The sequence below is a fragment of the Mirounga angustirostris genome, unplaced genomic scaffold (assembly GCF_029215605.1).
Source record: "Mirounga angustirostris isolate CCGP_5_RB_7025 unplaced genomic scaffold, mMirAng1.0.hap1 SCAF_17, whole genome shotgun sequence".
In the NCBI taxonomy this organism is placed as follows: domain Eukaryota; kingdom Metazoa; phylum Chordata; class Mammalia; order Carnivora; family Phocidae; genus Mirounga; species Mirounga angustirostris.
The window spans coordinates 9,389,525-9,959,843 of NW_026991725.1; the positions used below are offsets into that span (position 1 = coordinate 9,389,525).

A 570,319-nucleotide genomic window follows, 5' to 3' on the forward strand; every position below is an offset into this window, starting at 1 on the left:
TGTTTGGGAATAAAATTAGGACGAATGAGCTGAAAACTGACGGTGTTGCACAAGACCTGGGTCTTGTCCGCAGAGACAGACGAATCGAAAGGACACTTTCTTATTTCTTTCACCAGAATACCATCGTCGGAGGCTGCTGGGGCTCCCCCAAGCGCGAACACCCGCGGCCGTTCTCGGGGTCCGGTCATCACCCCTTTACAAATTAAAGCACCCGCAAAAGGAGGCAGAATCAAACTTCTCGAATTGGGGTGGGGGAGGGGGACGCGAGAAAGCGGAGGCTTAATTTTCTGCCTCCCGCTGGACCCAACGCCCCCAACTCCTCACGTCCCGGAAGCAGAGCCCCGGCGGCGAATGCCCCAAGTCGAGCGGGAGTTCAGGGGCTGGAGGCGTCGGGAGGAGACGCCTGCGGAGCGCGCCTCGGGAGCCTGGGCCGCCGGGGAAGGGCTGGAGTCCGGCTGGGGAGGACTGAAGGACGTGGGGTTGCGCCCGGATCTCCCTCCCTGAGTGTGTGTGTGTGTGGGGGGGGGGTGAGAACTGTAAGCTTCAAAAAATTAATCAGAAAACAGAGAAGCGATAAATACGACCCCCTTTGGGGCGCTGGGGTGCTGAGTCCGTTAAGCGGCTGCCTTCGGCCGGTTATCATCCCAGGGTCCTGGTATCGAGCCCCGCGTTGGGCTCCCTGCTCGGGGGTGGGGGTGGGGAGCCTGCTTCTCCCTCTCCTTCCAGTTCATGCTCTCTCTCTCGCTATCTCTGTCTCTCTCTCTCAAATAAATAAATAAAATCTTAAAAAAAAAAGATCCCCCCTCCCCCCAAAAAACCCCCACCTGTGTCCGCCAAAAGTAACCAAGGCTGTTGTCCTTGCAGAACTGGGTTTCCGGGTCTACAGAAACCATACTGGTGGGTTGTCCCACTGTTTCCCGCCGGCGCGCGGTACCCCGCCCTGTGAGGTATCGCTCAGTTCAGCGGATATAAGACCCGGGGCACCGCGCAGTCAAGGTCTCGGCTGTGGGCTTGGGAGGCTGCGTCGCCCACTTCCGGAGTGAGGAGCTCTGCACAGTAGAAACCTCGGCGGGTAAGGAGTCCCCCCGCGCTCGTTTGCACAGATCCTCCAAAAGCTCGGCTTCTTTCCCTCCTTAGGTCTGCGCCGGTTCCCTGAGCTCCCCTGAGCTCCCGGAGCTCCTCCCCGCTCGGGTCGTTTGGTCTGCTCTCGGTAGCAACTTCCAACGACAGGCGAGCAGTGGGGGATCCGCAAGCTGGGAGGCTGCTAAGGCCGGGTGCGCAGGGGAGGAGGGTGGGGCGCGCGACCTCAGCCTAGATCTTTCCAAACAGAGCTCGGTAATATTTCCCCACTGTTCAAGAGGGCGAAGAACTTTCGAGGAAAGAACCAATCAGTTTCCGAGGCTCCTGAAGGTGAAGCCAGTGAGGTTGTGGTCTGCGGATGAATAGGGTCAGTGTCCATTTTATTACGAGCGACTGTGTTCCGAGGATGCCTGTAAGCCCCTGGCTTGCAACGTCAGTCTTCAAACAACAGCATCGGGCAGGGTGGGAAGGCGCGGAACGGTCCGGGAAGCCCTGTATCCCCCATTAAGTGGCCAATAGAACCCCCGTGGGTTCTGTCCACTGAGGCTAGGCTGCTGTGAGTGACTCCATTTCCCCTTTTGCACACGACTGTGGTAGGACCCAGAAGGGAATCCTTGAGGACGAGTGCTGGAGGGAGGGGATGCCGGACACGGTGGCGCTTCACTGATGGCGGATCTCAGAGCGAAGCTTCTACAAGGAGGTGGGGGCTCTGGCTAATGTTGGCGAGGCTATGCCTGCCTTACAAGGAAAGAGAAACCGATTCCTCTTCAGTCTGCGCAGGGCAGAAGCGAAAGTTCCTGTGGCCACATGAGCAGCTAAGCCTGAGCGTCCCGCGTCCGAAGTGTTCCTTAAAATGTCACAAAACTTTTCAACTCTTTTGTTTAAATAAGAAAATTAACAATCACAAGTTTTAGTACCTACTTGCAAATCAAAGAAGAGTGAAATATGATGGTCGGTTCCTGGCCTGATGATGAGAATGCACAGGTGTTTATGCCTATCAGAAAACAGAAATCAATTTCAGTATTATTATCATAGCGACAAGACATTAAGTATACAACCATTCATAGTTATAGTATCTCTTCAGGCTAATGGACATGACCATGGGCCAGAGCAACAGTCTCTGACGACCAGGTACGTTAGAGGATTCCCCTGCTAGGAAAAAAAAAATCTACAAGGGCAACTTTATGAAATGCAATACTTCCTGCTTTTATGCACCTGTATTGGAAGGGAGAGCGTTTTCTCTCGTTTTGCTGAGGTCATTTTCACTGGCACTTAGGAGGGCCTGCTGATTGCCACTGAGAGGGGACTTGGCAGGCCTGGTAAGTACAAATCCACAATTTGCAAGGGAAAAGACAGGGTGGGATGGTTGTTACTAGCAACTGAGCATGGAACATACCAAGGTGTCCATCTGGAGTATAGCACAGTTTGGGACACCGATACATAATTCTATCAAAGATATAGTATCTATGGAAAAATTTCAGTAATAGAAGGCACATCGATCTCCCACTGGTTTTGAGCTAATTATATATATTATAAAAATACGTTGTACTTATCTTTTCACCATCATTCATGTAATTTTTAATAGCTCTATTGGGTTATTAATGACACAAAATAAACTGCACATATATTTCTTTAAGTAAGCTCTATGCCCAACATCAGGCTTGAACTCAGACCCCAAGGACAAGAGTCACATGCTCTACCAACTGAGCCAGCCAGGCGACCCTAAACTGCACATATTTAAAGTGTACAAGCTGAAGCCCGCGCTGCAGTCGAGGTAGTGAACGTAGCTTATCAGCCCCCAAGTGCCCTTTTATAACCGCTACCTCCCACTCTCCTGTCCTTCCCACCACCCTGAGCCACGGTTGATTGGTTTTCTGTCACTATAGATTAATTGGCATTTTCTAGAAATTTATACAAATGGATGCGCTCCCCTTATACAAGTAGCTATGATATGTACTGTCTTTTTGTCTGGCTTTTTCCACTCAGAATAATTATTTTGAGATTCATTCATGTTGTGGGTACCCATAGTTCTCTCCTTTTCCTTGCTGAGTAGGCTCCCATCATATGGACAACCCAAATTTGTTTCTGTTAGTGGGCATTTGGGTTCTTTCTAATCACATTCAGGTACAGGTCTTTGTAGGGACTTAGGTTTTCATTTTTCATGGGGAAATACTTAGGTGTGAAATGGCTGAGTCATATGGTAAGTGTTTGAAACTACCAAACTCTTTTCTAAAATGGTTGTATTTCTGTTTCTGCCAGGAACCTGAGAGTTCCCTTTTCTCCGTATCCTCACCAGTAGCTGGTATAGTTAGCCACATTAGCCATTAAAATAAGTGTGTAGTGCTATCTCATTGTCGTTTTAATTGGCATTTCCCTAATGACTTAGGATGTTGAATAATATTTCATGTACTTACTTGCTCTCCATATATCTTCTTTGGTGAAATATCTGTTCAAATCTTTTATCCATTTTTAAATTGGGTTTTCTGTTTTCTTATTCTCCCCTTCCAAGAGTCCTATATCTAATCTAGATACAAATTATTTATCAGATCTATCATTTGCAAATATTTTCTTCTGGTCAAGGACTTGTATTTGAAAATACAAAAGAATGAATTCTTTTAACAGGTGTCTTTCAAAAAGATGTTCTTAAAATCCAATGTATATTATTTTTTTTCTTTTATGTAGTGTACATTTAGTAACATCTCTAAAAAAATGTTTGCCAAACCCAAGATAAAAATATTTTCTATGTTTGCCTCTAGAAGTTTTGAGGTTGAGAGGCTGAATATATAAATGGACACTGGCCAGACCATATGTAAGCACAGAACTCTTTTTTTTTTTTTTAAGGAGAGAGGGGGCATGTGAAGGGGTGGGGAGGGAGAAGGAGAGAGAGAATCTTAAGCAGGCTCCGCCCCCAGCACAGAGCCCCACAAGGGGCTGGATCTCACGACCCTGAGATAGTGACCTGAGCTGAAATCAAGAGTTGGTCACTTAACTGAACCACCCAGGAGCCCCTAAACACAGAACTCTTGACCCACAACGTGGCAGCAACCACCCCTGGAAGCCAAACCACAACCCTTGCAGCAAAAGTGGTCAGGACTTGATTTTTTTCTTTTTAATTTTAAGATTTATTTATTTATTTGAGAGAGAGAGCACGCACAAGGTTGGAGGTGGGGCCGCGGGAGAGAGAAACTCAAGCAGACCCCACACTGAGCACAGAGCTGACGAGGGGCTCCATCTCAGGACCCTATCATGACCTGAGCTGAAACCAAGAGTGGGTAGCTTAACTGACTGCACCACCCAGGCGCCCTAGGACTTAGTTAATAACTTCCAGCTTTTCTGATATTTGTCTCCGCTTCCAACTCAGAACGAAACAGAGAAAGCTAAACAGGCTCCCAAACCGTCACAGAAGATGTACCACTTGTAGTAAGCTCACTTCCAGTTTCCCTAGAAGACCAATCTCAAATCAGAGCATCCCTGAGCCTCCTCTCTCTCTGTCTCTCTCTCTCTCTCTCTCTCACTATAAAGCTTTCCCATTCCTCTGCCTGCTTTTGAGTCTCTGCCATCACAAGTGATGGTGGCTGACTCCCTTGTTACAGTGAGCTCTCCATAAATAGCCTCTCATTATTGTCATTTGGGCAGTATTCACTTAGTTCCACATAGTCTTAGGTTTTACATTTAGGTCTATGACACATTTTAAATACATTTTTGTAAATGGTGTCAAATATGAATTCATTTCTTTCATATGTGGATATCCAATTGTGTCAATCCTATTTGTTGAAAAAAATTAACACTTCCTGGGCGCCTGGGTGGCTCAGTTGGTTAAGCGACTGCCTTCGGCTCAGGTCATGATCCTGGAGTCCCTGGATCGAGTCCCGCATTGGGCTCCCTGCTTGGCAGGGAGTCTGCTTCTCCCTCTGACCCTCCCGACCCTCCCCGATCTCATGCTCTCTCTCTCTCAGTCTCTCTCTCAAATAAATAAATAAAATCTTTTAAAAAAAACAAAACAAAAAACCACTTCCTATCCGTATGTATGTGGGTCTATTTCCAGACTCTTTATTCCATGAATCTATTTATTTGTCTTTATACTGGTTCTATACTATCTTGGTTACTGTAACTGTATAATAAGTTAATTGAAATCAGTTGATGTTAGTATTCCGGTTTTATTCTTCTTTGAGAGGGTTAAATCTTTAAAATATCTTATATATTTACCCTTGTAGTTACCATTTCCAGTGGTCTTCCTTGCTTTGTGTATATTCATTTTCCAACTAGTATCATTTTCCTCTTGACTGAAGACTTTCTTCACCACTTCTTACATTGCATTCTTTTTTTTTTTTTTTTAAGATTTTATTTATTTTTTTGACAGAGAGAGAGACAGCGAGAGAGGGAATACAAGCAGGGGGAGTGGGAGAGGGAGACGCAGGCTTCCCGTGATGCAGGGAGCCCAGGACCCTGGGATCATGACCCAAGCCGAAGGCAGACGCTTAATGACTGAGTCACCCAGGCACCCCTTACACTGCATTCTTAATAAATTCTTTCAGCTTTTATATGTCTGAGAAAGTTTTTATTTTACCTTTTTTGATTAATTTTTAAAATTGAGATGAAACTCACATAACAAAAATTAATCATTTTAAAGTGAACAAATTAGCAGCATTTAGTACATTCACAATATTGTACAACCACCACCTCCGTCAAGCTTCAAAACATTTTCATCACACCCGGATAAAACCCAACTGAGCAGCTACTTACCATTCCCCTGTTCTCCTAGCCTTTGGCAATCAACCATCTTCTTTGTTTCAATGATTTTATCCATTCTGGATTTTTCTCATAAATGAAATTTTATGATATGTAGCTGTCTTAGTTCAGGCTGCTATGACAAAAATACCATAGACTGGGAGGTTTACACAACAAACGTTTATTTATCACAGTTCTGGAGGCTAGGAAGTCCAAGATCAAGGTGCTGGCAGATGTGGTATCTGGTGAGGAAACTTCCTGGTTTGCAGACAGCTGCCATGGTGGAAAGAGCAGAGAGAGAGGAAGCAAGCTCTCTTCTCTCTATTCTTACAATGACACTAATCTCATCATGAGGGCGCCACTCTAATTACCTCTAGTTACCCACCTGCTAATCCATCCCAATAGGGGTTAGGGTTTTTTTCTTCTTTTTTTTTTAAAGATTTTATTTATTTATTTGACAGAGAGAGACAGCGAGAGAGGGAACAGAAGCAGGGGGAGTGGGGGAGGGAGAAGCAGGCTTCCCCCAGAGCAGGGAGCCCGTTATGGGGCTTGATCCCAGGACCCTGGGATCATGACCTGAGCCGAAGGCAGACGCTTAACAACTGAGCCACCCAGGCGCCCCAGGGTTAGGGTTTCAACATATGAATTCTAGGGGGACATAAATATATGGTAAATAACAGTGATCTTTTGTGTCTGGCTTTTTTTCACTTAGCATAATGTTTTCAAGGTTCATCCGTGTTGAAGCATGTATCAGTACCTCATTCCTTTTTTTTTATGTTGTTAATCACCATACATTACATTATTAGTTTTTAATGTAGTGTTCCATGATTCATTGTTTCCGTATAACACCCAGTGCTCCATGCAGAACGTGCCCTCTTTAATACCCATCACCAGGCTAACCCATCTCCCCACCCCCCTCCCCTCTAGAATCCTCAGTTTGTTATTCAGAGTCCATAGTCTCTCATGGTTTGTCTCCCCCTCCGATTTCCCCCCTTCATTCTTCCCCTCCTGCTATATTCTTCTTTTTTTTTTTAACGTGTATTATTTGTTTCAGAGGTACAGGTCTGTCTGTGATTCAGCAGTCTTGCACAATTCACAGCGCTCACCATAGCACATACCCTCCCCAATGTCCATCACCCAGCCACCCCATCCCTCCCAACCCCCACCACTCCAGCAACCCTCAGTTTGTTTCCTGAGATTAAGAATTCCTCATATCACTGAGATCATATGATACATGTCTTTCTCTGATTGACTTATTTCACTCAGCCTCATTCCTTTTTAGGGCAGAAAAATATTCTATTGAATGGATTGTAGAATATTTTGTTTATCTGTTCATCTGCTGATAGACATTTGAGTTCTTTCCACCTGTTGGCTATTGTGAATAGTTCTCCTATGAACATTCATGACCTATTTGAATCTGACAGATTTGAGTATCTGTTTTCAATTCTGTTTGGTATGTATTTTAGAGTAGAATTGCTGGGTCATATGGTAATTCTATGTTTAACTTTTTGAAGAATCTCCAAACTACTTTCCACAATGGTTGCGTCATTTTGCATTCTCACCAGCAGTGTATGCTGATCCCAATTTCTCTAAATCCTCACTGACACTTATTTTCCTTTTATCACCACCACCATCATCATCATCACCATCACCATTCTAATAGGTGTGAGGTGGTATCTCATTGTGGTTGTGGTTTGCATTTCCCTAATGACTAATAATATTGAGCACCTTTTCATATGCTTAATGGTCTTTGTTCCTCTTCTTTGGAAAAACATCTGTTCAAGTCCTTTGTCCATTTAAACAATTGATGGTCTTTTTGTTATTAACTGAATTTTTGAAAGGTATTCTCCCTGGGTATAGAGCTCTAGGTTCATAATTCTCTTTTTTTCTTTCATTGGTTTAAAGATGTTGATCTTTTTGCTTTGTTTCTGACAACAAATTGTAACGTCATCCTCTGTTCTTCTTTGTGTGATGTATCTTTTTCCTCTGGTTGCTTTGAAGATTTTCTCTTTATCTTTGGCTTTAATCAACTAAATTTTGATGCACTTTGGTGTAGTTTTCATGTTTCTAGTACTTGGAGCTTGTTGAATATCTTGGATCTTGATCTTAATTTTTTACAAGTTACATCAAATTTGGAAATTTTGCAGCCATTATTTCTTTAAAAATATTTTTGTTGTTTTAGACAGGAAAGTAATCTGGTCCCTGGTATTCTGTTCTGTCTGGGAGGAAGTCTCATATATGTAGTTTTGAAAGTTTCATAAGACATAGTGAGAAAATCAGTGGCCCTTTACTCTGCCTCCTTCTTCTGCTCTCTAGGCAACCTCTTGCCTCTTTGGCTTTTTCTTTCAGCAATTTTAAATATATTTCTAAACAACATGCTCATGCTCACACATCTCCCCTGCCCCCTTTTAGATACTGTCTTTTTCCAGAGCTGATGATCTCGCTCCCTCACACTTCACTACCCTTTCACACTTCATTACCCTTTCTCTCCCCACATCCTGCCAGTATGATGATATCATCATTTCCGATCAGAACAATATTCAGAGTTGATAACATTATGACTCATTTTGTTTACAGCTATGCCATATCATGGCTTATGGCTATGTTTTCTCTTTTATACTATTTTTCATTTTAAACTTAGAGTTATTGTCTTATCTTTGTGTTTACATATTTGCCTAAGTCCCTATTACTCATCCACCCCAAACTCTCTACCTCTTCAGCTGACTAACTCATTAAGCAGTCCGTCAGTTGTATAGTCTCACGTGCCACCCACTGAAGCCTGCTGCCATCTTGCTCCCATTCTGGCTGGTAATCCTCTAGGCCTGCCCCACAGCTGCCACTCTGGGGTCTCCCTTCACACTTGTCCAGGGGATTGTGTTTGCTTCTATCTTGGGTTGCATCTTTTGTTCCCTGCATCGAGCTTTTGAGGAAGGAAGCTGAGGGGAGTGTCAGATAGCATGACAGCTTGGTTCACAGCAAAGTACCCTTGACAGAGGACTGTGTAATGATGCGTGCGTTGGTCTAGTGGCTCCTTCTCTTTCCTCGGTTGCCACAGATGAATCGAAGATTGACAGCTGTGGGGATGTGCGTCACTCACACTTGCCCTTCTGTCCTGAGGTGTGGTTGCAAAGATGGTGTGTCTGCACCCTGTCACTCAGTTTAGGAAATGTCAAAAGCCCACCTTTACCCGCCAGCTTGGTTGATCCAAACAGTCAATAATTTGTCCGTTAGTTTCAAACAAATTATATATATACTTATATTTAATTTACATATATTTTTTCATGAGATGAGAACTGCTTGGACCAGGGAAAGCTAAAGAGTCTGTTCCATAGCAACAATGACAAATTAGCAACTCAATCAGATTTGCTCCTTCTTCAAATTGGGCTACAAAATAAACTAAGAATTGCCCAGATCTCAATGGGAGGAGAAGGAGCACCAAGAAAAGCAAGAGACATCAGCACACTCCAGAGACACCTCTGACAGTGAAAGCCTTCCATTTACATTCCAGCTTTAGTCTTCATGTGTCTACAATTTCTTGTTTTCTGCAGGTGAACCGGGAGACACTGCCCTCAGAGATCTTGGTACAAACAGTTACTAAAACCACAGCATAAAAATAGCCTCTTGATCATTTCTCTGGTGGTAGTGGGCTTCCAGCAGACTTAGCTCCTCCACCTGTCCTCCACACTTATTTCATGCAGGAGCCTGGCTTCGAACTCTGTGGGCAGAAAGGAAGTGACCAACTTCAGAAAAGTGGCCTCGAACTATCGGTTTTCTCATTTCCCCTATTCTTGTCCTATTCTAATGGTTCTATCTTCCTGTTTTTTTAGGAGAACCTTTCACAGTAGGAATAGGACAAGTGCTGAGAAGATGAGTGTCAAGGTGGAAACACACTTTGCCGAATGTGTCTTAAATGTAGGAAAAGTCATCCTTGGGAATAAGCAAAGGAACGAAATGAAGCCTCAATTGCAGAAGAAACAGAATAAAATCATCATGAATGCAATATGTGCTCTACTGAATTCTGGTGGCGGAGTGGTCAAGGCTGAGATTGAGAACAAAGACTACAATTACGAAATCCATGGAGTAGGACTGAAAATGCCTTCAATTTTTAAAGGCTATTTAGATGAGATGCAGCAGGGAGACCTCTTTTTTATTTTTGTGAAGTCATGGAACGCCGAGGCCTCTGGTGTACGGCTGGCAACCTTGTCCTCCAATTTGTACCACAGATACAGAGCATCGACTGATGTCATGAATTCTCAGGAAGCACTGACGTTCCTCAAAGGGAGATCTCAGACTCCTGTGAATACTAATGATTCCAATTCATTAAGTCCCCAGAAAGTTCGGGTTGGTGTACAAAATGATGGTAACATAAGGGCCTCAGCTGCTGCTTTATTTGCTAGAACTCACCTTCAGTTCTTAGAAAAGCTCAACTTTACTAAGTCCCTCCACGTTGAATTTAAAATGTTCTCAGCAGAGGTGTCCCAGTGCTTTAATGAGAGTCTCCCCAGTTGTGTGTCTGCATTTGCAAACACCGAAGGAGGGTATATATTTTTTGGTGTGCATGATGAGACCAATCAAGTCGTTGGATGTGAAAAGGAGAAAATAGATCTTGTCACCTTGTGTCGCTCTATTGATTACTGTATTAGGAAACTACCTGTCCATCATTTCTGTACACAGAGGCATGAGATAAAATATGCTGTCAAATTCCTTGAAGTGCACAATAAGGGGGCCCTCCATGGATATGTCTGTGCAGTCAAGGTGGAACGATTTTGCTGTGCAGTGTTTGCCAAAGTGCCAAGTTCCTGGCAGGTGAAGGACAATCGTGTGAAACAGCTGGTTACAAAGGAATGGATAGCTTGGATGATGGAGGCTGATCCAGGTCAGGGAGAAGAATCCACAACGATTGCAATGTTTGCTGGGGGCAAGGGGGAGAGGTGGGGGAGGGAGGAAGGGGATATTATTTTAGAATCTAGGGAAAGAGAGGTACTCTCTAAATTGCAGATGCTTGATTTATTATTTCCAATTGCTACAGAATTGCCCTTCATTCCCTCTGCCCATTCTGAATACCCAGCATTCAACAAAAAGATGTTGCCTTGGGCTAGGAGACCTACTAGAGGTTGGTGCAGGGGGCTGTCTGACCTAGTAATTTTTATTTTCATACCCTTTCTTGTGTTCTTATTCAGGTCTCTTCTTTTCCTTTCTGAATATGAATTCATTTAATTATTTAGGAAATTCCTTTCCACGTGTACATGTGTGTCCTCTTTAACTTACTGCCACTTTCCCCTGCCTTTCCATTCTTGTTCCCTGGATTAAACATTCTCTCTTTCTCATTGCCCCACTTCCATTCTGAACTCAAATACAACCTATCCATGGCTGGGCCCCTCCTTTCTGACTTTTCCTTTTCAGAGCCAACCCTAACCGTGACTGATAAACCAGAGCAAGTGTTGATGATGTGCATCCCCCTTGGAAAAGGAAAGCTCAAGATGAAATTAGACAAAATAAATTAGTGGTAACTTCTTCAGAAGTCCAGAAAAACAAAGTCCATTTCAGAGTCTTCTCAGAAATCTGTATCTATTGACCTTTATACTTCTAATCCTACATTTAAAAACATAAACATTCTAAAAATATAAAGTTTGTTTCAATAGAATACAATTAAAATGAAAAATGAAAACTATTGCACCATACTGGTATGTCCTCCTACTCCCCCAAGATATAAGTAGGCTTTCCTAAGCTGACTTAGGATGTAGACACAAGGATCTGTGGGCCAAAGCTTTGAATTCCAAGATGAAGTGAAAGGCTTTGCAACACAGCTCAGCTATAAGTTGGCGTCTGCCTTTTTGCATATTGAACTCTTGCTTCTTGTTTCCTAAGATCTTTCCAGATTTTCTGAGATGGTCCTTGCACTGAGTTTGTCATCTACCACACCACGTAGCAGGACTGTGTGCACTCATAAGAATTTGGAATGTCTGAAAGAACAGCAAAAACGTTACTTTCCAGGTAATTCATCTCTGGTTGCTTTGGAATGTGTTGGTTGTTCATTCATATGCAAAAAAGAATAAAACTAGACTTCTATTTATATTACATATATATGCTATTTATATAAATCATTTCCAGAAGGTTTAAGGACTTAAATGTCAGGAACAAGCCTTTTGAACTTTTAGAAAGAGAGAAAGAGATGTCCATGAATAATTTTGTGTCATTGAGATAGGAAAGGATTTCCTAAATTAGACGTAAAAGTATTAACCTTAAATGAAAAGACTGATAAGTTTCACTACATTAAAGTTAAGAACTTCTGTTCCTCAAAAGATACCTTAAAGAGAGTGAAAAGATTCAACTAGAAGAAGATTGCAAATCCATGTAGCTGACAAAAGATTGGTATCAAGAATATATAATGAACTTACACAATTTTTTAAAAGGACAAACCACCCAGTAGACAAATGAACAATAGTGATAAAGATATATTTCTCAGAAAAGGAAATGCATATGTCCAATGAACTTATGAAGAGATGTTCAACCCATCAGCAATGAGCAAAATGCACATCAAAACCACAAGTAGATACCATCTTACACCATTTAATTGAAATACCAGATGTTGGAGAGGTTGTAGTATCAGAATCTGGTGTACATTGCTGCTATGAATTCAGTGGGCTAAATCCCTTTGGAAAACAAATTTGGCATTACCTTGTATAGTTGGTCATTTGCATACTCTACCAGGTAGTAATTCTTTCTAGTTTCTAGCGCAAAATGTGTACGTGTGCATCAGATGTATGTAACTGGAGAGATCCCTGTGACTTGTCATAGATTACTATTTGTAATAGCCCCAAACAGGAAACAACCAAATTATCTATTGTCACAACAATGGATAAATATATTGTAGTTTATTCACATAGTGGAATATTATTCAGTGGTGAAAATGAATGTACTACAAATATATGCAAGCACAAGGCTGAATCTGAGTGATACGTAAGTACCTTACTCATAGATTTACCCAATTCTTTTATTGATTGTATAGTGTTTCATAGTATTCCTAAACATGGATGTTATTAATTTTAGCTACTTTTATTGTGAAATATATATACAGAAAGTACATAGAACAAAGATATAACTTAATAAATAACTAGGCAGTGAGGAGCGCCTGGTTGGCTCAGTTGGGGGAGCGTGTGACTCTTGATCTCAGGGTTGTGAGTTTGAGCCTCACAGTGGATGTAGAGATTACTTAAATAAATAACACTTTTAAAAAATAGTTATTATGCAGTGAATCCTGTGTAACCACCACCTGGGTAAAAAAAAAAAAAAAGAACTTTGCAAACACCCCTGCTACAACTTCTTTAACCAGTCCTTTCTTTTATGGAATTTTATATATCTAATTTTTTCTATTTTAAACAATGCTACAATATACATTTTTCTAAAAATGCCTTGAGGTATTCCTTAAAGATAAATTCCAAGCAGTAACAATCGCTTGTAAATTAGGTGAGCATTGCCAAATTGTAATTCAAAACATATACAAGAATATACTTTCCCCAAATGGTATTACCATGGCATTTCTCTTCTAGAAGAAGCTTAGAATCATTTTGTTCCACCAAAAAGAGAAGGAGAAGTTGAAATTATTTTGATGATAACTACATGAAATTGATAAATGATTTGGGGGAAGAACTGTCACTTTACAACAGTGAATTTTCTTATAGTTGAACATGGGATGTTTGGCTATTTATTAAAGTCTTCTTTTACTATATTTCATCAAACTTAAGAAAACAATATTGCACTATTATTTTATTTACCACTAAAAGAGAAAATATTACCAATTAAATTAGAAGATGTATCTTGATTTCAGAGATGTTAAAGTACATTTATAATCAGCAAAATATGATACATCTCTCAATTGTTTCAAAGTTTTATCTGTATTGTTACTATATATGTTAAATTTTATTCCTAGAAAGATAAGTCAGTCAGAAAAAGACAAATACCTATGTCACTCCTATGTGGAACTTAAGAAATAAAACGATGGAAAAAAGAGACAAACCAAAAAACAGACTCTCAACTATAGAGAACAAACTGGTGGTTACCAGAGGGGAGGTAGGGAGGAAATGGGTGAAATAGGTGATGGGGATTAAGAGTACATTTATCATGGGGCGCCTGGGTGGCTCAGTTGGTTGGGCGGCTGCCTTCAGCTCGGGTTGTGGTCCCGGGGTCCTGGGATCGAGCCCCGCATCGGGCTCCCTGCTCAGCGGGAAGCCTGCTTCTCCCTCTCCCACTCCCCCTGCTTGTGTTCCCTCTCTCGCTGTGTCTCTGTCTATCAAATAAATAAATATAATCTTAAAAAAAAAAGAGTACATTTATCATAATGAGCACCTAATAGAGAATTGTTGAATCACTATATTGTACACCTGAAACAAATATAACACTGTGTTAACTACACTAGGATTAAAAATTTTTTATTTGATTACTAGACTGAGATCTTTGTATGATAATAATTTCTGATTGTGAATTGCTGGCATGTGGGAAAGCTCTTAGTTTAAAAATATACATTATACCATTTCCAGACATTTTACTTAATAATCTTGTTAATGCAAAAACAAAGATAATTTTGAACTAACTTTTCCTATAGTTATACGTTATTTCTTTACTTGGCTTAATTCACTGGCCAACAATTCCAAAATGACATTAAATCAAAATAGTAAGAGGAGAAGCCCTTAGTTTAGTTCACTTTTTTTTTTTTAAAGTAGGCTCCACACCCAGCATGGAGCCCAATGTGGGACTTGAACTCATGACCCTGAGATCAAGACCTGAGCTGAGATCAAGAGTCAGATGCTCAACCAACTGAGCCACCCAGACACTCCCAGTTTATTCCACTTTAATAAAAAATAACTTTAGTATTTGTCTGATCCCAGACAAACTGTACTGGTATGCCCAATTACTTGCTGAATACTCAATGTACCACAGGTATCCCAAACTGAACATTTCCAAAATCAATCTTCCACTCTGACAATCTTCTATTTCTTCTGTATATTCTGCATATTATTCTGTATTAAGTATTCTTTTTCTGCCATTTCTTCCACATTATCTCTATGAATTGGAGAGTCCATCCTGCATCCAGCCAAGCACAGAAATCTGTGTTCATCCTTGTCTCTTCCCCCTACACTGGATTCAAAACTCAAATTTTGTGTTTATTTGACTTTTTTTTTCTGGGGTGAAGGTTCATAGATCTGCTTAGATTCCAAATTTGGGATTGTGATGCCAGAAGGTTTAAGAAACTTTTTTATACATATAAAAAAGCCAAAACTTTTTTTAAAGAACACTTTTAAAAATTAATTTTAAAATTTACATGTATAAAAGGGACTTTTTTCTTATACAGTTCTAAGGGTAGAAATATATAGATTGAAATATATAGATTCATGTAACCACCACCAGAGTTAAGATACAGAATAATTCCATCACCCAAAAAAGACCCCTTCACACTGCCCCTCTGTGGTCAAACTCTCCAATCCCTAGCCCTTAGCAGCCATTGATCTATTTTCCATCCTTATCATTTTGCCTTTCACAGAATGTCATGTAGGACACATCATATAGTTTATAACCTTTGCTAGGCTTTTCTCCCAGATTTATGGAGATATAATTGACATTTAACATTATGTATAAGGTGTACAGCACGATTTTTTATTATTTTTTTAAAAGATTTTATTTTTTTAAGTAATCTCTACAACCAGTGTGGGTTTCAAACTCATAACCCCAAAATCAAGATGTTGCGTGTTCCACCAATTGAGCCAGCCAGGCACCCCCAGCATGATTTTTTTCATACATGTATATATTGCAAAATGACGACCACAATTAGGTTAATTAACATATCCATCGCTTCACATAATTACCGAGTATGTGTGTGTGTGTGTGGTGAGAACATTTACGTTCTCTCTTAGCAACATACAGATATATAACACAGTATTTTATTTTTTTTATTAACCTATACTGTATTATTTGTTTCAGGGTACAGGTCTGTGATTCATCAGTCTTACACAAATCACAGCGCTCCCCAATGTCCATCACACAGCCACCCCATCCCTCCCACCCCCCTCCACTCCAACAACCCTCAGTTTGTTTCCTGAGATTAAGAGTCTCTTATGGTTTGTCTCCCTCTCTGGTTTCGTCTTGTATCATTTTTCCCCCCCTTCCCCTATGATCCTCTGTCTTATTTCTCAAATTCTTCCTATCAGTGAGATCATATGATACTTATCTTTCTCTGATTGACTTATTTCACTTAGCATAATACCCTCTAGTTCCGTCCACGTCTTGCAAATGGCAAGCTTTCATTTTTTTGATGGCTGCATAACATTCCATTGTATATATATACCACATCTTCTTTATCCATTCATCTGTTAATGGACATCTTGGCTCTTTCCATAGTTTGGCTATTGTGGACATTGCTGCTATAAACATTGGGGTGCACGTACTCCTTCAGATCCCTACTTTTGTATCTTTGTGGTAAATACGCAATAGTGTAATTGCTGGGTCATAGGGTAGCTCTATTTTCAACTTTTTAAGGAACCTCCATACTGTTTTCCAGAGTGGCTGCACCAGCTTGCATTCCCACCAACAGTGTAGGAGGGTTCATCTTTCTTTGCATCCTCGCCAACATCTGTCGTTTCCCGACTTGTTAGGTTTAGCCATTCTGACTGGTGTGGGGTGGTATCTCATTGAGGTTTTGATTTGGATTTCCCTGATGCTGAGTGATGTGGAACATTTTTTCATGTGTCTGTTGGCCATTTGGATGTCTTCTTTGCAGAAATGTCTGTTTGTGTCTTCTGCCCATTTCTTGATTGGATTATTTGCTCTTTGGCTGTTGAGTTTCATAAGTTCTTTATAGATTTTGGATACTAGCCCTTTATCTGATATGTCATTTGCAAATATATTCTCCCATTTTGTTGGTTGTCTTTTGGTTTTGTTGACTGTTTCCTTTGCTGTGCAAAAGCATTTTATCTTGATGAAGTCCCAATAGTTCATTTTTGCCCTTGCTTCCCTTGCCTTTGGCGATGTTTCTAGGAAGAAGTTGCTGCGGCTGATGTCAAAGAGGTTGCTGCCTGTGATCTCCTTTAGGATTTTGATGGACTCCTGTCTCACATTGAGGTCTTTCAACCATTTGGAGTCTATTTTTGTGTGTGGTGTAAGGAAATGGTCCAGTTTCATTCTTCTGCATGTGGCTGTCCAATTTTCCCAACACCATTTGTTGAAGAGACTGTCTTTTTTCCATTGGACATTCTTTCCTGCTTTGTCAAAGATGAGTTGACCATAGAGTTGAGGGTCCATTTCTGGGCTCTCTATTCTGTTCCATTGATCTGTGTGTCTGTTTTTGTGCCAGGACCATACTGTCTTGATGATGACAGCTTTGTAATAGAGCTTGAAGTCCGGAATTGTGATGCTGCCAGCTTTGCTTTTCTTTTTCAACATTCCTCTGGCTATGCGGGGTCTTTTCTGGTTCCATACAAATTTTAGGATTATTTGTTCCATTTGTTTGAAAAAAGTGGATGGTATTTTGATGGGGATTGCATTGAATGTGTAGATTGTTCTGGGTAGCATAGACATGTTCACAATATTTGTTCTTCCGATCCATGAGCATGGAATGTTTTTCCATTTCTTTGTGTCTTCCTCAATTTCTTTCATGAGTATTCTATAATTTTCTGAGTACAGATCCTTTGCCTCTTTGGTTAGATTTATTCCTAGGTATCTTATGGTTTTGGGTGCAGTTGTAAATGGGATCGACTCCATAATTTCTCTTTCTTCTGTCTTTTTTTTGGTGTATAGAAATGCAACTGATTTCTGTGCATTGACTTTATATCATACCACTTTACTGAATTCCTGTATGAGTTCTAGCAGTTTGCGGGTGGAGTCTTTTGGGTTTTCCACATAAAGTATCATATCATCTGCAAAGAGCGAGAGTTTGACTTCTTTGCCGATTTGGATGCCTTTTATTTCTTTTTGTTGTCTGATTGATGAGGCTAGGACTTCTAGTACTATGTTGAATAGCAGTGGTGATAGTGGACATCCCTGCCATGTTCCTGATCTTAGGGGAAAAAAATCTCTGTTTTCCCCCACTGAGTATGATACTCGCTGTGGGTTTTTCATAGATGGCTTTTATGATATTGAGGTATGTATGCTCTATCCCTATACTGTGAAAAGTTTTAACCAAGAAAGGATGCTGTACTTTGTCAAGTGCTTTTTCTGCATCTATTGAGAGGATCATATGGTTCTTGTTCTTTCTTTTATTAATGTATTGTATCACATTGATTGATTTGCAGATGTTGAACCAACCTTGCAACCCAGGAATAAATCCCACTTGGTCATGGTGAATAATCCTTTTAATGTACTGTTGGATCCTATTGGCTAGTATTTTGGTGAGAATTTTTGCATCCATGTTCATCAGGGATATTGGTCGTAATTCTCCTTTTTGATGGGGTCTTTGCCTGATTTTGGGATCAAGGTAATGCTGGCCTCATAAAATGAGTTTGGAAGTTTTCCTTCCATTTCTATTTTTTGGAACAGTTTCAGAAGAATAGGTATTAATTCTTCTTTAAATATTTGGTGGGATTCCCCTGGGAAGCCGTCTGACCCTGGGCTCTTGTTTTTTGGGAGATTTTTTATTATCGCTTCAATTTCCTAACTGCTTATGGGTCTGTTCAGGTTTTCTATTTCTTCCTGGTTCAGTTTTGGTAGTTTATACATCTCTAGGAATTCATCCATTTCTTCCAGATTTTCTAATTTGCTGGCATAGAGTTGCTCATAATATGTTCTTATAGTTGTTTGCATTTCTTTGGTGTTGGTTTTGAGCTCTCCTCTTTCATTCATGATTTTATTTATTTGGGTCCTTTCTCTTTTCTTTTCAATAAGTCTGGCCAGGGATTTATCAATCTTATTAATTCTTTCAAAGAACCAGCACCTAGTTTCGTTGATCTGTTTTACTGTTCTTTTGGATTCTATTTCATTGATTTCTTCTCTGATCTTTATTACTTTTCTTCTGCTGGGTTTAGGCTTTATTTGCTGTTCTTTCTCCAGGTCCTTTAGGTGTAGAGTTAGGTTGTGTATTTGAGAACTTTCTTGTTTCTTGAGAAAGGCTTGTATTGCTATATACTTTCCTCTTAGGACTGCCTTTATTGCATCCCAAAGATTTTGAACAGTTGTATTTTCATTTTAATTTGTTTCCATGAATTTTTTAAATTCTTCTTTAATTTCCTGGTTGACCCATTCATTCTTTAGTAGGATGCTTTTTAGCCTCCATGTATTTGAGTTCTTTCCAAATTTCCTCTTGTGATTGAGTTCTAGTTTCAAAGCATTGTGGTCTGAAAATATGCAGGGAATGATCCCAATCTTTTGGTACCAGTTGAGACCTGATTTGTGACCTAGGATGTGATCTATTCTGGAGAATGTTCCATGGGAACTAGAAAAGAATGTGTATTCTGTTGCTTTGGGATGGAATGTTCTGAATATATCTGTGAAGTCCATCTGGTCCAGTGTGTCATTCAAATCTCTTATTTCTTTGTTGATCTTTTGCTTAGATGATCTGTCCATTTCAGTGAGGGGGTGTTAAAGTCCCCTATTATTATTGTATTATTATTGATGTGTTTCTTTGATTTTGTTATTAATTGGCTTATATAACTGGCTGCTCCCATGTTAGGGGAATAGATATTTAAAATTGTTAGATCTTCTTGTTGGATAGACCCTTTAAGTAGGATATAGTTTCCTTCCTCATCTCTTATTACAGTCTTTGGTTTAAAATCTAATTTGTCTGATATAAGGATTGCCACCCCAGCTTTCTTTTGGTGTCCATTAGCATGGTAAATGGTTTTCCACCCTCTCACTTTCAGTCTGGGGGTGTCTTTGGGTCTAAAATGAGTCTCTTGCAGATAGCATATCGATGGGTCTTGTTTTTTAATCCAATCTGATAGCCTGTGTCTTTTGATTGGGGCATTGAGCCCATTTACATTCAGGGTAACTATTGAAAGATAGGAATTTAGTGCCATTGTATTGCCTGTAAGGTGACTGTTACTGTATATTTTCTGTGTTCCTTTCTGGTCTATGTTACTTTTAGGCTTTCTCTTTGCTTAGAGGACCCCTTTCAATATTTCTTGTAAGGCTGGTTTGGTGTTTGCAAATTCTTTAAGTTTTTGTTTGTCCTAGAAGCTTTTTATCTCTCCTTCTATTTTCCGTGACAGTCTAGCTGGATATAGTATTCTTGGCTGCATATTTTTCTCGTTTAGTGCTCTGCATATATCATGCCAGTTCTTTCTGGCCTGCCAGGTCTCTGTGGATAGGTCTGCTGCCAATCTAATGTTTCTACCATTGTAGGTTACATATGTCTTCTCCTGAGCCATTTTCAGGATTTTCTCTTTGGCTCTGACTCGTGAATTCTACTATTAGATGTCACGGTATTGACCTATTTTTACTGATTTTAAGCGGGGGGTTCTCTGTGCCTCCTGGATTTTGATGCCTGTTTCCTTCCCCAAATTAGGGAAGTTCTCTGCTATAATTTGTTCCAATATACCTTCTGCCCCTCTTTTTCTTCTTCTTCTGGGATCCCAATATTCTAATATTGTTTTGCTTTATGATATCACTTATCTCTCGAATTCTCCCTTCGTGATATAGCAGTTGTTTATCTCTCTTTTTCTCAGCTTCTTTATTCTCCATCATTTGGTCTTCTATATCACTGATTCTCTATTTTGCCTCATTTATCCTAGCAGTTAGAGCCTCCATTTTTTATTGCACCTCATTAATAGCCTTTTTTATTTCTACTTGGTTAGATTTTAGTTCTTGTATTTCTACAGAAAGGGATTCTCTAGTATCTCCTATGCTTTTTTTAAACCCAGCTAGTATCTTTATAATCGTCATTCTGAACTCTAGTTCCAACATCTTACTAATGTCTGTATTGATTAGGACCCTGGCAGTCCGTACCACCTCTTGTTCTTTTTGTTGAGGTGATTTTTTCCATCTTGTCATTTTGTCCAGAGGAGAATAGATGAATGAGAGATCAAAATGTTAAAAGGTTAACATCGACCCCAGAAAAATATACATGAAACAAATCAGAAGAGACCTGAAACTGGGGGGGGGGGGAAGAAAGGGGAAAAAAAAAAAAAAAAGAATATGATCAAGCTGGTGAATAGAACAAAGCCACAGACTAGATTTTGGATGTATTTTGGTCTGTTGGAAGAAATTACCTCCCAAAATTTTAAAGAAAGAAAAACATATATTTACAAAAATAAGGTTAAATACTTTGAAGAGATAGAATATGACTAAAAATGAAAATTAAAAAAGATTTTTAAAAAGGAATTGATAAGATGTTGGTTGAAAAAGGAAAGAAGAAAAATTCAACTAAAAAAATAGAAAAAGAAAAAAATAAAGAGATATAAAAAAATGAACTTTGAAAGACTAAAGAGGGGCGCCTGGGTGGCTCAGTTGGTTGGGAGGCTGCCATCGGCTCAGGTTATGATCCCAGGGTCCTGGGATCGAGCACCACATCGGGCTCCCTGCTCAGCGGGAAACCTGCTTCTCCCTCTCCCACTCCCCCTGCTTGTGTTCCCTCTCTCGCTGTGTCTCTCTCTGTCAAATAAATAAATAAATCTTAAAAAAAAAAAAAAAAGAAAGACTAAAGAATCATGGGAAAAAAGCCATGGATTCTATGTGCATTATTCCCCTAGCACTGGAGTTCTGCCATTCTCATTGATTGGTAAACTTGGTCTTGGCTGGCTGTTCTTGCTGATCTTCTGGGGGAGAGGCCTGTTGCCATGGTTCCCAAATGTCTTTGTCGGAGGCGGAATTGCCCCGCCCTTGCCCGGTTCAGACTAAGTAGTCTGCTTGGGATTGCTCTCCAGAGCTTTTGTTCCCTGCAAGCTTTCCGTACAGCTTTGGAGACCGAGAGTGAAAATGGCGGCCTCCCAATCTCCACCCCGAAGGAGCCAAGAACTCAGGGCCCCGCTCCTCAGTGTGCCCCCAGAGAAAAGCAGTCAGTCACTCCCATCTCCCTGGTCTCCGGCCACACTCCATGCTCACCTGGCCTGTGACCGAGCATTTCTCTGACACCCAACTCGGTGTGGAGTCTCCAAACCCAGCAGATCCCTGCGGTGCTTTCCCATGCCGCTCCTCCCGGGGGAGGAAGGTGAGTCTCCCCGGATTTGCCGCTTGTTGGGTCCCTGCAGGAGGAGCAGTGGCCCGACTGTGCCGCAGATCACGGTTTATGGCAACCCCGAGCTGAGAGCCCACGCCTCGGCTCCGTCTCTGCAGTCGGCTTCCCCGCTCCGATATCTGGGAGCTCTGCCGCCTTCAGGCACCCCCAGTCTTTCTGTGACCCCAAGGGTCCTGAGACCACACTGTCCCGCGAGGGTTCCACCCCCCGCTTAGCCACCGGAGTGACGTCCCTCAGTGGAGCCAACTTCTAAAAGTTCCAATTTTGTGCTCCGCGGCTCTATCGCTTGCCAGAAGCGGCCCACGGAGGTCCCTCCCCCGCTGTCTATCTTCCCAAATATCGCCTTGGATTCACTTCTCCACACGTCCTACCTTCCAGAAAGTGGTCGCTTTTCTGTTCATAGAGTTGTTGGTATTCTTTTCTTCGATCTATTGAGTTTGTAGATGTTCAGAATGGTTTAATCCCTATCCAGCTGAATTCCTGGAACCAGCTCCTCTGCCATCTCACTCCTCCCGCCTATACCACAGTATTGTTAACACTAGTCAGTGTTGCCAGGTGTTAAGATAGCACTATAAGCCTTGTTCCCCATTCTCATTTCCTCCTTTGTGTTTTTCACAACATAAACTTCTTGGAAGTGCTTGCATGGACCTTGCTGTTTCTTGTCTCTCTGCTTTACTCATGAGTCCCCTTTTACCTGTCTCTCTATTCTCCCAACCTTCAGAAAGCTAACTGACAGCCATCCCTTAAGAAGCAGCTCAGGTGTCTCCTTTTTCATAAAGGCTTTCATATTTTCTTTTTTCTCAAGGTGTACCTCTCATTGATGATTGCATAATGCTCTGTGCACTTCTTTCCCATTGCATTTACCACTTTGTATAATTATTGTTTCTCTCTGTTATGCCAGTCAGTTATCAGCTCCAGCAGACTGGGAGTTGCTTGATCTTTTCATTACTAATGCATGCTAGTACTGATACATGGTTGGGCTCAAATATGGAGTGAATCTATTACATATAATGATGATTACTAGCTTGTCTTGGGATTCTCTAATTTATTCCAATTCTTTTGCTGTTTAGTATTATCAGACAGAGTGGTGTATACTCCAGAAAACCTCTACAAGGAACTGTTCTCAAAACATAAAGGACTCAGAGACTTAATAAATAAGGAAATACGCCCTTTCTCTCAAGGAATACTGATTTTTTCTCGAAGCTGGGCTGTGGACTTGGGTCTATCAGAGAAGCAGGGAGTAATCTGTGATGCTCTTCTGCTTTCCCAGAACAACATCCCACTCCTCTACACCATCCTCAGTGAGTGTGATGCAAGCTGGAAGAGCTATTCTATGACAGTCGCCCGTACCTTAAAGCAGAAGCTGGTGAACACAGGTGGCTACACTGGGAAATTGTGCATCACTCCCTTGGTCTTCCTGCTGAACCCTGATAGAACAGCAGAGACTCTTCATTGTTCAGATTTACAAATTTACCCCGAGTCCTATAACCTTACAACCACCCAGCACATAGAAGCTCTGTTACAGTCCCTTGTGATAGTCTTGCTTGGGTTCCGATCTTTCTTAAGTGAAGAGCTGGGCTCTGAGGTTTTGAACATACTCACAGATAAACAGTATGAGTTGCTGTCAAAGAACATTCGCATGACCAGAGAACTGTTTGTTCATGGCTTACCTGGATCAGGGAAGACCATCCTGGCTCTTAGGATAATGGAGAAGATCAGGAATGTGTTTCACTGTCAACCAAGTGACATTCTTTACATCTGTGAAAATCAGCCCCTGAGGAAGTTTGTGAGGTATGCAGCCTAACTATATCCATTTTCATTTTTTGGAGTAACTTTGACTAGTTTGGCTTTAAGTTCACATGCTAAAATTCATATTGTATTTACTATGTCCAGAAGAGTTTAGGAGTAGAATTGATGGGTACCTGGGTGGCTCAGTTGGTTAAGCCTCCGACTCTTGATTTAGTCTCAGGTCATGATCTCAGGGTTGTGAGATCGAGCCCTACATCAGCTTCTGCACTGGATGTGGAGCCTGCTTAAGATTATCACTCTCTCTCTGCCCGTTACCCCTCTTTAAAAAAAAAGGGGGGGGTAGAATTGGCTTCCTTTGTTTGAGTGGGGAAACCTGACTATGTTTCTTACATTTTCAGCAAGAAAAACATCTGCCAGGCAGTGACCCGGAAAACCTTCATGAAAAATGACTTTCAAAAGATTCAGCACATCATCATTGATGAAGCTCAGAATTTCCGCACTGAAGATGGAGACTGGTATGAGAAGGCAAAAAACATCACTCAGAGAGAAAACGATTGCCCAGGAATTCTCTGGATCTTCCTGGACTACTTTCAGACCAGCCACTTGAGCCACAATGGCCTCCCTGCTCTTGAAGCCCAGTATCCAAGAGAAGAGCTCACCAGAGTGGTCCGCAATGCAGATCCAATAGCCAACTACCTACAAGAAGTAATGCAGGAGGTCAAAGAAAATCCTCCACCTAACATCCCCTTGGGGTCCCTGGAGATGGTTCATAAAGCTAAATGGGCTCAGGGTATTCCAGGCAACTTTGAGATTATGGAGTACTTGGACCTGGAAGAGATGGTTGTCCAAGTAGCAGAGAAATGTCAGTTTCTCTTTAGGAATGGTTATTCTCCCAAGGACATTGCTGTGCTTTTCAGCAAAGCAAGTGAAGTGGAAAAATATAAAGATAAGCTCCTAAGAGCAATGAGGAAAAGAAAAATATCTCAGCTCAATGAGGAATCTGACCTGTTAGTACAGATCAAGGATGCATCAGATATCATGGCCAATCACATTGTGTTGGACAGTGTCCGACGATTTTCAGGCCTGGAAAGAAACATCGTGTTTGGGTTCAACCCAACAGTGGCCGAGCCAGCTGTTTTCCACAATCTTCTGCTCTGTCTGGCTTCCAGGGCGAAGAAACATCTCTATATTCTGAAGGTTTCCATTTGACAGGAAGATCCCAGTCTAAGAAACAATTAGGAAGCTCTCATCTCTAGTTAACCATGAAACCATGTGACCTAAACATTTAATCATCAAATATTTAATGAGCACTCACTCTGAGGTGTATATTCTTGGTGCTGGGGGCGGGGGATGAGTTAGTGATAGGGTAGCGAATAAGATAGACAAGATTCCTTCTTTGGGGCAGAGGTAAATCATAGACAAGTACACAAATACAAGTACAAGAATTTCAGATAGTTACATCAGAGTAGTAATTGGAGGTGCCTGAGATGCAGAGAGTGTGTGTGTGTGTGTGTTTACACATACGTAGGTAAGTAGATAGAGGGGGAAACTGGTTATTCAGCATGGTTGGGGAAGTGCTTAGTGAGGGAAGACATCATGAGAAGATCTTTGAGCCATGTGTGCCAGGTGGACTCAGATATTTTCATTATTTTTTTTTTAATTTTCACTATTTTTAATACAGCAATGCACAGAAATGCTTGAGTAAGATGTGCTGGGAGGGTATGAAGGGCAGAGAGGGGTCATGTGTCTGCCCTTTTATGGGCCAGAAATGGTTGTACAATATTTCAAAATGTAAGATCAGAAGGTACAAACTGTTAATTTCTTATAAACCATATTACATGATTCTTTTCCATTTTATTCTTTTAATGGTGTTAGTAATTTTGATCACTGTCTTTTAAAATATGTTATGCATGTCTTTTGGTTATTTAGAATCTCAGCTCTTTAGGTCTGCTTTAGTATTAGTCCTATGGAGAATCTTAGGTCACTGCATGAAGGTAAGATTCCCACAATTCCCCAGGGAGACACATTGTGTTTTATTTATTAATTTTTTTTTAAAGGGTCCCTAAGAAGATGAATGTACTGGACTCAAAAGTTACATTTTGCTTTTCATTTAATTTAATAACCAATGAAATAAAGTAAATCCAACATCTTTGTTCCGCCGAGCCTTTAGGATTTTAGCTAGTTTCTCAAAGGCTATTGCTATAGAAGAATTTGGGAAGTCCATAAATTTAATAAAACAAGAGTTGAAAGACAAAATGATAAAGCAGCCAAAAGAGATGAAGAGGGATCTTGCTAAGGAAACATTGTGGGGGCGCCTGGGTGGCTCAGTCAGTTAGGCATTGGCCTTCAGCTCAGGTCATGATCAAGTCCCGCATTGGGCTCCCTGCTCAGCGGGGAGTCTGCTTCTCCCTCTGCCCCTCCCCCTGCTCCTTCTCTCTCTCACTCACACTCTCTTTCAAATAAATAAAATCTTTAAGATTTTATTTATTTATTTGACAGAGAGCAGGAGAGGGAACACAAGCAGGGGGAGTGGGAGAGGGAGAAGCAGGCTTCCCGCTGAGCAGGGAGCCCAATGTGGGGCTCGATCCCAGGACCCTGGGATCATGACCTGAGCCGAAGGCAGATGCTTAACGACTGAGCCACCCAGGCACCCCTCAAATAAATAAAATCTTAAAAAAGAAAAGAAACAGATTGTGAAACATTACAGAAGAAAAATAAATTAGAAGCAACAAGAAATTGAAGACCCAGTTCCTGACATAAAGGAAAGCTTGAGATAGTCACGTAAATGGAGAGAGATAAGACAAATATTAACGTAGTTATAAAGAAGACATATCTGGAGTATAATGATCCACTAAGAATGGATATGGAGTAGAGAATCAGTAAATGAAACAGTAAAAATGTTCTAAGATATAATATGGGAAATTTTTCCTAAAATAAGTCCTCAGTTTGAAAGAATTCTTAACAATCGAAGCAGAAAAATCCAATTGTGTGAATGATCATTCTGGCTTCTGATTTCTCTGGAGCAACAAGATAAAGAATATACTGTATTTTTGTTTTCATTCAGTTGCTTTTTAATCAAATCTGACCACATCTACCTTTTAATTGAGTGTTTAAATTAACTTTTTAAACTTTTAAAAACTTTTAAAAACGTTTTATTTTCAAATACTTAGAGATTTATAAAAAGTTGCAAAGGAAGTACAGAGTAGTACAGAAGAACCCCCTGTATCCTTCACCTACTTTCTATACTATTTTAAATGTGATTATTGTTATGTTTGGGTTTTAATCTACCCTACTGCTATTTTTTTTCCATTTTATCATCTATTCTTTGTTCCCTTTTCTCTATTTTTCTGCATCCTTTTGACTTAATTTTGCATTTTTATTTTTTTAAATTTAATTTTAATTCCAGTGTAGTTAACACGCAGTGTTTCATTAGTTGCAGGTGTACAATATAGTGATTCAACACTTCCATACATCACCTGGTGCTCATCACAACAGGTGCACTCCTTAATCCCCATCACCTATTTCACCCATCCCCCTACCCACCGCCTCTCTGATAACCATCAGTTCTCTATAGTTAAGTCTGTTTCTTGCTTTGGCTCTTTCTTTCTCTTTTTTCCTTTGCTCATTTGTTTTATTTCTTAAATTCCACATATATGAGTGAAATCATTTGTTTTTCTCTGACTTATTTTGCTTAGTATTATGCTATCTAGCTCCGTCCACGTTTTTGCAAATGGCAAGATTTCATGCTCTCCCTCCTCTTCCTCCCCCTCCCTCTTCCCTTCTTCCTCCTCCTCCTTCTTCTTTATGGCTGAATGGTATTCCATTATATATATGTATATATACACACACACCCCACATCTTCTTTACCCATTCATCTGTTGATGGACACTTGGGCTGCTTCCATCATTTAGCTATTGTAAATAATGCTGCTATAAACATAAGGACATATATTCTTTTGACTTAGTGTTTTTGTATTCTTTAGGTAAATACCCATTAGTATGATTACTGGATTGTAGAGTGGTTCTATTTTTAGCTTTTTGAGGTACCCCATACTGTTTTCCCCAGTGGTTGTACCAGTTTACATTCCCAACAGTGCATGAGTGTTCCTTTTTCTCCACATCCTTTTCAGCACTTGTTATCGTCTTTTAGATTTTAGCCATTCTGACAGGTGTGAGGTGATATCTCATTGTGGTTTTGATTTGCATTTCCCTGATCATGAGTAATGTTGGGCATCTTTTCATGTGTCTATTGGCCAGTTGGATGTCTTATTTAGAGGAATGTCTGTTCATGTCTTCTGCCCATTTTAAAATTGGATTATTTAGGGGTGCCTGGGTGGCTTAGTTGGTTAAATGTCTGCCTTCGGCTCAGGTCATGATCCTAGGTTTCTGGGATCAAGCCCCCATCCCTCAGTGGAGAGTTTGTTTCTCCCTCTCTGTCTGCTGCTCCCCCTGCTTGTGTGCTCACTCTCTCTCTCTCTCTCTCTGTCAAATAAATACATAAAATATTTTTAAAAATTAAATTGGATTATTTGTTTTTTAGGTGTTGAATTGTATAAGTTCTTTATATATTTTGGATACTAACCCTTTATTAGGTATGTCATTTGCAAATATCTTGTCCTGTTTAGTAGGAAGGCTTTTAGTCTTGTTGATTGTTTCCTTTGCCATGCAGAAGCTTTTTATTTTGATGTAGTGCCAATAGTGTATTTTTGCTTTTATTTCTCTTGCCTCGGGCGACCTATTTAGAAAAATATTGGTATAGCTGATATCAGAGACATTACTACGTTTGCTCTTTTCTAGGATTTTTATGGTTTCAGGTCTGACATTAAGGTCTTTAATCCCATTTTGAGTTTATTTTTGTGTATGGTGGAAAAAAGTGGTCCAGTTTCATTCTTTTCCATGTAGCTGACAGTTTTCTCAACACCATGTGTCAAAGAGACTCTTTTTCCCACTGGATATTCTTTCCTGCTTAATTGTGTATTTTTAAACAATTACATCTTGTCTCCTTTATTGGCTTATTAATTATAACTCTTTGTTTTGTTATTTTAGTGGCACGTTTAGGGTTTACAGTATATATCTTTAACTCATCACAGTCTTCCTTCAAATGATATTATACCATTTCATGAACTTTATAACACTATACTTCCATTTCTCCTTCCCAGGCTTTGTGCTTTATTGCCATACACTGTACTTCTATATATGTCATAAATACCACAACATGTTGATATTATTTTTGCTTTAAACAGCCACTTGTATTTTAAAGAGTTTTAAATAATAGGAAAAAAAATTCTTTATACTTACCATTTCTGATGGTTATCATTCTTTTGTGTGAATCTAGATTTCTATCTTGCATCATTTTCCTACTCAAAGAAATTTCTTCATTTTTTATAGTGTAGATCTGTTGATGAATTCGTTCAGATTTTGTATGTACAGAAAAAAGCATTTCACCTCTGTTTTTGAAAGATAGCTTTGTTGGGTAGAGGCCTAGATTGATAGTTTTGTTTTTCAGTTATTTAAATATATTCCTTCATTGTCTTTTATCTTGCATAATTTCCAAAAATAAATCTGCTGTCATCCTCATCTTTATTGCTCTGTACACAATGTATCATTTTCTGACTGCTTTTAAGATTTTATTATTGGTTTAGGTAATTTAATTATAATGACCTTTGGTAATTAAAAAAATTTCTTGTGCTTGAGGTTTGTTGAGAACTCCTTGGGTCTGTGGGTTGACAGTTTTCACTAACTTTGAAAATTTTTCAGTTATTCTCTCAATTCTTTCTCTCTTTTTTACATGATTTATCTTTTATTGGGGTAAGCTTATTTTATTTAAAAAGATCCATCATCAGTTATTTCTTGCAATATATTTTCTATACCCCTTCTTCTCCTCACCTACTTCAATTATATGTATATCAGGCCACTTGACTATGTTCCACAACTCACTGATGCTCTGTGCTTTAAATTTTTTCTCTGTGTTTTATATCAGCTGGTTTCTGTTGCTGTCTTCAAGTTCACTATTTTTTTCTTCTGTATACAATGTTTAATATGCCACGAATACCATTCAGTGTATTTTTCATCTTAGACATTGTTTCATCTTCTAATCCTTTTCTAGAAGCTTAATTCGGATCCTTTTTAAATATTTTTCTTGTTTCTACTTAATATGTTCAATCTTTCTTCCATTTCTTGAACATATGGAATACAGTTATAATATCTATTTCAACCTTATAATCTATTAATTATATTGTCTGTGTTAATTCTGAGTCAGTTCCAAATGGATTTTTTTCCTCTCTATGGTTGGTATTTTCTAGCTTCTTTGCATACATGGTAATTTTTTATTCAATGCTAGACATTGTGAGTTTTACCTTGTTGGATACTGAATGTTTTTGTATTCTTACAAGTACTCTTGAGCTTTGTTCTGAGATATGGTTGTTACTTGGAATTAGTTTGATCTTTTTGGATCCTGTTTTTAAGTTTTGTTTTACAGGACCAGAGCAACATTTAATCTAGGGTTAACTTTTTACCCCTACTGAGGCAAAACTCTTCTGAGTACTCTCTTACCTAATGCCTTGTGAATTTTGATGTTTTTCACTCTGGTTGGTGGGAATAGGCACTGTTTTTGACCTATGTGAGCTCCAAGGATTGTTCCAATACTTTTGGGTGGGTCTTTCTTCATCCTCAAACATTTCCTCAGACACAAGCTGATAAGTACTCAGCTGAATACTCAAAGGGGATGCTTTGCAGGTTTTAGAATTTTCTCTCTGTGAAGCTGTCTTCGCTGGTATTCTGCCCTACAGACTCTAGTTTCCTTGGCCTCCCTAAAGTCCCAACTCTGTCTATTCACTTCACAGAGATTGCCAAACTACCTAAATTTCCCCCTTTCTGAACTGCAGCCTAGAAACTTTCTACAGGCAGTAAACAGGGGCAGTGATAGAGATCACCTCATTAATTTCCCATATCTCAGGGATCAGTCCTTCACTGAACCCTGTCATTTCATGTTTTGTCTGATTTTGCAGTTGTTTCCAAAGTGAGGGTAAATATGATCCCTGTTACTCAGCTAAGACAATGAAGCAATATGTATAAAGTTCTTGGGGGGAATTTTTTTGACCTAAAAATATTAAATCTAGCCAAAATACCATTCTAATTCAAAGGAAGTTCATGGATATTTTTGTACAGGAAAGAATTATATAAATACATAGCTCATTAATCATTCTTTTTTTAATGTTATGTTAGTCACCATACAGTACATCATTAGTTTTTGATGTAGTGTTCCATGATTCATTGTTTGTCATTAAGTATTCTTGAAGAAAAATTACTCAGTGAGGAAATCTAGCTAAATCAGGCAATATGTGAAAATAAAGGATAATGGTAATTGGACTTTAAGTCCATTCACCTGTATATGACTAAGATAAATAGGAATTATGATTACAGAAAATACTGTTATAAACCTTGACAAAGTAAAAACATTTTTATATCAGATAGATTTTTTTGTTTGTTTCAATGAACAAAAACAGGCTCTGGACAATTTAAACAAATAAACAAACAAAAAGAATTTATTGAGGGAGGACCACTCACAGAATCAAAGACAAGCTGACCAAATAGGCCTTAGAGAAGATTAGTACCTGGGAAGCTCCAAGGATCTAGATGGCTGGTAGGAATTTGCTCCAGTCATTTTCTTTACTTTGGCTTATGAAGATCAAATTACAGTGAAAGACTTTTATTTGCCTAGTGTGGATACTGCACTCAGCTCTTAGCTACCATAGCAAAGACCCCTTGGTTGAAAATCTCCAAAAGTCTTGATGTAGTATGGAAAGAATATTGGTTACTAGTATAGGGTGAGAGGATGTTCTATAGGTTGAAACAACAGATGCCCATTATGGTAATCAACAAAAGTTAGGAAGTCAGGAAGCAGAGTGAAGAATTCTAAGTGCTAATGTCATCTTTCATGGCAAGGAATTGATCAATACTAATACAGATTTTAATGTAACTTTAAAAATGATTCCAAGCATTTTAATTGCTTTTTTCAATTTAATTATTTTAATATTGGATCTTTTAGTAGCTAAAAGTTCTTAGGTTAAAGAAATATATTCTGTAGTTCAGCTCTTCAATTTTATTAGTTGCCTTTTCTTCCATTCAGTTCAAATAAAATAAATGTGAAAATAATTTTAAAATAGTATGTATAAGGGGCGCCTGGGTGGCTCAGTTGGTTAAACGACTGCCTTCGGCTCAGGTCATGATCCTGGAGTCCCGGGATCGAGTCCCGCATCGGGCTCCCTGCTCGGCGGGGAGTCTGCTTCTCCCTCTGGCCCTCCTCCCTCTCATGCTCTCTGTCTCTCATTCTCTCTCTCTCAAATAAATAAATAAAATCTTAAAAAAAAATAGTATGTATAATATCTTTCCACTTTATAATTACTTTTGTCTAGCTGTTCTTATATATCATGTGATATATTAAAAAAACCTGCTTTCTGATATATTGTTAACCTTGAATGTTTCTGATTGCTGGGATTATGGGTGATTCGTTGCTTCTTTTTTTCTTTCAATATTGCTATAATTAATTTTATTGACTTTGTACCTTTGTATAAAGACCTCAAAGGTCACATGTTGAAATCTCTCTCAGAACAGAATTCATAGAAATAACCGAAAAGATATCTTAAAGCATTATTATATAGTCATGCTCTAAAATAAGAAAAGCACCTCTCTGTGGACCAAAAACTATGAGGCATTTGCAGAAGGAGGGAAGAGTGGGTAAACTATAGTAATAAACAGAGGTGGGCCCCACCACAAGCCCAGGACAACAACTCTACTGCAAAGTCAGGATTGACAGCCAGAAACTTAATGTGAGACTGCGGTCAGTTCCATTTGACCCCCATGTGGCCACATCTAGGCCTCAAACTAAAATACCCATACCCCAGGCTTTCTTACTGTTGGCACTATTGGCAGATTGAGCTGGATAATTCTTTGTTGGGGGTGGGGGGCTTTCTTGGGTATTATAAGATGTTTAGCAGCAACCCCCTACTCCCAGTTACAACAAACAAAAATGCCTCTAGACATTGCCAAGTGTCCCCCGGGGGGCAAAAGCACCACCACCATACCTCCTTAGACTAAGATAGCTTCCAGAATAATGGGCAGAATAGGTGAGTCCAACATGTACCATACTACCGTCAAGATTCAGAACATTAAAGATTTTTTTAATCCTAAAGAGAAAAAAGTTTAGATAATTTACAAAAAAGAATGGATTTGACAGTAACTATTTTATTAGCAAGACTGGATGCAAGAATATGGGCAGTAGGTTCAAACTGCTGTGGAAAAACAACTTTGAACCTAGACTTCTCTCCCCAAACTATCATTCAAGATTGACAGCAAAATAAATACATCTTCAGGCTTGCAATACCTTGGGATTTTTTTTATGAGTCATGGCCTATATCTGAAAGACTCACTGAATAATGTACCCAGCATGAGAAAAATGAACTGAGAAGGAAGTTGTGGTTTTAAGAAAGAAGGGTGAACAAATAATCAGTAAAACATAAAGTTAATCGGGCGCCTGGGTGGCTCAGTTGGTTAAGCAACTGCCTTCGGCTCAGGTCATGATCCCGGAGTCCCTGGATCGAGTCCCGCATCGGGCTCCCTGCTCGGCAGGGAGTCTGCTTCTCCCTCTGACCCTCCCCCCTCTCATGTGCTCTCTCTCATTCTCTCTCTCTCAAATAAATAAATAAAATCTTAAAAAAAACCCATAAAGTTAATCTATGTATATTATTTTCTATTCAATAGCCTTCATATATGCAAACTACATCCACTTAGAATTTATAATGAAAGAAAAAAGTTCTGCAGTAATTTAAAAAAAAAGATAAATTAAGAATAACTGTAAGAGGAGGGGGCGGAGCAAGATGGCAGAGGAGTAGGAGACCTGGATTTCGTCTCCTCTCAGGAATTCAGCTGGATAGGGATCAAACCATTCTGAACACCTACAAACTCAACAGGAGATCAAAGAAAAGAATAGCAACAACTCTCTGAACAGAAAAGCGACCACTTTCTGGAAGGTAGGACGTGCGGAGAAGTGAATCCGAGGCGATATTCGGGCAGATAGACGCCGGGGGAGGGGCCTCCCTTGGCCGCTTCTGGCAAGTGATAGAGCCGTGGAGCACAAAATCGGAACTTTTAAAAAGTCTGCTCTGCTGAGGGACGTCGCTCCGGTGGCTAAGCAGGGGGTGGAACCCTTGGGGTCACAGAAAGACCGGGGGTGCCTGAGTGCGGCAGAGCTCCCAGGTATCGGAGCGGGGAAGCCGGCTGCAGAGGTGGAGCCCAGGCGTGGGCTCTCAGCTGGGGGTTGCCATAAACCGTGATCTGCGGCACAGTCAGGCCACTGCTCCTCCAGCAGGGACCCAATAAGTGGCAGATCCGGGGAGACTCACCTTCTTCCCCCGGGGAGGAGAGGTGTGGGAGCGCACTGCAGGGATCTGTGGGGTTTGGAGACTCCACACGGGGTCGGGTGCCAGAGATAGAAATGCTTGGTCACAGGCCGGGTGAACACGGAGTGCGGCCAGAGACCGGGGAGACAGGAGTGACTGATGGCTTTTCTCTGGGGGCGCACTGAGGAGCGGGGCCCCAAGTTCTCGTCTCCTCCGGGGCAGAGATTGGGAGGTCGCCATTTTCACTCTCTGCCTCCAAAGCTGTATGGAAAGCTTGCAGGGAACAAAAGCTCCCGAGAGCAAACCCAAGCAGATTACTTAGCCCAGACCTGGCAAGGGTGGGGCAATTCCACCTCCAACAAAGACTTTTGGGAACGACGGCAATAGGCCCCTCCCCCAGAAGATCAGCAAGAACAGCCAGCCAAGACCAAGTTTACCGATCGATGAGAACGGCAGAACTCCAGCACTAGGGGAATAATGCACATAGAATCCATGGCTTTTTTCCCCCTGATTCTTTAGTCTTTCAAAGTTAATTTTTTTTAACTTTTTTTTTTTTGAATTTTTCTTTTTCCCTTTTTCAACCAACATCTTATCAATCCCTTTTTAAAAAAAACATTTTTATTTTTCATTTTTAGAGTCATATTCTATCCCTTCATAGTAGTTACCCGTATTTTTGGCATATATATATAAGTTGTTCTCTCTTTAAAATCTTGAGATAGTTTCTTCTAACAGATCAAAATATACCCTAAATCTCTAGTGTATGTTTTTTTTCTACTCTCCTGCCTGATCACATTCTCTCCCTTTTTTTTCTTTATTTTAAATCCTCTTCTTTCTTTTTTCAAACAACTTCTTATCAATTCCTTTATAAAATTTTTAATAATTTTCATCTTTACAATCATATTCCATCCCTTCATTGTATTAACCCTTATTTTTATACATATGTAAGTTTTTCTTTCTTTAAAGTTTTGGGAGGCACTTTCTTCTAACAGACCAAAATACACCCAAAATCTAGTGTGTGGCACTGATCTATGCACCAGCCTGATCATATTTGATCCTATTCTGTTTTTTTTGTTGTTGTTGTTCTGTTTTTGTTTGTTTTTATCTTTATCTTTTTCTCTTTTTTCGTTTCTTTTTTCTCTCTTTCCCTTTCTTTCCCCCTGCTTCAGGTCTTTTCTGATTTGTTTAGAGTATATTTTCTGGGGACGTTGTTACCCTGCTAGCATTTTGTTCTCTCATTAATCTATTCTCCTCTGCACAAAATGACAAGATGGAAAAAAATCACCCCAACAAAAAGAACAAGAGGTAGTACCGACTGCCAGGGACCTACTCAATACGGACATTACTACGATGTCGGATCTAGAGTTCAGAATCATCACTTTAAAGATACTAGCTGGGCTTGAAAAAAGCATGGAAGTTATTAGAGAAACCCTTTCTAGAGAAATAAAAGAACTAAAATCTAACCAAGTTGAAATAAAAAAGGCTATTAATGAGGTGCAATCAAATATGGGGGCACTAACTGCTAGGATAAATGAGGCAGAAGAGAGAATCAGTGATATAGAAGACTAAATGATGGAAAATAAAGAAGCTGGGAAAAAGAGAGATAAACAACTACTGGATCATGAGGGCAGAATTCGAGAGATAAGCGATACGATAAGACAAAACAACATTAGAATAATTGGGATCCCAGAAGAAGAAGAAAGAGAGAGAGGGGCAGAAGGTATATTGGAGCAAATTATAGCAGAAAAATTCCCTAATTTGGGGAAGGAAAGAGGCATCAAAATCGAGGAGGCATCCAAATAAGCAGAGAAGAAGTCAAACTCACTCTGCAGATGATATGATACTTTATATGGAAAACCCAAAAGACTCCACCCTCAAACTGCTAGAACTCATACAGGAATTCAATATGGTGACAGGATATAAAATCAATGCACAGAAATCAGTGGCATTCCTATTCACCAACAACAAGACAGAAGAAAGAGAAATTAAGGAGTCGATCCCATTTACAATTGCACCCAAAACCATAAGATACCTAGGAATAAATCTAACCAAAGAGGCAAAGGATCTGTACTCAGAAAACTGTAAAATACTCATGAAAGAAATTGAGGAAGACACAAAGAAATGGAAAAACGTGCCATGCTCATGGATTGGAAGAACAAATATTGTGAAGATGTCAATGCTACCTAGAGCAATCTACACATTCAATGCAATCCCCATCAAAATACCATCCACTTTTTTCAAAGAAATGGAACAAATAATCCTAAAATTTGTATGGAACCAGAAAAGACCCCAAATAGCCAGAGGAATGTTGAAAAAGAAAAGCAAAGCTGGCGGCATCAGAATTCTGGACTTCCAGCTCTATTACAAAGCTGTCATCATCAAGACAGTATGGTACTGGTACAAAAACAGACACATTGATCAGTGGAACAGAATAAAGAGCCCAGAAATGGACCCTCAACTCTGTGGTCAACTCATCTTCAACAAAGCAGGAAAGAATGTCCAATGGAAAAAAGGCAGTCTCTTCAACAAATGGTGTTGGGAAAATTGGACAGCCACATGCAGAAGAATGAAACTGGACCATTTCCTTACACCACACACAAAAATAGACTCCCAATGGTTGAAAGACCTCAATGTGAGACAGGAGTCCATCAAAATCCTAAAGGAGAACACAGGCAGCAACCTCTTTGACATCAACCGCAGCAATTTCTTCCTAGAAACATCACCAAAGGCAAGGGAAGCAAGGGCAAAAATGAACTATTGGGACTTCATCAAGATAAAAAGCTTTGGCACAGCAAAAGAAACAGTCAACAAAACCAAAAGACAACCGACAGAATGGCAGAAGATATTTGCAAATGACATATCAGATAAAGGGCTCTTATCCAAAATCTATAATGAACTCATCAAACTCAACAGCCAAAGAACAAAGAATCCAATCAAGAAATGGGCAGAAGACATGAACAGACATTTTTCCAAGAAGACATCCAAATGGCCAACAGACACATGAAAAAGTGCTCAGCATCAGGGAAATCCAAATCAAAACATCAATGAGATACCACCTTACACCAGTCAGAATGGCTAAAAATAACAAGTCAGGAAATGACAGATGTTGGTGGGGTTGCAGAGAAAGGGGAACCCTCCTACAGTGTTGGTGGGAATGCAAGCTGGTGCAGCCACTCTGGAAAACAGTATGAAGGTTCCTCAAAAAGTTGAAAATAGAGCTACCCTACGATCCAGCAATTGCACTACTGGGTATTTACCCCAAAGATACAAATGTAGGGATGTGAAGGGGTATGTGCACCCCGATGTTTATAGCAGCAATGTCCACAATAGCCAAACTGTGGAAAGAGCCAAGATGTCCATTAACAGATGAATGGATAAAGAAGATGTGGTATATATATACAGTGGAATATTATGCAGCCATCAAAAGGAATTAGATCTTGCCATTTGCAACAACGTGGATGGAACTGGAAAGTATTATGCTGAGCGAAATAAGTCAAAAAAGAGAAAGACATGTATCATATGATCTCACTGATATGAGGAATTCTTAATCTCAGGAAACAAACTGAGGGTTGCTGGAGTGGGGGTTGGGGTGGGAGGGATGGGGTGACTGGGTGATAGACACTGGGGAGGGTATGTGCTCTGGTAAGCGCTGTGAATTGTGCAAGACTGTTGAATCTTAGATCTGTACCTCTGAAACAAATAATGCAATATATGTTAAGAAAAAAAAAAAGAAGATAGCAGGAGGGGAAGAATGAAGGGGGGGAAATCAGAGGGGGAGACGAAGACGATGGACTCTGGAAAACAAACTGAGGGTTCTAGAGGGGAGGGGGGTGGGAGGATGGGTTAGCCTGGTGATGGGTATTAAAGAGGGTACGTTCTGCATGGAGCACTGGGTGTTATGCACAAACAATGAATCATGGAACACTACATCTAAAACTAATGATGTAATGTATGGTGATTAACATAACAATTAAAAAATTTAAAGAAAAGAGGGGCACCTGGGTGGCTCAGTCATTAAGCGTCTGCCTTTGGCTCAGGTCATGATCCCGGGGTCCTGGGATTGAGCCCCGCATCGGGCTCCCTGCTCAGCTGGAAGCCTGCTTCTCTCTCTCCCACTCCCTCAGCTTGTGTTCCCTCTCTCGCTGTGTCTCTCTCTGTCAAATAAATAAATAAAATCTTTTTAAAAAAAATTTAAAGAAAAGAAAAAAATAGTTTGTATTTAAAATAAAATAAGATGTTGGGGCACCTGGGTAGCTCAGTCATTAAGCGTCTGCCTTCAGCTCAGGTCATGATCCCAGGATTCTGCGATTGAGCCCTGCATGGGCTCCCCGCTCAGTGGGAAGCCTGCTACCCCCTCTCCCACTCACCCTGCTTGTGTTCCTGCTCTTGCTATCTCTGTCTCTGTCAAATAAATAAATAAAATCTTTAAAAAAAAGATTATTAAAAAAATAATAAAATAAAATAAGATGTTTAATTTAGAAAAAAAAATTAACTGTAAGAAGAAATGTACACACTCTGTGTGAATAAAGCTATAAAATGAAACTGAAGAACCCAAAAGAGAATTGGAGCTGATAAAAAGCAGACTTCTTTTTTTTAAAAGCTTTTATTTATTTATTTGACAGAGAGAGACACAGCGAGAGAGGGAACATAAGCAGGGGGAGTGGGAGAGGGAGAAGCAGGCCTCCTGCAGAATAAGGAGCCCAATGTGGGGCTCAATCCCAGGACTCTGGGATCATGACCTGAACTGAAGGCAGACGCTTAATGACTGAGCCACCCAGGTGCCACAAGCAGATTGTTTTTAGATAAGAAGACCCCAAATCATAAATATACCCATTTTCACTAAGTAATCTATAAGTTTAACGTTATTCCAATAAAAATACCAACAGATCTTTCCTTGAACCATCGAAATGAGTTTAGTCATTGGAAGATAAAAAGCAAGAATATCCAGGAAAAATCTAAAAAGGAAGAAATCTGAGGGTAATTAGCATTACCAAATATTAAACTGTATTATAAAGCTATGGTGATTAAAACAATGTGGTTCTGCTGTGTGGCAGGTCAATGGAACAGACTAGAATGTCCAAAAATCAAATATGTGTGTGAATGTAGCATATTTTAAAGCTGGTGTTCAGATTAGTTGGGAAAAATGGATTATTCAGTAAATGATGTTAAATGACTCGGGGACCTATCTGAAAATATTTAAGCTTGTGTCATGCATCACACTTGACACCAAATAAATTCCAGGTGGACCTAAGACTTATGTGTAAAAATAAGGAAATCACAGAAGTACATGGAGAAAAAGTGGGACATTTATTTTTATAATCTTAGTATAGGGAAGGACTAAATAGAGCTCTCAATCAGAAAGCATGAAAGAAAACCATTTTTTAAAATATTGACTATTTTATTATTTTTAAAAAATATTTTATTTATTTATTTGAGAGAGTGAGTGGAAGAGAGCAGAGAGAGAATCTGAAGCAGACTCTGCACTGAGCGCAGAACCCGATGTGGGGCTCAATCCCACAACTGTGAGATCATGACCTGAGCCGAATCCAAGAGTCAGACGCTTAACTGACTGAGCCACTGAGGCACCCTGAAAATATTGACTATTTTAAAGAAAATTATCTTTGTAGCAAAAACACCACAACAAGGTCAAGAAACAACACACTGGGGAAATATTTGCAACAAAATTCAAAGACAAATAGTTAACTCCTTATTTTTAAAAATAAAGTTTCTACAAATCAAAGAGAAAAATTCTAAGCTCCTAAAAAGAAAATGGGCAAAAGATCCAAATACAGAAGAACATAGAAAAGGAATTTAAAATAGTTCCTGAACATACAGAAACTTCAGTCATGATATAGAAGTATCAGTTAAAAAATATAAGACATTACTCTTTTTCACTTATTAGATTGAAAAAAATCATTAAGGTCAAACCTAATGGTTTTACTGTTTGGCAGGGGGAAAGCACTATCATACATTGCCATAAAGTTCTGTCAAGAACAATCTGGCAGAAGCTGTGAACAAAAATTTTTTTAAAGATTTTATTTACTTATTTGACAGAGAGAGCACAAGTGGAGGGAGCAGCAGAGGGAGAGGGAGAAGCAGGCTCCCCGCTGAGCAAGCAGCCTGATGTGGGACTTGATCCCAGGACCCTGGGATCATGACCTGAGCTGAAGGCAGACACTTAACTGACTGAGCCACCCAGGCAGCCCAACTGTGAAAATTTTAAATGCACATATCCCTGAGGCACCTGGGTGGCTCAGTCAGTTCCGTGTTGGACTCTTGATTTCGGCTCAGTTTGTGGCGTCAGGGTCACAGATCAAGACCCTGCATTGGGGCTCCACACTCGGTGGGGAGTCTGCTTCTCTCCCTCTCCCTCGTTCTCCATCTCCCTCTGCCCCTCCCCCAGCTCTTGCTCTCCCACTCTCCCTCTCAAATAAATAAATAGATATTTTTTAAAAAATAAATAAATGCACATATCCCTTTATCGAGCAATTCCTCTTTTAGAAATTTATTCTACGTAAATGCTCAAACATGTATGAAATGACTTCTGTACAGTTAATTGAAGTTCACTTTATTTCTAATAGCAGAAGACTGCAAAATAGTAGATATCCACTGTAAAGGGTCAACTTGATTAACTTAGGGCACATCAACACATTGCAACACTATGAAGCTATACAGAACAAGAGATCTCTATATGTATTGATGGGAGACCATTTCTACATTGTATATAGAACAAAGCAACATGTGCAAAAATGCCTATCTTTTGCTTATAGAATTGATATAGGTATGTGCTTGTAAATGCATTAAATATTTTTGAAGCATACTAAAAAATTGGTAATAGTGTTTGGCTCTAGGGAAGGACAAATGAGCATCAGGGGAACACAGATGAGTAAAAGACAGCTTTTGCTTTTTGTGACTTTTCAATTTTATATAATGTAATGATTTCAAGTATTTACTGATGTGATTTTTGCCCTGTGTGTGTGTATTTTTGATGTAACAGTTTTATGACTTACTTTCTTAGTTTTGTATGGGGAGTGGGGAGGGATAAATTTTGAAAAATACAAAAAGTTAAAAAATAATATTATAATAAACCTTTGCCAACTAGGATTTGTAAGTACTAACACTTTTTTCATAGTTGCTTCTAGCTTCCTTTTAAAATAAAAGAAATAAAATGCCTTAGCAAAATTTGAATTCCTTTTTCTTCTCTTTCCCATCCAATTTCTCTCCCCTTGCCCCAGCAGCAAAAACCATCATGATTTGGGTGGGTGCCCTTTTAAGCTATCAGTTAATATTTTTACATATGCACATGGCAGCATCATTACCCTTAGGAGTGGCAAAGCATGAAGTGAAGGTGGAGAGCAAGGCTTGGGAAATCATGTGACCGTGGCATTTAATTTCTTTGGTAACAATAATAATTATAGGGATGCCTGGGTGGCTCAGTTGGTTAAGCGTCTGCCTTCAGCTCAGGTCTTGATCCCAGGGTCCTGGGATCGAGTCCCACATCGGGCTCCTTGCTCAGTGGGGAGCCTGCTTCTCCCTCTGCCAGCTCTGCATGCCGCTCCCCCTGCTTGTGCTCTCTCTCTCTGACAAATAAATAAATAAAAATCTTCAAAAATTATAATTATAAAAATTGAAGAGTAAACTGGCTTTTTCTAATAGCGCCAGGAAGTATAGACAGTGAAAAAATTGACATTTGAGAGAAAAACTATCCAGCTGAGAAGATCCACAGAAAACCCCAAAGCCTTCACAGTTTGGGAAGAGTTCCTCATCCCCTGGAGTTGCTGGGCAGCTATGGCTCAGCACCAAGCCAAGGGCCTGAGTGTTCAGTGCCAATTAAATCTGCAACCACACCATATCCCTTACACTATGGGAAGGGCACTGTGTGGAAGAAGTGAGACCTTGAGATATGGAATAAGGACATTTGGGCAGATGCTGAGTGAGAACATTGGATGCCCAAATATCTTTGACAGGTTGGACACACTATGACTAGGGGAACCAGACTTCCCAAACAAAAAAGCCTTTGTAGAACTGAACAACTGCAGTTAGGCTAGCTGCCTCACACTCTGATGCTGATTTTCCTCAGAACCAACCCATCTTGTGGTAAGCTAGATCCCAATGTAGTCCAGATGCAGAAGTGAAGGCCTATTCTAGGAGGAGACAGCCACGCAAAGTTCCAGCACCTCATCAGTGTATGTTGGCAGAGCCTGGGGAGCAAGTTTGGGAGTGTATACTAAGGATGTTCAATGAAGGAGAATGCAACAGAAAGCTCAATCTGGCTGAAATCATTGACAGCTGGAATTGAAGGCATTGGCTTGGGAGTGGGGGTATCTGAAAGGGAAGAAGTGGAAAAGTGGAAAAATTAGAAAATCCTCAAACAAGGTGACAACCATCATTATATATAATAATTCAATCAATATTAGAGAGCTTATCCTATACCAGTTCCTGGGCTTGGTGCTGGTAACATAAATATAACACAGTTCCTGGTTTTATTTCTTTTTTATTTTTTAAGATTTTATTTATTTATTTGACAGAGAGAGACATAGCAAGAGAGGGAACACAAGCAGGGGGAGTGGGAGAGGGAGAAGCATGCTCCCCACAGAGCAGGGAGCCTGATGTGGGACTCCATCCCAGGACCCTGGGATCATAACCTGAGTCAAAGGCAGTCTCTTAACCGACTGAACCACCCAGGCTCCCACACAGTTCCTGGTTTTAAATAGATCATAATCTACTGGCATAATAAGAGACAAAAAGATAATTATGATTCTATGAAGTGAAATGAGAAAACAATTGCATGGGCCATATGGAAACACCAAGAAGAGGTACTTTTGAAGTCAGTGAGGACTGGATTTATTCCTAAATAAGGTGGCACTTGAATTGAGCCTTATTACTAATTCTTACTTTGAAATAATCTCCAATTTACAGAAAAGTTGCAAGTATAGTAAGTTGCCAATATTATGCCCATCATCCTATAATACTTGAGTATGTTTTACCTACCAACAAGGACATTGTCCTAAATAATCAAAATACAACCATCAAAATCAGGACATTAATATTTATACATGATCACCATCTAATCATTAGATGCCATTAAAATTATGTTGATTGTCCCAGTAATGCCCTTTATAACAAAAAATCCAGTTTAGAATCATTATTTGAACTTAATTTCTTACATCTCTAGTCTCCTTAAACATGGAAGAGAGGAAGGAAAACAGTTCAGTTGGGTACTTTTTGGGTACCTATGGTACATTAAGATGGCTAGCAAGCAACTGTACACAATAAAAATATTTTGAGCTCTGATAAAAATTATACTCTTTTCTACTAAAATGTAATCAAATGAGTGTGTTGGTTATCACTACTAAAATTAATTTTTTTGAAAAATTTTAGTAAAGAGGTAAGAGAAAAAGAGGTAAACAGCTTCACTTGTGACAAGCTAACATTTTCACTGTGAACAGCTAGACAAAGCAATTATAATATACAAGGCATTAGAAAGCTGAGGCAACCAGCTTTGCTTTGCTTTAAACAAATCAGAGATTGGCAAAGACAAATTGGATAGCTCAACATGTCAAACCTATCCTTGGGTCAGCTAAGTCTCTAATTGGATTAAGATAATCGGCTGCTATTATATCCACCTTGCAAAAAAAGTGTGAATTATTTTGAGAAGACAGTATCATCTAGATCCATTAGTTTTTTCATACACAGTGTCTGGCATTTAATTGAAAATTACCTGTCATGCCAAAATACAGGGCACATGACCAAAGACCTAGAGGAAAGAAAATACAATATAAATAGACCAAAGGTAATCCAAATATTGGAATTATCACCAAGGGCTGGGAAAAAAGCTATTACTTATATGATTAAGAAAATAGAGAAAAAGAGGGGCGCCTGGGTGGCTCAGTTGTTAAGCGTCTGCCTTCGGCTCAGGTCATGATCCCAGGGTCCTGGGATCGGGCCCTGCGTTGGGCTCCCTGCTCTGTGGGGAGCCTGCTTTTCCCTCTCCCACTCCCCCTTCTTGTGTTCCCTCTCTCGCTGTGTCTCTCTCTGTCAAGTAAGTAAATAAAATCTTTTTAAAAAAAAAGAAAAGAAAAGAAAATAGAGAAAAAGAGGAAGAAAATAAATGAAAAGATGAAGAAAACCATCAAAGAATTAAATCTATAGAAAGATGGTAATAGGAATTATAGAAGTAATATGATAACAGAAATTAAACACATGATAGATAAATTTAATAGAAAATTAGATACAACAAAAGAGAAAATTAGTGAACTACAAGACTGATGAAAATATTTAGATCGAAGCATACAGAGGGAAAAAGAAGAGCAAAAATTCAGATAAAAGAGTAACCTTCACATGAGACACAGTGAAAATGTCAAATGTAGATTCATTTGGGAACCTACAGTGATGTGAGAGAGTTTAAGGGAGATATTTTCTTTAAGAGATAATGCTTGAAAAATTCCAAAAACAATAACGCAAAGAAAAAGTCCCAGATTTATGACATTCTGTGAATCCCAAGCAGGATAAATGTAACAAATATACACAGGCACATCATATTAAACTGCTAAACACCAAAGACAAAGAAAAAAATCTTAAAATAAGCCAAAGGAAAAAAAGACATATTACCTAAAAAAAATTAGGTATAATTGACATATAACATTATATTAGTGTCAGCTATACAACATAATAGTTTGATATTTGTATATATTATAAAATGATCCCCATAATAAGTCCAATTAACGTCAATCACCATATATTGTTTTTTTTTTTTTTTTTAAAGATTTTATTTATTTGACAGAGAGAGAGAGAGCACAAGTAGGCAGAACAGCAGGGAGAGGGAGAGGAAGAAGCAAGCCCTCCATTGAGCAGGGAGCCTGACGTGGGGCTCGATCCCAGGACCCTGGGATCATGACCTGAGCCGAAGGCAGCCGCTTAACCGACTGAGCCACCCAGGTGCCCCAATCACCATATATTGTAACAAGAGTTTTTTTTCATAATGAAAACTTCTAAGATTTACTCTCTCAGCAACTTTCAAATATACAATACAGGGGCGCCTGGCTGGCTCAGTCAGTTAAGCGTCTGCCTTCGGCTTAGGTAATAATCCTAGAGTCCTGGATCAATCCCGGTGTAGGGCTCTCTGCTCAGTGGGGAGTCTGCTTCTCCCTCTCCCTCTGCCCCTCCCCCCCCGCTTGCACATGCTCTCTCTCTCAAATAAATAAAATCTTTTTTTTTAAGATTTTATTATTTATTTGAGAGAGAGAATGAGATAGAGAGAGCATGAGAGGGGGGAGGGTCAGAGGGAGAAGCAGGCTCCTTGCTGAGCAGGGAGCCCGATGCGGGACTCAATCCCAGGACTCCAGGATCATGACCTGAGCCGAAGGCAGTCGCTTAACCAACTGAGCCACCCAGGCGCCCACAAATAAATAAAATCTTAAAAATATATACAAAACACTATTATTAACTGGAGTCATCATGCTGTGCATTATATCCTGTGACTTATGTATTTTATAGCTAGAGGTTTGTACTTTTTAACTCCCTTCACACATTTCACTGACCACCCCCAGCCCCCACCTCTGGCAAGCACCAATCTATTCCCTATATACATGAGCTTGTTTTTTGTTTGTTTTAGTTTCCACTCTAAGTGAGATCATACAGTATTTGTCTTTCTCTGCTTGACTTATTTAGAACTCCATGAGCTTCCTGGATATGGCTCCCTGTTTCTCTAGATTAGGATGTTTTCAGCCATTATTTCTTTGAATAAGGTTTCTGCCCCTTTCTCTCTTCTCTGGCACTCCTATATGAATATTGGTCTGCTTGATGTTGTCCCATAAATCCCTTAAGCTATCTTCATTCTTTTCCATTCTTTTTTCTTCTTGCTACTCAGCCCTGTCTTTGAGTTTGTTGATCCTTTTTTCTGCCTGATCAAGTGTGTTGTAAACCCTTCTATTGAAATTTTCAGTTCAGTTATATTTTTCAGTTCTGTGATTTTTGTTTGATACTTTCATATATTTTCTATATCTTTATTGAAATGTTCCCTTTGTTCATGCATTGTTCTCCCGATCTTGGTGAGTATCTTTATAACATTATTTTTAATTCTCTATCAGCAAATCACATCTATTTCATTAAGCTCTGTTTCTGGGGTTTTGTTCTGTTTGGTACATATTCCTCTGTTTCTCCATTTTCCTTGACTGTATTGGTTTCTGTGCATTAGATAAAACAACTACCTCTTGGGTGCCTGGGTGGCTCAGTTGGTTAAGCATCTGCCTTTGGCTCAGGTCATGATTTCAGGGTCCTGGGATAGAGTCCCACATTGGGCTCTCTGCTCAGCAGAGAGTCTGTTTCTCCCTTTCCCTCTCCCTCTATGCTCTCATTCTCTCTCTCAAATAAGTAAATAAAATATTTTTTAAAAAATTAAAAAACCCAACTACCTCTTCCAGTCTTGGTCTCATGTAAGGAATGAAACTTATTGTTCAGGCCTGGCCCAAGCTCTTGATTGTCTCTCAAACCTTGTGGTTGTCTACACTACTTTCTTTGTTCTCTGTGGCTCATAGTAGTTGAGGGTGTTCCAAGACCTGTCAGTGTCCCAGAAGAGAGGATCTCAGTCAGCTCCTAGATGCAGGCTGATTGAAACCCACACCCTCAGGCAGCAGCTTTTAAAAATCTTTTAAAGATCTCTTTCTGGGGTCCCTGGGTGGCTCAGTCATTGAGCGTCTGCCTTCCGCTCAGGTCATGATCCCAGGGTCCTGGGATTGAGCCCCGCATTGGGCTCCCTGCTCAGCAGGAAGCTGCGTCTCCCTCTCCCACTCCCCCTGCTTGTGTTCCTTCTTTCACTGTCTCTCTCTCTCTGTCAAATAAATAATTAAAATCTTTAAAAAAAAAAGATCTCTTTCCGGAAAAGACAGGGAGATGGCTGTTTCTGTCTGCTCCCTCTGTACTGAGCCCTGGGTGGATAGCTGGCTAAGAATGGTTTCTTTATTTGCTACAGTCCTGTGGGATCTGCAAATTCCAGCCCTGCTGGCCACCAGAGCCATGCAATGAAGACATGCATCCTCTGGACATAAGCCACAAAAACCAGGGCACCAGACATGTGCACAAGCTCCTTCAAGGGAGCAACCTTGAATGAGCCAGAGGGAGAATGTGGAGATGGTGCTCACTGGTCTCACCCGTCTCTAGGGAAGATTGGCCAACTCCTAGATTTATGCTAAATTAGAAGCCTGACTCTCAGGCAGCAGCTTTTAAAGTGTGCGAATAGGACTTTTTCAGGGATAGAGTAGGAGATGGGCATTTCTGTCCACTCTCCCTGTGTTGAGCCCTGGAGGAAACAGCCACAGTAAGTCGTTGTGAGCCTATTAAGAATTGTTTATTTATTTGCCATAGTCTTTGGGGTCTTTTGGAGGCAAGCCCTATTGGCATTCAGAGCTAGGTGTTTTGGGGGCCCATCTTTCTGACGGACATCTGAAAAGTTTGCACATTAGATGTTGGGCACAAACCCTTTACTCCTCAGGGACATGCTGGGAGCTGCAAGTTCCCTTCCAATTGTATGCTGTGGTGCTGGATGTGGGGATTACGGTGAGAGTCTGTCTCAGCTTTTTCTACTCCTATGGACGCATTTTCTTATTTGCCAGATACATAGAAGTTACTTGGCTAGTTTCTAGATTTCTTTCAAAGGAAATTGTTCTTTGTGTAGCTGTAGATTTAGTGTGTCCATGGGAGAAGGTGAGCTCAGGTGCTTCCTATGTTGCCATCTTAGACTAGAAGTCTATTTTTTTTATTTTTTATCTTTTCCCCCAAATATTTTACTTATTTATTTGTCAGAGAGAGAAAGAGAGAAAGAGCAAGCACAAGCAGGGGGCAGAGGGAGAAGCAGGCTCCCTACTGAGCAAGGAGCCCAATGTGGGACTCAATCTCAAGACCCTGGGATCATGACCTGAGCCGAAAGCAGAGGCTTAACCAACTGAGCCACCCAGGCATCCCTCTATTTTTTTCTTAAATGGGTTTTGTTTATTCCCATTCTTTCATTTTTACTAATAAAAGTATCTAATGCTATGAATTGTCCTTTGATCATTACTTTAAATGTATCCATAGCTTCCATTATCTATTAAGTCCTTAAGCTATAATATGTGCTCTGATCTACCATGATACTTTTTAAAAGTATTTTCAGACTTAGAGTTCACTAAGTCTTTTTGGTGATGGTTTTATTTATTTATTTATTTTTAAAGATTTTATTTATTTATTTGACAGAGAGAGACACACAGCAAGAGAGGGAACACAAGCAGGGGGAGTGGGAAAGGGAGAAGCAGGCTTCCCACTGAGCAGAGAGCCCAATGAGGGGTTCGATTCCAGGACCATGACCTGAGCCGAAGGCAGATGCTTAACCAACTGAGCCACCCAGGCGTCCCTTGGTGATGGTTTTAGATCAACATTTTTTCTGTCATTAGCTTCCTTCTCTCTTCTCTGCAGTTGTTCTCAGTCTGCCTTTGCTTCAGAAAGACTTGAATTGGGGCAAGAATGGGGTAGGAGTATAAGGAATCACACTCTGGTTTTTGGTGTTTTTATTTTTTACTTATGGTATTTTGAATGTGTCTATTGAGGCCATAGAGGCAAAGGCTTAAACTGCAGCCAATCTGAATCTTGACAGAATGCTTTGTGATCCTTCCAGAGCATAGGAGGATGGGCGGTATTGCTAGAAGGCCATGTCCCACTTGCCTCTGTCTCCCCTGGGAGGCTGTCACAGGGACAGTGTCTCTTTAGCTCACAAGTTTTTTGTTTTGTTTTTTTAGTGCATGTGCATGTGAGAGAGAGAGAGAGAGCAAGGTGGGGGGAGGTGGGGAGGAAGGAGAGAGGAAGAGGGAGAGAGAGAATCTTAGGCAGGCTCCACTCAGCACAGAGCCCAACACAGGACTCTGTTCCACAACCCTGAGATCACCACCTGAGCTGAAATCAAGAGTTGGATACTTAACCAACTGAGCCACCCAGGTGTCCCTAGCTCATAAGTTTTGATGATGTATATGGCTTGCTGACCTAACCTCTCAGCTACAGACTATAAAACCATTAACTATCCTCTAGAATAGGCTCCTGAGCAACAACATAACCTACAATTCACATCTGAAGTCACCAGACTTTTTTTGCTTCATTGTTTTTGCTGGTGTTTGGGACAAGGACCATAAATCCCTTACCTCACAGGCACTCAAAATATAAATCAAAATCATCTGTGGCTCTACATATACTAAAGCCACAATATGAGATCTTCCCAGAACACTCTTAGTCTCTTCAGAGTTATAGACTTTATTGGTAATAAGCAATGCACACATTTCACTTGGCAAAATAAACAATGCTGGGCTCTTGAAGGAGGCATTCAATAGAACTTTCATTTTCCTAGTAGGTCCAAATAGCCTGTTTAACTGAGAAACAATGGCCTCCTCAAATAATTCCTTTTAAATTTCCAGTCCAATAAGTAGTCCTCTAAATGTGTCTATCTTACCCTGGGCCTTAACCTATTTTTATAAATTTTCAATCTTGCCCCATCCCATAAAGGCTGAAAGCCAAATCCAGGATGCACATTCTCCTGGGACCAATTAACATTGATTGTCCCATGGATAGGCAGCTGCTTACCTGATATGGCACTCATGTGAGCCTAAAATTCCACTACAAAATAGGGGCGCCTGGGTGGTTCAGTCAGTAAAGCATCCAATTCTTGGTTTCGGCTCAGGTCACGATCTTGCATTTGGGGACTCGAGCCCCACGGCCGGCTCTGTGCTCAGCGCAGAATGTGCTTCATTCTCTCTCCCTCTCCCTCCTGCTCATTCTCTCTCTCAAATAAATAAATAAAATCTTTATAAAAAATTCCACCACAACACAAACAGGCAAATAAAACAAAAAACCCTATCAAGTGCAGCTGCCTACCTACACGCCTGATGTCTGTTGATCTTATTATCACAGATTGGGTGCTTTCATTGCTTTACAATCCAGAGGCCCAAACCCTCCAAGCAAGCCATTGTTTCAAGCAAATATAGTTAATGCTGAGACCTACAGCAACCCAAGTAGGTACCCACTTAAAAAAAAATGCCTAATTCCCATTTCCGAGATGACACTGTCCTGGCCAAGAACTCATGGTTGTAGATGACTTTGCCTCAGACAACAACACCCCTGCCCAAGACCTTGCTGTGATAGATAACTTTGCCTCCTGTGCTAGAGAACTTTGGCCCCAAACACTAAAACCTCTGCTTCAGTAACATCCATGGACTGTATCTCCTAAGGAGCAAATTGAACACAGGAAACTTTTGCTTTTTCTTCTTTTGATATTAGAGATTCTGTTTCTGAGCTCACTGTCTGCCTAGCCCATGATCCTGGTATACTGCTTGCTTTCTGCCAAATTGTATACCCCTATACTCCCATGCCTAAAGGAAAATCTGATAGAAGTTACTACTATCTATGCTATTCTAAAAATCAGTGGAGATTATTGCTTTCCCCCAAAGGCATCTATCTCATATTAGTCAACCTCATGATTCCCTGGGGAAAGGACAACTCACTTGCAATGCCTTCTACTAATCCTTCTAGTTGTCCACCATGACCTCCTGCCCTGCATCTCTGACATAATCACTCATTCCCCTTGGTCACATACAAATACTACTAGTGTGTGCATGTGTGTGTGTGCATTCAAGCCTTCTTTCCATGACAATTCACTTCTTTTCCATTTCAACTTTTTATTAAGTGTAACATACATATTTAAAAGTATACATATCACAAGTGTATGGCTCAACACATTTTCATAAACATACTTGTGTTACTACCAATAAAAATAAGACATTAAATATTCCAACAGATTAACAGCCCTCCCCTTTTGCCTTCTAGACAACATTTCCCCATTACCTCCATAAATTAAAATAAATTAAATCCTGGGTGTATTTTAATGTTTCTCCAGGTATCTGGAGGCTTCATCAGTGTTTACAGTTTCCTTGCAGATGTTTCAAATCATCCTATAATATCATGTACCATGAACTGGTCTCATTGTTCATCAGCACATTCTTCCCATGGTCACATTTTTTTGGCCAGCAGAACCACTGAAACTGGCTTGCCACTGGTTAACTTTTTTTTCCTCATTGGTTAACTTTGAATCCAAATTGTTTTTTTCCAATTTGCCTCTGTTTCAGATATGGATGCCTACTGATACTGAAGACAATAAACAATTCATAGATTCCAGGTAATAGATCCTTGTCATTTTTCCAAATCATTCTTGACCTGCAATGTGCCGGGTGTACCAAGGTCTGCAGGTTCCAGTGGAGAACCTTGAGCGCCAAGTCCATGCCAATGGTGGCTTGGTAGTGCGAGGAATTCTAGTGCATGTAGTGCTTGATGATGCTAGTCTTGTCTATGCCCACATCAGTGAACACTAGCAGCTTGTGTAAGGGCTCCTGTGCAAGGTCTGCACCCTGGCAGCTGGCCTGTTGTGCTGGGCAAGGCTGGGGAAACACAGCTGGGGTTTGGCACTGGAGAAACTCAGGGATTAAGTGTGTTCATACATTTTTTTTTTTTTTGTATTCTTTATTTTGGTTCATACATTCATCAGCTGGACTTCACTACAAAGTAGTTTTTCAAGAAGATATTAGAGAACTATGTCCCCTAGGTTATTTGATAAGAGTGTTTGCTTATTGGGGCACCTGGATGGCTCAGTTGGTTAAGTGTCTGCCTTCAGCTGAGGTCATGATCTCAGGGTCCTGGGATCCAGCCCCTCATCGCCTCCCTGCTCAGTGGGGAGGCTGCTTCCCCCTCTCCCTCTACTTTTCTTCTTTTTTCCCCTCCCTTTCCCCCCCACCTCCTGCTCATGCTTGCACTCTCTCTCAAATAAATAAATAAAATCTTTTTTAAAAAGTGTTTGCTTATTTACTTTATAGTCAAATGACATCTTGGTTTGGTAAAATATACCGATGTAAAACTTAATATTCCCCAGAATTCTGTATGCATTGCTTTACTTCTTCTGGCATTGAACATAGTGATAGTGAAGGCTGAAGCCTTGCTGGTGAACCTGGGTTCTCTTCTCTGTTCCAAGATCCCACTAAATTCATCCTAACTGAATGTCTTAGACATGGATTCACATGTAGTCAAAGGTGCATCCAGCTCTGTTGAGCTTCATCTTAGTCTCCCAGCTCATCTTAGATGACTGGAAAATGTCTAACTCTGGTGTTCCTTTCCCTTCTTGATGAAAATAGTCATTGTCTGAAAGGGTTTCTACTAATGCTCTGGCTGTTTTCCTCCAAAACTATATTAAAGAGAATTTTCTGGATTTTTTTCAATTCACCTTCTTATTCATAACTGCTTATAGAAAAATAAAGTGACCATTCTGGTGAGTTCTTAGGATGCTAGCTGAGCAGTTAGAAAAGCTATAATTCCTCCAACTGAAGAGTGTAAAAGTAGTCCATGAAGATCATGAGATTTTGAGGAAACGGATAATAAAATTTGCCTTCTTCATTTTCATTATGGAAATTGTGTCATCAGTGATGATGTTTTCTTTTCTTTTTTAAATTTTTAAAGTAAGCTCTAGGCCCAACATGGGCTTAAACTCATGACCCTGAGATCAAGAGTTGTGTGCTCTACCAACTGAGCCAGCCAGTGCCCCAATCTTTTCTAAGTAATAAAGGTTTTCTGGCTACATCCTGAGAAATTTCCATTGTTGTTATTGTTCTTATTGTTAAAAATAAAAGTATTGCAATTTTTCCCAATTTAAAACTGGAAGAAAATCTATCCATGAACTATGCACAGAGTAAATAACAAACTGTGCACAGAGTGATTAACAAATTAATGTTCCTAAATAACCCTTAAGTAACATCTATGAAGATCATTTAGGAAGAAGCAAAGACTAACTTGATTTTCTAACATCCCAACAAGTTTCTTACCTTGCAAAGTTTTTCAAAGGCATATTTTTATAGAATTAAAGATATCATTGATTATACAATGAAAAACATCTTTGTAGTATGGTCCAGTTGCCATGATTCAGGTGAGACTTGGAAAAGATTTAAACATCCTTGTGTCATTCCTCTGAAAAGATTTCATACTGGTCATCTAAGAGGTGTTGACAAAGCTCAGAAGTAAACTGGCCACTCAAAAAATGTCATCAGGACTGTATAAAGGGCCTTATTCAAGTCTCTTACTGTTTGGGTGGTTTCAAGATTGTGGGATTCAGGGGGCGCCTGGGTGGCTCAGTCGTTAAGCGTCTGCCTTCGGCTCAGGTCATGGTCCCAGGGTCCTGGGATCGAGCCCCGCATCGGGCTCCCTGCTCCGCGGGAAGCCTGCTTCTCCCTCTCCCACTCCCCCTGCTTGTGTTCCTGCTCTCACTCTCTCTCTCTCTCTCTCTCTGTCAAATAAATAAATAAATAAAATCTTTAAAAAAAAAAGATTGTGGGATTCAGGATAAAATATCTGGGCGCTTATATCAATGAAAAGAACTTGCATTGTCTTCAGTCAATATGGAAAGCTCTTTACTCAAGTAGAAGATCTCTAGCATGACACACACTTTCCCAGTGTAACCACCCATTTTTACCAGTTCATGCTTTAAAGTGAAGGCAGCTTGCAAAGAGTAGCCTGTTAACTCTTTATTTAGTACCCTGAAGAAGGTATGTAGGACTAGTGGATAGCCCTGGGCAATTAGAAGAGCATCACAGATTACATTCTGGTTCTCTTGCAAGTCCAGATGCAAAGACCAGGTCCTAGAAAATATCAATGTCCCTGGACCAACAGAGCCCATTTCTTTACAAATTAACTGTGCAAGTCCTTTGTGTTGTGAGAACAGTTTCTTGCAGAGGGCTTCCAGAATATCTCTTTCCTGTGGCACTAGATATGAAAATAATTAGAATAAATTTTAAAGCACTGGGAAACTTCCGATTCCAACCATGACAAAGTAGCTTGTCCCAGACCAATCCTCCCACCAAAAACAACTATGAAAGCTGTACAAAATAAATAAGACTGATTTGAAGACCAGAGGAACAACCAATACAAGCACGACTTAAAAGGTTACAATCTGGGGCTCCTGGGTGGCTCAGTCGTTAAGCGTCTGCCTTCGGCTCAGGTCATGATCCCAGGGTCCTGGGATCGAGCCCCGCATCGGGCTTCCCGCTTGGCGGGAGGCCTGCTTCTCCCTCTCCCCCTGCTTGTGTTCCCTCTCTCACTGTGTCTCTCTCTGTCAAATAAATAAATAAAATCTTTAAAAAAATAAATAAATAAATAAAAGGTTACAATCTTTGATAGACAGGAAGCCCAGGAAGTTGCTTCACATTCACCCCAGCTTTTGGCCTAAGGATACTTTCTATATCATGTTATGGGTGAATAGAGCCCAAGCAGAAATTAGCAGTCTCACTAGCTGAGGAAAAAGAGGTTGGAATTCACGGCTGTCAGATACTTACTCAAAAGACTTAAATCTTACAGAGTATATTCTTTGATCACAATAGAATTAAATTAGAAATCAGTAACAGTAAGATGTCTAAAAAATCCCCAAGTATTTGAAAATTGAACAGGAAAATTTTAAATAACCTATCCATCAGAGAAGAATTCACAAGGAAAATTAGAAAAACTTTCAAACTGAATAAGTAAAATTCAACATATAAAAATTTGTGGAATGCAAATAAAGTAGTGCTTAGAGAGAAATATAAAGCTTGTGTTAAAAAGGGAAAAGTCTTAAAATTAAATGATCTTAGTTTCCACTTTAACAAATCCAAAGTAAGTAGAAGAAAGGAAGTTATAATCACAGAACAGAAATCAACGAAAACAAACAACAGATAAAATTACCAAATCCATAAGTTGGTTCTTTGAAAATTAAATTAAATTGATAAGCCCTTTGCAAGAGTCATCTCAAAAAAGAGAAAAAGTACAGATGAACAACAGAAATAAAAATACTGTATCAGTACAGATTTACACATGTTTAAAAGACTAAAAGAGAATGCTATAGGGGTGCTTGGGTGGCTCAGTCGGTTAAGCATGCTAATCTTGATTTTGGCTCAGGTCATGATCTCAGGATTGTGAGATTAAGCCCCGTGTCAGGCTCTGTGCTAAGCATGGAGCCTGCTTAAGATTCTCTCTCCTCTCTTTGCCCCTCACCACTCCTGGTCTCTCTCACTCTAAAAAAGAAAAGAGAGAGAATGCTATAAACAATTTATAAACATTTTTTGCCAATATATTTGACAAATGAGATGAAATGGACAAAATCTATGAAAATAAAACACCAAAACTGACATGAGGAAAAAAACAGAAAATTTGAACAGGTCTATATCTATTCAACAAATTTTGTTCATTACCAAAATCTTTCCAATAGCAAAACTTCAGGGAGTTTCAACAGTGATTTTTATAAAATATATAAGGAAGAAATATCACCACTCTTACTCAAACTCTTTCAGAAAATAGGAACAATGAACATATCTCAGCACATCCTATGAGGCTAGAATAATTCTGATTCCAAATCCTGACAATGCAAGAAAAGAAAGCCACAGACCAATATCCCTCATGAACACAGACAAAAAGAATTTCTCAGCAAAATATTAGTAAACAGAATCTAGAAATATATAAATAGAATAATACAACATGACTAAATGGGTTGTTTTTTTTTTTTTTTTTTTTTGGAATGCAAGGTATGTTTACCATTAAAAAAATACCATCCAATATAATTAACCATATTAACAGAAAAAGGTGGAGGGGGATATGGTCATCTCAATAGATCCAGAAAAAGCATTTGATAAAATTATTTCCCTAGTACTCTCAGAAAATGAGAAATAAAGGGGAACTTAATCAATATGATAAAGGGCACCTAAGAAAAGAAATACAGAACACTTTTTCCTTAAGATTGAGAAGGAAAATTTTCTACTTTCAGTTCTTGTATTCAACATTTTTCTGAGGTCTTAATCCTAGCCAGTGTAATACAGTGAAGAAATAAGAGTTATTAAAATTAGAAAGTAAATACTAAAACTTTTTCTATTCACAGAAAACAGGGTTGTTCACATAGAAAATCCATTTTATATTGATAAAAGAGTCAAGTCAAAGGAAAATACAACACATTTGTATGTACCTGATAAATGGTTTCAAAATAATAGAAGGCAAATTTGACAGAAGTAGAAGGAGATATAGATAATTTTAGTTGACTATTTTAACACACTTCTCTCACTAACTGATAGACAAAATCTTCAGAGACAGACAACAAAAATCAGTAAGGACACAGTAGATTTGAACAACACAATTAATAAACAGCCTAAGTGTTTGTCCCCTTCCACATTTACCAGAATTCGCCAAAAGTATATAGCAGAAGTGATAGTGAGACTAGGTTATAAAACTAGGTTATAAAAGACTAGAGAGCATATTTCTTCACGCCCTACCCCAATTGCTCACTCTGGGGGAAGCTGCTATTCCATGAGGATACTCAAGTAACTCATGAATAGATTCATGTAGGGAGGAACTAAAATATTTGACCAACAGCCAAAGAGGAACTGAGGACTGCCAACAACCTTAGTTGCTGGCTTGGGAATAGATTTTCCCCCAGCTGACCCTTTAAATGAGATGGGGCCCATAGCTTGATTGCAATGTAGTGAGTCAGAATCACCCAGCTAAGCCACTCCCAGATTCCAGACCCACTGAAACAGTGAAATAATAAATGCTTCTTGATAATTTAAGCTGCTACATTTTGGGGTAGTTTATTACATGGCAATAGGTAATACATCAAAAAAAGCAGAAAGACTGGCGCGCCTGAGTGGCTCAGTCATTAAGCGTCTGCCTTTGGCTCAGGTCATGATCCCAGGGTCCTGGGATCAAGCCCATCGGGCTCCCTGCTTCTCTCTCTCCCACTCCCTCTGCTTGTGTTCCCTCTCTTGCTGTGTCTCTCTCTGTCAAATAAATAAATAAAATCTTTTTTTAAAAAAAGGCGGAAAGATCAATACAAATCTCCAGTGTTTGAAAATTAAGCAACATATCTTCAAACAACCTATAAGTTAAAATAGCACAGTGGAAATAAAAAAATATTTTGAACTAGATGAAAATGAAAACACAACATATTAAACCTTTGGAGGAATCAATGGCTCTAAAATAAATTTCTTGAAAAAGAAAAGATGTAAGATCAGTTTCCTAGGTTTTCAGACTTATTGTCAGATAAGAACAGCAAACTACACACACACACACACACACACACACAAGTAAAAAGGAAAAAAAATAGGGTAAGAGGAGATATCATTGCAATTGAAAGAAAAAATACAATAGAGGGGCACCTGGCTGGCTCAGTTGGTGGAGCATGTGACTCTTGATCTCAGGGTTGTGAGTTCAAGACCCATGTTGGGTGTAGAGATTACTTAAAAATAAAATCTTAGGGGTGCCTGGGTGGCTCAGTCAGTTAAGCGTCTGCCTTGAGCTCAGGTCATGATCCAGGAGTCCCAGGATAGAACGAATTCAACTATTTAATTATTTAACTCCCAGCCCCTCATCGGGCTCCCTCCTGGGCAGGGAGTCTGATTCTTCCTCTGACCTTCCCCCATCTTGTGCTCTCTCTCTCACTCTCTCAAATAAATAAATAAAATCTTAAAAAAAAAATCTTTAAAAAATAACAATAGAGAAAAGCAGCAATGTCAAAGTTGGCTCTTTTTTTTTAAAAAAAGATTTATTTATTTGAGAGACAGAGAGTGCACAAGGGGGGGAGGGGCAGAGAAAAAGAGAGAGAGAAAAACCTGAAGCAGACTCCCTGCTAAGCACAGAGCCCAGCATGGAGCTGGATGCAGGGCTTGATCCCAGGACTCTGAGATCATGACCTGAGCTGAAATCAAGAGTCAGCCACTTAACTGACTGAGTCACCCAGGCACCCCAAAGTTGGTTCTTTGAAAAGATCAATAAAATAAACACTTACCAAGACTTATCAAGAAAAAAAGAGGGAAAAATAAGTTATCAATATCCAGAATAAAAAAGACGTCCTTGTAGTTTCTATGGACATTAAAAAGTTAAGAGGTATTTATCAACAACTGTTCAAAAACAGGCAAAACAAACTTATGGATACGAAGTCAGAAAAATGATTGCATTTTTGTAGAATAATGATTGAAAGGTCATTACATGAGGGAGGCTTCTCAAGTTCTTGTAATGTTTTATTTTCTTCATATGGATATTGATTACAGAGGCATGTTCACTTTGTGAAAATTTATCAAGTGTGTATGGCTTCTGCACTTTCTTGTACATATGCTATATTTTAATTTTAAAATTTTACTTAATAATAGGACATAGAGGTGAATATTTTAAGTGCTTATTTTAGGGAAAAAAAGGATTAATACTGACTTAAGCATCTCAAGAAACAGGAAAAAGGACAGCAAAATAAACCCAAATAAAGAAAAAGAGGGGTGCCTGGCTGACTCATTTGGTAGAGCATATAACTTGATCTCAGGGTTGTGAGTTTGAGCCCATGTTGGGCATAGAGTTAAATTTAAAAAAAAAACAGGGGGGGCGGAGCAAGATGGCAGAGGAGTAGGAGACCTGGATTTCGTCTCCTCTCAGGAATTCAGCTGGATAGGGATCAAACCATTCTGAACACCTACAAACTCAACAGGAGATCGAAGAAAAGAAGAGCAACAACTCTCTGAACAGAAAAGCGACCACTTTCTGGAAGGTAGGACGTGCGGAGAAGTGAATCCGAGGCGATATTCGGGAGGCTAGACGGCGGGGGAGGGGCCTCCGTCGGCCGCTTCTGGCAAGTGATAGAGCCGCGGAGCACAAAATCGGAACTTTTAAAAGTCTGCTCCGCCGAGGGACGTCACTCCAGTGGCTAAGCAGGGGGTGGAACCTTCCGGGACAGTGTGGTCTCAGGACCCTCGGGGTCACAGAAAGACCGGGGGTGCCTGAGTGCGGCAGAGCTCCCAGGTATCGGAGCAGGGAAGCCGGCTGCAGAGACGGAGCCGAGGGGCGGGCTCTCAGCTCGGGGTCGCCATAAACCGTGATCCGCGGCACAGTCGGGCCACTGCTCCTCCAGCAGGGACCCAACAAGCGGCAGATCCGGGGAGACTCACCTTCCTTCCCCGGGAGGAGCTGCACGGGAGTGCACCGCAGGGATCTGCTGGGTTTGGAGACTCCACACAGGGTTGGTGCCAGAGATAGAAACGCGCGGTCACAGGCACAGTTCACCCACCCAAATGCGTGGGTGAACACGGAGTGCAGCCAGAGACCAGGGAGACGGGAGTGACTGACGGCTTTTCTCTGGGGGCTCACTGAGGAGCGGGGCCCCGAGTTCTCGGCTCCTCTGGGGCAGAGATTGGAGGCCGCCATTTTCACTCTCGGCCTCCAAAGCTGTACGGAAAGCTCGCAGGGAACAAAAGCCCCGGAGAGCAAACCCGAGCAGATTACTTAGCCCGGACCTGGCAAGGGCGGGGCAATTCTGCCTCCGGCAAAGACATTTGGGAACCACGGCAACAGGCCCCTCCCCCAGAAGATCAGCGAGAACAGCCAGGCAAGACCAAGTTTACCGATCAATGAGAACGGCAGAACTCCAGTGCTAGGGGAATACTGCACATAGGATTCATGGCTTTTTTACCATGATTCTTTAGTCTTTCAAGGTTAATTTTTTTTAACTGTCTTTTTTTCTTTTTTTTTTTTTAATTTTTCTTTTTCCCTTTTTCAACCAACTTCATCTCAATCCCTTTTTAAAAAAACATTTTTTTTAAAGATTTTATTTATTTATTTGACAGAAAGAGACACAGCGAGAGAGGGAACACAAGCAGGGGGAGTGGGAGAGAGAGAGAAGCAGGCTTCCCGCGGAGCAGGGAGCCCGATGAGGGGCTCGATCCCAGGACCCTGGGATCATGACCTGAGCCAAAGGCAGACACTTAACGACTGAGCCACCCAGGTGCCCCTAAAAAAACATTTTTATTTTTCATTTTTAGAGTCATATTCTATCCCTTCATAGTAGTTACCTGTATTTTTGGCATATATATATATAAGTTGTTCTCTCTTTAAAATTTTGAGATAGTTTCTTCTAACAGATCAAAATATACCCTAAATCTCTAGTGTATGGTTTTTTTCTACTTCCCTGCCTGATCACATTCTCTCCCTTTTTTTCTTTTTCTTTTTTTTTTTTTTTTAATTTTTTTATTTATTTGCGAGAGAGAGAATGAGAGACAGAGAGCATGAGAGGGGAATGGGTCAGAGGGAGAAGCAGACTCCCTGCTGAGCAGGGAGCCCAATGTGGGACTCAATCACGGGACTCCAGGATCATGACCTGAGCCGAAGGCAGTCACTTAACCAACTGAGCCACCCAGGCGCCCTTTTTTTTCTTTTTTTTTTAAATCCTCTTCTTTCTTTTTTCAAACAACTTCTTATCAATTCCTTGTATAAAATTTTTTATAATTTCCATCTTTACAGTCATATTCCATCCCTTCATCATATCAACCCTTATTTTTGTACATATATAAGTTTTTCTTTCTTTAAAATTTTGGGAGGCACTTTCTTCTACCAGACCAAAATACACCCAAAATCTAGTGTGTGGCACTGGTCTATATACCAGCCTGATCATATTTGATCACATTCTGGTTTTTTGTTGTTGTTGTTTTGTTTTGTTCTGTTTTTGTTTGTTTTTATCTTTATCTTTTTCTCTTTTTTTTCTTCTTTTTCTTTTTTCTCTTTTTCCCTTTCTTTTCCCACTGCTTCAGGGCTTTTCTGATTTGTTTAGAGTATATTTTCTGGGGACGTTGTTACCCTGCTAGCATTTTGTTCTCTCATTAATCTATTCTCCTCTGCACAAAATGACAAGAAGGAAAAAATCACCTCAACAAAAAGAACAAGAGGTAGTACCGACTGCCAGGGACCTACTCAATACGGACAGTAGTACGATGTCAGATCCAGAGTTCAGAATCATCACTTTAAAGATAGTAGCTGGGCTTGAAAAAAGCATGGAAGTTATTAGAGAAACCCTTTCTGGAGAAATAAAAGAACTAAAATCTAACCAAGTCGAAATCAAAAAGGCTATTAATGAGGTGCAATCAAATATGGGGATGCTAACTGCTAGGATAAATGAGGCAGAAGAGAGAATCAGTAAGATAGAAGACTAAATGATGGAAAATAAAGAAGCTGAGAAAAAGAGAGATAAACAGCTACTGGATCACGAGGGCAGCATTCGAGAGATAAGTGATACCATAAGACGAAACAACATTAGAATAATTGGGATCCCAGAAGAAGAAGAAAGAGAGAGAGGGGCAGAAGGTATATTGGAGCAAATTATAGCAGAGAACTTCCCTAATTTGGGGAAGGAAACAGGCATCAAAATCCAGGAAGCACAGAGAACCCCTTTCAAAATCAATAAAAATAGGTCAACACCCCGACATCTAATAGTAAAACTTATGAGTCTCAGAGACAAAGAGAAAATCCTGAAAGCAGCTCGGGAGAAGAGATATGTAACCTACAGTGGTAGAAACATTAGATTGGCAACAGACCTATCCACAGAGACCTGGCAGGCCAGAAAGGACTGGCAGGATATATTCAGAGCACTAAATGAGAAAAATATGCAGCCAAGAATACTCTATCCAGCTAGGCTGTCACTGAAAATTGAAGGAGAGATCAAAAGCTTCCAGGACAAACAAAAACTAAAGGAATTTGCAAACACAAAACCAGCCCTACAAGAAATCTTGAAAGGGGTCCTCTAAGCAAAGAGAGAGCCTAAAAGCAACATAGACCAGAAAGGAACACAGACAATATACAGTAACAGTCACCTTACAGGCAATACAATGGCACTAAATTCCTATCTTTCAATAGTTACCCTGAATGTAAATGGGCTCAATGCCCCAATCAAAAGACACAGGCTATCAGATTGGATTAAAAAACAAGACCCATCGATATGCTATCTGCAAGAGACTCATTTTAGACCCAAAGACACCCCCAGACTGAAAGTGAGAGGGTGGAAAACCATTTACCATGCTAATGGACACCAAAAGAAAGCTGGGGTGGCAATCCTTATATCAGACAAATTAGATTTTAAACCAAAGACTGTAATAAGAGATGAGTAAGGACACTATATTCTACTTAAAGGATCTATCCAACACGAAGATCTAACAATTGTAAATATCTATGCCCCTAACATGGGAGCAGCCAATTATATAAGGCAATTAATAACAAAAGCAAAGAAACATATCGACAATACAATAATAGTGGGGGACTTTAACACCCCCTCACTGAAATGGACAGATCATCTAAGCAAAAGATCAACAAGGAAATAAAGACTTTAAATGACACACTGGACCAGATGGACTTCACAGATATATTCAGAACATTCCATCCCAAAGCAACAGAATACACATTCTTCTCTAGTGCCCATGGAACATTCTCCAGAATAGATCACATCCTAGGTCATAAATCAGGTCTCAACCGGTACCAAAAGATTGGGATCATTCTCTGCCTATTTTCAGACCACAATGCTTTGAAACTAGAACTCAATCACAAGAGGAAAGTCGGAAAGAACGCAAATACATGGAGGCTAAAGAGCATCCTACTGAAGAATGAATGGGTCAATTGGAAATTAAAGAAGAATTTAAAAAATTCATGGAAACCAATGAAAATGAAAACACAACTGTTCAAAATCTTTGGGATACAGCAAAGGCAGTCCTAAGAGGAAAGTATATAGCAATACAAGCCTTTCTCAAGAAACAAGAAAGGTCTGAAGTACACAACCTAACCCTACACCTAAAGGAGCTGGAGAAAGAACAGCAAATAAAGCCTAAACCCAGCAGGAGAAGAGAAATCATAAAGATCAGAGCAGAAATCAATGAAATAGAAACTAAAAGAACAGTAGAACAGATCAACGAAACTAGGAGCTGGTTCTTTGAAAGAATTAACAAGATTGATAAACCCCTGGCCAGACTGATCAAAAAGAGAAGAGAAATGCCTCAAATCAACAAAATCATGAATGAAAGAGGAGAGATCACAACCAACACCAAAGAAATACAAACAATTATAAGAACATATTATGAGCAACTCTATGCCAGCAAATTAGATAACCTGGAAGAAATGGATGCATTCCTAGAGATGTATCAACTACCAAAACTGAACCAGGAGGAAATAGAAAACCTGAACAGACGTATAACCACTAAGGAAATTGAAGCAGTCATCAAAAATCTCCCAAAAAACAAAAGCCCAGGGCCAGATGGCTTCCCAGGGGAATTCTACCAAACATTTCAAGAAGAATTAATACCTATTCTTCTGAAACTGTTACAACAAATAGAAATGGAAGGAAAACTTCCAAACTCATTTTATGAGGCCAGCATGACCTTGATCCCAAAACCAGACAAAGACCCCATTAAAAAGGAGAACTACAGACCAATATCCCTGATGGACATGGATGCAAAAATTCTCACCAAAATACTAGCCAATAGGATCCAACAGTACATTAAAAGGATTATTCACCACGACCAAGTGGGATTTATCCCTGGGCTGCAAGTTTGGTTCAACATCTGCAAATCAATCAACGTGATACAATACATCCAACAAAAGAAGGAACAAGAATCATAGGACCCTCTCAATAGATGCAGAAAAAGCACTTGACAAAGTACAGCATCCTTTCTTGATCAAAACTTTTCAGAGTATAGAGATAGAGGGTACATACCTCAGTATCATAAAAGCCATCTATGAAAAACCTACAGCGAATATCATTCTCAATGGGGAAAAACTGAGAGCTTTCCCCCTAAGGTCAGGAATGCGGCAGGGATGTCCACTATCACCACTGCTATTCAACATAGTACTAGAAGTCCTAGCCACAGCAATCAGACAACAAAAAGAAATCAAAGGCATTCAAATTGGCAAAGAAGAAGTCAAAGTATCACTCTTTGCAGATGATATGATACTTTATGTGGAAAACCCCAAAGACTCCACCCCAAAACTGCTAGAACTCATACAGGAATTCAGTAAAGTGGCAGGATATAAAATCAATGCACAGAAGTCAGTGGCATTCCTATACACCAACAACAAGACAGAAGAAAGAGAAATTAAGGAGTCGATCCCATTTACAATTGCACCCAAAACCATAAGATACCTAGGAATAAATCTAACCAAAGAGGCAAAGGATCTGTACTCAGAAAACTATAAAATACTCATAAAAGAAATTGAGGAAGACACAAAGAAATGGAAAAACGTGCCATGCTCATGGATTGGAAGAACAAATATTGTGAAGATGTCAATGCTACCTAGAGCAATCTACACATTCAATGCAATCCCCATCAAAATACCGTCCACTTTTTTCAAAGAAATGGAACAAATAATCCTAAAATTTGTATGGAACCAGAAAAGACCCCGCATAGCCAGAGAAATGTTGAAAAAGAAAAGCAAAGCCGGCGGCATCACAATTCCGGACTTCCAGCTCTATTACAAAGCTGTCATCATCAAGACAGTATGGTACTGGCAGAAAAACAGACACATAGATCAATGGAACAGAATAGAGAGCCCAGAAATGGACCCTCAACTCTGTGGTCAACTAATCTTTGACAAAGCAGGAAAGAATGTCCAGTGGAAAAAAGACAGTCTCTTCAACAAATGGTGTTGGGAAAATTGGATAGCCACATGCAGAAGAATGAAACTGGACCATTTCCTTACACCACACACAAAAATAGACTCCCAATGGTTGAAAGACCTCAATGTGAGACAGGAGTCCATCAAAATCCTAAAGGAGAACACAGACAGCAACCTCTTCGACCTCAGCCGCAGCAACTTCTTCCTAGAAACATCACCAAAGGCAAGGGAAGCAAGGGCAAAAATGAACTATTGGGACTTCATCAAGATTAAAAGCTTTTGCAAAGCAAAGGAAACAGTCAACAAAACCAAAAGACAACCGACAGAATGGGAGAAGATATTTGCAAATGACATATCAGATAAAGGGCTAGTATCCAAAATCTATAAAGAACTCATCAAACTCAACACCCAAAGAACAAAGAATCCAATCAAGAAATGGGCAGAAGACATGAACAGACATTTTTCCAAAGAAGACATCCAAATGGCCAACAGACACACGAAAAAGTGCTCAATATTGCTAGGCATCAGGGAAATCCAAATCAAAACGTCAGTGAGATACCACCTCACACCAGTCAGAATGGCTAAAATGAACAAGTCAGGAAATGACAGATGTTGGCGGGGATGCGGAGAAAGGGGAACCCTCCTACACTGTTGGTGGGAATGCAAGCTGGTGTAGCCACTCTGGAAAACAGTATGGAGGTGCCTCAAAAAGTTGAAAATAGAGCTACCATATGATCCAGCAATTGCACTACTGGGTATTTACCCCAAAGATACAAAAGTAGGGATCCTAAGGGGTACGTGCACCCGATGTTTATGGCAGCAATGTCCACAATAGCCAAACTGTGGAAAGAGCCAAGATGTCCATCGACAGGTGAATAGATAAAGAAGAGGTGGTATATATATACACAATGGAATATTATGCAGCCATCAAAAGGAATGAGATCTTGCCATTTGCAACAACATGAATGGAACTGGAGGCTATTATGCTGAGGGAAATAAGTCAAACAGAGAAAGACATGTATCATATGACCTCACTGATATGAGGAATTCTTAATCTTAGGAAAGAAACTGAGGGTTGCTGGAGTGGGGGGTGGGGTGGGAGGGATGGGGTGACTGGGTGATAGACACTGGGGAGGGTATGTGCTCTGGTAAGCGCTGTGAATTGTGCAAGACTGTTGAATCTCAGATCTGTACCTCTGAAACAAATAATGCAATATATGTTAAGAAAAAAAAAAAAAGAAGAAGAAGGTAGCAGGAGGGGAACAATGAAGGGGGGGGAAATCGGAGGGGTAGATGAACCATGAGAGACGATGGACTCTGAAAAACAAACTAAGGGTTCTAGAGGGGAGGGAGGTGGGAGGTTGGGTTAGCCTGGTGATGGGTATTGAGGAGGGCACGTTCTGCATGGAGCACTGGGTGTTATGCACAAACAATGAATCATGGAACACTACATCTAAAACTAATGATATAATGTATGGTGATTAACATAACAATAAGAAAATTTTAAAAAAATAAAAAATAAAAATAGAAACAGATTTAAAAAAAAGAAGAAAGGTTATTATACAAAGGAGCAAAACCTAATTTTAAAAGGAAACATACATACAATAGACACAATAAATAAAGTCAAAAGTTGGTTCTTGGAAAAAAATAATGAAAACAATACCAATGTGAGTCTTCCAGCATGCCTGGACAAGTACTTAAAAATAGAAAAAGTACAAAAAATCAATATCAGGAATTCAAAACAAGACATCACGAGATCCTGCAGACAATGAAAAATTGTAAGAGATTATTATCTTTTTTTAAAGATTTTATTTATTCACTCGAGACACAGGGATACAGAGAAAGAGAGAGAGCACGAGCAGGGGGAGAGGCAGAGAAAGAAGCAGGCTCCCCGCTGATCCAGGAGCCGGATGTGGGGGCTCAATCCCAGGACCCTGGGATCATGACCTGAGCCGAAGGCAGATGCTTAACCATCTGAGCCACCCAGGCGCGCCATAAGAGATTATTATGAACAATTTTTTTTAAAGATTTTTATTTATTTATTTGAGACCGAGAGAATGAGAGAGAGAGAGAGAGAGCACACGAGAGGGGGTAGGGTCAGAGGGAGAAGCAGGCTCCCTGCTGAGCAGAGAGCCCGATGCGGGACTTGATCCAGGGACTCAAGGATCATGACCTGAGCCGAAGGCAGTCGCTTAACCAACTGAGCCACCCAGGCGCCCTATTATGAACAATTTTATGTCACTGAATTTGAACACTTAGAAGATACAAATTTCTAGGAAAATATAACTTGCCAAAATTGACTAAAGAATAGAAAAATTGAATACTGTAATCTTTAAAGAAAGTCCATTTAGCAGTCAAAAATATCTCCACAAAGAAAACTGTAGGAAAAAAATGATAAATATGACTTCATTAAAATTAAGAACATCTTGGGGCGCCTGGGTGGCTCAGTTGGTTAAGTGACTGCCTTCAGCTCAGGTCATGATCCTGGAGTCCCTGGATCAAGTCCCGCATCGGGCTCCCTGCTCGGCGAGGAGCCTGCTTCTCCCTCTAACCCTCCCCCCTCTCATGTACTCTCTCTCTCTCTCATTCTCGCTCTCTCAAATAAATAAATAAATCTTTAAAAAAAAATTAAGAACATCTTTTCATCAAAACACAGGGAGTGGGAAAAGTCATGCAATGGGAGAAGAGATTTGCAACTTAAACAACACACAGAAGACATGTATTTAGATTTTTCTTTTAATTCCTACAAATCAATAAGAAAAAAAAGACAAACCAAAAAAAGATGCTTTAAGCAACATTTCTTAGAGAAGGAATTTCAAGTAATCAATAAGCATATGACAAAGTTCCCAACTTCATTAGTAACCAAAGAACAAATAAATGCAAATTAAATTTATAATAAAATACGTATAGGTGCCTAGAAGACAGGCAACATTTAAATGTGGCCTATTTACAGTTTTTTAAATGTTGCCTATCTTGTATGGCTGAGGATGTGGAAGGTTGGGTAAGCATGTAAATTGGGAAACATTTTGGCATTATCAACTAAAATTAAAAATATAAATACCTTGGGGTGCCTGGGTGGCTCAGTCAGTTAAGCATTTGCTTTTGGCTCAGGTCATGATCCCAGGGTCCTGGGATAGAGCCCCACATCGGGCTCCCTGCTCAGTGGGGAGCCTGCTTCTCCCTGTGCCTCTGCCTACCGCTCTGCCTACTTGTGCTCTCTCTCTCTGTCAAGTAAATAAATAAAATCTTTTAAAAAAAATACAAATAGGGGCGCCTGGGTGGCTCAGTCGTTAAGCGTCTGCCTTCGGCTCAGGTCATGATCCCAGGGTCCTGGGATCGAGCCCCGCATCGGGCTCCCTGCTCCACGGGAAGCCTGCTTCTCCCTCTCCCACTCCCCCTGCTTGTGTTCCCTCTCTCGCTGTGTCTCTCTCTGTCAAATAAATAAATAAAATCTTAAAAAAAAAAAAAAAAACAAATACCCTATGACCCAACAATTCCACTTGTGCTCAGGAAATAGATGCAAATGCCCACAGGGTGTCTGAAGCAGCATTCTTATAACAGATCAAACTGGCTAGGACTCAAATCAACACAGCAGTAGAATTTATAAATAAATAGTTGTATGTTCACATAGGAATATTTTATTGCAAGGAAGATTAATGAACTATACACAACATCTAACAAATATAATCTTGAATGAAGAAGCACCACAAAAATAATATATACAGTGTGGTTCCATTTTAATAAGTTCAAAAATAAGCAAAACAAAGCTATATTTTTAGGGATGAGCACATAGAAGATAAAATTATAAAGAATGGTGAAAATGTGACTAGCATAAAATTAGTATGGAGGTAACCCAGGGTGGGGATGTGACCAGGAAAGAACACAGGAGATTTTTAGGGTGCTACTAATGATTTATTTTCTGATTTGGGTGATAGATATACAGCTATTTATACACAACTGTTTCATTATATTGTTCATTTAGTTTCATGTGCATTTCTGTAGCCATATTTCACAATCTTAGAAAAGCACTGGTTGAAAGAAAAGAAATAACAAATACTGGAAAAGAATGAACCAAACTGGGGCGCCTGGGTGGCTCAGTTGTTAAGAGTCTGCCTTCGGTTCAGGTCATGATCCCAGTGTCCTGTCAAATAAATAAATAAAATCTTAAAAAAAAAAAAATGAACCAAATTAACTTTATTATGGTGTATCTAAAAAACCAGGAGAAATAACTGAAAAGCTATTCCAATTACTAAGATAGTGGGTTGATATAGTAAATATAGTAACTGTAGTATTTTCCTATATAACAGCAATTCATAGAATACATAATGATAGAACAACTTCATTCCAAAAGCAACAAGACTGGAATTGCTAGAAATAAATCTCAACAATAAATATTCAGCAACTCAAGTGAACACTCAGGTTTTAGAAACTTCTCATAATTTGGCTTGGGTCAAGGGAAAGTCTCCATGTAGACTTATAGTCTAAGTTATGTGTTCCAGGCCAGGTCACTATGGGTGTCATTGTCTATTGTGTTTATAGGTCACTCAGGAATTTCTAAGGAAGGGGAGCTCCCTCCCTAAGTTTGGGCTAGGTTGGGACACTCTGAATCCCTTTGATGTAATATTATTTTAATAGGTCCTAAATACCACATTTTCTCATAAAGAAGTTAGTGAAAATATTTTAGAGTGAAATACAAGACAGAAGATTAACATATAAGATACCTAAGAAAAGCAAACTGTTTTAAAAGTGCTTATTTCACAAAATAAGTAAATTTTATATTCTCTTAGGGAAAAAGCCTGAAATAAGGATATAAAAGATGAGATGTCAGACTGATCAGACCGATATGGAAATACCAGCTACTGAAATTATAATTCCTTAAAAATATAATTTACCAAAATCAATTCGAGGAAACAAAAAGCCTGAGTAGTCCTTTAATTATTAAAGAATTAGAAATAGTAGTTACAAATCTTCTCACAAAGGGCTCAGATACTTTTACAGGTAAGTTCTACCAAAATCTCAAACAACATATTCCAATTTTATATAAATTTTTCTGAAGGATAGAAAAAGAGGAAATATACCCAACTCATTCTGCTTTCACTGTTATTTTGATTCAAACACTAAATAAAGAAAGAGAGAGGACTATTATTAGAGCCTACAATGCATGAATTTAGATGCAAAAATTCTGAATAAAAAATTAGCAAACTGAATAAAAGTGTATTAAGGAGATTAATACTCCAATATCCAACTGGATCTGTTCCAGGAATGCAAAAATTGTTTAATATAAAATATTAACATGTCATTTGTTAATTAACAAATGAAAAGGATAAACATTTGTGACAACAGAAACAGAAGATGTGTTTGATAAAATTCAATATTTATTCATGATAAAAAGAAAAATCATTTACTAAACTAGGAATATCATGGAACTTCCTTAACCTAATAAATGGTATATTAAAAAATACCTAATGCAAACCTGAATTTAAATGAGAAAATCACAGAAACATTCTCTTTAAGATCTGAAGTAAGGGATGCCTGGGTGGCTCAGTTGGTTAAGTGTCTGCCTTTGGCTCAGGTCATGATCCCAGGGTCCTGGGAACAAGTCCTGCATCAGGCTCCTTGCTTGGCAGGGAGCTTGCTTCTCCTTCTGCCCTTGCCCCTGCTCATGCTCTCCCTCTCTCTTGCTCTCTATCTCTCTCTCTGACAAATAAATAAATAAAAATCTTTAAAAAGAAAAAAAAAAAGATCTGAAGTAAGACCATTTCCATTTAGAATTATACCCAAAGTCCTCATGGGTTCATTAAGACAAGAAAAAAATTAAAAGCAAAATATTAGGAAAAACTAAAATCATAAGGAAACAACATTTTAAAATCAGTATACTGTTTATAAAGAACATAAAAAGAATCTAGGGACAAATCATTGAAAATAAAGAGAAAGTTTAGCAAGGTGGCCAAATATAAAATCAACTTGTAAAATCAGTTGCATTTCTACACACCAGCAACAATGATAAATTGAAACTTTTAAAGAAAAACATCATTCACAACAACAAAAAAAGTAGAAGAAGCTAGTAATAAAGGTAACAAATGACTGACAAAACTTGTACAGAGAAATTTATAAGACTTTAAAGACATTAAAGAAGGGCACCTGGGTGGCTCAGTCAGTTAAGTGTCTGCCTTCAGCTCAGGTCATGATCTCAGGGTCCTGGAATCGAGCCTTGCATCAGGCTCCCTGCTCAGTGGGGGATCTGCTTCTCCGTCTCCCTCTGCCCTTCCTCCCTGCTTGTGTTCTCTCTCTCAAATAAATAAATAAATCTTTTTTAAAAATAAAGACATTAAAGAAGTTCTAAATAAATGGAGAGACTTCCTATGTTAAAGAGGACAAAGATGGACTGATATAAATATGTCATTTCTTTCCCAAACTATCTATAGATCTATGTAACTGCAATCAAAATCCTGCAAGGGTTTTTTTTGTGCAGTTAATTAGATTCTAAAATCTCTAGGAGAGAGTAAATGACCAAAATTACCAAGACACTCTCAAAGAAAAAGAATGAAAGAAAGTTTATCCTGTCGGATACTGATTATTTAGTATGAAATTACAATATTAAGACAGTACAGTGTATTTAAGGACCAGTAAATTGACTGAGGGTACGTTAAGAGATTCTAGAAATTAGAGTTATATATAGATATATTTAATAATATGTTGGTGGTGGCCTGGCAGATCAATGGGTGAAAGTGGAACTATTCAGGGACCAAAAGAGGATTTGGATTCTAGAATCTGTAAGTTGCATTGACAAATCATAAGAAAAAGACAAATAGAAAAATGGGCAAAAGACAGAATGGGCATTTCTTAGAAGACTTACTTATGGGTAATAAGTATAAGAAGAGATGCTTTACCAAGTTAATAACCAGGGAAATACCTACCACAGAGAGATACCATTCTGTACCTACTTGAGTGGGAAGATGAAGGATGGTGAAAAGAAGAAAGGTGAGATTTGACAATTGGAGAAGATAGAGGCATTTCTAATATACCGTTGATAGGACTGAAGTGACTCATTTACACTGAAAAATAATCTGACATTATCTTAGTACTTGCAACTCACATACCTCCTGACTCAGCAATTCTACTCCTAGTTGTGCACCCAAGAGACTCTCTTGCAAATATGCACCAGAAGACTGAAAATGAATATTCAAGGTTATACTGTTCAAATAGCAGAAAACAACATGTTGCCCCCAAACAATAACAAAAACAGATAAATTAGAGATGCTGAGTATTGGTGGCATTTCTCCAGTAACTGAATTCAGCTGTGCATGAGGCTGGGTCTCAATCTAGACATCCCAGTGACGTGATCCACTTCTCTTTTTGTTTAAACTAAACTGTTACTCTTACTTTCAATTAAAGCAGTTCATATTACACCAAGAAAAGTCTAATCAAAATCTAAAGAATTAGAATCTGATATATTCAATGACTAAGAATACCAAAGTATGCCTGTTAACACCCACATGAGCTCTGATGACAAATTTCAAGATGGCGCTGATATGAAGAAAAGGAGGTTGGAACATACTCACACCAACAAGTCCAAAGAAGCCAGAATTAGGATACAATCAAGATGGCAGAGGATTAGGAGACCTTAGTTTCGTCTGGTCCCAGGAATTCAGCTACATAGGTATCAAATCATTCTGAACACCTGCGAACTTGACCAGAGATATAAGAAAAGAATAGCTGCAACTCTACAAATATAAAAGTGACCACTTTCTGCAAGGTAGGAGGTGTGGAGAAGTGAATTCAAGGTGATATATGGGAAGATGAACTGTGGGGGAGGGAGCATTCATCAGCCAGCTACCAGAAAGTGATATAGCAGCAGAGCACAAAATCAGAACTTTCAGAAGTCTGCTCCAGTGAGGAATGTCCTGGCCTGAAAGGCACCCAGGTGGCAAAGTGGGTGGACTCCTAGGTGGGACAGTGTGGTCTCAGGATCCTTGGGGTGACAGGAAGACCAGGGGGGACTGAGTGCAGCAGAGTTCCCAAGCATCGGAGCAGGGAAGCCAGCTGCAAACAGTGGGCCAAGGAGTGGGCTTTCAGCTCAGGGTTGCCATAAACAGTTTACCACCTCTGAGCAGGGGCCCAGCAAGACCCCCGCCTTCCTCCCCCAGGAGGAGAGGCTCAGAAGTGCACCACAGGAGTCTTCAGGGTTTGGAGACTCAAAGCAGGGTCTTGTGCCTGAGATAGAAATGCTCGGTCACAGGCCACATGAGCATGGAGTACAGACTGAGACCAAGGAGACAGGAGTGATTGACTGTTTTTCCCTGAGGGTGCACTGAGGAGTGGGGTCCCAAGCTCTTGGCTCTGGGGCTGGAGATTGGGAGACCACCATTTTCATTCTCATCCTCTAAAGACAGGTGGAAAGCTTCAGGGAATAAAAACCAAATAGAGCAAACTGGAGCCGCTTACTTAGCTTGGCCCCCCTGGAAAGTGCAATACAATTCCAACTGGGGAAAAAACACTTGAGAATCAAAGCAACAAGCCCCTCCCCCAGAAGATCAGCAAGAACATCCAGCCAAGACCAATTTACCAATCAATGAGAACTGCAAAACTCCAGCACTGGGGGAATATAGCATATAGAATTCATGTTTTTTCCTCCATGATTCTTTAGTCTTTCAATTTTAATTTTCTTTTCTTTTTCCTTTTTCAATCAATTTCTTATTTTATCAACTCGTTTTAAAAATATTTTTTAATTTTCATTTTTACAGTTGCATTCTACCCCTTCAGTATTTAATTTTTTTTTGTATATATATAAGTTTTTCTTTCTTTGCAATTTTGAGATGTAGTTTCTTCTAACAAACTGACCAAGATACACTCAAGATATAGTGTATTGCAGTTCTGTTCCCCTGTCTGTTTATATCCCTTCTTTTTCTGTTGTTGTTGTTTTTTCTCTTTTGTTTTTTCTTGTCTTTTAATTTTCATTTTTACAGTTACAGTCTATCCTTTCATTGTATTTAATTTTATCTTTGTACATATATAGGTTTTTCTTTCTTTACAATTTTGGGATCTAAGTTTTCTAACAAATGGACCAAAATATAGGATCCAGCGTATTGCTCTATTCTGTCCACCTGTCTGATTATATTGCCTTTTTTTCTTTTCTTAAAAAAAAAAAAAAAAAAATATATATATATATATATATATATATATATATATATATATATATATATATATATATTTTGGTTTTGGGTCTCTTCTGGTTTGCTTAGTGTATATTTCTCTGGAGTCGTGGTTGCCATTTTTGCATTTTGTTCTCTTGGTCATTATTCTTCTCTGGACAGAATGACAAGACAGAAAAACTCACCTCAAAAAAGAGAACAAGAGGCAGTACTGACTACCAGGAACCTAGTCAGTATGGACATAAGTAAAATGTTGGAACTAGAGTTCAGAATAACAATTATAAAGATGCTAGCTGGGCTTGAAAAAAAGCATAGAAGACACAAGAGAATCCCTTTCTGGAGAAATAAAATAACTAAAATTGAATCAAGTTGAAATAAAAAAACTCTATTAATGAGATGCAATAAAAAATGGAGGCTCTAAGTGCTAGGATAACTGAGGCAGAAGAGAGAATTAGTGATATAGAAGACTGATGATGGAGAGTAAAGAACATGAGAAAAGGAGAGATAAACAATTACTGGATCATGAGGGGTGAATTCGAGAGATAAGTGATACCATAAAGTGAAACATTATTAGAATAATTGGGGTTGCAGAAGAAGAGGAAAGGGGGGGCAGAAGGTATATTGGAACAAATTATAGTGGAGAACTTCCCTAATTTGGGGAAGGAAACAGGCATCCAAGTCCAGGAGGCACAGAGAGCCCCCTTCAAAATCAATAAAAATAGGTCAACACCTGACATACAATAGTGAAACTTGCAAATCTCAGAGACCAAGAGAAAATCCTGAAAGCAGCTGGGGACAAGAGGTCTGTAACCTACAATGGTAGAAACATTAGATTGGCAGCAGACCTATCCACAGAGGCCTGGCAGGCCAGAAAGGACTGGCATGATATATTCAGGGTGTTAAATGAGAAAAACATGCAGTCAAGAATACTTTATCCAGCTAGGATGTCATTCAAAATAGAAATAGTGATAAAAAGCTTCCAGGACAAACAGAAACTAAAAGAATTTGTGATCACCAAACCAGCCCTACAAGAAATATTAAAAGGGATTCTCTAAGTAAAGAGAGAGCCCAAAAGTAACATGGACCAGAAAGGAACAGAGACAATATACAGAAACAGGGACTTTACAGGTAATACAATGACACTAAATTCATATCTTTCAATAGTTACTCTGAATGTAAATGGGCTAAATGCCTCAATCAAAACACACAGGGCATCAGATTGGATAAAAAAGCACGACCCATCAATATGCTGTCTGCCAGAGATTCATTTTAAACCCAAAGACACCTCCAGATTTAAAGTGAGGGGGTGGAAAACCATTTGCCATGCTAATGGACATAAAAAAAGCTGGGGTGGCAATCCTTATATCGGACAAATCAGATTTTAAACCAAAGACTGTAATAAGAGATGAGGAAGGAAACTATATCATAATTAAAGGGTCTATCCAAGAAAATCTAACAGTTGTAAATATTTATGCCCCTAACATGTGAGCAGCCAATTATATAAGCCGATTAATAACAAAATTAAAGAAACACATCAATAATAATACAATAATAGTAGGGGTATTTAACAACCCCCCCTCACTGCAATGGACAGATCATCTAAGCAAAAGATCAACAAAGAATTAAGAGATTTGAAAGACACACTGGACCAGATGGACTTCACAGATATATTCAGAACATTCCATCCCAAAGCAACAGAATACACATTCTTCTCTAGTGCACATAGAACATTCCCTAGAATAGCTCACATCCTGAATCATACATCAGGTCTCAACAGGTACCAAAGATTGCGATCATTCCCTGCATATTTTCGGACCACAATGCTTTGAAACTAGAACTCAATCACAAGAGGAAATTTGGAAGGAACTCAAATACATGGAGGCTAAAAAGCATCCTACTAAAGAATGAATGGGTCAACCAGGAAATTAAAGAAGAATTAAAAAATTCATGGAAACAAATGAAAATGAAAATACAACTGTTCAAAACCTTTGGGATACAGCAAAGGCAGTCCTAAGAGGGAAGTATATAATGATACAGGCCTTTCTCAAGAAACAAGAAAGGTCTCAAATATAAAACCTAACCTTATACCTAAAGGAGCTGGAGAAAGAACAGCAAATAAAGTCTAAACACAGCAGGAGAAGAGAAATTATAAAGATTAGAGCAGAAATCAATGAAATAGAAACAAAAGGACAGTAAAGCAGATCAACAAAACTAGGAGCTGTTTCTTTGAAAGAATTAATAAGATTGATAAACCCCTGGCCAGACTTATTTTAAAAAAAAAAAAGAAGAAGAAGAGAGAGAGAGAGGGAGAGAGAGAAAGGACCCAGATAAATAAAATCATGAATGAAAGAGGAGAGCTCAAAACCAACACCAAAGAAATGCAAACAACTATAAGAACATATTATGAGCAACTATATGCCAAAAATTAGGCAATCGGAAAGAAATGGATGCATTCCTAGAGATGTCTAAACTACCAAAACTGAAACAGGAAGAAATACAAAACCTGAACAGACCCATAACCAACAAGGAAATTGAAGCAGTCATCAAAAATCTCCCAAAAGATAAAGGGCTAGTATCCAAAATCTATAAAGAACTTATCAAACTCAAGACCCAAAGAACAAAGAATCCAATCAAGAAATGGGCAGAAGACATGAACAGACATTTCTGCAAAGAAGACATCCAAATGGTCAACAGACACATGAAAAAGTGTTCCACATCACTGAGCATTAGGGAAATCCAAATCAAAACCTCAATGAGATACCACCTCACACCAATCAGAATGGGTAAAGTTAACAAGTCAGGAAACGACAGATGTTGGTGAAGATGCGGAGAAAGGGGAACCCTCCTACACTGTTGGTGGGAATGCAAGCTGGTGCAACTACTCTGGAAAACAGTATGGAGGTGCCTCAAAAAGTTGAAAATAGAGCTACCATATGATCCAGCAATTGCACTACTGGGTATTTACCACAAAGATACAAATGTAGGGGGCGCCTGGGTGGCTCAGATGGTTAAGTGTCTGTCTTCAGCTCAGGTCATGATCCCAGAGTCCTGGGATCGAGTCCCACATCGGGCTCCCGGCTCAGCAGGGAGCCTGCTTCTCCCTCTGACCCTCTCCCCTCTCATGCTGTTTCTCTCTCACTCGCTCTCTAAAAAATAAATAATAAAAATCTTTAAAAAAAAAAGATACAAATGTAGGGATCCGAAGGGGTATGTGTACCCCGATGTTTATAGCAGCAATGTCCACAATAGCCAAACTATGGAAAGAGCCAAGATGTCCATCAACAGATGAATGGATAAAGATGTGAGATATATATATACAATGGAATATTATGCAGCCATTAAAAGGAATGAAATCTTGCCATTTGCAACGATGTGGATGGAACTAGAAGGTATTATGCTGAGCGAAATAAGTCAATCAGAGGGTTGCTGGAGTGGTGGGGGGTGGGAGGGATGGGGTGACTGGGTGATAGACATTGGGGAGGGTATGTGCTATGGTGAGCACTGTGAATTGTGTAAGACTGTTGAATCACAGACCTGTACCTCTGAAACAAATAATACATTATATGTTAAAAAAAAAAAAAAAAGAAGATAGTAGGAAGGGAAAAATGAAGGGGGGTAATCAGAGGGGGAGACGAACCATGAGAGACTATGGACTCTGAGAAACAAACTGAGGGTTCTAGAGGGGAGGGGGGTGGGAGGATGGGTTAGCCTGGTGATGGGTATTAAAGAGGGCACATATTGAATGGAGCACTGGGTGTTATATGCAAACAATGAATCATGGAACACTACATCAAAAACTAATGATGTAATGTATGGTGATTAACATAACATAATAAAATTTAAAAAAAGAAATGAAATCTTGCCATTTGCAATGATTTGGATGGAACTAGAGGGTATTATGCTAAGCGAAATAAATCAATCAGAGAAAGACAATTATCATATGATCTCACTGATATGTGGAATTTAAGAAACAAAACAGAGGATCATAGGGGAAAAGAGGACAAAATAAAACAAGACGAAATCAGAGAGGGAGACAAACCATAAGAGACTCTTAACCAGAGGAAACAAACTGAGGGCTTTTGGAGGGGAGGGAGGTGGGGGGATGGGGTAACAGGGTGATAGATATTATAGAGGGCACGTGATGTAATGAGCACTGGGTATTATATAAGACTGATGAGGGGTGCCTGGGTGGCTCAGTCATTAAGCATCTGCCTTTGGCTCAGGTCATGATCCCAGGGTCCTGGGATCGAGCCCCACATCGGGCTCCCTGCTTGGCGGGAAGCTTGCTTCTCCCTCTCCCACTCCCCCTGCTTGTGTTCCCTCTCTCACTGTGTCTCTCTCTGTCAAATAAATAAAATGTTAAAAAAAAAAAAAAAAAGGACTGATGAATCACTGACCTCTACCTCAGAAACCAATAATACATTATATGTTAGTTAATTGAATTTAAGTTAAAAAAATGAAAAACAAACAAAGAAGTCAGAATTAAACTACCTGGAAAGTGATATCTCAGCTGCTCATTTTCCAAATTCTAAACAGATTTACTACAGTATAATGGCGATGATATTTGTTGTTGGAAGATGATCTTTTCTGTCCCAGGAAAATCTTAAAACAAACAAACAAACAAAAAACCACATTCTTAATTTGCCATGAGAGACCCTCCCCCCATCTAACTAATGCATAGCATATCAAAAGTCTGCTTAGATTTAACCCCTTTTTCCCAATAGAAATATTGTTAGATATTGTGGTTAGATTCCTAGGTCAGACACAAATTGCAATTTTATATTTTATTTAAGTTTTTTTTTTTTTTTGAGAGAGAGAGAGCTGAGGAGGGGCAGGGGGAGAGAGAGAGAGTGAGAATCCCAAACAGTCTCCACGCCCAGCACAGGGCCTGATGTGGGACTGGATCACAGGACCCTGAGATCATGACCTGAGCTGAAGTCAAGAGGTGGTAGCCTAACCGACTGAGCCACCCAGGCACCCCTAGGATTTTATTTTCAAGTAATGTGTACATCCAACATGGGGCTCAAACTCACAACCCCATGATCAAGAGTCACAAGCTCTCGGGTGCCTGGGTGGTTCAGTTGGTTAAGCATCCGACCCTTGATTTTGGCTCAGGTCATGATCTCAGGGTTGTGGGATCCAGTCCCACATCAGGCTCCATGCTGGGTGTGGAGCCTGTTTGAGATTCTCTTTCTCTCTCCCTCTGCCCCTCCCCTGCTCTCTAAATAAATAAATAATAAAATCTTAAAAAAAAAAAAAGTCAAATGCTCTACCAACTGAGCCAGGCAGGTGCCCCACAAATTGCAATTTTAATGCCTTTTTTCAACATCTTTTTTTTTTTTTTTTGAGAGAGGGAGAGAGAGCACAGGGGAAGGGCAGTGGGAGAGGGAAAGAGAGAGAGCAAGAATCTTAGCAGGCTCCACACCCAGCAAGCTGGAGGCGGGGGTCCATCTCATGACTCCAAGATTATGACCTAAGCTGAAATCAAGAGTTGGATGCTTAACTGACTGAGCCACCCAGGCACCCCACAAATTGCAATTTTAATACATTTTAATCCTTGATGCTGCTGGAACACACTGTAGCTGGAATGAAAATTAATAAAAAAACGCATTAAGAGTCATCGAATACATTGCCATGTTCTTGGGTTCACTTTAAAGGCAATTAAAATTTGAAGATGAGATAGCTTGTGAAGGACTGCTGAGTTTTGCAGATTCTAAGAAAGAACCTTGCATTTTCAGAGATTTTAAAGTTGCCAGTGCAGTCTAATTTTATTTGAGGCTTCCCTTTTCCAAAATCAGATAAAATACCAGCATTATTCTTTTTCTTAATCACTCCAACTTAGGGTTACATTTTGGCCCCCAGATGGAAAGACAGAAGAGGAAGAGGTTAGGGGGTGCCTGGGTGGCTCTGTCAGTTAAGTGTCTGCCTTCAGTTTACAGCCCGCGTCGGGCTCCCTGCTCAGCAGGGAGTCTGCTTCTCCCTCTGCCCCTCACACCACTCGTGTTCTCTCTCTCACTCCCTCTGTCTCTCTCTCAAATAAATAAATAAAATCTTAAAAAAAAAAAAGAGGAAGAGGGAAGAGGTTTTAAGGGAAATAAATAGAAAGGTGTAAAGACAGATGAAGGAAAGGTAAATAAAAGAGGCAAGTGGTCCTGACAGAAAGAAATGGTCAGTTACTGAAACTGAGCTCAGAAAGAAAAAGGATTCAACAGGCTTTTTCACTGGAAGTGAGTAAAGAGATGGTAGGGAAGAAAAATAGGGTTAATTGGATCTTTGTACCAGCTTGTGCTATTGACAGAAGGTAACGCGGCTTCTGTATGGAAGAGCTATCTTCTAAGTGGGTAGAGGAAAATAAGAGAGTGAATGATTGATCGTATCCACCAGACATTAGTAAATTAGGTGTTGAAATGTGAAGCCTATGATGTCACCCCAAATCCCAAATGAAAACCTACCTGCCATCTTAGCCCTATGGAGCCTCCTTCCTAATCTCCCTTCCTCACTTGGGTTTGCAGGCAACATGTTGGAAATCCATTCCTTCATAGTAAATTGTCGCACATTGTTGTCTTTCACATGCCAAGATTCTGGCTCTTTAGCAAACACTGCACAGCAGAATGGCTCTATTTTGAGGGCACAGACATATCCACAAAGATGCCCTTCATCATATACTTCAAGGAATTTGCATACATAGTTTATCTCTTTCTTCTCCTTACAGAAGTGATAGACAGGCAACTTTCTAATGGATTTTTCTATTTCTGAAACTAACTTGTTAAGATCACTCACTTCTCTTTTAAAGCCAATTACTTCATCCCCATTTAAACCAATAAACAAATATCCCCCATCAGTATTTGAAAATGCAGAAATATATTGAGGGAGAATCTCTTTAATGCGTTGTAACAACTTGTCTGTTGAGAAGGCTTTCATTTCAACATGTGTGGATTCAGTAAAGGGGAGTTTTTCTCTGTACCTAAGTTGTGTCCTGTTAAAAAAGTCATCAGCCAAGGCCTTCACGTTACTCTCTACTTGTGCATTCTGCTTTGGAGACAATTTAGATCTATACAATCTCCCCTTAGTTTTGTTCTTGTCTGTGAGGAACTCCATTGTAGCAGTGGCATCCATGATATTTGTACATGTTACATCCCTTTTGTACAAATTCGACTTCAAGGTGGCAATCCGTAAACCAGAGGTTTTTGAGCTCCATGATTTGACAAAAATTAGAAAATATTCACCTTGCTGCATAAAGTCTAGGTATTTATGAACAGATGGAAGAATATTTCCAACAGAACTTTCCAAATCTAATCCTATTCCATCTTTTGGGTAGCTATAGTTTTCATTCTCAATTTCAGCCTTGATCACTCCCCCTCCAGAATTCAGCAAAGCAATCATAGCTTGTAAGATGTTTTCATTCTGCTTTTTTCGAAGCTGACAATCTTTCATTTTTTTCCTATTCTTCTCCCCAAGAGTGACTCTTCCCACACCTAAAATCAGCTCAGCAGAGTTAGTTTTCAAATCAATACTAATGTTCATTTTCCCAGTAGCCATTCAATTTCCAAGCAGAAATCTTTTCCTGTAAAAAAAATAAAAAAGAGCCATGAGTATAGAACCTGAGCAGAAGACATCAAATTCTGTACTGTGAGGCAAACCCAACAAAATCCTTTGCTGTGTATATTCCACTGGATGTTATGGAAAGGGTACAGGGTAAAGTCTTTTTTTTTTTGGACAGATTTTGAGCTAAGACTATAATAATTTTTACTCCTGTGAAGTTTTCAATTTTTTCCCTAAGATTCCGCTTTTTTCAAAGTAATCTCTATACCCAGTGTGGGGCTCAAACTTACAACCCGGAAATCAAGAGTTGCACACTCCCCCAACTGAGCCAGACAGGTGCCCCTCAATTTATTTATTTTATTTATTTTTAATTTTTAAGTAATCTCTACACTCAATGTGGGGCTTGAACTTACAACCCCGAGATCAAAAGTCGCATGCTCTATAGACTGAGCCAGTCAGGCGCCCTGAAATTTTCAATTTTTTTTGAAATTTTCTATTTTTTTGCCATAGTTTTATATGATCCTCTTCTAATTGTTTGTTTTTTTTTTTAAGATTTTATTTATTTATTTGACAGAGAGAGACACAGCGAGAGAGGGAACACAAGCAGGGGGAGGGGGAGAGGGAGAAGCAGGCTCCCCACAGAGCAGGGAGCCCGATGTGGGACTCGATCCCGGGACTCCAGGATCATGACCTGAGCCGAAAGCAGTCGCTTAACCGACTGAGCCACCCAGGCGCCCCCTCTTCTAATTGTTTTAATCTCATCTTTAACGGTGTTTATATCCCCTTTCTAATTCCTAATATTATATAATTTTCTTTCTCCTTTCCTTAAATAAGCCCCTCTGGGAAGCTTATCTATGTTTTTGATCTTCTCAGTGAACCAAATTTTATATATTACTTATACTTTTATTTCATTTTATTTTTAAAGCGATTTTATTTATTTGAGAGAGAGAAAAAAACAACAACGAGGGAGGAGTGGAAGGAGAAGCAGGCTCCCCACTGAGCAGGGAGCTGGACAAGGGGCTAGATCCCAGGACCCCGAGATCATGACCTGAGCCAAAGGCAGACACTTAACCAACTGAGCCACCCAGGCACGCCTTATACTTTATTTTTAATAATTCCAACTTTTACCTTAATTTCCTCCTTTTATTGGGGAGTCCTTCAGGAAAATTCTCAGTTGGGGGTCTAAAGACATCCAGCAATATGCCATGTTAGTAGTTTTTCTGTCTTGCAAGCATGAATTAGATTCACAAATTTTGGCCAATTGATCTTAAGCAAGGTGGGCCAAATTACTGTACCCTCTTCCTACCAGTTATCATTATTTTCAATGAGGTAAAATTCTTATATACAAGATGTCTGTTTTAGTATAAGTATCCCTAATCCATTAGTTCTCTCCCTTTTCTGTGTATTGGGATCACAGCTTTGCTACAGATGACCTAAAGACAGTTGAGAGGAGAGTCCATCACAGGTAAGTAATCACTATACTAGACTAGGAAAGGTTATAAAGGGGTCAAAATATTCATGTCTACTGCTGCTGGACCAGTATCCTACAGAGGTTCAGCTATAAGCTGTGAATGTCACCTCTGTCTCTATAAATTCCTGATCATTCCTGAACAACTGTTATGAATTGAATGTTTGTGTTCCTCCAAAATTCATCTCATCCTAATTAAGACTCCACCTGTTATTGTAGAGCTATCTATTTCTCCTAGAATTATATCAAATCTTTGGTTTATATAATTAGGAGCTCTGATGTTTGATGCCCACATGTTTATAGTTACTACAACTTCTTGGTGAACTCATCCTTTTATCATTATATAATGTCTTTGTCCTTTATAACCACTTTTGATTTAAAGTCTGATTTGTCTGATATTAGTGTAGCCACCTCTGTTCTTTTGGTTACTATTTGCATAGAATAACTTTTCCATCTTCCATTTTCAACTTATGCATGTCCTTAGATCTAAAGTGAGTCTTTTGATACAGATGTCCAATGGTCACATGAAAAACTGCTCAACATCACTCATCGTTGGGAAAATGCAAATCAAAACCACAATGAGTTATTACCTCACATCTGTCAGAATGGCTAAAATAAAAAAGACAAGAAATAACAAGTGTTGACAAGGATGTGGAGAAAAAGGAATCCTTATGCACTGTTGGTGGGAATGTAAATTGTTGCAGCCACTGTGGAAAATAGTATAGAAGTTCCTCAAAAAGTTAAAAATAAAAATACCATATGACACAGTAATTCCACTACTGGGTATTTACCCAAAGAAAACAAAAACACTAATTTGAAAATATATATGCACCCCAATGTTTATTGCAGCATTATTTAAAATAGCCAAGATACAGACATGACCTAAGTGTCCATCAATAGACAAAAGGATAAGGAAGATGTGGTACATACACACACTGTAATATTACACAACCATAAAAAAGGATGAGATCAAGTCATTTGCATGGATGGACCTAGAGGGTTTTATACTAAGTAAAATAAGTCAGACTGAGAAAGAAAAATACTATATTATTTCATTCATATGTGGAATCTAAAAGAAAGAAAGAAATAAACAAAAAGCAGAATCCGACTTGTAAATACAGAAAACTGATGGTTGCCAGAGGGAAGGTGATGGGGGGAATTGGTAAAATGGGTGAAGGGGAGTGGGAGATACAGGCTTCCAGTTATGGAATGAGTAAGTCATGGGAATAAAAGGTACAGCATAAGGAATACAGTCAATTATATATATATTTTAAGATTTAATTTATTTATTTGAGAGAGAGAAAGAGATAGAGAGCATGAGAGGGGAGAGGGTCAGAGGGAGAAGCAGACTCCCCGCCGAGCAGGTAGCCCGATGTGGGACTCAATCCTGGAACTCCAGGATCATGACCTGAGCCGAAGGCAGTCGCTTAACCAACTGAGCCACCCAGGCGCCCCAGTCAATGATATTTTAACAGAAGGTATGCTGACAGATGGTAGCTGCACTTGTGGTGAGCATAGCATAATGTAGAAACTTGTCAAATCACTATTTGGAAACCTGAAACTAATGTAACATGTATGTCAACTACCCTCAAATAAAAAATTTTTAAATAAAAATAATATAAAATAGGGGCACCTGGATGGCTCAGTTGGCTGTGTCCAACTCATGATTTCAGCTCAGGTTATGATCTCAGGGTTTTGGGATCCAGCCCTGTGTTGGGCTCCAAGCTCAGCAGGAAGTTTGCCTGAGGATTCTCTCCCTCTCCCTCTGCCCCTGACCCTGTTCACACTCTCTCTCTCAAATAAATAAATCTTTTAAAAATATATAATATAAATAAAGTGCATCTTTTGTAAACAGCATAAAGATGGATCCTGGTTTTTAAAATCATTCTACTAATCTATGTCTTTTGCCTGTATAGGGTTACCCATTTATGTTGAAAGTCATTACTGATAGGGCAGGACTTACTATTACCATTTTGTTGTATGTTTTCTGTAGGTGTTACAGGTTTTTTTTGTTGTTCCTCATTTCCTCCCTTACTGCCTTCCTTTGTGTTTAACTAATTTTTCCTCATAGTTTGCCTTAGGGTTCACTCTTAGTGTTGTACTTTCTGTGGGTTTGGACAAATGTATAATAACACATATCCATCATTATACTATCACACAGAGTATTATCACTGCCCTAAATATTGTCTGTGCTCTACCTATTCATCGTGTCCCAACTCCCAATCCCTGACAACTATTGATTTTTTTTTTACTGTCTTCATAGTTTTGCCGTTTCCAGAGTGTCATATAGTTGGAATCACACAGTATGTAGCCTTTTCAAACTGGCTTCTTTCACTTAGTAATATGCATTTAAGGTTCCTCCATGTCTTTTCATAGCTTGATGTCTCGTTCCTTTATAGTGCTGAATAATATTCCATTGTCTTGATGTACTACAGTTTATTTATCCATTCACCTATGAAAGGACATCTTGATTACTCCCAAATTTTGGCAATTATGAATAGAGCTGCTAAAACATCCATGTGTAGATTTTGTGTGGATATAAGATTTTAACTCCTTTGGGTAAATACCAAGGATCAAGATTGAGGGATTGCATAATAAGTATGTTTAGTTTTAAAAGAAACTGACAAACTGTCTTGCAAAGTGGCTATACCATTTTACATTCCCACCTGCAATGAATAAGAGTTCTTGCTGCTCTATATCCTTGTCAACTTTTGGTATTGTCAGCGTTCTGGATTTTAGCCATTCTAATACGTATGTAGTGGTATCCCATTGTTTTAATTTACATTTCATTGATGACATATGATGTGGGACATCTTTTCATATGCTTATTTGCCATCTGTATATCTTCTTTAGTGAGACATTAAGGTCTTCAGCTCATTTTTTAATGGGGTTGGTTATTTTCTTATTGTTGAATTTTAAGAGTTCTTTGTGTATTTTAGACAACAGTACTTTATCAGATATGCCTTTTGCAAACATTTTCTCCCAGTCTTTGCCTTGTTTTATCACTCTATTAACATTGTCTTTTCCAGAGCAGAAATTTTTAATTTTAATGGATTAAAAATTCTTTATTTAATAGAGTATGCCCTTGGTGTTGTATCTAAAAAGTCATCACCATACCCAAGCTCATCTAAGTTTTCTCTTACATTATTTTCTACGAGTTTCATAGCTTTGACAGGCGGGGATATTCACCACTATACTAACGAGGAAGACCTGAGTTTCATAGCTTTGAATTTTACATTTAGATCTGTGATCCATTTTGAGTTAATTTTTATGAAGTGTATAAGGTCTATGTCTAGATTCATTTTTTTTTTTACATGTGGATGTCTAGTAGTTCTAGCACCATCTTGCTGAAAAGACTATCTTTGCTCCATTGTATTATCAAAGATCAGTTGATCATATTTATATGTATCTGTTTCCAGGTTCTCCATTCATTCCACTGATCTATTTCTATTCTTTTACCACTACCATGCTGCCTTGACAACTGTAACTTTACTAAAGCTACAATACTTTCTTGAAGTCAGGTAGTGTCAGTCCTCCACCTTTGTTCTTCCCTTTCAATATTGTGTTGGCTATTCTGGGTCATTTGCCTCTCCATATGAACTTTAGAATCAGTCTGTTGATAGCCACAAAATACTTTTCTGGGATTTTGATTGGGGTTGCATTGAATCTACAAATCAAGTTGGGAAGAACTGAGATTTTGACAATATTGGATCTTTCTATCCATGAACATGGAATATCGTTCTTTTTTTTTAAGCTCTTCTTTGATTTCTTTCATCAGAGTTTTGTGTCTTCTTCATATAGATCTTTTACATATTTTGTTAGATTTATACCTAAATATTTCATTTTGGGGAGGTGCTAGGTCAATGGTATTATATTTTGAATTTCAAATTCCACTTGTTCATTGCTGGTATATAGGAAAGTGATTGACTTTTGCATATTAACCATGTATCCTACAACCTTGCTATAATTATTACTAAATTATTAGTTCCAGGAGTTTTGTTTTTGTTTTATTGTGAATTCTTTTGGATTTTCTATATAGATGATTGTGTTGCCTGTAAACAAAGACAATTTTATTTCTTCCTTTCCAATGTGTATATCTTTTGTCCTCTTTTCTTGTTTTGTTTCATTAACAAGGACTTCCCATACAACGTTGAAAAAGACTAGTGAGAGGGAACATCTTTGCCTCATACTTGATCTTAGTGGAAAAGTTTCAAGCTTCAAGCTTTCCTTGTTTTGTTTCATTAACAAGGACTTCCCATACAACGTTGAAAAAGACTAGTGAGAGGGAACATCTTTGCCTCATACTTGATCTTAGTGGAAAAGTTTCAAGCTTCTCACCATTAAGCATGATGTTAGTTGTAGGCTTTTTGTAGCTATTCCCTATCAAATTAAGGAAGTCCTGGTCAACACCCCGACATCTATTTACAATTACCATTTACAATTGCACCCAAAGCCATAAGATACCTAGGAATAAATCTAACCAAAGAGGCAAAGGATCTGTACTCAGAAAACTATAAAATACTCATGAAAGAAATTGAGGAAGACACAAAGAAATGGAAAAACGTGCCATGCTCATGGATTGGAAGAACAAATATTGTGAAGTTGTCAATGCTACCTAGAGCAATCTACACATTCAATGCAATCCCCATCAAAATACCATCCACTTTTTTCAAACAAATGGAACAAATAATCCTAAAATTTGTATGGAACCAGAAAAGACCCCGCATAGCCAGAGAAATGTTGAAAAAGAAAAGCAAAGCCGGCAGCATCACAATTCCGGACTTCCAGCTCTATTACAAAGCTGTCATCATCAAGACAGTATGGTACTGGCAGAAAAACAGACACATAGATCAATGGAACAGAATAGAGAGCCCAGAAATGGACCCTCAACTCTATGGTCAACTAATCTTTGACAAAGCAGGAAAGAATGTCCAATGGAAAAAAGACAGTCTCTTCAACAAATGGTGTTGGGAAAATTGGACAGCCACATGCAGAAGAATGAAACTGGACCATTTCCTTACACCACACACAAAAATAGACTCCCAATGGTTGAAAGACCTCAATGTGAGACAGGAGTCCATCAAAATCCTAAAGGAGAACACAGGCAGCAACCTCTTTGACATCAGCCGCAGCAACTTCTTCCTAGAAACATCACCAAAGGCAAGGGAAGCAAGGGCAAAAATGAACTATTGGGACTTCATCAAGATTAAAAGCTTTTGCAAAGCAAAGGAAACAGTCAACAAAACCAAAAGACAACCAACAGAATGGGAGAAGATATTTGCAAATGACATATCAGATAAAGGGCTAGTATCCAAAATCTATAAAGAACTCATCAAACTCAACACCCAAAGAACAAAGAATCCAATCAAGAAATGGGCAGAAGACATGAACAGACATTTTTCCAAAGAAGACATCCAAATGGCCAACAGACACATGAAAAAATGTTCCACATCACTCAGCATCAGGGAAATCCAAATCAAAACCTCAATGAGATACCACCTCACACCAGTCAGAATGGCTAAAATGAACAAGTCAGGAAACGACAGATGTTGGTGGGGATGCGGAGAAAGGGGAACCCTCCTACACTGTTGGTGGGAATGCAAGCTGGTGCAGCCACTCTGGAAAACAGTATGGAGGTGCCTCAAAAAGTTGAAAATAGAGCTACCATATGATCCAGCAATTGCACTACTGGGTATTTACCCCAAAGATACAAAAGTAGGGATCCGAAAGGGTACGTGCACCCTGATGTTTATAGCAGCAATGTCCACAATAGCCAAACTGTGGAAAGAGCCAAGATGTCCATCGACAGATGAATGGATAAAGAAGAAGTGGTATATATATACAATGGAATATTATGCAGCCATCAAAAGGAATGAGATCTTGCCATTTGCAACGACATGGATGGAACTGGAGGGTATTATGTTGAGTGAAATAAGTCAAACAGAGAAACACATGTATCATATGATCTCACTGATATGAGGAATTCTTAATTGCAGGAAACAAACTGAGGGTTGCTGGAGTGGGGGGTGGGGTGGGAGGGATGGGGTGACTGGGTGATAGACACTGGGGAGGGTATGTGCTCTGGTAAGCGCTGTGAATTGTGCAAGACTGTTGAATCTTAGATCTGTACCTCTGAAACAAATAATGCAATATATGTTAAGGAAAAAAAAAAAGAAGAAGAAGGTAGCGGGAGGGGAAGAATGAAGTGGGGGAAATCGGAGGGGTAGACGAACCATGAGAGACGATGGACTCTGAAAAACAAACTGAGGGTTCTAGAGGGGAGGGGGGTGGGAGGATGGGTTAGCCTGGTGGTGGGTATTGAGGAGGGCACATTCTGCATGGAGCACTGGGTGTTATGCACAAACAATGAATCATGGAACACTTCATCTAAAAAAAAAAAAAATTAAGGAAGTCCCTCTCTGTTCCTAGTTTACTGAGAGTTTTTATCATGAATAGGTGTTGGATTTTGTCAAATGTTTTTTCAGCATCTACTGATATGCTTATGTGATTTTTCTTCTTTAGCCTTTTATGTAATGGATTACATGATCAATTAAATTATCGGATATTGGTCTGTAGATTTCTCTTCTTGTAATGTCATTTTCTGCTTTTGACATTAGGGTAATGCTGCTTTCACAGAACAAATCAGAAAGTATTCCCTCTGCTTCCATTGGTACAATTTCTTCCTTAAATGTTTGGTAGAATTCATCAATGAACCCATCTGGGTCTGTCTGTTGATTAAATTTCTTTAATGTATATATACACCTATTAGATTGTCTATTTCTGTTGTGCGAGTTTTGACAGATTGAGTCTTTCAAAGAGTTGGTCTGTTTCACCTAGGTTACCAAATTTATGGGCATAGAGTTGTTCATAGTATTTCTTGATTCCATGGAATCTATAGTAATGTCCCCTCTTTCATTTCTGATAGTCATAACTTGTGTCCTCTTTTTTTCTCAGCCTGGCTAGAGGCTTATCCATTATATTGAGCTTTTCAAAGAACCAGCTTTTGTCTATTGATTTCCTGTTTTCAATTTCATTGATTTCAGGTCTAATTCTTATTATTTCTTTTCTTCTGCTTACTTTGGATATAATTTGACCTTTTTCTAATTTCCTACAATGAAAACTAAGATGATTGATTTTAGATCTTTATTCTTTTCTTACATTAAGTGTTTTAAATTTACCTCTAAGCATTGCTTTCATTGCATCTCACAAATTTTGGTAAGTTGTATTTTCATTTTCATTTACTTCAAAATAATTTTTAATTTATCTTGAGATATCTTCTTTGACCCATGTGTAACTTTGAAGTATTCTATTTCATTTCCACATATTTGGGGATTTTCCAATTATCCTTCTTTTATTTCTAGTTTAATTCCACTATAGCCTGAGAGCAGACATTGCATGATTTCTCTTCTTTTAGATTTGTTAAGATGTGCCTTATGGCCCAGAATATGGTCTTCCTTGGTGAAATGATTTTTCTAGTTACATGTTTCAGTTCTCTTCTCATTTCATTTTCTGTATCTTCTAGAGGGGTGTGTGTGTGTGTGTGTGTGTGTGGTCACCGTAGGAATTACATATAACGTCCTAAAGTTATAACAATCTGTCTTAAATTGATACCAATTTCAATTGCATAGAAAAACTACTCCTTTACAACTCATCCCTCACTTTATGTTATTAATGTCACAAACTGTATCTTTATATACCATGTACCACTAACACAGATTTATAATTTTTATGCATTTGTCTTTTAAATCTTGTAGAAAATTTAAAAGTGGAGCTACAAACCATAATTACAATGATACTTTAAAAAATATTTGTCCATGTATTTCCTTTACCAAAGCCTTATATTTTCATGGCTTAAAATTATTGCCAAACATCCTTTCATTTCAAACTGAAGACTTCCCCTTAGCATTTCTTGTAGTGCAGTTCTAGTGATAATGAACTCCCTCAGCTTTTGCTTGGGAATATCTTAATTTCTTTATTTTTGAAAGACAGTTTTGCCAAATATAGAATTCTCAGTTGACAATTTTTTCTTTTAGCACTTTAAATATATCATCCCACTGCCTTCTGGCCTCCAGTGTTTCTGCTGAAAAACTGGCTGTTAATCTTATTGAAGATCCCTTGCACATGACGAGTTGCTTCTCTCTTGCTGCTTTCAAGATTCACTTTGGCTTTGGCTTTTGACAGTTTGATTATAATGTGTCTTGATGTGGGTCTCTTTGGGTTTATTACTTGGAATTTATTGAGCTCTCTGATCTGTAGATTCACATATTTCATCAAATTTGGAAAGCTTTCAGCCATTATTTCTTCAAATAATCTCTCTGTTCCTTTCTCTCTTCTGGACTCCCATAAAGGGTATATTGGTCCATTTGGTAGTACCCCACAAGTCTCCAAGTCTTTGCTTTATTCTTTTCTTTCTCCTCTTCAACTTTGATAATTTCAGTTGTCCTGTCCTAAAGTTCATTGACTTTTTTCTTATACCTTCTCAAATCTGCTGTTGAACACCTCTAATGATTTTTTTCAATTCAGTTATTGAATGTTTCAGCTCCAAAATTTCTTTCTTTTTATAATTTCTATTATTTTTGTTGATATTCTCATTTTGTTCATATACTGTTTTCCTGATTTCTTTAGTTCTTTGTCTATTTTTCCCCCTGTAGATCTTTGAATATACTTAAGAGTTTTCCTAAAGCCTTCATCTAGTATGTCTAATGTCCAGGCTTCTCAGGGACAGGTTTTGCCATTTTACTTTCTTCTTTTGCATTGGCCATGTTTCCCGTTTCTTTCTATACCTTGTGAGTTTTTGTTGAAAATCAGTCATCTGAAAAAACAGCCACCTGTTCCAGTCTTTGTAGACTGGTTCTATGGCAGGGAAATCCTTCACTGATTAGCTGGGCATGCTCTGAGCATAGGGAATCAGCCTCACATGGAAGCTTAAGGTCTTCTCAGGTCTTTTCTGAACATGAGTTCTGTCTGTGCCTTACTCAATTCCTCCATATACAATAGCTGCTTTTGAATGTCTTCATTTCCCAAAGAATCTCAACCCAGCTCTCCCTCCAGGCTTTACATCGTTACTGTAGGTCTCCAGCTATGATCTTTTGTTCTAGGCATCTGTAAATCTGGTGTCTCTCTGAAGCCTTCATGAGCAGCGAAGACTTTTCCCCACCTGAGATCTGAGTTAGGCAATACAGAGATCAATCCCTCAGCACCCAGACAGATTAGAACACTACAAATAAGGTCTGTTTTGCCACCTCCAGTTCAAGGGAGGGAACAGGGAACTGAGCTGCTACCTCTTCTAGACCAAATCCTTGCCACACTGGGGAGGGACTGAAGTAAAGGCAAGTAAAAAAGTCATATATAATTATTTTTGTTACATAATGATTAGCTGTTCTTCAAAAACCTTAACTGCTGCATAACTTCATATACAGTATTAATATATCATTATTTAACTATTCCCCTACAGCTGGGACTTAGAGTTGCTTTCAATCATTCATATTAAATATACTAGTATCTTGGATCACTTATACTGAGGCTTGGATATGTTAATCACATCTTCTAATTTGCATTGAGTGTAAGAGTCCCCCAGCAAAGTACTTCAGATATGGTTCAAACATATGGAAAGGACTTTCGAGATGGGGAATGGAAGGCCAGAACAAGCCAAGTTGCAACTTGACTTCTCTTCGGTAGGAATGGAACCCTATAAGGCAAAAATCATATTGTAGAGAGTCTGGTTCTGTGGTAATAAAGGCTGAAGCTAAAACATGAAGTAATACTTGATCTTAGATACATAAATAAGCTAAAGTTATATAGGCAGATAAAGCATATATAAGTACATAAAACACAGAGGTTTCTAAAAGTTGGATTACTGGATCAAGGGATGAAATATTTAAAGATCTTGATACATGTTGTCAAATGGTTTCCTGAAGAATTGCATCTCTAGTAACTTTATCTTGGGAAGGATTACAAGGCTCTGCCCTGTATCTTTTGGGTGTAGGAGGCTATGGTTCCAAGTATATTAGAAGGGCACCATTTCCTCGGAGTTGCCTGAAAACTCAGCTGAGCCAGAGGAAGCTGCCTTCTTAAGAGATCTGGGGGTTGGGGTGCCTGGGTGGCTCAGTTGTTAAGCGTCTGCCTTCGGCTCGGGTCTTGATCCCAGGGTCCTGGGATTGAGCCCCGTATCGGGCTCCCTGCTCAGTGGCAGGCCAGCTTCTCCCTCTCCCACTCCCCCTGCTTGTGTTCCCTCTCTCGCTGTATCTCTGTCAAATAAATAATAAAATTAAATTAAAAAAAAAAGATCTGGGGACTTAGTCATTCATTTAAACAGTCCCCCTGGGCCTGGGTCCCTAGAAGAAAGCTTTTGAACATGATCCTGAGGGGTCCTGTGTGTTCCCCTCAAAGGAGAAACTAACAGAAGCCTCTATTCCTAGTTGATGAAGAACAATGAAGCCAGGTAAGCACAGTCATTTAAATTTGAAACTTAATAATAGTGTTAATGTGGCATAGTTATGCAAAAAAACAGGAGATATATATTCCTGCCATGCTATGCTTTGTCCACAGTATTATAGCACAGTTAATGTTCTTTAGATCCAATTTCTTAATATTTCTTACATATGTTTGAGGGCTGCCCCAAACATCAGTCCATTTTCCTGCTGACCTGACAGAAGGGATCCCCATCTCTATCCCAAAAGGCTGCAGGGAGGGGCGCCTGGGTGGCTCAGTTGGTTAAGCGACTGCCTTCGGCTCAGGTCATGATCCTGGAGTCCCGGGATCGAGTCCCACATCGGGCTCCCTGCTCGGCCGGGGGTCTGCTTCTCTTTCTGACCCTCTTCCCTTTCGTGTTCTCTGTCTCTCATTCTCTCTCTCTCAAATAAATAAATAAAATCTTAAAAAAAAAAAAAAAAGGCTGCAGGGAAATCAGTTCCATTTATGGCCAGCAACACAGCCCCACGTCTACCATCTTCTGGTAATATAAGCCCTGCCAAGCAGCCCCTGCTCCCCATTTCTTCTTGCAGCCTCTGTAACTACAGTCTTCCCTCTTCTCCTCTCAGCCTACTTTCCAGCACCCTCTGTATCAGGCCCCACCATAGATGAACCTTTCTGGTTCACCCAACACATGCACATCTCACCCCCAAAGTGCTTAAGAAGGATGCCTTTCCATACCACTGGGAAACTTGGAACCCAAAGGAGCTGTAGTTGAGCCACCTATTATAGAGGACCCAGAGCTTGTGGGTTAACATGGGATCCTAGCCACTCCAGTCCAATACCTAGCTAGGTAAAACTTCCTGAACCACTACCTTCAGGCATACATCTGAAACACAATCCTTAAAAAATATTCTGGGAACCGGAGTCTACCAAATCCTTAGGACATAAAAATCATTGACCTTACCTTGAACCTTGGATCTAGGTTTACAGATTAGTTGTTTCTTCTGAAATCTTTTATACTCTTGACTGTGGGGAAAATTTTATCAGACCTGGATTCAGGATTTAGGCAGTGTTGTTAGCTTTTTTTTTTTTTTTTTAAGACTTTATTTATTTATTTGACAAAGAGAGTGAGAGAGAGAACAAGCAAGGGGAGCAGTAGAAGGAGAGGAAGAAGCAGGCTCCCTGCCGAGCAGGGAGCCTGATGCAGACTTGATCCCAGGACCCTTGGATCATTACCTGAGCCCAAGGCAGACTCTTAACCACCTGAGCCACCAAGGTGCCCAGTGTTGTTAGCTATTTTTAATGAGCAAAGGGATGGCATTCACATCTTCTTAAGAGTTACACACGAAAGCAGCTTGGTGGTAACTGCCTAGAAAGTGGGGCAAGAATGACAAGGACTACCTTCTAGGGAACAAAAATCAGGGTGCATTCTTTCCATTTCCCCCTAGGCACTTCCTTTTTAGTTTAGGAGGCCACAGTCTCCCCCCCGCCCCCGCGATGGGTGGGCCCTGCCCCCCCCTTCTGGCTTATAAACATCTTTAAGGCAGTACAGGGCATGGTGTCTCCTCTTTCTCCATCTAGAAGACAGTTCATCAGTGACTAGTCAGCTACATTTTACCTACAGGATCTATTCCCAAACTCCCCTCATTTCAGGACCCCAGGAGTGCAGGGCACCCTCAAGGAACTCTGGAGACCTCCACTTGCCGGACCTGTTGTCCCTACAGCTCGCTGCTCCTCCTACCTCACCAGTCCCTCCTGCGACAGAAAACCGCAGAACCCTGGCTAGGACTGACTTCTGGCCCGGAACACAAGCTGAGAAAAGCACCATGGACCGGGGCTCCCCTGTCCCGCCGCCCCGCCCAAGGCTTTTTATCCCGCCCTTTCCGGGACTGACGTCCTGCGCCGACCACAGGCTGAGAAAAGCCCTGCTCCCCAATCCTTAAGGGGCTGCAGTTTTTAGTAGAAGTTGCTACCAAGACAGGAGCCAAGATTCCCAGACGGGAGAAAAACCAGCCGGGGGACCCCTCAGATGGTTGAGCGTCTGCCTTCGGCTCAGGTCATGATCTCAGGGTCCTGGGATCCAGTCCCGCATCGGGCTCCCTGCTCAGCGGGGAGCCTGCTTCTCCCTCTCCTTCTGCTGCCCCTCCTACTTGTGCTCTCTCTCGCTCTATCAAATAAATAAATAAAATCTTAAAAAAAAAAAAAAGAAAGAAAGAAAAGAAAAGAAAAAGAAGAAAGAAAAACCAGCCGGGAAGCCCCCGGGGAGGTGGCGGGGTGTGGGACGGGTTTGTGCTGGTTGCGCCCACCTTTTCCCGGAGCCAGCAGACTAGACCCCAGGGAGATAAGAAGTTGAGGTTTGAATATTTGACAGTGGAGAGGAGCGAACTTACCTGATCGCGCCGCTCAGGGGCTGCCCGCCTCCTCACGAATTGGAGAGCCCGCAGGTTCGCGAGCGAGACTGGGCAGCGCGCTTTAAGGCGGTGCACGCAGCGAATGGCAACGCCCCTCAGTCTCTCCAAACTGCTAAAGATCCTAGTGACTTTAGGTGCTCTACTCAGCTGGCTCAGTCGGAGGATCACGTGACTCTTGATCTGGGGCTTGTAAATTCAAGCCCTAATTTGGGTGTGTAAAGATTACTTAAAAAAAAAAAAAAAAAAAGATGCCCGTGACTATCTCGGAGAGGAGACAGATTTCTCCTTTCCTATTTGCTTATCTGTATTTTCTCTCTCTTTTTTAAAAGATTTTATTTATTTATTTGAGAGAGAGAGAAAGTGAAAGAGAGAGCCTGAGCTGGAGGTGTGGGGGTGGGGGAGAAGCGGACTCCTCACTGAGTAGGGAGCCTAACACTGGGCTCGATCCCAGGACCACATGAGATCATGACCTGAGCCGAAGGCACTGCCTAACCAACTGAGCCACCCAGGCGCACCTTATCTGTATTTTCTACATTCTGTATGGTAAGAAAAAAAGACCAGTTAAAAACAAAGAAAGACATCGGCGAGGCCCGCGCTGTCGTCCCTATCTTTGGTCACTTGCTGAGTGGGCCCGATCATGGCGCAAATTTGCGTGGAGCGCGGGTTCCCTTCCAGCCCTTGGCGCGGCTGTCGCGGAAATTTGCAGAGTCTGCTGTGTGTTCGCCAATCAACGTTACAGGTTTGCCCACCAGCGCGTGCGAAGTGAGCGAGCCTCTGGCTTTAGCACGAGTGTTATTTGCTTCATCACAACTGACGAAGTGTCCGCCTCCTAACGGGATGATTGTACTCGGACCTTTCCAGCTCTACTCGCAATCCCGGAGCAGCAAATACTGTCCCCTCGCCTAAAAGCGCAGTTGCCGCTGGGGACCGGACTAGAGCTGCGGTTAATGCACAGAGAGGACGAAGGGGCAAAGAGCTGGCTGCTCCGCGGGAGGCGTATTCCGGCACACACATCTCTAGAGGTGTAAGGAGCACTTTGGGGCCATCGGAGATGATTAGTCCAAACCCGGCTCCAACGCCGTCTCTGAGGAGATACAGCCCTCCCGCCACTTTGCTTTTCTCACGTCCCCTTTTTATGGTAATTATGGTAATACCTGTTTCTCCAGCTCAACCCGTCCAAGACCTGTCGCCAGAATCCAGCTTCGGAAATGCACGGAAGCCTGGTTTTTTTTATTTATTTATTTATTTATTTATTTATTTATTTATTTATTTATTTATTTATTTATTTTTTAAGATTTTATTTATTTATTTGAGAGAGAGAGACTGAGAGAGAGAGAGTATGAGGGGGGGGGGCGGTCAGAGGGAGAAGCAGACTCCCCGCCAAGCAGGGAGCCCGATGTGGGACTCGATCCCGGGACTCCAGGATCATGACCTGAGCCGAAGGCAGTTGCTTAACCAACTGAGCCACCCAGGCGCCCGGAAGCCTGGTTTTAAAACAGGATCGGCGAGACAGAGAGAGAGGGGTGGGGGGCGGGGGAAGGATAGACAGCGAGAGATGCCGGAGGAACCCTCAACTGCTGAAATCTCCCTACCCTCAACTGCAGACATGTGTTCCAGACGATGCCAATCCCAACCTTCAAGCCACCCCAAGCTGAAAGTGAATGAAGAAGCATAAATAAGCCTCCCCCACTGTGCCCTGTCCTCCTTCCGGACCCTCAGGATACACGAGTATAATGAACGGTTGTTTATGCAACTTGAATTTCGGGATAATTTGTCTTCTCGGACCTCTTTTTGGGGCTGTCTTTTCCCATCAACATTATGTTCCTGAGATTCAGACTCCTCAGTAGAAAGGGCTAGCTAAGGTTTTGAAATCAAGTGTCATCTCCCAGATCCAATTATGTCACAGAGCGTATACGTGCTCTCCTTCTCTAAGTACTTCTCAAATTTAATATTTTTAGACTTTTAAAAAAAGATTTTATTTATTTATTTGACACACACAGAGAGAGAGAGCGAGAGCAGGAACACAAACAGGGGGAGTGGGAGAGGGAGAAGCAGGCTTCCCGCTGAGCAGGGAGCCCGATGCGGGGCTCGATTCCAGGACGCTGGGATCATGACCTGAGCCGAAGGCAGCCCTGATATTTTTAGACTTTTAATTTTTATTGATCATATGGTTTTTAGAATTTTTTGGTTACATGTGCTGCAAATATCTATGGATCAGTTTGGAGACAATGGCTTCTCTATGAGATTACGATTTCTAGTCCATGAACATAATATATCTCCATATTGGGGCTCCTGGGTGGCTCAGCTGTTAAGCGTCTGCGTTTGGCTTAGGTCATGGTTCCAGGGTCCTGGGATCGAGCCCCGCATCGAGCCCCGCATCGAGCCCCGCATCGGGCTCCCTGCTCGGCGAGAAGTCTGCCTCTCCCTCCTCCACTCCCCCTGCTTGTGTTCCTTCTCTCGCTGTGTCTCTCCCCCTGTCAAATAAATAAATAAAATCTTTAAAATATGTATCTACATCTCCATATTTATTTACATTTTCTTCAATGTCTTACAATGAAGTTATATACAATTATCTGTAAGGATCTTGCAGTCATTTGCTAGATATTCTTATATCCTTAATTTTTGAGGCAGTTTTAAATGGTGTCTTTAAAAAATTTCTTGCTACCTGTTCGATAATATAAATACAATTGTTTTCCACTCAGATCTCGGGATCCAACAAATTGACACATTTTCTCATTGTTCTAATAATTTTTCTGCACTTTTTATTTTACCGTAGCCAATCAAATCGCCTTCCTTTCAAAATCTTATGCCCTTTAAAAAAATTTTTTTTGCACAAATGGATTAGCTAAGACCTCTAGGGCAACACTAAATAGAAGTGATGATAGTAGTCACTTTAATTATGTTCTTTACCTTAAGAGGACATCTCTGGTTTTCTGATTTTTTTAACTACGAAAAATGTTTGCTGTATGTTTTTTGTTTGTTTTTTTTTAAAAAGATTTTATTTATTTATTTGACAGAGACAGAGATAGTGAGAGCAGGAACACAAGCAGCGGGAGTGGGAGAGGGAGAGGCAGGCTTCCCCCTCCCTCCTTCCCCCCGCCCCCCTCCCGAGGAGGGTGCCGGATGTGGGACTCCATCCCAGGACTCTGGGATCATGACCTGAGCCACCCAGGCGCCCTTGCTGTATGTTTTTGTTGTAAATCCTCTTTGTCAATTTCCAAAAGCTTGTTAATATTTCTAATTTGTTGAGTTTTTTTTTTTTAATGATTTATTTATTTATTTATTTGACAGAGAGAGAGCACAAGGAGGGGAGTGGCAGGCAGAGGCAGAGGGAGAAGCAGGCTCCCAGCAGAGCAGGGGGAGCCCAATGTGGGACTCTGATCCCAGGACTCCAGGATCATGACCTGAGCAGTTGTTTAATCAACTGAGTCACCCAGGTGCCCTTGCTAAGAGTTTTTATCATGAATGGGTATCAACCTATTTTTTTTTTCAGTGAAATCACTTTTATTTTTATTTTTTCCACATGGATAACTTCATGTCAGCTACAAAAATCATGAAATAAAGAACCAATTTTGAAACTGCAAACTCAAAACCACTGAAGTGATAAGCAGGTTTCCCCCAGAGGATTGTTAGAACAAATAACCAGAATACCATGGATTCATACTTAAGTAGTAAATATGACACATATTTAAAAATAATAAATATAGAACAGCAGAAGAGATACTGTAGCATAGACAGTACAAAGTATATATACATTTTTAAGACAGATGAAATTTCTAGGCAGTTTTAGGCATTAAAGAGGACCCAGAGACATAGGTTAGCATGCACTGCTGTACCAAAATATAATCTAAATAAATTACATTGCTAGCCATACAATTAGACATCACTTACCAGTCAGTTCATTGTGTGTTTAATAATACACATATACATGCTAATCCATATATCATTTATATTTCAAACACATAGGTCTCTCCCTATTTGCCTTTAAATGTTACATGTTGAACTTAAAAAAAAAAGCTAAATAGTTGTGCAAGAAATCCAAGTAACTAGCCCTGCTGAGTACTTTATGCTCTATTTGTGTATGTGTATATCTCTCTCTCTCAGATAAACAATGGGTTTATAGTTAACAATTTTGCTTGTAAGAAAACATCAAACCTAAAGCTGCAAAAACATAATGTTAATGTAGATGAAAATTCACTTGTGTTTACTGAAGGAGTACAGAACTTTATCAAAAGCTTTTTCACCATCTATCTGGATGATTATATGATTTTTCTCTTTTGATCCTTCAATCTGTCATGAATTACACTGATCTTCTAATGCTAGAATCAACATAAATTCCTAATTTAAGCCATCCTAGTCATGATGTATTATCATTTTACATACTGGTGGATTTGGTTTGCTAAAATTTTGTTTAGAATTTTTTCATCTACATATGAGTGATGATAATCTACAGCTAACTCCAATTCCAGTTGGCTGGAACAGTAATGGGATAACCTCAATCCCCCCACCTCCAATTTGGACAGGGGAAGAATGGGAGGGACAGAATAGTCACTGGTCCACAGAAATTCTCAAATCCTTCTGAGCAGAAATTGTGAAGACTTCCTACCTGGGGTAGGGAGTGTTCCCTGATCAATTTTACTCTCAGTAAGTGGTTCCTCCTTCCATTATTCCCTATGGCTCTTGATTTTACCCTCATGGAGTTCCTCCTTTCCCAACATCTTCTTCACATTTAAAGAGGGAATTGAGAACTATGCCCTCCTTGGATGCTGAGCAACTTTCTCAACACACCACTTACCCGCAGAATGGGTCTAATGTCACAAAGAGTCAGAGTTTTTGTTTTTTCAGTCCAGATTATGGCTCTTTGGCAATTTACCTTTATCAAAAACATATTTGTTGTTGTTGTTTGAATCTATTTGGCTCCAATTTACTCCATGTACCAATACCTATAATTCTTTTTGAGTTACACTTCTCTCTGTAGATTTAATTACATGTACCTTGAGCTTAACAGCCTTCCATAGGAGAACCATGCATTCAGGCTCTTTTCTCGAGCTGTTTTGTCCCCTGAAAGAATTTATTTGCTGCCAACTTAATTGATTCAGAGGTTTCGATGAGAGGCTTAATGGCCGCTTCATTAACTGCATCTTTGCCAAGAGGCTGAGTTTGAATTTGTCTTTGTCACCCCAAGACCTTCCTAGATTTCTTTTATTAGTTGGAGATGAAACACATTTGCAACTTTCTACCCTAAAAAGTTCAGAAGTGTTTATACTCTATTATCTTTCCTTCTTGCTTGCAAACAAGTAAATGCTTTTCTAAGCACATCAGGGTTTTTTTTCCTTCTGTATTAGCTTATTAAATAGCAACTAAGGTGAATTACTAACACCTGTTTCCTGATCTCTTACTCAAAATCCACAGGCTCACTTAACACATTATCTTCATTCCAAGGTATTAAAGGTGATTGTTTTGTCAAATATTTAACTACTGCATAACATAGGTTGCCATCTACCCAGCGTCCAGTAATACTTTTTCATTGCACACTGGTTGGCCCTGGAAACAAAGCCACGCATTACTAAAATACATTTTATTATTGTTTTGCAGTGTTCCCCCTAAGCACCGATTTCTGTATCAGAGCAGGCCAGGTTTTGCTGTAGTAACAAGTTATCCCAAAAGTCTCAGTGATTTAAAGCAACAAATGTTCATTTGTCTCCATATTTCCTTCTTTCTTTCTTTCTTTCTTTCTTTCTTTCTTTCTTTCTTTCTTTCTTTCTTTCTTTCTTTCTTTCTTTCTTCTTTCTTTCTTCTTTCTTTCTCTTTCTTTTTTCATTTCAGAACCCAGGCTGAATCTGGAATATTGCCCATTTTATGTCAGAAGAAAAAGAACATGACAGAACCACTCAATGACTCTTAAGAATTCTGCTTAGAGCTAATACACATTATGTCTGCTCATATTTCATTGCTCAGAACCAATCACATTGCCAGCCCTGACCCCAGTGGGGCAGAGAATATGATCTACTTCTGGATAGGGACACGAACCTTGTTGAAAATATAAGTTTACCATGCTGTGCCCCAAGATGCCTGCCCAGCTTCTGGTATCTTGTCCATAGTTCAGCTAGCAGGAAAGAGAGAAGGTAGAGTCACACTTTCTTTTTAAGGACACAATACAAAAATTACACACATAATTTCCAATCATATCCCACTGGCCAGATCTTGGGAACCAGCCATATCTAATGAATGGCTCAACAGCACAGCAATGTAGTTTTTACCTGAGTGTCCATGTAGGTGTTTTTTATTTGGTCCAATAATGTTTGTCTTTTACTGGGAGAATTTACTCTGAATACTATTCAAGAGATAACACCAATTTTACACAAACTCTTTTGGAGAATAGAATAGAGAACACTTTCTAGCTCTTTCTACAAGACCAGTTAACCTTGATTTCAAAACTTGATACGGATGTTAAAAGAAAGGAAAATTACAGACCAACCTCTCTCATAAACTTTTTAAAAAATGTTAATCAAATGTAAGGAAAATGAATACAGCTATATATAAAAAGTATATTACATCAAGACAAATAAAGGTTTACTCTAGGTATCCAAGAGTGATTTATATTTGCAAATCAATCAGCCTATTCACTACATTAATAGAACAAAAGAACACTATATGGTAATCTCAATAGATACAGAAAAATCATCTTAAACTTCTGTTTAGAAATAATACACATTACATCTCTTATTTCATTGGTCAAAACAAGTCACATTGCCGATCCTAACGCCAATGGGTCAGAGAACTATAATCTACTTCTGGAGAGGGGTACCAATCTTGCTGAACAATATTACAGTTTACCCCAGTATCTCATCCTCCAAGGTGGGACAAAGATTCAACAAGAACTGTTAGTCAATTAGGAAGAAAAGGAAATTTCCTTAATCCGATAAAGATGACTTACAAAACAAAAACTATTAAAAATCACGCCCAGGGAGGAAATATTGAAAACCTCCTCTAGAGTTTTGGAATAAGACAAGGGTGATCTTTATTTTTACTTCTTTTTTTTTTATTATTAAATTTTTTTATTCTTATGTTAATCCCCATACATTACATCATTAGTTTTAGATGTAGTGTTCCATGATTCATTGTTTGTGCATAACACCCAGTGCTCCATGCAGAATGTGCCCTCCTCAATACCCATCACCAGGCTAACCCATCCTCCCACCCCCCTCCCCTCTAGAACCCTCAGTTTGTTTTTCAGAGCCCATCGTCTCTCATGGTTCATTTACCCCTCCGACTTCCCCCCCTTCATTCTGCCCCTCCTGCTACCTTCTTCTTTTTTATTTATTTATTTATTTATTTATTTATTTATTTATTTATTTATTTTTTATTCTTATGTTAATCCCCATACATTACATCATTAGTTTTAGATGAAGTGTTCCATGATCCATTGTTTGTGCACAACACCCAGTGCTCCATGCAGAATGTGCCCTCCTCAATACCCACCACCAGGCCAACCCATCCTCCACCCCTTCTTTTTTTTTTTCTTAACATATATTGCATTATTTGTTTCAGAGGTACAGATCTGAGAGTCAACAGTCTTGCACAATTCACAGCGCTTACCAGAGCACATACCCTCCCCAGTGTCTATCACCCAGTCACCCCATCCCTCCCACCCCACCCCCCACTCCAGCAACCCTCAGTTTGTTTCCTAAGATTAAGAATTCCTCATATCAGTGAGGTCATATGATACATGTCTTTCTCTGTTTGACTTATTTCACTCAACATAATACCCTCCAGTTCCATCCATGTTGTTGCAAATGGCAAGATCTCATTCCTTTTGACGGCTGCATAATATTCCATTGTATATATATACCGCCCTTCTTTATCCATTCATCTGTCGATGGACATCTTGGCTCTTTCCACAGTTTGGCTATTGTGGACATTGTTGCTATAAACATCGGGGTGCATGTACACTTTCGGATCCCTACTTTTGTATCTTTGGGGTAAATACCCAGTAGTGCAATTGCTGGATCATATGGTAGCTCTATTTTCAACTTTTTGAGGCACCTCCATACTGTTTTCCAGAGTGGCTGCACCAGCTTGCATTCCCACCAACAGTGTTGGAGGGTTCCCCTTTCTCCGCATCCCCACCAACATCTGTCGTTTCCTGACTTGTTAATTTTAGCCAGTCTGGCTGGTGTGAGGTGGTATCTCATTGAGGTTTTGATTTGGATTTCCCTGATGCCATGTGATATTGAGCACTTTTTCATGTGTCTGTTGGCCATTTGGATGTCTTCTTTGGAAAAATGTCTGTTCATGTCTTCTGCCCATTTCTTGATTGGATCATTTGTTCTTTGGATGTTGAGTTTGATGAGTTTTTTATAGATTTTGGATACTAGCCCTTTATCTGATATGTCATTTGCAAATATCTTCTCCCATTCTGTCGGTTGTCTTTTGGTTTTGTTGACTGTTTCCTTTGCTTTGCAAAAGCTTTTTATCTTGATGAAGGCCCAATAGTTCATTTTTGCCCTTGCTTCCCTTGCCTTTGGCGATGTTTCTAGGAAGAAGTTGCTTTGGCTGAGGTCGAAGAGGTTGCTGCCTGTGTTCTCCTTTAGGATTTTGATGGACTCCTGTCTCACATTGAGGTCTTTCAACCATTGGGAGTCTATTTTTGTGTGTGGTGTAAGGAAATGGTCCAGTTTCATTCTTCTGCATGTGGCTGTCCAATTTTCCCAACACCATTTGTTGAAGAGACTGTCTTTTTTCCATTGGACATTCTTTCCTGCTTTGTCAAAGATTAGTTGACCACAGAATTGAGGGTCCATTTCTGGGCTCTCTATTCTGTTCCATTGATCTATGTGTCTGTTTTTCTGCCAGTACCATACTGTCTTGATGATGACAGCTTTGTAATAGAGCTGGAAGTCTGGAATTGTGATGCCGCCAGTTTTGCTTTTCTTTTTTAACATTTCTCTGGCTATGCAGGGTCTTTTCTGGTTCCATACGACTTTTAGGATTATTTGTTCCATTTGTTTGAAAAAAGTGGATGGTATTTTGATGGGGATTGCATTGAATGTGTAGATTGCTCTAGGTAGCATTGACATCTTCACAATATTTGTTCTTCCAATCCATGAGCATGGCACGTTTTTCCATTTCTTTGTGTCTTCCTCAATTTCTTTCATGAGTATTTTATAGTTTTCTGAGTACAGATCCTTTGCCTCTTTGGTTAGATTTATTCCTATGTATCTTATGGCTTTGGGTGCAATTGTAAATGGGATCGACTCCTTAATTTCTCTTTCTTCTGTCCTATTGTTGGTGTATAGGAATGCCACTGACTTCTTTGCATTGATTTTATATCCTGCCACTTTACTGAATTCCTGTATGAGTTCTAGCAGTTTTGGGGTGGAGTCTTTGGGGTTTTCCACATAAAGTATCATATCATCTGCAAAGAGTGACACTTTGACTTCTTCTTTGCCGATTTGGATGCCTTTGATTTCTTTTTGTTGTCTGATTGCTGTGGCTAGGACTTCCAATACTATGTTGAATAGCAGTGGTGATAGTGGACATCCCTGCCGCATTCCTGACCTTAGGGGGAAAGCTCTGTTTTTCCCCATTGAGAATGATATTCGCTGTAGGTTTTTCATAGATGGTTTTTATGATATTGAGGTATGTACCCTCTATGCCTATACTCTGAAGAGTTTGATCAAGAAAGGATGCTGTAGGGGCGCCTGTGTGGCTCAGTTGATTAAGCGACTACCTTCGGTTCAGGTCATGATCCTGGAGTCCTGGGATCGAGTCCCACACCGGGCTCCCTGCTCAGCAGGGAGTCTGCTTCTCCCTCTGACCCTCCCCCCTCTCATGCTCTCTCTATCTCATTCTCTCTCTCAAATAAATAAAACTAAAAAAAAAAAAAGAAAGGATGCTGTACTTTGTCAAATGCCTTTTCTGCATCTATTGAGAGGATCCTATGATTCTTATTCCTTCTTTTGTTGATGTATTGTATCATGTTGATTGGTATGTTCTTATAATTGTTTGTATTTCTTTGGTGTTGGTTGTGATCTCTCCTCTTTCATTCATGATTTTGTTGATTTGGCTCATTTCTCTTCTCTTTTGGATAAGTCTGGCCAGGGGTTTATCAATCTTGTTAATTCTTTCAAAGAACCAGCTCCTAGTTTCATTGATCTGTTCTACTGTTCTTTTGGTTTCTATTTCATTGATTTCTGCTCTGATCTTTATTATTTCTCTTCTCCTGCTGGGTTTAGGCTTTATTTGCTGTTCTTTCTCCAGCTCCTTTAGGTGTAGGTTAGGTTGTGTATTTGAGAACTTTCTTGTTTCCTGAGAAAGGCTTGTATTGCTATATACTTTCCCCCTAGGACTGCCTTTACTGCATCCCAAGGATTTTGAACAGTTGTTTTTTGATTTTCATTGGTTTTCATGAATTTTTTAAATACTTCTTTAATTTGCAGTTGACCCATTCATTCTTCAGTAGGATGCTCTTTAGCCTCCATGTATTTGAGTTCTTTCTGACTTTCCTCTTGTGATTGAGTTCTAGTTTCAAAGCATTGTGGTCTGAAAATAGGCAGGGAATGATCCCTATCTTTTGGTACCAGTTGAGACCTGATTTATGACCTAAGATGTGATCTATTCTGGAGAATGTTCCATGGGCACTAGAGAAGAATGTGTCTTCTGTTGCTTTGGGGTGGAATGTTCTGAATATCTCTGTGAAGTCCATTTGGTCCAGTGTGTCATTTAAAGTCTTTATTTCCTTGTTAATCTTTTGCTTAGACGATCTGTCCATTTCAGTGAGGGGGGTGTTAAAGTCCCCCACTATTATTGTATTGTTGTCGATGTGTTTCTTTGCTTTTGTTATTAATTGCCTTATATAACTGGCTGCTCCCATGTTAGGGGCATAGATATCTATAATTGTTAGATCTTCTTATTGGATAGACCCTTTAAGTAGGATATAGTGTCCTTCCTCATCTCTTATTACAGTCTTTGGTTTAAAATCTAATTTGTCTGCTATAAGGATTGCCACCTCAGCTTTCTTTTGGTGTCCATTAGCATGGTAAATGGTTTTCCACCCTCTCACTTTCAGTCTGGGGGTGTCTTTGGGTCTAAAATGAGTCTCTGGCAGACAGCATATCGATGGGTCTTGTTTTTTAATCCAATCTGATAGCCTGTGTCTTTTGATTGGGGCATTGAGCCCATTTACATTCAGGGTAACTATTGAAAGATAGGAATTTAGTGCCATTGTATTGCCTGTAAGGTGACTGTTACTGTATATTGTCTGTGTTCCTTTCTGGTCTATGTTGCTTTTAGGCTCTCTCTTTGCTTAGAGGACCCCTTTCAAGATTTCTTGTAGGGCTGGTTTTGTGTTTGCAAATTCCTTTAGTATTTGTTTGTCCTGGAAGCTTTTGATCTCTCCTTCAATTTTCAGTGACAGCCTAGCTGGATAGAGTATTCTTGGCTGCATATTTTTCTCATTTAGTGCTCTGAATATATCCTGCCAGTCCTTTCTGGCCTGCCAGGTCTCTGTGGATAGGTCTGTTGCCAATCTAATGTTTCTACCACTGTAGGTTACATATCTCTTCTCCCGAGCTGCTTTCAGGATTTTCTCTTTGTCTCTGAGACTCATAAGTTTTACTATTAGATGTCGGCCTGTTGACCTATTTTTATTGATTTTGAGAGGGGTTCTCTGTGCTTCCTGGATTTTGATGCCTGTTTCCTTCCCCAAATTAGGGAAGTTCTCTGCTATAATTTGCTCCATTATACCTTCTGCCCCTCTCTCTCTTTCTTCTTCTTCTGGGATCCCAATTATTCTAATGTTGTTTCGTCTTATGGTATCGCTTATCTCTCGAATTCTGCCCTCGTGATCCAGTAGCTGTTTATCTCTCTTTTTCTCAGCTTCTTTATTTTCCATCATTTGGTCTTCTATATCACTGATTCTCTCTTCTGCCTCATTTATCCTAGCAGTTAGTGCCCCCATATTTGATTGCACCTCATTAATAGCCTTTTTGATTTCAACTTGGTTAGATTTTAGTTCTTTTACTTCTCCAGAAAGGGTTTCTCTAATAACTTCCATGCTTTTCTCAAGCCCAGTAGTATCTTTAAAGTGATGATTCTGAACTCTAGATCTGATATCGTACTACTGTCCGTATTGAGTAGGTCCCTGGCAGTCGGTACTACCTCTTGTTCTTTTTGTTGAGGTGATTTTTTCCTTCTTGTCATTTTGTGCAGAGGAGAATAGATGAATGAAAGAACAAAATGCTAGCAGAGTAACAACATCCCCAGAAAATATACTCTAAACAAATCAGAAAAGACCTGAAACAGTGGGAAAAGAAAGGGAAAGAGAGAAAAAAGAAAAAGAAAAAAAAAACCAAAAAGATAAAGATAAAAACAAACAAAAACAGAACAAAACCAACAACAACAAAAAAACCAGAATGTGATCAAATATGATCAGGCTGGTATATAGATCAGTGCCACACACTAGATTTTGGGTGTATTTGGTCTGTTAGAAGAAAGTGCCTCCCAAAATTTTAAAGAAAGAAAAACTTATATATGTACAAAAATAAGGGTTGATATGATGAAGGGATGGAATATGACTGTAAAGATGGAAATTATAAAAAATTTTATACAAGGAATTGATAAGAAATTGTTTGAAAAAATAAAGAAGAGGATTTAAAAAAAGAAGAAAAAAAAAGGGAGAGAATGTGATCAGGCAGGAGAGTAGAAAAAAACCATATACTAGAGATTTAGGGTATATTTTGATCTGTTAGAAGAAACTATCTCAAAATTTTAGAGAGAACAACTTATATATATATGCCAAAAATATGGGTAACTACTATGAAGGGATAGAATATGACTCTAAAAATGAAAAATAAAAATGTTTTTTTAAAAAAGGGATTGATAAGATGGTGGTTGAAAAAGGGAAAAAGAAAAATTAAAAAAAAAAGACAGTTAAAAAAAAATTAACTTTGAAAGACTAAAGAATCATGGTAAAAAAGCCATGAATTCTATGTGTACTATTCCCCTAGCGCTGGAGTTCTGCCGTTCTCATTGATCGGTAAACTTGGTCTTGGGTGGCTGTTCTTGCTGATCTTCTGGGGGAGGGGCCTGTTGCCGTGGTTTCCAAATGTCTCTGCCGGAGGCAGAATTGCCCCGCCCTTGCCCCATCAGGGCTAAGTAATCTGCTCAGATTTGCTCTCGGGAGCTTTTGTTCCCTGCAAGCTTTCCGTACAGCTTTGGAGGAGGAGAGTGAAAATGGCGGCCTCCCAATCTCCACCCCAGAGGAGCCGAGAACTCAGGGCCCCGCTCCTCAGTGAGCCCCCAGAGAAAAGCCGTCAGTCACTCCTGTCTCCCCGGTCTCCGGCCGCACTCCGTGCTCACCCGGCCTGCGACCGCGCGCCTCTATCTCTGGCACCCGACCCCGGGTGGAGTCTCCAAACCCAGCAGATCCCTGCGGTGCCCTCCCGCGCGGCTCCTCCCGGGGGAGGAAGGTGAGTCTCCCCGGATCTGCCGCTTGTTGGGTCCCTGCTGGGGGAGCAGTGGCCCGACTGTGGCGGGGATCACGGTTTATGGCAACCCCGAGCTGAGAGCCCGCCCCTGGGCTCTGTCTCAACAGCCGGCTTCCCTGCTCTGTTACCTGGGAGCTCTGCCACGCTCAGGCACCTCTGGTCTTCCTGTGACCCTGAGGGTCCTGTGACCACACTGTCCCGTGAGGGTTCCATCCCCCGCTTAGCCACCGGAGTGACATCCCTCAGCAGAGCCGACTTCTAGAAGTTCCGATTTTGTGCTCCGCGGCTCTATCACTTACCAGAAGTGGCCGACGGAGGCCCCTCCCCCGCCGTCTATCCTCCTGAATATCGCCTCGGATTCACTTCTCCGCACGTCCTACCTTCCAGAAAGTGGTCGCTTTTCTGATGAGAGAGTTGTTGCTATTCTTTTCTTCGATCTCCTGTTGAGTTTGTAGGTGTTCAGAATGGTTTGATCCCCATCCAGCTGAATTCCTGAGAGGAGACAAAATCCAGGTCTCCTACTCCTCTGCCATCTTGCTCCTCCCCTTTATTTTTACTTCTATTCGACATTGTACTCGATACTTCAGTACAGACCAGGACTAGGGTGGAGTGAGTGAGGCAGCCTTGTGCAATTGCAGGGTTGGATCCTGTATTTAAAGTTTTGATATTATGGGGCGCCTGGATGGCTCAGTCTGCGACCCCCTTCAGGCTCCCTGCTCAGTGGAGAGACTTTCTCCCTCTCCCTCTGCCCGCCGCCCCCCCTCCACCGCTTGTGCTGGCTCCTTCTCTGTCAAATAAATAAATAAAAATGTTTTAAAAAATAAAGTTTGATATTTTGTTCATTGTGGATTTTTGCATGAATTTTGGTTTTTAAAATAGTGTTTCTTTTTTTTTTAAGATTTTATTTATTCATTTGAGAGAGAGAGGACAGAGAGCACAAGCAGGGGGAGTGGCAGGCAGAGGGAGAAGGAGAAGCAGGCTCCCCGCTGAGCTGGTAGCCCGATGTGGGGCTCCATCCCAGGACCTGAGATCATGACTTGAGCGGAAGACACACGCTTTAGCCATCTGAGCCATCCAGGCACCCCATAATAGTGTTTATCTTGATTACTGAGAGGTTTTGGGGGGGAGCGGAGAGGTCGTGGAGAGGAATTGTGCGTCCTAAAATTTTATACCAGAGAGGAGTGCTTCAATCTCCTTCCGCCAGCCAGCTCCGCTTTGTTCCTTGTTTTAAATGTGGTTACGATGATGGTTTCAAGGGCTGAGACATATGTCAAAATTCATCAAATTGTATGCTTTAAACATGTGCAGTTTAATGTATGTTAATTATACATCAAGACAGCTTTTTTTTTCTTTTTCAAGACACCTGTTTTTTAAAAAGCAAACATACTGGGGCACCTGGGTGGCTCAGTCGTTAGGCGTCTGTCTTCCGCTCGGGTCATGATCCCAGGGTCCTGGGATCGAGCCCCGCATCCGGCTCCCTGCTCAGTGGGAAGCCTGCTTCTCCCTCTCCCACTCCCCCTGCTTGTGTTCCCTCTCTCGCTATGTCTCTGTCAAATAAATAAATAAATAAATAAATAAATAAATAAGTAAATAAAATAAAAAGCAAACATATTAAGAAATAGACTAAGTTCATTGTGGGCGAACTTTCCCTGAAAGTGCGGTCTTCCCGCTGAGATTGGTGCACCCAGAACCCCGAAAGGCAAGTCAACCCCCAACCCCCACCCAACGCATCGCCCTTGGTGCCAGGGACCAGAAAGTCCCCATGCAGGCAAGACTCCGCAGGGGGCTGGGCTGGGGCTCGCTCTGCTACAGATTGGTGCCCGCCCACCATTTCCGGGAGGGCGGGAATGGTCCGGAAATGCAGACCCTAGTGCATTTCTTTTTTAAGATTTTATTTATTTATTTGACAGAGAGACACAGCGAGAGAGGGAACACAAGCAGGGGAAGTGGGAGAGGGAGAAGCAGGCGACATAGGGCTTGATCCCAGGACCCTGGGATCATGACCGCAGCGGAAGGCGGACGCTTAACGACTGAGCCACCCAGGCCCCCATCCCATGCATTTCGATTCCCCGCAGAGAAACGGAGGCCTGCCTGGGGCCCTGCCCTTTACTGGAAGCACAGACCTCGCCCCCCGCAGGAGGCGTCGGCCGCCCCACCTCCCAGTAGTGGTCACCACGGGAAAGGGGGACAGCGGGGTGAACTGTAGATGCGTCCAGTTCCCCGAAATAGACCGAGCGATACCACGTGTGGTCACCCCTGGGGGGTGGGGGAATGAAGTTAAGAATGATTCGTTACGTTTTTATTATGAAATATTTCAGACGTACAAAAAGGCATACCACCACCCGCGTATCTACTTCCCACCGTAGTAAACGGAAACATTCCTACAACTGAAGAGTCCGGTATATTCCCTCCCTCCCCCCACCTTCTCGTTTCCATCTCCCCTCCTCTCCCTCCTTTGTCCATTCACAAACTACCCTTTTTATTTAGTAGAGTTAATACAATCATCTGAGCTAGTAAACAGGTGGAGTTATTTTGGAAATTCCAAAGCAATCCAAAAGTCTTGAGAATGACTTCTTCGCTTCTTCAGTTCACACCATGGAAAATCAAGGAGAGGATATATGATCCTTTTGTGTACCTTGAATTCAGAAACAGTTTTAACAAAGGGGATACCTTAATTAAAAGCACTAAATTTAATTCTCTTGTATTCATTTTACCAAATAATATTAAAGTCCTCAAAATCTCCATGAAAAGTATTAGTAAGACAGAGTTGGAGGGTATTTAGCTTTGATATTCGGGACTGAGAAGGACAAATCGGGGCCTGCCGGCGCCGGGGTCGGTGCTCCGGGCTTCACAACAAATGGACTTCCACCTGCACGGGAATCCAAGAGCACCGCCCAGACCGCGCACGGACCGCATTGTCACATGAGCGACGGGGAGGTGCAGGAACACTGCGATGACTCGCGGAGCTGCAGATAAAGTACGGAGAGATTGAAGAGATGAATGTGTGAGACAACCTCGTGGGCAATGTCCCTGTTAAGTTTCAGTGCAGCGAGTGTGCAGAGCAAGCCGTGCTCGAACTCAGCTGGCGGACTGTGAGTCTTGCTGAGCGGTCTCCTGTCGTGACTTCCCGGAGCCAGGCTGTCGGCAGTGGACGAATGTACCCGCGGTGGCCTCTGCAACTTCATACATCTGTGGCCCCTCTTCTGGAACCTCCGACCTCAGCTGTGTGTGTGAGCCCCCAGGCGCTGACAAGACCTGAGCACTATCCCCAGACCAGCGCTTAAGTCTTAAGTCCAAAATCAACCGGAACTCCAAACCCCCAAACCCAAGACCAGTCAGAGTCTCCAATCCGGAGATCAGTCCCTGTGCCCCTGTCCTGATGCCACCCGGGAACTCTAGTCACCCCCCGCGGTCCCATACTGGCCACTGTCCCCATACTGGCCACTGGTGAAACCAAGGACTTTCGCCAGACCACCGGTATGGCCGCTTCTGAGACCCTGGTTCCCTTGACCTCCACCCTGACAGGTCCAACTGTTCCTGGCCAGGACCGCTCCTAAAAGCTCCCTGAACTCCCCAGCGCCACCCTCTACGCTCCAGCGCTCCACGATGTAATCTGTTCAACACAGGGAACTTCTCTTACCACTAGCCCTCCCCTAATAAAGTTCTGTGTAGAGGGTTAAAAGAAAAAGTATTAGTAAAGAAGGGATTCTTAAATTTTTAAAGTACTACTAATTTCTGGCCTAAAGTTAATTTAAATATACTGTTTCTTTATCAGCAATAAGACCATACTTCTGAAGTCAGCTTTTCCTATTTCTCAATTCAAAAGTTTTTAGAGAGAGTGATGGCTTATATTAGAAAGATGGAATATTGTTTAAGTTTTATTTCTTGTTTCTGCATTAATTTTCATGTTTATTCTCGAATGTAGTATTTACCTTTAAGTATTTTGTTTCTCAATTTTAACTTTTTTCAAGTAGAAAACATAAAATTCACGCTTCTGAAAATTAAATTTTTTAATGCATTTAATGTTTGTGTAAGTTTCGAAGAGTCCTGTTTATAGGGTGACCACTGAGCTTATATTCTTTTTTTCTCCATGTGTGGAGATTGTTTCTTAAAGGGCTGATATCTTTAAAGGATTAGAGATTTTGGCTTAATTTCTTCTTCTTTTTTAAGAGTTTATTTATTTATTTGACAGAGAGAAGCACAACGAGAGAGGGAACACAAGCAGGGGGAGTGGGAGAGGGAGAAGCAGGCTTCCCGCCAAGCAGGGGAGCCCGATGCAGGGCTCGATCCCAGGACCCTGGGACCAAGACCTGAGTTGAAGACAGACGCTTAACTACTGAGCCACCCAGGTGCCCCTTAATTTCTTTTTTTTCCTCCTGGAAATCTTAGAGAGTCCCCTCTATTAGAATTATATGAGTTCTTAGTTTTATGTTGAAACTGATCAATATAACCATAGGATTTGAGAGACATTCATGTCTTTCTTCTCTTTTTTTAAAGATTTTATTTATTTATTTGAGAAAGAGAGATTGCGAGAGAAAGAGCATGAGCAGAGAGGAGAGGGAGAAGCAGACTCCCTGCTGTACAGGACCCTGGGATCATGACGCGAGCCGAAGGTGGATGCTCAACTGACTGAGCCAGCCAGGTGCCCTCCTGTCTTTATTTTCTAATATCTTCTGAAGATGGGCTATTTTTCAAAGGTAACTACTTCCCTTAGTTATCCTTAGCATATCCTTACCACCTCACAAGGAGCAAACAGCTTTTTGAACTATATTACTTCAGCATCAGAAATATTGGGGTCCCAACTGGGGCATCGACTTCAGTTCACTAAGCAGTATAGGAAACCTCAGTCCATGATGTCGCAATTATCTTAAAGCAAGATGCTCCCACTTTGATCTGATTAAACATGGAAATACTTAAAGGGATAGAAATACATACTGTGTGATTCCAACTATATGACATTCTGGAAAAGGCAAAATGATGGAGACAGCAAAAAGATCAGTGGTTATCCTCAGTTCGGAAGGAGGGAGTACCGTAAGGAAGACTAGGTTGAGCACAGGGATTTTGAGGACAGTGCAAATGTTCTGCATGATACTATAATGGTGGATACATATCATTATACATTTGTCAAAAACCCACAGAATGTATCACACAAAGAGTGGACCCTAATGTAAACTATGGACTTTAATAAATAAGAATGAATCAATACTGGCTCATCAATTATACCAAATTCCACACTAAGGCAAGATATTAATAACAGGGGAGATTGGAAGGGGAATAAGGAAGGATACGGGAACTCTGTACTTTCTGCTCAATTTTTCTGTAAACCTAGAACTACTTTGAAAAATAAAGTGTTAATTTTTGAAAATCTAATTAGAAAATAAACAAGAGACATGAAGAGACATTTCATCAAAGAAGATATACATGGCAAAAAAGCACATGAAAAGACATTCAACATCACTAGCCACTGGGAAATGCATATTAAGACCATGGTTAGATGTCACTAGACACCTATAAGAACGGCTAAAAGAAACAGCAACAACACCAAATGCTAGTGAAGATGCAGAGAAACTGGATCTCTCATAGATTGCTCATGAGAATGTGAAATGGTACAGCCACTCTGGAAAAGTTTCTTTTCTTTTTTTTTAAGATGTTATTTTTACTTATTTGACACACACAGAGAGGCACAAGCAGGGGGAGTGGCAGAGGGAGAGGGAGAAACAGACTCCCTGCTGAGCAGGGAGCCCAACGTGGGGCTCATTCCCAGGACCTGGAGATCATGACCTGAGCCAAAGGCAGATGCTTAACCATCTGAGCCACCCAGGCATCCTTGGAAAAGTTTCTTAAAAAAGGAAATATGCACTTACCATATGACCCAGCAATTGCGCTCCCAGGCATTTATCCCAGAGAAATCAAAATCTATGCAAACCCAAAACCTGTACATAATTATCTATACCAGCTTTATTTGTAAGAGCTGCAAACTGGAAGCATCCAAAGTGTCCCTCAATAGATGAATAGTTCAGCAAACCCTGGCACATCCTTACCATGAAACACTACTCAGAAATAAGAAGGAATAAACTATTGATAGGCACAACTGGATAAATCCTAAAGGCATTATACTGAGTGAGAAGAGCCAATTTCAAAAAGTCACATACTTCATGATTTCATTTATATAACATGCTTGAAATTAGAAAATTATAGAGCTAGAATAAAGATTAGTGGTTGCCAGGGGTCAGGGATGGTGGTGGAGGGAGATGCATGTATATAACTCTAAAGGAGTAGCATAAGGGAGATCTTTGTGATGGAATTGTTCTTGATTAGGGTGGTAGGTACACATATTTACAATAAAACTGTACTCTTGTACCAATGTCAATTTTCTGGTTTTGATATTGTACTATAATTACATAAGATGTAACTATTGGATGAAACTAAAAGGTACACAGGACCTCTCTCCAATATCTTTGAAACTTCCTGTGAATATATAATTATTTCAAAATAAAAAGGGGTTTTTAAAATTTCTGTTTTTTTTGTGTGTGTGTGTGTGTTTTAGAGAGAGCTCATGCTTGCATGTGAGCAGGGGGGCTGTAGTTTAGAGGGAGAGGGAGACAGAATCTCAAGGAGGCACCACACTTGGCATGAGCCCGATGTGAGGCTCATTCCCAGGACCCTGAGATCATGACCTGAGCCAAAATCCAGAATCAGACACTTAACCAACTGAGCCACCCAGGCGCCCCCAAAATAAAAAGTTTTTTTAAGAGAAACAAGTATAGGTTGAAAGGATATATATGCAACACATAAATGACAGTATTAGCATCGGAATATACAAAGAATGTCTACAAATAAAAAAATTAAACAATCTAATAGGAACATGGGAAAATAATTGAAAAGAATTGAAGCAGAAACATAACTGGCCAATAAATACAAGAGAAGATGCTCAGCTTCAGAGAAAATGGAGAAATGTAAAGGAAGACTGAGGAGTTATTTCATTCCCTTCAGACTGGAGACCTTTGTAAACCTGACAATATGAAGTATTGACCAAGATGTAGGAAAACTGGAACTCTGATTCATTATTGGTAGCAGTATAAAATGGTGCAACATTGTGGAGAAAATTTGGTAGTTTATACTAAAACTGGAAATCTACATAACCTTGACCCATCAATTCCACATTTCGGTTTGTACTTCAGTAAAAAAAAAAAAAGTCAAAAATGTGTACAAGGAGAAAAGAACAGTCATTTTAGCACTTTTTGGAACACCAAATTTTGGAAATAGCTTAACTGTCCATCAATAATGGAATGGAGAAATAAAATGCCCTAATATTTATTTATTTATTTTTAAATTCTTATTTTTTTAAAAGATTTTATTTATTTATTTGAGAGACACAGTGAGAGAGGGAACACAAGCAGGGGGAGTGGGAGAGGGAGAAGCAGGCTTCCCATGGAGCAGGGAGCCTAATGTGGGGCTCAATCCCAGGACCCTGGAACCATGACCTGAGCCAAAGGCAGACACTTAACGACTGAGACACCCCAAAATACCCTAATATTTATTGGAGGGAATATTAGGAGTAATTTTTAAGAGAATAAACACACATTGACATAGATGTGAGAAACATAAAAAAATAGAATTAAGGGCGCCTGGGTGGCTCAGTCGGTTGAGCGACTGCCTTCGGCTCAGGTCATGATCCCAGGGTCCTGGGATCAAGTCCCACATCGGGCTCCCTGCTCTGCGGGGAGCCTGCTTCTCCCTCTCCCACTCCCCCTGCTTGTGTTCCCTCTCTCGCTGTGTCTCTCTCTGTCAAATAAATAAATAAAATCTTAAAAAAAAAATAGAGTTAAAAGATCAAGTTACAGGGCGCCTGGGTGGCTCAGTTGGTTAAGCGACTGCCTTCGGCTCAGGTCGTGATCCTGGAGTCCTGGGATCGAGTCCCGCATCGGGCTCCCTGCTGGGCAGGGAGTCTGCTTCTCCCTCTGACCCTCCTCCCTCTCATGCTCTCTGTCTCTCATTCTCTCTGTCTCAAATAAATAAATAAAAAATCTTAAAAAAAAAAATCAAGTTACAAAAGTATACATCTAGAATTATACCATCTTAATCAGCTAAACATGCGCACACAACAATGTTACATATTGTTCCTGGATAGGTGTGTGTAAAACAGTGTGTGTGAAAAAGACCATAAAATATGCAGTAAACTCAGAATATTGGTTACCTCTGAGAAAAGGAGAGAAAAATAAACTGGAGATGGGAGGCAAAAAGAGCCTCAAATTTATCTACAATATTTTATTTATTGAATCTTAAGAAGGCTTGAAGTAACTGTGGCAAAATGCCAGCAACTGTCAATTTGGGGCAAGGGGGTAACAAAAATCTGGGGTAACAAAAGAAGTGTTTGTCATACAGCTTTGTACTTATATAAGTTTATTTTCATCACTATTATTAAACATATACCACACAAACCCAAATTGGGTTTATCCCAGGATACAAGATTGTACAAGAAAACCGTTAATTAATATAAAATATCACATGAACAATTAATAGAAAGTCAAAATTGTCTCAAATACAAAAATCTGTTTGATAATATTCACAAAGCGTTCTAGAGAAGCATTATTTTAGGATAGTAACAGGAAGGTTTTGTTTTGTTTTTTTAATTTGAAAAAGACTTGAGGCAACATCAGTCTACACACAAACACACACACACACACACACACAAACACACACCCCTGGGCTCTGGTGTCAGGGCCACGCAAGTGGGTTGAGTTGTGGGAGCCAGAGAGAGTGTTTGTGTGTCTGAATGAGTGTGTGTGGTTTGGAAATGGTAATGTAAGGAGTGGTCTGTGGTGAGGGGAAGTAGGGTTATGAGGGCCTCTCAGAAAATTGCAGTCCACAAAGACACTGGATAGAAGAAACCCACATCTTTAGACCTGGCTCTGCTCCCCAGCATCATGCTATATGATCTTGTATTTCACAGATGAAGACTCAGGTCACAAAAGTTATGCCTGGTCAGAATTACAAGCAGTATTAGACGACCTCCTCTGATTTCTTTCTTTCTCCCACCTCAATGTTCTAATTATGGTCTCCAGCAGTTTGTTGTTCACACACATATTGAAACAGTTCATTTAACTTGGGTCTAAAAATCATCTTACACTTATGGCTGAAGTAAGAAAAGCATATTTGTGTTGTAAAAATGAGTATGTTGATTGATGTCTAGAGAAAACACCCAGAATATATGTAGGTGTTGCCTGCCTCTAGTAAAATAAATATCTGTTGTTACAGATGATTATGTTCCTATTACAGAGGAAATATTTCTTTACTCTCCACCTGCTGAATTATTCGTAATTATATATTCATTTGTGCCCCATCTCCAATAGGATTTAAAGAAAGAACTTGTTAAAGTTGGGCAAATTCACTTTCCAGTGTGTTTAATTAATGTTGGGGAAGAAAAGAGCCAAATGTATTTTTTTTAAGATTTTATTTATTTGAGATAGAGGGATTGAGAGCAAGAGAGAGAGAGCGCGCTTGTGCACAAGTGGGGGAGGGGCAGAGGGAGAAGCAGGCTTCCCGCTGAGCAGGGAGCCCCATGCAGGGCTGGATCCCAGAACCGTGTTTCATGACCTGAGCCAAAGGCAGACACTTAACCGACTGAGCCACCCAGGCACCCCTAGCCAAATGTATTTTGACACACTTGCAAAAACAACCTGGAAAAATCCACCTAGGTCAGAGTCTCCCAGGTCAGTATGGCTTAAGTGCCTCCTGAAAGTGAAACAGTGTATACATTAGGAAAAACAAGGAAACCTTTCCCATAGAGATCAAACAGTCCAGTAACTGACAAGAATCTTAACACCCTTTGCTTCCGCCAGTGCACTAACTGGGTCCCATCCCATGGGAAAGTTTGTTCCCCAGATCTTTGATCAGCCTGCTCTCTTACCTTCTACACCACTGTCAGTCTCAGACCTCTGCCAGATTGTCTGGAATGGAGTCCTGCATCTTGGACCCCTGGCCTCAGCTAAAGGTGAGTCCCAGTTCTCCTCACTGACTGTTTTAGTCATTCAGGAAAAGTGTGGCTGTGACATGCCCACCGAAGCCTCTCATGCCTAAAGTGGATGTATCTAGAAGGGTCTGTAGCCACAGAGTGGATTTTTCTTTCTTTTCTTTTTCCGTCTTCTTTTCTTTTCCTTTCTTTTTTTTTAAGAGGGAGTGCAAGGAGTGTCGGGGCGGTGGGGGGTGGGAAGCAGAGGGAGAGGGAGAGAGAGAATCTTAAGCAGGCTCCACGATCAGTATGGACCCGAAGTGGGGCTCCATCTCACAACCCTGAGATCATGACCTGAACCAAAATCAAGAGTCTGTTGCTTAACTGACTGAGCCACCCAGGTGCCCCTGGATTTTCATCTTAGAGTTTTGTGGTCCTTTTTAGTGACCATTCTTTCTGTGGAAAAGGCATGGCTCAGGTCTCTCCAGGCAGTCTGTACTTACCTCGGTAATAAGAAGATTCTTCAGAGTTGGGGTGTTGAAGAGAAAGCTCCTGGACATCTGATCTGTTTGGGTGTCTGCAGCCTGACAAGAGAGAAGAGAAGAAATGGATAGTAAACCTGAGCCCCAGGACAAGAGTAAGTCCAGGAGGAGTGCCCAGTTTTGATTTCTCTGAAAAACCAAACTAGAATATTCCCTTCTTCTTTTTTTTTTTGAAGATTTTATTTATTTATTTATTTATTTATTTATTTATTTATTTATTTATTTATTTATTTATTTGAGAGACAGAGAGAAATAGCATGAGGGGAGAAGGTCAGAGGGAGAAGCAGGCTCCCTGTTGAGCCGGGAGCCCAATGCGGGACTTGACCCCAGGACTCCGGGATCATGACCTGAGCCAAAGGCAGTCACTTAACCAACTGAGCCACCCAGGCGCCCAGAAAATTCCCTTCTTTTTAAAGTTTTGATTTCTTGGAACACGAGGCTAGACGTGTTCCTGTCTTTCAGGTTTCAATTTCCCAGAAATTAAATTAGAATGGTCTTACCTCTTAATGCCTGCCTTCCCCATCTCAAGAAAAAAAGAAAATAAAGCTGTTTCCTGTTAATAGAAATTCACCATTTTTAATAAGTATAGTTAGTTCTGGTTTGACTCTAAAGGAACTGTTTATCATAAGGAGAACGATGCCACAGAAAAGCCTGTTTGGATTACACACCAAACTGTTATTAAGGAGGAATCCCTGGGGAGTGGAATTGGAGAGGAAGAAGATAGAGAGGAATTATTATTTTGTAAAATAAGCCCAAGTTACTCAAGAAATGTTTCATGCAATCAAGAAAAGCAACGCTAGAGCCAGATAGGGAATTAAACAGTGCATTTCATTGACTTTCTCACTTACTTTTTCTAGTAGCTTCTATAATTCCAAGAGCTGTAGTTAAACCCTGTTGAAATTTCTGCTGGATTTCCTTTTATTGATATGGCTGCTGATGCTGTTAACAATTGTTTTGATTAAATTTCTTCTGCTTACCACTTCGATCTGCACTTCCTTCCACAGTCCGTACAAGTCACAATTCCCTTGAGCTTTTGTTTGGTTTGCTTGGTTTCTTTTGGGTGTCCATTCTTAGAGATTGCAAGAATATTACAATATGGATTTTTAAAAATTTTTTATTGTTATGTTAATCATATTACATCATTAGTTTTTGATGTAGTGTTCCATGATTCATTGTTTGTGCATAACACCCAGTGCTCCATGCAGAACGTGCCCTCTTTAATACCCATCACCAGGCTAACCATTCCTCCCACCCCCTCCCCTCTAGAACCCTCAGTTTGTTTTTCAGAGCCCATTGTCTCTCATGGTTCGTCTCCCCCTCCAATTCCCCCCCTTCATTCTTCCCCTCCTGCTATCTTCTTTTTTTTTTTTAACATATATTATTTTTTTCAGAGGTACAGATCTGTGATTCAACAGTCTTGCACAATCCACAGCACTCACCATAGCACATAACCTCCCCAATGTCTGTCACCCAGCCACCCCATCCCTCCCACCACTCCCCACTCCAGCAACCCTCAGTTTGTTTCCTGCAATTAAGAATTCCTCATATCAGTGAGGTCATATGATACATGTCTTTCTCTGATTGACTTATTTCGCTCAGCATAACACCCTCCAGTTCCATCCACGTCGTTGCAAACGGCAAGATCTCATTCCTTTTGATGGCGGCATAATATTCCATTGTGTATATATATACCACATCTTTATCCATTCGTTTGTTGATGGACATCTTGGCTCTTTCCACAGTTTGGCTATTGTGGACATTGCTGCTATAAACATCGGGGTGCACGTACCCCTTCGGATCCCTACTTTTGTATCTTTGGGGTAAATACCCAGTAGTGCAATTGCTGGATCATATGGTAGCTCTATTTTCAACTTTTTGAGGAACCTCCATACTGTTTTCCAGAGTGGCTGCACCAGCTTGTATTCCCACCAACAGTGTTGGAGGGTTCCCCTTTCTCCGCATCCCCGCCAACATCTGTCATTTCCTGGCTTGTTCATTTTAGCCATTCTGACTGGTGTGAGGTGGTATCTCATTGAGGTTTTGATTTGGATTTCCCTGATGCCGAGCAATATTGAGCACTTTTTCATGTGTCTGTTGGCCATTTGGATGTCTTCTTTGGAAAAATGTCTGTTCATGTCTTCCGCCCATTTCTTGATTGGATCATTTGTTCTTTGGGTGTTGAGTTTGATGAGTTCTTTATAGATTTTGGATACTAGCCCTTTATCTGATATGTCATTTGCAAATATCTTCTCCCATTCTGTCGGTTGTCTTTTGGTTTTGTTGACTGTTTCCTTTGCTTTGCAAAAGCTTTTAATCTTGATGAAGTCCCAATAGTTCATTTTTGCCCTTGCTTCCCTTGCCTTTGGCGAAGTTTCTAGGAATAAGTTGCTGCGGCTGAGGTCGAAGAGGATGCTGCCTTTGTTCTCCTTTAGGATTTTGATGGACTCCTGTCTCACATTGAGGTCTTTCAACCATTGGGAGTCTATTTTTGTGTGTGGTGTAAGGAAATGGTCCAGTTTCATTCTTCTGCATGTGGCTGTCTAATTTTCCAACACCATTTGTTGAAGAGACTGTCTTTTTTCCATTGGACGTTCTTTCCTGCTTTGTCAAAGATTAGTTGACCATAGAGTTGAGGGTCCATTTCTGGGCTCTCTATTCTGTTCCATTGATTGATGTGTCTGTTTTTGTGCCAGCACCATACTGTCTTGATGATGACAGCTCTGTAATAGAGCTGGAAGTCCAGAATTCTGATGCCGCCAGCTTTGCTTTTCTTTTTTAACATTCCTCTGGCTATGCGGGGTCTTTTCTGGTTCCATACGACTTTTAGGATTATTTGTTCCATTTGTTTGAAAAAAGTAGTCGGTATTTTGATGGGGATTGCATTGAATGTGTAGATTGCTCTAGGTAGCATTGACATCTTCACAATATTTGTTCTTCCAATCCATGAGCATGGCACGTTTTTCCATTTCTTTGTGTCTTCCTCAATTTCTTTCATGAGTATTTTATAGTTTTCTGAGTACAGATCCTTTGCCTCTTTGGTTAGATTTATTCCTAGGTATCTTATGGCTTTGGGTGCAATTGTAAATGGGATCGACTCCTTAATTTCTCTTTCTTCTGTCCTATTGTTGGTGTATAGGAATGCCACTGATTTCTTTGCATTGATTTTATATTTTTGATGTAGTCACTTTACTGAATTCCTGTATGAGTTCTAGCAGTTTTGGGGTGGAGTCTTTGGCGTTTTCCACATAAAGTATCATATCATCTGCAAAGAGTGACACTTTGACTTCTTCTTTGCCGATTTGGATGCCTTTGATTTATTTTTGTTGTCTGATTGCTGTGGCTAGGACTTCCAATACTATGTTGAATAGCAGTGGTGATAGTGGACATCCCTGCCGCGTTCCTGACCTTGTCCCTGGCTAGGGAAATGTCAAATGCTTTTTCTGCATCTATTGAGAGGATCATATGATTCTTGTTCTTTCTTTTGTTAATGTATCACATTGATTGATTTGCGGATGTTGAACCAAACTTGCAGCCCAGGGATAAATCCCACTTGGTCTTGGTGAATAATCCTTTTAATGTACTGTTGGATCCTATTGGCTAGTATTTTGGTGAGAATTTTTGCATCCATCTTCATCAGGGATATTGGTCTGTAATTCTCCTTTTTGATGGGGTCTTTGTCTGGTTTGGGGATCAAGGTAATGGTGGCCTCATAAAACAGTTTGGAAGTTTTCCTTCCATTTCTATTTTTTGGAACAGTTTCAGAAGAATAGGTATTAATTCTTCTTGAAATGTTTGGTAGAATTCCCCTGGGAAGCCATGTGGCCCTGGGCTTTTGTTGGTTGGGAGATTTTTGATGACTGCTTCGATTTCCTTAGTGGTTGTAGGTCTGTTCAGGTTTTCTATTTCTTCCTGGTTCAGTTTTGGTAGTTGATACATCTCTAGGAATGCATCCATTTCTTCCAGGTTATCTAATTTGCTGGCGTAGAGTTGCTCATAATATGTTCTTATAATTGTTTGTATTTCTTTGGTGTTGGTTGTGATCTCTCTTTTGTTCATGATTTTGTTGATTTGGGTCATTTCTCTTTTCTTTTTGATAAGTCTGGCCAGGGGTTTATCAATCTTGTTAATTCTTTCAAAGAACCAGCTCCTAGTTTCGTTGATCTGTTCTACTGTTCTTTTGGTTTCTATTTCATTGATTTCTGCTCTGATCTTTATTATTTCTCTTCTCCTGCTGGGTTTAGGCTTTATTTGCTGTACTTTCTCCAGCTCCTTTAGGTGTAGGGTTAGGTTGTGATTTGAGAACTTTCTTGTTTCCTGAGAAAGGCTTGTATTGCTATATACTTTCCTCTTAGGACTGCCTTTGCTGCATCCCAAGGATTTTGAACAGTTGTGTTTTCATGTTCATTGGTTTCCATGAATTTTTTTTAATTCTTCTTTAATTTCCTGGCTGACCCATTCATTCTTTAGTAGGATGCTCTTTGGCCTCCATGTATTTGAGTCCTTTCCAAATTTCTTCTTGTGACTGAGTTCTAGTTTCAAAGCATTGTGGTCTGAAAATAGGCAGGGAATGATCCCAATCTTTTGGTACTGGTTGAGACCTGATTTGTGACCTAGGATGTGATCTATTCTGGAGAATGTTCCATGGGCACTAGAGAAGAATGTATATTGGAATATACTATTGCTTTGGGATGGAATGTTCTGAATATGTCTGTGAAGTCCATCTGGTCCAGTGTGTCATTTAAAGTCTTTATTTCCTTGTTGATCTTTTGCTTAGATGATCTGTCCATTTCAGTGAGAGGGGTGTTAAGGTCCCCCACTATTATTGTATTGTTGTCAATATGTTTCTTTGCTTTTGTTATTAATTGCCTTATATAATTGGCCACTCCCATGTTAGCAGCATAGATATTTACAATTGTTAGATCTTCTTGTTGGATAGACCCTTTAAGTAGGATATAGTGTCCTTCCTCATCTCTTATTACAGTCTTTGGTTTAAAATCTAATTTGTCTGATATCAGGATTGCCACCCCAGCTTTCTTTTGGTGTCCATTAGCATGGTAAATGGTTTTCCACCCCCTCACTTTCAATCTGGGGGTGTCTTTGGGTCTAAAATGAATCTCTTGCAGACAGCATATCGATGGGTCTTGTTTTTTAATCTAATCTGATAGCCTGTGTCTCTTGATTGGGGCATTGAGCCCATTTACATTCAGGGTAACTATTGAAAGATAGGAATTTAGTGCCATTGTATTGCCTGTAAGGTGACTGTTACTGTATATTGTCTGTGTTCCTTTCTGGTCTATGTTGCTTTTAGGCTCTCTCTTTGCTTAGAGGACCCCTTTCAAGATTTCTTGTAGGGCTGGTTTCGTGTTTGCAAATTCCTTTAGTATTTGTTTGTCCTGGAAGCTTTTTATCTCTCCTTCAATTTTCAATGACAGCCTAGCTGGATAGAGTATTCTTGGCTGCATATTTTTCTCATTTAGTGCTCTGAATATATCCTGCCAGTCCTTTGTGGCCTGCCAGGTCTCTGTGGATAGGTCTGTTGGCAATCTAATGTTTCTACCATTGTAGGTTACAGACCTTTTGTCCTGAGCTGCTTTCAGGTTTTTCTCTTTCTCTCTGAGAGTCGTAAGTTTTACTATTAGACGTCGGCCTGTTGACCTATTTTTATTGATTTTGAGAGGGATTCTCTGTGCTTCCTGGATTCTGATGCCTGTTTCCTTCCCCAAATTAGGGAAGTTCTCTGCTATAATTTGCTCCAATATACCTTCTGCCCCTCTCTCTCTTTCTTCTTCTTCTGGGATCCCAATTATTCTAATGTTGTTTTGTCTTATGGTATCACTTATCTCTCGAATTCTGCCCTCGTAATCCAGTAGTTGTTTATCTCTCTTTTTCCCAGCTTCTTTATTATCCATCATTTGGTCTTCTATATCACTAATTCTCTCTTCTGCCTCATTTATCCTAGCAGTTAGCACCCCCATTTTTTATTGCACCTCATTAATAGCCTTTTTTATTTTGCCTTGGTTAGATTTTAGTTCTTTTATTTCTCCAGAAAGAGTTTCTCTAGTAACTTCCATGCTTTTTTCAAGCCCAGCTAGTATCTTTAAAATCATCATTCTGAACTCTAGTTCCGACATCATACTAATGTCCGTTTTGAGTAGGTCCCTTGCAGTCAGTACTGCCTCTTTTTCTTTTTGTTGAGGTGATTTTTTCCATCTTGTCATTTTGTGCAGAGGAGAATAGATGAATGAGAGAACAAAATGCTAGCAGAGTAACAACGTCCCCAGAAAATATACTCTAAACCAATCAGAAAAGACCTAAAACTGGGGGAAAAGAGAGGGAAAGAAAGAAAAAAGAAAAAGAAAAAAATAAAAACAAGCAAAACAGAACAAAACAAAACAAAAAACAGAATATGATCAAATATGATCAGGCTGGTACATAGATCAGTGCCACATACTAGATTTTGGGTGTATTTTGGTCTGTTAGAAGAAAGTGCCTCCCAAAATTTTAAAGAAAGAAAAACTTCTATATGTACAAAAATAAGGGTTAATACGATGAAATGATGGAATATGAATGTAAAGATGAAAATTATAAAAAATTTTATAAAAGGAATTAATAATAAGTTGTTTGCAAAAAGAAAGAAGAGGATTTAAAAAAAAAGAAAAGGAACAAAAGGGAGAGAATGTGATCAGGCAGGAAACTAGAACAAAGCCATACACTAGAGATTTAGGGTATATTTTGATCTGTTAGAAGAAACTGTATCTCAAAATTTTAAAGAGGGAACAACTTATATATATATGTCAAAAATAAGGGTAACTACTATGAAGGGATAGAATATGACTCTAAAAATGAAAAATAAAAATGTTTTTTTAAAAAAGGGGTTGGGGCGTCTGGGTGGCTCAGTTGTTAAGCATCTGCCTTCGGCTCAGGTCATGATCCCAGGGTCCTGGGATCAAGCCCCGCATCAGGCTCCCTGCTCCATGGGAAGCCTGCTTCTCTCCCTCTCCCCCTGCTTGTGTTCCCTCTCTCGCTGTGTCTCTCTCTGTCAAATAAATAAATAAAATCTTTAAAAAAATAAAATTAAATTAAAATTAAAATAAAATAAAAAAGGGATTGATAAGATGTTGGTTGAAAAAGGGAAAAAGAAAAATTCAAAAAAAAAAAAGACATTTAAAAAAAATTAACTTTGAAAGACTAAAGAATCATGGTAAAAAAGCCATGAATTCTATGTGCAGTATTCCCCTAGCACTGGAGTTCTGCCGTTCTCATTGATTGGTAAACTTGGTCTTGGCTGGCTGTTCTTGCTGATCTTCTGGGGGAGGGGCCTGTTGCCGTCGTTCCCAAATGTCTTTGCTGGAGGCGGAATTGCCCCGCCCTTGCCCAGTCCGGGCTTAGTAATCTGCTTGGGTTTGCTCTCTGGAGCTTTTGTTCCCTGCAAGCTTTCCGTACAGCTTTGGAGGCGGAGAGTGAAAATGGCGGCCTCCAATCTCCACCCCAGAGGAGTTGAGAACTCGGGTCCCACTCCTCAGTGCGCCCCCAGACAAAAGCAGTCAGTTGCTCCCGTCTCCCTGGTCTCCGGCCACACTCTGTGCTCACCCGGCCTGTGACCGAGCGTTTCTATCTCTGGCACCCGACCCCGGGTGGAGTCTCCAAACCCAGTAGATCCCTGGGGTGCGCTTCCGCACGGCTCCTCCCGGGGGAGGAAGGTGAGTCTCCCCGGATCTGCCCCTTGTTGGGTCCCTGCTGGAGGAGCAGTGGCCCAACTGTGCCGCAGATCATGGTTTATGGTGACCCCGAGCTGAAAGCCTTCGCCTGGGCTCCGTCTCTGCAGCCGGCTTCCCTGCTCCGATACCTGGGAGCTCAGCTGCACTCAGGCACCCCCGGTCTTTCTGTGACCCCGAGGGTCCTGAGACCACACTGTCCCATGAGGGTTCCACCCCCCGCTTAGCCACCGAGTGACGTCCCTCAGCGGAGCCGACTTCTAAAACTTCCGATTTTGTGCTCCGCAGCTCTATCACTTGCCAGAAGCTGCAACAGAGGCCCCTCCCCCACCGTCTATCCTCCCGAATATCGCCTCGGATTCACTTCTCCGCACGTCCTACCTTCCAGAAAGTGGTCGCTTTTCTGATGAGAGAGTTGTTGCTATTCTTTTCTTCGATCTCCTGTTGAGTTTGTAGGTGTTCAGAATGGTTTGATCCCCATCCAGCTGAATTCCTGAGAGGAGATGAAATCCAGGTCTCCTACTCCTCCGCCATCTTCCTCTGCCCCCAAGAGGAGCTTTTTTAACCACAATATGGATTTTTAACTATGAGAAAAGGTGTCATGCATAGAGGAAATTGAGTTTGAGATGTCATGAGCTAGATCATTAATTCCCAATCTTGACTGCCCGTCAGAACCTTTCACAACACTTTTTTAAAAATGCAGGTTCAAGGGGGTGCCTGGGTGGCTCAGTCAGTTGAGCGTCTGCCTTTGGCTCAGGTCATGATCCTTGGGTCCTGGGACTCAGTCCCACGTTGGGCTCCTTGCTCAGCAGGGGTCTGCTTCTCCCTCTGGCTCTCTCTCTGTCTCTCATGAATAAATTTAAAAAATCTTTAAAAAAATGCAGATTCTAGGGCCCCTCTCCTCGACATGTAGAATCAAGTAATGAATCAATAATTTTTTTTTAAGATTTTATTTATTTATTCGAGAGAGAGAATGAGAGACAGAGAGCATGAGAGGGAGGAGGGTCAGGCGCCCCTGAATCAATAGTATTTTTTCTTTATAAAGCAGTTTATTTGTTTGTTTGTTTGTTTAATTTATTTATTTTGAAAGATTTTACTTATTTGACAGAGAGAGAGACAGTGAGAGAGGGAACACAAGCAGGGGGAGTGGGAGAGGGAGAAGCAGGCTTCCCGCGGAGCACGGAGCCCGATGCAGGGCTCGATCCCAGGACTCTGGGATCATGACCCGAGCCAAAGGCAGACGCTTAATGACTGAGCCACCCAGGCGCCCCTGAATCAATAGTATTTTTAAGATGCCCAGGTGATTGTATGGTCAGCCATGTTCAGGAACTGCTAGACTCCTATTTCCTATCTCTTATTATCACCGTCTTTTGGCTTACTATTTATGGTAGGCTGTCATATCAATTACTAGTATTATAGATTGCCACCCAAATCCAATTTGTACCAAATCTGGCCAGCGTTATCACTTCATGACATTGCCTACATGTGGCATACAGAGTGGGTAATTATCTGATCGCACAAAAGTATTCCAACCCACAAATTAGCTGAGAGACACAGCCTTTTAAAAAATCATATTTGAAGAGCGTCCACTGAGAAAAACTCAGCAGAGTCCAGGGGATGTCTTAATAGCCACTGTTCACAGAGGATTAGTGTTGGGCCAAACCCTGTGCTAATAAGCATTTCATATTTCCTCCTTATCCCTGGGAAGGAACTAAGCTTCAGGAGGGTGAAGTAACATAGTTGATAAAATAACTTCTCCTAATCACGGTTTGACCATATGCAAGGCTCTGGAAATTTAGTAGTGGTTTAATAGCTACTGGTTTTGACACTTGGGTTTGTGCCAAGCACACACACACACAAAAGCACGTAATCTTTATAACAACCATCTGAAGTATATAATGTTATTTTTTCCATTTTATATAAAAAAAATCAGTTATCCTGCCCAGATTACATTTGGGTGCTTGAGTCCATATTTGAGCCTTGTCACATCCGACTCTGAAGCCCACACAAGTACATGAATGCCTTAAAGCTCAGCCCCATGCAAACTGTGGTCATTCCTGTGGAGCAATCTTAGTGGGTGGGTGTTCTTCCTGTCATCCAGGCACTGGCCACATGCGTTTAAACATTCAATACAATGCTTCCCAAATGGTCTCCAAAGTACAGATGCTTAGGCACCTGCCCTAAGTGCCTGGGGGGGCAGGGGGGACAGGGAATCTGGAATTTTAACAATCACACCAGGTGATTCTTGTCAGGCAAATTTGGAAAGCACTGTTTAAGTACCTTTGGCCAAGCAGAGTTTGGTTTTATAGACCTCCTGAGCAGTGTACCTGGCAACTGCCACTCTTTGGGGAGGGCACAACCCCCTAAGCCAGCTTCCCACAGTGACCTGTGGGCAAAGGAAGGAAGAAGAATGCTTCTGTCCTAATTGTGTTACTCTGTTGCGGAGTTCCCTCAAATGTCTGCACTTCACCCCCACCCCAGTATCTTATGGAGTTTGCTCAAGAGCTTTGCATCTTTTACTGGCCTGTCATCATATTCCTCTCTGTGGGAGGAGGTTCAGGTAGACGGGGCCAAGAAACCCACGGGGACACCTGAGGGTCTCTGCTGGGCTGAGAGTCGCCCTCCCTCAGCTGCAACGTGGAAACTGTTGCACTTATTGCAGGGAGACTGCAGAATGAGGAGGGCGTACAAGCAATCAAGCCAAACAGGATACAAAATGGAATGTGCACTGTGATTACAACTCTGTTAAAACATATCTGCCGCCGACTGACACTGGAAATGAATAAGCAGAAACGAGACCAGCCGTGTGACACGGTGGCAGGAATGGGGATGAGTTTTCTTTTGTCCCTCTCTACTTTGAATCTTTCTGTAATGTCACTATACAGACCTAGTAAGGAAGGGTATAGTTCTGAAGTTTATTAGTGTGGAAGATGCTTTTCTCTGAACATGTCCGTTATGTAAGTCATTTTAGGTATCATATTGATTTTGTAGAAAAAATCTAGAAGATAAGAATCACCCTGTTGCTTAATATCACAAATATTCTAAATATACCCAATCCTCGTCTCAGTTTCAAATCAAATAAATTCCTGTCAATATGGAGACTCACGCCTTTGGCTTTGCTGTATGGGAAGGCAGAAGAGCATAGAGGCTAAAATGGAATTTGGAATCAGGCGGACATGGGTTCAGATCTTGGGTTCAGAATCTACTAGGTCTGTGATCTTGGGCAAGGTATTTACCTTTAAGTCACAGCTTCCTCAGCTAAATTAGATCTAATCAGGGCCAAAATTTATCAAGAGCTTTCCACCCATTGGTCACATTTATTTAAATGTGTTATTTATTTCAATCCTCATCTTTATCTAAGGCACAGGTATGAATGTCATTCTTGTTTTACAGACAGGAAAGTGGAGTCTTAAAGGGGGAAATTAACTTGCCTGAGGTCACCTAGCCAATTTAAAGTTGGAATACAAAGCCAGGGTCAGGCTGACCCTTAGGACTCTTGCCCTGAACACCACCTTATCCTACCTTACCTGGAGCTGCTATATATAATTCAACAGTGGCTGGGAGGATAAAAGATATAATGTTTAAAACATTTTGCACAGCATCTGACACATAGTACTTATTATAGGTTAGCTATAATCTTGTAGAGTAGAGGATACAGGAATGGAGCTGTAGAAGTATTTTGATGGATAAGCCATTGACTGATGGTGTGTATTTGTCATATCAAGCTGTTTTGGAACCAAGCCCCTGGATCCCTCACTACCCCTACCCTAGCCCTACCCAACACATGCCTCTTCCAAGCTGTATAATTGGGCCAAGAAGATAGCCTTCCCTGATTAAAGCAGGCGTGAAGGTGGATTTTAAATATTTTATTTATTTATTTTTAGAGAGAGAAGAGAGAGCACGAGCGAGCTGGGCATGGGCGCAGAGGGAGAGAGAATCTTAGGCAGGCTCCACGCCCACCTCGGAGCCCAATCCTGGAACCCTGAGATCATGACATGAGTGGAAATCAAGAGTCAGACGCTTAATTGACTGAGCCCCCCAGGCGCCCCTGAAGGTGGATTTTATTTTATTCTATTTTTTTAAATGTATTATTTTGAGAAAGAGAGAGAGAGCACAAGCAGGAGGGCAAGGCAGAGGGAGAGGGAAGGGCAGACTCCCCACTGAGCAGGGAGCCCAATGTGGGGCTCAATCCCAGGACCCTGGGATCATGACCTGAGCCGAAGGCAGACGTTTAACCAACTGAGCCACCCAGGTGCCCTGTTTTATTCTTTTTTTAAGATTTTATTTATTTATTTGAGAGAGAGAGTATGAGTGGTGGGAGGGGCAGAGGGAGAGGGAGAAGCAGACTCTCTGTTGAGCAGGGAGCCTGATGCAAGGCTAGGTACCAGGACCCTGAGATCAGAACTTGACTGAAATCAAGCTGGATGCTTAACTGACTGAGCCACCCAGGCACCCCTGAAGGTGGATTTTAAATGCAAATAGTCTGAGATAATTCTGAAGCTGTAAACAATAAGAAGAGAAAGCAGATAGTAGCTATGTCCTAATTTCTCGTTCTTCACTTCCATCTTAGGTGGAGATGAAAGAAGGAACAAAATTGAAAACTTATTTCTTTGAAGCTTATTTATTGAAAATTTATTCTAAAATCATGTTGCCTCTGTCAACTGAAGATATTGAATAGGCAGCTCAAGGCTCCTCTTCCCTTTATGGGGGAGGTAGCTTCAGAGGGAAAACACTGTCCCTGAAACTTTTGAAATGCCCATTTCATTTGATAACCAGCAAGATCTACTCTTATAGATGATAGATAGATAGATAGATAGATAGATAGATAGATAGATAGATAGATGATAGATAGATAGATAGATAGATAGATAGATAGATAGATAGATGATAGATGATAGATAGATAGATGATAGATGATAGATAGATAGATAGATAGATAGATAGATAGATAGATAAATAGATAGATGATAGATAGACAGAAATGGATATAAATATATTCTAAGGGATTTTAAAGGAAGAAGGAAGGTGGGACTTTACATTCTAAATCACCTCCAGTGTCGCAGTAGGAGAAGACAAGATACAACAGCAGTCCCCGTTAGGAGTGCCTGACCTTAGATGCGTCAGGAATATGACCTGAATCTAATCCTTAGCTTTACAGAAGAAGAAATTCAGATTTTTCCAGAATGATCCAGAGCCTCTGGGAGAAGTGACAGATGTTAAATATAGGAAACAGTATAGACTAGTCAGCTGTTTCCCTTACAATGGAGACCAATGCTTTCTAGAGATGAGAGCTTGACAGAGGATCCTGATAGCAAATACGAGTATTTTTTGCCTCCAGAGAGTATTTTCAGAGTATTTATATGTCCTCAAGTTAAGATTACCATACCAAAGAGTCTACTTATTTACCCAGCTTGAGCACTTACCAAACATGTACCTTTGAGAAAGTTAAATTCTCTGTGCCTCAGTTTTGTCATCTCTAAAATGGAGATAATGTGTAGCTACCTCTCAGAGACTGTGAGAATGTAGGCAAAGCATTAGCAATCAGCATTAGTTGCTGGTTGTAGTAAGACCTTGATTAATAATAACATACAGTTATTTTAAATTTTGTACTTACTTCCAATTGAAGTTTCTCAAAAACAATTTAATGTTCAGTCTCCCCAAAACCTTGGGGGAACTGAGGCAGCTCAGCTTCTTAGGAAATCTAGTTTACCTCTCCACTTCCTCCTCTTTCCCTAAATAGGGTTCTCCATGCTACAGTTTCTCTTCAGAAAAAAGTCCTATTTATGGTCAGAGACATCCTATCTTGTCTTTTCTCTGAGATAGTACCCTACATAGGTTTTAAGTGACGAGAGTATTTTTTCCATATCATGTTAAGGTTGTACAATGTTCCCATCTGTAATTCTCCAAGTTAAGATCTTCCTCTTAGGTCCTGGGCTAGGGTGATGAGCCTTGGTTTTATTCTCCATGCACCTGTTTCTGAGACACCAGTGCCCTTTTGTCATCAAATCTGATGTCAGCATCTTGTTCTCTTATTTAAGGCAACACATCTGCATGGTCAGGTACAGTCCTTGGGCCTTTCCTATCCACTTCCCATCAGAACACTACATAAATGAGGTGAATCTTTTATCTAGGCCACCTTTTTGATCCAAGAATCTCATCTCTGGGGGTTTATAAACATACCAAAGAAAGAAAAGTCTGTATGCCTATGTGCCTGGCTTAATTTTGATAGTGTAAAATTATAATCTGCTGGAATATTATGCTGTAAAAACCTTGAAATCTCAGGCAGACAATACTAAGCAGGCACTTCTCACATTTGCATTTGTAGGTCAGCTGGGTTTTGGCTAACCTAGTCAGGATCAGTCGAACTTGGCTTCAGGCCGAGAGCTGAGTGCAAGCCTGTTTCACATCTGTCACTCATCAGTGACTGGTGGGCTGCCTGAGACCTATCTTTGCATGGCAGGAACAGAAACCCAAGAGACCAGGCATACTGCTGAAATGGTAAAGCATCTGTGCACATCACAACTGACATTTCATCAGCCAAATAAGTCACATGGCCACGCCCACATCACGGGGTGGCGTGGGGATATCCTCCTGCTCTAATATTAGGAACTACAAAGAGTATAGCATGGAGAGTGAAGTATTGGGAACAATAATGCAACCTACAACAATGCTTCACAAAAAGGTTCAATGGAGAAAATGCACACAGGATATAAAATTGTGCAACTTGATAATTTTTTGTATATCAATGAAGAATGGAAATAAATAAGCAAAAATTTAAAAAAGGTATGCCTGGATAACAGAAGAACTTTTAATTTTGTCTTTGTCCATTTCTTAAACTTACACAATAGAATTATATATCACCTTCTTTTTTAAAGTAAGTTTTAGATGCTTATAACAGTAAGTTATTTCATCAAATGAATTGTTTTATGCAGTATATTAAGAGTCTGTAGAAAAGTAGATTTCTAAGTCAATTATTCTCAGTCCCCACCAGTTCCAAATCTCAAACTCAAATCTAATGAACTTCCAGCAACATGGACCTTTAATTTTACCTCTTGCCTAAAAACAGTTTAAATTCCTTCATTCTCTTATTCTTCATTGTTTCAGTGCTGATTATTCTCCACACTGACCTCTTTGAAGGCTCCAAAATTAGATATCCAGGTCAGTGAATAGAGGCATTGTCGCTAGCAGATTCCAATTTTCTGAAAGCAGCAAGTCCATTCAAGCAATAGTTACTGAGCACTTGCTACGTTTGAGGTATTGCAGTAGCAGCATTTGGGGAAATAAAGATGTATAAGTGACCATCCTTACTCTCCAGGTCTGATGGGAAGAGAAATATGTGTATACATCTATTTGAGGACAAAAAGAACAGACTTGGGCTCAATAGTTCTCAACCTGGTGGTATATTAGAATCATCTGTATGACTTTTAAAAAATATAGATGCTCAAGCCAATACCCAGAGATGCTTATTTAATTGGTTGACTGGCCTGATCACTGGGTTTTTTGTTCGTTTGTTTGTTTGTTTGTTTGTTTTAAGTAGGCTCCACACCCAGTGTGGAGCCCAACACAGGGCTTGAAATGATGACCCTGAGATCCAGACCTGAGCTGAAATCAAGAGTCAGGCGCTCAGTCAACTGCACCATCTGCACCACCCCCACACCCCAGACCACAGGTATTTTTTAAAGCCTCTGTGCCGCAGGGCAGATGATTTTAATGAGTAGCCAGGGTTGAGAACCACTGAGTTAGGCTTTCTACTTTAAGCCAAACTGAGCTGTTGGAGGAGACTAAGAATTGATAGACTCTCCAATTCGATACATAAAACAATTCTTTTAAAAATGATTATTTCATCAAATTATATAATATATACATATCATTTTAAAAAGTTGAACAGTACTGAGGCTTATGACTAAAATATAGCAATTCCCTGTTTTCTTTTTTTTTTTTTTTAAAGATTTTATTTATTTATTTGACAGAGGGAGACACAGCGAGAGAGGGAACACAAGCAGGGAGAGTGGGAGAGGGAGAAGCAGGCTTCCCGCTGAGCAGGGAGCCTGATGCGGGGCTCGATCCCAGGACCCTGGGATCATGACCTGAGCTGAAGGCAGACCATTAACGACTGAGCCACCCAGGTGCCCTGTTTTCTATTCCCCTAATCCCTCTCCACTTTTGACTCTTTATTTTTAGAGAATTCACACATCTCCCATTATCCAAATGTTCATGCACTGGTATCTTTCCTTCATCAGAAGCTAATTAATTGTTGAACTTTATTTCTCCCACCCAGAGTACCCCCAAAACCCCAAGGAAATGTACAAAGGAGGAAATGTCAAGTAACTGAAGCAGCAAGAGGCAGGGGAGAAGTTCTTCTGTTCAATCCATTTGCTGAGACAGCTGGCCAATAGGTTCAGACTAGCCCATCTGGTGGCCTGGGCAATTAAAAAGGCCGCTAGGAATGCTTTTCCAAGCCCTGCCTGCTCTCTCACCCCTTGGAAAGCTGATAGGTTTTATCTGAAATTATAGCCAGAGGACTACTTCCACACTGTCTTTTGCATTCATGCCTCCCCAGTATCAATAAGGTTGTCCTAAACCTTTCCAGAATTAAAAACAATCTGGAAATCGGAGTATTTCCAAAGCAACGTAACAATTCTTACAGACAGGACAGCGGGACTGCGTTGAAGAGCACAGCATTGGCTTCGCTACTTGGGGAGCTGACTAGAGAAAGGGAACTTTGATTTTTATTTCTATTTCCCATACATTGGAAAGAAGACGTGATAGGAGGGTATTGCGAAGATCTGACGATGCCAACGGCTACTTCTCTGGCACGGCTTAGAATGAGTTTGGCACTATCATCAGAAGTCTTTTAAGCCACAGAATGGCTGCAAAAGGGGAGACCAAATTGAAGGTAGGGGGTGGTGAAAGTTTACTTGAGGAGTTGGGCATTTGAACAAGGACTTGACCGGCAAGCAAGGATTTCAGCAGGTAGAGGGGCAGACAAGAGTTTGAAGGCTGAGAAGAGAGCACAGCCAGGAGCCAAGAGTGTGTACAGGGGTGGGGGTGGGGGTAGGTGGTAGAGTTGCCTTCTGGGCTCCCTGGAAACTCAGAATTAGAGTAACATTAACACCAAATCATAACAGAGGAGCTCAGGGATGTGCAAAGGCCTCTTAGAGACAGACCACTTCCCAGGCCAGCAGCAGAGGATAAGTGGTTTGGAGCCTATGTGAATGTATCAACAGGTGGAGAATGAATGGGAGCAGAATGTGTGTCTGTGTGTGTGTGTGTTGGGAGGAGTGAGGAAGAAGGCTGGTGGTCAACCTGGAAACTTTAGAAACTAGGAGAGAAGAGAAATTTCAGCTGAGGCAGAGGATGTGGAATACCTAGTCACCCTTAGCCTTCTAAATTTGCTTTATTTTGTAAACCTGACCTGTCTAGTTCTCGTGGTCAAAATATCCCTATTTTAGAGATGATCACAATAGTCTAACAATGCTTTGAGTCTTCATACATTTGAATGAGATTACCATCGCCGCAAAGCTATGCTTATATAATTTGGCCTCCTATGTTACTATTGAATATACTGATTAGCAAAAGCTTCTGGCCCACCTATTCCTACAATCCTCACTGTAAATTCGCAGAGTGAGATTTTCATCTGCGCATCGGTCTTTTGTGAGCTTGATTAGCATAAAGCCATCCCCAAGAGACTAAGCCATACTTAGCACAAAGAAGAAATCAAATTCTAGGCCCATAAAGCTTGAGACCCATAGCCAGTAGGAGGTGCTAACCAAGGTGTTGCCCTTGAGATACCCAAAGTTAGTAGCCTGGAGGGCATCCTACCTACCACTCCCAACATAGGCCAGCAAGGCTGGGGTGCCTTAGACATATTGGGAAAGGAGATAGAACAAAGGATGTGTTGGGGGAGTAAGTCAGGGTGTAGAATGGAAAGCCTTGGAAATTGGTTTGGCTTGAAGACTTTGGGGACTCACTGCAGATACATTGGCAGGGGATGTCACATACTCCGTTCTCTATTGAAGGAGAACCTCTGGTCCCTGAAAGATGGACCGGACTAGGAAAACCAGAGGCAGGGGACCAATCATCAGTCTGCTAGGACTGTACAGGGAAGAGGACAGTGACAGCACATAGAAGGGAAGGGTCACTCCCGAGAGACATTTCTGTGGTTCCGTGCCATACTTACTGTGCCTTGATCTCCTCACTGATAATACGTGAGAAAGTGCCTGGGAGAAGGGACTCTGCTCTTTCTGGCTGCCTGTATTGTTAAAATAATTTTCAGAAAGCTGCCCTCTTTTCATAGAGCAGGTAAAGATGTTTAATGGCTCGTGAGGCAAAGCAGAGCTTATGAGCTTCTTCTGACAGGGCGCATTCTGGACTAAGCCCAAATACAATATTCCTCTCCAGACCTGAAAACTGCTGAATACTGTCGAAAATGATGTGACTGCCCCAAACACCAGGGGCCTGGCTGAACGCAACCTTTGTTGCTCCATGGGCTTCAAATAATTCCATTGCTTTTAGCAGGGCAAGCTCGTAGCGTCCTCTGTCCTCCCCTCTCCTGCACAGAATTGCAATGTCTTTGGGCCGATAGCCACATTGGAACAGGTCGTGACACCTTTCTGCCACCCGTTTTACAATCTGTTCCATAGTCAGGTTAGTCTCTGTCTCACACACCCCAGGCAGGGCCAGGGCACACATTGCTTCCTCATAGGCATCTTCCCTGAACAATGACAGTGTGTCTGGGGACATGCTGGAGGGTGGATTGGCTTTGATCCTCTTCATTTCTTCTTTCATGACCATTGCTATTTCTAGAGCACAGTGGATCCCATTGGTGATTGTCTTTCGAGGAAACTGAGCAGATGGAGGGGGGAGGCCATTAATATCTGCATGACGGACTTGGAAAGGGTCCAGAAAAATCCAGAGAATCCCACGATGAAGGTTTTCACTCCCAGCTCCCTTCACCTTTGGATGGGTGATGCTCCTGGCCTTCAAGTACCAGTCTCCATATTTGCTGCAGAAATTCTCAGTCTCATCCATCACTATATGCTTAATCTTTAGGAACTCCTCTTGTAAGAAGGTCTTCCGGGTCACAGCTTGACAGGTGGTTTGTTGGCTGTAAGGATGCCAGAGAGAATAAGGTTTCAGGCATATAAACAAAGGGAACACCGTGTATTCATTACTATGTGGGTTGGAATCAGAGTCTAGTTCTCATCTAGAGGCTGGTTCACTGATTCAGTGGTATCATGAACACGACAAAACCACTCTACTTACAAGTGACCTGACAGAGAGAATAATACGTAATTGCAAATCTTACTCTTTGGGGTTATCTAACTAAATCTGCATGTGAAACTTTTTGAAATGAACCCAGGTAGGAGATTTTATTTCTATTACTAGTCTATTTCTGCTGCTTGGCAAACCCTGAAGACAAGCTTATTACATGTAAAGGAAATCTCAAAAATAATTTATGCCTCTTACTACCATTACTTAACTTTCTGTCCTTTTTAGAGCTGGAGAGCAGGTCCCTAGAGACATAATTTTATGTGCAAAAGAGGTATGAGCTAGTACAAATTCCTCTAAAGCAAGTCCTATTTCCCCCACTTACTTGTAGTAAAAACCAAAGCCTCTCTAGATTTTCCTAAGGAAAGCATCAGGAGGTTGCTGAGCTCTGTGACACGTCAAGAGGGTAACAGCTACTGGGCTATGGCTCTCTGGAACTGCTACTATGTCTCCTTAGCTCAGTGTTCCTTTAGAATATGTTTCAGCATATTAGAGGATATAAGAAATAACCATGTTTAATATATATATAATAAATAGATATAAATTTATAAGTATATATAACCAAGTTTGTTAAAAAACTTATATATTTATACACCTTGGCTACATAACTTGGCTGTTTCTTGCCTCCTCTAATTTGGATCCAACTAATATCACTCATTCCTACAGATTTCCTGATTTTACATATACAGTCCTTGGGGTTTTACTCCCTATGCCTTGAATCACACCTACTCATGTTCTCTCCCAATTTAGACTGTGTAGACTTCTTGAAGAAAAGCACTATTCTTAGCCCCCTTATCCTGGGCTTCAACAGATACTTGTTGAATCTGCCTTTTGACTGGGATATTTTTAAACTTACCTGTAATGCATAGTCAGCACAGTTTATGACATCCTCCACAATTTGGCATCTACCTCCTTTCCAACTTCATCACCTGCCACATTCCCCCCACCCCGACCCCACTGGCCCAGTCAGACCCACCATTCTGATTCTCTCGTGTGCCTTTGCATTTGCTGTGTGCCCTTTGCTTAAAAAGCCCTCATTTTATCCACTTCTACTGACTTCTTAAGAGTATGCCCAAGGATCTTCTTCCCTAGTGACTATTTATTGACCAACCTCCAGCCTAAGTTAAGCATATCTTTATTATCATACTAATTGCATAACACTCACATTGCTTATTTTTTTCTTTGTCTCCTTTATTAGGCTTTATGGCCGGGTCTTCAATATGTTTTTTACCCGCTAACACTAAATGTACACATTCTTAGCATATAAGTGGTACCCAGAGAAGATTTATTGAATAAATAAGTAAACCAAACCAAAAATTAAAATGAGTTTGCCCTCATTTGTTGGATTGTATAACAGCCATTTCTTTTACTAAATTGAAAGGTGAAGATTTAAATCAGAGGCAGATTTCCATGTTTTCTGAAATTGTTGGTTCAGAAGAAGTCAAACGAATGAAAATATTTTATAAACAAAATCATATGGTATTTAAATTCAAGTTCCTGTTAGGTATCATGTCTAATGAACTAAAATACTCTATGACTTTAAAGCATTAAATATCAAGCAAAAAGTATATATAAAGCAAAATAAGTTTATTTCTTCTTTTCTTAAAGTGAAGGCCAGAGATTGTAGGGGAAAAAAATGTTTCTAGTTAGAGAAACATAAGGTGATGTATAGTTGGCTAATTTGTAATGAGATGTTTAAGCCTGGGCATTGCAAAGTACCCATTTATAGCTCAACTACCTGATCATTTGGAAATGTGTATACAGTTTGGGCTCTCACATTTATGCAGCTAATACATTGCAAAGTCTTAAAACTAAAAACACAAATTAAACTTTTTTGATACTGCGGAAAAGACTAAAAATATTTATTGTGTTGAGCTAGTGGAATTCTTACGTCACATAATCCTTTAAGGAGTCACTTTCACAAACATAAAGGATCTCTTTTGGTTTGCACTGGAACAAATCCTTAATTTTCTCCATGATTTTTATGGCCAGGGCTGTCTTCCTGGTTCCCGGAAAGCAATGGATGAACATTTCTCGTGTCTCCTGAAGGCTCTCTGAAAGCAACTCACACTGCTCCTCTATGAGCAAGTTGAAAAATTCACAGCCCAGCCGGTCACTCAGAAGAGATTGAGAACACAGTGAGACTACGATAAAGGCCTGCAACAAATCTTCCACTTCGTCCTTGGTGGCAAGCCTGTAGGATTGGGGGTAGTGCACGAGGATTTCACCAGGGCTATGCTGTGTGCTGGGCAGGTACATCAGCCTCGGGATAACACACACTTTCCCTGTGTAACCACCAACAGTTCCCAGTTTCTGTTTTAACTGATGAGCAGTATTTCGGGCATACTCAAGCCCTCCATTCCAACCAGGGTTTATTAAGATTGTATAGAGTACCAGGGGACTGTTCACCGCTATGAGGAGAGCATCACACAGGACATCCTGTTCTTTCCTTAAGCCAACATCACTAGCCCAGCTTCTAGAAAATATCACAATCCCCTGAGAACAAGGATATATCTGTGTCTTCATTAATTCCTTGAGTCCTTTATGATCTGAGAAGAGCTTCTTACAGAGGGATTCTGGTTTAAACTGTATCTCTTCCCATGTCACTGAAAATGCAAGAGATAGAAGTAACTAAAATTTACAAAAGCATATTGTAAGTATTCCTGCAACATCAGAGGAAGAAATGAATCTAGCCATGGAACTGCGGGTTTCCTTGGGTACAAAGAAAGCACCCCTCTTTATTTTGATGTAGTCCCAATAATTTGTTTTTGCTTTTGTCTCCCTTGCCTCAGGAGACATATCTAGAGAGATACAGTCATCATAAAACTGGGTATTTACCCGAAGAACACGAAAACACTAATAGGAAGAGATATAGGCACCCCTATGTTTATTGTAGCTTTACTTACAATAGCCAAACTATGGAAGCAGCCCAGGTGTCCACCGATAGATGAAGGGATAGAGAAGATGCGGTACATATATACAATGGAATATTGTTCGGCCATAAAAAAGAATGAAACCTTGCCATTTGCAATGACATGGATGGATCTCGAGAGCATAATGCTAAGAGAGAAAAGTCAGTCCAAGAAAGACAAATACATATGATTTCACTCATATGTGGAATTTAAGAAACAAAACAAATGAACAAAGGAGGAAAAAAGACACAAACCGAAAAATGGACTCTTAACTATAAATAATCAGATGGTTATCAGAGAGGAGGTGGGCGGGGGGGGATGGATAAATTAGGTGAAGGGGATTAAGAGTACACTTATCTTGATGAGCACTGAGTAATATATGGAACTGCTGAATTACTGTATTGTATCCCCGAAACTAATACAACATTTTATGTTAACTATAATGGAATTAAAATTAAAAATTAATTAATATTTTCTTAAAAAGAAAGTATCGCCTCTTCACAGGCCAGGACTCTGAAGTTCCCATTTCTGGCAGCTCTCATACAGGGGAAGGCAACAGGGAGGAGTCTCCACAGAAAAGCCTGCTAGCACCCCCTCCTCAACCGGAAGTGGTCCACTCCTGCGAGGAAGGTATTCCTTTCTGCTAAGGGTTTTTCTGTGTGTGTGTGTGAACCTGATGCTTTAGGGAAGTAAGAACTTGCCTTCAGAACATTGATTCTTAACCTGTGGCAATTTTGCCCCCTGGGGGGGCCTATGGCAATGTCTGGAATATTTTTTGTTATAGCTGGAGAGGTGCTATGGGCATCTATAGTGAGTAGAGGGCAGGAATGCTGCTAAACATCCAACAGTTCACAGGGCAGCCCCTCTCAACAAAGAATTGTCCAGCTTGAATGTCAATAGTGCCCAGTTTGGGAAGCTCTGCTTTAGGAAAAGTCCAGGTGACCCCATGGCTCACCTCCTTCTCATTGGAAAGCCCAGGGGCAGTTCTCTTATGGTATAGACTTAAGGAATTTAGACTAAATTCTCTCAAATTTGGAGAACAAAAGCCATATGTGACTGGAAACCCCAAAGTACACAAAAATGTAGTGTGGATACAACAACTGAGAAGCAAGGGTCATTATATTTATTATTTCAGGACCATTATGTCTGCTAAATCCTACATTTGACCTCCTCTAAGGAGAAAGCCTTGGACTAATTGCTACCAATTCCTCCCAACTTATTATCAATCAACTCTATGCCCAACGTGGGGCTCAAACTCACAACCCCGAGATCAAGTCACAAGCTGTGCCGACTGAGCCAGTCAGGTGCCTGGCAACTGAATTTTAGAAAACAGTCCCTTCAGCTGAAATCAAGAGGGAATACCTGGAAACAGACGTTGTTGTAGAGGCCCCTTCAATTCCAGGACTTTCATGGGAGATGATGGGCTTCCCAGTGCTGATGGAGCTGGTACACTCATGGGAAAGCTGGAGTCGGTGGCCAAACTGGAAGTTGCTAAGCAAATACATGGCAAGTTGTTTCAGACAAAAAAAGAAAACTCTTCTTTTTTTTTTTAAAGAGGGGGAGGAGAGAGAGAATCTTAAGCAGGCTCCACGCCCAGCACCGAGGCCCACACGGGGCTCAATCTCATAACACTGAGATCATGACCTGAGCCGAAATCAAGAGTCAAGACACTTAACCAACTCCACCCAGGCACCCCAGAAAACTCGTTCTATTGCTTTTACTACTGTTGACATGAGATGTGCATCGTGCCTGAGACACTCTCACACTTTCTATGCCTCAAACAGTTCACATAGGTTAGGAAAGGAAGTCTGGGGACTCCAGCAGGGTCACCCATCTTCTAAGTCACTGTGTGTCTCATCTTGGGCAAGTCACTTATCTTCTCTCCCGTGCCAAAGTGAGCTGGTAACCCTTACATTTCCTTCTAACTCTGATATTCTGATTCCTGGTCATCCCTAAGAGGAAAGGCTTAGCGTGGGCAAGGGGGCTAGAATCAGAAAAAGTTAAGCACAGTATTTTTTTATATTGTTATAGTGTGTTTAAGCCCCCATTCAAGGCTTAGATGGAATAGAAAGTGGCAGGATCTCTAGTTTGGGGTGTGTGTATATGAGAAAAGTAAACTCCAATTGAGGACAGGAGAATGATCCAGCAAAATCACTCAAGTCTTGATCCCAGCTTCATTTATCAAATTTGAAACATATTGACCATGAAGGCAAACTGATAAGCTTTGTTCAGCCTGTAAGTCCTTTAGGGATTGATTAGAAATCACCAGGGCTGATTCCAGCCAGACTGCAAGGGAAGTGAAACCGCTAGGAGTCAACCTCCCCCACCCCCACCCCTGCCCAGCATCTCCTTTTTGCATTGTTTTTTTCCCCCACTTGGTGGTGCCCCAAGCCCACTGGTTAAGGGTGTTAGCTCCTAATGTTACAGGAACCATTCAAGTTTGTCAACAAGCTTCCCTCAAAAGAATTAGTGGAGTCATCCTTAAACAGTGTTTCTCTCAAACACCATTTTTAGAGTGACACTGTTGGTGCATGTTTTTGACGAGGGATATCAGCCTGCAAAATTCTTTCAACAGGCAGTTACCCTGAATAAAAGGGAACTTTCACTAACTCATGGCTGATGGGAAAACTTTCCCAAAGTGGACTAACACCCAAGCATTTCTTGACCTCAGAGAGTTCATATTCTGAGTCTTTGGAACTGAAAAGACATATTTTTTAAAGATTTGATTTTAAAGAATCCCTGCACCCAAAGTGGGGCTCGAACTCACGACCCCAAGATCAAGAGTTGCACACTCCACCGACTGAGCCAGCCAGGCACCCTGGAACTGAAAATATTTTTTTTAAAAAAACCCTGTAATGGGAGAATATTTATAAGCAAAATAGCTTTATCTGCTTCAACTAAAATACCTGAGAGAACAGCCACAGAGGACACAGAAGGGGCTCCTCCCTGTGGAGGGGATCACGACTTCCTTCGGTTTTACCTGACTGAACACCCAGCATCATGGCCACCCAGTGCTCCGCCGTCAGCCTTGTGACAGAATTGTCCCTCATGATCCAGGAATCCGGGGTCCCTGAGAATACAACACAGCAGAAGGGCTCTACTTGAACCACACAGACGTAGCCGTACAGGACGTCTTTCTGGTACACATTCAAGATTTTGGTAGTGAAATGCACCTGTGGCTTCTCACAGCAGAAGTGGAACGTTGGCAACTTTTCTATACAGTTTTCTATTTCTTTTTTCAGCAAGTCAGGGTTCACTTTTTCTTTCTTACATCCAAACACTTCTTTGCTCTTATCATCGACCCCAAAAATGAGGTATCCCCCGAGGGTGTTGGCAAATGCAGAAACATAATGAGGCAGCATTTCTTTAATCCGGGGGACAATCTTTTTGGTGGTGAACCTTTTAAACTCCACATGGGTTGACTCGGTAAAATTGAGTTTCTCCTTATATGTGAGCTTGTCCTTTTGAAACAACTCTGAGGCAGAAATCCTCATGTCTTCCTCTTCCTGAATGTCTCTGTCGGGAACTTTCTGAGAACTCAGCTCCTTCACTCCCAATCTCCCTCTTTGGGCTCTAGACTGCTTCTCTCTGAGGAGCTCCAGAGCACTGCCAGCATTCAGGTTGACCGTGGAGGTCACAGCTCTCTGGTAGAGATTGGAGCGCAAGCTGCAAATCCGGAGGGGGAGGCTGAAAACATCTGGGCTCCAGGACTTCACAAAAATTAGGAGATCATGCCCCTGCTGCATGTAGTCAAGGTATTTCTGTGAACCGGAAGGAAGGAGCTGTTGGAAAGAAGTTTCCAGATCCTGTCCCAGCCCATGGCATCGGTAACTGTAGGTTTTATCATCAATCTCTGCTTTGATCACACCCCCTCCAGAGTTTAACAGGGCACACGTGGCCTGGATGATTTTCTTATTCTCGGTTCTTTTCAGATAGCTATTGGTCATCTTCTTCCTGTTCTCTTCTCCAAAATTCACCCTGCCCACGTGTACAACTGTCTCGGGGTAGAGCATTTCCATGTTGGTCTGGAGGCCGGCCATCCTAGCAGCCACTCTGTGGTCCAAACGGTAAGAGAAAGAGGTTCCAGTAAATAACCTGGACAGAAACGTGGTTTCTACGTTAACAAGAATCCCAGAGATTACAATATTTTCTTCGAAGTCATAAATTATTGGAGATACATTTCAGCATTGGAGATAATCTTTGATATTACCGTTCTCTAACAACTTTGCCAAGACCCCAAGCCTTTCCAGCATGAACAGGCGTAGATGAAGATGAATGCTTAATATTTTGCCATCATGGAAAAGTTACATTGCTGAAGTTTTGAGTTGTTTTTTATTTAAAATCAGGAAGTGGCAACAGTGAGCCCAGATCTAAAGGGCATAGGTTGGCATGGGAGCCAAAGCAAGTTATTAGAAAATATGCAGAAACAGAGGTTGAAACCAGAAGATGCTCCTATTTATAATTCAAAGAGGAAAGGAAGGAAGGCAATAGAGAACTAAGGGAGGATAGTCCTGAGGTATATGTGAGGTAGAAGATCTTGCTATAAAAAAAACCCATAAAATTTGGTTTTCCTTATGCCCTATTTTATACAATTAAAAAATTTTACTCCTGAAAGAATGTCTATTGATACCAAATGCAGAAATCAGTGTGACTCCTCAACGCTTCTTTATATATATATATATATATATATATTTTTTTTTTTTTTTTAAGATTTTATTTATTTGTTTGACAGAGAGAGACATATCGAGAGAGGGAACACAAGCAGGGGTAGTGGGAGAGGGAGAAGCAGGCTTCCCGCTAAGTAAGGAGCCTGATGCAGGGCTCGATCCCAGGACCCTGGGATCATGACCTGAGCTGAAGGCAGACATTTAACCGACTGAGCCACCCAGGCACCCTCCTCAACGCTTCTTCTAAAAATACATTTCTTCATACACAGTGCGAGGTAGGGGCAGGAGTTTTCTTTCCCTCCTCAATAGTTCTGCCCTGTGCCGTGGGAACCTCTAAGGCGTAGAAGAGAACTGAGACTTTGGGACATAGTCATTAAACTGTGGTCAATCTCCTTTTTGCTTCACAGACCAGAGAACAGCCACCCAAATTGAAATCAGGGCTCTGCAGCAAATGTTTCAGAAACAACCCCCTGAGCTTTTGTTAATTGCAAAACAAAATATTTACTAACCCAAATCAAAATCAAAATTCTTCCTTTAGGAAAAGAGAGCCATTTCTTCTGTTGATTTTTGCCAAGCAGAGGCCATGTGGGTGTTGTTTGTACCCACCAAGGGGAAAAAAGCAGGCATCCCACAGGACGGCTACCCTCCTCTGCCATTAGTTTGCTCTTGGTTGCCTTCTCACTCTTCCAGGCAAACCAGAATTAACATGATGAATTGTTTTTTCATACAGGAGCATCTTCTCTAGGTAAATGTAAAAGTATGGCTCTTAGAGAAATTTCTGATAACATTCAATTGATATAATAAGATCACAGAAGTGTTGGAAGGAGCTGTAAAGATCTTCTGGCCTAACCATTCATCTGATTCTCTTTTTAAAAATTATTTAAAGTAATTTCTATACTCAACATAGGGCTTGAACTCATGACCCCGAGATTAAGAATCACACACTCCTCCGACTGAGCCAGCCAGGTGCCCCCATTTGTCTGATTCTTAAGTCCTCTCTATAATATTCCCAACTCCCAACAAATTGCTTTCCAGCAACTGCTTGAACACCTCCAGCAACCACTAACTCAGTACTTCTCAAATTAGACCCTTCTATTTTCTGACAGTTGTTTGAAATGGCTTCCTGATTTTTCAACTGTAATTTGTCTCCCTATAATTTCCACTGGCTGGGGCCCACAGAACAAATCAAATTGCCTTTGAACTAGCAGACCTATACTCTCCGGACTGCCAAGTCTCATTGATGCTACTTGGATGCTGACAACGAATATGATAGATACAAAGTTTTCTGAGATTCTAGCTCCATACGAACATCCTTTCTAAACTTCCCCAAATTTCTCACTCGCTGTCCTTTACAAGTTTACAAGTGAGCTACTCTTTTACTAAGCCCTTTGTGTTCTCAGACATAAATTACCCCTAAGTTGAGATGGATGAGATTAAAAAAAAACACTTTTTTTACCTGATACTCTTGCTTTTCCTCTTGCTGTTTCAGTTCCACATCTGGCTCTGGTCTGAATATTTGCCTTCTGTCACAGCTCCTGCTGCCCTTTGATATATACCCTGGGAGGAGCAGGGACTCTGCCAGACTCCCCTAGTCTTCATAACATTGACGCACTGAGGAAGGCTGATAAGGACTCGAGAAAAGCCTATGACAGGACAGATTAGCAAGCCAGGCTCTGACCTCTGGGAGTGAATGAAGTGGTAATGGACACATTCAGGGGTTTTAGAGTGAGGGGCCAAAGCTAAACTTCCCACCTCTGAAAACAGAGTGTCATGTCCGCATATCCGCACTTAGGCCTCTCCTGCCCCAGGTAATGTCATTTAATCATTTCGTAGTTCTACATTTATTTTAAATTAGGCTCCCCTGTACATATCCGTTATGAGAATTACCAGCCTATCTATTAGCCTCCAAATCACTTGTTCTATCCTATTTACCTTTATCTTCTTTTTCCTGTTCTTCCTTTTTTGTTGGGTATAAGACCCAGCCTAGAAAAATGCTCATTGGTGAGGGGCTGGCTTTTCCTGGGTGAGAGGAGTACACATGATTTTTTATCTAATTTCTTTTCCTTTCCTTTTTGTTTTTCTTTAACTTTTTTTTTGTATTTCTCAAATGTCTACACTGAACATCAATTGTTTTTATAATTAAAACAACCGAATTAAATGAAAACAAACAAACAAACAGATGAGAGAGTTATCCCATTTAGGGATGATGGTTAAATTGGAGCAAGCTTCTGGGGCACCTGGGTGACTCAGTGGTTAAGCATCTGCCTTCGGCTCAGGTCATGATCCCGGGGCTCCTGGGATCAAGCCCAGAGTCGGGCTCCCTGCTTGGCAGGGAGTCTGCTTCTCCTTCTCCTCCCAGCTTGTGCTCTCTTGTTGTCTCTGTCTCATTCTCTCAAATAAATAAATAAATAAATAAATAAAATCTTTAAAAATAAAGTAAAATGTAAAAAAAAATTGGAGCAAGCTTCTTGTAGTAGGCTGAATACAGCAACTGAAGATTATGATTATGAACCTGTAAGTCTCAACTTACAAAGAAAAGAGGTCTTTGTAGATGTGATTAAGTAAGGATCTTGAGATGAGGGAATTGTTCTTGATCATTTGGGTGGACCCTACGTTCAGCCCAGTGTTCTCCTAAGACAGAGGCAGAAGGGATGTGATACACACAAAGGAGGAGGCGGCAACGTGACCAAAGAGACAGAGTCCAGCGAGTGCTGTGGCCACAAGAGAAGGAAAGCCAGCAGCCACTGAAAGCTGGGAAAGGCGCGAAGTGGATTCTCCCCTAGAGCCTCTGGAGGGAGCACAGCCCTGCCAGCACCTTGATTTCTGCCATGTGAAACTGATGTCAAACTTCTGGCTGTGAAAGAATACATTTCTGTTTTACGCAACCAAGTTTGTGATAATTTGTTACAACAGCCAAGGGAAACGAATATACTTCCCTCCCTCTAAATCATACCATCAAACAACTTTGTGTGTCTGTTTCAGTTTATCATGACGTGGCATTCTCAAGTAGGTTTCTGGACGTTCCTAGTTTTTTAAATTAACTGAGGTTACTGTTCCTACCTGCTTCTGCTTTGCTGGCATTACCCTTTGTACCTGTTTGGCTGAATAGAGGTTCCAGGATAGGTGACAGAACAGATGCTATGATGTACCATCAGCACGGCAACATAATAAACTCCAAAGGCCTGCTTTTGGCTTTTTCACTCACTTCACCTCCAAATTCAGTCTCACTTTTAGTTCTGTCACCTGCCTTAACTCTCAGCCTCACTCTCACACTGAAATCCTTCTGATATTACTTATGTTTAGAAAGATAATAATGACCGTCATTTACTGGACATGTGCTTTGGGGTGCAAGGGGTCAAGAAGGGAGTGTGGCATACCACACGGAGACTAAGCTTACACGGCCAGTAAGTGGAAGAGTAGGGGTTTAAAGCCAGGTCTGCCTACTACAAAAGCTCATACTCCTTCCGCTGCCTTTCAAGTTTGGGATTTGGGATTGTTTACAAGTCTTCAAAATCAGATATCTACCTAAACATCTCCCTTTTCCTTCCCAGTGAACAAGAAGAACATTATTTGGGCAGGAAAACTAGGAACTGGATTGTCTCCTCCTCCTCCCTGCCCCTCTTCTTCTCCTCCTACTCTTCCTCTTCCTTCTTTTTCAGTGCACTTTGGGGAACCAAACTGGGAGGAGGGATAATGTAAATAATGAGCACAGTGAGTTTCTCTTCCTTCTTCTTTGAATTTCCTTAGTTAAGCCCCCCTGGATGTGGTTAGGTTATCATGCCAGAGAGGATCTCACATCCTGACTCTAATAACCTCAATGCAAATGTCCATGATACAAAACAACCTGAAATCAGTAGCTTGGATGGTACTTTTTCTTAGTTTTTGGGAAAGAGATCTGGTAGTGCTGTTGCCAGTTGGCTAAACACTAGAGCCTCCAATTTATTTAAGATGTGTTTATTCACTAAGCACTTCAGTTTATCAACAGGGGTAGTTAGGACATAGCCTTTGCACATACTAGACACAAATTGCCAAATACTGGCCTCCATCTACTCTCAGTTCATTCACAGAGATGGTTCCAAGACTACGGAGAGCACACTGACCAAGAGCAATGGTGCTGGCTCTCCCTCACCACTAACTGACTCTGGGTAAGTCTCTTAACTTTCATTCTCTCATTCAATCGGCTATTTTTTTTTTTTGATCACCAAAGATGTTGAAATCCTTGCTCTGACACTTACCAGCTTTGAGACCTTGGTTATGCAAATCTAAGCCTCAGATGCTTTCTGTGTAAATTGGAAATGGTAATAGTGCCTTCTCAGTACAATTCTTTTTTTTTTTTTTTTTTTTTTTTTGCGAGAGAGAGAATGAGAGAGGGCACGAGAGGGAGGAGGGTCAGAGGGAGAAGCAGACTCTCCGCTGAGCAGGGAGCCCGATGCGGGACTCGATCCCAGGACTCCAGGATCATGACCTGAGCTGAAGGCAGTCGCTTAACCAACTGAGCCACCCAGGCGCCCTTTCTCAGTACAATTCTTGTGAGAATGAAATGAGATGATGTACATAAAGAGCTTAGTGTGGTGCCTGGCATTTAATGGCAATTTTTCATTTGATAAGCAATTATGAAGCACTTACTGTGTTCTGTACCTGATGCTATGCTCTGGGGCTACACATCACAATAAAACCTGCCATTTAGTGACTGCATTCTTTGGGCCAGATATGCAACTGTGATTGTCTCAAATTGTCCTCATAACAACTTGTAAGACATGCATTATTTTCACCATCTTATAAATGAAGAAACTGAATTCAGGGAAGTAAAGCTCAAGGCTACACACCTAGTAAGTAACAGAGCTGGGATTTGAACTCCTGTCGATCTAATTCCAAATCTCATTTACCATCACTCTGCTATGCAGCCTTACTGTTAGCCAGAATGAGACACATGTCCTGCTCACAATCTAGAGAGGGAAAACATGTATTAACTCATTGCAGTGTGACATATATAATAACATCAGGTGAGCATTCTATGTACTATGCATTCTCTATGTGCTCATTCAGCTCTTAGAACAGCTTGCAAATGTAGTCCACATGCATGGCCACTATACCCTAGTGCCACTCGGGAGCGCTAACAACGGATGAACAGTCTGCTCCAGGTGTTCTGAGGAGTGACAATAACTATGCGTGTGAGAATAAGATTTCATAAATGTGATGGTATGTGGGTTGGAACCTGCAAGTGAGAATGTACCTGGTTGAGAGGGAGAGATTGGGAAGGAAGGGAAAACCAGGGAGAAAAAATAGCACATGCAAAGACCCATTATCTTCACTGTCTAACCTCCCATGTCTCTAAAGTACATTGGAAATCCTTAATAGGTCTGGTACAGAAGACACTCCATTTTTCTCCATTCTTCCCTTTTATTTCTTCATGTCCTTTGTGAAAGAATTGCATCTAAAATGGAACCAGAAGATATAAAATGAAGAATCTCACACATGTGCCTGCAGGGAAATAAAACTTAAGGACTGAGAAACTCATTTCCCATAGATGCGTGGTTTACAGAAAACTGGTATTGGAATTGTCTTCAACGATAGGGAGTTGGTCAGGGGTTGCCTCATATCAACCTTAGGAAGTTTTGCTTGTGGTTTCCAGAGGTATGAACAAGAAATGACCCAGGTGGGGTTGATCTTGTAAAACGAGCTGGATTGAGTTTTGTTTGTATGACCGGACTGGTTTTGTCTGCTTGGTGAATTTTCAAAGCTGGTCTCCCTTTGTTTTTTATTTTAACAGACTCTAACTGAGCTCTCTCCTCCTTGCATTCCCTGCCCATAAATACAGCCTACCCCAAACCCTCAAGGGACTCACTGTAGTTTGCTACAGTTTGCATGTCTTGAACTGCAACTCCTCTGCTATTCCTGAATAAACTCATCTTTTTGACAATTTTGACCTTGCCTCAGTTTCCCTATTTAGGTTAACACCTTCTACCCATCCCTAGCTGACACTCATCACATTCCTCACCTGCCTTTCATAGGCCACCTAGCTCATTGCAATCACTTGCAATAGCTCCCTTTCTTTCACTTTGCTTCCTCTGATCTATTTAAAAACAGTTGCATATAATTTTCTAAAGTAGAGCTCTGACCACCGATCTCCTCTGACTCTGAAATCTTCAAATCTCCCACTTCCACCAGAGTAGTGTAATCCACACAGCCAGCAAGCCACCATCCTTGACAAAGTCTTGATTTGTCTTTCAAATCTCCTACCACCCCCTTTCTTTAACACTAACAGTGCTCCTCAAACTTCGGTGTAAATCATAATCATCCCTGCGACACCTCTTAAAAATACATCTGCCTGGGCTCCAATCCCAGAATGTCTGATTCAGTGTCTGGGATGTGCCCCAGACATTTTTGGGTTTCTGTTGTCTTTGATGCTCTAGGACACATATTGTTAAATTTCCTCCTGGTGTTTCTAACTCACCGAATTTTGAAACACACTTTTTCGACTTTCCCTAAATTTGTAAGTTCCCCCACGCTTTCTCATTTAATTCGGGCGTTAAATTATTCCTTCTTCCAGAATCTCCTAATTTTTAAAACCTATCCATCTTTCAAGACTCAGATCAAATGCCACATCTCCCAGGAAGTCTTTCCTGCGCATTTCTTTGGTATTTAGCTGCACTTTTCGTGTGGCACCTCCTGCTTATTTAGGAAGCGTCCAGCCAAAGAGTTCCCTGGTCCGAGAAAGACCTATTCCTCCACCGTCCACCCTGATCCCTAGCCCTCCCGCGGGAATCGGACATGCGCAGTAAATCCCGTTGGATCACTATCTGAATCGATTCTTCCCGGAAATCCAAGGCACAACTCTCTCGGATGCCCTTTGCAGTTGTGAAGCAAAGCACCGGCAACGGAGGCAGGCAGGAACCGCTCAGAGCCTGGAAACGAACTAGTCTGGGGACGAAGACCCCACGCGAGGAAGCCACGCGAAGGGCGCTTCCGCCTCTCGGCCCGCTCTACCCCCTGAGGTTAGCCTCGCCCTTCGATTGGCTGCTCCTCTCACCCATCCCGACAAAGGCTGTTGCCCACGTGACCCGCTGGAGGCCGTAGGATTGGTTGCTCCATGAGGGCTTTACTGGGCTAGGGGACGCCGGCGGGGCAGCAAGGCCGAGGCCGGCGAGAAGCGGGAAGCGGGAAGCAGGACCGGGACCGGGTGTAGCCGGGGACCAAAAGGCCGAGGGTCGGCCGCCATCAGTGTTTGCAGGCCACCTGAGATAGGGCGGAGGAGCTTGAGGAGTTCAGAAAGCGGGCTGTGGACTCCTGTCTGGGACTTTGGTTTATGCCCTGGCTTCGGCCTTACTTGTATTTCCCCGCAAGAACGGCTCCTCTCAGTCTTTGCTGAAGTTGGGGGTTGGACTTTATTATCATCATTTTGTGGAGGGTCCACTGTATGTAAGCACTGGTCCTGCGCCGAGCGCTATGGAGACAGCCATGAGGTAGAAGCTTGGGGAGGGAGGGCTTAGAGATGCTTGAGGTATGTTCCTTACCCACCTGCAATGTTGGAGGTAAGTTGGCTTTATTTTTGTGCTGATGTATATTATAATCGAGGAAGGTAAGGTTTAGGAGGGAGGGTCGCCCATTGACTGAATTAAACGTTCATTTATTGACCTTCGTCCTATGTACCAGGCACCGTCTGAGTGTAATGGATGCAAAGGCCAGTAAGACACTGCCCTGGTTCTGTAGGAACTCAGTGTCGTGGGGCTGGTGGGATAGGCGGATGTGGGGGATGTGCGTGGGTGAATAAGTGACATGTGATGCGTGGGGAGAAGTGCTGTGAGAGTCAGAAGAGAGGATGACTGGGGGTTAGAGACCACTTTACTGAGAAGGTGACGTTTGAGTAGGGTTATATAATTAGGCGTTCGCCAGATTGCAAGGGTTGGGGGAGGCACTCCAGATGGAGCAAAGTGTGCTGAGGAAGAGAACTAGGGATGTGTGCTTGCTGTGTATGGTGGGAGCTCACTTGGAGCTCTGCTTTTAGACAGTTTCATGCTTTTAGACAAAGTTAAGTTTCTCTGAGCCTCTGTTTTCCTCATTTTTTTTTTTTAAAGATTTTATTTATTTATTTGACAGAGAGCACAAGCAGGGGGAAGGCAGGGAAAGGGAGAAGCAGGCTCCCACTGAGCAGAGAGCCCTACGTGGGGCTCCATCCGAGGACTCTGGGATCATGACCTGAGCCGAAGGCAGACGCTTAACGGTCTGAGCCACCCAGGTGCCGCTGTTTTCTCATTTATAACATGTACTTCACCTGTAGAGGGTGATGAGCTAACGGATCAATCATAACCCCTGTAAAACAGGTACTTTGTTAGTTTCTCTCTTTTTATGGAGTTTAGTTGCTGAATGGCCAACACAGAACAACAGCTGCCAGTTTTTAACTAAGGACTATCAATCTATTGACATTTATAGATGGCTGAAGGAAGCATATGCTGTCTCCAGAATTGTTACTTAGATACAGACAATACCGTGCTGATAGTCTGGGGAGGATGACATTGTGACCCAAGTACTTTTCCATGTCGGTGATAGCATACCACCAGAGTGTGTCATTTAGAATAAATGAAATGCAGTCAACTTTCTTATTCAGAAATCGATTATCCAGGTTGTGAATTATCTAGACTTTTGCATTACCTTTTTTTTTTTTTTTTTAAGATTTTACATAATCTCCACACCCAAGGTGGGGATCGAAATCACAGCCCTAAGATCAAGAGTCCCATGCTCCACTGACTGAGCCAGCCAGGCGCCCCTGCATTGCTTCTGTTATCTTGCCAATGGTCTGGAGAAAAATGAAAGTAAATCTCATATTTAGCTGGTAGTGGAAAAATATAAATCTGGTATTCAGACCTCTGTTCTCTTTCCAGCTCTACTGTTAATTTGCTGTGGACCTTTAGCAACACATAGCCTCCCTGGGTCTAGCACTCTTAAGATAGAAGATTCCAGTAAAAAAACTTTATGACTATACTTTTTATCTTTATTGGCAGAATTGTAAATCAAATTGTATATTAAATGAACAGGAGTTTACTTTATAATGGAATTTAGTAGAAAATCTTTTCTAAAGCTTTTGCTTTAGAATTAGACTATAAATCCCTTCACAGACATCTTTGGAATTTTATCATGCATGATGTTGGGATCATTAAAAAAAGTTTTTGAACCATAAATGCTTCTCCACTCCTCTATTTCAAAAACAAAAAAGCTCCTCCAAACCAAAACTTGTTCAAGTTTGCTTTTTTGTACAGCTGAGTCTTTAAAGCAAGCATAGTGGAAAATGAAATACTTATTAAAAGTCCATGGTTGAAACTTAACTATATAGAAGCCTTTATTTTTTTCGTAAGTTAACCTAAGTCGTCTTGGATGTGAAAATAATGTTGGACCGCGCTTAGGTATATAAGGATGTGAAATGCAATGATGCGATGATGAGTGAAGTATAGTCTGACCTGGTATTGCCATTGCCTCAGTTCTGGCTCTGACCAGGGTATGATTCCTTAATCTTCTCTCTGAGCTGATTGTGGTTGTGGTTTTTCCACATTGGAATGTTCTCATCTATTTGGATACTGATTTTATTATGTATAAGAGTGTTTCTTTTATAGTCTTTTGAGTTGCTGATACTTTCTCATGTTTTCCTTCTTAGGTTGAGGTGAAAAATCTGGCTTTGATATCTTCGTGGAGGTCTACCTTCTTTCAATCCTGAATCTGGTTCAGTTTTCTTATTGACTTATTACTGTATTAAAAATGTTTGTTTAATTAACTATGGTGTTTGTTTTGGTACAGTCTTGCAATTTAACAAGAACTTTAACAAATATCCATTATATTCTTTTTATGGTACAGAAGAATGTTAATATTTTCAAATCCATAGGTTATTCCATTTCAAAGTTTAATTTTATCAACTTTGCACTATCAGAAAATATGCTTTGAATTGCTAAATGAGTTAAAGTATTAGAAAACACCTGTCTCAGCAGAGGCACTTAAGTTATTTTCATCCTTCCTCTACCCATATATTTTCACCAACCTGACAATCCACTGGCATGAATTTTACTACATAAGCAACTTAAGTGTTTCTGTAGTATTTCTAATACAGGGTCTTTCACATAAAGCTGAATTCTTGCTGTTGCAGTAGAGGTTTTTTCCTGCAAGTATTGGATTAGCAAAAAAAAAAAAAAAAAAAAGCAAAATGTCAATACAAAAATACCTCAAAGTCAAAGGTGGTCTGAATGAAAAATGTACTTTAAACACCTCAAGTAATTTTTTTTTTAAGATTTATTTATTTGAGAGAGAGAGAGAGAGAGGGCAAACCAGGGGAGGGGCAGAGGGAGAGAGAGAATCCCAGGCAGACTCCATGCTGAGCGGTCGAGCCCACCGTGTGGCTTGATCTCGAGACCCTGAGATCATGACCTGAGCCGACACCAAGAGTTGGACACTGCTTAACCAACTGAGCCACCCAGGCACCTCCACCTCAAGTAATGTTTGTTTCCACATAATCATGACAACTTGGAATGACTCTTTGCCAAAAACGTTTATTCTTAAAATTTACTTAAGCATTTCACAGAAACTTAGTAATAGCCAGAATAATTCGTGCCCATTTAGCAAACTCTTAACAGCAAGAAGAAAGAGCCTATTAAAAGATTCTTTTGCACAAAGTTAAATCAGTATATTGTCATCTCTTGATTGCTTATTCGTTTTGCTTTCACACTGAAATCTTCAGACTGCTCTCTATATACGTTCAACCCCTATTTTTCTTTAACAAGTTGCCCAAGAAAAGATATGTATGGCTCATAAAGGAATCTTAAAAGTTGATACACTATAGCAGATGCTACTTAACAAGTGGCTCACAGTATATGGAAGGTGCTTTGTTTTTCTAAGCTGTTTCTAAGTATTTCTGTAAAGAGCAGGTCCATATTTCACATTGTTTGCAAACTGATAAAGTCTCTTCCTCATAGGCAGATAAATGCTTTCTTTTCTCAAGGGCTGCTTCCCCATCACCCACTTTTATAAGGTCTAACTTGGGTTTTTCCTGAGAGCTTCTATACCTCTTGTTCTTCGAGGAAAAGCTTCTGTACTATCCTCTTTCATCCACTTCCTCTACACTGACCTTCATGTCCCCTGTCAATCCTGATTCTCTTATTCTAACCAGCTTGCTAAACTCTTAAGTAGGAGTCTAGAGAGCAGGTTAAAAGGTTTAGATCAATAGATATATCCTTTTAAAGAATCCATATACAGCTGATACTTGAACACAGATTTGAATTGTGTGGGTCCACTTATATATGGATTTTTTTTATAGTACAGTACTATAAATGCATTTTCTGTTATGACTTTCCTAGTATTTTCTTTAGCTTTACTGCAAGAATACAGTATATAATACATCTAACATACAGAATATGTGTTAACTGATTGTTGATGTTAGCAGTAAGGCTTCCGGTCAATAGTAGGCTGTTAGTAGTTAAGTTTTGGGGGAGTCAAAAGTTATATGTGAATTTTCTACTGGGGGGAGTGGTGTTGGCACCGTTAACACACATGTCATTCAGGGTCAATTCTAGTTGTGTAAAGTTCATATAATTACGAATTGGGGATGAGAAGACTCAATGCTATGTACTGTGCTGAAAATCAGTTTCTCAGCCTTATAGTGCAATAATTTTGTTGTGAGATAAAATCCTAATCCCTTTCAGTTCTCAGGGGAGTACAGTTTAATTAGATGTTGTACTTCTGTTGGATAACCTGTTATGGGACAAGCTTGGTGACTCCTTACATAATTAAATACACAGCGGTAACAAAACACATAGCCAGAGGTGGCAAGAACAGTATCATTCACCCGGGTTTTGCGACACAGTGGGCACACAGTCTTCATTTTGGGTAACAGAGGAGAATCGGAATTGTAATCTAGGTGTACAGGTGGTGGTGGAGTAGGCAGGGCAGTCAGTGATTTGATGGTTTCTTGATTTTCAGATGAGTACCACCACTCAAGGAACTGCAGAAAGAATACTCCCACAGAAAGGCCAGTAGAGAGGGATAAGGCAGCACCTCCCAAAGTTTTTTTCAGAGCTGATTTTATCTTCTCACCAACACTGGTGGGGGAATAGAACAAGCAGGCAAAAGGAGAAACTTTATTTAGGTATGATCACAGAATGACTAATATAAATGTACCTCTTAAACTTTTCATCAGAATCACTGATTCAGTTTGGAGACTGAGTAGTTGCTAGATTGGCACTGTCTCCTTTAGTATCTATTCTAAACGATTTCCTTTTTCTGATCTACAGTATTTTGGGAGTATAGGAGCTAAACTTTGTATTTAATGACGAGGGTTTTGTTTTTGCGTTTTGAGAAAGAAATTAGTGTGACGTTGATAAATGTGTGTGTGTGTGTGTAAGATAGTCCAGAAAAAGAAACAACTCACTTAACAAAAAATAGCAATATTGAGGAATATATTTTTGAACTTGTAGGAGAACACAAACACTAACTAGAAGGTCTTGAGAACTGTTGATCTGGCTCGAATCTCCATTCTGCCACCTTCTAGCTATGTGGTCTTGGCAAGGTACTTAGCTATTAGGTCTTAGTTTCCTCAGGTGTTAAACGAGGTAATGAATTTATTTCACTGAGTTGTGAGGAGGATTGAGATAATGTATGTAAAGCAGACAGCTAGCACAGGGCCTGGCACACAGCAAGCATGCATAAAAATGTAGCTAGTATGATGAGGAAGGTTACCAGGATGGCAACTCTTGTTTTATGAACACAAGAATTTTTCTGTGGTTTATGAAATACCTCAAAGTACACTGAGGAAGGTGAGTTTCATAAAATTAGGTTAAGATTTTAGAATTTCTTTGTGAAAGATTTTGGGAAATGTTAAAGCCTTACCTCCTGGCTGGTTGTTGCATCATGCTGGCTTCAGCTGCTTTGTGCTCCAGAGCTTGTATATCCTGAATTGTAAGTCGACCTAGCCGAACTCCAGCCAGCCTCAGCAATGGTGAGTGATGCTGAGCCTTTCCTAGGATGTATCGAAGTTGTTGTACAAAAAACCAGCCTTCCCATGCCATGTTAACAAATGGGTAGGCTGCCAGGAAGGCTCTATAAAACTGTTTCCAGCGGGAAGAAGGGGGGTGGATAGAATACTCATCCTCTTCTATGAGGCTAGAAACCAGCTTCTCCAGCTTCACTTTCAGGTAGGGAAGAAGAACCAGGAACATAACTGACTTCCAAAGCTGCTTCTTTGGGAGACCAGCACTGGCCAATCTCTCAGGCTTGTGTGTGTCCCCCATCACAATGCGCTTTAAGCCATAAAAATTTTCAGAAAATGAAGCACTGGTTTTAGACAGATAATGCTGCTGGAGCAGAAGATCTAGCAGGGTGAAGATTTCATCAAACCACCTCCAAAAGAAGCCATAGCGGGCAGGATTTGATTCTGCGAGAACCTAAAGCAGAGTAAATTAATAAATGAATTTCATTCCATTTCATAATTACTCTGCATTGTATTCACATTTCCTTTTTTTTTCCCTCTGAATTCTGATAGGTTCGGCTTAAACTAGTCACCTCTTTTGGGGGTCTGCCCTGTCCTCCCTGAAGTGCTGGGTATGCAGTACAGGGCTCTACACATAACAGGGACTCAATAACCGTTAAATCATAGGATATGAATTATATGTTAATTGGCAATTTCAAAACCTAGGCAACCAAATAAACTCAAATTATTGGTTTGGTTTTTACCCAGTCGTCCCTAAAACCTTTCCGAGAATTAATACCTTACCTTGACCACATGCTGAAGAGCAGGTCTCACGGCTGTCATTAAACTGTCCTGTGCTACCACCTCAAAGATGGATGGCTGGTCATCCGCCACAGAAGCAGTTGTGATGTGAGCCCCATGTTCAGCCATAGTTTCCTGTGTGTACTGGGTTTCGCTTTGCCCACAAACTCTTTAGTAAGCATGAACTTGTTTTAGTTATCAAACGGGTGCTCAGTCTTAAAGGTAATCTTTCTGCAAGAGACCCCAAACTCCTCTTTTACAGAACTGGGTGGGGGGGGGTCTCAAATTAAGGCGGTTAAGAACGAAATTAAGGCAGACATGGCAGAAATTAAGGTGGAAGTGGTAATGTGGGGTAGGGGTTACTTGTCAAATGCACCTGTGAGGGCAGAGCATGCCTATGGGGCACAGGTATGGGCAAAGGAGTGCTCCCTTCTGGAGCTGTAGTCCGGGAGGGTACGAATCTGGGGCTCTCAATCGTGAGGGCTTAAAAACCAGCCAGCTCTGAGGTGTTAGAGGTGCCAGTGCGGACCCGGTACGCGAGGACTGGCTCCAGCTGTTGGCTGCCAAGTGTCCGCGCCTATCCTTGCGCGCGGACCCCAGGCGAGGCGTGAAGGACCCACGACGCCACGTTTGAAGAGAGGCCTCCGCTTTATGACAGAAGCCGCACCCGGAAATAGAAGCCCGGGATTGGGACGGCCGACGGAGGGGAGGCGCTCTAGCCCCGAACGTGGCCGGGGAACCGGAACTAGCGAACTCTATGATCCCAGTGGGACTTCCGCTTCCGCTCCTGCTGAAATTAAAGAAGTCACTGGGGGCCTGGCTTAAAGTGTAAACCTGTGCTTGTTTATTTTACTTATCTTAGCTGGTTTTGCTTCGCGTCCTCTCTGGGAAGCCACAGCTCTGACTCTCCCTCTGCAGAGGTTTTTTTGGCAAGGTGTTTGGGGCGCCGCGCCGACGTCTGACACCCGGAGCCAAGAGTTTGGGCCTGCTGCTGAGACCTGTGTTCCCTTGGGCGATTTAGTTAGGGGTGGGGGGACAAAAGGGAATATGGAAGTACGGAAGTTCTCTCTGTGCGTGCGGCGGGGGTGGTGGTTAATTTATATTCCGCCGCCTTCCAGGAAGGATTTGGAGCGACGCAGCCGGGGATAGAAGCCTTTAGCTTTGTTGCCAATTATTAAAAAGATAATTAGAGTGAGAAAGGTTCCTGCAGTTCATTAGAACTGGGAACGATTACTTTCCATTCTAGCTGGTAGATTAACTGTCTTCTACGTGTAGTTATGTTCAAGCATAACTAGGCACTTGCCACACTCGATGAAATGGTTCCTGTTCTCGTACACGTTTGGATGTGTCATAGCGAAATGAATACATTGCCAAGAAGGAGGGATCCTGATGAATTCTAACTAGAATGAACTGGGGACGCTTGGCAGATGGTACTTTTCACTGTTTGTATACGAAAATTAACGTAATTTACGGTTTGCAGAGTGCTTTTACATTGTGTGCGACTTTGCCTCGTTTGAGTTGCTTATACAGGTTTATTGAATTTCGATGAGTTAAAGTTCAACCATTCCTCTTTCTCTCCAACCCCTCCTCACTGCTGTGCTAAATGGATAGGAATAAAAGGTATTCACTGCCTTACAGGACCTTATGGTATAAAGACAATTGGTTTGCATAATGAGAACCCTCAAAAACAAGGTTTGGGTTTAATTGTTTCAATAAAATCTTGCAAGTTAATCTTACAGTTCTAAACGTGTTTTTTACTCTACGAGATAACCTGCCAGCGAAAATCACGTTGATAGAAGACTTTTACCTTACAGGGGGCGCCTGGGTGGCTCAGTCGTTGAGCGTCTGCCTTCAGCTCAGGTCATGGTCCCAGGGTCCTGGGATCGAGCCCCACATCGGGCTCCCTGCTCGGCGGGAAGCCTGCTTCTCCCTCTCCCATTCTACCTGCTTGTGTTCCCTCTCTCGCTGTCTCTGTCTCTGTTAAAAAATAAATAAATTTAAAAAATCGTTTAAAAAAAAGACCTTTACCTTACAGAATTTCAAGGTCTAGAGATTATGTATATAAAGCAGCTGCTGTATGGATAATGGGAGGAAAGTTGAGGTTTCTGGTAGTGCAGGCAATAGGTGGTGGTGGTTTAGATTAATGAGGTGGAACAGAGGGGATGGGATGAATTAAAGATTTATTTTGAAGGTAGATTGACAACTTGAAAATGGTTTGGATGTGACCATTAAGGGAGAGAGAAATCAAGAATGACTGTCCAGGTTTCTGGCTTGAGCAATTTAGTGTAATTTATTGAGATAATCACATTTGTAGCAAATGCTATGTAGTCATACTATGTGCAGCCATAGTTCTAAGTGCTTTGTGTATTATTATTATTGTTTAAAGATTTTATTTATTTTTTTGAGAGAGAGAGAATGAGAGAGAGCACATGAGAGTGGGGAGGGTCAGAGGGAGAAGCAGACTCCCCGCCAAGCAGGGAGCCCAATGCGGGACTCGATCCCGGGACTCCAGGATCATGACCTGAGCCGAAGGCAGTCGCTCAACCAACTGAGCCACCCAGGCGCCCCAGTGCTTTACGTATTATTAATTCCCTTTATCCTTATAACAATATTATGATTGGATATAAATATTTCCCCATTTTACAGATGAGAAAACTAAAGAGCATAGAGATGGGAGAAACTGAGGGAAGGATAGGTTTGGACTTATTAGGCATTGAGGAGCTGTTAAAAGGTTTTGAATAGGAGAGGGATATGAATCAAAGTCCTTCAATAAAGATTTTTCTGGTGGCATCTCTTTTACAAAATGCACCTCTGATTTCTGGGAGTTGTAACTGGAACCAGGTTTTTCAACACCCCTCCTCCCTCATCTCATGATTTGTTTACTTTGGGTGGGCCATAAATACAGAATTTTCCATCAGTGTGGTTAGCAATTTGGTGGTGAAGTTGGGAATAGGTCAAGGCTAGAGATAGAGATTTAGGAGTCCTATGGGTAGGAACGATCATTGAACTCATGGTATTGCTAAAACGATAGTCTAAAGAAAATGTATGAGTATAGAACTTAAAAAAAATCCTCGCTATTTTCTCTCTCAAATATCCTATATACTCTTTTCAGCCATATTTTCTTATGGAGTTATCCATAACTCCTGTTTTCATTTCCTCACCTCCCATTCATCCTCAAACTTCTGCAGCATGGCTTTTGCCTTCATATCTCTACTGATGGTCCCAGCAATGACATCAAAGACTATTTACTTATATATTCGGAAGGAGGGGGTCGGGGGTCGGGGGAGAGAGAGAATCTTAAGCAGGCTCCATGCCCTGTGCAGAGCCATGTGGGGCTCCATCTCACAACCGTGAGATCATGACCTGAGCTGTAATCAAGAGTTGGTCCCTTAACTGACTAAGCCGCCCAGGCACCCTGACATCAAAGACCTTTATGTTGCTAAATCCTTGGGCACTTTTCAGCCCTCCCTCCTCCTCTAGCAACTGTAATTGTTGATCACTCATACATTTATGCATTCAACAAATTTTGGGGAGGTGGGCTAGGTCTCAGAGATAGAGGAGTGGACAGATGGTATAGTTCCTACTTTCATAGAACTCTAAAAACATACTAAAACATTATAACCACTTGCTTTTCCTTCCCCCTTTCTACTTTGTAGTCCCCTTTGCATTTTGGTTTCCTCAACTTCTGCCTCAGGCTCTCTCGCTCTCCACATTTTTTTTTTTAAAAGACTTACTATTTGTAGAGCAGTTTTAGGTTCACAGCAAAATTGAGGGAGAGATATTTCTAGGTCTTGGTTTCCAAAAGTAACTTTTGTGTAAGCACTCCTGTTATAAGTCGGGTGCTTTACCTACATTATCCCATTTAAACTTCACAAGCCAGAGAGCGTTAGATCATTGGCTTCATTTCACAGATAAGACTAAGGTTAAGGAGATGTTAAGTGATTTCCCAGTCATATTCAAGGCAGGGATTTGGACTCAGATCTGATGCCCTCTCAACATGTTTTCCGTGCACCACTTTCCCCTGGTCCCACTGCCCATGGATAGTCCTGGGCTGGATCACCATTGTCCACAGTCCTGAACTGGCCTGCAAAATTAGCTGAGCTTTTACATTTTTTTTTTTTAATAAAAGGAACAGGATATTTCATCCTCTCTATGTGAGAGTTCTTAGGGAACTCCTGTGCGAGGAAACAAATCCAGAGAACGTCAGTTTGTTTAATATATCCCTCTGCATAGCCAGTGAACTTCCTCTTGGGTCCAGTTGCCAGCTTCCAAGCAAAAAAAAAAAAAAAAAACAAAACCAACCTGTCCGTCTCCAAGGCGGCAAAAATAGCCGCCTTTCTAGTTCTCCCGCGCCCGGGGATGACGCGACGCGGCGAGGTTCTCTGACGTCAGAGTTTCCTGTCCACCATCTTTGTCCCTGGCAAAGTGGGTTTTGCGCAGTGGCTTAGACCTGGAGAAGGAGTCGTGACGTGCAGGAAACCATTACAACACCACTCGGGCCGTGCTCTCTGGCTGCTGCCGCCACCCCCACCCTTGCCTCCGGTGAGTTCAAGGCGGCTAACTTCGGGGTGTGTCCCTCATTGATGGGAAGGGGACCCCAGGTTGAGTTGGAGGTTGGTGGGGGGGAAGAAGAAATCCTAGGAGCGTGACCGTTGAGGATGATGTGAGCCGTCGGGTGTGACCGTTGTGAGGAAGAGGGCTGGAGAAAGGGACTCCACCGCTGTGGCGTGGCGAGGGAATTCTCGGGTGTGGCAGCTGGGAATTGGGGGGGCACCAGAGGTAAGATGTTTGAGGTCGGGGGTTGGGGCCAGAGGCCAGGGGTGTGGCCAGTAGAGGCTGGAGGCCAAACGGGAGAACCTTCCTTCTTCCCCGCTTGGCGTCGTTCACTCAGAGGCTGGGACATGTCCAGCTAAGCAGAAGGGCAAAGGGATTCCCCCTCAGGTTTGTCCATTGATGGGCAAAACTCGCCCGTCTCCCGTAATTTGAGGTTAAGCGACACCTCTCTCCCACCTCGTAATGGAAGAATATATCCCTAGAATCTCGACCACCCGGGGCGGAGGAGGCATTCCTGACACTTGGGGGAAGGGAAAAGAAACCTTCAGACCCGATGAGGGGGTGGGGTGGGGGGGAGCAAGTAGGGGTACATCTTAGCCCCGAATTTTTTCTTTCTGGGCTTAGCAGGAATGATCTGGTTTGAGAAAGGCTGTAGACTAAACCAGAGGTAAAGAAACTGAAATGTCCTGTTATTTCCATATTCTTTGAATCCAAAGAATTAATTCATGCTGTTTTCAGAGCCGTCTTCTACCTGGGGGGAGGCTTTTATTGAACTCACCTGGCTGTTTCATTATGAAGCAGTGTGGATAAAGTGTTGATGCTTCATTAAACTTTGATTTTTAAAAGAAGTGTGTTTTAAATGCCAGATGCTGTTATGATAATCATTGTGGTTTTAAAAAAGTAAAATGCAGTAAGTTTAGAAAAGGCGGGATGATCAAGAAAGTGGTCTGAATGAGGAACAATTTAAATGCTTAATTACCTTTCTGGTATGCCTGTATTGCTTAGCCTCAGGGTATACTTACAGAGTAATAATAGAAAGCAGCAGATGAAGGAGATGCAGCTGTACAAGAAAACGTGTAACATTCCAATGATGACTAAGCGTGGTGGTAAGGTGAGAGAACTGTTTGCAGGTATTTTAACAGTTTGAACTCCCAAGGAAGCAGAAAGGATTGTGTTCTGCAAACAGCCTCACTGAAAGTTGAGTGGTAAAATTAACACAAAGCTAACATTCTGTGAGTTAAGAGACTCAAGAAAGCCTGGTTCTTCATCTTCCCCCACCTTAAACATCCATATTTAAAAATATTACATTTTAGGGGTGTCTGGGTGGCTCAGTGGGTTGGGCGTCTGACTTTGGCTCAGGTCATGGTCTCGGGGTCCTAGGATAGAGCCCCGTGTCTGGCTCCATGGTCAGTGGGAGTTTCCTTGTCCCTGTGCTCCTTCCCCCGCTCATTTTTTCTCTCTCTCTCTTAAAATCTTTTTAAAAAATTGGATGTCGGGCGCCTGGGTGGCTCAGTTGGTTAAGCGACTGCCTTCCGCTCAGGTCATGATCCTGGAGTCCCGGGATTGAGTCCCACATCGGGCTCCCTGCTCAGCGGGGGGTCTGCTTCCCCCTCTGCCCTCTTCCGTCTCGTGCTCTCTGTCTCTCATTCTCTCAAATAAATAAAATCTTTAAAAAAAAATTGGATGTAAAACTTTGAACTTCTTTCTTACTATATAATATTAACAAATTACTTTGTAGTCTGACATAGTTAAATAGAAATCACAGGTGTGGGGGCACCTGGGTGGCTCAGTCATTTGAGCCTCCAACTCTTGATTTCTGCTCAGATCATGATCTCAGGGTAATGGGATGGAGCCCCATGTAGGGTTCTGAGCTCAGCACAGTGTCTGCTTGTCCCTCCCTCTGCTGCTGCTCGCCACACCCTCTAAAATAAAATCTTAAAAGAAATCACAGGTGTGTCTGTTGCAATTAGGTGTCTTGTGATTTCTTATGAGCTAAATGATAATGGAAGACACTATTATCTTTGCATTGAAATATCTAATTATTGAAATATTTGAAGGGCGTCTGGGTGGCTCATCGGTTAAGTGTCTGCCTTCGGCTCAGGTCATGATCTAAGGGTCCTGGGATCGAGCCCCGTGTGGGCTCCCTGCTCAGCCGAGAGCCTGCTTCTCCCTTTCCTCCCCCTGCTTGTGCGCGTGCTCTCTCTCTGTCAAATAAATAAAATCTTTAAAAAAAAAAGTTGAAATCTCAGTGCCTCTCACCCTTTTAATAAAAGATGTCTGAATGGCCTTTCTGCTCAATAATTGGGTTAACTCTAGCCACTTTTTCGCTACGAGCACCAAACTGTGTAAAGCCAACTTTGTGTGAAAAGAAGGGATTTAATGGCCTCACCAAGTCTGATTTATCTGCCATTTCCCGGAGAGCCATTTGAAATTGAGACCCTATTAATTTTTTTTTGGCCTTATTTTCTTTAGGGGCACTGTAAGGAGGTAGGAATAGAAGAGAAGGTTCTTTCACAACCTATATTTGGTAGAAACTAGGTTATGTTAAATCCAGATATATCATCCTGTGCAGGGAGGCTTTCTCTGAAAAATGCAGTGACATCGCACACCGGGCTAGGACAAGTAAGAGTGCGTGCGTGCTTCATCGTTTAGCGGTATTCTGAGGCCACACTGTAGGTCCTAGAATAGTCAGTGACTTTTCTAGTTTGATCTGGTGGAAAGGTGGTGTGAGTTCAAACTCCATGATGGCTTTACTTTTTCCTGGGGTTCTCCTGTAGGAACAAAAAAATTTTTTCCAGGAGGAGCTTGGTTTTTGAGGCTCTTCAGCGAATATTTGACTTTTTATTTTTTTCAGCTCTATCTTGGCTGCTTTTCCTTTGGCTTCTAATGCAGGCCACAGTTTTCACCATCCTGTATTTTGGAGAACCTGGTTATGTTCATCTTTGGCATGTGATTATCTCATTAAAAAAATACAAATGTAATTTTTTAAAAGATTTATTTATTAGAGAGCACGAGTAGGGGGAAGGGGCAGAGGGAGAAGGAGGAAACAGACTCCCCGCTGAGCAAGGAGCCCTATGCAAGGCTCCATCCAGGACCCTGGGATCATGACCTGAAGCTAAGGCAGACGCTTAACTGAGCCACCCAGGCGCCCCCTATGTAATTTTTTGAAGTGTAATTCACATAACATAAAATTAACCATTTTAAAGTTAACAGTTCAGTTACATTTAGCACATTTACAGTGTTGTGCAACTACCACCTCTTCCCACTTGTTTTTGTTTAGACCATTTTCATTTTTCTTAGAATTTTCTTTGGGTTTAAGGCAGGAACTGACTTAATACAATGTTTCCCTGTCAGTCGGGTAAGGGATACTTTATTACTATTGTTTACAACAGTGGAAGCTAAGAGTGATAGGTTTTTCCCTTTCTTTAAGAGCAGGGATTCTTGGGGCGCCTGGGTGGCTCAGTCATTGGGCATCTGCCTTTGGCTCGGGTCATGGTCCCAGGGTCCTGGGATCGAGCCCCACATTGGGCTCCCTGCTTGGCGGGAAGCCTGCTTCTCCCTCTCCCACTCCCCCTGCTTGTGTTCCTGCTTTCGCTCTCTCGCTCTGTCAAATAAATTAAATCTTAAAAAAAAAGAGCAGGGATTCTTAATTTAGGAGCTAAGATTACTTGTTTCTCTTCCCTGAAATTTTGTGGGTGGGTACATTATTCTTTAGTTAAGAACACAGTGCTCACAATGAATAGGACAGAAATACATTCCTCGACAATGAAGTTTAAGGGAGATAGTGAAATGTGTGGGTCACTAATAAAGGTAGAATTTAAGACTGGGTTAATTTTATGTTTAACAGACTGTGGTTTAGACTCCTGTTAAGAAAAATATGTGTATATGTGTATGAGATCTTTAGCAAACAGAACAATTTTTGTGCCCTTTTTCAAAGAAACTGGGTGAAAAATTCCAAGCAGATTTTGTTTTTAAATCCTAAGTAAGTTTTAAGTTGTGAGGATTCTGTTGGACTTAAAATGGCATAATAACATCCTAGACAGACCATAATGGCCTTGAGCTATGGCTCTCCTGTCAGGTTCTAGTAATCATTTCTGTATACCGGTTTCTCTCTGTATGTGTAAGTTCTTACATGATAGCTTCGGATTTATTCCAGATCTTATACATGAAGGACTCCTTTCTTCAATTTGCCTATTTCACATTTAGCGTACATTGTGAATGGATTAAATGATTATAACATTCTTTGAATTTTTGCTAGAAAGGCATTATGAAAATATTGCATAAGGCAAGCCCCTGTCACAGGTTAATTTTTAATTATAACAACTATCAAAACAGGAATTTCTGTATAATATTTGTGAATTCTAGCTCACATCTTTTAAGAAAATTCAGTGAAATTCTGGTACAACCTAAAGCACTCTTACATTGGGATCAGGACTGTAAATATAGCTACTTGGGAAGATCTCAGCTGAGTCTAATTTCCCTTAGGCTATCCAAGTAGCACATTGTAGAGATCAGATTTGAGCCAGGCTTTTTTCATTATTTCATGTTTATTTGGCTCTTTTTCTTTCTCCTAATTGCATTGATGTGTTTATTGCTTAGGTCTTTTCTCTGTGATCCATATTTACTGTTTGCCAAATGTATTATCACTCATGTTGTTTTGGCCTGACAGTAATGAGCAGGTGCCAGGCATCAGTCCTAAATTTGGTAATAAGCATTGTTAATGAGGATGGTGAGGAAGAAGATACATTTTTGAGTGCAGAAGGAATATTATTAAATGAAAATTTTAATACAATTAAAGATGTCAAGTACCTTGGACAAAGTCTTAAGAGTTTCTTAAATCAGAAAACATTGTCTCATTATTTGGGGGAGAAATGTGACCAGTCCATGCCATTTTTGTTTCACTAGTGGAACCATGTGTCGGATTAATTTTCCAATTAACTTGAAGCATTAACTTGAGGCTGGGATCCATGATCTTTTAAGTTTTAATGCCAGTTCTGATTTTCTTTTGTATGCAGTGTGACTGAATAAATATCTCTTTTTTTGCCTTGTTTTTAACTGTAAAGTGATATTATTTATTCTTTGTGAATACTTTTGGGCTAAGTATAAATTGTTGGAAATATGGAAACTATAATTAAAAAATCCATGTGCGAGGCATGTTTGCCTCAAGATATTTGTTGTGAAAGAATATTGTCCTATTAATGTAGGCTTTTTATTCTGAGAGAGATTCCTTTTTTCAAGAGTTTCATGTAATGGTGAATAGGTTGGCTCAGTTGTTTTCTCTTTCAACCTTATCATTGCTTCAGGATACATGCTTTAGAATGACTTCATCTTGAGGTAGGGAGTAAATCAGATTTTCCTGAACAGAAAGTAATGGGGAAATCTTTCAAAACAAACTTCTTCTTATCCTAAATATTTGAGCACCTCATTGAAGATGTATTTGCAGAAATGTCTAGCTTTAGGTCTTGGAGGCTTTGAGGAGACAATTATGGATAAAATCACAAGGCCATAATAGATTATCCGTTCATTCCATTTAGCCTATGGATTTTGCCCTAGTTAGTTCCTTGAGGCAAGAGTTAACATTCTTAATTATTATCTTTGCATCTCTTGAATCACTAGTAATTGTGGTAAGGAAGAAAATATTCATTTTTGAGTACAGAAATTTTTTTTTTTTTTTAAGATTTTATTTATTTATTTGACAGAGACACAGTGAGAGAGGGAACACAAGCAGGGGGAATGGGAGAGGGAGAAGCAGGCTTCCCACTGAGCAGGGAGCCCGATGTGGGGCTCGATCCCAGGACCCTGGGATCATGACCTGAGCCGAAGGCAGACGCTTAACAACTGAGCCACCCAGGCTCCCCAAATACAGAAATTCTTATAAATGTTCTTAAAATTAATCAAATGCCTTGCTGGACATCAATAATTTGGATAAAGGAATTTTTTTTTCTTTTGTTGTAGGTGCACATTAAAGATCCAAAACCATGACTGACTCCAAGTACTTCACAACCAATAAAAAAGGTAAGTACGAAAGTGCCGGAGTCCAGCTCCAGCCGGGGTGGGTCTCTCATAGGAAAGGACGGCGTCGGCGAATGAGGAGACACAGACACAGGATCAGGTTGCAAGCATCTCCTGCTGACAGGCTCGGAGGAACTTTATTTATATGTTAGGATATTTTTGTTTTTCCAAATATTAGATCATTTTCTGGATTACAGCCATAGCCGCCTTTCATTTTTCCTTTGTAATGATTAACATGACCTTTATTGATTTCTGCTTATTGGCTTTCGCTAAAACTAAAAAACAGTATGCAAAGAGAAAGGTGCTAGACAGAGCGTGACCATTTTGTTATTTTGTTCTATAGAAACTAATTCTTCATGGAATTAGTTTCATTATGATTGCTTAGATAGGCGTAACTAAGATGAGTAGTCACTTTATCATAAAACCCCAGAAATAGTCCCACAATTATAAAGATTGCCATAAATAAAATGAAAAAGAATAGCAGGAGCCAGCCCAGAAATATTCCCACAATTATAAAGATTGCCATAAACAAAATGAAAGAGAATAGCAGGAGCCAGCTGTGGAGTCTCCTGTTTTCAGGATCGTCCCCCATACTTGGACTTTGTCAAACAGCATGAGTAGCTTGGCTTGCGCCACGAAAGCTTGATCAAAGAACTTTTGAGTTCTTTTGAGTTTCTTCAAAAGTTGTAGTGTAAGATTGTCCCACCTGGAATGTTCCTGACCTGTTCAGACATGCATATTGTGGACTGTCTTCATTGGGGATCTATTATTTGTATAGAAAAGGGTATTTGAATAAATTATTAAAGGATAGGTTTGTAAAGATAGGGCTGTGATGCACATCATTTTTAGTTGAAGGTTCTGTTACGGTAAGAGGATGAAATCCAACTTTGATCATTGAAGATTGGTAGATGTGAGGAAGACAGAAGAGGAAGAAGCAGCACATTCATTCTCTTTTTTTAATTTGGAAATATTTTATAACAAAGAGTACTATTAAAGCAATACAGATCATGTAAAAAGTAAAAATGCAAGTTCTCTTTCTCCTTATTCTGGTTCCTGAGGTGAATTCGGGGTATATCCTTAGTCTTTTTCTGTGCATATAAATGCAAGTATTAATCCATACAATTAAACAGTTTTTTATCTTTAACAAAAAGAGGTCATGCAGCAGTGCATAGAAACTTGATTTTTTTTAAAAGATTTTATTCATTTGAGACACAGAGATAGAGCGAGCATGGGCAGGGGGAGAGGCAGAGGAAGAGGGAGAAGCAGGCTCCCCGCTGAGCCAGGAGCCCGATGTGGGGCTCGATCCCAGGACCCTGGGATCATGACCTGAGCTGAAGGCAGACACTTAACCATCTGAGCCACCCAGGCGCCCTGAAACTTGATATTTTCATATCCCTCCATATAGATCTACCTCATTCTTTTGTTTGGGCATTGTCTAAATACATTCTTTGTACTTAAAACAGGGAACCTCTAGAGTCAATTCCATGATTTTTAGGTCACAGACTGTGGATTACTTGAAAATAGCTTTGAATTTATTAGCCCCATTGTCTTTGTAATTAGAAATATAATACTGTTTTATGGGTGGCTCGGTTGGTTGAGTCTCTGACTCTTGATTTTGGCTCAGGTCGTGATCTTGGGGTCATGAGATCAAGCCTAGCGTTGGGCTCTGCACTCAGCATGGAGTCTGCTTGAGGATTCTCTCCTTTCCCCCTTCCCTGTGTGCATGTGCACGCTCTCTCTCAAAATAAATCTTTAAAAAAAAAAAAAAGATAATACTGGTTTTTACATATGGCTGTGGGGCTAGGAACTAAGGATTCTTCTTGGGAAAGTCCAACCTCCTCATCTTTTATAAAATTGTTCCTAAATAACAGCTCATTTTTAGTGCTGTAGATGGCTCTCCTTTCAAAAAAGACCGGTTTTCTTCTCAGCCTGTTGTGTCCTCAGCTGAGATTTACTTATTTCCAGGGTTAGAATTCTGTGCTTTGTATTTAGCAGTCTTATATTTACTGATAAATTACTTATATGAGTTACATTTACTTATATTTAGTGATGACACCAACTGTCCTTCCTCTTATTCTCCAACAACTTTCCTTCTCAGATGGACCTTTTCTCCTCTCTTCCAGTGGCTGAAATAGGACACCTTCTCTGCCCCAGGATTTACCTTTCTTGTTTCTCTTGAAATGTAGTTTCCTGGCCTCAGCCTCCTGTCTCCAGACTTAACAAAGTTTGGTCTTGAAGAACACAGAGTCCTTCTCCCTTGACTTACTCATTTCATTTATTTATTCAGAAAGTGTTTATTGAGCATCTACTACGTGTGAGTCACGCTTTCTCAACACTAACGGAGTTTCTGATTAAATACCCTAATTTCCTTCAAGTCAGAGTAGATGCAAAGGACACTTAGTACCCTTTGGTTACTTAATATCATTAGACTAAAAGGAAGCAGAACTCTTTGGAGAAATAACTGATTCCAGGGTGGGTCAAGGAAAAGTACAAGATGAACATGAACATCTTATGCCAGCAAGCAAGGGAGTGCTAAAAAAATGGTGGGATATGTCAAGGACCCGCATAGTTTGAAAGGGCTTCCAGTCACCAAATTTGAGATAATTTGAGCAGTAAAAAAGGTGGTTATAGTAGTAGATTATAACTCATCAAATAATACATATATACACATAAATCATAGTTATCATTGATTCAGGCAAGAGTCATCAGTGAATGCTAAAATGACTAGCAGGTGAAAGTTTGATAAGGAACAGGACATTTAAATAGTCTCAGAGTTTCCTTTCACAAATTACTAATTACAGTGGAAAAAATAGTAACTTTACAGTGTCAGGACCTGGTGTTTATCACCTTAACCAAGTATTTGATGTTAACATCACCAGTAATAGGACACATTAACATTATTTGTCTCTTGGCGTCATGCACTGAGAAGAACATAATACCCCCTAAGAATTATGCCTGTCAAAATGCGTAGCCTCAATGTAATCATGAAGGAACATCTGTGATAAACCCGAGCTGAGGGCATTCTATCAAGTAACTGGCCTATACCTTTAAAAAATGTCAGTATCCTAAAAGACAAAGGCTGAAGAACTGTTTCAGATTAAAGAAGACTGAAGAGGCATGACAGTAAACCTAACATATGATCCTGGGGGATCCTGGATTGGATCCTGGCCTGAGGGGGACGGTGGTAAAATTGCTCTGAAGGATATTATCAAAACCTTTGAATAAAGTCCGTAGATTAGATGATGATGGTGTGTCAATGTTAAATTTCCTGATTTGGATCATTGCATTATGGTTAGTAAGATAATCATTCTTAGAAGTTATACACTGACATATTTAGAGCTGAAGAGACATGATGGCTGCAGTTTACTGCAGGAAAAAACGTGTAAGTATATAGAAAATATAATCAAGAAAACATGGAACAGTGTTAACAGTTGGGGAACCTTGCAACTTTTTTTTTTATTGAGAGAAAGAGTGGGGAGAGGGGCAAAGGAAAAGGTAGAGGGAGAGAATCCTCAAGCAGAGTCCTCACTGAGCACGGAGCCCAACTCGGGCTCAATCCCAGGACCCTGAGATCATGACCTGAGCTGAAATCAAGTCAGTTAACCAACTGAGCCACACAGGTGCCCGAATCTTGGAACTTTTTTTTTTTTTTTTTAAGATTTCATTTATTTATTTGACAGAGAGAGACACGAGAGAGGGAACACAAGCAGGGGGAGTGGGAGGGGGAGAAGCAGGCTTTCTGCTGAGCAGGGAGCCCGATGCGGGGCTCGATCCCAGGACCCTGGGATCATGACCTGAGCCGAAGGCAGCCACTTAACGACTGAGCCACCTAGGCGCCCCTGAATCTTGCAACTTTTAAGATTGAAATGATTTTTTTATTTTTATTTTTTAAAGATTTTATTTATTTATTTGACAGAGAGACTCAGTGAGAGAGGGAACACAAGCAGGGGGAGTGGGAGAGGGAGAAGCAGTCTTCCCGCAGAGTAGAGAGCCCAATGTGGGGCTCAATCCCAGGACCCTGGGATCATGACCCTAGCTGAAGGCAGACACCCAACGACTGAGCCACCCAGGCACCCCTGAAATGATTAAAAAAAAAAAATTTTTTTTTTAATCTGGCTGACTCAGTGGAGTGTGCGACTCTTGATCTTGGGGTTGTGAGTTTGAGGCCCGCGTTGAGCGTAGAGATTACTCAAACTCTTTAAAAAAAAAAAAAAAAAAAAAAAAAGAGAGCACCCTGTGGTGGCTTGCAGGGAACAAAGAGCACCAAAACATTTCTAGAAAGTAAGCATATCTGTCCTGTTCTGGTCATTTGGAGTTATATAAGGGTAAATAAGCTCTTCTATAACAATATGAAAAACCCCATAGTGGGTTTCTTAATTTTATCAACTACTAGTCAGTGGCTTTCAACCTTGCTTACACATTGGAATCACCCAAGGAAATGTAAAACAATACTAATGTTCAGGTCCCTCTACCTGAGATACCCTGATTTCACTGGTCTGGGATATGGCCTAGGTGTGCAGAGTTTTTAAAGTTCCCCACATTTCTATGATGTGTAGCCAAGATTGAGAACCATTGCTAGCTACTAGCAGTGCTTAGTAGATTTGATTAGGGGGAGAATGAAAAAAATGTATAATAATAATAAAGTTGTATGTATGAGATACCATGTCTCACTTCGTGCCCTCCTTGGCTCCCACCCAGCTGCTTCTCTATTGTTTACACTTTACAAAAACATTAACCCTACTTGTCATTCATTTGCAGCTTTTTTTTCCTGACTCTCTGAAATGGTATTTATTTCTTCTGTTAACATTTTGTGTGCTTTGATGACCAAGATACTGTCTATATTGACATAAAAAGATGTCATTTAAAAACTCCCCTAACTTGGGGCACCTGGATGGCTCAGTTGGTTAAGTAAGTGTCTGACTCCTGGTTTCGGCTCAGGTCACGATCTCAGGGTCGTGAGATTGAGCCCCGAGTCAGGCTTCACCCTCGGCGGGGAGTCTGAGATTTTCTCCCTCTTCCTCCTTCTCTCCTCCCTCTAAAATAAATAAATAAATCTTTAATTAAAAAAAAAAAAAGAAACCTCACCTAACACTTCAAACCTTCTCTTGTAATGAATCCTGGTAACCTTTTTTAATTCAGGGATTTGTAAAAGTTTAAGACCTACAGATTGACTCATGGCTGGGTAAATACCACTTTTTAAAAAATGGATAGACTGTGTTCCTTTTCCTTCCTGCAACACCCACCAGAACTGCCACTGGAACATATTCTTTAAGTTTATGCTAGAATTGGAAGAGTTTCAGTTACATCCTGTTTTGATTCTTCAGCTCCTGCTGCTATTCACAGTTCAGACTTTTGAAACCCTGCTGCTTGTCCTTTACTGTTCCTAGAAGTAAATGATGGGAACCCTAAGAGCTGGATTTGGCAGCTGAGGACTTGATGGAGAGGAGAATGACTCTAAAGGGGCCAGCTTTCCTGGCTGTGCTATTTTTGCAGTTGTTGATTAAATAAAACCAATTTTTGTAACTTTAATTGGTTTGCCTTGCTGGCACTGGATATTGACGTAACAAGCTTTTTTAGTGCTCATCTTCTGTGTTTCTTACCAGTTTCATCCTTCCCATCTGAAGGCTTTAGCAGATCACATAGTTTGCTATCCCCAGTTTCTATACTGGTGAATGAGGTCTGGTTAAAATGAACATCAAGCACAGTCATAAGCATGGTGGAAAATGAGGCAGTATTGTGGAAGAGTTTAAGGGTAGAGATGGAAGGTTGAACTGGGAGTAACCAACTTTTTCATGGGCTTAGTGGTGTATTTTCTTTTTTCTTTTAAAACCAGTTGAGAGGGGCGCCTGGGTGGCTCAGTTGGTTAAGCGACTGCCTTCGGCTCGGGTCATGATCCTGGAGTCCCGGGATCGAGTCCCGCATCGGGCTTCCTGCTCAGCAGGGAGTCTGCTCTCCCTCTGACCCTCCTCCCTCTCATATGCTCTCTCTCTCTCTCTCATTCTCACTCTCTCAAATAAATAAATAAAATCTTTAAAAAAAATAAAAAATAAGACCAGTTGAGGATTATTACCTTCTTTTTTTATCATCTCCAGCTTTCTGAAGATAGGTGAGCCTGGTCCTTAAAATAGTGGTGGCAGCCCTGGCATTTCACAGTGCAGGGCCTGAGCACTCATTGACGATTGTGCCTTTAGAAATGACTCTGGTTTGTATCATTCTTGAAGCTTCAAGATTACCATTTACATTAGATCGATTGACTAGGATGGGGCCTTGAAGCCCGTCAGCTTCTTAAAGTGCTAATTAGAGCAGGGATTCTCAGCCCTGGTTGTGCATTAGAATCGCTTGGAGGAACTTTAAAAAATATGAATGTAAGAGTTCTCCTTGACATGCTGATTTATTTGGTCCAGAGTAGAGCCTGAGTGTTATTATTTCTAAATACCTCCCAGGTAATATTAGTGTGTGGCCAAGGTTGGAAACCTCTGGATTCAACAGTCAGGAGACACAGTTCTTTTTTTTATTATTATTATTATTTATTTTAAAGATTTTATTTATTTATTTGAGAGAGAGAGAATGAGAGAGAGCACATGAGAGGGGGGAGGGCCAGAGGGAGAAGCAGACTCCCCGCCGAGCAGGGAGCCCGATGCGGGACTCGATCCCGGGACTCCAGGACTATGACCTGAGCCGAAGGCAGTCGCTCAACCAACTGAACCACCCAGGCGCCCAGGAGACACAGTTCTAAGAGCAGCTCTGTCACTAATTGACTCTCTGATCTGTGAGCCTCAGTTCTTTATCAGTAAAGTTGAGAGTGGGTGAATGAGCTGATATATGGCATCTCTTTGGTTTGAAAACAGATTTGTGAACCTGTTTTGTGCCTATATTTATTTTTTCCTTGGAACCTTGAAATTCTGATGGAAGATCATCATCACTCAGATGCCATTCTCCCCTATTATAGTAGGATGTTGTGAGATTTGTTTTTTTCCCCACTCCTACACTTCCTAAGATCTGGATTTCATCATCTTCTCTGGCCATAACCTCAAAGATGGTATCGTTATCAGTGGGTCAATTAATATTCTACAGATTTGAATTGTACCTATCCTATAATTTTTAAATTCTCTTCTTCAGTTGCTGTCCTGCCTCTGGTCAGCGGTCATGTTATTTATTACAGAGTGTAGTATTCTGCTCTAGTTTTCTGGTTCTGGAATCTCACCAATTTGTTCTCTTCTTTTGTAGGAGAAATCTTTGAATTAAAGGCTGAACTCAACAATGAAAAGAAAGAAAAGAGGAAGGAGGCTGTGAAGAAAGTGATTGCTGCCATGACTGTGGGGAAGGACGTTAGGTAAGGGTAACACTCCTGCAATTGGTCACTTAATTTTTTTATTTTTTATTTTTTTTTTTAAATATTTTATTTATTTATTTGACAGAGATAGAGAGCACAAGTAGGCAGAGTGGCAGGCAGAGGGAGGGGGAGAAGCAGACTCAGCAGGAGCCTGATGCGGGGCTCGATCCCAGGACCCCGGGATCATGACCTGAGCTGAAGGCAGATGCTTAACTGACTGAGCCACCCAGGAGCCCCAAGAATTGGTCACTTTAGACCCATACCCTATTTTATGGCTTTTACTGCTTTTCGTTTAACTGTTGTAATCGTAGAATCTGTAAGAATAAGTTTGTCCCACTGAAAGATCATGAGGAAGTGTAGTTGCTTTTACTTTAACTCTGTGACTTAAGTTTTTTTGAAAAATGAAACCAATTTGATTTTATTGCATAGAGATCTAGCCTAAAACCTCCTGAGAGCTGGCACAGTTACAGACCTGCTGTTGAAGTAGTTTTAGAAGATGCTTGAAGTGTACTGAGTAGAAACTTATACATTCTTTTAATCGGTTCAAGCTAGTGTCCTTAACTCTACAACTGTAGATTCAATTGCTGAATTCAAGATGAAAATCAATGTTAACAAAGTCCATTTTGTCTTTTTTTCCCCCTGTAATTCCCCCAGACCATTTGGAAATAGGTACGGATTATCCACAGTCCCCTGAGGATTCGCAAGATCCTTTCTGGGGGATTTGTGAGGTCAGAGCTATCCTTATAATAATACTTGGGTATTATTTGCCTTTTTTACTGTGTTGACATTGGCACTGGAGTGCCAAACTGTAACAGTAGTCATTGTATTCGTCACCACTACATGCTTGCAGGAAAAAAGGGCGGTTTCACGTGGGACTGTTCTTCTTGAAGCATTAAAAATTTAATTTATTAAGCCTTGAACCTTGAGTATAGGTCATTTTAATATTCCATGTGATAAAGTAGGAGTTATGCATAAAGCACTTCTGCTGCATAGCAAAGTGTGATGGTTGACTTGGAGAAAGGCCCTTGCACAATTATTTGAATTGGGAACCCCATTTTTAAGTGAAAGAATGATTGACAGACAAATTATAGTTAATCAGACTTCAGTATTTGGGAGACATTTTATCAAAAATGAACAAAGTGAACCTCTCACTACACTTGACAGGTACAAAATGTGACAGTAGATGTATTTGGAGCTTTAAAGTAAAAATTATATTGTTGGAAAACTTGTATCTTGCAACATGAGCTTGACAGCTTCCCTTATAGACTTTCTGATGAGCTTGGTAGTGAAATTAATGAAAGTATTATTTACTGTTATATGATGAAATTTGTCATCATTGGGAAGATCTGCATAACTCAACCAATATTTTCCAAATGACCAGTGCATATATCACAAAATTATGCATGGGTAAAAGATCCAATCAAAATAAGTGATAAATGAATGGATTTTAATGTAGTCAAGTATTAAAAGCTTGATATGGTTTCAGATTCCACATTGCAACTAACTTTTTTTTTAAGATTTATTTTAGAGAGAGGGAGAGAGCATGCATGCGCAAGTGGGGAAGGGGTAGAGGGAGAGAATCTCAAGCAGACTCCCCACTGAGCACAGAGCCTGAGAAGGGTCTCGATTCCATGACCCTGAGATCATGACCTAAGCTGAAACCAAGAGTCGGATGCTTAACCCATTGAGCCAACTAACTGAGCTAACTAACTTTTAGGGAACTATCATTTGTGGACTGAAAAAAGAAAAAGAAAAACAAAGCATTTGTCTAGCTTTAATGAATCAAAGAATATCCAGTTAATCTGAAAAAGCTGTTAAAATACTCCCTTTTCCCATTAATATATGTGTATGATTTTCTTCTTATACTTCAATCAGAACAATATCCTACAACAGATTGAATGCAGGAGCAAATATGAAGATCCAGCTGTCTTTGCTTAAACTAGACATTAAAGAGATTTGCAAAAATGCAAAACAATGGCATCTTAATTTTTAAAAAATATAAATTTTTGTTTTAAAATATTTGTTAATATGAAATACATTTACTATTTTAAATGGATCAGTGTTTTAAAATATTTCTGTTTTAATTCCTGATACCACAAAATATCAGTAGGTATAACTCACATGAACAAAAACTCTCTGGGGAATCTCAATAATTTTTAGAGTGTGAAGGATTTCCTTAGACCAGGAGGGTGAGAGCAGTTCCCCTAGCCCGATCAGGGGCCCAGGTAGAAACGGTGGCAATTAATAACTCCGGTATCTTCTTGTGCTTCAGGTGCTGCTGCGCTGAGGTGCCTTTTGTTGGAGTTTTGTTTGTTAAAATATAAACATTTGGCTCTTAACTTGCTGTTCTATTACCATCTGTCTCAGAGGTTGGCAGACTTTTTCTGGGAGGGCAAGAGAGTAAATACTTTAGGCTTAGCAGGCCAAGAGGCAAAAAAAATTGAAAGTATTATAACAAGAGAGGGACCAATTTACCACGATTTGTTGATGAAACTTAAGTATATTTTTGTACTACGGATCTAATGAGAAGATTAGAATTCTTTTGGGGGGGATAACATTTTGTTTAATTGGGGTCCAAAGTTAATATTCTCTATCATCAAATGAGTTTTAAATATTCACCTAAAAACCACTGTTAGCTTACAGCTCATACAAAAGTAGTGGTGGGCTGTATTTGATGGACAGGCTATGGTTTTCCTACCCAGGATTGATCTAGTCACTGATGGGCTATTTTTGCCAAGGAATAAATCTGGATTGAGAGCGTCGGTACTGATGAACTGGTAAAAGTCAACATACTTCATTAGTGGGGCTTTTGTGTTCTCACCAAGGTTATTTCTATATCCTAGAAAAGTTAAACCTCGCTGAGTTTCCTTTTGTATGTAAATACTATTTGTTAATTGGTAAATACTACTTGTTAATCTGTTAATTGCTGATGATTTATCTTGTGCTTATGCTGTTCCACATATTGTAATTTTATTTTTAATTTTTTTTTTAAAGATTTTATTTATTTATTTGAGAGAGAGAGACAGAGAGAGAGAGCACATGAGAGGGGGGAGGGTCGGGAGGGTCAGAGGGAGAAGCAGACTCTCCGCCGAGCAGGGAGCCCGATGCGGGACTCAATTCAGGGACTCCAGGATCATGACCTGAGCCGGAGGCAGTCGCTCAACCAACTGAGCCACCCAGGCTCCCCCACATATTGTAATTTTAAAAGGATAGTAGATGTCTCTTAGCCTTCATTACACTTACTATCTAGTTGAAGAGACCCAAAGTTTGACAAATTAGGGAATAATAAATATAGCTTTATAATTAGGTACTAGAATGTGTATGTTAAAGGCAATAAGAGTTCTATAAAAGGAGAGATCCATGTAAATAGGAACAATTGAAGAACCTTCTTGGAGGAGATGGGATATGTACCGTGCCTGGATAGCTCAAAGAAGCAGAATAAATAGAGATTAGGTATTCTTATTTAACCCCAATTAAACAAAATGTTATCCCCCCAAAAAGAATTCTAATCTTCTCATTAGGTCTGTAGTACAAAAATATTATACTTAAGTTTCATCAACAAATTGTGGTAAATTGGTTTCTCTCTTGTTATATAATTACTTATATGATATTTTCAATTTTTTTGCCTCTTGACCTGCTAAGCCTAAAGTATTTACTCTCTTCCCTCCCAGAAAAGGTCCGCCAGCCTCTTAGATGGTAACAGAACAGCAAATCATAAGCTCTCCTTCCAAACTAATGGTTTGGAAGCCATTCCAAACTAAAGCCACTCTCCTTTGGCTTTATAAGAGAGTAGTAAATCATGAAATGACTTGAACTTGGGAAGAGTGTAAACGCCTTTTGTATTTGAGGACACTCAAATTTTCATTTGTCTGAGTTTGTAACATTAAGAATAAAGAAATTCTAGAAGGGAATCAGGACTCCTTAGAAAAATGATTGGTTTCAGTTGTGAGATGAGAAATGTACCTATTAATCCTGGATAGAGCATAGTGTCTTACCAGAAAGTGAGGAAACTGGTGAAAATGCAGGATTGCATCACAGGGACTCAGAAGCTAGCTAAGTTCCCACTGGCCAAGGATAGAAGAATATGAACATTAAAAGTATAACAACCATAGTGCTTTGAACCTGCAATGAATTGATATGTAGAATTACTGTTAATTTTTGTGTGTGATAAAGATTGTGTTTTTTAAAACAAGATTCCTAAAAATATGCCTTAAAATATGTATGAAATTATATGATGTCTAGGATTTCACTAAAAATCCAGAGCAGGGGCTTCTGGGTGGCTCAGTCAGTTAAGTGTCCAGTTCTTGATCTCAGTTCAGGTCTTGATCTCAGGGTCGTGAGTTCAAGCCCCATGTTGGGCTCCATGTGGGGGTGGAGCCTACTTAAAAAAAAAAAAAATCCATAGCAATTAGATGGGATAGGGATGGGGGAAGGAAGAATGGATTGAGGATATGTATGAAACAAGATTGGATGTGTATTAATGCTTCTTTGCAGCTGGGTGATGGATACATTGGGTTCATTATACTGCTCTGTCTACTTTTGTTAGAAAATTTTCGTAATGAAAGTTTCTTAAATCTATTTTTAGAGACTTTCTTGGGACCGGGACTATAGTTTCTTTAGAAATTCATTTCAGTGTTAATTGTTACCACTGTGGGGACATCTTTCCTTGCATCGGATCACTTTGTAAAATAAGGCCATTTCTTCGTGTTCGATCCAGTAGCTTGGCACCAACATCTATTCATTTTCCTTTTCTCTTTTCTCCTCTCTTCTCAGTTCTCTCTTTCCAGATGTAGTGAACTGTATGCAAACTGACAACCTGGAATTAAAGAAGCTTGTTTATCTCTATTTGATGAACTACGCCAAGAGTCAGCCAGACATGGCCATCATGGCTGTCAACAGCTTTGTGAAGGTAACATTTCTCCCCCCCAAGGAACTCAAGACCAGTCTCATCTACCTCAAGTAACCTTTTCAGAAGTGTCTTGATATAGTTAACGTCTGCATTGCAAATAAGCCACCTCTGTTCCAAAAGAGGACCTCTAGAGAAGTACTGGCAGTGACTAGGAGTGTTCATGTTTTTAAGCATTCTTTATGCCAGCATTCATCCTCCAGTTCAAACCATATTGGAGAGCCTTCTGTTAGCTGGTCTTGGTGCATCCTTGCCAGATGAGAGAAGAAAGCCAGGTGAAGAAACCTCAGTGTTTTACCTTCCCAGGCTGACAAAGGTTAGGCGTATCATTGCAGTTTCAGTAACCTGGGCTTTATCTGTTTTATCTTTGGAGAAACTATGCTTATGGGTCAGAAGTAGTGGAAACTGCAGAAGTGATAACTTCTGGGGTTTTTTTTGTTTTTTTTTGTTTTTAAAGATTTTATTTATTTTTTAGAGAGCGAGCGAGAGAGAAACAGCATGAGAGGGGAGATGGTCAGAGGGAGAAGCAGGCTCCCCGCTGAGCCGGGAGCCCGATGTGGGACTCGATCCCAGGACCCCGGGATCATGACCTGAGCCGAAGGCAGACACTTAACCATCTGAGCCACCCAGGCGCCCCTGGTTTTTTTTTTACTTAATAGGTCTTAACACTTGATTAATTTTTTTTTTTATTATGGAAACATATTCAAGTAGAGGAAGTAGTATTATAAATTCCTAAATCCCCCTCTTGTAGTTTCAGTAGTTACCAACCCATGACCAGTCTTATTTAATTTATTCTCCCCATACATGCTTTCCTAACTCCCACTCCTTCTCTTACTGGATAATTTTAAAGCAAATCCCAAACATCATAAAGATGAAAAATCATTTCATTCTTACATTTGTCAGAATAATATCTCTTTTTTAAGATTTATTTATTTGAGAGAGAGTGTGAGTGTGTGTGCGGGGAGGGTGGGGTTGGAGGGGAGTCGGGGGCAGAATTAGAGTCTTTTTACTGTTTTTATTTTATTTTATATTTTTATTGTTATGTTAATCCCCATACATTACATCATTAGTTTTAGATGAAGTGTTCCATGATTCATTGTTTGTGCATAACACCCAGTGCTCCATGCAGAATGTGCCCTCCTCAATACCCACCACCAGGCTAACCCATCCTCCCACCCCCCTCCCCTCTAGAACCCTCAGTTTGTTTTTCAGAGTCCCATCGTCTCTCATGCTTCGTCCATCCCTCCGATTTCCCCCGCTTCATTCTTCCCCTCCTGCTACCTTCTTCTTCTTTTTTTTTTTCTTAACATATATTGCATTATTTGTTTCAGAGGTACAGATCTGAGATTCAACAGTCTTGCACAATTCACAGCGCTTACCAGAGCACATACCCTCCCCAGTGTCTATCACCCAGTCACCCCATCCCTCCCACCCCACCCCCCACTCCAGCAACCCTCAGTTTTGTTTCCTGCAATTTAGAATTCCTCATATCAGTGAGATCATATGATACATGTCTTTCTCTGTTTGACTTATTTCGCTCAACATAATACCCTCCAGTTCCATCCACGTCATTGCAAATGGCAAGATCTCATTCCTTTTGATGGCTGCATAATATTCCATTGTATATATATATACCACCTCTTCTTTATCCATTCATCTGTCGATGTACATCTTGGCTCTTTCCACAGTTTGGCTATTGTGGACATTGCTGCTATAAACATCGGGGTGCACATACCCTTTCGGATCCCTACTTTTATATCTTTGGGGTAAATACCCAGTAGTGCAATTGCTGGATCATATGGTAGCTCTATTTTCAACTTTTTAAGGAACCTCCATACTGTTTTCCAGAGTGGCTGCACCAGCTTGCATTCCCACCAACAGTGTAGGAGGGTTCCTCTTAGAATTAGAGAGAGTCTTAAGCAGACTCCACACTGAGCTTGGAGCCAGACTCAGGGCTCGATTTCACAACCCTGAGATCATGACCTGACCTGAAACCAAGAGTCTGATGCTCAACCGACTGCACCACCCAGGCGCCCCAAGATCTCTTTTTTAAATATAACTACAATACCATTGTCACATCCTAAAAAAATTGACCATTAAAAAATTTCTTATTATTGAATATGCAGTCAGATTTTTTCTGTCATTAGATTTGATAGACATAAAATAATGAGATTGTTCCTATTAATATGTATTTTTTTTACTAGTGTTTTTTCTGTCAGAAATTTAGTCTCCATTAAAAAAACAAAAACAGCATTTCTAAAATTAGCTTCTATTAGACTGTTTTGAAAAATAAACAATATGCTTTCTTCTCATGGAATTTTTGTTCTCTTCCTATGTTTAGCTGCATAGTACAGAATCAGAGAGAACACATTTCATTTTTTTTTTTTTTTTTTTAAGATTTTACTTATTTATTTGACAGACAGAGACAGCGAGAGAGGGTACACAAGCAGGGGGAGTGGGAGAGGGAGAAGCAGGCTTCCCGCCGAGCAGGCAGCCTGATGTGGGGCTTGATCCCAGGACCCTGGGATCATGACCTGAGCTGGAGGCAGACGCTTAATGACTAGACCGCCCAGGTGCCCCTTTTTTTTTTCTTTTTTAAGATTTTATTTATTTGACAGAGACACAGCGAGAGAGGGAACACAAGCAGGGGGAGTGGGAGAGGGAGAAGCAGGCCTCCCGTGGAGCAGGGACCCCAATGCGGGGCTCGATCCCAGGACCCCAGGATCATGACCTGAACCGAAGGCAGACACTTAATGACTGAGCCACCCAGGCGCCCCACATTTCTTTCTTTCTGTGTGGTGGTTCATAGATGGACTACGTCATTGGAAAGGTAATTTAGTTTATGTTTTTTGGAAGTTAGCATGTACATAGGTTTATAATGTTTAAAGAAATTTTTTAATGTAGGGCAATTTAAGGAGTGTTCTCTTAGTACTGTATTTGGAAGCATTTGCTAATAAAGGAGAGTGTTCGGGTGCCTGGCTGGCTTAGTTGGTAGAGTATGTGACTCTTGATCTTGGGGTGATGAGTTTGAGCCCCATGTTGGGTGTAGAGATTATTTTAAAATAAATAAACCCCTCATTTAAAAAAAAAAGAAAGAAAGAATGTATCTCAGAGGGCGCTCTCTGCTGCTTAACTCTAGGAACTTAGGCCTAAACCAGTTTCTGTTTTCCTTTGCTTTCTTGGCTGTAGGCCCCAGAAAGTCCAGCCCTCTTTTCTCTCTGCTTGGTATTTGCAGGCTGACTCTGGAGTAGGACACATCTTTCCAATTCCTCATTTTTTCCCTGTTGTTAAGGCTTGTTCACTAATGGCCACGGGGATGGTAATACCAGCTTACCAAGCTTCTGCCTAGTCCTGGAATGAATCCTGCTGGGCATTTCTTCATTGTGTTTGTAAAACAGTTCAATGAATTCCTAACCTAAGCTCTTAAATAGGCAACTAAGATTTGTACTTAGGAAACAGTAGCATGGGAGATGAGTGTTCTGATGTAGAATATAACTGGAAGCTTACATTAAGGAAATATTCTTTTGTGGCTTATAGAAACTAGACTGTTTACTTTTAGTCACCATGTGCACCTGTAGTTGTCAATGATTCATTCTTTCTTTCTTTTCTTTTTTTTTTTTTTTAGGACTGTGAAGATCCCAATCCTCTAATTCGGGCCTTAGCAGTCAGGACCATGGGGTGCATCCGGGTGGACAAGATTACAGAATATCTCTGTGAGCCTCTCCGCAAGTGCTTGAAGGATGAAGATCCCTATGTTCGGAAAACAGCAGCAGTCTGTGTGGCAAAACTCCATGATATCAATGCCCAAATGGTAGAAGATCAGGGATTTCTGGATTCTCTGCGGGATCTCATAGCAGATTCAAATCCAATGGTAATAAGCTTCTGCTTTTATAAAGAGAGCAGTACTTACAATGGGTTCCTTTAAAAAGCATGTTTAAAACAAATGTTTGGGGCATTGAAACATAGGTTAGCTATGAGAAACATGAATTCTGTGTGTTCTCACACAGTAGATGTTTTCTGAAATGAAAACCAAGTACTAAAATACAAGGGTCTTAAAGCAAACCTTTGTATCATACCTACCCCTGTATTTGCTCAGAAACTGGTTCTTTCATCATTTTTTAAGAGGGTTTTACCTTAAATTTATATCAGTTTTTAAAAGATTATTTCTTTAGATGTTTGTGGTCTTTTCTGGTAGTGTGGGAATAGAAACCAAGTTATATATATTGCCTGATTATTGTAATGCATTCTTCTTCAGGAAAATTCTAGGACAAAATTCTTTTTGCCAACTTACGTTCTAAATGTTTGGCAGCTAGAACATAATACCATAAAGTTTGGGGGCCTTTTATTTCTCTTATTAATATTTTTACTTTTGTCCATATAATGAAGGGGAGAAAGTGGTATGTTGACTCTGCCAGTAACTGGAGCTCATTTGAATGGAGTGATTGATCACTAGGTACCATTATTGAGAAGATGGAGGAATGTGGCCACTTTTTCTCCCCTTTTTGCCTAATGCATTGTTTACTTGGAGGTAAATAACTTTGAGTTAATCAGTGGATCACCTCTGAATACTTTCTTTGTTGAACTTTTTGAAATAGAGTTGGAGTTTGCCTTGAAATAGACATTGTCTCACTTGCGAATCATGTGCTCAGATCTCTGCTTTGATATTTCATTTGGTTCATCTTATTCTTTGAGTAGCCTTGGTTTCTGTTTATTATCCTTCAAGTTTAGTATCAAGGTCAAAGGATGAAGCAAGTCACATATTTTTTTAAGGTGCTATCATACTACCATCAGGAATCTTATAGCTTACTTTTTAGGCACAGAAACTGGTGTGGGTGTGTATGTGCTGAAACCATGATTTCTTATAGGTATCACCACCAGTATTAGAAGATTCAACCTTTCCTTTTTTTTCCTTCCAGTAGGACCGTGTGGCACCTTTTTTTTTTTAATTCCATAAAGAAAGAAAGTTATAAGGCATTAGTATCTATTTTATAGAATGTTTAACTGGTCCCAAGTTGTGTTTTGGTGTTGCTTTTGAGTCACTGTTACCCTGAGCACCTGTCTTTGAAATTTTCTACTTAAGGACAAATGAGAAGATTAGAATTTGGGCTCCATGCTCCAGGTTTCAGGCTTCCAGGTGAATGGGATATCATGCACTCAGATACTCAGTGGGACTAAGAATGTGGAGTTAGAGGTGAAAATGAGTTCTAACTCATAGGTAATTCCAGTTTGGGGAGAAAAAGGCATTTTTATACCAATGTAAATTCTTCAAAATAGAACCTATAAAATTAGATGGTCAGGGATAGGGGCTATCTGATGGTTTTGTAAAGAGTTTTTTTGTTTTGTTGTTTGTTGTACCCAAGCACTTAGATTTTTTTCCAGATCAGTTGAGAGGATGACACGATCTGGAACAAGCCTAATTTGACTTATTTTAAGTTTTCATTGTGGAGGAGGGGCTGGTTTTTGTCCAGCCCACCATACTCTCAAGTAATATATGTAGTTATACATATATTTATTTATTTATACTTTTTATTGGAATTTTCAAACATATTCAAAATTAGAGTTACTGAATGAAAACAGTAGATAAATAAAATGAACCCATTTACCGTCACCAGATTCTATCATTATCAACACGTGCCAGTCTTGTTTTTAGCTGTTTTCTCCCACGCCATACCTACATATACGGAATTTAAACAGGCAATATGTCAGTGGGTCTCTTTGAATGTCATATAACATTATAATAAACTATAATGCTCTTAAAAATTTTTTTTTAAAGATATTTTTATTTATTTGACAGATAGAGACACAGCAAGAGAGGGAATACAAGCAGGGGGAGTGGGAGAGAGAGAAGCAGGCTTCCCACAGAGCAGGGAGCCCGAAGTGGGGCTCGATCCCAGGACCCTGGGATCACGACCTGAGCTGAAGGCAGATGCTTAACAACTGAGCCACCCAGGCGCCCTGGTCTTAAAATTTCTTAGCCTGTTTTTACACAACAAATCAGGAGGTGATTTGGAGGGACTTTCACAGTTATCTTTGAGAAAACTTTTAGAGAAAATTTAAGGCTAATTGGTAGATTTTGAGAAACTGTTTCAGGAATGACTGTTGTTTTACTGTCTTTATTGCCGATTTTCCTAGAGCAGGTACCAGCATTAATTATCTTTGGACCTATTGCCCTCTAAATAGAAAATCTTTCTGATTCTTGTCAGATTTCTCAGTAGCAGAACTTTTCCCTGATACTGTTCAACTGAGTACTAACAAGGCACACAGGGTGCAAAATTTAAGGGGGTACTCACATTCAGGTGTCAACTCTGTACCTGCACAAGATTGAGAGTGGGGTGCCTCCTTAGATTTGTGCCTTGCTTGCCCTACTCTTATCCTGGACTTACATTCAAATCAGTTTTTTGAACTCTTCATGCTTGTTCTAGCGAAGAACTGAAAAGCTTGGATTAAGATAGCCAGCAGACATACACACCTACTTTTGATCTTGAACCCATACTTTTCGTCTCAAACAATATGTCCTGCTTTTTACCAAAAAGTGTTAGAACTAACATTTAGACCACTGATTTTCCTTTTTTGTCAGCTGGGTCAGATACTGTTGATAGGGAACAGAGGAGTGCATGAATTAAAGTGTAGTAGCTCAAACACCTAAGAAGTTCCTAAGGCTTATGATGACCATGTGTCATTAGGAAAAAGGGAATTTAAATTTAATTGCATTCTTTGCCATATAGATGCTTTTAGTTACAATATATTACTTAGTTCTCATATCTTCCCAGTGAAGCAGAGGTTATTCCATATTAGAGATCAAGGTTTCCCCAAAGTCAGACAGCTAGTGGTAATGTAGTCAGGGTTCTAACCTAGTTCTGAGTCCCAATACCCATTACTGGTCACTGCCTTCATGGATGTGTATATACGATAGGATTAAGTGTGTATATTCACACATACACATTTAGAACTGTTTGATTTTCTCAAAATGGTTAAAATTTTGAACATATGAAGGCCTTTAATGATCTGTTTTACTATGGAAATCCTCTCAATCCTCCTGATGATGGGTAGGAGTCCTCTTTACTGCTCTTGAGGAGTAATTTTGTTCCACTTTTTCAGAAGTTGTTCCACATGGTGGCAGCATTGCACCAGCAAGTATTAGAATCTCTTGCAGAACAAACAACCATTTCCGGGGGTTCTGCCTTAGGAATTTTCTTATGGCTCACTTCAGAAGGGCATCCTAGCTGTGAGAGCACAGAACACCTGCAGAAGTGACTTTGAAATCTGAGAGGAAAATGTTGATCAAGATCTACATACTTTTGGGGTTATGTGGATCTCAGGCTGGTTCTTGGGGGTAGTGTACCTTGCTGCCAGTAAGAGAACTTTAGTATGTTTTCATTCCCTTTTGCGGGGCGGGGGGGGGCGTTCACACCTCGTTTTCCTGCAGTTATGCCATTTATACCAGTTAGAGCAGTCTTTCAGTGGAATACTATTTGAAAGAGAAAAGATAAACTTTGAAGTAGAAAAAATTCTCTGTTAAATTCTAGCTCAACTTCCCTGGATTGTTTCCTCTTCTTTTGAATGAGGGAACCACCGTAGACAGGTGTTGGGAGTATTTATTGAGCTGTTGCATAAAAAACCATGTATTCAAGTACTCGGCTTACAGGAGCTCACGAGAGTGATGGCTGCTGATCCTGTAATCATGAAGTAGACACTAGTCTACAATATTAAATTAAAATGCCCTGATTCCTTTGATAGCTGTATAAACTTATATAGTACAGTCTTTTCTGAGAGAATTAGAGCCAAACTTATTTTCAGATGCAGATTTTATTATTTGTTATTTCGAAAGTAAACTTGTATTCAGAATGAGGAACCACTTTGGAGCTTCAGGAAAATAGCTCCCATGATTTCTTCACAGATGTCAGAATTTTTAAAATTTCCACTAAGTGTATGTTTACGAGGAAAAAAAAAAGTGCTTTTGAGCGATAGTGACTATTCTGTAGCTTTTTCCCTCTGAGGCTTTTGAGGTATTCTGACTTCAGTTAACATGTTCATGCTAGAGTCTGCCACTCCGGAGACTTTCTCAACAGCCCTCACTGAGCCGTATTTGCTTTTGGGGTTTGTGAACTCTTCTCCTGAGTCCCGTTGGCTTAGGGACTTTATCCCTTTGATCTCTGTCTTCCAAGCCTTCTCAGTTCTGCTTCCATCACTCAGAGCTGCCCCCAGGAAGCCCTCTTGCACTGCTCTGCACCTGTCTGCCGAAGCACAAAGTAGTAAATAAGTAAAAAACCTGTTTCTGTTTGCTGAGTGTTCTGGACAAGGAGTATGTTCTCAGAATTGCCTCAGCTTGACCCACAATAGCCTTTAGCAAAGGTTCTAGTTAAAACCGCCAGCTTCTTTTGATTGGAACTTACTCTAGAAAGCTGTTTTATGAAAAATAACCTCTTCTCAGAAAAAGTGTATACTTTAACTGTGTGCTAGCCAGCTGTGGGTTTGTAACCCTCCTGGGAGCTTCCCTGGTGTAATCTGAAACCAGCCCCTTTTATGCGGAGGGCAGAGAGAGACCAAAGAAAGAAGCAGGCTACTCAGGTTGGTAGGTGGCAGTTCTAATAAGCAAAGAGAGCTTACATACAAGGCTTGTGTTGGGCAAAAGCAAGACAGCATGGATCCCCACCACCTGCCTGCCAAATCTTAAAAGTTTATAAAGAAGTCTTCACTGGGTTCAGTCACATATACCAGGTGAAAGACAAGCAGAACCCCATTCCAAGGACAGGCATAGGATGAGAAGCCTCCAAGGCAAGGGCCGGGTTCCAGCTCACAAGTCTGTTGGCAGTCACATCTTTTCGGTGACCATCCCCAACACCAGCATGTAGAAGCAGTGTGGTATCATGGCAGTCGTTCTCAATGGGGAGCGATTTTGCTCCCCAGGGGATGTTCGACAATATGTGGGAACACTTTTGGTTGTCACAACTAATGGGAGAGGTGCTATTGGCATCTAGTAGGTAGACTCCAGAGATACTTTAAACATCCTACAGTGTATGGGGCAACCCCTTACGGCAAACAGTTATCCATCCCCAAGGCCAGTAGTGCTAAATTGCAAGAATTTGGATTATGGAGCTAGTATGTGGCCTTGAGGGCCGGAGTGGCAGCTGTTGTGAGTCCGGGTGTGGCTTCTCACTAGAAACGTGGCCTTGAGCAAGTTATTTAAAATGAGCTTCAGTTTCCTCATTTGTAAAATGAATGTAATAATGCCTACTTTACTTGATTATTTTGAGTATGAAGAGTAATTTAAAAATTTAATACCTGATATTTGGTAAATGCTTAATAATATTGAGGAACAGAGCTAACATTGCGTACTTTCTGATCATTATAGTTTTCATTTAGGCCTTAGAAACTTGTGTTGTGGTTTGTTGTCAGTCTGAGATGATATGTATTGAAAAACTCAAGTCTCTAGATCATTTCGTAAATGCAGGGATTTTTATCCGAATATAAATGATGTCCTTGTGGGCTATGTTAAATTTTCTATTAAAGATAGGCCTAGAACACATAGAAAAAACATAATGACCTCATTTAATTTAGTATTTTATATGATTTCTCTTATCTCTCAGTGTATATTAGTTAAGTAGGAGAGTTTTAAAGTAAAATTTCATACATAAGTGAAATTAGACATGGATAATGCTGTTCATGCCAGAAGTCCATAAAGGAGTTCTAGAGCTGGTAGAATTTTAGGCATGTGTGAGAGTGTCAGTATGTGGTAGGCACTTAATAACAGTAATGTGGGAGGTAATATATTCAGTCTGTCTGGGTTCCCCCAAGTGAGTAATGTTATATTTGGTACTAAAAGAGGATCCGCCATTAATTTCTGCAGGGATGGAGTAAGTAGAATCATTGAAGGCTGCTTTGATATAAGGCTGACTGCCCAGCTCTTGAATTTCCCACCGGTTGATCTGAATTCTTTTGTGTCTCTCCTTACTGGAGAAGCAGATGTTTTTGTTTTCCTTTATAATAAACTCTGGAAATCTTTCTGTGATTCTCACTTCTTTTAAAAAATTCATTATCGGGGCGCCTGGGTGGCTCAGTCGTTAAGCATCTGCCTTCGGCTCAGGTCATGATCCCAGGGTCCTGGGATCAAGCCCCGCATCGGGCTCCCTGCTCGGCGGGAAGCCTGCTTCTCCCTCTCCCACTCCCCCTGCTTGTGTTCCCTTTCTCGCTGTGTCTCTCTCTGTCAAATAAATAAAATCTTTAAAAAAAAAAAATTCATTATCAGTTTTTGTGTCAACTATTACCAATTTATAGGTTTGGGTTTTTTTAAATCTCATTTGGGGGGAATAACTAGCTTTACAGAAAAGTTGCAAAGATAGTACAGAGAGTTCTCATATATTCTTCACTCAATTTCACTTAATGTTAACATCTTATATAACCATGGCACATTTGTCAAAACTAAGAAATTAGGATTGGTACATTATTATTAACTAAAGTACAGATTTTATTTGAATTTCACCTGTTTCAACACAAATGTCCTTTTGCTATTCTAGGATTCAATCCAAAATACCAAATTGCATTTAATCACTTCTTTTTATAAAGAGTTGACTCACTCTTTTTGGAAAGTATCTCAAAAACAGAAAAGTTCTTTGTAATTATAAAATGTTATTTTACCCCCCCCGCCCCAGTACTATATAGCATAGTGGTTAAAACTCAGACTCGGGAGCCAAAAAGACTTGGGTTTGTGTCCTGGTTCTGTCATTTCTTTCTTTTTCTTTTTTTTTTAATTTTAAAAGATTATTTATTTGAGAGAGAGAAACAGCATGAGAGGGGAGAGGGTCAGAGGGGGAAGCAGGCTCCCGCTGAGCCAGGAGCCCGATGTGGGACTCGATTCCAGAACTCCAGGATCATGACCTGAGCCAAAGGCAGTTGCTTAACGAACGGAGCCACCCAGGCGCCCCTGGTTCTGTCATTTCTTAGCTCCCTAAACTTCTTAGTATCTTCATCTACAGAGTGAAGGTAATAAATAATACATCTATTACAGGATTGTTGTGAACATTGAAGGATAGAGGGCTTGCAAAGCACTTAATCTTTTTTTTTAAATTTGTTTACATATTTATTTTATCATGTTATGTTAATCACCATACATCATTAGTTTTTGATGCAGTGTTCCATGATTCATTGTTTGCATATAACACTCAGTGCTCCATTCAATACGTGCCCTCTTTAATACCCATCACCAGGCTGACCTATCCCCCCATCCCCTTCCCTCTAGAACCCTCAGTTTGTTTCTCAGAGTCCATAGTCTCTCATGGTTCGTCACCCCCTCCAATTTCCACCCCTTCATTTTTCCCTTCCTACTATCTTTCTTCTTTTTTTTTTTTAACGTATATTACTTGTTTCAGAGGTACAGGTCTGTGATTCAATAGTCTTACACAATTCACAGCGCTCACCATAGCACATACCCTCCCCAATGTCTATCACCCAGCCACCCTGTCCCTCCCACCCCCCACCACTCCAGCAAACCTCAGTTTATTTCCTGAGATTAAGAATTCCTCATATCAGTGAGATCATATGATACATGTCTTTCTCTGATTGACTTATTTCACTCAGCATAATACCTTCTAGTTATTGCAAATGGCAAGATTTTTTTTTGATGGCTGCATAATATTCCATTATACCATATCTTCTTTTTTAAAAATTTTTTATTGTTATGTTAATCACCATACATTATACATCATTAGTTTTTGATGTAGTGTTCCATGATTCATTGTTTGTGTATAACACCCAGTGCTCCATGCAGAACGTGCCGTCTTTAATACCCATCATCAGGCTAACCTATCCCCCACCCCCTCTAGAACCATCAGTTTGTTTTTCAGAGTCCATCGTCTCTCATGGTTTGTCTCCCCCTCCGATTTCCCCCCTTCATTCTTCCCCTCCTGCTATCTTCTTCTTCTTCTTCTTTTTTTTCTTACTGCATTATTTGTTTCAGAGTTACAGATCTGGGATTCAACAGTCTTGCACAATTCACAGTGCTCACCATAGCACATACCCTCCCCAATGTCTGTCACCCAGCCACCCCATCCCTCCCACCCCCCCCACACTCCAGCAACCCTCAGTTTGTTTCCTGAGATTAAGAATTCCTCATATCAGTGAGGTCATATGATACATGTCTTTCTCTGATTGACTTATTTCGCTCAGCATAACACCCTCCAGTTCCATCCACGTCGTTGCAAACGGCAAGATCTCATTCCTTTTGATGGCTGCATAATATTCCATTGTATATATTATATACCACCTCTTCTTTATCCATTCATCTGTCGATGGACATCTTGGCTCTTTCCACAGTTTGGCTATTATGGACATTGCTGCTATAAACATCGGGGTACACGTACCCCTTCGGATCCCTACATTTGTATATTTGGGGTAAATACCTAGTAGTGCAATTGCTGGATCGTATGGTAGCTCTATTTTCAACTTTTTGAGGAACCTCCATACTGTTTTCCAGAGTGGCTGCACCAGCTTGCATTCCCACCAACAGTGTAGGAGGGTTCCCCTTTCTCCGCATCCCCGTCAACATCTGTCGTTTCCTGACTTGTTAATTTTAGCCATTCTGACTGGTGTGAGGTGGTATCTCATTGAGGTTTTGATTTAGATTTCCCTGATGCCGAGTGATATTGAGCACTTTTTCATGTGTCTGTTGGCCATTTGGATGTCTTCTTTGGAAAAATGTCTGTTCATGTCTTCTGCCCATTTCTTGATTGGATTGTTTGTTCTTTGGGTGTTGAGTTTAAGAAGTTCTTTATAGATTTTGGATACTAGCCCTTTATCTGATATGTCATTTGCAAATATCTTCTCCCATTCTGTTGGTTGTCTTTTGGTTTTGTTGACTGTTTCTTTTGCTGTGCCAAAGCTTTTTATCTTGATGAAGTCCCAATAGTTCATTTTTGCCCTTGCTTCCCTTGCCTTTGGCGATGTGCCTAAGAAGAACTTGCTGCGGCTGAGGTCGAAGAGGTTGCTTCCTGTGTTCTCCTTTAGGATTTTGATGGACTCCTGTCTCACACTGAGGTCTTTCAACCATTTTGAGTCTATTTTTGTGTGAATACCACATCTTCTTTATCCATTCATCTGTCGATGGACATCTTGGCTCTTTCCATAGTTTGGCTATTGTGGACATGGCTGCTATAAACATTGGGATTCACGTACCCCTTCGGATCCCTACATTTGTATTTTTGGGGTAAATACCCAGTAGTGCAATTGCTGGGTCGTAGGGTAGCTCTATTTTCAACTTTTTGAGGAAACTCCATACTGTTTTCCAGAGTGGCTGCACCAGCTTGCATTCCCACCAACAGTGTAGGAGGATTCCCCTTTCTCCGCATCCCCGCCAACATCTATCGTTTCCTGACTTGTTAATTTTAGCCATTCTGACTGGTGTGAGGTGGTATCTCATTGAGGTGCAAAGCACTTAATCTTAAACCTGGTATAGAGGAAGCCCTTCATAAGATAACTACCATTTATTGTCTATATTGTATAGTCATTGTAGAGTTAGATATTAATAATTTTAGAAGGGTTTATCTTTCAATTGCAAATTTAGTTTTAAAAGATTTTATTTTTTTTTGTATATGTTATTTAAAGCCAGACATTGTTTTTTAGGGTAATTCTGAGAGCAGCTTACCCACAAATGAACCTAGGTATATTTACAGTGTTACTTACTATGTCATTGCAGAATTACTTTTAAAAGGTAATTATTCAAGGATGTAACTTTTTTTAAAAAGATTTCATTTATTTATTTGACGGGGAGACCAGAGAGCACAAGCAGGGGGAATGGCCAAGGGAGAAGGAGAAGCAGGCTCCCCACTGAGCAGGGAGTCTGATGTAGGGCTTGCTCCCAGGACCTTGGGATCATGACCTGAGCCAAAGGCAGACGCTTAACCAACTGAGCCACCCAGGCGCCCCTCAAGAATAAACCTTTAAAGCAGTTTTCATCAGCAACTTCTGGAAAACTGGGTCTGTTGTACATAGTGCCCCAGAAGATCACAGCTCATTCCTTTCTTAGTGTCCTCTTTAAGTTGATCTCAAGACTCTTACTGTGGCAGGGATTACTTTGCTCTCAAAAGGGAGCTAATAAGTGGTATGATAATAAATGTTTGTTTTGTTCATGTTGCAGCTTGCTCTGGTATAATTTTAGGGTTTGTGAGCGAAGTAACTCTGGTTGTCAGGAGTGCCTTTTGTCTACTTGTAGATACCTACTTGTAGTGTTTTGGCTTTGCATTTTGTCAGACCATATCTTAAGCCACTTTAAGTAATGAATTTTACTGAGTCTTATTTGTAAATCTTGTTACCATGTATTCAGACCTTCTTGTCATAATGAGCTATGTTGACTCAACTTCCTTATTCCTGGGAAGAAGAGGGGGAAAGATGGCGCATTGTAGAACGTAATATAGTTGGCATATTATCTGCTGGCATTCTGGATGTGTGCTGGGTTAAAGTATGAGCTTTAAGTTTTATTTATTTGAGGGGACAAAAATTAACTGGTACCACATAGTCATTGTGTCCTTTAGGAGCCGATAATGACTGAAACATGCTTAGAACAAATACATGTTGCCCGGTGCTTTAACACCTCATTTGGGGCAGCTCTGTGAAGGAGAAAGCGAGATTCCTAATGTTGCTGATTTTTAGGAGGATAAAATATGTACCACCTGTATTTTTCAGCATAATAATTTTGGTCAATTATTCTGCTTTCACTTGATTTAATTAAGTCTTTAGGGGTACCAGCCCAAAGGATTGTAAATTGAACAGGAAAACTGAAGTATAAATCTCTTCAGAGTGTGTGACCTTGAAGGTCATTGCTGGAAATGAAAGTTCTCTAAGTAGTAATTTGTTAATAGGGGGAAGTCACTGTACTGGAAAGTGAATTCTGTCTTAGGTTCTGAGGGTATGGAAATGAAGGTGCAGAATGAAAGTCATTCGAAGGGATGGGGAAATGGGTGGGAGAGTTCTCATAAAGGAGCTTCTGTCTGTGACACTCCAGTCCTTCTGTAGATCACCATTTCCCTTCTAGAGTACTTTTTTACAGGATCATTTTTATTTTAACCATATCTGCAGCTCTAGCTTTTTTTTTTTAAGAAGTGAGGTCAAATTTATGTCCTCACAATTGGTGCATATCAGATAAGGCTAGCTCTATAAATCAGATTTTATAGCTGGATAGTAAATATAAGTGCTCAGGATAGGATTATCTCTGAAATATATAAAGTAGAAGAATACATTTTTCTCCTTGTATAGATCGGTATGTCACCTTTGCCTGGAAATAATGTTTTGATTATATTATCCTCCCCCAGCTCTGATTTTTCTTTCCCTTTTTCCCAGCTGAAGTTCACAGCTCTTGGCACTTCTGTAAATACTAGAGGCAGAGTGATTAGTACTCAGAAACTGGAATCAGAAACAAACCTTGAGTTCATAGTCAAGCACTATCCTTTTCTAGCCGTTTACTAAGCAAGTCACTAACTTCTCTAAACTAATTTATAAATTCATTTTTAAAGCCTGTTTCCTTGGGTGACTGGGTGGTTCAGTCAGTTAAGCATCTGGCTCTTGATTTTGGCTCAGGTCATGATCTCAGGATCCTGTGATTGAGTCCTGCATTGGGCTTTGCACTTAGGGAGTCTGCTTGAGATCCTCTCCCTCCCCCTGCTTGTGCAGGGACACTCTCTCAAATAAGTAAATAAATAAATAAATCTTAAAAAAACAAAACAAAAACCTGTTTCCTTATCTGTAATAGGTGGATTTTGATAGCATCTACCTCAGTTGCTGTGAGGATTAATGGCACATAGTAAGTGTTCATATGTTTGAGCAGTTACTGTCTTTTATCTCTTTGTACAGCCTTCTCTATTAGATAGAGTATAAAGTAAGTCACAGATTGCTTACCTTAAAAAAAACTCAGCGGACTCCAAGGGTCCATAAGGAACTATCACATTGAAGAGAAGTCTGTAGTTAAGGCAGAGAAAGATTGTCCAGTAGGGAATGTGATTTTATTTATTTTTATTTTTATTATTTTGTAAAGATTTTATTTATTTGACAGAGAGACAGCGAGAGAGGGAACACAAGCAGGGGGAGTGGGAGAGGGAGAAGCAGGCTTCCCACTGAGCAGGGAGCCTGATGCAGGGCTAGATCCCAGGACCCTGGGACCATGACCTGAGCTAAAGACAGACGCTTAACAACTGAGCTCCCCAGGTGCCCTGGGATCATGATTTTATATGCATCTATATATGTATGCTTTTGTACATAAGTATGTGTATAGATATTTGTGTCTAATATCTGTATAAAGTATACATATTAGGTCTACAGTGGTGAGGTAGGGAGGAGGAATGTTTAGTTGCAGTCTCCCCAAGAAACACCATAATGGGGAGGCAAGATGAATAAAAAAAACTTTTTTTTTTTTACGGTATATGTGTTTTCCTTTGTAAACTAGATGCCAACTTTTTATAAATCAACTAATGATTGAGAAAATTCATTTAAGAAACCCTATTCATAAATCCATTTTTAAAAAATTTTTTATTGTTATGTTAATCACCATACATTACATCATTAGTTTTTGATGTAGTGTTCCATGATTCAGTTGTTTCTGTATAACACCCAGTGCTCCATGCAGAACATGCCCTCTTTAATACCCATCACCAGGCTAACCCATCCTCCCACTCCCCTCCCCTCTAGAACCCTCAGTTCATAAATCCATTTTTAAGCAAAACTTCTTTAGAAACTCCTTTCTGGGGTGCCTGACTGGCTCAGTTGGTGGAACATGCTACACTGGATCTCAGGGTTGTGAGTTCGAGCCCCACGTTGGGTGTAGAGATTACTTAAAAATAAAATCTTAAAAAAAAAAAAAAAAAGACTATTGAGAACTGTAGTTTTTTTTTTTTTGAGATTGTAGTTAAAGGTTCTTGTTCTCTTTCTGGCAGTGTTTCCTAAGAGAAATGCTAGTTTTCTAGGGGAGAAATGTTATGCATGTGAGTCTTAGTTCAAATTCAAAGTGATGGTTCAAGTGAAAGAGACATAACCTTTGTTTTAATACACACGTATATCAAGGCAGTTACTGCAGAGGTTAGATTTGTTCTTTGTGATATTGAATTATTGTTGGGAGAAGTCTTAATAGAAAGAGGAAGTAAATCTTAAGTTTCAATCTAGTATTTTTAGAGTTTATTTTTAGAAATAGACCGTATGTGTGCTATCTACATAATACAAAATTCCAAAGAAACAGAGCATAAACACTGACAGGTGAGTTGCCTATATACTCTAACCACCCAGTTGCTGTCTTGAAGTCAGTCTTTTTTCTCTACTTGAGATTCAGTGTGACTAGCTTATTTTAAGTTTCCATTAGGGTGAGACCAGGAGAACACTAAGCAGCCCCTATGGGCCCACCTTCGTATGTTTCTGAAATCATAACAACCTGTGAGGATTAGGAGATAAAAGTGGAAAGGTAGAAGAGAAGGAACTTGAAGTTTTAGAGGAACAGAATTTTGTTATTGGGGATGCATTTTTCTCTAGTTGGCCATTGGCTCAGTAACTGTTTGGCAGTAATCTCTTTTCTCAATGCAGGCTTTTATAAACATAATCCTATAATCTGGTCTCTCTGGATCTTTTAATTAGATTTACTTTTCCCTATTTCCTTTTTTGTTTTAATGTGATAACGAGCGGAAATTGCCTGTTTTGCCACCAGAAGATATACTTCATTAGCCACGTTATACACTTAGTTTAATTTCCAATTGCCTATGATAATGACAGAGGAATTCTAATTGTTCATTCTGTTCAGCATCCTTCTGTTCTCTTTCCTCCACATTGCTTTTTTTTTAATTCCCTCAATTCTGACCTTTTCTTTTTCTACATTTCCTATTAACAGATTTTATATCTAACATGTAATTTTTTTTAACATTAAAATAATTTAACTGGCAGAAAAGGTAAGTTGTGGTAGGACCTTTTATCTTGGACAGCCAGTAACTAAGATTGGGCCTATGTTGGCAGTTATAGTTGAAAACAGGTGTTTGGTCTTCCCATATGACATTTTGATCCTTTATACCATAATCAGATCTATCAGGTGTATAGGATGTGGGGAATCTCTTTTCCCTGCATGTAAAGCACCAGAGATGATGCAGGGGATTAGTATATCACTCTTAATGCCTTTTATTTGTCACTAAATCCCATGCTTGATGATAGCAAACAAAAATGAAGTCAGAAAAGAACTTTATACATGATACCATGTGGTAGGTGGACTAGATAATTCTGATTTTTCTTAACAGTAAAATCATATCCTATCTATAATCATACTTAACAAGGGAGCCTTTAATTTTTCATCTTGGAATTTTATGATCACTAAATTATAGTTGAAGATGATTCCATTTTTTTAAGATTTATTTATTTATTTGAGAGAGAGAGCGAGCGTGTGCATGCGAGCAGGGAGAGGGGCAGAGGGAGAGGGAGAGAGAGAATCCCAAGCAGACTCTGCACTGAGCGAGGAGCCTGACTTGGGGCTCAGTCCCACAACCCTGAGATCATGACCTGAGCTGAAACCAGGAGTTGGTCGCTTAACTAACTGAGCCACCCAGGCACCCCGTGACATCATACCTTTTATGTAATAATGAATATTGTTTAATTATTTAATATTTAATATTTAATTGTTTAATAATATTGTTTAATTATTTAATATTGTTTAATTTGATTAAAAAGATCGTATTCTCTAGACATTTATCTTCTGGGATAATCTGCAGACTACTCAGATAAGGTGGCTACTAAAATCAGTAGCTGAATTGTGGCTATTATGTTTCTTCACTTGTTGGCAAAAGGATAATTATGCAACTCTTAGTTTCTCAAGCTTTTAGCAAGACACTTTAGTAAGAACTAAGAAATGAGTGGACGTTTTTGAGAACATTTTAATATGTGTAATTACTGAAGCTGCTATCTCTTATCACATCTCATTGATACTTAGAGAATATTTATATTTAGCCTTACCTTGCTGGTCTTTAGTAATGTCTGGGAGCTTCACTGCAAAATGTGGTTTTCAGGTGCCTGGCTGGCTCAGTCGGTAGAGCATGCGATTTTTTTTTTTTAAAGATTTTATTTATTTATTTGAGAGAGAGAATGAGAGACAGAGAGCACGAGAGGGAAGAGGATCAGAGGGAGAAGCAGACCCTCTACTGAGCAGGGAGCCCGATGTGGGACTCGATCCCGGGACTCTAGGATCATGACCTGAGCCGAAGGCAGTTGCTTAACCAACTGAGCCACCCAGGTGCCCTAGAGCATGTGATTCTTGATCTTGGGGTTGAGTTCGAGCCCCACATTGGGCATAGAGATTACGTTAAAAAAATGTGGCTTTAAATTCACTTGTATAGGGCCATAGGATAGTTTTCTTTGTACGTGTGTGTTTTATTTTGGGTGTTTTTGCAATTTTTAAATTACTTTAAACGTCATTGACTGTAAATGTATTAGTTACATCAGAAATACTCTCTAATTTTCATAAATTTCAAAAATTTCAAAAATTTTACTTTTTTTCTTGTAACTAATGTGGATTCCCAGATCTGTAAGTCAGGATGCAGTTGTACTTTTTTTTCCTTTTCTTTCTTTCTTTTTTTTTTGGAGGGAGTGCACTCGTGTGAGTGGGGGTAGGGGTGGTAGAGGGGGAGAGAGAATCTTAAGCAGGCTCCATGCTTGGTGTGGAGCCCGACATATGGCTTGATCTCACAACCTTGAGATCATGCCCTGAGCTGAAATCAACAATCAGTTGCTTAACTGACTGAGCCACCCAGGCACCCACAAGTGTACTTTCTTATATTCGGTAGCAATTTTTCATATATCATACTGCCTGAAAGATCGTATTTGAGGTCCGTATTTCATTGATTCTGAGATGGCATTGATTATAAGATGCATTATTATTTTCTGTATTACTTGGAAAGAAACGTGCTTCCTATTAAACTGACATACTTTTTTTTTTTTAAGATTTATTTGAGAGAGTGCGCATGTGAGTATCTGGCGGGGGAGGGGCAGAGGGAGAGGGAAAGAGAGTCTTAAGCAGACTCCCCGCTGAGTGTGGAGCACCACACGGACTCAATCTCATGACCCTGAGATCACCACCTGAGGCAAAACCAAGAGTCAGATGCTTAACTGACTGAGCCATCCAGGCACCCTCAACTGACATGCCTTTGATTATAAAATGCATCTCAGTTTCAGAGATGTTAATGTGAAAATGCAACTTAGTGCAACTCTTGATGAGTTATGGTAATAGTACCACCTAAAATTGTGCAACTCTTGATGACTTATGGTAATAGTACCACCTAAAATTTGCCTAAAGCTTTATAGAAAGCACTTATACATGTGTCATCTGATTTGATCCTTAAACTAAAACTATTTTATGAGGTGGATTAAATTATTCCCAGTTTTCAGATGAGGAACATCTCCCAGCATGTCATTCAGTAGTGAACTAAGGTTTCAAGCTCACATTTTCTTACTCTGAGACTCATGACATGATTGACAGTATCAGCACCCCCCCCCATACATACCCATACAGCTCTAAAACTTTCGGTCCTTTGCCAGGCTAATGTACATGTTTAAACTTCATTGATCTTAAAACTGTTCATATGTCTTGATTCTAATGATAGGGTTGAATACTATTAAAAGTATTGTTTTAATGGTAAAGTATGTGTGACTATTTGCTAATAAACGAATTGTTTTAATTCTGGGTTCCTCATCACCAGGAAGCTATATAGGCCATCGTTGGTGGTTTAATACATGTTTTGAAAGCAGTTTATGTTTCTAGCTGACTAGGTAAAATGTTCAGGAATGGTTATGAGTTGAGATCTATGAAGTGATCCAGAGAAGATTAAGTATTTGTTTATAATTGTACTGTTCTTGGTAAATCAAGGTCATGTCTGTTTCTTTCCCAGGTGGTGGCTAATGCTGTAGCAGCATTATCTGAAATCAGTGAATCTCACCCAAACAGCAACCTACTTGATCTGAACCCACAGAACATTAATAAGCTGCTGACAGCCCTGAATGAGTGCACTGAATGGGGCCAGATTTTCATCTTGGACTGCCTGTCTAATTACAACCCTAAAGATGACCGGGAGGCTCAGAGGTCAGTTCCGTTTTCCTGGATAGTATCTGGGAGACTTGTCTGTTTGAATAAGTTCTGTCTGTATTAGAATAAGGGTCTCTTGTGTTGGCAAAGATCAGTGGCTTTTGGGGTAGATACTGCTATCCCTGTGGTATTTTCTCACTGGATTTAGGAACATTTTAGGTGGTGGATTGAACCATGCAAAAATAGCTCTTCCTAAAAGATGTGTATTTTTCATTTCTTGTTTGAATACTACAGTTACCTTCTGCTAAAATCTGCCTCATCGTGGTCCCACATCTCCCATACAGCAATTTCTGGCCATTTGGCACACAAAGGTTTTTTGAGTGTCCCATCGTAGTGACAAACTTTTTATTCTATTAGGTACATAGTAAGTGGCTTGATACTAGTTACTGAGCTGAACTATACCTATAATTCAGTAGTAGAGAAAATGTATTGAAGCCCGCAAAACATATGGTGTCTTTCATTAGATACAGAAATCATGTCAGTCTGAATTTGGAAAAGAGTTTGGAAGGCACACCTGGATTGTTCTGCTCAGCCCTTTACCAAGTTCACTGTTATAAATTGTCTTTGACCTTCACAAATTGACTATTAAATTTCATATGCACCTACACACAGTTTACAGAGTTGGAATTATACCACCAATTTTTATTGCACGTTCTGTATATATAGGCACTGTACTAGGTAAAGTACTTCGGAAGAAATGTTGGCTCTTCGTTAAAGTTGACATATTTTAATTATGGTAGATAAGAACCTTCCTTGCCTGGCTGAAGCTCAAGTTACCATAACGTAAGTTCTCTTCACTTGTCTGGGAAATTGTTCCCTCTGAACCTAACTAAAGCTCACCCTGATCATTTCTTTCCATTATCAAAAGTACAAGTATCTTAAAAAAAAAAGTACAAATATCTTATGGAAAGAACTTTATATAGAATTTTATTTTTTGTTGGCCATTGACATCTCACATTTATTTGTACATTCACTTAACAAATATTTATTGAGTCTATGCTGCATGCCAGGCATTGTTCTAGGCCCTGGGGATATACTGTCGACAGAATCGTAGCCCTGCTTGCTTCTAAAAAATTTTTCATTTTTGGGGCACCTGGGCGGCTCAGTTGTTAAGTGTCTACTTTCAGCTCAGGTCATGATCCCAGAGTCCTGGGATCGAGCCCCACATCGGGCTCCCTGCTCGGTGGGAAGCCTGCTTCTCCCTCTCCCACTCCCCCTGCTTGTGTTCCTGCTCTTGCTCTGTCAAATAAATAAATAAAATCTTAAAAAAAAAAAAAAATCGTAGCCCTCATGGAACACTTATTCTGAGGGATGGGGCAGAAGTATATATAATACAATATATAATATGTCAGAGGTTGATAAGCCCTAACGGGAAATATAAAATAGGGAGGAGATCTAAAAAATGCTGGACATTTGGGGATGAGGAATTGTATTTTGTAAAAGGGTAGTCAGGGAAGGCCTCACTGAGAAGGTGGCATTTGTATAAAGACCTGAGGGAGGTCAGGGAGTCAGCCAGTTAGATACCAGAGGAAGGGAGAGAAACCCCACTTACTTATCTTGAATCCTTAACTGAATATAAATCACTTAGCCTCTCATGTTGCCCAAGAGCTATCAAAATTAGGTTAATTTCTAAAGAACCCTCAACAGATAATTACTCAAGATTTAGTGAGGCCTTTAAGTGTGGGTAGGCAGGGGCTAGGAGAACGGGGGAAGTGTTTGGGAAAATATTGCAGTCGTGTTCTGTTACTTAAAAAGCCTTTCAGAGATTTCCTTATTATCATGAAGGTAAGGCGTTGTGTTGTTTTCCTGCTCAACTCACCTCCTCCTGCATCTTATGAAACCTTCAGTCACGGTTGATATCTCTCACTATGAAGTAACTCTCAGAACTTAATTTGACATCCTGTAGGTTGAGGAGAAATGGGTTGTGAGGCGAGGAGCCCTTATGTAATATGGGGAGATGGAGAAGACTGTAAAACAGGAGGGTAAATGGTGTGAGCCTCAAGTGTTTGGGGTATTGCCTAGTTTCCTTCCAGTTTGAGCATCCCTTATTTTGGTCTCCTGAAGTCTTCTGATGTCCCTGCTCTGTCTGTAGTTTGCTGGGAATGAAGCTTCTGCAGTGTAGGATCCCAGTTTTGTCTACACATGGAGCTTTGACTTTTCTCACCGATTCTCTAGTTTCTTGATACTTGGGCCATGGGACTCTGACACAGTACGCTATGGGCTGGATTGAGCAAAGAAATTATAATTCAAGATGTTAATTTTCCTTTTCTGCCCTCAGCATCTGTGAGCGTGTGACTCCCCGGCTATCTCATGCCAACTCAGCAGTGGTGCTTTCAGCGGTAAAAGTCCTAATGAAGTTTCTGGAGTTGTTACCCAAGGACTCCGACTACTACAATATGCTGCTGAAGAAGTTGGCCCCTCCACTTGTCACTTTGCTGTCTGGGGAGCCAGAGGTGCAGTACGTCGCCCTGAGGAATATCAATCTAATTGTCCAGAAAAGGTTGGGAAACAATGAATTGGTGATTAAAGTGTTTGTGATTTTGAATTAAGCTTAATAATACCGATTTTACAGAGGCCAGTATCAAGTTCTTTTTAATATATGGAAATGAAAATGTTGTATGGCAGAGCAGCCTGCCCAGGATCAGGAGGCTAACTGTTGCTTTTGGAGTGTTCCTGTGGTAAACATTTGGTGTTGCTCTACAGTTTAGTTTGTTTTCTGATGAGCCTCCTAATAGTGTACTAGCTAGTGCCTGGTTCATACGGTTTAGGCCATAGTTTAGAGCCAGATTGTTGTTCTTCCAGCAGTTCTTAGCAATATGTACTCTAGCCCTTAAAAATTGTCTGCCAAAGAGAAACTGTTTAGAGGGGTATAAAGGAAGTTTGTGAGGTTTGGCAGATGGGGTGAAGTGGCTGGAGCACAGATTAGATATTCATACAGACTTAGAAGGATATATCAGTTTATGTCTTGCCTTCCTTATCATGTGTTTCTGTGTACCACAGGCCTGAAATCTTGAAGCAGGAAATCAAAGTCTTCTTTGTGAAGTACAATGATCCCATCTATGTCAAACTAGAGAAACTGGACATCATGATTCGTTTAGCATCCCAAGCTAACATTGCTCAGGTCAGACTTAAAGCAGATTCAAGTTTATAAATCACTTAGATCTTAAGGTCTGGCCTTCAGAAGCAGCTAGGCCGTGAAATTGCTGTTTGAGACTCCTTACTGATTATTCACTTCCTGGATTTTTAACAGGTTCTGGCGGAATTAAAGGAATATGCCACAGAGGTGGATGTTGACTTTGTTCGCAAGGCTGTGCGGGCCATCGGACGGTGTGCCATCAAAGTGGAGGCAAGTGTCTGGTAGCTGTGATCGCATTACGGGATTTAGAGTGTTCTTTTCACTCCTTTTTTTAAAGTATGTTTTTTAAACTTATTAAAATAATAAAGCACATAGTTAAAACTCCTAGAGGGAATAATTTTTAAGTCCTTCTAGTTTCAGCTACTTTGCTGCTTCCATATTTCTAAATAATATGGTATTTATTGATTTACCAATTATAGATATTATCTATTAACTTTGTGCTGTGAGTTAAGTAACAGTTCATGTACCCCACCATTCCTACTTGAACCCTCCTATTCTCCAATAGTTGTATCATGAGGTTTTTTCCTTCCTATATAGATTATCTTTGTAACTTGAGATAATATGCCTTCATTTATTGTTCTGTCAACTAAAGGCTTGCAAAATTCCCTATTATGACCAAATATGTAGAGCCAGTATAATACAAATGATTATATTTTCTTTCTTACAGAGTCTTTTTTTCCTGGAGTTTCTATAATGGCCTTTGTTTTTTTCTTGCATTGTGTGTCTTCATGGCATCCCTTTCTTCCAGCTTTTCAAGCATAGTATCGAATCTGTATCCTGGACCCTTCTGTCTTCCGGTCCTCTGTCCTCTCACTTGCTCCAATCTGGCTTATTGCTTGTTTGGCCTCTGCATAGCCATCATTCCATGGGGCCTCTCTTCATAACTCTTTCTTGTTATTGGTACTTCTCTCACGGCATTCATTTTTGTGTGATTGCAATAGCTTCTTGAGTCTCTGGGGATATGAATTACAGTGTTTTGTGTCTGCGGTTTAAATTATCTGGAGTATCGAATGGTGACCATTGCATGTCTGTATATAATTTTTTCATTGAGGCACATAGCACACATATAATAAATTGCAACCCATTTATATTTAAGAATGAGATAACAGAAAAGTCAATCAGGACTTCTGTGAGCATAGGCCGGGCTGCTGACTAACAGGTTTCTGCTTTAGGGCAGGGAGTTGATCTTTACTTCAGTGTCCTCTGAAAGAGCCTCTCTGTGATCTTCGAGGGCAGACTGATTTTTAGCTTGGTTGCAGCCTTCCAGTAGGTGTTATGGGCTACAATTTGCATTGCCCTACTTCATCAGTCTCTGGTCCTCCACTTGTTCATCATTCAGAAATGTGTTGGAATTAATGAAGGCCTCTGTTTGCTATGATTTGTGGATTCAGAGCTCCATATATGTTCTTGCTACTTGACTGTATGCAGTTCTGCTTAGAGTCAGAGGGTTGGACCATATGATTTCTCAAGTATACTAAAATAATTTGTACAGTCTGTCCAGTACTTCTTGGGAACAGAAGGAAACAGATGCTGTGTCAGAGAAGCATCTGTGAAAGCCAAGTTCCTAATTGGCCTTCCTTGTTTTTATTTGAGACAGGGCTGCTTCATGTCATTACCACTGATAAATCTTGTAGCAGTCTAGTTGTTGGAGCAAGACTTAGTTAATTCATCCTGGTTTCTACTCCTGGTTCTCATAGCCTAGTTGCTTCAGGTATTTAATACGTTCTGTTGCTCCATTGAGGAATGGGGATGTCTGACTATTGGATCTTGATACATCTTTTTTTATCACCACTCTTCACATTCTTTTTTCTTTTCTTACTCCTTTTCTTACCTATTTACTTAATTTTCAGAGAGATTTTGGTAGCATAAAGAGTAATTTTGTGCTATTCATTGCCAGACTGTCGTTGTCTTATTGACTTCTTTGGCAAAGCTCTAAAGAATAATACAAAATTGTATCATTCCAAAGTTAAAAGAGGTTTTCAATCCCTGGAATTACTAGAAAGCATTCTCCATCTGGATCTCTAGAGGCTGTTAATGCCATGTATTGTGACTAATGGAAAAATAGTCCATAATCTTCTGGAAGGGTTAAACTTCTGATGGCTTTCACTTCTTCCTTTGACTCAGGGTGCCCTGGTGGGAATATGAGAGTATGTGAGGAATGAACTTTGTCTGGAAGTGATTAAGATCAGCCTTCAAGGTTCCTGCCTTCTAGCTCTCTTAGGTTGCCTGTATTTGCTGGAGCGCTTTTCCTAGACCTGTTTCAGTCATGAAGGTTATCAGTTGGAAACAGTTGCCTGACCCAAATACAGTCATTGGGGCAGGAGAGGTGATGATTGCCTGTTTCTAACTAAGCATTTATGGGAAGGGGGATGAACCAGTGAGGGGATTGTAGTAGACTTTCTGGGTAGCCTGTAAACCAAGCTACTGCATTCTTTCACGGCATCTTACCCTTTTTTTTATGTGTAGTTGGTTCCAAAGATATGACAGATGAGAAAAAATGAATTTTAGTTTCATGCTTAGCTGTGAGAGCAGGGCCTGTTGGAAAGTTTAGGTGTCTTTAAGAGTTTGAGTTGTATTTTTATCTGTAAATACAGATGTTTCTATGTTGCTGTAATTATCCTGAGGTGAAAAAAATACATAATTTTGTTCCAGATGGTTAGGTTAAAGATAAAGCAGTAAGCCGCTCAATCAATAAATAGTACTGGAAAGATAATCCTATAGTATTGTTTTTTCAGAAACTTTTGCCTATTTCTTTTTTGTCTGTTTTTTTTTAGTAGCTTTTACTCTCCCTCACCCCCAACTTTATTGAGGTATGATTGACAAAATTGTATATATTTCCAATGTATACCTATTTCTTTAAGGAGGAGATAAACCCCTGGTCCTTCTTAGTCTTCCAGATAAAATCAAATGATTTTATTTCTTTGAGAGAGATTAAGGCAGTAAGTTCTAAACTTCCTAGTCTTCTGCTCTCTGGTGTTCACTATTTCTACTTTCTATAAATCAAGATAAGATACTGATACGTGTCTCATCCCTTTATTTATTTATTTTTATTTTGTTCAGTTAGCCACCATATTCATCCCTTAATTTAAAAACAGAGATTATATTTTTCCTGTTAGGAAAGCCATATGTGTTTACTAAATAAAATTATTAAAAAAAGACAAGTTAAATGAAAATGGAACACTGTTTTCTCCTACCTATTCCACCCTCCCAGAGATGATGTGGTTGTGATTTTCAGTCTTTGTCTATGTAGTCCATCATACACAGGTGTACTTTTTACAAAAATGAGATCATCCTAGAAATGTTATTCTGTAGTCTGCCTTTTTCATTAAATTATACATGGACATTTTTCCATGTTACTGTTAACATTTGACATAATTTTTAATGGATTATAGACATAATGTTTGATTGCTTCATTATTTAACCTTCCTCTTATTGTAGTACCTTAAAGTTCCTGCTCTTTTTCCAAATAGTGGTATAAAGAGGACTTTGTAGCCAAGTCTTTTTTTTTTTAGCATATAATGTATTATTTGTTTCAGAGGTACGTACAGGTCTGTGATTCATCAGTCTTACACAATTCACAGCGCTCACCATAGCACATATCCTCCCCAATGTCCATCACCCAGCCACCCCATCTCTCCCACCCCCCTCCATTCCAGCAACCCTCAGTTTGTTTCCTGAGACTAAGAGTCTCTTATGGTTTGTGTCCCTCTCTGGTTTCATCTTGTTTCATTTTTTCCTCCCTTCCCCTATGATCCTCTGTCTTATTTCTCAAATTCCACATATCAGTGAGATCATATGATACTTGTCTTTCTCTGATTGACTTATTTCGTGTAGCCACATCTTTGATCTCTAGTGAAGGCAAGCTGTTTTCATTTGTTAGTCCTTTGGAATTGCTTGTTCACGTCCTGTGCACCTTTTCCAATGGGCTTTTCCACATTGGTTTTTTTAAAACAATCCTTTATAATTAAAGATATCAATCCCTCATTTTGTTAGCAGTTATTTTCCCAATTTGTTTTCCTTTCTATTTCATTTACTATCTTGATACACAGAAATTTACATTTCCTTATGTGGTGAGTTGTTTTCTCAGTAGTTGTTTTCTCAGTAGTTGTTTAGTGGCAGAATGTTGTTTTCTCAGTAGTTGTTTAGTGGCACCATAGAAGATTGTGCTTCACCTCAAACTAAAACTCAGTGTTATTGTCTACTTTTATGGTGAAGATTCTGGTTTTTTACACTTAAAGATATTTTTAATAATTAAAACAATTAGAAAGAATTTTGGTGATAAATATGAGGGTGAGATCAAACACCAGAACAAATCATCCTTTCCTCACTGTTAAGAAATTTTGTCTCATACTAAATTTTATAAGTGCGTATGTATTTCTCTGTTTCTGGACTTTTCTGTCTGAACAGTGATTGGATGTTTAGTTTACTCTTGCCCCTCTGCCATACTGCTGTAATAATGGTGGGCTTTCTTTTTCGTTAATCAAAAAGCAATATGGTTGAGATGACAATTTGCTTGAAAATTACTGTCCCAGACTTAAATGTTTTTCAAATACTGATGCATCATAGGAAATGGCCTTTTTTCTTTATTATAATAGTGATAGGAAGGGCTCACTAAAGCTTTATATCAAGCCTTGTGTTAATCACTGTATCTGTATTATTTCATTTATGATAATTTACATCTTAAAGCAGCCTTATCCTATATACTTTATAATTTATCACAACTTAAGTTTTATCAATTATTTTTCTGTTGCAGTAACTGCACAGGAATTACTAGCTAAAAATGAATAAAATAGAATCCAAAACTGGAAAAAATACATAAAAGATGGCAGAGTCATTTCATGGAGCAATAGGGTCATCAGATGAATAACCTCAAGATGCAATTTTGTTTTCATTAAATTGCTTGGAGTGGTTTAACTTAGTACCTTTAAAAGATTTTATTATCGTAGTTTTCAGGCATATACTAAAGTTGATAATGAGCTCTCATTACACATCATCCGTTTTGAATAAATAACATATTACTGCTTTTATCTTCTCCCTCCCCTTCAGGGAGTGGAGTGCTAATTGAATTTTAATGCGGATCCCAGATAGGCTTTTACTAGAGTAGTCCAGTGTGTGTATCTAATAGAGAAGGTCCCTAAAAAAATATATTGTCACAATACCATTACTGTACCCAACAACTAGCAATAATTCTTAATCTCATTGAAGATCTAGCCCATATTCAGTTTTCCCTAATTGTGTCAGTGTCTTTTTATAGTTGGCTTGTTCAAATAAAAATCTAAAGAAGATCCACATGTTGCATTTGGTTAATGTCTCTTAAGTCTTTACTTACTTACTTTTGGTGCCATTTATTAAAGGTCATTAGGCTTGTATAATTTCCCAGAGTCTGGATTTGGCTGGTTGTATTTTATTTTATTTTATTTTTTATTTTTATTTATTTGAGAGAGAGAGAGAGAGCACAAGAAGGGGGGAGGGTCAGAGGGAGAAGCAGACTCCCCGCTGAGCAGGGAGCCCGATGCGGGACTCGATCCCTGTACTCCGGGATCATGACCTGAGCCAAAGGCAGTTGCTTAACCAACTGAGCCACCCAGGCGCCCTGGCTGGTTGTATTTTAGTGATACTGTTTTTCTCATTCTGCCATCCCCTGTAGATAATTAAATTTAGAGATTTGGTAATGTTCATGTTCAGTGTTAGGCAAAAGTACCTCTTTGGCAATGCTGTGTACTTTCTATCGCATCTGTTCAGGAGGTAGGTAATGGAGTGACCCATCATAGTACATTGTGATATATGATAAATCAGTCCTTGATTTTTAGGATCTCTTGTCTGAAACCCTTCTCCTTTTAAAAAACTATGACTTATAGTTGCAGTATATTAGTTTTATCACTTATATTCTCCCATAGTCCCTTCATTAATAAAAGATTAATAGATTAAATCTTATAGATGAACTGTAGGCTGGGGAAAATTGCAATTTAAGGCCATAGACTTTCAGTTATATAGTTCAGAAGATGGCAAATTTTCCTTAGAGTTTTTTGAGTCACAGATAACTTTGAAAACACAATGAAAGCTATGGACCCTCTGCCTGGAAAACATACTTGTATGCATATATGCAATTTGGCAATTTCATTTCAAGAGGTTCAAAGATGCCTTCTTCTGTCTCCACTTACCCATGAACTCCAGAAAAAGACCTACCTTGGCTTATTCTTTCTTTCTTCTTTCCTCCTACCTTGACTCATTCTTTCTTCTTATTTCTGTTCTCTATGGCTATCCAAGATGATTATTTTTGTTTGAATCAACTTACCTGTCAATATATTTTGCAATGAATAAAATTTGGGGTATATCTGGAACTTCTGTGTATCTCCATCAAATAGCCTAGCGTCTAGTGTAGCTTGGTCAAATTAAGTGCCTGATCTTTTAGTCTAGTCTAGTTGGTGCACCTGTATGTTTCAAAGTTATCTTTATATTGAGGTTGCGTTATTGGAGAGATCATCTGACTTGTCATTTATTATGTTCTTCTTTGTAGCAATCTGCTGAGCGCTGTGTAAGCACATTGCTTGATCTCATCCAGACCAAAGTAAATTATGTGGTCCAAGAGGCAATTGTCGTCATCAGGGACATCTTTCGCAAATACCCCAACAAGTATGTCCAAATACTTCTACCTTCTTCCTCAAAACATTTAGGAAATGTTTAAGTAAGGCACTTTGAAATTGGCTAGGTAAGAATTATACTTTGTAATATAACTAGTCGTAATAGGAAACTTTGTTAAAAATCCTGTTAAAATAGGATACTTTATTATGAAAAATAATTTTTTAAAAACATAAAAGTATGTTTTAAATGTTAAAAAAATATATAAGGTGGTTAGCACAGGGATCAAAACCTGATTTTTCATCCTGCTTTATTACTTTGAGAGGATGTGAAGCTGAATGACAGTCAACTGTCATATACTGAAGTTGACCAGATTCTTTGTCGGTGACGTTACTATTACATAGAAAGCCCACATATTACAGATTGTCCAGGCGTATTTCAGTTTATGCCTGTTAGCAGGCATAATTAATATTTGTGCTGCTTTTCACTCTCAGAAATAAATGTTTCAGTTTGAATGGTAAATTAATAGCCACATGATTGCAAAAGCCAGGAAGGTGACAGTTACACTGTTTACTTTGCATGTTACCTACTACTTTGTAGAAAATTATAGAACATGTGACGAATTATCAGTCTCTGTCCTTTTCTGCAGTATTATAGCTATTCCCATAAAAGTATGCAAAATCTACAGTTTCACTCCACAGATTTTTCACATTGAGCCCTCTTATTTATGAAGCAAAAATACTTCATTAGGTTTGATTTTGAAGGCAAGTGATTAAAGGATCTGAAAGGGTGAAATAAGAGCAGGTCTTGTAAGCATCCTAAATCTCATTTTGCTTATAATCATAGAGATGTGTTGTGCTGAAGATTCTGATTAGTCTTTAAAGATAGTATTAAATGAAGCAACTTGGAATAAGTTAGCTTAGTGGTGGACTCAGAATTAGAAGAAATACCGTATTTAGCAAGGTAGTGGTTTATTAAGCATTATGTATATATTTTTTAAATTTTAGAAGTGGTATTTTTGGGAAAAGGACCACTCTCCCAGAAAAGAGGAGAGTTGGGTTTCTAAGTTTAGAAAGACTGAGGGTGGAGATGTATATTTCATTGTGATTAGCAGAGAAATGTGCCCATTTCTGGTTTCTATTAATAAGGGGTTATGACAGTTTAATTATAAGAAAGTGCTATCAAGAACCTGGTTTAATCAGTGGAAGTAGGGCAAACAATTAAATGTACTATTCAGTTGTCTACATCTAATTTATTACACATTGTCATTTTTTTTAAAAGATTGATTTATTTATTTTTGAGAGAGCTAGCAAGCAAGGAGGGAGGGCAAAGGGAGAAAAAACTTAAACAGACTCTGCTGAGCACGGAGCCTGATATGGGGTTCGATCCCATGACCCCAAGATCATGACCTGAGCTGAAACCAGGAGTTGGACATTCAACCAACCATGCCACCCAGGCATCCCCACATTGTCATTTTTATATTTAAAACTATGTTAGCCAAGGAGATGGATTCAACATGGTAAAAATGAGAGCACTATAGGCCTGTACAAATGAAAATAAATAATTGAATTATTTGTTTCTTTGGAGAAACAAATCATTAGGGTGGATGCCTTGGGAGGAAAGACATAAAGATCTCCAGAAAAAGCAGAATTAGTGGATTAGTGGACAAAATTACTGTTTCTAGTCTGGATGCTGTTGTCTAACTCCATTTTCCTAGAAGTAAAGTGGAATTTTTGTTCCTCTACCATGAAGGCAAAATGGAATAATACATAGGAAAATTCTCTGATCTAGTTATAGGAAAGATTGTTAGAAATTATAAGTTAGTGGTATTATCTTATACCGCAGGTTAATTTTTCCTTGTGAAAAGAATATCTGATGAGTTTTTTATAACAGTTTATGGTCCAGTTATGAAAACATAATTGAAGGGAAATTTAAGACATAATCTTCTGGCTTAAAACTTCTGCATTCTCTTGACCAAAAGCCTTTATAGTTTGGTGGTTCGGTTTAGGGTACCTTGGTGGTGGTTTTGTTTTTAGCCTTCATTGTTAAATACAGTTCTCATTTGTGCCCAATGTAACCATAGTCCATTTTGTTAAATCAGGTATGAAAGTATCATTGCCACTCTGTGTGAGAACTTAGACTCACTGGATGAACCAGACGCTCGAGCAGCTATGATTTGGATTGTGGGAGAATATGCTGAGAGAATTGACAATGCAGATGAGTTACTAGAGAGCTTCCTGGAGGGTTTTCATGATGAAAGCACCCAGGTAAGTTCTCATCTGTGTCCTGTGTCTGATCTTTTGGGGAAGATATCAGGGAAAGTAAAGGTTATGCACTTTCATGTGTGTGTGTGTGTGTGAGAGAGAGAGAGAGAGAGAGAGAGAGAGAGAGAGAGAGAGAGAATTTATATATAAATTCATCTTTTCATTTGTGCCGATTTCTGGTGGGACAAATCTGCCTTAGACCAGTGATTCTCAGACTTTAATGAACCTAGAGAGTTTGTTAAAGCACAGGTTGCTGGGCCGCATCCTTAGTATTTCTGACTTGTTGGGTCTGAGATGGGCTTAAACATTTTCATTTCTTACCAGGTTCAGGATGCTGCTGCTGGTAGTGGTCCAGAACCACACTTTAAAGTTACCACTTCTTCATTTTCTCTCACCAGAAGATGACCTATTCCTATTCCTTATGGTTGTGGCTCATTACAGCAGGGTTTCTCACCTGGGGCTGGGGTGAGGTCTGGCATGTGCAGTTTGGAAAGATTCTCTGTGGGTGGTTAGACTTCCTCCCATCTTCTGCCTCTCCTCTACCAAAATGGAGAGACCTGACCTCGGAGCCACGGGCCCAGAGAAGCAGATAAATTATAAAACTCCTTTCCCCTGGCATTTGCACTCACTGCACATTGAAAGTCATGTATGTAATTCGGCCATAGTAATTTTAATGGGCCTTTACAAGGAACACATACAAGCCTGTAGCCCACTTTTAATTAGCTGTGATCAGTGCGATTTTACTATTTTTTGGCTCTTGCCCTAGTGTGACAGATAATTCCCTAATTCTCCCTAAGTTGTATCTTTTGGCAGAAGTAAATAATAAGGGATTTAATAAATAAGCAATTTTTGATGCCAAAAATGCAATTTGGGGATAAGAGGCTATTAAGTTCTTGATGAATACCTTTGACCTGCTATTTTTGATAATGGCTGAGTTTTAGCCTTTGTCTCTTAATCAGAATCAGAAAGCCCCCATAGTAATTCATGGATGGGTAAGCACTACTTTGGAAATGATGGTAGGGAATTATGTAAATGCCTTTCACTTTATCTGTTAAATTATGTCATGCCCTTAGGTGCAACTCACTCTGCTTACTGCCATCGTGAAGCTGTTTCTTAAGAAACCATCAGAAACACAGGAGCTGGTACAGCAAGTCTTGAGTTTGGCAACACAGGTATGAAATCTAGAAAAAGTGTGGGTTTGATTTGTCTGGTTTTATATTTAGGAAATCAGGAAACTCTAAGATGATTTATTTGGAGACGTTTTAATTGGAAAGGGTGCAGTCTTTAGATCCTGTTAAAATAAATAAACAGTGTCTACTTATACCACTGAATTATAGCTGGTTCTGTGGTGAATTGACTGACTCCAGTTTTTATGATAGTTCATGAAAATTGAACTTAAGATTTTTTTTTACTGTCAATGAAGGACCTACTATGTGAAAACGACATTGAGTCTCATAATACTGGGTGACTCACTTGAATCTCACTCCTTTTGGGGGACTTAATTTTAGCTTCAAATGAAAGTACAATGTAATGCTGGTAAATGCCTTCACAAAGGTCTCAGGTATTGTTCTACCTTCTAGAGTTGATTGCCTGTCTCTTTAAATAATTTTAAAGTGCTTATGCTGCCTCCTTAATTATTGGATATTTTTGGTCCTCCCTCGGATGAGTTCTGATTTCAGGAATGTGGCAGCCGGCCATAGAGATCGGGTCACCATTTTAGATTCACAGAGATCAAAATAATTATTTTATCTAGTGTAACTATAAGAGTAATCATCAATTCATCATAATTTAGTTATGTTCTTAATTGAATTTACGAACAGGCTAGCTGTAGCAGGCTGTCGGAAGTTCAGGTGTGTGTCTACATAGGAATCTGAGTCAGATATTCAGTTTACCATTTTTCTTACTCATCTCTTTATAGTGGTATTTTATCAAAATTTAAAATCCTTTCACAGCACCTTGCCTAGTTCTAACCTGTCATCTTTCCTATTACTAATTTTACATCTTTTAAAATTTATTTGTAAGAGTTCTTTGAAGTGTTTTTTTTTAAACTTCCCTTTTAAACATCTTCCTTTGCCTAAAGCAAAGCAGTTTCTATAACCATCAAGGCAGTGGATATTTAATATTACCTTGTTGAAGTGAGCATTCTAGACTTCCTAGTCTAAACCCTTGATCACTCGTTTGGATCTGTGTAAAGATGGATTTAAAACAAATTTCTGAAGAGAATCTGGGCCTTCTCTCTCTGCTCATCTCTAGATAGGGATAATCTTATAATCAAGCAAGTGTCCTTGGTAGGTTCCTCTTGTATTCACAAATTCTCAACCCTATCTCCATCTCCTGTGTAAGGCTTATGGGTCTGTATTTAAAAGGCATCATAAGAGAGCTGTATTTTTGATTCTTGTCAGAGTTCAAACTCAATCTTATCATCTAGTATTTATCAAAACTTGCCTGAGATAAAGTGTTTAGGGAGGATTGCTTAAAGGATACAAGGACTCTCTATTCTTACAAATAGTTGAAATTCACCACTGAATCAAGCCAGATTATTAGAGGGCTGGCTATCTAGACTGAATTATACCTGACCCCTAATAGAATTTCATTTACTAAATTATATGGATACCATCATCTTGTAGTAAGGGTTGTCATGAGAAACTGTCCTCTTTGGATCTGTTGTCAAAGTTATTTGTTACTCCATTTAAATGTTGTTTTTCTTTATGAGGTCCCATCAAACAAATTCCTAACCAGTTTTAGATTCTCCTAAGCATTGGTATGTAGTTAACTGCCCATCTGAATGGCTTACCTGACTAGATTTCTTGTTCATGTCGGAAACCTTAGAATCAAATTTAAGGATCTTCTGTAGAAAATGTGTAGGTCATTGTGGGATGGATTTTTCTGTTTTTAGTTTGATTTAGGCTCTCTAGCCTTGGATGCATTTTTGTAAGCTTTGCTAAGTCCTTTTCTAGGACAGGGCAGGGTATAAGTAAACCATCAGATATTCCTGATTCTAGACTTTTTGTACAAGGACTAGTATAGAATCTTTATAATTTTTTTTTTTTAAGATTTTATTTATTTGTGAGAGAGAGAATGAGAGACAGAGAGCATGAGAGGGAGGAGGGTCAGAGGGAGAAGCAGACTCCCTGCTGAGCAGGGAGCCCGATGTGGGACTTGATCCTGGGACTCCAGGATCATGACCTGAGCCGAAGGCAGTAACCTAACCAACTGAGCCACCCAGGTGCCCTAGAATCTTTAATAATAACCATTTGTATTGTGCTTATTATGTACCAGGCATTCTAGTAAGCACTTTACATATTAACTTAATCTCAATAAGGGTTGCTAGTGTTGTACTGTTCCTATTTTTTTATTTTTATTTTTATTATTTTTTTTTATTCTTATGTTAATCCCCATACATTACATCATTAGTTCTAGATGAAGTGTTCCATGATCCATTGTTTGTGCATAACACCCAGTGTTCCATGCAGAATGTGCCCTCCTCAATACCCACCACCAGGCTAACCCATCCTCCCACCCCCCTCCCCTCTAGAACCCTCAGTTTGTTTTTCAGAGTCCATCGTCTCTCATGGTTCGTCCACCCCTCCGATTTCCCCCGCTTCATTCTTCCCCTCCCGCTACCTTCTTCTTCTTCTTTTTTTCTTAACATATATTGCATTATTTGTTTCAGAGGTACAGATCTGAGATTCAACAGTCTTGCACAATTCACAGCGCTTACCAGAGCACATACCCTCCCCAGTGTCTATCACCCAGTCACCCCATCCCTCCCACCCCACCCCCCACTCCAACAACCCTCAGTTTGTTTCCTGCGATTAAGAATTCCTCATATCAGTGAGATCATATGATACATGTCTTTCTCTGTTTGACTTATTTCACTCAACATAATACCCTCCAATTCCATCCACGTTGTTGCAAATGGCAAGATCTCATTCCTTTTGATGGCTGCATAATATTCCATTGTGTATATATATACCACCTCTTCTTTATCCATTCATCTGTCGATGGACATCTTGGCTCTTTCCACAGTTTGGCTATTGTGGACATTGCTGCTATAAACATCGGGGTGCACGTACCCCTTTGGATCCCTACTTTTGTATCTTTGGGGTAAATACCCAGTAGTGCAATTGCTGGACCATATGGTAGCTCTATTTTCAACTTTTTGAGGAACCTCCATACAGTTTTCCAGAGTGGCTGCACCAGCTTGCATTCCCACCAACAGTGTAGGAGGGTTCCCCTTTCTCCGCATCCCCGCCAACATCTATCGTTTCCTGACTTGTTAATTTTAGCCATTCTGACTGGTGTGAGGTGGTATCTCATTGAGGTTTTGATTTGGATTTCCCTGATGCTGAGCGATATTGAGCACTTTTTCATGTGTCTGTTGGCCATTTGGATGTCTTCTTTGGAAAAATGTCTGTTCATGTCTTCTGCCCATTTCTTGATTGGATTCTTTGTTCTTTGGGTGTTGAGTTTGATGAGTTCTTTATAGATTTTGGATACTAGCCCTTTATCTGATATGTCATTTGCAAATATCTTCTCCCATTCTGTCGGTTGTCTTTTGGTTTTGTTGACTGTTTGCTTTGCAAAAGCTTTTTATCTTGATGAAGTCCCAATAGTTCATTTTTGCCCTTGCTTCCCTTGCCTTTGGTGATGTTTCTAGGAAGAAGTTGCTTCGGCTGAGGTCAAAGAGGTTGCTGCCTGTGTTCTCCTTTAGGATTTTGATGGACTCCTGTCTCACATTGAGGTCTTTCAACCACTTGGAGTCTATTTTTGTGTGGTGTAAGGAAATGGTCCAGTTTCATTCTTCTGCATGTGGCTATCCAATTTTCCCAACACCATTTGTTGAAGAGACTGTCTTTGTTCCATTGGACATTCTTTCCTGCTTTGTCGAAGATTAGTTGACCAGAGAGTTGAGGGTCCATTTCTGGGCTCTCTATTCTGTTCCATTGATCTATGTGTCTGTTTTTGTGCCAGGTTATCTAATTTGCTGGCATAGAGTTGCTCATAATATGTTCTTATAATTGTATTTCTTTGGTGTTGGTTGTGATCTCTCCTCTTTCATTCATGATTTTGTTGATTTGGGTCATTTCTCTTCTCTTTTGGATAAGTCTGGCCAGGGGTTTATCAATCTTGTTAATTCTTTCAAAGAACCAGCTCCTAGTTTCGTTGATCTGTTCTACTGTTCTTTTAGTTTCTATTTCATTGATTTCTGCTCTGATCTTTATTATTTCTCTTCTCCTGCTGGGTTTAGGCTTTATTTGCTGTTCTTTCTCCAGCTCCTTTAGGTGTAGGGTTAGGTTGTGTACTTGAGACCTTTCTTGTTTCTTGAGAAAGGCTTGTATTGCTATATACTTTCCTCTTAGGACTGCCTTTGCTGCATCCCAAAGATTTTGAACAGTTGTGTTTTCATTTTCATTGGTTTCCATGTATTTTTTTAATTCTTCTTTAATTTCCTGGTTGACCCATTCATTCTTCAGTAGGATGCTCTTTAGCCTCCATGTATTTGAGTTCTTTCCGACTTTCCTCTTGGGATTGAGTTCTAGTTTCAAAGCATTGTGGTCTGAAAATAGGCAGAGAATGATCCCAATCTTTTGGTACCGGTTGAGACCTGATTTATGACCTAGGATGTGATCTATTCTGGAGAATGTTCCATGGGCACTAGAGAAGAATGTGTCTTCTGTTGCTTTGGGGTGGAATGTTCTGAATATGTCTGTGAAGTCCATTTGGTCCAGTGTGTCATTTAAAGTCTTTATTTCCTTGTTGATCTTTTGCTTAGACGATCTGTCCATTTCAGTGAGGGGGATGTTAAAGTCCCCCACTATTACTGTATTGTTGTCGATGTGTTTCTTTGCTTTTGTTATTAATTGCCTTATATAATTGGCTGCTCCCATGTTAGGGGCATAGATATTTACAATTGTTAGATCTTCTTGTTGGCTAGATCCTTTAAGTATGATATAGTGTCCTTCCTCATCTCTTATTACAGTCTTTGGTTTAAAATCTAATTTGTCTGATATAAGGATTGCCACCCCAGCTTTCTTTTGGTGTCCATTAGCATGGTAAATGGTTTTCCACCCCCTCACTTTCAATCTGGGGGTGTCTTTGGTTCTAAAATGAGTCTCTTGCAGACAGCATATCGATGGGTCTTGTTTTTTAATCCAATCTGATAGCCTGTGTCTTTTGATTGGGGCATTGAGCCCATTTACATTCAGGGTAACTATTGAAAGATAGGAATTTAGTGCCATTGTATTGCCTGTAAGGTGACTGTTACTGTATATTGTCTGTGTTCCTTTCTGGTCTATGTTGCTTTTAGGCTCTCTCTTTGCTTAGAGGACCCCTTTCAAGATTTCTTGTAGGGCTGGTTTTGTGTTTGCAAATTCCTTTAGTATTTGTTTGTCCTGGAAGCTTTTTATCTCTCCTTCAATTTTCAGTGACAGCCTAGCTGGATAGAGTATTCTTGGCTGCATATTTTTCTCATTTAGTGCTCTGAATATATCCTGCCAGTCCTTTCTGGCCTGCCAGGTCTCTGTGGATAGATCTGTTGCCAGTCTAATGTTTCTACCATTGTAGGTTACATATCTCTTCTCCCGAGCTGCTTTCAGGATTTTCTCTTTGTCTATGAGACTCGTAAGTTTTACTATTAGATGTCGGCCTGTTGACCTATTTTTTTGATTTTGAGAGGGGTTCTCTGTGCTTCCTGGATTTTCATGCCTGTTTCTTTCCCCAAGTTAGGGAAGTTCTCTGCTATAATTTGCTCCATTATACGTTCTGCCCCTCTCTCTCTTTCTTCTTCTTCTGGGATCCCAATTATTCTAATGTTGTTTCGTCTTATGGTATCGCTTATCTCTCGAATTCTGCCCTCATGATCCAGTAGTTGTTTATATCTCTCTTTTTCTCAGCTTCTTTATTTTCCATCATTTCATCTTCTATCTTACTGATTCTTCTGCCTCATTTATTCTAGCAGTTAGCGCCCCCATTTTTTATTGCACCTCATTAATAGCCTTTTTGATTTCTACTTGGTTGGATTTTAGCTCTTTTACTTCTCCAGAAAGGGTTTCTCTAATAACTTCCATATTTTTTTCAAGCCCAGCTAGTATCTTTAAAGTGATGATTCTGAACTCTAGATCTGACATCGTACTACTGTCCGTATTGAGTAGGTCCCTGGCAGTCGGTACTACCTCTTGTTCTTTTTGTTGAGGTGATTTTTTCCGTCTTGTCATTTTGTGCAGAGGAGAATAGATTAATGAGAGAACAAAATGCTAGCAGAGTAACCACGTCCCCAGAAAATACACTCTAAACAAATCAGAAAATACCTGAAGCAGTGGGATAAGAAAGGGAAAGAGAGAAAAAAGAAAAAAAAAAAGAAAAAGAAAAAGATAAAAACAAAAACAAACAAAACAACAACAACAAAAAAACCAGAATGTGATCAAATATGATCTATATGGTATATAGATCAGTGCCACACACTAGATTTGGGGTGTATTTTGGTCTTTTAGAAGAACGTGCCTCCCAAAATTTTAAAGAAAGAAAAACATATATGTGTACAAAAATAAGAGTTGATATGATGAAGGGATGGAATATGACTAAAAATGGAAATTATAAAAAATTTTATAAAAGGAATTGATAAGAATTTGTTTGAAAAAAGAAAGAAGAGGATTTAAAAAAAGAAAAAAGAAAAAAAAAGGGAGAGGATGTGATCAGGCAGGGGAGTAGAAAACACCATATACTAGAGATTTAGGGTATATTTTAATCTGTTAGAAGAAACTATCTCAAAATTTTAAAGAGAGAACAACTTATATATATAAGCCAAAAATATGGGTAACTACTATGAAGGGATAGAATATGACTCTAAAAATGAAAAATAAAAATGTTTTTTTTTTAAAAGGATTGATAAGATGTTGGTTGAAAAAGGGAAAAAGAAAAATTCAAAAAGAAATAGACAAAAAGACAGTTAAAAAAAATTAACTTTAAAAGAGTAAAGAATCATGGTAAAAAAAGCTGTGAATTCTATGTGCAGTAGTCCCCTAGCGCTGGAGTTCTGCCGTTCTCATTGATCGGTAAACTTGGTCTTGGCTGGCTGTTCTCGCTGATCTTCTGGGGAGGGGCCTGTTGTCGTGGTTCCCAAATGTCTTTGCTGGAGGTGGAATTGCCCCGACCTTGCCCCCTCCCGGCTAAGTAATCTGCTCGGGTTTGCTCCCTGGGGCTTTTGTTCCCTGCGAGCTTTCCGTACAGCTTTGGAGGCGGAGAGTGAAAATGGTGGCCTCCCAATCTCCCCCCCGGAGGAGCCGAGAACTCAGGGCCCTGCTCCTCAGTGAGCCCCCAGAGAAAAGCCGTCAGTCATTCCCGTCTCCCCGGTCTCTGGCTGCACTCCGTGCTTGCCAGGCCTGTGACCGCGTGTTTCTATCTCTGGCACCCGACCCCGGGCGGAGTCTCCAAACCCAGCAGATCCCCGCAGTGCGTTCCCGCGTGGCTCCTCCCGGGGAGGAAGGTGAGTCTCCCCAGATCTGCCGCTTGTTGGGTCCCTGCTGGAGGAGCAGGGGCCCGACTGTGCCGCGGATCACGGTTTAGGGCCACCCCGAGCTGAGAGCCCACGCCCCTGGCTCCGCCTCTGCAGCCGGCTTCCCTGCTCCGATACCTGGGAGCTCTGCCGCACTCAGGCACCCCCGGTCTTTCTTTGACCCCGGGGGTCCTGAGACCACACTGTCCCGGAGGGTTCCACCCCCCGCTTAGCCACCAGAGTGAGGTCCCTCAGCGGAGCAGACTTCTAAAAGTTCCGATTTTGTGCTCCGCGGCTCTATCACTTGCCACAAGTGGCCGTCGGAGGCCCCTCCCCCGCCGTCTATCCTCCCGAATATCGCCTCGGATTCACTTCTCCGCACATCCTACCTTCCAGAAAGTGGTCGCTTTTCTGATGAGAGAGTTGTTGCTCTTCTTTTCTTCGATCTCCTGTTGAGTTTGTAGGTGTTCAGAATGGTTTGATCCCTATCCAGCTGAATTCCTGAGAGGAGATGAAATCCAGGTCTCCTACTCCTCCGTCATCTTGCTCCGCCCCCTGTTCCTATTTTTTTAAAGATTTTATTTATTCATTTGAGACAGAGCAATACAGAGAGAGAGAGAGAGACCATGAGCAGGGGAGGGGCAGAGGGAGAGGGAGAAGCAGATTCCCTGCTGAGCCCAAAGCCGGACATGGAGCTCAATCCCAGGAGCCTGGGATCACGACCTGAGCCGAAGGCAGACACTTAACCATCTGAGTCACCCAGGTACCCCATTCAGTATTAATCATTCCTATTTTATACATGAGGAAACTGGGACATAGACCCAGTTAGTATGGGGCAGAGCTAGGACTCAAACCCAGGAAGCCTGGCTTCAGTGTCTTTGCCCTTATCTACTGTGCTGTGCTGCTTCTCTAGTCTGAAGGTCAGGGATGACTTTGAGACTACAAATTCCCTGCTTTCCCTGCTTGAATCACTATTGTGCATAAGCCATACATACAAGTGAACTTAGTAGTTTTAAGATCATTTTGGAGGATTATTTCATACTTGGTTATAAATAATTATTAAGCAGTTTCCCTAGCCCTGCCTTTTCTGATCAGTTAATGAAATCTGAGGAGTTAGCATAAAAGAACAAGCACATTTACATATTATGCATATATGTATGTAATTATTATTGTGCATATATCTATATATAAAATATATAAAATTTCTACTGGAAGTTTTTTCTCTTTTTTTTTCCCCTCATGTTTGTGAAATAAGAACCTGGTCCCCCCCACCTCCCCCACAAAAAGGTGGTTTTATTAAAGCACAGGAACAAGACCCGTGGGCAGGAAGAGCTGCTGAACCTAATACTTTTGGCTGGTACCAATTTAAATTGAGGGTGGTGTGATCAGCTAAGTTGTGTTAATTTGAATTGGGTGATGGGGTTCTGTTTCTGCCACATCCCTGGTTCAGGACATGACTGAGTAAATTTCTTATTAATATTGCTCCTCTCCCATCTGAGAGTTAATTAATATTTTTTTACCTGTGCTGAGAATTCAGTAAAGTATATGTGAAATATTTATGCTTCTAATTTTAAATAAAGTGTGGTATAATTAGAAATATTATTAGGGGAAAAGAAAATGAACCCTTGAATCCAAGGCTTCATTTTAAAGATTTGTTTGCTTTGCTTTGGTAGTTAGAGAGGAATTAGTTAAGAATATACACAGAAGTGTTCAGACTTTAATAATTACCCTATATAGTATATGAAAGAAAAATTAAGTTGAAGACTTCTCTGTCTGTGAACTGGAAACCACCATCATCAAAATCACCCGTGCTGCTTGTTGGATGTATAAATTCCTGGGCCTGCTCCTGACATAGTGAATGAAAATCTGTGATGTGGCCCTGGAATCTGCCATTGAGTGGCTTTCCTGGTGTGTTATAATGTTGACACACAGTCCAGTTTAAGAGCTTCCCTGGTAAGAATTGTTTTGGAAGCTCTCAGATTTTTAGAAATGTACTGTTTTTCCAGATCCTGGCAAGGAACTATGGGGCTAACAGAAAAGCAGATCCAAAACCAAATTTTGTGAGTCACCAAACACATAATGGCACCCTAAAATCATAAAAAGTTTCTGTTTTCATGTCCCAAGTTTTTTCTTTTTTTTTTTTTAAGATTTTATTTATTTGACAGAAAGCGAGACAGCGAGAGAGGGAACACAGCAGGGGGAGTGGGAGAGGGAGAAGCAGACTTCCCGCCGAGCAGGGAGCCTAGCCCGATGTGGGGCTCGATCCCTGGGATCATGACCTGAGCTGAAGGCAGACGCTTAAAGATTGAGCCACCCAGGCGCCTCTCAAACTTTTTTTTTTTTAAAGATTTTATTTATTTATTTGAGAGAGCGAGCACAAGAAGGGGGAGCGGGAGAGGGAGAAGCAGACTCCCCGCTGAGCAGGGAGCCCTATGTGGGGCTCAATCCCGGGACTCCAGGATCATGACCTGAGCCGAAGGCAGTCTCTTTAACCAACTGAGCCACCCAGGCGCCTCTCCATATGTACATAATTTTGTAAATTCCCACAGAATTTTTTTTTTTTTTTGCTATTTGGTTAAATATGTGCATAATAGAGGAAATAAATAATTTGAAGTAAAAAGTATTTTAATCAGTATATTATTAAATTGTATTATAAAGTTTAATACCTCAAGAATATTACTAATTTGTAAAGACAAAAGACTGAATTTTCCCAGTCAAGTGATGTGCAATATTCATTTTAATTATATAATAAAAAGCACAGTCTACAAATTTCAAATGGTGTGCTTTGGGGATTGAATATATAAATTAAGACTTAACTTTTAATTTATGTATCAACAAAAGCTGGGGTGGGGATTGCTTTCCTGACCTGTTATTTTGAGAAACTTATATTCTACTCTCTTAAAAAATCAAATCAATTTATTTATGTTTTATAATGTTCAAACTTTGTTTCCAAATGAAAATCTAAGTGAGGAGGTTTCAGGCTGCTATTTATAAACAAATTACCCAACTCCTCAAGAACAAAAAAGAAATCATGTAAATTGGATACTATCAGTTTCCTTTTTATAACCCTGGCATTTCAAATACTACAAACATTTTGATATGGTATATAATGCATATATGTATATATGCAGTTCTGTTCCAATGATGCAACCTATGTATGTGATAATAAAATAAAATCTAAAAAAAAGATTATCTTGGGGAAGTTATGTTTACCATTTTGATACTCTGTTAACTAACTTACCATATCTTGGTGTTCTTTATGCTTTTTTGTTTTTGACCAGTAATCCACTGTGGATGCAAATTAAACAATATAAACAGAAAAACCATTTAAAAGCATGTGGTCAGGGGGCGCCTGGGTGGCTCAGTCGTTAAGCGTCTGCCTTCGGCTCAGGTCATGATCTCAGGGTCCTGGGATCGAGTCCCGCATCGGGCTCCCTGCTCAGTGGGAAGCCTGCTTCTCCCTCTCCCACTCCCCCTGCTTCTCCCTCTCCCATTCCCCCTGCTTGTATTCCCTCTCTCGCTGTGTCTCTCTCTGTCAAATAAATAAATAAAATCTTAAAAAAAAAAAAATGTAGTCAAAACCATTGGGTTCATTGCCAATATTTAGCTGGATGCTAAGTGCCTTACATGGTTAAATCATGAACCAGTTCATCTGCTTACTTAGAAGCTCACATGTAAGCCCTCAGATTGGCCCAGTTTTGAAGAAAATATCTTTGTGTTTTAAATACAGATAACTGAAACAGGAACTTACTCTTGTAGCACTGGAACAAAATGGGTATACATGCCACCATGTACACACAGACTCTGAGAGGTAGATACCAGGGTATTCATTTCCACTCTGTAATGATCACATGAATGAATGAATGAATGGCAGGAAGAAGGGAGAAAGAGGCAGGAATCTAAATGTCCATGGATAGGGCATTAGTCAATAACGATGCAGTGCTATATATACAGGGGAAATTTGCAGGTGTATATGCTAATGTGGAAAGCACCTTGCAGTGCAGTGTATATAATGTGAAACTGGTTTTGTATAAAATGAGTATGTGTATGCTCCAGCACTTTCTGGAAGAATACATACCACACTGGAGAGTTGAAGTGGGGAACAGTTGGATGTTTGGGAAGACTTAAAATTTTTATTTTTATTTTTTATTTAAAAAAATATTTATTTATTTGACAGAGGGTGGGAGAGAGAGCGAGAGCATGGGCAGGGGGAGGAGCAGAGGGAGAGGGAGAAGCAGGCTTCCCAGCTGAGCAGGGAGCCCAGCGTGGGGCTCAATCCCAGGACCCTGAGATCATGACCTAAGCCGAAGGCAGACGCTTAATCGACTGAGCCACCCAGGCACCTGAATTTAAATATCTTAACAGCCAATTCTTTATAAATCACTACAGCATTGCCTTGATAATAAATCAAGCAGGTTGGGTTTCTGTCTGGAGAAAAGTTCCATTTAAACCTTCTTGCCCTTGCCTTTCATTAGGATTCTGATAATCCTGACCTTCGAGACCGAGGCTATATTTATTGGCGCCTTCTCTCAACGGACCCTGTCACAGCCAAAGAAGTAGTCTTGTCTGAGAAGCCATTGATCTCTGAGGAGACAGATCTTATTGAGCCAACTCTGCTGGATGAGCTAATCTGCCACATTGGATCTTTGGCTTCGGTGTACCATAAGCCTCCCAATGCTTTTGTGGAAGGAAGTCATGGAATCCATCGCAAACACTTGCCAATACATCATGGGAGGTAAGCAGGTGAACTAGGTTTTGACTGAGAAGTAACTGTTTAGACAGAGTTGGTCTTCCTCATGCGTTTATAGTCTAGAAAAGAACTTGCTGTGCATTTTGCAAACCTGCTATACTGCCCTGGGGGCTCCATCTGAATACAAGTGGGCACAAACATAATAGGTGAAAGGCCCTTCTGTGTTCTAATCTGGGAGTAGATAAAATAATGGCTTTAGAAAATGGTGAAGACCTTCTAAACTGATAAAGTTTGAGAGTTGCTTAAGTCTGCAGATGAGGCTAGAAATCTTGTCAGGGCTGAAAATTTGGAAGAAAGTCTGTATGTACCTTTAGCTTTTTTGTTTGTTTTAAGATCTTATTTATTTGAGAGCGACGGGGGCGGGGTGGGGGGAGCAGCAAAGGGAGAAGCACACTCCTTGCTGAGCAGGGAGCCCAGCTTGGGGCTGGATCCCAAGGACCTTGAGATCCATGACCTGAGCCAAAGGTAGCAGCTTAACCGATTAAGCCACCCAGTGCCCCTACCTTTAGTGTAACTTTCGATGAAGCTTATGGATAAAGTTAGCAGATACTCCTTTTGTGCTATAAAGCTGAAAATGAAGTAATATTTACAGGATTGTTTTTAAAAGCAGACTAGATTCCTTCCTTCTACTGGCTTTGGGCTTTGTTCTTTTTCTAGCTCCTTAAGGTATAAGGGTAAGTTTGAGATTTTTCTTGCTTCTTGAGGTAAGCCTATATTGCTCTTATCTTCCTTCTTAGAATAGCTTTTGCTGGATCCCAAAGATTTTGGACAGTTATGTTTTCATTTTCATTTGTCTCCACGTATTTTTTTTTATTTCCTCTTTGATTTCTTGGTTGACCCATTCATTGTTTAGGAGCATGTTGTTTAGCCTCCATGTATTTATGTTCTTCTCTCAATTTTTCTTGTGGTTAATTTCTAGTTTCATACCATTGTGGTCAGAAAAGATGCATGATACGATTTCAGTCTTTTTGAGTTTATGAGACTTGTTTTGTGACCTAAGATGTGATCTATTTTAGAGAATGTTCCATGTGCACTTGGAATACACACAAAAATGTGTATTTCGCTGTTTTTGAATGGAATGTTCTGAATATATCTGTTAAAAAGCATCTAGTCCTATGTGTCATTCAAAGCCACTGCTTCCTTGTTGGCTTTCTGTATGGATAATAATATTCACTGATATAAGTAGGGTGTTGTCCTCTGCTGTTATTGAACTACTGTCAGTTTCTTCCTTAATGTCTATTAATAGTTGCTTTATTTATTTAGGTGCTCCCATTTTGGGTGCATAAATATTTATAATTGTTATATTCTCTTGTTAGTGTGGTGCCCATCTTTCTTTGTCTCTTGTTACAGTCTTCGTTTTGTCTGTTTTGTCCAGTATAAGTATTACCACCCCATCTTTCTTTTTGCATCCATTTGCATGGTAAATGTTTTTCCATCCCTTCATTTTGAGTCTGCATGTGTCTTTAGGTCTGAAGTGAGTCTCTTGTTGGCAGCATATAGGTGGCTCTTGCTTTTTTATTCATTCAGTCACCCTGTGTTTTTTGATTAGAGCATTTAGACAGAGCTGGGATGCAGCAGTACTGTTCTAAGAGGTAAGATTACAGCAGTACCTTCCTGAGGCCAACTCAGGAAGCAAGTAAAATCCCAACCTAATCTTACATCTAAAGGAACTAGAAAAAGAACAAAGCACAAAGCTGGTAGAAGGAAGGAAATAGTAAAGATTAGAGCAGAAATAAAGGAAACAGAGACCAAAAAAATAGTAGAACAGATTAAGGAAACCAGGAGCTGGTTCTTTGAAAAGATCAATAAAATTGCTAAACCTTTAGTCAGACTTATCAAAAAAAAAAAAGAGAGAAAGGACATACTTAAAAAGGAAAGGACATACTTAAAAAGGAAAGGACAGGGGCGCCTGGCTGGCTCGGTTGGTTAAGTGGCTGCCTTCCGCTCAGATCATGATCCCGGGGTCCTGGGATCGAGCCCCGCATCGGGCTCCCTGCTTGGCCGGAGGCCTGTTTCTCCCTCTCCCACTCCCCCTGCTTGTGTTCTTTCTCTAGCTGTCTCTCTCTGTCAGTTAAATAAATAAATAAAATCTTTTAAAAAAAAAAAAGGAAAGGACAACATCCAAGCAAATGTTTATTGATGTTCATTAGCCTTCACTTGAGTTGACTCTTTGGTTTTAGGGCAGGTGCTGTGATTTTCACCCAAAGGAAGTTGAGGCTTCATAAGGATTAGGCCTTGTAACAGTAGAGTGTTTCTCCTGTAGGCAAGCATATTTAACCTTCTAGATGTGACATTTGACTTCTAAGTACATCATCTCCCAGTCTGTTAAGTTTGGGTAATAAATAGGGATTTTCTTTTTAACTTGCCTTTGTAGCCATATTTATATGCCATTTCGATTACCCTGTCTCCTGATAACTTTTGACCCTCAGAGGGGGGAAGTGACACAGATCAACAAATAAAAACAACCCTTTCTAGAACACAAGAAAAGAACCAGTATTTAAACTATAAAAAAGAAACAATCTCTTACATAAGGTCTCTATCTGATTAATAGTCTTATGCGGTTCCCTTTTAGATAATTGTTTTCTTTTTGGTTGATTTGTGTTTGTATTGTCTTTTTAAGGGAAACACAAATGCATAAAAATCCCTTTTGAAATAAATAGGGATGATACATTGCTGCAAATGGCATATTCATAATAGCACTGACATTACCTAGCTCTCTTCTGCAGCATTCAGTTAAGTGATGTGCCTCTGACATGAAATACAGCTACACTATAAAACCTTACTCTGCCTCTTCTAGAAATCTAAAAATGCTTACTTAATCAAATCTTTTAAAATCACTTGAGAAAGGGAAAAGTGCTTTTTAGTTGGCTATTGCTTACTAAAACTTGTCAGCTGCTCTGGAGGGGGAGGTGAGATGGTAAATAGTTGTTTACTTTAGGAAAACCTCACCTTTTAAAAATACCACTTTGGTGTCAGTTACACAGTTATTTCCCAGGAGTTTACATGGGAACTGTTTTCACGTTAATTTTCTTGTGTTTGTCATTTAGAAAGAATGCATAATGATTTACCATGTTCTTGTAGAAACCACAGGATCACTTACTTCTTTTCATCTAACTCACTTTATCTTCTCATGGAAAGAAAATATGTGCACTGTTACCTATTCTGCCTTCTATTTAGAGGTACTGATAAACAATATGACAGAACACTTCTTAAATGGCACATGTCATAAGATGATAGAATTTCATGTTCAGAGAATATCCTTTATAGAGATTTCATATATTTCTTGGCAGGAGTATATGAAATTGCTTCCCCCTTTTGACTTCGTTATTAATTTTTGGCTATATTTGCCCCTCTTCCCCCAATCTAGATACTTCTCATCTTGGCTTCCTTGACACTTTTTGCTCCTAAGTCATCTTTCTTAGATTGTTTTTCTGTCTTTAATCTTTGCTGTTCTGTGTTCATTCTCTTCTCTGATCATTAATCTTGATTGTGTTGCAAGGCTCATTCTGAACCTTCTCTTTCTGTGCTTCTCTTTGTATTCCTTTCAGGAGCTGATCTACTAAACACAAACCACTGATCTCTTTTTTTTTTTTTTTAAGATTTTATTTATTTATTTGACAGAGAGAGAGGCAGGAGAGAGAGAACACAAGCAGGGAGAAGCAGGCTTCCCACTGAGCCGGGAGCCCGATGCGGGGCTCAATCCCAGGACCCTGGGATCATGACCTGAGCCGAAGGCAGATGCTTAACGACTGAGCCACCCACGTGCCCCAGCCGCTGATCTCTTACAAGGCTTTACATTTTATATCATGTTTTCATTTCATCCTGTCTAAAATAGATCCCTGTGACATGGTTATTTTATTGATGAGGAATCTTTGTCTCAGAAAAGTTGTCACTTGCCCAAGATCACACAGCTGGTAATATTTGGGGCCAACACTTGATCTTTGTCTTCTTACTCTAGACCACCTTCAGGTTCCTCTGTCATTATGAGGAGCATCACCAGTCTTTTGCTTCTTAGTTTTTGTTTGTTTATTCTTTGACTTTGATTATTCATTCTTCTCTCTTACATGTTCACGAAAATATTGTTAATGGAATTTTTACATCATTTTTTTCTTTGTATTATATAAATCTTAGAAAACGTGCAAGATAGAGTGGGATAACAAACTCCTATGTACTCATCACTCAGCTTCAACAGTTCTCACTATTTTGCCCAGCTTGTTTCATGTATCACCTCCACAATTTTTTATTTTTTGAGGGAGGTGGAGTATTTTAAGTCAAATCTCAGACTTCCTATTGTTTCACCTTTACTTGGTATCTCTAATAGACAAGGACTTTTTTTTTTTTTAAATCACAGTAAATTACCCAGCCTAAGAAAATTAGAAATAATTATTTAATATTGCGTAAGCAGTCTTAACTACTTTCAGATTTTCTTAATTGTAATTCTCTGTTCTCTTTTAAAATTTATCTGAGATTGGTTTTACTTTGTTCTTAAATGTTTGGAAGAATTCACAGTGAAGCCATCTGAGCCTGGGATTTTCTTTGTGGGATTTTCCCCTCTTCCCTCCTCCCCCAGTTTTTAAATTGGTATATCATTTATAATAATCTTAATAGTGCACTAACCTTTAGTGTATATAGCTCACGATTTTTACATATGTATACAATCATAACCACCACCCTGATCAGATATTTCCAGCACCCTAGAAGATTCTTCATGCCCCTTTTCTGTTAATACCCACTCTCCAAAGATAACCATTGTTTTGACTTCTATCACTACAGTTTTGCTTATTCTTGAACACAATATAAATCAATTATATGTTTCTATTTATTGGTATATAGTATTCCATGGCCCCAATATACCACAATTTACTTACATCTTCTGTTGATGTACCTTTGGATTTTTTTCAGTTTGGGGCTCTTACGGATAAAGCTGCTATGAATATTCTTGTGTACGTCTTAGTAGACTTATATACTTACTTCTGTTGTGTATACAACTAGGAATGGAATTGCCGGGTCATAGAATAGATGTGTATTTAGCTATCGGAGACACTGCTGGTTTTCCCAAGAGATCGTACCAGTGTACATTTCCAGCTGTGTATGAGTTCTAGGTGATCCACATCCTGACGAGCACTTGGGGTTGTCAGTCATGTTAATTTTTGCCATTCTGGCAGATATGTGATGGGATCTTGCTTCAGTTTTCATTTGCATTTTCCTGTTGAGTAGAGATGGCTGAAGTCCCTCTTCATGTATACAGACTGCTAGTAGATCCTCCTTTGTGATATGCCTGATCTTCTCCTTATTTTTTTAATGAGTTCTCTTGTCAATTTTAGGAATTCTTTATATAATAATTGAATGATTTATAGGAATCTTTTATGTGATTTCAGTACATGTCTTGTCAGATACATGTGTTGTGAGCATCTTTTTTTGTAGTCTGTGGAACATACTTTCTCTTGTTCTCTCTAGATGGTGTTATTTGAAGAAGAGATGCTCTCAGTTTTAGTGAAGTCCAGATCATCCTTTTTTTTCTTTTATACTTAGTGTTTTCTGTAGAAACTTTTGTCTACTCCAAGGCCATCAAGGGACTCTCCTAGATTTTCCCCTTCACATTTATGTTGGCGTTGTCTCTTTAATTTTTATTTTGTGAGGTACAAGAGTCAAGGCTCATTTTTTCCCTCACACAGCTATCCAGTTGACCCAGCAACATCTATTATCTCATGGAACTCACCACTTTGTTTTTATGTATGGTGGCAGTAGCTGTTTAGATTAGTGTTTGCTGATCTCACACTGATTCTTCCAACTTCAGTCCATTTGACACACAGCTGCTAGAGTAATGTTTCTGTAATGTTACTTTTAGTTCTTCGTTCAACAAATCAAAGTGATTCTGCATTGCCTATCAAAAAAATTAACTTCCCAGGCTAGTTTTCAGTTTTATCTCCCTCATCTTCTCTTTCCCAAAATCTTAATCCCAGTTTCTGCTCCTGCCAATAAAATTTTTTTACCACCCCTAATGTCAGATTGTTCATTTCTGTGCCTTTGCACAAACCATCCATTCCTTTAAGATAAGTCTCTCCCTGGTAGTTCCTCACAGCTGTGCTGTTCTTCAAAATCTAGTCATAAAACCATTCTCAGAAGCTTTTAGAATCAGCCCTACCTGGCTTGTTTTGTTTCTTAGCTGTATCCTGTCATTGTGCAGATGCTCATACAGTGCTCATTTCTGCTATTACACAGTGAATGTGCTTTGCAGTCATTTTGTAAATGCAGCTTTTTGTTGTTGTTTAAGTTATTTGAGGACAGGAAATAGCTTTCCTTTTTAAAAAATATGGCTCGAAGGTTCTCATTATCATGCTCCATTATAGTGTAGGTGCTCAGTTGAAATTGCTTGACTGCTAAGGTTATATAGTATACATTTATTTTCATTTTAGCAACTATATATATATTTATTTTTTTACTGAACTAAGTGGCTTTATTGGGGAGAGTCAGAATTACAGTTTACTTAAGAGTTGGCATTGGGGCCCTTCTTGCCAAAAGTGGGCACGACGTTGACAAAGTGCTGGTTGTACTGCATCCGCCACTTGGCTCGGCCTGTCTTCTTTTTCTCCTGTTTGGCCACCTTGGGAGCCCAGCACGGGCCAGAGAACCATGGACCTTACCTCCAAGCATGCGGCTGGCTACTTCCAGGATGGTCAGAGCCTCCACTCCACACTGACCTAGGGTAGCCTCATCCTCCAGGGGCGTGCCTGCCAGGAGCACGACTTGATCTACTGGAGCGATGCCCTCCAGGGAGGCTACATGAGCCTTGATCTGGGCGACCATCTCCTGGCCAGTCACCTCGAGGGTGTGTAGTTCCTGGGCACGGACAAAGAGCTGTATGTTGGCGACTAAGCTGCGGGCACCGCAGCCACTACCGTGAAGATGGAGTCGAGAAAGAGCTTAGCAACTATATTTTGATAAAAATAAGAATTGCTGATTTTGGGGGCACCTGGCTGGCTCAGTCAGTAGAGCGTGCAACTCTTGATCTCGGTGTTGTGAGTTCGAGCCCCACAGTGGGTGTAGAGATTATGTAAAAATAAAATCTTAAAAAAAATAATACTGCAAAAAAAAATAAGTTTTATATTTTTGTTTTTTGTTTGTTTTTTTCCTCCTCCTGTGTTTTATAGATCTGACATTCACTTGTGCCTTGTTATTACGTCCTGGGTGAAACTGACTTTTCTCTTTTCCCCTGTGCGTGCGTGCGTGTGACTGCAGCACTGATGCAGGTGACAGCCCTGTTGGCACCACCACAGCCACGACCCTGGAACAGCCTCAGGTTATCCCCTCCCAAGGTGACCTTCTAGGAGACCTCTTAAACCTTGACCTCGGTCCCCCAGTCAATGTGCCACAGGTGTCCTCCATGCAGATGGGAGCAGTGGATCTCTTGGGAGGAGGACTAGATAGTCTGGTAAGTATCTTTCTTCCTTCTTTCTTCTGGTTATTTGAAATTTTTGATATGCTAAAGAGCTTTAGATTATTCAGCTTTTTAGAACTAGGCCTTTCCTTGATGAGCAGAGCAATGTCCTTTGATAAAGGACAGGATTTTTTGTCTTCATAGTATTAATTGATATTGTCAATTAATTGTTATGGGGCATGTTTACAACTGTGCGGGATTGTTTTGTTGTCCTGCCTCTAAACAGAACTTTTGATATTTAGCCAACCTATTGTTCAGCAATCTTAATATTTGGTATCCTTTCCAGAGCTTAGTACTCGTGCTTCTTAACTCTGGATAGCCCCTGTAATTCCTTTTTTCCTGAACAGCATTTAAATGACCTCATAGAGATCATCCTATCTTGAGGCTTTCAAACCTTTGCCTTTTTAATATTTTATTGGTTTATGCCCCAATTCTGAGAGGTTTTGAGGCAGCCATTTGAGCCATTTGTGTAAAAAATGTACCTTTATTACAGTTGGGGAGTACTGCTTGATTGGTTCTTTTTGCCCCCCTTCTTCCTCCCACCCATACTTCCAATTTAATTAGCTTCCAGGATTCTAATAAGAAAAGGCTCCAAAGTCCAGAGTATCTGTGAATATGTGCCACCAGTGTACCTTTGTTGAGGTACAAGATAAATGAGAAATATTAAGGATGACCTTCCATCTGTGTAGAGAAGACCAGAAAAGTAACTTATATGTAAGTTATATATATATGTGTGTGTGTGACATCACATGGCTCTCTACAAACCAGGTTTTTAGTTGTGGTGGAATTAGAGGGGCTCTTTTAGCTAGACACTTGTACATGTTTGTCTGCAAAGATGCCCAACAAACTTACTTCCCAACATCAGAAATCGGAAGACATGCCATAGATACAAAAATATATGTTCTCAGAGATTACATAAACTAAACAGCCTCACTTTCTGCTACACACACCAGCATTTTCTCTTCTACCTTATGAGCAGCATTATGTCTGGGATTTATGCCAGCCAGTACAGGTACATTTAATTCTTGGCTGGCAGAGGGTCTAAGAAAATAGGGCTACAGTCATATCTCTGTGGGTTATGCATTTTACTCATGGAAAGTCACTGCTTTCAGAGTCTGTACACTGACCAAGCTCTAGACACCAGCTCATAGTGCCAGTAGCACTCCTTATTATCTTTCTTGGGAATGTAAGCATTTGATTTTCATATTCATATCTTTAATGAGTGGATTTGACCGATTATATAAGAATAGTTTCTTCATATGATCATTCTGCATGGCTGCGTAGCCTCCCTGTAGACTCAGAAGGGTCTGTGGAGTCTTTCAGTAATACTGACATATTAACAGATTCTCGCAGAAACTCCACATAGCCTTTGAAATCGTTCTTCCTGTTCTTGTTGACACATCACCCACAAGTTAAGTGTTATATCCTCCTCAGCTCAAGTTTATGCCTTAACAACCCTATTCGTTAATTTACCTGGTGGCTGACAAAATGATGGGCTCATTGAACCTAAGAATGACAAAGAAATTAAGCTTGAAGGATGGAGGGAAGAAAGAGGCCCTATATTTTAATGTTGTCTGGCCTAGGATTTTGTGCTCTTGCTTCTTGATCCACTTTAGCATGGAAGGAAAGGGACATGGTATTTCTGTGTGGCTTTGTATTAGCTGTTGCTGGCCCTTAATGCCCATGAGTTTTCTCCTTATATTTTGTTTAGCTATCCATTCATCTGTTAAAATTCACACAAGTATTACTTCAAGTAGGAAAAAAAATGTTACATTTTTAGGTTGTAGTAGCCAGAGTTACACGTGGGCCTTTTTCTTTCTTTTTTTTGTAAAGGATGCTCTTTTTGGGGTGGAGAGTACGTTGTTTTCCCATTTGAATTTGTAAATATTATACAGGCTTTGCTATGGAGGCCCAGCAATGTTTCTGTGTAACTCTGTATGTTACCTCTTCCTGACTTCAGGATTCAAAATGGTATACTTGGTGTCATAGCCCTAGAAATCATGCAGGTTTCAGCTTATTCTGTGATATAAATATATCTCAGAAATCAAAATGAGTAAAAGCCCTTTTTGCTTTGGATCTATATGGGGTTAAATATATATTCACTCAGAGAACTAAGATCCTTTTAAGAGAACATCACAAGGAAGGCCTAAATCTGGCTGTGTGGAAGGTGAGTTTCCAAGGCAGCTCTAGACTGTGCCATTTTAAAATGCTTTTATTGTTGTTTTGTAAATTATCTAATTTAAAGAGGGAAATAGTCCTCAGAGTTTTTACTTAATCTATATAGATAGTGCTGTTTCTTGAATCTTTTCCTTACAGCAGTGCTTCTCAAACTATAATGTAAATCTATATAAATCCTATCTATCTTCTAGAGATCTTGTATAAGGCAGATTCTGATTTAGTTGGTCTGAGATGAAACCAAGGAGTCTGCATTTCTAACAAGCTCCCAGCTTCATGGGCCATATTTTGCATAAAACCATAGAATTTCTGGGACCACTGTGAACCACTTCAGTTTGGTGCTTGAATCATAGCTGTTGGTAAACTCGGATGCCTTTTTGTCTTGACTTCAGCAGTAAACACACTCCTGGAAAGAGGGCTCCTCCTCTACCCCAAATTGAGGGAAAGCCAAGAAACTCCTGAAATTATTTTTGGATAATAATAAAAGAAGGAAAGGTCCTTCTTTTACTCTCTAGGAAGAATAGTGTTGCTGGGAGTGGTAGCTTTTCACCCAGACCATGTAAAATTTGGCCTGGTTTAGAGTTATGTGTTCACCTGGCAAGGAGCACTCAAGGTTACCTTAGTGTTCGCTTCAGAAGGGTGGACAGCAAGGCCTATATATGGTTTCTGCTGCTTTTATTATTGCTGTCAAAGGGAACCCTACCCATAGGGGTCAGTGGTGTGCCGCTAATGAAATATGGCAGCTCCTTTTATTTAAGCTTTTGGGGTTCTCAATTCCAGCTGCATAGTTAGTCCCACATTAGTACCATATTTAAAAAAACAAAACAAAAAAAACTGTCAGGGCACCTGGGTGGCTTAGTTGGTGAAGCGTCTGACTCTTGGTTTCGGCTCCAGTCGAGATCACAGGGTCATGAGGTGGTCCCCCCATCTGGGCTCTGCACTCAGTGGGGAGTCGGCTTGAGATTCTCTCCCTCTCCCCCTGCCCCTATCCCCGCTCGTGTACTCACACACTCTCTCTCTCTCTCAAATAAATCTTAAAAACAAACAAACAATGAAAAACTGTCAGTGTTTGGGCCCAATCCTAGAGCATTTAAACAGAATTTCTGGGAGACAGGACCTAGACATTGATATTTTAGAAAGATACCCAGGTTACTTTAATTTTGCATCCAAGGTTCAGAACCGAAGGAAGTTCCAAATGGAGTTAGGTAGACATGTTAAAAATTGATCTCTAAGTCAAGACAATGATTTCTACTGAAGAATTATACTCTGGTAAGCCTCTTCACTACTGCCTACAAAAACAGACCTCTCTGACTTTACCTCTGTTCCTTCCCCTTCTCCCCAGGACATTTTTACTGTATTTTGCAGTTAGGTAGTCCAGCCTACCAGAAATTGGCCAGAAGTTGAATTTAACCAATTTAGATGTCGTTGCTCAGTCCCGGGGTTCTTTTTACCTTTGCTCACTTTGTATAATTGGAGACTGAAAATTGTTTTTGTATTTTAGATTGTCACCTGTTTTTCTCTTCTTCTTCTTCTTTTTTTTTTTTTAAAGAGAGAGAGTATGCACACAGGGTGGGGAAGAGGGGCAGAGGCAGAGGGAGAGAGAGAATCCTAAGCAGGCTTAGTGCTCAGTGCAGAGCCCAATGTGGGGCTCAATCTCACAGTTGTGAGATCATGACCTGAGCCAAAATCAAAATCAAGAGTTGGACGCTTAACCAACTGAGCCACCCCGGTGCCCCTCTGTACTTTTGTCTTAAAACTTGCAAATTCACTAGAGTATAATTTTTCTTCTCTTCATATTCTGGTGATCCTTCCATTAGATCTTGTTTACCTTCTTTCATTGTTGTACTTGTAAAATTTTGAGATTTAGTAAATGGAGGCTTTTTCTAGAATTGTCATTAAGGAAGTACTTATCTATTTATTTATTTGCTTTATCATCATTATTTGCCACAACATACCTGAAGACCCCAGCCTTCTTCCATCAATAATAGTGACTCATAACAGCTGTGATTTTTAAACCAAAAAAAGAGTGAGTGGGGATATTGCTGTGATGTAAAGAAAACACACACGTACTCCATGCCTCCTACTTGATTCTTATTTATTTTGGAGACAGGCACCTTTGAAAATCATTGATTTAGGCAGAGCTTCAGATTTTAAAAATGGAATGCTTTTTCATCACAGGACCCAAATCAAAATGGATTTTCTCCATATTCTTTTCAATCTCCTTACTGAGATACCCCTATTTTTAGTTTCTGCCTGCCTTAGTGTATTCTCTTTTGCTTGAACTCTGGATAGTTTCTTCCTTCTGTTACTATAAACTTAACTGTCCCCTTGATGTGGTTTGAATTATAGTGAAACTTACATGGTTGATGTGTTCTACATGTAAAGCAGGATAGTATACTATCTAAATGTGGGCTTACGAAAGTTGCTTGAGTCTTTTTGTTTCTTAGTTTCAGAAATCTTGTATGGGTCTTTTGATGCCTCTGATATGGAATCTAAGAAAGTGCTCATTCTGGGTAGTGTGACTTTTCTGACAGTGCAAATCCTGGTTTGGTGTAGTGTGGGAGGTGACCTGAGGCCCGTGTGTATGACTCCTACATACATGTAAAGATACACCGTTTGCTGGTAAGTCTGACATCTGTGAGATTCACTAAAGTTAATAATTGAATCTTGACACTTTTTGTCACCTTTACTTTCAGACTGTCAGCAGAGGCCTTGGGTAAATTACAGCCTTTTGTTCATCCAAGGTGCTGTGCATTATTTTATTTAGATAAATGGTGCTATTGTACATCAAGACCGGAAAGGAAGCATTATCCAGAGTGCCCTTTCTCTTTGCTGACAGAGGTTTTCTAGCCAGAGAAATGTCCTTGCAGTGTGCCCAGCTGGAATAGTGTGGGCTAGAGGAAAAATTGCCTTTTCCTAAATGCAGTGTATGTTTTTCAGATCCTCCCACTCTCTTTTTTTTCTCAGTATAATTAATGTACAGTGTTAATGTCAGGTGTACAATGTAGTGATCCAGCAATTCTCTACATTTCTCAGTGTTCATCATGATAAGTGTGCCCTCCCACCCTGTTTCTTACAGATTTTTATTTTTACTTTTCAGAAATTTTAAGTCAGGTACTATTTTAGTGATAATTTTAGTTTTTTTAGCCCACAGGACTAAACTACTACATACTCGTTTTGCATCTTCCTATTTCTTCCTCTGGAAAAGATTTGCAGTGATTAAAGAGCTTAAGTTTTAGAGTTGGTGGTGTTGTGGAGAAAATCTTTGTGAATTATAGCCCAGTTTTGCCTGGTAAATTCTTCAGTGTGGTTTTTGTAACCACTGTCTTTTTATTAGGCAGTTTTGGGGAATAATTACCCAATACTGAGTTTCTGTTGCTGTTCCAGTTTCCTGTGCTTAGAACTTTTATAATTTTTAATTCCCAAAATAATTCTGCAAGGAAATTGGGCCCCATTTCACAGAAAACTGAAGGTGGCATAGCAAGTAAGTCTCAGAGTCAAGATTTGAACCCAAGACTCTCCTGAGATTCCTCCAGTTTGTTTGTTATTGTCATCTTCTAGAATAGAGTCCAGTCTCACTTTGGTCCTTCTCAGACAGGGGTACACGGTGTCTGGAGTACACAGCAGAGTGCAGGAGGCCTTTGTAGCTGCAGAATAAATGTGGCTCATCCTTCTTGCAGTGTCATTCTTAACTTGATGGCAAAGAAAGTAAACGACTAAACACTGCTGTGTTAAGGCTTAGAATGTAAAATTGCATGAATGCTTAAGCCAGAACACAAAGCTTGTTTGCCCTGTGCCTCTTCTCACTGTACCTCCCGGGTGCTCTGGGTATATGAGTTTGGGCTGGCTTGCCATTAGGAGGCATATGAATGTTTGAGAAAGGCTAGAAGTGTATTCATTTGTGAAAAGAGGGACTGGATAAGTTCATACATCTGTCTTGCAGCAAAAGGAACAAGATTGTTCATCTTATCCTCTTGTAAGCAGAGCCATAACATCATATCTTCTCATCTATTTGGCAGTGAGCTGTGATACAAAACACTAGTGTTTTCAGAGCCAATAAATGACGCACAGGGCATTCTTCTGCTGAAAACTTGCCGTCAAAACTGTTCAGACAATAATACATTTCCTCTCTAGAAAGGACTTTGGCCTTGGGATGGGGGCTGGGTCCTTTTTTCCCTAATTGGTTCTATTCTGTATGTTGGAAATGTCGATGCCGATAGGATGCACTAGGCCAGTTGATAAAAACGTTTCGTCAGCCTTCTGTCCATTTTGTGGTAATTTTCTCCAATAAAATTATCCATTTCAAAATTGTCTCCCCAAGAAGTAATATTGCCAATAGGCCTGCTTATATGGTTAATAGGACATTCATTCACTGAGTGCTGGTTCTATATCAGACTTTATTCTGTGTACTGGGAATATAGTTGTGACTAGTCCTTGCAAGCTTATGTTCTAGTAGGGGAAAGTGAGATGACAACTATCGAGTAGGGTAGTAAGTATTGCAAAAGAAAATGAAACAGGATGCAGAGCTTCTCCTGTGGATTTGTACTATACTCCTCATGGGGTTGTGTTGGACCTAAGAGACCGGTAATGACACATTCTTTCCCTGTCCCATCTTAGGAAGTATTCTGTTATATCCCCCTACTTTTCTGTTGATACAAGCCTTTTTTTCTATCAGGCCAAGGTGTCTTTGGATGATTTTTTATGATCTCAACTCATGCTATTCAATAGCAAGTCCATCCTTAGCCATCAGTTTAATAGCTTTTGCATGGTTACAGATTCTTTTCACCAATTTAATTAGTTATATTTTATGATGCTTTTCTGAATAGCTTTTTGAAGATCAAATTAATGTTTGTAGCCAAAGAACTGAAAATTACACTTTTACCTAGGATATGGTGTGTGCCTTCTAAAATCTAAAACTCCCTAATAGGAAAAGCACAGACTGATGTTTTTGACCCCAGTAGGATTTTGGTCTAAATTCCATTGTTTGATGGGAATTGCTGTATACTATTTTTACGTCATTCTATTTTGGCTTCTGAATAATAGAGCTGTCGGTAAGCTATATGACCGGAAGCATTCCTTTAGACTCCCTTTAATTAAATCCATTCTGAAAAGCATCAGATGAAAAAGGTAGTAACTCTAGACAGAAGCAGAGAAATTTCACTTAAAACATGGTAGCTAGACACCTAAGATGGAGATTTAAAGCCGTGCCCTGCACACCTAGCCCTTTTACTCCCTTTTCACTCAGCTCCCACCAGCTCACTGGATAACAGATATCATCGGATTTTTACAAGTTCTCATTTGGCTGATACTGTACACTACCTGATAAGTATGACCAGGCAGATGAATCTTGTCTGACTCTAGATAATACCAACAACTGAACTAACATGGTTAATGGCTAGCTCAGGCCAACATGAGAACTTTTCTGTGTTTTATTCAGCCTTCCAGCTTTCTTCTTTCTTTTTCTTGATTACTGTCTGCATCATCCTGCTTGTTACTGTGGACAGGAGAGGCCACTCCCTGGGTAACTGGCTCCCATCCATGCTGACATCTCTTTATCAGTCACTCTTGCCCATCACTGTGCTATCACCCTTGTCATATTTTCTGAGAGGAGGATGATAACCTCCCTCAGGAACTTCTTCAGTCAAAGGAAAGATGCTGAATAAAGTCTGAATAATAAGTTATAGTTTTGCTAGGTAGAAAACATGTATTGAAATTGTCCTTTCCCTTTGCTATATGGACATAACAGCACAGTTAGGTGAACCTTTATACTTTTGGCTACGTGTCTCTTAATACCCTTTGGATCCTGTCTCTTAAGATCAGAGTTCTTGATTCTGTGTTGAAACTGAGTGGTATCTGATATACTGAACATAAACATGGGACTACTGGGTTGCTTTTCAGTTTCTTTCGTGTTTTTGAATAAAATTGACAAGCAGCATGGTGGGGAGAGTACATTCAGATCTTATCCAGCTAAGATAATGTTCATATAATACTCAAAGATAACAAGAATGAAATCTAAGAAAATAAGGGTTATACATGGGCTTTATTTCCTTTGGAAATAATACCACCAGTGAGTGCCTTTTCTCAATGCCTTTTATAGAATTTAGCGTATAGGATAAAACTGTCGTTTCTCTTCCAGTGTGGTTTTTTTTTTTTTTCTTTCCACTGAGTGCCAATCAGGTCCATAAAGAATTCCATCTCTTTTAAGCTTGGATTGTAAGCCTGGCCAGAAGGGAGAAGAATGGTTGAGGGGAAGAAGAGGTAAGCCCATTAGAAAGTCAAAGCAGATCAAAGCATCAGGACAAATGAGACATTGTGCATCCTCCCCTTTGTTATTAAGGGTTTTTTTTTTTGTTTTTCTTCTCCTCCTCCTCAAGGTCTAGCTTTCTTTTTATTCAGGATTTAGCTCCAGAGTCATTTTCAAACAGGTAAATCTTTTCTGATTCCAAACATTATCTAAGGCATTGGTTTTCCACCTTGTCTATACGTTAGAATCACTGGGAGAGCTTTTCAAAATTCTGATGCCCAGGCTCACCCCAGAACAATTAAATCACTACCTCTGGGAGTGAGACTCCAGCATCAGTATTTTTTTTAAATGCCCCCCAGTATACACACACAGGTGGTTGATTTATTGTGTGTATCTAAGGTTGATAGAACACAACTGTAGTAGTTATTAGTACTCTTATTCTATGAAACCTTCTAAGGTTTTATGAAGGAGAAATTAAAAAATTAAAGACCTCCCATAATCAGCCTGCCTTTGCAAACTTATTTTCTGTGACTTTTTTTTTTAAACACATATCTACCCTGTACTCAGTCTAATTGGACTACTCCTTCTTCTTGATCTTGCTTTTATTCATGTTTTTTACAGTGTTTGTGCATGCTGTTTGAGAAATAACCTCCCCCTTTTTGCTTTTATAATCCCACACTACCACCTCTTTGAAGCTTTTCATTATTCTTCAGCCAAAAGGAGGCTCTTCCCTTCAGTATTTCTCTCTTCTCTCTCTCTCTCTTTTTTTTTTTTTTGCTTTAGAATATTCTGTGTGGTTTGCATTCATGTTTTATTTCTCCCGCCAGTTTGCAAAGTCTGGGTCTTATTCATCTATGTATTCCACTCATTGCTTGGCATCTTTACATTCACCATAGTGCCTTGTATCCAAATGATGTTATATAAGTGTTTGAATAAAAGGTGGTTTTCAGATGTGTGCTATTGCAGAACCAGAGAGAAAGCAGATGTGTGATATCTTTTCTACTTGCTTTCAGACTTTTCCAGTTGTTTGAATTCTTCGTTGTGGTGACCTTTTTATTTATTTACACATGTGATTTTTGGCTTATTTTCAACCATGAAGTAATCTTCAAGAACCAGGTTCTAGAAACGGCTCTTCAAGGTTTGGAGTGCTCTGTAACTTAGAGCAGAGAATGCTTATTAATGCTAGTTATGAAGCACCTGCCCAGCCCATTTCCTGTCATGGTGGAAATAGGATTTTGTCATAGGTCTCACTGTTTTTCAGGATAGATTATTTTTTAGAATTTGGCAACCCTGTTTCATGTATTTTTTTCACTGAGAAGATAAATCCTCTTTCTCAAATCCTGAAAACCGGTACAGTTTTGCTTTTTAACATAACCACAGCACAAAGATTCCCAAGTTTCTACCACTAAATGACAGATAATAAAGGAAACAGTGTTTGTAGAGCAGACAGGCATTTGGTGATTCAAAGAGGAATTTCAGATGCACAGTGAGAACTAGGGAAGAGACAAATGCACAGCACTGTTAGTTGTGTGTATGTGTGTCTTCTGTTTCTTCATGCCAGCTATTTTCAGCTTCAGTTCTTCTTTAATGCTTTTGTCATGGAAGCCTGACTTCGGGATGAATTATATCAGAGCCCTGATGGGGGAAAAGGCCAGATTAAGACTATGTGGAATGATTTTCCTGTCACCTAGCTAATTAAGTCCATCTAATTCTCCAATAGTTAGCATCCTTTTACATGATCTCCAGATAAATCACAGCATTTCTCCTTAGTACTATCGACTGTGAAAGAGATTTGAAGCATTGCATGCCTTCCTACTTCCTCCCCGGGTAGGGTGTCTTGACCTCTCCCAGCTGTTTTCTTTCTTAGGAAAGTTCTAAATTCTAAAAATCACTCTTTCCACCTGTAATTTTTGAAGCTTGAAATTGCTCAATACTGGTTTGGTTCCCACCTTCTCAGTGGGACAGCAGGTTTTGTAGATCAAAGCACATTTTAGATTTTCTTTGCTTTTCTTTTTTTTCTCCCTTAAATTTCTTTTTAGGGGAAAAATAAAACACTTTCAAGACATTACTGCTTGTTGATAGAGCTTCTTGGAATATGTAAATTCCTTAAATCCGGTTAGGTTTGTGCCTATGTACCCCAGTGAGAAGATTGGATCTGAAACATCCCTGAGATGTCCCAGCTCCATCTTCTTTCCAAGTTTTCTCAGAACTCCCACACACCATCAGTACCACTACTCGATTCCCCTAGGACATGTTTCTTTGCAATCTAGAATTTCTTTAAGCTTTGGGAGTCAAGTTGAACAGCATGTATTCCCAGCAACTTGGTAGAGCAATTTACAGATTCTATATGGGCATCTAGTACTTAGCTAAATGAACTCTACCTCTCTCTCCTCTCTCTCCTTTCTCTCTTTCAGCTTGGCAGTGACCTTGGCGGGGGCATTGGAGGAAGTCCGGCAGTAAGTGCCATCCGTTTTTTTCACCATGGGATGCGCTGCCCCCTGTTTGATGCCTTTCCTATGCACACATTCTCAGACCAGTCACCGCTGCTGTCTAGTGTTGTACACCAAAACCTCTATAGCAGTAAATGAAGAGTAGAAAGTAGTATAGGGTTACTTGGATTCTTCGGAGGCATACACCACATGTGGTATAGGGACATCTTTAGGGATTGGCGCTCTGGTGTGTACAGAGTTCTTTGTCTTCCTGACATTAAAGAGCTAAAGGAAATGGAACCTCCCATCTTGACTGGAGAATGCTCTTATTCTCTAGTGTCATCTACAAAGAACTTGAGAGAGTCAGCGGACTCAGAGGGAGACTCTCCTCGTAAGTGACGGAGTTTGGGGTGGGGTATGAATATCCATCTCCCCCCAGGAGAGTTTCCTACTAGATATTTATGCCTAAATGGGAAAGTAAGACTTGTCTGCACCCAAGTGGAAATAGAACTGCTTTCTAAGTTGGATGCTTCTTCTTTCTATAGAAACAGACTCCCCCTTCGTTAGGGTACATGTAGGCCTTTTGCACAGAATCATGGAAGCTAAAATTGGAAACAAACAGAAAAGATCTTGGATCACTATGTTCCTGGTCCTACTGATTACTCTCTGATAGAACTTCTAAAGAGTGTCTGTATATTATCAATGATGAAAAAATAACTGTGATGATTAAGAGGACAAAGAATATACTAATTCAGCTCCAAGAATATTGTAATTATGGTGTGTCCTTACTGTTTTATCAATACTACTAAAATATAGAGCAACATGTTAAGGGCTATTAATCTGTTTTTCCTGGTTTCCCCACCCCCCTTCCCTTTTTCCCTACAGGTGGGACAATCCTTCATCCCCTCATCAGTGCCTGCAACCTTTGCTCCTTCACCTACTCCTGCTGTGGTCAGCAGTGGTCTGAATGACCTGTTTGAACTCTCCACGGGAATAGGCATGGCACCTGGTGGATATGTGGCTCCTAAGGCTGTAAGTAAAGTGATATTTTCTTAATGAACAATACCTGAATTACTTAATATTTTTTGTTATTTCCACTGATAGTAAGTCCAAGGTTTGGGCCCTTGTCCTAAAGAATTTAAGAGGAAGATGAAAAGTAGCCTGAAATTTAGCAATACGAGAAGCACCATAGCATCTTCATTAGCTATTTCTATAATTAGACTTAAAATTGGAAATATTAAATATTTGTGTTTAGAAATATTGTCTGGTTTGTCAGCACTGAAGTCAATCTAGTGTAAACCCAGTTGATGCAACCGTGAAGGGGGTGGGGGCAGGGTATAGTATAGAGGAATAACATTTTTACTTCTCTTTCCTTCCATTCCCTATTGGTATTACATGTGGATTCTAGAGTGCTGATGCTCACATTTGGCTTTCATGGATTTTAGTGTACGTTTTTAGAGTTCTGATTTAGGTTTCCGTCATTGGTGCTTTTCTAGTCTCAGCCTTGCTTAATGTCCTGCTCAGACTGAATTTCAAAGGTGGAAACTGCTGTAAGTGAAGCTTATTTCAGCCTTTGGGAATAGTGCCATCCAGGCTAGGCCCAGTTTCTTGTAATTGTGCCTTTCTGGGGGACAATATGCCTGTTCGTTTCCTGAATTCTCTGCCTGTTCATCTGACTCTGGAGGATCCCTGTTAGAGTTGTAGACCAGTTGTCCATTCCAGGGGTCATAACTTTGTCTACACAGCTGCTGAATAGAGTAACCAAAAATAGGATTTAAAACTGAGCCATAATATTTTGGCACAATACAGTAACTTGGTTGTGAGGTTTCTGTGTTGGATATTATCCCACAGACTTTTAATTATTGGTTAAAAGATTATCTAATGCATTTGTTTACTAATATTAAAGTAATATGTACAAATGACAAATTTAAGTAACGTAGAAATGACAGATGGAAAATTAAGTTTATCTGTCCTCACTTTCCCATAGGTAGCCACTATTAACTTTCTTGTGTGTCTTACCGGAAGAAAAGAATTATGCATATACCTATATATCTGTGTTCTTTAACAGAACTATGTCAGGGGAATATACTGTTTTGCATCTAGTTTTTTCTCTACCATATTATTTTGAATGTCTGTATCCACTGTATTGATGTGCCACAACTTATTTAATCATTCTCCTGTTGATAGACATACAGGTTATTTGCTTGGTCCTACCACCCCCCTCCCCACTTTTTGTTATTACAGTGTTGCAGTGAACATCTTTACATATGTATACCCTGGTATACATATATTTTTTTATCCTGGTATACTTTTGTAAATATAGCTATAGGGTAAACCTGCAGTGTGCTTGATCATTTGAACATTTTTTTTTTTTAAAGATTTTATTTATTTGACAGAGAGAGACACAGCAAGAGAGGGAACACAAGCAGGGGGAGTGGGAGAGGGAGAAGCAGGCTTCCCGCGGAGCAGGGAGCCCGATGCGGGGCTCGATCCCAGGACCCTGGGATCATGACCTGAGCCGAAGGCAGATGCCTAACGACTGAGCCACCCAGGTGCCCCAATCATTTAAACATTTTAAAATAGACATTCTCCACTTCCAAAGGTGACATCACATTATATTCCCAGCAACACAGTACAGAGTGCCGGATTGCTTAAATTCTCTATTGAGTATTATTGACTTTTAGGATTTTTGACCCTCTGATAGATGAAAAATATCTTATGGTTGTTTGATTTCATTTTCTTCCTTCCTTTCCTTTTTGGTCTTTAGCGTGGCTGAATATGTTTTTATGTTTATTCAACCACCCACCGATGCTTCGGTATTGTGTCTTAGATGGTCAGAACAGTTCATGAATTTCCTGGGGGTTTTTTTGTTTTTTTAAGATTGATTTATTTTTAGAGAGCGAGCGAGAGCAGGGGGAGGAGCAGGGGAGAGGGAGAGGATCTCAAGCAGACTCCCTGCTAAGCTCAGAGCCCAACGCAGGGCTTGATCTCATGACCCTGAGATCATGACCTGCGCCAAAAATCAAGAGTCAGACACTTCACTGACTGAGCCACCCAGGTGGCCCCTGATTTTTTTTTTTTTTTTAATTAACTCTTATTGTCAGGATTATCACAGGTTCTAGGGCCAGGGATGGGTAATGGATTATATAGAGAAGATAGGCATTCAAAGTACTTAAGCCACATCTAAGTACTATTTACCCAAAACTATAGCAAGAATTAACAACATATGTAAGACATGGTCCTTGCCTTTAAGATTAATGATAATGGTTTTAGTGGTGATTAAAAAAAAAAAAGTCTTCAAAGATACAGACATGCTATTTTCATTAGTAGATTCAGTTCCTTCCCTTTTAAGCCTTTTACCAAAGGTGCTAATAAAAAAAAACAAAAACAAATTATACTCATTGGAATTTCTCTTTTTCTTGTATATACTTTTGGTAGCAGTAATCAAGCAGTAAAATGACCAAGTTGAACAGAAGATGGAGAACTAGCCGGGTTATTCATAGACTGTTTTTGTGTGGGTTTGGTTTGGTTTGGTTCTTCAATAGAGAACAATCTCAAAATTCAGAGAATATCCAGAGCCTTTTGCATCTGACTTGATATTTATAGTATAAAAATCACCATAATTGCCTAAAGAAGCGAAATCTTAATTTCATCTTTATATATTCAAAACAAATAGCATTGAGATAAATCTTGTGTAGTTCCATTGGGCTCTGTACTGTCTTTTAGGTCTGGCTGCCTGCAGTAAAAGCTAAAGGCTTGGAGATTTCCGGAACATTTACTCACCGCCAGGGGCACATCTATATGGAAATGAACTTCACCAACAAAGCTCTGCAGCACATGACAGACTTTGCAATCCAGTTTAACAAGAATAGGTAAGACGTCTGAGTCCTCAGCTCAGTCATGAAACTTGTGCCTTGTGTACAACAAGCCAGTGTTCCATTTTTAACAATGCATTCAAAGCTCTCATGTTGGAAGATGTTGGGTGTAGAGTGAGAGCTGGTCTTGCATGTCTATTCACTTGTCAGCTTCCACTCTGGAGGCCCTAGGGAATTTTGTTGGGAAACTCATCCATATAGAAAAACCAGAATTTGCTTACTGCCTTCTTAAAGGATTCTAGGACTAGAAAGTTTTTAATAAACCATTTATTTAAAAAAAAAAAAAAAGTTTTAAACTCCATTTATTCATTCAACAAATAATTGTTTAGCATCTATGTGCCAAACATTTCTAGGTACTGGGGCTAGAGTAGTGAACAAAACAAATGAGTCTCCAAAGCCCACATTTTGTTGGGAAAAATGAACATATTTTGGTTGATGTCAAAAATTTGAAACATAGTATACCTGTTAGCTAAATAATGTAGGCAGGCAGTCTGCTTTTAGCAATGAATTCTTTGCCTTATTAAGGAAGGGAGCATGAAGATGTAAATGTTGATTTTCTATGGTTCTGAAACATCACTGTTTTTTATTAAATATCGTGGTTCAGGAAACTGCCTGCTAGACTTTGATGGCAGGTCCATTCATAAATACAAGATAATCAAACTTGTTTCCAGCAAAGTAGTAATTGGACCCTTAAAGCAGATTTAATAAAATTTATCAGTGACAACTTATATCAGTGATTGTCTTACTTATTTCTGAGCATTTGGAAATAACTTTTATACCTTAGATTGAAAGTTTGGCACATTAGAAATCACTTATCTAGAAAGTCTGTGTTTCCTTTTGTCAGACTAGTTCTATTTCCAGCTATTTACCAATTTTAGCCATTCTTAAGAGTTTATAGTGACTTGCATTTTAATTTATTTCTCATTTTAATTTGCATTTCCCTAATGACTAATGATATTGAGCAATTTTTTTCATCAGTGTATTGACCATTATATCTTTTTTTTTTTAAGATTTTATTTATTTATTTGAGAGAGAGAATGAGAGAGAGAGAGAGAGTACATGAGAGGGGGGAGGGCCAGAGGGAGAAGCAGACTCCCTGCTGAGCAGGGAGCCCGATGCGGGACTCGATCCAGGGACTCCAGGATCATGACCTGAGCCGAAGGCAGTCGCCCAACCAACTGAGCCACCCAGGCGCCCTGACCATTATATCTTTAGTGAAGTATCTGCTCAGGTCTTTCTTTTTTTAGTTTTATTATCAAGTAGTAAAAGTTCTTTATATATTGTGGATACAAAGCCTTTGTCAGATATACATCTTGCAAATATTTTCTGTGGATTTATTTTCTTAACAATGTCCTTCAAAAAGTAAAAGTTCTATATTGCTTATGCTCTTTATGTTCTAAGAAATCTTTGCTTGGCCTGTGGATACAAAGATCTTTTTTTCTGTTTTTTTTTTTTTTTTTTTTTTAATAGAAGTGGTATAGATTTAGCTCCAACATTAACTTTTATAATCCATTTTGAGATAATTTTTAAATATGGTGTAGGGCGCCTGGGTGGCTCAGTTGGTTGAGCGACTGCCTTCGGCTCAGGTCATGATCCTGGAGTCCCTGGATCGAGTCCCGCGTCGGGCTCCCTGCTCGGCAGGGAGTCTGCTTCTCCCTCTGACCCTCCCCCCTCTCATGTGCTCTCTCTCATTCTCTCTCTCTCAAATAAATAAATAAAATCTTTAATAAATAAATAAATAAATAAATAAATAAATAAATAAATATGGTGTAAAGTAAGAGAGTCAGAGTAAACTTTGTTTTCACATAGTAAGCCTTGAAATCAGATAGTACAAACTCCATTTTTGTTCTTTTTCAAAATTGTTTTGGCTATTCTAGGTCCTTTACCTGCTGGGATTTTGATTGAGAGTGTAGATCAGTTTGGGAGAGAATTGACATCAAAGTTCTAATCCATCAGCTTGCTTTTTTTATTTAGGTCATCTTTAACTTCTCTCTGCACTGTTTTATAATTTCTCATGTACAGATCTTTCCTGTCTATTGTCAGATTTAAGTATGTCATATTTTGATGGTATAGTAAGTAGTATTCTTTTCATTTTAATGTTTATTTCTTCCTGGTATATAGAAGTAGAATTGATTTTTGTATGTTGAACTTGTATCGTGCAACTTTGTTAAATTCCCTTACTAGTTTTGGTAGGTTTCTTGTAGATTCCTTACAGTTTTCTACATAGATAAATCATTTTGTCTGTGGTTAGAGAGTTTTATCTTTTCCTTTTCAGTCTTACGCCTTTTCTTTTCTTGCTGACTGTACTAGGATCCGCAGTAAATGTAGAGTGCATGTGCTAAGAAGGGACATCTTTGTTCTGTTTTAATTCTCTGGGGGAAAGCATTCAGTCTTTCACCATTAAGTGCAGTGTTAACTGTAGGTTTTTCATGGAGGTTGAGAGAGTTCCTGCTCTTCCTAGTTTGTTGAGTTTTACTGTGAGTGTGTATTAAATTGATCATTAATTATAATTAATTTATTATAAGTTGGTAAAAATGTCAGATGCTTCTTCATTTATTGAGATGATCATGTGGTTCTTTTTTAGTGTATTTATATGATGGATTACAGTGATTGATTTTTTTGAATGCTACCCCAATCTCATATTCTTGGGATAAATCCTGTCTGGTCAGGATATATTGTCTGTTTTTATGTATTGCTCAGTCTGATTTGCTAAAATTTTGTTGAGTGTTTTTTGCATCTATGTTATTGGTGTAGTTCATTTCTGACATGATTTATTCTTTTCTGTTATTTCTTTCCTGAGTTTTATTGACTCTCCTTTATCTTCTCCTCTTGTCTGGCCATCTCTTCCCCAAGCGCTTCCTTCATGTTATGTGTTCTCCTTTGGTGACTGCAATTGCTTTATTAAGTGTATTTTTCTGTTAACTTCTGTATAAATGTTTCTTTTTTTTTTTTTTTAAGATTTTATTTATTTGAGAGAGAGAGCATGTGTTTGTGAGCACGAGCAGGGGGGAGCAGGGAAGGAGACGGGAAGAGGGAGAGGGAGAAGCAGGCTTCCCTCTGCAGGGCTCAATCGCAGGACCCTGAGATCATGACCTGAGCCAAAGGCAGACACTTAACCAACTGAGCCACCCAGGTGCCCCCATAATTTCCATTGTTTTTATGGCAGATTATTTTCAAGTATGTTTTATTTGTCAATAAGTTTTGTACTGCTGTTTTTCCACTTTTTTGTAATAGTGTCTTTGAGTGCTGTGCTTATACCATTTTGATACTCCTCTCTGAATGAGTTGGAATTTGCAGGACCTGCTATTAGCAGGAGGCTCCTGTAGACAAGGAAGATAAGCCAGGGTCATTTTTTTAGGCTTTGCTACGCAGGGACTCTCCCTCCTTTGCTATGGTGTGGTCACAACTCCTCTGCCTCTAAGAACCTGACTTTATTCGGGGTGCCTGGGTGGCTCAGTCGGTTAAGCGGCTGCCTTCAGCTTGGGTCATGATCCCAGGGTCCTGGGATCGAGCCCCACATCGGGCTCCCTGCTCAGCGGGAAGTCTGCTTCTCCCTCTTCCTCTGCCTCTCCCCCTGCTTGTGAACTCTTTCTCTCTTTCTCTGTCAAATAAATAAATAAAATCTTAAAAAAAAAAAAAAAAAGAACCTGACTTTATTCAAGAAGACTTTATTTCAGCCCTGAGCTCTACAGATTCTCTTACTGGTTTCTGCCTCTGAGGAACACAGCCCTATCTTCAGGTATCTGTTTCCCCTTTAGAAGGCTGCTTTCTTGAGCTCTGTTATCCCCAGGCCCCCCTGGGGACTTGCCACCTTCTTTCTTCACCTGACCTCTGCTTTCCCTGTTTGGTATTTGCCCTACTCAATAGCGCTTGGCACTTGGAATGGGTTTCTCTTCTGAGAATGGATATTTATGGTCAGTATCTGAGGCCTGCTATCCCTAGTTGCCTCTGAACTCTCTGTGCCTCCCTACTGCACCTCCAGAGCTTCTCTCACCAGTTCTGCTGATCTCATGTGCTTTGGCCACATGTAAATATAATTGGGAAGTTTGTAGGTTTCCTCGGACTTGCAGTTTTGCAGAAGGTGAAGTTATAGATTAGTAAGGAATTTTTCCCTCTTTGTTTCTTCTGTATCATTTCCAAGAGGAGCAATTTGAAGATTAGGAACTAAACTGCTGTCATGTTTCTATCCCAATATTGCCTTCAGACAGAGATTGCTGACCATGAGAGCAAGATCAAAAGAGCAGAATGGTTTTTTGATCTATAAATGTTACATAAAAATGAGTGATGTGTATTCTCAGGATCACTTTATTATTACATTTTGATATTCTAAAGCATAGTTTAGGAAAAAGAAAATGTTTCTTCTGCCATCCTGTGACTCTTGAAAGATATTACCTATATAAACTCTATAGTTATAAGTATTATAGTCCCATCTTCCTTCCTGAGGCTAATTAGAACACAAATTCAATATAAATTTATCTCTTTCATTTGTGTATTTGTTACACCTATAGGCCCACTTTTCCCTTTATGCTCCATCTGTTTGAAATTCTTATATTTCTTGTACATAAGACATGTCTGTTCTTGGGGCACGTGGGTGGCTCAGTCTGTTAAGTGTCCAATTCTTGATTTCAGCTCAGGTCATGATCTCAGGGTCATGAGATTGAGCCCTGTGCTGGGCTTGGAGCCTGCTTAAGATTCTCTCTCTCCTTCTGCCCCTCCCACCCTCCCTGCTTGGGCGTATGCTCACTTTCTCTAGTGTGCACTCTGAAAAAAAAAATGCAAAAACAAAACACGTCTGCTTTCATATGTATTTGTTATTTATGTAACTCCAGACTCAGGTTTTTCCCATCTCTTTACTATTCTTGTATTGTTATTAGACAGGCTTCTCTGTGAAGTCAAACTGGTGGGTACACACTCTGTGCCTCAGGCTTAGAAAGTGACCAGCTGGTCCTAGTCGTTTGGAATGTCTAAGCCAATCAATTTTGCTTTACTTTCACTGTCTCTTTTCTAGTGATTGTGTCTTGCATAGGTAAACAAAAAGAAAATTAGAATTACCAGTAAGTAATCTTCTGGATTACTAAGGCAGGTTATCAAGCTAGTGAAATAATGTCAATTTATTGTACTTTATAGGGTGTGTATTCTTTTTTTCTTTTTTTAAAGATTTTATTTATTTGATACAGAGAGAGACAGCAAGAGAGGGAACACAAGCAGGGGGAGTGGGAGAGGGAGAAGCAGGCTTCCTGCTGAGCAGGAGCCTGATGCGGGGCTCGATCCCAGGACCCTGAGATCGTGACCTGAGTTGAAGGCAGATGTTTAACAACTGAGCCACCCAGGTGTCCCTAGGGTGTGTATTCTTAAGTCTTCTTTCTCCCAAGGATTTTGTAAGGAAAGATATTTTTAAAAAGAGAGAGAAAGAAACTTATTAAATCTGGCCCTCTAGTGGTGTGAAACATAAGAAACTAGCAAAGCAATTCTGTGCTTATGAATGTTTTCTCCTTCCTCAAATCCATTTAATGGGAAACAGGTTATATTGTAATCAGTTTACAGCAAATTAGAATTAAGCATCTTGGTTCCATTGTTTCTTCCATTTAATTTTATTAAAAATTATGTTCAAATGGAGTAGAGAGCCATTGAAACCCAGAGATGTGGCTAAATCTTGCCTCCTGATTAACCTCTGGAATTTTTTCATCCTTTTTCATAGCTTTGGTGTCATCCCCAGCACTCCTCTGGCCATCCATACACCGCTCATGCCAAACCAGAGCATTGATGTCTCCCTGCCTCTCAACACCTTGGGCCCAGTCATGAAGATGGAACCTCTGAATAACCTGCAGGTTAGAGTTTTACTTTACTCAAGGGGTGCAACTTGATACCTTTCTGATTTTATTTCATTTATGTATAAAACAACCACTCTCTTCCTCATATTAAGATTTGGTCATGGAGTATTCAGATTTGAAATAACTATGGAGAAGAGTTTGTTTATCCATTTATTTAGAGAGCACAGGGGAGGGGCAGAGGGAGAGAGAGAATCTTAAGCAGGCTGCATATCCAGTGCAGAGCCCAACTCAGGGCTCAGTATCATGACCCTGAGATCATGACCTTAGATGAAATCAAGAGTCGTTTGCTTAACCGACTGAGCCACCCAGGTGCCCGCCCCTTTAAAAAAAAAAAAAAAGGTCATATTGGTGCCTAGCTGGCACCAGGCACCAATGAGTAAAAGAATGAGTAACACAGGAAGTTACTCATTCTTTTACTCAACAAACATTTAGAAACTTTTAAAGATCTTATTTATAAACCTTTTTTCTAAAAGACTTTTGTAGTGAATTTGTCATTTATATGAGAATAGATTTATGTAGAGGTTATCTTTGAACACAAAACCACAAATAGAGTTATTTGGATTTAAAGGCCCCCTATTAGCACATAACTATGATAAGTAGCAGTGTCTTAGAGGAGCTCAGAACTTTATCAGGTCTACAAGAGCCTCTCGATCTTGAAAATACTGAATTTTTTAGAATGCTTAAGTACTAGCTGAGAGTTTCATTCAGTTTTCATCTGTTTTGAATTTCTCTTTGAAATATAAGCCTTCTGGGGTTCAAGCAACATGAGGGCAGACTAGTAAGCTTATAAGCTCAAGAATAGCAGTATCAAAGGGTTATTAATACAGATATAAGCCCTCGATGTTGTGGGTTTTTAAATGCTCACAAGAACAAGAGAGACAGCCCTGGGTCCATCTGAGATTGGGAACTGTAAGTGATCTCTGCACAAAGCTAATACCCTGGAAGGGTAACTCCCTCAGTGGACGGGAAACTGGGAAAACTGTTTACAGTAAGGCAGGTGATGGAAAAGTTTCTCTCTGACCAGCATTCTGCATGCCCTCTTATGACAAATCCAGGACCCAGTATTTTGCCATACATGGCATAATATATGGGCATATAGCCCAAACTTAGGTACAATGTTCTCCAAACCAATAAATTAATGTAAAATTGGTCCAGGACTGGTGAAACCCAGGGTACCTGGAAGAAGCAAATGCAAAGCAGTCATTTTGCAACAGCTCTAAGCTGACAGAGCCATCAGGACTCCCAGCTGAAAAGAAAATCTCTTTTCAAAGCGAGCTCACAGGGGCGGCGCCTGGGAGGCACAGTCGGTTGAGCATCTGCCTTCCGCTCAGGTCATGATCCCAGGGTCCTGGGATCGAGTCCCTCATTGGGCTCCCTGCTCGGCGGGAAGCCTGCTTCTCCCTCTCCCTCTGCCCCTCTGCCCCACTGTGTGTGCTCTCTCTCTCTCAAATAAATAGTCTTTTTTTAAAAAGAAAGAAAGAAAGCTCACAATTTGAACCATAAAAAGAGGGAAATGTATACTATGAAAGACAGAAGACACAGCAGACAGAGGATGAGGACTCCCCTTCCACCAAGAACTTGAAATGAATAGTCTGAATGAGACTAAAAATATAAAATATGTTTAAAATGATTAAAGAAAAATATCAACCTTCTACTTTCCAGTCAAGACAGGTGGGATACCATTGCTCAATCATCTGGAAAATACCAGTGTGAATCCTAGTACTGATGGTGAGACATCACCAGTACAATTACTTGGAGTTAAGATTAATGTTCTTTGGTAGTTTAAATACCAGCACACCAGGCCTGTTCACCAGTTCACTACCTTGTTGCCACAGTTAGTGGATGCCTCTTTCTCTGCAAAGGGTATAATGATTTGGAGCAAAGACAAGTGAGTCATGAAAGAACTTGGCTCAGACTAGAAGAACAAAACAAGGATTACTGTGCAGATGGAATTGGCTGTTACTATGATGCGAGCAGTGTGTTAAGGGGCTTTTCCAGCACAGAATCCTGAAGTAAGGAACTAACCCAAATCTACACCTGCTCCTTTTTCATGGAAATCTAACCTCCTGTTGGCCCATAGAGCCTCTAGCACAGTATTTGAGGACAGTCAGCATGACTGCAAGAATGCTTTACTGTAGAAGTAGGAAAAGGAATTTGGGTCACAGAAACCAGGGCAAATTTTTCTGCTTTTAAAACAAAAAGGAGATAATAAAGAAATGAATGTCAGTTTACCGTCCTGTTTGTATTTCCATTTCTCATTCAGTGAAATGAACATCCCGAACAAGGAACCCTCATAAGAGTAGTTGAATCTTAGTCCAACTCCTTCCCTCAAAAGTACTGATTAGGACTAGTAAATTTTTGTTTTTGCAAACCTGAAGTTAGAAGAAGCAGACTTTTAAAAATTTTATATCTTCTGTCAAGGATGTCATAATTATGGTGATTTTCTCATTAATTGACATTTCCCAGTGGAGAAGATAAGCAAAAACTTAAAAGAGAAACACTTTTTCCCCCCCACTATGAGCAGCTCTATTTAATGTCTGCTGGTGCTAGTTGAAAGTAATGGCTAGCTTAAGGTGGGTGGTTTACTTTAGATTTCACCTTCCATTCTGCCCTTGTCCCAGTATAAACAAAAAGAATCAAATATTAACTCCAACAAGCTTAGATCATAAAGATCCAGATAAAGCCAGGTAAAGATTGATTGGCATTTAAACATTATATTTGCATAGTGTTTGAATTCAAGAACTCACATGGGAAAATTAGTGCTTTTCTACTTCAGACCATAAAATCAGGAAAGAAAAAAAAATGTTTGGAGTTTGAGGAAAAGAAATTTTGAAGGCAGTATGGGTTAAACTATTTTGGCTAATTTCATATCAACATATAGGACAAATAAACCCAGCTGCCAGAACTGTCGTGTAGCACTTAATACAAAAACGTTTCATTACAGTGCTCAGTAAACAACTTACTGGCTCATAGTCTGTCTGAAACACTATTGAAAGGTTAAAAAGACACTGTTCTCTCTTAAAATGTAAAATATAGTCTGCCTTAGAGACAAGAATTAAATACCTAGTAAAGATGTGAGCCTAGAAAATGTCTCCTACCGTACCGATGTTGGTTGTTAAAGCCTTTGCGAATCCAATTTATAAATAAGAGTTTAGCTTGCCTCTGGTGGGATCTTCTCTTAAATTTATTTATAGCATACAATTATATTCTTTTAAAAAGAGAATTCCCTCTGTTTAAATAAAACAAAAACATTAACAAATGTCTAAATGAATTACTTCTAAATGAGTCTCTCTGACTCTGATATCCTTGACCTCTGATACCCTTCATCTCTGTTAGTTGCTTAGAAACATTTTCCCAATATACTTCTTCAAACTTGACACCTGGCGAGTGACTGCTTCTTCAAGTCAGTGTCTGCGAAAAGACAGTAGACTTATGACAGAACAGGTGTTCATCCTGGGCTTTGCGCAGATGCTGTAGAGTTCTCACTGCTGCTTGGCTTCCTTTCTCACAGGGCTATAAAACCTTATGAGATCGTTGGTTTTAATTTTGTCCAGGGTTTTAAAAACAATTATTTTATTTTATTTTTTTTTTTTTAAAGATTTTATTTATTTATTTGAGAGAGAGAAAATGAGAGACAGAGAGCATGAGAGGGAGGAGGGTCAGAGGGAGAAGCAGACTCTCTGCCGAGCAGGGAGCCCGATGCAGGACTCGATCCCGGGACTCCAGGATCATGACCTGAGCCGAAGGCAGTCGCTTAACGAACTGAGCCACCCAGGCGCCCCTAAAAACAATTATTTTAGAAGATTTTATTTATTTATCAGAGAGAGAGAGGGAGAGAGCACAAGCAGCAGGCAGAGCAGGCAGAGGGAGAAGCAGGCTCCCAGCTGAGCAAGGAGCCCCCTGTGGGAATCAATTTCAGGACCCTGGGATGACCTGAGCCGAAGGCAGACGCTTAACAACTGAGCTATCCAGGCGTTCCTAAAAAAAATTTAAAGAGTCAACTAGTTGTATAGTTAGTTCAGAACAACCGAGTCCCCCAGGCTTTTCTCCCCAGCATGGCCCCAGTTTTCTCTTTCCATAGTCAATCTCTCTTGCTTCTTGCAGTTGAGACTTTTTGCATTTACCTCTCTGAGTAAAATGCTTGTATTGTGACTTCTGGATTTTTCCATTTTAGGTGTTCTTTAACATCTTTCTGCACTCACTGATGTCCTCTTCATGCCTATGTCCTATCCTCCTGTTTTCCTGACAGAGCTAGCTCAGAATTTGCTTTAATCAGAGTTCAGTGTTTAGGTTATTTTTTTTTTTAAAGATTTTACTTATTTATTTGAGGGGCGAGGTGGGGAGCAGAGGGAGAGGGACAAGCAGACTCCCTGCTCACCACTTGGGGCTCAATCCCATGATCCTGAGATCATGACCCAAGCCAAAACCAAGAGTCAGACACTTAACAGACTGAGCCACCCAGGCACCCCCAATGTTTACATTATTAGGACTATACTTCAAAGCTGAGCTATGAAGTGTAATTATCTTTTTCTCCATAAAACTTTTTGTAAGTAGTTGGATACTTACCTGTTAATACCTGTCTCTTCTTATTTGCTTAATTTTTTTGTGTTTTTAACCATAATTCAGTCCCAACTTCCCATGAGATCAGACCCTTCAAAAAGGTCTATCACTTTCACTTTCTTGAAGTCCCCTCTGGAGTCTTTTGACCTGCTCTATTCTGGACTGATTTTCTTATGTGTGAAAGATGGCTGTCATCCTGGGATCTCCCTTCATCATCACTCTGTGGTTCATTGCCTTCTCTCTTGTATGTTGGGTCTCCTATTATATGGTTCTTTGATTACTTCCTCATTTTGATGAAAAACATCCTCCGGTAGCTTCCTGAGAATGGGTATGTAGAGAATAAAGTTTTTGAAGTTTCACATGTTTTAAAATGTCTTCTTCATACTTTCTGACAGTTCCTGTATATCTAGGTTGGAAATCATTTTGCTTCTAGTCTGATGCTATTCTGATTCTTGATTTTTTTTTTTTTTTTTTTTTTTGCGCTGTGTTCTTTCTCATTTAAAGCTTATAAGATCCTTTCTTTATCCCTCATGTTCTGAAATTTCACATGATGTGCCTCTAGAGGTATCAGTCCCTTATCACCCATTGTACTAGGTGACTCATTGGGCTTTTCATAGTGGAAGCTTGTAGCCCTTGGTTCTGGGAATTTTTTTTTTTTTTTAACTTTGTAGATCTCCCTTTATTTTCTGTTTCTCTTATTAGAAGTCTTTTCATTTGGATGTTGACCCTTCTGAGCCAATCCCTGTTTTTCCCTCTTATTTTCCATCTCTTTCTCCTTTTGCTTTACTTTCTAAAAACTTTTTATGGAAAATTCTTAACATTACAAAAGTAAATAGAATAGTGTAATGAGTCCCTGTATTCCATACCCATCGTTGAGCTTCAGTGATTATCTGTAGTTAATATTGTTTCATCTATACCCCTGTCCACAGCCCTACTCCATAATATTTTGAGGCAAATCTCAGACATACCATTTCATCTGTAAAATTTCAATATCTGCAGCAGGCCCTGAAAACGGCATTGGGTCTGTCTGCCAGTAGATTCTGTGTGTTCTATCTGGGCATCTCTCTTTGGTCCTGATGATTCTTCTGTCCATGAGTTGCAGGGAGGCCAGAGGAGGATCAGAGTGTGGCTTTCTAAACCATGAGACCCAGGACCAGAGCTCCAGTTTACTCATCACTGAGGGCAGCTGGAATACTCTGTGTCAGTACTCTCACGTCTGTCTTCTTGGGCTGGCTTAATTCTTCCAAAAATTATCTTTGACTCTCTTGTCTAGAATATAAAGGCTTTCTGCCAACTTTTTGGCAGCTAAATTGGGAAAGATGGCTGGAGAGTCTCAGCATTCATTATGCATAAATTCACTGAATCCACCACCCCTCAGCCATGCCTGGCATCCCCTTCAAAGTATCATGTATTTTATCCTCTAAAAAAATTAATCTTCACTTTTTTTGCTGAGGGGCTAAGGTAGCATAGAGTGGTGGTGGGGATTTGGGACTCCAACAGCACCTTAATCCTTTTTCTTTTGACACTCCCTCCCTACATTTCCCCTCCATACAGTTCCAGACGTGCTGCCAGTCCTGAGCTTTTGAGAATTATGGTGGTGTTGCTGCTGATCCATGTCTTTTACAGACACCAAGATTTTGTTGCTATTGTATTTTTTTCCCTTCCCTATCTTTGTAATTTATACCTTTAAATTTTTTTTTCTTTAATTATGGCAGAAATTGTTTCAGGAGAAAGAAATTTTCCTTGTGATTTTCAGTCTACTATCTTTACCTGAAAGTCTGATAGCACCTTTATAAAAATTCTTCCTTCTAGGGGCGCCTGGGTGGCTCAGTCGTTAAGCGTCTGCCTTCGGCTCAGGTCTTGATCCCAGGGTCCTGGGATCGAGCCCCGCATCAGGCTCCCTGCTCCGCGGGAAGCCTGCTTCTCCCTCTCCTATTCCCCCTGCTTGTGTTCCCTCTCTCGCTGTGTCTCTCTCTGTCAAATAAATAAATAAAATCTTAAAAAAAAAAAAAATTCTTCCTTCTATAATTGGGAGCCTTAGAGGTAAACCTATGGATAAAGAATTGGGTTTTTCCTGTATATGGTGTTTCTTATTGATCACATAAGTATTGTTTGATAGGAGGATGAATATTAGCGAAAACGTCTCTCGGTTTTTTTCTTTGAAGGTCTCTTCTAAAACAACTTCTTTCATTTCAACCTTTGAATGATTAGGGCAGAAAGTGCTGAAGATCCCAGCTGCAAAGAACACAATCTTACAGTCCTATTTATTCATACCTTTAAGATCTTAGCCAAAAACCTTTTTTTTTTGCCAGTGTATGGCCTTGAGAAAATTCTGTCCCTTGCTACTCCTACATTTGAGTCCCAGCCTGTGAGACAATCAGTTGCAGATGGTGCCTGTCCCTGATATTTCATGGCTTACATATGTCAGTTCACACTCAGAAAGCCCACAGCTGTAGCTATTATACCAGAAAAACTGATAAATGCTTCCAAATGGAAGACCTTTTCAGCAGCTTCCATCAGATGAAGCTAACCAGATTGGCATTTGCTGAGTTTTCTTGACTGTTGTGCAGGCCAAACAAGTTCAGTGTTAAAAACCTCCTTTGGTCTTCCAGGATCCACAGCTGAGGACTGTGCACTCTGATTGCTCTTATGGGACTGCATGCTGCTTGAATAGCTGTGGAGTCCTTGAGGTGGTGGATTTTATGGGAACTATAAGAGATTCCCAGGCTGGACAGATAGATCCAGTGCTGAAATAACCCCTGTAGACAGGACAGAACCTGAAATATTCCATCAGCAATATGTAGGTCATGGAGGCGTGGTTATGAGGATGAAAACATGTTACTACCAAAGAAAGAGAAAGTTACTTTCTGTGATTGCTGCTCCAAATCTGATGTACTTTTCATGTCTTATCTGAGAAGTTAGAGTATCTTATATACTACATACTGCTTTTTACTAGGTTATCCCTGTTCAGAACACTCCTCATCCTTTTTATTAAGGTGATCAGGATTCTACTAAGCAGTATCTTTTGTCTTTCAGTCAGCTGCCGGCTTCTGAGACTCTCTTTTAGGATAGATCTATTAATGGCAGCTACCCCGTTTGAATAACCACCCGTAAGCAGTAGACAAGAAAGCAGAGGTGGTCCAGTGGATTGTAAATCTGGCGTCAATGGCAGCACACAGTTGTTCCTGAAATCCAGAATTCAGTTCTCAAAACACCCCAAGCTTGGGACCTAGTTCCTCATTAAAAAAAAAAAAAAAAAAAAAAAGCGTCTCTGAGATCAGATTCCTCAAGTAACAGAGGCCCAAGCTGCAAATCTTGAGCAAATAATGAATTTCACACAGTAGTTCTAAAGTGATAATAAAAGTGATTTGTGGGCTTTCATCTATTAAAATCCCAGCCGTCTTTATATCGTGATGGTAAGTTAGGAGTCGATGATGAGAAATGGAATCAGTTTTGTGGTTTTGATTTGATAAATAATTGGAAAGTAGATGTAACCATGTGATCTTTATGCAGTAGGGGACTTTGAAATCTGAATAAAAAGTAGGTACCTCTTTCTAGTCCCTGTGTTCTCATTATGGCTGATAATCTTTATGCAAAGCCTTAAAGCTTTACACTACATCATGAGCTGGAATTAGAGAGAGCTCACTGGGATTTTTCTTAGCTGGATTGAAGCCCACTTGAGAGCCATATCCTGCCCTCATTCCTATTTACACTCATATTTTGCTGTAGCATCATGTTCAGTGAGATAAAAGAATTTGCTTTATTCACAATTTTTATGTAGGAGTTATGCAGAGGCTTCATGGTATTGAGGTCCATACACCTTGAAAATAAAACTTTCAAGCTCTATTTCTTTTTTTTTTTTTTTTTTAAGATTTATTTATTAGAGAGAGCAAGAGGGGGAAGGGGCAAAAGGAGAGGGAGAGGGAGAGAATCTCAAGCAGACTCTGTGCTGAGCTGCAGAGCCCACTGAGGGGCTCCATCTCACAATCCTGAGATCATGACCTGAGCTGAAACGAAGAGTCAGACGCTTAACCGACTGAGCCACCCAGCCCCAAGCCCTATTTCTGATCGAGTTTACCCTATATTAGCAGTGATGGCATCTCACATCTACATGAATACTACTAATGATTTACTACCCTAAAATGGCCCGTTCATCTTGAAACTGTTAAAAGTTATTTATATTGAACTAAAATATGTCTTCCTTTAAATTCTATGTGTAGATCCTAGTTCTATAGCTTGTGGTTTTATAGAACAAGTTTCTCTCTGAATCAAGGTTCATAGGGCCTGAAAATCAGTTAGGTGGGCCTGTAATGAAAATATATTCAGTCTAAATTCATTTTCTCTTTCAGTCCACTTCAGGAATGCCTAAATTTATGGAAGGACATTTATTTGTGTGCACTGCAAATAGATGCCAGTTTTATTGTTCTAATTTTAAGTAGAAAAGGTGGTTAGAAATAGAGACACTGGTAAATGTACTTAGAATCAGTTACAGTTGGAGACGAAGGAAAATATTATTTTTGAGAAGTGTGTGAATAAATGGTGGTCCTTGGTGGGGTAACAGTGTTCCTTTCCAGGAGCCATTGAAGGAGTCGGAAGGCTGAAAGCACAAAACTTCTCAATTCCATGGCTCATGCTCCTGAGAATGATTTCTGTCCCTTCTATGTCTGATCTGTTGCTCCAGTAAAACTAGTCAGAGCTGACATCTGCACGTGGTGTTCTGCCTGTTTGTCCAGGCATCTTGGAACCTGTCTGCCCTCCTTTTGTCCGCGTTAAGGTTTGATAATACAGTGGGGCAGAGCATGGGCACACCTGTGAACCTGTTTGATTTCTGATTTGCTGCTAACTAATCTGAGACTGTATGTTGATTACCTAGAACCTAGTTTAGGTTCTAGATCACTTTTAGCCTAGGATTTAAAAATGAGTATGTTCATTCTCTCTCATTATTGAGGTCTGTGAATTTCCATTGGGTCTTCTGTCTTACGACATACCAGACTGGGGTGTGGATTATCTAGTCACTTTAACTGGTAGTTTACTAGTCCTGTCTTCACTGTTTTGTGATTCGGTACAGTATGTGTTAAATTTATTTTTAAGTTTAACAGTAAGCCCTACATAGCAAACAGTTCATGCCATCACAGCAAATAGTATTCTGAGAGGCGGCAGCTGCAACCAAGGGCACATCAGCCAGATCTCTCAAGGCAAAGAGAGAGAAAATGGTGCCTTTAGGTTTAGAGCCTATATAGATCTGGCAGAACCTGTTTAAGGTGAGACCATAGGGTTTAGGGAACTATCAGGCAGTCTGAAAGGCCTATGAAAATATTGCTGGCTGTTTTTGGCAACTGAAACTGGATAGAGTCATTCTGTTGTAGGCTGCTGGAGGAAGAGAGAATTTGGGGTTTGCAGTAGAGGTTTCTGGATAGTAACCAGATTGGTCAAGATAGTATGGCAGGTGGGTTCTATATTGGCAGAAAGAGATCACATTTACATTTGCTGTAAGTTTCTGATTTATTTTGGGACACCTGGGTGGCTCAGTTGGTTAAGTGTCTGTGTTCAGCTCAGGTCGTGATCCCAGGGTCCTGGGATCGAGTCCCACATCGGGCTCCTTACTCAGAGTGGAATCTGCTTCTCCCTGTGCCTGCTTGCTCTTGCTTTCTCTCTCTCTCTCTAATAAATAAATAAGAAATCTTAAAAAAAAAGTTGCTGATTTCTTTTGCCTGACATCTAAAACTTCTTAAAAATGTGGGAGCTACTTGAAGCAGGAACAGATTCAGTGGATCTTAGCATTATTTTCCCTTGACCCAGGTTCCTTTTTTTCCCCCCCACTTTTTTATTGTTACGTTAATCACCATACATTACATCATTAGTTTTTGATGTAGTGTCCCATGATTCATTGTTTGTGCATAACACCCAATGCTCCATGCAGAACGTGCCCTCTTTAATACCCATCACCAGGCTAACCCATCCTCCCACCCCCCTCCCCTCTAGAACTCTCAGTTTGTTTTTCAGAGTCCATCATCTCTCATGGTTCATCCCCCCCCTCCGATTTCCCCCCCTTCATTCTTCCCCTCCTGGTATCTTCTTCTTGTTTTTTTTTTTCTTAACATATATTGCATTATTTGTTTCAGAGGTACAGATCTGTGATTCAACAGTCTTGCACGATTCACAGCGCTCACCATAGCACATACCCTCCCCAGTGTCTATCACCCAGCCACCCCATCCCTCCCACCCCATCCCCCACTCCAGCAACCCTCAGTTTGTTTCCTTAGATTAAGAATTCCTCATATCAGTGAGTTGACCCAGGTTCCTTATGAGGCACACAGCTGCCCTCTCCAGTGACCCTGTCCACATAGGCATGGTTCTATCAGAGTTATGATGACTGCTTAATTTTTGCTATATCACTGCCCTGTTAGAGTCCCACCAATGTGGAAGAACTTGCACTGATACTTTTTTCTAATTGGAAAAGCCAAAATCCCAGCAGTGGTCTGTAGGGCCCTTTGTGATCTAGCCGTGCCTTTCCTCATTGATTGCATCTGGCCCACCTTTCCTACTCCACTGTGGCCACACTGGCTCCCAGGCTGACCCTCAGAATTTGCTGAATTTGCTGTTTCCCATGTCTGGAATGTTCCTTTTCCCAATCTGCATATCTGCATGACTTACTTACCTCCTTTAGGCCTTTGCTAAAATAGTACCTTTTTAACAAGTCTTCCTCTGTCTGCTCCCAGTATTCTTGACCCTCCCTTACCCTTATTTTTCCCCAGAGCACTTATCCATGTTAAATACTGTTTAATGTGCTTATTCATTATCACCTCCACCTCCTCTCCCACTAGAATGCAAACTAAAAGGGCAGCAGTTTTTGTCTCTCTGGGTTTTTTCTGCACTGGTATTATCTCCCAGTGCCCGGAACAATAACAGTGCCTGGCACACAGTACTTAAATATTTGGTGTTGAATGAACTTTTTGTTTTCATTTAAGGAAGTGTTTACAAATATCAGATGCATGTGGTTCTTGAACCAAACTCAGCAAGGCCATCTCCTCATCTTAGCAAGCAGAGTATCCCCAGACACTGTCTCTGCCTGTTGTTTTGCAGTGGCCTTATAGCCTACCCCTGACTCTGATTTAATGCCCTTTTACCTGGGTGGGTCTGGCCCTGGTCCCAATTTTTTTTTTTTTTTTAAGATTTTATTTTCCTTTTACCTGAGTGGGTCTGGCCCTGGTCCCTTTTTTTTTTTTTTAAGATTTTATTTTTAGGGCACCTGGGTGGCTCAGTCGTTACGCGGCTGCCTTCGGCTCAGGTCATGATCCCAGAGTGCTGGGATCGAGTCCCACATCGGGCTCCCTGCTCAGCGGGAAGCCTGCTTCTCCCTCTCCCACTCCCCCTGCCTGTGTTCCCTCTCTCTCTGTGTTTCTCTCTGTCAGATAAATAAATAAAATCTTTAAAAAAATATATATATTTTTAAGTGATTTCTACATCCAACATGGGGCTTGAATTAAAACACTGAGATCAGGAGTCACATGCTCCACCAACTGAGCCAGCCAGGTCCCCCTCAGTCCCAGTTTTACTCTGATCAGGGACTACAAGTTCAAATTCATTTTCTCTCAAGTGGGCAAAGCAAACAGTCTGTTGCCTCTTTACTCTGTTCATCAGTATTTGAAGGGGCAGGAGCACAGCACATTAATGGACCCTAATTCCAACATTGGAGATAACTAGGAAAATAGAATATGTTACTGTTCTAATATTTGGAGAATTTTTTCTGTTGCTAACCTATGTCTATGTGCCACTTTAAATAAAACAAATTACCACCATGCAACTATTTATTAAACTGCTATCCTAATTGCCTAAGACTATCTTGGATGATATTTTCAGAGTGAATTTGGAAGCTAAAGGGTGCTCTATAAGTGTCTTAGGGCCTCAGAGAAAACCAAAATCATTTGGATGCCTATAGGAATTAGAGCTGAACAATTCCTTTTTACTGTGAGACTAGAAAGAAGCCTTTTTCATAATCCCGATAGACACAAAGCTACAGGGAGACAAATTTTAATAGGAAGAGCAAAAAAGGTTGTCTTTTGCCAGTAGATATTCATTGTATTTTTTGCTCCATTCTTTGCTAGAAAACAATTTTTTCAGATACTCAGAACAGTCTAACTTTTGCCTTTAAAGGGAAAGAGAACGGTAAAGAAAATTTTAAAAGTTAATGGTCTAGCACTTCCCAATTCCGGAATTTTTTCACTTGCTATCAGAAGAGTTTACTTTGGTAGGAATGGGTGTGATTGTTTATAAATTCAGAGATAAGGAGTAAAAGGGCGAGACCCCTCTAGGCTGACATCCACTATGGCGTGAGCTGTCATGAAGCTGGCGCTGTGCTTTCGGCCCAACCTGCGGTGCTTGTGGCTTGAGTGACTGCCACGGGTAGGCTGCTTTTTCTGCCTCCACATGTCGTCTTGTGTGAACGTTGTGACCTATCCACCTTGTTTCCAAATGGCTTCGAAGGAGAGGGGTTTCTTTTTTAAAGCAGTACTTGAGCGTCTGGTTTAAGTTTCAAAAGAATTACACAGTTTGATTCCAGTAGGTCTAACGCCGCCGCTGCTGCTTCGCCTGGGGGTCTTCCAGTGGACAGTCGTCATTCTGATTTACCCCTGCCCATACGAGATCTTGGCAGTTTAATCCAAGAGTCTTTTAAACCACCATCTATCCATACCACTTTACAATCTTCATCTTCTCTTTGGTGTTCTGGAGATTTAAGTTGGCCTGCGTTCTAATCTGTTCTAATTCGTGGTGTAAACTCTTTGGGAGTTTTTTGAGATTGAGATTAAGCAGATCTCCTGACGGGATGGGGACCACAGGAGGAGTCCTGGTTATTTTGGTTTCTTTTCACCTCCTTTCAAAACAGGGCCTCCTAAGAGAGCTTGGCTCTTAGGATCTCACTGCGGTTCTAAAGCCCCGTAATTACATATGCTACTAGAGGATTTACAGTTTAAGAGCTCATCTCGGGTCTGTTCAGAGCTTTCCTTTCCCTTCTAAGAGCTATTTGAACACAGAACCTTCAAATGCTGGAGTGCATGTTGTTGCCCAAGAGGGAATTAGAGACACGGCGCCACTGCTTTTAGCAGGAGATGGGGAACCTGTCACATTTTCCCTGTAAGGAGTTCCACTGTCCACGCACTCTTAGCAATGAGAAGGTCCTAACCTTCTGAGGGTAAGCAAGTATGGCTTTTCTCTGTGATACGCACCAGGTTGTTACTGTCTGAGGGCTGCTCAGTGGCCAGGTAATCCCATCTCATTTGTTGGGTGGAGTAAGAAAGAATATATAGCTAGAGGGTTCTTGTTTGAATCTCCCTCTTGGAAGTAAACTAAAGAAAGATGCTGTTCAAGTTCAAAATTTAATTAGTATCGGAAGGAAAGTAAATTGATACTTTCTGTGGCAGGTCTCCTGATTATTTCTGCTATATTTTTCACTGTAGTTTCTTTTCTCCTTTAAACTTCAATTTCTGAGAAGTCTCAGTTTATTGGTCAGTGGAGTTTGAAATGGAACACCATGTTTATACTAAAGATGGTAGATACTTTTTTGGCATTGACCAGGAATGTAGAACTACAGCTAGTAACTCCAGCAGCTAGCAGAAAGAGTTACTTCTGCTTGAGTTTCAGACGACATACATCACACAGTTGTGTGCCATTAAAAACCTGTCATTCAGAGCCATTCCCCGAGGATCTGTGGACTAGGTGGTGTGGTGCTTAAAACACATCTGAATCATCATTCCTCAGAGAACTGGAGATGGTTGGCGTCACTGCCTGGTCCTAGCTTGGACCAGCCTGCAAATAATCTTTCCAAAAGCTAAATGGAGAGGAGGAATGAAAGAAAAAATTATTCTTCAGAGACTTGGAAAGGTCACGAGTGACGTCATGGAAGAGTAGATGATACACTCTCAGAGGTGAGCCGTGTGCCATTTGCCTGGGTCTTTCCTGTGGCAGTGCCATCCTGCGGTTCTTTCTGGTGCGAGGCCGCACTTACAAGAGTTCAGACCGCGTTCATCTCGTACCTTTTTATAGTACTTCTGAGTACACTGGGACAAGGTTAGAATATTAATTTAGCCTGTTCGTCTCCAGCTGTGCACCATAAAGAGGCTGCAGCTACTGCAGCAGGCTCCCTATACTATGGAAGGAAACTAATTGCTGGTTACAGGCTGAACCTGACAGGCTGCACTTTCCCCAGCAGCCACTGAAAGTAACTTTTAAAAATCATTATTATTATTAAGCATTTATAGCCTGCTCTTGTGTTTTCCAAGTGCCTCATAATCATTTCTACTTGCTCCTCCTGTTGATGTCCCTGAGAGGCAAGTTCATATTGTCATGGCCACATGTTGCACGTGACGGAGCAGAGGAATAGAGGATTAGGTCATCTGCTCTTTGGTACCATCTGTGATCTGTTTTAGGCATCCTCCAAGCAGAAGCTGAGGTGTGCATTCTGTTCCTTTGCCCATTGAATCCCTTTCTTCACTGCTTGCCCTTAACATGGTGTGTATTATGGCTTTTATACTTTCTTGATGGAAACTTACAGGAAGAAATGTATTTTACACAGTACACACACACAACACATAAAACTGAAACAGTTTTGGGAAACATCACTTAACTCTTCATGAGATGCACTATGATACTTTCCATTTTATTTATTTATTTTTTTAAAAGATTTATTCATTTATTTTGAAAGAGAGAGTCTTAAGCAGACTCCCCACTGAGTGTGGAGACTGACGCAGGGCTCAATCTTACAACCCTGAGATCACAATGACTTGAGCCAAAATCAGGAGTTGACGCTTAACTGACTGCACCACGCGGTTGCCCCTCTATTTTATTTTTTTATACCAGTTTCAACCCACTGTATTAATTTTAAGAAGCATCACTTGGTCATGATCCACAGTTTTTAAACACATTGCTAGGAGGTACTTGAAGCAAAGAATACACGTGGCACGTTTTTCCGGGAGCATCAGTCTTACTCAAAGGTAAAGGGATAAACACATTTTCATATTAAAACATATAGATGCATTATGGAATAGCATGGAACTTCAAAGAAATTTTGTTCTTATGGTGGGCTACTTCATATTATACCCCCAATCCTGACCCTTCCTGCTACTTCCACCTCAGTATATACGTCCATACTTTCCGCCTCTATTAAGGAGGTACGCTAGAAAAAACTTGGAAGTGTTGTCCTTTTGGAAACTTTAGACCAAGTTTATGTTGTCTGAACCTAAATGGTTTTCAGGTACTTTGAGTAGTATATTTTACAGTTAGCATTCTTATTGAGTGCTCTGTACCAGTCACTGTTCTAGAAACTCAGAATACAGTAGTGAACAAGAGACAAAAACCTCTTCTCTCATAGCATTTATATTCTACTGGGGAGTGGGGTATGTGTGACACAGGGACAGGCGATAAACCAGCGAATAAGTAAAATAGTATGTCAGATGAGGGCAGTGGAGAAAAATAAAGCAGAAACTGGGATAGGCAGCCCTGGAGTTAGAGATCGGGTGGTGTGATTTTATAAATACGTTGGTCATGGAAGACCTATGTGGAAAGATAATATTTGATTAAGCAAAGCCCTAAAGGAGGCTGGGAATGAGCCATGCAGATTTCTGGAGGGAGAGAATTGCAGACAGAAGATACAGCAAATGCACAAAGCCACAAGATAGCAGAGTACCTGTTATGTGCAAGGGAAAACAGCAGGCCCCCGTGGCTGACATGGAGCTAGCAGGGAGAGAGTCACAGCACATAACACCAGAGAGGTAATAGGCTTCAGATTATAGGCAATTGTAACTTTGGGTTTTATTCTGAGTGAGATGGGAAGTCATTGGAGGTTTGAGCAGAGAGGTATTCATGAGCTGACCCACATTTTAAGATCCCTCTGGCTGCTGTGTTGAGAATAGCCTGGGGAAGCTAAGTGTTATAGGGGGTGGAGGAGACAGGTGCAGAAGCAGGGGGACTATTAGAAGGATTTGTGGTATTCTATTTACTGTGTTTGGAAAGACAGCAGGAGGTTCTGTTTTGGGATGGGAGGGGAGATCAAGAAATTGGTTTGGGACATGTTCGTTTTGAGATATTAGTTATCCAGGTGAAGATACTAAGGCAGTTGGTGTATATATGTTCTGATTGATTTCCCATAGGCGAGCTAGGCATTGATTTTAAAGCTCTCGGAAAATAGTTCTCCAGCTTGTCTGGATTATGTCTTTCTATTTTGTAACTGTTAGGATGGTGAATTTCAAAATAAGAAAACTCTGAAGCAATCTGTATTATACTCTTTAAGGCTGACTCTTTAAGGTTCTATTTGAGAGGAGCTGCCGTCCAGGTTAGAATTGAACTGGCTTCATACTGTGTTTTTCCCTTGATTCTTTTTGGCCTAAACTCCTAAGGAGTGGTTGGCATATCCTTGGAGAATCTAGTATTTGGGTTGTGATTTACTACCTGTGTTATTCTTAGCATTGAGATGTTATTTTAGCTCAGTGATTTGAAATAAAAATAGCTTTTATCTGTCATCCCTGCCTCGTTGAGTTCCAATTTGCCATGTTAGTGGGATTATGTTATGCATACAGATGATAATAGAGGTAGAAAAGGGGTTGGGAAACCAGTGTTTCATTCCATTTGCTCAGCATCTTCCCCTTAATTTCATGCAGCAAATATTTATGATGCTGCTAGGATGCCAGTGAAAGTGAGAGCCCCTGCACTCAGAGCTCATTATGTTGTGGGTGAGGCAGATGTAAACAGTTACTTTATCTTGTGCTAGAAGTGTATGCACTGGGTGCTGTGGGGAGGGATTAGAGTTTTCCTGAGAAATCTTAAGCTTGAGCTGAATCTTAAGATTAAATAGGTCTTTTTCAGACAGCTGAAGCTTCAGGAGAATATATTAAGCAGATAGAACAACATGTAAGAAGGTACAGAGCTGTGAGTTTCAGTGTTTTCACTTACGTCTAATATGGTTATCTTTTATTATGAAAAATTCTGAATAAATAGGTAAAAGAGATGGTGAACGAGGGAATTTTTCTTTCACAAACACTTGTTCTATTACTTTCTGTAAGCCAGGCACCATTCTCAGTGCTTTGCTGCAGATGTTAACTTACTCTTCTCCTAGCAGCTCGTGCATTGTCTCCATCTGCAGACAGGACCCTGAGCTGAGGACCGCTTGCCCAAAGTCACATAGCTAGTAAGTGTGCCGGGGTCAGAATTTGAAATCAGGTGGTCTGGTCTGGTTCCCAAACCACTGTGTCTGCTGCCTCTGATTTGGGTGTCCCAGCTTCTCAGAATTATTCTAGAGCAGAAGTCCAGGGATAGTCTTCAGGATGTCCTGGAACCCCTGATTGTATGTTAAAATGTTGCATGAACGTTTTTCAGGAAGAGGGTCCATGACTTCTGTTTGTCAAAAGGGTCCCAGGGCAGAATGATTTAGTACTACTCACCTAGAGGAGTTTTTCATGTCTTTTCCATTGTTAAAGAGCTCCAATTAGAAGAAGGATTCCCTCAAAAGAACAAGATATTTACAAGCCTATTCAGATTTCTTAGCTGACATTGTTCTAAATTAATTGCTTATCTGGTTGATTTTCCTAGGGACTTTTTCCAGAATACACACACCAGGTCCCAGATTTAGATTGTTATTTACATGGAAGGAAGCCCTGACATCTGTTTTGAAAATCTCTCCAGGTGATTCAATATGTCTTTGATTAAGAACCACTAGTATAGAGGCGCCTGGGTGGCTCAGTCGGTTAAGTGTCTGCTTTTGGCATCATGATCCCAGGGTCCTGGGATAGAGCCCTGTGGCGGCTCCCTGCTCAGCGGGGAGTCTTTTTCTCTCTCTCCCTCTGCCCCTTCTCTCACTCGCTCTTTTTCTCTCAAATAAATAAAATCTTAAACAAAAAAAAAGAATCGCTAATATAATCCCCTGAAGGACAAAGATGATATTTTCCATACTCTTCATTGTATCTTAAATGCTTGGGACATAGTAAACCTTAATGAATGTTTGAATGAATGGCACACTGTGAAATAGACTGCTTTTTATTCAAAGATGATAGTAATGATAATCACTCGCATTTCACCTAAGACCTTTCTATAATCCAGACAGGCTCACCTACACCACCCAGTTTTCCCTTCTAAATACCCTTTACAGAGCCTTGCACTACCTCAAGATCTTCTTGGTGCCCTTATTTGAAGTAAGAGTTCTTCTCTTATTGCTGAGTACCGGATGAATTAGAGAATACCTCTTTCCCGGCAGCCCACAACTGATACAAATCTTTCCAAGTGGTGCTCGAGTGCATCTAAAAGGATGTTTGAGGACCTCTTCCCAGGGGTTAGTCACTCTGCTTATATTTACCAGACTCAAGCTTTTTGAGAATCGTGCTGTCTCAGCATTTTGGGCATCAGATTATGGGACAGAGGTCAGAAACTCCTAGGGGATTTGTAATTGAAAAGCACAGGTTGCAAAGAAAGTAATTTGATGGGCTCTTCTGGGAGAGAGAGAAGAGAAAGATGGTGTCAAGTAGACATAAGCACGTTATAAAGAGGAAATAAAGGTACTATTGAAGCTGGGGGAGATGAGTTGATAATAAGCACAAAAGAACTGGAAGAACTTGAAAAAAGCATATTTGGATCCCATAGCCAAAGTTTTGATAAAGAACTAGATATGCTGTTGAAGTGTAGACATTGGCCCCTAAGGGGCAGGAGGATAGCACTTTTTTTACTTTATTTGCTTAGAGCAAAATAAACAAGAAATAGGCATGGTTACCAATTATAGGACTTGCCCAGAGAAATGTTTTCCAGTGATGCCAAGAGCATAGATGGGAGAGTTATTAGTGACAGAAACCAGTGGGAAATGGTGGTTTAGAGCAGTTCTCCTCCTCCTCCTTTCCCTTCGTACAGTCTGTGGTTTTTGTAATGTGCTGCAGTGAAACCTGCCTGTTTCTGAGTATATACACCAATTAGTGTCACCCCTGAATAAAAGTACTTAGTGTAGCTTTTTAGAACTACAAACAGCATGCTCTGAACTAAAGGGGCCGTGGTAGAATTGCAGCCTACCTAAATCAGAAGCTCGTATTGTGAGGAGAAAATGCATTTCTTCGCTTGCAGCTTTTCCTTCTTCTAGTCATCAGATTTAACAGTGGTTGACCCAGCAAGCTTTTTCCAACTGTAGGGCTTAAGAAATAAGATTTTATAAGAGAAACAACTTTAAAACTTGTGTCTGGGGCGGGGGTGGGGGCTGTATGGCACCATTTACTTTGGAAAGAGGAAGAAATAAAGGTTTAGAGTCAAATTTGCATTTGATCCTGGTTCTTCTGTGCACTAGCAGTGTGACCCTGGATGTCACTTAATCTTTCTGAACTTCCATTCCTCGTCTGCAAAATGGGAGGGGAATGACACCTACTTTGGGATATTAATGAGAACTAGAAGTAATATCATTAATAGTACTTAGTAAGTGGTAACAGGAGCTACTATTAATAACCATAGAAACAAATAATAACTGAATGGGTTATTCTGGGTGCAGAACTTGTGCCTTCAGTTTATCCCTCCAGGGGCTCCTTCTGGAAAGAGGTAGAGTTGCAGGTTCTCAGAGTGCTGCAACAGTGGAATGAGTAAGGATGTGCTTTGCAGCGTATGGGCTGGTAGGTCTTGATCTGGGGAGTCCTGCAACTGTCTAAAAGAGGAAGGAAATAGAGTGATACATTTCTAGACACATACCGCTCTTTCCCTCCTACCTGGCTTCCTATAATGTCCTAATTTTCCCTCGTTACTTTCCTGGCAGGTGGCTGTGAAAAACAATATTGATGTCTTTTACTTCAGCTGCCTCATCCCACTCAATGTGCTTTTTGTAGAAGATGGCAAAATGGGTAAGTACATCCTCCTGTCCTTCTGCCAAATATACCTTTGCCCTTCCTCTGAATGTCAGGCAGAGCATAGCCCAGAAGTATAAGTTCTTTTGAGATTTTTTTTTTTTTAAAGGGAGGGGGGTAAGGCTGTTTTAAAGATCTACTACTTGCTAATCATATTTATTCTCCTGAGTCACAGTTGGTCTTGCCTTGCTGTTGGTCTCTATATCACATTGCCAGTTATCTGAATAATCCAGTCACTGCAGCACAGAGTAAGTGGTTTGGTGACAAGGAGATGTGGATTTGAATCTCACCTTGGCTGTGTATTCGCTGTGTGATTGTGACAAGGTGCTTAACTTTTCCGAGTCTCCGTTTGCAAAGCAGAAATAGTTATTGTAAAAGCTGGATGAGATAATATATGCAAATTGAGCACTTAGCCAGCCCTGTACTAAGTTCTTGCTGTCTCAAAATAAGAATTCAATAATTTGTAATAAACATTAATAATCCCCATGTGGTTGTTGACGTTTCTCTCTTCCCTTACTTATGAAACCACCATCTAATAAAACTCACTTATACTGGTACATATTAATTGTATTGGCACTTAATTGATTTGATTCTTATAGTGGCTCTTTGGGTAGGCAGGACAGATGTAATTACATATGATGAAATTAAGGATCAGAAAGATCACAAGAGTTACCCAAAGTCATGAAATAGGAAAACAGTGGAGCCAAGATTAAACTCTAGATGTCAACTTCTCCCGGTATATCTTAGTGCTGCTAATACGAGATTAATTGATGTGGAGTGTAGCACCTCTGCATAGCTAAGAATTGGCTCCAGTTCCAGGCCGCTCCTGGATATATTGTAAGAGCCAGAACTCCAAAAGAGAAAATATAAGGCACCAGAAATCAGACTATCGACAGACTGTGCACACCCTTCCTTTCCCTCTGCTTCCCCATACAGAGCGCCAGGTCTTCCTTGCCACATGGAAGGATATTCCCAATGAAAATGAACTTCAGTTTCAGATTAAGGAATGTCATTTAAATGCTGGTGAGTAATGACTGAATTTCATGTGCATCTTATTAGATATTTGAAAATTTTGTCTTAACTCTTCTTTCCACATCTACCTGTTTCTGGTGGTTGTATGGTAGATATTTGACTTGTAAACTTCTCTTTAAAAACTTCAGGTACTTTGATACAGGTACTAGGTTACTTCCAAGCTAACAGATTTCAGAAACAAACTAGGATGGGTCCATCCACCCAGTTCTTCAGTAGTCAAACCCGTGTTAGTCGTGTTACGTGTGCATCGTCCTGTGAGCCTCAGGTGACTGAAGCGCCAGTTGAGGATGTGCCCCTTCCCGGGAATTAAAAGGACTCTCTCCTTCTGTATCAACCTGTGGTATTGGAAGAAAGGTGACTCTCTGAGATCCTTAGGTAGAATCTTGTGTTTGTTACTAAACAAAAATACATCATAGTTGATTAAATTAGCCTTTTTTTTTAAGGGGCGCTTGGGTGGCTCAGTCGTTAAGCATTTGCCTTCGGCTCAGGTCATGATCTCAGGGTCCTGGGATCGAGCCCCACATCGGGCTCCCTGCTCAGTGGGAAGCCTGCTTCTCCCTCTCCCACTCTCCCTGCTTGTGTTCCCTCTCTTGTTGTGTCTCTCTCTGTCAAACAAATAAACAGAATCTTAAAAAAAAAAAAAGCCTTTTTTTCCTTGCCTTGTGTCAGCTTTCATAGGATGATACTAACCTCTTTAATCATCATTACAAAGCCCCAGACCCTTCTGTAGTTCATTTTATTACTATAATAGAACATCAAAGCAGTAACCCAAGAGGAGAAATAGTAGCTATCAGTCCCTAGCGCTTGATAGTGATAGGGCTTGTTTCACGAAGTTTCCTCGGGAATGGAGGGGCCCTGAGCTCCGCGTTGTCTTGCCTTGGTCCCAGTCACTCTTTTTTGAGACTAGTGCATGGCTTTCTGAGTTTGAATGAAAATGAGCCTTGGTGCTTAGTCAGTACTTTCTCTTTCTTTTATCTATTTTCTTCTTGTGTGTTGGTGGTTCTCGTCTGGGGTTTTCGGCGTGCTGCCATCCCAGTGTCACTAGAGCGTTTCACTGGGAGGAAGAGGCAATATGGGACTACAGAGAAGGGGGAGAAACTCACGGTCCTCTCATTCCAACCTTTTCTTTTTAACTTTTGTCTTTTGGGGCTCTGCGATGTATTCATCCTCTGTGTTCAGACAAATCTTCTCTTATGGGGCTTCTCCTGAGCCTTTGGAGAGGTGTCTGAGCAGATAGTCTTCTATAATTTCCATTGTAATAACTACTAAGTTGATTCTCTTCAGGAACACCACACATCTGCCTTCTTCCTAACATATTCTTGGTCTAGGTTTCTCACCCTGACTGGTTATGTATGCATGTTTATTAAAATCTACATTTTTGCTGCATTTTCACCAAAAAATCATACTCAAATTGAGCTGCTTTTGGTGCCATATTCTAGGTAGATGACAGTGTTATCTGCCTTCTCTGAGGTTCACAGTCAGTTACCACAAACCTCATTTCATGAGTGTAGGAGCTTGGGTAGCCTTCCAAGGTATAAGCTGTGCTTCAGGAAGCTGTCAGGTGTAGAATCCAGAGTGGCTCCTGGTGAGAACCAGAGCAGATCCTGTTAGAGGCAACTTCCGTACCCAGCTTGGAAGAGACCCTTCATTGTAGTCACTCTTGTGGTAGTTGGTCCTATGGCAACATTTCATATATTGCTCTCCTGAGAACACTTGTCCTTCAAAGAATAAAAGGGGGTTCTGTGTCAGTTAAAGCTGAAAAATGTAGCATGTGATGGGCCTCTGCTAGAAGTTGCCATTGCATGTGAGTGCACATAAAAGCTGAGGAGTCTGCCATTGAGGAAACATGTTTAACTCAATGTGAACTGAATTTATGGACCATGGAATTTAAAATTGCAAAATGCTTATTTTTAACATCTTGTGAAACACCAATGTTCCTTTTTTTTTTTTTTAAGGTTTTCTTTTTAAGTAATCTCTACACCCATCGTGGAGCTCAAACTCACACCCCCGAGATCAAGAGTCGCTCGCTCCACTGACTGAGCCAGGCAGGTGCCCCAACACCAGTGTTCCTTGAGCATGATCTGGGGAACACTAGCCTATAGAGAACCAAAAAAAAAAGGCACAGAATAATTGGAAAGAAGATTTGGTCTCAGGGGCACCTGGGTGGCTCAGTTGTTAAGCGTCTGCCTTCAGCTCAGGTCATGGTCCCAGGGTCCTGGGATCGAGCCCCACATCGGGCTCCCTGCTCGGCGGGAAGCCTGCTTCTCCCTCTCCCACTCCCCCTGCTTGTGTTCCCTCTCTGGCTGTCTTTCTCTCTGTCAAATAAATAAAACCTTTAAAAAAAAAAAATATTTGGTTTCAGACATCCAGTATGAAAGGGAAATGCTTTTTCAAAAAGAAAAGAGAAGTTTGGATGACTGAGGGTTTTAGTCTGGCCTGCCAAAATAATAGAAAAGATCCCCCTGCTTCAGATTGGAGTTCTGAACCCTTATTGAACCTTGGTGTACATTTATGATCTTGCCAAAGAGGAGGTGTCTGGCCTTCCTCCCAGTGGGGCTGTGTCCTCTGCTGTAGCCTGGCACAGTTTCTCAGAGCAAACTCAGTTCCGGTCAGTTCTGCCATGGCTTCATGCCAGTGCCTCACTGCCTTGGGTGCTCCAAGTACCAGCAAATCGGTTTCTCAGTGACACACCACTTTATGGCCGTGCTGCACACGGAGTGGAAGGGACAACGGCCACTTTTGTTCTCTGGGAGCCCAACGCCATCATTTTCCCACACGAAATCACTGCTAATCTTGCAAGACCACTTCCTGCAACTGAGCCTTTCTAGCTTTTCCTCTGCATCCATCCCAAGGTCTGGAGTGGCCTGGCCTTTACATTTCCTTCCAGTCCTGAGGGCTCTATTAACAGTATGTTTCCAGGTTTAGTGCCTTCTGATTCAACACCCTGGGTCTAGCTGGGAGCTAAAAATACCATCCTTTCCAGCTGATCTGCCCTAATCACAATAGCACCAACACTTTAAATAGCTTTTCTGTGCCAGAGTAGACATTTTGACAGATGGAACTAACACTCTGAGGGCTATAGGAAGTCACAGGCTTTAAGGACTTTACCAACCTAGCCTTCTGCCTTTTCTTTTGCTCTTGCATTTCTTTCTAGAGAAGAAACAAGAAACCCTCTTCCCAAGCCTTAATAATTAATCAGATCTTAATAGAAAGGTATGTACGTAGGGGTGCTTGTGGTACCACTAGTTGTATAATATTAGAAAATTTTAAATCTTGAAGGCACTAACGTATGGGCCTCCCTGCTTCCTAGCACTTGTCATCTCTTTTGGTGTCAAGAGTTCTGCATGAATCTGTTTTGCAGCCTACCATGATAGCTACGTTTGAGGTTAGCATATGTCTGGGACCACTGTCTTAACTGCACAAGAACTAGTTGTAGCTCTAGAAAGGAAATCTTTCTGGCAAGCAGTCTACAAGCATGTTTTTTTAAATTGTTTATTCTGAAAAGCTCAGTGGCATATTGTGTCTCTAAACACTAGTTAGGCACTACAGTAAGGGACGGATCTTTCTTCTGGTGTGGGGACTTAGGTAGGGGTGAGTTCTGTTTCTCTGGTTTGCTGTAATCCTCCCTATCTTTGGGACATTTCATAAATGAAATGCTTCGCTGGCCAGCACTTAAATATAGTTTGGTTGCTCAAGCAGTAAAAAGTGTTGTTTTTGGCAGTCATACTAGTTTTGGATTTGGTTGGCCCCAAGTGCAAATTTCCCCTTTCCACTCTCTAATACGAGTACCATCCTCCCTCTTACTGCTTCTGGAAGAAATGTGACCTTAGCTAAAGTAGGAAGCTGAAGACCACATTCACACCTCCTCAGAGTTTAGGCCCCAGACTCAAAGAGCCAACTTTGGGAAAGAAGACGAACCAGAAGAAATCACAACTGGAAGCAAATATAAACCTATTTGACATCTTTTCTTACTCTCTCCTTTGGGGCAGAGCTCCATGTCTTTACATTTCCTTCTCATTCTCAGATTCTCACAACAGTGGTAAGATTACATCTGATTTCCCAGGAGTTCAGGTGTGTAAAAGGAAAAACTATGATATCTTGTCAAGAAGTGTATCCCAGTCAAGAGGCACTTGGCTGGCTCAGTCGGAAGAGCATGCGATTCTTGTCCTCAGGGTCGTGAGTTTGAGCCCAGCGCTGGATGTAGAGATTACTAAAAAAAAATAAATAAATAGGGGCGCCTGGGTGGCTCAGTTGTTAAGCGTCTGCCTTTGGCTCAGGTCATGATCCCAGGGTCCTGGGATCGAGCCCTGCATCGGGCACCCTGCTCTGCGGGAAGCCTGCTTCTCCCTCTCCCACTCACCCTGCTTGTGTTCCTGCTGTCGCTCTCTCTCTATGTCAAATAAATAAATAAAATCTTTAAAAAATAAATAAACAAACAAACTTAAAAAAAATGTATCTCAGTGTGGCTGGGAAGCCTCCTTACATCTGGTTCCCGTTGGTATTCTTAACTGGAACATTTAGCATAGTCTCATTACCCTTTCATCTCTATATCCTCAAGCTAAACCTAATATCTAAGATTTATAAAAATTGGGCGCCTGGGTGGCTCAGTTGGTTGGGCATCTGCCTTTGGCTCGGGTCATGATCCCAGGGTCCTGGGATTGAGTCCCATGCCAGGCTCCCTGCTTAGCGGGGGCCTGCTTCTCCCTCTGCCTGCCACTCTCCCTGCTTGTGCGCTCTCTCTCTCTCAAACAAAATCTTTAAAAAAAAAAATTGACTCACACATACTTATGTTCTAGAGCCCTCCCTTCATTTAGTCTTCTGGTAGAAATTCTGTACAGCCATTCTGTAGGAGCAGAGCCAGGTCTCTGGCCAGAATGTTTCCTAAATGAATTAAAGTTTACCTTCATTCAACTTGTTTGTTCTACCTGGCTGTTTGCCCCGTTTTCTAATTTTGGAAGGCTGAATGTGTTTGTGTGCTTCCATTTCTTAGCCTGTCCTCTCTTCCGTAAGTGGTGACATGACGAGAAGTCTGTAGGAACTTGGGCTTTGCTATATCCACGGTCTAGAATATGTCTGTGCCTGTACAGCAAGGCGGCTTTTCAGTAAAGGCTCCTGTGTGTGTGTTCTGTTTCCTTGGAAATGGGCAGGAGCCTTGAAAGTTAGGAATGGATTTTACAACTTAAAACAAGCCCCCCATGTGCCTGGGTGGCTCAGTCGTTAAGTGTCTGCCTTCGGCTCAGGTCATGATCCTGGGGTCCTGGGATTGAGCCCCGCATTGGGCTCCCTGCTCAGCGGGAAGCCTGCTTCTCCCTCTCCCACTTCCCCTGCTTGTGTTCCCTCTCTCGCTGTGTCTCTCTCTGTTAAATAAATAAATAAAAAATCTTAAAAAAAAAAAAAAACAAGCCCCCCATGTCTTAAAACAAGACATTCCTGTCAAAACGCATTAGCCAAACTCCAGCTGGTGGTGTTGCCTAGCAACTCAGTCTAAGCTGCAAGAGCCCTTCATTATGGGAACCAAGGTGGCAGAACTGCCTGACCCCTGAGAAGGTGATTAAAAAGCACGTGGAGGCCCCCTCCTCCACGTATTGCATATAACAACCCAGAGATAGACTTTTGAGCTCCTCAAAGATAGCCGGTTCTTAAGCTATAGCTGCTCTGCTTGTTGTTGGTGAAAACCTTGGAGGGAAAAGGCAAAGAGTCAAGTCACAACTAAATGTGGTGCAAATGTTTAGTGACTGGCCTTTTGTGCCTCCTCCCCTGAGCTCTCATTGGTTTGAATGTGAGGAAAAGACATGAGAGGAAGAACTGCTTCCAAAATTAGCCAGCATCCAAGCAGGTGGGGGTTTCTAATGCCAATGGCAGTACATCTAGCCCGGCATCTCCAGCCCCAGAGTCAGAGGCTTCTTCACGGGGGTTGATGGCAAGTACCTCTTATATCCCAGGTACCGTGGGAGGCACAGCGATGAAAAACGCCAGGGTCCCTGTGCTCAGAGAGCTTCTCTAGGAGAGCAGGGAGGCCAGCCATCATGGCATCCTTTTCCTAGAGAGCACAACAGAATAGGATGGATTTTTATGTGGAGAACTCCTGAAGTCAGCACAAGTAATTTCGAATTCTCATCAGAAATGAACATCCTAAACTTATCAACAAAGAAGCAGTGTCTATCATCTCTATTCTTCAAGTTTCTTTTTCTGATGCTTCGGCATCTCTCCTCTTAGCAGTGAGAGAACAAGGAGAGCGAAATGACCTTTCATTGCAGACCTTCATGTCTCTTTGATGTGGTAGTCACAGGGAGGACCCCAAACACCAACCTGTTCTCACCCTGGGTTGGTGACTCCAGAGGCCTCTGCTATGACAGCTCAGGGTATATAGAGCCTGGTGGCAGTCATCTTAGCGCAACTTCGTACTTTCTTAGTCTTTTGTTGAGACTTTTTCTTTATTTATTTGGAGGCATGATATTCCCTGCAGGCTTAAGAAATCTTTTTTTTTTTTAAGGATCCAGGTTAATAAACTTGACTTGCAGGATTTCTGCAACTCTGTGCCCTTTTCTGATCCTGGCACATGAGTCCAGAGTGGCTCACAGTGAAGTAGAGAGTAAATGTGGATTTGGTCATCAGTCTGTGTGTCCCTTTGGTCATCAGTCTGTGTATCCCTGTAGCTCTGGGATCAGTGTTCCAGAAATGAATGCCAACACGGCAGTCACCGTGGCACCACCCATACATTCATTGCTGTCCTTGCCCTCTTCGGAGTATTTTTATCTGTGTAGCACCTAGTTTAAGACTACCCACTCTGCGGGGCACCTGGGTGGCTCAGTCGTTAAGCGTCTGCCTTCGGCTCAGGTCATGATCCCAGGGTCCTGGGATCGAGCCCCACATCGGGCTCCCTGCTCTGCGGGAAGCCTGCTTCTCCCTCTCCCACTTCCCCTGCTTGTGTTCCCTCTCTCACTGTGTCTCTCTCTGTCAAATAAATAAATAAAATCTTTAAAAAAAAAAAAAAAGATTACCCACTCTGCTGACCCGCCATAATCTCCACAGGTAATATTTTCACTAGTGTTTAGTTGCACCTTACTCTGTTTTCTGTCCTGGAATCTGTTAGGCACTTCCGGAGCCTCTTCCTCACCCTGTGCTATTGTGGGAGAAGGGCCTTCTGAAATGTGTGCGTGCGTGTGTGCGTGACGGCACTTCTCAGGAGACTATGTACACGTGTAACCTGGCTCGTAAGGATGTCAGAAAAGTGCATTTGTTTGATACTTTAATTGAAGGTGTTGAATTTTGAATCTGTGTTCCTAGACACTGTTTCCAGCAAATTGCAAAACAACAATGTTTATACTATTGCCAAGAGGAATGTGGAAGGGCAGGACATGCTGTACCAATCCCTGAAGCTCACGAATGGTATTTGGATTTTGGCTGAGCTACGTATCCAGCCAGGAAACCCAAATTATACGGTAAGTCCTTTCTCGAGGTAGATGAGATGGGTTCTTAGCATGGTGGAAAGACCTGGAGGAGGCGCTTCACACCCCAGATAGCCAAAACAAGCAGTCAATCAAGAAGTCCCCAGTGACCTCCTTGGAAGACCTTCCCTAAGGAGTGCAGCGGTACTCCTTCCCCTGGTATATGCTGAGTGACTCACAGTACTGTGCATGTGGTGCTCTGACAAGCTGCTCTCAGAGAGGGTTGTCTCCATAGCTCATTTCAAGAAGGCCTTCTTTCCTGCCTTTAAGAGTTCATGACCTAAGGCTGTCAGAGTCCTAGACACATGAGCCTTTTTTTTAGCAGCATGTATGCCCCAAAGACCGTGCTGAGAAAGGTGAGGCAAACTGGGGCACACCTTTGGAAGGCTGCAAGGGGACTGTAGTTTGGAAAAACTCCTTCAGGACCATACTGGACTAAAATTAAAATCCTGGCAATATTTTTAGAGCAGGAGCGATTGCCTTGAACAACAAAGACTACACTGCAGGCACCGGACATGTGTTTGCTGTTGTGAAGTGTGATCTCCCAATAGGATGCTGCCTGTCATCGCCTGTTGTAAAATAAAAGCCCTTGGGTTGGGGACAATATCTTATTCTTTGGTTATCTTTGAAGCTTCTTAGGCTGTTTTGAAGGAAGGGACGGAAGAGAATACCGTTCAATATTGAATAACTGAGGAAGCTGAACAGAAGACTAAGGGGGCATTTTAGCCATTTAGCTGAGAAAAGCCTATGACCGCATTCCTTTATTTTAACAGCCAAGTCTGTTTTCATTAGCATTCATCAAGGGAATAGTACCACCCAAAACTGAGAATTCTTGATGTTTTCCCCACTAGTTCCCTCCCTTGAAGCAGCTGGGAGAGAGAGAGAGAGAGAGAGTGTGTGTGTGTGTGTGCGCGCGCACGCATGCTCGGTCCTATCAAGCTAGATTTTTGTGAGTGGGAAACTTCAGGCTTCCTCCATGAAGTAGACACTCCTCCCACCCACCTTGTCCTCCAACAGTCTTGTCTTTTTTGGAAAGAAACTACCCCATCATTTACTTTGAGTTCCCTAAGAAAGGAAAAAGCCCTTCTGTGCTGTTCCTGGAAGGGCTGGTCTTCACTGTAAAATCAAGGTCTTGTAAAATAACTCCCATTTTCTTCCTTAGAAATGTGCTCAAAGAGAGAGAGTGTGTGTGTGTTTTGTTTTGTTTATCATCCACCATCTTATTGTATACAATCTTTCATCTCAGCTAAGTTAAAGAAGCTGATTACTCCTAGTATGCAGATGAGGAAACCAAAGTTAAGAATGATTAGCGACTTGATCACCTGGGTGGCTCAGTTAGTTCAAGTGTCCGACTTGATTTTGGCTCAGGTCATGATCTCAGGGTTGTGAGATCGAGCCCTATATTGGGCTCCGTGCTGGGCGTGGAGGCTACTTACGATTCTCTCCCTCTCCCCCTAGGCACCCTCTCTCCCCATCTCTTAAAAAAAAAAAAAAAAAAAAGAATGATTAGCAACTTTTTCCAGGATCATGTAATTTGTTGGTAGGTGTGTTGTGCTTAGAATTCAGGTTATCTCTTGACCCTTCCTACCATATTCATTGTAAGGATAGCGAGAATTTTGAGAAGGACCTCTTAATGTCACCGTCTTAAACATAATTTAAAATTTCTTAACTTTTTATTTTGAAATAATTTGAGACCCACAAAAAAATTTTAAAATAGTTCCAAGTTCCCATGTATCCTTCACCCAGTTTTCCCCATTGATAACATCTTACACACCCATAGTACATTTTTTTTTTCTTTTTCTTTTTTTAAGTAGGCTCCATGCCCAACATGGGGTTGAACTCATGACCTGGAGATGGAGCGTTGCATGCTCTACCAGCTGAGCCAGCCAGGCGCCCCCATACTACATTTTCAAACAGGGGATTGATGTTGGTACGACACTATTAGCTAAACTATAGACCTTACTCAGATTTTTCCAAGTCGTACATTACTATATTTTGTTGTTGATGGTGGTGGTCTGGGAGTGTACAGCACTGTGCAGTCTCATCACGTGTGTGTAGACTTGTATAACCACCACCACCGTCAGGACATAGAACCATTCCATCACCATGGACAAATTCTGTTCTTGCTTTCCCTTTATAGACTCTCACCCAGCCCTAAGCCCTGGCAACCACTGATGTTTTCTCCATTACTATAATTTTGTCATGTTGAGAGTGTTATATAAATTTAAATTCTTACAGTGTGAAACCTTTTTTGAGATTTATTTTTCCCATTTAGCACCATACCCTTGACGTTCATCCAGGTTGTTAGTGTGTATCTGTAGTTCTTTTTTATGACCAAGTAGTGGTCCCCCATATGGATATACCATAGCTTACCCATTCACCTGTTGAAGGACATTTCTTCACCTACATAAATATTTTTTTTCATCTTAACAGTTTTTATTTAAAGTCGTATATAAGATTACTTCACTCCTGCTCCTTCTCAGTTGTTTCTTCTTTATATTTGCCCTTTTCCTTTCCTACTTGGTGAGATTTGGCTTTCTGTTCGAGGATCTTTTTGCGGTCTTTGTACACTTAGAGCCTAGTGCTAACCACCTTGCCAGGGTGAGTGTCCACATGGACAGTTGTCCATCCGCCTTCTCTCGCTGCGCTCGTTCAGTGTAGATGACGTATTTCTTCCTGTAAACCTGGACGACTTTGCCAATTTGCTGACCTCTGTAAAGTGTCCTCACACAACCTGTACTTCATCATGCTTTCGGATGGGCATGGATTGCACATTGTACTTCTGTCTCAGCTCTTTGGAAAGCAGGGAAGACATAATCTTCCTGCAAATGTGGGAGGGTGCATTGAAATGCCTTTTACGGTTACTGCTCTGGTCAGAAGTCACAAAGGGATTGAACTTCATTTGGCTGCTGGTGCTTCAGTAAGGGCTGCAAAAGGAAAGGGCCCCCTATATATTTTTTTAATTTTTATTTTGAGATAGTTATAGGTTTATGTGCAGTTGTAAGAAATAATCCAGTGGGATTTTGTCCTCATGGTGCCTTTTTTTTTTAAAGATTTATTTATTTGAGAGAGCAAGAGTAGGGGGAGAGGGAGAGGGAGGGAGAGAATCTTAAGCAGATTCCCCGCTGAACAGAGAGCCCAGCGTGGGGCTTGATCTCATGACCTTGAGGTCATGACCTGAGCCAAAATCAGGAGTTGGATGCTTAACCCACTGAGCCACCCAGGTGCCCTGACTCACGGTGCCTTTTTATAGCCACACCCACCTCCCTTCTTTCCTTATATTTATAAATGGTAAATTTGTTTATACTTCCTTGCCCTCTTTCCTGTTTTCCATCCATCTGGTGACTGGGTCCTTCTGCCCACAGAACAATCCAAATTTTCCCTCACAGCATCTGACACAGACCTAATCCATTCACCTAAATGGTGCTGCAGACTTCAGAATCCCTTGGGCCCCTTCCCTTCTCTCCATCACCCTAAACACCCATTACAATATTGATCTGTCTCCAGTATTGAGGAGGAAGGAAATCTGGTTGAGCCAGTACTAATAGCAGGAGGACCAGTGGTCCCTTAGCCTCCTAAGAGGTTAATAAATTATTCCCACCCCCCACCCAGTCCTTATAGTATTTAAACGTTTATCCTATAAGGATGAGGCCCCATCATTCCAAGTAACTACATCTTATTTGGAAAGATAAATTGTCTCTGGTGGGAAAGTGTTCCAGACTGTAAACCAGAAGTGGATGTGTTAAGTCCTTGGCTTACTTAGCCATGAGAGGTGATTCTTCTTTCCTTGATGGGTCTAGTTGGGTGACATTCCTGAGTGGTTGGTATTAAAGATGTGTCGCATAAATAGACCAGCAGTTCAAAAGTTAAAACCCTAGTAAGGTCTCTTTTCCCTTAGGAGTCATACAAAATGAGACCCAGAGTCCTAGCTTTATTTTATAAGTCACATTATTTAGCTGCTTTGTTCTTTATGTATGTTTCCCTTTTTTACTTTCTTCAGTAATTAGCAAAATCCTTTTTCTTTTCTTTTTTTTTTAATTCATTCTAGCTTGTCTTAGCTGTACTAGTTGGAAAGCAAGGATGAGTTTAAGTCTAAACCTGACCCTTTGTTAAAGGTTGGCATGGCTTGGCAGGCCAGGGTTGGGTTGGGGGTAGTATGATATAAGGGGAGAGAGAGGGAGAGATTGATTCTTCCTCATCAACACCCCCCCCAGAGAGCAGCAGAAACTCAAGAGTCCAGGCCTGATCAGTCCATGACTACTCCCCCCCCCACCCCCCCAGTGCTAGCCTTGGCAGATCGGGTTTTTGTAGAGGAAGGCAACATTTCCTTATCAGTCATGAACCAAAAAAAAAAAAAAAAAAATTCAGTCTCCCAACTGGTAGATCTTCAAGTATTATTACAAAGATATGGAAGAAATATTTTGGGGGGAGAGGAACCACCCCTCTTTAGTCTGAGAGTTAACTCCCAAAGGCTGTTCTTATTCTTTTTAGCTTCCTCTCCTCCTCCTCTTCTGAACCCACTTACTCTCCCACAAGAATTTTCCTCAACACTGACAGTGGAGAGACTGTGGAGGAGGATTGCCTCTATAGGGAGCTTGAAAGTCAGGGACATGCCTATAGCTGCTGCTTTGACCGAAGTAGGGAGCTGTTTTCTATGCATATTTATACTCTTAAAGTAGTTGGGGTTTTTTGTTTGGGAGTTTGTGTGTGTGTGTGTGTGTGTGTGTGTTTTTACATTTGTCAGAATTGTCTTCCTGATTAATGTCAAGCAGCAACTTTGGAAGTGCCTTAGAAACTGACTATTAAAGCTGTAAATAAATAGAGCCTCTTTTGATGTTCTTTTGTTTGGTTGGTTTTGTTTTATTTTTTGCCTTTTGGGTTTTTTTTAAGTAATCTCTGTGCCCAAGGTGGGGCTAGAACTCACAACCCTGAGATCAAGAGTTACATGCTCTACCAATTGAGCCAGCCAGGCGCCCCTGTTCTTTGTATTTTTTAAATTTGACTTTCAGTTTGAGGATGTGAGTTTTTTTCAAGAAATTCAGGGCTGACCAATATCTTGATATTTTTGCCAAAAATATTCTCACCTTTTGTGTACTGTGTGAAATCATCTGGTGTCTCTGAGAATAAAGAGGTAAAATAATCTCAAATCTCATAGGGCTATGTGGCGAAAGACAACTTCTGCCTGTCTGCCCTAATAAAGGCGGACAATGGTGTCTGTAATGCAGAAAGCAAACGTTAAATTTTCTGGTTCTAAACGCAGTTTGCAGGCTTCTACTGTTATGTTATTGTCAATAATATTTGTCCTAATCTGATAAGAAGATTTCAAATCTGGGTTTAAGTTTTGTGCTCATTGACCCCCAAAGTGAAAACCTCAGTGTTCAACACTGAAATCGTGTTAACTGTTTCCGTGTTGGGTTGGTGACTGTGAGGCTGGAAGAAGCGAGGCGGCAGGAGTGTCCGTTTTGCCTGTTGGAGGAGGCTGCAGGTACATGAGGAAGCTGTTGCCAGGAATTGCTGTCTGCTTATACTAAGTCTCTTGTGTTCTTGTTTTCCTTCCCTCGCAGCGTGTTTGCTGTCCTCAGTGTAATACAGAAAGGACCTCACTTTTATTTCTCTCGATTGTACACCCTCCTGGACTGGGCCTGACCTAAGCATCCTTGTTTGAGTGGGAGGCTGGGGCAGGCAGCTGAAGTGACCCCCAGCGAGTTAGGGTTTAGCCCTTCCTTTCTCATTTGGTAATAACCCCTGTGACTCTTAGCAAAGCCTTGGAGCAGCTGTGCCCCTACAGTCAGGGGTTTTGCTGTGTTTAGTATTACTCTTGGTATTTAGTGTCAGTATTCCTAACTTCATGGTCCCACAGAGAATGTAGATGGAAACACAGCACAACTTGACATTGATTAAATTGAAAATGTAAAACCCATAGAACTTCTTAACAGAATCTCCTGGTTTGGCTTCTCAGTGATAGAAGCTCCTCTCTCTTTGAATCAGAAAGAGATTTTCTTGAACTGAGTCTTGGATACCTTTTGAGCTCATGCCAGCCTCCATCCTAATCTTCTCCTTTTCCTCCTAACAGCTGTCACTGAAATGTAGAGCTCCCGAAGTCTCTCAGTACATCTATCAGGTCTACGACAGCATTTTGAAAAACTAATGGACTGGTCCGGGGCCCTCCGGCCACCCTGTGATTGGTGCAAGCCAAGAACTCTTAACTGGAAGAAATCATATTGCCGTGTAGAATCTGAACCCAAACACACTGAGGCCGCCCACCAAGGTAGTGACTAGTCTAACCTGTGCTAACATTAGGGCACAACCTGTTGGATAATTTTAGCTTCCTGTGAAAATTTGTAACCACTGCTTCGATCACACCCCACCTCTTGCCACCTGCCTCTGCGATCTGTCCTTACTTGTGAGCTTCTCCATAGTGTAGTTTGATATTTTGTAATTGAGAGCTCATTTCAAAAGCAGAAAAAGACAAAAAATATTAAAGCAAGGAAAAGTGTCACTGAAACATAAACTGCACTTTATTGTATTATATTTTTGTACATATGAGAAGTGGAGGGAATAGCGTATCTGGTAGAAAGTGTGAAAACAACCGACCGCCATGAACCGCACAGTCCTGGAGGAAGAGACACGGTCCTTTGCCCACCCTGGGAGGGGTTCTCTTATCTGTGGCAACCTTGTCCCTGGTTATGTGGGTTTTCACTTTTTTTTCTCTCTCCAAACTCCCTTTCCTTGTGATTACACCTAACCCGTCCTATCGTCTCATTTTATGGCTCTACAGTCGGGAATGGGGGTCTTCCTTGAAGGGGGCTTCAGGGGGCAGGAAATAGGGCCTCTCAGCTAAAGCTGAGAGAAATTAGAACTTACTACATTCCTTTCCCTCGATCTAACCCACAGTTCACACCGATCAAGGAATTTTCGTAGAGATGGGTAACAGGAACCAAAATATGCTGCCCCCACTCCCTGCCCTGGATTTAATTTAATTCTCAGGTCCGATTCAGATCTAAAATCATGGTTTTAGAGTTGAAACAGACTTTAAGTAATAACTTACCCAACCCTGGTTTTCCTAAAATGGAAAAAGACAAAAGGCAAAACAGATGTTAACTGCCTGAGGCCTTTTAGCTGTTGGGGGGTGGGGGACTGGGTCTCCTAAATCCCCATCAATGTTGTTTTCACTACATTTTCACTAATGTATTTCTTAGTGAAATTTTCACTAATTTTCCTTTCTTCAATGCCTTCCTCTTGCCTTCTCTGTGCCTGTTTTCTTTGTGGCTCTTCTTGTACTCCCTACTGATTTTGGCACTCCATTCATTGGCATCAGGTGGCAGCAGAGTATCTCTCTTCAATTACTGGAAGGTAAACCCAGATGCCAGAATGAGAGAGTAACTAAACGTTTCCCCACATGCTTCTGGAGCCACAGTCCTTGAGGCCAGCAGGGCGGGTGCAGACGAAGTGAGACAGAGTGAGCTTAGAGAGGTCACAGACTCATTTGATCCCATTAGCTCTCCGATCTGCCCTGTCACTTAGGCTCCACACCAGTTGAGACCATCTCGGAGGGTCAGGCAGTCTTGTCCTCTCTCAGAAGCTGGGGAGGTGTGAAATCCCCTTCCTTGACACTTTGGGTGTGTTTTGTCAAAGAATGCTTTGTGCCCAAAGCACCAACTGTAGCAGTGTTCACACTGTTACATCTCTGGGCACTTGTCACACTGCCTGGTACCCAGTATTCAGGATCCATGAACACGACCGCCCTTCTCAGCTGCCCCACCCAAGTCAGAGGCACTTCGGGTCCCAAAGGGCTCATGTTGAACTCAGACCTTGGCATGAGTCCAAGAGGAGGAACCCTAGAAAACAAGAGCAGAAGCCACCCCACAGCCCTGTCATGACTGAAATAACCCTGATTCATACCAGTTACAGAGCATAGGGGGAGTGGGTCCCCCAAAGCAGTTTCCTAAGCCTGGAGACTCCACGAGAAGAATGACTGGGGCAGGGGTACGGGGAAGAGGGAGGAACTAGCGTCCTGCCCTCACTGCCCCTGAGGCACGTGGAGAGTAGGAAGTAGCACAGGAAAAATGTGTGGGGGGTCGGTAGGTTGCCTGTGTGTCGGGTGGAAAAGCAGGTTGATCGTTTCCTTGTCGGGAAATCATTCGTGGAGTCAGATGGACGCAGGCAGTAAAGAAGGTTCACACTACAAGTACCGTGTTCTCACTCAGAGCAAACTGTAATTCCACAAGGAAGTGCGTGTCAGCTAAGCAGACAGAAGACAGTTTATGCCAGAGTATGGCCCTCGGCCCCTGAAACGAGGCTTCTGTCAGCCTCCCCAGCAGCGATGGGTAATAGCTACTGTTCTCGGCTCCCTGGACTGAGCCAATCCGGGAATTCTTCGCGCCGCGCCTTGGGAAGCCTGCCTCCCACTGCCCCCCCCCCCCCCCCGAGCGGTTAGGGAGGGATTCTGTTCCGTGGAAGAGGACCTCTCTCCTGAAGAGACAGCACCTGTTGCCTCCACTGCAGCTTCCCTTTTGGTCCGCATCGAGCCCGGCCGAAGTGGGGAGACGGAGTGAAGATTGCCCTCCATTCTCTCCTCTGCCTCAGTATGTCTTTGTAACGTCCGCTGGTGTCATACAAAGGGCAGGGAAGCACACACACACACACCCAGAACTCTTGCTGGTCAGAGATTCCCTGAGTGTCTGTCCTCGCCCGAGCCTGTCACGTGTGTCTATGTTGTGAAGCTTGGGACTCTGGAGAGAAATTGGGAGTGGGAGGGGTAAATGTGGCCTAGGAATGCTTATCATTCTTTGGTTGTTGGGATCTGTTCTTGGGGTGGGTGGGGGCTGGGGGGGAAGCTTGACCTTGTGTCTTCGTCAGTAAACTCATTTACACAAAATGAAGTTTGTGGTCTGTACTTTGTTCCCAGAATGGACGCTCTAGGACACAACACTGCTGCCCAGGAGAGGGATGGGGCATTAAGAACCATACTACTAGAACTTTTCTTTCAGCGGCCCCAACCCTCCCAGGGATTTAGCCAGATGAAATTAAGATTGACCTGAGGAAGAATCCTATACCTTTTGCGGAGGCTTCTGTTAACCAAGCCCCATATCAGCACCACAGGCCGGAAGTGCTCACAGGAGCCAGTCTGTTCCCTGGCAGATTCCCTGCTAGGGCCCCTGGCCCAGGGTCCCAGCGGCAGAAGCAGCCCAGCAGAGCTACTCACCAGTTTCCTGTTACCCAGGACGATTCATCTCGAAATGTATAAAAAGCCGCTGGGACCTGAACTCGGGGCTCGTGTGTTCCCAAGTGAATAGAATTAAGGCTTGAAAGCAAGCTTCCCTAGGAGTTCAAGTCTAGTCACCTGCATCGCAGGAGCCCAGGACCCAGGTGTTGTCAAGCTAGAGGCCCCACCCTAGATTCTGATGAGCGAGGGCCTCCGAAGTCTCACAACCTGGAGCGGGGTAAGGAGGCTAAGGGATCCAACACCAAGATACCCATAGATATTCGTCCCCAACCTGTCACCTCTAGAGTGAATGTGTGTAAGCTGCTTTGCGCAGTGCTCAGCAGTAGCTGTTTTTTTACTTGGGTGTCCAAACTCCATGAACGAACTGTCTTTGGCAGCCAGCAACTTTTTGCTTGTCACCATGTTTCTGGTTTGCAGTTAGCTCAAGCTGAGACAGGAATGACACGGGAAGTAGTGGGGCCAGGGTGGTCTTTGTTGAGGTTCAAGGTCAAAGAAATGAAGAGAGATGGGCCTTCCTGAGATCCGTCTGGATTCACCAACTAAGAAGAATTTCAGGTTGGGCAAACTCTCAGGGCAGAGGCTCTCAACTTTTTTTTTTTTTAAGATTTTAATTTCCACCCAACGTGGGGCTCGAACCGACAACCCTGAGATCAAGAATGGCATGCTCCACTGACAGTTGGCCAGTCGCGCGCCCCACCCCGCCCAGGCTCTCACCCTGGGTGCACGTTAATACCACATCTCAGGTTTCAAAAACTGATGATTTCTTTTTTTTTTTTTTTTTTTAAACTGATGATTTCTGCTCAGCCAGGCTGGGGTGGGGCCTGGGGGAAATCTGCATTTTAAAAAAAACTCCCGGCGTTTCCACTGCAGCTGGGGTTGAAAATCAACTGCCTAAGAAAGACACACCTGTGTGCCTACTTAAAGGAATGCTGGTGTTCCTGTAACAGGTGAAAAAATGCTAAAGCACTTGGACAGTGGGGGGTATCAGCAGAAATAGGAGAAGGGGATTAAGAGGTGCAAACTTTGTTACAAAATAAGTCACAGGGTGAACAGCATAGGGAATACTGTCAGTGATGTGAAAGTTTTGCGTGGTGACAGATGGTAACTACACATACTGTGGTGAAGATTTCATAATGTGTGTAATTGTCGAATCACTGTGTTGTGCACCTGAAAGGAATATATTGTATGTCAACTATACTTCAGTTTTTAAAAATAACAACAACAACAAAAACCCACAAAGTTGCCAGATAAAATGCAAGTTGCCTGGAATCATACTAAAAAAAAAAATGGTAAAGCACTTTTCATGCACACGACACCTGCCTACCCCATGAATCCAGCATTATCTCCACTTTTCAGGGGAGGTGTGGCAGACCCACCCACATCTTTTGACTTCCTGTGTGTGTCCTTACCCCCAGACAATACAGCTTTCCCTTTGAGTTCAACTGAAAGTTCTGTAATAGGCCCTCCCCATCCCTCTGCACTCAGACTCCAGGCCAGTGGCCGGCCCTGCTAAGCCCCCAAGTTACCAGGATGTAGAACTAAGAGCAGGCCACACTGGCCCCAGACTTTCACCTTCCATGGCACCGTCCTTCGCAGCCCCCAGAATGGCAACTAGGAAATACTGAGATCTCCGGTACGTTGTTTCTGAACCCTGAAAACAGTTGAGGACTCCCAGGTTTGAGCCCTCCTACTCCCACCTCATGCATTGATGCTTTTTCTGATTTTGCCTGGACCCAGATATCTTTTCCCTGCCACCCCCAGCTCCAGGAGGCAAGAGCCTGTTTATTTTAATACCTGGTGTGGCACTTGGGAAAGATCACACCTCCCCCGTTGTTACCCGTTTCTATCTCCTGAGCACTAATCCTAGAATCCCAGCCAGCCCCCAGCATGTTATTAGCAACGAGGATGTTTCTTGAAAAGTTTCCGAGTTGGCTGCAAACTTGCCGCCGCAGTTTCTCATTTAGCTTTTGCCCTGCCATTCTTGATGCTGCCAACAAGGGGAAGGCTGATTTGGGGGTTGATTGGACCCAGATGGACTTAATCTCCCAAAGTACTGCTTTGGAACAGGACTGCCCCAGCACTCTGGGACAGAGAGGACCGCTCAGCGGCTTCTTCCTGCCATATAGGTATTAGAGGAGGATGTTCATATGCAGCCTCTGGCTTTCCCTCCCTGGTTTCATTGACACTCCACTTCCGCTCTTGGGCTCCAGAATCTGGCCAAACAGCCTCTGAAAGCTCAGGGGCATTTTCAGCTGTGATGGGGTGCAAGGGGTGGAGTGCATGGTCTTTGTTTCTTCTGTCCCACTTGGGGGTCTGGGCTTTGGACTCTACAAGTGGATCTACCCATCTGCTCCCCCAGAGTCTGAGCTTGCATCTCAGGCATCCCCAGCTGAACCAGAGCCACATGAGGCCCAAGGTCAGACAGACCCAAGGACAGGGCCTCTCAAACCTTTTCACCAAGGTAATTGTAATGAGAGGAGAGGGAGCAGGCCCCTCCAGTGTAAGTTCTTAGCCCAAAGTGACTCCCAAAAAACCAGAATGACTTAGCTGAGTGTTAAATGCAGGCATATTTTGCATTTTATGTTAATACTATGGCTGCTTGTTTTTTATAAAATGTTTTAAATGACCTATCACTGAAGGCAAGGATGAGATCCCATAACTAACCTATGGCTTTGTGTTCTCCTAGCAGAAGCTTCTGAGAAGCCTGGTGCCACGGTATGAGTGTGAGCATTGCACAATTTATATTTCTAGTCCACCTTGGGCTGAGGTAGAACCAGAAGGGAGGGTGATGGCCAGGGGGGTGACAAAGTCTGAGATCCTTGGGTGCAGAGTAAGCATTAATGATTTTGAGATACAATGGAGGATGGACAGTGCCCTGGACAATTAGTCAAGTTAAGAAAAGCTCTCGGTGACCCTGTTGTGACCACACAAGGGTCCATAAAATCTTGCAGGAGGAATATTTCTGGGAGGAAGCCATATCCTTCTCAGCCCTGTATTTGTTTCTAGCTGTTTCCCTGGTCCTTGTCATACCCCACCCCAATGCCCTAGGAGCCCACCTAGAATAAATGGAAATGCTTTCTCAAGGTGGTGTCCAACCTCCCATATGAATGGCTATATGTCTTTTAAAAAGGCACCAAAAAATAAAGACCATACGTTGAGACTTCCTACAGGGCAGGCACTGCGGTTAAGAACTCTGTACACCCGTAGCTCCTTTATGCCCTGAGGATGACTGATCACATCTCCACTTTACAAATAAGGCAATAGAGTTAGGAGAGTTCAAGTTCCGTGCCTTCAGTCACAGTCACGTAATAAGCAGGACGGCCAGGATTTAAATCCAGAGCTGTCTGATTCTGAGGCCCAGGCTCATAACCACTACGCTTTCTGTCTGGATGGGAGAGGGAGGAGGAGCAATTGGGAACATGCCCAAAATGCAGAGCCCAAAGGGAGGAGGAAACTGGCTCTGTGAGGAATCCGGAGACCACGAGTAATAGAAAGTCTAGAAAGCCGTGTTGGGGAATGCTGGGTCCCAGGGGTAGAGCATGGGAGAGCGCTCTGAGCTTCCCCTGCCTTCCCCCTGCCCACAGGCAACTAAAATGCAACTCTGGCCAGGTCGCTGCCTTGCTTCAGGACCCTTCCCGGCCTTCCTGCCGGGCACAGGGCCAGGTCTGAGCAATCACCACCCTTGAGACCTCTCCTCAACCCCCCTCTTGGCCTCCCAGCCCTCTGGGCTCTCCGCTTCCTGGACTCCCTTTGCAAAGCTCTGCACCCACTCCCACCTTCTCTCACCTGTAGCTCTCCTCTCCCACAACCTTCAAAGTTGACTCCTCTGAGCCTCCGGACTCCCCTAACTAGTTGGTCCCCTCCTTCTGCCCTCCTCCAGAACCTTGGCTTTTCACGCAGCACAAAATTAGTGCTGCTGGGTCTGCTGCTGCCCCTTGGGCTGGGAGGGCTGCCCAAGTAGGGATCCCCATCTTTGTATTCCAAATTTGGCCTTTCAGTAGGACAAGTTACTCGGCCCCTCTCAGCCTCGGCTATCTCATCTGTAAAATCAACCTCCTAGAATTGCGAGGATTGAATTTGAGGACGCGGGCAAAGCCGGGAGCGCGGTGTGCGGCACAGGGTACACACTCGCTAAATGCTAGCAATCCATGGTGAACGCCGCCGTCGCCGCTGGTTTGAGAATAAATATATTGCTGATTGTGCCTGCACCTCTGGCAAATGCTATTATCTCCCGGTCTGGAGAAGAGAGGGGAGCAGTCGGTTTAGGGGAGTGGAGGTCATTCATTGACAGGAGATAAGCTGTGCTTTGCGGCTAGCCTGGCCCGCCCTTCTTGCACTCCGCTGCCGCGAAGGGCGAGAGGGACCACCCTGCGCTCTGTCCTCCGGCGGGGGGCGGGGGGGGGGGGGGACGCTGTCGCCAGCACGGAGAGCGGGGCACACAGGTGCGCCCGCCCTGCAGCGCACTGGCCTGGAAGAGTCCGAGGGAGATCTAGGGAGGGAAGCTGGGGTGGACGTGGTGGGCGGCGGGGTGGAAGGGGAAGGAATGGAGCGAAGCAAAAGGCTTTAAGGCCTCTCCCGTGCCTTCCTCCCACCCCTCCGGGGCGGGGGGGTAGCTAAAAATCTGGCAGGCTGAGTCGGGAGGGGCTGCAAATCCAGGCTCGGGGTTCAAGAAGAATTCTCCCAGGGCCGCGCGGGCGAATCTGTCAGGCTCAGGGACCCAGCGGAACGCCAGCCCGACCCCCCCCCCCGCCCCCCCAGCCCGGCCTCGCGCTCCCCTCCGCCTCCCTCCAGCCGGCGCAAGCGGGCGGCGCGCTCCGGAGGGAGAGCTGGGCTGGAGGTTTCCTGCCCCTCGGCGCCCGCACCTGCCCTCCGCGCCCACCCCTGAGCCCGCGCCGACTGGGCAGCCGGGGGCGCCCCCCACCCCTCTCCCCCCGGGCCGGGGAGCCGAGGGGCAGCGCCGGAGCCCGGGGGGAGCGCAGCCTCGCCGGCCGGCCGGCCAGGGCCGGGGGCAGCTACGACGGCCCCGGGTAAGCGGCGGGAGGAGGGGAGGCGGGCGGGGCAGGGCCAGGGGGTGGGGGCGGCGGGCGGGGAGCGGGGCGGCGGGGCCTGGGGGCCGGGGCGAGGAGGGCGGAGGGGGCCAGCGGGATGGCGGGGAAGCGGCGCGGGGCGGCCACGTGAGAGCGGGAGCTTGGGGGGGTGCCTGCAAGGTGCTGGAGGCGGAGAGCAGGCAGGGCTCCGGCATCCCCCCCAGACTCCCACCAATCAGGTCATGGGGAGCCCAGCAGCCTCCGACGCCCCCACCCGCCCACTCCCACACGAATGTGTGGGGACAAACAGCGGGCAGACATGTGACTCGGCCCATGGGACCGCAAAGCCAGGCCCGTCAGTCTGGGGCAGGACTCGTGTGTCCAGGTCGAGCGGAGGGGACAAGAAGCAGGCTTTGGCCCCAGTGTGTGTCCCCGGTCTTTTGCCGGGGCGCTGTCTGCAGACTCACTGCAGAGCGCAGGCCTCGGGGAGGGAGCGCTCAGGGGGCTGGGCCCTGATTCTCGGGACAGCCCCCTTCAGTCCCCACCCAGCTAGGGACGGTGGGTTAATAAGCACTTAGACCCAGGACCCCTGCCTGAGAAGAGGGAGGGGGCACCGATCACTCCTGAGTCAGGGACAGGGCCACAGTTGGGCCTGGTGAGTTCCAGGAGGCTGGCCCCAGCCTATTGGCCTCTCTTGCATCTCCTCCCTGGCTCCAGCGCTATCCCCGTTTATTTCGCAGCTTTTCTCCAGAAAGGGTTGATTTCTGCGAAGGGAGTGTGGCGTCCAGGAGAATCTGCAGGTAGGACACATCCTAGATACCTCTAAGTGGCCACACCCAGAGAGAGGTAGGGGACTCTTCTTGCATTCCTTGACCTCTCTTCCTCCCCCAGGGTGCCCCCCTCCCCACCTGCTTGTGCTGGTTATGTAATTAACCCAGCTGAGGCTCTCTGCCAAGCTGACAGTGTCCAGGGAGGCCTGAGGGGCCCAGGGCCTGGAGGGATTTATGGGGAGGAGGGACGGTCCTTACCCCAGTGGGAAGCCCAGGGAAGTAGGTAAACACCTGTTGGGGAAAGGACACCACATGGGGCAGAAAGGAGATCAGGGTCCTAGTCTCAGTTGATAGCTCAGCTGGCTGTGTGGTCTACACTTCCCTGAGTCTCTGGTTTGGGGTTTCAGTTTTACTTTCAATAAAACAGGGAGAAGAGTCTCTCTCTCTCTCTCTCTCATATACACACCCCCACCACACTACATGTACGTGAGCAACAGTGGTTAGTGACCCTTCCTGGGATTGCTAGGAGTCCCACTGAGATTTTAGAAAACCTCAGATGGATGAAGGATCCCTGTACCTAACTAACAGTGGCCCCTGTTGATTGCACACCTACTGTTGTGGGCACTGGGCTTTACTTTTCATGACCTTGCTTTCATGGCATCACAACACCCAACAAAGTTTCTTGCCCAAGGACACACTTTAGTTGGCAGAGCTGGGAGTCAGACCGTGGTGGGTCTCACCCCAAATCCTGCCCTATGTTTTACTATGCTGTATGTACACATACCCAGTGGACTGGATTTTGTGAGCCAGGCCAGACTGAGGGCCATTCAGCTGTGAACTGGGCAGATATGGAGAGAACACGCATCCACAGAGGAGACACGCACACATGCTGAAAAGCATGGCCCTGTGGGTGACACGAGTCCTGCCCCAGACTGACACCCATCTGCCCTGGGCCCACATAGCAGGCACTGGTGTCACCTCCTGCGAACAGTCCCTGGACAGGCGGTCTCAGGCTTATACCAGCCTCCCTGGTCACCATCCCCATCAGGAGAAGGCAGCTGGTTAGGAGGTTGACTTGGATTATCTCAGAAATAGGGGCTATTAGCCCCACTTTATATATGTGCAGAGCGTAGCTCAGATGGGGCCGGTGATGTGCTCTCGGACCACAGCTAGGAAACGTCATAGCTGGGGTTTTATACCTAAGCTCTAAAGTCACCAAAACTGACAAGCAAGGAGTGAACGAAACCAGAGCAAGGTGCAAGCCTGTAGCAGCCCTTTCCTGGGCACCTGCTGTGTGCCAGGCCCTCTGAGCTCGCGGGGGATGCCAGAGAATGAGACCTTGGTCTGTAGGCATGCACCAGCTAGAATCGCTGAACTTGGAGGTGGGAGGTACTGCAACGTTGTGGGGGGTTGGGTAGTTGCTGTAGCTTGCCATGTGCCCTTGGGCCCACTTCTTGCCCCCTCTTGAGTCTTCGCTAAAGTGGGAACACCTACTATCCCTGAGGGACACCGTCCTGACGATGGGTCACCATGTGCGTGTGCTAACATGAAGTACTCTACGAGTGGCAGGCTCTGGTCCAGGGTTCTTCACAGGGGGCATTTGGAAGTAGGGGATGTTTTTGGTCATCATGGTGACTGGAGCTGGCTGCTGGCTTGTACCTTCTAGCAGCAGGGCTGTAAGACGGCCTGCCCAATAAAGAACTCTCTCCACAAAATGCTGGGAGCACCTCCATTGAGACACACTGGACTCGGCTTCCCCCCCATCCCCAGGCTCTGTGGGGAAGCTTGGGGAGCTTGGGGAGCTTGGGGAGGTCAGACCTGGCCAAGAAGTCATAATATAGGAAAGAGTGATTCCCACCGGTGGGCGGGTGGTGCGGGGGCGGGGGGGGGGGTGGACGGAGAAGGGAGGATGGAGAGGCTTGAGATGCAGCTAGGCGTTCTGGGAAACGGAAGGCATGCAGAGGGGCAGTAGCAGCTGCAGCCCAGTCCCCGAGGCGGGCAAGTACAGGACAGATCCAGGGAAACGCGGGCCTACCAAGCCCACCTCTTGTCCCCACAGTCCAGGTGGAGGCCGCAGAGGGCCCAGGGCAAGCAGGGGCAGCAATGGTGGGTCCTGACGGTGGCTGAGCCCCCAGCCCCTGGAATATGCAGCCCGGGGGAGCCCCAGGCAGCGGCGAGGACGCGGTGGCGGAGCGGGGCGGGAGGCATGGTCTCCACCTACCGGGTGGCCGTGCTGGGGGCGCGAGGCGTGGGCAAGAGTGCCATCGTGCGCCAGTTCCTGTACAACGAGTTCAGCGAGGCCTGTGTGCCCACCACTGCCCGCCGCCTCTACCTGCCTGCCGTCGTCATGAATGGCCACGTGCACGACCTCCAGATCCTCGACTTCCCACCCATCAGCACCTTCCCGGTCAACACGCTGCAGGTACGGGGCCCACTGGATCGGCCAGCCAGGGAGTCGGGGGGCGGGGGCTGGGAGGGGGAGCAGAGAAGCTGGACTCCCACCTTTTCTGGGCTCTGGCCCTGTCCCCCATCCTCTGGCTCCGAGGGCTCCGTGCCGCACCCTGGGCCACCCTGCTCAGAGCCATCATCTGTGCGCCGTAGGTCAAGAGCATGTAATGTGTGGTGGGCTGGGCACCAGGGTAGAACGGCGCGCAAAACAGATGTGCGCTGCGCTCTCCAGGAACCACGCATCTAACTCAGAGTCCAGGGAAGACAAGCAGGCTGTGCTTCCATAGGACAGTAAGTGTGTGCTTGGTGGCCTTGTGTCCGCTAAGTGGGACTGGGCAGGGAAGGGGCAGTGGAAAGAAGGGCAGGAACACTAGATGCCTGCCAGGATTCTGGGCTCTCAGACCCACGGCGTCTGTAGAAGGGACAGCAGAAGAAAAAGCCAGGGCCTGGGAAAGGTGGGCTCTCCAGGACGGGAGGCCCCAACCAGTCTTTTATCCAATGGCCTTTCTTTAAGTGATGCTTTGCCCCTTGACCTCCGGACTGGTGCATGGGGCAGCCTTCCTGCAGGAGTTGGGTTCTGGTGCCCCCAGTGCCCTGGCTGATAGTGTTCCTTTCCCCAGCCTGCAGGAACCACCAAGTTCTCCTTCCCTCAATCTCTCTGCCTCTGGCTTGGCAGGGGAGAGGCTGCAAGTGGGGGCTCAACTCTAAGACACATTTGCTCACCTAAGGAAGCCCCTGACCAGAGCGCATTCATGGGTTTCTCTGGAAGGACAGGCAGGGGCCACGGCTTGGCTGATTGTGACCACAAAGCCAGCCATCTCTGGGGCAGGGGCTTAGGCTCAGTACCATCTCGGCAACTCTGGGCAGGAGAACCGTGGCCCAAGTCCAGGGACACTTGGCAGCCCCGTCCCAGGTGTGGGCAATCCACACCAAAGACAAAAGCCTGACCCACACATCTGCCCCTTGGAAACCATGAGGTCGGGGCCGAGTATCAGGGGTCAGGGCCTTGTGCTTCTCCTCCGCAGGGGACATCAACAGTGCTCAAGTGGATCCGCAGACCTCATTCCAGTCTTGCTCACTGAGCCTTGCTTACTTTTTCACATTTTGTTGTAGATTAAATTTTAATTTAATTTCAGTTTTGGAATCCGTAAGACACAGTTTAAAAGTCTGAGCTTTGTAAAAAAAAAAAAGAAAGAAAGAACGAAAGAAAGAAAGAAAGAAAGAAAGAAAGAAAGAAAGACCCAGAGAAATCCCAACTGTAAAAAGATACACCCAGAGAAATCCCAGCCCCGCCCTGCCCTCTTCACCCTGATTCTCACCCCCTCTTGATGGCCATCCTCACTGGTTTTTTATTTACACTTCCAGTTTCTTTAGACAAATAAGAAAATGTGTTCTTATTCCATTCCCTTTCTTACGGGAAAAAGAAAATTGTTCTCCACCTGGGCTTTTTGCCTTACATTATAACCTGGAGATCTTCCCCGAATGTTAGTATCTGAATGTGGGTAGCATGGCGGCACTGACCCCCCCCGGAGAGATGGACCATGGAGTCCCCTTTTGTTAGACAAGTGGGTTGCTTCCCATCTCCCACACCGATAGCCTTGTCCATTGTCTCTCTGCACACAGGGAGGCGTATCTGTGGAATCGAGCCCCAGAAATGGCAGGGCTAGGTCAAAGGATGAATGCAGCTGGATTTAGAAGGGGAGGTTTCCCTCCCCTTCTAGGAAGTTGCATATTTTGTGTTGTTGAGAGAGCACCGTATGTGATGAGTGCATGTTTCCCTAAAGCCTTGCCATCAGAGCGTATTGTCCAACTTTGGGGGTTCTGACAGTCCTATAGATGAGATGTGATATTCTCGGTGGAGTTTTGGTTTGTATCTCTGATGATGACTGAAGCTGAGCATCTTTTCATAGGCTTAAGGGCTTTTGCGTTTCTTTTTCTCACAACTATTAATGACTTTGTCCATCTTTTCTTTTGAGTTGTTGCCCTTTTTCTTCCTGATTGATCCTGAGTTTTAGACTCTCCTGGATATCCTGGAGCACAGGAAAGGGACTATGAGCAGAGGAATACTGAGAAAGGAGCCTGCATGGCCAAAGATCAAATATAAAAGCTAAGACTCTCACGGCCACTGTCCGAAGAGAAATACACGCTTTCTCAAGGCCAGCTGAGAGGCAGCCCAGGAGAGTGGTCTGAGCCTCCGCTCTTCCCCCTACAGCCCCTTTCCTGTCAGAGGAGGAAGCTGGGGTTAGAGAAACGAGCAACAAATCCAGGGTTAGCATCTAGGTGGCCGAGCCTCCCTCAGCTCCTGGGTCCTTAGAACTGGACTCAGTATCCACTGCTCCTTCTCTGCCTTGACACAGCCCCAAGATGGTGGCTTACAGTCTGGAACCCTGCACAGAGCCAGCTGGAAGGAAAGCTGAGCTTACCTGCTCCCTCCCTTCAATCAGGGGTGAAGGCACAACCCAGACAACCAGCAGCCTTCCTCCTCCCCATCTTAGGAGCCCCCAGAGAGCAGGAAGGAAGGCAGCCTGGAGGCCCCCTGGAGGAGGCAGCCTGTGGGGGGAGAGGTGGGGCGGTCACCCGGCAGCTGTCCCGTCTCCCCAGCAGAGAGCTGGAAGAAGCTGGGAGCCTCTGTGCCTGTTTCCCCATCGCTCCCACTTCCTGCTGATCTCCATTCCTTGTGGGGGTGGGGGGAGGAACCCCGTGCACCTGGGGGGGGGCACCCAGGCTCCCAGAGGGCACCTCGTCCAGCAGAGTACAGTCTTCCCTGCTTCCCTGACCCGAGAAGCCAGCCCCTGGTTCCCGACGGCTTCAGATTTGTCCCCGGCATCTTCCCCCTGCAGCAAAGTTACAACTGAGCACAAAGAAAAGATGCCACATCATCTCCCAGGGGAAATCCACTGCAGCCTTTCAGTCGGGAGCTTTTCTGGAGCCAGACGGAACTCTCCACCACACCGGAGTCTTTCCTCTTGCGCTCCTGCTCTGAGGTAGAGAGCCCAGGCACAGCCCTCCAAGCCTGGCACCTGCCTCAAGGCAGCTCAGAAGCCGGCGGGCACAGGCCGGCACACCCTCCTGCTTGCCTGGGCCCCCAAGGGAGAAGACCCTGGTTCCCTGTGTCCTTGGAGGCCTCGCCCTCCCCCAGCTTCAGAGACCCCCTTCTTTCCACACACTGGCTGCCTTTAACTGCTCTTGCATGTGCCATCTGCTGGAAAGTTAATCAGCTAATTCATCTCTTAGGGAACCTTCTCTCCAGTACACTCAGCCTTGCCAGGGGGCTTGTTCCTCTGGAGCGGCTGCCCCTCCTCGAGAATTCGCCATAAGCATTCAGGAAGCTCTATCTCCCCGGCGCTGCCCTTGGGCCCTGGTCTAAGTCAGCCCCCACTGTGCAGCCAGTCTCAGTCTTTTTCTCCTCGGGACTTTCTCCTTCTCAACCCTGAGGGCAGTGTGGAACAAACCGAAGGGGCAATTCCAGGGAGCAATCTAAGGGCAGTGCTATAGGCCGGAGTTGCATGGATCCCGCCATGGAACAGGTGGGGTTCAGGGCCACAGAGAGCTCACCAGCCTAGGTAGTACAATTAAAGAGCCTGCTAAGAGCCAACACAAAAAACAAGGAAGGCCTGGCTCTGGCCCTCGCAGGAACTCACAACAGAACGAGGGAACTGGGATAAGGTAGAATCAGAGTGTTCTTAGCACACAGGAAATGAAGGGAGTAGTCCCCTGCTTGCAGGAAGGCTCCCTGGAGGAGGAGGTGGCTGGGGGCGAGGGGTGCCCTCAGGGTTGCTCTGACCTTGGCACTGGCTGGGGGTGTAGCAGGAGTGGCCAAACCAAAACTCCACCGAGAATATCACATCTCATCTATAGGACTGTCAGAACCCCCAAAGTTGGACAATACGCTCTGTTGGCAAGGCTTTAAGGAAACATGCACTCATCACATACGGTGCTCTCGCAACAACACAAAATATGCAACTTCCTAGAAGGGGAGGGAAAGCTCCCCTTCTAAATCCAGCTGCATTCATCCTTTGACCTAGCCCTGCCATTTCTGGGGCTCGATTCCACAGATACGCCTCCCTGTGTGCAGAGAGACAATGGACAAGGCTAAACTGGAAGACGGAGGATTTCAACAGATCCAACAACTAGTTCAGAGGGCTTGGCTCTTAGAGGCAGGCACTTAATACCTGTACTTGAACAAAGGACCAAGCATATGGATGAATGCATGAATGGGTTGGGCGATAAAATGAGACAAGGCAGATCTCAGCTCCAGATGTGCACAGGACAGTGAGTGCCACGGCTCTGGAGGTCAGGCAGCGTGACCTGCCCTATCCTGGCTTGGAGGAGGGGAAGCCGCTGCACCGAGCTCCTCTATTCTGCTCTGGACCAGGCCTCCTGGGGATGGGTGGGTGTGGGAGGCTTGGGGTGCAGTGGCAGGTGGGAATGCCGTCAGTCTATAGCTGGAGGTGGCTGGGGGCGAGGGGTGCCCTCAGGGTTGCTCTGACCTTGGCACTGGCTGGGGATGTTGCAGGAGTGGGCAGACGCCTGTTGCAGAGGACTCCGGAGCGTCCACGCCTACATCCTGGTCTACGACATCTGCTGCTTTGACAGCTTTGAGTACGTCAAGACCATCCGCCAGCAGATCCTAGAGACGAGGTGAGGGGCCAGGATATAGTCCATTACCACCTCAGTGGGTGCCCCAGTGCTAACCACTGCCCTGGAAACGGTGCAAGGGCGGGGAGGGTGGGACATTGATGAAGTACCCTCTAGTTCCGGCACACACATTCAAACATACACATTTTTTTTTTTAAAGATTTTATTTATTTGTCAGGGGGAGAGAGAGAGGTTGAGAGAACGAGTGGGAGGAGTGGCAGAGGGAGAAGCAGACTCCCCATGAAGCAGGGGCCCAACGTGGGGCTCGATCCCAGGACCCTGGGATCATGACCTGAGCCGAAGGCAGACGCTTAACCGACTGAGCCACCCAGGCGCCCCTCAAACATACACATTTTACTGTTCCCATTTCTAATAACACACTTTGGGATTCTTACCATGGGGTGGCTGGCTAGTCTAATGCAGTGGTTAAGAGCAGAGGCTCTGGGAAAAAAACTGCCAGGGCCACTCACCTGTATCACTTTAAGCCAGTTAACAGATACGCCTCAGGTTCCTCATCTGTAAGATGGGGATAACAGTTGTACCCACCTTTTAAATCAGTTTTGATTAGAGCATGTAAGGCACCCCGAGCGCTGAGCGCTGCGCCTGGAACAGAGGTATGGTGGTAGCAGTACTGACCAGGCAGGCACCGCCCGCCCTTGAAGTCCAGGGGTTGTGAGACCGACCTGCGGAGTTCTGAGAGTCCCCGCCACCCCACAGGGTGATCGGCACCTCAGAGACGCCCATCATCATCGTGGGCAACAAGCGGGACCTGCAGCGCGGGCGCGTGATCCCGCGCTGGAACGTGTCACACCTGGTGCGCAAGACCTGGAAGTGCGGCTACGTGGAGTGCTCGGCCAAGTACAACTGGCACATCCTGCTGCTCTTCAGCGAGCTGCTCAAGAGCGTCGGCTGCGCCCGCTGCAAGCACGTGCACGCCGCCCTGCGCTTCCAGGGCGCGCTGCGCCGCAACCGCTGCGCCATCATGTGACGGGGACTGCGGGGCTGCGGCGGGGGGCGCGGGCGGGGCGGGGGGAAGGACCCTGACGCGCCCGGCCTGGCCCGCCCCCGCAGCCGCGCGCCTCGCGGGGAGGGGCGGAGGACGAGAGGGAGCCTCCTGCGACTGCCCGGCCCAGCCCCTCTCCGCGTCCGTCTTCCTGGGCCCGCCGCCTTTAGTGCGGTAGCTAGCGCCGTGCCCGGGCGGGCCCCAAGGGGCGCCTTGGCCTTTTGGGATCGCGAGGGTGAGCGCGGGGCGTGGGGGTGGGGAGGTGCTGCCTTGGCCGGGGCCCCCACCCGTCTACTCCAGAGAGTGTGTCTGTCATTGCCCTGCGTCTTCTTTCCCCGTGTCTGTCATCCCAAGCGTCTGTTGGTCCTTAGCTGTCTTATCCACCCTCCTGCCCCCAGCTCCGTTCACAGGGCTCTCATTTCGTTCATCCCCTTGTCGCAGATCCTGGCAGCTTCTCTGTGAGGCCAGCCTTTGGACCGTCAGCACCACCGGCACAGGGCAGAGAGATGCGGGTGGCCCAAGGACCGTAATCGGGGTCCTAGGGTTGAGGTCCCAGGTCAGTCAGGAGGAGAAAGGCTGAGCTCTCCCCGTTCCAGGGAGATCTCCCCGCCCAGCAGCCCCCAGAGACACAACAACTTACCTTCCAGCCTTAACTCGATGGTCCATCCCTGCCGGGTGCCCCTCATCCCCTTCCTGACCCCAAAGCCAGATCACCCCCTGGGTTAAAACTTTTTTTTTTTCCTCGACGGGAGCGTGGAGAGGGAATCCCCCAAAGGATAAATTTATTTCCACGATGCCAGGTTCCAGCCCTCTATTCCCTCCTGCGTTGGGTGGTCTGCAAGATTGGGGGATGTTGGGTTTGGGGGGCTGGTGGTGGGCAAGATGGTGTCCCGGGGTTGGGGGAGAGCGGTTAGGTTGCGCTAGTAAAGACTCTTATTTCCCCATCCCACTCCAATCTGAGTGCCCTAGACCCTGCCTGCCTTGAATCTCAGATTTCTCTGATAAATCTGGGGAGGGGCAGAGCCACTAAAAGAATTATGGGGACCCTTGTGCTTGAGGGAGATATGCCCACACCCCCACCCCTATATAGAGGCCCTCAGGATCTGATGCCCCCCTTGTCCCAACACCAGTTTGGCCCTATGCCCTGACTCACTCCACCCCATTTTCTCCGGCTGCCTGGCCGGTTTCTACCTCTCGTCACCGGAGCTGATCACTGTCAGTTTTGTACCGATTTAGAAATAACAAAATCCATGAAGATACTAGGAGCGGCCTGAGGGATTACTGGGGTACTTGGAGAGTGGGAGCAATGGTGCATGTCCCCTGCCCCTGGCTGAGTTTTCCTTGAGGCTGAGTCCTGAGCCCTGGTGTGGTGGGAGGATAGGAAGGTCCGTTGTTAGAAGAGGGGCAGATAGGTCAACCCAGCCTCCGTGTAGCCCAGCTGCAGTGTGTAGACCAGAAAATCAGGTAGCCCAGAGTGGTGATGGAGCAGAGTCGGGGAGGGGGGGAGGGGTCATGGGTAGGGAATTTATCCAGATCCAATGTGAGAGGGAATCTGATCCTCCCTTCCACTTCCCCAGCTGATTCTCCCTCCACCTGTGGGGTGTAGCACAGCCCTGCAGTGACTGCCCTGACCTTGGCGGTCCAGTATGCCTGGGTTCTTGTCCCTGCTGTGCTGCATGACTTTGGGCAAGTGACCCGCCCTCTCTGAGCCTCCCTCTGAAACAGAGGAGGTGGCTCCCCTTCCCCACACCTTGGAGTGTCTGGGAGGGTAAGGAAGAGGGCCTGCCCCCTTTTAGCCCCTGCATCCCTGCCCCTGGTTCACCAGGGGGATGGGGTGAGGGATGGCAGCATCTCACCTGCCCCCATCACTGTCACCCCCAGCTGAGGCACCTGAGGTGGGCATGGGGAACCCAGGCCTCTGGCTGCCCCTTATGGGAGCCATTAGAATGTATCGCCTGACCGGCCCCCCTCACTCCCTCCACTGCACTCCAGGTATTTGATTTTGATTCCCTCCACCCCCATTCTGAGTCTCTGTCCTCCCCGCCCCCCCCCCCCGGGTTTCCCACCACAGGGTCTGGAAGTGTGTGTGATGCCCATTGCGCTGTGATCGGAAGTCAGATTAAAAATCAGGGAGTGTTTTCCCTTGTTTCTGTACAAGGTGTTGGCTCAGTTCCTGCCCTGTGAGGGAAAGGGCTCCCCTACAGGGCCTGGCTGCTGAGCTCTGCTGTGGAAGGACCGTCAGGGCGATGAGGTTGCTCTGAGTCCCAGAGCCTGGGTCAACCAGGAGAACTAAGAAGAGTTTGGGACTCACCTCTCCACCTAACCTCTGAGCCCTCCCACGCTGAGCAAAAACACTGGAGGGGGAAGTGAAAGGTCTCCCCCGGCCACTCCCGGGAAAACTTTCATAACTGGACTCAATCCCAGCTCCTGCTGCTGTCTCTTTGTTCCCACTTGTGGCTGAGCTGCTGTGGCCCATTCGCGGCTGTAGATGTGATAAGAACACTCTCCACCATCCCTCTTGACTCCCAGTGATCTCAGTTCCCAAAATCCAGAGCAAAGCTTTGAAGTCCTTGAAGGCCTGTGTGTGTCCCTGTCCTTGGTGCTGACACACCAGCGGCTTCCAGGAGAGAGCGGCTGTCTGGCAAGGTTGGCGGAGCCTCAAGAGAAGAAACCTCTCACCCCCGCTCCCTGTCCCTCATCCCCTTCCACTCCAGTAGGTAACGCCTGAAGCTACTCCTTCCTGCACCTGGGAAAACGCTTGAAACTGTGCCTTCCTGCACCACCACAATCCTCGAGTGAGGGACTCAAGAAGTCTGGGGCTCTGAAACACACCTACAAGTGTTTAATAGCTTACAAGAGTTGTGGAAATGGTGGCCATAGCCAGAGGCCAGGAGTCTGGGGAGCTGTTCTGGGGGGAAGCAAGAAGACATAGGGTGGCCCCGGTGCCCCGGGAGTGGGAGTGAGGGGTTGCCCCTTTGCCCAACAAGCAGATTGAACCTATATTTGTCTTCTGACCCCACCCACACCCTCTCCCCTGCCAAGGCCCCTCTGTTCCTGCAGCTGAGAGTCCAGTGGATACATGGCATCCTTTTCACCTCCCTTCTCCCCCGGACTCACAAGCTCAAGGCTGGGAAGCCTCCTCCTCAGACCCAGGACTCATCCTCTGGTGGGAGTGGGGCTTGATCAAGCTGCTGGAGACCTATGCCCTCCAAAGGCTGGGGGTTGCTCTTCAGTGGGGCAGCTGGTTCTTCCCTCTTCTTTCCTTCCTCCTCCTTCCCTGCTGAGGCTCCATCCACCAGGGTTGCCCCCACTCCCTTTCTGCCCAGTGCTCTCACCAGCCTGCCCCTTGAGGGTGCCCTGGCTGAACCCAGGTGGAGGTAGGCCAGTGGCCTGGGGATTCGTGAAGGCTGCTTCCCAGGCCTGTGGTCTCTCCGGGGCCGGATTCTGGGCCTCAGCTTCAGCTTGTAGATGGATGGGACTCTCTGGGGCTTTCGGAGTGTTCTCTTGGCCTTGCCTGGACATGCCTGGGTTTTGTCAGAATTGGGGTCTGAGGGTGAAGGTGTGGGGGCTTCCAGGCTGGCAGACACAGTGGGGGCTGAGCAGTCCTGCCTTCCTTGAGCTGGTCCCTTCTTCATCCCGGTACCCTTGGCACTCAGGCTTGCCTTTACCTTTGGCCCACTCTCTCTGACTCCCGGTTTCCCTTTTGGGCTTCCTGGTCCAGTGGTAACAGATAGCTTAGGGGAGCCTGTAGAGGCTGCCTTCCAGGCTCCCAGGTCCACTTTAAGGAGAGGTGGGGGGCCCTGAGCCAGTTCTTGGATGACTTTGTCATAAGGACCCCCAGGCTCAGGCCACTGCCCACCTAGGCTGGGGACGTAGACTCCACTTCGAGGGATGACTCCAGACCCTGTGCCCTGGGGGCAGGCACCCCCCACCTCTAGCAGCTTCATGTTGGCCAAAAGCTCCTCCTCAAGACTATGGTAGATAGCTTGATCCTTGGTTGCACCCAGGGGCAGGGGAGGATATCGCTCCTCCCACTCCTGTGGGCCCAGGCCCCAGGGTCCCCCAGCTTTTGCTGTCACCTGGATGTCCAACTTCTGGTCCCCTTGTCTCGCATCCGCAGAGAAGTCCCCATGTCTGCACCCAGCCAGGTCCCCAGGGACAGCCCTTGGGAGGGGGCCACTCCCCAATTCTGTCATGGGACCTCCGCCTGCAATACCTGGAAAGCTGCTTCCTGGAGTGGGGGGGCAGGCAGGGGGCAGCCAGACAGGGATCTTGGCGGGCCCTTTAACAGGGGACAGAGAGCGGACAGCTGCTGCCTCCCTGAGCTGGGAAGAAGAACCCTCAGCCTCACCCCTGAGTGATGGCCTGAGGCCCATGGGCTTCGCTGGGCTGGAGGAACAAGGCGGCGGAGATAGTCCTCTTGCTGGTGTCCTTTTGGCGGTGGCTTCGGGGGCTCGGAATCTCTGGGAGGTGGGGGCCCTGGCGTGAGCTCCCTGGCTGTCTGTCTCCTCATGAATCCAAGATGTGGGAGTCCTTCCTCTGGGATGTTCGGAGGAGTATCTCTCCTCCCTCTTCCCTGAGGAGGTGCACCGTGGGTCTCGGCCCCTATGGGGGGATGAGGAGTGGGGGCTGAGTGGGCTGTCCCCCACTGGCAGCTGCCTCCAAGACGGGGTGGGTGACTTCTCCTGGTGCCTGAAAGGGAGAATCATGAGGCTGGCAGGATCATCTCATCCAGTCCCCTGGCTCTGGGAAGGGATGACTTTCCCCAGCCAGAACACCAAGGGGGCCAGACTTCATGTTGAATGAAACAGATGCTCTCTGTCCCTCTGGGCCCGCCCGAGTCTTCCTTATGACAGATACTGTTCAAGTTTATTCTCCCTCATTCCCCTGTGTAGCAGCTAGAAGCCTGGTTTGGACCCCGGGTTACTTCAGGTCCCGCAACTTCAGCTCACCAGTCTTGGGGGAGAGGGCGTTTGAGTATCTGTCCTACTGTGAAATGGCAGAAGATCCTTGGGAAATCTCTATGGGCCTTTATGGGCCTCAGCCTCTTCATCTGTGAAATGGGAGGGCATACGAAAAAGCTAGATGATCCCAGTGGTACTGAGTGCCTTTTTGGTTCTGAACACCTGGGGTAGGGGCACCGTTCGGAGACCTGCTTCCCGTATATTTCTCTCTGAGAATGTGGGCCCCAGAGAAGAAAGAGACCCTGCTCTGGCCCTCTCCCTTGTACCTCAGGAATGATGCTGTCTCTCTGGGGACTCCCGCCTCTGTTCCCCATTTACTGTGGGTTCTAGGGGTGGAGGAGGTGGGGGGCCTCAGCTTCCGGCCTGAAGAGGTATATGTCTTCCAGTCCACGGGGGGCAGCGGGCTCTGGGAACGGCTGATAGTCATCGCTGGCTGGGGCTGCGAGGGCCCGTCCTGCACCCTCACCTCATGCTGCACCGGTGGGGCAGGGGGCTTCTGGAAACTGCCCGCCTTGTGTGCTGCCAACACAGCCCCCCAGAGAGAGGAGAGGAGGAAAGGGTTAAATTCCTGCTGATGGGGCCCACTGTTCTCCCCTAGCTGCCCCATGCCCCAACCCACATTGGAGACAGTACGGCCTACAGTGGCGGTGCCAGGACTTCCTCATAGGGGCGCAGGGGACAAAATCTGGTCAGAGGGCCCAGCTCGGGGACTTGTTTAAAGCTGCGTTTGTATTGCAAGTTCACATTTTTTACTTGGATGGCATGCTTATCTGGGGTGGCTTGAGGTGCTAATAGAGATTATGGGGGGACTAAAGACCCCTCCAAGGCATACTCGGTGCCCCCACTGTGGACATCAGAGCCAGACCTCAGCCCTGCCAAGAGGCACCCTGACCAAATGCGAGTCTGTGTGTTTGGCGCCATCTTGTGGCTATGATTGGTATTGCACTGTGGTTGCCTCGCTTTCTTCCCACAACTGAGGGTATCATGCCAGTACTTTTTTTTTTTTTTTGACACCAGTACCTTCTTTGGTATCTTCCTTTCTCCATATTTCTTGCCCCTGGAGATCAGACCTACCTCTTACCTCTGCTTCTGGCCTCCCGACCCAAAGCCACAGGGAAGAGACTCTCAGGGGACTCACAGAGGGACGTGCACCGGCAGGGGTCATGTTTGTCCAGATAATGGCTGAGGGTGTCCCAGCCGCCCCCCACGCGCACCATCACGTGGTTCCGGAGGATCTGTAGGGGACAAGGATGAGGTTGGGGGCGGGATAGAGGGCGTCCCCTCTTCCTGGAGCAGCCTGCACTTTTCCAGCATGCACTCCTATCCATGTACACATGAGCACGCAGGTATTCCTTGCACAGGTGTATCGTGGGGGGGTGTATTGTGCAGCCTGGCTCTCCTCCACAACTAGCATCGGATAACACATGTTGTCAAGGGTGGCGGCCAGGCTGACAGAGAGTTGCCCCACAACTAGACAAGGGATCTCACAAGCACTGTGCAGCCTGGCCCCGGAGCACTCTCTTCTCTCCCTTCACTGGAAAGGGATTTCCACCTGCACATGCCTGTAGCAGAAACGTGGCCCAGGGGCACCTGGATGGCTCAGTCGGTTAAGCATCTGACTCTGAATTTTGGCTCAAGTCATGATCTCAGGTTGTAAGATTGAGCCCCCGGTGGGGCTCTGCGCTAAGTGCGGAGCTTGCTTGGGATAGTCTCCCTCTGCCCCTCTCCCCCCACCCCGCCCTTGTTCTCTCTCTCTCTCAAAAACAAAACAAAACAAAAACAAAAAAAGTGGCCCTGCTTTGCTCTGTAGCGGGTATGTCAAGGAATCTTGGGAGTGCCATCCACTCCACTCTGGGACTCTGGGGCAGGTCACAGTCTCTCTCAGGCTTCCCATTTCCTCAGCTGAAATTCCTTGTCCCTACCTACGAGCTGGCTCTGTCCCCGGGTATGGCCTGCGATCAAGGAGAGGGCTTGGCCATGCCTCTAGGTACAATCTGTTGCCCGTGAGGCGTGGCTGGGTATGAGGGGCGGGCAGTGAGAGGCACTTCTCAGATCCCTACTGCGGATCACTCTGCAGGATGTACCAAGCCAGACATGGGAAGCCTGGACTATGGGGCCCGTGTGGGCTGGGCTGTGCACTGAACACAAACTTGGAGTTCTCAGGCCCCTTGCTCTGACCAAGCATGTGGATGGAGTGGAGGCAAAGGACATTCAGGAGTACCCTTCATACTCTATTTCTGCCTGGACACCCCTCTGCACTAGGCTAAGGTGGAGCGGATGGGGGCAGGGTTCTGGCTGCCCTAATAGGAGGAGGGGATAGGATTGCCAGCTTTGCCAACTATCTTCTGGGAATTCCGCAAGGGAGAGAAAGAAAGCCCCAAGTCCTGATAGGTTGGGGTGAATGGTGACTTCCTGTCCTTGCCCTCAGTCCTGGGCAAGGTCCCATGAAAGGCAGCGCTATTCTGCTGATCCTGGGGACACCCCAACTCTGGTCCCCAGACTTACCCGGATGAAGATGAGGGTGTTGGAATCCCCCACGCGGTACTTCCCCTCAGACACTTTAACCATGGAGAACTGAACTGGGCACGTGCAGCGGCTCACGAGGCTCTGAACCTGTGGGCAGTGACAAGGGGCTCAGCCCTCCCTCTGCACAAGTGCCCAAGCTCCTTATCCCCCACCCTGGGTCAAGCCCGATGAGGGGGAGCCTGCCTGTCCCCCAGAGCCAGCCTCCAGGCTTCTGCTGAGGTCAGGGCTGGAGGCTGAGAAGCAAGTGCAGAAATGACCCAGTGACATCGAGACCTCGAGTGGTCACTTATAGTTCCGTGGCCTTGTGGGTCAGCTGACGGAGGCAGTGGAGTGTAATGATGTAGAAGGTGGACCCTGGAATCTGACGGCAGCTGGAGTCCTGCCTCACCACACCATAGGCCTTGGGCAGGTTAAGAAACCTCCCTGAGCTCTATTCCTGGGCGGTAGAAATGGGTTAATCCCAGCACTCTCCTATGAAGCGCCCCCTCCGTGCCAGACACTGTTCCGAGTACTTCATATGCGCTGGCTCATTGAATATTCAGCAGCCATGGAAGGTAGGTACTATTACACCTCCACGCTACAGATGAGGGAACTGAGGCACAGAGAGGTTAAACAATGTGCCCCAAGTCACACAGCCGCGGAGCAGTGGAACTAAGCCTTGAACCGAGGTGTCAGAGACGGTGCCAGAGGCAGTGTTCTCAAAAGTCGCGCGGCGGGGCTCAGTGAGAGAGGTCTAGAGCGCGGGGTTGTAATACAAACGTAATAAGCGGCTTGGGGGGGCCGATACGTGATGAGGCTTGAGGCTCCGAGGGGAGCACGACTTAAGCAACGCCGCACTGAGAATTCAGTCGGGGGCGGGGTGCTGGGGCTCCAGAGGGAGGAAGCTCCGAGCGGCGCGCGCGGACGGGGAGGGGGCGGGGCGGGCGGGGCGGGGCGGGGCCTGGAGGGCGTGTCCGGAGCCCCTCACCAGCTGGTCCAGGTGGCGGAAGTGGCAGGGCGGCCGCGCGGGGGGCTCGGGCGGCGGCGGGTCCGGCGGGGGCAGGGCCAGCTCCCGCCGCAGCTCCTCGTCGATCTCCTCCTCCAGCCGCACGAGGGTGGGCGCCGCCACGCCGAAGCGCCAGGCTCGGCGGCCCAGCTCCAGCAAGCACAGCACCACGTTCTTCACGTTCTTGCGTAGCACCAGGTCCTCCGTCTCGAACATCACCACCTCTGGCAAGCGGAGGTGGGGGAAGACGGCAGGCAGCCTGAGCCCCCTGCGGACCTCCGCTCTGCGGAGTAGGTGGGAGAGCCCTGGGGCCGTCCCTGGCCCGGGGTCGGGGCCCGGGGGGGCGGGGGGTGGGAGGGAGGGGGCTGGCTCGGATCGCTGGATCTTGGGGTCTGGCCGGCCCCTAGGAGGGGTCTGAGCAGAATCGTTCAGGCTCTCAGGGCATGGTAGGTGGCCAGTCCAACAAGACAGGTTGGGGTGGGAAGAGGTGACACAGCCAAGCTGAGAAGCCCAGAGCCCGGCTGTGGGTTGCGCTCCACCTTGCCCTTCTCCCCACTCCGTTTGGATATAGGGGTCTAGGAGTAAGAAGCAGTTTGTTCTGCTTCCCACCCACACAGCTCACCTCCGATACCAGCGGACATCTGGAACTCAACCCTCAGCCCGCATATAACCAGGCAAGGTTGAGTACAGGCTCTGGAGCCTGACTGCCCGAGTTGGAGTCCCGATTCTCCCACCCAGCTGCCGTGTGTCCTTGGGCTAGTCCCTGAGCCTCAGTCTCCTCCTCTGTAAAGTGGGATGTAGACTGTTTCACGGGGGTTGCTGTGTCTGCGGACAAGATCTGGCTACATGGGAAGTGCTCGATGAGACACCAGCTTTTCTCAGCCTTCCAGTCCTGCTCCGCACTGCCTTGCCAGCCTCCAGCAGGTGGGCCTGACTCCTCCCTCCACCTCAGCCCCCACCCCCTCTGACCTGGAGGATGGCACAACATCCAGCTTCATCCCACTAGGCCTAGGAGATGAGGGACCCTGGTGGGGGGCAGGCGCAAGGCCATCTCCTCCTCCAGCCGCACCAGGGTGGGCGCCAGGCTCCACGGCCTGGGAGAGGAGGGATCCTGGCCTGTCACTCCCCTGGGCCTCACAAGCGTCAGCACAGCTGGCCCCTCCCTAATGTCCACTTGCCTGCCTCCCTGTCCTTCCCCCCACCCCAGCCCTATGCCCTCACCCACCCTGGCTTCTCCCAGTCGTCCAAACACAGGACCTTCTCTGTGCCTTTGCTCCTGCTGTTCCCTGCTTAGAATTCCCTTTCCCCCAAACTTCTACTTGTTCTCCAAGACTCAGTTCAAATCCTCCTCCTCGGAGAGGCCTTTCTTGGCCCCCACTATCCACCCATTTCCTCCCCTGGCTCCTCAACACATACACTTCTATTTGAGGCTTTGAGCACATTGGGCTGTAATTGGTGTATCTATTCATCTGTCTCTCTTCCTAGACCATGAACTCTTTGGACACTGGGACTCAGTCCTCTTGGTCCTTTGTGCCCAGCACAAAGGAGATAGGGACTAAATTTGTGTTTGTTGAATGAATGAATCATTCAGTCAACACATTTATTTATTGAGGATTTACTACGTGATGGGGGAAACTGAGGCACAAACAGCGATGAGCTGGCCCAAAGCGAAATGAGGAAAGAGGACCCTGGCTCCTGACTTCCAGTGCAGCCCAAGCCTTAGAGAGGAGGTGGATTCTGGCAGGATAAGGGCCTGGGGATGCGGGTGCAGGGTGGTTACCTTGGACGCCCATCTCCTTTCGACACCACTGGATGAAGTTGGAGACGTTGTCCCGGGCCTGGAAGGTACCCGGCTGGGCGGCCTCGTTGCAGGAAACCCCAGCCCGAGGCAGGGGAATCCTTTGGGCTCGGGCAGGTGCCTCAGCCAGGAAGGCCAGGGCGGCCTCAGTGATGGTGTTGGCATGCCGGCACAGCACCAAGCCTGTCTCCAGGACCTGCAGGAAGTTGGCCACGTTGATGTCCAGCCCGTAGAGATCCCGAAGCCACTCGGCCAGGTCCTCCATCATGGCTTCCAGGTACTGCTCGCTGGACTTAAAGGGCCGAATGCTATGCACCGGTGGCCCCAGGCTCCCAGGCCTCCTCCCACGTCCCCCAGGCCGGGGCATGGTTGGACCCTCAGCAGGGAGGAGGTCCTCCTGCTGCCCGCTGGGCCTTGGCTTGTTCTCCCTGACTCAGGGCGGCCCCTTCTACCCTCCGCGAGCCCAGGATTTCCGGCTCTGCTACTTGCCTCTGGCTTCAGCCCGGCCCCCGCTCCCCCACATTCCTCAGTGCCTGCCAGAACTTTCCCTACTTGCCGGCCCTGCAGTGACCTCACTCTTGGGCTGCCCAGTTGGCCCAGAGGTCGCCAGCTCCCAGGACAGATGGAGGTGAGAACACTCCTCTCCCCCCCCCCCCCAGGACTAGACTGGTCCCACTGGCTGCCTCCCACCCCCCAGCGGTCGGCAGTGGACAGCGGAGACCAGCATCAGCCTCTCCGCTCTGCTGTCCCCTCCTCTCCTTGGAGACAGCTGCTACAAACACTCCTTAACCCTTCGAGGCAGCCAGCCAAGGACTGCCCTGCACAGCCCGCCCCGGGACGGAGCAGGGAGGGAAGCCTGGGCCTGGCTTCTCTCCCTGGGTTGAAGGCTGGGGCTTCCGGGGAGTAAGGGAGAAAGGCAGGGCCAGGGGTTGCCGAGCCCCTTGGCGTTTAGCGAGCACTGTAAGGTAAGGATGAAAGAGACACAGTGCTAGAGTCTGATGACTTCAGCCCTGGCCCCTTCCCTGTATCCCTCTGTGACCTTCATATGCACCTCACCTCTCTGCGCCTCAGTTTCCTCAACTATAAAATGGGAATCATGTCCCCCTCTGGGGGTGCTGTGAGGAGTAAGGGAATGATGTAGGTGGGAAGTTTCAGGACACACGCACACTCAGGACTGGGGGGGTCCCAGCTCTTGCTGATTCTCCCAGCAGCCCTGTTTATGCCCCACGATCCCCGCTTTCTCTGAGAACCTGCCCCATCCCCCACTTTAACCCCGGGATTCCTGTAGAGCGGGCTGTGGGCTGTCAAAACCGCAGGACCTCACCCCGGCCACGGCACTGTAAGTAGCTCCTGTGTGCCAGGCGCCATCACAGGCCCAACGAGAGAGCAACAGATGAGGTGCCGGACGTCACGGAGGCTACATACATGTTAGTGGGGGATGGGTGACAGGTGCCAAACACATAAATCCACAGTGAGTCACATGGTGATAAATACCAGGGAGAAAAATAAAGCACTAAGGGAGACGGGGTAGTGTGTGGCATTCTATGTGAGGTGGTCAAGGGAACGCCTCCCTGACGTGGTGATATCTGAACAGAGGCCTGAGGGAAATGAGGAAGCAAGCCCTGCAGGTATCCCAGGGAAGGGTATGCGGGCAGAGGGAAAAGCCAGTGCAAAACCTCCAGGCAGGAGGCCTCTCTTCCTCCCGCCACGGACTTCTCCAGAGGGTTCACTGGGTGTCCTGGTGAAGTGGCAGCTGGTCTTCCCCAGGGGGAGAGAGCAAGACAGAAGCCACAGTGTCTTCATTACCCAGCCTGGAACGTCACACTGTCATTTCCACAATATCCTGTCGGCCACCCGGGTCAGCCTTATTTCACGCGGGAGGGCACTGCATGAGAACACGAATACCAGGAGACAGGGGTCACGGGGAGCCTTCCTAGAGGCTGTGATCCCAGTACAGAAGAGCTAGTTGTTTTTTCTTGCGTGCTAATAAAATCCCATTATGTTCAGGTAGTAGGTGGAACTTCCTTGAAATGCGGGAAGGTGGGCCCGGCCCCAGAAGAGGAGCCATGATAGGTTCAAGTCAATCATGGCAGAGCTAAGATGGAAGTTTCTGCCGAGGGTCCAAGACGGCAGTAGATGCAGCAAACCCAAAAAGGAACGAGACTCTATGCACGCTTTATCGAGGCATTATCCAAAAGCGGTCACTTGACACTTGGATTTCTCTCCCACTAGAGTATGTCAAGAGAATGGCAGCTGCGTTGCAGGCCACAGAATGGCCCCCAAAGAGGGCTGTGTCCTAATGCCCAGAACCTGCCCAGAACCTGTGAATGTTACCTTAGAGGGCCAAAGGGACTGTGCAGAGAATCCAGATTGTCAAAGTGGACCTTAAATGTAATCACAAGTGTGGGGCGGAGGGTGGTCTGTTTGCAGAAGTAGGAGATGTGCCAGTTGAAGCAGAGATTGAGGGAGCCACAAGCCAGGCACTCCGCAGCCTCTAGAAGTTGGAAGAAGCAAGGAGCAGATTCTCCCGTGGAGTCTCCAGAAAGAACCAGCCCTGCCAACACCTCGATTTTATCCCTGTAAAGACTCATTTCAGACTTCTGACCTTCAGAACTGCAAAAGAATAACTGTGTTTTCTTTTTAAGATTTTATTTATTTATTTGACAGAGAGCGAGAGAGCGCCAGCAGGGGGAGCAGCAGAGGGAGAGGGAGAAGCAGGCTTCCCGCGGAGCAGGGAGCCCGACGCGGGACTTGATCCCAGGACCCTGGGATCATGACCTGAGCCGAAGGCAGACGCTTAACGACTGAGCCACCCAGGCGCCCCTGAAGGCAGATGCTTAACTGACTGAGCCACCCAGGCGCCCCTGAAGGCAGACGCTTAACGACTGAGCCACCCAGGCGCCCCTGAAGGCAGACGCTTAACTGACTGAGCCACCCAGGCGCCCCTGAAGGCAGACGCTTAACGACTGAGCCACCCAGGCGCCCCTGAAGGCAGACGCTTAACGACTGAGCCACCCAGGCGCCCCTGAAGGCAGACGCTTAACGACTGAGCCACCCAGGCGCCCCTGAAGGCAGACGCTTAACTGACTGAGCCACCCAGGCGCCCCTGAAGGCAGACGCTTAACTGACTGAGCCACCCAGGCGCCCCTGAAGGCAGACGCTTAACGACTGAGCCACCCAGGCGCCCCTGAAGGCAGATGCTTAACGACTGAGCCACCCAGGCGCCTTAAGTGTGTTGTTTGAAGTCGCTACATTGGTGATAATTTGTTACAGCCGAACAGGGAACTAATGCCTATCACCATCTCTCCCCCAAAACAAGGGGAGAAGCAGCGAGAGGGGCTTAAATGGGACCAATCAAAGCACTGGATGTTTATCCCTAATCACTAGGGAGACTCAGTGACCTGAAGTCTGACTGCTGAGTGGGAAGTCGGAAATGCAGACTCGGGGCTGGCTGGCTGCTCCGTGCTGGGGACCAAGGAGAGGGCTGTGCTGGAATCAGCCAGCGGTCTTCTTGTAGTTGGAACCGAGGATGGCTGAGTGCTTCCTGCGTGCCACTCAGCCAGCGAAGGGCTCAGTAGAGGGGAAGATGGCAGTGGACCAGCGGATTCCTAGGGCTGCGGGGGGGATGAGTGACCCCCAGAATCCTGCAGGGTAGCCTCCTGGACCCAAGGGACTGCCTGGATTGGGGAAGGAAAGGCAAACACCAGGGGTTGGCTAGCTGAGAAGGAAGAGGGAGGAAGGACCATGTCTTCTGCCCATCACCCCATCACATTGTGGCCACCGGTCATGGCAGGCCCCAGCCGGGAGGAGATGTAACATTATATCAACTTTCAGGGAGCACAGTGACCACTCTTCCATGGCCTAAGAGTTCTCTGAACAAGTCAAAAGACCTGTCTGAATTGTCCTCCAGGGACAAGGGAAGGAAGCTTGCTTCCCCTTGAGCAGGTTTAAAGGGACTATAGGAGGCAAAAAAAAAGAGATTATTTTATAACTATACTCCCTGAGTCCTACTTGATCAAAGGTACCAATTACAACCAGGCCTGGTCAATCTTGGCCCTCTCATTTCTTTTCTCAAATGGTTGGTTTGGGATGGGTGCGTGCCTCAGTTCTGGCCAACTGAGGCTCAAAGAGAAGCCTGCTGGAGGGCTTCTGAGAAGTCCCGGCCCTGCAGAGCCTTTCTGCTTTGGTCATGATTGCACCAGGCCAGGATGCTTGGAGCTGCAGCAGCCATTCTGCAACCAAGAAGAGAGGCATAGAAGGCAGAGGGGAAAGATGAAAAGATGTCTGGGTCCCTCACAACCGCATCACGCCACTGAACCAATCCTGGAGCCCCCCACTTCTGACTTCTTAAGTGAACTAATACATTTTATAAAGCTTACGCCATTATTAGTCGGGCACTCTGATATTCCACCAACTAAATACATCCTAACGGACATGATGTTCAAAGGGGAAGAGTCTTGTGTGTATATATATATAAAGTCTTGTTACATATATTCCCACTTGGGTGGCCGTTACATACCACCTTATTGGATATTTCTTCTTGTAACTTACCTCCTTTGCTCAACTAAAATGAATACAGCATCTCTGTATTCTTGAGCCTGGTTATTACAAGTTAATGAGCTATACGTACTATTAATTTGCACATTAAAATCCAAAAAAGTACAAAAATTATAGCTTTAGGGGCGTCTGGGTGGCTCAGTCAGTTAAGCATCAAGTCTTGATCTCAGCGTCGTGAGTTCAAGCCCATGCTGGTCGTGGAGACTACGTTTAAAAAAAAAAAAATTACAGCTTTACTTTTGACAATTGATCTCATTTTGTTCTCTAGATTTCTGTGAGTGCAGGAAATAATGCTTGTGCTAGCCAATAAAATGCAGCTCATTCTCTTCTGGTTTTAAGCAGTTTCTTTTGGACACAGCTCCAGTCAGGTTTGAATTCAGACTCACTATCAGTACAATTTCTCCCCTTTCAAGGGGTCTTCCAAGGTGGCATCTGAGAGCAGGAAGCATGCTTCTGTTCCTGGTGTAGTGGGGGATTACCTGCTCTTGTGTTTTCACTGTAGACCCTATTACTACTCTGTGATCAATTTCCAATGTGGCTTTATGCTGCTATGGTTTGTTATGACAACCCAACTTTTTATGAAGTTCCCACAAAACCCAAAATACCCTTGAGAAGAGTGAATGGAAAAAAAAAAAAAAACAACACAACAACAGTGAATGAACACCTTAAGGATGACAAAGTGCTTCTGGGCAGATTGAAGTGGGAGAGGCAGGATGAGATGAATGACCAGACCAGAGGAACACCGTTTTGTGCTTCTTGGTAGGATGCTCCCTAAAAGCCACAGCATAGGCTCAGTGGTTTGGATGGGCCTGGCCAGGGACATTAAATCTTAGGTAGTGACTCAAGAAGGTTGTTCCTAGTGCCAGTGACCAGGGGTGGTCCCCACAGTGGCTTCTCAACTGGATCGTTCCTGTGGTGTGATCTTGGCTGTGTTCACAATCCTTCTATAGTTCCTGTCCAGTTGCCAAGGCTTCTGGCCATTCTGCGAGCTCCCACTATTCTTTCTCTTTAAATTAGCCAGAGTGAGCTTTAGGATTTTGCCATCCAGAGCCACAGTGACTCTAAGCTCTTTTAGTAAATGTAAGGAGAATGGGTTTCCTGGGAGACAATTCTCCATGGGCCTTTTGCATTTCTGCTTGTCTCACAAATAGAGGCACCGACTTTTCAAGGGTGTTTAATAGAGTGAACAACCTTGGAGGATAGTGATTGCATCTCCTTCTGGAGCAAAGAGCAGGTTTGTTTGCTGCCCATTATAAAAGATTTGTGCTCCTAAGCTCAGAGCTTCTCTGGTAATGCAAACCCCCGCACGTGCAGGCATTCACGGGCCCATCCCCGTGGCACCCAGGGGACAAGGGACAGGCTGTGTTGACAGGAATAGACTGCTGCTGCTGTACCATGAGGAATCCAGGCCTTTGTCTGACCTAGGAGTCTCAGGTTTTTTGGCACACCCATGATGCCCCGGCAAGCGAACTTGCTAGCATGCAAGAGTAAAGCTTCAGACCCTTCCCAGTTCTTGACAGGGTGGCCCCCATGGGACTAGGAGTTTCCCAAGAGCTGTTCTACATCCTACCTACTGACCTCCACTAAACTGGGAGATGCCTGAAGAAGAGACCCCACTCCTCACACTTGGATGGAAACCAAGACATTTTCTCCTGTCAGACTGAGGCTCTCCAGAGCTGGGTTTGCATCCTCTAACCCCTCTGCCTACTCCTGTCTCTGCCAACACAGGCCACTCTGAAGGCCCGGAAAATAAAGAGTTCTCCCAAGTATCCCCTCCCCCAGCCCCAATTCTCACACACACATACATGACATTCGGGAGCTACACCCAGCTCTTGCCTGGGCCCTGCTTTCTACTGGACTTAGAGGCATTTCCTGGGCTTCTTGAAGCTAAGGCAATGACCTGGAAGTAAGTGGAGTGGGGAGCCAGGGTGAGGAAGGATAGAGAGAAGACAGAAAGGGGAGGAGAGAACGTAATGATGCAAGGAAACATAATGCTTGGAGTGCTTTCTGTAAGCCAGGTAAAGTCTGGCACTGTGTGACTATCTCTAATTTACAGATGAAGAGACTGAGGGTCAGACAACATGCTGAGGGTCACGTAGCTCTTATATTTATGTGGCGGAGCAGGGATTTGAACCCAGTCTACTGGCGGCCAAAGCCGCCCCCTTCTCCCCTTTAATGCCTTGCCAAGAAGGAAGGTGGAGGGACACCTGGGTTTTAAGTGCTCTTGGAGGCTCTAGAAAAGGCAGCTATTCCTGGGTGGAACCCTAAGGGCAGATGAAGTTCTAGCCTCACCCCTTGTGATCCAACAGGGGCCCTAGAGATCAGACAAAGTTCTATGCGTTCTGGGAACTCTGTCTCATCCCAGTCCCTGATCAGGGGAAGAGGGCAGCACAGCCTTAGGAAGAATGGATAAGCACGGTGAGTGGGGCTGGAAGCAGGGTGGGGACGGAGGACAGGACCACTGACTCCTGTCAAGTGCGGATGCAAACCCAGGGTGGGCCAGCCCACCCATCGCCATGGCGACCCCAGAGAAGAAGTTCAGCCTTTTCTCAGTTACTTGTACAAGCCCTCTTCTTTCTTTTCCCTGAATATTCTTGACATCTGCTTCCTCATCTTCACCTGCTGCTGTTTGGACCTTTGTGTTCTCTGGCCGGGACCGCTGTGACGATGCCTAAGTGGGTCTCCCTCTGTCCTGCAGGGAGACCATCCTAAAACACAGCTCTGAGCATGTCCCTCCATTGGAAAGTTCAGTGGCTCCCCACCCCTGAAGGACAAAGTCCAAACTCCATAGCCTGGCACCCAAAGTCCCAGCTTCCTTTCTAACCTCATTTCCTATTCCCATTTCTCTCGAAAAGTTCCAGTACCCCTTTCTGGCTGTGCACTAAGTCTGGCCTTTCACAACCAAAAGGCTCCTTGGTGTGTTTTCTAATGAAAAGTGCAGCGGACCCTGGTTTTCCAGCTTCAGCAACATCGAAAACTGGCAGAATCTTTGAAACAACTTTATTTGGAAAGGTTTCGGAAGTCTTAGATGAAATTCAGAGGCCCCGGTTACCTCCCTCGCCCCTACCCGAGGTGGTTGTGAAGGTGAAGGGGCACAATGTGTGAAGAATTTAGCACAGTGACTGCATACAGTTGGTGCTCAATACATGTGAGCTAAAACACTAATTGTGTCATTCCCCTTTGTCCCCAACCTCTTTAAACAGGATGGGCGGGGACCAATAGGAATTCTCTTGACCTTCCCACTGCAAACCACTGTGGTGTCTTCCCTGGCCTCATCCACCTGCTTTTCTTTGGAAGTCTAGCTCCCCAGATCCAGCAGAGAGCAGGACAGACACATGGTGGTACCGGGGGGAGGGAGGAAGGTTGCCGAATGATTGGACTCCTACCAGGAGAGGCCAGGTTACTTCCCATGGCAGCCCGGCAACGTCCTGCCTGCCAGGATTACTGTTATGAGTTATGAAATTTGTGCTCTCCATAAAGGCACCCGCCAGAGGGACACTGGGGGCTGAAATCCGGCTGGCAATTGGGGTCAAGCCTGGAAGGAAGAGGAGACACCTTTTTCTAACTGGCTCACTCCTAGGGCAGCCTTTTCCTAACTGGTCTGCCCATGGTGGTGGTGGTGGTGGTGTGTGTCGCAACCTGCTCCCCGCCTCACAGTCGCCCTGGACAGGAACACTATTTTTTCCAGATGGGGACACGGAGCTTGACAGAAGCGACGTGACCTGCCCCGAATCCTCAGCGAGGAAGAGTAGAAACCTGGGAAATGGGGTGCAGCCCGGCGGCCCTGTCTCGCCCGGTGCAGCCCGTGCACACTGTCCTTCAGGCGCCTGCGTTTTTTTGGGGGGGGGGGTCGGGGGGTGTCGGGTTGTGGACAGCAGTCAGGGTGCCCGGCTCTTCCCCGGGGACAGCGGGCCTGCGCTGACCTCCCCCCTCCCCCCGCCCCGCAGGAGTGAAGACCCCCTTGTGGAAGAAGGAGCCGGCCGAGCCGCCGGCCAGCGAGGCGGAGGCTGCCGCAGAGGAGGGGTCGGAGGAAGAGGAGGACGAGGAGGACGAGGAGGCGGCGGCGGCGAGGCCGCGGGAGCAGAGCGGGGCGGAGGGCGAGGCGCCGAGCCGGGAGGCGGAGGGCGGCGAGGGCCGCGAGCGGGGCTCCGTGTCCTACTGCCCGCTGCGCCAGGAGTCCAGCACCCAGCAGGTGGCGCTGCTGCGGCGCGCGGACAGCGGCTTCTGGGGCTGGCTCGGCCCGTTCGCGCTGCTCGGCGGCCTGGCGGCCCCCGCGGACAGGTAAGGGCGCGCCCCGGTCGGGGGTGGGGGCAGGGGCGGGCGGCGGGCGCGGGGCCGCGGCGGGAGGGGGCCGCGCGGGGCACTGAGCGTCCCGGGCCCCGCGCAGGAAGCGGAGCCTCCCGGAGCCGCCGTGCGTGCTGGAGACGCGGCGCCGGCCGCCGCGCGCCGGGGGCTGTGCGCGCTGCGAGATCCTGTTCTGCAAGAAGTGCAGGAACCTGCACAGCCACCCGGCCTACGTGGCGCACTGCCTTCTCGAGCACTCGGATCTGCGGAAGGTGCGGGCTTCGGGGCGCTCGGGGGGCGCGGGGGCCGCCGGGTGCCCCTGAGCGCCCCCGCCGCCAGCCTTTGTGCTCTCTGTCCTCGCCTGACCCCAGCCTCCCCGCCACCACCTCCTCCAGAAGTGCCCCTTCCCAGAGCGCCTCCTCCAAGCCCGCAAGCCGGCCCACGGTCGCCATGGGCCTGCCCACCTGTCACCCAGCGCCCACGCCAGGCTGAGCCCAACATCACCTGGGGCTCTATGCCTCCATGAGCGCCTCCCGAGGGCTCCCGTCCCGGCGGCACCCAGTGCCTCCCGCCCACCGGACTCGCGCCCCAGGCACAGCCTCACATTCATCTCCGGGGTAGCTCAGGTCCTCTGGCTCAGTGCGCGGAGGCATCGCCTAGAGAAACTAACCCCTGGGCTCCCTCACGGCTGAGAAACCTGCCCCTGCCCCTCCAGTCACTCAATAAAGCCTCTAATCAAAATGTCAGAGCCTTGAGGTGGGGGCCAGGTGGCTCCCTTGAGGGGGATAAAGACCCTCCTTCGCCTTCCCCGGGGTTCACGTCGGAGGGAAAAGGGCAGGCGGAGCGCCGCCTCCTTCCATCTCCCCCAGGACAGGGTGGAACAGAGCACTTGCACCCAAGGTCAGTCAAGGGCCATTCCCCCGAAAATGAAGGCTGAGGGCCAAGAATGCCCCTGGGGAGCTGAGGCTTACTCTTGCTAGATCATTCTCCCCTTCCCCTGGAAGCCAGGTCTTGCAGTGTTTGTGCAAATGAGGCACTGGCAGGTGTGGGGGGTGGGGGTGGGGGGAGGACAAGAGAACCAGGTGCTGAAAAGCTGAGACTGGCTGAGGCAGAAGAGAGGCTGGAGAGCTGGTTCCTTCTCCAGGAATCCCAGCTATTCTTGGCCAGCCATCCAGCTCCTGGAACGCTGCGTGTGTGGCCTGAAGAATGGGGCCATTGTGAGCACGAGGCCTCCCCCAGCCTGCAGGGACCCCAGCGCCTGCAGCAGTGCAGCCCTCCAGAGAGGCCCCCACCCTCTCCCTGCCACCCATGGCTCTCCAGCTTTTTTGCTTTTTCGGGCCACCTCTCCCCATCACGATGACTCACACACAGTCTGTAGTCTTGGCTTGGACGGGAAAGAACATTGTTCCAGCCGCTCCAGCATCCGTGCTCTCACTGGAAACCATTCCAAGGAAGGCTGATGCCTGCTTCCGGGCCCACCAGCTGGGGGCACCGCTTTATTCCAGTGGGGCCCAGCAGGCCTGCATCAGTCTCCCTCTTGCTCTGGGTCCTGACCCCCCACCCCGACCCCCACGGCTCTCTGAGGTTGGAAATCCTTGTACCCAACCCACCCAAGCTTCCTGGAAGTGAGGCTTCTCATTTAAAAAGACACAATTCTCCAAAAACTGAGCCAGGGAGGTCCTGAGGAGAAGGAGACAGTCTTGCAAAGTGGTCCCAACCTCTCCATCGAGTTTTGCATCCTCCCTGGCCGCCCAGTGCTGTTGCCTCATGGACAGGAAGTGCACCTTTAGCAGAAGAAACAAAATCCCTGAGGCTTGGGGAGGAGGGTCCTTTGGGAAAGGGCTGGGGGGTTTGAGACCCTTTTTGGCTTCTCCTTGGACTGATCCCACAAAGATCAGTGTCTTAAGAGCACAAAGCAATTCTCCAGGAAACAAACGCAAACTTTCCTGTCTGGTCTTCAGCAGGGAAGCTCGGAGGCTTCCAAGGCAGGTCCCGTTCCTGGGGCAGGGGACACACGTTGGCCACAAGGGCACCAACAATTCACTAAGGGGTGAATTGTTGCAATTGGTGCATCTTCAGAACAGGGAGCCCCCCGAGTTGGCGTGCCAGCAGCCCATCCAGGGCAGCTCTGCGGCCCAGCGGCCCGAGACAGTCGCCCGCAGTCTGGCCTGGTCAAGGCGCCAGTAGCGGTCATCTCTGAAGAAGACGATGGAGCCGTCCAGCCGTGGCAGGGCGCCGCTGACCTCCTCGGGGACACCACCCCAGTCCTGCAGGCCTCGCGGGTAGTAGGGCTCCACCTGCAGTCCATCTCGGGCCAGCACATAGTAGTGGGCACCCTTGAAGAGGATGAGTCGGCTCAGAGGCGGGAAGAAGAGGGCCGCGTCGGGGTGGCGGGGTAGGCCCCCTGCCCGGCACAGCTGTGGCGAACCCCACACTGGCTTGGGGCCCCGGAACCTCCAGCACCGGCTCCCTGTAGGGCATCGGGAGAGCCAGGGTGAGCTGGTGGCTCTCACCCTTTGGTCCTCCACCTCACCTGTCCCCCCAGACCTGTACTCCCCCTCATGTTGGAGCCCAGGGTGGTTAGTATTTGTGGTCATCAAGATGGATCACACAGTACTAATAATTCGTAGGTAAGATGGTCCCACCGGGACTGTTGTGGCCTAGACTTCCAGCAGGTGTCAGCAGAGGGCAGACAGCACAGCAGGAGCATCCGGGGGAGGTGGGCAGCAGGCCCCCTCCCTGAATGGGCAGTGGACCATAGGGAAGGCCAGTCACCACCATTTCTACACATAGTTCTATGAGGGCAGGAATTTTTGTTTTGTTCACGACTGTATCCCAACACCTCCAATCGTGTCTAGTGCATCCAAGGCACTCAGTATTTGTTGGATGAATGAAAGAAACTATTTACTCACATAATAGACTGCATGCTCCTCGCGACATTATGTTTTAATCCTCCTTCCCCAACAAACCTGAGGGATTATTTCCCCCATTCAAGATAATTCAAGTCCAAGTGACAGGCCCAACCTCGCACAGCCAGAATTCCAAGGAAGCAGGACTTTCCCGCTGGATTGCAGAGCTCAGGAGTGGTCCTCTGCTTCCCTTCTAGACTCTTCTCTGCAGCTCTCCCACCCTCTCTCTCTGGGACAACCTCAACGCCCATGCCCTGCAATCCATCCCTGAAGGAACCTCCTGGTAGAGTTCCCTGGGGCCGCAGGTTCAGAATGGAATTGACACCCCTCCCCTCTTTTGACCTTGGACAGAACACCTCCCTTCTCTAGGCCTCAATTTTCTCCTCTGCCCCAGGGCTGGTACCTTTGAAGAAGTAGAAGTCCCCACTGTCCAATGACACCGCAGCAGCCTCAATGTGGGGGGGCAGCCCCGCCCACCTTTCCTGTAGTGGGCGTGGCTCTGAGACATTGCCGTCCGCCGCCACCTCCCAGAAGTGGCTTCCTTGAAAAATGTACAGTCGCTGTTGCCCGTCTGTCCGGAGACAAGAGAGTTGAGGAGTGACCATCAGCCTCTCGCCTTCCTTCCAGGGAAGGTGCTTTCCTAGAACCAGCTTCCCAGACTCAGGCTAGAGGCTGTAGCGTGCACAGCTGGGGCAAAGAGAAGGCGCGCAGAAGGAAGCAGTGTTTTGCTTGGCGTGGGCTTGCTACCCCTGCAGAATGCTTGTGGCTTGGGATTTCTGGATTTATTATTCATAACCCCACCTCGTATTCCAGCTCTGGAGACCCCTGGAGATGTGGGGGAGGAAGGAAAAAGGAAGCGAGGCGCAGGTGGGACCATCTTACCTACAGTGATGGCATCGAAGGAAGAGTGGCAATATTTAGGACCCTGGATTTCGGGGCGCCTTCCCTGTGGTCTGTGGGGGTCCCAGGCCTCAAAGTCAGTGAACAGCTTTCCTGGGAGCTGGATGGCCACGGAGCCCCCCTGGGGCTTCCCTTCATGGGGAAGGAGAGAAGAGGGAGAGCACACACACTGGTTGGGGCATGTGTGGAGGGCTCAAGACCTCCTTTCTGGCTCCTTCCATCATGATCTGGTATGGGAGGCAGGGAAGGAGCGTGGCGGGTGGGGGGCTAAGAGTTGTCCTTGGTTGTCGGTATTATTAACCGTAGCACTAAACTCAAAAGTCCTGTCTCCTCCGAAAAGTCTGGGAAAGAGAACCCTACTGAGCTAAAACTGGAGTGGCGGACCACACAAGAGTTGGGCACTAAGAAGAGCAGAAAGTTCTCTTCCCTGAGTCCTGGGCAGCACAGATGGCATGAGGGCAGAGTTCAGGAGCCCAGGCTGCGATAGTTACAGCAATCATAATAATTACATCACCATACTTCACTTATGAGAGTGAGGCAGAGTCCAACAGGCTTAGAATTTGGCACCAGCTCCTGCATCCTGGTCTACAATTTTCTAGCTGTGTGACCTTGGACAAGTTATCTAACCTCTCTGAGCCCCGTTCTCCCCATCTGTGGACAGACACCTCATGAGTGTGTTAAGTGTCTGGCCCATAGTATACACTCACGAAATAGCAGCTGTTGGCGTACGTTTCTTAGGCTACAGAAACCTAGGGCCAATAGCCCTGTGAGGTAGGCAGGGCCTCAGTGATTATCCCTTTTCTCAGAAGGTAAAACTGAGAGCTCTCCGCGGGGAAATGCTTTGCCCCCGAGCAACTGCTTATCAGGAATGGCACGGTGACTTGAACCCAGGGCTCTGCCCTGCCTCCGCACCAGGCACTCTGAGGGAGCCAGCCGTGGCCGGTTGGGAGGCAGCACTGGCCAGTTCATTCTGGAAGGAGCCGGAGTAGGGGGGAAACCTCGGCTGGGTCTACCTCGAGGCAGAGGCCCAGGCTTGGAGGGGAGCAGGCACCAGCGCCAGCGAGGGGGCTAGGCTGGGGGAGAGCAAGCGGAGCAGGAACGAGGGCTGGGACGCGGGAAGGGGTGGGACGGGGGACTGGGTCTGGGTGGATGGGGCAGCGATGGGAGAGGGACCGCCGAGGCCGGGGTCGGGCAGGACTCTGGGGAATCAGAGCGCCAGGGAGGGCGGTGCGCGGGACCTGGTTGGGATGGAGAGGCCAGGCACGCGGGGCTTTTTTGGATGTGAGGGGAGCCGCGGCTTCGGGATCGCGAGGGACCGGTGGCGGGGAGGCCGGGTTCCCGCGCTTCCGACGGCGGCTCCTGCCCGCCGCGCGGGCGGGCGGGCCCCGGGGGCGGGCGGGGGCCGGGCGGCGGGCCGGGGGCTCACCATACAGGCCCTGCACGGCCAGCACGTCGTCCCAGCTGAGCAGCGCGTCGCGGCCCAGCCTCTTGTAGTAGGGCGCCATGAGCGCGCGCGGCGCCGGCGAGTGCGGCAGGCCGAGCGTGTGGCCGATCTCGTGCGCCAGCACCACGAACAGGTTGCGCCCGCGGCGGCGGCTCAGGGACCAGCGCTCGTCGCGGTCGAAGTGCGCTTCGCCCCGGCGGGGCAGGAAGGCGTGCGCCAGGGCGCCCCCTGCAGGCGGCGCAGAGGGTCAGGGGAGGCAGCGTGGTGTTCATACAGCGTGGGGCCTAACTGCCTGGGTTTCCATCCCGGTTTTCCTATTCGCTAGCTGTGTGACTTTGGGCAAGTAGCGCTCCCTCTGATCTGGAATGGGAATGATGATAATGAGCTGCTTCTTCCTCACGGGGTTGCTCTGGGGATTATAGAGGGATATGTGTATACGAGTAGGTTACATATATTTCATGCCTAGGCCATAATGAATGCTACACAGGAATTATTTTCACAAAGATCTAGGTAGGAATAGGTATAGTGGTTACCCCAGAGGTCGGCACGATGGGACCTTCTGGATGACGATAATGTCGATTCTTGATCGGCGTGCTGGGTGTGTTTATGGGTATGTATAGTCTCTTTAATAAAAAGTATATCTATTTTTGTGTTCTTGCCTTTCTCTCCTGGGGCCCCTCTGTGGGTCTCTACCTCCTGTAGTAGGAGTGAGCAGAGGGAGTGAACTGGATCAATGAGGTTCCAGCTTGTGGCATGCCCCAGAGGGAGCTTATCAGTTACGCAGTTCCCAGGACCCCAGGCTTCACGATTCACTTTCTGCAGGGGCAGGGGTCAGCCAACGGCTCGGTGAGAATGCTGGCCTAGAAGCCTGCTGAGGGCGCTTCCAGCCTTGCCTTCTTGGAGCCCAGGCCAACCGGGACTGACCACCATTAAAGGAGAGCCGCCTGGGGTGTGGAGCGTGGGCCATGTGTGGACCAATACGTGCCTCCTGTTTTGGATATGCCTCGAGCTGTCCGAGCAATGTTAGCCCTTTCCGCTCACTCCTCCCACTAATCCTGGGAGACAGATGGCAGGTTTCAGAGAGAGAACACCTAAACTCAGACAAAGCGCCTGCCCCAAATCAGAGAGCTTTCTCCCAGTCCCGTGCTGTCTTAGCTGCCACACTCCAGCTGAGTACAGGCATGAACATTTCATGTAGATAGCAGGGGTGAAGTGAGTTACATGCAAGAAGACATGTGTTACATGTGGATTCTTGAAAAGCTTAGATTTCTCCCAGTCCTAACCTGGGTCCCAGCAGCAGGGCCTAGACGTGGGCTTTGCTCAGAGTGGGCTTGATGCCAAGTAGAGGAGCGCAAGGGAGGTGAGGGCCCGAATTCCCAGGCCACACAAGGGCTCGAGTGCCCAGCGTGCAGGGGTCTAGTCAGGGCTCCTTTCATCATTAGGGTGGGGGGGGAGGGACGGGGTGGGCGATGCACAGGTAGCCTGCAGTCAGGTTCTGAAGGCCAGTGTTGGGCAGAATGGGAGGAGAGCAGTTTAAATTGCTGCCGCAAGCCTTCAGTTTGGCGGCAAACAGGAGAACTGGCTGGGCTGTGCGAATGCGAAGCCCTTCGGTGGCAGGTAGGGGATAGAATGCCTCTTGCCCTGCGGCAGTGACTGTGGGAGTGGGCGTGGGGAGGGCTGGAGTGGGGTAGTGGCGGCCTCTGGATGTTTTTAGGGTGGTGGTCGGGAGAACACCCACTCTTGGAGAACAGGAGAGGCACAGGCCTGTCTAGAGGCAGAGGACAGATGACCGGACCTCAGAAGCTTCTCCCAGAAAATACTCTGGAATCTACAATGCACTTTCCACGCAGAACCTCATCTGGCCTTCCCTTCAGCCATGTGGCACACAACTGGGCAGAAACCATTGTTCCCATTCTACAGAGGAGGAGACTGAGGGTTCTTTGAAGGTGGATCCAGCTTGGCCAAGGCCAAAGGGAGAGCAAAGGCCCCATTGCCCTCCCCAGACTGCCTCTCCCAGGTGGGTTCCCCTCCTGCCACGTGAGACAGAGCCTCTGTGTCAGCACCTGGGCCATCAAAAGCGTTGCCCAGCCCGTCGTTGTGGTCCCCTTGGAAGAAGGTGAGGCGGATGTCAGCGGGGACTGTGGCTGGGGCCTCCCAGAATTCCAGCGCCGAGACGTTGCTCCACAGTTGGAAGGCGGCGCGCACGGCCCCACGAACGGCCGGCTCCGGGAGGTGCTGTGGCCAGTTCACCAGGCGGTAGGAGAGGTGCTGCTTGTACCACTTGCTGCCTGCCAACCGGAGAGGCCGCGTCGGTCACACGCACCTGCGGAACCCGGGCTGGTCCCCAAGGACCCATATGAGGCCCTCCTCCAGGGAGTCCCAGATTTGAAGGGGAGTAACACAGCCCTTGTCCTGGGAAGAGCCCGTCTGGCTGGGGAGACACTGCTCTCGAGCTGACAGGTCTACCCTTGTCCCAGAGAGGCCCCAGTCTAGTGGCTTGGCCTGGGGAAGTCGCTCGGGGAGATGTGACCTCCGCCCAGGAAAAGCCCCCAACCTGAAGGACTCTCTGGTCTGAGGTCTTCTTCCTCACAGCCTGGGCTGAGCCTGAAAACCGCTCTGCACCTCTTGCTGGCAGCAAATCCCTACCCCTGCCTACTGGGGCGGGGGGAGAGGAGAGATGGGGCCACTGGGGCCCCAGATGTGACCCCTTCCACCTCTCCTCCCCTCACAACCGCCTGCCCTTCCCGTTCCAGTGCCGCAGGACTGCTGCCGACAAGCTACCAAGACCCATTTATTAGAGGTCTTTCCCTGACCCCTGGCCCTCCCCCTCACTTCCTCAGGGACTCTGGAGAGCTCTGAGGTGAAAACAAATAAGAACAAAGGGTGTGTTTTGTCACTCACTGAGATGGAGAGAAATTTTTCCATCTCCACTTAGCTACGAGTTTCTAGTCCTTTGCCCAGAACTGCAGTTCCTCCCTTGGACCTAAGAAAGACTCTGGCCTCTTGCCCAAGCCTCAGGTCAACTGAGTCCCCCTGCAGCACACCCAGGACCAGGGTGCTTAGAAGGTCCAGATCCTGAGTTTTTCATGGGCTATTTCTGAGCCTGGCAAGCTCAGGGGCTGAGACTGTGACCCCAGCTGGAAGACTCACAGCTCCCAGGCAGGCCTCATGGGCCCAGGGAGTGCATAGGTTTCGTGTGATCTTTGGGGCCTCAGTTTCCCAAATGGACCAGAATTCCTGAGGTATGGGTGACAAGTAGGCAAGCCTGGCCAGTGGACACAGCCCTCTCTCTCCTTGGAGGAACAGTTGAAGGTTCGGACAGCCTGCCCTTTTGCCTCGGGGAAGTCCTTGCCTGAACCAGGGAGGAGGGCTGAAGTCATGGAAGTTGGGCCATCTCCTCATCCGACCTCTCTGCTCTGTTCTGGGGAAATTGAGATCGGGTGAAGGGACCTGCCCAGGGTCACAGAATGAGTGAGTAGCTGAGCTAGGCCCCGAGCCCAGGCCCTGACATCTGACCCAGTGCGCTTTCTACTACACCACACAGGTAAACAGGCACATTTGCTAAGACTCAAGGCTTGTAATTTGCCTGAACATGGCTCCCACGGGTCAAAGCAGGGGCTCTGCATGAGCTGAAATTCTCCAGATGGAAGGGAGGGTGCTAGAGAGCTGAGTGCCCTTTCCCTCCCTATTCCCCATGGAAGTGGGGGAGGGGAATGTCTTTTCTCCCACCCTGAGCCAAGCTCCATTCCAGGCAATGCTGCCTTCCCAGGCCTGTTTGGTCTGGCAGCCACCCAACCCCTCCCAGCCAGTGACCAACACTCAGGGAGGGAAGGGGGAAGGATTCTTAGGAAGGGAGGGAGACAAGGAAGGCAGAGGGAAGGCCTGGGGTCCAGAGGTGACTTGGAGGGCTCTGGACTGGCTGGCTCTGGGCATTTCCACACCCTGCTGGGGCTGACCGACTCCCAGGCTCTCCCTGCCCACCTTCAAGCTGCTAGAAGTGTGAGGCAGGTCCTTCTGCCTCTTTGCATTAGAGGGGGGCTTCGCTCAATGGGCAGGAAAGGGAAGGTGACAGCTCGCAGGATAAAAATCCTCTGTGAACGCATGTGTGTGTGTGTGTGTGTGTGTGCACGCAGGCTCGTGTGTCTTTGGAGGAGGACAGGGAGGACAAATAGGTACAGGACTGAGAGAAAATGGTTAATTTTCCTTGAGAGGGGTGGTTGGTGTGCCTGCCAAGAAGGAAGAACCCCCCTCCACCCACCACCTACCCTCACCAGCAGCCTGAGCCCTCTCTCCATCCTCTTCCTCTTAGAGGAGCCTGGCCACCTCAGGCCCCATCCTGAACTCTGGCCCAGGCAAGGCTGGATTCTGCAGTGACCTCTAGGCCACAGAAGCACCTGGCAGTGCACCCCCCACACCCTTGCCCCAAAATCCAAAAGGTAAGAGGGAAAGAAAAGGACATGGGGAGGAGTGGAGACCTAGACACCTGACTCCCAACAGGCAACGGATACTGTGGAAAGAAGCTGGTCGGAATGCCAACACTTCTACTCGCAACCTTACATAGCAAATTATGGAATCTCTCCAAACCTTAGTTTCCTTATTTGCAAAGTGTGGTTGGTAAGACTTACTTGTGGTAAAAATGAGAAGGCAAATGAACTAGAATGTATGGGTGCGGGCATGTGGTGGGTGCTCAGTAAATGCCTACTCTCTTCTCCTTCCTTTTCCACCCCAGATTCACCCCTGGACCCCCTACCTTCCCCCCTAGCTCCTTGGGGGACCGAGGGGGATTGAAAATCTCCCCCGTAAGCACAGAGGGGACCAGACACTTGGAATGAGGTTGCCAGATTTAGCAAATAAAAACATGGAACACCTGGTTAAATTTGAATGTCAGATAAATAACAAATTTTTTCTCTTTTTTTGGTATAAAAGTGAGCACAAAACAATGATTTGTTGTTCACCTGACATCCAAATTTAACTGAACGTCTTATATTTTGTCTGGCAACCCTACCCTGGAACCCGACTTCGTCAAGAGAGCATTTGCCCACAGAGTAGACAGTCACTGGCCTAGAAATCCACATCATTTTTAAAGCCCCCACCCGTGTTCTGGGGTTTCTCACATGGGGAATCTCACTCAGTCCTCCCAGTGATGAGAAGGCCTGGCCACACTCTGGCTATGTGGCCCTGGGGAAGTTTCCTAAGCTCTTTGTCCCTTAGTTTGGCTCTCTGTAAAATGAGGATAATGATGGTCCCTATCTCCTAGGGTTGTTATGGGATTACCTGACTTAACCCATTTAGAACTGCACTTGGCACATCATAAATGCTCAGGAAGGGTCAACTGTTAAGAATACATTTTCCAAAGGAAGGCATAGGAAGTGTTCAGTGCCTGCCAAGCATACAGCTCCTTTCTAGGGAAGGTCTTCTCATTCAGTGGGTGAAGGAAGTCGAGCTGCTGTGGTTCAGGTTATGAACAAGAGAGAAAGTCTCCATCTAACCTGAGCCACTGCTGTCTGGACCAGGGATCAGGGTCAGACAGTGACATGGGGCTAGGCTGGTAGGGCAAGGCTACCTGCCTGGGAGATGCCTTAGCTTGAATCTCTGTTCCAAATGGATGCTCCAATTTGAACGGCACCAAATAGGTTCCATCAGCTACTCCCATGAGAAGATGCTGCCAGAAGGTAGTATCTCTGGTGCTCAGGTTGTGCCCTGGATGCCCAGGAGGCATCATCCCAGTTCTCTGGGGGACCACCTATAGCCTGGAAATGCCACTGCTGAGACTGGGTCTGGAGCCGCCCCAACTTCCACAGCAAGCCCCCTCCCCTTGGTGATCAGGGCCCATCTCTACTTTGCAACCAGAAAGAGCCTATGTCTTAGATGAGGAAATGGAGCAGTGACACACTGCTGAGCCCAGAGCCCCAGCTCCAGGAATGCTGTCCCAGCTCATGCTGCGCCTCTCTGTTCTACCTCTGTGGTCCAGAAACACAGTGGGATGCAGAACATGTTGACACCAAGGACTTCTCGACCCCAGCATTCAGATCCCATCACTGCCATCCTCCAATAGCTGAGGGGAACACCCACAGCTTCCTTATGGACTAGCGAATGTATGGGTGCGGGCATGTGAACCTTGTGTTCTGTTCATAATGGATATTGTTGCTGCAAGTAGTTAATGCAAATTAAAAGAGACAATGGCCCAAAGTGCTCGCGGTAAATTTGATTATAGATGAAAACCTGACTCAACAACCCCATCTTGTTAGAAGTCCTAAAAACTGCAGAAATCAGATCAGAGAAAATTAGACTTAGTACAAAGAAGATGTTAAAATTACACACAGTAAAACTCGTTATTGATGAAGAATTGATAGAAGAATCAAATCTTCAGAAATCTTAGGTCTGTAACATTTGACCCTGGAAGATTGGATCTGGACAAAAAGGAGGAAGAGGAGGAGAAAGAAAGATAAAACCAAAACCACAAACGGAGAATCACAGCAGCAGGAACCGTGATGTATAAAATGAGCAGTGATGAAATGTCCAGAATAGGCAAATCCATAGAAACAGAAAGCAGATGGGTGCTTGTCAGGAGCTGGGGAGAGGGGGCGGGGAGAGGGGGAGGGGGGAGAGGGGGAGGGGAGTGACCGCTAAGGAGCATGGGGTTTCTTCTGGAGGTGATGAAAGTGTTTTGGAATTAGATTATGGTAATGGTTGCACAATTCTGCAAATATACTAAAAAACACTGAGTGGTACACTTCCGATGGGTAAATTTTATGGTATGTGAATTCTATTCCAATAAGGCTGTTAAAAGCGTGCTACAGACAAAATAAAACTGATCAGTAAATCACATCTTTGTTGAATAATTCTTATGATGAAAACAACTTTGGGAAAACATAAAGCAAAACATTGGCAACAGTTTAACTGCCCTGCATAACTAACTGATCAAGGAATTAAGTGGGCTTGATGGGGCTTGCTGTGGAAAACATCGGCATAATAAAAATCCATCCATTTTGGTGTAATTCTGATTTAAATGTCTGTGTTCACAAACATGGCCCTCCACTTGAGGGGTTCTGTTCACCCACTGCTCTCCCCTCTCCCGCCCTAGGGAAGAGGATACCGACAAAGCCCAGTCCGAGGCTAGGCTGGTTTTTTTCTCTGGCCACGGGGCTTCTGGGTGTTGGGAATCCTGGCTTAGGTAGATTTCAGCAGGGCTCACCTTGCTTTGCAAAGCGTTTCTTACGCCTCATTTTGGCCCGGCGTCCAGCAAACAGGGCACTGACCCTCTCAGTCCAGGCCACCTGACTGTCTGTGTCTGCCACCCCACAGCGGGGCCGCGTCATCTGGCGCAGGGTGGCGGGGTCTAGCACACCGCTGATGGGCAGCTGAGATACCCTCTGGAACTCCCTGTCAGGAGGAATTGAGATAAAGGACCACAGTGGGAGGGTGGGTGGTGGGGGTGAGGGCAAGGAGTTTCCCTGGAGACAGCAGGAGGCTGGTGGCAGGGTTGGTGGGGGGAGCAATGGAGCATGACCCTTGGACACAGAAGGGAGGCCAGCCATCCAGGAGGAGGGAAGAGGCGACCCAAGCTTGCCCTCTGGCACCCCCAAATCCCCCACATACCTGATGGCATTGCTGAATCTTGCCGCGGTGAGGTCTTTGGGGACCTGCTCACTGAGATATCCGTACTTCTCCAGGAATGCCTGGGGGAGAGAGGAGCGTCAGCTTTCCCACGGTGTGGCACCCTTTCCCCTCCCTTGGTCTCCGAGGGTCCGTGACACATGCATCATGCCCAGTCTCACCTTTGTCCCAGTGAAGTCTATGAGCTATAGGAGAAGGAGTCCTGGGACCAAAGCCAGAAGGACGTAGGCTCCGTTCCAGGCCACCACTGACTACCTTGATGGTCTTGGGCAAGTCACTCAATATTTCTAAACCTTAGCTTCCTTAATTCTCAAACTGGCCATGGAGTCCCTACCCAGAGTATTTCATGGCATCGTCAGGGATCTAGCAGGGCATGCTGGACAAGTAGAATTAGGGGCTCTGGAATCACGGTGGCCTGGGTTTAAATCCCAGTTAGGAAGCTATTTCTCTAAACCACAGGTTCCTTATCTGTAAAAGGGACTTAGAAACAGTATATAACTTACAGGTTTTTTTGGTGAAGCTTGATCACAAGTGACTACAAAGCACTTAACACGGTGCCTGTCACCTAGGAGGGTCTCCATACAGAGCAGCTTTTATAAATATAAATATGCACTCAGCTCTGCTCCTGAAACATCTCCCCTGTCTAGGGAGTTACCCTGTATTGATCAGAAGTTGGGCTGGTCACCCGCAGGCTCTGCCATGTCTGGCTTGGGAGTTAGTTATCTTTCTATTCTGGTTTCTTCCTAAACAATTCACCTCCTCCCCAAAGCAGGTATGTTTAAGGCCCTATGAACAACAAATGCACTTGCCCTCAGCTCTATGGTTTGTATAAAAACTTGGCTCCTTAGAAAAGTAATTTTTGGGGTGGTGCCTGGGTGGCTCAGTTGGTTAAGCATCTGCCTTTGGCTCAGATCATGATCCCGGGGTCCTGGGACCGAGCCCCACATCGGGCTCCCTGCTCAGTGGGGAGCCTGCTTCTCCCTCTGCCTGTCATTCCCTCTGCTTGTGCTCTCTCTCTGACAAATAAATAAATAAAATCTTTTTAAAAAATAGTGTTAAAGTAGTTTTGGGGGGAAGCTGGCTGGCTCAGTTGGAGGAGCATGTGGCTCTTGATCTAAGGGTTGTGAGTTCGAGCCCCACATTAGGTGTCGAGATTACGTAAATAAATAAATAAATCTTAAAAAAAAAAAAGTAACTTTTGAATTAGAAACCTGCAACTTCCTCTTTTCATTCACTCATTTGTTAATTCATACAAGGTACGAGGTACACTGTCAGGTCCAATGACCAACAAGACTTGTGGATAGAGAGACAGTAGCAACACAGATAACAAGTGAAGGAGACAGTTTGGATGCTATAAAGAAAAGAAACTGGGTGATGTGATTGAGAATAACTTTAAAAAAAAATATTTTATTTATTTGACAGAGAGAGACACAGCGAGAGAGGGAACACAAGCAGGGGGAGTGGGAGAGGGAGAAGCAGGCTTCCCGCGGAGCAGGGAGCCCGATGCGGGGCTCGATCCCAGGATCCTGGGATCATGACCTGAGCCGAAGGCAGACGCTTAATGACTGAGCCACCCAGGCGCCCCGATTGAGAATAACTTAGCGAGAAACTTTCCACCAGGGAGGTCAGGGAAGGACCCTCTGCAGAGCTGATATTTGATGTGAGTCGTGAAGAGTGAGAAGTAGCTGGCCATGCAGTGAGGTGGGAAAGACTGTTCCAGGCAGAGGAGGAGCGAACGCAGAGCCCTGAGCTAGGAACCGTGGTGATGTGTCTGAGGGACAGAGGAAGGCTAGAGCACAGTGAGTGTGAAGAAGCAGGACATGTGATGAAGCCACAGGGAGAGAGGCAGGACTGCCACCCAGGGTAGGAAAGGGGAGTTTTAGTTGAGTCCTGATTCAGGTGGGTTAATTGTGAGGACTGAAAGAAAGAGGAATCCGGGATGGCTCCTCAATGTTCGCCTTGGATGGTGAAGCTAGAGACAGCATAAGGAAACCAGAGGCGGGCCAGATGGGCGTGGATGCAAGTAAGATCCACGCGGTGATGTCAAGTGGCATTAGTTGTAGGATCCCAGAACTCAAGGGAGAAGCCAGAATCTTCCAGCATGTGGATGATGTGATGGCGGTGGACCTGGGTGTCATCCCCTGAGGAAGTTACTGTAACTGGAGAACATCTCATGGCCCAAATGCCTTTTTGCCACCACGTGCCCTCACACACCTGGAAGCTGCTCTCTCCGTGACCACGTGTGTGGAGGCCAGTGGTGAGAAGCGTGCGACTCATCGTCCCTACCTATCACCAGCCCTACCCTTCGGGGAAAGCATGCACTTGGCTCCCTGCTTGCCCTTGTCCCTGAGAAAGCCTCATCGATGGATTAAAAGAAATGTCACCTCGGCTGCTTAATTCCTATACAGACACACATCGTCTCTCCTTGTTTAGCCCTCCTGGCTGTGTTACCTATATGGAAATAATTTTCTGTCTTCCTTGTTCTCTTACTCACTTTCCTTTGCTGCATTTCTTGAATCAACACCAATCACAGCTGCTGCCTTGAGGAAAAGGTGCAAATTGAGAACAAAAACTAGACACGAAGAGCCAGGATGGGCAAGCTCCTAAGCCTTTGCAAGTATCCAGTCTTGGCTTTGTGAATTTCATTATATCCGCCCTCAGCGGCTTCCACATCCTCTTCTCAATAAAGCCACTTTCCATAAGGAACCCTTATTCTGGACAACAGACCACTTCCCAAGTCCATTTCATTATTTTTCTACACTAATTTATTCGTATTTCAGTACTATTTTCTTTTTTCCCTTTCCAAATGTGCACTATTTTGGGATGCATAATGGATTAAAGGAGTTCTAGTGGCTTAATCTGGAAGACCATTTATTGCCCAAAATAGTATGGCATCATGGAATAGCCACTGGGCTTGGAATCAAGAATCTGTTCCCAACCCTGACTCTGGGTGGCCAGAGACAAATTACTTAGCATCTCTGAGCCTTCCGTTTCTTCGCCTGCAATGTGAAAACAAGAATAACCCCCACAGGATTCTCAGAAGGATTTTTTTTTTTAAAGATTTTATTTATTTATTTATTTATTTATTTATTTATTTATTTATTTATTTATTTATCAGTCAGAGAGAGAGAGAGAGCGCGCACGCACAAGCAGGGGGAATGGCAGGCAGAGGGAGAAGCAGACTCCCTGATGAGCGAGGAGCCCAATGTAGGACTCAATCCCAGGACCCTAGGATCATGACCTGAGCCAAAGGTGGATGCTTAACCATTGAGCCACCCAGGCGCCCCAATTCTCAGAAGGATTAAGTAAAGCAATGCCTATCAGCATACATAGTAAATAATAAACAGTTGATCTAGTTGATTTACCTTAGTAGAAAAATTAACAGACTTTTGGAAGGCAACCCGTCTATAGGACGGAATGGCTCGGAACAAGGCAGTTAGAGCTCTGTTCTCAATTCAGGTGCTCTATCTTAAACTTGCCCCGCCCCAGCCAAGTGCCTGATTCTCTTCCTTGTCTCCTCCCCTTCCCTTGGTGAGGATGTTTAGAATGGCTTTCTAAACGAAGTCGGAAACTCAGTGTCCCCTTTGAAGCCGATTTGCTGAGTGACTTGGGAGAGACCGGGTCACAGGCTAACAGGCTGGCACTCCCTGTGCTCCTCCCCCCAAACCCACCCAGCCCTTATCAGAAAGTTGGCTCCGGTTCTGGAACTATGAAGCCTTGGACAGAGCAGAAGGGAGGGGATACTGACTAGTGGCGTCTCCTGTTTCCTGGCTGGGCTGCCGTGTCTGGTACTTTGGCAGGCAAGGTGGACTGGAGGGCAGGATGAGGGTGGAGGCCTTTTTTAGGGGTCCATCAGAGGGGAAATCCTGGGCCTCTCTTCCTGACTGGTCTCTGGCACCCTGTGGGTTGCAAGGCAGGGCCGAATTCCCAGGAGGCAGTATGAGCACGTGAGAATGAGAAAAATAAATTTTAAGAATTTGACATTTTATATTTCCACAAAAGCCCTGAAGTATTTTTTTAAGATTTTATTTGAATAAATGAATATTTTAGAGAGAGAGAGAGAGCGCGCGCTCGCACAAGGTGGGGGGGGGAGGGGCAGAGGGAGAGGGACAAGCAAACTCCCTGCTGAGCAGAAAGCCCGATGCGGGACTCGATCCCAGGACCCTGGGATCATGACTTGAGCTGAAGGCAGATGCTTAACCGACTGAGCCACCCAGGTGGCCTGCACTGAAGTATTATAATAGCAATTATCAGAACTTAAGGATTCCCTTACACTTATTTTTAATATGAACATTTGTATTTTAATATGAACACTTTAAAATTACGTATAGGAAGAGGCCCTTCATATCCTCAGTGCTGAGTGCCCTGAAGTTCTGTTGAGTGGAGGCAGAACCACACCCTCGGCTCCTGCAGCTGTCCCTAACCCTCTTCGGTGAGCCCATTTGCCAAGCCTCAGTTGCCCCTGCAAAGGTTACAGAAGTGCCCTGTCTGCATGGGGGAAAGAGCAGAGGTGGGGGGCCAGTGACACGTGGTAAAGGGATCCCAGAAAGAGACACAGGACTAGGAGGTAGAACTCCTGTTCTCATTCCAGCTCGACCACTAACGCCTTGGAAGAGTCATTTCCCTTCCAGGCTGGAGCTTCCCCAGGGCTTGTCCTGTGTTCTCTTAGGGACCCCCTGAGCTCTACCTGGGGTCACCCCCACTGCCCTGCATGGAGGCCGTGTCCTGGCTGCTCCTCTCTGCCTTGCGGTTCCAAACACCAGGTTTTCTCTTTGCCCCGTTCTCCACCCATCCTCTCTCCTGTGGAGCCCAAGGCTTAAGCTGAGTGGAGAGGAAGCTGGAGGACCGTGCCCCTTCTGTGATTCACCCTGCTCAGGCCTAAATCTTGTGACAACCTGCCTCTCCCACTTGGTCAGGGCTGGGGCCACTTCCCTGGGGAGTCGCCTCTGAAAAGTTCTGGGAGTGGCTGTGGTGTCTGAGTAAAATGAAAACGGTTCTCCCTGTGACCCAGAAAGCTGAGTGGGATTAGAACTCTGGGGGTTCTAGTCCCGCATCTGTCTTGACTTGCCATGGGAGGGTATATAGAGCCCAGCCCATTTAGTGCCCGAGGGATGGGGAAATTTCTGGCCATTTCTGAGCAGGGCAAGACTAGCAATGAGGTGTAGCAAAATAAATTGAGGCCTGAGTCAAGAACTCTGAGTCACTGGCCTGGCAGAGCAAGAGCCCTGGGCTGTGTCTTGTTTTACTCCTATGCTACTAAGAACTGTGTGTTCTTAGGCAAGTTCTGTCCCTCTCTGTGCCTCTGTTTATTTCTTTTCAAAAATATTTTATTTATTTATTTGAGAGAAAGTGAGCATGAGTGAGGGGAGGGGCAGAGAGAGAAGGAGAAGCAGACTTCACACTGAGCAGGGAGCCTGATGACAGATGACACGGGGCTCCATCCCAGGACCCTGAGATCATGACCTGAGCAGAAGGCAGACACTTAACCGACTGAGCCACCCAGGCACACCTGGGCCTCCATTTCTTCTTCCATAAAATGAAAGGGTTGGATTAGAGCTAAAATGTACTCCAGCTTCATCTATTATCATAGCCTTGCCTCTGCAACTGATTAGCTGTGTGAGCTATGACAAAGTACTTAACCTCTCTGTGCCTCAAGGTGTGACATACAGGTAAGAACGCCTTAGCTTTCCCACAGGAGTGCCGTGAAAATCCAGTAAGAAGATAAGATACCCTGGGGAAGCTTTATGACGGTTGTCCCATTAAAAAGCTATAGTCACAGAGCTTTATTGCCGGAAAGGAATTTTGTTAGGTAAGTCTGGGAAGGGCAGCTCTCAGTCTTATGTCTCCAGAGTGCCTGTGACATCCTCCTTATCAAAGAACTGCAGGAGCAAAACTGAGAGAGAAAATCTCCAGCAGACTCCCCCATGAGCTGACGCGGAGCCTGACACGGGGCTCGATATCACCACCCTGAGATCATGACGTGAGCTGAAATCAAGAGTTGGATGCAGGGGCACTGGGTGGCTCAGTCGGTTAAGCGTCTACGTTTGGCTCAGGTCATGATCCTAGGGTCCTGGGATCGAGTCCCATGTCGGGTTCCCTGCTCAGTGGGGAGTCTGTTTCTTTCTCTCTCTCTCTCTCTCTCCCTCTACCCTTCCACCCCTGCTCATTCTCTCTCTCTCAAATAAATAAATAAAATCTAAAAAAAAAAAAAAAAAGAGTTGGATGCATAACCTACTGAGGCACCCAGGCGCCCTGAGACCAAGAATTTTTCAATTGCAAAATGGCAAGATCACTCAAAAACCATGTTGCTTTACCTATGGCTTATTCCATCTCATGTTACATTTCATTATGATTATAATCTTTCCATAGTGACTCTATGTGATTGTCTTTGTCATTCAATACATCTTGAACACTATTAGCCAAGTCAAGATGCAAGGGATGATAGTTGGTGTTCTGCCTTGGCGTGTTCTATATATAAAAATATGTTTCCGGTAATCAGGAACACAGCGAGTCCTTGACTAGTATAGATCTTTTAAGAGTCTGGCACCTTTGAACTTCACAATGACCTTGCAAGAACATAGGCAGGACGGGTGTTGCTAATCCCATGTTAAAGATGAGGAAAGTAAGTCTCAGGAGAGCGAGCAGTGTCTTGCTAAAGGATCCTAAGTGAGCAACAGAACCAGTACTCGAGTTCAAATTTCCTGACATCTATTCCTGATGTCTTATTTTACATTCAAACAAGTGACTCAGAGGCTTTAAACTGAAGGCACAGGGGCCAGCCTGCTCTCTCTACTGGGGAGATCATTCTCAAATGAGAAAAAGGTAAAACAGGGGATGTTTCTAGCTGGATTCCTTCTGTCTCCTCTGTAAGCAGGTCCAGGGCCAGAGCAGAGGAAAGAAGCTGCTTAGGTGGTGGACTCTGGCTTTCAGTAGAGGCTGGGCTCACATCTCTCTTCACACCCCAAACAGGTCATCTGACAAGTCACAGGTATTTAACGGGACTCAAGCATGTTCCTTTTGCTCTCTGGCTCCTGGGTTCTACTGAAAGCCCCGGGACAGTGGGACCAGCTAGGACCCTTTCCCTTCATTGGGGAAAAATGCCTCCCCTTCCCTCTGTCTGACTCCCTTTATCTTCTCCTCCTTTCCCTTGTTCCTAGTCTCATATTCACAAAGTTCTGTCTGGGTGTAGCCTAGATACCTCTTGCTGTAATTACCCCCTCCTTTTATTTTTTGTCCTTAAGGAAGTTGGAAAAGATCAGCGGGTCAGTCTCCGTCCAGACCCCTCTTGTACTTTTTCTAATGCCAAATAATCGTACTGTATGGACCCATGGTCCTCACTACACTTGCAGGGCTAAATTTAGGGCACAAAATAATGCCCTAACCAAGGCCGGATTTAGGGAGAGTTGTCCACCTGTCTCGCTACTATAGTCCTGTTTCCACTACCCAGCTTTTGCTAGATCCCTTAGTTTTCAAACTGATTTGACAACTGCTTTTCCACCAGCTCATGGTCCTCTGGGACCTTCCAGAGCACCTTCTGCACTTCTATTCACCCTGTACCCGTGAGTCACTGCACTCAGCTCTTGGGAACAGCATTCACACCCGGGCTTCTGGGTTTCTGACTCACAAAAGTAAAATGGATGGCTCTGGGGTATGAGAAACAGACACTGCATCTGTGGGTGGATACTCCACAGAAGCTGCAACATTTCCCTGGAGAGACAAACTGGCCAGCTCCTTGTACTCGCACACTGAGAGCAGCTGTGCAGATCTGCGTAGACCACTGAATGGAAGGTAGGTCCTGGACATACCACCTGGGTGTTTAAAGAAGGTCCAGGGGAAGCACAGTAGGTAGATCCCTTGGGACAGTCCGTGTCACCCAAATATAAGATAGGGCCTGATTGCGAATGGGAGGGGGGCCTAGGTGATGATGTCATTCATTAACTCTCAATCTTGCAACTCAGCAGTGGAGGCCCTTCCTACTCACTAGTGTCATGAGCAGTCCTAGTTTTCCCAAGTGGGCAACAATGAACTTGTTCATAATGCAGCTTTGTAAGCGGTCAGTCTCCTCCCCGGCAAAGCCCACTTTGGAAAATGCTCAACTTTATTATTTTGTATGCCTGCAAGGGACACACACAGGCACAGGGATACACACAGAGACCTGGGAACACAGACACGTGCAGACAGACAGACACGGACACCCAGGCAGATGAAACGTACGCACGCACACAGGCGCAGGCATACAAACACACCAAAGCCAAAGAATGTTAGCATGAAGAGAGTCATTTAAGGAGCTTGGCTCCCTTACTCATAGAGGAGGAAGTCCTCCTGCTGCAGTGAGGGGACTAGCTCAAGATCACACAGCTTGTTTTTATGATTTCTTTCCTTCTCTGTCCTGAACTCTGAACTTTGTCCATGAGCTCTGCAGGAGTGCTATGCTTTGCTTAGGGTCTAGCTCTCTGCGCCCAAGTCAGGGAATTAGACCTGAGCAAAGAGCCGGGGTGATCATGGGGCTCACTTTGTGTGGTTCTCTTCTGTGGATGGTTGTATTTCCCCAAATGACCACAATAATACCTCCCATTCCCATGCTCTTCTTACAGTGACTTCAATGCTCCTGCCACCAACTGTAGGGTCTGCGCTCCCTCCCCTTGACTGGAGCTTGTGACTGCTCCAGGCAGTGGGGTACAGCAGAAGCAATGCTACGAAACTTCCTCATCTCACTTATGAAGAGGATAGGGCTTCTGCTTGCCCTCTCTCTCACCCTATCGCTCTCTCTTGGAATCCTCATCCTGGAGACCCAACCACCATGTTTGGGCCCAAACTAGCCCACCTGGAGAAACCATGTGGAAAGGCCCACGGGAGAGAATGGGGGCCCCCAGCTGACAGCCAGATAGGTGAGTAAAGAGCTTTTAGATGATTCCATCCCCAGACATTGTAGAGCAGAGACAAGGTGCCCTCATGCGCCCTGTTTGAAATTCTGACCCACAGTATCTATGAACATAATACATGTTTGTTTTACCTCACTAAGTTCTGGGGTAATTTATAATGTTGCCATAGTAACAGCAACACCATCTCTTAGGAATGATAGCTCTGTGTCGCCTGTTGTCCAATGCTGAAAATAGTTGCCTTACGTATTTTGTCCTGTGCTATTGTTCTAGGAGAGCTAGTCACTGAGCCAGTACTTTATTTCTTTTATTTTTTTTACAGATTTTTATTTATTTATTTGTTTGAGAGAGAATGAGCATGAGAGGAGAGAGGGGCAGAGAGACAAGCAGACTCCCCGCTGAGCCGGGCTCGATCCCAAGAGCCCGAGATCATGACCTGAGCTGAAGTCAGATGCTTAACTGACTGAGCCACCCAGGTGCCCTGACCAAGCCAGGACTTTAATCTGAAGCTGTTCTCTAAAATAATGATAAAGATAATAATAACAAGAATATTAAGAGCAGCTTCCTTTTATAGATTTTCCATGTACTAGAGCACTATGCTGAGCATTTTACATACATTATCTCAATGAAACCACACAGTCTTATGAAATAGGCATTATTAACCTCCATTGTACGGAGAAGAAAACCGAGGTTCAGAGAGATTAAATGATTCACTTATGGTTTGCACACACGTCTGTCTGACACTGAAGCTCATGCAATTGACCATTTAAAGAAGCACATATAGACATACTAACACCCCCGATTTGCATATATATTCATACATATGTACATGCATAGGCATATAGAGACACATACACATTTCCAGAGTTTTTAATACTTTTAAAATATTTCTTGTTCTCAGAGCTAAAAATCCCCTTCCCCCAATTATGTTAAATAGACTGCAAGAGACTCAATCTGCTTAGTATTATGCTTCCCAAGCACACCCCAAGATAAAATTCTCTCCATCTGGGGCCACCACAGGCATGGGCGGCAGAGAGATTGTCTCTGTTCTCCTGCCAAGGATTGCCTGGGACCCGGACTTGGGGGGAGGTGGGGCGGGACTCTTAATAGGACTTGGCTTGGTAGACGGAAGCCTTCTCCTGGGGCCATGAGGACCATGCACTTGATGTTGTAAGATTCTAAATTCAGTGAAACAGAGTGATTCCCAAATGTGCAAAAGCAGAGAGCACAAAACAAGAGACCAGTGCCTGGAAGGGGAGAGTGTGGCCCCCATTGTTGAAACACGGTCATTTCCAAATATTCCAGAATAGTGGTGGGAGCTGGCTGCCAGAAGGAAGAGCCCTTCAGTGGGGGCTTCTTCATTCTAGAGGTTTCTTAGATTCAGCATGCCTCTTCTAGGGAAGGGGAATGGGAGGGTACTGAGAAGTTCTGGGCTGGCATTTTTAGGGCCGGAATGAAACACTTAGGGAGCAAGAGTCTCAGGGCCGAGCACTGGGCTCAGGAATTTAGAACTCCTTAAAATAGTGGAGACCCCAGTCCTAATCTTGAGAATAGATAAGAACACAGAGATGCTTCTTTGGGGGAAGAAAGAAGTGATACGTATTATTACAATCACCTTTATCTGGAAAATAGATACCCCAAGTGGATCCCCACCCCTGCCTCCAAAGACCTCACCTTGTGCAAACTACAGCAAGCAGCTGAGTCCCGAGGAGGGGAGTCAAACCAAGACCCTCCACCTCCCTGCCTCCTTTCTCAAGTTCAGTCCTGAAGCACTGTTCCAAAGCTCCTTAGAAGCAGTTCTTGAGACTATAGAACTCTTACCCATTTTACAGGTTAAGAAATTAGTCCCGAGCTTGGACGCTGCCTTGCTCAAGCTGGTCAGTGGCAGCACCAGCCCAGTGCTGTCTCCTGTGTCCGGGGCAGTCTGTGGTATCCTCTCCACCTCACCAATCTAGGGGGCTCCGCAGCCTCTGGGAAGGCTCGGGACATCGGATGAATGAACTGCCAAGTCTCCGCATCCTAGGCGGTGAGGAACAGTAGGTCTGCGCCCAACTGGGGTGCAGGGGCTACCTCTCTCTCAGCTGTTGCCCGCCTGTCCCATCTTGTCGCTCCCTCCTCCCCCCCCTCCCCGCCCTGTCCGGGAAAATCAATGCAAATCCGTGTGCCTGTGTGGTCCCAGCACTGGCACGGGGGAGAATGCTCCCGAGGCTCTTTGTGTGCGGACGGGGAGAGGGTAACGCAGATCGCCGGCTCAGATGAGCCGGCTGGGTGGCCTGACTGCAAAGTTCTGGAGGGTCTCTAGCACGCGGCCCCCACTCCGCCCGCCGCGCATCCTTTACCTCCGCCTCCCTGCGCAGCTCCTGGCCTCGGCGCTCGGAGAGCTGGGCGTCCAGGCCGCCCCACAGCAGCAGCGGCAGGGCGCGCAGCAAGAGGCCGACACGCGCCGCCATCTCGCCGCCGCTCCCGCCACCCGGGCGCGGGCGCGTGGGGAGCCCCTGGGCGCCGGGCTGCCGGAGGCGGTCAGCGGCGCCCTGGGCCTCGCGGATGCGCCAGCTCTGCGCCGCCCCTCCGCGGAGCGGGAAGGGCCGGGGGGGCTCGCGGGTGCCCCGGCTCCGGGCGCAGGGCCGCCCCTCTGGGAGCTTCGCCGGGAGCCGGCCCGAGGTAGTGCAGCCCCGGCAGTGCCTGCCCGCGGGTCGTCGGCCGCGGGACCGGGAAGGCGAGGGAGGAAGGGAGGGAGGAGGGGCGGGGGCCGGGCACTCCGGCCCCACCCACTCCGCTCCGCCGCTGGAACACGCCGCAGTCCCGGAGCCTCTTCCGCAGGCTGCACAGCCTGGCCGGGTGCCCGCCGCCGCCCTACCCACCCGCTCTCTCCGCCAACCACCTCCAGTTGATCCGGATCTCTCCCGGGAGGGCGGGGGAAGAAGGGTCTCCTGGAGATTGTAGCTACTTAAGACTTCGATCAAGGAGGGTCCTGGCCTGCCTGAGGGTCACATTATTTCAGCCAGGCTGGCAGGGGGCGAGGCCCTGGGCTATGAAAGAAGGAGCCCCGGGCTGGGGTCAGAAGACTGGGGCTTGAGTTCCAGATCTGCTCCTTTGCTAGCCGTGTGAATCCTGTCTCCATTACTTGCCGGCTGTGCGGTCTTGAGCAAGTCACTCACCCTCTCTGAACATATTTTCTCATCAGTAAATGTCGATAATAAGAATACTAATGTCATGTGGTTATAGGGAGCATTTAATGAGAGAATAATGTCTCTAAATAACTGAGCACTGTACCTGACATCGTGCAGTACGCAATTAATAAGTGGTAGGCTGCCGCTTTGTGACTTTTGGCAAAGGATTTAACGACTTCGAGCGTCAGGTTCTTCCTCAATAAAATGAGAGCAAATGATATTTAGTTCCCAGAGTTGCATGGAGATTAAAAGAGAAACGGAGGGCAAAGTGCTTGGCTTAATGTATTCCACACAGTCCGTAGCAAAGGTGGAGTGAAACGATTTACGTGAGAGCCTTCGCTAAACTCGCACTGAGCAAAAGTCAACTGTTTTCATTATCTGCCTTGGTCACTGCGAGCAGGGTGCTGTCTCTCTTCTGGTCTAATCTGTGCTAATCTGTGAAATGCAAATGGCACAATGGCACAATGATACCGACCTCCCTCCGGGGGACTCGCGAGGATTCCATGAGTTGATACGCGTAAAGTAATTTGGAATGTCTAAAGTGCTAAGCAAATGTATTGCAGTGTTCTTATCCTAAGGCTTAGAGACTCAGTAGCCTACAGAAGGCTTTTGTGTTATTGCAAAAAAGGTGCCACTCTGGTGGAGGAATTTTTTAAAAGGCAACTCTTCGGTGGACTGACTTAAAGGCTGCTGTAGAAGAACAAAAAGCCGGTCGGCCCCGCCCACCTCCCAGCCAACCAATGAAAAGGGGGCACTCCTGGGCGAACCAATTAGAAACAGGCGCACCTCTGCGCAGGCCAGTGAATAATCGGCGGCCTTCGCCATCCCTGCGCCAGGGCCCCTGCGGTGGGTTTAGAGTTGTAACGGATTTATGAGCCCGTTCACGCCCCTCCTCCGCCGGTGCCCTGGTGCACATCCTTAAGGAGCGTCCTTGCCTGGGATGGAGGCCCAGAGATGGTGGCCAAGGCCTGGGCCTTCCCCTCAGAGAGCTTTCAGTCTAGCGGGGCAGACTGGAACGAAGGTTCTCAGCTAAGGACAGAACTGTGACACGGCTACACGTTCAAGAGGAGTCCTGCGGGTGAGCTTAGAGGAGGGAGATTCTGAAGGCGAGTGGGGTAGCGTTGCTAGTTTTAGCAAATAAAAATACAGGATGACCTGTTAAAATTGAGTACCGGATTAACATTAAGTATGTGCCATGACTAAAAAATTATTCACCGTTAAGCTGAAATTCAAGTTTAAATTGGTGGCCTCTATTTTATCTAGCAACCCGTGTGTGTGTGTGTGTGTGTGTGTGTGTGTTCCCTGAAGGTATATTCTGTCCTTGACCAATAGGTGGATTTTTTTTTTTTAGGTTTTTATTTAAATTCCAGTTAGTTAACACACAGTGTAATATTAGTTGCAGGTATACAATATATGATTCAACACTTCCGTACAACACCCTGAGCTCATCACAACAAATGCACTTCTTAATCCCTATCACTTATTTCACCCATCCCCCCTCCCACCTCCCCTCTGGTGACGATCAGTTTGTTCTCTACAGTTAAAAGTCTGTTTCTTGGTTTGCCTCTCTCTTCTTCCCCCTTTGCTCATTCATTTTGTTTCTTAAATTCCACATGAATGAAACCATATGGTATTTGTCTTTCTCTGAGTTATTTTGCTTAGCATAATACTCTCTAGCTCCATCCATGTCATTACAAATGGCAAGATTTCATTTTTCTTATGGCTGAGTATTATTCCATTATATATATTATATATATATATATAATATATATCTCACTTATATCATATATATATCATCTTCTTTATTCATTCATCAATCAATGGGCACTTGGGCTGTTTCCATAATTTGGCTATTGTGGATAATGTTGCTGTAAATATTGGGGTGCCTGGATCCCTTTGACTGAGTATTTTTGTATTCTTTGGGTAAATACCTAGTAGTGCAGTTGCTGGATCATAGGATAGTTCTATTTTTAACTTTTTGAGGAACCTCCATACTGTTTTCCAGAGTAGTTGCAACAGTTTGCATTCCCACCAACAGTGTAAGAGGGTTCCCCTTTCTCCACATCAGTAGGTGGATTTTGAAAGGCTAGATACAACTCTGTATCTATCTAGGGCAGGGAGCTCTGAGGAGCACCAGTTGGCAAAGGACACTGTTGGCCAAGCTGGAGTCAATCCCAGATTTGCCAATTCTCTCTCCAGGCAGAATTTCTCCATCTCTCTCTCCAGCACGTGCCAGAGGGTATCCATTTCAGCTGCACTGGGAGGAGAGGGGAAGGCAGGAAGCAGTGCTTCCCTGAAGGGCTGAGTGACTGGGAGGATTGAGCCACTCAGAGAGCTGACCCTGGCTTTCTCTGCATCCCATGTTAGCCATGGCCCCTGGACCTGGAAAACTAGCACCACTGTTATGTTTGAACGTTGACTTCCTGTTTTCCTTTTGTGTTCTTGGTTAGATTATTTCATCCGATCCTCACCTGTCCCACTTCACCTCTGTTTGTGGTCACTTGGAGATGCCAAGAATTTGCACTTGGAAGTGCCTGCGAGAATTTATGCAGAACAGATCTTCCTTTGCCCGCATGCTCATCCTGGGCTTCAACCATGCTTTGGCACAGGATGTCTCCATTTCCCAGAAAGACAGCATGTTTCCATAGTTAGAACCTGGGTGAGCAGGAGTTTCAGTTCTCTTCTGACTCCAAAGCTTACTCATAAGTCCCAGAGCACCAAATTCTGTGATCTTCTTCAGGAATCTGGGGGCCTGACTTGCTGTATGTTTTCACTTTCCAGGACACATCCTAAGCCAAGTCACTTTGGATGGGGTGGAGGAGGGTGGCCTGCCATCTGAGAGGGGCACTGAGGAAGGAAGGAAGATAAGAAAGGCAGGGTAGTTTATTGGAAGAAGCTCAGTCCACAGCAGGGACATCGGAAGAGTGATAGGGTTGGGGGGAGAATGGCTTTGGATCGGCCACATCCCAAACAATCCTGGATGACAAGTCCCTATGTTAATCCAATACCATTATTTCCTCCTCTGGTGGGGGTGGGGATGGGAATGAGGAGTTGGAACAAATAATAGTGGTTAATGCTTGCTGAGAAATTAGCATGTGCCACGTATGTGCTATGTGCTTTACATAAATCATGTCATTGAATCTTTGCAGCTTCCTTATGAGAAAGCTACTATTATAAGCATCCTTATTTTAAAGATGAGGAAACTGAGGCACAGAGAGATTATGCCATTTGTCTGAGGTCACAAATCTAGTAATGGAGCCAGGGTTCAAACCCAGATAGTATAACTCCAGATCTTGAGCTCTTAAGATAGCTCTGCTATCTCACCTCAAGTCAAAAGATCACTGGAGCACCTGTATTGAATCACCTGGAGGCATTTAGTAAAGATTCAGATTCCTGAGCTCTACTCCAGACCTACTAAGTCACTAAGTACTAGACACCAGTGTTCAAGGGGAAGATAGGAGGGCTAGGTTTTCCAAGGGTCTGGCTCTCTCTTTCCCTCCCTCCCTATCTTGGGTGAGCAAGTTCCTGACCCCGCTAGGCTGGCAGTCCTCTCCGTTTGTCCTCTTCAAAAAGAGCTGCTTCCCCTCCTTCTCTCTCTGCACTGGGGCTCAGTTCAAACCCACAGTGCCTCCCGGCTCTCCTCAAGTGGACAGGGCTTGGGCACGTTGCATGCCCAAGGGAGTGGCTGTCAGCTGCCTGGGCCATTCCTTCTTCTCTGACAGAAGGCAACAGCTGGCCAGTGAGTCGTCTTCCTGACCAGGACCCTTTGAATCAAGCAGGATGTATGGACCTGGACAAGGCCCTTTCTGGGCCTCAGTTTCTCTCTTCATAACATGAGAAACAATTAGCTTTGTCTCTGCCCCTTCCTTCTTCCCAGGAAATGTGCAGAGCACAAAGTAGATTTTATCAGAAGGAATTCTGGGCTCTGGAGAAAGGCACTAACAGAATGACCAACCTCCCCAAATCACAATCATAGGAATAATAAGAAGAATGAGGACGTGGGATTAGCTTGGGAGCTTTGAAGGGGAGTTGTTCCCCAGAGTTGTGAGGAGGTTAGCTGTGATAATTTGGATTCATTATTGACTATAACTTCTGTGCATTTTTAGCACAGTGATTCAATTTTAGAAGCCCTGAGTCTTTAGCAACCACTTCTGCCTCTGGAAGAGAAATTTCCTCTCTCTAGCACATGTGGATGTGCTCTTATTAGTCTGGGTCACTTTCCCAAGTCTACCTGCCCTATCTGCCTCCCTGTACGTATACACACATGCACATGCTCATAGGGGACTGGAAAAGGCAAGAAATTTGGAGGGAGACAGACCTGGGTTTGAACCTGGACTTTTTCTTACTCTGTTAACCCTTGCAGGTCCACTAACCTCTCTGAGTTTCTGCCATCTTAAAATGGGACAACAATAATTCCTGCCTTTTCTATTACCCCGATTTGCTAGAGGGAACCAACTAGACAATTATTCACTGTTAAATCCTATCAAGTGCTAGATATTGGGTACACAGACACAAGCCTACATGCTTGTGTTCTTTGCACAGTTTCACACTGGGGGATGCTCATATCCAGACAACATACACAAGCATGCTCTGGAACAATCATACGAGCACCTCCTTGCCAGGCAATGAATGCTCTCTGGTCAGAACAGCCCCATCTCTCCTAATCCTCATCATGATTTGCAGGGCGACAGCCTCTTTTGGTTTGTTTTTTACTCATAGCAGGACCCAGGGGACTTGCAAGGAGCACAATGAAGGCCTAGCCAATCTGGCAGTGTGCCCCACTTCCCTTCCATAGAAAGGCTGTCTAACCGCCAGACATCTGGCTGGAAAGGCTGACCAGGACCTGCTCAGCATCTGCTGCTTTGCTTAAAAGACCTGCTAACCGGAAAGTGTCTGGTTCCTTTCCACCCCAAACAGGAAGTGCCTGCCACTGTCCTAAGGATGGGGTAGCCGGTCATTTCCAAGGAACCGACTCCTGCCTCGCAGAGCCTCAGGGAGATCTTCGTGGGAGGCTTGCTCTCTAGGAAGGCTGGAGGAGCAGGGCTCCAGGGACACTTCCTGAGGTGGGGGTGGGAGGGTGGTGATGATGGCTAGGACTGCTTACCAGCGTGTGACACCTGGCACAGAGCAGTCTTGTCAGTCTTTGAACAGTGCTCCCTGAACACTTACTCTGTGCCTTGCGGGAGATGTAAGAAAGTCCTAGAGAAGGTCTTTGAGCTTGAGGAGTTTACAGACAAGTCAGAAAGACAAGTCATGCCATTTCCCCCCTCACTTATTTATTCATTCATTAAATACAAGCTCCCCCCCCCCTTTTTTTTAGTGCCTACTGTTTCTGGCACTGTGTGAGGCACTGTGGAGTTCAGAGGGGAACTAGGCAACCCAACTAGAGAATAAATCAGCCTCTAATCAGGTAGCAAGCCTGGAAGGTTGGTACAACTGAGAGTTCCACAGGATTTCAAAAAAGACAAAAGATCACTGTGCTATGGTTTTCACTCTGGTGGGAGCAATAACCTCCCTGCCCCCCTATGGTCCATTCTCAAGACAGCAGCCCGAGCAACCCCAGTAATACAGACCAGATCCTAGCGTGGTTCTGCTAAGTGGCGCCCTCTCCCGGCCTCCCCTCTCACTCTAACAAAGTTCGCGGTCCTTACAGGGCCCTACAAGGCCCTACACCCATGGTGGAAGGTTGGGAAGCCAAACGGGAGGGAGGCAACTCAGAAATTTTCAACAGCAAGAAGATTCTACCAGCCGTAGGCTGGAGGGATGAAGGGAGGGGGAGGACTGAAGGAAGAAAGGGTTACAGGATCCCAGGAGCCAGGGGCACGGAATAGAAATATCTCTGAAGAAGACAGCTGCAGCCTGAGACACCGCCGCCGCCGCAGCTGGTGGCAGAGAGGGGGGAGACATAACCCTGGCTTCTTCCTTTCTTCTACTGTTTGATTTTCCACCAGGTTGCCCATTGACTGATTCTAGCTGGAAGCTACCGCCTGAGGGAATCTCTGAAACTGAAAGGTAGCCTGCGGTGGGGGGTGGGGGCGGGGTTAGCTCTCCAAGTGAGGACCTGAAGAATGATCAAGGGCAAACAGGCCCAGTACTAAGACCTTCCCAGGTACATTCTGCTAAAGCTGATGTGTAAAATGTACCTGCTGTCTTCCCCAACTGTGCAGAGTGAGGCCAGGATAGTGGATGTAGAGGGAGCAGGATCTTGTAGCATGAAGAACGGCGGGGTGAAGATTAAAGTCGGTTCCAGATAATCATTCCCTGGCAAAAGCCTGGAAGACAGGAGAGCACAGGACTCAATCTGTGAGTCAGTTTCTGGTAGAGAAGGGCCCTTGGAAAGAAGACCCAGAGGAATACAGACTTAGGAGGAGTTCTCTGTTTCATGTTTGAGAGACCAGGGACACTGTAAAAAGAACCCTGGGCTTGGTCCAAAGGCCTGGATGTGAGCCTTCTGTCCCTAATTAGCTGTGTGGACTTGGTAAAGAGATTCACTTCCCTGAGCTCCAGTGTTCTCTCCACAAAATGTGGACAACAGTAATACCTATTTCACGGGGCTGTCCAGAATATTAAAAGAAATAATGAATATAAAAAACTAAATGTCACTCCTTTGATTAGATTCCTCAGAAGTTCCTTTTTTTTTTTTTTAAGGATTTTATTTTTTTAAGTAATCTGTACATGCAACATGGGGCTTGAGCTCACTACCCCGAGATCAAGAGTCACATGCTCTTTGGATTGAGCCAGCCAGGCGCCCCTTCCCTATTGTTTTTGATTTAGTATCCAAACTCCTCTGCCAGGCCCACAGGTTCTTCAAGATGTGGCCTCTGTGTACCTCTTTCACTCATCATTTATCACCACTGTCCACCCCTGCACTGTCCACTGTCCACAGACCAGCCAGCCAGAATTACTTGCAATTCCTGGCACTTGGCTCTCTCATAGCCTTTGCAAATACAGCCCTTTCTGCCTGATATACATCCTGGGCCTAATTCCTGTTTTTTCTTCAAAATTCAGTTTAGGAGGTATTTCCTTCAGGAAGCCTTTGCTAATACCCCGTCTACCCTTCATGTGAGCTAGGTGCTTTTACTCTGTTTTCAGAGCACCCTCTGCATCCTCCCATTCTAGCACATTCAGTAGTCATTGGAATTAAAGGTTTGTACTGCCCCTTTTGTGAGACTGCAACTCCTGGAGGGCGGGGTCATCAAAATTCCTATTTCTCTACCTTCAGGCCTTCCAGGGCCTGACATGGAGTAGAACTCAGGAGATGGCAGTTGAATGAAGAATGCATGCATGCGTGAATGAATGAATTGATAGTACAAACTTAAGGGGGCAATGATGAGCAACACTTTTTGTATTTCCATCTTAATTGTACACCCAATTGTAAAATAAATAAAAAAATAGGAAGAACAATCTAGAAGTTTCCCCCATCCCTAACCCAATTCTCTCCTGCGATTGCACATGCCCATCATCTCCTCCTCTGGGTTGCCTTCCTCAATGTTCATGCTGATCGGCTGAATCATTTTTAGTCACGAAGGAGTTTTTATTCCTTTAACCTTGCTTGTTTGGACTTATCCAGAGAGCTCCATGACCCTCGATATCTAGAGTTGAGTGTACAATTATTCATAGTATAACGAAGAGAGATGACCTCATGTCTTTTTTCTGACCTGAAGGTGTTAATTCTGAACTTATCTCTCTACCTCCACCCCAACTTGTTCCTCCTCCTATTCCCTACCACAGGGAATTATACCACCATCTGACCACTTCTCTAAGTGGGAAACTCAGAATTCACTTCTCACTCTTCCTTAGCTCCTCCCTTCCAAATTGGTCACTCCATCTTGCCCAGTCTACCACGGAAGTATCTCAGGGATCTCTTCACTTACCTCTGACTTCACAGTTCCAACCTAAGTCCAGGCCACTGTGATCTCTCACCAGAATGATTGCATTGGCCACCAAATTGGTCTCCCTGCTTTTAGGCACCTCTCATCTCCATACATTCTTCATACTGCAGCTTGAAGATGCAAATGTGACCTTCCTTTAAAATCCTCTGGCTTCCCAGTGCCCTCAAGATAAAGCACAAACCCTAATGCAGTGTATTTTACAAGGTATGGACTATTTAGCCCTCTACTTTTCTGGCCTCATCTACCGTTCTCCCCTGGAGGGTAAACTCCAAAATACAGAATTACTTGTTTTACAACCAGTCGAAAGCCCTTTCCCCACTTCACTTCGTCTCTGGCTTAACTCAGATGTTGCATTGCCATCGGGCAAAATGTCCTTGTGTGCTCTCTGAGCTTTCACAGCCTCATTTCATCCTCTAGAGCTCCAGCCCCCACTAGGCAATGCAGCATAAGGGTTAAACCCCACAGGCAATGGTTGGTATCTGGTTACTAGGATTCAAATTCCACGTTGGCCATTTACTAGTTGTGCGACCTAGGGCAAATGAATAATCACGCCCGTAACGTCGGGATAATATTTCATCAGTGTGTTGTGAGAATTAAATGAGATGATGTAAGGTGCCTGATAATTAGAGTTGGCCATTACAACAGCACTTAAAACCAAAGCTCGACCTCCCACGCACTATATTCTCAAGGCCGGGTTTGTGTGTGGTTTCGTTTTAATGCATACGTTTGTTCCAATATCACCTTGTAGTCTCTGTTTTACTTGACAAGATAGTTAGACCGGGAGGCGATCACGACTTTCTGTCCCCGAGCTCGGCGACACCCAACGCCCCCAGATGGCTTCAGCTGTCTGCAACCAAAGCTGAGCGAACTAGGGCATACCACTCTAAATCTTAGGGGGAAGAAAGGCCTTTTCTAACCAAATGGTCTGTGTTTATAAGGCCTCCCCTCTTTCGCTTCCTAACCTTGAATTCTATCAGACACGATAAGAGTCAGAAATAAGACTGTAATTGGGACCGAGAAAGTAGGCTCAGCTTCCTCCCCCATGCTAATGGCGGCATTGGTACTTTCTCCTCTCGATTCCCTCTCAATAATGGTACCGTTCGCGGAGGGGAGAACAGAGAGGGGTTCTGAAGACTTCAGGTTTCAGAGGCTGGTAGTCGTACAGGAACCACCCCTCGCGCCGTGGCGCGGTGGTACCGCCCACTGTCCTCTGATTGGCTGCCGAGGCCCCGCAGTCGGGCTCAGCCCGCCGCGCCGCCCTCAGTACAGCTCCGGCCGCCGCGCCGCTTGGCTCTCGTATCCCTTGTTCTCGGCGGGCTCTGGGGGCTCCGCGCTGCGGCCGTTAGTCATGTCGGGTAGGTGACTCCTTCAGCGAGCAGCGGCAGCGGCGAGAAGGGGCCTGGCGGGGTTGGGCCGTCTTCCCGCCCACCGGAGGGCCCCGAGGGAGAGCCTCCGGCCCTGAGGGAGGCTTGGGGGTGGGGGGGCGGCCGCGGCCGCCGCCATGTTGGACTGAAGGGACGCACGCTCCCAACGCTCTCCGTCTGCAAATCTCGGCGGGAGTGCTTCGGTCCCCCTGTATTTTGACCCTGTCCTTGGAACCTGAGGAGACGTGCCGCTCCCGGGGAGGGTGTGTGAGTTGGGGGGGGGGCGGAGGCCGTCTACGCCATCACGGGGGCGGGGGGAGCCCGTGATTAGAGCATCCGCTGAGAGAATCGGTGCTTCTGGTTCTCCGCTCCGCCTCAGATCTTTCAGCGAGGCCTCGGGCCACTCGTCTCGCCGCCTCGTACCTCAGTTTCCCCATCTGTGAAGTGGAGCTGGGCCTTCCTGACTCACCCATTCATCAGGTGGGGGTCTTGACGCTCTGGGAGCCCTTTCAAAGGACGTTGCCTTGCACGAAACCCTACTTACCGTCATTCCCTCTACCGTCACCACCCGGATTCGAATGGGGGTGTTTGCATATAATTCAGCTTCCTCCTCAGCCTCCTCTCATTTTTCTCCCTTCTCCAGTTCATCTGCAAGAGCCCTGAAAGTGAGCCTTTTCTATTCTGGATAGACTCCTGTAGGTACATGTGGCATTTACCTTAAAGTATACAGGCCAAAGGAAAGGCAGCCTTACACGGAACATTTAAAGTGATCGACACCTCCACGCCCTCCCTTGTGTGGAAGAGGGGGACAAAAAAGGCATCGATCTCTTCAGGACAGTCAGTTTAGGTCCTGCTAATAAACCCGAATATAAAGTCTGGAACACGAATGTTCTCTAGATTTAGCAGTCCTAGCTAACCACGCAAGGTCCTCTGTTGTGGGTCCCTCACAGGCTGCAAAGACCCAGCTGTCCACTTGCTAGAAAACATGAGAGATCACGTTTCATGTGAAAAAGAACATTTCCTTGAAACCATATGATGGGGATCAAAGTGATGGCTGGCACAGTCTTTCACATTTTTTAAGGGAGTTGGTACTTAAAAAACAAACACAACCCCCCCTCCCCCCATGCAGTCTTGCAGAAGGATGGAAATGTGTGACAAAAAGCAAGTAGCAGGCTGAGATGAGGCCAAAGTAACAAGACTGGCTGGACAGAATAATAAACCTTCCTTAGATTAACCTTAATATTAAGTCTGAATATTGAGCTTTTGTGGAACGGGGCACCTACCTGATGGAAGAGGCTGTTAACTGCACAGGATTTCTCTCTTGCTTCTTTCAGTATTTAGGAAAAATACTCCAAGGAAAAATAATTTCTTACTCCAAGTAGACATTGGTACATCTTTTACAAGGTGCATAATTTGGAATGAAGTCTGGTAAAGCTCCACAGAAGTATGTAGAAGTATGTCCTTAACTATCCATGGTTTAGATTCTCCTACCCTCATGGGGAAATTTACCGTTTCAATGGACATTAAAAACTTTTGGCGTTGTCTTGAATTTTAACATCTTCATTGGTGTAAAACAATGGCTATTTTTATAGGACTGCGTAGCTTTTATGGAAGATTAAATTTTAGAGGTTACCATCTGTAAAATCCAGGATTTTCAGTGTGTCATATTAGTGTGTGAGCTGGTTTATCCATTAGTACTGGTCTTCAAAGTACCAAGACACTAGATTAATTTGTCACTTTGTAAGTTAAGTTTTTTAAATATCAAGATTGGCTTTCACATGAGAAAAGACCTTTATATAAAAATTGTTTCTAAATTAAGTCCATTAAAGCGAGAATCTTTTAAGTTCTACTTAGTGTTGTTATGTGCTGTTTATACGTTTTGTAAAATGTGTATAAAAATATTTTTGATTTTGTATAAAAATAGTATGCTTTTGACTTGTTTTTTGGTGAATGTTTCAATTAATAAATTAACAGTAAACCCCCCTAAACAGCTGATTGCATTAAGTTTAGTTAAATCCTTTAAACATTCCAAACTGAACCACTCCAGATGCTTGATAAAGCAGACTTATAAACTTAATAAAATATAAGTGCTTACATAGTCAATAAATAAGTAAAAATTGTAAATATTTTAAATCAAACTCATTCAAATATTGTTTACAAATGTGAATTAGCTGACACCTTCAAGTTAGAATCAAACGTATCAGTTATACATACAAAAATTAAAGTTAAGATACTTCTCATTTTGGCAATATGGCAGACCAAAATAAATTGAAAATCTTCTATCTACAAACACCAGAAATGCAAGAATTTACCAAAAAAGGGCAAAACCTAACTGCCAGAAATGAAGTAGAAGCCAGCATAGAGCTAGCTTGACAGTTGCCCTGAAGAGGCAGGTATAGGTCTCATCATTTAGAGACTTGGGGTTTTTGTTTTTTTTTTAAGATTTTATTTGAGAGAGGACAAGCAGGGGTTGGTGGGGCAGAGGGAGAAGTAGGCCCCCTGCTGAGCAGGGAGCCTGACTTGGGGCTCATTCCCAGGACTCTGGGATCAAGGCCCGGTGCTGAAGGCACACACTTAACTGAGCCACCCAGGTGCCCTGAGACTTGGGTTTTATTACCCAAGTACCCAAGGAGATGAAGCCTTAAGACTATTAGAGCCAGATAATGGGAACTGAGACCTTATATAAAACCTAGATGTTTGGGGCGCCTGGGTGGCTCAGCTGTTACGCGTCTGCCTTCGGCTCAGGTCATGATCCCAGGGTCCTGGGATCTAGTCCAGCATGGGGCTACCTGCTCCGTGGGAGGCCTGCTTCTCCCTCTCCCACTCCCCCTGCTTGTGTTCCCTCTCTCGCAGTGTCTGTCTCTGTCAAATAAATAAATAAAATCTTAAAAAAAAAAAAAACCTAGATGTTTGAAAGATTGTCTTCAGTGAAAAAGTGAACTAGAAAAAAACCTTTGTATCAGCATAACAGATAACAAGGAAGCTTGGGCCCTGAGTGAGAAAGGTCTGTCCTGAGAATTGTAACCTGGGAACTGCTTCATACAATTTGGGTGTACATTTAGGCTAATTATGGGGGTCCAGGAAAACTTAAGCCAAGAAATTAACATAAAAATTGGTTCTGGGCTGGTAATAACCTTGGGGCTCCTGGTAGAAACAAATGAACAACCTTTTCTGGAGGAAATTTCACAGCCTAGGTCACAGGACTCTTCTAGAAAAAACAGGCCTTGCAAAAGGTAGATTCACATTAAAAAATTGTAGAACTCGAGGAGACAGTTCACCAAAATGAGAGTTTGTGACAAATGGGGTTAGAACCCCTAATAGGTGATTTGAAAGCAAATAAGTTTGAAATTACTAAAAACCTAAGGGAAGGAATCAACCCTAAGACCAAGATGTTATGAAGAAAGGCCATATAGATTTAAAAAGAACCTAGTATGAGATAGAAACAGTGGTTAAGTTGAATTGCAGACCTAGCAGAAGAAATAGTGAAGTGGAAGACATACAGTTACCCACAATTCAATTCAGAAGGAGATGAAAAGCAAGATTTAGAAACAGATGGAGAAGTCCTGTCATACATCTAATATGTATATAATATGTCTCCTAAGAAAATGTGGGAGGAATCAGGATTATAGTTGAGATTTTTCCAAGATTGATGAATATTTTGGATCAAAAAACAGTAGTTTCAAACATGAGATACCATGTTCAGTTCATCCTAGATACATTGATGTGAAACTGCAGATTATGAAATACCGATTACCTACTGGAGGAAAATAGGGAAATGGTAAGATTGGTAGACTTAAAAATTCTAAGAAGTTGGAAAATAATGAAATGATCTCGAGTCTAAAGATTAAGAGTACCACTTTTAGGCCTTTGCCAAAAGAACTAAAAAATGTAAATCCAGAAAGGAGAGAGAGGATGCAAAAAACAATAGAAGGAGCAAACACAGTAAATAAAAAGCAAATACTAACAGTATGGAACATTGAAGATTAAAGTGATTACATTTGGAAGTTAAAAAATGGAAGCAAAAAGAACAAAAATTGAATGTTTTACTACTAAAGCAATAGGGGAAAAGGGAGTAAAGAAAATCCAGTAGGATGCAGAAAAGGAGTTAAAAGGAAAAAGAAAACCCTAGTAAGTAGAAAAATCTAATATAGGGGTATAGGAATAAGTGAAAAGTAAAAATATGAAAACGCCAATTGAAATAGTTTCACATTGGGAAAAGAAATTATCTCTGTGTTGTTCGGAAATTAGATACCTGAAACATAAGATTAAGAAATGTTGGTGGTATAGAGATAGAAAAAGATGAACCGGACAAACACCAACCAAAAGCAAGATTGATTGTTTAGTTGTTACCAGTCAAAATAAAGTTTGGACATTTTTAATCATAATGTAATGTTAAAAGAGGATTCATCATGAATATATAAATATCTACTTTTATGTGCCTAACAAAATAGCCTCAGAATATAGAAACCAAAAAAATATAATTGACAAGTCTGGTCAAATGAAGTTTTTTTTTAGCACACCTTTCTGTGTGATTAATAGATGGGGCAGACCAAATGTTGGAGTATGAATGGTATAACCAAGTATCATCTAGACTTACAGAATTTACTCAACATTTAGGAAATACACAGTTCTGCGGTGCCTGGGTGGCTCAGTCGTTAATTGTTGGCCTTCGGCTCAGGTCATGATCCCAGGATCCTGGGATCTAGCCCCACATCGGGCTCCCTGCCCCCAGCGGGAAGCCTGCTATTCCCTCTCCCACTCCCCCTGCTTGTGTTCCCTCTCTTGCTGTGTCTCTCAAATAAGTAAAATCTTAAAAAAAAAAAAAGAAATACACAGTTCTTTTCAAGCACATAAGGGGTGTTTATGCAAGTAAAATATTTACCAAGGGGAAAAGCAAAAAACAGCAAATCCTAATAAGTACCAGGAATAATAGAGAAAATACCTTTTCTGGCTGCAATGGAATATAATTAGAAAACAACAGAATCAAAACCCTATACACTTGGAAATGAAAGCATTTCTAAATCATGGATTCAGACAAGGCTCAAGTGTCAAGTACTCATAATGAGCAGTAGTTTGAAATGCCATAAATAACATTTACAAACTGATTTTCTCTAATGAATATAAAACATTTGTACTTTATCACTTAAATATATTTATACGAAGGGCTGTACTTATTGGTCAATATTATATCTTCTAGAGTTTTAATGTCAGCCAACTAAAGAAGTCAGATTTATAATTTCAGAGAACCAAAGTGACGGTTAAATTATGGACACTCATAGATTTGAGCCAGGGCCACATGACCTACATGCTGTGTACGTCTATAATTTTGCTTGAGCGAAAGGGAAATAAGCAGGTCTTAGACTCCACTCTCAGTGGAAGAACCCTCATCCATGCCTTGGGATATAATTGAAGCGAAAGCTTCATTTATCCTCAGGATACTTTAAGTTTTACTCATACGTCTCCCCTCCCCTTCATAATCCTTTTCAGTTTCTGATTTAGTTGAAGCCAATTTCCTTTCTCATTTGGTAGATGTATCTAATCTCTTTGTGGCCCAATTAGATTCTGTGTGCTTTTCATGTTTTATTTGGTTATTAGCGATAAATCTATGGTCATTTTTTCATGGGTGTGGCAGTGATACACAATTTTTTCTTCATCTTAGCCTTATGTTCTTCACATTCATAGAAATTGTCAGGATTTCATTCAATATTCTTATGATCAAGGATTTAAAAAAATCTTGTTCAGTCTGATTGTAGATCTCTGCTGCAGAAAAGTGGCAAATCTGATGTTATCTACCTATACTGCCAATGGTGATGTTTTTATATTGTAGCTTTATGTGAATTGAATGCAAATGTCACTAATTTGATTTCTGGTGGGTTTTCAGAACTGTTTGACAGCAAATGATTTTGTTTCATGTTGGATGAGATTGGGCCTAATGGTCAGCTGTTTCAGATGGAGTTATTTTTTGCAGTTGAAAGAATATTTCGTATAATATTACTCTTATTCATCACTAATAAACTTTGACTCTGAGTAGAAACCCAAAGGATAGAGCCTCTTCAAAAGTTTTTGATATAACTGATGTTTTGAGGTGTTGGGAAAAGCTCAGAGTTTAAAAAAAAATTTTTTTCTTTTAAAGATTTTATTTATTTATTTGACAGAGAGAGACAGCGAGAGAAGGAACACAAGCAGGGGGAGTGGGAGAGGGAGAAGCAGGCTTCCTGCTGGGCAGGGAGCCCGATGTGGGGCTCCATCCCAGGACCCCCGAGATCGTGACCTGAGCCGAAGGCCGACGCTTAACGACTGAGCCACCCAGGCGCCCCTAAAAAATTTTTTTTGACATTATTTAATTCATGCCTTCCTTGGTAGTTTTTATTGCCGAAAAGGAAGCTGGAAGTAGGTCTTGCTGAGTTGGTATGCCGATTGGCCAAGTCTCTGAAACCTTGGTAAAGTTGGAGATAAACAACTAACTTAGATGCTTTTACCAAAGTCTTCAGAGATCTGTTTGTTGCTGCTGATGGCCAGAGCGGTCCAGTACAGGGGAATGGTGTGTATGTTGGGCTGGTGAGGATTTGCAAGTCAGTGTAATCCTGGGGGTTCATCTTCTCAGAGTGTATGTCTCCCGCCCTCCCCCCTTTTAGTCTTGATTAGTTTCAATAGATGCCTTTTTGTATGTAAAGATAACTTGAGTTTTTGTTAAAAGGATGGATTTTTCACTGCTTGTTTTATGGTTGTTCACTTGGTTCTTGTGACCATCAGGACACATTTGTAAAGTAGTTGTTTTTCAAAGACGTAGTTACTGTAAACAAATCCTTGCACAGTAATTTAACTAGTTTTTTTTTTCTGTAGGTAGTTTTTATTACATTTTCTTACTGCATTCCATCTTTAAAAGCTAAAGTCAGCCTTTGAGGGAAGCATAATTTTAAATAAGATTTAAAATTCTTTTTATGTGTTTTAGATTCTGGAACTTACGGTCAGTCTGGGGGTGAGCAGCAAAGGTAAAGTATACATACATTTTAATGATACCATGTAAGAGTAGAACTGAGGGAAAAAAAGATGAATTGAGTCAAGCGTTCCTTTTGAGATTTGGTATCTGGATTTCTTAGAGTTAAATGTTAGCTTGTCAAGGGGGAAAGGCCTGTGTACATACATACTGAAACATTTTTTTCTTTTTTTTAAAAAGCCTGCTTGAATCAGTAAATACAGATGCCCCCTAGAGATTAAGACAAATCTCATAGGTATTTTAAAGAATGTTTTCTTTAAGAATTTTTTTAAATGAAACTATTAAAAGGATTTAGACAATTGAACTATATAACAGGTTCTTAGAGAAAGCATTTAAATTTTTGATTATATGTAATATGCTATTTTTTTTAAGAGCGGATTTTCTTTAAGCACTATAATAGAAATGCTTAGCATTTTAAAAACACTCCTTACCATGCTTATAATAAAAAGAAAAGTCTGTTTTTATGTGACTGAAGACATGCAGTAGGGTTCTCTTACTTGCCAGAAATACAGCCTTTAACTTACACTATAAACGTTTGCAGCTCAATGTGAGATATTCAGAATAGCATCTCAGGTATCGTCTGTCTTCAGGTTTTAAGCTTCATGAAAACAAAGCTGGTTTGAAATATATATAAAGTTAAAGTCTGTTAGCACTTGATAGCTCTAGAATAATAATTTTTTTTTTTTGCAAATATTTTTTTGGGGGTATATATTCAGAAAGTTTGTTTCTGACTTGTTAGAATTTACATGCTCTAAAATTAAGGTTCAAATCTGAGGGAGGTACATTTATTCAGTCAACAAACTATATGCCAGGCTGTGCTGTGTTACGGGGATACAATATAATTATTAAAGGCAGATTTAGGGCAGATGGTAGGAAGAAATTAATCTGTCGAAACATAGCTAATTTGATTAAAGTGCTAACTTAAAAAATTATTTTTCTGTCTCAAATTTTTATTATGGGTCTTACTTCCATGTAGTCAGTCCCCACACCCAAGTATAATTCTCTTGAGATTTTCTAGTTCTACTCAAGTTTTATTTGTGTGAGATTGTCAAAGCTAAACTTTTGCTGCTTGTTTGGTATTTAAGAGGTCTGGGAGTGACTTCATTTATGTCTTAACAGTCTTTGGTCATCACCTTTCAATTTAGACTCTAAGAAACAGGCAAATTGGCAATTTCTCAGAAGAGAAGCTTGTATGGATTTGAAAGTTGAAGATAGGGTTTTTTTTTAAGCTTTTAAATTCTAGCACATCTCTTTCAAGGAGTACATTTTTCTTTTACAGTTATTCTTCCTATGGAAATCAAGGCAGCCAAGGTTATGGACAAGCACCACAAGTAGGTTAAAATATAAATTGTGCTTTTTGTAAATATTTATTTTTATCTTAAGTAGGTGATAAAACTTGTATTTACCTAAATTTCAGAGCTATTCTGGCTATGGACAAACTACTGATTCCTCATATGGACAGAACTATGGCGGCTACTCCGGCTATGGACAAAGCCAATCAGGTTGGACTGGTTTGTTAATTTGCTGTTTTAGAAATAAAAAAATCAGAACATTTACTAAATGGTATATCCATCCAATCTTTAGGTTATTCACAATCCTACAGTGGTTATGAGAATCAAAAGCAGAGCTCATATGGCCAGCAGTCTTACAATAACCAGGGACAGCAAAACATGGAATCATCAGGAGGGTAAGGAATCAGTAAAAGCACAGAGATTGTGTTGGGTAGTGGAAATAACACTTTGGGTATTAAATAGATTTCACTACCAAATCCTAGCTTTACACATTTTTTTTCAGAAAAGTTTTGAAGGATGAATTTCATAGTTCTGTGTTAGGAAGAATGTGGAAATTGTCAGCATTGTCATTTGATTCTTATGATGTGTTATTTGTAATATTACTGTTTAGCTGTATGAATGCAAATGATTTATTTATTTTTAAAGATTTTATCTATTTGAGAGAGAGCAAGTGAGCAAGCGTGAGTAGCAGGGAGGGGCAAAGGGAGAAGCAGACTCCCTGCTGAGCAGCGAGTCTGATGCGGGGCTCGATCCCAGGATCCTGGGATCATGACCTGAGCCGAAGGCAGATGCTTAAGCAACAGAGCCACCCAGGCACCCTGCAGCACATGATTTAAATGTTAAAAAAACATTTGGAGCTCTGCTTTATACCTGAGATTAAATAAGAACCTAGTTATGAAAGGAGACTTTCAGTGCTTACTTTTATTTCCATTTTATTTTTTAGCCATTTTAATGTATTACCTTTTCAGGGACAAAAATATTAAAAAAGTGCCAAAACCTATCCACACATTTTAGATACTCAAAATATGTTTTATTTATTAACATAGGTAGATGAATATTTACCAACAAGTTTACAGGTTTTATAGCTTTTTGTTTTGTTTTGTTTTTATAGTTTTTTTAAAGTTTCAGATGTGTGGAGCTTGTTCTTGTTACTAATTTTAATAATAGCAGCTTAATTTTTTTAAATTGTGCTTTACATTTTGTGAAATGCTTTTGCATTCTCGTATTGATCCTTAGCCATTATGAGAGAGTGTCAGTAATTATCCCCAGTTTGTAGAGGTAAAGAGAAATTAAGATTATGTAGCCTGTTAAGTTACATAGCTAAAAAATTACGCAAAAACTGAGATCACAAGTATTCTTTCTGCAGTGAAAAAAATTATTCTAAGTGAAATTCGGTTAAATAAAACCACTGGGGAAAGATTTGTGAGGTCACATTGTCAGTCTTAGAGATGTGAGAGTGTTTTGAAAAGTAGAAACTGGAGTACACATGTAGAGAATAATTTTCAGAAAGCATGTTACAATAGAAGGAAGAACTCTTTAAGTCCTGTTGGTTAGTTTTAAAGTTAGGAGAATCCTTTTATAAGGATGAATTTTTGGAAGCATGAGATATAAATGCAGACCAAAGAAAAGTGTTAGATTTGGTTTGACAACTATTTTATTTTTTTTATTTTAACTTTTTATTATTTTATTATTTTTAAATTTGTAAAAATTTATTTGAGACACAGAGCACATGTGCATGTGTGCAAGTGGGGGGAGGGGCAGAGAGAGAGGGAGAGAATCTCAAGCTGACTCCCCGCTGAGTGTGGAGCCCAACGTGGGGCTCCATCCCATGACCGTGAGATGCTTAACTGACTGAGCCACCCAGCTGCCCCTAATTTTTTTTTGACAACAATTTTAAAGTGAAGCACTAGAGTTCTGACTCTTGATGTGATGTGCTTTGGGTAAGGAGTTGGAAGAAAATACTGATCTTTATTATTTATTAGATTGCTTTGGTCATCTGATGGAGAATAAGGTGTGACTATTAAGATACGAGACTTTTTGTTCCCTTTTTAAAACATTAGAACTCAAATCCAATTAAATATTCCTTTCAACATTCCCATCCTGAGAACAGGTAATTAATAGTCATATTGCTTAGAACATACTTAGAAATTTCTTTTTGAATTGCCAGAGATAATAAAGCAGTCTCACTTTTTGGTAGACTAGTTTCAGATAAAAAATGGCATCACAGGGGCGCCTGGGTGGCTCAGATGGTTAAGCGTCTGCCTTCGGCTCAGGTCATGATCCCAGGGTTCTGGGATCGAGTCCCGCATCGGGCTCCCTGCTAGGCGGGGGCCTGCTTCTCCCTCTGCCTCTGCCTCTCTCTCTCTCTCTGACTTTCATGAATAAATAAATAAAACATTTAAAAAAAAAAAATGGCATCACAAAGCAAGTTCCTTCCTCTAAAAATCCGATTTACTGTTGTTTTCTTTTTTTTGTAAGATTCTATTTTTTAAATAATCTCTAAACCCACAACTCTGAGATCAAAGTCACATGCTCCACCTACTAAGCCAGCTAGGCACCCCTTACTGTTTTCTGAAATTTATCTTTGAAGATATTTAGGGGAATGTACTATAGGTTCTAAAGATAATTATAAGAAAATAGTACCCTGGGGTGCCTGGGTGGCTCAGTCGGTTGGGCGTCTGTCTGCCTTTGGCTCAGGTCATGATCCCAGGGTCCTGGGATTGAGCCCTACATTGAGCTCCCCACTCAGCGGGAAGCCTTGTTCTCCCTCTACCACCCCCCTGCTTGTGTTCCCTCTTTCACTGTGTCTTTCTCTGTCAAAAAAATAAAATCTTTAAAAAAAAAAAAAGAAAATAGTACCCCAAATATTATGAGATAACATTGTTAAAATTAAGTAGTAGAGAGCCTTTTAATGTAACTGTTAAAAAGACTCAGCACTTGGGGCACTTGGGTGGCTTAGTCGGTTAAGCGTCTGCCTTCGGCTCAGGTCATGATCCCAGGTCCTGGGATCGAACCCCGTATCAGGCTCCCTGCTTGTCAGGGAGTCTCCTTCTCCTCCCTCTCCCCTATCTCGTGTTCCCTCTCTCCCTCTTCTCTCAAATAAATCAATAAAATCTTTTTTTTTTTTTTTTTAAGATTTTATTGATTTATTTGACAGAGAGACACAGCGAGAGAAGGAACACAAGCAGGGGAGGCGGGGGAGGGAGAAGCAGGCTTCCCGTGGAGCAGGGAGCCCAATGCGGGGCTTGATCCTAGGACCCTGGGATCATGACCTGAGCCGAAGGCAGACACTTAACGACTGAGCCACCCAGATGCCCCAATAAATAAAATCTTTAAAAAGAAAGAAGACCCAGCACTGGTTATGATATATTTGTTAAAGGATGAGACATATTACTGTATTTTGTGGCACCTTTAATTTTTTTTTAAGTTCAAGGGGATGGTAAAAGCCATAGTGACTTTTTGTTTCACTAATGTTTTCAAAGGTGTGTGGTTTTTCTCATAATGTGGCACCTCTTCAGTGATAGTGAATTGTTTGAAGGTCATTCCATTGCTGATAAGGAGATTTTGTAGATAAAATAACTAAATGATTTGCACCAGAAAGTGGTGGTAGGGCTGTCTGGATGGTTTAGTCAGTTAAGCATCTGACTCTAGATTTCGGCTCAGGTCATAATCTCAGGGTCATGAGATCGAGCCCTGTGTTGGGCTTGGGGCTCCATGCTCACTGGGGGAAGTCTGCTTGAGATTCTCTTCCTCTGCCCCTCCCCTCTGCATTCTCTCTCTTTTACTCTCTCTCTAGCAAATAAATAAATCTTAAAAAAAAAAAAAGGAAGTAGTATTAAATATGGTTGAGGTCTACCTGGTCAGGCCTCTCAGTCTCAGTCAATTTACTACAGTGAACATAATCCTTCTATAAAATTTCAAATTCTTGATTTCTGTTTAGCCAAGGTGGAAGAGCGCCTTCATATGACCAGTCAGACTATGGTCAACAAGAGTCGTATGACCAACAGTCAGGCTATGATCAACATCAAGGTTCATATGATGAGCAGTCAAATTATGGTCAGCAGCATGATTCCTATAATCAAAATCAACAGTCCTACCATTCACAAAGGGAGAATTACAGCCACCACACACAAGGTATGATATATTGGCCTATTATTTTTCTTTTTTCCCCTCATAGAATTATATTAAGTTTTAGATTAAAAGACCTGTGTAGGATTTCAACTGTTTGTAAAAATTCAGAGTGACCTTGAATATACATGCTTCTCTCTCATGGCTATCAAAGCTAGTTTATTAGATTTCTGTTTCTGAACTTCTCAGACTCCCAAATGGTCATGTGACTTTTTGATGGCTGAAGACATGAATTTCCTTTGTTGTGTCACTTAACTCTGATCATTTGACAATGCTGCTGCTGCCAGTTGTATTGATAGTGTTGGTATACTTGATTTAGGGAATTTATGATCCTATTTTAGCCTTTTCACTTCATCTAAGAAGGACTAGCCATTCTTTCACTTGTTCTCTTAAAGCATTTGGAATATACTACTGATACTTAGGAATCGGTCTGTGCCATGGACATGAATACTTCAAGGGCACAAGTCTTGTTTTACTCATTTATACTCTCCATTGCCTAGTATAGGGCCTGGGTCATAGTAAGTGCTTAATAAATATTTGTTGAATAATTGAATGAATGAATAAGTGAATGAGTAAACGTGGAAGCCCATTCACTGAATATCTTCAGTGAATATGGTCACTAAATATGTCTCAGTTTGAAAATCCAGTTATTTCTTGACCATGCTTGATTTACATTTAAGTATTTTTAAGGTAAAGAAATAACTTGTAAGATTAGGGTTATGCTTTTCATCTAATTATTAAGATTCTGTACCTAGTATTGTACTGTAACTCAAACTATTCTTTATCACTATCACATCAAATGGTTATATCCATGTCACCATTTTGCTTTCTGACTATAGCAGAGTGGAATTTGACACAGATATAATTCTCAAACATATTTAATTCCAGATAGTTTTATGATAACTTGCATTTGAGTTCACATTGAGTGTACATGTGCCATTTTCCAAAGGACATAATGTGTGACCCAAAGAGCCATTTAAGTTTATATTATGGGAAACCTTTATCAGAAATGACAATGGTTATTTATTCATGTATATATTCTTTCCTTTTTTTTTTTTTTTTGTAGATGACCGTCGTGATGTGAGTAGGTATGGAGAAGATAATAGAGGATATGGCGGGTCACAGGGAGGAGGTAGAGGGCGTGGGGGATATGACAAGGATGGAAGAGGTCCTATGACAGGATCAAGGTAAGTATTTAGGTATAGGTGTCTACATTTCTTCTCTATCTCTTTTTTTAATTTTAAAAAAATTTTTGTTGTTTTACTCAGCTGGTTTGATTCCAGCATCTGAATTAGGTAAGAGGCTTAAATAGATTATGTTGTAGGGAAGAAGGCAGAAATTCAAAATTTATTTTCAGTCTTAAGATGTCAGTAAATTACCTCAGAATAGGCTATGTTAGGAGTTAGTTTATGTGGTGTATATTAAACACCAGTGGAGAAAATTCCCCTATTATGGTTGTGATTAAACCACTTAACTATGTTTTTCCTGCCAGAGCTATAGAGTCTAAACTCCTTTAAAAGATGACTCTGAGAAATCCAAGTATATTATATGTAAAACATAAAAGGTAAGTTAATTTTAGATTGGAGTGCAGAGAGGCTATTCCTTAATCTTGAATCCCCTTGGGAAGGGAAAATATTAGGAGGCGATAGCAGAGTATATAAAGGTGGGGTTGGCAAATGAGAAAGATTTTATGTAATTTAACTATTGGGTCTTCCTTCTTAAGTAAATAATTATTGAAATAATTAGTGCAACATCTATCATTGCATATTTTGTTCAGACTAAGCTGTGGAAAAGATGACTTTTTAATTCAACCTTTCTTTTCCCCATTGCTAGTATTATCAGGTTTTGGTACTTAATTTTGGCATATGTTAAGAAAGCTGGTTCTAAAATTACTTTTAAATATATCTGTAAATATAGCACTTTGGCCCTAAAAACAAGAATGAAAAAATAACTGACATTTGTTATCCTCAGTTGAGGTTTGCAGGTTGCAAATTTATGTGTAAAATACACAGGCTTAAAAGATAATTTGTGTTCCCTGGGAATTGAAATTGTTAGTGGCCTGTTAACTTAATAACATACCAGTACCAGTTTACTCTTCTGCTCCTTAGGGGCTCTCTGTTCCCTGAAGTGACTTGAGAAACAAAACTAGTTACATACAGCACTGTTACTTCTTCAACTGAGCCAGGAATTTGATCACCGACTTGTATTTCTCTGTGTTTAGTGTACAGTACTTCGATATTAGGGCAAAACTAAAGCCTAACCATATTTGAAGAACTTTTATAAGACTGCACATTAAGTCTTTTCGATTGATAGCAAAGTCAGTTTACAATATATAAATATATTATTGTATGCTCTTCATTATCAAAGTGAGCAGCCTGCCATCATGTGGATATAAATGAACAATGTAAAGTGACATGGTGCTTACTTTCTACCTAATAGCCTCCTTCCCATCTCAAACAGAATCCCAAACAAGATAGCCAACAGGTATATTTAATTTTCCAGTTAATACGTTTTAGATAATTGGCTTCTTTGGAATACTGTATGTTTTATAATATATCGTAGGTTTCATTTTCTTCATAAGGAAGTTATATCCTATGCATTACTTATTAAACTGTGACAATGTGTGAGAATGATAGAATCCCACTTTTTAGGAGGAGGAGGGTAGGGAAATCTTGAAAAATGTGTTTTCATCTTTGAGAGATGACTCATCTTAGAGATTTGAAAGGACCTTGAGTGAATCTCCTAATAAAACAGGGGAGCTCCATACCTTAACCATTTTGAGAGTCCCATTTTTAATAACTTTTATAACCTCCTTGGCATCATATTTCAATATGATTTTTGGTCCAGATACTTGATCTGAACCAAAGCTTTTGATTTTCAAATGGTTTTATTTAGCCTTAGAACCTCTTCACACACTATGTTTTGCAGAAACCCACTATATATTAGGTCAAAATGATACTGATCTGGTTCAAGGTAGGATTGGGGGAGGGGGGTCTTGCCCAATTGCTATCTATACCCTGCTCTGCCCCCTCCCCCAGCCAATAAATGGGATATGCACAAAAGGCCTTTTTTAGGAATCCATGTGGATGATGATGATTATATTGGTTTGGTAAATTTTTTATGTGAAAGGCCATGTAGTAAATATTTTAGGCTTTTTGGGCCATATAGTTTCTTTTATAACTGCTCACCTCTGCCCTTGTAGCACCAAAGCAGCCATAGACAATATATAAATAAATATGGTTGTGTTCCAGTAAAACTTTATTTATGGGTATGGGAATTTGAAGTTCATACAATTTTCACATGTCACAATATCTTACTCAAGATGTGTTCTTTAGCTTATTTATAGGGGTAAAGTATTTTGAATTAGAGTTTTAATGCCCAGTTTCAGGATATTTTTTTCACACTTGGTTTTACATTTAAGTACCAGAAATATCCAAACATTTTTTGTTAGTCTTCATCAACACTCCCATTTGTGTTTCTAATCATCTTACTTAAAAAATTATATCAAGGTTGAAAATACGATCTTTTCAGGGCTGTTTGAAGAATATCTGGCATTGGTTAGGTTTTTATTTAAAGAAGAAGGGGCATAGTTTGTGGGTGAGGGTGGGATAAGTGGTAAAGGATGGGACATTCTTAAACTCAAGTCGTATGATTGCTTGGCTGGAGGAAGAATACAGACCAAAAGGAAGCTGCCAGCTTTCCAAATATGGAAGAAAAACCTGTGAAAATTATAGGGACTTTAGGAACCAATGTTTTTCTTTGAAAAAGCAGTTATACCAAAAAAGGTTGAATCTCTAATTGTCATCTAAAATTGATCACTGACCTCTTAGTGGACTGGAAGCCTAAGGCCGTAAGTTCTCTCAGTGTTTTTAACTTCAGCATTGTGATGAATGCATTGCAAAATTGCCAGAACTTTATAGATAACCATTTTTCATGAATAAATCGTCAAGTTATGTAGCTTTTTCCAGGCTTTAATATCTCAAGCCTAAAAAAGTCATCTTGAATTTTGACTGTCTTCTTAGAAGAGTTTTTGAGTAGCTCCATTTGAATTGTACATATGTTCTGGTGATAGTCTAGAATAGCACTGCCCAATAGAAATGTAATATGGGTCACAAATGTGAGCCACATATGTAATTTTAAATTTTGTAGTAGGCACGTTAAAAAAACGTAGACAGGTAAAATTAATAATATATTTTATTTAATCTAATATACCCCTAATATTTTATCATATAATCAGTATAAAATTACTGAATATTGTATATTGAGTTTTTCATACTAAGACTTTGAAATCCATTTTGCATTTTATATTTCAAGTACATCTTAATTTAGACTGTCCACATGTCAAATGGTCAACAGCCACATGTGGCTAGTGAATACTGTGTTGGACATGTAGCTCTAGAATGACAGATTCTTGGCTTCTTGAAATGTGGGTAAATGTTGAATCCAGAGAGCCTTTTTACCACACATACAAGACATGGGAGGAAATAAGACATAAGTACAGCTACTGTTGAGAATGATATTTAAATCCATTGAGTCATTTACATTTGGAATTCATGTTAGTCTTCTTCACACCCAAAAAAATTGTATTTTGGATTTACTATGAAAATTCAAGCATAGCAGTTTGTTTTTTAACTAATCTTTTCTAATTTTTAGCTAGTCCCTTTTTCTGTCTAGATAATGGATTTTCTGGAAACAAAGATTCCTGTATTGTCCTTTTACTTTTTGTCAGTTTAAGTCCTTGAATAGATACATTTAGATTTTCTTAAAATAAAAGATTTGGAGTAGAGATTCTGTCAAAGAACTTTTTCTTGACAAGCACCTGAAATTAAATGACCATCAAGTTAAATGACTGTCTTCTCTACATATGTAATACTGTAACAATGAAAGAACCCTCAGTCTACCTTAGGGTAGGCTGTTCATTGTGGTTTTGAACTTGGGACAACAATTTCCATAGTTGAGTCAAGAATTTATAGTTGGTTTTCTTATGCAGGGGACACTCAGCCATACATTTGAGGATGTTTAATCTCTACTCTAAATACCTCTACTACTTTACCTTCAGATGTCCTTACTTCAGGAATTCTTTATGTGTACACATTTGCTGCTTTTTCTGGGAGGAAGACAAATTGTTGTGGCAACATCTTGACCCAGATGTTCCTGTATCTTTATTGTCTTAATTGACTAGTGAAGCCTCAACTTGGTTTATGGAAAAGGGACTTGTAACCTGACTGTAGGTTTGAAAGATTCTTAACTACAGGCCCATCTTTTGTTAAATATTTAATAGTGAGTACTACTTGAGGTTTATTTAGTGTATTTAATATAATAAGTTTACTTATAAGGGTTTGTAATATAACTAGTTCATATGGAATTTCTTTTTTTTTTCTTTTTAAAGATTTTTTCATTTATTTATTTGAGAGAGAGAGAATGAGAGAGAGCAAGCACATGAGAGGGGGGAGGGTCAGAGGGAGAAGCAGACTCCCTGCCGAGCAGGGAGCCCGATGCGGGACTCGATCCCGGGACTCCCGGATCATGACCTGAGCCGAAGGCAGTCGCTTAACCAACTGAGCCACCCAGGCGCCCTGGCATTTCTTAATAAGTGAAGAGAAAAATAATTGACACATTTGAACTTGAAAGAAAACTTCACGTAGGATTGTAGATCATCTAGACTGGTGCTTCCCAAACTTTACATATGAATTCCTTGGGGATCTTATTAAAATGCAGATTCTGATTCAGTAGGTATGGGGTGAGGCCTGCCATCTTGCTTTTCTGAGTTGCTCTCAGGCTCTGCCTGTGCTGCTATTCCCTGGACCACTCTTTGAGTAGCAGGAATGTAAACCCTTATTTTGTAAAGGAGGAAACTGAAGCCTAGGGAGAATTACTGACTTGTCCAAATTTTCAAGATTGATTAGTGATAGTAAAGAGTATACCCTGAGTCTCTGAGTTTGAAGACTAGTACTTTTTCAAATGCACTGTGATGTTTTCATATTTATGGCCATTGTGTTGAAATCTTCAGCTGCCGTATTTTTAAAGGAAATGCTCAATGAAGGTGATTTAAGTTAAAATGTCATTATATGGAGAAATAGGAAATAATAAACGTATTCAAATGTCATTTGTTTTATAGCACTTTTATTTTGCAGTGGTATATCCTTTTTTTATTGTTCAAAGTGATATTGCCAGCCAGAATAGAAAATATAAGAATTAGCTGTTGTATGTAATTGCATATTTTCTCTCCACTGTGGCCAGATAAACAGTTTGGTACTTGGTTTAAGATGACACAGACACTACATCAAAAACGAATGATGTAATGTATGGTGATTAACATAACAATAAAAAATTAAAAAAAAATGACAGCAAAATAAGTAAGAGGTATCTCTTAGAGCGCTTACTTGTAAAAATTTCCTATTTAAAGAATCTACTTTATCCTGGGGACTTTAACCTCCTGACAGGAATGCGGGCTTAATATTTTCACTGGTTCTTTCCTCTTTTTTTTTTTTGAGTTCTCATGATCATCTTTGAAGAAACCTGAGATATCTTGGTTTCTAGTAGTAAGATTTTTAGCAGATGAATCTCAAGAACTCTGTTGGCTTTCCTTTCTTAAAAGAGTTAAGCAGTGATACACAGGTCAGTTAGAAGTGTAGGAAGGGCTTGGGTACTGTTCTGAAAAGAGGGGTCTTAGAGACTGAATAGGAGACTATATGTATATAAAGTGGACCTGAGCTTTATATTGTCGACATAGCCTTGAAATAGCCTTATTCTCCTTATAGTCTTCCTGGAAATTAAATAAAATTAATAACGAATTAAGATGCACGTGTCTATACCTAAGCTGGTTGCAAGGGGAGATTTTACATCAAGGTAGTAGAATAGACTTATAAAAGAAGACTGCTTTCTCATTTAGTTAGAGCGGTTTTTCTCAGGATGGCTCAGAAAAGCCATCTATCTAGAGGCTAGAGGGGGCAGTGTTATTACAGGAGAAGCTTTTAAGCATTGAAGAGAGCTTAGTGTATTGGATTAGTTTCTTGGATTATAGAAGAAGATGATTAATAGTAGTAGAATATTAGATGTCACCATCTGAAAACTGGGTGTTTTTATTTCCATGACAGCATGTGAATCTTGGAGGATTACTTAGTTCAGGCAAGAGAAACAAGCTTTTAATGTATGAATATTTAAACAGTTTCTTGATGAGAGAGATCTTAGATTTCTTACATAGATTTATGCACACAAAGACCATTGACTTATCTGTCAGTGGAAATTTGCCTAGTCATTTTCTTGTGGGCAGCTGCGATATTGGAGTATGTTGCATTCTGTCTCTGATAACGGTCTACTGATTGGTGTACAGAGCATTTGGCAGCATGAATCTCAGTAGCTCTGATATGAAGAGATCTCGTATATTAAAGTGGGTATAGAGTAAGAGAGCAGTTTTAAGTTATGCTTTCTTTTAGTGTTCATTTTTTCAGATTGCTGAATGATTTGAGATTTTTTAAGACTACTTTCATTCAGGCTCACTTTTGTGTATATTTGTACCTCGCTTTTTTTCTTCATCTCATAAAACCCACAATTTGATATCAAAATAGAACATACTACTGAAGTTTTTATCTCCCATTCTGCTATCAGAATCTTAACCTAGCTTTATATTGTTCTTCTAGTCTTTTTCCTCATATTTAAAAAAATGCCCCTTGGAAAGAATGTTTGCTCCAGTTTAGCATTCTTCATTCTGTGCCTCCAGCTTTTAAGTTATGATATGAATAGTATCCCTTTGGCTTGGGGTTGGGAAGATTTTAAAATAAGAGTATATGAGATACGTTCTGTAGTAAGCTTGAAAAGGCAACCTTGTGGAAATAGATCCTTGGGAAAACACTTAGGCGAAAACAACATTTTGGAGTCTATGAAATGGAATTTACTGGAAAGTTAGAGGTGCTACTGTTTCCCTAGGCGCTCTACTCGTGACGGTTAAGTGTAGATTGAGCCCAGGGCTCAGCACATTAGAGACTTAAGGAAGAAATCATTTCTTCAATTTTTCCTCTGCAGTGGTGGTGACCGCGGTGGCTTCAAAAATTTTGGTGGTAAGTGCTGAGTATCCCGAAATGTTTCAGTGGAAATGCTATATAAATCTAAAAGCCACCAATATCCCGCAGACGCAGTCTAAGCCCTTTCTTACCCTGTTGAGGCTGGTGTGTGTTGTGTGCTTTAAAGAAAAATTATATATGTATACATATATATATCAAAGAAAACATTTTAAAAAGTCAAAGTTGATCTCAAACAGTCCAATGGGTTTCTACACAGTGAATTTGCATGAAAGAGTCTGTGGTGACCGATGAATGAGACTTTCACTGGATTTTGACAATACATTTTTTTAATAAAGGTAGCTGACATGGTGTTAAATTATTCGGGTTTTCCAATCAGCCTTCACAACCAGAGCTTAACAAAAGTGATACTAGCATAATGCCAAAGTGGCGGGTACCGTCTGGGACAAATTTAAGGAAGTAATTGACTTTCATCTTGATTTCTTAAACTTAATAAAACTTAATTTATATATTTACTTTATAAATCTGTGATGGTTGACTTTCAAGGATTTTGGAAGTATTGACTTTCATGCCTTGGTTTTTATTACTATTTTTTTTCATGATTTCTAATGAGTTGCCTTAAATAGCTTTTTTTCTTTTTCTTTTTCTTTTCTTTTCCCTTAGGTCACAGGGATTATGGACCCAGACCAGATGCTGGTAAGGTTTATGGTAGTTTGTGACTTTGCCATTAAGAGAATATTAGTTTTCCAACTTTTCAAGGGAAAAGTGTGTCTGTTTGGAGGAGTTAGGGCAGGAGGAAGATTTAATTGGTAGTGTTTCTGGAATTAGGGAGCTTCACTTCTAAAAACATACCAGAAAGAAAAATTCAGGGAAATTGGAAAGTTTGCTGGGGAAAATTGCTATGTTTGTGGTTTCCTATGCTCTGCTTTTTCTTTTGTGAAAAAATACTTGATCTTGTATTGCTAATTAACATTACTTATTTAAATAACTACAGATCAGATTTGAGAGAGTTGGTATCATTGGGAATTTGAAGTAGAAAAACTATGTTTAAGAAAATTTTACATCGGATTGGTAGTCCCCTTAGTGGGCCTAAGAAACCTGAATTCATACATGGGGAGAATTGTCTTACTCTGGGCAGAGGTCACTAATTTCATGTGGCTTTTATTTTTAAATGAAATTCAAGGCTACCTGGAGCCTTTTGGAAGTTATAATTTAGATATTAAAAATCTAGTTGAGCCAAAAAATTTTAATATATATTGAAATCAGAACTTTTGTTTTTATTAAGATGCCAAAGTATTCTATATGGATGGCAATTTCTGAATTATCCCTTGATGGCTGAATTTTTGTACATCTTTCTTACTTTGTTGTACTAATCCAAAAGTGTACGTGTAAGGTAAGGTGTGTGTCAAGGTGCCCCTACCCTCTGGTATATACAAAGCTTATTGCAATGATCGGGAAACCAGCAGTTGTGCTTGGCTTGCTTGGAAGTCCAAAGTGTCAGATTTGGGGAATTTTCTACTGAGAGCCTTAAAAGTACTGATTAGCCATAAAAGCGATAAAGCTCTCCAAAGAAAGGAATGCTAATTAATACTAACTGTCTTCATCTCTTCATGAGCTTCAGCCCTGTATCTGAATCTAAAGAGTAAGATATCTAAGATCTCCCTTAATTGGTCTGTATTTCACAGAGTGTGGACTTGATCCACTTTAACTGAAGTTTAGTTGTAAGGATTGATCTACTCCCAAATAACTATGGTGACCACTTTGCATGTTGATACAAGATTTTTTGTATATTGTTCCTTTTTCCTTTTGGTCATAGAAACAGTTGAATATTGGACAATAAATTACTGCTCTTGATTACTGAACAGGATGTAAAACCAAGGAATATGTAAAATTAACCATAATTTTTTTTCCCCTTAGATTCAGAATCTGATAATTCAGATAACAACACAATCTTTGTGCAAGGACTTGGGGAGGGTGTGTCTACAGATCAAGTGGGGGAGTTCTTTAAACAAATAGGAATTATCAAGGTGAGTAGAAAGTATGGCTTATGTTGAAAATCTCCTAATTATTAACATACTATAGTTAAGATACATAGATTACATAAGATTATATCTCTTTTTTTTTTTTTTTAAAGATTTTATTTATTTATTTGACAGAGAGAGAGACAGCGAGAGAGGGAACACATGCAGGGTGGGTGGGAGAGGGAGAAGCAGACTTCCCGTGGAGCAGGGAGCCCGATGCGGGGCTCGATCCCAGGACCCTGGGATCATGACCTGAGCCGAAGGCAGACATTTAACGACTGAGCCACCCAGGTGCCCCAAGATTATATCTCTTAAAATTCCCTGATACACATGCCCAACCGTGTCTGTAGGCCTTTTGCTAAATTTGCTAAATGCATGAAAATTTTATTCCTTACTTGTTTATCTTTCCACAGCCTGCTACAGCTTTAGCTTTCAGTCTTCAGCTCTAAAAATAGTCTCTGCCTAGCTCCTAAAATTGTGAGAACCAAATGAGATTGTGAGAACATTTTATAGATTCTGAAAGGCCATTATATGCAAACTGCATTACATATTAGCCCAGTATCTGATGCTTTATTTCATAATTGTATTGTTTATTGTGTATTTAACTTCTATCCTGCACCATTTGTTTCATGCATGTGTTTCTCCTCTCTTCAACTTAGAAAGCAGCAGTTAGAGTAGTGTTAGTAGATTGTAGCATTTACCTGAAATCAGTTTGTAGTTGTCCTTATTTTGGTGTCTGTGGAATTACTCATTTACCCATGACATGTAAAAAATTCATACAGTTCTGAAGAGTAAACATTCTTATTTGTCTTCCACTCCCATCCCAGCCAGCTGCAGTGTGTATACCTTAGTGGTAATCTGTTAATTTGCCTGGTGTACATTCTTCCTGACTTTTTTTTTATGTTTTTCAAGGTATATATTTACATGAAGCATTATCTAAAAGAAATTATACATAGATAAAACAGTATACTATGTATCATTTTCATAGCTTGGGTTCACTTAATATGTCTTAAGAGAGTTTTCAGAACCTATAGATAACTTAATTTTTATATTAGGTACATAATATTTGTAGTACGGATATGTGAATTCCTTTAAAAAATCTTTAATTGTGTGGTTTATGATCACTTTTTTTTAAAAAAGCTAATACCAACTTGTTTGTTCTTCAGACAAATAAGAAGACGGGAAAACCAATGATAAATCTGTATACAGACAAGGACACAGGGAAGCCAAAAGGAGAGGCAACAGTGTCATTTGATGACCCTCCTTCAGCTAAGGCAGCCATTGACTGGTTTGATGGTATATCTTACTCATACAGTTTCAATATGCAGTTTGGATAAATGTTTTCTAGTCTTGAAGTCAAAATATATTCTGGTAGACTGGTTATTTTCATGTTTACTTTCGTGGATATTTTATTAAAAATAAAGGGCAGAGTTTTTACGTACCTTTAGAAATGAAGTAGGTGAGCTCTCGTTTGTCCTCAGTATTTCCTTATTATTCTGCCTTGTGCTTGAAGCCACCCTGATGGAGATTTCGAGGGTTGGCCTGCTTAACTCTCTTTGTAAATTTAGATTAATTTCCCTTCAAATACAAAGCTAATACATATTTGGAAGAAATATTAAAACGCTTCCCCCCCGGGGCGCCTGGGTGGCTCAGTTGGTTAAGCGACTGCCTTCGGCTCGGGTCATGATCTCGGGGTCCTGGGATCGATTCCCGCATCGGGCTCCCTGCTCGGCGGGAGGCCTGCGTCTCCCTCTCCCACTCCCCCTGCTTGTGTTCCCTCTCTCGCTGTCTCTCTCTGTGTCAAATAAATAAATAAAATCTTTGGAAAAAAAAAACAACAAAAAAAAACGTTTCCTCCCCCCAAAACGAGAAAATACGGGAAAGTAGAAGAAAGCAGTAAAGCATCCGTAGTCCTCTACTCAGAAATAACCATTGATAATATTTTTTATTAAATTTAACTCCACTCTTTTAAAAGCATTTTAAAAAGTTTGTCATTATACTCTAAATGTAGTTTTGTCTCATGCTTTTTTAAAAATTTATTTTATTTTATTTTTTTAAAGATTTTATTTATTCATTTGAGACACAGAGATACAGAGATAGAGCATGAGCAGTGGGAGAGGCAGAGAGAGAGGGAGAAGCAGACTCCCGGCTGAGCCAGGAGCCCGATGTGGGGCTCGATCCCAGGACCCCGGGATCATGACCTGAGCTGAAGGCAGACGCTTAACAATCTGAGCCACCCAGGCGCCCCTCATGCTTTTTTCACTTAACATTTTAATAGTCATTTCCCCACGTTACTAGAAATTCATTGTTTTGTACTCTAATAAAAACCAACACTTACTGCATGTTTACTGTGGTTTATAGGCTAGGCATAGTTCTAAAAGCTTTATATGCATTAATTCAGTTTGATCCTCATAGTAACCGAGACAGCCTATTATTACTGTTTTTTAGATGTTGAAACTGAGGCACAGAGAAGCTGTATAATTTCCAGGATCATAGCATAACTGGTAGAGTCAGGATTCAAACTCAGGCAGTCTGGATCCACAGTCTCTAAAGGACTTAACCATGCTAGATTAGATTGACAGACACCTGAGGTCCCTTCTGGTTCTGAGATTATTGTACCTGTGTCTTTAAAACATAATTGCATTTCTTCAAAAATGAGATTGTGATACTCTCTCCTCACCTTCATACTCTTTTTTTAAATTTTTAAAAAAAATTTTTTAAAAATTTTATTATGTTATGTTAGTCGCCATACAATACATTCATTGGTTTTTGATGTGGTGATCCACGACCCATTGTTTTTGTATAACACCCAGTGCTCCATGCAGTACGTGCCCTCCTTAATACCCATCACTGGACTAACTAATCCCCCCTCCCCCCTCCCCTCTAAAACCCTGTTTGTTTCTCAGAGTCCATAGTCTCACGGTTCATCTCTCCCTCCAATTCACGCCCCCATTTTTCCCTTCCTTCTCCTAATGTCCTCCATGTCCTCCATGCTATTCCTTATGTTCCACAAATAAGTGAAACCATATGATAATTGACTTTCTCTGCTTGACTTATTTCACTTAGCATAATCTCCTCCAGTCCCATCCATGTTGATGTAAAAGTTGGGTATTCATCTTTTCTGATGGCTGAGTAATATTCCATTGTATATATGGACCACATCTTCTTTATCCATTCATCTGTTGAAGGGCATCTCGGCTCTTTCCACAGTTTGGCTATTGCGGACATTGCTGCTATGAACATTGGGGTGCATATGGCCCTTCTTTTCACTACATCTGTGTCTTTGGGGTAAATACCCAGTAGTGCAATTGCTGGGTCATAGGGTAGCTCTATTTTTAAATTTTTGAGGAACCTCCACACTGTTTTCCAAAGTGGCTGTACCAACTTGCATTCCCACCAACAGTGTAAGAGGGTTCCCCTTTCTCCACAACCTCTCCAACATTTGTTGTTTCTTTCCCTGTCCATTTTTGCCATTCTAACTTCACCTTCATATTCTTTACTTTTTTTGCATTATTCTGTCAGGCCTCATCATCTTGCTCTTGAAGGCTAGGTCCTTTCTTCCTCACTTTTCTGTGAGTTAAAAAACAATCTCTTTTGCTCATATGTTCAAAAATAATTGTGCTTTTTGCCCACAGGTCATATGAGCCTCTTAAACCTAACTCCATAGTTCAGATCATTCTACAGCTTTGAAAATACTGATCCATGAGTGGCTTCCTAGGTCCTACTGTCTGATACTCTGTAAAGTTGCCAGCCATAATAATAAGTGCTTTGATTAGGGAGCTAAGGCTCCTGGAATTGTGACCATTTTATGAATCCTCTTGTTTAATATAAAGTAAAAAGATTAGTTACTGTCTCTAAGGCCCTGGGGCTGCAGAATAGAGGTGTGCGTGCATGTGTGTAAGTAATCACATACGCTTTCATTTTTCTGGCATGTATTATTTTTAAAGATACTACTTGCATATAGTAAAAGAGTTTCAAACTGTACCAGAAGTATAGAATAAAAATGAGCTTTCTTTCTACCTTTGACCCCCAGTGATCTCTTTTCCCCTCCTGAGAGTTGAGCATAATAGGCAGTGTATATATAGCATGTATGTGCATGTAAAGGCACGTGTGCACACCCACACACTCATTCCCTTTATAAAGCAGGAGTGGTGACATACTACACACATGGTTCTGCACTTGGCTCTTTTCATATTACAAATATTAGATGTGGGTGTTTTTTTGCTTAGTAAGAAGTAACTGCATCTCAGTGACAGATCTGCTCTATTCAATAGATTGTATCATGTTTTAGCACTGTTACCTTGACTTAGGGAACACTGGTGTGTTTGAATTTGTGTGAGGATGTCCGTTATTGCTCTGAAACTGAAAATTTTCAGGACAGTTTTATATTTTTGTTGAGAGGTGGAGATGTGGAGTAGCATTTCTTCAAAACTTTTTTTTTTTCTTCTTAGGAAAAGAATTCCATGGCAACATCATTAAAGTGTCCTTTGCTACCAGAAGACCGGAATTCATGAGAGGGGGTGGAAGTGGAGGTGGGCGACGAGGTAAGACACTTGTCGCTCACAGGCCTGGATATTGTACAAGGGGTTTGAATTTGAGTCCATGTTCTGTCTCTGTTGTGTGAACTACTACCTCTTTCTCCCCCTAGGTTTTTTTCCTTCTATCTTAAAATGAGAGTGGGTACTGAAAGGAGATTGGGTAAATAAGGTGTCATAATAGCTAAGAAAGTAGTTGGAAGAAGGTTCTAGAAATCCCTTTGGAAAGCTTCATGGCAGTTTGTTACTCACCTGGAGATCAAGAGGCAATTGTTTAAATGATACCTAATTAGGTAATCTGACCAGTTTGTAAGTTCTCTGATACAGTTGCTGCCGCCTTGTTCATTTCTATTGGGTTTAGTTCCTTAAATTTGAAATATGTCTTCTCTACCTTTATCACTGAGATTCTCAAACCAGGGAGGGTATTATAATAGAAAGTGGACTTTGAAGTTTTTTAGTGCATTGTTTGCACTGTAATATGTGCCTGGGATCTTTTCCCACATTTTTTGGATTTACTAACTAAAGCCTCAAATGAAAGAATCAGAGTTCTACCATAGGGGTTAATTTTGGGGGTGGCCACCAAGTTATTGATGGTTACTTGCTCTTAATTCTTTCATCTGGTGCTTTTCTTCTGCTGTGTTAATGTCGGGTGCTGATTTTTCTCTCCCACCTTTCTTAACCCCAGGCCGTGGAGGATATAGAGGTCGTGGAGGCTTTCAGGGGAGAGGTGGAGACCCCAAAAGTGGGGACTGGGTTTGCCCTAATCCGTAAGTATCCTTATTAACTCTGGCGGTAGTAGGAGTTGGGATTGGGGTTGGAGGATGCAAGAGGGGGTTCTGCTTCAATTGGAAACTATTGAACATTTTTATTTTCCCCCTTTCTCAGGTCATGTGGAAATATGAACTTTGCTCGAAGGAATTCCTGCAACCAGTGTAATGAGCCCAGACCAGAGGACTCTCGTCCCTCAGGAGGAGGTGGGTTGCTTTTTAACAGCATCTGCATGGCATTTATCTTCTGACTAGCATTAAGGGTGGTTTACATTATCCTGTTGGCCTCACTGGTTTGCATCTCTACCTTGCAGACTTCCGGGGAAGAGGCTACGGTGGAGAGAGGGGCTACAGAGGTCGTGGGGGCAGAGGTGGAGACCGAGGTGGCTACGGAGGAGACAGAAGTGGCGGTGGCGGCTACGGAGGAGACAGAAGTGGCGGCGGCGGCTATGGAGGAGATAGAAGTGGGGGTGGCTATGGTGGAGACAGAAGTGGGGGCGGCTATGGTGGGGACCGAGGAGGCGGTTACGGTGGGGACCGAGGAGGCGGTTATGGAGGAGACCGAGGCGGAGGCTACGGTGGAGACCGAGGAGGCGGTTATGGAGGAGACCGAGGCGGCGGCTATGGTGGAGACCGAGGAGGAGGCTATGGTGGAGACCGAGGAGGAGGCTACGGTGGAGATCGAGGCGGCTATGGAGGAGACCGCAGTGGGGGGGGCTATGGAGGAGACCGCGGTGGCGGCGGGGGCTACGGTGGAGACCGAGGTGGCGGCTATGGAGGTGACAGGAGTGGGGGCGGCTATGGAGGAGACCGAGGCGGCTATGGAGGCAAAATGGGAGGAAGGTGAGTATTAGAATGTACTTGTTAACCATTTTACCTCACCGCTTCTAAGCTTTAGGATCTGAACCCTTTTTGTCACATTTTCTTAAGGTCCAGTTTTTTGGAACTTGAATTTTTCATTGGAAGCGCTCTCAGTGAGGATGGGGAAGGTTCATTTAGTTTCCCACTTAAAAATTTCTAAAACTCACTGTGTTTCGGAAATTCTGTTTCACAAATCTTTATATTGGTGTGAGTGTGTGTATATGAATATGTGTTATTCTTCCTCATGGCTAAAGATAATTGAGAGATAATTTAAAATTGTACGTAAATCAGAGGTTCTTAATTTAAGTGAGGGGAAGCACACCTTTCATGGGGGTAGGGGTATGTTTTCTGAAATCTTATGTTTGTGCCACCCTGTAGTTGTTTCTCTGGAGATTCTGGTAATACCTTTTCCAGATGAAAATCACTGATGGTACTGATGGGAGTGTGTTGTGCATGTGAATGGCGTAGAGGCAGAAAAAGTTGAACCACCAGTTACTACACTAAGCATCTGTATGCCAGAGGCAGTATAAGGTATGAGAATTGGTATAGCATGGAGTTCAGAGACAAGACTTCTCTGGGTTCAAATTCTGGCTCCACCATTTACTGTGTGACCTTAGGCAAGTTACTTAATCCTATGGAGCATCAGTGTTCTCATCTATAAAATGGAGCCAATAATACCTCCTTCGAGGAGTCATATTAGATTACTACACACTATGGCAGTTCCTGGCCCATGGTAAATGCTATATAATTGTTAGCTCTTAGTAATTATTATCTTTTGAACCCTTCTTACTGTGTGGTAAATCCTGCGGAAGTATCTGTATTCTTTAGTTCTAGTCCTTCTCTCAACCCCATGAGGTAGATGTATTTCCCATTTTGTGGAGTAAGAAACACTGAGCAACTTTTCCAAGGTCACATAGTAAGTGGCAGACCCAGAATTCTTACATGACAACGTTTGCTTGCTTAATTCTGTTATGCCACTCTTCTGTTTAGAGAGCTGGAATTGGCACAGTCTCTGACCTCCTGAAATACCACAGTGGTTTGGAGTCCTTATTCTAGATGGGAAGTTTTTAAGAGTTAGTGATAGCAAAAAGCTTCTTCTAGGAACTTTCTGGGTCTTAAAGCTGTTAAATTAGACCTTTATGAAGCACCTTCTAGGAGTAGAGAAATAAATTAGGTATGGTGTCATTCTTACAGAAATTGTCAAACAGACGCCAGTCACCAGCACCCTGAGGAAGTGTCTGATGCTCTCCCTTGGTAGAAAATTAGAATTTAGTCTGGCTCTTTATTTTTCATTCCTAGAAACGACTACAGAAATGATCAGCGCAACCGGCCATACTGATGACTGTTTTGAATGTTCCTTTGTCTCTGACATGATCCATAGTGAAATTGCCAGAGTTTTGCCTGCTGCTTTCCTCGTGGCCTCTTCTTGGGTAGTGAAATGAAGTGACATTTGGATTTTTATTTGGGTGGGAGGGCTGGGACAGTTTTTCTTTTAGAAATGTCCATTGAAATTTTCCCGTTTAGTTTCCAACCTCCTTTCCGACCCTTGAAGCTAAGTGCGTTGTAAAATACTGCCAAAATGGAAAGTGTTTTGTATTACTGCAATAAAGGCTGCTTGTTTTGTGGATTTTTGTACATTAGTGCATTGTTCTGTCACACTCAGGATTCAGCTACAGCAGACTCTAACCCTAAAGAATTAAATGCATTGTTTCATGAACTGATAATGTTACTTTCAACAATACTGAACTCCTACTCTGTTTAGAGTAGTAGTTTGCAAGAATGACTGCATGTCAGAATTACCTGAAGAGGTTGTCAAAATTACAGATTCCTAGGCCTCACCCCAGGTCTAATTGATCAGAACTTGTTAAGTGTGGGAAGCTAGGCCTAGGAATCTATATCAAGTTTACCAGGTGGTTTTGATACAGTCAGTTTAATTGCAGTTTACAGTTGTGAACCATTTATTTAGGGCAGTGCCGTAGATGCTAGGAATGTGAGGTCTAAGGGCTAGGTAGGAAGAGTAAGGATTTGACAAGCCAGGGTCCAGATACCAGTGTGCATGGTATGTTACTTAAAGAACTACGTCTCCTACCCGTACCAAGGGTGAGGCATTGCATGAGATGCTGGATATGTTGCCCATCAAGCAAACAGTATACAGTCTGACAAGTACTCCAATAAGAATAAGTACAAGTTGTTTTGAAGGCTGATTGAAAGGACACTTAATCCAGTCACGTGGGGTCAGGAAGGCTTGGTAAGTCTTGAGGGAAGAGTAGGAGTTGGCCAAGTACGAAGGCTGGGTGAGGAAATGGTGTTCCCAGCAGAAAACGAACGACATGAACAAGTAAGTCAGGAATTAAGAAAGAGTGAAGAACAAGCTCTGTGTTTGAGAATTGTATGTAGTGCATTGGATTAGAGGGAGGAGTTCAAGGAGGGGCCTGCAAAAGGTAAGACTGGAGAGGTAAGCAAGCTTGGTGAGAAGGTCCTTGCATTTAATTTTTACTCTGCCTCCGAATAGGGAGCTATTAAAAGATTTTAACCAGGGGAGTGGCCTGACCTGAGTAGCGTCAACTGAAAGATGCTTATGGCTGCCTTGTGGAGTCACTGGATTGGAAACAGAATGGTAAGCCAGGTTAGAGAGATTCTGGTCTGAGCTCAGACAGTGACTGGATGAGGAGGAGAGAACTAAATTGATTTGAGAAATGAGGGAGGGACATTTGACAGGATTTGGCTGGATGTCAGAAATTGTGGGGAGAGAAGTCAGGTTTCTGGCCTGGTAATGGGTAGATGTGCTGTTCATTTAAATAGGAGACACTGGGAAAAGGAACAGGTTTGGGAGCAAGATGAGGGGAGTGATTTCAGTAGGCAGCTGGGTGTGTAAATCTGCAGCTTAGAAAACAGTGGCATTCAATATTATGCACCCTGATTTTTTTTCTTTACTGACTTCTGTCTCCTTTGCTAATTTCTCTACTTGACCTTCACATGTTGGAAGTTTCTCAGGGCTTGTTCTGATCACCTTTGTCTTTCTGTTTACACCCATTTTTATCCTGGAAGAACTCATTCAGACTGTGGCTTTAAATACCATCTAATACAGTGATGACTACCAAATTTAAGTCTCTAGTCTTGACTTCTGCCCTTAACTCTGGATTATATTCACCTTCCTACTTGACCTAGTCTTTTTTTTAAGATTTTTTTTTGAGTGTGAGAGAGAGCGCACTTGCACGCGCATAAGTTGGGGGGAGGGGCAGAGGGAGAAGCAGACTCCCCCTGAGCGGGGAGCTGGACATGGGGCTTGACCCCGGGACTTCAGGATCATGATCTGAGCCGAAGGCAGACACTTAACCAACTGATCCACCTAGGTGCCTCTCTAGTTGACCTTTTCATTAGGATGCACTGAACAGAACATTTTTTTTTTTCTTTTGGTGACTGCCGGGACTAATTAGAACTTTTGATCTCCCTTTCCAGATCAGTTTATCTTTTCCTAGGCTTCCTCATCTCAGTGAATGTCTTCACTGTCCTCCCAGACCAGAAAGAAAACTTAAGAGTTTACACTTGATTTCTCTTTCATTCATCCTGTACCTGCAGGTCTTTTTAATTCAATCTCCAAAATATATCCCGAAACCATCTTTATATTCTTGGTTACAATCCTGGTACAAACTATAATTCTTTCTCTTCTGTACAGTTGCAAAGCCTATTAATAGGTCCCCCTACACAATCTTGTTCCTCTAAAATCTGTTTTTCCCATAGCAGCCAAATGATACTGTAAAGATGTGAATTGAATGACTGTGTCATGCCTTAAAAGCCTTTCATTGACTTTTTTTTTTTAATTTTTATTTTCCATAGTCTCCATGCCCGATGTGGGACTTAAATTCACGACCCTGAGATTAAGAGTCACATGCTCTACCGACTGAACCAGCTAGGCACCCCATTGACTTTTATTACATGTAGGCTATATTGGCTATAAATTCCTTACCCTGGCTTGCAAAGCCCTTATGATCTGGCCTCTGTCTCCCTCTCCAACCTTATTATGTAACGTTTATCCATACTTACCTTGCTTTAACCACATTGGTCATATTCTTGATGGTACCAAATATGCTTCTGCTTCAGTATCTTTGCATATGCTTAGTCTAGGATTCTCCTTCCTCAAATATTCACATGGCTGACTCCCTTTTCACTGCAATGTTGGGTCAGATTCCAGCCCCCGTCCCTGGCCTTCCTATTTTTTTTTTTTTTTAAGATGTTATTTATTTATTTGACAGAGACAGAGAGGAACACAAGCAGGGGGAGTGGGAGAGGATGAAGCAGGCTTCCTGCGGAGCAGGGAGCCCGATGTGGAGCTCAATCCCAGGACCCTGGGATCATGACCTGCGCTGAAGGCAGACACTTAAGGACTGAGCCACCCAGGCGCCCCCATCCCTGGCCTTCCAATTTAAAACACTGCCTCTCTCTAAAAAAAACAAAACAAAAAACACTGCCTCTCTCCAGTGACTCTCATATCTCCTCTTATAATGTCATCACAGTATCTATCACTATTTGGAATGATCTTTTTGTGGTTGTCAATTTCTCTCTTCTCCATTAGAATATAAACTCCAGGAGAGTAGGGAACCTTGTCTCTCTTTCACTGTTCTACCCTACTGCCTAGAACAGTGTTAGGCTCAGAGTAGGTACTCAATGAATATTGACTAAATAAATGAATAAATGAATGTTATAGATACAGATTTGAGATTAATGAGAGCTATTAATATATAAATGGTAAAGTGGATACAATTACAGTAAGACTGTCTAGAGTACTGTTCACCATCCAAGCTGTATATTAGAATTAGTGAGGAAGTTTTTTAAAACACAAGGATGCTGGGTTCCACTCCAAGACCGTGAAATCTGTTAGGCCTGGGCATTTAAAAAACCAAAAGAGCCTCAGTTGATTTTAATGGTTTGGGGAGATAGTATGTAGAGAGAGAAGAGCCTAGGACAGGACCCTGAGAAATGCTAATATTTGAGATAATAGAAGAGGATCCTGAGATAGAGACCGGGAATGTCCAGTGAGTTATTGGTAGAACCCAAGGGAAGAGTGGATTTTTTTTTTTTTTTAAGATTTTATTTATTTATTTGACAGACAGAGACACAGCGAGAGAGGGAACACAAGCAGGGGGAGTGGGAGAGGGAGAAGCAGGCTCCCCGCAGAGCAGGGAGCCCGATGGCGGGACTCGATCCCAGGACCCTGGGATCATGACCTGAGCCGAAGGCAGTCGCTTAACCAACTGAGCCACCCAGGCGCCCCGGGAAGAGTGGATTTTAAGGAGGGAGAAGCTAGTGGTGTCAAGTGCTCAAGCCAGGCCAAGTCTGTTACAAAGGATAGAAAGCACTCCTATTTAGTGATATGGAGGTTGTAAATTATCTTACCACAGGGTTTCTCAACCTTGGTACTACTGACATTTGGATTGGATAATTCTTTGCTGTGGGGGGCTGCCCTGTGCATTGTAGGATGTTTAGCAGCATCCCTGACCTCTACCACAAGACACCAGTAGCAGCCCCCCGTTGTGACCATTAAAAATGTCTCCCAACATTGCCAAATGTCCTTTTTGGGGCAAAATTGCCCCTTTTGAGAACCACTGCCTTAGCAAAAGCCTGTTTGGTAGAGAATTGAATTTTTTTTTTTCTTCAAAGATTTTTATTTATTTATTTGACAGAGACAGAGATAGCGAGAGCAGGAACACAAGCAGTGGGAGGGGGAGAGGGAGAAGCAGGCTTCCCGCTGAGCAGGGAGCCCGATGTGGGACTCGATCCCAGGACCCTGGGATCATGACCTGAGCCGAAGGCAGCCGCTTAACGACTGAGCCACCCAGGTGCCCGAGAATTGAATTCTGAACTCAAAATGAAGTGGGATGGTGAATAATAGAAATTAGAGAAATGGAGTCCAGTAATATGAGGAACTAAGAATCATGATTATGAAGGGTGGTTAGGGGGGGAGTGGGGTGAGTTAAGAGGAGGAGGCATCTAGGCAGGGATGTGGGTTTGTGGGAGATTATTTTTTAAGATGGGTGAGTATTAAGCATGTTTATACACTCCTTGCAAGGAAATGGGGATAGTTAATATTCACATCCCTTGAAGGAATGGTGACCAGAACACTGGTGAAGGATTTGCCTTAGAAGAGGAGAATGCTTGGGGCGCCTGGGTGGCTCAGTCGGTTAAGCGTCTGCCTTCGGCTCAGGTCATGATCCCAGGGTCCTGGGATCGAGCCCCGCATCGGGCTCCCTGCTCCGCGGGAAGCCTGCTTCTCCCTCTCCCACTCCCCCTACTTGTGTTCCCTCTCTCGCTGTGTCTCTCTCTGTCAAATAAATAAATAAAATCTTTAAAAAAAAAAAAAAAGAGGAGAATGCTTCTTGCGTTGTTACTGGAGGTAAGGATAGTTGCAGGTGCTGGTAATAATGGTAACAGACGATTAACATCTATTGGGAGGTTACCATGTGCCAGGCACTGTTAAAAGCAATCTGTGTGTTAACTAATTCTCACAATAATGCTGTGAACCAAGGAGGTAAAGGAAACATTTCAGAGAAGAGGTGAATGGTATAAATGATTCTGATTGCCACTTGGAAGGGGCTTTTCCTAGGGTACAGTGAGGAACAGAGGTACTGAGGCTAAGCAACTTGCTCAGGATCACATCTCTAGTGCGTGGCAGAGTCAGGATTCTAATCCAAGGATCTGGCCTTAGAGCCTGTGCTCTTTACTATGTAGAAGGATGCTTATAAAAGAGGTGGCAGGAAATTGAGGTAATTCCATCTGATGTCTTTTTCCCTTCCAAGTATAGTAAAGTATAATGGTCTGCTGAGAGTTATGGAATATGATAGAAGGTTTGAAGAGACTGTAGTAAATGTGAGGCTAGCAGAGAAGGCTTGAAACAACCATTGTAGGAAATAGGAAAGTATGGAACCCGTAAAACTGCCAGGCAACAATATGAGCTCAGTTAACATAGGGAACAAGTGTTCTGTGGGTACAGTCTGTATGGATATGTGATTTTTCTCCATCTTTAATCAGCAACCTGCTTATAGGAACAGAGGCAGTTTGATCCAGGGTTAGGGATTTTACTAGTCAGAAACTAGTAATCTGAAGAAAAATTTCAAATTTGTCTCATACCTAGTAGAGGTATGAGAAGAGTGAGGTTAGTGGTTGATGGATGAAGTCCAGGCTGAGTAGGAAGAAAAAAAGGAAGTTAATGAAGAATGTAGGGACATCAAGAGCATAGTGTTATTGATGAGATTCAAAGAACTGGTAGTGGGGATAAAAAGAGCTGGGTAGATAGCTTTGGGTCCACAAGTAGATGTTCAGGATTTTGGAGATGAAGCAATTCCAGGGGATGACAGGGGCTAGGTGTGGCCATGGAAGTGGGTGGCTGAAGTGAATGGAAGGGAGAAGACTTTGTAGTTGAGATCAAGAACCGAGGAGATGGGGTGTTGGATGGTTGTTACCATCATGGTGATAGGAACACTAAGGTTCAGGTGATGAATGAGAGAAAATAGAGAAGTGGACCAGAGGGTGGGATAATTAGAGCCAAGACCCTCAGAGAAGCAGTGATTTTTATATGAAGAAGGCACAGGGCAATGGTGACATTGAAAGGAATGGAGGAGGTTGAGCAACACCTAAGACTTTGGAAAGAGGCTAGTTCAAGGAAGAGCGCCAGATTTCAGTTATAGCAGAGAGATGGATGAGAATGTTGGAAGAGGAGGAGGGTGTATATGCCTTTTGTTGTTTCTGCTGCCATCGGAGGGTGTATTCAGAGGTTTCATTAGAAAGAGAGGAGAGAGAAGACGGGGGAACTTATATTTTGGATGGTGTCCAAAGAGCAATACCAACAGATCCTGTTGGCTGAGAGAAGTGGGCTTTCAGGCTTCAGAGAGAAACTGGCCACAGCTTGGATTAAGCATTTTTGTCAGAGTGTTGAATCTAGGTGGCTTTGGTACTGGGAATGCTCTAGTACATGGGTGGTGTACCACATGGTGGGTGCTCTCTGCAGAGCTTTTTAAAAAAATTTTTATTGTTATGTTAATCACCATACATCACATCATTAGTTTTTTTTTTTTTAAGATTTTATTTATTTATTTGACAGAGAGAGAGGCAGCGAGAGAGGGAACACAAGCAAGGGGAGTGTGAGAGGGAGAAGCAGGCTTCCCGCAGAGCAGGGAGCCCGACGCGGGGCTCGATCCCAGGACCCCGGGATCACGACCTGAGCCGAAAGCAGACGCTTAACGACTGAGCCACCCAGGCGCCATTAGTTTTTGATGTAGTGTTCCATGATTCATTTGGTTTGTGCATAACACCCAGTGCTCCATGCAGAACGTGCCCTCTTTAATACCCATCACCAGGCTAACCCATCCTCCCACCCCCACCCCCCAGAACCCTCAGTTTGTTTTTCAGAGTCCATCGTCTCTCATGGTTCGTCTCCCCCTCCGATTTTCCCCCCTTCATTCTTCCCCTCCTGCTATCTTCTTTTTTTTTTTCTTAACATATATTGCATTATTTGTTTCAGAGGTACAAATCTGTGATTCAACAGTCTTGCACAATTCACAGCGTTCACCATAGCACATACCCTCCCCAATGTCTGTCACCCAGCCACCCCATCCCTCCCACCCACCCCCACTCCAGCAACTCTCCGTTTGTTTGCTGAGATTAAGAATTCCTCAAATCAGTGAGGTCCTATGATACATGTCTGCAGAGCTTTATGTTCAGTGCTGTCTTAAGTCTTCTGATATGAGGATTGATGAAACTAGAATTGAGGTGTTGAGCAGAGACTGGTATCTGGTCAAGTAATAAGACCATCCTCTAGAAAGCCAGAAATATGGAGGAGGAGGAGCAGGGGTTGGAGATCTGTGGGCAGGATTTTGTAGGAGTTGAGAGCCTGAATTATGTAGTTATTAAACCCTTGTTTGTACCCACAGGCTGTTAAGGCCCAGGGAAATTTGGGTTAGATTGTTCATTGGCCCAAAGGTGCAGAGTGAGCAAGAGAGGAAGATCATTTTTGCCATCTTTGGTCTTTGTGCCACACTAGTGGAGGCAATGGTGCTTTTACTCCAGAATAGTTTCACTACTCTTTTGGTTTTTACTTACAACTCTATGAGGCAAAACATGTATCTGGAAGTGGTGGGGTAGGTAGGAAGATACATCTGAGTGACACACACCATTCAGAAGAACTGGACTACTCTAGAACCTGGAGTGTGGGGAAATGGAAAGGAGAATCTATTTTACTTTGACCTTTTTCTGCTTAATGGGAAGAAGTTGACCTCACATTAGATCACTTCAATCAGGTTGGGGGAATTAATAGGGGTGGTGGGACGTTTTTAACCTCTGGTGGTCACAGGCTCACATGACAACACTGAAGAGAGGAAAAGAGAAAAGCAGCTCACATTTGAGTGCTTACTATGTGATGCTAGGCACTCTATTAGGATTTATATTATTGTTTACTCCTCAGAAGAGCTCTCTGAAGTAGTGTACATTACTCTCATTTTATTATAGGTGAGGAAACAAAGATTAACTTGCCCAAAGTCAAAGTTCAAGAAAGTGATGGACCCTAGGATTTAGACTTCAGATTTTTCTGACTACACAAAGTCTGGGCTTTTTCTTTTTGATGGAGGATGTAGATTGTTGGGATTGGTGTGGCAGGTCCTATTGGCAAAGGGAAACAAGCCTTTAGAACAAACAAGGGAGAAAACTGAAGCAGTTTTAGAGAGTAAATAGGGCCTGTCACAGGGCATGGCCCTCAGGAAGGCAGAAAGCAGGTGGCGAAGGGACAGCAGAGATGGTTGGTCTTGATTATAGCCTCGTTACCTCCTGACCACTGGGAAGTGGTAGTGAGGAGCAACAAGTTAGTAAGAGGAAATGGTCCAAGAGCCAAGCTTTCCAGGATTTTCTCCTACTTTCCTTTCTGTAGCCCACTCTGGGCAGAGGCTCATCAAATTCTGGGCATAAACAAGGGCTTGATTTAGGGAGGCAGGTTGGCCACTAGGGCAGCTCTGGCTCTTTCCCTTTGTGAAAAGGACATGTGGCTTGAGTGAATTAACACTCAACCAGGAGTGAGGAGACCTGAGTTTCCATGCAGCCTCTGACAAAGGGACCAGCAGTGATAGGTGGAGTGACACTCATTTATTCATGGAAGATAGGTATAGATTGTTTTCTCAGGGGAGCCTGAGAAGCAACCTCAGGGAGAGAGTGGGGACTTGGGCCGAAGAACTGACCTATTGGGAGGTTTTAGCAAGAATCTGGAGCTGCTTCCTGATCCTTGGCACCCAGGGCCCTGTGGCTGGTTCCTTGTGTTTTGGTTTAGAGAAACAGGGTGGGAAGGCAGAGGTGAGGTAGAAGGCAGAGCGTCTCTGGGCACTCAGCTTTTTCTGTTGGTCTGATGTGGCTCTGGACTTTGCAATAAACAAGGGGTTCAGCTGTGCAAGTTGAAAGTCTTGGATATTTAACTCTTCTGGGTTCTCAGGCTCTTTCCGGAACCTTGTAGGCCCTTCCTCCTCATTAGTCTTAAGTGCCTCATATACAAAGAGAACCTTGTTCTTCAGCTTGTTTTGGATCCAGGGATCAGTTGAGGCCAAGAGAGTTAATGTTTCTTGTAGCTGCATTGAAACAAAGGTCCTATGGCTGGCTCACTTCAGGCTAAGGCTGGGAGCGGAGGGGGCACCCCAGGGAGGGGGTGCTCTGGCCACAGGCCGCTATGGCCCCAAGTAATGAAGTCAAGGGATAATGTCCGAGGCTCATTCCCCTTTCCTCCCTCCTGACAAAGAGGAAGTGGTGAGGATGGGTGAGAGAGGCTTAGAGGAGGGGTAGGAAGTGGAGGAGGTGGGCGGGAATGCCTTACGCTTTTCTTCACAGCCTGGCTCTTTTCTGTGTCTAGCATGTCCAGGAGCAAGTGGAACACTTGTGGGTTGCGGATCCCCAGGACGCCCTGGCAGAGGCAGAATGAGAGTGACTAAGTAGCCAGCCTAGGAAGATGCACATCTGTGCTCTTTTCCATTCTAGTCCCCCTCTGATAACCCTGTGGCCTGGAGAGAGGGGGCGTTATAGCTCCCCAGTTGAGGTATCCCTTTCTTTCCCTTTTGGGACCACTGCATTGGGTTTCAGTGCATACTGTTCACCAGGAAGAGTCAAGACAATTCCTGCAAATTCTAAGCAACATCTCTTATACCCATCTCCTGTCCCTTATCCCACATACCTCCAATCCTGAAGAAGAGGTTACCCCTGAATTCCTGGTAGGGCCAGAATTCTAAAACAAGCCAGCACACCTCCCCAAACTTTATAGCCCTTTCTGCCGCTGAGTAATTGTGCTCAGTTGCCTACTCCCCTGGCCACCAACACATCTGGCCAGAGAAGCAGAGCTAGCCTTACCAAAGAGATGACTGCTTCCTGGCGTGCAGTGGCATTTGAGTTCATCAATTGCCTATGTAGAAGGGAATGAGTGTATTATCCAATTAGAGGGTAGGGGAGAAAGGCTGGTTGTTTCTTCTTGCAGCCCAGAGTGAGTCAGGCTTAAGGTCAATGAGTGATGCTAATTTCATCAATTGCTCCCTCTTGTTACTTGGGTCAGGAAAGGGGCTAGGAAGGGAAAGGCAGGTACTGCAATTTGCCAGGAGGCACTGAATGACAATTAGGACTCACATCCGTCCAGAACTCTACCTTCTTTAGATGCCTTTCATGTCCTCATCTTAATTTGAGCTCTTATATTTTATAGCAACCCTGAGTGGTAGGTATTATCGGCCCCCTTTTACAGATAAAGAAAAATCCTAGGGGTCAAAAAGTGACTTGGCCAGGGGCATGGGCAAGTGAGAAGTAAGAACTGGGATCAGATTCTCAGCTCTTTCCGACCCTGTGCCCCTTTCCCACAGCCTGGGATTTGGCTCTGGCAGCTCCCAGCCGGAGCCACTCACGCCTCCACCAAGTTCATCATCGTAGGCTTCATCTTGAGCTCTTCCACAGTTTCAGCCACAGCCTGCCTCATAGCCTGAAGAAGAATTAAGGTGGGACAACCTTAATTGTTGTCCCACCTTAAGAGAAAAAGAATACAGGAGTGTACCTTGAAGTGCTCACAAACCTTTACCGAATGTTGACCTTGTGCTACATATGGTCCTTGTGTTGAGGAACTCATGGTCTGGTAGGGGAAGCAGACAAGTGAGTAGGCAGTCACACTACTGTTTTAAGTGTTACAACTGAACTAACTATAGGGTGAACATAGGAGGGTCTCCTCAGTCCGAGTATCAGCAAGATTTGCTGGAAGAAGTGATGCCTCAGCTGAAGCCTGAAGGGTGGATGGCAGTTAATCAGTAGAGGGCTGGGGGTGGGATGACGTTTTGGGCAGAGTGGAGGGCATGTACAAAAGCTTAGAGGCAGGAGAGAGCACACAGAGGTTGGGGAACAGAAAATATTTCAGTTTAGCTAGGTAACCACACTGAGACTCTTCAAAGTGGGGCACTCTGAGGAATTACACTGGGATAACAGGTATAAATGAGGACAAGGTCATTTTAAGCATAGCTGGTGTGTGGCCCTGAGCAGGAGTGGGGAGAGATGAAGCTAGAGAGGGAAGCAGGCCTTGGGTGGTAAAGGGCAATGTAAGCCTTCCTGAGGGCATTGGGGAGTTACTGAAAAGTTTTATACAGAGGTGAGACAAAATCTGATTTACATTTTAGAAAAATGTCTTTAGAAGTTCTGTGGCTGGTTCTGTAACAAGCTACAAAAAGATGAAAGCAAAGGGACACAGAGGAAAGCAGGATTCATTCTGTTGGAGGTGATTTGGGAAAGGTTCCCATAGAAGGTGTTTGGACTGGCCTTGCAGGAGCAGTCACTGTGACAGGCAGGAGGAGGGAGGAGTGAATAATAGCATGAGGCAAATTTTTCACCTTGCAGAGGGAGGGAGGGATGACTCGGCACTTTTCGCTGAGAGAACTGTCTGAGCAAAAGCAAGGTGGCTTGAAAACATGGGCCGTATTAGGGGAACAGGGAGTGCTTTAGTGCCTTAGAGTGAATATGATACTTTGTGGGGCAGTGTGGTGGGAGCCAAGCTGGGGGAGGTCTTCAGAGAAGAGAAAGGAGGCGGGTTTGGGCTGCCTGGGCTTGGGACTTTGGTCTCACTTACAAGGAAAGGTTCATTATACGTCTTCCTCCAGAGCAGGTCAAATGTGAATCCCTCCAGCCCTTGTGCCTGGATCTTTTCCAGCCCAATGGTCTTGAGCATCTGGGTGGCTTCAGAGCGGTGCTGAGAGCAGAGGTGGGAAGGTATAACGGATGGACTCTCTTCCTTATCCCTCACCCCTGTGCTAGTGCTGGAGAAGGAATGGTCCTAGGCAGTCTGAGAGCTTACCTCCAGGACACTAGAATAGCACAGCTGGTCTAGGATGGCCCTGGTGACTGTGGCTGTGTGTACATGCATCATCTTGACCAGCATCCTGAGTGCCTGGGGGGGGGCGGGCAGGGTAGGGTGGGGTGTACAGGGCCAAGAGGCATCTGGACGGCCAGGTAGGCTTGAGGGCTGAGCCTAAAACTCATGGGGAACAGATGGGGTCCATCTCCTGCCTCTTCGCCTTTTGAGTGAGAACCTAAGTTCATGTGTGCACATATGTGCACATTTATAAATGAACATTCATACAAATCAAATATATACAGAGACATGTACACTTACACATCTATGTGACCCCATACTCATGCATATACATATTCATAGACACACAGGGCCCCGCAGTGCTCCCTGCTGAAGCTTCTTTTCTCTGGTTGAGTATGACGGGGTCCAGGCTATATATACCAAAGTCAGCACTGGCCTCTGGTTCCCCAGTGCTCCCCAGGGAGCCCAGCCTCCTGCCCTTCACACCTTCATCTGCTGGGTTTTGGACGCTTGGCTCAGGCACTGCAACAAGAACTCTTGGGCTGTGTTGCTGCAGGGCCTCAGGAAACCCAAGCACAGGGCTGCCTCCAGAGCTGCTTCATTCGATGACTTATTTATCAGCATCTGCAGCACAGGTACCAACTTCTCTTCATCCCCGACTTGAGTCCTCTGAGGGAGACAAGAAGTGAAATGGGCAGGGGGACTATGTCTTCAGCCAGGCTTTGTTAAGAGGGCAATTCACTGCTACTTCCAGAGCATTGTCCCTCCTCCCCAGAATGAATCTCATGTCCTCAGATTATTTTACCCACTTCCCCTTATTTTTGCTCTCCTCTACTTGCTCCTAGGTCTTATCTCATTTCTCTCTGACTTTATCTTGTGGATGGATGACTGTCACTCTCGAACACTTCTGCTATCTTAATTCCTGACATTTTAAAAAATATACATGTCATTGATCCTACTCCTGTTCTCCAATAATCTTGTCCTTGTCCTCCATTCTATGTAAGCCATTAATTTTCACAGAGAGGTTTTTATCATTATCCATTACTGTGACTTCTCCATGATCTCCATTTCATGGATCCCACTCTCTGACCATCACCTCCTATCTTTCCAGCTCCTATCTTGCCAATAATTATTGGACTCCACAAGGATTAACAGTCCACTGAGCACCTTTTCACTGCTCCTCATTTTCTTCCCTCTCTACCCAGCTTAAACTCCATGGTCCTACTATAGTCACTTGCTTGCCTCACTCAACTCCTTTACCTCCTCTTGCTTCATTGTAGTCAGCTCTCGACTTACTCTGTGCCTGCGCTTCCTGGATAAAAGCACACGGTTATGGTGACTGATCTTGCTTTGAATGTGTGAACACAAACCTTGTGTAGACCCTTAGTGCTACCTAGTAACCATACTGTTTTTCCATGGGCAATTCTTTTTCCCACCCTCCTGATTCACACCCTGTCCTCTGGAACTTCCAACACTTCTTCCTCCATTCTTAACTCTCAGCTGATGACCTTGCTTCCTACTTCACTGAGCAAATACAAGCAACTGGAAAAGAAGTTCCAGAGGCACCTACCACTATTTCTTTCCAATACCTGCACCCATATATTCTTCCCTGCTCTTATTAGTATAGACTCTGGCCATCTGTCTAAAGTTAGTCTTTCCACTTGTGTGTTAGACCTCATCTCTTCTCACATAATCACAACTCTTTATTCTCTCTTCAAAGTTATCATTTTTCTAACTACTGGACCATAGAAACATGCTATTATTTTTCTTTTTTCTAAAATCCACCCCTGGTGCCAGCTACAGCCCTTGCCAGCAAAACTTGGAAAGTTGTCCATTCTTGCCATCTCTAATTTCTTTCCTCCTGTTCACTTTTAAACTCCTTCTGTCAGACCTACACCGCCATGACCCCACCAAAATTGTTCTTGTTAAGATAATCAAGGATTCCTACATTGTTAATCTGTATCAGTTCTCAGTCCTTATATTATTTGATGTGGTTGATTTGTTTCCTTTCCTTGATATATGTTCTTCACTTGATTTTCAGAATACCACACTCTTGGGTTGTCTTCCTACCTAATAATGGCCAGCTGTCATTATTTACTGGTTCTTCCTCTTCTCCCTGAGCTCTTAATATTGGGATGCCCTAAGATTTCCTACTTGGTCCTTAGTGATCTCATCTAATTGAATGACATTAAAGGCTATCTATATGCCAACAACTCATAAATTCCTTTCTCTGATTCAGACTTTTAAACTCAAAATTGTACATACAACTCTACCTGCTGTCTCCCTTGGAGGTCCAGTAACATCTCGAACATAACTTGTCCAAAACTGGACTTCTGATATTACCTCCAAACCTGTTCCACTTGCAACTTTCTCCATCTTAGTTAATAACAACTCCATCCTTTCAGCCACTAGGCCAAAAACCTTGGCTTCATCCTTGTTTCCTCACTGGCTTTTGTAGCTCACATTCTACCTGTCAAGAGTTTTTGTGATCCATACCACCATTATATCTCACCAGGATTGCTCCAGTAGCCCCTAATTGGTCCACCTGCTTCCACCTGATACCCCACCCCCACCTCCCATCTCTTCTCAGCACAGCAGAGTGAACCTTTTGAAATGTAAGTTAGATTATGTCACTGCTTTGTTCCTTACTTCAGGCAAAGTTAAAGTCCAAGTACTTGAAGTCGTCCAGAAAGCAATGATTTAGTATGATTTAGTCGATCTAGATCTAGTATAATTGAGTCTCCTGTTAACTACTTTGACCTACCTTCATTTTTACTACTTTCTCTATTTCCACTCCTCTGCAGCCACACTGGCCTCCTTGCTGTCCCTGGACCATGCCAAGCACCCTCCTGCCTTAGAGCCTTTGTACTGATTGGCCCTTCCCCCGGGAATGCCTTCTCTTAGATATCTGCAAGGCTAACACCTTCACTTTCTTCGTGTCTTTGCTCACATGACACCTTCTAAATGAAGCCTTCCCTCCCTTCTGTGTTTAAAACTGCAGCTTAGTCCCATCCCCACTTGGCATTCCTGATCATCCTCACCCTGCTACCTAATTTTTCCACTGCACTTGTCACCTCTAACATACTATATAATTAAGTTTACTGGTTATTATATGTCTCCCCAACTAGAAGGTAAGCTCCACAAGAGCAGGGGATCTTTGTCTGTTTGGTTCACTGATGTATCTTAAGGGCCTGGGACAGTGCCTGGCATGTGATAGCTGATTTAAAATATATATATTTGTTGAGTAAATGGATGAATGATGACTTCTATTTCACATGGAACAGTGATGGGCTCAGAGTAAGAGGACTCTAAAAGGAAAAAATTTGAGTAGTGTTGCAGACTCTCTTGATCCCTTTCCCCTCTTGAGAGAGGTTTTTTCTTTAGTAGGTTATTTTAAGGTTGATAATGGCTACCATTTAAAAAGCGCAGGCATTGAACGAGGTGCTTTACATACATTATCTCATTTAATCTTCTCAACAATGCTATAATTACTATCCATTTTGTTTAATCTGTTGATGAATTTATATTGAAAAATAGCATGCAGTGTTGTATTAGTATAGTTAACGTACAGCGTTCTATTAGTTTTAATTTAGTGATTTAGCAGTTCTGTACATTACTCAGTGCTCATCCTGATGAGTGTGACTCTCCCCCATTTTGGAAATGAACAGACCATGGCTCTGAAAGCCAGCTTGTCAGGGGTTGTGTGACTCCTTCGTGGCCCTGCCAGCGCTTCTGTTCAGGGAAGCTGTTCCACAGGGAACTCCACGAGGACAGTGTCTTCTCCCACCAAGGCTAGGCGCTAGGGGTTACCGTCTCCCTGACCTAACCCCAGCCAGCACCATCAATTACCTTGTCCTACCTGCCCCAGTTACTGACTCTTCTCCCAATCACCTTGTCTTTGGGGACAGCAGCCCAGGAGTTCAGAGCCGCTCGTAGCCCTGTCAGAGAATCCATCCTTTGCCCCTCATTTTGCCCCTTCAGCTGTGTGATGAGAACCTGGATCACGTGCTTACTCAGGCAGCCTGGACAGGGAGGTCCTCAGGTCAGGGCAGAGCCTCAGGGACTGTTCCTCTCTGCCAGGACCCATTTGACTCCACTGTGCCCTCAAGACAGAAGTTCTGAGTACTGGATCCCCAGGTGTTGCCCGTCCTCCCAGGACACTGGTGCAGCTGGCTGAGCATGGCTGGGGTTCCAGGGACCCACCCACTCCCTCCCAATCTCTTCTTTTCACTCCACTCTCCTCTCTCTGCCCACAGTACTAGGTTAGCTCCCAGATCCTGCCAAATGCTAGGTAGAAGTGGGTGTCCTTACCCAAAGGGGAAAGGGGCTGCACTGCTTCCTTTCTCACTTTCTCCCACTCGCCCCTCAGGGAGGGGACATACTCACCCAGCATGGCCAGGCTTCGACAGGCCTCATACTTCACTTTCTCTGGACCAGTTTGGGCCTGATTTAAGAGGCAGGTGGTGGAGATATGCCGTAAGGTGATGGAATGTCAGAGCGTTAAGAATCATTTCAGCTTAACTTTTCATTTACAAGTGAGGAAACCAAGGCCTAGAGAGTGACCTTCTATGCTCAAACACAGAGTACAACAGGCAGGATGGTGCAATGGAAGGAACACAACTCGGGAGTAAGACTTTTGTTCCGATCCCTATCTGGTATCTAGTAGCCATGGGACCTTGGGCAAGTCACTTGGCTCACTCTCAGAGCTTCCATTTTATCATTAGAAAAATACAGATACTACTGTCTATTCCCAGTTTGTAAGATTTAAATGCGAATATGGATAAGAACGCATGTTCCCCATTATAAATTGGCCTATAAGCACGGGGCATTGATTCAGTTAAGGTAGAGAATGAACTCAGTCCCAGTTCTTTTCTGCTTTTCAGTCGAGGGTCTTTTCTGTTCGACAGAGGGGAACTTCAGATTCCCCCAGCCCCACCAAGCTGCCCTTCAAGAAAGCCAAGGGTATGAGATGTGGCATGCCGCACACTGGCAGCTCTCTCCTCACCGCATCTGACCCAGCATCCTTGCACCTTGGCGAGCCTTGTCTGTGCCCCTGTGCCCATGCTCCACATACCTCACACCCTGTTTCCTCCTCTCATGAGCTCATTGCAGCCCTAGACTCACCACCTGCTGCAGGGCCTCTATGACAAACTTGTCACTGACGCCCAGGCATCCCAGAGCCTGCAAGAACAGGGGTGGAAGAAAGGGAAGAGAGCTCAGATACCACCCCCATGAGTTACAGCCTCTGGACACAGCTGGAGTTTTGTCTTGGAACACTGCCCCCCATCCCCACCCCAAGCATCTTTCTACTCCCCAGCTCAGCCAACTCCTACCTGTGGCCATGCTCCACGACCCTTGCCACCTCTCACCTGTGCTGCATAGAACTGCTCATGCTCTCTGGGAGATTCCAGGCTTTTGGTGAGTTCCTGCCCATCCAAGGGAGCCAGCGGAGAGGAAGAAAGGGATAAATACAGTTGTAGAACTTCAAACAGAGAGGAGCTCATCAAATCCCTTTTCCTTTTCTCCCTCCATTTTGTAGGCAGGGACTGAGGGCTGAAGGATCATGTGAGCCCAAGATAAGGGCACCCACAGAAAGGGAGTCTCCCCATTCTCCCTCCCACCGTGGTCCCTGACCTTTAATCTTTGCCGCTTCAGGGGGTTCCCAGTAGAGTCTGAGGGCTTGGATACTGTCCGAGATTTTATAGTCAACTTGCGCATAGGGAGATGGAATTTTTGGATGGGCATGCCCTCTTTGAGCTGCCTGTGTGAGAAATTGCATAGGCAGCCTTGGTCCCCTTGTTCCCTCCCTTGTACTTCACAAACTTTCCTCTGCCCTTGGTCCTCAGCCCAGCTCAGAGATGGGACCAGAGGAAGACAGATGCACCTCCTCCTACCCCAGGCTTCTCTCTGGGATCTGTAAGCTGGATTTGCCCCACCCCCTACCCCACTCCTTCCTTCTCCTTCCTCTCTTTCCTAGAAGGTATGAAGGGTATGGAGAATAGGGAGGGGCAAAGCACACCTAGGGTGATCTCTCATTTTCTGCAGCATTTTCTGGGCATCCCGTTCTTGTCGCTGATCATACAGAGTGTGCCAGTGTGTGTAGATCTCAGGCTTCTTGAAGTAGCAGTAAGGCACTGAATGTGGCTTGCTCGGGTGCTGCCTCCAGCACTCTGGGCTTGGGGGAAACTCTTCCTTTGGCATCTGGGGGGTGTGAATGGCACAGCAGTGGGAGGGAATATTCCTCAGCCAGGAAAAAGACCAGGATAAGAAGGGACTAGGTGAGAGGGACGCCCTTTAGTCTCTCATCTCAGCTAGAGTCAGAGACCCATTGTGTGACTTGGCAAGTGACTTCACCCACCAAGATCTCAGTTGTCTTCTCATCTGCAGAATGGAGCTAATAATCCTTTTTTCTGTAGCCCTTGTTGCAAGAACAAACGAGATCAAGATTGTGAAGCCCTTGTTGATCTGTAAGCCAATCAGAGTACACCGTTTGGTTATTTGAGGATTTCAAAGCACTTTGAAAAGGCCATCTGGGCAAGGAGATGAAAAGGCAAGGGGTGGGATGCCTGGGTGGCTCAATCGGTTAAGCGTCTGCCTTCCACTCAGGTCATGATCCCAGGGTCCTGGGATCGAGTCCCGCATCGGGCTCCTTGCTAGGCAAAGGAGCCTGCTTCTCCCTCTGCCTACTTCTCCCTCTGTCTGCCGCTCCCCCTGCTTGTGCTCTTTCACTCTCTCTCTGACAAATAAATAAATAAACCTTAAAAAAAAAAAAAAGGCAAGGGGTGAGGGAGATGTGGAGTGAAAAAGGGAAAGACAGGCTTTTGCCCCTTCAGGCATGCAGCAGATACTCACCGAGCACCTGCTAAGTGCCAAGCACTGTGCTAGGTGCTGGGGAGGCAGTTATCATCCCTGCCCCTCGTGGAACTTCACAGTTCGGTTGGAAAAGCAGAATTTCCTTAAACGGTCGTGAAACTGCAGCTGTGATTGTAGTGGAGGGTGGTGGGTGGGTCAGGGGACTTTCTCCGCAGATTTGGCTAGAATTCACTCCTATCTCTGCCCCAGCCTTTGTCAGAGTCAGTTCTCTGAGCAACAAGAGGGGCTCCAGCCAGTGGTTTTCAGTGTGGTGATGGAGAAGATCATAGTAAAGGTTGTCAGGTTACTGCCATGATTTCAGAAAGTGGAGCATTGACTTGTAATGAGTAGGGTTGTCAGATTTAGTGAAAACCAAGCAAATAAAAAAAACCAGGATGCCCAGGTAAATTTAGATTTTAGGTATTGGATACCATATTTGGGACATACTTATACAAAAAGTTACTTATCTGAAATTCAAATTTAATTGGGCATCCAGTATTCTATCCGGCAACTTTAACTATGAGGATCCCCGCATTAATGAATAAAAATGACTCCTTATTGAGCACTGCCGGCATTAAGCCTGGGCCTTACAGATAGTAGCTCATAGCAACTCCCCAAATGGAGTGGGACAGGGGTTGGCTTGTGACCGAGGAAGCGCCTGAGGCCCCGGGGGCGGGGGGCAAGTGACTTGTCCACGGTCACACAGAATTAGCGGCAGCCCCAAGGATGAGTGTAAGGGTTCTGTGACTTGGCCTTAAAGGAAAGGGGCAGTCGGCTGCCCCTGGCATTTTAACAAAGCTTCCAGGGGCGGGGGCAAAAGTTAGGGGTCTTACCTGGTAGCAGGACAAGGGCAGGTGAACAGGAGCCGTGACTTTTCTGAGTTCTGTGGTACAAATGGTGGGCTAAGAATCATCCAGTCAGGTATTCATTTATTCAGCATTTAGTGAACGCTGCATGTTAGAATTATTTGGGGGAATTTTTAACCTGCCTTGGCCCTACATCAGACTAATTGAATCTGATGCTCTGGGGATAGGGCCTAGGCCTTTCAGAAAGCTCCCCAGAGGATTCTAATGTGCAGCTGATGGTGAAAACCAGTGGTCTCATTCAGTGGGTCTCAGACTTGAGTGTGTTGTAGGATCACCTAGAGAGCTTCTTTTTTTAAAAATTTTTTATTGTTATGTTAATCACCACACATTCATCTGGAGAGCTTCTTAAAACCAATTTCTGGCACTCATCCTGAGTATAGATTCAGCAGATTTGCCTTTCTAACAAGATACTGATGCTGTTTGTCTTGGGACCACACTCTGAGAACCACGGATCTAGCTGGTGAGACAGAATTGTTTACTAGTGATTAACAAAGGGAGACAAATGTGAAGATACGGGCACAGGTGGTACAAATGAGGCCCCTAACCTGGCTGGGAGGATCAGGGAAGGTTTCCCAGAGGCTCAGTCTTTAATCCACGTCGCGGTTAGCCCAATAGATAAGGGGGAAGAGCGCTAGACACGGGGAATGACTTCTTTCAAAGACCGGGAGGTGGGGAGTCGGGTAGAGAGCAGGGTGCAGATGTGGGAGCGGAAGCTAGGGAGACAGATGTCCCATCTTTGCGGGTCGTGGAGACTTACCTTGAAGGCCGTGGGGAGCCACCAAGTGTCCGGTGGCCTGCCCTGACCCTTCCTGTGGATTTGCTGAACTCACCAGACCCCCGTCTTGGGAGAGGGAGCCAGGGAGCTTTTCTTTCCAGGCCCCACCCTTGACTTTGTTCCTGTCTATTCCAGCCTCACCTTTGGTCCTTTCTGGGTATTCTAGCCATGGGTACTTGAACATGGACCTGGAGATGTCAAAGAGATCAGCTGATTTTTCGTAGGCCATCCTCCTCTTCTCCTGGTGGGACCAGAGGGAACCCAGGTGGGGCAATACAGGGCTGTTGGGAGCGTGGGGACACAGCTGGGGAGACCTGTCCTCTGTGGCACAAGAGGGACAGGTGAGGGGCTGGGGCTTCTGCGGGTAGAATCTTCCGAGTGTTGAGCAACCAGATCTCCTAGGTAAATGGAAGACTCCAGTTCCATTCTTGAGCCCCGCCCCCCCAGCCCCCACCCCTGGGGTCCCCTGGCCTGTGGCCTTGAGCTAGTCACTTGACCTCTGGGAGCTTCCGTTTCCTCATCTGAAAAGTGGGAAAGTCATGCCTGTCTGGGAGCTGGAGGGGCTGTGGTGAGGCATGCACGGGAAAGAAAGTCAAAGCATTTGGTGAACTGTCAAGCGCACATCAGCCCATGGGAGGGGCAGGGATGGTTCTTAGGATTAGTCATCAGGAAAATGGCAGGAGGGGGAAAGCCCTGTTTGTACACACACCTCCCTCCTTGGCTGCAAGAGACTGAACTCTTCCCTGTGTGGTGAGGAGCTGCCTCCCGTACCTCCTACTTTTACATATGCTGTTCCCTCTACCTGTCAGGCCTTTCCTACCTGCTAAACTGGCTCTCCAATCTTCCAAACTTCATTTAAACGCTGTCTCATCTCTGACATCTCTTTTCTCCCCCAGGCACCCTGCCTCACCTCCTTCAGTGGTGTCATCCCCCCGCCACTCCCACTCCCAGTGTGACCACAGCTTTTTGAACAGTTGCTTCCCTTTAGGTGTTTATCATATGTTTAATCTGCCTAAAGTTAAAGATTGTGGCTTGTGGCTCATTCATCTCTCTCCCCGCCAACCTCCCATGCCTGGCATAGTGCCTGGCTCACATCAGCGAGCTTGCTGTGGCAAGAAAATCTGGACCGTCAGGCCATCAGACTCAACATCACCAGTAAACCAACATGTACCCTGATGTGCTGCACTGAGAAACCCAGTGTCACCCACGTGGTGTCTCTGCCAGAAATGTTTAACCTGAATCGAATTATGAGGAAACACCCAGGCAAATCCAAACTTAGGGAACATTCTACAAAGATATGATATGAACTCCTAATAAAATACTTGAAGTCGCACACAGAAAGTCTGCTAAAGAACTCTAAAAAGACAGGACAGTTAAATTCAATATGTAGCTAATTGCTCAATGCTCACGAGGAAGGAGGGTTCCCTAGGAGGCAGTCAAATCAGGAGCCAGCTTGGTAACTGCATGGAGAATTTTATTTTATTTTATTTTATTTTTTTTTTTTTTTTTTAAGATTTTATTTATTTATTTATTTGAGAGAGAGAGAGAGAGAGAGAGAGAAACAGCATGAGAGAGGAGAGGGTCAGAGGGAGAAGCAGGCTCCCCGCTGAGCCAGGAGCCCGATGTGGGACTCGATCCCAGGACTCTGAGACCATGACCTGAGCCGAAGGCAGTCGCTTAACCAACTGAGCCACCCAGGCGCCCTGCATGGAGAATTTTAATGGGAAGCTGATTTCTCACATTTTGCCAGTCAGCCCTTCCCAGTGAGGGGGCTGAGAGAGGATCTGTGGCCGCAGGACTTTACCGAAGGAGCCCAGTCTTCCTCCCTTCTTTGCCTGCAGAAGCAAGCTGACTTCCTTTCTGATTGCAGAGCCGGGGCCAAGAAGCCGAGGGGCCTAAATGAAGCTCAGAGCCGAGAGACTGTGTGCACAAGGCAGAGCCTCAGGAGCTCTTGGGAGCTTTAGGTGGAGGAGGCTTTTATAGCTGCTGCTGGCTGGTGGAATTTGTGCCCTCCCAGGAGGGAGTGGGAGCAGGGGTTTGTGGGGAGTCTCCCAAGCTGGTTAGGACAAGAACAAGAAGCACTAGGGAAGTTTGCATGAGTTCAGGTTCAAGACTCCCTCCATCCTAACTCATCTCCAAAGAGTTGATGTGGTCCCGCACCCATTTCTTCTGTGGGTTGGCACACACCTGGCGGTGCTTCCGGGTGACAAAGCTGTGGGAGAAGAGGACAGGATGAGACCTGGTCAGCACCCGGACAGCCAGTTTTGGGGATGAGGTGGACTGAGCCACAAGGGGATGAAGATGATGGTACTGGGGTGGGGCATTCTTGGAGCTCTGTAAGGTTGGATTTGTAGCTTTTAAGGAAAGGATATTTCCTCTTCTGTTGGGTCGTAGGGCTCCCAACCAAAAGCAGATCTGTGCGCATGTTAACCCCCACACAAACCCATGCAACCTGGAGAGCTAAGGGCATATGGACCCTGAGGAGTCTAGGATTGAGCTTGTCAACCACTAGCTTTCCTCAGTGCATCTCGGTTTCAGACTCTGTGCTGGGTGCTCAAGATGCAGAGAAGAAGAGGTGTCTTCTAGGAACTGAGTCACGGTTGACTAAGTGAGAGATAAGAAGTGGTTAAAAAAAACAACCAAAAGTACGATTTGGCTTTAGATAATACAGCCACAGGGTGGACGCTCAACAGATGAAAACATCTATGCGTGTGTGCATCAGTGACAGACATGACCTTGGGTCTTGATTTCACTACCCATTAGTGCATTCACCTTGGCAAATCACTTCGGGCCTCTGAATCTATTTGTTTACCTCTAAAATATAGATAGAAATAATTCCTACTTTGCACTGTTGTTGTGAGACTCAAATGAGATAGTATTGTGGAGGTGTGGAAAATACCACACACGTATTGTTATTGGGATGTTATGGGATTCTTCTTTGGGAGGGATCAGAGCCACATGACAAAGGTCCTGGTACTGGGTATCAGTGCTCAGCGAGGTCGAAGGCCCCGAGGTATAGCTGTTGTCAAAGCACTTCTACCAATAAACCCCGCCGGAATGTGGAGGCCTCTGGGAGGGAGAGGCCTTGTTTCCACGGGTGTTGATGGTAGGCGTTGGAGGTATAAAAGCCTGCAGGGCACGGCCTCAGTCTAGCTGCCTGCCTTGCCTGTTTGCTGGGAGACCGGCTCTATCTGGGGGAGACCGTGGGCCTAGTGAGCGGCGCTGCCCATTAACATGTTACTTTTGGGCCAGCCCTGTCTACTTGGACCTTTCTCCTTTTGGCTTCTTTAAGATGTTTTCCTGCACCTTTATGAGCCTAAAGGTTTTCAGGCAAAGTGAGGACTTAGGTCGTCTGGTGAGAATGAGGGTTTCTTGGTTTCTTTTCAGGTTCTATCCTGGATAGTGTTTGTTCTCGAGGAAGCTGCCTCCCCTTTTCTGAAACTCAGAGTCACTTGACCATCTCTCTTTCTTCCATTCTAGTGTGCAGAGGAGAGAAAGGGAGCAGATGGAGTATTCTGGCCTCTCATGCCTCCTAGTGTTTGTTTGCTTATTTGGGGTGGTGAGGGAGCTTCAGACCAAGCCCCTGCCCTTGTTCAGCCACGAGTCCGACAGGAAATCCTGCAGACTTGCTATCCTCTCTCTTGGCCCCCTCAGCCAGTGGCCAGGAAATCAAAAGGGCAGGAAACGAATATCTAGAGTGAGGGCTTCTCAGGCCTCCCATTTCCTCCTGAAGAACGTGAGACTGAGGAACAACCCCTCCTGGCTAAGCTAAGCTGCTCTCCCTGCCCCCATTTTGGGGACCTCCTACTTGCCTGACTCCCCTCCTGCCTCTCTTCCTGCCCGTTCTCTTGGGAGCAACCTCCTCCGCCTGCCCCTTGAGAGCAGGTGTTCTCAGAATTGCTGCCCTTTTCTGTGTTTTTCTCCCAAGTCTCTGGCCCTCAGTCTGGCACAGTGCGGGGGCTTAATGGGTGTTTATTGAATGAGTTAGTGAATGAACTGCATTCACTTGTCAAGTTTGTCACTTCTGTGTAATAGTACATTTGGAGAAGGAGAAGTTAACACTTATCAGGCACCAACTGTGTGCCAGGATATATTCCAATTTCGTTTTTCATTTCCTTGTTTTCCCTTTGACCCAGTGAGGGAAGTACTTCTTTTTCACTCCACTTCGCAGATGAAGAAACGGAGGCTCAGAGAGGTTAACTGCTGGGTCCAAGCTCCTGCCACTGCCAATTGTAACCAAGGCTGACTAGCTCTGGGGCCATTGTTCACCAAGACTCTGCTAAAGATTGCCACTCTCATCTCAGGAGACCCTTTCCTCCTATAAAAGAATGTCCTATCTCTAGCCCCAACGCTGTTTTCTAGCTACAAACCCCTCTTCTCACACTCCTTGCTGGACATTGCCACAGGGTTTTCGTGCTGGCACTTTGGTTCTTTCCTCTTTAAACAGCTCTTCCTTGAGACTTGGCGGGGGCGGGGGGCGTCCGCCCTTCTCCAGCCGTCTGGGTAGAAACCTCAGTCACTTAACCCCCCTCTCGTCCTTGCTCCTGACCTCACCTCACCTGCCAGGGCTTGCTGACTCCACCTGTGATGGTTTCCTACCCCATCGCTCCTTCCCTTCCCCTTTAGGTCCTGTTTAGCCTCAATACCGCTCACATGGATAACCGTAACAGCCTCTTAACTGGACCTGACCTTTCTAGGCTTTTCCCTGTGCCAGCTCATCTCACTCGCTCTAATGCAGCATCATTGTGCTGACACTCGAGGCCCTCATTGCTTTTCTACACGGGGATGCTGCATCAACCAAAGGAGAGTCCTGGCGACATTCGCTCTGCCTAGTGTACCCAGTCCCTCAGGCTTTTCTCAAACACCTTTTGCAGCAAACTTCCCCTCACCCCCGAGGCTGGATGTGCTTCCTCTCTCCTTTTGTAATTTTTTTTTAATGCAGGGTTACTCCAGTCATTCTGCATTTGTCTTTTCCTTGTATCAGACTGTGAGTCCCATGAGGGCGGGGATTGTGGTTTATTCATCTCTACCTTCCCGTAACAGGTGCTCAAAGATTTTTTTTCTTTTGAAAAATATTTGTCTTCAGAGATAAAATTAGTAGTGCTAAATATTACCACTATACTTTGAAGGACTCACCAGAACAAAAGGTAATTCTGAATACCTATAGCTTTGCAAGTGTCACAGGAATTTTTGGATTAAAAAAACTTCGAGGGATGCCTGGGTGGCTCAGTCGGTTAAGTGTCTGCCTTCGGCTCAGGTCATGATGCCAGAGTCCTGGGATCGAGCCCCGCATCGGGCTCCTTGCTCAGTGGGGAGCCTGCTTCTCTCTCTGCCTGCCGCTCCCCCTGCTTGTGCGCTCTCTCTCTCACAAATAAAATCTTAAAAAAAATAAAAATCGCTGTTATATAGGAAACTTCATGATTACCCCATTTTCATTCTTTAAGTCTCTATCATCTTAAATTTCTTTTTTTAATTGTACACTTTATTTTTTTAAAGATTTTATTTATTTATTTGACAGAGAGAGACAGTGAGAGAGGGAACACAAGCAGGGGGAGTGGGAGAGGGAGAAGCAGGCTTTCCGCGGAGCAGGGAGCCCGATGTGGGGCTCGATCCCAGGACCCGGGGATCATGACCCGAGCCGAAGGCAGATGCTTAACAACTGAGCCACCCAGGCGCCCCTCATCTTAAATTTCTTAAGCAACCATCATTGTTGACCTTTCTGTAGTAGAAAGAGGAAGCTCCAAAGACAGGCTCTATCCCTCGCTTACTGTGCAACCTTGGGCAAGTCACCAAACCTCTCTGGGTCTCAGGTTCATTATCGAAACATGGAAAGAATTATGCATACCTGTAAGGGTTGTTATAGTGAAATTTAGGGGTAATCCATGTAACACATTTGATACACAGTAGGCACTTCCTAGGTAGTAGACTTAATTTTTTCAAATGTATTAGTTTGCATATTTAAAGGAGAATCTCATGTCATTATTTCTTCACCAATTGATAATTTTCTTTTAAATACACTTGACTGTAACTAGGGCTCTGGCCTCTGACCTCTCCTCCTTAGATCCTCTGAGGTTGTAGGTGGATTCAATTGGGTGTGGGATAGGGGGAATGTGGGGTTCTTAATTGGAGAGAGATGACTGTGTCGATCTTTTCTCCATGCAGGAGCATTGTAGGTCACATTAAAGTAAAAGTCATACTCCTAAAGATCAGAGACCTGACCCAGTTCGTCAGAGTGGGGAGAACCGCCCCAGGAGCCCCTTATCTAATCTACGTGATGGTGGGTGGGGGGTCTGAAGCTGCAGAGGGAGGAACTATGGCTAATTGAGCAGCTGGAAAATGGGTAGGAGTGGATAGGGTGCCCTCTTAGAGGGCTCCTGTGGGGGGCTGGCTCTGGGACAAGAGGTGTCCCTTCCTCACTCCCCCCTCCTCCCCACTAGAGGGTCCACAGGGCTGGGACTCACACGACTGCTGGTATGGAGCACTTGCTGCTGGTGTAGAAATACTCCTGGATGTGGGTGAAGGGCAGTCGGCGGGAGATGTAGGCAAAGCAGCAGGGTGTGGTGTCCGAAGCATCTGGGAGGAGAAAACAAGGAGACCCCTGTATTCATTGCCATTGCACACAGGATATTGGGCTGGGTATGTTATCTTGGATAGACTCTTATCCTCCTTTAGCTGGAACTGAAGCTCAGAGAGGTAAAGTCACTTGGCCGTGGACACACAGTAGCAGAGTGGGGGATTCCAACAGAGGATTGAGAAGATCTCTACAATCTTTCATCTAATCCTCGAGTCTTGCTTGTATCCTTCCCTCTACACCATAACCCTTTGCCTTTGGCTCTACGGATATGCTGGGCTTCCTCCTATCTCGTCTTGGGCCCCTTGCCCTTATTCTTGCCCTCCCAGAATCCTCAATAGATTCAGAACTTTGTTTCTTTGAGACCTACGATGGGTTGGGGGAGGCTTCCAAAACTCAGACTTCATGGCTCAGCCTCAACCCTCAAGAGGGGCCTGAAGATGTGTATTGCATCCTGGGAGCCTCTGGCTGAGGCATGATAAGAAGGGCTCTGAACAGAGAAGGAGGACTTTTTGTTGCTCAGTTAATTCAGGATGACCCTGGGAAGTGTCAGTTGCCACTTCCCGGTAAGGTAGGAGAGTTAAAAGCCAGCTACAACTGGGTTTGAACACGAGTTTCCCCACTTCCTGTGTGACCTCAGGCAAGTTACTTAACTCCACTCTAAGTCAAGCTCAGCTTCTCTAAGAGTAGTGGCAAGTATTAAATGACATGGTACATGCAGAGCAGTCAGCATAATACTTGATCCATACTAGGCTTTTAAAAAATCCTCTCCCAGGGCACCTGGGTGGCTCAGTTGGTTAAGCGTCCCACTGTGGATTTCAGCTCAGGTCATGATCTCGGGGTGGTGGGATCGAGCCCTGCGTCAGGCTCCTTGCTCAGTGGGAGTCTGCTGGGGATTTTCTCTTTCCCTTTCTCTCTGCCCCCCCCCCCCACTCTCTCCCTCTCTCTCTCTCAAATAAATATATCTTTAAAAAAATTAAAATTAAAAAAATTAAAATCCTCTCCCAAGCCCCACTTTTTCCATCTATGAAATGGGGAGAATATGACTGTCCCAAGCTTAGAAGTTTCTTAGGAACCCTGCTGGTGATAGGCATAAGTTAGCTGTGTTTCAAGGTCAGTTCAAGGCTGCCTCTGCCTGCTAATAGCCCCAGCATCGGTCTGCGCTCAGCACCTGGACGGCTTGGATGTAGATCTCGAGGACAGAAGACTTGAGCAGAGAGGGTCCCTGCTGTGTGGTGGCTCCAGGGACAGCTGGACATCTGGGTAAAGCACTATCTGGGAATATAAATCACTGGGTTCCGACAGCATAAATGCTGCAGCCGGAAAGGAGGGCGAAGTCTGGGCCAGCGTGAGGGTCTGGCTCAGGCTGCGGTGCTCGGGACCTGACTTACATGGGGAGGCAGAGGCAGGAGCGCAGACGGTGACGGCGGCCAGCAGGACTGCAAAGGTAGCTGCGGAGACCTTCATGGTACCTGCGGGTATAGGCTGCGGGAGAGCCACCTGCTGTCTCGGGATCCTCTGCAGGGATCCTCTGCTGCTGAGGCTGGCCCTTTATAGAGTCAGGCCAGTAGAAGGGGCGCCCCCCCAAGGGGAGTTTCCAAAACAGCGGCCATGGACTGCTTGATATCATAAGTGAAATTGCACAAAACGGAAAAGAAAACTGAAACAGCCTCTGGAAATTTGAGTCTTTCTCTCTCTCCTCCTCACCGCCTCTGGTCCAGAGTGAGCTCATCGGTTCCTTCTTTGCCCTCCAGAAGAGCTAATACAGGCACTGGTGGTGGAAAACCTCCTCCTCTGATGGCATCTTCAGCTTCCTCTTCTGGGGCAGGGGTGCTCATCAGAGGTCAGGATGCTGCTTCCCCGGGGGCAGAGGAGGGCAGTTAGGATGGATTAGAAATAAACTCAGTGTTTATTTGGTTGCTTTCAATGTTCTTGCTCATGCATTACAGATCCGTATTTCCCCTCTCATCCATGGAAGGGAGGGTTCTCTGACATATAGCCCCCAAAAGAGGTGAGAACACCCACTCGATGGTGCCAGCCACTATTCTAAAGGTTTTACAAGCTCAACTCATTTACTATTATTATGCTCATTCCTGCCTCCCCCCCATTTTACAGATGAGGAAATTCAGTAAACGCTGGGATCCCATCTCCTTTCTCAAATCTTCTTGGATACAAAAGTTACAGAATTTGAAAGCTGCAGAGGACCCTAGGGATCATTTCTTCCATGTCCTTCAATTGCAGAGGAGGAAACTGAGGCCCAGAGAGCAGAAATGACTTGCTAAGAACACACAGCAAATGAACGATGGGATCAGAACCTGGGTGCCCTGGTTCTTGCTTCAGTGCCCTGTCCACTCAGTACTACCTACCATGAAAATGTTCATGGTTGGGGACATCCGTGAACTGAACCCATGTGGGGTCTTGATTAGAGACAAGTTCCTTACTCCATTCCAATGACTTGGGTTCAGTAACTCTTCATCCATTCCTTTTGTTGTTGTTGTTAAAGATTTATTTGTTTATTTTTGAGAGAGAGCAAGCAAGAATGAGCTGGGGGGGAGGGGAAGAGAAGGGGCAGAGGGAGAAGCAGACTCCCCCGGGGAGCAAGGAGCCCGACGTGGGGCTCCATCCCAGGACCCTGGGATCATGACCTGAGCCGAAGGCAGATGCTTAACCAACTGAGCCACCCAGGCGCCCTCTTCATCCATTCCAATTCAGATAATTCAGAATAGTGACAGTTTGGCCTGGGCTGGGCTGGACTGAGGTTGAAATCTGAATTATCTAAGAGAAAATTGTCTATGGATAGTGACAAGAGCAAACACATTTAAAAAGAAAAGTAACTTAAAAAAAATAGTCTCCTACCAAGAATATTTTCTTGCTAGCTCTTGTGACATACATAACTTGGGGACTGAGGGTGACTGAATGACCTAGAATGGGAAGACCTCTCGTTTCTCCTCACAGGGACTTTGAGGAAGGGTGGTTATTCTCATTTCACAGAAGAGGTCATTAAGGTCCTCAGAGTCATGTGGCTGATCAGTGGGATTGAACCGAGGTGCTTCTGACGACCAGGCTCGAGCCTTTTCCACTGAGTCACATCAGTCAGGCAGTTAGCCGTTACCGCGTCCTGTCTAGGTGCCGGCGGCTGTTCTAAGCCTGTCCTCGGAAGCTTCTCCTCCCCGCCTCATGACTCATTCACCCATTTACAATAGAAACGCAATTTTGAAAACCATGGCCATCTCATTTAAAGAAACACATGGAAGCACTTTTGAAACATTCATCTATCCACACAAAAATGGTCTACCTGTTTTAATTGTTCCCCTCACACAGTCCCCTTAGTTACCAAACATGTGGGAGGCCATGTAGCCTGGTGGCCAAGAGCAGGGTCTTTGGTGTTTTTCCCATTTATTAGACAGCCTTTGGCCAGATACTTAATCTCTCTGGCTTCAGTTCCCTCATCTCTAAACCAGGGGTGATAATGGTCCTCCCCACAGCTGTTGAGACAGTTAAGTTCCTATGAATGTGTTCGTGTGCCTGACGCATGTTAAGTACTTAATAACGTTAGCTATTATTATCACATTATTATAATGGCAGTCCCTTTAAGGATATTCTATACTTAGGCTTTTCAGCAGTCTAGATCAGACTCCCAATTAATATGGATTAGTGAGCTTTATCACAAAAAGTGTTTGTTTTTAAGCAGACAGGTCGGTTAAGGTGTAAGTTAAGCGACTCGCTGAGGTTGCATAGCCCACAGTGGTAGAGCTCGACATTGAACCCAAGTCTGTCTGGGTTCATAGACTTTCTACCACACTGCATTGTTTCTAGAGAAATCCTGAAACTTCTGCTAAGGTTCAGTTTGTCCATGTGAGCTCTATTTCTGTTTCCTTTCTCTGATCTCAGTTTCCCTCTTTGAGGAAGAAAGCAAAGTATTTTCCTGGATACCAAATATGCTGAGTTGGGACACTAGCTGAGGTAAGAAGTGAGATGGACCAACATGATCCTCATCCTTAATCCTGGTGAACCTTTCTGCTGTAAGTGTGTGTGTGTGTGTGTGTGTAAGTGGTAGTGAGAATGAGGGGTAGGTAGGATGGTGGTGTTGCTGAGCAGGAATAGGCAACGGGTATAGGCAATAGGAGTCTATTTCGTCCTTTTTGGTGGTTCCAGTGGATTGTGGGAACCAGAGAGAGGGTAGACCCTAATTGTAATTCCATTTCTACCCCTCATTACCTTCCGTGCAAAATCCGGTCTGGACTCATGGAATCAGTATATTCTCTGGTTTTAAGGTACTGATTCCATGAGGAAATCAAAGTGCAGGTTCAATGAATGACAACTATCCTTATGATTCACCCAGCATTTTATGTCCCTGAAAATGAGGGATGCCTGTCTGTGTGACCCATGCATGGGTGGTTGAGAGAATCAAGGAGAGTAATGACTGTGGACGTGCTTAGGAGACTGTAAGATGAGGTATGAACATCAAGAAGCCCTCTCTGCCCTTCCCCCACCTCCCGCCAGTGTGTTTGGTCTACACCCAGTCAGTCAGTCCTTGTTTACCTGCAAACGATTCCTGTGAATTGCTGTGAGCCAGGCACTGTTGTAGGTGCTGTGGATGCCATGGTGAGCAAGTCAACCACCTGTCCCCTGGAGCATGCACTTGTGTGCGTGCGTGCATGCATGCGTGTGTGTGTGTGTGTGCATGTGGTGGGTGGAGAACTGGACAGTAACAAAAATATCCTTTATTGTGAGTCACCTTTGCACTGGTCTTGTCTTAACTACCTGGACAAAGTAACAATGTCTTATGGTTTTTCTTTTCTAGTTGCTTTCTGTATTCTCCCCCTGCTTTCCACCAAAATCTTGGACACAATAGATGCTAAATTCATGCTGGTTTAATCTGAGTAACTTTTTTTAAAAAGATTTTATTTATTTATTTGCCAGAGAGACACAGCAAGAATAGGAACACAAGCAGGGGGAGTGGGAGAGGGAGAAGCAGGCTTCCCACTGAGCAGGGAGCCCGACACGGGGCTCGATCCCAGGACCCTGAGATCATGCCCTGAGCCGAAGGCAGACGCTTAACGACTGAGCCACCCAGGTCCCCCAATCTGAATAACTTCTTACAGCATCTTGAGTAAGTACATGGGCCCTTTAGAGTTGGACTCCTAGGTTCGCACGCGGCTCTATTACTTATCAGTGCCGACCTGAGCAGATTGCTCACCTTCTCTGGGCCTCAGTTTTGTCTGTGAAGTGAGAGATTGCTTCCAACCCGTTTTGGGCAATGGAGCCCTTTAAGAATCTGACGAGAGCTGTGAACGCTTTCCACAAACACTTGGAGGCCCACACAGACACATGTAATTTTGCGTGTACGAGGTTCACAGACCCAGCAGGCTCATTGACAGGCCTCTTGAGTCCACAGGGCTGGTTGTCATCAGCGCCCCCTCCTCCTGGATGTGAGTGCATTCCTCGCTAGAGCTAGACGCACACTCTTTCCAGCCTAGCTCAGGCCCTCCCTTGCCCTCCTGGCCCAGTCTCCCTTTTCCTCTTTCATTCCTTCCCTGAGCTCAGCTGGCTGCCTGCCCAGCCTGACACTGTGATGTTAGGAAACCGAAGGCAGGCAAAGAAGAGAAACTTCATTCCCTCTGAGTTTCAAAGCTTTGCTCAGACCCGGAGTTCCCCTCATGATCATTTGGGGAGCAGCTCTGTTTTTTCTGGCTGCTTTAAAAAAAAATGTCCAAAGCAGGGAAAGTCCCTCCATTGTCTAGGAATCCCAGTCTGGGCCCCAAGAGAAGCCGGAGGCAAAGCTGTTCCTCCTGAGGAGCCTTGATTTTCTCCATCTACAAATTGGAGAGCTGCTCTCTGGCTGCGTCCCTCCTCTGTCCTTGTTTACAAATATAAGTATTTCTCCCAGGAGGCAGCTAGCTGGTCTCTCACCCCTGTGTCCACAGGGCCCTGCCTGGGGTAGGTGTTCTAGCAGTGCTGTTGGAGGGTCTGAAGGGGCAGCAACACGGAGGAATTGCCCAGCTGGAGGCAGGATTCGAACCCCTATCCAGGACTCTTTCTGCTGCACCTTGTCTTTCCTTTTGGTCTGGTCTGTTCTTTCTCTGCCATTCTATCCTGCACCTCCGCGTGCACCCCCCACATGCACCTCCTGTGCATTTCACCAGGTCAGGGGGACTAACTGTGACAACTGTTTTATAGTTTCAACCACATTCCGGCTGGAGGGCTGCAGCTCGGCCTCCCCCACGCTTCTCACCTTCACCACACGGGACAGTCAGCTATGTACACCCGCTTGTTTTCTGCAGCCTGTGGTGTGTTTGTTGAAATGCTCACCACTCAGGTTACTGGAGGAGCCCGCCACAAGATGCCTCGGGGATGGGGCAGCCCTGGGAGTGGGGCCCGGGGAGAAGCATCCGTTCTTACAGATTTGCTGAGTGACAGCTGATCTCAGATGCGCTCCTCCTGATGCTTTGGAGTCTGTTTTTTGTTTTTGTTTCCCCTAGCATGTTTGCCAGAAGCAGCCCGTTTTTTTGCGCCTACTACCAGAACATAACCGCCCCGTCCTCTGAAACAAATCATGCAATATATGTTAAGGAAAAAAAAAAAGAAAAAGCAGGAGGGGAAGGATGAAGGGGGTGAAATCAGAGGGGGAGACGAACCATGAGAGACGATGGACTCTGAAAAACAAACTCAGGGTTCTAGAGGGGAGGGGGGTGGGAGGATGGGTTAGCCTGGTGATGGGTATTAACGAGGGCACGTTCTGCCTGGAGCACTGGGTGTTATGCACAAACAATGAATCATGGAACACTTCATCTAGAACTAATGATGTAATGTATGGGGATTAACATAACAATAAAAATTTTAAAAAAAGGCAGTCAACTGCCCAACACCATTCCCTGCACAAACAGAGGTAGGGATAACAGTTCCTTCCCTTTCTTCATCCAGGGCTTCTCCACTCCATGTCTTCCTCCCCCTCCACTCCCGAGTGGGGTGTTCATCTCAGCTCAGTGTTAAGGAACATGGGGGCAGGTAAACCGATTTTAGGGGCAACAGGACACCTCTCCTGTTGCCCGTGGGGGAGTTGACCGTGTTTTCCATTAGCTCTTAGGCACCGTGCTGGACACATTACGCATTATTTCACTTATTAGGAAGAAAACATGTAGAAAACGGTGATGACTCAGGCCTGCCCTAAGCTTTCCGACCCTCTGTGTCTTGGACTTCAGAGACTCAGCGTCCATGCTCTGTCCTTCACTGGATTTCTCTCTCGCTCCAAGCTTGGCTGTGGAGTGACATATGGTCGCCCCTTTTCCCTTCCTGGCTGTGCCCACAGCCAGCGTGCAGACCTTTTTACAAAGAGTTTCACAGACAGGCTTACAAAGGAAGTGACACAAGTTTCAGAATCTTACAGGACTCTTGTGGTTGTGGTCTGGATTCCGCCCCTCTTTTGAGCTGGCCTTGGGAAGCCCCTTCTTGCCCTGCATCCATTCTCAGGGATGGGGGTCCCCAGTCTCTTACTTCTATGCTGCTTCCCCAAACCCCTCCACCACCACCCCCCCTCAGCACAGAGGCCTGCAGAACATTCAGGTTACAATAGGGGCCTCAGAACTTCCTGAGGCATTGACATTTTTGAGGACCTCCAGCCTGGATGAGGAAGTCCCCTTGGGGAATTTCATCAAAATGGAATTTGGAAATTCTGCACTTTAGTCATTCCTCATAGAGGCAGCTTTCATGAGGCAGTGAAAACAGCAAGGGGCTGGGAAGTACGACCTGAGTTTTAGTCCTAGCCCAGCCTGAAACCTAGTTGTGCGATTTTAGGGAATCACTTTCCCTTTGTGGGCCTCAGTTTCCTTATCTAGGAAATGGAGGTATGACAGTATTTCTGAAGGCTTTCTCAGTCAAAAGATGCAAGACTAAAGGAGGACATTTGGTGATAGGTGTTCTGTTGCCCCTAAAATCGGTTCACATCACTCCCCCTGCAGGCGAGGTTGAAGGGTCATCATGCCTCCTCTCCCATCCTTCCAAGGCCTGGGACTCAACACTTAGTTCATTAAGTCCTTCCCCAGGCAGTGCTGCATTTATTCACATGCTCACCTCTACCCTTTTACTCCTCCACGTTCTCATCTCCTTCCGTTCCTCCACCCATCCATCTCTTCATCCACTCATTCATCTCTGCATCTGCCATTTAAAAGTCATTGTTTGTTAAGTGCAGAAAACAACTTTGGCTCATGTAAGCAGGAAAGTAATATACTGGGGGTACGATTGAGTAGCTTGTAGAATGGATAGAGGATTGGAGAACCTGACTTGGAAAAAGAATAGTAAGAAACCAGAAAAGCTCTGGGTGTTTGGGCACCAGCTACTACCTGACAATCTCATCAGGGTACCACTTCTGAAGTAAAATTACTGCAGCCATTCTTCCTATCCACATCCCCATCTACTAAGGATTCATAGTCCTAGGGGAGAGAGGATGTCAAGGTGATATTTGGAAGGGGTAATGGATGCTGTGTAGAAAAATAAAAACATAAATAATCAGAGAAACAAATTCAACCAATACTCCATCCACCCATCTGTCCTTTCAGCCAACAGAGCAAGGTACCTTTGTGGAGCACCCGTCATATTCTCCAGGCTGTCCAGACACTTAGATATAGTGCAAATCCACCCATCAGAAACTCCCCAAGAGTCTCCTTAAAAGGATGTATCTATGGAGCCGGAACAAAGATGAGGATCCAGGGAAAGGAATTCATGTATATCCATGTATTGCAGGGTCCCAGACAACATTACTAGGGGACACAGTGACTCCTGGATGTGGGCAGATAAGGGAGGGTTTTTGCGGGTGCTTCATCTGCCAGGAGTTTGCTTATTATGGGGGCAGAATAGTCTGTGGCCAGATTAGACACCAGAAAGCCTGGGTCCGCCTCTAGTCTCCGCTCCTCCAGAGCAGTAGGCAAGTCCTACCCCCTTTTCCTTATCTCTGAAATGGGAGGAATGAATGTAAGAATCCCTGCCTTGCCTAACCCAGAGAACTGCTGTGCAAGTAAAATGAGTTAATGGATATGAAGGCACTTTCTATATTTATTTATTTATTTTTTATTCTTATGTTAATCCCCATACATTACATCATTAGTTCTAGATGTAGTGTTCCATGATTCATTGTTTGTGCATAACACCCAGTGCTCCATGCCGAACGTGCCCTCCTCAATACCCATCACCAGGCTAACCCATCCTCCCACCCCTCTCCCCTCTAGAACCCTCAGTTTGTTTTTCAGAGTCCATCGTCTCTCATGGTTCGTCCACCCCTCCGATTTCCCCCGCTTCATTTGAAGGCACTTTCTAAGTACAGAGGCAGAGTACTGTTTTCACCATGCTTGCTTCTATTTCCAGAGTGACTGATGATACCACCCGCGACTCATGTGTGACTCTCACTTCCGTCATGCCCTCACTGTCCACCACCAAGCAGTAACCATGGAGAGGGTCCGTTGAGTTTTTCAGTTCCTTAGGCTGGTGGATGAAAGTCCACCCCAGAGAAGTAAAAGACCAAGGCTCTGTGGGCTGGAAAGAGCAGCTGGGTGAGTGGGTATCTGTGGGAACAGGTCCTGGTTTCCTGTGGGTGGGAATGAAATGACAAGTGGAAGCCCAAACCATGTGGGTAGCCCAATTATTTTCAGCTCCCAATAGGAAGGAGCTGGGTTCAAGTCAGCACAGGAGACCACAGCTGCAGCCAGAGGGGGAAGCATGCATGGGCTGGGGGAATGGGCCCTGGACTGATGGGGTTCCAGGCCGTGAGGCATGTCAACTCTCTGAGCATGTTTTCTCATCTGTGAAATGGGTGGCTTGTGTGCAGGGAGCAGCCTGTTGGTGGTGCGGGCTCATTTTTGTCACTTGCTGTCCTGGGACAAATATCTGGGTCAGGCGTGGGCTTGCCTGTCTGCTCCTCAGCTCATCTCTTCCAGCTAAAAGTCTTTTCCTCATATAAAAAGCACTCCTTGTGCTGCCCTTCATTGGCAGGGGATGACACATTGCTACAACCTTTATGGAGGAAGGGCAGTTTGGCAAGATCTATTAAACACCTAAAAGCACATATTGTATTTAATAAGCTCTATCTAGCAATCCTACATCTAGGGATTTATCTTACACATATACTTGCATGTACGACACGGTAAGTACAAGATATTCATGGTTTGATAATAATGAAGATTAGAGACAATCTCATTGGCCATCAGTAGGGGACTTACTGATTAATTCTGGTACTTTCATATAATAGAATGTCAGGCAGCTGCTAAAAAGAGTGAAGCAACTCCCTACATGCAGGAATGGAATGATCTCTAAGACATACTAAGTAAAAGAAGCAAGGGACAGAATGGTTTATGTAGTATGCTGCCCACATGTATAAAAAAAAAAAATAGACTCAGCTATGCTTATAAATGCCTAGATGCTCTTTTGGAGGTTCATCAGAAACTACTAACAGTTACTTTCCTTTCTGGTTAAGAAGGATAATGGGAGGGAGACCGCGGGGGACAGTGCTAGGAGGCGGACTTCTTTTTCATTGCATATTTTTTGTATCTTTAGAATTTTATATCCTGTGCATTTCTGATCTATTTATAGAGAGTCATCTGGCAGGCGGTGCCCAGATGTTTGGGGGAAATTCCCATGGAGTTTCCAGTCCCAGTCTTAGAGCCTCTTTTATCATAAACCTCAGTCCAGTGAGAGCACCAGGCCTCTCCGTGCGGTTCTCTGAGGTGGGTTGACTCACCCAAGGGCTCCTCTCTGCACCTGCCTCACCCCAACCCCCACAACACCCTTCACCCCATCAGGGAAGTGGGTTTTAGAATCACATGTTGACACTGAGAATACAGCCTTCCGTGCCTTTCCCCAAAGAAGAGTGACATTTGATCCCCGGAAAAGGGAGTAGATCATTATCTCCTCTGACTGAGGGTGTCTCCTAGTGGAAACAGCAGGAGCCTTGTTGTTGCTCAAGCTTTGGTTCGAATTCCAGCTTCTGCTTCTTTTTTTTTTTTTTTAAAGATTTTATTTATTTATTTGAGACAGAGAGAATGAGAGACAGAGAGCATGAGAGGGAGGAGGGTCAGAGGGAGAAGCAGACTCCCCGCCGACCAGGGAGCCCGATGCGGGACTCGATCCCGGGACTCCAGGATCATGACCTGAGCCGAAGGCAGTCGCCCAACCAACTGAGCCACCCAGGCGCCCCAGCTTCTGCTTCTTGCACTGTGGAAGCTCAAGGAACTGCCATGATCTAGCTAGATGGTTCTCTCCTCTGTGAAATGGCTGACCGCTAGTGAACTGAGGGGACGGGGGAGAGGAGATGAGCTCATTGTATAGAATGCCTGGCACGTAGCAGGTGCTCAGGAAATGGTCAAAGTGAAGTGACCTCACTGTCACTGAGGTCCCTTCAACCAGCTGGGCCCCTTACCATGAAAGAGCGAAGAAACTGTAATGGTTGGAACCAGGCCCAGTTCGGCAAACACTGATGGCCCCTCTGGGGTTGGCCCCTTGCCTAGTAATGGTGGAAAAGGTACAGTGCCTGTCTGCCAGGGGTGCATGTCGATCAGATAGATGGTTTGGGAGAGTCTCAAGTTTGCAGCTTGGGAGAGAGAGAGCCTGTCTGCAGGTCTGAGGTCTGGAGACAGGTCTGCCCCAAGGTAACTGTTTACTGGATGGACTTGGCACTGGGGTTGGCAGTGGGGGCTCTCTTGTCAGGGAAGAGGCTGACTTGGGAAGAAGCAGAGGTCCTGGAGGATGGTGCCTCGGACTAGTAGGGACCCTGAGAGCAGCCTCCCCTGCTGTCAAGGGTTCACACCTCCTGGCTCCACAGATGACCTCGCAGCATGGGAATTGTTTGTGCCTGCCACATAGGAATTGTTCTGAAGATGGGTTCACCTCCCAGCTGTGAAAACATAGCTCTTTCTCCCAGAATGAGCAGTGGTGGGGAGCATGGGCCTTTAGAATAAGGCAGGCCCAGGGCTAAATTCTTACCTGGTTATTGATTTACTCAGTCTTGGGAAGAAAATCAGGCTAGGGGAGATGAATTCCTTCTGTCAGGGAATGGCCAGTGGATTTTTAAGGCAGGGATTTTTATGGCTAATATCCTAGTTCAAGTTCTCACCTAAATTATTCTGTGCTACATTCATGCTACATCTTCTTCAGAACCCATCCTATGCCCAGATTTCCAGTGAACATCTGTTGACACCCAATAGACTTACATCAGTGTTCTTTTGGGGGAATGAAGGAACCAGGGCCCTGACCCATGTGGGGTAAGGCAACATGTGAAGAAATGGAGGATCAGTGGAGGTGGACATTGGAGGAAGAGATACCAGGATAGAACACTGGCCTTCAGTTCTCCTTGTGGATGTGGATAGGGTCTAACTCATAACTGCTTGCACCATCTGAGATGGGGAATGGAGCAAGTGTTTTTGATATTCTGGTGAGGCTCCCGATGACCCCATCACAGAGGCTGCCAAACGGGTGGCTTAAAAAACGTGGAGGACATGCTGAGACTTAGGTGGATGAGGACTGGATGGAGCTGAGGCAGCAAGGGAGGGACCACGGGCCCTGCCACCCCCAGAGAACAGACCACCAGTTCCCCCAGCTGTGGCACTGTGGCAGTCAGGAGGATTCAGGGGCAAGGCGAGACGAGCCACACCCCATCGCAACATCAATGGAAGCCAGCAGGACGAGGACCATGTCCCTCACCCCCAACCAGGGCCACAAGGCAGCGTCAGTGCCTCCTGCATCCTGAAGCCATCTTGGGAGGTACAAAACAGCCCTGATGAGGAGTCTGGACTTCACACTGGCCGTGACTATTTCCCTGAAGCGCCACTGCTCTATTCAGGGGAGATGATTTCCCTTAATTGTCATTGTTTAAGTGTTTCTTCCACCATGCCAGTGTGATCAGTTACTGAAAATGACGAGAACAACTTTTTTTTTTTTTAAGGGTATGTAAGTTGTAACATGTACATTTTTTTTTAAAGATTTTATTTATTTATTTGAGAGAGAGAGAGCATGAGAGGGGGGAGGGTCGGGAGGGTCAGAGGGAGAAGCAGACTCCCCGCTGAGCAGGGAGCCTGACGCGGGACTCGATCCCGGGACTCCAGGATCACGACCCGAGCCGAAGGCAGTCGCCCAACCGACTGAGCCACCCAGGCGCCCTGGAACATGTACATTTTGACACCACCACATGACTGATACTGAAGAAGCACCACCACCACCACATAAACACACACCGCCCTCCCACCAAGAAACCACCCTCTCGTCTCGCAGACTCGGGCTGATTTCTAGCCTCAGCACTGCAGACACTCAGACCCCCAGGGTCTCTCTTCAAACTCTGCTCACACTTCCGAAGACAAGGGGGAGTCTCTGACAGCTGTGACTCTCCCTTTGGTGTCCTGCACCTGTCCTTTGATTGCTTCCAACCTCCTGAGGAGGCTTGATTTCTCTCCAGGGACCAGGCAGGAAATGCTCAGAAAGTAGGATGTGGAACTGTTTTCTTAGGGAAAAAGAAAGTCAGAAGAAGTGGAAAACACAGAGGCTGAGTCACAGTGAGGAAGGGCTGGCGCCCAGTCCATGGGCGGGGGTCCCACTGGCTGGATTGGCTCTTTGTTGTTCTGTAGAACTTGTCCTTCCCCACTTCTGTTAAATGGACGTAACTTCAGACAATCCTCCCCCCAAGGCTTGTGGGAAGCGTAAGTGGGATGGCCTAAAGAATTTACCAGTGCCCAGCACATTGTCGGTTCAGTACAAAATAGCTCTTACTATTTTGATTATTCTCTCCTGCCCTCTGTACCTTTTCCCCCCTCTTGCATCCACTTTCTCCATCAGTGAGAAGGTGAATAATAGGGCTATTAAGGGTCTCTACTGTGAGGAAATGGAAACTTTCCCGTTGGAAGTGAGGGGCTAGCACATGGAAGCAGGGATCCTTATGAGTAACACATTTTGGGCAGCCAAATGTCAAAGCAGCATGACCTTTCTACCTCTCCTACCCCCTGCCCCTTGAAAACCAGCTCTGCCACTTACTAGCTGTCTGACCCCGGGCAAATGGCTTTACTCTTACGAGTGGTTTCCATATTGGTAATATGGGGATGGGTATGGTGGTACAACATAATGTGGCGGGGAGAATTAATTGGCATACTGTGTGTAACAGGCCCTGCGGAATGCTTGGCCCATGGCAAACGCACAATACATGTAGCCGCTTCTGCTAAAATAATGAAGCTTGACTGGTCAGGCCAGCAACCTAGGAGTCAGGAGTCATTCTCGACTTTTCTTCCTCTCACACCTTTCTTAGGTCAGGATTCCCCAGAAATGGCCTTGAAATAAGAATATGAGGGCAAGTAGTTTATTGGGAGGTGATCCCAGGAAGTTCCCGTAGGAAAAGCTGCAGCCAAGGAAGACCCTGAAGGCAGTTGCACGGGGTTGCAATAGAGGGCTTGGCCAGGAGTTATGTGGCCCTAGATGAAAACGATGAGCTGGGCCAATTAGATTCCTCTGTTGGGGCCTTGGAAATCGGCAGAGAGACTGGGCAGTGGGGGCATGGGACCCTTAGACGCTGAGCTGGGGGTGTAGATTCTAGGAAGATAGCCCACGGGGCCCAAGGGGAGGGCTGGATCAGGCACTGACAGGTCCCATTTGGGGGTTTGGAGTCAGACACAGACTTGAATTCTGGCTTGTTCACTTGCCAGTGGTGTGAGCTGAAGCAAGTTAACTTAAACTCCCCGAGCTCCCCCTGGTTTTGTCCTATGTCTCATATGGCTATAATCCCTGGCCTGCAAGGTGGAAATGAGGGTTAAGGTGACACGTGTAGCCCGCCAGACACGTAAAGGATGGCCAGTGAGTGTTTTCTTTTTCATTTCCAACCGCCCCACCTCTTGCTCTTTGAAGCTGGACAGTGATAGGGTTACAGGGTCAGAAATGAGTTTGGGAAAAGATGTTCCTCAGGAAGTGAGTGATAGGGAGAACTCTAGCTAGAAAAAGGGAAGCAGAGGTCCTTCTCTGACTCAGAATGTCCACTTTGGGGTTCCGAGGCAGGATTGGGAGGACAGCTCCCTGCCATTGTGAGATGTAAGCAGACAAGCTCAGAACTTGCACTCAGGAGGGCGGGGGATTTCTGGAGAGCAAAAGTCCCCTCTTCCCCCAGAGGCTGGCAGGGATTCTGTTCTGCAGTTAGGTAAGAAAGGAGGTGAGTAGGCATCCTACCAGTCCTGCGGCCAGCAGCCAGGAGGGAGGCAGCTAGAGGTCCCACTGTGGTTCAGCCTCAGGATGGGGTGTGGGATGTCTGTGGTCAGACCAGACTCACAGGGAAGCCACAGTGGGAACACCCTCAGCTGAGTACTGCCTCCCTCCTAGGTTTCCACTCCAGGGACACAGGTTAACAAACACTTAATGAGGATTATGCAAGGAAAACACTAACCTAGAGAAGATTCAAATCATTATAACAGACTCAATTAATGCAGAAGTACCCAGAATTGTAGCTGGAATCGAAATCTACAAACTCAGGTTTATAGGAAAGAAAACTTTACTCCTGTAACTTAATTTGATGTTAACTTTGTATCCTGCCCTTTTGCTGGCCTGGTGGGAAACTTTAACCTCAGCCTTTCTGGGGTGTACCTGGGTGTTTGGAGAGTGCACAGGTTACTGCTGAGCCTTCCTACCTGGGGTTAGTATGGTCTGTGCGTCTGATGGCATGATGAAGGTTTGGGGTCACATTTGAGGACCCGGAGAACTTCCCCAGGGCTGCTGTGGTCCACCTGCCCGGACATTGTCCACAGCCCTTTCTCTTGGGGTCTCCCTGCTTCCTGGCTGTGCTGGGATGCCCATCCCTCCAGACCAGACCAGGACTCTCTTTGGCTGGGAAGAAATCCACAGTCCTTAATGACTCTGGTGAAGACATTAAAAAAGTTTACTTTGAATCCTCCTTTATCCTTTCTGCAAAGGGCTTAGGCTTTTAGAACACACAAGCCAAAGAGACTCATAGTTTTTTTTTTCCAAAGATTTTATTTATTTGACAGAGAGAGACACAGAGAGAGAGGGAACACAAGCAGGGGGAGTGGGAGAGGGAGAAGCAGGCTCCCCACCCAGCAGGGAGCCCGATGCGGGGCTTGATTCCAAGACCCTAGGACCACAACCTGCGGGGCCGTGTAACGAGGGGCAGATGCTTAACGACTGAGCCACCCAGGTACCCCGACACTCATAGTTTTAGTCACTGTCCTGTGTCATGTCTCCCTGAGATGGGTGGATGAGCTGCATGGTATGGATGATCTGCCTGAATGAGAAAAGGGAAGAGGAGATAAAAATAGGAAAATACCTCAAAAATGTCCAGAGAATAAAACTTGGAAGCCCGTCTTCCCACAGTACTCCCTTAGCCAGTGGAAATGTCTATTAGCAATTTGTCCCGCATTCCCATGCATACATATTTGGTTCTCTGAGTTAGTATCTAAGGGTGTAATGCCCTCTACACCCAGGGGGATTTCTCTACCTCCTCCCCAGTACCCACTTGACCATTTTAAAAATGCCATGCTAGGGAACAGTAGAGGATAGCCTGACAGGTCTGGTTGCATCAGCCCCCTCTGCACAACCCTGGCTTTTTCCTGATAGACATGCAGTTCCCAAGGGAGCAGCATAAAATTACTATCTCTTGTGGTATATATATACAATGGAATATTATGCAGCCATCAAAAGGAATGAGATCTTGCCATTTGCAACAACGTGGATGGAACTGAAGGGTGTTATGCTGAGTGAAATAAGTCAATCAGAGAAAGACATATATCATATGACCTCACTGATATGAGGAATTATTAATCTCAGGAAACAAACTGAGGGTTGCTGGAGTGGGTATTGGGGTGGGAGGGATGGGGTGGCTGGGTGACAGACACTGGGGAGGGTATGTGCTATGGTGAGCGCTGTGAATTGTACAAGACTGTTGAATCACAGATTTGTACCTCTGAAACAAATAACGCAATATATGTTAAGAAGAAAAAAAAAAAAGAAGATAGCAGGAGGGGAAGAATGAAGGGGGGGGAAATCGGAGGGGGAGACGAACCATGAGAGACAACGGACTCTGAGAAACAAACTGAGGGTTCTAGAGGGGAGGGGGGTGGGAGGATGGGTTATCCTGGTGATGGGTATTAAAGAGGGCACGTTCTGCCTGGAGCACTGGGTGTTATGCACAAACAATGAATCATGGAACACTACATCAAAAACTAATGATGTAATGTATGGTGATTAACATAACAATAAAAAATTTTAAAAAATCACTATCTCTGCTTTGCCACGCCCTCAGTCCTCCAAACCTCAAGGTCCTTATTAAAAAACACACACACACAAAAAAAACTAGGGTGCCTGGGTGGCTCAGGCAGTTAAGCACCCGACTCGATCTCAGCTCAGGTCTTGATCTCAGGGTCGTGAGTTCAAGTCCTGCACTGGGCGTGGAGCCTACTTAAACAAACAAACAAATAAAAAACTATTATGGTATAACTTATATAGAATAAAATGTACACATTTTATAGCTTGATAAGTTTTTTTTTTTTAAGATTTATTCATTTATTTGAGAGAGAGAGCACGAGCGGGAGGTGCAGAAGGAGAGAGAATCCCAAGCTGACTCCACACTGAGCACAGAGCCCAATGCAAGGCTCAATCTCATGACCCTGAGACCAGGACCTGAGCTGAAACCCGGAGTTGGATGCTCAGCTGACTGAGCCACCCAGTTGGCCCTAGCTTGATGAGTTTTTAACAAACATGTATATACTCATGTAGCCATCACTCAGATGCAGATAAAGAGCGTGTTCATCTCCTCAGAAGTTTCCTTCATGTTTTCTTGTAGTGAATATCCATCCCCCAAAGGTAACCACTGTTTGATGTCTATGACTGTTGTGACTCCCCTGAATTTCATATATAGTATGTACTCTTTTGGGTCTGACTCTTTCGCTCCAAATCATGGTTATGAAATTCACTCATATTGTGTTTATTGGTGGTTTGCTCTTTTTCATTGCTGTGTAATATTCCACTATTTGGGATACACCACAATTACTAAAGCTGAATGCAAGCATCTCTGATTTCAAGTTTCCCTCCAATCTCTTTGCTGAAGAGAGAATTTCATGGCACATTGTTATCTGCTTGTTTGGCCTGAGCCCTGCCCTCTGTTCTTCTGCCTACTCCTCTGGGGGTAGAAGGGGCAGGGTTTCATTTCTCTACCTGGCTCTCCATTATATCTTCCTCCTTCTAAGGAGGCACTGGCCCTGCCTTCTTTCCTGGGGCCGTGTAACGAGGGGCAGGTTACTGGGGAGGGGCTCCAGCAAAGTGAGGTCTGCTGCTGAATTTGTGTGGGACTCCTGATTGGTCAGGGAGGCTGGAGAGAGAAAGAGAGCGAGAAAACCAGCCAAAGGAACAGGAGGAAATCTTGGGAGGGGCTCTGGGCTTTCACAGTGCTGTGGTATTGGGATTGCACCAAGTTTAATCAGATCTCCAGGGGCTGTGGACCTAGAGCTGGAGTCTTGATTATGTCCAAGGATGCCCAATGACAGGAGTCATTTTGATTCTTAGCTCAGTTCAAAGCAGGGCAAGCAGGATTCACTTGGAAAGGATTTGGAAAGGGCTGGCTGGACTAGCTGGGAAAGCAGACCCTGCTGCTGGACTGGAGAATAGGACTTTACTTGGGAGGTCCCTGTCCCTAGGAGGCCCTAGCCAGAGGGTACCTGACAGGCTCCATGGCCCTCTGGGGGCATTAGGGAGCTTCTGAGGATCCTAGAACAGCAGACCACTATTTCTGGGCCCTACTTACCGGTGGGACGTGCCCTACTGATACCTCCCAGGTGATACTGGGGAGGGAGGAGTTTGTCTGCAGAGGCTGGGATAAGAACTGGATTGTGGTGGGAATGGGTACCTCTCCTCTCCAAAACCTTCTGCTTCCAGGCCTCCTCGTTCAAGTGCCCAATTCAAGCCTGACCTCTCCAGGAAATCCCCCACAGTCCATAATTACTCTCATCCATTTTTCAAAACTTTCCTTCTCTCAGGATGGTGTGAATGAACAACAGAATAAATGTATTAGCTTCCTAAACTTGCTTGCATTTCAAAACCTTTAGATAGAGGAGCCTTGACATTATATGTAGAGTCGGGCACAAGGTCACGCATGCATCTTAAGGAAACATGCCTATACATGCATTGCATGTTATGTAAATGAGGCTTGTGCTCCTCCCTGGGCAGAGATTTTAGTATTATAATGAGGTGAAGGTAACCATGGGTTGCTTCCGACATCTGTGTGTCAGTCTTCCTGACAAATTGTACAAACTCTGATATTCGAGCCTGGCCTGACAGGGTCAATGGCTTGGTCTTTGGTTTTCCTGAAAAGGTTTTTAGGGTGAGCTCGACATCAAACCCAAACCACAAAAATTAGGAACTCACTCCACGCCTGTAGCCAACTCCAATTTCTAGCCTCCAAAACCTGCCTGCTTTTGTACACTCTCTTGTGCTCTCAACTGTATTTTAAACATTTTGTCTGGAGTTTATAGCTTTTATTTGTAGAATGATCAGTTTACTAGATGTGTTTGGTGTGCGGCCCTCTGGGCGGGAAGCAGAGCCTAAGGTGACAAGTTTATTAAGTTAAATTGTTCGTGGTGGGTTCTAGCAAATATATTGTACAAAGTTGCCATTTGCACTCCTCGCTGTTACCTTTACTCGGCTTTGTTCTTTGTAGAATTTATCGCTGCCTCATGTTGTGTATATTTGTGTATCTCTCTTTCTCCCCACTAACATGTAAGCTCTTTATCTGTTTGCCTAGGTGGGGACCGAGAGCCCCAGCTCCCTGCAAAAGGGGAGAAATCAGGGAGGTGGGAAGGCATGGGCACCAGGAGGAGCCATCTCAGCAGCTGGGTTTAGGTATTATGCATAAGCTGATCTTGCTTCTTGGACACAACCACATGGTGAGCCCTTTAAGAATCCGAGAGTCTAGTCATTGTCGTTCTTAACCACTGGGTGGCACTGCCCACTAATTTTCCTAAGATCAAGTCAGACTAGACCTGCTTTGCGGTGGTCCCTCCAGGACCCAGCTTAACATGCCATCTCCATGGTGGCACTTTCTGACCTGACCCCGACTCACAGCCTAAAGGGCTCATCACATTGAGCCCCTTAGGGCTGAGAGTAATTATGGATTGTGGGGGGATTTCCTGGAGAGGTCAGGCTTGAATTGGGCACTTGAACGAGGAGGCCCGGAAGCACGTTCTGAACACACCTTCTGTCCAGCCAGCCCAAGGCCTTTGTGTGAATTTCATGCATAGACATTTAGTGAAGCCTACTAGGTGCAAAGGGTAAATTTAAAGTGGTGGTCCCTGCCTTCAAGGCAGCCTTTTTTTTTTTTTTTTAGATTTATTTATTTATTTATTTGAGACAGAGAGAATGAGATACAGAGAGCATGAGAGGGAGGAGGGTCAGAGGGAGAAGCAGACTCGCTGCTGAGCAGGGAGTCCGATGCGGGACTCGATCCCGGGACTCCAGGATCATGACCTGAGCCGAAGGCAGTTGCTCAACCAACTGAGCCACCCAGGCGCCCAAGGCAGCCTTTTTTTAACTGAGTTTGTTCAAAGACCTGCATTGGATATAATGGATTAACTTCTCTCCTTTGCATCTAGGGTGGTGCTAGCTATGCATCCTTGGGAGAACTGAGAAAACAGTCCCTCAAATCGTCTGTGTTCTGTGCTTCAGATGAGAAGCCCCATGTTACAGAGTCTGGAGGGGAAGGCTCCTTTTTGGGGAGAACGCAAGGGGGAGGGAGTGGGAAGTTCTGAGTGTGTGTTTAGGGTGAAAGCCGCTGGGCTCACAAACGACTTCTTGATCCTGCCATTCACGACATGGTTCCTTTCCCCCAGCTATTCCTCTGCTGTAAAGGGCCATGTGGAAACTGAGAACCGTCCTCTTTCCTTTACCAGTGAGAACCTGCTGGGTGCAAGCATTCTTTCTCTGGCATGGGAGCCTTAAGTGCTGACCCGCTGTGAACTAGGCACAGGACTGGACACTTTGCATATATTAACCAGTGTGATTCTCCTAATAACTGGCAGTTGTAGGTATTTGTTTTGGTCTCTGATTTACAGCACAGGAAACTGAAGCTCAGAGAGGTTGAACACTTTGCACCTTCACACACAGACGCACTCTAAATTCCCACATTAAAAAAAAAAAAAAAAATCCTCCCTTGAGCCCATTCCTACTTCTGGCTCCAACCCTAAATTCTGTTTCCCTTCCCAAAATAGCTGTTAGAAGAGTTACCTATGTAGAGTCCTGATCCCCACTTTTATAGCCCCATTCTCTCACCCCCTTTGAATGGGCTTCTGTCCGTGCTTGTCCAGGTCACTGGACATTCTTGGGTCAAATCCAATGGCCATTTCTCTATTCCTCTTTTACTCTTGGCTGCACTCATCACGTTTGACTCCTCCCTCTTTCTTGAATTATTTTCTTCTCTTGGCCGGCAGGTCACCACACTGTCTTGGATTTCCTGCTATCTTACCGGCTACTCCTCCCTCCCATTTCTGTGTGGCTCGTGCTCTGTTCTATCTCTAAGAGTGCTCCAGAGCCCATTGCTCATCCCCTTCCTGCCTGACCCCATCTGGTCCCATGGCTTTACATCTCCAGCCTGACCTTTCTCTGGCATTCCAGATTCACAACCAACTCCCTGCCCAGGATGGCTACATAGACGCCTAACAAGTGGGGGACTTTCAAAATTGTCATGTCCCTATCCTGATTCCATTCCCTAACGTGCTTTCCCTCCTCAGGCTTCCCCATTTCTAGAACTTGTGCCAACATCCACCTAGTTGCTCAAGCCCAAATCTTTCTCAGTATTTCTTTTCAATTCTGTCCCCCAAACGGTTCCCTAATCTCCTTTTCATCTACCTTCACCACTTCCTCCCTGGCCCCAGCCACCCTCACCTGTGACCTGGATCACTGCGGGGTTGTCCGGACGGGTCTCCCTCGCCCCCAGGAATCCGTGTCTGCACAGCAGCCAGCTTTCTTTAAACAGGTGGATCAGATGATGCTACTTGGCTGCTTAACACCATCCCTAAGGGCTTCCCACCTCCCCTGACATAAATCCCACACCCCTTACTCTGGCTTACAAAGTACCCTTGTCCTGCTCGTGCCTTCCTGGTTCCTCATCTGCTCTCCCGGCCATATACTCCAGCCACATTGCTCCTGCACCCCAGCCTAGTTCCTGGTCAGCGTTTTGCACTGGTGGTGTCCCCTGCCCGGAAAGTTCTATTCCTCACGCGGCCGTCATTGAGCTGTTGGGTTGCACGTCACCTCCTTGGTGAGGCCTTTCCTCACCACCCAGTCTGAAGTAGCTACCTGGGCATGTCCCGGGATCTTGAGAACTGCTTGGGAGTCTTTTTAACACCCCCTCCCCAAGTTCCACCATCTAGGGCAATCCAAAATTTCTGCAAGACTTCTGTGACTTTCCAAGGACTGACTTCACATTTCTCAATCTCTAATTCCCTGTTCTAGGGCACTGGCCCTGTCTCACAGCCATGTGAACCTCAGCAGGGAGTCATCCCCCTCATCGCTTTCCCCCCAAACCACTCACATCAAGTATTCGGGGAGCTGCATAATTGATGGGACTCTTGAGGGCTTCAGGGAAGAGGAAGGTCCCAGCATTCCCCGCACTGGCTCTAGCCACTCCCCTGCTGCTCTCCCCACCCCTCTCTGGCTCTCAAAGGCAACACAGAACCTCCTCTTGGTTCACCCCTTCCCCTGGTCTGGGCCCCAGTCTGTAGTCCTGTCCTGGGGAACTTTCCTGCCTTAACATTTTCTTAACAGAGGTTGTTTCCTCCATGAAAGGGATTCTTTCTCTAGCTGCTAAGAGAATAACAACATTTTGCATTTTATTATAGTGCTTGTTCCAGACCTTGTAGTTGGGGATTGTCACAACAGCCCTGTAAGGGGTCAGCTCCATTTTGCAGACGAGGAAACTTGGCTCAAAGAGGTAAAGGCCATCACTGGTAACACCAGGCTCTGGAATGATACAGCGTCCCTCCCTGTGTCTGCCTGTTTCTTCCTCAAAATCTCCTTGGCAGCAATCACAGGATAGCCACATGGAGGTCAGGGTCTCGGGAGCCCAGATCACGGGAAAGGAGGCTCTCAGGCCTTGAGCTGTTGCTCTCTTTGTGGGGTGGATCCAGTTTTCCCCTTACTCACACAGTCCTCAGCCTCATGGAGACCAGAAGTTTCTTCTGTTTAAAATATGGCCCCCAGTTCTAATGCCAGATCTGCCAATGACTCGTAGGGTGGCCTTGGGCTAGTCACTGTCCTTCTCTAAACGGTGGTTCCCTTATCTCACAATGAGAGAAAGCTCTTTTCTGTCCTACATTCTACAGTCTTAAAGAAAAGTCAGATGCCGTCATAATAAGGCTCATTTACTGAGCACTCGCTCTGTGCTAAGCATTCTCCTACCCCTCTCCACATCTGGAGGTAGGTCCTGTTATTTGACCTATTTTATAAACGTTGAAACCAAGGCTTAGAAGGATTTAGTAGTTGCCCAAGGTATCCTAGTAAATGGCAGAGTTGGGATTCGAACCTAGATTTTGCCTTTCTGAATTTGGAGCGTCAGCCCTGTCCTGCTAATACTCGTTCTGGGTGCTGACGACTCTCCACTGGTCACTCACACACGTGCACGGACATGTGTCCTCTCTGGGGGGAAAGGCATGTTCACCTGGCCTATCTTCGAAGGCCTCCTGGAGGCCACACAGCATTTCTTACTGACCTGCCAAAGCTAGCCTCAGCATATCCATCATCTGGTTCAAATCCTCATGGTGCAGGAAATGACTGCACGGAGAGGGACACGTGGCCAGACCTCTTCCCTGCATGTCCGTTCTCTTTGTACTACACACAGTTGCTTCCTTGTGTGCGTGCCCTCCTGTCCTACCCACTGGTCTCCCCATGTTGCTGTGTGTGGTCTTCACCTGTCCTGAGGCGAAGGCCTTTCTCGGACCTAGCAGTGAAAGTGACCCACTATTCTAGGCCTTATTTTCCACCCCCCACCTCCCAATCAATCCCCCCTCCCCGCCCACACCGCCCCATCCCACAAGGCTGACAGTCATGTGAGCTGGTTGGTTTATGTGGGTGAGGTTTTTGCTTTAGGATGATCAGGGCTGGCAGACCCCTGTGTGTCCCAGGGAGGGGGGTCCTGTGTGTGTGTGTGTGCAAGAGAGAGAGAGAGAGAGAGAGAGAGTTTAAGGCCAGGCATATATCTACCTTGAAAAGACTAGGAATAGCCCTCTTTAAAAACAATTGGAAGCTCCAGAGGGAAGTATTTCCAGTGTTAAACCGTTGGGAGTTTCTGGCAAGCTTTATATGATGTGCTAGGATGGGACTTTGACTTTGTAGATAGACCTTCAATTAGGCTTTCAGACTGACCTCTCACCTCTGAACTCTGATGGACCCAGAGAGAGAGAGAGAGAGATAACAAACAACGTTTCCTGTCCAGCTTGTCAGGATCCTGGCCTTGGCCTTTGTTTCCTGTTTTCAGCCCCCTCCCCATCCTGTCCTTTAGGCTTTTGAACTCTGGTTCCCTGATTTTGACCCTGGTGCTGGCTCAGGACTTTGAAACTTCCTGCTGCCTTGGGTGTACATGCTGAACTTGTTCTGGCTCCTGTGTCAGTCTGAGGCCTGCCACCCCTCCATGTCCACTCTGGCCTCTGCAAGCAAAGGTCCGGGCCTGACTGCATCGTATTTGTTAGTGACTCTGGCATCCCTGGGCTGTGAGCTACTAGAGGGAGGCGTTTGATCATATTCAGCCGTAACACCTCAGCTCTGATAGCAGGGAGGGTAGAGAGAAATCCCTGGATCAAGGAGCAGGAACTCCCAGTCCGGGAGGTTCTAATGCAAGCTCCCTGTGAAGGGACGGGGGCAGGAAGCATGTGGTCAGAGCCTCAGACCCTTACCTGCCTCCAGCCCCTAGCTGGAGACTGATGAGTCACCGTACAAGTTAAAGTGCTTTGGGCACAAGTAATAGAAACTAAGATCCCCTAACCTTGGCTAATGTAAAGGAAAGGGGTATGGACAGCGAGACGTCCACCAATGGATGAATGAGTAGACAAAATGTGGTACATACACACGATGAAACATTATTCGGCCTTAAGAAGGAATGAAGCCCCTGACAGTGCTGCAACCTGGGTAAGCCCTGGAGACAAGACGCGTGTGACACGTGCCCGTGGCTCAGCGTGGGAGCTGAGATCCCTGCTTCTCTCTGTTCCGGCCCCGCCTGGGGAAGACCACACAGCTGCACATCAGAGGATCTAGCAAAACCTCTGTGACAAGGACAAAAACTATTAACATTATTAATAGCTATCCTTATTTTCCCACTCTGGCCTGCTTAAAAAAAAAAAAAAAGGCAGCTATGTTTTAAAAGAAAAGAAGAAGAAGAAGAGATCTAGTCAAGGGATAAAGATGGACAGGAAAATCAAGAATTCTGTGGGGCTTTTAATGAGTCAGAGGCCAGAGATGTTCTGGCCGGTTGGAAGCCAAGCATAATTATTTGGGACTGCTGGTGTGTGGGTGTGAGGTGAGGCACTGAAAGAGCGAGAAGAAGGATGTGAAATATGTATTTCTGTGTATTAAGAATGCATGTATCCCTGTCCCCCTTAACTTTGGCATTTCCTCCAGAGATTGAGAACGTTTGAAATACTTTTATTTTTATTTTTTAAGATTTTATTTATTTATTTGACAGAGACACAACGAGAGCAGGAACACAAGCAGGGGGAGTGGGAGAGGGAGAAGCAGGCTTCCCGCGGAGCAGGGAGCCCGATGCGGAGCTCGATCCCAGGACCCTGGGATCATGACCTGAGCCGAAGGCAGACGCCTAACGACTGAGCCACCCAGGCACCCCTGAAATACTTTTAATTAGCATCTCTGATTGCGACTGTCATTCAGACCACACGCCCCCCCTCCCCTGCATTTCACAGGGCTGCACCTTTCTTTCCCAAACCTGGACTCCCACCGAGGCCTGATGGTCACGGAGAGCTGTGATGTTGTGGCCTTCCTAAGGCCTAACGCTTTTGACCTGGGCCAAGTTCCTGGGAGGCAGCAAAGGTATATTGGGATCCTTGATGTACTCTTGGACCCATTTGTTTTGGGGGTTGGCGCAGACCTCTCGGTTCTTTTTGGTGACAAAGCTGTGGAGGCAGAGTTAGACGGTCAGCAGTCACGGAGTGGGGTGGGGGGTCCAGTCCATGCTCCCCCATTTCTAGCTCACCTGCGGCTTGCCTCATACTCTTCATTGCCTCCCTGGGCTTCCCCCACCTGAGTTCCCTCAGAAGGCCTCCCTGTCTGGATTCTAGACCTCGTCATCCCGGCTTCAGCCTGTTCCCCGCTCAGCCAAGATGGCTGCCATTTATTGGGCCACACAGCTCTAAGTGGCAAAATCAAGAATTCAACCCAGGCCTTCCCTGTGAGAGTCAAAGCCCGAGTCCTTAATCATGACTCCCCTCCTTCTCGCATGGAGACTTCCTGGTTCTGTGCATCTCGTTCCCGCCCTGGGTTCCCCTTCCGCCTCCACAAAAGTATCTGCAGGGAATGCTTACATGATTGCCGGCAGGTGACAGTTGAGGGCCTTTCTGTATCCCACCACCAGTTTCTTTGGCATTACTTTCTCATGGTGCTTCAGGCAGCAGGTGTGAGAACTGTTCAACGACTCAGGACTTTCTGAGGGAATCACATTGAAAGCTGAGCCAAGTAGGTGTAGAGGGAGCCCATGGTTGCCTACCTTCATCCCCCATCCCTTGCATTCCACACCTCTCATGGCAAAGCCATCTGTTAGCAGAGGCTGATGACAGCTTGACAGGTAACAGAGAAAGTGGAAAAAGTAGGTGAGGACACACACGTAGAACCTCCAGCCTCTGCACTGAGTTTCATCAAGTGCAAATGCCTCAGTTATTCACATTTGCTGGTGAACCAGGGCTTGGTTTGGCAAACACCTATTGGGCTCCTATTACATGCCAAGCTCTAAGGGGGCAAAAAACACGAGGAAGACACAGTCACTACTCTCGAGTATCTCCGAGTCTAGTCAGGGTGAAAAGGAAGAGTGAAAAATATTACAGTGGCATGTGCTCTGGGATAGAATAGAATTTGGCAAAAGGTGCTCTGGAAACAGCTTTGGGTGGCTGGGGAAGTCCCATAGCACGCGTGTGCACGCAAGTGCATGGCTTGATTCTTGAAGACTGAGCAGGATTGAAACAAAGGGGTTGTAGGGCTTGGGAGAAAGGAAGGTATGAAGGCTTAAAGGTGGGGGAAGCTTCTGTGTTGGGATGCAGATGGCTGGAATGCAATGCGAGAAGAAAGATGTAAGGAGATGAGATTGGGGCTCCTGGGTGGCTCAGGTTAAGCATCTGCCTTTAGCTCAGGTCATGATCCGGGGTTCCTGGGATCAAGCCCTGAGTCAGGCTCCCTGCTCAGTGGGGAGTCTGCTTCTCCTCTCCCTCTGCCCCTTCTCCCCACCACTGCACTCATATGCTCTCTCAAATAAATAATAATCTTAAAAAAAAAAATTAAAAAAATGTAAAAAAAAAAAAAGAGTTGAAATTGGAGAGAGAGAGAGAGAGAGGGGAGGCCCAGCACACCTTCCTTGGAGGGGAGTGTGGACTCTATCCTAGAGGCATTAGAGGGGCTGGGATCAGGGAGGAGGGTGAGATGAGCAATGAGCCAGAGAAGTTAGGGCGGGAAGAAAGTGTTCTAATTTAGGCTTTAGGTCAGACATCTTGAATAGGAATCTTGACTAAATGATTTGAATCATGAGCAAATTTTAAAAATCTCTCTAGGTCTCCTCATCTATGAAATGAGGGTAAAAAATGCTTACGTCCTGGGATCAGGGTGAGGGTTGGTGGAGAAAATGGTGGTTAAGCCCTTAATTCAGAGCCTGGCACATAGAAAGGCTCAGTCAGCGCTTGTTATCATTAAGAGCAGATGGTAGGAATGACCATTCTTCTTGCCCGGAAATGCCACTTGCCCGCCTCTCTTTGATGCTGACGGGATGCTGGCCTCAGTTGGTTGTTAGCACCGTGTTTCCCTTGAGCTCCCCTGACTGCTCATCAGTTGGGGATATCACATAGGAGGACAGGCAGAGACCTCCCCCAGCCCCCAAAACTGCAGAGTGCAAATCCCCTTGCAGCCTGACCCCTTGCTTCCAGCTGGTGGCCAAGACTGGAATATCTCGAGAGTACCATTTGGCCGATCCATGCTTTGCGTGGGCCATTTTCTCTTTTTGGAAGACTGAACCCACTGCAGCGGTCTGTTTGACCTGCCCTAAGGGCATTGTTGCCTCCTGCCACCCACGAGATGCAGCTCTGCTTATAGTGATGGCCATGACCCCGGTACTCCAAGCAAAGTTTACCAAGTTCAGGGGCATTTTGAGAGTGTACGGGCAGATTACATGGGGTGTGGGTGGCCCTTGCTCCCCTGAGAGTTTATACAGGCAGAGTCCGGCCAGACCAGATGCCGGGGTAGCTTTAGAGAGAAAAGAAGGGCTGGGGCACCACACCCTGGGGTGGGTATGTGGTGTCTTTCATAAATGGCGGTTGAGTCGGGGGTAGAAAGTGGGTTAAGCCGACCTTGTTCTCCGTAGGTCCCGAGCACCTGTGGCTCCCAAACCTTTCAACCCCTTTCCTCTTTTCTATGGGCTTTTCCTTTTTCTATGGACTTTACCCCCATTCCCCAGACCTGAGCTGGGGAATGGGTGTAGAGGCCATGAAATTCTCATATGCCCACCTGGGCATCCCACTGGGCCTTCTTTCGGCTGCCATGATAGTCCCAGCAATCTGTGCCAGACACTGCAAGGAAGGGGGGTCTAGGTTTAGAGTCCCCACTCCCGGGCTTAGCCGCCTCCCCAACGCTTTTCGTCCTGCTCTCCCAGAGCATCTGCAGCACCTGTCTTGCTCTCCTTTCATTGCTCATGTCTGTTACTTCCTTGGCTCCCCCTAAATGATCATTCCTGTTCTCCAACCTCGGGACCCCTGATGTGACCTTGACCCAGCTTCCTGAAACTGCCTGATGACCCCAGAAGGGGTCGGGACCCCAGCCCAGCTCTACTTGCAAAGGGGAGAGTTTGAGGACAGCAGGTGTGCCTGCAGGAGGGGAGGCCCTGCGGCTGATGACAGACGTGAGAGGGCTCTTGGCATCACCTCACTGCCAGCTACCTTGTCCCCCCTTATCATTCCTGCCCTACAGGGACAGGTGGACTCACTTGACTGGCCGTGCAAAGCAGGAGTCACGGTGAGGATAAGGATGAGGAGAAAGAGGGCAGCCCCAGGGACCTTCATCCTCTCAGGGGAGCCCTTCAGCTTCAGGGGAAAAGCTGGTCGTCCACTCTGACTTCACGGCCCTCTGGACTCTGACCACTTCGGAGCGGGTGGCGGAGGGAGGAGGGGCCTCCCTCAGTGTTTGCTGAAGGGGGGCGGGGCCTGGCGCAGGTGATTTAATAAGATTTAAGTTCAGGAGGAGAGGAGTGGAGAAAGGGAGTGAGTGGTTCGTGCGCGCTGGGTGTTGGCCACCTTGTATGCCCTGTTTTACTTAATCCTTGCAGGAGTGAAGCGGAGATTATGACTCTGTTTTATAAATGAAGGCCACCGAGGCTTGGCGAGGTTAAAGAAATTCTCCCAGGTCACAGAGGAAGGAGGCAGGCAGTTCTGAAAACCGGATCCGTGTGATTTCACCACCTTATGGGCCAGCGTCTCTATTTTGGGGGAGGTGGAGGGAGGGTGGAGCCACCCCAGTTCCCCCAGGGGAGCCATCACTGGGAAGGTGAACATAAGGCAGGATTAGAGAGTGCACAGACTGGGGCAAGGGGTAGGGTTTAGGCCTCTGAAAACGATGTCCCCCATCCCCCATCTGACACATGACTGAGCTCAGAATTTTTCCTGTCATAGATTATGTTACTAATACATAGAGAAAAGCAATGTGCTGATCTTGGGTCCTCATTTATTGCTGAGGTGTTTGGCTTGTTTGTTGATTTTTTTTTTTTTACTATCTTTGGACCTTGGACTCTGAACCAGTTTTAGGTCTAGTTGGCCATCCCTCTTGAGTCCCCGCGGTATGGGTTCCTCCAACCTGCCTCTGTGGCCAATTATGGCCAGCAGAGGACGCTCCAACCGCACACGCACCTGACAACCCGCTTCTGTGTCCCACAGTTCCAGGTTCCGGGTCCCCGGCCTTGACCAGGGCTAACCTGTCCCTCAGCATCTTCTCTCTTCAGACTGCCTCAGGACCCCATTCCTGGGGCTGAAGGCAGAGTTCAGAGAAGAGATGGAAGATACAGGGGGTTTTGCTGTGGATGGACTGTGAGCTCTAGAGGCAGAGGGGGGAGTGTTTCAGTAAATGAAGAGTAGAGGGAGGCAGGGGCGGATTGAGACCCTTATGGGGCTTGCTGTTTGGCATGACTGCTCATAAATAGGGAAAAGTTGTATAATGTATTTAGTCCTGCTGGGTTCAAGGCAGTTAGTGGTGGGGAAGCTGTCCTCTTTATGAAGGTAGGGAGGGTATGTCTGTGGGGTACCCCTTGGCTGCTATGTATGGAGGCAGGGTGGTCTGGAGAAGCCTGGCTGTGCCTTTAGCATACAAGCCTCCTCTTGGCCCTGGTCTTGGAAGGCCGCTGGCCAGGGAAGGATGGCCACAGCGCCTACACTGGGCATGCTCTTCCTCTGAGTATGCAGAGCTCCCCCTCGAACCCTGAAGATGGGTCTGAGAGCCTTTGGGGGCAGCTGGGTGTTATTCATGGAGCATAACCTCCTCCTGATTCCTGCCTCATTCCATCCATCCATCCATCCATCCATCCATCCATCCATCCATCCATCCATTTCCTGAGCACCTGCTATAGGCCAGGCTTTCTGTTAGGCCTTGTGGAGGGCACAAAAATGGCTCTAACAATAGAGTACAACCTGATGTATGTAAGTGGAGGGGAAGGGTTGGATAAAATATGTCCCCAAATCATTCTTGTCCCAGATGGCTGGGAACAAGGGCCTTGAGAGCTGCTCAGAACAAAGGATTTTGAAGTTTGGCTGCTATGAAGAAGGCTTTATGAAGATTTACCTGCAAAACCAGGTGATAACTCTTAGCTTTACACTTGTGTAGTTTATATAAGATAATACGCACAGGCTACTTAGCAGACTGCTTGGAAGGTAGAAAGCGCTAAGACAATGTCTGTTACCATCCTGATGATGATTGTGTACCCCCATCACAGGCCCTGACCTGTTGTTTTGCACCCAGGGCTGACCACACCTCTGCAGAACAAAGACTGATGCCGAGGGTGCCACACGGGCTGGGCTCCAATGAGTAGGTTCAGTAGAAATGAGTGAGGGCAGGGAGGGCATGAATTCAAGGTCTTTAATTCAAGGCAAGGCAGCTCCTGAGAGGCAGCTGGGGCTGAGAGGGGGGCCGTGGCTTCTTCTCTCTAAGATGGCCAGCTGTGCCCTTCTCCACCACTCTGGGTCACTCATTTCTCCCCAGGTCCTTGATGTAGTCCTGGACCCAGGCATCACTGGGGTTGGCACATATGGAATGGCCCTTTTTGGTGATGAAGCTGTGGAGCAAAAGGGATAAGGGTTACCAACTGAGGCATCCAGCAGCTGGGAAGTGAAAGCCGGTCAGCCCTCCCGAGCAAACTCCTCACCCACCTAGGCTGTTTCTCCTTCCTCTGCTAGAGGCAGCTCAAGGCCAGTCTCCTCTCTGAGACATGCTCTCCAGCCCCTCAGATTCCCCCTGGGCCCATCTAGCCTCCGTGCTCCCCCTGCCCTTGGAAGTGCCCCCCTCCCCATCTCCTCCGTGCTCCCCCTGCCCTTGGACGTGCCCCCCTCCCCATCTCCTTCCCTGACGCCTCCCGATCCATGGGGTCCTCTTCCTCCTGCTCCCTGCAGGCTCAGCCAGGCCAGAAAGCCCCCCGGGTTGCCCCTCTACTGCCTGTTGCTGCACCTGGGAGGTGCTCTGGGGAGTCCCCATTCCGGGTCCTCCCTCCCCCACCCCCCGCCTTGCGGGCTCCCTGCCCCCCAGTGGGGTGTGCGGGGTGCCACTTACACAATGCCAGGCCTGGCGCACTGGCTGCTGGTCTCATAATAACCTGTGATCCGGTGACGTGGGATTGCTTGGGCAACGTAGCCGACGCAGCACTCGGCCGGGTGGTAAGGTCCTCCTGAGGAGAGAGGACGGAGGGAAGCTGAGCCTGGGCTCTTTGTTAGAGGCCAGACCTGCTGGCTGCTTCTGCACTCCAGAGCGTGGAAGAGGGAAGGAAGGAGGAGGTGGCCCCGCTGAATTCGGACATAGGATTGTGCAGATTCTCTCCTCTTTCCCTCCTCCTGCATCGGTAATCACCTTCCTTCCTGTTCTTCAACCTCCCCTAGAAAGACTGGCTGATGACCTTCAACTCTGGATTGAAGCTTAGCAAAACCCAAGTCTTCTTAGTGAGTACACACCAGCCCTGCGGGGCAGGCTCGCACAGATGTTCCACATAAGAGGGATATTTGGAAGAAATCTCCATGAGGGACAGGGACACACACCAGCTGGGCGCGCAGACCCAGCCCCTCCCAATCTGCCCATTCTGCCTGTGTCCCCATGGAACCCCTGTCCTGCAAAGAGGGAAGGAAGCTGACACCAAGGTCCAAGGACAGGGAGTCAGGACACCCAGATCCCAACCTCCCCTCGCCTTTCCTGGCTTTGTGCCCATGGCAACTTTATTCCCCTGTTAGTTTCCTCATCTGTCAATGAGGTTGTTGGACTGGATTGGTGGTTTTTACACTGAGCTCCCTGGGGGTCTTGGGGCTTCAGGGTCTCTTTCAGAGATACTGATGCATTAGGAGTAGAGTTTTGGGGGTAGTATCCCTTTTGGCCCTTTTTGCTGTTTTACATATTAGGTTTCTGAGTAAGATTTTGCTTGAAGAAGGGTTCCACTGTCTAAAAAATGTTAAACATCACTGGATTAGGTGAACTGCCCAGTTATTTTCTGATTCTGCAATTCCATGGCTCTCATAGGAGGTGTGGGAGGGGGACAGTGGAAATCACACGTTCAGTCAAGCTTGACTTATGGAGGTAGCAGGAAGGGCATTTCTGACCAAGGGCCCTGGAGAAACAAGAAGGCACCATGGTCATGGAGTGGAGGGATGGGGGTGTGCACATTATGTGACCAACCTGGATAGGACTGGGAGTGTCCGGGCAGTGGCCTCCGAGGTCACCAGGGCGGCTGCATGCGTGGGTGGGAAGGGAAAGGCCTGGTCTTTTACCCAGCTAGCATCCTCCCTCCCCAAAGAATGGGATAAGGGGTCCTCTGGTCCCTGCCCAGATTCTCATTAACGTTAGACCGGCTTTATTTCAATAGCCTCCTCTGTTTCCCTCCCAGTTTCTGAAAAGGAGACGAGGTAAAATTGAGGGGTGAGGCATAGTTTTGGATGTGTGTGAAGGCAGCTCATCCTGAGGAATAAGCTGGGAAAGGGTGGCGAGATGGACCTGTACTTTCGTGGTTCCCCTCAGCGCACACCAAGCAAGGCTGCCCTTGCGGGGTGGGGCTGACTCTGGAAGCAGGTGGCCCCAATCTCAGGAGGCAAGCAGACAGATGGCTTTGAGGGTCCCCCCAAATTGCTCCTCTATCTCCCTGGGGATAATGTCCCCCAGATGGGCTGGGCCACTCTTACTTAATGGCAGAGAGAGAGGAACTGAGGGAGTGGAGAGGCAGGCCTCACTCCATGGCCTTGGTGGGCAGGGAGACCGGTCCTGGAGGGCGAGGACGAAACCAGTTTCAGAAGACCCCAGACCTCCTTCGAGAGCCCCTCCTCCTTATATCCCCAGCAACCTTACTCCTGATTCTTTCCCCACAGGGGCCAGGTTGGAAGGAATACAAGGTGTTGCACTCACGTGAGGAGAATTCAGCCTTGCGCCCCAGGGCGCAGGTGCCGAGGAGGATGACGAAGAGGGAGATGGCTGCCATGGAGACTTTCATCCTCCTGGTGGGGGAGAACGTTATCCTCCTGGTGCGGAGCTGCTGCAGGGGGAGAGCTGCCCTGGTAGGGACTTCGGAGGCTCCTGGGCTGAGGAGGTGTTGAGAAATGATCATCAAGGCAAAATGTTTTTTTTAAAATGAGGGAACTAAGATGACAAAGGGAAGTAGAGAGTAACGATGCCTCAGCAATTTCAGATCCTGAACGTTTGTTGAGGGCAGAGTAAGGGAAGCCTGGAGAGCCAAGATTTCAGGGAGGAAATTGCCTTCCATCCCTAGTGGGAATAAATTTAACTCCTTGGATATGAGCCCCCCTTTGGTGTAGGCCACAGCACAGGGCCTGGGGTTACTGTTGCACACTTAGTGCAAGACCTCAAGGCTGGGACATGGCCTGTGCCCGATTCCAGTCCTGGGCCTGGAACAAGGCCATGTGTGGAGGTTCAGGACCTGTTTGTCTGGAGATCAGAGGGGGTTTGGGGTACCAGGATGAGGGCTGGAGCCCCGCAAGTCTGGTCTTACTAATCTGGGCCAGGAACTCCTCACTTAAACACTTAGGCAGAACCTCCAGCTCCCAGGCTTATCACCAGCCTCTCACCGTACCCTGGGGTGAAGAAGCGCCATGATGCTCAGTAGATAATTTATTTAACAAACATTACATAATGGTTATATGCACTAGGCACTGTCCCAAATGTTTTAGGAATATTAGCCCATTTAATCTTTAAATCAGCAGTTGAGGAAACTGAGGCAGAGAGAGTATAAAAAACACACCCAAACTTTGACAGTTGATAAGTGGAATCAGTGTTCAAACCTGGGCAGTCTAGTTTCCAAGTCTGTGTTCTTAACTGCTATGCCCTGGGGAAACATCGGACCCCCCCCCCCCCCCCCCCCGCCCCTTGCCCTGACTAAGCTGTCTCTGTAAGTGTCCTGGCTAGTGTGGCTTTTCTGCAAAGCCTTTATTTTTTTTTTAATTTTTTTATTTTTTAAAGATTTTATTTATTTATTCATGAGAGACAGAGAGAGAGAGAGAGGCAGAGGCAGAGGGAGAAACAGGCTCCCAGCCGAGCAGGGAGCTCGATGCGGGACTCCATCCCAGGACCCTGGGATCATGACCTGAGCCGAAGGCAGACGCTTAACCATCTGAGCCACCCAGGCACCCTCTGCAAAGCCTTTAGTCTGATCCCTTTCTGAGCTTTGGGGCCCTCTCTTGGTTTCTGACTTTTGTTACAGAGAAGCTTGATGGGTACCTAGAAAATGCCCTGTTCAGGGATGGCTAGTACGCTTCACTGATTCAGGGTGGACCAGAGTTCTGTGTTGCACACCATTCTGAGGCCATGTCCACACACCTCAGAGGGAGTGCTGTGACTAACATGTGGTTCCTGTTAGGGTGCAGTTCACAGGCTATGTATTGCCATCTTTAGATTAGTCTAAACTGGCCATTTATGGAGGAGGAATTGGGACTTAGGAAGGGCCAGGGGCTTGCTCATATTTACAGGATGACTGGGATGCAGAACAGACCTGCCTTAGTCTAGTGGCCTTTACCATGCTCTTCTTGGGGGCCCTTGGCCCATTTTGCTTGCTGCTGTGGTTGGAAAGCTGTTCACATCTTCTTTCCTTGACTGGACTCATCAGGGCAGGGAGCTTCTGTTCTTTATCTTTGCCCATTCACACAGAGCCTGGCAGGGAGCAGGTGATTTATAAATGCATGTTTTAGAAGAAGCATGAATAAATAAATTGAGCAGGTCGAAGTACGTACATCTCACAGGAAACATGCTGGGATGTCAAGACAGGCATTTATTAGACATATTCTGTGTTTGTTATCATCAATAACAATACTATTTAAACTCTCCAAATCAAATAACAATTGCCATTTGGAATCATCTAAGGAAATAAGTTGTTTTTGGGGTGAATATGAGTTGGAAGGAAACAGTGTTTACTTTGTTTTCCTGGAGATTTAGCCTCCCTGCCAAGTTGTTGTTAGGAGCCTTACAGGATATCCCTTTATTTTCTAAGAAATTATTAAGTTCCTATCTATGTTAATCTGTATATGCTAATTGCTATAATAAACAACCCCTAAATCTCAGGGGATTAATTAATTGAAGGCTTATTTCTTGCTCTCGTCACAGTCCAATGTGTGTGAGCAGTAGGATGAGGGTGTGTGTGTTGGGGAAGGCTGTTCTATGCACCTGTTCAGGGACTAAGCCTTCTTCTGTGATTCCCCCAGTTTCAACACAAGGCCTCCAAGTTTGCTACAAATGGAAGAGGCAGAAGAGAGCTGGGAGATTTTCATGTACCAGTCCCAGAAATGATATAGATGACTTTCACTTAACACTCCATGGCCAGAATGAAGTCACCTGGCTCCAATTTAATGACATAAATATGGAAAATATAGATCATCTGTGTGCCTAGGAGAACGGAATGGGTTTATTGACTACATCACTTCTTTGCCACAATATCAAATGCCAGGTCCTGGACTATGCTTGGAGGGTGGGAATGAAGATGACCCTGACCTCAGAGGACTCATAGCTTCAAGAGGGACTCAAAAAAGTAAATGAAAAATACAGTACAGTGGGATGAATGGAATTTGGTAGCAACATGGAGACCTTAAATATTCTGTTGCCCACTGGTAAGTATGTAGTACCTATTTAAAAAATATTAAAAATGTTTTCCAAAGCAGCACATACACATTGATTTAAAAAAAAAAATCAAAGAATACAGAAGGAGTGTGTGGGACATACATTTTCTGAGTTCCTGCTTGTCTGAAGATGTCCTTACGCATCCCTCATACTTGATGGATATTTTTGCTGGGTATAGAATTCTACCTTGAGAGTAGGAGAATTTTTTTTGTGAGGGGGGACTTATATTTGTGTTTTTCCCCTGGTTTTTCCTCTCTCTAGATATTTTTTTAAAGTTAATGGTCTTTTTATTGGAAAAAAAGACTAGCATTTACAACTAGGAATGGACATAAATTGTAATTTCTTGACCAGCAATGTTGACGGTGTCCCACAGCCTCAGCCTACTCTGCTGGCTCCAAGTCATGGTTCAGAAGGTTTTAAAAATGGAGTCCAAAGATAGTCCCTTCCTTTTTAAAACTTTGTGTGAATGGTGACAGCCACACCCGCTTTGCTCTAGTACAACGAGGACAAGTCTAACCCAGCACACGCAGCCTGCTACCAGGATGAGTGTCATCATCACCATGGGTCAGGGCACACGGAACTATGAGAGGGCCGTTCTGCTAAGGGGGCTATGTTTAGACTATTTATCCTTCATTCATTTTTCTGCACAGAATCCTGAGGTAAACCAATTTTAAATGTTTGTTTTCAGTAAGCCAGCCATGACGATTTATACTAACAAACTGAACTAGAACCCATTTGAATACGCTTTCAATTTGTTTTTTTCATTTATCATTTTTAACACAAATGCCTGATACTGCTCAATTGTCAAGCAGCATGCAAGAAAAACTGGCCAGCCCAAACAGTGTATTAATCAAGAGCAAATGGAACTGCAAGGAGTCCACAAAATGCTTCTTGATCATTAAGGTAGTACAAGTATTTATATTATAAAACTGGTGGGAGCTTGATCTTTAAAGGACAGGACCACCAACCGATACATGCAGATTTTGTGTGTGTGCACCTAAGGGACCTTTGACATTCAGTTTTGCTGTAGAGAAACAGAATGAGTAAACGAACTATTTTTTTTTTTTGCAAGAGGTAAGTAAAAGATTCAGTTGGATTCTTCTGGGGAGGGGAAAAGGAATTGAAAGTAAGTCTTCATTTTACAATCATCATCTATATGAATTCTTCATAGTCAACTTGTCCATCTCCATCAATATCTGGTTCTCTGACCATTTCATTGACTTCATCTGTTCGTTTTTCTCCCAAGTTTGTCATGACATAAAGTAGTTCTGCCACACTGATGTAACCAGGGCCATCCTTGTCAAAGACTGGGAATGCCTCACAAATTTCTTCTTCACTGTCTGTATCTTTCATTTTTCCAGCCATCCTAGTCAAAAATTCTGGTTAGTCAATGGTGCCGTTACCGTCAGCACCCACCTTGTTGATCATATCCTGCCGTTGGACTTCTGTTGGGTTCTGACCCAGTGACCTCACAACAGTTCCAAGTTCCTTTGTTGTGATGGTGCCATCACTGTGTTTGTCAAATAGGGAGAACGCTTCCTTGAACTCAGCAATCAGCCATGCTGCGAGCTAAGGGAGGGGGAGCAGAGGGAGCCAGGGTGGCTGCCCTAGTGCAGGGGCTGTGGTGGTGGGGTGGCCCCCACACTGCCACAGCTAAGGCACAGTGTGTGCTCAGCGCTGTGAGTAATGGCCCCCTGCCTGCGAGGCTCTCAGCACTACTGCCCCATTCTCTAGGGGATTTTAAGATTTCTGATTTATCCTTGTTTTTTTGCTTTTTGGCAGAAAAAGATGATCCGAGGCTCATCTTATACTTTGCCCCAGCTCTAGGAATCAACCATTTCTCCAGTGAGTCCTGGTTCCCATTAGTAAAGGATGGTTTTGAGAAATCTGGGTGCTTAGGGTGCTCACTGCTTATGGGAAGGGCATAGCTCTTAGGTCTGAGCCCTTAGTGGACAGAACTAGGAAATATATCGAAGCATATATGTGTGAATGTGTATATAAATTTATATCTATTTCTATTATATCAATCTCACACATTTATAGCAATTTCTATGTCATCAGTCTCACTATATGAAAAACCAAAAGTTTATACCAATACATTCAATTCCAAATCAACACCACAGGGTTTATTTTAACCTTCCTTGTCTATGTGTTTCCCTCTCTACTTTACAGTGAGAAATCTGGCTCCCATTAACCTCAATATGTTTACCTCTTTGCATTGTCCCCTGTATATACCAATCTTCTGGCCATACTGACTGTATCACAGGTCACACTGGCCTCAACCATGTGGGTCATGCCCTCTGCTGCAGTCCTAGCTGAGTCCTCAGGTGAGCCCCCTGGTTCGCACCAAGAGAATGAATACATGAAGGGGGAAAAAAAGAGAAAAGGGAATGAGCTATATATTTAAAATCTTCACTGTGGTTCTAAAAGTAGAAGAGTAAAAACATGGATGTTTCCATTTGCTGTTTTATGTCTTGATGATTTCTGTTGCAGCTCTTTGAAGTTTTTGTTTTATTTTTTAAAGATTTATTCATTTGAGAAAGAGAGAGAGCAAGAGAGCAAGCATGGGAGCATGGTGGGGAGGGGCAGAGGGAGGAGAGAGAGACTCTCAAGCAGACTTCCCACCAAGCACAGAGCCCAAGGCAGGCTTGATCCCAGGACCCTGAGATCATGACCTCAGTGAAAATCAAGAGTTGGCTGTTTAGCCAAGTGAGCCACCCAGGTGCCCCACCCCCCATTTTTAAGAACTTTTAAACACAATTTTTCTAGCTATTTTGCACAACTCCCAAGATTTTTACTTAAAAAAATTTTTTTTAAAGATAAAAAAATTTTTAAACTAATCTCTATACCCAATGTGAGGCTTGAACTCACAACCCCAAGATCAAGAGTTGCTCACTCTACCCACTGAGCCAGTCAGTGCCCCTCAAGATTTTTGCTTTTAAAAATTGAAAATTGGTTGCCAGACTTATTTAGCCATGTTTAAACTTTCCTCAATTGCATATTTCTTTTATAATTAAACAACTCTGATAAGCTTCATCTTTAAAAGAAAACAAATATCAACACAAGTCAAGAACTGGCTCATTTTGTTGTTTGTTCTTAAGAAGACCATAAAGATTTATTTTTTCAATTCTTTGAAATTGTTTTTTGGTTACATGGAAACATGTGCTTTTTTTTTTTTTTTAAAGATTTTATTTATTTATTCATGAGAGACAGAGAGAGAGAGGCAGAGGGAGAAGCAGGCTCCCAAGGAGCAGGAAGCCCGATGCGGGACTCGATCCCAGGACCCTGAGATCATGACCTGAGCCGAAGGCAGATGCTTAACCATCTGAGCCACCCAGGCGCCCCGGAAACATGTGCTTTTTATAAAAGCTGCAAACAATGCTGAAATTACAGAGTCAAAAGTGAGAGTTCTTCAAATTTCCATTCTACCCTGTAGCGTCAACATTACCTGGGAACTTGTTAGATATGCTGATTTTGGGGGGCTCCACTTAGTCCTACTGAATTACAATTTCTGGAGATAAGATCCAGCACTCTGTTTTTAACAAGCCTTCCAGGTGTTTCTTTCTTTTTTTTTTTTTCACATGCATGTTTAGTGTTTTATTCTTTGAAGAATGGTTCTGAAACATTACACTAAGTCAGGCTGAAAGGTAAAGTTTAAAATAGTTTTATAAGGCTATAACATAGGACTGTTCACTCCCCAAATTTTGACCATAGAGCTTACGATATACCTAGTTGGCAGTAGGACCAGGTTTTTCCAAATAGTCATCATTTTTCTCTTGTATGCATAGACTTCTTCTCTCTAGCTGTATTCTGCTTTTGTTGCATTATCTCGGAGTCCCTCTGCTTTCTCCAAGAGGTGGTCAAGCTATCCTCTTTTCTTTTTCCCCTGCTAATTTCCTGGGATTTCTTCATGTTTCTCTGGCGGGCACGTTCTCGCTAATTTCCTTACTCACGGCCGTGCTCACCCGGGACTGAGCCCGGAAGAGTGCCCTCCAGGTGATTCTTACGCATACTAAAGCTTCAGATCTGTAGTGCAGCTTCCTAGCCGGCGTGCGTCAATATGGAGCTGACCCTTGAACAGCACAGGCTTGAACTGGCGCAGGTCCACCTACGTGTGGATTTTTAAAAAATAAATACAGTGAGTGCTGTAATGTATTTTCCATGCTGCTGATTTTTTTTCCTTCTCTTTAAAGATTTTATTTGTTTGTTTGTCAGAGAAAGAGAGAGAGAGTACAAGCAGGGGGAGTGGCAGGCAGAGGGAGAAGCCGACTCCCCGCTGAGCAGGGAGCCAGATGCGGGACTCGATCCCAGGACCCTGGGACCATGACCTGAGCTGAAGGCAGACGCTTAACTGACTGAGCCACCCAGGTACCCCTGCCTGATGATTTTACAAAATATGTGTGGTTTTTTTTTTGTTTTTTTGTTTAAAGATTTTATTTGGTTGACAGAGAGAGACACAGCGAGAGAGGGAACACAAGCAGGGGGAGTGGGAGAGGGAGAAGCAGGCTTCCCACGAGCAGGGAGCCCAATGTGGGGCTTGATCCCAGGACCCTGGGACCATGCCGTGAGCCGAAGGCAGACGCTTAACGACTGAGCCACCCAGGCGCCCCCAAAATATGTGTGTTTTATGTTTATGTTATCGGTGAGGCTTTGGCAATAGTAGGCTATCAGTAGTTAAGTTTTTAGAGAGTTATACTTGGATTTTTGACTGCATGGAGGTCAGTGCCCCAAACCCTACGTTGTTCAAAGGGTCAGCTTCAGCCTTTGGGTAGCCGGCATGAGACCTGGGGTGGTATATGGCCCAGGCTGGTTGCCCCTCGTATAAACAACCTCATTATTTTAATCCAGTGTTGCATAATAACTTGGAGATTTAGAGATGAATTATACATATGATTCTTGTACACAGAGGTCATATTTTATTCTTATTTTCAATCTTCTCTATATCCCGCCTACCACAATGTATAACATAAAGTAGCCACTCAGTTGTTGTTTGAGTGACAATAAATACCTGTTTCAGGATTCCAGAGAAAGGGGGGTGGGTGCTCTGGATGGGATAGCGGGGGAAGGTTTTACGGGGACATCGAAGTTGAACCTTGCAGGCTGGGTTGAGTTTTGCTGGGAAGAGTTGAGAGGAGGAGCATTTGCGGCTGAGGCACCACAGAGAGCAAGGAAGCATAAAAGAACACGCGATTTTTGAGGAACTGTGAAAATAGAGTAATGTATTATTTAATTGACCTAGACATAACAAGCCATTGTCCGCTCCAAGACCTCAAAGACCTTCTATGAGTGACCAGATGCTTGGTCAGAAAGGAACGTCTCAGTGTCCATCCCCCTTTCTGTTCAGCTGCCATTGTCATGACCCAAAGTCTTGCTGAGGAGACACCTGGTCCTCTGCTGTCCCGGCAGTCCAGCGGTCTGTGCTCTCCATTTCATTCTATTGAGCTAACAACTTGGCCAGCCAGAGAAACCAGTGAAATCACACACCTTCCCCGTGGGTCTAGCACGGTTTCAATCCAACAACTTTTTGAGATTTTCACCGAGGCTCTGAAACAAAATCTCTACGGAGAAGCCAAAAGTTGCTGTTTCCATCACTCAGTTCTCAGTGGGCTGGTGTTAACTCGAAGCTGCTGAATTTAACAGAATACAGTGAAGTGGATGAGAGCAACAGGAGAGATCATAAATGGGTCAAATTATAAGCCAGAAGCCTGAGCATCTGTATTTGCCTCTTTTACCTCCCCAAATCCCATGGAAATGACTGGAAAAATATGAAAACAAAAATAAATTTGTAGTAGCAGAGGAAATCAGAAAAGATGACATCAGCTGACCATAAGAAGAGAAATCTCTGTATAAAGGACATGGGTCAGCTTGATGGCAAAATAAGGAGGCTGCAAAACCTGTTTCCTCATATAGATGAAGGAGAGATCATTGAAAAAATACTTTCTCAGCAGCATCCTAGGTAACACAAAGATCAAAGTCAGTGGTGTTGGGAGAAGAAGCTATGAACTTGCCAGTCCCCACTTCAGGGCAGGCAGGTGTGGGGTTTGCCCCAGGATAAAGCTACAAGCACAGTGGGAGTCTGCGTGGGAGTCTTCCACAAGGGATGATGGACCGGAGAGGGAGCCGGGCGGTACCCAGGACAACTTCTGATCAAAGGAAAAAAAGAAGTCCCACCACCTCCGCCCCCTAGAAATGAAGCTCTCCGACAACCTCAGTGAAAGCCGGACCAGTCCCACCCCTCCTTCCTTCTCACCTACCAGAGCCAGTGCCCCCATCCTCGGAATCTGCGTTCACAACCAGGGAACTAGGGATTCCCACTTCCGCTGGGAAAAAAGAGAGGAATCCCTGAAGGAATGAAATTTACCAAGGCACAGTTCCACCTGCTAGCCTGCCTACATTTTTCACCCACACCTCCTAAAATGGTATCTCTAAGTGAGGTCCTTCCTAAGACCACCTGCATAAGAATTACCTGGAATGCTTGGCTAAACTGTGTACATCTGTGCCCTACCTTTTACTCCCTGGTCATCTTCTGTCTACCCCCTACTCCCAAATGATGAAGTGAAAGGAGCTTTTCTACACTGTAGGCAAACCTCCAACGATTATTCTTCGTGGAGAGAATAAGATGAGACAAAGTGTGACTGTGTATTTAATCCCTTTAGAGTTATAATTCCCAGCTTTAATCATTGTCTCAAGTGTCTTCTAATAGTGTTTATTATTATGATGGATATTTGGTTATCAATCAGTTTTTTCCCTATAACTCTTTATGGCAAATCACCCAAAAAGTAAGATAGGTTTTTTTTTTTTTTAAAGACTTTGTTTATTTGAGAGAGAGAGAGTGAGCACGAGCTGGGGGAGAGGCAGAGGGAGAAGCAGACTCCCCACCAAGCAGGGACTCGATCCCAGGACCCTGGGATCATGACCTGAGCTGAAGGCAGACGCTTAACCAACTGAGCCACTCAGGTTCCCTGAATGTAAAATTGATATTCACTCCAACTTTATTTTTTTAAAAAGATTTATTTTTTTATTTGAGAGAGAGAGAGCACTCAGTGGGTTGAGGGGCAGAGGGAGAGGGAGAACCTCAAGCAGACTCCCCGCTTGCAGGACTCGATTTCACCACCCATGTTCAGTCCAACTTTAAATGTTTTTCTTAATGTCCTTTAACTTTAAAGAGGGGAAGTTATGTCTGTTGAGAGAAAATATACAAAATGTAGAAATAAGGCAGAAGGATGACCGCAGGCAGGTCCTCCAATGTCATTTGGAAGATTGTCCACAAAGCCTACCCCAGGGTTCCTGTAGGGGAATGTCCTCTCCAGTGGTGGTCTACTTACTACTGATGGGGCCCCTGACTTTGTGAAATTATGTTAACTTGTAAATTTTTATCTAGCACAGATGTAAATGACTTTTGTCCAGTAGAAAAGATAATTACCAGGGGCACCTGGGTGGCTCACTTGGTTAAGTGTTGGACTCTTAATTTTGGCTCAGGTCATGATCTCAGGGTCGTCAGATTGAGTGCTGTGTCGGGCTCTGTACTGGGTGTAAAGTCTGCTTAAGATTCTCTCCCTCTCCCTCCTTCTCTACCCACCCTCTAAAAATAAAAAAAAAAAAAAAAGAAAAGAAAGAAAAAGAAAATATAATCCCCAGTGTTACAATTTTATTTTCCTATAGGATATTAATCTGTTTTTCTCTGACTTAACATTTCAGAATGCCATCCCCAACTAACTGTATAAATCTCTGTTCCTCAGATGATCTTTGACTCAGTTTTCCCTCATTGAATGGGTTAAGTACATTTTGACACATATTCAATCTATGTTTGAATGAGTTTGAATGTTTTTAGCTTTTAAAAAATTCTATTATGGCACATCATTTGGAAAAAAAACCACAGAATCCAAATTTCAGCAGTTCCTATAGTTTCTTTTTCCTCTTGAAATTCAAGGAAAGTTATATTGGATACTCTTTATTAATGCATTGCTTTTATAACCAGAACAGAAAGAACAGTAGTTGTTGCTTTTTGAAAAATAATTCAGGCCAAGAAAATCCCAGGAGGGAGTTGGGACAAACCAACTGGAGGTGGGGCGAGTGGCCCCTAGTATTCCTTCTTCTCAAGCAACATCTGCATTATTAGGTTCTTCCTCAGGGACCTCATGCAATTCTGAACTTCCAAATCAAGGGGGTTAGCACAGACAAGCCTCTCCTTCTTGGTGAGGAAGCTGGGGAGCAAGGCGGAGAAAGATTACAAACTAAGGGGTGTTCAGAAAATGGGGATGGGGAGCCCCATCCTCCCCGGCCCTGGGATTCCCCCACTTGGACCAGCCTGTTCTTTTCCTTCTTTGCTGCAGGGACTCAGGGCACCTCCTCTCTGAGACCCTGCCTCACTTAGCCTCTGAGACTGCCTAAGTGACTCATGTGTGTTTCCTCAAGCAGCCTTTCTTCTCTCTCCATCTGTCCCCGGTGTCCCTCTTCACTGGGAACATCTCTTACCTGATGCCCTGCAGGATCCTACTGAGGACACAAGCCTCTCAGGACCTGGCAGGATCCAGAAGGTGGGACTTTTCCTAGACACCCCTCCCCAGATACGACACTTACATGACACCTGGCCGGGAGCACCCACTGCTTGTTTCAAAAAAATCTTTCATGTTTGCACATCGAATTTTTCGTTTGTAGTCTGGGCAGCAGTCAGAGGGACGGAGAAAGCCTGCTGCAAGGGGAACGAGCCATTTAAGGACTGGGTCTCTTTTTAAGGAAGACTAGATCCTTTCCCCCTTGCCTCCAAAGTCCCGGGGAAGGGTGAGAAGGCACAGGATTCCAGAGGGATGCCCTCCTCTGCCTGCACTTGCTTCACTCTCCTCGGGGCTGAGCTCTGTGTCTGAGGGCACCCAGGCAAGGCCACAACAGGGCCAAGACCAGTTCTGATAGAAGAGGGAGCGTCTCGTGCCAGCAGGAGGCATCAGCGAGCACCTCTGCCCCCAGGTGAGCCCAACTCGGGAGACGGAATAGAGGTGACCTCTAATGGCCCCTCCCGATCTTCCTGGGGACATTCGCCACCGTCGGGACCCTCCCCATCTGTCCCCCACCCCCGCCCTGTAAATGGGGTGTTTTGAAGCCACTGAACAGATCTGTGCAGCTGCTACTTTTAAGCAAATGCTATAATATAACATATACCCTTACCTTCCATGTGTGTTAAGGGTTCATGCCGAAGTTTCGCCACCATGGGTTCTGTTTGGGAGAAACAGACAAGGAGGGGAGAGAAATCACCACGGCAGCCTTGTCTCGCTGTCTCCACTGGTCTCATGCCTCAGCCCCCTCCCTTGGTAGAGAGGTGATGATGCTGGACCACTGGACACCGGTCTGGGTTCTAGATCTGCCTCCAGCCCCCTTCTCTCGTCTCAAGGCCCTGGGATGTTTCAGGGAATTTTGAAACTGTCTGAGACGTGAAACCATCCGACTGACTTTGAAATACAAAAAGCAAACTGTAAATCCGATATGAATAAATCAGTCGAATGGGTACATAATGTGATACATGCCACAATACTTTCCATACATTTCTGGAATCCACAGCGGCTCAGGAAACCGAAGAATGTTTCGTTAACTGATCTGGTGGCACAAGGTCACCCAAAGTGAAGTGAGGCTATTCACAATCATTATTTACCCCAGTAGTATGATTATTTGTAGTTGCTGCCGAAATTCTACCCTGTTTGATTGAAGTATACTTCTCAGACTCTTCCAGTGAGTTAAGTAATGTCCAAGTATGTGTTACCTTTTAAAAAATGTCATTTATTTTCTTGAAAATGTAAAATATACATAATAAACACAATTGTGAGCATGTTTAAAAAGCGTACGGCTCAGTAGGACGAAGCACATTCACCTATTGTGCAAACCATCACCACAATCCATCCACGGAACGTTTTCATCTTGCAAAACTGAAACTCTGCACCTGTTAAGCAATAGCTCCCGTTCTCCCTTCCCCCAACCCCCAAGCCACCACCATTCTTCTTTCTGAATTCGACTACTTTAAGTGCCTCATCGGAGTGGAACCATGCAGAATTTGTCCTTTTGTTACTGGTTTACCTCACCTAACATAATGTCTTCAATGTTCATCCGTTTTGTAGCACGTGTCAGAATTTCCTTCCTTTTTAAGGCTGAATAATATATCGTATGTATATGCCCCATTTAAAAGAACTCTGTTCATTTGTTAATGGACGCTTGGGTTGCTCTCACCTTTTGGCTGTTATGAATAACGCTATGATTAGCATGGGTGTGCACATATCTCTTCATGTACCTGCTTTCTGTTCTTCTGAGTATATACCCAGAGAGGAACTGCTGGATCATATTGCATTACCTTTTTAAAAACTGAATACTTCTGCCTTCCAAAACACATCTAGCCCCAAAGTTTTGGATAAGGGATTGCAGACCTGCATTATGCTAATTAGGCAAAGGCAACTGAACTTTTAGATCATTTCTTACAGAGTTACACATAAATTCTATTTAAGAAGGCATGCGTTTATACTTGATATGCTTGCTATGATGTGCGTGCGGCTTGCAAAATAAAATCTTAAGTGGCTTTGCCTTTCCATTGCAGCTTCCTAACCAGCTCCTACCCTCATTCCACCACTTAATAGCTATATGATCTTTTTTTTTTTCCAAAATGGAATATTTAATATACTTTGTAAGAACAGAAGAAATGCAACAAGGATTAGAATTTTATAATATACATTAGATATTTCTGTAAAAGGTATTCCATTTTTCAAAGGCGTTTCCCCGATTTCCCTGTCTTTTCTATTTTCCTCAGAGCACTAAGCAGGAATTACTACTCAGAAGTAGGCTGCTCCGTTGTATCAGACAGTAATCACATTTTTAGGTTTCAAGTCCTCATTATCTCCCCAAACCCCTTTTCCTTTCACCGTACAGTCTCACCGCACTGTTTCACGGTAACATTGTACTCAGCTCAGATTCAAAGAGCCTGAAAGAAGCTAGAGGCCCAAGGAGTTTAGAGCGCTCGTTTAGTAGCAGGGTCCATTGGCACAAACCTTCTTTTTATTCATAACTACGATAATAGACATGGAAGCTACTTTAATGAAACAGGAACTCAGGAATGAGATCATTAAATATAACTAAACACATTTTAAATATAAATACCATGTACTTCCTGATTAGTATCAGGTAAGTATCTAAGCTATCTATCCCAAATTCTGGTCTCAGAGAAAAAGGTCAGAGACAATTATAAGCGAGGTGCTTCATATTATCAGGTCCATTTTTAAAACAATGAGATCCTTTGGAACAATCACTTTAGTCTTTCTTTTTATCAGAGATTTCCGTTGGTCCTTTTGTTGGTAATCCATTTATGTCTGCGTCCTTACAGTCTACCTTGCCTTTGTTTTTATTGTGGGATTCTCGAAGAGCTTTTCTAGGCCACCTATGACTAACAAAGGGGGAAATCAGAGGATACATGTATGGCTCCAGGAATTTTTTGTAGATCCAGAGCAGAATCGGAATGACATGCAAGGAATGCACACCATCAGGAATGCACATCTGCTGGAGTTCCTGAACCGCAACCACGGGTCCGAGTGTCTAGCTATATGATCTTGAGCAAGTTGTCTAAGTTTTCTCATTTGTAAAATGAGACTAATAATATGCAAAACTATACAAGTTGCTGATAGTCTACCTCACAAGGTTGTTAGGAGGATCTAATGTATTAAGTCCATAAGACACTTAGAACAGTGCCTGCCTGCACGTAAGAAGTACTAGATATTTACTTGTTAAATAAATAGAATGGTTAGGTGGACTTGGGTGAGGCACTTTCCTGGCTTGTTACATTTCCTCTCCAAAATGATAGTTTTACACTAACATTGTGGAATTCTTACTATAGTTCTTTTGATTTAGCACGCAACAGTCCTATGTCAGCTAAGAGAAGGCATCAAATAATTCTGGTCATGAAAAGGGAGAGAGTTATTTCCCCAAGGGGGACCAGTCATTTGTATACAATTGACTGTATTGTATACAAATGGGAGATTTGTATACAATACAGAGGCCTACAGCCTATTGCTTCTACTTTTTAAACAAGTGCTGAATTCACATCCCTGTCTGAGACAGGGAACAACCTCAGCAGGACAAAGGTGTCCTTCTGCGTTTCCTCCCCAGCTCGCGAGTTACCGCGGACCTTGTCACCAGTGGGAAGGTTCACTGAACTTACCATGAAGGACCTGGACCCGGGATCCAAGGGCAGTAGCAAGAATGAGGAAGGGGAGGGCAGCCAGGAAGAACTTCATCTTCCCTGTAGCAGGCAGAGCTGGTCTGAGGACTCCTGGCTTTCTGCTTTCTGACTCTGTGGGATCCCAGCTCTGCCCTTGTATTTATAAGAGAGGAGGATCAGGAAGTCACAGGGCAGAGGTTCAGAGTGTTGTTATTTGGCTATACGATAGACAGCATGCTATTTCTAAAAAAGGGAACAAGGCTGGGAATGCAACAGGAAGTAGACGGTAAAGGAGACTTCATGCTTTCCCAACTGCCCAGTGGATACAGGCACAGAGAGCGACTATTTCATGAAGGACCCTTCCTCCAGGAGGTTAATTTCATCCTCTAGGTCAGAGTGTTTTCTTCAGGAGCTAAGCACCTTCAAGTGCAGGAATAGCCTGTAAACCAGTCGTGTGATTCCTCACACGGACTCCTGATCCTTGACTCCTCGCTTTGTTTCACATCCCACAGCCAATCCATTAATAAATACCGTAGGCTCTACTTGCAACAGTGTATCCAGAGTCTCATTATTCCTCAGCATCTCTCTGCTAGGAGTTTTTTGAAGAGGCTCATGGATGTATCTCAGAATATTTTGCCAGGGGGAAGAGAGGGGAAGCATTTATCTTTGGCTTTTATACCTGTGGAACTTTTAAAATATGGCCACGGGTTTTGTGACACTCCTGTCACTCAGGGGTGGAGTCTATGCTCTCTGCCCTAGAAATGGAGAGGGGCTTGTGGCTGGTTCAATCAATAGTGTATGCCACGTGACCTCTGAGGCTAGGTTGTGAAAAGTCATGGACTTCAACCTTGGTCACTGGAACGCTCACTCTTGGAGTCCTGAGCCACCAGATAAGAAGACTGACTAGCTTGAGGCTGCGATGCAGTGAGGAAGCCCAAACCACAGGCAATGTTCCGGTCGATGGTCCCAAATGAGCATAGCCCTCAGGTCATCCCAGCCTAGGTGCCAGACGTGGGCGTGAGGAAGCCTCCAGATCTGCACTGGTCAATCCAGCACCTACTAGCCGCATGTGGTTACTGGCACTTCCAATGGGGCTAGTCCACACTGGGGTGTTCTGAAAGTCTAAACCTCACACAAGGTTTTAAAGATTTAATTACATGCCCGCTGCCACGTAAAATACCTGGATAATTTTTTACATTGGTTACATGTTGACATGAAAATACTTTGGATATATTGTGTTAAAGAAAATATATTATTACAGTTCATTTCATCTGTTGCTTTTTGCTTTCTTAACATGGCAACTAAAAAATTTTTTAAATTATGAATGTGACTTGCATGGTATCTCTCTTGGACAGCAGGGTTCTAGATTTGAGTCCCTCCTTGCTATTTGTGTCTTCCCAGCTGAGATCTCAGGCATCACGGAGCAGAGACAATCCATCCCTGCTCGGCCCGGTCTGAATTTCTGACCCGTAGAATTTGTGAGTAGAGCAAAATAGTTGTCGTTTTATACCATTAAACCTTGGGTGGTTTGTGACACAGCAACAGATGATGGGGACAACACTTCATTGGCCAACGGTGGACCACAGAGGTTTCCTCGCACTTCTTGTTTGCTCTTGCGTGTGTGTTATGTTCTTGCAGGACCTCCACGCCTCAGGATCCGAGAAGCCCCCCCCGGCCCCCGCCCCAGTCAGGAAGCCAGAGTTCTCAAAGGCAGGCTGAGGCACAACCCAAGCCTGGAGCTTACGTAAATCTAGGAAAAGTGAGGGCTGAGCAGCGGCTGAGGTAAGCTGTGGGACAAAAGGACTTGAAGTAGTACAGAGTACAGTCCACCCCGTGCTTCCCTCCACTAGGTTTGTGGCTTTATTGTGTTGAATCTGTCACAAAGCCTCCTTCAAGGTGCTTGTATTTAGTAGTTCTTTCAGGTTCAGTGGAACCCACGCTGTGTACCCGTGCTAAGCATCTCTGCTGCTTCCGTCTTCCCCAGGATTCCTGCAAAGCCAATTCTAGTCTAATCCAGCAGAGCCCTATGTTGCAGGGATGGGAACCACAGAGAAATCACTAATCACTGGGAGTCATGAAGAGAGGGGCACTACATCAATCCCTTGGTTCCTACGTATTCTAGGTGTTGGGGACATACCATTCTCTATCAGCATTTGGGGTTCAGTGGATATACTGCATTCTGGAGAGTCTCAACCCTGAGTTTGTTGTCCCCTTAGCAAAATTATTAACACCCCACTGTTCTCCTGGTCTGGCTGCTTCTGCGTGATTGTGTATCTGCTGTTGCCAGTGGATCTCCTATGCCCACTGACTCACATTATTGGCTATAAAATGGATCCCTTGGCCCGAGGCAGTGTTGTATAAATACTATCTCATCAGGCATTCTGTAAATCTTTGGATGTTTGTGATGCAGGCAGGTTGGGTCTGAGGACCCAGAGGGGTTCCTGCAGGACCAGCAAGAGAGTCCTTGGCTTCGCACAAGAGAGAAATCAAATGAAAGCCAAGAGGAAGTGAGAGCAGAGTTTATTGAACACATAGAGAGAGCAGATGCAGAGTGTCTTGGAGACTCAGGAAAGATGAATGAGTTTCATTCATCTTGGTGTCTAGGGTTTTGATGGAGGTTAATGGTCTGGTGTATGTGTCCTCTCAGGCATTTGGGAACTGGTCAAAACAAGGAGGAGTGCTCAGGCTTTAGCTCATCATGCCCTGGAGGCTGGGGTCTTGGTGTCAAGGTGTCTGGAGTCTGGGAAAACACACATGATGATCTCACCCAGTAACTCCTTAGATGTTATCTATCGTGCTGGAAGCCTCCAACGGAATCATTAACTCCTTGACCTTTACAAGGAGGACATATATTATCTGAACTCTAAGGCATGTGTAAAGGGCAGGGGTGTAGGTCCTAGCAAAAATAGAAGCAGGAAGAGGGACAAAAAAAGCAGTCCTTCATGGGGTCCCTTGTTTCCCTGTCTCAATTGTGCTTGCAAAGGACTACTGGTAGAGAAAGAAAAGCCATATCCCCGGTGGGTGACCGTTCTGCTAAGGTCGGGTTGTTGTCTTGCAGGATGGCAGGGGTCCAAGATAACCAACCGACATGTTACCATATGACTATTTTTTCCTGGAGGGTCAGTGCCATATTGAACCTTGACTTCTAGATGTCAGCAGGATGGTAGCTGCTGGTCATGGGGGACTGACACTCACTGTTGGAGCTCCTCTTGCTCTGTCTCTTCTCCACGTGAGTAAAGTGTCTTTCCATCGGGTGCTGCATAAATAGTGTTTCTCCTGGCAGACCTGACACCTACAAACCACGCAGGAGGTTGACTTCCTGGAATTGCTGCTCCTGATGGTAGCCAGCAAGTATCACTTGCTGAACACATCCCAACTTTCAAAGCTCCGAGACTGGTACTACTTTTTAAGACCCAGGCAGGAGGGGACTGGGCCCTGGATCCTATGCTTTTGAGGACACCTCATTCGCAGACACACACAAAAGAAATTTGTCAGAGGACACAAAGATACCTCTGTCTCTTGGGAGGTGGTGTCCGGGCTGGCCCAACATGACCTGCAACTCTCCACATCCGTTCTTGTGACACACACACACACACACACACACACACACACACACACACCTCGTGGCTCAAGGTAAAATGATGCTCCCCCTCTCTTGCCCTACGTGCTTGAAATGGAACACGCCCGAGTCTAAAGGCTACAAAGGCTTGTGGGTGGTGTCACTGCGAGCAAGGACACAGACACTCCCTTGGACAGTGGGAAGATTTCAGCTGTAGAAGCTTAAGGTCAGAGGAAGGATAAACCAATTAGCTTGTCAAAATCTTTCCTTTCAGCAGGAACGCCACCATATTCTTGCATTCCTGCGTTGTTCCCACGTGGTGTCTAGAGTTCATTTTCTTGCATCTTTTTGTGTTCCATTTGACAGATAAACGGCCAGATGAGGGCTGTATGTGTAACAGTTTCACATGGTTGCAATATTAAGCAATTCATTTTATTTTTAAATTTTTTGTTAGCTCATTTATAATTTTATTTTATTTTTTTTTATTTTTATTTTTTTTTAGATTTTTTTTTTATTTATTAATTTGAGAGAGAGAGAATGAGAGAGAGCACATGAGAGGGGTTAGGGTCAGAGGGAGAAGCAGACTCCCTGCCGAGCAGGGAGCCTGATGCGGGACTCGATCCAGGGACTCCAGGATCATGACCTGAGCCGAAGGCAGTCGCTTAACCAACTGAGCCACCCAGGCGCCCCTCATTTATAATTTTAAATATTGGCATACCTGATGTGGGACCCTCCTTATGGATTCTTGCCTTGGGCCCTGCAAATGTTAGGGGCTGTCCTGACCAGGAGCCACAGGGACATGGTGGCTGGTGAGGTGACTGTGGGCTACCCACCTTGCCCACGTCCTTACTGTAATTATCTGCGACTGGAAAGAATCTGTGTATGTCTCTTCCTTCCTGTGTATGATCTTAAACATCCTCACTGTTGCATATGGAAAACCTTTCTCTTCAAGTAATAAGGAGAACAATGGATCCTACCAACTCGTTTTGTTTCTGCTGCTGTCTGTTTGTTTGTAAGTCTGAGCCCAGGCTCTCCTTAGAGAGATAAAAATTTAAACAATAATACCCCCTTAATGAATCTCATAGCTAAAGTCTATCCTATGTTGTAGAATTGAAGCTGCTCCATGGTCAGGGATGGTTTGATGTCCCTGAGATAGATATCTTCTGACCATTTCCTATGTGCCTTGGTAATATCAAGTCAAGTAAAGAGATTTCAGTTGGGGACCAAGCACTTCAACAAATTCTAGTTCAGAGATTAGGTCTTGGTTTAAATATTTGACTTATTCCTTCCTTTAGTAGATTATTTACAAAAATGGCTGTAATAATCCCTCCCATCCAATATGCATGCACTTGGAGAGTCCCTTTCCATACTGACTCTGGTCTTGGCTCTGTGACTCACTCTGATAAGTGGAATAATAAAAAATGTGCAGAGACTTGGAAAGTACTGGCACATTGAGACTTGTGTGTCATTTTTCTGCTGAGAGTCTTTATACTGTTGCATGTACCGGCCCATGCTAGCCTTTTGAAGGTTGAAAGACCACATGGAAAGGAAGATTCCCCAGATATCCCAGCTATCCCAGCTGAGAGGTCCTCCTAGACCATTGAACCCCAGCTAGGTTAGCTCAGGCCAGGAGAATTATCCATTTAACCCATAGAGTTGTGAGAAATAACAAATGCTTGCTTTTAAAAAATTTTTCATTTTTGGGGCACCTGGGTGGCTCAGTCATTAAGCATCTGCTGTCAGCTCAGGTAGTGATCCCAGAGTCCTGGGATTGAGCCCCTCATCGGGCTCCCTGCTCCGCGGGAAGCCTGCTTCTCTCTCTCCCACTCCCCCTGCTTGTGTTCCCTCTCTCGCTGTGTCTCTGTCAAATAAATAAATAACATCTTTAAAATTTTTTTTCATTTTTTATTAAGACTTTACTTTTTAAAAGTAGATTTAGATTCCTAGCAAAACTGAGGTGCATACAGAGATTTCCCATATACCTTCTGCCCCCCCACATGCATAGTCTCCTCCATTACCAACACCTGCCACCAGAATGGGATATTTGTTACAACTGATGGACCTACACCAACACGTCATCATCACCCACAGACCATAGCTTACGTTAGGGTTCACTCTTGGTACAGTACATCCTTTGGGTTTGGACAAATGTATAATCATGTATCCATGGTTCACTCTTGGGATAGTATCTTCTATAGGTTTGGACAAATGTATAATCGCATGTATCCATTATTATGGTATCATACAGAGTATTTTCATTGCCCTAAAAATCCCCTGTGCTCTGCCTATTCACCCCCTCTGCCCCCAACCTCTGGCAACTACTGATCATTTTACTGTCGCTCTAGTATTGCCCTTTCCAGAATGTCATACAGTTGGAATCATGCAGTATCTAGCCTTTTCAAATTGGCTTCTTTCACTTAGTCATATGCATTTAAGTTTCTTTCTTTATTTTTTTGTGGCTTGATAGCTGTTTTGTTTGTTTGTTTGTTTGTTTGTTTGTTTTTAGTGCTGGATATTTCACTGTCTCGACCTACCACAGCTTATTTATCAATTTACCTACTGAAGGACATCTTGGTTGCTTCCAAGTTTTGGCAATTATGAATAAAGCTGCGATAAACATTGTGTGCAAGTTTTCGGGTGGACAAAAGTTTTCAACTCCTTGGGTAAATACCAAGGAGAGCAATCGCTGGATCACACAGTAAGGGTACTTGTAGTTTTGTAACAAACTGCCAAACTGTCTTCTGGAGTGGCTGAACCATTTTGTATTCCCACCGGCAAATGTATGAGAGTTTCTGTTGCTCTGCATCCTTGCTGTGCTTGATGTCAGTGTTCTGGATTTTGGTCCAGTCTCATAGGTGTGTGGTGGTGTCTCGTTGTTAATGCTTGTTTTAATCTACTAAATTTTAGGGTGATTTGTGATGGAGCAAAAACTAATTGATAATTTCTCTTAGGGCCGTAAAGACTGCCTCGTCTTCTTTAGACATTTGCCGAAATCAAGAGTAACAGTCCCTCATTCAAAAGGAGGCTTGCTGTTGTTACTGAGGCTAAGATCACGTGACATAATAGTAACCATGTGCAATTAATTTAGTGGCTTCTAGTACATTCGCAATACGTGTAGTTATTGACTCTATCTAGTACCAGCACATTTTCATCACCCCAGAAGGAGTCCTTGTACCCACGAAGTAGTCACCTTGATTCTCCCCTCCTCCGACCCCTGGCAACCACTAATCTGCGTTCTGTTCGTGGATTTGCCTATTGTGAATGCTCCATATAAATGGAATCATAGTGTCTGTTGCCTTTTGTGTTTGGCTCCTTTCACTGAACATAACATTTTCAAGGTTCATCCATGTTGTAACAGGTATCCATACTTCATTCCTTTTTTTTTTTTTTTTTAAGATTTTATTTATTTATTTGACAGAGAGAGAGATAGCGAGAGCAGGAACACAAGCAGGGGGAGTGGGAGAGGGAGAAGCGGCTTCCTGCTGAGCAGGGAGCCCGATGTGGGACTTGATCCCAGGACCCTGGGATCATGACCTGAGCCGAAGGCAGACGCTTAATGACTGAGCCACCCAGGCACCCAGTACTTCATTCCTTTTTACGGCTGAATAATATCCCGTTGTATGGCTATACCACGTGGTGTTTATCCACTCAGTAGCTGATGGACGTCTGGGTTGTTTCCAATCTGTGGATATTACGAATACGCTGCTATGAGCATTCATGTACAAGTTTTTGTGTGAACATACGTTCATATATCAGGATAATGCTGGCTTCATCAGATGAGTTAGAAAGTACTACTTTCTCTTTTATTTTTTGGAAGAGTTTGTTATATTCATCCTTCCTTAAATATTTGGTACGTTTCATCAGTGAAACTATCTGGCATAGAGCTTTGTTTTCTTTGTTGGGAGCTTTAGGTTTATTGCTTTTAATTATACTAGCACTTGTTAAGAAGGACTAGTGTAAGCATTAGTAAAGATGCTTTTATTCTAGTTGGGATAGAAATGGAGAGCACTGGGAAGGTCCCTACCGTCCAGAGCTGTGGGGCCCTGGTGCCCCATGAGGATTTCAGAGGAAGAAGAGAGCGATCCTTTTGAATTAAGATGATGAGAAAAAGTCACAAAAGAGATAGCATTTGAAGGGGGTCTCAAAAATTGGACCAAGACTCTATACCATTTTAAAATGCAGAGAAAGGAGGAGGAACATTCTAGTTAGAGGTAACTGCAAATAGTGTTAATAACCAGTAGGTGCAAGACATGAGCCACTTATTGTTTTAACTGTTTTGCAGATATTTTATCATTCTATCCTCCCTACACCATGAAATGGGTATAGTTGCCACCCTCTCTTATAGACCAGGGTACAGACGCACAGAGCAGTGAAGTAATTTGTGCACGCAGCTAGAAAGAGGCAAAGCTGGAATACAGATCCAGGTCTTCTGATGCTAGAGCTCACCCTTTAAGGCAAAGGCATGGAAATGATAACATTTGGGGCATGTTTTGGGCATGTCCATACTACACATGTAATGTATAAGTGAGCACAGACATTTACCATGGTAACCAATACTTTAAGACAATTCCTTAAAGTAAACCCATACTTTAAGACCAAGAGGTTTTTTTTTTTTTTAAATAAAAAGCAAAGTAGGGGGTCACCTGGGTGGCTCAGTCGGTTAAGCATCTGCCTTCAGCAAACGGTCCTGGGATGGAGCCCCACATTGTGCTCCCTGCTTAGCAGGGAGCCTGCTTCTCCCTCTGCCTCTGCCGTTCCCCCTGTTTGTGCTCTCTCACTCTCTCTCTCTCTAATAAATAAATAAATAAATAATAAATAAAATCTTTAAAAAAAGCAAAGTAAGGGGATTTACATATATTTATTTTTTCCAACACCTTTCTTTCTCCTGCAAACTATGCCCCCCTTCTCTCAGGGAACCTCCCTGCGCATGCAGCTATGAGGTTCTCTGGGCTCAGTCCACCCTTTGTCACAGGTGTGGACCCATCCTCGCAAGCCTGGCAGGCGGGTCCTTCCCCAGTAGTTCTCTGCTTGTAAGGAAGGGGAGAGGCAGCTCCGTCCTGCTGCATCTGCAGAAGAGCTGGGGAGTCCTTTGCCCTGGGGCCAGTTTTCCCTGAGCCACGTCCCTGGCATTTGCTCTTTTTAAGTACCTAAACCAAGAAACTATCTTTGTTTTCCCATAGGACATTTGAAGTGGGCTCTCTGTCACATGGGACTAAAAGTAAAGAAGCTTCCGTTCCCCACTCCTGGACTCTTTCTTGCTTTCTGCTCAAACAGAATCCTGTATAATGAGTAAGAGTGGAAAGAAATCGATATTGGGGTTAAATTTAGGGCAGGACAATTCCCAGGGGCTGGTGGAGGGGAGAGGGATGGGGTAGGAGGTGGCCTTGGGCCTCTGCTCTTCGTGCATCCAGAGCTGAAAGGCCCCGTCATGGTTATTTCGCTTTGAGCCCTAAGTTGAGGCCTGCTTCATGGGTGTGTGAGTTGTATGGTTGCAGAGCCCCACGCTCAGGGGGCCCTGTGCTTGGTTTTACATTCTTCTGTAATTGAATGGAAGTTCTTAATTTTTTTTTTTTAAGATATTACTATTTTTTAAGTTAAAAAAATTTTTTTTTTATTTTAAGTAGACTCCACACCCGCTATGGGGCTCGAACTCACGATCCTGAGATTAAGAGTCACATGCTCTACCAACCCAGCCAGTCAGGTGCCCACTTAATGGATTTTGACCTGTTCCAGGTCATTGTGTAGTCGTGGATCCAGGCACCATAGGGGTTGGCCCACGTGGATGATGAAGCTGAGGAACAAGAGGCAGAGGATTCGGAATGAAACTTCCCTTCAGCTATCCTCCTTATGGAATCCTGGAAACTTCTAGATTAGGGCCAGCCAACTCCCCTCTTCCATCTTCTCCCTCCTGGACTCAGGCCCTCTCTACCTACAACATCACACCATTACCGTGCCCAGGAGCTCAATGCCCCATTCCCCCTGGCCTCCCTTCCATCCTTCCTAGATGGCTTGGGTGATCCCAAATCCCAGAAACCACCAGCTGTTCCCCACCTCATGTCTGATTCCTGATTTCTGGTTTTGGCCTTTCAAAACCTGTTAAGGCCTTGGTTAGTCATTCACACTTTAGTATGAAAAGAGACTCAGAGAGCTATTTTAGGATGGCACCTGAGGAGAATACAATTGAGGACACTGAGCAACTAAGGACTGGGGCTGTGGAGATGCCCTAAAGAGGCCCAAATGGGGAAGCTGAGGGACACAGAGACAGATTCTACTGATTTCCCGATTTTCACCTTTACCAGTTTGGTAACTGCCCTCCTCTTTCCAAAAGATGTGAAAAAAAGACAGTAAATACCACTCATCTGGGCATGATGCCACCTTGATGCAGATTCAACAAAGAAGGTTTGTTGTAATTTTTAACCGTTGAACTCACATTGGAAGTATTAAAGTTGGGAGGGAGTGGGAGTTTAGGGAAGAAGGTTTCAGAGAGGCTGTGGTAATGCCGAAAATTCTACTTCTCGTAGGGAAGGCTGGGGATGTTTTATCTCTACACCTAATGTTGGAAAGAGGGGCTTCAACCAGATGACTCAGCAATTTGGGGGACACAGTGGACAGCTGTCTGACTCTGGTCTAGAAAATCTAAAGGAAGAGAGATGGTCTAGCCAGATGCTTCGAGGGTGGCACAAAGGGAGAGTTGTTGCATTGGATGGCTTGTTTGGGGCAAAGAGTGTGCATTTCCCATGGGCCAGGCGTAAGCCTTGAGCCAGAGGAAGGACCAGTGTGGGGTCTTCTCAGGTCCTGTCCAAGAGGACCACCTGGAAGGAAGAACAGCCCCCTACAAAGAGAAGGAATTAACACGTCATTTTTCAGGGCCGAGAAGGAAAAGGCATCCAGCCTAAACAAAGAAGCACTTGACTTGTGACCGGTCCCAGGGGTAGGTGGTGGGTAGTGGGCATTGCAAGAGAAAGAGTCAGCTTCAAATTCCTGCCAAGGCCAGAGCATCAAGGCTAGATGTCCAGGACAGACCAGGCAAGTAGGAACCTCCTAGTTCCCCTTACCTTTTATTTCTATCGAGATAAAAATCACATACCCTAGGGGCGCCTGGGTGGCTCAGTCGTTAAGTGTCTGCCTTCAGCTCAAGTTATGATCCCAGGGTCCTGGGATCGAGCCCCACATTGGGCTCCCTGCTCTGCGGGAGCCTGCTTCTCCCTCTCCCACTCCCCCTGCTTGTGTTCGCTCTCTCGCTGTGTCTCTCTCTGTCAAATAAATAAAATCTTTAAGAAAAAAATCACATACCCTAAAATTCACCCTTTTAAATCGGTGGTTTTTTATATATTCATAAGGTTGTGCAACCATCACCACTATCTATTTCTTGGACATTTTAATCACCTCTTTTGGGAGTAAAATCTTTTCCTCTACCAACTTATGTCTGGTGATCAGGAGCCTGCGAATTAATTGACAAAAGACAGATTAACAGGGGAAAAACTTATGTCACCTTTGGGAGTACTCTATAGAGAGAGAAGCTCCCCACACAGTTAGGGTAAAAGTTTACATACCAGCTTAAGGGGTAGGGAGAGGCTAGAGCTTCAAGGGATGGAAAGTTCTAGTGAGGGTTGTTTTTTTTAAGTGCTCCTGGAGGTGGGGTTTGGGGCAGCTGACTCAGAAAAAGCTCTGCTTTAGTAAGGGATGCTCAGATAAGATTTCTTTCTGCATCTGTTGTAGCTCAGAGGTTTTAACTTTGAAGTAATCTTTTTTAAAAAAAGATTTAATTAATTAATTAATTAAGAGTGCAAGTGTGGGGAGGGGCAGAGGGAGAGAGAGAATCCCAAGGAGATTCCGTGCTAAGTACAGAACCTGATGCTGGGGCCTGATCCCACGACCCCAGGATCAAGACCTGAGCCGAAATCAAGTCAGACGCCCAACTGGCTGAGCCACCCAGGCGCCCCGGAAGTAATCTTCATTCCATTAGTGGCAGGTCACTGGTCCTTTCTCCCCCAAAAGGAACCCTGTGCTCATCAGCACTCACCTTCATTTCCCTTCCCCACGGCTCTCAGCAACCACTAATCTACTTTCTGTCTCTGTGGATTTGCCTCTTTGGGACTTCTGATATAAATGGGACCATACGAGGCCTCACCTTTTCTATCTTCCAGCGTCCCAACCCAGACAAGATCAGAAATGCAAAGGCAGGGGAAATCCAAGGACTGGGTAGGGAAAGCCCTCCATCCCTGACTGCAGGCTTTCTGCCTGCAAGGGGCCCAAGGGTGTCACGGAGGCGAGATCAAAGTGGAACTTTCACACGGGATTATAAATTTTATTCATTTATTTATATTGATACTGTGTTTTGTGACTTAAGTGACTGCAGAATGGTTGGTATTATTGGAGAGCCACTAGGAAAATCGTGGGGACTGCTGTGAGTTTTATCCAGGAGGAGGGGACAAACTAGCCCCCAGAATCCAAGACCGAGAAGAAGACTGTTGTGTAATTTGCTCCCCAAAGTTGTCCCCATCCAAGGGATCCGTGACACACAGGGGCTCTGATCTGTGTATATCACGGGACATCTGTCTCTTCCTGGGAGTGGTCAGCAGGTGCCTCCTCAAGGGCTGCTCCTGGGTATGCCCTGGGCACAGATGCCCCTTCAATGTCCCTGAGACCCTTCTCTGGGGCTTACTCGGGCCTCAGCACCACGTAAAGAGCCTCAAGCAGACCTGTTCGCTTCCCACCAACCTTTTTCTTACTGCCCCCTCCTATCCCCCCTGATATCTGCCTCAGCACTTTCTGTTTTTGGACCTCTGGAGGCTCAAAGAGGAACAGAGCAGTGTCCCTGACTCATCCAGCTCCATCCCTGCCCGGGAATTGGTTTTCTCTGAACTTTTGATAACATGCCCTTCCAGTTAAAAGTAACAAACCTCGAGACACGTAATTGGATTATTGCTTCTGCTTTTTGCAACGCTGTAGAGTAAAAGCCAAACCCCAGGGTCTAGAGAGGAGGGATGAAGTGGATTTTATGATCCGGGCCCTTTCCCTTGGCAGCCAGGCAGGACTCAGGGGGAGGAGGACCCTGTTATAGAACAGCCACCCCACCCGGAGCTGGGGAGAGTGTGGTGACCATCTGGACACACAGACAGGAGTCCCTGTGCCTGGTTTAACTTTAGTTGGGGTTGGAATTTACAAAACATCCCTGAGTCTCCTCCATATCGGCAGTGAGAGACAGATGACATCATTACAACACTTTGAGTCAGGTACCGTCACATTTTATAGGGAAAAAGACTGCAGCTTTGGGAGATTAACTTGCTCCTGATCCAAAAAGGAAAAAAAAAAAAAAAGTAAGTGGCATAGTTAAAGCGACAAGCCAGGATGCCTGGGTCCTCAGCTTGTTATTTGAATTTCTCCATTGCCGTTACTAGCTGGGTGGCATGGGGCAAGTCCCTTAACCTCTCTGAATCTCAGTTTCCATGCTTATACATGGGATAATAATTCCTGTTTTGGCAAATTGTTGAGGTGATCAAAGTAAAGTAGCTTGCACAGTGCCTTAATATGGTGCTTGCTCATTGGAGGCTTTCTTAATACCATCACCGGGTGCCTTCTAAGGGCCTCACTACATGGTTTCCAGCAGGTAAAGAGCAGCCCGATGTCATGGCCTCTTCTCTTGCTTTTCCCCCAGTCCTTCTTGTGCTCATTCCTTTTCTCCTTGGCACAGACTCAGGGCACCCTCCTTCACTCTCTATGTCTTGTCCAGCATCATGAGACAGCACCAAACATTCCTGGCCAAGTCGGCTCCCCCCCTCACCAGCCTGCCCCTCTGCAGCTCTGGACCCCTCAGCTGGGAGGGATGTGAAGACTAGTACCCAAGGAGCTTGTTCCTTATACATTATTAGAGGCAGGCAGACAGGGGCTCTCCTGTCACCACTGCTCTGGAGATGTCAAAGCAACTTAGGTCAGAGCACTAACAAGAAAAGTAGATATTGAATTTTCTCCCTTTCTTCCTCCTTCCCTTCCTCCCTTCTTCTTTTCCTTCCTTGCCTCCTTAAATATCCGAAGTTAACCTGAGTTAATCCTGCCCCTGAATTCATGACCCCTCCCCGGCATCAGCTGAGTCCAGATCACTCTAGGATTTTATTGTTTTCCTCCTTTATCCTACAAGTCTGTGCCCACTCTCCTTCTCCCATGGGCTCTCACTCTGATGTATTCAATGTGTACATTTGTTTAGATGTGTATTCTTGAACACTCAATAATGCTTTGTGTGTGTGATTTTAATGTACACAGATGGTGAAGTGTGATAAATTGCAATCCTTCTGTGTCCTTTTATTTTTATTTTTTATTTTATTATTTTTTAAAGATTTTATTTATTTATTTGACAGAGAGAGAGAGAGAGAGAGCACAAGCAGGGGGAGCGGCAGACAGAGGGAGAGGGAGAAGCAGGCTTCCCGCGGAACATGGAGCCCGATACGGGGCTCCATCCCAGGACCCTAGGATCATGACCTGAGCCAAAGGCAGGCACTTAACCGACTGAGCCACCCAGGCGTCCTGCCTCTGTCCCCTTTTAAACAACTCAGCAGCGACTAGATAGAAATCCAGTGCATTGATCTGGACTGCTGCCCACTTTCCTTTGGATGCATAACTTTTCTGTTCTCCTGGGTTGTTCCTAATTTCTACCATCTCAAACCACATTTGATGACTCTCCGGGTGCAAGTGTGCTCTGGGACCTTTGGAAGAGTTTCTCAGGGATTTCGATGCAGAGATAGTCTTCTGGGACATCTAAATCCACTAAGTGCCAATATACTTTCCAAAGTTTTCTTTTGTTCACTTTGATATTTTGTTTCAAAATTTCTGTATAGAGAATTCTATAAAATTTCAATAAAAATATGGGCGAAATCAACTCCCCTTTCGTACTTAGTATTAAGGAAAGATTATATAAAAAAAAGTCAAGGAAAATATATACCAAGCATTACTTTATCCATGTAATTCAGGTTGATCCATTCCTAGAGGCCAACAGCATTAATGTAAGGTCCAAACAGAAATCCCGTTTGTTCAGAAGATTGTCTCTGGTGATGCTGTATTGGGGATGATGAGGCAGTGCATTCATCATCACTGCCCGATATATTGAATCACTGACTCGTGTACGCTCAGCCATTCAGACATTGAACAGGTAGGTTCTGTGAACCCGCCATGTTGTGGATATGGTACCCGGCAATGTGAGCCGGGGGGAGGGGGGTTGGTGGTGTTACCCAATGCTATCTAACCTGGTGCATTATAAGAGCAGGGGGAGACAGACATTATACATATAACCACACAATCTTGCATGGCAAGTTATTATATATGCTATAAAGGAAAATCAGGTCTTGCCGCAAGCAGGGCTGGCTTCATGGGCATGCAATCTGTGTAGTCACACAGAGCCCTGAGGTCAGAGGGCCCTGTGCTTGATTCAAGGCTTCGTTGTTGTCTTCTTAATCACCGTTGGACAAGAAGTCCTGCGTTTTCATTTTCTGCTGGTCCCCGCAAAGTATGTTGCTGGTCCTGGCTGCGAGAGGGTATGAAAGGAGACTTTGATTGGTTGAGGATGTCAGTGAGGGTGCCCTGATGAGCCCTCTCAGGTGATTTCTGGTCAGGTGGGTGAAGACCGGAGGGGAGGGAGATTTAGTGGAAAAGTTACGTTTGTGAAGACCCTCAGTCCAGAAAGAACTTGATGTGTTTGAAGAACTCAGAGAAGGGTCCTGTGGTCAGATCACAGAGAGCAAGGAGCAGAGAGGCATCAGAAAGCCTGATGTGCGACAGATGAATGGATAAAGAAGATGTAGTATATATATATACAATGGAATATTATGCAGCCATCAAAAGGAATGAGATCTTGCCATTTGCAATGACGCGGATGGAACTGGAGGGTATTATGTTGAGCGAAATAAGTCAAACAGAGAATGACATGTATCATATGACCTCACTGATATGAGGAATTCTTAATCGCAGGAAACAAACTGAGGGTTGCTGGAGTGGGGGGTGGGGTGGGAGGGATGGGCTGACTGGGTGATAGACACTGGGGAGGGTATGTGCTCTGGTAAGCGCTGTGAATTGTGCAAGACTGTTGAATCTCAGATCTGTACCTCAAACAAATAATGCAATATATGTTAAGAAAAAAAAAAGAAGAAGAAGAAGGTAGCGGGAGGGGAAGAATGAAGGGGGGGAAATCGGAGGGGTAGACAAACCATGAGAGACGATGGACTCTGAAAAACAAACTGAGGGTTTTAGAGGGGAGGGGGGTGGGAGGATGGGTTAGCCTGGTGATGGGTATTAAAGAGGGCACGTTCTGCATGGAGCACTGGGTGTTATGCACAAACAATGAGTCATGGAACACTACATCTAAAACTAATGATGTAATGTATGGGGATTAACATAAGAATAAAAAAAAATAAAAAAGAAAGCCTGATGGGGATGGCAGGTGCCAAAATGCGTAGGCTCTTGGGGGCCGGGCAAAGATGTTCCTCCCCCCGTGTCTGTGAATCCTCATTCTTTTGTTCATATTTGGAAGGGTAGGTTGAGTGATCTGGCATGGGCTTGCACCTGCTCAGATGTAGGTAGGTCTACAGTCCTAGTAAGGTTCTCTTCCAAATGGGAGGGCCAACTGAGTGCTGAGTGTACCCAGGTGGGTCATGTTAGCTGGCAGGTGGGGCCAGGATGGGAACCCTTCTCAAACTGCAGCGTATGGGGCTTTACTAGGTTATCAACCCCACTGGAAGCCCTCACTCTCCCTTCAGTACAATTTAGTATAATTCTTGGGGATAAACCCTGATCTGTGACTGAGGTGACCTTAAATGTTTCCCTCAGCTTTACCAAATCTTGGGTTTCTTTCTGCCTGTAATCTCTGGCCTCCCCTTCTTAGAGCATTTACTTTAGAAAACTTGAAATTGTAAAGTCTTTCTCTGCCCCTTTGAAATATATAAAAATCTCCCAGACTCTTGCCAGTTTTACAACCCAGGAAGGACCTGGTAGGGCCAAGTCTCAAGGACCTGGAAGCCATTCATCTGAAATGTGATCATCAAGGAAGACAGCACCCTTATATCCTGGTCTCTGTGGGACAGTGGGAGCCTAACTTTAATAGGTGCCAATTAGCAAACACAGATGGCTTAATCACAGAAAAGCACCTCTACAAACTCAGGAATCACTTGATGTGCCGGGCACATCCTATAGATCCTTCGGTAATTTTCTTAGCTCACCCCAGCACTTAAGAATCCTCCTGCCTTTTGTTGCAGTGGGGTTGAGCTCATTCTCTCTTCCCTATTGCAACAGTCTTGAGTAAAGTCTTGCTTGCTTGTTTAGCTTTGTCTAGAGCAAGTTTTTACTTTGACACTGCTGGGAATGGGTAGGACAAAGGCATCTGCCTCTAGCTGCTTGCGGACGCATCTTCAGAACTCCCACCCACAACCCACTCCAGCTCTCCCCACCTGCCACCCAGAGCCCAGAGCCTCCACTGCTGTCTCCTCCTGTGTGTGTCCTGGGTTCCGGCCTCCTCGGCTATGTTCGACCTGTTCATAGCACTCTGTTCATTTTCCATCTTCCAGAAATTCAGTGAAAACTCTAGACTATTGATCTTCCTGCCATGAGCTCTTTCTCTTTGGTTTCTTCAAAATTATTATTTCAGTGGGGTTTGGGCACAAGGAATTATAAAGTTAGGAGTTCTACCTGCCACCTTGAGCTAAATATGCCATTAATTTCCAACTTGGCTCGAAGTGTTCTTTCTCTTTGTAAAGAGCTCTTTGAGCCCAAATTCCTGCCCAGAGAATAGAGCCTATCAAAAAATATCAGAAAAAGCAAACAATTACCTACCTCTACAAGTAATGAAATAAACTCATAGCAAAAGAAAAGAACAATGGGGAATTCAGTTTGCACTGCTTTTCTCAAAAAATGCCAATGTATTAACTTCCATAAAGCAAAAAGTAGTCCAAACCCTCAATGCAATCCCAAATGGTCCCCATTTGATGAGTCACTGGTGAAGTACTAGGGCCACCTGCAGGTCATTTACCCACTTACTCATTTCTTCCTTCCTTAGTAGTTGTTAAGAGGGTGGGAAGACAGATTGTATAGCAATAGGCTTGTGGGGGAAAAACTTATAGCAACCCCCACCAACCTCCTCCTCCTATGGAAAAGCATTATTGGACCAGTCACCACTGGATGCACCATGGGGAGTGCTCCTGGAGGGATATTCTGCTGCTGAGTTGCTTCACCAATTTATAGGGAAGTTAGGAGGGGGCAGGGAAAATTGGCCTGCACAATGGGAGCTGTTTGGACTGGTCTTGCTGGGGAGAAGAGCATCTGGGGCTTAGATACCAGTTGTCCAGGGACATCTGCATCCTGGCATACGTATCATCTTATCCTAGAAAGTAAAAATTTTAAGTTTTGTGGGCCCCACGAAGCCTGTCACATCTGTCCAGCTCTGGACTTGTACAACCAAAGCAGCCACAAGCAATATGTAAATAGATGGGCAAGGCTGTGTTCCAGTAAAACTTAATTTGCAAAAACAGGCAGCAGGCTGGATTTGACCGCTGACCCCTAACCTAGAATCCTGGTAGAATCCAGCTCATGTTTTAGAGTAAAGGTGAGGGTGGAGAGATGCTTTGTAGGCCATCAGCAAAGGGTTTGCCACTCCTAATTCACCCATCCAGTGCTACTTGGCCTCATGGAACTGACAGTCTTGTGAGGGAGAAAAGCATTAAAGAAATAATCATGTATAATAAGTATGTAATTAAAAAGTATAAGAGCTATGAAGGATGAGTTATAGGATTTTATGAAACAGTATGACTGGAGACCAAACTTACACTCCGGGTTAATCCAAGTCCGCCCTAAGGAAGGACCGGTTAACTGAGACCTAAAGGATGGGATGGGCGGGAGTTGGCGAGCTAAGGGTGGGTGAAATGGAAAGCCTAGGGAGGGAGTAACACATGTAAAAGCAAAATGAGGCAAAAATGAGGATAGAGCATTTGAGGTAACAAAAGAAAGTCAATGTGGCTGGGGCACACTGGGACAAGTGGGACAGGATGAGCCTCCGGAGAAACGCAGGGGCCCTAGTATGGGGACGTCTGGCAGGGAGGGTAAGGATTTTGGATTTTATTCCAGTTATCATGGGAAGCTCTTGGAGGGTTTTCAGGTGGCTGCAGTGGAGAATGGAGAGGGGTGGGCGAAGGATGGAAGTGGAGAGCCCAAGAGGAGCCGATTGTGGTCATCAGGGCGAGAGAGGAGGACAACTTCTGTTGGTGTGAGTTTGTTCACATCTGCAGCTGAAGTTCTGTGTAGGAAGCCATTTGAAGTTCCTTTGATTTTTATCTCTATCTATCTATCTATCTATCTACCTTTTTTAAAAAAGATTTTGTTTATTTATTTGACAGAGAAAGACCCAGCGAGAGAGGGAACACAAGCAGGGGGAGTGGTAGAGGGAGAAGCAGACTCCCCGCCGAGCAGAGAGCCTGATGCGGGACGCGATCCCAGGACCCTGGGATCATGACCTGAGCCGAAGGCAGACGCTTAACGACTGAGCCACCCAGGCACCCATCTATGTTTAATTATAACTGTTCTGCGGCTTACCCATTAGGGTACGGTATTATTATCTTAAACACATTGAGATTACTAGGCCAGTTATTTGTGGTCTTCACCCGATCACCATCCCAGCAGTGGGGGGTTGCTTATTGGCCAAAAGAGACTTGAGACCGGGTCTGCACACCTCAGGGGTGATTCTATTCCACCATGACTGGGTACGTGGAGCTCTATTTTCAGTCGAGATGACAACAGGAGGCTTGGAGTTCACTTCCTTTAAAATGGGTTGGTGGCTTCTAGGTTCTAATTATACCCTCAAATGATTCTTCTGTGTTACTTGTATAGACAGAAGCCAGCACCTCTACGGAGGGTGTAGCAAACATTCCTCATGGCTAGGCTGGATTTTGTCATTTCTTTCGTTCTTTAGGACATGTATTACCATCCTCTTTGGCGTTGAAGATGCTCCAATGCCTGTCCATCAGTCCTTTAGATCTTTCGTAATTCTTTTCTGTGATCTGTGTGGATGGAATTTTGTACTGCCTGCTAAGGTTATCACTGACTTTCTTCAGCCACTTCTTTCTGTATAATTGAATTCTGAATTTTCATGATCTTCCTGACTAGGCACCGTTCTCAGATGCCTGATTGGATTCTGTATACCTGCCAAACCCTCATCTGCTTCTGAGACACATCATGAGGTCATGTGGATGAGGGATTGGATTGTGGTGGTGGTGAAAGAGCCAACATAGGTGGATTTGAGAGAGATTTTGGCAGAGTGAAGGGATTTGTTGATAGATTGGATGGAGGGGGGTGTAATGAGGGTGAGGGGTTTTAAGAATGACTTCCTGTTTTCAGCTTGAGTAGCTTGGAGAGTGGAGATTCTATTTCCTGAGGAGAGAAACTTGAGGAAGGAGTATAGCCCATGGCAATTACAGTTCCACATTCCCAGGACACTCAGTATCCATCTCAGCTCCCCACAGGGACAAGCATCCCAAATAACAAAGAAGAATGGCAGCAAGAATGAAGTGCCATTGTGCTCTACTTTCCAGAACCTCTCTGTGAAGGTCATTAGTGGTTATCCCCCCACTGGGAAGAAGTGCTCTTCAAGATGGAGTTGTTCCAAAAATTCTCTCCTGGAGGCCTTCCCCTCTTTAGGCTTGTTTCTGAGCCTAAGTGACTCCATCCATCCATCCATCCATCCATCCATCCATCCATCCATCCATCCATCTATCCATCCATCCATCCATCCATCCATCCATCCATCCATCCATCCATCCAATAGTGCCTACTCTGTACCAGGTCCTCTCTAGGCACTGAGGGTAGAGCAGTGAATAAATATTAATCTCTGCCCTCATGAAGTTTACATTCTAATTACAAGGAGACAGACATAAATAAGTAATATATAGTATAACACAAGCTGGCAAGTACTTTGGATGTAATGGCAACAAGTGGGGAAGGAGGTTAAGGAATTGTGTGTGTGTGTGTGTGTGTGTGTGTGTGTGTGTAGAAATGCTACATATTACAGGATGTTCAAGGAAGGCTTTCCTGATAAGGTGGCATTTGAGCATGACCTAAAGGAAGCTGACCAGAGATGGAGGAGGAAGATTCCAGCAAAGGAACAGGCACAAAACCCTGGGGCTGGATCCTGCCTGGTGTGTTTGGGGAACCACACGGAAGGCATTGAAGTGGAGTGGAGGAAGCTAGGGAGAAAGTAGGAGAAGAGGTCAGGTGGTGTGGGGCTGGTGGGCAAATCATGCAGGATTTTGTAGGTATTGTAAGGTCTTTGGAAGGCAGCTATGCTCACTTGACTTTGACTCTGAGATAGGAAATCACTGGGGGGGCAGTTTGAGCAGGAGAATGGAATGATCTGACTTATGTTTGAAAGGATCATTGGCTGTTCTGTTGAGATTACAAGTGTGGAGACTCCTACGAGGTTACTTTGGTCATCCTTCCAAATTCCAGCCCTTACAGCCATAATGCACCTGGGCTTACTCTCACTCAAATCCCATCTGGAAACCAGTTCTCCGCACTCCATTCACACTAAAATATGGAGACGGTGGGTGGTGGAGTGACAGCAGAGGCGGCAGTGAGTGCTCAGGTTTTGGGTGTAAGATAGGTGATGGGGGGAAAGAAGGAGTGGAATCATGGATGGCTACAGGATTTTGTTCAGAACAGTTGGAGGATGTTGCTACTGTTTACTGAGACGGAAAGACAAAGGAGGAGCAGATTTGGGGACATTCAGGAGTTCAGTTTGGACCAGCTAATTTTGAGAAGCTCTTAGACACCTAAGTGGAGGCGCCTGGGCTGGAGAAGTATAAATTTGGAACTTGTCAGTATATACAGGAATATGGAAGCTATGAGTCTGGCTGAGGTCACCTAGCGAGAGGGATGGATCAGGAAGGGTTAGGAGGACTGTGCCCGAAATGGACTTTATAGTAAAACAGGAGTAATGAGCTGGACACCACAGGGAAGTGAAAATGGTTAAAAGATGTTGTGTACGTACAGCACTTTGCACAATTCTTGACACATAGTGGGTGCCTCCCTAAGCTCCTTCCCTCCCTCCTATAGGCAGACAGGTTCACTTTGCTGGGGGCCAGATGGCTGTGCTTACCTGTAGGACCATGAGTAACTTGGAGAGTGGAGATTCTACTTACCCCTGCACTCCTTCCCATCCTTCCCAGAAACCCTAGGCCCTCCCACCTCCTCAGTGATTCTTGTCGCTTTGGCTTTGGGATTTGGGCTCCCTCAAGACTTCAACCATATTTTAGTGTGAATGGAGTGCGGAGAACTGGTTTCCAGATGGGATTTGAGTGAGAGTAAGCCCAGGTGCATTATGGCTCTAAGGGCTGGAATTTGGAAGAGTGAGGAGCAGGAAAGTGAGGAAATGGGCCTCAGTGGGGGAATGTGAGGACACCTAAGATAGACTGTTAGTTTCCTAACCTTGTCCTGGACAGTAGATGGCCCCCCTCACCCCACCACTAAACTCACGGATGTGCAGAGATCTCTGACCTATGGTGTCAAACAGGATCCTTCTTCCGCAGGAGTTAGGACTGAGGCAGAAAGCTGTAGTGTGTCTTCTCCAAGACCTGAGTCTGGGGGCATGGGTTGAACAACGCCAGCGTCCCTAAGGCCCTTCTCTGGTCTGTGTCCGGTGAAGCATGGCCAGGCTGGCGTCAGCTTCAGCATTCCCCAGAGCAGAGCTGAGTACCTCCCACCTACCTCCCTTTTCCTCCTGGTACCCCACGGAGAACTGCCTTGTACCTGGCTCTGTCTTTAATTGGGGTGGTGGTGGGGGCAAGGTCAGATGTCCCAAGTCACTTCCACACCAGGCTTCAGGGATGAGGGCCAAGGGAGCAACTGAAGAGACTGCAGGCAGGATCTGAGTTTGGGGTGCTTGGCTTTGGGCACAGAGAACGAGTTGTTACTTACACTAGGTCTTGAGGGGTGGTCAGAGAAGTAAATGTTTAAATGGCAGAGGTGCAGGGAAGAGCTTCCAGGGAAGGGGGGGGCTGCAGCCCCCAGTATGGATGATGGGAATGATGAGATGTGTTAGGTGTGCACCTCAGCTGGCTACTTTCCATGCAAACGAACAGTTTGTCTGGATTTTCACGCTGTTCCCCTGATATAAGGCCCCGAAAGAGGGGTCACTTGTGTTCGGTACTCCTGATTCTAACTCTGCCCCCATCATCCCACTATGTAAATTAGTTCATATGGAAGAGTCTAGAACAGCACCTGATACATAGTTAATACCGTAGAAGTGTCTATAAAAGAAAAGACATAACCAGCTGTCTGTGAGAGAACCAGTTCAAACCACCCAGGTTCCTTTCTGGGGCATGGCTTTATTTCAACAACTGGCTGCCTGCAAAGGGGAGACAGATGCTGTCTGGGGGCCACAGTGTCCTCAGGTCCCAGAGGACAGTGTCAAAGCAAAGCTTCAGGAAAGAGCAAGATTCATCAGAGAATGGGAGCACAGAAAAGCAAGAAAGAGTTTCAGTTTGGGCCAGGACCAACTCCCAGGGACCTTCTGGGGCTGAGAGAGTTGGGGAGGGAAGGGGGCTCCGTGGCGTCTCCTCAAAGTCCCTCGGCCATACGGGCCCCGGTGCTCCCAGATCACTTAGACACGTGGTCTAGGTGTCTGATGTACTCCTGCACCCAGGCAACACTGGGGTTGGCGCAGATCTGTCGGCCCTGTCGGGTAAGGAAGCTGTGGAACAAGGAGGAGAAAGAGGGGAAATTGAGTCAGCAGGCAGAGAGGAGCCCAGCTCCTTCTCTACCCAGCTTGAGCTTCCCCACCTCTCTCTCTGCTGGACGTGGCCCCTTCACACAGAGAAGGACACTCTACTCTCTGTTGCTCCCCAAGGAGTCCGTGAAGACCCTACCACCAGCTCCCATTACCTCCCTGGAGGCCAAGCTCAGGCTGGGAAGTCCCCAGGGTGCTGCTCAGCTGGTTCTTCCTGTGCTCCCCCCACTTCCTAGCTAGTCCCACCCCTCTGCTTCCTTCTCCCAGGCCCTCCTGGTTCTCATATTTACACCCCCTTCCGCCCCCAGCATGGCCGAACTTACATGACCCCTGGGGTGGGGCACTGGTCACTGGTCCTATCATAACCTTCCACAAACCGGAGTGGGACCCTCCGTGAGATGTAGGCAAAACAGCACGGACCAGGGGTTAATTTATTAACTGGTTCTGCAAGGTAAAGGGCCATGTGATGATGAAAGCTTTTCCACAAGGGAGCGTAGACCTGTATCTCTATCGCCCAGAGCATCAGAGGAGGAGACCAGACCAGAGCACCTCGGAGGGAGTAAGGCCTGGCCTCTTGCAGCTCGTCCTCCTCTCCTTCTTAAATTGTCCTTGTCTAGAGGCCCCTGGTTGGCTCGGCCAGTAGGGCATGTGACTCTTGATCTCAGGGTCGTGAGTTTGAGCCCCACGTTGGGTGTAGAGATGACTTAAAAAAAATTATCCTCCTCTAAAACCTCTCTTCCCTGCCCACGGCTGGCCCCTCCTGACTTCTCTCTGACCCTTCCCTCGGGGAATAACAGAATATTCACATCTCCTAGCAGGAATCACAGTTGAAATGGCCCATTGAAGGACGTATTTTGCTTTTAAAACTTGTTCCTCGGAACACCACTTACATGATTTGTGCTAAGTGTACAAGGTAAACACTCAGCAGCAGACAGGGCCATGGACTCATACTTGTGACATGGCTACAGCTCCAAGCTGTCAGGTCCTGGTCACATCCCCCCTGCGTGCTCCTGTCCCGGTTTCCCGAAATGCTGATCTTAACGTTACATCCCACGTGTCACGTGTTTCCTGCTTTTGCTCTACATGTCAGTGGATTCCTTTAAATCAGTAACACCTCCATATGGATTGTTAAGCTTTAATTCTTGCAAGAATTTTCCACATATTCCCAGTTTCTCAACTGAGTTTTCTTAGGACTTGGGATTTGGAAAAACATAGTTTCCTGACATACTGAGAAGGAATTGCCGTATGGACTTGCTAGGGGATGTCCAGGGTGGGCTACAGCAGGGCAGGACTGGCCCCCTCTATAGGAGAGGGTCCTCCTTCACGGGTCTCGAGAAAATGATAGAAGGGGGAGGTTTGCGATGTTATAATGAGCAGAGCCTTGGCTACAAAGCAGGAAAGCTACACTTGTCCTTGTCTCTGTTCCTGAAAGCTATGTGACTCCGGACAGGACACCCACCCTTTCCAAACCTGTCTCCTTAAAAAAAGGACATGGGGCAAGGACTGTGTATTGATTTATATACTGATGACTGTTGAAGTCAGGGCCTCCTTACCCCTGTGTAACAGACGGAGAACCTGAGGCTCAGGAGGCCTGAAAGAGACAAGGAAGGTCCACAAGCTGACCAGTGCAGAGCTTCTAGAATGAGGCTCGCTAGGAGTAGAGACAGTGTCTGCCTTTGTCCCTCACTGTAGCCCAGCGTGTTTACTGAAAGGGTGGCAGGAGTAGGCTTTTAATATATATTTGTTGAATGAATGAATGAATGAATTCAACTTGAATCTATGTCTCCCTGACTGTAAAGCCAGTTATTTGTCCATTCTGGGTTGCTGTTCTCTGAAGAAGAAAAAAAAAGCTTCCATTGACTGAGTCTCTACCATAGGCCTGGTGTGTGGCTTAGTTCCTGACATGGCTGATCTCCATTCCTCACGCCAGCCTTTTGAGAAAGTATCCCTTCCCCCATCTGCAGATGAGAAGCCCCATGATGATCACGGGAATCACGGGGAAGCATTAGGGAGGGAGCTCTATAGCTAGGTGCTGTCACAGTTCCTGGAAAACTGGCCATCATTCCTTGGACTAGCAGGGATGCCGGATCAGAGTGCTAGGATTGAGTGTATTTCTGTCTCTGATTTTGGTTGAAATTCAGCTCCAGAGAATAGTTTCCTGGGAAATCTCCCTCCGGCCCCCGCTGCCGCCCCAGGGTCCCACTGTGCCACCTTCTCCCCTGGTTCCTGCCCCCTGCAGAGAGGCAACCATGCCTGTTTAGGGCGGAAAGGGCAGTGAGCTGGGGGTCAGGACAGCTGGGGTCTAGCCCTGCCTTTCTCAGTCACCTGCTGTTGGAGTATCCCGCAGATATTTATTAGGAGCTTACTACGTGCCAGGAGCAGCGGTGTGCCATGGACATACTAGACAAACCTTAAAGGGAGAGGGGCAAGGCTGCTGTTGGGATCTCAGGCTCAATGCCCCCACAAGCCAGGCAGACAGGCAGACAGGGTGCATGTGGTCCTGGCAGTGGGGGGCCCTGAGACCTGGGAGCGCACCCCCTGTCTAAAGGGACGGCCCCCACCACTTCAGTCCCAGTGAAAGCTTGTGGGAACTCAGGCTCCTGTCTGCTTGGTCTTCCATAGTTGCAAAAGAAGCAAGAAATACAGATTTTTAAATGTTGGCAACCAATCAACATGTAAAACCCCATCTAAGCCACGAAGACAGTCTAAGCCTTTGCAGATTCCTCTGTCCCAGCCCATGCCTATGCGGGGGCTCCTGTATGTCTGCAAGAGGGCGCTAAGCAAGGAGCCCGGAGGGTGCTGGGTCAGCTTCTCTCTGCTAGGTACCCCAGGGCCAGGGAGGCTGCATTCAGAGGCAGGATTTTCTCTCCCCAAAGGAGGCAGAAATGAGTCCCAACCAGGAACGGGGAGAGACCCTTGGTAAAGACGCTGTCTGTTTTGCAGCCTATTCTGGACCACCCCCATCTCCCTGCAGCCCCCTGCTTCCAGCCACTGTACCATCTCTGTTCAGAAGAATAAGAGTAACAGGCCTCACCTTCATTGGCCTCAGTGTAGAGGACAGCAAGAATGAGGAGGAAGGCCAGGGTAGCCAGGATCACCTTCATCCTTCTGGCGGCTGACCAGCTGCAGGAGCAGGATGGGGCTGAAGACTTCTGGGTTCCCTGACTCTTTGAAATCTGGGCTCTGACCTTCCTTTATAAGAGGTTGCTGGTGAGGAAGTCACGAGATAGAAAAATCTAAGATTGCATGGGAGTGTTGTTTCTTTGGAACTGTGACTGGTGACATATCTAAAATATGAGAACTGAGTCAATTTATTCAAAGAGATGTAGAAGACAGAGAATGATCCCAGAATTCACATTTGGCTTGCATCTTGAGGGTGGTGGTAGGGGAAGGCCAGAGGCGAAGGGCTTTGGGGGAGAAATTGCCCTCCTTTTCTGTTCCCCCCCAGGGAGCCTGGTGAAGCCTCCTTGGGGGTGAGCCCATGTGGACCATGAGTCCAAAGGCCCAGGCAACTGTCTCAGGCTCGGGATTCTAGGACCCACCAGGATGAGGATGTGGGGGCCCTGTGCTCTGTCTACCTCCAGCACCAGGCCTGGACTCAAGCCTGATGGGGACTGGGAGTGGGGTGCTGGATTTGGAGGGGATTCTGGGGTGGCTGGGCCTCACCAGCCAGGATTGGACTGAAACGCCTCACCTAGGGTGAGCTGGAGGCCCTGCCCTCTGCCCAGCACAGGGAGCTTGAGCGGATCCTTAGCAACCAAGGAAGGTATACAGGGATCTCTGCTCAGCCAGGGCTGCCTCCAGGACTGAGGCTGAGGGATAAGTTCCTTCTGGCTCAAGCTGGGTGAGCTGGGGACAGGGCAATGTATCCCATAGAATACAATTGTATCTTGACACCCTTGAGTTTGTCCTGCAGGGGCCCTGCACAGGAACACCACAGTGGTCCGTCTGGGACTAGGAGATAGGGTGGCCAACCATCCTGGTTTGCCTGGGACGAGGGGTAGTCCTGGGATGTGGGACCTTCAGTGTTAACACAGGGATGAGTTGGTCACCCTACTGAGAGGTCAGACAGATGTGGCTGTCCCCCACCTCTACTCCCACCAAAATCAGATTAAGCACCTGTGGGTTTTTTTTTTCCAATTTTTTTTTATTGTGGTAAAATATATGTAACATAACATTTGCCCTTGTAAACATTTTTTTTTTGAAATGGATCAGTTATTTAATTACGTTCTTTGTAAGACATTTAGAACACCAATTTGTGAAGGTAAACTCCATTTGTGAGAGAAAACACAGAGCGGAGGTAGCCCTGAAGCTGAGGAACAGCTTTGATCTTTGGCAGAATTTGCGAGTCCACAGCTTTCTGATCAACCTTGCGCTGCTCTGTAATCTCGTATTTCTCTTTCTCGGTGTCGAAGATCTCACCCTCCTGGTGTCTGGGCTTGCGCAGCTGCTTCTTCTTGAAGTAAGCATCAGTGAGATGTTTGGGGATTTTCACACTGCTGATATCAATTTTGGTAGAAGTAGCAATGACAAATTTCTGGTGTGTTCTACGCAGAGGGACTCGATTGAGGGACAGAGGTCCGGTCACAAGTAGCAAGCCACTGCTCAGTTGCTTCAGGAAAACTACCCTCTTGCCTCTGTGGCGCCCAGTGAGGATGATCGAAATGGTCCCGGGAGTGATACTAGCTCGCAGCTTTCTCACGTGCTGACTGAAAGGGTTTTTGCTGTAGCTCAACAGCTTTCGAGGCACATCTTCAGTAGGGTAATACCTGGGCTTTTTGCGAAGTTTAACCACTCGGGTACCACCGTTCTTGTCACCACCAACTGGTTTTGTGACCGGAGCAAGAACTTTCTCCTTCTTTTTCTTTTCAACCCTGGATTTAGCTGCCGAATACCTACTTCCTCTTGTACATGGCCTTTCTGGAATACATAGCCGATCGGGAATATCTGCCAATTCCTCTGACAAGTACAGGGTTTCGGCTGCAGTGGGGCTTCCCCTTCTTTGGCGTTTTAGCCTTGGGGTCACCCTTCTTAGCCTTGCCACCGGCATCAGCCTTCTCAGCTTCAGGTTTCTTCTCCTTAGTATCCGGCTTCTCAGCTTTTTCGCCCGCCATCTTGCAAGATGGGAAAAGCGCCCTTGTAAACATTTTTGTTTTTTTAAGATTTTATTTATTTATTTGACAGAGAGAGACACAGCGGGAGAGGGAACACAAGCAGGGGGAGTGGGAGAAGAAGCAGCAAGCTTTCCGCTGAGCAGGGAGCCTGATGCGGGGCTCGATGCGGGGCTCGATCCCAGGACCCTGGGATCATGACCTGAGCCGAAGGCAGACGCTTAACGACTGAGCCACCCAGGTGCCCCTTTGTAAACATTTTTAAGTGTGCAGTTCAGTCGTATTAGTTACATCCACATATTGTGCAATCATTACTACCATCCAAGCACAGAACTTTTTTTGTCTTGCAAAACTGGAACTCTGCGCCCATCAAACAATAACTCCCCTCCCCTCCTCCCCGACCACTGGCTATTGGCTCTCTACTTTGTCTCTCTGAATTTGACTACTCTAGGTACCTCATATATTAGTGGAATCATACAGTAGTTATTTTTGGTGACTGGCTTATTTCACCTAGCATGTCCTCAAGGATCACCCATTTTGTAGCATATGCCATAATTTCCTTCTAAGGCCAAATAATATTCCATTATATGGATATACCACATTTTGCTTATCCATTCATCTGTTGATGGACACTTGGGCTGCTTCTATGTTTTAGCTATTGTGAATAATGTTGCTGTGGGCAGGGGTATACACATGTCTCTTTGAGACCCTGTTTTCAATTCTTTGGGGTATATACCCAGAAGTGGAGTTGCTGGATCATACAGTAAATCAATTTTTAATTTTTTGAGGAACCATCATACTGTTTTCCACAGCCTTTGTACCATTTTATATTCTCAACAACAATACACAAGACTTCCAATTTCTTTATATCTTTGCCAACATTTGTTACTTTCTGTTTTTTTTTTTTTTTTTTTTGGCTGTAGCCATACTAATGGATGTGGGGTGGTATCTCATTGTGGTTTTGATTTAAGCATCTGTATTTTTTATCAGTTTTATATAAGGGGGTTCCAGGTAAGTTTGTTTGCAAAGAAAGTGTTTCCCTCCTAAAAAAAAAAATTTAAACCCCTGTTCTAATGGAAAGAATAGGAGCTTGTTCCCTTAGTTAGCACAACATCAGATGGGGGAGGGATGTTGGGGATACACATGGGCAGGAGGATGGAAGAAGCTGATTCGTACAATTTCTTGGGTCTCTGTGCCAATTCCTGGACTTCTGAAACTAAGTTCCTGGTGACACTGAGTCATTTGCCTTTTGTGCTTTGGTAAGCAATGTGCACTCCTCCTCTGGACCTTCAGTCCTGCTTGACTGCTTCCCCTATTCAAAGGAGCAGGGCTAGGGGCGCCTGGGTGGCTCAGTCGTTAAGCGTCGGCCTTCGGCTCAGGTCATGATCCCAGGGTCCTGGGATCGAGCCCCGCATCAGGCTCCCTGCTCGGGGGGAAGCCTGCTTCTCCATCTCCCACCCCCTGCTTGTGTTCCCTCTCTCGCTGTGTCTCTGTCAAAATAAATAAATAAAATCTTAAAAAACAAGAAACAAAAAACCCCAAAGGAGCAGGGCTGGACTGGGGGAGGGGGACTTGGGAAGGATTAAGGCTCCAAGGTTTTTATCTTTTTGGTAAAGTTGTTTTTGTTTTACACACGGCAACGTACAACAATGGTGGGGCCCACGATAGACTGTATGTTAGTTTCCTGAATTTTACTGTTTTCTCAGCCATTCCCAGGGCACTTTTGCTGAATGCTGAAAATCAGAGCCTTTGTCTACAGCTCTTTTCAGCCAACCCTTCCTCAGATGTTCATTGCTACCAGAGAAGGAAGTGGGGTAGGTTCAGCTGGATTTGCCCTAGCTGCATCCATGCTGACTTGCAGTGAGCATTTCCTTTTTTAAGTGCCAACAAAGGGTTTCTTACCAAGAATTGCATAGGTATAGAATCTTGCCCAATACAGAAGTAGCTGATTACTCTCAAGTTCATCCATCTTTCCCCTTCCTTTTGGGAAAGTTGGTTGCATTTGCTGGTCTTTAATATTTTACAAACTCCCTGCCTCCCAAGAATCCACAAAGGTTATCAGTCTCTACTGTATGTTGTCTCAGCTGCTAGAAAGGAATTCATGCAAGCCAAGGAATGAAATGTCATGCAATCTAACTACCCATCTTGGGCTTCTCATCTATGGAAATTATGCCCTTTCTAGACTGTAATGGGCAGAGAAGGGACAGATAAAAACCAGAGACCAAGAGTTCTGCTTTATCTCTTCCACCTGCTCAGTTAACACTCTTTGTTCATTCATTAATTCATTTACTCATTCATGTATTCTGTAAATAATTACTGAATGCGTACTATGAGCTAAGCACTGTCCAGGAACCAGAGATTTAGCCATGAACAATTTGTATAGGGTCTTCTGCAAATGTAAGCAAGTAATAGGCCTTTGGCCCTTTTTTCTTAAAACAAAACAGGGGCGACTGGGTGGCTCAGTGGATTGAGCATCCAACTCTTGGTTTTGGTTCAGGTCATGATCTCTGGGTCATGGGATCGAGCCCTGTGTCACACTCTGTGCTCAGCATAGAGTCTGCTTGAGATTCTCTCCCTCTCCCTCCTCACACTCTCTCTCTCTCTCAAATAAATAATCTTTAAAAACAAAACAAAAGCTTTCATTGTGATTCATCATTTAAAAAGCAACAATATGAAGAAATTTAGAAAATAACTAAGCAAAACTAAGTAAGAAGAAATCCCCTGTGATTCCATAGTCACATTTTTAAAAAAAGATTTATTTATTTTGAGAGAGAGAGAGAGAGCGTGAGAGTGTGTGCGTGGGGTTGAGGGAAGGGCAGAGGGAGAGAGTCCCAAGGAGACTCCCCACTGAGTGCTGAGCTCAATGTGGGGCTTGATCCCACAACCCTGAGATCACAACCCCAGTGGAAATCAAGAGCCAGTTGCTTAAGTGACTGAGCCACCCAGGTGCCCCATCCCAGTCACATTTTTAGATGTCTCTTTGTCTTTTCCCTCTGCCTGCTTTCTCCCTAGCTGAGATCACACTGAACAAAACAATTTCATAACCCATGCTTTGACATATGGTGAACAGTTTCATTTCATTATAGAATTCTATGTGTAGCTTAAAATAATTTTTTTTAAAGATTTTATTTATTTGACACAGAGAGAGTGACAGCGAGAGAGGGAACACGAGCAGGGGGAGTGGGAGAGGGAGAAGCAGGCTTCCCACCGGGCAGGGACCCAATGCGGGGTTCGATCCCAGGGCCCTGGGATCATGACCTGAGCCGAAGGCAGATGCTTAACGACTGAGCCACCCAGGCGCCCCTAGCTTAAAATAATTTTTAACAAAAATGGTGCATGCTTTTTATAGAATCTTGAAGAAAATAAAAAAGTGGAAAAACTCCATTTACCACTATTAATATTTTAATGCGTGACTTTCCAGTCATTTTTCTATACACGATCATTATACATATTATATACATATACAATGAACAAATGGGGTCATACTTAAATGCTCTTTTCTATAACCGGATTTTTATCATTATTTTTACTTATTACTGAGGAACATAAAATATAGACTGAGAATAAAGAGACACACTACAACAAACATCGCTGGACCTGGCATCTGGTGGGCCTCTCTGCAATTCCATCCCCTGCCTCTCTTCCTCTGAGTGATTCTCTCCCAAATATTGTCTATACTGCACTCTGGCTCGTCTTATAGTTTCACCACGCATATCTGAATCTTCAACAACATATTTTTAGTTTTGTCTGTTTTTGAACCTTATATAAATAGAATCATTATATGCATGGCTTTTTTTCTCTCCACATTATGCTTCTGAGGTTCACCCACGCTCCTGGGTGTAGCTGCCGTGCATTTACTTTCAGTCCTGGGGACATTTCAGTGTATGGGTATACACCGTGTATCCATGTTTTCATTTGCCTCCTTTTATGTTTGCTAAAGCCAACATCGCTGCCGTGGGTCCCGGCGTTCGAGTGCGAGGGAATTTGTGGGAGGCATCCAGGAGCGGGGCTCTGGGTCTTTGGCTGTGCACACCTTTACTGTACCCGATGGCAACAGTACTTTTCAAAATGCTAGGATCAGTTCACACTTGGCAGCAGCCATGGGACGTGCCGGATGTTCCATAGTCTCGCCAATATTGATACTTCTCAAATTTAACATTTAATGGGATTTGGAAGGAAGGACACAGGAGGAAGGAAGGAACACTTTATTCGTTCCAAACTTAGAATCTAGAACTGGGTACCCTTCGTCAATACGTATTGCTGGTTTGATGAATTCCTTATAATGTTTGCCTAGACCCTGCTCACGGCAGCCACTGAAATCCTCTGAGTGACCGAAGGGGGAAGGGGAAGGGGGAAGGGGGAGGGGGAGGGGGAGTAAGACCGAGCCACGTGACCTCTTGAAACATTTAGTAAATAACAGAATTCGAAATGGAAAAGGAATTTACAACCATAACATAGCGCACCTGAGTTGAAAATAAATGTCAAACAGAGCCCTAGAGTATGTCTGGAAGCAGCTTCTGATGTTTCCTGGCTCAGGTCCTGGTGCCCCAATCTGTTCACATCTGTGGCGCTTTTCTGGCTGGTTCCAGACTCCTCTGCAATTGAATTCCAGTTGCAGATGGATTCCTGGACCCACACATTGCTGGGGTCAGCACAGACCTTTCCAGTCTCTCAGACGGAGGAAGCCACGGTAAGAGGGAGAAGTATATTAAAAAGGAACAATTTCATAGCAGAATGCTTGTGGGATTCTCTCTCTGTTCTGGGGATCTCAGAGCCAATCTTTTTCAGAGCCACACATACCCCCCAGCCCTCAAGGTCCCTAGACCTTTTTTCATTGCTATGGAAGCTGAGTTCCCCTCCTCTCCTCTGCATGGAGGTAGCTCGTCCTTGATTCCCTGTGGGCCCTGGGTCAATGCAGAAACACCCCAGGGATCCATGTTCTGCACACCTGGCGGGGCCCACCTGTCTGTGTCTCTGTCCACTCCTGGTCCTGCAGGATCTCTCTCTCTCCCCCAGGATGGCAGGAGGACTGGCCCAAACATAGCACCAGGCTGGGAGCATGAGTGGCTGGTCTCTAACAGGACATTTGTGAGGGGCCCAGGGAGAAATGTACAAGAGGCAAGGGTTTATCAATAATCTTTCCAAAGTTTTATTTTCCTGACTTTTTTCTTTTGCTTGTTTTCTGTTTCATTGCTTACCATTCTTATTTTCCTTCTACCTACTTTGGGTTTAATCTGCTCAGTTTTTCCTAGTTTCTGGAGGTGGAGGCGTTATTCATTATTTCACACCTTTCTTCTTTTTGCACAGAAACATTTAAAGCTGTAAATCCTCTTCTCTGTCCTGCTTCATCTTCACAATGCCAATTTTTATGTATGTTTTCATTACCATTTACTTCAAAATGTTTTCTTATTTCCCTTGTGATTTCATCTTTGGCACATGAGCAGTTTAGAACTGCATTCTTTATTTCCAAATATTTGGGCATTTTCTATATATCTTGTTGTTATAGATTTTTTTAAGATTTTATTTATTTATTTGAGAGAGAGAGAGCATAAGCAGGGGAAGCGGCAGGCAGAGGGAGAAGCAGGTTCCCCGCTGAGCAAGGAGCCCGACGTGGGACTCGATCCCAGCACCCTGGGATCATGACCTGAGCTGAAGGCACTTAACCAACTGAGCCACCCAGGTGCCTCTTGTTACAGATTTCTAATTAAATTCCACTATGCTCAGAGAATATACTCCCACTTCTGTAAACAAACTTCAGGCTTTTTTTAAAAAAAATTAGTTTCAGAGGTAGAATTTAATGATTCATCAGTTGCACCTAACACCCAGTGCTCATTACATCACGTGCTCTCCTTAATGTCCATCACCCAGTTACCCCATCCCCCCACCTCCCTTACCCCCAGCAACCCTCAGTTTGTTTCGTAGAGTTCAGCATCTCTTATGGTTTGCCTCCCTCTCAATTTTCATCTTATTTTATTTTTCCTTCCCTTATGTTCATCTGTTTTGTTTCTTAAATTCCACACATGAGTGAAATCATATGGTATTTGCCTTCCTCCATTTGTCATCCACGTCATTGCAAATGGTAAGATTTCATTTTTTTTGATGGCTATATTCCGTTGTGTGTGTGTGTGTGTGTGTATGACATTTTCTTTATCCATTCATCTGTCAGTGGACATTTAGGCTCTTTCCATAGTTTGGCTATTGTGGACTTTGCTGCTATAAACATTGGGGTGCAGGTGCCCCTTCGAATCACTATGTGTGTATCTTTTGGGTAAATGCCTAGTAGTGCAATTGCTGGGTCGTAGGGTAGCTCTATTTTCAACTTTCTGAGGAACCTCCATGCTGTTTTAGTATATGTGCTGCCGAAGTGAGCACAGGAACCTCCATGCTGTTTTCCAGAATGGTTGCACCAGCTTGCATTCCCACCAACAGTGTCGGAGGGTTCCCCTTTCTCCGCATCCCTGCCAACATCTGTCGTTTCCTGACTTGTTAATTTTAGCCATTCTGACTGGTGTGAGGTGGTATCTCATTGTGGCTTTGATTTGGATTTCCTTGATTCAGGCCTTTTTCAAAGTAAAGTGCCATATGTATTGTATTTATGTGAACTATTTAACATGTGTAAAACTGTGCTTTTACTCTGTTCCTATTTCTTTTTTGTGTGTGTTTCAGTGTTGTGCCCCAGCTCCATCTTCCCCAAGCCCTGTGGTTTTTATTGCATGATTTTGCAGTGTGCAATCGTTTTCTAAGAATGCACACGTCATGGTCTTGCAGAACTAACTGTACCGCAATTTGTTTATCCACTCACCGCTTGATGGACATTTGTGTTCTATTTTGAAAGAAGTTTGGGATATATATTATATATATATATATTTGTTTGTTTGTTTTTAGGCTCTTTGCCCAACCTGGGGCTTGAACTCAGGACCCTGAGATCAAGAGTAACATGCTCTATCAAACTGAGCCAGCTAGGTGCCCCCGTTTGGGGATATTTTAAATAAAACTGTTATAAAGACTGTGTACAAGTCTTTGGACATAGAGATGAAAATTGTGGGAAATCAGAGGAGCAAATGTAAAGGTCCTGAGCTTGTGGGTAGAGCCTTGACCATGTCTTCATACAGGAGAACTTGGTGAGGAGCTCACTTTTCATTTGCATGCCAAGCTCCCTGGCTACCTGTTGTATTCAGTGCCACCAAGACCTGCTCTTGACTCTTTTTAATTCTAATAGAGTCATCGGGAAGGATAATGGGGAAAAGGAAAACTTTAATTTCTTTTAGAAGCAAAATTATAGAGTTCAATACACTTAGGTATGTGATATGTCTGTTATTTTCTTACCAGTTTGTTCTTGATATATGATGAATATTAATCCTTATATAAATTGTGGATATCTTTTCTAAAACTGAAGAAATAGGGATGCTTGGGTGGCTCAGTCAGTTAAGTGTCTGACTCTTGATTTTGGCTCAGGTCATGATCTCAGGGTCATGAGATCAAGCCCCGTGTCAGGTTCTGCGTTCAGCCGAGAGTCTGCTTGAAGATTCTCTCTCACTCTTGCTCTCTAAAATAAATAAATAGATCTTTAAAAATAAATAAAAAGATAAAATTGAAAAAGTAGTTGTGGATTCCCCATCTAAATTGTGGAGTTCTGGTCTAATCCTATGAGTAATTATCCTCCTTTATTTTCCAGCATTAGGCAGTCTCACTGCCCCATGTTGTCTTGGAATTTTCTGTGTCATTTAACAAGGTGTTGGCTGGGATTTATCCTATTGCAAAGTTGTTGTCTCATTCAAAAAAAGACCATGCCATAGACCCCTCCAGCTAAGCTATCCCCTGATGATGGCAGGACTAGCCCTCTACCTCTCCCCATCACTCTCTTCTACTGAGGCAGGAGATTGAAGAGAGGGGACAGGAGAGAATCAGTACCCAGAGCGGGAAGTATTATAGTTTCACTGGTCCCCTAAAGGTGGATGAGACAACTCCAAAGGAAATATTTGTAGAAACTGGCGTGCCATCAGGGAAAGAGGGAGTCTTCTCACTATTTAGCTAGGGTCTACCTCGACAGCATATTTGTTGCCATGCCCTGAGTATATATCTGAGTAAGGGATGGGAGACCGATGGCAAGCAGAGAGACTGCCTACACTCTGACTTTTGGCTTGTTAAGCATAAGCAAAATGAAGATGCAGTAACAGGTAGAGGGACTCAAATCATCTTGCTTTTGCACACCCACGACGATGATCTCCTGGTTAGCTGGGCCCAGAGTGCCCACATCATGGAACAGGGAATGCCAGGTTATGTCTGTTCCAGGTACAAACACACCTTAAGAGACAGGGGTCTGATGGTTAAGGGCGTGGGACATGAACATCCCAACACGGCTAACTGATAGCCATGTAGGAGTTAATCTAACCTCCCTGAACTTCTGCTTCCTTATCTGTCAACTGGCACAATAACAAAACAGGCATCACAGTAGTTATCTGAGGACAAAATGAGCCAATGCCTGAAAGTTCTTGATTCAAATTAAATTCAATAAATGTAAGTTACTATTCTTAAGAAAGCTTGATTTATTTTAAAAATGCAAAGATGCATATGAAAGAATGTCTTGCTCTTTTGTTCATGTCAAGTGCTGATTTTATTTTAGAGAACATAGATTATGGTTTAATCTAAACATACATTTCAGCTCTGGCTCTTCCGGTTGATAATCTCCACTGTAAGGTGAGGTGTCATTACAGATTACAGTGGCATGTTTTCTTTTTCTGTCTTTCTTTTTTTTTTTTATTGACATGTATTCTTTGTTTCAGGGGCACAGGTCTGTGTTTCATCAGTCTTACACAATTCACAGCGCTCACCATAGCACATACCCTCCCCATTTCTTTTTCTGTCTTTTCTCACTTCTCTGATTTTCTTCAACTTCCCCTTTCATCCCAAGAAAACAAGCAACACAATGGCTAGAAGGTCTAGGCTTTCTTTTAAACCAATGAAAGCATCTTTGTTATTCACAAGGTTAAAACATAGTGCAAAGACCAAATACTTGTTGAAAAAATGGGTATTCAAAAATTCTTTTTTTTTCTTTTTTTTATTCTTATGTTAATCCCCATACATTACATCATTAGTTCTAGATGAAATGTTCCATGATTCATTGTTTGTGCATAACACCCAGTGCTCCATGCAGAATGTGCCCTCCTCAATACCCACCACCAGGCTAACCCATCCTCCCACCCCCCTCCCCTCTAAAACCCTCAGTTTGTTTTTCAGAGTCCATCGTCTCTCATGGTTTGTCCACCCCTCCGATTTCCCCCGCTTCATTCTTCCCCTCCCGCTACCTTCTTCTTCTTTTTTTTTTCTTAACATATATTACATTATTTGTTTCAGAGGTACAGATCTGAGATTCAACAGTCTTGCACAATTCACAGCGCTTACCAGAGCACATACCCTCCCCAGTGTCTATCACCCAGTCAGCCCATCCCTCCCACCCCACCCCCCACTCCAACAACACTCAGTTTCCTGCGATTAAGAATTCCTCATATCAGTGAGATCATATGATACATGTCTTTCTCTGTTTGACTTATTTCACTCAACATAATACCCTCCAGTTCCATCCACGTCGTTGCAAATGGCAAGATCTCATTCCTTTTGATGGCTGCATAATATTCCATTGTATATATATACCACTTCTTCTTTATCCATTCATCTGTCGATGGACATCTTGGCTCTTTCCACAGTTTGGCTATTGTGGACACTGCTGCTATAAACATCGGGGTGCACATACCCCTTTGGATCCCTACTTTTGTATCTTTGGGGTAAATACCCAGTAGTGCAATTGCTGGATCATATGGTAGCTCTATTTTCAACTTTTTGAGGAACCTCCATACAGTTTTCCAGAGTGGCTGCACCAGCTTGCATTCCCACCAACAGTGTAGGAGGGTTCCCCTTTCTCCGCATCCCCGCCAACATCTGTCGTTTCCTGACTTGTTAATTTTAGCCATTCTGACTGGTGTGAGGTGGTATCTCATTGAGGTTTTGATTTGGATTTCCCTGATGCTGAGCGATATTGAGCACTTTTTCATGTGTCTGTTGGCCATTTGGATGTCTTCTTTGGAAAAATGTCTGTTCATGTCTTCTGCCCATTTCTTGATTGGATTCTTTGTTCTTTGGGTGTTGAGTTTGATGAGTTCTTTATAGATTTTGGATACTAGCCCTTTATCTGATATGTCATTTGCAAATATCTTCTCCCATTCTGTCGGTTGTCTTTTGGTTTTGTTGACTGTTTCCTTTGCTTTGCAAAAGCTTTTTATCTTGATGAAGTCCCAATAGTTCATTTTTGCCCTTGCTTCCCTTGCCTTTGGCGATGTTTCTAGGAAGAAGTTGCTTCGGCTGAGGTCAAAGAGGTTGCTGCCTGTGTTCTCCTTTAGGATTTTGATGGACTCCTGTCTCACATTGAGGTCTTTCAACCATTTGGAGTCTATTTTTGTGTGTGGTGTAAGGAAATGGTCCAGTTTCATTCTTCTGCATGTGGCTATCCAATTTTCCCAACACCATTTGTTGAAGAGACTGTCTTTGTTCCATTGGACATTCTTTCCTGCTTTGTCGAAGATGAGTTGACCATAGAGTTGAGGGTCCATTTCTGGGCTCTCTATTCTGTTCCATTGATCTATGTATCTGTTTTTGTGCCAGTACCATGCTGTCTTGATGATGACAGCTTTGTAATAGAGCTTGAAGTCCGGAATTGTAATGCCGCCAGCTTTTCTTTTCTTTTTCAACATTCCTCTGGCTATGCGGGGTCTTTTCTGGTTCCATACAAATTTTAGGATGATTTGTTCCATTTCTTTGAAAAAAGTGGATGGTATTTTGATGGGGATTGCATTGAATGTGTAGATTGCTCTAGGTAGCATTGACATCTTCACCATATTTGTTCTTCCAATCCATGAGCATGGAATGTTTTTCCATTTCTTTGTGTCTTCCTCAATTTCTTTCATGAGTATTTTATAGTTTTCTGAGTACAGATCCTTTGTCTCTTTGGTTAGATTTATTCCTAGGTATCATAGTTTTGGGTGCAATTGTAAATGGGATCGACTCCTTAATTTCTCTTTCTTCTGTCTTGTTGTTGGTGTATAGGAATGCCACTGACTTCTGTGTGTTGATTTTATTTATTTTTTTTAATTAATTAATTAATTTTATTCTTATGTTAATCCCCATACATTACATCATTAGTTTTAGATGAAGTGTTCCATGATTCATTGTTTGTGCACAACACCCAGTGCTCCATGCAGAATGTGCCCTCCTCAATACCCACCACCAGGCTAACCCATTCTCCCACCCTCCTCCCCTCTAGAACCCTGTTTGTTTTTCAGAGTCCATCGTCTCTCATGGTTCGTCTACCCCTCCGATTTCCCCCGCTTCATTCTTCCCCTCCCGCTACCTTCTTCTTCTTCTTTTTTTTCTTAACATATATTGCATTATTTGTTTCAGAGGTACTGTGCATTGATTTTATATCCTGCCACTTTACTGAATTCCTGTATGAGTTCTAGCAGTTTTGGGGTGGAGTCTTTGGGGTTTTCCACATAAAGTATCATATCATCTGCAAAGAGTGAGAGTTTGACTTCTTCTTTGCCGATTTGGATGCCTTTGATTTCTTTTTGTTGTCTGATTGCTGTGGCTAGGACTTCCAATACTATGTTGAATAGCAGTGGTGATAGTGGACATCCCTGCCGCGTTCCTGACCTTAGGGGGAAAGGTCTCAGTTTTTCCCCATTGAGAATAATATTCGCTGTAGGTTTTTCATAGATGGCTTTTATGATATTGAGGTATATACCCTCTATCCCTATACTCTGAAGAGTTTTGATCAAGAAAGGATGCTGTACTTTGTCAAAAGCTTTTTCTGCATCTATTGAGAGGATCATATGATTCTTGTTCTTTCTTTTGTTAATGTATTGTATCACATTGATTGATTTGCGGATGTTGAACCAACCTTGCAGCCCAGGGATAAATCCCACTTGGTCATGGTGAATAATCCTTTTAATGTACTGTTGGATCCTACTGGCTAGTATTTTGGTGAGAATTTTTGCATCCATGTTCATCAGGGATATTGGTCTGTAATTCTCCTTTTTGATGGGGTCTTTGTCTGGTTTTGGGATCAAGGTAATGCTGGCCTCATAAAATGAGTTTGGAAGTTTTCCTTCCATTTCTATTTTTTGGAACAGTTTCAGAAGAATAGGTATTAATTCTTCTTGAAATGTTTGGTAGAATTCCCCTGGGAAGCCATCTGTCCCTGGGCTTTTGTTTTTTGGGAGATTTTTGATGACTGCTTCAATTTCCTTAGTGGTTATAGGTCTGTTCAGGTTTTCTATTTCATCCTGGTTCAGTTTTGGTAGTTGATACATCTCTAGGAATGCATCCATCTCTTCCAGCTTATCTAATTTGCTGGCATAGAGTTGCTCATAATATGTTCTTATAATTGTTTGTATTTCTTTGGTGTTGGTTGTGATCTCTCCTCTTTCATTCATAATTTTGTTGATTTGGGTCATTTCTTTTCTCTTTTTGATAAGTCTGGCCAGGGGTTTATCAATCTTGTTAATTCTTTCAAAGAACCAGCTCCTAGTTTCATTGATCTGTTCTACTGTTCTTTTAGTTTGTATTTCATTGATTTCTGCTCTGATCTTTATTATTTCTTTTCTCCTGCTGGGTTTAGGCTTTATTTGCCATTCTTTCTCTGGCTCCTTTAGGTGTAGGGTTAGGTTGTGTACTTGAGACCTTTCTTGTTTCTTGAGAAAGGCTTGTATTGCTATATACTTTCCTCTTAGGACTGCCTTTGCTGCATCCCAAAGATTTTGAACAGTTGTGTTTTCATTTTCATTGGTTTCCATGTATTTTTTTAATTCTTCTTTAATTTCCTGGTTGACCCATTCATTCTTCAGTAGGGTGCTCTTTAGCCTCCATGTATTTGAGTTCTTTCCGACTTTCCTCTTGTGATTGAGTTCTAGTTTCAAAGCATTGTGGTCTGAAAATAGGCAGGGAATGATCCCAATCTTTTGGTACCGGTTGAGACCTGATTTATGACCTAGGATGTGATCTATTCTGGAGAATGTTCCATGGGCACTAGAGAAGAATGTGTATTCCGTTGCTTTGGGGTGGAATGTTCTGAATATGTCTGTGAAGTCCATTTGGTCCAGTGTGTCATAAAAATTCTTGTTTGTTGATGGATTTGGTCAAATATCTAAAGACAAAATTTAGTACAATCATTCAATATCACCTTGAATGCCACGCACTGTGTGATTTCTTAGAGAGACCATTTGATGAAAACGTAATTCAAAATAAAAATAAAGATGAAATAATTAAAATAAATTAAAATTTAAGTATGGAAGGCTCCAGAGTTTGGTTAGTGGGAGATGGGATTTAAACCCATCGAAGAGGTAGTTCCTGGGGTTCCAAGTACTGTTCTTCTGGCTTAGGTCCCTGCTCCTCAATCTACTGATTGATTTGGCTCTTTCTTTCTAGACCCCTCAGATTCAGCTCCAGGTTCATGATGGACCCAGGCATCACTGGGGTTGGCATAGACCAGTTGGTCTCTTTTAGTCAAGCTAAATGGATGGAGAAGACAGAAGGATTCAGGAGGACATAGACAGCAGGGAAATTTCTGGGCCCACAGTGGCCCTTCCTTCCCTCTTCCTGACTTGACATCTCAGGGTCTATCATTTTCTCAGCAATCAGCTCTCATACTTGAAGGCCCCCAATTTCCTTGACAGTTTCATGGAGAATCTCCTCCTAACAGCTTCTCTTCTGCTGTCACTTCCTTCCCCCTCTTCTGCAGTTGGCCAGCTTCTTCTGGCTCCTTCCTGGCCCCGGACTAGCTCAGAAAAGAGCTGAGGGTCTCTTCTGTACTTGTGATGGGCCAGAGATCTGGGTATTCCCAGGATGGTGTCCAGTCTACCTCCCTATACCAATGGGGGCTGCTCTTTCCCACAGGGCTTCCCCAGTTTCTCACCAGGAGTGAGTAGGAGGAGTGCCCTTACATGTCACTGAGCTTAGAGCACTGGCTGTCAGTTTCATAAGCGTCTGCTACAGAATCTTGAGGGATCCTTTGGTGGGTGTAAGAGAAGTAGCAGGAGGCTGGAGAGTTAACACCAACTGTAGAAGAAGGCACAGCATGAGACTGAGTCATTTAAAAGCCAAAGAAGATCAACTTCTTCTGCTTTATGCTAATCCCAAGAAAGGTCAAAAGGAACTAGAAAGTCATAGCATTTCTTAAAGTTGGGGAACACAGATGAACTGGGGCATGTGCTTTTTTCCCTAGAAATTCCCATGTCTATTTCTCCATTTTGGTTTTTATTCTTTAAGAAACTTAAAATGTCTTATCTGGCCTTCTGCCTTTTTTAGGAGGAAAATTCATCTAGCCCAAGATGTTGCAATAGAACAGAGATCAAACTGGGATATCTCTTATGTCACCAAAACAACTGGGCTTTTGAGAATAGCTGACATGAATCTAAACTTACCTGCACCAATGGGAAGTGAATAGACCTGGAGTATGCCTCTTGCCAACTGTTATTCAGTGAATTTGGCCTCAATTATTTTATCTATAAAGTGGAACTTACCTCCTCTGCTCTCTATCCTCTCTCTCTGAACTACTTGATAGAATATGATAGACTGGATCCTTTTGAAAGAGAGACCAGGGTTCAAATTCCCATGTTGAGTGCTCTATTTTCACTCGAGTGATCTTTGTCATCAGGACATTTTTGATATAGTCTCACCTGGGACCAGAGAGTGTGACATCTGAAAAAGCCAGAAGGGATGGTAGACTGACATGGTATTGAGAAGGTCATCATGGTGAGTCTTGAATGCCTCCATGATGCTGGGTGGGCAGGAGATTCTGAGATCAAGCATTGGCACAGCTAAGACAAGACTTGGGTACTTGCAGCTGGCACCAGGTTCAAGCCATTACCCCTTCTCTTTATAGAAAGCCCCATGGCATTGGAGGATGGAAACTGGGGGTGATGAGCAGGGAAGATTTTAATGATAATGTTGGTGTCATGCTGTGAGTTGCCCAGCTCAGGGTTTGTCAACACCCTTTGCTTAACACAGCTCTTCAATTGTAGCTCAATTTCTCCATCAGTTGGGGGCACATCTCAGAAAATTGTTTGCTAATTCACTGAGATTATTCTAAAGAAATTACTTCTGTAGTTAGTGCATGGCCAGGAGTTGGTATCACCACAGGACTCCTTGCAAAGACAGATATATTGGTGAACTGTGGGCTGACTGTTTCTTTCCCATAGAGCAGAAGGTGCTGATGCTATTTTACAACTGCTCTGACCACACAAATGTGATATAAATTATGATGTCACAAGCCGTCCTATCATAAATAACCCTCACCTCTGCACTGGAAGGTCTGTTTCTAGGATGGCTTCCTCAGTCACATGTCTGGTACCTGGGCTGGGTTGGTTGAAAGATAGAGTCAACTTGGACTGTCAACAGGAGCTGTCTACATGTGGCCCTTCCAGGCTGGCAGTCTTAGGGCTCCAAGATGACTGTTCCTGGTGAACAAGGTGGAAGGTGCGTGGCCCTCCACGACCTAGCCACAGAAGTCATGTTGCATCTCCTCCACTGTAATGGAAGCAGTCACAAGCCTGTCCAGACTCAAGGACGGGGGAACTAGAGCCCACCTCTCATGAGAGGAATGTCAGAGAAATTGTGGTTACGTTTTAAAACCTCTATGATATCATTTTATCTGTAAATATTTGTATTAGTTTCTTATTGCTGCTGTAACAAATTACCACAAGCTCAGTCACTGAAAACAACACATTTATTTTTGTATAGTTCTGGAGGTCAGAAGTCCTGAAATGGGTCTCAATGGGTTAAAACCAAGGTGTCTGCAGGGCTACATTCCTTTTTGGGGGCTCTACGGGAGAATCCATTTTCTTGTCTTTTTTGGCTTCTAGAAGCTGCCCACATTCCTTGAATATAGCCAACAATGGCTGCTCAAGTCTTTCTCACATTGCGTCACTCTGACACTGACCTTCCTGCCTCCCTTATAAGGATCCCTGGGATTACATTGGGCCCACTCAGATAATCCAGGGTAATCTCCCCATCTCAGAGTCAGTGGATAGCAATCTTGATTCCTCCAGACTTCGTAACATAACATGTTCACAGCTTCCAAGGATTAAGACATGGACATCTTTGTGGGGGCAGGGGGAAGGTGACATTATTTTACCTACCTCATTATTTTAGTCTGTAACTTTAAAAATAAGGATTAAAAAACCCACAGTCAACAATACCACTGCTTATTTGTGGTCTGTGTATCCTCTTCATTGAAATGTTCCTTCGTGCCTCTTGCCCATTTTCTAATTGGACTGTTTGTTACTGTTGAGTTTTGAGAGTTCTTTACATATTCCAAATACAAGTCCTTTGCCAAATCTGTGGTTTGCAGATATTTTCTCTCATTCTTTAGCTTGTCTTTCACCTTGTTGACAGGGTCTTTGGAAAAGCAAAAGTATAAAGTTTCAGGGAAGTCCAATTTATGAGAATTTCCTTTTATGGATTGTACTTTTGGTGTCAAACGTAAAAACTCTTTGCTTAGTCTTAAATCCTGAAGATTTTCTCCTATTTTTTTTTTCCTAAAAGCTTTATAGCTTTATGTTTTACATTTAGGTCCATGATCCATTTTGAGTTAATTTTTTGCATAAGGTGTTAGTTGAGGTCAAGGTCATGTTCTTTGGTCTACAGATGTTCAATTGTTCCAGCACCATTTGTTAAAAGGCTATACTTCCTCCATTATTTCTTCTATAAATATTTGACAGAGCTTGCTTATGGAACCAGCTAGGTAGGAAGATTTTTTTCCCCCAAAGGATTTTAATTACTGATTTAATTCATTAATACAAATAGGACCATTCATATTTTCCATATCTCCTTTTTTCATAGTCTTCTTGTATCAGTCAATTATATATCTGAGAAGGGAGGAAAGGAACAGGAAAATTTAGCAAGCATGTGCCAGCCTGAGCTGGGGAAGTACCCTGGGTTTGGAATCTGAGGGTGCTTGATCAAGCAACCTGGAACACAAGACTGGATAAGGGGGAGCTTATTGACTTGGGAGTACTTTTTCTGGGTACAGGTTATAACTACCTGGCAAGGATCCCAAGGGTTGGTAAAAATTTGCTGCCAGGAAAGCTCCAGAAGCCTGGAGAAAGCAATGGATCACGCTGAGTGAAGTTAAAATACCTGACTTGCCATGACAGATGGAGGAGAAAGGGATGAAGAGGTTCATGGAAGTGAGCATGCTGGAAAGGATATATTGTGTGAGGTTGGAAGACCCACCAGATTATGTTCCATGGGCAATCCCAGAGAACATACTATTTACCAAAGCCATCAGGACTCATTGGTGAGAGGGACACCAGTATCTCTAAAAAGTTCAGTGGTATCTCTCCTGTGTAGGTTAGGGCTGATGGTAGGAGGGGCTGGCATTACACTTGGCCCTTTGATAGTAACAGGGATGATGTCTTCCCTCTTTGAATCTTCAAAATCATACCTTTCATCAGTTTTGTAATAATTTTAGCCATTTATCTCTTCAGATGCATCCGCTGTCTTCTCTCTCTCCTCTCATTTTGGGACTCCGGTTAACCAGATGACAGACACATTTTCATATTCTCTCTTTTGTATTTTCTATTCTTCTGTTTCTCCTTGCTTCATTTTGATATGTTTTAACTTTACCAACATTTCTTCTGTTGTGTTTAATCTGCTCTGAATTTTTATTTCAGTTATTGAATTTTTCAGTTCTGAATTTATTTTTGACTTTTACAAATCTGCATTGATACTCATTGCAGTTTTTAGTGCCTTGCCAAAAAGTTCAAGCTTTGTTTGTCAAACATTTGTTGCATTAACTGGGATCATGTTTTTAAAAATGTCAGAGTTTGAGGGGCGCCTGGGTGGCTCAGTCGGTTGGGTGTCTGCCTTTGGCTTGGGTCGTGGTCCCAGGGTCCTGGGATCAAGCCCTGCATTGGGCTCTCTGCTCTGCAGGCACCCTGCTTCTCTCTCTCTCCCTCTGCCTGTTGCTCCCTATGCTATGCCCTCTCTCTCTGTCAAATGAATGAATAAAATCTTAAAAAAAAAAAAAATTCAGTGTTTGAGATTTTTTAGACCATGCAGGTGTCTGGAGCTGGCCCCCAGTCTGTTCAGGGGCTGGTTCATTTTTAATTTACTTTTATTTCTAAGGCATCAACCCAAAAAGTGGATGGTTTCCTAAGACCCCTTCCTTGGGGCTGTCAGCCCTGGACTTTCAGTTTTCCACAGCCCATCCATGCCATGAAAAGTTCAGATTACCTCCCCAGCAGCCTCTTCTGAATTGCAAACATCTTTAGAAGAGGTCTCAAATGCCAGGCTCACATCCATGGATTTCTTTTTTCTTTTTTTTTAAGATTTTTATTTATCTATTTGACAGAGAGAGAGAGAGCGAGAGAGGGAACACAAGCAGGGGGGGTGGGAGAGGGAGAAGCAGGCTTCCCGTGGAGCAGGGAGCCCTATGCAGGGCTCCATCACAGGACCCAGGGATCATGACCTGAGCCGAAGGCAGACACTTAACCCACTGAGCCACCCAGGCGCCCCCCCCCCCCCATTTTTTTTTCACATGCATGGATTTCTGTTTTTCTGGGCTCTTAGACCAACAATTCCTTACTCCTTGCTTGCCTAGTGTAGACTCTCGTATCAGGGAATTGTGTATTCCTAGTAAATCTGTTTCAGGTAGAACATGGGCACATTGAGAGACTGTTTGCTAGTGGTTAATTAAGAGTGTGGGACTTGCTCTGGTCTGCAGGTTTGACTCCAGCATTACTAGCTGTGTGACCTCAAGCAAGTTTCTTAACCGTACTGAGGTTCTGTTTCCTCATGTCAAAAGGACATAAGCAGTATATACAACACAATGATATTTTGAAGGCTAGACAATGCACATAAATTCCTTGGTACAGGCTGTGGCTCATAGTAAATCCTCGAAAACTGTTAGCCTTTATTCTTAAAAAAGCTGAACTCATGAAAATGCATAAACATGCATGATAGAATGCCTTGTTTTATTTTTTAAAATTTTTATTGTTATGTTAATCACCATACATTACATCATTAGTTTTTGATGTAGTGTTCCATGATTCATTGTTTGTGCATAACACCCAGTGCTCCATGCAGAACATGCCCTCTTTAGTACCCATCACCCATCTCCCCCACCCCCTTCCCCTCTAGAACCCTCATTTTGTTTTTCAGAGTCCATCGTCTCTCATGGTTCGTCTCCCCCTCCGATCTCCCCCCCTTCAGAATGCCTTGCTTTATTGTTCATTTAAGTGGTGGATTTCCCCGGTGCATATAAATTTGCATTTGTTTTGAATACTTTGCTTATTCTTCAGCCTATGAGGACTGTATCACCAGCATAAAGCCTGGTATCATTAGAATGACACTCATCCTTTTTCTCTTGTCTTCCCTTCCTACTCAGATGCCCCTAATCATTCCCTCTCATTCTTTCCAACCAATGAAACTGCTTTGTCAGGGAAACCAAAGCAAACCAAAGAATAGACAAAACTCCAAGTTTCACTTAAGAGAACAAAAAGAGTCTTTATTATTCTGACATGCATAACAAAATGAAGGGCTCATAAAAACTCAATATGCATCTGTTGATGGATTTGGCCCAATGTCTACCCAGAGATAGGAGCAGTCTTTCACTATCACCCTCAATATGGCAACCACTGTATGATTGACTGGGAAGGGACTTAGGGTTAAGAGGGTGTCACATAAGAGAAGAACACCAAATAATAAAACAATTTATAATATTTAAATAGCTTGACTAAATTAGTTTTCAGTATGTGGTTAGGAGAAGAGAGAGGGAATTTCTGGAGTTGTAGAGACAGTTCTCTGGTTCAGGTCCCTGCTGCTCAATCTACCCATACCTCTAATGGGTTCCTTCTGGACCACTTGGATTCTCTCCAGGTCCCTGATGTATTCCTGGACCCAGGCACTGCTGGGGTTGGCACAGAAATCCTGGCCCTGTTTGGTGACAAAGCTGTGGAGAAGGCAGAAGTATTATATAGAGAATGAGTAAGGATATTCTTGACCACTTGTGGCCCCTTCATCTTCATCCCTGTGGGCAGCTTAGGGCTGGTCCACCTTATCAAGGCATCATTTCCCAAACCTCAGGGACTCCTGGTTCTTCCCTGAGTGATTTATGGCGATAACCTCGGCCACTTCCTTTCTGCTGTCTCTTTCTTCCTTCTCTTCCCTCTACTTCTGGGCACATGCTCCCTGGCTTCCTGCGTGCCCATCCCATGTCAGGAAAGAGCTCAGTGGTCTCTCTCTGTGTCCTGCATGCACAAAAGGCCCCCAGAGGGCCAGGCCTTCTCAGGACAGCTCCTTGTCCACCAGCTGGAGCATCCTTGCTCAGACTCCTGTGGACACTCCCAACCCCCGTGTCCTGTGTCTCCCCAGCATTGGGCAGGAAGAATGACACCTGACACCATGTTTGGGGAACTGGCCACTGGTCTTAAAATAGGCAACCACAAGGTTGTGGGCGATCTGCAGGGATGTGTAGGCAAAGCAGCAGGGGGATGTGGTATAAACTTTAGCTGTGAGGGAGCAAGAACAGTAGAAGTTGCTCAGGAGCATAGGCAAGCCCGAGAGGGTCTGGAAGAAGTGGAGAGAGATAGCATAGCTCAGAGATGAGGTTTAGGAGGAAAAGGAAACTGGAAATAATTTGGCTTTTTTGTTTATTTGTTTGTTTCTTGTGATTTCCCTAGTCTTGTCTCTGGTTTTGTCTATTTTGGGCTCTGTCTTACTCTACAAGGAACCAGCCTATAGAGAGTCAACTCCCTTCTCCTAACTTCCTTTGGGGACTTTTTTTTTTTTCCAAATCCATTAAATCATACAGATACTGAGTGAGTGTAGGAACAATTTTATAACTCTTCTAAAACTTACCAGCAACAATAGGATCTGAATAGAAGATCTAGATTCTACCACATATTAATAACCCAATAAACTAGGCTGCAGTGATCTCATCTGAAAAATAAGATCAAACCTCTCCTAATTCCCATTCCACAGCCCAGATCAATAAGCTCCTTTTGAACCCTCTTGAAGAAAACAGTTGTGTCACTTTGAAAGCCCACTTGAGGCTCTCTAATTTCACATGGGGGTTCTCAGGCCACAGCAGTAGGAAGATGGGGACTGACTTCTGGCCAGAGTGTGGGAGCAACTGTTGAAAGCAAGTGGACAACAGACTGACCTTGTGCATAGGAGCAGAGGGTCATGGTGCACAGGAGGGCAAAGATGGCAGCCATAAGGCCCCTCATGATGCTGGACAGGTGGAGGAGTGTGGGCAGAGCTGAGGTGGGGCTTGGGAACTCACTACTGCTGGACTCCTGGGATCTGAGCTATCTCACGTCCTTTTATTAGGCAGCCCTGCGGCCATGGGAACATAGAAATTAGAGGTGCCTAAGCAAGAAATTTAAGTATGGTGTTGTCATGTGAGTTGTACAACCCAGGGTTGCCTATAGTTAGAAGAGAAGTTCAGGGGGCACACCAGAAAGTTTCAATTGTTAATTTGATTGGGGTGCTTGAGAAGAAGTAATTTCTCCAGATGGGTGACGAGCCTCCTTCCGCAAAGCAGAGTGCTCTGATGGACTTCCACAGTAATTCTGACCGTATAAATGTGACAGGGGTAATCATGTCATTCAGTCTCAAGCAGAGTAGAAGCCAAGCTTATACTATGTATATACATATACATATGTACAACTACATCCTAAGGAAAGAACAGAATTGGAAAGCCTGGAGGCACAAGAATGGTAAAAATAAGGATTAGCTTTCCAGGAATTGGTCTATTTATCAAATATTCATCATAGATCTATAATGAAGTCCAGATCTAATCCTGGATGAAGGTCAGCAGCCTTACAAATGTCCATACTCTTTCACCCAGAGGTGACTTCTCAGAATCTATCCTATGGAAATGAACTCACAAATGGGAAAAACTTTAGGGACCATGTTATTTGGCGCAGCTTATCTATAATCAAATAATTGACCCCAAGCTACATACTCTACAACATTGGAATAATAAAGTTAATCCATAGATGGACCACTTAAACACATAGAATGACATGAAAATACTTGATTTTTACTATTAAATATTAAAAGGATAGATGCAAAATGTCAAATGTAGTTTTATTTCAAAAATCCTAGGAAGGAAAAAAAATCCAGAAAGAAAACCCTCTGCCTCTGCCTATCTGCTCCTAAGCCCCTGTCCCATGGGTTGTCTCTCTTCTACATGACCCGCTTCTCTCTAGGAGGGAGGAGTGATTCTGATGTTAAACAAGGAGAGGGATGCTGGCTGCCAGTGTCACCGTGAATATCAACAAATCCGGGACGGATCTGGAGGGAAAGAAGAGAAACAGTAGGAGCAGTGTGGTGTCTACCCTCAGTGTGAGGAAGCAGCAAACAAGCGTCTGAGAAAATGCGAGTCAACTTCTTCCATCCTCTGAGGGGCCTGGGGGGCAGTTTACAGAGCTGTCACTGCTCAGAGCTGCAGAGTAAGGCACACAAGGAACCAAAGGAGCCAACCATTTCTTGTTTATCTTGAATTTTTGTTTTGAATCTCTGTCTTAGTCTCTAGCTCCCTCTTGAGGAAGTCTGACTATTGGAACCATGGGCCCACTTTCCACCTCTTTCAGGGAAACTTCGTCTGGTCTACAGAGATATTTCCCAGAAGACCTCATCTTCTGTAAGTCACCCAAAACGTGGAGCTCCTTGGGAGAATTGAGGGAAATCTGACATTTGACTCATCCTAGGAGCCAAATAGACCAGGCATCTGCATCTTGTTAGAGACTGAGTTAGGTCTCAATTTTCTCAGCTACACATGGGTCCTGGTCTTCCTCTGCCGCTCAGACCCAGAGACTAGGATAGATAAAACTCCTTGGGAAACAGCCTAGAACATCTTGAAACCTTCTGTGAAGTTCTTTGCTTTAATTTAGGGACTCTCAGCTATAGGAAAGTGATATGGTTTAGGCATCTATCCAGAGCATCGCGACACAACTTTAACAGCAAGAAAGGATAAGGGTTGAGAGTCTTGTGGTGTGGACAAGAGCGTGAACCGAGAGCCGTGTGAGGAGATGGTCAACCAGGGCAGCTGTGGAGACCTTAACAAAGTTGCACTTGGAGGAGTGTGGGCAAAGCCAAGTCAGGACTGGACACTCACTGCTGCCTATATCCTTCTGGGGTCCAAGCCATGTCCTTGTCCCTTTATAGGCAACTCTGGAGCATGGGGAGCCAATGACTGGGGATGGCCAGAAGCTGCTGTGTGGTATCATGTTATGAGTCACATATGTTGGGGTACCTGAGGTTGCACATGGACGTTCAGGGTACACAAGAATAACTGAGTTGCTTACTTGTTGGGACTCACTGTGTGGGAACGTTTTGGACAGTGATAGGAGGTGAGGTGATGTTTGTGTTAGAGCTCTAAGGGCATGGAGAGATCTACAGATTAACGATTCCTCCCACAGAGCAGATGTAAGTTCTGTTACAGCTCTTCCGACCGCATAGGCTGACATCCGTGGTGATGCTTCAGCATCCTGGGCACACGGGTCACACTTAAACCACACCCTGAGTGAAAAGGACCATGACATCATGTTGATCAGAGTGTTTCTAAGGAAATGATTAACCAGTGAGGGGGAAACCAGGAGTTGTCACCAGGGGACCAGGCTTAGCTGGTTCCTTCTACCAGAACAGATCTATGAACTGCACCATTGTCTTTCCCATCCGCAAAGCAGAGACGTCTAATGTTCTTCACTGGTGTTTTGGCTACACAGATGTGACGTATATAATGATGCCCCTGAGGCTTGAGTAGCCCGATCTATGTTGGATCTAGACCCAGATGGACAGAATCGAATTGGGGAACCCCAGACCCCAAGCATGACAAGAGTGACAAAACCCGCTTTTTAATCACTGTTTCATTCACCAAACATTCACAAGTCTCTATCATATGCCATCACTGGGTTTGACAATAGGGAATAAAAACACATATTGCATATGGGGTACCTATATAAATCGGGAGCCTTAAGTGTCCCTGCTTTTTGGCCCTGAAAGTCAACAGCTAGGAAAATATCCAATAGAAATAACCTCATGTACGGAGAACATTTTATGGATGTAGATGTTTGGTACAGTTTATTTATAAAACAATTAAAAACTAAATTAAAAACTGGAACTAGTCCAAATGTAATAGCATAATGCTCTGTAATCATTGAGCTGTAATCAATGAGTTGTAATAGTGCATGATCATATTGATGCACTAGGCTTATGGTTGAGTAAATTAGGCAGCTCTTAAAAATACTGGAACGATCTGGGAAAGTCTTACTATATTAAGTATAAATAACAAAAATACAAAATTACATTCATATCATGATTACAATAATGCCCCTCACCCCCCAGACATACAGTAAAAAGAAGCAAGAAAGCAGGTAAGCAAACAGAACTATCATAGGCCTAGAAAAAAATGCACTTGAGAGAAATAAACCAAAATGTTAATAGTGGCTAGCTTTGGGTAATAACATTTTTCCTACCTTCGAGGAAAGAAATTTTACTCAAATTATGCCTCAGAATTCATATATGCCACAATAAGACAGGAAGAATGTAGAGGTAAACCACCCACATCCTTATACTGGCACTTGCTCTGCTGTTTAACTAGCTTTCAGAAATAGAGTAAGTTTTAATCTTTTCTATTTTATATATTTTTGAATTCCCTTTTGCTGGGGCACCTGGTTTGCTCAGTTGGAAGACCATGCAGCTCTTGATCTCGGGATCATGAGTTCAAACTCCACGTTGGGTGTAGAGATTATTTAAAAATAAAATCTTTAAAATAAAATTAGCTTTTGCTACTTTTGGGGGGTGATCTATAGTTCACATTACAAATCAAGAAAAAAAACCCCAATTTGAATTAAAAACACTAGTAATGTTGCTTTTTCTCTACTCCTATGAGACTCCCTTAGAAGCCTGTGGAGAAGACTTTGTGAAGACCTGATGCCTGAGCAGTAGCAACCATTTTGTAACCTTGAAGTGACAACCTCCTTTCCCCCAAAGAAAAGCCAACAAAATGTTGGGGGAAAGGGAAATATTTTAAGAAAAGCATCCCTGATGATGTCATTGAACCACCAGACAAACTTTGGAAATGCCATCTTGATTTAATAATAAGAACACAGGAAATGTTCTAGGGTTTTTGAGGAACAAGGACTTCCTTTGAACATTTCTTCACTTTCTCAGTTTTTAAGGGCTAATTTCATAAGAGGTGAATATATCATAAATGATTTAATTGTATTAATTTTAATTTATTACTTTTATTTTTTTTGCTTTTTAAAAAAACTACTTTTTTAAAAAAAATCTTATTATTATTATTTTTTATTTTTATTTTTTTTTATTTTAAAGATTTTTTTTTTTTTTTTTTATTCATGAGAGACAGAGCGAGAGAGAAAGGCAGAGGGAGAAGCAGGCTCCCAAGGAGCAGGGAGCCCGATGCGGGACTCGATCCCAGGACCCTGAGATCATGACCTGAGCCGAAGGCAGACGCTTAACCATCTGAGCCACCCAGGTGCCCCTATTATTATTATTTTTTAAAGTAGGCTCCACGCCCAGCATGGAGCCCAACACAGGGCTGGAACTCACGGTCCTGAGATCATGACCTGAGCTGAGATCAAGTCTAACGCTTGACCAACCGAGCCACCCAGACACCCTGTAGGTCCTTTTTAAATTGTTACAAATAAGCTGTGACAAACACCATTATGCATACAGTTTTCTTCATTTTTCTATTTCTATGCAGAAGACGGATCTTTGGCAGAGTACTTTGCTGGTCAAAGGGTAACAACAGTTTAATGCTCATCATTCACATTAGCCGCTGCCCCCCCCCCCCCGTTAGCCCAACTGACCCAGGGACGAGCTCTTTTGTGGGGGTCTCAGCCTTCTGATAGTGATGCTATGAGCTCAAAATGCTGGGCTACGTAGCTACTGCTGGTGGTGAGCTCCCCAGACATTTCCCCGAAAGGAGCCAAGGTGTGGCCCGATGGGCCTTTGTGGTTCTTATTATGATTGTGAGGCTCGCACCTCAGCAGCAACCGTCAGGGAAATTTTAAAATACAAGGTTTATTACTCACAGGGGTACACAGCATGCCCCCCCCCCGCCCCTGTGAGGTCACTGGTGAAGAGAGAGGGAGAGCATAGACCTGGGGTTCTGTCTTTATTGGGGTTAAGGGTGGGGTGCCCGGGGCTTTGTGGGTTCCCTATTGGTAAATGTAAAGCCTAAGCGCAGGAATTAGAGTGCAGGAAGGGAAGAGCAGGGTTGCTCAAGTGGCCAGCTGTCTAATTTATGGGCGGGGCAGCCTGGCTCTTTAAACGGCAATATGTCCTTGGCACGGAGGCCTCGGCAATCCAGAGCTGACATTACAATCAGCAGGGCTCATTGCCAGGCACTACCACTCCCCGGCCGACTGCAGAGACCTGTGCGTGTTTGACGACGGAGTGGAAGTCTGCAAGGCCAGCCTCCGCCCTGTCCCTTGAGGAGCGGAGGCTTCCCCAGTTCTGCTGTCTCCAGCCGGGGTGTGTTCTAGCTTGGGGTGTGCTCCTCCAGACTCCATGGCATTATCATCTGTGTCGCCTGATGCCATCTGAACAGCTGGGGCGATGGCAGGAGGCTCTGTGGCAGAAATGCTTGATCTCCGGATCTGCTCTTGTGAGAAGGCACCTGCTAACCGGGTCACACCAGCATCTCACCTCCTCTCGCTATAGAAACCGTTTCCCCCTCAAGAGGCAACCGAACCATGGTTGCAAATAGCCTGAACTTTTGTGGTGACCAGAGCTCTCCTGCCTTAGGCGACTCACAGCATGACACCAACACCAGTGATTTTAAATATCCCCCCTTGGTTTCCTCAACTTTCTGTCTTCTAATGCCCCGAGGCTGCCTGTAAAGGGAAAGACAGGGTTTAGACCCCAGAAGGAGGCAGCAGCTGCAGGTCTCGGGTCCCAGCTCCGCTTGGCCACCGCTCGAGCTCACACCCTCTGCTGCCCAGCGCCATGGAGGTCCCCGCCGCTGTCCCAGCCGTCCTGCTTCTCACCGCGACACTCTGTTCCCAGACCTACTCTTCCTCTTGGGAGTCTGTCCTCCCTTCCTCCTTTTGCCCCTGTCCTCCCACTCTCTGGCCCTCGCTTGGACCCCAGGGCCAAAGTCTTGTGCCTGAGCCCCTCTAAGTAGAGAGCTTCAGGGAGATTTCTGAGACTATCTGCTGAGGAGGAGTTTCTTTCCCATAGTGCTTTAGCCATTCTGTTGTCCAGCTCTGTGAGAGAGTGGGAGGAAGTCCCATTCTCAGGACGGAAAAATGGACGCCCACCTGGGATTTCGACAAGGGGTAGCATCTGTGTCCAACTGGCTCCCAGGGGTGTGACTTTTGCTCTCCTCATGAATTCCAGATGGCACTGCCCCGGGAGAGACAGAAAGGGTGCAGTTCGTTCAGAAAGTTCAGTTCCCGAACTTCAGTGGAGAGACACAGAGACCCCAAACCAAGACAGGCAGAGAATGAGAAACATGGAAAGAGACATAGAAAGAAAAATGGCAAGGAAAAGAAGAAATACCAGCTTCCTTCTGGATGTCTTTGTCCCCACATCCCACACCTGCACAAGGCTGCCTCCTTCCAGGTCTTCCTGACCCTCAGGGATTGGCCGGCTCGCCCTATCTTCTGAATAGTGACTTAGGATCTTTCTGTCCTGTTTCTCTCAGTTGGTGAGATGACACCCCGACCTCCTGCTGCTGCTTCCATATCTCCCGGCAGATTCCTTGGAAGTTTGTGGTTGACTGTTACGAGACCAGCAGCCAGTGCTCCAAGCCCGGTGTCAAGTAAGGCCCAGTCTTCTTGGGGAAGGAGACGGGAGGGCTGGGACGAGCCCCCTCCCCTTGGAGGACTCAGCCTTCTGAGGCCCACTGGAGCACAGGACACCAGGGGGGCCACTGCCATGTTTTCTGACCTGGTCTGGTGCCTGTGGGGAGCCCTGAAGGAATTGCCCCTGCTTTTGAGGTGACAGCGGGAAGTTGGCTTTCTGAGCGGACCCCCATATGAGACCCAGAGGAGGTCATGAACCCCAACATGGAGGGTACATTTTATGAGCATGTGGACAGGCCCTGAGAGGTAGGCCCTTCAAAATATTGAAGGCACTTTGATAAAAGGTAAACCAGCCTTTTCCTTGGGATGACTCCATTGATTTTGTTTTCCCAACTAATCAGAACCACAGGCTGAGAGGGATACTGGGGGAAGAGGAGAGACATCTGAAGAGGGGCAGAAACCTCCAGAAAGGAACAGAGTGCTAGCACGGGTACCAGACTCTCGCTGGAGACACTTTCCTAGAAAGCTGAAACTGGTGCATTGTTCTATCACCAAGTCATGATTGATACGATCTTGGACATTTTTCTACTTAAGTGAGTCCCGAGATGATGCATCCTGTGATGCGTATTTGTGCACACACGTTCATTTTCGTTAAGTGAAGCTTTCCTCAGAATGATGACTAACGTTTGTTGAGCGTTAGCAAATGCTGGGTGCTTGGCTACTTCTGTTAGTGACGGTCTAGCGAACCCACCTGCAGTCTCGCAAGGACTCCTGTTGGCTGAGAGCCCTGGTCAGCTTCTCAGGGCTTCTGGGCTCGGCTTTCTGGGAGAATGTTCTCCATAGCCGTATCTGAGGTGAGGGCTGGAGGCTTACAGTGGCCAGAGTTAACAAATAAAAATACAGAATGAACGATTTTTTAATATAAGTATGTCCCAGGCAATACTTGGGATATACTTACAAAAAATCATTTGGTGTGTGTCTGAAATTCAAATTTAACGGAATCCTGTATTTTATCCGGGAATCCCACTTAGGGTGAAGACTTTTATAGAGGCTGGCTATTGCCTGTTGGAGTGGGTGCCTAAGGATTTGCTTTTCAACCTTGAATTCACGTTAGAATCCCTTGGGAAAGTGTTTGGAAACTCCAATACCTGGACCTCACCTCCAAAGTTATGCAGTTAGTTCAGGTTTAGTCAGGTGGGGACTGGACGTCAGTAATTTTGAAACTCCCAAGGTGATGTAATGCACAGGCAGTTTGAAAACCACCGTTGGGTGTAGTCAGGCTATTCTGGCCAGCCTTCGGGTTTCAGTGCAGCTCCTTTCTCATTTTTCAAGGCTTCTGATCTGTTTTTGGTCACTTCCATTGGATGGTTAATTAGAAGCAGAAAACCTGTCGGCTAATGCCACTTCTAGAAGTGGGTTCGGAACGCCTCTCTCACAGCACAGTGCTGAAGCCCTGGTCGTGCTGGTCATCCCTTTCACAGTCACATCCCCTCCCCCAGGCCACTGACTGCTGTCCCCTCACTGCCCTCTGCTGCTGAAACGATGCCATGGGCGCAGGGGTCCCTGGGATCAGCTCCCAGCCTCTGGCTGCATCCCAGCTGTGATGCAAGAAGGCGGTTTTGTCCACAAGAGAAATATTTAAAATGGGGCGGGGCGAGGTCTGCGGAGAGGGTGGATCCGGCTGTTTCTGGACCCCACTTTTTCATCCTTCCTCGTCTCCCATCTTCCCATTTCTGCTCATACTAACGTCACCTTGCCATGGAGAGTTCTGCTTTTCCAGTCTGCAAGCTCCAGGTCACTGGTGTGCAAACCAGCTTGGTGCACGGGCAGCAAGTAAAAAAGGGCTTTTCTTAAGGAAACTGTTTTTTCCCCTCTCTCCTATCAGACAAGCCAATTTCAAAGTGAGCTAGTCTCTTTCTTAATGGGCCTTACTGATTTATGCAAGAATTAGTCAGTTTCCAACATCTTGATTTTTCCTCTTTGATTCAGCCTTGCTAGGCAGATGGCCATACTAAGGATACAGAACAGGCCAGGAAGGGCACCAGCTGTTGTACTAGGAGGAGGTGTCTTCACTGACTTTGACCTCAGCTTCTGCCCTCGGTCAGTTACACTCGGTGGGGTGTGTTACTTACAGCACTGCGGGGAGATTTTGAGATATAGTACCAGAAAAGCTGTCGCAAGCTGACTTAAGGGGTAAAGGGAACCTGTTAGCTCGCATAACGGAAGCTTCAAGAAGTAGATTAGCTTCACGCAAAGCTTGATCCAAAGCTTTGGATCCTTGGTCCTCAAGTATGATGATAAACCATGGCTCCTTCTGAATTTCTGATTTCCCTCCAATTTGAGGGCTTCATCCTAGGACATCCCACTGTAAAGTGAGTCACTTTGCTAGTAGGCACCTTCCAGGTTTTACAAGTTACCCCCTTGAGACCCCTTCATTGGGCTTCAAGAGGAGGAGAGGTAATGACCTTACCTCCATGAACGTGCAGCCCACTAGGCTGACCTCTCTCCTTCCTCTCTCTCTCTTTCTCTTTCACTCTCTCCTGAGAGTTAGCAACTATTATTGTTCATCAGGGAACTTTGTAGACAGAGGACCTGAGAGAAAGACAGAGAATAAGACAGAGAGAGAGACATTGAGAGAGAGAGAGAGGAGGGAAGGGGATAGGGGAGAAAAAAGGGTATTGGGAGGCAGATGTGTTCCCACCACATGGACTGAGTTTCCCACTGGATTCCTAGAAATAAGATAGCTGGATTGAAGAGTATGTACATTTAAAATTTTGATAGGAACTGTGTTATTGCTCTTTACAAACCCCAACTATCAAAATTCCACTTTTTGGTACTAAACAATAGTTTTAAACAAAAGGAAATATGCCTTATCAAAAATTTAATAAACATTTGCATTTCTCGTAAGTATGTTGAATTTCTCCCTCTTGAATTTTACAACAAAGACCCTGGCTAAGTCTACCATTCTTGTATGTAAAACATGACGTAGGCCAGAAGTCAGCAAATTTTTCTATACAGGGTCAGATAGTAAGTGTTTTTGGCTTTGTAGGCATATAGTCTCAGTTGTTAACTATCAACTCAGCCACAGTGGTAGGAAAGCAGTGGACACTATGTAATAGAATTAAACTTTATTTACAGAGACTGCATCATAATGGATTTGTTCTGAGAACTGTAACTTGCTAACCCTGATCTTGGTAATTGGTCTGATAAATAACTTGGCATTCACAGTAGAAGTCTTCTTGCAAATATTGGCTGATTATTTTTTCCCTCTGTAACGTTAGCCACGGCTTCCGTGGAGCACAGATTCTAGGAAACTAATACCCACGTAACATGTCTATTGCTATATGCACCTTATTAAGAAATGAGTGGTAAATCCTTATTGATGAAGTCACTGGTTTTTGGTCTTCCGTCTTCATGTAAATCACTCAAGAGTTTGGCAAAAGTCTGGGTCTCCAGATCCAAACCCAAGAAATTCTATTGCCAGCGTTTTAAACAATCATCCCTGATGGTTCTGGGATGCTCTGAGACACATAGGCATAGGCTTGCATCTTCGTTATATTATTTATTAGCTGCCTGACCATGGGCAAGTTGTTTTACCTCTTTGAGCCAACATTTCCTCTTCTGTCAAATGGAAACCTTGGCGAAGTTGCTAGGCTTGAAAGGACAATGCCTAATTTTTAGGAAAGTTTGATTCATGAGAAAAATAAACTTAAATGCATGAATATATATGAAGAATGAATATACCTAATGCATACACATTATTATATGCTAGGTACATAATATTTTATCACCATTGTTTTCTAAACTAATGTTTTGTTTTTTAACTCTTGGGGATGTGTAGATACAGGTATTACTGTCATTTCCTTTCTGCTGACCTCTCTTCAGATTTTCTTACTCTTTGTCCCCCACCCCTATCATTTTTCCAACCAGAGATCCTGACTTCGTCACCAAACAAAACCCTTGGAAGCACCCAAAAGACTGGTTTGCTTTTGAGAAATTCCATTATTTCATGCAGCTGAACACAGAAGTGGTAAATAGCATTCTATACATATTTGTTGGTTGATAGTTTTGGAACAATTTTCCCTAGAAAATGCTAAACATAAGCCCTCACCTACAGACTTGAGTATGTGTCAACCACTGTGTGATTGGAGGGGCACCGGGGTGTGGTGAAGACAGTGTTGTAGGATCTCTCCCCGCAGGCAGTCAAGAATGCATGGAAATACAGTACAAATAGGAGTCTAAGTAAGTTTAAATTTACATCCAAAAGAGGCCCAGACTGTAGTTGCTTGACAACAGGCACAGGGCACAGGTAGCTTCAGGAGTTGAAGGAACATTCCCTGGGCTCAGGTCCTTGCTCCCTCATCTGCCCACAGATGGAATTAGTGCCCAATGAGAAAGTCAGAAGGAAGAAGATGGAGATAGCATTGTTCAATAGTAAGAATCTTCTAGCTCTTATTTTTTCCTGAGCTTTTATCTTGTTCTTTTGTTTTGGGCATGTTCCTCTGTCTCCTCACTTTGCTTGACTCCGTGTTTCTACATTTTGGATGAAACAGCTACCTCTCCCAGTTTTGAGGGAAAACCTTAGAGTTCAACTTCATCCCAGCTCTCCCTATCTCTTGAACTGTGGTGATTGTCCAAGCAGCCTGTTTTATTTTTGATAGCTCCTGGTTGTTGAGGGTGTGCCGAGACCTGTCAGTGTCCCGAGGGAGAAGATCTCAGTCAGCCCCTCGGTTCAGGCTGGCGGGAAGCCAGGGCCAGGAAACAGGCATTCTGCGGAGAGAGGGGGTATGTGGCAGCCACTGTTTGTGCAGTGCCCTGGGGTGGTAGGCTACTCTCCCTGATTGCTAGTCTCTGATCTTACAGTCCCATTGGACCCAGAAATACACCACAAAAACAGGGGCACCAGACATGTGAAAAAGCTCCCTCCTGGAGGTACTGCTGCTGTGGAGCGAGGCAGAAGGAGAGCACAAAAATGGTCCTCCATCTGGGAGAGAATCCCGACAGGCCCTGCAGTCTGGGCGCTTCATCAGGTTTCCCAGTTTGCTCAATGCTTTGGGTCTCCGGGACTCGAGCCCCATTGGTTTTCAAAGCCAGGTGTTTGGGGTTTGTCTCTCAGGTGCAGTTCTTAATGGGGGTAGAGGGTGCATGATATGGGTTAGGGTCCCTTGGCTCCTCAGGGAGAAGCTCCTCACTGAGCATTGCAGTGTGGGGGTAAGAGGGGGATGCAGGGAGTTATTGTGAGGCTGCCCCTCAGTCTCTCCAACCCACTTCCATGGGGCTCTTTTCTCACTTGCTCATGTGAAGTGGCTGCTCGGCTAGTTTTCCAGTCTTTTTCAGAAGAAATTGTCCCCCATGTAGCTGTAGACTCAGTGTATCTGTGGGAGGAGGGGAGTTCAGGATTTTCCTATGGCGCCATCTTGGATGGACCATTTCCTCTATCTCATGTTTTTGCCCTAGTCTTAAGTTTGGTCTCTATTTCCTCTCTGCAGGAAATGCAGCTAATGGAATAGTCTGGTGCTTGTTCCAGTTCTATTGGGGGAAAAGAAGAGATTTTTCCAACAAGAGACTATCTCTGTAAATCACCTATAAGGTGGCACTGGGGTGAGTTTGTTACTCAGTTGATCACTGGGAAGCAAGTGAAGCTGGATTCTGCCCCCTGTTGAAAACCTACTCAGTGTCCCCCTTCCCAAAATAAGACAAGTCCCCATCCTACCCTCCAGGTACATAGACTAGAATGCTAAAACTCCTTTGGAAAGAATAGCTGCCTTAACAGGTAGTGCAGGGCATTTTGAAAACCCCTTGGGAAGCTCTCTATTTCATTTGGGTACCCATAGGACTTTGGCGTTGTGGTCTGACCCCACAGAGAGCAGGACAACAACAGGAAATGGCAGCAGGAGACTCATGAAAGGCAGCCTGGGAACAGAGAGCCATGGTGAGGAGGATAGTTGGGGCCCAAAGACTGTGGGCCAGAATGAGACTCACCATTGCCAGCCTTCTTCTGGGGTCCCCTATTCTTCTTCAGGTAGGCTCTGGACCTTGGGGAGATGGAAACTTAGGGTGACAAGAGAGGAAGTTTTTAAGCACAGTGGCGCCTTGTTGACTTGTAAATACAAGAGGGGTCTTGAGTAACCACAAGGCACAGGGTATTTGCAAGAATGGTTCAAGTGCTCAATTGACTAGGGCTGTTTATGGGGAAGTGGTTTCCACAGCGAGAGGAGGTGAGATGTTGGTGTCATCCCGGGACCACACTTAGCTGGGTCCTTCTCATTAGAGCTCTGTAGTCACAGTTTCCCCCAGCAGAGCAGAAACTTCTGTGTGATTCCATAGCTGTTCTCACTAATAGGCATGACATGCAATGATACCACGAGTCCTGACCAGCACACCCAGTTTAAGTCGCACCCAATATACCCAGAGCTGTATTAGCAAAACCTGAGCTTCAGGAGTGATTGAACGTGCAGGCAACCTTTCAGACACCGCTCATTCTAGAGAGATTCATCAAGGGCTCAAAACGTACAAGGCAGACAGTGTAAAGATGTGTTGGATATGGGCACTAATGCACATAAGGAACCTTAAAGTGACCTTTGCCTTTGACCTTGATAATCCATGACTAGGAATCTTTTTCCTATGTAGATGAATTCAAATATGGAAAAAATATTTATGCATTAGAACATTTGGTCTCCAGCATATTGACAGCAATTTAAACTTGGACCCATTTAAATAACATACAGTATGAAAATAATGAAAAAAGTTATGGTATCTTCACTTGATTTGCTGCTAGGGAAGCTTTACAAATAATGCAATGTCATGGGAAATGCTTATGTTATGATAAGTTAAAAAAAAAAACCCCAAATGCAAATTGCTTTATCTTAATCATCACCCACTCAGTGTGTTGGAATGTGGTCAATTTCATATGATATTTTTTTCGCAAATGCTATTCCCAGAAAGGAAGGGGAATAGAAGTAAGTATGAGGTGTCCCCTGTCATCTACCCCTTTGTTCGTCCAATACTAAAGGACTCTCCTCTTCTCTTCACTATGGGCAAGGTCAGTAATGTTGGCTCATTATTCTGGGAGTTTGTTCATTTCCTCGTCCCCAGTCTTCTGCTTCAGGGTCAGCGGTGCTCGTGGTAGGACTAGTTCTACCCCTCTTAGTATGTCCTGGGGTGGATATGCAGCCTTAGTTTTGGGTGGTTGGTTTGGCACATGAAGAGCTTCATGTCTCTTTAGCCTCAGATTTGAGGAATAGTCATTTATAAGGCAACAGGAAGTATACAAGTCAGCATGTTCTTAAAAATAAAGTAGTTCAGGAAGATTGAAGACTAACAGTTTCTAACTCAGAGAGAGAGTTAGTGCCTTTCTGATAGTAGGAAAAGGAGTTAGTGCCTTTCAGATAGTAGGAAAAAAGTCCACTGGAAAAGGACATATTATAGTGAAAGTGTTTTTGCTGACCAACATTGCTCCTGATACCAGAAACCCACATTTCCCTTGGGAAGCCTCTCTTCCCCATAATTCTCAGGCTTTAAGATTATGTGACATTCATCCACTTCACAGATCCAGGTATGTGCCTTGATTGGCTTAAGCAAATCCATGGAACCCATCCCCATAGCCACACTGATTGGTTGGAAATTGGGTTTCTGACTTAAGGGTCAGTCAAATCCAAAAGAACCTAGAGATTTTGTTCAATGGGGACACAGGCTCTCTGCCCTGCAGACAATGAGCAAGGATTCATGTGACTCTGGAAGGTACCAGCAGCCATCCCAGGACTCTGACATGGACAGAGGTCAGGGAAGAAAACAGGATGTGGGGGCTACCATGGGCTCCTTGCCTGGAGCCAGCACCCTTCAGTCTTGGGGCCACAAGGCTCATTTATTCAGGCCTCTTTGAGTTAGGTTGGTTTGTTTGCTTTCTCCCCCTCCAAACTACCAGCATCCTGAGAAATGCAGAGACCTGTGTCTGGGCAGAGATAGAGGGTCTGTGAACAGTAACAGCCCCCGACTGAAGCGTGGGATCGTCTGACCTGAAGAAGTAGGAGGAAATTTGCCAACGACCTCATTAAATGGAAGTGATATTTAAACTTTGTGTGCATCAGAATTACCTGGAGCCTTGTGAAAACAGATGGCTGGGCTCCACCCCCTAAAGGGAGGAGAAGGGGGTGCTTAGGATTTGCATTTTTAGTATGTTCCCAGGTGATATTCATGCTGTTGTCTGGGCACACCGCCTTTTGAGAACCACCCTTAGGTGGCATTGCTGCTGGTTGAACTGAGCCCTATCTTCTCTTGGTGCTAAAGGCCCTGTGCCAAGTACTAAGTCTGCAACATTGAGGAATTTGGTAGGGAAGAGTCTAAATATTGGAATATAATAGCTACTTCTTGCATTCATCAGTGAGGTCCTCTAGGAGAGTTTAGCCTACTTGGAAACAGCCTTACCTGAAATCAGAAAAGGAAACAATTCATCTTTGCTAAGAAGCCTTTTCCAACCTGCCAACTGAGAGCCAGACCTCTGGAGTCTCTAAGGGCTGTAAATGCAGAATTTTCTACTTGAAGCTGAAGTTAGTGGAAGCAGAGACAGGGAGGTGAGAAACTGCACAGGAGAGAAAGCTGGGGTCTAACAGCACTCCTCACCCCCCACTCCCCATCTTCTGCTATGAAATGTTTATCTCCCTTACTTAACGAGGACAGTCAGCTCTGTGTGAGGGTGCACGGAGGACGTGGCTTGGGGCGAGGATCATTTATTCATCACTTCCCCACATTGCCCCACCTCTGCAGGGGTGACGTGGAGGCAGAGGTCTGTCACCAACCAGCCAGCTGGGAAGTAGAGGTGGAGGGGTGGCTGCAGGACTGAGGCCTGTGCTGGGGAGCTCACATTCTCACCCCCCAGTTAACGTGCAAAATATATGACTGGACCAGCTCTCTGCTCTCTGCTTTTAGATAACCCATGGAATTGATCAGAAGCAGAGAGATCAGAAACCTCCTATTGTGAGAAGGGTGTTAACGTTGCCAAAGAAAGCACAAGACCAGCCAGAAATGACCATTGATTGCTCAACACCTAAGGCAAAGCTCGGGCTCCTAGCTCACACGGACAGGAGTAGGCAGCCCCCAGAGAAGGGCTCCGCCCCCATGCATATCTCAGACGAGTCCAGGGAGGACATTCACCAGGGAGGTCGACCAGAGAGCCTGACCAAGGATCTCAGCCACGTCTCAGACTCTGCAGTGCCCCATAAGCTGGTTAGCAATGCTATTCCCATGCTCTCTTTTCCAGTGCAGGGGTCCTCGTTCTATTTATGCTGTTGACAATGCTTGTGTTTAGGGAAAGTTGGACCTGGTTAAGCTTCTCTGGCTTTGGGTCGCTGGACCTTGAGAAATCATTCAATGTAAATAAGCAGATTTTCATTGTCTCAAGATGCTGGACACCAATAGAGAAGAAATGGTGACAATTTCACTGCTTCTTTGGGGACAAGGGCTGTTCCTCTCATTCTCCTTTTTTTTTTGTCAAAGATTTTTAATTTTATTATTTATTTGACAGAGAGAGAGAGAGACAGTGAGAGAGGGAATACAAGCAGGGGGCAGTGGGGGAGAGAGAAGCAGGCTTCCTGCCGAGCAGGGAGCCCAATTCGGGGCTCGATCCCAGGACCCTGGGCATGACCTGAGCCAAAGGCAGATGCTTAATGACTGAACCGCCCAGGCGCCCCTCATTCTTCTGATAGTACCTACACACTTATCACGGGTGTGAGTGGTAATGGTGTTAGGGGAATGGGGCTCCTCATAGTGGAAGGGGATTGTAAAATGTTGCCTGAGAGGAGGTGTGTCTGTGTGTGTGTGTGTGTGCGGTTGTGTGTGTGATATGAAAGTCTTGGGCAAATGACTTGTTTGTCTCATTGCCCTCCCTATATAAAAGCCATGATGGCATCAAGATTGTTATGACTGGCCATGATGAGCTCTATCTTCTATGTCAACTCAGAATCACCAGAGAGTTATTCCAATGGATGGAATATCACCAATCAAAGGATACGGTCAAATAAAAGAGGCGAGGTAAGCAATGTGTCCTCGTTGAAAAACAAATAAAAGAGAACTACAGGAAATAAATAGGAGAAGTGTCCATTACTAAAAAATAAATAATAATCTTCATTTCCTCTAAGAAATCACAGTTAGCTACTTGACATGTATCTTGCCAAATATTTGCCCTCGTAAATATATATGTATATATGGCTTTTAACAATAAAACAAAAGTAACATTATTCTATATATACAGTTCTGTAGCATGCATGTAGAGTAGATATGCTTATATTAGATGTAAGCATATACACCTTTTGCACATGGTATGATGCATAATTTCCATAGATACGGATATGTGTTATTCTTTTTACTGATTGCAGAATTTTCCATTGCTGGGCATCTCAGTCCTCTACTGACTTAATCCTTTGCTGATGGTTGTTTTTATTAGTTTGCTGTTTACAAGCTGTGCTGCAAAGAATATCCTTGTGCTACATATTCCTGTCCTTTAGTAGTGTTGCTACAAAATGCATTCCTAGACATGAAATCAGGGCAAATGGTATCTAGGTCAAATACTATGTACCTTTTAATGTTTGCTTCATAGTAGCATTTCATTGTACTCTAAAGAGTTTTATCACTACAATTCTAAACTGATTTTGGATACAAAAATTAGATTATTCTAAACTAAACGAAATAATCATGGATCACAAAAATGAATACATGTTTGGTTTTGCATGAGTCTTTTGAATTTCTCTTCTGCAGAAAGGGCTCTGGCTCAGTGTACATTTCTTATAGTTAAAACTATGACTGAGCAACCCATCTATTAAGTAGCTCAGCTTTCACTGTTAACCTAGAAACAGGCTTATAGTATAAACCTACATGCTCCACACATGGGCTGGTTGTCTTTTCCTCCTCTAACGTTAGTCATTTACTTTGTGGAGCACGGATTCTACAGAAATATGGTACGATATCCCTGTTACTCTATGCAGAAAAACACTGAATTTGGAAAGGAGTGGAGAATTGTACTATTTCCATGGTTCTCAGCTGTTAATGTGCATGGGGAACACCTGATGAGGTTGGTAGACGTATCAATTCCCAGGTCCACACCTGAAGATTCTGATATGAGTGTCTTTTTTTTTTTTTTTTTTTTTTAAGATTTTACTTATTTGAGAGAGAGTGAGCAAGAGGGAGCAGGGGCAGGGGCAGAGGGAGAGGAAGCAGACTCCCTGATGAGTGGGGAGCCTAACATGGGGCTTGAGCCCAGGACCCTGAGAGCATGATCTGAGCCGAAGGCAGACGCTTAACCGACTGAGCCACCCAGGTGCCCCTCTGATGTGAGTGTCTTAAACAATCATTGCTTGTGATTTGGGGACAGCTGGATGGCGTTTTGGGACATAACTTTGCTAGTGTTTATGAGTGAGTCTATAGTTATATCAAAGTCTAGTTTTGGAACTCAGTTGTACCATTTACTTGCTGTGTGCTCTTAGCCAAGTTGCTTAACCTCTCTGAGCCTGGCTAAAGTTTACTCTTGTATCACATGAGGATAGTAATAGTATTTAAACTGTACTGTTTCATTGTGAGGATCAAATGGACCCTGCTTAAAAAGCACTCAGCCTGGAGTAGGTCTGAAATATCTTAGTGATTGTTAAGAAATCATGATTCGTGGTAAATATGCACTATGAATACTCTTCTTAATAATATCCATTGGTATAGTGAATTTTCCTACAGCATGTATATTTTGATTTGATTTATGAAACATTCATAATTTCAGTGATCCGGAAATCCCAATGCCCCTCCATTTCACATCTGCCTATTTTTTGCCCATTATTCCTTTCGGCCAGCTATTCTGACATTCTGGACAAACAAAACCAAACTCAAAACCAGTTTTCTTTTGAAAAGACCATCTTTATTATTTCTTGGGGCTGGACACAGCACTGAACAGAAACATCTGATACACATATATCAGTCTGGTGACTCGGGTGCCACTTCTGCTTAGAATAAACTAAGACTAAATAAATTAGGTCACGCAATCATCATCAATCACAGCGCAAGTGAAGGGAGAAGGGGAGGGTGGTGAGGAAGGTATCTTGGGGTCTCTCGGAGCAAATGGCCCCAGAGCATGACATTGAAAATAAATAACAAAAATTAAATAGCATAAATAAGTTGGAATTTAAGTTAGAGTCCCAGAGTGTCGCTGTTTGGCAACAAGCAGCGCACAGGAGAGGTAGCTGTGGAGGTTGCAGGGGTGTTTCCAAGGCTCAGACCTCTGCTCCCCAGGCAGCCCACTGAGGTCACTGGGTTCTCAAAGCTTCCAGGCCACTCAGGGATTCAGCTCAAGGTCGGTCACGTACTCCTGGACCCAGGCCTCACTGGGGTTGGCACAGGCCTGGCGGCCTTTTCTGGTCTGGAAGCTGCCGAGAGGGGTGGAAGGATTATATACTGAGGAATCCAGCAAGAGAATTCTGGGCCCACTGTGGCCCCTCACCCCACTCTCTGTCCTGGGCAGCTCAGGGCATGCCCACGTTCTCAGGGACCCTCTGCCCATCTCAGTCTAGAGAACTGCTCTCACTGGCTCAGCCCCTCTCCCCCCCGCCCCCCCCCCCGCCCGAGGGGATCCTGCTGCCACCTCCTTTCTCCCTCCCTTCCCTCTGTGCTGGGCCAATCCTTCCTGACTTTGCAAGCCCCGGGCCAGGTCAGGTTAGACCTCAGAGACAGAGGGCCGCGCCATTCCAGGATGGTGACCCTGGCCACTCTATGCCCCCACTCCAGACCCTCCCTGTCTCCCCAGAGGTGGGCAAGAAGACTGGCACTTACATCACACCAGGCTTGGAGCATTGGCTGCTGGTCTCAAAGTAGTCGACTATGAACTTGCGTGGAATCTGCTTGGAGACATAGGAGAAGCAGCAGGCTGTTGGGGTGTCAGCACCAACTGTGGAGGAAGAGCGAGAATGAGCCCGAGTCACAGTTCAGAAGGAAAAGGGAGATCTGAGATTGGATCCCTGGGAGGGTGAGGAAGCCTCAGAGGAAAACAGCTTTGCTCCGGTTGCGGGCTGGGGGACAGGGTCACTGGAAGACCCTGGTCGTCTTTGCCTAGAAATATGCCTGTCTCTGTTCTGGCTTCTGTCTGTGTCCTTCTTTCTCCTTGACTCTTTGTGGTGGGCTGTCTTTCTTGATATGATCCAAACATCCAAGCAGACTGCTCTTATCTCTCTCTGGAAATTTTGCCTGGTTCAAGAAGTCATACCCCAGCAAAAGAGAAATCTTGGACATCTCTCTTACGACATCCAAGGGACAGAGTGCTGGGGGGACCTCGGGTGAGTGAAGGGGAGAATGACCCATCGGGAGGTCACCAGTCTTGGATCCTGCCTCTTGCAAACTCATTTGCTTAGGGTCCCTCTTTTGCCATCTGTAAAATGGAACTCCAACTCCCCTACCTCCCCCTGGCTCGCAGATCTGGGGACTGGGATAGCTAAGACTCCTTTATAAAGATGAAAGTAAAAGTCTTGAAGAGAAAGGCCATGATGTTTTCGAACCCTTTGAGAAGCTCCCCATTTTCTCTCGGGGGCTCCCAAGGCCACGAGACAGAAATAGGTGTGGTCCACCGACTGCGGGGGACACGGAGTGGGGACAGCTGTGGCAACAACAGAGACTCACATGGTGCAGAGAAGACCTGGCTGCAGAGGGCCATGGTGCAGAGGAGGACGGCGAGGGCAGCCCCGGGGACCTTCATGATGCCGAGCAGTACACGGCGTGTGGGCTCGTTTGTCCGCAGAGGTGGGCCTGAGCTCTTGCTGCTGCCTGCGTCCTTCTGGAGGGTGAACAGATCTCCCCTGCTCTTTATAGGCAGCCCTGGTAGAAGGGGAAATGGAATCCGGGGGTGTGGAGGGAAATTTTTAAGCACAGTGGTGTCATCACGCTGAGTGTTGCACAACTCAGGGTCCTAAGAGACCACAGGGGTTCAGGATATCCAACAATAGCTTCTCTGAGCTCTAAGTTTCAGCCCGAAACTCGTGACTTGTTCTGGTTTCTTGTGAGGAAATGGTTTCCCCCGTGAGCAGGAGGAGAGGGGTATGTGTTGACCCAAGTCTATTCTTAGCCAGGCCCTTCCCATAAGAACTGATCTATACATGAACTCGCCTGCCCTGTCCTTCCCACAGAGCTGCGACTTCTGTGCTTCCTCAGCTGTTCTAGCTGTGCGGACAGGGTAGATGGCGTGATGCAGAGGGTGCTGTGCACCTGCCTTGGATGCAAGGAACTGAACTGGGGAATTCTCGCTGGGGGACTTGGAAGCATGAGATCACAGTTCCATTGCTCTTCCTGTCGTCAGACTGTCACCGGGTGACTAGAGGCTCTGGGTTAACACTAGATGAGGATCCGGAAGATACATTCGATGTGGGTGTAATATGTCAGGAGCCTAAAAATATTTATACCCTGTAACCTAGAAAATGCATTTCTAGGAAGGAGTTCTAAAGAAACAAACCCAAACACGGAGGCATCTTTAAATATAAAGATATCTGACTCAGCATCATTTACGATTCTAAAATAAGAAAACCTAAATTCTCCTCTATTAGGGAAGGATAAAGTAAATGCTAGATTGTTCACTTCATTCGTTAAACTGAATGAAGTGAAATAGCATAAATATATCATAATATCAGTTATAAAAAGGTAAGATGAAAAATTGTACAAGATGAAGAATTATACAAATATATGTATATATGTATATATCCACACATGTATAGCAAATACTGTAACCATATATATATATATGGGATATATATGCAAACACTAGGCACGGAAAAAATAAAAAGCATTGGGAATAAATGTCCCAAAGCATCAGTAGTAGCTGTATTTGTGTCTATGGTCTTTCGGTGATTAATTTTTTTGTTTTCCTCTTTTTCTCAATTTTTTTCTTTTTTTTTTTTAAAGTGAGAATGTATTACCTTCCTGGTCAGCCTACCAATTTATGAACACATTTTGTTTTAAAACATTTACAACATCACCATTTGGAAAGTAGTTGTTATCAATTGCCTAGTTTGAAAGAAATTTCTGATATACTAAAATTTCTGTCCAACGGCCTTTGTTAACATGAAGCTTTGATTTCCATTTCTCTGAACTCTTTTAAGGAACCTGTGTGATATTTACATAAATAATGACAAATTCAAAGCAGTTTTCTTATTTTCAGTTCATAATTTCAGTGGTGTGAAAGGGTCTCCTTTTAGCCAGATTTACATATTTTTTCTCTTCTATCTTTTATTATTTTATTATCACATAACTAATAAACCTGATCACATTTGGCCTTTGTCCTCTAGATGCTCTCGGTCTGATAGGGGCAGGTAGAGTATATAAACAGGTAACCACAGAACTTAGCAGAAAGTGCCCAAGATTCCTAGGAGAAAAATTAATGGAGGCTAACGGCACCAGGAGGAGGGAGAAATGACCTGTCTCAGGAGGATTTGAGGCTTCACAGAAGGGATGGAATTTTTCTTGGGTCTTGAAAGGTATACAGGATTCGAACACATATAAATGGCGGCGGGGGGAGGTTGGCAGTAGAGGTCCAGCTGGTGCAATCACGGGTGTGGACTTGCCAGTTCAGAGGGAGGAGTGAGTAATTCAATGTAGCTGCACTGTGGTGGAGCAAACAGGGATGAGGAAACTAAATTGGGGTCAAACCAGAAGGGGCTAGAACAATGGTGGAAATAAGACTTAAGCAAAGTGAGGTCACACCTTAGGAATTCTGTCCTTCCGGTGTCTGTAGGGTTCCTGCTTAAAACGCATGGGCTCTCAGCGTGCCTGGGTGGCTCAGTGGGTTAAGCACCTGCCTTCAGCTCAGGTCATGATCTCAGGGTCCTGGGATCGAGCCCCGCATCAGGCTCCCTGCTCAGAGGGGAGCCTGCTTCACCCTCTGCCTGCAGCTCCCCCTACTTGTGCTCTCTCTGTCTCTCTCTCTGACAAATAAATACAGAAAACCTTAAAGAAACAAACAAATAAAACAACCACATGGGCTCTCTTTACATCCCATCCCTAGGATTGCTAATGCTGGTTCTAAGAGAGGCAAAGGCAAGATCAAGGACAATGGCAGGTTACGCTGAGGCTTCCCTTGTTACTGTTAATTCCAAAAAAGGAGTCTATCACTTGTTTCAGTGGAAACTCTAGATCACATAGAGTGCCTCCTCTGCCCGCCCCCTCTTCCCCCGCCCTCAGCTGATACCCTGAACTGCACTCTCTCGTTCACTTCTTGGGGAACCCCCTTCAAACTTGTGATTCAGTTTCTGAGAGTTGGATGCTATGAGTTGGGAGGGCCAGAAGAAGGAACTGGAAACTGCTGAATCAACCCCTCTCCTGATAATGGACCTTTCTATCCACCTCTATAATTACAGCACCAGCCACATTGCATTGTAATTACTTATGCGATTTTCTCTCCAAAAATTTAGACCATGTCCTGTTAATTTTAAATCAAATTCATATAATGTGTTATTGGTTAATTTAAACCAAATGCTAGCACATGATGATTGTAACATGATGAATTGTCTGATGTCGTATCTATTCCTTATATTTTTGTTCTTTTTATTAAAGGTGCTTTACTGAATATGAAATTTTATCTTAGTGCTTATATATTTGTAAGTCTTTCCATATAAACCCCCAAATCAGAAAACAGCCCTTTGTTATATGTGCTTTTACTGAATCGGAAAATAACATACTTGTATACAAAGTATGTGCTTAATGTGTGTATGTTGAATGAATAATATAAGGGGGCCTTCGGATAGTTGAGTTGATTGAGTGGGTTTTAGAAATTTCCTAGGTGGTAAATTGATGTTCCCAGGAAAAATGACTTTCCCGGGATCACACAGATGGCGTTGGTCAGTTTTATGTTTCACTGTTATTTGGCAGGTTATCTCCAACGATAACCACAATGCCTGACACATAGTTGAGCTTAATAAACATTTGGTGAAGGAATGAATAAATAAATCACTGATTTGACTAATAGTGTGTGTTATGCCCAAAGTCTCACTATGGAGTTGACATACTAACAGGAAGGAAAGAATCAGAAAGATCCTGGTGCTGAGGTCTTGATCTTTGGTGGAGCACCCAAAATCTCTTGGATGGTGATGACAGAAAGTAGCTAACAGTCTGCATGGTGGATCTTTCAGTTTGGAGGGGCTTAATTCGTGTCCTCGCTTCCTAGCTCATTCCAGCCTCTTTGAGGTCCTGCTCCAGCCCAGTAGAGCATCCTAGCCACGAGTGCAAGGAATTTTGGCTGAACAATGCATGTTCTGCAACATCGCTGCCTTGTCCTGCGCTGCTCACCTCCTCACTGCTTCCCATGCCCGAGGCCTGCTGGATTGGTTTCCTTCCAGTTTCTGGCTCTGTGGCTCCGCTTCCCTGGGCATCGGTCCCAGCTCACTCCCTTCAGCAGCAGGGGCTCCATGGACAGGCTCGCTGGTAATGACAACCTGTTTGACCCAAGACCCTTTTCTCAGGCATGGTCCCATCTTTCAGGTAGGTGGAAACTGTATCCCGGAGGATGCTTTCTAGCATCCTAGAGAGACAATGTCTCACTGCTTTAACCCTTCTTCCTACAGCCAGGTGCTTTGGGATCCTGGATTCTTCTTGTCATTCTCCTCTGGACATATTAAATGTTTAATAGATTAGGGAATACCTTTGGTATTGGATTAGATCCATCCCTGTGCCCCTGCTCCCCCTTCTATGTTCTCCACTCAGTAAAAAGCATCCCCACCTACGAAGTTTCCAAGCCAGAAATCTGGGAATCACCCTTAACTCCTCCCTCCCCCTCATCTGCATCTATGGTATATTTGAAATGAAGTATATCTACTTCTCACTGTTCCCACTGCCACGGTCTTAGGTCAGGCCCTCATCATTTCTTGCCAGGACGGCTGTAAAAGAGTGTCCTGTCAACTGTTTTTCCTTCCAGTTTTGCTCTCTTCAATCTGTCCCATCGCATGAGCTAAAGCTCAAATCAGTCCCTATCTCTCTCTGTTGAAAATATTTCAAATACCCTGCATGGTTTCCAGCATGAAATGGAAGCTTCCCCTCTGTGACCTGACCCCCGCCTCCCTCCTTGGTCCATTTCTTGCCACTTTCGGACTTCCTGGAAACTTAGACTCAGCCCTCTGAACGACATGTAATTCCTTAAAAGTGCAGGCCTCTCCTCTGCTTTCTATGAATGAGGTGTCAGCTCGTCCTTCTGGGAGACCACAGGGCAGAGTGAATTCCTTTAAGCACAGGTACGTCCCATGATACCTGCGGAGATTTAGGACCAATAAGGAAAGCCACTCTTTAATTAATTCCCTTCATTTTCTAAGGAAAAGGGAAACCCATGGATTCCACTGTTCAAAGACATGCAGAATGCTGGGCGCCTGGGAGGCTCCGTTGGTTAAGCGACTGCCTTTGGCCCAGGTCATGATCCTGGAGTCCCGGGATCGAGTCCTGCATTGGATTCCCTGCTTGGCGGGGAGTCTGCTTCTCCCACTCCTGTTCCCCTCTCTTGTGCTCTCTCTCTCTCTCTCATTCTCTCTCTCAAATAAATAAAATCTTAAAAAAAAAAAAGACATGCAGAATGCAAAACTGAAAGACATTTTACATCATAATAACAGAACTTTGGTTTAAGCTTTTAACATAAATTTATAGTAAGCACATTTCCCTTTTCTGATTTACTTGTGCTCTGGAGCCAGACCTCCTTGATATCATTTCCAAATCTAACATGTAATAGCTGTGTGTTCTTCTGTAGGTTACTTACCTCTCTGTGCTTCAGTTTCCTTGTGTGTGAAAGCGGATAGTAGTATCTGCCTCAGAGGACCCCCAGGAGGATAAAATACATTAGCATCTATGAAAGGCTTTGGATATTACTGGCTCCTGTAAAAGCTATGTTAGTGTTAGTTACTATTGTCATGATTACTGAAATATTCCAGTTAATCTATTTCATGTATTAAAAAAAGCACAGGTCTCTTGTTCTTTGCCTGATTAACCCCAGCCCTATACTCTTCGCCTGGCTAATCATTCTTCAGATCTCAGCTAAATTTATAATAGAGAAAAGTTAGAACAACCTAAATGGGCTGACCTAAGCAACAGAATGGTTAATGATAAAATTCTTAATAAAATTTTGGTATATCCATGCAATGAAATACCATGCATGCCAATTTTGAGTAACTTTTATGTTTTGAATGACATGAAAAGAATATAAAGTAACAAAAATAAGATATACTAGTTCAAGAAAGAATAGTAAGTGACAATAGTAAAATACAAAACCACGTACAGAATGCTGGGTCATTTTTATTTTGTTATTTATGCTTTCCTATGTTTTCTAATTTTTGTAGAGTGGTGATGTCTATTTTCTATAAAAAAACAAAACAAAACAAAACAGAACTCAGGCATTACCTTTTTTGACATTTCACCACCACCTTCCAAAGCATGTATCCCCAGTGCCTGAAACAGTGCCCAGAATATAGTAGACACTCAATAAAGTTTTACTGAATTATTTTTCTTCTCTTGTTGGATATCCTCTGACCAAACTGGAAAGAGCTTGAAACAGGTATAAAAGCACTGTTGGAAGGAAGAAAGATGCTTCCTAAAGAATACTGAAAGTATTCCAAACACTGGTGAGGCTTTAACCTTCTCTCAGGAATTTAACATCCCTAAAGTCATTGACCTTCACCCTTGACCCTAAAGTCACTGACCTCCACTCTTGACCGCAAAGAGCAGGCTGTGGTGGGTGATGAAGACCCATTTCCTCTTTTAGAAGAGTGAGGCTGCTGGCTTGAGGAGTGGAGTGATTGTCTCTGATGAATTGCTTCAATCACCTCCCTGTCATACAGACTCCATCCTGAACCCCCACACTTTGGATAATGATGTACTTGTTTCTTCAATCTACAATCTCCCCCAAGTGACTTGGCTACCACACTGGCAAGACCAAGGGATTTATCTGTATTGGTTTCTTATCTTGGCAAAGTGACCATCCACCTTGCTTACCTGGGCTTTCCAATCTCAATATTTGCTCACAAGGACTTCTCTAGTTTTGGGCATTCCACATCCTAGAGGCTAGTGCTCTTGGCCCTAACACCCAGTAGTCTCCCCAATGCTCATGCATCTCAGTACTTTCCTTCTAGGGGCGCACAGAATGTCAGGATTGACGACGTCTGTTTCCTGCTCCTCAGCAGCTTTGTACTCTCTTTGGAAAGTCTGGTACCTTCTGAGACTTCCTACATGTGCAATCTCAGAGGGTCACACCTGTAAAGGAAGTTTGGTTATCTCTGACCCAGGAGTTGGAAGACTTTGGTTATTGACACACATCCTGTGTGACGTTGATTAAGTCTTTGAACTTCTCTGAGTTTGTATTCCTGATCTGTATAATGGCAAAACAGATCAGGATCAAATAAAACCATGGATGAGGAGATGCTGGGGGAAATCAAAAGTATCAGGACCTTTGCAAGGTCCTATTACTGCTCTGGCTAGTGGTCCTGCTTGCAGCCCTGGGAAGCTGGGAGGACAAAATGAGAAAACAGACGTGAAAGTGCCCAAAATGGAATTATGAGCACAGTGCTAGTCAAGGGTATAAAAGGGGAAACCTCTATGTTACCACAAGTGAGGGGAAGTGAAGGGCTCCCCCGCTCAGGAGTGAGGAGGTGGCCACAGGGACCTGTGGGACCATGGTTGACTCTTGCTGCCACTTCTCACAACCCTAAGCTGGAAAGAGTTGAGTCTAGAATAGTATCCTTGATGATAAAATTACTGGTTATGTGGGTGGAGGGCAGAAGAAAGAAGAGAATTACCCTATCGAGGGTGGGGAATCACATTTTGGATAGAGTTTTTCAAAATGATCAGTTTATTCTTACTTCATTTAGCTAAATGGAGTTCACACCCTGAGACCATGTTACCTGTCACATCCCCTCCCATTAAAACTGGTAGTTGGTGCTCCCTCTGCACACCTATTAAGCAAGTGTTTGTTAGATACCTACTGTGTACACAGAGATAAGCATAACATTGTTTCTGCATCAAGGAGCTCCTTTTTTTAGTGAGAGAGACAACCAAATATGTTATAGGTGATATGAAGGAGGGAGCTCTGGGGGGGGGGGGTGCTGTAGGAGCATAGAGGGAGATACAGAATTCAGTTGGAAGAGAGGTCAGGGAAGGTTTTTAAAGATGAACAATTTTTTTGTTGTGTATTCAAGAGGAATTTGTTCTCATTCTCTATTGACTATTACTTAGAAATAGCCTCAATGTATAAATCTCAGAGGCCATTGATTCAGCTTAACATATTGATATAAGCCTTTATACTTTCAGTGTGGAATTTCACTGGTGTGAACACAGCATTTTTGTTGGGACCTTCACAAACAAAACATTTTACCTCCATGAGCCAAAGATCAAATCAAGGCTAGTAAGCCAAAGTCAACAGTCAAACTAATTGTGTGGTTCAATGCAGACTAATTATCCATTCTTATCTATCATCATTGTCCTATTGTTCCAGAGCAGACATGTTCATAATCTCTCCACAGCTTGAAGATCAGCACACCCCACTCATTTAGACAAAGGACTCCATGTCAAGTGTTCCTTATTAGTGCACAGTGGAGCTTAGACTTGACTGGGGACCATTCATTGACAGCTAAGGGATGGACTTCTCCACCCTTTGGGCTCTCTGACATTTTGTTTCTACCTCTAATGTGACACTTATCTTATTCCATCTCATGGCATTGTTATTTCTGTCACCATCAACACCATCACTAGACTAAGAACTCTTTGAGTGCAAATTTGGGGCTTCATTCAGCTCTGTCTGCCCTGACAAACAGCAGATGACTACTCAATTGAGTTGAATGGAAATGCCATGAATAACAAAGTCTGTAGATTTGGGGGAACATAAGACACATCCTCCTTCCCTTAAAGCAAGGTGCTTGATGCATGAACATGAAACTCCATCAACCAGGAGAGACCATGAGAGATACTAGCATATGTGATACAAAGGATTGCAGAAACTTAGAGCTGGAGATGGAGGTCTATGTAAAGATTGGAACATTTGAAGCAAGACTTGAACAAAAAAAAAAAAAAAAGGACAAGGACAGGATGGAGGAGAGAAGTAGAGTTTGTGTGTATGTAGGTGGTGGTGGTTGGGGAGTGATGAGGTAGGATGACATTGAACTTTATTTAGTAGCCCTGAAGTACTCCAAAATGCTGCCCTGATTCCTCCTAGCCCACATTTCTATAGCACCCAGGAGGCCTGGCTCTCTCCTTTCCCTCTTCATTCTTCTTTCTCAGGGCAGAGGCAGGTAGCCATGTGAGGCTGGGGGTGAGCATCTGGGTCAGCGTGGGTGAGCTAACAGTGGATAGAGATCTTGATCCAACCACTCTAATTGCCCCACGTGTCCCACTCCATGCACCACTGTATTCCTGGTCTTTGTAAACTTCAGGTGGTCACCCACAGGTCAACAGCAGCTGCCCAACCAGGCAGAGCTTTCCATGAATGCAAGGAATTCCCTATGGATGGCTGGGGAACACCCACGTGCTTAGATTCCACATTTTATCCATAACGTGGATAAGCTCATTGCTAGGTATATCTAATCCCATTTTTACACTAGAGGAACATTCTTTATTTGGGTCTTCCAAACTTGATTCTTCCTGAGCTTTTTCTCCTTTTCTATTAACAGTCAAGTAAACATATTGAGATCTTTATTTCTTTTCTGTTCCCTTCTTGTTCAAGAACAGACTGACCCAAACGCCTTTCCTGATTTCAGCCCTAATAAGATGGGTCTTTGTGTGTGGTATTGGCCCTAGTGGTCAACATTTTCTCTCTTTGTGGTCACATTCTGTATTTGTACTGGAGGCAATGGGGTGGAAAAAACCAGATTTTAGAATCAAATGAATCTCAGTTCAAATCTTGGCACTGCCACCTGACAGCCGTGTGGCCTGGAGATAGTGAATCTTGCTATGTGATCCTCGTTGCCCCAGGGGAAGAATCACAGTCCTGCTCAGGGGTATGGTAGGGTTAAATGCCATGTGTATGTGGCAGCTTGCCCAGTGCCTGGCCCCTCGTAAATCTCCAATAGGTAGAAGTTGTAAATGTTCCTGTGCTGCCCTGCTGGGTCCTCTGCACATTCAATGCTGGACTCTCTCTTTACGTCCAGGAAAAGGTACAGGGCACCAAGGTCACTCAGCTCAGCAGAAGGAGTCCCAGGAATGGGACATGGAGTCCTGGCCGCCCCTTCCTTCTTAAGGCCAGGCAGCCCTGGAAAGACTGACGTGAAGCCTCCAGCTTCTGGAGGCGCCAACCGCCGAGAGCATCTGACAGGTGTGAATGTTTCGTCCTTCCTCTTGGGTTTGCAATTCTCTCCACAGTCTTGATCACTGCCTTTGGTGTACCACTTCCCTCTACAGTACAGCCCACTTCTTCTCCACTTCCCCCCTCCTCTGTGATGACATCGCCCTGGGGAAGAGAAGCTGTGAAGGGCTTCTCACTGTCAGCTAGCTTTAGTTTCCATATTGGCACCATGACATCATCTCTACCCTGGAAATTCCATTTGCCCTCCTGTGCCTCCAACTCTGTCCAAGGCCTCAGAGTTCCTATAAAGAGGGGTTCCCAAATCAGTTTCAGTGCAGAACACAGTCGGGTTCTGAAGCTTCTGGGCTCTGCAGTCTCAGCTCCAGGAAAGCCTCTCCTCTGCCAAGACCATGAAGCTGTGTGTGACTGTCCTTTCTCTCCTTGTGCTCGTGGCTGCCTTCTACTCCCCGACGCTCTCAGCACCAAGTAAGTCCACTCTTCCAGCCGCTAACTTCTAAAGTCATGGTGTAGGCAGTGTTGACTTTTCTAGTTGGGGCTGATCTAACAGTGAATCTAGGGATTGGACAAAAGGGAGACAGGAAGATTTCCAAGTAGCCTGCTCTTAAATGTAGAATCTAGTAGGCATTCAGTAATAGTTAAGTTCCTGTTTTCTTAAGAAATGGCAACCAGTAGACTCATTTAAGCAAGTTCCTGTCTCTTTCTGTGCCTTGGTTTCCCCATCTGTAAAATGGAGGGAGTTAGACACATGCCCTGAGACTCAGTCCAGCTCCAAACTTCTAGAATTCTTTCATGGCTTTCTCTTATGATCTTCTACTCAGAATAATACTCCTACTTAGGGTGAGTGGGATTGGATACAAGGGACCATATTTTGGGATCTGGTCATCCTATAGAAATGGTCACTGAATATCTATGATTAGAAGCCAAAATTAACAGGTTGTTTAGAGCTTCTATCTCACCCCTGCCTTTCTTTCCAGTGGGCTCAGACCCTCCCACCGCCTGCTGCTTTTCTTACACCCTGAGGCAGCTCCCTCGCAACTTTGTGACTGATTACTTCGAGACGAGCAGCCTCTGCTCCCAGCCAGCCGTGGTGTGAGTATCAAGCCTGGGGCTGCTCTACGAGGCAAGGGTGAGGGCAGGATTAGAAAAGGGAGCCTATTGGGGGAAGATGGAATCAAGCAGTAGGGAGGCAAGTGTCAGGGCTGAAGCCCTTCCAGAAGTCAGTGAGGATCAAGTCTTGAAGTCACCTGTGAGTCCAGAGGGGGCTGGGTAGGAGCCAAGGGAGAGGAAGGGGGTTTCTAGGAGAGGAAGTTAGCCAGAAGCCAGGAAACCAGGGAAAGTAAAAAAGATGACAGGAGATGTGGGCTGATTTCCTAAACCATGCTTAGAAAAACACACAGAAAAGTCATTGCTAGGACCAATAGAGAATGAGTAGGGTGATGTATCCATATTGATTGCAAAACTCATTTGTTCCTAATGTGGGCAACCCAGGAGGTGGAGCTAAATCCAGAGTAGAATTTACAAGGAGTCCAGTTCTAGCACCACCCCAGGAAGGGTTTCCCCATCTATTAGAGCTGTCCAACATGAACCATGGTCAAGCAAAGGAAGATACATACCTACCACAGGCAAGGTTCCATGGGATTCTAATCTGTCCATTCCTTGTCCCACAGATTCCAAACCAAAAGGGGCAGACAAGTGTGTGCTAACCCCAGCGAGCCCTGGGTCCAGGAATACATGAATGATCTGGAACTGAACTGAGCTGCTCCAGCTCCAGGTGCAGGAGGTCTCCAGGGAACGTCACCTGAGCCCGACGCTTCCCACGAGACGCACCTTCTCCACACTCGTGACTCTTCTTAGTAGCCCGTTCCTTCTCTTAATTTAATCTTATTTTGTGCTGTGTTATTGTATTTGGAGTTATTTCTATTATTTGTTTTGTCAAAGCACACTTGTCCCCCATGGGGATAATCTACCATCACTGTTTCTCTGCTATTGTAGATGTATGGATAATGCAACTGATTCCATGTGTTTTCAAAATAAAACTTCTTAAAAATTGTAGACAATTTCTTTGCATTTTAATTTGATTGGGGTTGAAGGGAATTGCCTTGTATTACGACTGGGACAAACTACTGTTTCCAAACACAACAAGAACGAGCAATTACGGAGTGCTTACTATGGGCTAATATGTGTAAAGACATGATCTCACTTAACATTTTCAATGGGATTTTAACACCCTTCTAAAGTCCCTACTGGTTATCTACAATTTTACAGAGGAGGAAACAGAGGCAGAGAGGTGACATGACTTGCCAAGGCTTGTAGTTGGCTGGGGGAGCATCATGAAAGGATGATCCAAAAGGATAGCTGTGATGCTAAGGGTTCACACATCAGCATTCCATAGGGAAGTTGTAAATACTAGTAGCAGCACAATGTAGATGGAGGGAGAAGTGTTCAGAGTCAGGATAATAATAAGCCTAACTTATTATCAGCATGCCATGAGGAAAGTCATCTTGCCTCACCGGACCTTCAATTTTCACACCTGGAAAGTGGGGGCTTCAAAGGGCATCTGTAAGGTGACGTGTGCATTACTCATCGTGGGGCCTGACATCTGGAAGATTCTTTTCTTCTCTGAGCTTCAGCGTTCTCACTTAAAATGGCCACAATGTCTATCCTCCTAGGGTCATCATGTGGATTAGGTTAATTAGTGAATCAGCTCTCTAAAAGCCAAAGCAAATGTGAAGTGTTGTCATGGGGACAGAAGAATGAATGTCAGATCTGGTTCTGGACTGTTAGGGAGTAACCTAGAGCCACTTCTCATCTCCTTAATTCTTCACTCAGAACTTCCTCTTACAGGGGTTCCTGGGTGGCTCAGTCAGTTGGGTGTCTGACTCTTGATCTCAGGGTCTTGATCTCAGGTTTGTGAGTTCCGGCCCTGTGTGGAGCTCCACATACCAGGTGTGGAGCCTACTTAAAAAAAAAAAATTTCTCAGGGAGAACACAGGCCTGAAATAGAATTACATATACAATCAAACCTTGATCCATGGGACATAGAATTTTAGTCTATTAAAATTTCAGGGACCCTTTCAGACCATCTGGTCCAACTCATTTTATGGAAACTGAGAGCCAGGGACTGAGAAGTGACTTATTAAAGGCCACCCAGCAAGTGTGTGACAGAGGACTCTAGCCAATGCCAAATCCCAGGTTAGTCCCTTTTCCGTGCTCCACGTGACATGCCTCGTGGTTCCCAGAAGGATGACCCATTGTGTGAGTAGGATGAAGAGGGGGCTACCTGGAAAATCATTTGAGTGTTATTAGTCCAATGCAAAAGCAGAACTGGGACCATGTACCTCTCTGGGGCCAACAGACAATTCTGTTCCTTGCCCTGCACTTAGCCACCCCCATCATCCCAGAGCCTGACTAGGCTTGGCTTTTGCTTTTCATCTGCCTACATCTGAGCTGTCCAATATATTAATCACTAGCCACAAGTGGCTATTTAAATTTTTATTAAATTTAGGGCACCTGGGTGGCTCAGTTGGTTAAGCGACTGCCTTCGGCTCAGGTCATGATCCTGGAGTCCCTGGATCGAGTCCCACATCGGGCTCCCTGCTCGGCAGGGAGTCTGCTTCTCCCTCTGACCCTCCCCCCTCTCATGTGCTCTCTCTTTCATTCTCTCTCTCTCAAATAAATAAAATCTTTAAAAAAATTTTTTAATTAAATTTAATGAAAATTAAATAAAATTTACAATTCATTTCCTCAGTTGCACTAGTCACAGTCCAAGTGCTCATTAGCTACATGTGTTTCATGACTGCCATGTTGGACAGTGCAGATATAAAGCATTTCCATCACCGTGGAAAGTTCCATTGGATGGCACTGTCCTAAAGGCACAGAGGCTAAAGTAGTGAAGGGAGGGGTGTTGGAAGTAGGGTGGAAGGTAGGGTGTGGTCTTTGATGAAAAATACACATACTCTATTCTTAGGGAAGGGGTTGAGAGAGAAAATGGATAATCCCCGGGCCTGAGACAAGGTATAGATCACCATGGTAGACAGGTGATCTATAGATAGGTAGACAGAATAATGGCCCCCAAGATGTCCACATCCTAATCCCCAGAAGCTGTGAAGATTGCCTTGTACAGCAAAAAGGACTTTGCAGATGTGATCAAGTAAAGGATCTTGAGGTGGAGAGATTTTCCTGGATTATCTGACTGGACCTTAAATGTAGTCGTAAGTATCCTTATAAGAGGGGGCAGTGGGAGATTTGGCTACAGAGAAAAGAAGGCAATTTGACAGCCAGCTTTGAAGATGGAGGAAGAGCCCACGAGCCAAGGAATGCAAGAGTGCCATTCTAGAAGCTGGAAAAAAAGCAAGGAAATTGCTTTCCCCCTAGAGGCTCCAGGTGGAGTGCAGCCCTGTTGATACCCTTGATTTCAGGTTTGGATTTCTGAACTCCAGAACTTTAAGAGAACAAATGAGTGTTTTTTTAGGGCATCAAGTTTGTATTAATTTGTTATAGCAGCAATAGAAAACTGATACGATCACCAGCTGAAGAGTCACCCCCTCCTCAGTGTGGAAGGGAATGGAACATTCTAGAAGATGAGACCAACTTCTTTGCAGGAGAAACTCAGGGTGAAGTGGACACATTCCAAGGCAATGCATTATAATGAAGTGAGGCATCTCAAGAGGAGGGGCTGCTCCCGTAGCTAAGTACGAAGGCTGAAGCTTCACAAAGGGTACAAACCCCCCAGATAGGTTAAGAGGAAACCTGACTCTTCTTGAGACACTCTGGCCTTCTGCGGGTGGGGGTGGGGGTCTTGGATTCCTATCTGGAGGAGTCCATCCTCTCATTTGTCAAATGAAGCCCAGAGCAGAGCCACAATTTGTCTCTGGTTTCACCATTAGAGAGAGCAGAGTTAGGGCCAGAATCTGGGTCTCCTTGCTCACATGGAGCCCTTTGCCCCACACCTCCTTGCCCCTGCGCAAATTGCAAGGGAAGAATTATGCTTCTCAGAGACCAGAGCTCCAGGGAAGGCTGCCGGAGACCTGAATACCGTAGTGAAGAAGGGCTTCAGCCTGGAATCCCCAACAACAGCGTGAAATCCTCTCCATGGGGTAATGTGGGACTTCACCTGTTGCACAACAAGAGACTTGTTCTTCCTTTCTCCTTTCTTCATGAAACTTCCTTTTCTTAGCCTGAGGCCAGGGAGTTGGTATCTGACTATCCATTTATTTTGCCAGGTTTCTGGGTAGAGACCAGAACCAGAACAGATGAAGCAGGGCAGGAGACAAGAGCTACAGTTTGTGGAGCAACTTCTGGAAAAACACAGCCCTGTGTGTTTCTACTCTCTTGCAATGTCTATGTCCTCCATTTCCCTCTCCAGCTGGGGGCGGAGGGGGTATGTTCCTTCATGTTCTGGTTCATGCAAATTCTATGTTCTCTTCCTATCCCCCTCCAACCCAGAGTCTTTTTTATGCTCCCATGACATAGGCATTTTCCTCCTAGGAGGCCAGGAGCTGACCCAGCAGAAACAGTGACCGAGGATATAAAATGAGCCACAGATGGTGGAAGAAACCACAGTTCTTCCTGATGGCTGAGCCCAGCGGCCACATGGTGGTTCTGAGCTGCTTTCCACACACACCTTTCACAGACCTGAGGGCCTCGTCCTCTCTCTTTTCCAGTTGTCTCCCCCTGTCCTCCCTTCTAAACGCTTCTCTTCTTGGGTTCCCATTGAGTCCAGGCAGACAGGAAAATGGAAAAAGATGTAGGAATTGAGACACAAATTTGTTAATGCATTTTTCTATATTTTGTAGTTTCATTTTTAGATATATGAAAATTGTGTGAAATATATACATTCAGAAGAAAAGAGAAAATCACATTTTTTTTAGGAGAAGACAGGCTTAATCCCAACAGGATGGTCTGGGGACTCCCCTTTTCTGCTCCTCCTCCTCCTTCTCCTCCTCCTCCTCCTTCTTTCTTCTTCCTCAAGATTTTATTTATTTATTTTAGAGAAAGAGAGTGGGGGGAGGGGCAGAGGGAGAGGGAAAGAGAATCCCAAGCAGACTCCACACTGAGCACAGAGGATGACACGGGGCTCGATTTCATGATCCTGAGATCATGACCTGAGCTGAAATCAAGAGTCAGACATTTAGCACCCCAGAGCACTCAGAGCCTAGCTTCTGGCCCGGGGATGGTTTGGCACAGAAGCAGGCCATGTGTCTGCTATAGACGGGAGATTTGGCATTCATCAGACCTGTTTCCTTTGACCTACAGGAACGATCACCCTGCATTTTTCATTCTTCTTATTAGATTGGGTTGGGTCTGATTAGATGTGGGGCTTCTCTCTCGCTGGGAGATGTGCCCTGGACGGGGACTCCAATGAGGAGTAGCTCTGGGATGAACATGGGGTAGGTGTGCGGTAAGGAGGTGGCTGTCTGTGATCAGAGATTTTGTAATGAGGTGGAATAAAGAGGGTTATGACAGTGCAGGTTTCTTGCCTGCTGGGACTGTGCAGCCTTTGGAGCGGGGAGAACATTCTCCGTAGGGCCAGGCTGTAAAATGGGGGCCTAAGAGTGAGCATGTAGCCACTGAGGTTGAAGGGGGCATCAGGAATATGAAGGAAGAACTGGAAGAGGTGGGAGTCCCACCAGCCATGAGAGCTCCAGACATCCAGCATCAGTTCACTGTCTTAGTAACCACTCCAGACCCCACAGAAACCCTTGTATGTTGCAGGGCAAAAAAGACCCAGCGTGTGCCCAAAGATGCCCAAAGGATTCTTTGGGACTTGTGTTGAACAATGCTCGGGAGATCTATCATGTCCCAGGGGGATGAAATGCTGCAGCAATGGATGTGGTCATGTCTGCATGTATCCTGTCCCACAAGGGGGTATGTATCAGTCAAGAGCTGTCCAAGTGGGTGGACAACTCCCCGGTGGACTTTGCTGGGGCAGACAGACACTCACATGTCCACAGCACACAGATGTCTGGGTAACTCCAAAAGAAAGGGGCTGGAAGCAAATGGCAGAACCCCTGGCTGCATTATTTAAGGCTCTCTCCTAGAAGAGAAGCCCTACCCCAGGAAAGCCCTGAGGGGCTCAAGTGGGACAAGTCACCATGACTCTACAATCACAGGTCATTATTAACCAAGGGTTCCTCACCCTCCTTCCCCTCCCCTGCCAAAGAGGCTTAACTCTTCCTGGAAAATGGGTGATCTTGGGAGGAAGAGGGAAAGGAAAGGGGACCCCAATTTACTGGGTATCTTCTGTGTCAGGCAGGAATTATGCTGCAGTTGAGATAAAAAGGTAAGTACAACCAGGTCAGGGAGACACACCTATACAAAGGATTATAACCCAGCATGACTAGTGCTTTGTACAGATTTTCTACTAAGTTCCATGGGAGCAAAGGGAGGAGTTACTGGCTTTGCCTGGGGAGTTGGACAAGTTGTCAGAGAGTAGAGAACTTCTACAGGAGAGCTTCAAGGATGAATGAAGTTTGCCAGAGGAAGGAAGGGCAGTTCAGATGATGGGAAAAGTGTAGGCCCTCTGCTGGGGATGGGAAGGTGATGTGGTAGGTAGAAGTTGTAGCATCTGGGTGGGGGGATGCTGGTAGAGGGTCATTTGAACCAGAGTCTAAAGAGGAATGAGCAGCCTGCTGAAGAGTTTAGAAAACTGGTGGTAGTTGCTAAGCAGAGGAAATGTCATGATCAAATTTGTATTTTAGGAGCATAGCCCTAGTGGCCGTGTGAAAGATGGACAGGACATTTATGAAGCATGCCTGGATACCAGCCCCCAGAAGATTTCTCATGAATCCATGAGTCTGATGCTTGGCATTAACAAGACTCTTCCACAATCCATTCCTGGCTATTACCTACCCTGGAATTGTAGCCCTAGAAGAAGACTATCTAAAGTGGTGCTAGAAGAAGACTATCTAAAGTGGTGAAGTGACTGCTTTCTAAAGAGCTTCTGTCCAAAATAAACTGTATCTTTGGCATTATTCAGGCTCCATTATTCTTCCTTTCTGGGCATTGTGGTGGACTCCCTGTGGGTTAGCAGGACCCTAAGCGTGCACGGGCAGTGAGTCCGTGAATACAAGGCAGGAAGAGGTGGGAGGGTCAGGGGGAGGTCCTCCCAGCTAGTTCCTTTCCTCCTTCCGTGTCTGTGACTTCAGACAGAGCAAATGGCACAAGAATATTTTCTGCAGCATCCTGTGAATATGAATTTGGTCAAGCATAAAAAGTAATGACCAGGTAGGGCACCTGGGTGGCTCAGTTGGTTAAGCGACTGCCTTCGGCTCAGGTCATGATCCTGGAGTCCCGCTTCGGGCTCCCTGCTCAGCGGGGAGTCTGCTTCTCCCTCTCCCGCTCCCCCCTCTTGTGCTCTTTCTCTCTTTCATTCTCTCTCTCAAATAAATAAAATCTTTAAAAAAAAAAAAAAAAGTAATGACCAGGTAGCACATAGCAGGCCTATTGGGACAGCCTCTATTAGGGCAAGAATCAGAAGGAGCCGGGGCAGGAGCAAGTGTGGAAATACTCCATTCTAAGGCAACACACTGATATCTAGCAGGACTGGATGTCTAAACCCAGCAGAGTGACCCTGACCCTTGAGAAGTGGGACTTTGAGTGGCGTGAGTTGGGAAGTGCCCGTTCCTGCCTGGAGTGATGAAGAGTAACGATACAGTTAGGTGGTAGGCTCTGGGGGTGGAGCTTTTGATTCAGACGTTACCTAAGTAGAGGATAAACCTAGATCTTCCAGAGAAGCCCTAACAAAAATAAGATGTTTTGAGCTGACTGCTCCATCCCCCAGAGTTTACTTCCTTCCACCTAGATTCTACAATGTAGCCTGCTGAGTTTGGTTTCCCATATCTGCTTGTCTCTTGTCTCTCTTGCTTCTTGTATAATATATCTTATAAGCCCCACGTCTAATGGCCTCATCAGCCTGTGCATCGGAATGAGGGTGCATTATCATTGGTATCTTCTTTTACTGGTTGTTCATCCCTGTCCCAAACGCCTCCATGCTCCAGTCTCATTTGGCCATTTATGGGGGGTTCATGAGAATACCCTTGAAATATTCTCAACAATCTCACCTCTTATCTGTCATTCTGAATGCCAAGGTATGACCCTCCCCTGCAAAGATACTTGAGAATAGCGTCCTACAACTTCCACAGACGTTCCCAGATAGTTCTGAAGACCTTAGAAAGTTGTTGGTGTTCTTTTGTGAACTTCTCGTTTTTCTCATCTGCATTCAACCCCCTCTTATATTTGGGGGAAAACTGCATTTTCTCCCTATGGAAATTGATATGAGCTAGACACTCTCTCCCTACTTGCTGGAAGGTAGGGTTTGGGATTAGGATGTTTCTTTCTGACCACGTGGATTTTTAGGGAGTGACACTAAGACTTAGGGGTAGTCGAAAACAATTCACAACAGCGGAGGTGCCAGCAACAGCTCCTAACCAGACTGTTGCTGTGACCTGTGCTTGGCTCTGTCGTTGCTACTTGCCTTATTTTGGCTCCTGATACTTACCTGAGCCTGGTTCACTAGTCTTTCCTGCTGTTTCTGTGAGCTGTGTAATAATATCTTTCCAAAATTCCTGCTCTCTCAAGTTGGTCAGAATTGGTTCTTTGGCTTGCATTCACAAGCATTGATTTGTGTGAAAATTGGTGTCAGGAGTGGATCCAGGCCAAATATGCCCAGGGAATTGGCAACAGTCTGGGTTTCATGAACAGGTCTAGTTAGAAGCTGAAGGCAACAATGACTCTAGAACGTGGATGTGATCCCCCTCTTTACTCCTGACAAAGATTCTGACTGGCCGTGCTAGGACTTAGGGTCTCCTCCTGGGGCTTTCCTTTCTGACTCTGGCCTTTGCCACACAGACTGGATTTTCACATTCTGTCTAGGCTTCCAGGGCATCTAATTCTGAACAGATCTTGGTTTGGACTTGCTGCACCTGACTGAGCAGCCTGCAAGGATTCAGCCATTGCCAAGGCCATGGGAAAGTCTCAGGGAAGGAAGAGAGGCAGACAAACGTAATACTATCTGAAAGTAAGTTTGGAGTTTTTCTCTGAAAACACATTTTCAAACTCTTATTTACTTATTTATTGAGAGAGAGAGAGAGAGCGAGCATGAGCGGGGGGAGAGGCAGAGGGAGAAGCAGACTCCCGCTGAGCAAGGAGCCCGATGTGGGGCTTGATCCCAGGACTCTGGGATCATGACCCGAGCTGAAGGCAGACACTTAACCGATTGAGCCACCCAGGTGCCCCCATTTTCAAACTCTTTATTCAAAATATCTTTATTTTTAAACTCCTAAAATATTGAGAGAGGATGACAACTTTGATTTTTTATTTGTTTTCAGATAGTCTGGATCAGGGATCCATCAACTACAGCCCATAGGCCAAGTCTAGCCCCCATCTGGTTCTGTATATAGCCCATGAGCTATGACTGGTCTTTATACTTTACATGAATGATATTTAGTGACAAGTGAAATTATATGGAATTAAATTTTAGTGTCTGTAAAGTTTTATTTGAATCTAGCCACACTTAACCAGTTTATGCATTGTCTCTGGTTGCTTTTGCCCTACAGCATTAGAGTTGAGTAGCTGGGACAGAGAAAACCACCTGCAAAGCCTAAAGTACTTACTATCTGCCCTTTACAGAAAACATCTGTTGACCCTTAGTCAAGATGCAAAAAATGAAGAAAGACATTTTTCAGATTTCAGAAAACTATGGTTTACAATATAACACAAATGAATGCACAGATTTTCTAGCTCTGATAGTGTGTTCTAATCCTTCCCTTCCCCTTGCAAAAAGATTTAAATAACAAATAATATAAAAAGGCAGTCACGGGGCGCCTGGGTGGCTCAGTCGTTAAGCGGCTGCCTTTGGCTCAGGTCATGATCCCAGGGTCCTGGGATCAAGCCCCGCATCGGGCTCCCCACTCAGCGGGAAGCCTGCTTCTCCCTCTCCCACTCCCCCCTGCTTGTGTTCCCTCTCTCGCTGTCAATCTCTCTGTCAAATAAATAAATAAAATCTTAAAAAAAAAAAAGGCAATCACATCTAAATAATATTCCTGTGTGTGTGTGTGTGTGTGTGTGTGTGTGTGACCTTCTCATTATCCATTCATCTGTAGACAGACATTTTGACTGTTTCCATATCTTGGCTATTGTGAATAATGCTGCAATGAACACAGGAGTGCAGATAGTTCTTTGAGATACTGTTTCCCTTTCTTCTGGCTCTATACTCAGAAGTCAGATCACTGGATCATATGATAATTCTACTTTTAATTTTTTGAGGAACCTCCATACTGTTTTCCACAGTGGCCATACCAATTTACATTCCCACCAGCAATTCTCAAGGATTTCTTTTTTCCACATCCTCTCCAACACTTGTCTTTTTTCATCTATTTCTTTTTTGATAATAGACCCTCTAATGGGTGTGAGGCTATATCTCATTGTGGTTTCAATCTGTATTTCCCTGATGACTAGTGATATTGGTCCCCTTTCCAAGTATGTGTTAGGCATCTGTATGTCTTCCCCTGAGCAACGTCTATTCAGGTCGGATGATTTTCATTTTCCTCCTTATACATTTCCAAATTTTTCAAAGTTTATACAATGATTATTCATAAAATAAAAAATATTTAAAAAGTTACATTTATATCAACCTCATATTTGCTTATTTCATTCTAGTTAACAAAATAAAAAGACTGCTGTACAAAAGAAATCCCTTCCATGGGTAATGAAACAAATGTAAAACAAGACCAGGGAGCTCTTGACATAATTGTATCCCTTTAGACTGAATACTGATGTCCCAACACTAAGGGAATGAAATCAGATGACATGAATATTACATTACATGCACCAATCAATGCTACCATGTTACAAGCTGATAGGAAATAAGTGCCCAGAATAAACACAGAGTGAGAAATTTCAAATGCAAGTACAATATAGTAATCCATCTACTATTTCTGGAGGACTAAGTTATGGGAGAATGATTGCAACTCTCCTGAGAGAATGCAAAATCTACAACTGTTGCTTTCTCCCCCCCAAACTGTGTTCTACCAACGTGTATCAGAAGAAGGACATGCAGATGACTGTGACTAAGGGTAAATTCCTGATGAATAGACATGTGTATTCATGGAACTATGTGCACCCCAGGTGCCTGAGGCACCTGGCTGGCTCAGTTGGTGGAGCATAGGACTCTTGATCTCTGGGTTGTGAGTTCCAGCCCCACCCACATTGGATGTGGAGCCTACTTAAAAAAAAAAAAAAAAAAGACTCCCGATGTTAGGAAATGCAAGTTTTTAATTGCCCATCTCTGCAATTAGCATAAGGTTGTATGCCATATGGTAAAACAAGGAACAGAAATAAAGGGGATAGAAAAAAATCGTATAATCAGAAGATCAGAAAACAGCTCAGGCGCTGTGAATTGGGCAAGACTGTTGAATCACAGACCTGTACCTCTGAAACAAATAATGCAATATATGTTAAGAAAAAAAAAAAAGAAGATAGCAGGAGAAGAATGAAGGGGGGAAATCGGAGGGGGAGACGAACCATGAGAGACGATGGACTCTGAAAAACAAACTGAGGGTTCTAGAGGGGAGGGGGGTGGGAGGATGGGTTAGCCTGGTGATGGGTATTAAAGAGGGCACGTTCTGCATGGAGCACTGGGTGTTATGCACAAACAATGAATCATGGAACACTACATCAAAAACTAATGATGTAATGTATGGTGATTAACATAACAATAAAATTTTTAAAAATAGAAAATTAGATTTAAAAAAGTACATTTTATGATAAGGGCATTCTCCACATGATGTCTAATGATAAAGATGTAAATATTACTTTATTTGTACTTTTAGCCTCAGGCTCTGTCTTTATGATGGTAAATTATCTAGTCTATTTAATAAAATAAATTAATTAAGTAAAAAAAAAGAAAACAGCTCAGGTATGTATCTTGAATTTAACCAAATACATATCAGCCCAAATATGCATTCCAAATGACCTTGACATTAATGCAAGCATTAAATTAAAATATTTTCAGAATATTATTGGGTACAGAGAGAGAAAGAGGGGGAGAGACTATTTCTAGAGGGAAACCCAAGAAATTACAATGCTGGTCCCTCTAGAGAGGGAAGAGGGTAGAAGAGCTTGAAAGACAGGGATGGGGAGGAAAATTCCTTTTCATTGTAAACCCTTATGTTTAAATTAATGCATTTACATTCTTTCTTAAACCACAAATACAACCTAGAGAGATCCAATTCCACTTACATCAGAAAGGAGATTATCAAGACAGAATATGTACTCTGACCCTCCTTCTTCTTCCTGAGAGCAGGAGATAAAACTCCCAGATGAAAGATGCCTTCCCTACACCAGTAGGAAGGAAGATATATTCCCATCATCAGAGACTGGAAAATCTGGGAAATCTGTGCAAACAAACTTGGTGACCTAACCCTGTCATCCTAGTCACCTCACCATGTACTACCCCAGCCCAAACTCCTTTGTCTTGTCAATTCTAGACAAATTTATTGCTTCTTTGTCTAAATGGTATAAAAGTGTCCTTTTCTGGTCACTTTGGATCTTCATTCTCTTGTGAACGCTCCCATCTATATGTAAACATTTGAGGAAAGTTTGTATGCTTTTCTCCTGTGAATCTGTCTTATGTCAGTTTAATTCTTAGGCCCAGCCAGAGACTGAAAAGGATAGAGGAGATTATTTCCTCTCCTGCACACCCCATATCTAGCCTCCCCTTTCCTCAGCCATGGTCAGGGTTGACATGACCTAAGCTTCATGGCCATACATCCCACAAAGTCAGCCTCCCAAGATAGGAGTATTCCCACCAACAACTATGTTGGAGACAACACAAGTCCATAGGTGAGAGCTGAGTGAACAAGATCATAAAGACCATAATGTAATTGTGAAGTATGGACTTTTAATTCATTTTATGTATGTCTTATAAAAGCTGGCAAGAGGGGAAGAAAATCATCCTATCTAGGCATGGTTTCCCTTGCCCCCCTATATAGAATAGCAGGAGACTGATTCACCAGAAACAAGCATTGACCGGTGGTCTCTCAGGTGGTATGGCCAAGTGAAGAACTTCAACGGGTGAATCAAGTTAAGGAATTTGGGAGGCTGTGGTAGGGAATGTCAGCTCCTCCTTACCCTGGCCCTCCTGCAACATGAGCCCTGGTGGGGACCAGCAGTAGAGGAAAAGGCAAGGCAGGTGGTGTGGAGGAGAGAGCATGACCTGAGAAGTTCGATAGAACTAGTGTATCTCCTACCCAGCCTTGCAACTAAGTTCCTCAGTAATTATGAACAAGTTGAGCTGGGTCCGAGTCCTGATCTGTGAATTGGAGGTGCTCAATATGATGCCACGGTTGGGTTGGCACAGTGAGGTGAAGCCCCTGAAGTTCTGGGTGTGGATGAGGTGCTCCCTAGAGGTTAGTTCTGCTCACCCTACTCCATGTTCTTTTGTTTGCTCATGTGGCGGCCCTTAATCTTTAGTGGCCTCGTCTGCTGAACAGGGAAGGCTCTTGCTGTTGGCGCAAAGAGCTTGTTTGGAAAGGCGGCACACACAGGTGTGTGTTATCTTTGGCAGCTGCCGGAGGGCTTCAGCTTCCAGAGACACACTCTGGCCCAGCTCTGTAGGCGTGAGGGAGGTCAGCCTCCTTCAGCCCTGCTTCACCTTCACAGAACCAAGGCTTTAAACAACAGCTTGGACAGGGTGTCTTCTCTAAGCATGGAACTAGAGTTTCCCTGAGGCCCGAGGGATCACAGGTAATAGCTGCCCCTTAACCTCAGGAGGACAGAAGTGAGAACAGAGAAACCAGAGGCTTAGTGTTTCCTGTTGTTTTTTCCTCACAGTCCCGTGGCCCCACGGGCGCAGGCATAATCTATAAGGACTGGGGACAAATCTAGGTTATGGTCCCCAAGCCAGATGGATTGCCATCCCCTCCCGCAACCACAACCTCTTTTTACTGTGCTGAATTCTACTCCAGTCCCTTCTCTCCCTCGGGATGAGCCTGTCCCAGGATGTTCCTCACTCCCTCAAGGCTAGATGACACCCAGCGGAGCCCCCGACTGCCTGGTCTGACAAGCCCCAGCCATGCTCTCCTGAGAGTTGGTCTACATGAATCAGGTAGGAGAACCTGCTAGCAAGTCTGGGGTGGCCACGTTAGAGACAGGCAGGAGAGATGCACGAACTGGCTTTCTACCTATTCTCTCTACTCAATATGTCACAGGACTTCTGAGCCTGGGAAGTGAGAGGCAGTCTCCCCACTGCCATCCAGAACATAGTGTGACCATGTGAAGACTAATGGAAACAAGGCACCGTTTGGCACTTGGGGGGGATTTCTAGCTTTGGAATTACCTGGAGAGAGTGCCCTGTTGCACAGGGTGGCATGCCTGCAAGGATCCTGACAATGGGGTCAGGCTCAAGTGGCTTTGTGGAGACCAGAGCATACCACAGAGGCCATATGAGAAGGTCATGAATGGGCTTGTTGGTGAGCACATGCGGACACCTCGGGAACTCCCAGAAATATGTGGGCAAGACTAGGGAGATGGGGTGGGGGTAAATGGGTGTGAAATAGGGGCAGCCAGGCAGCCAGATGTGGGTCTAAATATGATATGACCTCTTTCCTCTCTCCAGGACAGGTAAATCTTGGAAACTTGAGCTTAAAGATATGTGACCTATTAGGAGTAGCAGAGGAAAAGAGAGATCTTTTAGAAAAAGCGTGGTTGGTCACTATAGGGGCTGGAGGCAGTATGGCTAGAACCCAGATGTGTCCCTGGAATCCTTTTCAGATCACTACAGGTCGAGGTAGAAGTTAATGGAAGACCAGAGCCATTCCCCACAGGCAGTCCTCTGGTGCCCAGGCTCCTCCACTGAAGGGCTACCTCCTTGACATTAGCTGAATGATCCAGATAGAGACCTTTGATCAAGCTGATGTTTTTTCCCCTCCTGGGAATGTGAAATATGGAATGGAGAGACACAGAGACTGGACAGCATTGAGGTTGAGTCACATCAGTGGTAGCACCCTCGAGAGGACTTTCACAGAGTTAAAATACCTGTTACTTACTCACTCTATAGACAAGGCTGAGCATAAAGGCTTAGCAGACTCTGCGGTCACCCAGATTTGGGGAGCCATATAAATGAGGGGAAGATAATTAACACTCAACCACACACAGGCCCGTACACAAAGTACCATCTCATTTTACACTCACTTCCAGCTTTAGAATATCTTTATGAACTTTACAGTATCTTTATAAACTATATCTTTATAAACTTGCTTCATTTTTTGGTCTCAAGGTGCCCTCTCAGTTTGGAGGATACTTCATTGTCCCTCCTCCACCTCCTAACAACTTACTTCTTGTGTTTTTGATTTTAGCCATTCTGACAGGTCTGAGGTACCAACCTCATTGTGGTGGTGATTTGCATTTCCCTGATGATGAGTGATGAGCGTCTTTTCTTGTGCTTGCTGGCCAAATCTGTATGTTTTCTTTGGAAAACTGTCTACTCAGGTCCTCTGCCTATTTTTTTTAATTGGATGATTTGGGGTTATTTTTGGTGTTGAGTTGTATAAGTTCTTTATGTATTTTGGATATTAACCCCATATCAGATATATCATTTGCAAATATCTTCTCCTAGTCAGTAGGGTGCCTTTTTGTTTTGTTGATGGTTTTCTACACCACTCAGAAGCTTTTTATTTTGGTGTAGTTCCAATAGCTTAATTTTGCTTTTTTTCTCCCCCTTCGCCAGATGAGACATATCTAGAAAAATGTTTCTATTACCAATATCAAAGAAATTACTGCCTATGTTTTCTTCTAGGAATTTTATGGTTTTAGGTCTCACATTTAAGTCTTTAATCTATTTTGAGTTTATTTTTGTATATGGCATAAGAAAGTGGTCTGGTTTCATTCTTTTGCATGTAGCTGGCCAGTTTTCCCAATACCATTTGTTGAAGAGATTGCCTTTTTTCCCATTGTATAGTCTTGCCTTTTTAGATTAATTGGCCATAAAATCATGAGTTTATTTCTGGACTCTGTTCCATTGTTCTATGTGTCTATTTATGTGGCAGTACCATACTGTTTTGATTATTATATAATCAAAATATATATGTTTTGTGGCAGTACCATACTGTTTTGATTATTATATAATCAAAATATATATGTTTTGTAAGTATATTTTGAAATCTGGGATTGTGGGCGCCTGGGTGGCTCAGTGGGTTAAGCAACTGCCTTCGGCTCAGGTCATGATCCTGGAGTCCCAGGATCGAGCCCCACATCGGGCTCCCTGCTCTGCGGGGAGCCTGTTTCTCCCTCTCCCCCTCCCCCTGCTTGTGTTCGCTCTCTCGCTGTGTCTCTCTCTGTCAAATAAATAAATAAAATCTTTTAAAAAAAAAAGAAATCTGGGATTGTGATACCTCCAGCACTTTTTTTTTTAAAGATTTTTATTTATTTATTTGAGAGAGAGAGAGAATGAGAGAGAGCACATGAGAGGGGGAAGGGTCAGAGGGAGAAGCAGACTCCCTGCCGAGCAGGGAGCCCGATACGGGACTCGATTCCGGGACTCCAGGATCATGACCTGAGCCGAAGGCAGTCGCTTAACCAACTGAGCCACCCAGGCGCCCCCTCCAGCACTTTTTAATTGGCCTAAGCTATTCACCACCTTTGGGGTGGCTGTCTCTCCCTTGCTCTGGTTTTGGCTATTGGGAAGTCTGTGAACAGGTTGTTGTAGGAAGGTATCAACTGGGAGGCAGAATCTTTCAAAATTTGTTTTTTTAATCCCAAATGAGCCCTTGACTTTGAGGGGGGAAAAAAATCACAGATCCTGAAAGGGCCTTTCTCTCAGTGGAATGAACCAAAAGCCTTATTCTCTCGGAAGCCATAACCACTCATTGCAAAGTGATTGAGAAAAAGAAAAACAATGCCCATAGAACCAATAAACCAATACAAACCTGTCCACCCCTACACTTAATAGCTCCCCCCAGTTTACACAGAAGATTGGCTTGTTTCCAGCCTCTTTCCCCCTACCCCCAAATAATCATTTCACCAAACCTCCATGTGTAAGGTGTATGTGAGGCATGAGCTGTCTGGAGAGGCATGTGGAGATGGTGAGTGGCTCAGGTTGGAGCGCTGGACACAGAATTGGAAAACACATTTCATTTCAGGACAACTTTCTCGGTGAGGTAGACACTCTGAGCACAGACCCCATAGGACCTGTGAGAAAGTCCACACTTTGTGTTTTAATCCTAGATTGTTTACACAGAGCTCTGTTTTTAAGGACAAATAAGACTTCTAATTAATTAGGTTTTAGGTTTGGTTAGCTTCTGCTGAAAAAGTACCCTTCAAATGTGCAAAGGTAAGCTAAGGACCAAGGCTATATCCCTAATTATGTAAGTACATTAATTATGGCAAGGGGAATGGTGGATGAGCCATCCCGGGAACTTGAAATGGAAAATCCGAACGTGGTGTGTTTTATTTATCAAATGCTGAAACAGGCTCGAATGCTATATAGCTTAGACCTTCACTTCTTTTAATTTTATTTTTTTATGTTCAGTTAGCCAACATATAGTACACCATTAGTTTTTGATGTAATGTTCAACGATTCATTAGTTGCATATAACACCCAGTGCTCATCACAACATGTGCCCTCCTTAATACTCATCCCCCACCCCCCTCCCTTCTGTAACCTCAGTTTGTTTTCTGGAGCCCATAGTCTCTCATGGTTTGTCTCCCTCTCTGATTTCTTCCTCTTCAGTTTTCCCTCCCTTCCCTTATGGTCCCCTGTGCTATCCCTTATGTTCCACATAAAAGTGAAACCATATGATAATTGTCTTTCTCTGCTTGATTATTTCACTTAGCATAATCCCCTCCAGTTCCATCCATGTCGATGTGAATGGTGGATATTCATCCTTTCTGATGGCTAAGTAGTATCCCATTGTATATATGGACCACATCTTCTTTATAGACCTTCACTTTTGACACTCATGAGAAATTCCTTGGACATAACTCTCAAAGGTACCAGGAAACTTTGTGTGAGATGACAGTAAACTCATAAGGAAATTGGTTGACAACTTCTCCAGCTATAAATTGATTTGCATTTTTATCTCTCTGAAGAGGCATCTGAACCAGACAGAAAATTCTCCCTCCGTAGTGAGACAGAATAAAGGAGCCAGATTACTATGTGGATATGAGATGTTACTCAGTACCACTCATTTGTCCAGCCCAGCCCAGCCACATTCCCTCATAATGGAAGTTATAAACTGGGCTGGATTCTGTGTGTGTGCACCACACTGCCTGTTGATGTGAGGCTAAGCACCACCTTCATCCTGGGGGCTTTCCTTTTTGGGAGGGTGGAGGTGCCTGGGCTTACAGACTTGGTACAGCAGGTCAGTCTGCTGAGGGCTTTCCAGCAGCCAGCCTTGGGGGAGTTTAAGAAAGGTAACCCAACCTTTGACCTGAGACTGGTTTTCCTACGTGAATCTCACAGAATTAGGCAGTCTCCACAGCGGTAGTAAACACTTTTCAATTATGAGTTTCCATTCGTTGTATCCATATGGATGTTCTCTTTCCAAGCCTCCCTGTAGGTTGAATGAATTTGTTGCAATTGTGGTCATGGGGGACAGAATATGTATGTCCTCTGGGGAGGTATAGGTTTCTTTTGAGCCTTGACTCTAGAAGGATCATCATGTATTCCAGGGACACCACAATCTGAAAGGGTAAGAAATACTGCAGTATTTCTACATCTACATCTACAGGGTTGCTGTCCACTGAGAAATGAATGTATGGAAACTGGAGATCTGCTTGTGGGTGAAGGATGGGCCCCTAGTCATCATCTCAAGCAAGTAAATCAGAAGACTTTGAGTAAAGCAGATATAATAATGTGGGTGGGTCTTAGCCAATCAGTTGAAGACCATCAAAGAAAAAGACAGAGGAACCCTGAGAAACAAGGAATTCTGCCTTCTGATTGCCTTTGGACTCAAGCTGTGACATCAATTCTCCTCTACGCCAGATTCTTTTCTCTTGAGCCCAAGAAGAAGAGAGCCTCTCAACTCCAACATGGGTGACTGTTGGGTCTACAGATCAGTAGGCCATATAATTACTTGGAGTTCTGTAGGGTCAATGCTCTGGAGGAGAAGGAAGTCACTAGGCCATGGCAGAGATAGTTAAGAATACGTTCACTGAGAATGCAATTTCATTTAGAGTGAAAAGGAAACAACACCTAGCCAGGCATTCATAAGGTATAACTTTGTGTGGACACACAGCACTAAGTGCCTTAACTAAGACCTGAAATCGGACCTCTCTACTACTCTGTCTTGGCTCTGGTATTCCATTGCAGGACACAGAATTGACTTTGAGTCAATGCTTGGAAGGCAGTTCTGGTCACTGCTCTTCTGCCAGGGAAACCCCAAGAATGCCAGAGGCTTAGGGACTGACTCCCAAACTGTGGGTCATGAGTCCTCCCTTGTTCTAGGGTTGGACGTTTTATAAGGTCGTGTCAAGAAAGCCACAGGGGTCGGTAATGAATGACCTGCATCAGCTCACTGACTATCATTTATATTTGAGACTTTCTGAAACCTTAAGAAGTATACAGGGAACTTTAAGCAAGTTCTGTAAGAACCTGGTTCTTGTGGCCTTTCAGATGTTGGTTTCAGAGTGGCCAGGATATCTCGGAAGTATAAGCCACACAGAGCCCTTGGAGTAGAGGTTATCTCCAGCTAGTGATTGGAACAGGCTAATCCAGGACTGATGGGTGCTTTCCACAGGACTGCATAACTCTGTGCTTTGCTTGCCGATCATCCTTCTGCTGGTTCCTCTATGCCTCCTCTATGCCTCCTCTGCCTCCCCATCTTTCTAGATATTTCCAGGGATCGCTCTCCTTTGAACATGCATAAGCCTCTCGTGTTCTACTGTTCTGACTTCTCAGTTCTGGTCTGACCCTTGCAAGGCCACTTGAGTGTGGGACTCACCAGCCACTCCTGGCCCCAGGGCTCTGTCTTCTGGTTGCAGTATTCTTTCTTAAAACCTATAATCCCAGTCCAATCATGAGAAAAGCATCAGACAGATACCTAGTGGCAGGTGTTCTACAAAATATCAAACCAGAGGAGACTAAGGCAATGTCACATACCAGAGGAAGAAGTGGTAACAAATAAATAAATGCAATGTGGTATCCAGGATTGGATCCTGGAACATAAAAAACGACATTAGTGAAAAAATTTGTGAAAGTCAAAGAAATTCTGTACCTTGGTTAATATCACTTTTGTAATAGTAATTCTGTACTTTTGATTAATAGCAATATTGATTTTTTTTGTTTTGACAAAACTACCATGGTTATGTATGAGTTAACACTAGAAGACCAGGTGAGAGGTACACAGGAATTCTCTGTGCTATCTCTGCAATACATTTGACAACTGCAATGAAATGGTCAAATTCCTTGAAAGACACAAACTCTCTGTGCCAGTTATTGCTTTATTGCCTCCTGGCTCCAAATTCACCCTTTTAGACTATTCCGTGAAAATAGATCTGGGCCCTTTAAATATTTTTTTCCTTTGCCAGACAGCTCTGAAGCTTCGTCAGTAGAGGGCACTAGAGAGACATTTCAGGAGGGAGAGTTTTGCTTCCTGCAGCACCTGGAGCTTTTGCAGTGCTCAGCTTCTGCTCTGCTGGAGGCTTCTCTAGCAGTCAGCTCCTACTGGGCTTAGAGGCAGCAACAGCCAATGGTTTTGTAGCTGAGTGCCTCCAACCCTTGCAATGCAGGCGGTTCCTCGCTGTGCTCAGCAACCAGTAGCACCCAGCCACCAGAGTCTTCCCTTGAGACTACTTCTTTTTTTTAAAGATTTTTTTTATTATTTATTTATTTGAGACAGAGAGAATGAGAGAAACAGAGAGCACATGAGAGGGGGGAGGGTCAGAGGGAGAAGCAGGCTCCCCGCCGAGCAGGGAGCCTGATGCGGGACTCGATCCCAGGACTCCATGATCATGACCTGAGCCGAAGGCAGTCGCTTAGCCAACTGAGCCACCCAGGCGCCCGAGAGACTACTTCTTGGGCAGCATTGGAGCAAAGAGCCTCGGCTGACATGCCTGCAAAGTTTTCCTGGTGGTCCTCCTCGGTATCATAAATGCAGTATGATGCTCAGACTGAGGTCCTGATGCAGAGGCAAAGCATTATAGAAAAAAAACCATGAGCTATGAAGTTAAAATATCTGAGTTTGAATCCCATTTAGGAGCTCTGTATCCTTGAACAAACTAATCTTTTTGCACCTCAGTTGTGGCGTTAAATAAAGCACCTTGCATACACATGTTTTTGAGTTACATCTCCTCCCTATCTGTATCATCTTTCCTCTCTCTCTCTCTGATGGATTTCTTTATTACCCTGAGAAGATATCCCCTTGTCTTAAAGAACTTGTCTGGAAACCACACATGGTCTGTGTTGTTTTGTTGAGGTTCCTCCCCCCTCCGCCCCAGCAAAGTCAGCTACTTTGCAGAGCCCAAGGTTCAAGGTTCCTACATGCTGATGGTGGCCTTGAACTCTGGCCGGCTCACTGTCCAGAAGTGTGTAAATCTCAGCTTCTTTGGCCTTGCTGCATTCTCACCAAACAATGTCTTCAACTAGCTACCTGAAGTTGGGAGTCTTCCCCCCGGCAGTCCTCCTCAGCACAGAGCTCCAGGCAGTGGGTAAGTCCAGGCAAAGACCAGCCCCACCCGTCTTAGAACAAGAGAGCCATGAAGTGGGAAATCTAGGGCTGGCTGTGTGCAGTATAAAAGAGGGGATGGAAGTGAAGATGGGTAAACGTGGAGAACAGTCCACATCAGTAGATAA

At 43.7% G+C, this 570,319-nt stretch overlaps 19 protein-coding genes, 2 long non-coding RNA genes, 1 other non-coding gene and 6 pseudogenes across 42 annotated transcripts; 8 read left to right on the top strand and 20 right to left on the bottom strand.

Moving 5' to 3' along the window:
- Window positions 1-913: 913 nt before the first annotated feature.
- Window positions 914-32,172, top strand: LOC123854256 (schlafen family member 5). Of its 3 annotated transcripts, XM_045889375.3 has the most exons (6): window positions 919-1,072; window positions 1,330-1,447; window positions 9,636-10,684; window positions 11,677-11,802; window positions 23,035-23,755; window positions 24,112-32,172. In XM_045889375.3, exons 3-6 carry the CDS (start codon window positions 9,676-9,678, stop codon window positions 24,920-24,922), a joined length of 2,667 nt encoding a protein of 888 aa, XP_045745331.1. In that variant the 5' UTR covers window positions 919-1,072; window positions 1,330-1,447; window positions 9,636-9,675; the 3' UTR covers window positions 24,923-32,172. The 3 variants fall into 3 exon arrangements, with proteins under 3 accessions (XP_045745330.1, XP_064439317.1, XP_045745331.1); XM_045889374.3 differs by lacking the exon at window positions 1,330-1,447 and having other exon boundaries at window positions 914-1,072; XM_064583247.1 differs by lacking the exons at window positions 1,330-1,447; window positions 23,035-23,755 and having other exon boundaries at window positions 914-1,072; window positions 24,112-24,270.
- A 9,894-nt stretch (window positions 32,173-42,066) lies between these two features.
- On the bottom strand, window positions 42,067-95,690 carry SLFN12 (schlafen family member 12). Of its 3 annotated transcripts, none has more exons than XM_064582135.1 (4): window positions 95,537-95,690; window positions 80,176-81,287; window positions 78,215-78,325; window positions 42,067-42,431 (listed from the first exon to the last, which is right to left on the bottom strand). In XM_064582135.1, exons 2-3 carry the CDS (start codon window positions 81,260-81,262, stop codon window positions 78,252-78,254), a joined length of 1,161 nt encoding a protein of 386 aa, XP_064438205.1. In that variant the 5' UTR covers window positions 81,263-81,287; window positions 95,537-95,690; the 3' UTR covers window positions 42,067-42,431; window positions 78,215-78,251. The 3 variants fall into 3 exon arrangements, with proteins under 3 accessions (XP_064438205.1, XP_064438204.1, XP_064438206.1); XM_064582134.1 differs by lacking the exon at window positions 42,067-42,431 and adding an exon at window positions 68,197-68,712; XM_064582136.1 differs by lacking the exons at window positions 42,067-42,431; window positions 78,215-78,325 and adding an exon at window positions 68,197-68,712.
- Window positions 50,596-51,601, bottom strand: LOC123854764 (ras-related protein Rab-38-like; annotated as a pseudogene).
- Window positions 95,691-137,511: 41,821 nt separating the features above from the next.
- On the bottom strand, window positions 137,512-145,579 carry SLFN14 (schlafen family member 14). Its single transcript, XM_045888124.2, has 4 exons — window positions 144,420-145,579; window positions 142,802-142,930; window positions 140,419-141,133; window positions 137,512-138,363 (listed from the first exon to the last, which is right to left on the bottom strand). The coding sequence occupies exons 1-4, from the start codon at window positions 145,477-145,479 to the stop codon at window positions 137,529-137,531; spliced, it is 2,739 nt and encodes a 912-aa protein (XP_045744080.2). The 5' UTR covers window positions 145,480-145,579; the 3' UTR covers window positions 137,512-137,528.
- Window positions 145,580-153,191: 7,612 nt separating this feature from the next.
- LOC123854254 (uncharacterized) lies at window positions 153,192-155,869 on the top strand. 2 transcript variants are annotated; one of them, XR_010408547.1, is made up of 3 exons: window positions 153,192-153,638; window positions 154,204-154,916; window positions 155,753-155,869. It is a non-coding gene; the product is annotated as an uncharacterized LOC123854254 (long non-coding RNA). The 2 variants fall into 2 exon arrangements; XR_010408548.1 differs by having other exon boundaries at window positions 153,193-153,638; window positions 154,204-154,427.
- Window positions 155,530-155,626, top strand: LOC123854811 (Z30 small nucleolar RNA). Its single transcript, XR_006793369.1, has one exon. It is a non-coding gene; the product is annotated as a Z30 small nucleolar RNA (small nucleolar RNA).
- Window positions 155,870-156,615: 746 nt separating the features above from the next.
- On the bottom strand, window positions 156,616-160,515 carry PEX12 (peroxisomal biogenesis factor 12). Its single transcript, XM_045889373.3, has 3 exons — window positions 159,851-160,515; window positions 158,968-159,521; window positions 156,616-158,180 (listed from the first exon to the last, which is right to left on the bottom strand). Exons 1-3 carry the CDS (start codon window positions 159,974-159,976, stop codon window positions 157,781-157,783), a joined length of 1,080 nt encoding a protein of 359 aa, XP_045745329.1. The 5' UTR covers window positions 159,977-160,515; the 3' UTR covers window positions 156,616-157,780.
- Window positions 160,516-164,235: 3,720 nt separating this feature from the next.
- On the top strand, window positions 164,236-292,353 carry AP2B1 (adaptor related protein complex 2 subunit beta 1). 4 transcript variants are annotated; one of them, XM_064582727.1, is made up of 22 exons: window positions 164,236-164,389; window positions 170,357-170,416; window positions 177,641-177,746; window positions 182,520-182,655; window positions 186,278-186,523; window positions 203,538-203,728; window positions 206,010-206,231; window positions 206,732-206,852; window positions 206,982-207,077; window positions 213,385-213,500; window positions 215,548-215,713; window positions 216,784-216,882; window positions 228,680-228,939; window positions 236,194-236,386; window positions 247,226-247,267; window positions 248,126-248,272; window positions 250,967-251,112; window positions 256,814-256,943; window positions 277,270-277,354; window positions 278,294-278,380; window positions 285,677-285,831; window positions 291,911-292,353. In XM_064582727.1, the coding sequence occupies exons 2-22, from the start codon at window positions 170,380-170,382 to the stop codon at window positions 291,983-291,985; spliced, it is 2,856 nt and encodes a 951-aa protein (XP_064438797.1). In that variant the 5' UTR covers window positions 164,236-164,389; window positions 170,357-170,379; the 3' UTR covers window positions 291,986-292,353. The 4 variants fall into 4 exon arrangements, with proteins under 4 accessions (XP_064438797.1, XP_064438799.1, XP_064438800.1 ...); XM_064582728.1 differs by lacking the exon at window positions 164,236-164,389 and adding an exon at window positions 164,429-164,626; XM_064582729.1 differs by lacking the exon at window positions 247,226-247,267.
- Window positions 235,442-235,878, bottom strand: LOC129046265 (ubiquitin-like protein FUBI; annotated as a pseudogene).
- On the bottom strand, window positions 288,301-288,739 carry LOC123854252 (large ribosomal subunit protein uL24-like; annotated as a pseudogene).
- A 7,490-nt stretch (window positions 292,354-299,843) lies between the features above and the next one.
- RASL10B (RAS like family 10 member B) lies at window positions 299,844-311,628 on the top strand. 3 transcript variants are annotated; one of them, XM_045889371.3, is made up of 5 exons: window positions 299,844-300,090; window positions 300,831-300,936; window positions 302,920-303,282; window positions 307,825-307,949; window positions 308,664-311,628. In XM_045889371.3, exons 3-5 carry the CDS (start codon window positions 303,067-303,069, stop codon window positions 308,932-308,934), a joined length of 612 nt encoding a protein of 203 aa, XP_045745327.1. In that variant the 5' UTR covers window positions 299,844-300,090; window positions 300,831-300,936; window positions 302,920-303,066; the 3' UTR covers window positions 308,935-311,628. The 3 variants fall into 3 exon arrangements, with proteins under 3 accessions (XP_045745327.1, XP_045745328.1, XP_064438112.1); XM_045889372.3 differs by having other exon boundaries at window positions 300,831-300,890; XM_064582042.1 differs by lacking the exon at window positions 300,831-300,936.
- A 164-nt stretch (window positions 311,629-311,792) lies between these two features.
- On the bottom strand, window positions 311,793-319,849 carry GAS2L2 (growth arrest specific 2 like 2). Its single transcript, XM_045888123.2, has 6 exons — window positions 319,205-319,849; window positions 317,407-317,648; window positions 316,419-316,526; window positions 315,052-315,148; window positions 314,180-314,432; window positions 311,793-313,641 (listed from the first exon to the last, which is right to left on the bottom strand). The coding sequence occupies exons 1-6, from the start codon at window positions 319,587-319,589 to the stop codon at window positions 312,093-312,095; spliced, it is 2,634 nt and encodes an 877-aa protein (XP_045744079.1). The 5' UTR covers window positions 319,590-319,849; the 3' UTR covers window positions 311,793-312,092.
- A 6,913-nt stretch (window positions 319,850-326,762) lies between these two features.
- MMP28 (matrix metallopeptidase 28) lies at window positions 326,763-352,546 on the bottom strand. 3 transcript variants are annotated; one of them, XM_045889369.3, is made up of 8 exons: window positions 352,152-352,542; window positions 340,916-340,995; window positions 340,512-340,699; window positions 335,380-335,604; window positions 333,299-333,544; window positions 331,855-332,004; window positions 331,376-331,543; window positions 326,763-330,533 (listed from the first exon to the last, which is right to left on the bottom strand). In XM_045889369.3, exons 1-8 carry the CDS (start codon window positions 352,260-352,262, stop codon window positions 330,139-330,141), a joined length of 1,563 nt encoding a protein of 520 aa, XP_045745325.1. In that variant the 5' UTR covers window positions 352,263-352,542; the 3' UTR covers window positions 326,763-330,138. The 3 variants fall into 3 exon arrangements, with proteins under 3 accessions (XP_045745325.1, XP_064439475.1, XP_064439474.1); XM_064583405.1 differs by lacking the exon at window positions 352,152-352,542 and adding an exon at window positions 344,682-344,898; XM_064583404.1 differs by lacking the exon at window positions 333,299-333,544 and having other exon boundaries at window positions 352,152-352,546.
- On the top strand, window positions 326,877-328,386 carry CUNH17orf50 (chromosome unknown C17orf50 homolog). The gene is made up of 3 exons (XM_064583301.1): window positions 326,877-326,910; window positions 327,727-328,060; window positions 328,167-328,386. Exons 1-3 carry the CDS (start codon window positions 326,877-326,879, stop codon window positions 328,384-328,386), a joined length of 588 nt encoding a protein of 195 aa, XP_064439371.1.
- Window positions 352,547-354,373: 1,827 nt separating the features above from the next.
- Window positions 354,374-361,088, bottom strand: LOC135363030 (uncharacterized). The gene is made up of 3 exons (XR_010408707.1): window positions 360,857-361,088; window positions 359,126-359,254; window positions 354,374-355,829 (listed from the first exon to the last, which is right to left on the bottom strand). It is a non-coding gene; the product is annotated as an uncharacterized LOC135363030 (long non-coding RNA).
- A 1,008-nt stretch (window positions 361,089-362,096) lies between these two features.
- On the top strand, window positions 362,097-392,482 carry TAF15 (TATA-box binding protein associated factor 15). Of its 4 annotated transcripts, XM_064583351.1 has the most exons (18): window positions 362,124-362,229; window positions 362,618-362,718; window positions 369,191-369,230; window positions 370,515-370,566; window positions 370,653-370,737; window positions 370,820-370,922; window positions 374,468-374,661; window positions 375,722-375,842; window positions 377,095-377,139; window positions 382,678-382,712; window positions 383,337-383,369; window positions 384,591-384,700; window positions 385,861-385,990; window positions 389,146-389,238; window positions 389,915-389,996; window positions 390,115-390,203; window positions 390,311-390,839; window positions 392,157-392,482. In XM_064583351.1, exons 6-18 carry the CDS (start codon window positions 370,906-370,908, stop codon window positions 392,194-392,196), a joined length of 1,518 nt encoding a protein of 505 aa, XP_064439421.1. In that variant the 5' UTR covers window positions 362,124-362,229; window positions 362,618-362,718; window positions 369,191-369,230; window positions 370,515-370,566; window positions 370,653-370,737; window positions 370,820-370,905; the 3' UTR covers window positions 392,197-392,482. The 4 variants fall into 4 exon arrangements, with proteins under 4 accessions (XP_064439418.1, XP_064439419.1, XP_064439420.1 ...); XM_064583348.1 differs by lacking the exon at window positions 362,618-362,718 and having other exon boundaries at window positions 362,097-362,229; XM_064583349.1 differs by lacking the exons at window positions 362,618-362,718; window positions 377,095-377,139 and having other exon boundaries at window positions 362,097-362,229.
- An 8,495-nt stretch (window positions 392,483-400,977) lies between these two features.
- On the bottom strand, window positions 400,978-412,930 carry HEATR9 (HEAT repeat containing 9). The gene is made up of 15 exons (XM_045888122.2): window positions 412,843-412,930; window positions 411,894-411,943; window positions 410,228-410,409; window positions 409,843-409,969; window positions 409,578-409,634; window positions 409,333-409,389; window positions 408,595-408,652; window positions 408,100-408,230; window positions 404,695-404,877; window positions 404,191-404,283; window positions 403,966-404,085; window positions 402,764-402,837; window positions 402,225-402,276; window positions 401,698-401,784; window positions 400,978-401,455 (listed from the first exon to the last, which is right to left on the bottom strand). The coding sequence occupies exons 1-15, from the start codon at window positions 412,928-412,930 to the stop codon at window positions 401,075-401,077; spliced, it is 1,740 nt and encodes a 579-aa protein (XP_045744078.2). The 3' UTR covers window positions 400,978-401,074.
- Window positions 412,931-414,667: 1,737 nt separating this feature from the next.
- Window positions 414,668-420,793, bottom strand: CCL5 (C-C motif chemokine ligand 5). Its single transcript, XM_045888121.3, has 3 exons — window positions 420,664-420,793; window positions 419,163-419,274; window positions 414,668-414,913 (listed from the first exon to the last, which is right to left on the bottom strand). Exons 1-3 carry the CDS (start codon window positions 420,737-420,739, stop codon window positions 414,826-414,828), a joined length of 276 nt encoding a protein of 91 aa, XP_045744077.1. The 5' UTR covers window positions 420,740-420,793; the 3' UTR covers window positions 414,668-414,825.
- A 24,472-nt stretch (window positions 420,794-445,265) lies between these two features.
- On the bottom strand, window positions 445,266-448,536 carry CCL16 (C-C motif chemokine ligand 16). Its single transcript, XM_045889365.2, has 3 exons — window positions 448,461-448,536; window positions 445,807-445,927; window positions 445,266-445,398 (listed from the first exon to the last, which is right to left on the bottom strand). Exons 1-3 carry the CDS (start codon window positions 448,534-448,536, stop codon window positions 445,266-445,268), a joined length of 330 nt encoding a protein of 109 aa, XP_045745321.1.
- Window positions 448,537-450,581: 2,045 nt separating this feature from the next.
- On the bottom strand, window positions 450,582-453,326 carry LOC123854243 (C-C motif chemokine 14-like). Its single transcript, XM_045889360.3, has 3 exons — window positions 453,110-453,326; window positions 451,283-451,397; window positions 450,582-450,791 (listed from the first exon to the last, which is right to left on the bottom strand). The coding sequence occupies exons 1-3, from the start codon at window positions 453,306-453,308 to the stop codon at window positions 450,701-450,703; spliced, it is 405 nt and encodes a 134-aa protein (XP_045745316.1). The 5' UTR covers window positions 453,309-453,326; the 3' UTR covers window positions 450,582-450,700.
- Window positions 453,327-456,958: 3,632 nt separating this feature from the next.
- LOC123854242 (neo-calmodulin-like) lies at window positions 456,959-458,119 on the bottom strand (annotated as a pseudogene).
- A 745-nt stretch (window positions 458,120-458,864) lies between these two features.
- LOC123854761 (small EDRK-rich factor 1-like) lies at window positions 458,865-462,096 on the bottom strand (annotated as a pseudogene).
- Window positions 461,040-468,158, bottom strand: LOC123854244 (C-C motif chemokine 15-like). 6 transcript variants are annotated; one of them, XM_064582119.1, is made up of 5 exons: window positions 468,009-468,157; window positions 464,987-465,034; window positions 464,405-464,516; window positions 462,079-462,144; window positions 461,040-461,448 (listed from the first exon to the last, which is right to left on the bottom strand). In XM_064582119.1, exons 1-4 carry the CDS (start codon window positions 468,082-468,084, stop codon window positions 462,126-462,128), a joined length of 255 nt encoding a protein of 84 aa, XP_064438189.1. In that variant the 5' UTR covers window positions 468,085-468,157; the 3' UTR covers window positions 461,040-461,448; window positions 462,079-462,125. The 6 variants fall into 6 exon arrangements, 5 of the variants coding, with proteins under 5 accessions (XP_064438189.1, XP_064438188.1, XP_064438187.1 ...); XM_064582118.1 differs by having other exon boundaries at window positions 461,040-461,451; XM_064582117.1 differs by having other exon boundaries at window positions 461,040-462,144.
- Window positions 465,048-467,977, bottom strand: LOC123854247 (UPF0729 protein C18orf32 homolog; annotated as a pseudogene).
- Window positions 468,159-490,867: 22,709 nt separating the features above from the next.
- Window positions 490,868-494,535, bottom strand: LOC123854248 (regakine-1-like). Its single transcript, XM_045889366.1, has 3 exons — window positions 494,352-494,535; window positions 491,641-491,761; window positions 490,868-491,281 (listed from the first exon to the last, which is right to left on the bottom strand). The coding sequence occupies exons 1-3, from the start codon at window positions 494,419-494,421 to the stop codon at window positions 491,188-491,190; spliced, it is 285 nt and encodes a 94-aa protein (XP_045745322.1). The 5' UTR covers window positions 494,422-494,535; the 3' UTR covers window positions 490,868-491,187.
- Window positions 494,536-495,510: 975 nt separating this feature from the next.
- Window positions 495,511-496,443, bottom strand: LOC123854241 (large ribosomal subunit protein eL6-like). The gene has a single exon (XM_045889359.3). The coding sequence runs from the start codon at window positions 496,365-496,367 to the stop codon at window positions 495,561-495,563; it is 807 nt and encodes a 268-aa protein (XP_045745315.2). The 5' UTR covers window positions 496,368-496,443; the 3' UTR covers window positions 495,511-495,560.
- A 39,684-nt stretch (window positions 496,444-536,127) lies between these two features.
- On the bottom strand, window positions 536,128-538,101 carry LOC123853544 (C-C motif chemokine 3). The gene is made up of 3 exons (XM_045888120.2): window positions 537,903-538,101; window positions 537,063-537,177; window positions 536,128-536,659 (listed from the first exon to the last, which is right to left on the bottom strand). The coding sequence occupies exons 1-3, from the start codon at window positions 537,976-537,978 to the stop codon at window positions 536,569-536,571; spliced, it is 282 nt and encodes a 93-aa protein (XP_045744076.1). The 5' UTR covers window positions 537,979-538,101; the 3' UTR covers window positions 536,128-536,568.
- A 9,713-nt stretch (window positions 538,102-547,814) lies between these two features.
- LOC123853543 (C-C motif chemokine 4) lies at window positions 547,815-549,579 on the top strand. Its single transcript, XM_045888119.3, has 3 exons — window positions 547,815-547,995; window positions 548,505-548,619; window positions 549,198-549,579. Exons 1-3 carry the CDS (start codon window positions 547,920-547,922, stop codon window positions 549,283-549,285), a joined length of 279 nt encoding a protein of 92 aa, XP_045744075.1. The 5' UTR covers window positions 547,815-547,919; the 3' UTR covers window positions 549,286-549,579.
- The last annotated feature ends 20,740 nt before the right edge of the window (window positions 549,580-570,319 follow it).

Bases quoted from the DNA above. Each gene is read 5' to 3' on its own strand.
- LOC123854256 (XM_045889374.3), top strand. From the start codon at position 9,676: ATGAGTGTCAAGGTGGAAACACACTTTGCCGAATGTGTCTTAAATGTA. The intron at 10,685-11,676 runs GTCAGGGAGAAG...TTGTTTCCTAAG, and splicing joins GATGATGGAGGCTGATCCAG to ATCTTTCCAGATTTTCTGAG. The intron at 23,756-24,111 runs GTATGCAGCCTA...TTACATTTTCAG, and splicing joins CCCCTGAGGAAGTTTGTGAG to CAAGAAAAACATCTGCCAGG.
- SLFN12 (XM_064582135.1), bottom strand. From the start codon at position 81,262: ATGGCTACTGGGAAAATGAACATTAGTATTGATTTGAAAACTAACTCT. The intron at 78,326-80,175 runs GTAGGTTTTCAT...GTTTGTTTTAAG, and splicing joins CCATAGGGCTAAGATGGCAG to ATTTTCCTGGGACAGAAAAG.
- SLFN14 (XM_045888124.2), bottom strand. From the start codon at position 145,479: ATGGCCGGCCTCCAGACCAACATGGAAATGCTCTACCCCGAGACAGTT. The intron at 142,931-144,419 runs GTAAAACCGAAG...GTATTTGCTTAG, and splicing joins GATGCTGGGTGTTCAGTCAG to CAACTTCCAGTTTGGCCACC. The intron at 141,134-142,801 runs GTATTCCCTCTT...TTGCATTTTCAG, and splicing joins ACAACAACGTCTGTTTCCAG to TGACATGGGAAGAGATACAG.
- PEX12 (XM_045889373.3), bottom strand. From the start codon at position 159,976: ATGGCTGAACATGGGGCTCACATCACAACTGCTTCTGTGGCGGATGAC. The intron at 159,522-159,850 runs GTAAGGTATTAA...ACTCTGCTTTAG, and splicing joins CTCTTCAGCATGTGGTCAAG to GTTCTCGCAGAATCAAATCC. The intron at 158,181-158,967 runs GTAAGGCTTTAA...TTCCCCCACCAG, and splicing joins ATGCAACAACCAGCCAGGAG to TGTTGGTGAGAAGATAAAAT.
- AP2B1 (XM_064582727.1), top strand. From the start codon at position 170,380: ATGACTGACTCCAAGTACTTCACAACCAATAAAAAAG. The intron at 251,113-256,813 runs GTAAGACGTCTG...CCTTTTTCATAG, and splicing joins ATCCAGTTTAACAAGAATAG to CTTTGGTGTCATCCCCAGCA. The intron at 278,381-285,676 runs GTGAGTAATGAC...CTGTGTTCCTAG, and splicing joins GGAATGTCATTTAAATGCTG to ACACTGTTTCCAGCAAATTG.
- RASL10B (XM_045889371.3), top strand. From the start codon at position 303,067: ATGGTCTCCACCTACCGGGTGGCCGTGCTGGGGGCGCGAGGCGTGGGC. The intron at 303,283-307,824 runs GTACGGGGCCCA...GGGATGTTGCAG, and splicing joins TCCCGGTCAACACGCTGCAG to GAGTGGGCAGACGCCTGTTG. The intron at 307,950-308,663 runs GTGAGGGGCCAG...GCCACCCCACAG, and splicing joins CAGCAGATCCTAGAGACGAG to GGTGATCGGCACCTCAGAGA.
- GAS2L2 (XM_045888123.2), bottom strand. From the start codon at position 319,589: ATGCCCCGGCCTGGGGGACGTGGGAGGAGGCCTGGGAGCCTGGGGCCA. The intron at 317,649-319,204 runs GTAACCACCCTG...TCCGCTTGCCAG, and splicing joins AAAGGAGATGGGCGTCCAAG to AGGTGGTGATGTTCGAGACG. The intron at 315,149-316,418 runs GTAAGTCTGGGG...TGTCCCCTACAG, and splicing joins ACACCCTCATCTTCATCCGG to ATCCTCCGGAACCACGTGAT.
- CUNH17orf50 (XM_064583301.1), top strand. From the start codon at position 326,877: ATGTGTGAAGAATTTAGCACAGTGACTGCATACA. The intron at 326,911-327,726 runs GTTGGTGCTCAA...CCCGCCCCGCAG, and splicing joins TAGCACAGTGACTGCATACA to GAGTGAAGACCCCCTTGTGG. The intron at 328,061-328,166 runs GTAAGGGCGCGC...GGCCCCGCGCAG, and splicing joins CTGGCGGCCCCCGCGGACAG to GAAGCGGAGCCTCCCGGAGC.
- MMP28 (XM_045889369.3), bottom strand. From the start codon at position 352,262: ATGGCGGCGCGTGTCGGCCTCTTGCTGCGCGCCCTGCCGCTGCTGCTG. The intron at 335,605-340,511 runs GTGAGCCCTGCT...TCCGGTTGGCAG, and splicing joins GAAACGCTTTGCAAAGCAAG to GCAGCAAGTGGTACAAGCAG. The intron at 333,545-335,379 runs GTGCTGACACAG...CGCCGCCTGCAG, and splicing joins CAACGCTTTTGATGGCCCAG to GGGGCGCCCTGGCGCACGCC.
- TAF15 (XM_064583348.1), top strand. The intron at 370,923-374,467 runs GTAAGGAATCAG...ATTTCTGTTTAG, and splicing joins AACATGGAATCATCAGGAGG to CCAAGGTGGAAGAGCGCCTT. The intron at 390,840-392,156 runs GTGAGTATTAGA...TTTCATTCCTAG, and splicing joins GGAGGCAAAATGGGAGGAAG to AAACGACTACAGAAATGATC.
- HEATR9 (XM_045888122.2), bottom strand. From the start codon at position 412,930: ATGGCCTACGAAAAATCAGCTGATCTCTTTGACATCTCCAGGTCCATG. The intron at 408,231-408,594 runs GTGAGTATGTCC...CTCCCTGTCCAG, and splicing joins TCGAAGCCTGGCCATGCTGG to GCTGCCTGAGTAAGCACGTG. The intron at 404,878-408,099 runs GTGATTGGGAGA...TGTCTCCCTCAG, and splicing joins CTGCTGTCCCCAAAGACAAG to AGGACTCAAGTCGGGGATGA.
- CCL5 (XM_045888121.3), bottom strand. From the start codon at position 420,739: ATGAAGGTCTCCGCAGCTACCTTTGCAGTCCTGCTGGCCGCCGTCACC. The intron at 419,275-420,663 runs GTAAGTCAGGTC...TTCTCCTCCCAG, and splicing joins TCCTGCCTCTGCCTCCCCAT to ATGCTTCGGACACCACACCC. The intron at 414,914-419,162 runs GTGAGTCCCAGC...CTTCTCCCACAG, and splicing joins TGCTCCATACCAGCAGTCGT to CTTTGTCACCCGGAAGCACC.
- CCL16 (XM_045889365.2), bottom strand. From the start codon at position 448,536: ATGAAGGTCCCTGGGGCTGCCCTCTTTCTCCTCATCCTTATCCTCACC. The intron at 445,928-448,460 runs GTGAGTCCACCT...TGATTCCCTCAG, and splicing joins TGCTTTGCACGGCCAGTCAA to AAAGTCCTGAGTCGTTGAAC. The intron at 445,399-445,806 runs GTAAGCATTCCC...CTGCCTCCACAG, and splicing joins TGTCACCTGCCGGCAATCAT to CTTTGTCACCAAAAAGAACC.
- LOC123854243 (XM_045889360.3), bottom strand. From the start codon at position 453,308: ATGATCATTTCTCAACACCTCCTCAGCCCAGGAGCCTCCGAAGTCCCT. The intron at 451,398-453,109 runs GTGAGTGCAACA...CTCTCTCCTCAG, and splicing joins CAAGGCTGAATTCTCCTCAC to GAGGACCTTACCACCCGGCC. The intron at 450,792-451,282 runs GTAAGTGGCACC...TTTGCTCCACAG, and splicing joins TGCGCCAGGCCTGGCATTGT to CTTCATCACCAAAAAGGGCC.
- LOC123854244 (XM_045889362.3), bottom strand. From the start codon at position 468,084: ATGAAGTTCTTCCTGGCTGCCCTCCCCTTCCTCATTCTTGCTACTGCC. The intron at 465,035-468,008 runs GTAAGTTCAGTG...TCTCCCAAACAG, and splicing joins CCGGGTCCAGGTCCTTCATG to AACCCATGGTGGCGAAACTT. The intron at 464,517-464,986 runs GTAAGGGTATAT...TTCCCCTTGCAG, and splicing joins ACCCTTAACACACATGGAAG to CAGGCTTTCTCCGTCCCTCT.
- LOC123854248 (XM_045889366.1), bottom strand. From the start codon at position 494,421: ATGAAGGTGATCCTGGCTACCCTGGCCTTCCTCCTCATTCTTGCTGTC. The intron at 491,762-494,351 runs GTGAGGCCTGTT...TTTACCTTGCAG, and splicing joins CTACACTGAGGCCAATGAAG to AACCAGTTAATAAATTAACC. The intron at 491,282-491,640 runs GTAAGTTCGGCC...CTTGTTCCACAG, and splicing joins TGCCCCACCCCAGGGGTCAT to CTTCCTTACCCGACAGGGCC.
- LOC123854241 (XM_045889359.3), bottom strand. From the start codon at position 496,367: ATGCCGGTGGCAAGGCTAAGAAGGGTGACCCCAAGGCTAAAACGCCAA.
- LOC123853544 (XM_045888120.2), bottom strand. From the start codon at position 537,978: ATGAAGGTCCCCGGGGCTGCCCTCGCCGTCCTCCTCTGCACCATGGCC. The intron at 537,178-537,902 runs GTGAGTCTCTGT...CTTCCTCCACAG, and splicing joins CCAGGTCTTCTCTGCACCAT to TTGGTGCTGACACCCCAACA. The intron at 536,660-537,062 runs GTAAGTGCCAGT...CCCTCTCGGCAG, and splicing joins TGCTCCAAGCCTGGTGTGAT to CTTCCAGACCAGAAAAGGCC.
- LOC123853543 (XM_045888119.3), top strand. From the start codon at position 547,920: ATGAAGCTGTGTGTGACTGTCCTTTCTCTCCTTGTGCTCGTGGCTGCC. The intron at 547,996-548,504 runs GTAAGTCCACTC...CTTTCTTTCCAG, and splicing joins CCCGACGCTCTCAGCACCAA to TGGGCTCAGACCCTCCCACC. The intron at 548,620-549,197 runs GTGAGTATCAAG...CTTGTCCCACAG, and splicing joins TGCTCCCAGCCAGCCGTGGT to ATTCCAAACCAAAAGGGGCA.